Source organism: Coturnix japonica, chromosome 1 (genome assembly GCF_001577835.2).
Source record: "Coturnix japonica isolate 7356 chromosome 1, Coturnix japonica 2.1, whole genome shotgun sequence".
NCBI classification, from domain to species: domain Eukaryota; kingdom Metazoa; phylum Chordata; class Aves; order Galliformes; family Phasianidae; genus Coturnix; species Coturnix japonica.
This window is the reverse complement of record NC_029516.1, coordinates 30,346,790-30,923,505: the sequence shown is the minus strand read 5'-3', so window position 1 is coordinate 30,923,505 and position 576,716 is coordinate 30,346,790. Positions and strand designations below refer to the sequence as shown.

General features: G+C 42.1%; 12 protein-coding genes, 3 long non-coding RNA genes and 1 other non-coding gene across 35 annotated transcripts in view; 7 read left to right on the top strand and 9 right to left on the bottom strand.

The window, feature by feature from the left end:
• Window positions 1–66,616, bottom strand: part of MSRB3 (methionine sulfoxide reductase B3) — a 75,451-nt gene extending 8,835 nt beyond the window's left edge. Inside the window, exons 1-7 of one of the 8 annotated variants that reach the window (XM_015855672.2) lie at window positions 66,350–66,455; window positions 60,543–60,629; window positions 53,549–53,675; window positions 49,467–49,538; window positions 41,241–41,349; window positions 39,358–39,435; window positions 29,230–29,258 (exon numbers count right to left, since the gene is read on the bottom strand). In XM_015855672.2, the coding sequence (XP_015711158.1) occupies window positions 29,230–29,258; window positions 39,358–39,435; window positions 41,241–41,349; window positions 49,467–49,538; window positions 53,549–53,624 (364 nt within the window). In that variant the 5' untranslated portion in view covers window positions 53,625–53,675; window positions 60,543–60,629; window positions 66,350–66,455. Of the gene's footprint in view, window positions 1–3,423; window positions 5,631–29,229; window positions 29,259–39,357; window positions 39,436–41,240; window positions 41,350–49,466; window positions 49,539–53,548; window positions 53,676–60,542; window positions 60,630–60,990; window positions 61,183–63,744; window positions 63,790–66,349 lie in introns of those variants that run through there. The other 7 variants (XM_015855670.2, XM_015855704.2, XM_015855680.2 and 4 more) reach the window with 7 other exon arrangements.
• Window positions 66,617–66,673: 57 nt separating this feature from the next.
• On the bottom strand, window positions 66,674–107,100 carry LEMD3 (LEM domain containing 3). 3 transcript variants are annotated; one of them, XM_015855614.2, is made up of 14 exons: window positions 105,626–107,100; window positions 91,417–91,470; window positions 89,917–89,954; window positions 87,822–87,888; window positions 81,610–81,677; window positions 80,355–80,434; window positions 80,128–80,276; window positions 78,874–78,975; window positions 78,033–78,135; window positions 77,612–77,790; window positions 71,172–71,253; window positions 69,309–69,414; window positions 69,148–69,226; window positions 66,674–68,883 (listed from the first exon to the last, which is right to left on the bottom strand). In XM_015855614.2, the coding sequence occupies exons 1-14, from the start codon at window positions 107,022–107,024 to the stop codon at window positions 68,720–68,722; spliced, it is 2,670 nt and encodes an 889-aa protein (XP_015711100.1). In that variant the 5' UTR covers window positions 107,025–107,100; the 3' UTR covers window positions 66,674–68,719. The 3 variants fall into 3 exon arrangements, with proteins under 3 accessions (XP_015711100.1, XP_015711109.1, XP_015711119.1); XM_015855623.2 differs by lacking the exon at window positions 91,417–91,470 and having other exon boundaries at window positions 105,626–107,024; XM_015855633.2 differs by lacking the exons at window positions 87,822–87,888; window positions 89,917–89,954; window positions 91,417–91,470 and having other exon boundaries at window positions 105,626–107,099.
• LOC116653143 lies at window positions 97,809–105,619 on the bottom strand. Its single transcript, XR_004306544.1, has 2 exons — window positions 101,623–105,619; window positions 97,809–101,572 (listed from the first exon to the last, which is right to left on the bottom strand). It is a non-coding gene; the product is annotated as an uncharacterized LOC116653143 (long non-coding RNA).
• An 11,281-nt stretch (window positions 107,101–118,381) lies between the features above and the next one.
• WIF1 (WNT inhibitory factor 1) lies at window positions 118,382–152,562 on the top strand. The gene is made up of 10 exons (XM_015855600.2): window positions 118,382–118,543; window positions 118,631–118,770; window positions 138,596–138,704; window positions 142,159–142,299; window positions 145,731–145,826; window positions 147,412–147,507; window positions 148,057–148,152; window positions 150,428–150,523; window positions 150,815–150,910; window positions 151,738–152,562. The coding sequence occupies exons 1-10, from the start codon at window positions 118,411–118,413 to the stop codon at window positions 151,857–151,859; spliced, it is 1,125 nt and encodes a 374-aa protein (XP_015711086.1). The 5' UTR covers window positions 118,382–118,410; the 3' UTR covers window positions 151,860–152,562.
• Window positions 152,563–182,676: 30,114 nt separating this feature from the next.
• On the bottom strand, window positions 182,677–223,154 carry TBC1D30 (TBC1 domain family member 30). Of its 5 annotated transcripts, none has more exons than XM_015855563.2 (14): window positions 222,771–223,154; window positions 220,796–220,960; window positions 203,277–203,338; window positions 202,799–202,864; window positions 200,363–200,488; window positions 198,649–198,834; window positions 197,095–197,263; window positions 196,168–196,336; window positions 194,589–194,694; window positions 189,785–189,897; window positions 189,500–189,639; window positions 186,996–187,202; window positions 186,748–186,804; window positions 182,677–185,513 (listed from the first exon to the last, which is right to left on the bottom strand). In XM_015855563.2, exons 1-14 carry the CDS (start codon window positions 223,009–223,011, stop codon window positions 184,735–184,737), a joined length of 2,586 nt encoding a protein of 861 aa, XP_015711049.1. In that variant the 5' UTR covers window positions 223,012–223,154; the 3' UTR covers window positions 182,677–184,734. The 5 variants fall into 5 exon arrangements, with proteins under 5 accessions (XP_015711049.1, XP_015711057.1, XP_015711061.1 ...); XM_015855571.2 differs by having other exon boundaries at window positions 189,500–189,636; window positions 222,771–223,015; XM_015855575.2 differs by lacking the exon at window positions 186,748–186,804 and having other exon boundaries at window positions 222,771–223,011.
• An 835-nt stretch (window positions 223,155–223,989) lies between these two features.
• GNS (glucosamine (N-acetyl)-6-sulfatase) lies at window positions 223,990–243,237 on the top strand. Its single transcript, XM_015855557.2, has 14 exons — window positions 223,990–224,253; window positions 224,508–224,567; window positions 225,202–225,408; window positions 226,941–227,006; window positions 227,399–227,497; window positions 229,941–230,108; window positions 233,250–233,332; window positions 234,596–234,714; window positions 235,218–235,321; window positions 235,581–235,682; window positions 236,857–236,964; window positions 237,625–237,735; window positions 238,713–238,873; window positions 239,589–243,237. Exons 1-14 carry the CDS (start codon window positions 224,110–224,112, stop codon window positions 239,671–239,673), a joined length of 1,617 nt encoding a protein of 538 aa, XP_015711043.1. The 5' UTR covers window positions 223,990–224,109; the 3' UTR covers window positions 239,674–243,237.
• Window positions 243,238–245,221: 1,984 nt separating this feature from the next.
• RASSF3 (Ras association domain family member 3) lies at window positions 245,222–332,124 on the bottom strand. Of its 2 annotated transcripts, XM_015855523.1 has the most exons (6): window positions 331,941–332,124; window positions 309,415–309,539; window positions 250,793–250,900; window positions 249,479–249,746; window positions 248,457–248,572; window positions 245,222–248,145 (listed from the first exon to the last, which is right to left on the bottom strand). In XM_015855523.1, exons 1-6 carry the CDS (start codon window positions 332,107–332,109, stop codon window positions 247,996–247,998), a joined length of 936 nt encoding a protein of 311 aa, XP_015711009.1. In that variant the 5' UTR covers window positions 332,110–332,124; the 3' UTR covers window positions 245,222–247,995. The 2 variants fall into 2 exon arrangements, with proteins under 2 accessions (XP_015711009.1, XP_015711020.1); XM_015855534.2 differs by lacking the exons at window positions 309,415–309,539; window positions 331,941–332,124 and adding an exon at window positions 289,647–289,909.
• On the top strand, window positions 304,884–306,910 carry LOC107310148. The gene is made up of 3 exons (XR_001553494.2): window positions 304,884–305,163; window positions 305,416–305,529; window positions 306,097–306,910. It is a non-coding gene; the product is annotated as an uncharacterized LOC107310148 (long non-coding RNA).
• A 3,093-nt stretch (window positions 332,125–335,217) lies between the features above and the next one.
• On the bottom strand, window positions 335,218–357,746 carry TBK1 (TANK binding kinase 1). Its single transcript, XM_015855497.1, has 21 exons — window positions 357,645–357,746; window positions 354,488–354,608; window positions 353,321–353,461; window positions 352,378–352,507; window positions 351,647–351,828; window positions 350,294–350,454; window positions 348,794–348,904; window positions 347,534–347,713; window positions 345,588–345,784; window positions 343,465–343,523; window positions 342,419–342,510; window positions 341,733–341,834; window positions 340,290–340,368; window positions 339,376–339,497; window positions 339,178–339,254; window positions 338,794–338,833; window positions 337,728–337,829; window positions 337,518–337,614; window positions 336,371–336,477; window positions 335,757–335,828; window positions 335,218–335,362 (listed from the first exon to the last, which is right to left on the bottom strand). The coding sequence occupies exons 2-21, from the start codon at window positions 354,572–354,574 to the stop codon at window positions 335,311–335,313; spliced, it is 2,190 nt and encodes a 729-aa protein (XP_015710983.1). The 5' UTR covers window positions 354,575–354,608; window positions 357,645–357,746; the 3' UTR covers window positions 335,218–335,310.
• Window positions 357,747–357,833: 87 nt separating this feature from the next.
• LOC116653136 lies at window positions 357,834–365,143 on the top strand. The gene is made up of 2 exons (XR_004306521.1): window positions 357,834–358,251; window positions 364,729–365,143. It is a non-coding gene; the product is annotated as an uncharacterized LOC116653136 (long non-coding RNA).
• XPOT (exportin for tRNA) lies at window positions 361,407–381,911 on the bottom strand. Its single transcript, XM_015855478.2, has 25 exons — window positions 381,782–381,911; window positions 379,452–379,588; window positions 377,542–377,624; window positions 377,083–377,139; window positions 375,976–376,045; window positions 374,767–374,985; window positions 373,962–374,146; window positions 373,417–373,585; window positions 372,734–372,970; window positions 372,403–372,441; window positions 371,155–371,217; window positions 369,535–369,659; window positions 369,090–369,234; window positions 368,802–368,921; window positions 368,545–368,639; window positions 367,724–367,793; window positions 367,030–367,268; window positions 366,268–366,553; window positions 365,046–365,235; window positions 364,331–364,447; window positions 364,128–364,243; window positions 363,518–363,565; window positions 362,823–362,894; window positions 362,503–362,559; window positions 361,407–361,995 (listed from the first exon to the last, which is right to left on the bottom strand). Exons 2-25 carry the CDS (start codon window positions 379,509–379,511, stop codon window positions 361,969–361,971), a joined length of 2,889 nt encoding a protein of 962 aa, XP_015710964.1. The 5' UTR covers window positions 379,512–379,588; window positions 381,782–381,911; the 3' UTR covers window positions 361,407–361,968.
• An 82-nt stretch (window positions 381,912–381,993) lies between these two features.
• On the top strand, window positions 381,994–384,697 carry RPL18A (ribosomal protein L18a). The gene is made up of 5 exons (XM_015855510.2): window positions 381,994–382,118; window positions 382,452–382,631; window positions 383,257–383,386; window positions 384,162–384,271; window positions 384,553–384,697. Exons 1-5 carry the CDS (start codon window positions 382,101–382,103, stop codon window positions 384,643–384,645), a joined length of 531 nt encoding a protein of 176 aa, XP_015710996.1. The 5' UTR covers window positions 381,994–382,100; the 3' UTR covers window positions 384,646–384,697.
• Window positions 383,756–383,887, top strand: LOC116652811. The gene has a single exon (XR_004306030.1). It is a non-coding gene; the product is annotated as a small nucleolar RNA SNORA68 (small nucleolar RNA).
• Window positions 384,698–385,891: 1,194 nt separating the features above from the next.
• On the top strand, window positions 385,892–390,875 carry C1H12orf66 (chromosome 1 C12orf66 homolog). Of its 3 annotated transcripts, none has more exons than XM_015855465.2 (4): window positions 385,893–386,197; window positions 387,840–387,913; window positions 388,010–388,128; window positions 389,508–390,875. In XM_015855465.2, exons 1-4 carry the CDS (start codon window positions 385,963–385,965, stop codon window positions 390,322–390,324), a joined length of 1,245 nt encoding a protein of 414 aa, XP_015710951.1. In that variant the 5' UTR covers window positions 385,893–385,962; the 3' UTR covers window positions 390,325–390,875. The 3 variants fall into 3 exon arrangements, with proteins under 3 accessions (XP_015710935.1, XP_015710951.1, XP_015710944.1); XM_015855458.2 differs by having other exon boundaries at window positions 387,992–388,128; XM_015855449.2 differs by having other exon boundaries at window positions 385,892–386,197; window positions 387,840–388,128.
• Window positions 390,876–398,403: 7,528 nt separating this feature from the next.
• On the bottom strand, window positions 398,404–528,152 carry SRGAP1 (SLIT-ROBO Rho GTPase activating protein 1). 3 transcript variants are annotated; one of them, XM_015855441.2, is made up of 22 exons: window positions 527,519–528,151; window positions 465,849–466,044; window positions 463,566–463,728; window positions 455,099–455,161; window positions 446,801–446,983; window positions 446,341–446,469; window positions 438,089–438,310; window positions 437,219–437,320; window positions 434,562–434,759; window positions 434,357–434,441; window positions 430,358–430,385; window positions 428,622–428,724; window positions 425,153–425,213; window positions 424,918–424,995; window positions 423,318–423,452; window positions 415,231–415,336; window positions 412,207–412,431; window positions 411,450–411,529; window positions 404,298–404,478; window positions 403,580–403,714; window positions 403,113–403,458; window positions 398,404–401,367 (listed from the first exon to the last, which is right to left on the bottom strand). In XM_015855441.2, exons 1-22 carry the CDS (start codon window positions 527,583–527,585, stop codon window positions 400,990–400,992), a joined length of 3,264 nt encoding a protein of 1,087 aa, XP_015710927.1. In that variant the 5' UTR covers window positions 527,586–528,151; the 3' UTR covers window positions 398,404–400,989. The 3 variants fall into 3 exon arrangements, with proteins under 3 accessions (XP_015710927.1, XP_015710931.1, XP_015710919.1); XM_015855445.2 differs by lacking the exon at window positions 428,622–428,724 and adding an exon at window positions 428,078–428,111 and having other exon boundaries at window positions 527,519–528,150; XM_015855433.2 differs by lacking the exons at window positions 398,404–401,367; window positions 403,113–403,458; window positions 403,580–403,714; ... (4 more) ...; window positions 423,318–423,452; window positions 428,622–428,724 and having other exon boundaries at window positions 424,861–424,995; window positions 527,519–528,152.
• A 25,635-nt stretch (window positions 528,153–553,787) lies between these two features.
• On the bottom strand, window positions 553,788–564,664 carry RXYLT1 (ribitol xylosyltransferase 1). 2 transcript variants are annotated; one of them, XM_015855410.2, is made up of 6 exons: window positions 564,501–564,664; window positions 563,990–564,166; window positions 562,027–562,129; window positions 558,042–558,356; window positions 555,775–555,945; window positions 553,788–554,771 (listed from the first exon to the last, which is right to left on the bottom strand). In XM_015855410.2, exons 1-6 carry the CDS (start codon window positions 564,643–564,645, stop codon window positions 554,354–554,356), a joined length of 1,329 nt encoding a protein of 442 aa, XP_015710896.1. In that variant the 5' UTR covers window positions 564,646–564,664; the 3' UTR covers window positions 553,788–554,353. The 2 variants fall into 2 exon arrangements, with proteins under 2 accessions (XP_015710896.1, XP_015710905.1); XM_015855419.2 differs by lacking the exon at window positions 564,501–564,664 and adding an exon at window positions 564,260–564,406.
• Window positions 564,665–576,716: the final 12,052 nt, after the last annotated feature.

Genomic DNA, 576,716 nt, shown 5'->3' with positions numbered 1-576,716 from the left:
GACAAACTGGTAACTCCATGAGGGCTGACTGAAACCTGGGCAAACCTTGGGAAAGAAGAGCTCTCGAGGGCACTGTGAAACACTCTGCCAGTCAACCCTGATGAGAGGACAGACTGCTCACCAACATGGGGAGCCAATCTCACCAAGAAAATCAGTCCCTCTCTGCTGTCTCATTTCTTCTCTTCAGAGCTAAAGTGAAAAACCTATTTGACAGTTTGCTAAGCCTTCTCTGGCATTCTATTATAAAAGCTGCCAGGAATAAGCTGTGGAAGCAGTCTGCTTGCCAGTACATCAGGCAATACCCATTGACATTGGAAAACCAATTAGACCCCTGGTGGGTTTTTCATATGCTTGTTCTTTCTTCATAAGCGGTGAATGACCCAGTAGCGGACCGTTCTTGCAAGCCGCAGGCTACTTTTCCTGCCATCCCACTGGCTTCTGTCAGCCACTCCTTCCCTTCCCAGAACCCATTCCTTCCTGCTGTAAGGCCGCAACATGGCTGACTCTTTACTTTAGGCGGCTGCTGACTGTGCACTTGAGGGCAGTTTGGCTGTTTGGTTGGGGACGCTTCTGCACTGATGCAGGAATGGGTTGGAAGAAGATCGTTTTGAATCCCTTCTGCTTCTACAGAGAGAAACAGTAATCCTTAGAGCTGTCGAGATGGGGCTCTGGAGAAGACCCTTTAAAAATGGTGGTGTTTAGTCCCAAGCCTCCACAGGTTATGATCGTCTGTCAAATCTGGCTCAGCACATCCGATGGGCAGCAGGAGCAGGAGCGCTGCCGTTTGAAGGATGGCAAACCGTGACAGCCAGGAAGAAATAGCTGCAGGAGGAAAGGGGCAAAGGGTAATTGCAGGAGACAGGATGGGGCGGAGGGGGGATCTCCCAGCTGAGTGAACAACTTCAAATGACATTTGCACAGTTTCTCTTGCAAAGAGCAGCTCAGCTTTGTGCGTACATTTATCCTTGAATGTAAATTTTAGTCTGAGGGAATGTATGGCACACTAGAATGGTCAGCAATTTTTGTCACATTATAGATATTTAGAATGGGATCATTCTTATTTTCACAATCATTTTACATCATGCTGGCAATATAAAATAAGAGTCTGTTGTGTTTGTGTTCAATCTAGTGATCCTTCATGAGGGAATCAGACCACTGCATCCTAAGGGTCAGTTTTTTGGTACATTAAGCCAGACATGCAGATGAACAGTTATTCGTATACATAGCAGGTATGCTTTACTGGATCGAAAATACACCAAATAAAGGAATGATGTTTTATGCTTTCAAGTACCTAAGTGAAAAACATGTGGAAACTGAACATCACTGACAGACCTTTTCCACTCCATCCTGCATAAGTAATAGAAGAGATCTCATGCTGCAGGGCATCACACATACCAAGTCATGTCCTATTCTTTCTCATTTCAGTAGATTCCCCAAATGTTTCATAAAAGCTGTGCAGCATTCCTAAAATTTACCATGCACCACCTCACCAAAACTGAATCTCTTGTTCTTCATAATGAGTTTTGTACTGGCAAAGAGGAGACAGCCACTCTTACCTCATAGTCAAAGAACATTTTCTTCAGAGCAGAAACTGTATGATAATGCCTTAGGCAGAAGAAGTGAGGAACAAGAAGGAAGTGTTGGTTCTGGTAGCCTACGATGAATGATGCTTTTGCAGCCCTGGTGGTAGGGTTTCAGATTGTTTGAAAGGGGCATCTTTTTTCTTATGGTCAGACTTATTCAAGGTTCTTGACTGAGTTGGTACTACCAATGAGCCACCTAAGGTGGGCACATTATGGGCAGCTGGCACAAGGTGGGTATCATGACAACATGGGCAGCCTGCATGTAGCAGTCCCAGATTGCAGATGTACTGAGCAGATCATCTCCTTAAACTGTCATGCCTAAGTTAAGGCAACACTTGAGTAATACGGGCATACCATGTGCCAAGCATCCAGCCACTCCTGTACAGTCCTGGCAGAGAAATGAGGCCCCAGCCAGAGCAGACTGTCTCATTCATGTTAACACAGGAAATTCTACAGCACCTTTGTATTGCTGGCTTCTCCAGGACAGTGCTGACCTCAGAAAGACATTTTGTTCCTGTAAACATTTGGAACAGTCCAGCTGCTGATTGACTGATCAATTTTAGAAGCATCTCAATCATCCTTCTAATTTTGGACGTTTGCATGCATTTTACTGTACTTAGATCTCCAACTTCCTAATAATGCAAGCACTTAGACATCTAACTGTTAAAATATGAGCATATAATTACTTGCAGAAGCAAAACGGCAGGCTGCTTTTGAAAATCAGCCCTGCTAGGCTATTTTCCCCCCTCTCATGAACTAATATTCCTTTTGACATTTTTTTTTTAACAGTACAATTGTGATCTCAAAGCATCTAGTGCTCTGACATTATTCCCATTTCATACACCTGCTGACTGGAGACCTCCACAGTCTTTTAATAACTGTGATGTCAGTAGTTATGTTTTTCATTTTAGAACCCAAAGAGACCCAAAGTTCAACCTGCATTTTATCATTCTTTACTGTAATTATTCCAAGCATTTACTTCAGTGAGTTATTTACAGATGGAGAAGTAGGGGGAGATGGAAGATGTTAAAACTACCAAATGGCACCAGATGGGAAAGGGGACCTTGACCTGAAAAATACCTCGTTTCTCTGATGTGCTGTATTTTTAGAATTCTGATTCCCTTTTAACCTAATGCGGATTGATGAAAACCCAAAGGCTTTTTAAGGTAGAGCATCATCATTTATCTTCACTGAGAAAGCTATGTCTGTGTAAAAACATGAAGCATATAGGAGTTTAAAAAAAAAAAAAAAAAAAAAAAAAAAAGAGGTAATAAAGCTTCTGCTTTGAAATTGCTGTAAAGTTGAGGGGCCTTCACTTTCTTCTTTCTCACAGGTTTATTGAAACCGAATCTGAAAGACGCAGGCATCCACAGCTGTAACTTCTCACATACAAGTTTAATGGAGAACTACAAAGTGACATATTCCTATTATGTAGAATGCTTCTGCAAACACGGGGTTATTTTTCATAATATGCCGGGTTATTTTTCATAATATCTCCATGATGATTAATGCATAATAAATATACATACTTACAAATGTTTTACTGTCAGGTAACACTACTTTCAGTGGAGGTCCCTTTAATTTACCCAAGTGTAGCTAGAAACAGACTCAAACACAGAAACATTCACATTCACCAGCAAATGGCTGCACATTGGATACATATTTCATGGGAAAGAAAACATGGGTCCTTTCTAGCACCATCCAGGCTTAAGGATGCAGCAGAACATGCAGAGCACTGGAGTGATAGCTAGGCTGGGGGGGAGACAAAGACAAAAAGCATCTTAATTTTGGAAAGAAAAATAAAGATAAGATTCATCTCTAGCACACTGTCTCTCTTACCAGGAAAGACGTGTTAGCACAACAGGTAAGTGAGACAAGTTAAGTATCACTCTGACAGAACAGTATGCAAAGGGGATTTTACAAAACAGTTCAATTCCTAAAAACATCTTTTACCAAACTATCATGATCTGGGCGGGTTTTTGTTGTTGTTTTATTTTAGTTTGTGTTTCTCACATGGGAAACAAAGAAGCGAGAATCATAAATAAATGTGGCCTTTTTCACTTTCTGTGAAACAGTACATGCAATCCAGATCCCCTTCTTTGTTAGTGGAAGAAGGTTATATTTGTTTAAAGCGATTGCTAGGGGAGATCTGAAACTTCACATCCAGAACTTCATTTGACATCTGAATTTTCAGAATGAGAGTGACCCTGCCATTTCTTGAGCAATGAAAGCATGGAGCCTGCTCACTTCAGCAATTAATAACTGTATGACAATACGACTACTGCCGTAACTGCTTCCTTTGTCCTCTCTCTGTGTTCTAAAATACTGCTAAATACAAATAGCCTTGCTCTAAAACACTTTTGACATCTCCAGCATCTAGGCTGCTGTTAAAATCAACAGGTAGGCAGAAGCTGGGATCTTCCTCATGTCTTCCTGCAAAGATTGAGTTACTAATCGTTTCTTTCTTGGTTCAGGTTCAACAAAACTACTGAACCTAACTCACTTCCTCCCAAAGGATGGCTTTCTCCCCTCGTCTGAACAGTGTCTCTTGTTACTTTAAATCACGGGTAATGTTTTTAAAAATATATCTTACACATAAGTCAGTTGTAGATCTTCAGCATCAAAGAGGCCAAGTAGAATCATGTAAGGCAGCATAACCTTAAGCTATAATTTTAAAATGCCACTAAGAAATGTCTCAAATAGTTTCTAAAATTTACTGTTGACCTGGTAACCTCAGTCCAAAACATTCAGCTTCCAATAAATGTTTTTATTTTCCTTCCAACAAATGTACGTATCACAGAGTATCTTGCAATCTCTATTCTTATGAATTATCTGCACAATTCACTAAAATAACAGAAGCTTTCAAGCAAGACGAGTAAATCGGGATAACAGTGTAGAAGACCGGCTTTCCAATAAAAGTGATTTGATGGAAATCACAAACCTAATGGAGTATATTCACAGAGAAAGTAAGGTAAAAAAAAAAACAACAATAACACACAGAACAGCAAATGCAACCCTGTAATAACCAGCATCCGGCACTGAAATGAGCAGCAGTTGCAGATGAAGTACATGTTTAAAAAATTTGTCACGGGGTGTTTCGAGCAATGAACATCCACAATTTGTTGTTACACCATCTGAAATATTTTCCTGTCACATTATTGCACATGTCTGGGAAATAAAGTTTGGGAAGAACGGCCAGAGCTCAGTTACATAGAAAAAATGTAACTGCAGATATTGATTGCTAACAGAAAATTGGATTTAGTAGGAAAAAAAAAAAAATAATAAAAAGAAGAAGAAAAGCTGCAGCCTTCATTATCTTCCTTTTGGAGTGATACTCCTTCTGCTGAGCACCAAGCCCACATCAGCAGACAAGGCCTCCTCATTACAGCAGGACAAACAGGCCCTCACTGCAGATCTAAAGTTCTGAAACAAGGGGAAGAGTTATTACGCTGATGAAAAACTAAAGGAAGACAAAGGCCCCCTTCTTTCTGTTTACTTTAGATATTTAATGAGATGCCTTGGTAAGGGAACTTAGTCACAAATAACTGAAGAAGGACATCATACTCTCAGCCAGCAAGGAAATCTTAGTCTGGGCCAAGATGGGGGGCAGCTGGCAGTCAGCAAGGTCTGCTCAGGGTGCACGGAGCAGCAGGGTGAAAGTGGAGCCACAAATGTCAGCTCTGCTGCGAAGGGATTTGGTCATGAAACAAGATGTGGGGTAGGCTCCTTCCAATGGCACAGTGAGGTGTAGGAGAACAGCCCCCTCCTCTTTGCCCTGTACTGCAGATGGTCAACTCAGTCCTTATAACAGATGCATTTACAGTATGGGAGCGTGCCTAGAGAGCTTCTGGCCAGCCAGGCCCCATGATGAACCAGCCCTGAGGCCTTGCTTCACCCAGGAGCCACATGCAGACTGACCACACCAAGGGCTGCCTTGCACCCAGGTCCAGGGAGAGTGACCATACCCTCTACTGAGGCCTGGTCTGTTCAGCGCGTGCCTGCGTGCTGCACCAAAGGATGCAACAGCAATAGGCAGTGCACAAAGTCCTAAAAGAAGAGAAAGGGAATGATTTGTGGGGTTAGTTTGTTCGGAGTTAGTGTTGGCTTGGGGGGAGGTTTAAATCTCTTTAACAACCTCTTGTGCAAACAAAAGGAGGTAGGTAATAATGCTGACTAGAAAATAAAGAACTTTCTCCACAGAAAAGCCTGACAAAAACAACAGACGTGTACACACACCCCCACACACCCTTTTTCTTTTCTCTATGGAGAACTATGTACTTTGAAAACTTCTGCAAACTGAAACTACTGTAATCGAAAAGTTCATATTTCAGATTATAATGTTCACCTTCTGCTTTGCTTTCTATTACGGTTCCTGAAGCAAAGCATGGCCTTTGTACTAAATCTGGGAATTTCTTTCAGGAAAGATTTCAAAGGAAAACTTCTCTGCTTGGTCCTTGGTCCAAGGTCCTTGGTCCTTTTACGCTGTGACACAAGGAAAGAAGCAGCCTGGCAAACTGCTTAAAACATATCTCATGAGGAGTGCTTCTCCTTAATGCTCTGATGGAGGAAGCCCAACGTGCCTGTGGAACCACCTGGGCACTGACCAAGCTCCACACATGCTATTCCTTATACGACTGCATCCTTGGTCTTATTTTTTAATGGATTCTACCGTGTTTTTGGCTTGAATAAAAAATAATAATAATAATAGAACAAACACAACTGTGTATGAATGATGAAGATGTGGAATTTGTTTTCAACCTAAGCTAATAACGTTTGTAATGAGGTAAAGGTCAGACCATCTCAGTGGAAGTGAATTATATCCCCTACAAGTGTTTTTTTCAAACAAATAATACTGGTTTATAAACATGCAGATCACTTCAGGGTTTTGTTTTCTCTTACACTACCCTAAAATACACTTAAGAAGGAATAATTGGCTTGGAAAAGAAATATGATGCAGTAAACAAGAGGATAAATAGCAGAAGGTTTAGGGAGAATCAGCAAAAAGAAAATGAGCCAACGTGAAGGAGAAGATTGGAAGAGGCAAGATGCTGGAGTGGGGAGGTGGTCTTTCAGAAATGCATTCAGATACCTCAAGGAAATCACCCTGCGCTGGGGAGGATTTCTCCCTGGCTTCTTCATTATACAGCATGTTCCACACTGTAATGCACATTGACAGTTCCTGGACACTTTGGGGATTATCTCCTCCATAATACAAAGTGGTGCTATGAATTTCTGCTTCCTTGGGCTCCCCTTTCTCTCTCCTCTGAACCTTTAAGATGTCCCTGTTTATGTCTCACACACAGACCAGCACAAGCTGCCCATACTTAGAAAGCCCCATAGGGCCACATATTGTATGGGGCCACTTTATATGGGTCACACTAAGGCCACTGGCCTCACACCGTGAGTTTGATACACAGGTCAGCCGTCAGATGTGTTTGATGCTGAGACACTCTGGACAACACAAGGCTCTGTCTTCCAAATGAAAACTCCAAAGCCCTTTCTGTGAGTTACCTCCTATGAGTTATTAACACTTTGTCAATCCAGATTTGCTCCATAGACACCCTCCCAGCTACCATCAGACTCAGGTGTCTTGTAGTGCAACTGTTTTCCTCATGCCACTACACACAGTTGGACCCAGTGTACCCATTCAAAAAGATAAGGGGAACAAAAAGAAACCTCTGCTCCTGTTGGCATCACCAAAGTCATCAAACACACGGATCAGCTCCACCAAAGAGCTGCCCCACACATCCAAAAGTGACAAGTGAAAGAGCTTTGTTTCAGCTGAAATGAGATAGACTGTCATGCTGGGAAGTGCAAAAGGAAGAAGAGTAAAGAAAATGGACGCACACCATCATTTCTTGAGGAAAAAGCTGACGTGTAACAGCTGCTGAAAGATGTTCCTGCCATTCCCCCTGTTTCCAACTGTCCAAGAAAGCACAGTTTGTGCCAGAGGTCAGAAAGCACCACGTAAAAATATCCCACCGACTCCAGATTCTGGAGCAGTGAACGGCGGGCAGCCCCACTCTGAGTGCAAGATGTGTCCTCCCAAGGCTGGATGGCTGCCAGCAGCCCCCAGCCGCCTTCCCCACTCCAGCTTGGTGGTGGCAGCCCCGGGGGGGCCCCATTCATTCCCTGCCGGTGCCACCAAGTGAGACCGCACAGTCAGAGGATCCCAGAGCTCTTTAGCTTTGTTCATGTCTCCACCTGCTGCCTGCGCAGTGAGTGTACCCGCGGCACGGGTGCACTTGCCAGCTGGTTTCCAGCCGTGCTTTCAGGAGACCTTTGAGCTCAGCCTCCAGTCAAACTGCCATCTGGGAGAGAAGCGTGGATGGAATGGCAGCAAAACCAGAACTGGTGAGCAATTTTTCCCTGTCCTTCTTTTCCTTTTCCAGTCCTGGGTTGCTATACATCTCCCAGAGCACAGCGTGGTGAGGCTTCCTCACAGTTTTCACCTCGCCATATAAATCTGAGCTTGCAGTGAAACCCCATCAGGTTCCCAAATCACCTCCACTTGCTCAAAGGCATCCAAATGTGCCGCCTGACCCCAATACCAGATGGCAGCTAGGCACCACCATGCTGCGCACAAACGGAAACAAACACCAACGAAGCTCTTGTGTAAGCAGGCCAGTTTGCGCTACAATCACTCCATAAATTTCTGGAACTCACATGTCAAAAAGCATCATCCTCAACTCACTGAGCCTTTCAGAAAAGAACACACCAGGGCTCTGGAATTCTGGCCTAACCTGGCTTTCACCCTCTTCGGAAAGGACTAAAAAAAGACAGGGAGGGGATATACAAAGGCATTTCTCATCAACTGCTAAATGGTCCAATATACTCGTAACCTTAGCTCTCTGCTTTATAGCAAGTGAGTGATGAAAACCTGATGGGACAGGCTTGCAAGCTACACTCTAACACTGAGCCACTGGGGTGCATTTTCAGAATTGGACAAAAATATTCTTAAGTGGACACCTGGAAAGGGCATGGGCAGCCAGGGGAAATACTGTCAGGAAAGGAAGAGTTTAAAGAAGCCAGGAAAATCGCTGATTAAAACATTAAGAGGTGAAGTGCTGGCACAGATCGGTTTTCTTGAAAAGCAGAAATCAGCCTCTGAACCGGCTGCTCAGACGCTTTTGGGAGACGTCAACAGCACAGTCATTTAGAAAGCAACTCCTTCAAAGAGTCCAACAAAAAGTACAAAGACATAAAATTCCAGTCAGACACAGGAAATTCTTAGGGGAATACAGGAATTTTATGAGTCAGAAGATAAAAATCCCTCTGAATACCTAACTAAACTAATCTAATGAAGTAGTCACCGGGAAGGGAGCTTGATGAATCTGCATGTCATGAAGGACAAATTTAAACAAACAGGAAATTGAACAACCTGAATCTGTTTCCATTTTTACTCCCTGTGCCCCGCTCCTTTTTTGCTTTAAAGGTGCAAACTGAGCTGACAGCTGCAGAAGCTGCCGAGCCAGTCTGAGGGGACCATTTTTCACCGAGATGAAGTCTCAATTTAAAATAAACGAATTGCCTGGCTTCCTTTTGCAAGGTTGGGAAGTAGTTTATTTATGATTCATTATTTGCACTATTGTAGACCCCACAGGCCCCAGTGCAATCAAGCCCACTAATCACTGCGAAGGAACACAGGGATAAAAAAAGTCTTTGATGTAAAGTTTATAATCAAACATGCAGCTTCTTTCCTGTCAAGCAGAAGCGAGGCAAAATTCTCTCTGGGATTTCACCCATAGAGGGTCTGATCCCCACTGACAGAGCCATATCAAGCCCAGCTTTGTACCTGGGCATAGGGTTTGCTGTATAGGTGCCCATTAAGCCTTTGCCTTTAGGCATAGAGAATTTCAAGACAACCTGTGTGCAGCAGTACTGTACTGAATGTTACCCTAGTCTAGACTCAAGAAGGAAAGCTTTTACCAATGCTTAGTGTTGCATCCTGAATGTCTTTTCTAAGGAGAGAGAAGTTTTTCCAGTTTATAACCTTTTTATTCCACATTTGCTCATCGAGGAAATAAAGATTAGAAATTTCCCCTTCATTCTATATTACATGCTAAAAATTCCAGATTAAATATATATATATATATATATATATGCTAAAATAATTTTCAGATGAAAAATGAAACTTTCTTTCCAAAAAGACAAACACTGCTCTCTCCACTCCCGTGGCCTAATGTGCTGCAGTAGGCAGCGTGTCAGGCAGAGGCCGAACTGCCTGCAGACCACTTCTACATAAATTTAGGGCACTGCTTAGTTTCCTATCTGAATGGCCTGTCTGGATCCTCCTATTTGGGGTTGATTCTGGACTCCACTTAAAATACTGATTGTTTATATTAAACAGACAAGAGAATGTGTGATGTATTTTAACTGTCAAAAGTGTTGTGAACAGCAGCAGCTGGAAGAAGAATGTTTAATTCCCTCCATTACCCTCAAGCTTTTTAGAACCCTCTATCAGCAGCTGTATCTTCCTCTTACAAGCAAGAAAAGCCAGGGAAAGGGATAGCAAAGGGGTAGCACAGCAAAGCTGCTTGTACGGGAAAAAAAAGAGAGGCATACAACAGCATTATCCTCATTAGGTCAAAATAGAGCATCACTAAATCTACAGTACTGGTGCATATGTGAACGTTGTGCACATTTGTGTATAGAGCAGCTACCACCTGTGGCTCCCACCTTGTGCCGGTTTGCTCACTCCTAGCCCTGGCCTGAGCTGTGGTGCAGGCACTGATGGGAGGTATCACTTAAACCATTCGCTGCATGGCAACCCTATAAAGGAGTCTAGATCCCACTGGTTCTGGTAATGCTCCTAAATCTCCTGGACAGGGGGTCAGCAGCGTGTGGGTGCCATCAGTAAGGGAACATTTCCACTCCTTAGCACTTCTTTCCCACAGGGCATCTCAGACAAATGGCTCCTGCTGGGCCAGCGGGCCCAAAGCAGCAGAGAAGGGCTGTTACTGACAAGATGCTACTGAAAGCCTCACTGAGTAACAAGATCAGGTTGCTTTAAATATCTGTAAAAACTCCATGCTTTCAAAAGCAGAAAAAAAAAAATCCAACTACCATTAAACCATTTTGTATATTTCCTTGAGGAAATGGGAGCATAGCGGCACATCAGCTGCACACAGACACATGGTTCTTCTGAAGTCAGGGGAAAGAAGGGTATGAAACATGAAATAAAGGGAAACAAACTGCTGCAGTGCAGGTTTCCTAGGAAGGCTTCACTTCTGTGTTGGGGTTTGTGGTCTTTTTTTGTTTCAGCACCACATTTACAGAATGGATTTGGCACGCTCGGGAAAGGAGCAACTCTTTTGTTCATCCCCTCAATCTGTTACTTGTCCAGTTGCCACTGGTGCATTAGTAGGAAAAATAGACCTAACGAGGTATAAAATAATGCTCCATGGTCAAAGACAGCGCTGTCCCTCACTTCACTTTAATATTTACTTCAAAAGTAAACTCTGCTGAAACCTCACATAAATAGTGCCCCACGAGCCTGCAGGTTATTCCCAGCTCGGCAAAGCAGCTGACTCCCACCCCTCACACCCACAGCCTGTTCAGGAGCTCAGCCCTGAGCTCTGGGAGGAAGCAGGCAGGTTGGGGTGGGTAAGGCTGGGCAGGAGGGGACTTGGCCTGCAGGAGCATGGCCAGGACTGCTGTAGGCCGAGCTGGGAAGCAGTAGCGGGTCAGGATTTTAATATGAAATTAATTTAATGTGTTTTACACCTGATGCGTCCAACTTTTCACACTCAGCCTTTCCACTCTTCTCCGTTTCATTAGTTTTGCCTTACATTACAGGAAATATTCCTTTTCCTTTTTACACTAAAGGGTAGCAGTGTGGGTTTCTGAGCTTTCTCTTGGGCAGTCTGCACTTGGGAGCATGAAGTCAAAGAACCATCTTTGGTTAGACTGGATTTTGGAAGGAGCCGTACAGAGATGTCGTTTGGGTTTGAAAGACAAGTTTGTGGTTCATTTTAAAAGCAAAGTCTTTCAGAGACTTTTGCCAGAGTAGGCAGAATGCAAAAACTTTACAAGGTCTGGGTTGCAAAGCACCACTGAGCCCAGACCAGCAGCTAACTCTCAGTTAGAAAACTCATAATCATTTAGGATGGAAAAGACTCCTACGGTCATCTAGTCCAACTATCAACCTTGTTTCCCTGCTCCTTGACCATTCCCTGGCTCTGGTGCTTACCAGTTTGGAGGGAGAAAGTCTAACACTCAAAACCAGTAGAAGATTATTCAGCTGCATTTTCTGAGCCAGCTGAATCAGTTAACTGAGAGGTCAACCAACCGCTGGAGGCAAGGCAAGGCAAAATAATATGGGGCAAGGGGAGGAAGGAAAACAGAAATACAGTTCCTGTGCCAGCAAGGTGTTAAATTGACTCAGCCACCTCATTAAACCTCTGCTTAAGGAGTGATGCTAAAGCAGGGCAAATGCACTATGGTGCACAACTCAGAGCTGCTTTGTGCCTTGCGCTTGGTTCCAGGACTCGCACAGGAACTAAGGTGTCTCTGCTCCCAGTGACAGCTCTCACTATAACACCTCCCTTTCTCCCCTTCCAAAGCTCTCAGTTCACCATAATGCAGGACCCCTGAGACCCCACAGCACTCAGCTAATGCAGTGTTATGGCACATCATTCCCGGGATAAACCACCCACAGAATTACAGAACCAACCCTTGCTTCACTGTCTGGGTCACCAACAAGTTATCCCTGGTTTAAAGGACTCCTCAGTAGATTGTTCTTAGGTTGGATCCCATGGGTCATGCTTCCTTATTTTCTGCAGCCCAAATTGCACAACAGGAACAGATCTCAGGAGGTCTCTTCCTCAAGGCTCCCTATGCCTGTGCCAAAGTTCACCTCTATCGCAGCATTAGAGAAGGCAAAATATGAAAATTTGGAATTTAAAATAATTTACTCAAGTTATTATCTGGGATAAGTCTTCCCTCAGAGAGCAGGGAGCACAGGATGCATTTTCCAGGAAAGGGACTGAAGAGCTATAAAATATATATGTCAATAAAGTTACAGTACGCCAGTTCCCAACCTTGTCTTGGGTATAACAAATCTAACCTTTGACACCAAGCTACCCCAATGCCAATCCTTCTCTATTCACCAACCTCAGACCTTTCTCAAATGCCACATAACTCCACATAAACACAATGTCTGTTTGCTTAAGTTCTGAGCGGGCAAAGCGGATTTAGCAGCATTGCAACAATGGAAGTTGCAGGGGTGGGGAAGGAATGGAATGCAAGAGGCTGCTGGGCCTTCCCTTCCCTGCCCTTCATGTGTTCATCAGATTGCAACCCAAATGGCACACATGCTGACTGCTGAGCACTCTTAGGCACAACAGAAAAGCTCTGCCTGCAGCTGCCTAAAAGGAGCTGTTCCAAGCTTAAATCTCCATTGAAATATAAACAGCATCTACTATCCCAAAAGGTTTGTAGTCAAACTCTCTGTGCTTCCATTACCTTCTTCCCAGCTTCTCAGAAAACTGAGGCGTACCAACGGTTTTAAATGTTTGTGCTGTAATTGTATCGTTCCAGGTGTTCTCAATAGGATTCTTCCCTATAAAACAACCAAAGAGGTAAAACACAGTCCAGGTCTCTGCAGGAAAAGAGCAGAGCCAATAGCACGATCAGTTTGTGAAAAATGATTCAGTTCCCATGCCATGAGCAACAGCCCATAAAGCATCTCACACAAAGTCCAAACACGCCCCGCAGCTCCTGGCTTTACTGCAAGGACTGGAGGACCTGGGGACCTCCGGCCTACATTCCAAAGTGGACCTTACAGTGCACTTCCCTCCCCTGCAGGCAGCTTAATGATCTGCCAAGTTTCAGTGCTGGCCATATCTGACGTCAGTTTCAGAGCCCCACCTTCCGCCAGATTAAAACATTTTGTACATTTTGACATGAAACATGGGGGTTCATCACTTGCACACAACACCGTCCTATTGATTTGGTTTACTTTTGGCAGGGGGAGAGTGGGAGCAGGGAAAGGATTCCTACTCTATTGTAGCCAAAGCAAAATTTTTAGTGCTCACTATCTCTACTTCAGTGTCCAATACTGCTATGATGAGCTACAATATTTGTTTTGTGATGTTACTTTTAAGTAAAAAAAAACATTTTTAATCTGCACCTTAAAAACTGTTAAGCCAAAAAACCTTGCAAAATTAGGAACTGTTTTCTAGCGAGACCTGAGCTGCGCGGGTCACCTCTCTGTGTGCAGGAATGGATTGCCCCCATTGTTGGTGTTCCCAAGGGTCACAGTTGCATTGTGCCAGGGCAGAAAGGCCGTCACGGCTGGCCGGCCACACCATCCCGGAAACCAGCCCGTGGGTGCTGCTAATTAAGAATCCAATTAAATGGGCCTTGATTTTGAGTTGACAGCAGGTTTGGGAACTTGGTTTTAGTTTCTTTCTAAATCATTAAATTTCCTCGAACTGCTCTCTGTAGAGTTCTAGAAAATTTTCTGCAAATTTCTCTAATTTTGTAGAAATTGTTGGCTGGAAATATTGGTATTTGGAGAAAATTCACTAAGCTCAACTGTTTTCCACTTTCAGTTTTTAAAGCACATAGTTCAAGCCTATGAGCGATCCGGGCAGACAACAATTTGATTTGCAGTTTTACACCATCGTATCCTTTTGTCATCCCTGTGCTTAAACCATCTGCTTCCCTAAGCTCATCACGATATCCTTTTTCTTATTTTCTTCTTCACTGATCTTTATTAGACTACTGAAACATTTGCATGGGCTACAGTAAGTGTCCGTTGGCTTCCTGAGAGCCAAGGGTTTCACTTTCTTCACCATTGCGTTGACTGTTTCTAAACATACTATCATTGCTCTTAATTCATTGTAAGTATGAAGTAATACACTGCTATCCAAAAGGTAAAGCAGAACCACAGGTTGTAATACATTTGATTGCTTATGCATTTTAATGTTATTGTCTCCATCCATCTGTGCAAGGTTTAAGCCTGGCACTGGCCAATGCTTTATGAAAATCTCAAAAAAATATATATGCAAAAGCCACTGGCAAAAGAACGAAAGAAATATACTGTTCTGCTTGTACAAATTATGAGAAGCTCATTAAAGCTCAATCATTTGTGGATGAGTAAAAACATTCTCAGAGGCAAATTGCCAGTCGAAATCTCATGAGTTTCAGCTCCTGAAGTTTCCCAATAACCTTTCTCACTGTGGGAAGGAGGGAGGGGGATGGACAAAGTCCTGTCACCGTTCATCCCCTTTGTGATCTGATGAAGGTCAGACCCACTCAGGGCCAAGAGTGCTGGATGAAGATCTGTGTCCTTACTCCCACCCAGATGCAGGCAAGTTGCCTTGCCATGAGTCTCAGACATGGACTTTACAGGAGGTGGGAGATAGTCCCATGCTCCCTTCCCTCTGAAAGAGGAGCCCAGGAGGAGCAGTCCCACAGGGAGCTCCCAGTGTGCTGCACTTCCCAGCCCAGAGAAGATCCATGGGGCACTTGTGTGAGAAAGCAAAGGAGAACACAAAAATTTATGTTAATGTGTCATTAAAGAAATTGCTTTTACAGAGACTAGAACAAGGGAGTTAAGATTTCAGCTCTGCTATGTTCATTTCTCTGGGCTTTTAGGAGCAGGACCTTTTATACAGCCTACGCTGCAAATGCCTGGAACCAGTGGAGTAAAAGCAGCTGCTGGCGTGGGTTCCAGCAGCGTTCCTCATCAGTGAGACACAGCCCTGCTAACCATACTGCCACCACGGCACAGGTCCAGGTATGGATGAGGTACGTCATTGTTGTGGAGTGACAGAAGAGTCACAGGCATGCAAAAAAGCAAAGAAAACAGGACAAATTAAAAAGGGAGATCCTGTACTTCTCATCTCCAGCAACACCTGTTAACGGGGTGAGCGATGGTCAACCTAATTTCAGTTTGCCATGGCCTAATGCTGACAATAACTCCTCACCTAATGTCCAGCTCAGTCTGTTCTCCTTCAGTCAAGGATTTCTTCCTATCCTTTAATGCAGGAAGGGGTACAATTTCAGGGAAATGCTATATCTTCCCCTCTTGTCTCTTAAACTCGTTTCCAGAGCCCTCAATACAGTATTTATGCAGCAGACTTTATTTACTAGCACATTTTTTCCATCACTCTCCAGCCTAAATGTGTCTTCATCAGTTTCCAGATAGTCCATCTATCAGTGCTGGCAGTTGATGTTCCAAATCCCACCCTACTGCAAATCCATATTCCTTGGACTCTTTTAAAATCCCTTAAATATGGAGTGTGTGGCAGGAAAAAAAAAACAACACTGAGTCAAGGTGAGATAATAGCATGGAAGGGATCCTATGCATACTTTCAAAGAAAATCTTATGGCTAAACATTTCTTCAATGAGAATACAAACAGCCAAATTCGGTTCTGACCACGGTTTTGAAATGCAACTTCTGTTTCTAAATGTCAGTGTTTTAAGAAGACACCTTTCAGTTTTCACAACTGCATTTATTGTGTCATGTATCCTCAGCTTGGTTGAAACGGTTAGCATAGACTACAAGACTTTGACTTCCTAAATGTTCATAAGAAGCAGCAAAAATCAGCAAAATTTCTGCCAAGTAAACTTGGAAAATTTTACCTGCTTTCTAAAAAATGCCATAAAAGATCACCGTAATATTGGGGTCCTGACTGAAATTAGGTTTAATACATTCCCAACAGTTTTGATTCCTTCTCATTATCCTCAGTCTGTCTTTCTTTCAATTGCATATTTCTCTTCTTGCCCAAGAACACATGAACAGTGGTGAATGATGCATTTACAAAACACGCTTTGCCAGCTTTCACAAATCTGATGGTTCTTACTCACTATTAGCTCAAGAGAAACAGAATAAAGTTGCTGCAGTTCATTGAGGTCATCATACTTAGAGACAGACAAATAGATTTTTTTATTTTTTTTCCCAAGAAAAGAGAAATGAAAAGAAAAACAAAGAGAAACAACTAAAACAGACTCATCCAAGACTGGATGTACTTGAGACCAATCATGAGTGGTATTCCAGGGGCTGGTACTGGGGCTTTCCCTGTTCAATATCTTTAGTGATGACCAGGATGAGGGGATTGAATGTACCCTCAGTAAGTTTGCAGATGGCACCAAGCTAGAAGAAAGCGTCAATCTGCCTGAGGTAGGAAGGCACTTCAGAGGGTTCTGGACAGGCTGGATTGCTGGGCTGAGATGAATGGGATGAGGTTCAACAAGACCAAGTGATGGGTCCTGCTTTTCAGCCACAACAACCTCAGGCAACATTACAGGTTTGTGACAGAGTGGCTGGAAGATTGCACAGAAGAAATGGACCTGGGGGTGCTGGTCAGCACTTGACTAAACATGAGCCAGCAGTGTATCCATGTGGCCAAGAATGTCAATGGCATCCTGGCTTGTATTAGAAACAGCGTAGGCAGCAGGAGCAGGGAGGTGATTATACTCCTGTACACAGCTCTGGTGAGACTGTACCTGAAGTACCGTGTTCAGTTTTGGGCCCCTCGGTACTAGAAAGGCCTGGAAGCCTTGGAGTGTGTTTAGAGAAGGGGCAGTGAAGCTGTGAGTGGTCTGGAGCACAAGTCTTACAAGGAGCAGCTGAAGGAGCTGGGATTGCTCAGTCTGGAGAGGAGGATGCCCAGGGGAGTCTTTATCACTCCCTACAGCTACCTGAAAGTAGCTTGTAGTGAGGTGGGGGCTAGCCTCTTCTGCATAACTAGCACTAGGATAAGAGAGAATGACCTCAAGTTTTGTCAGGGGAAGTTCAGGTTGGATATTAAGAATAAATTATTCTCCAAAAGAGCTGTCGGGCACTGGAATGGGCTGCCTGAAACAAGAAATCTTGGTGGAAGACGGACAGTTGGACTAGATGATCTTGGAGGTCTTTTCCAACCTTGGTGTTTCTATGACTCTATGAACCTTCCCATACACACACTACTCCCAGGCTGTGTGTACAGGTGGTTCACCAGCATCCTGCACAACCCTGGAGTGACTGGGTTGTTCACCTCTTTAAACCTTCAAATTTTTTGTTTACTGCTTCTCCACAGCAGCAGCTGAAGTAACTTGAGGACCTCCTGCACTCAGCCTCAGCTCTCTGCACATCCACTGCAGACAGGCATAATCTGTCTTAAGTTTAACCATCCAAACTGCATGCCCAGCTAAAGTTAGCGAGAAGGGATGGGTACTTCGAAGGATGACACAATGCACCCTAGGCAGACTTCTCCAACAGAAGCCCTCAGAATCAAACACTTCAAATATGGATTTTGTAGCACTCACAGACATGGTATTTGGAGAAGGGTTCTAAGACTGTTCAGACACCTTGGTCATGCCTGATGAAAAGACTGGGACCACCTGGTCTGTAAAGAGCAGAGGGGTGGAATTACAACAGCGTACCAAATGGTAATTCAGCCCCCTCTAACAGGAGGAAAAGTTGCCAGGACTCCTATCAGATCACACAGGGATGCATTTCTTTCCTTGCAGACATACTTTCAGTCTTTGTAATTTAATTCACTGTCATCTGGCTTAAGTCCTGATCATGCTGTCCTTACTCGCATAAAACTTGGTGCAAATTGTGTCTGACTTAAACTGGCAGCATTAGGCTTCATTGGTGTTTTAACTTAGCACTTAATCCCAAGCAGATGGATGTCCACATGTGCAGTGGCAGTTGCGGTGGTATGACACAAACTTGTCTACCATTACATCTTAAATACTGTGGTTGCCACTAAATTAAGTCAACAAAAGACAAATTAACGTTCTTTACTTCATACTCAGATCAAGCCTGTAAAGATTTTAAAGGTGATCACTGAACATTCCAGTTTGATTAAAAGCAGCTTGAGTTTTTCCTCTTACTTTTAGTACTATAAAAACCTGAAATCAGTTTCGATAAGAAACCAAAATGTGAGATAATAAAAGCTGACAGATCTTTCATATGGTTTCTTATTGGTCATAAATTTACAACACTCTACCAATGAAAGAAAAACATGAAACATTTTAATCCTCATTGAATCTTTTGTCGTTAATCATTATCACTTGGCTAGTTCATAGAGTCTAACGACATGAAACGTTTTTTTTCCTTCAAATAACAGACCCTTTTCTCTTTCAACTAATGCTAATCATTCTCATCATCTTACATAGGAAATATGTTCAGGCTAAGGTTTTTTCTCCCCCTCTCTGACAAACCCAGAGGGAAGAGAAAATATAGCTCTCTTCTTTCTTATTCAAATTCATGACCTCATAAATCATGTTAATCAAAACACAAGATGTACAATTTTGGACAGCAGGCACTCAGGCACAGAAAATACTGTGCTTAATCAGATATTACTTAAAACAAAAACAAAAAGCAACAAAAAAACCACACTTTATGGTGGAGAGAAAATAATGAAAAAGATGGCATACACATTGACTGTAACCATCCTGTGCTATTGTATTAATCAAGGCACACAGGCAAAAAAACACCTCAGTGGTCCTCTATGCCTAGTGACTAGCTGCAGTTGGCTCATCCTCCAAGACAAGCTCCTGAAATAAAAGGAGCTATTTCACCTGCTGGAAATGGGGCTGGATGGGTGCACACTCAGCATACAACACTCTTGCTCTTTCCTCTGTGCCAGAGACTGCAATGAAGATGGTAGCAAGGTGCTCATCCCGTTGCTTATATGTGGCTCCAGCTCTCACCTAGGCTGAACTCAGGCCAAGCACTTCCAAAAGATCACAGTTCAAATGACTCCACTGCTTTCTGAAGTAGGTGCTGCCCTTATTGACCTAGGGATTCCTCCCAGAATGGGAATGGAAAGCCAGGGCAGGTAAAAGAAAACACCCAAAGCAACTCCCCTTCTCCCTCAGCCAAAACAAGGTGGCTTGGTTGAGTTGGTTTTACTGTGGAAGTAAGCAGCCAACAAGCAGCAGCTGCTACACTCCATGGATGAAAAGGTGGGAACACTCCTCGGTTGAGGAGTCAGGTTTTCCATATATTTTCTCTGATTTCAGCAATAGGATCCTTTCTCCATGAGAAACTGAGTGAAACTTAGTATTTCAGAGGTCACCTCACCACTTTGCTCTCTGTTCTCCTTTGACCTTATCTATTTTCAAAGAGACATTACTGAAAGCACAATGAGGAATAAGGGATAACCTTTTATAGAATGACTGATGCAGTGGTCTACCCAAAGAAGGGTCTAGGAACTACTGAGTCAGCACTTGATTTCCCAGCACAGCCATAGTCACTCTTTAAATCAAGGAAGGGCCCCAACCCAACCTTCTCAGCTGCTTGGTCTCCAGCCAAATAAATGATGAAACTTTCCGTTAGTCACTAGGAAGGAGAGTAACAGTAATTCTCAGGTGAGCAGGAATGAATGGAAAGGGAATGGAAGTACTTAAGATATTTTTTTTCTGCCTTTCCTGAAGGATGGAATGGAGACTGATGGATTTACTGGTTCAATGTAAATTCAAACATACTGGGAGGGAATTGCAGCTTAAAAAGTGACTGCTTCAGAAAGACAAATCATTGTTTGAGAATGCCATCAGATTGTACCAGTTACACTATATATTAAAAATCACCTTAGTAGGATCTCTTCAGTGTTAATGAGGTGCCATCTTTCTGATTTCCCATCCTTTTCCATTCAAAGTTTGTGTCATTTCAGCAATAGTAGAAAATTCTAGTGGGCTGCTCCATGACGAGTGTCAAGAATCTTTAACTTGTTCAGCATCTTGCAAGATTAAAATTCATTTCATGAGCTGGTATTGACATGGATGTTCAACTTCCTCCAGACCCCATCACGTTAAGTATCGTTTACATTTGCAAACACAAAGTTGGTTTGCATGTTGTTGTGGTTTTCAGAAATTAGTGTGTGTGTGAGAATGATCCTAAGATAATCACATAAAAACCTGCTTTTCTAGACCCAGGAGTTTTTAGAAGTTTTGTATTCTTTCTATATTCTCTCTTCTATATGCCTTAGGCCTAACCATATCTAAACATAATTTAAACTCCACTATTATTGGACTTAGAGGAATTAATTAATTTGTTTATTAATCTATATCCACAGTCATGCATTCTGCTGCAGATAGCATATACTTCGATTGGGTGAAGGATTCTGGGCCTGGGAAGACTATGTTAATTGTCTTTCTTCTTCGCATAACTGAGATCCCCTTGACACAAGTACTGTGGTACTGGTGTTGACTATCATATAGTTGAATACATTTACCATGCTGCTTCTTACACAACTTTTCAAAGACTCGTTTGCTCAAACTTCATTTGCTCAATAAAAAACAGGATACTTTGCAAAGGCCACCAATTAATTGATTTATGGTGGACTTAGGAGGTGATCTCAAATGAGAAAACCTTTCTGCTGCTCCGGGTCTCAGACTTGCTCAACAGAAAGTGACGGCTCTCTCTCTTGAAAGTCTTGTAATGTAAACAACCTTGACAGATGATGGGCAGGAGGAAAAAGGCATAGAGGAAAAGGACTTTACCCAAGGTCACTGAGCTGTCATCCATGCTGAACAGTGTACAGAATCTATTGATACCCATACAACATTAAAAATATGAAGAGCTATCCAAACTACATCCAAATCTGTGCACTCCAGCCACCTACAAACACCTAAATGGATGCTGGTAGCTTCTGCACCAGAAGAGAGTTAGAGATGTGAAGAATTCTTGTTCCCTACAGAATTCCTGTTTTCTGGGGTCACGCAGTGAACTAAATAGTATCCCATTTTGCCATTCTTCAAAATCTCTTCAGAAACATATTTGTGATGCACAGTGCCATAATACTCCACTTACAAATGAATTACAGTTCATCTTCCAAATTACAAAGCAGACAAGCAATTTCCTTCCCCTCTTCATGGTTAAATGAATAGAGTACTAATAAGGCAGTGAAACAATACAACTGACTCGAACTGTACATGGTGTGGGTAAATTGCATTTGAGCTATATAACAATCTCAATGAGCCACAGCTGTGACCAGAAACCTCCCTGCTTGTCCATTCTTAGGGCTTCTCTTGTACATACTCCACTTTTGTCTAATTAAATGGGACCATGGTAAAGTTTAATTATCACAGTTATTCTGTAACAGAGCTAATGTGACTGAATGAATTTTCATCTATAAAGAACAGGAAAAGTCTTTACATGCTTTGTGAAGTTTGTGAGTATGGGATAATTCAAGAGTATCACCAAAAATCCTCGGCTTTGTCCACTGAACAAGACTGCAGCAATGCAAGTAGCTCTTGAAAAGTAATTAGGCAGCCTTGCTCAGTAGGAAGCTGCAAAACAATTAATGGGTCAAAAATTAACAGTTAACAGAAAGAATCACACTTCTGTGTTTAAGAAGGCCAACCCTGCAGGACAGTAAGGATGTTACACTGCTGAATGTTTCTAACTTGAAATTTCCCAACTAACAAAAATAACTCTCTTATAGATTGAAGCTGCATGAAGAAAGTACACGCCTATGACAAATAAAAAAGGCTTTATCTACATTATAGCTTCTGTTATAACCGAACAGAGCACTGCCATTTCAATTTCTTGTAATAAAATGATGATATAACTCACATCTTCTAAGAAGGCTTTTTCCAAATTGCTTCTAAAAGATGGCTCTTTTATTTTTTTTTAAGTAACTATTTATAATGAAATTAAAAGTAGAAAAAGAAAGATCAACTTTAGTAACTAGAAAAGGGGGTAAAAAATTCCTTCTAAATAGATCTGATGAATTTGCATACGTGAACAATATTAAAATGGAAAACCTAAATCTAAATGTTTTCATTACAGGGCCAACTTAAACACATTGCAAGCTTCTCAGCAAGGTCCTGAGAGCGAGGCAAGAAAGAAACAGCAATGATTATTGAAGTGTATGTTAGACAAAAATAGAAAATTGTATTTGCTTTTGTTGATATTATATTCCTGGCTCCTTGAGCAGGGCCTTTTAATGCACAGTTCTTACCACATGCCAAGAAAGTGCTCCATGGAGGAGTGCCACAGTGAGCGCGTATACTAACCTACAAGGGCAGAGCACAGTTTGGTAGCTCCCCTTTTAATGAGACACAAACAGGATTTACAGGAGGGAGGCATACGTCATTCAAACAATACAAAACAGAAATTACACAAATCTTTAACACAGAAAGATTGAAGTCTGTTGTGATTATGACCAAGGCCTTCAGTTGCTAGATTCACACATCTAGCTTCCCAAAATCAACAGTCTTCCCACTGATAATTCTTGGCATCTGAGAAGAATTGTGCACCCTGACAGCAAGTAATAGCCAAGCTCAGATGCAAAGATGAACTGAGAAAGTGAGAGAAGACACAACTGCAACTGGAAACCCAGCAATAGGACTTGTAAAGGTGCACATCTGGAATCCTCTCACAGCCAGCAGCCTTCTTCAAAAAAACTAGACAAGCAAGCTTTCCTGCACGCCCACGTTTTTAATCAGCCTTTCACTAATTAAAACACTGTTCCATATATTAAAATAATTTGACCATATTTTGCCATACTTTACAAGAGATAGAATAGGATGGCAATCACTTCCTTCAGGTCAGCACTGTTACTAGCACATAACTCGCTAGGATGTATCACTTACATGTCCCAGCCATCCATATTCCCGATCACACTGTAGTGTGGCCCTGAAAGTATTCACCAGATGGTTCAGTTTGCATCTGGATCTAACGACTCACCCATATATAACAGACCGTGCTTACCAGCCACTGCATTCATAATGATCTGCTCATAAAGTTGTCAATGCCAAGAGCAGAACAGTGCTACCAACTAATGACAAGTAAGATCATCTGAGCTGCTGTTCTGTTTAGGCAGCTGCTCTCTCCCACTGTCTCACTGTCCCAGCTCATGTACCCTTTTGAGGATCCATACAGTTGTGGTGGCCAGAGAGAAGGAAATAACTCCTATTAAAAAGGACAATCTGGAGAGGAGGTTTGCCTCATCCAGAAAGCTGTGCAGCACCCCTGCTCTTCAGTATCCATGCTGACTTTTGCCACTTTCCCTGTTACAGACTTTGACAGTAATCTGTTTATGTTTTTATATCAAATTCCTTATCGTAGGTTGACTTGAGTTAACTTGATACGATTTTGTTATGAACATCAAATGTCTTTCTCCCCCAGCTCCTCAGCCTTGTGAAGAAGAAATTAAGAACAACTCTAACAATCTGGATGCAGTTTCTGGATGAAGAAGTTGACATCTATAAACTTCAGAAATCGAGTCTGTTATCTGTACTTAGCTCTACCCTCCAGTTGATAGATGGATGACATTACTTGCTGCTACAGAGACTTAAGGTTTCAGGCCAGTTTAGAGTCTTTTAGATTTCCCTAGTAGCAAGGATGAGAAAGGGATGCTCGCTTTCAAGCTGTCTTGGTTTTCATTTATTTCTTACTCAGAAGATTTCCTTGTACTCTTATAGCTGTACTGATGGCTTTCATGCAGTGGGACTGATAAGAGGCTAAGGGAAATCAGAGCTGATAGAGTTTGGAAGGTTTACTGCTGAACATCTGGAAGCATAGCTGAGAGGAATTTATGAGAGGAAAATATCTGACCACCTCAACCTTATAATTTTCTTTGACTATTTTCTAACACCTGTGCTGAATCATGTAGCCTAGCAAGTCAGTACATTGTAGGGCCTTATTAAGGGAACTAGTAGTAAATACAGAGGCAAGAGAGGAAAGGATGGCGACTTTTATCTGGACAAAAGTGTGACGGCACAGTACAGAGCTGAAGACACAGGGATAAACTCTTCCTAGTGGAAAAAAACAACATGCAGAGAGGAGAAAAACCTACAGAGTCATGAGTAGACGCTGTGATTCCAGACAAGACAAGTGAAGGAAATTCCAGAAACTGTCGGGGTCTCTACAGCTTGCTTTGTATTTGATTGCTGGGGTGGCAAGGATCCAACAAAAGCTGACGTGTGGCTGTCCCTCAGGACAGCCTCTAGCTACATGGGCAGCTATTATAGCTTAATTCCTGATGCTAATCAGACAGTTTTCCAGAATATTTATGCAAATGGAGATACAAAATCACACAGATAATCTGTACATTTTGCTTAATCTGTATAGATGTGTGGTTCAGTCAAGCAGGGAGAGGGAAGTGTTTTTTGGCGATGCACATCTGTATGCACGTATCTTCTGAGAGGAGTGCCAGCTGGCACAGGAACATGGCATCTCTACAGCACAGAGCCTTCATCACTGTCATTCACCACACTCTGCTCGCCTTGACTTCCTCCATTCAACCATCTGAGTGACATGCACACAATGGAGACTCCACTGGAGTCTGAGTGCATTGTCCAGGGATTTGTCCCTTCTTTTTAACACAGAACTCAGATTTCTTCCCCTTCCTAATTTCACCACCAACACTATCACTTGAACATCACACGGCTTGCGGCCACACTGACATGCAGGATACACCAAATGTTTCAGGAGATGCCCCAAGAAAACTCCAGCCCTCCCTGCAGGCAGTAGGAAACCCACTGCTACCATCCATGCCAGGACAGTTGTCTGAATTGTCTATGCTTATTGTTCTATTACTAAAGTAGGATTAACAGCATTCAGTGATGACTATGTAGATCCACAAGTTCTCCTTGCTATCAAACACCGTTAAAAGCCCCTCTGCTTGTATCTTAATTAAAAAATAAATAAATTCCTTAGCTTAATATTCCAAGGTGTTTCTTATATTTTTAAATTCGCTCTTATCAGCCTTGTATTGCTCTGTACCAAAAGCAAATGCGAGCCTTTACAATTTGCCAACCAAGCGCATAACACTACAAGCGTTTTAGACGCTCCCAAAATACTCATAATTGGAACAAAATTGATACAGCTGTGCTTTCTGTGGTTTACTTTGTTCCTTCACAAATTTTTAGAAAAACTATATATATATATATATTTATTTATTTTTTTACAACCTTTCTCGCTTTCAAGTACTTTTTTAGAAAAATCTATTTTCAGTACCAGGGAAATCCATCATATTATGACAGGAAAGCAAAATTGTTTCATTTCATAAGATCTTCTAACAGCATGAAGCTAATCCCCCGGCCTCTGAGACAGAAACTCTGCCAGCTAGACGTATAAAGTCAGCAGAGAAAAAAGTTTCTCAGATGGAACTGTTAGTCTTGATATGAAGAATGTGCGTCCCCTACAGATGTTATAGCTATTTATATGATAAATCCCGATCACCACTATAGGAATTTTACAGCCTTCTTTTAAGTTAATTCTCAAGTTCAAATTAATCTTCTTTTGACAATGTTTGCCTAATATTTCAGTGTTGAACAATATTTCCAAGGTTTCATTTACAGTGAGCCTACTGGGCACTTTTAAAGCTGTATCCCAGACTTTGTACTTGCTTTAGAAAGACTTCTTTCAGCTCTTCTATACTTCACACGTATTTCTAGGAAGGAGAAGTACAATAAGCATTGATAAATGTTTAACAGGGGCACATCTAGACTTGCAAGTTAACTGGAATTAACATTAAGGTTAATTTAGAGCATGCGACAGGTTGTAGAACAGCTCCCTGCAGGAAAATACTCGTTCTAGAATGAAATTATCTCATTCTCAGGTTCAACACTTGAGCTGTTTTGAGTAACATGAGATACGCTCATACAAAGCATGCTTGTGTCCGTTTGCAGGACTGTTGCTTTACTCAGGAATCACAGTCTGGGGAACTCGAAACAAAGTGAGGGACATGAAAGTACCTTACGGTGTCTCCAAGGGACTCAAGGTCAGGTAAATGTAGAGTCACTAGTTTCAAATGGCAGCAACCCTTTTAAAAGCAACATCACGTTCACACATCTCAAAGGCATGCATTATGCAGAACATGGTGCTACACAAGGCATCGCATCCCCTCATACAAGAAAGAGACTGTTTTACAAAGATGCTTCTCTGTCACCACCAATGCATCCCTCCTCTCACTGCCTCAACTCTCCTGATTGCCCAGGACCAGCAAGAGGGTTGAGCTTAACGTCTGCTTTGGGGAATGGGATGGCAAATTGTTTAGTGGAGAAACAAAAACAGTGATGCTTTATTTGGGTGATACATGTTGACTTGAGCTCAGTGTCTCCATGTCTCTGCTTCTTCCACTTTCTGGCAATAAAAGATAAACTCTAAAAGTGCTTATACTATCTGGCCATCAAGAGCAGCTCTGTGGAAGAACTGAGCACCATCCCTGCAAAGGCAGGCTGCTGTACTTTTCACAAAGATAAACGTTTTTTTCAGCCTTGATGTTTCCAGCTATGAAGTGCACTTTAAGGTTATGAACTTTCTGCTTTTTCTATTATCTTCTAACAACTATCCTTGGATGTGACACCAAAAGAGGCAGCACTGATAAGACCAAGTCATTAAAACTCTGTAGTTCTCAATTCCAAGGATAACATTTGTGGCAAAGGATAGAATGAGAGCCAGAGCCCAGCCCGGGCTGTGAGCCACCCACACGGCCATGCACTTGGGAGAGGAGCCTTCAAACCTTGGGCAGCTGGCTGGCGTCCCATGGTAGGACTATTCTGACCAACATCTTCCTTGGGAGCTTAGGGGAAGGAATCACAAGCAGAATGTGAAAGTGAGGTGCTACAGAAAAGGGAGGAATAAATCTTAAAAGCTCCTCAGCCCTGGGCGTGCCTGTACTGTATCCTGATGATATGAATACAAAGCACTCTGAAGACAAAAGCAACACAGCACAAGGCCTCAAACTCCTGGTGACATCCATGGTGTCTGTTAACACTCAGCAAAATAAAATTAGCCGACCACCTGCTGTAGAGAATTCTGGTGCAAGTCCAGAGAATACTTAGGAGCAGCAAAAATTGTAGAGACAGAGAAAACCTCGAGGCTTTCACTGATCATTTCTATTTGCACATTTTTCGTTTGTGATCTACAATAAATGGTCCTGACTTCCAAATTTCCTATTGCAGCATCTGGCCTTGTACAAGCAATGCTTGCTCAGAAAAGCAGTGATGCAGAGCAGTTCTTGCCAGCCAGTTCTTGTGCAACCAGGCTTTCCAGTACCTCTGGGAATGCAATGGTAGAAGACAGCCTGTGACCAGAATGTGAGCCCATACAAAGGGAAAAAAGCCTGTGGGGCCCACACAGATGAAGAAGAGACATTTAAGAGCTCACATTCAGACTACAGAGCCCAGAAAGAGAGGTGATATCTACTGGGCAGGCGTTTGCCATTGCAGTGATGATGCCAAAAGTGCACGGATACTCTGTGCTCCCAAGGAGATCCCACAGCCCCACCTTCATGGCCAAGGGCACCGGCACATGGTGGGAGTGCTGCTTCAAAGCAAACATCAGAAGAGTGTTTGTAGCCTAACCCGCTGAGCAAATCAACGTTCTGCAGACAGCATTTTCTCCTTAGGAGAAAAGTGAGACATTTGACATCCTGCTCCGCACCATGCTCTTAGTGTCTTTATTAATAAGGAAAGGAGGTGACGGCACAAAATGTGTGAAGCTATCCTCCCTTGTAAAACTGATCTAAGAAACAATCTTAGCATATAGTTCATTCAAGTAACCTTGAACTCTCAGACTAAAATCATAATAGAAGCAAGATGACTCAAGTATACAAGCCGTAGGAATTAGCTATATAAATGCTTCCTGCTGTAGACTTCACTCCCATACAGTTCCAAAGATAAAATCTAGTGCGGAAAGAAAAAGCAAAGTAATACCTCACATTTCAAACCCAAATCATGCTGCAGCTGGGATAAAAGGGAACATGCTATTTCATAAATAATCTGAGTAATATATATTGTAAAATTCATATCATTATAAGCAATTACAACCACCGCATTAAGCAAATCATATGGAAGATAACTTAAACACAAGGTTGGCCCGAACACAAGATTGCTATAATATCAGGCTTTGGGTTTACAAAGTCTTTTCCATCCTAACAAAAAATAAATTTAGAGCAATCGTTTCAGGCGCTGGGCATTCCAGCCAGTTTCAGGACAACAGCCTATTCTTAATCTACTGTTTAACGTTAGGGAGTGCCCAAGAATAGTTAACCGAGTAAGTAACAGTCTGCTATTAGAAGCTGTTTTTCTCCTAACTGTTCTTCTGTTTGCTGTGCTGCGTTTTTTGTCTGGTTAGATACACATTAACCTGTTAGACTGACCTTCACTTCCCTCTCAATCCCTACAACACATTAAAATTCTTTAAAAAGACAACTTGAGAGAGATTGCCTTTTGGTAAACCTCCTAGAGAGAGCCCTACAGACTGGTCTGGCATGCATTGTGTACACGCATCTGTCATGAAAATTTGATGACAAATCATCTGTTTCCTGACAGATAGGCTGCACTGACTTCAAATTCCCATGAAATGTCTTTGTCCACCAGGAAGGAAAACATTCCCTTTTCAAGCAGCGATCATTTTCAAAACTTCACTTCAGTCCTCCATTTGCTTCATTCTGCGTTATCAGTTTTTGTTCACTAATTTTTCTGGATCAATTGAAGCCCGTCAGGAGATACATCTTCCCGATCGTCTTTTGGGAAAACGTTAGAAGACAGGATGTAATGAAAGGAAAGAAAGCAAATGTTTCACAGTAATGATGCTGTTTGCAGAGGGTGAGAAATGAAGATCCTTTTTAAGACTGACCTACCCCAGTTTGTTTAAAACTAAACTGAACTTGAACTGATAAACTACTCTTTTGAGATTAACCTGAGTAGTGTACATTCAGCAAAACACTGTAAATCTAAACATACCTGAATTGGAGTCAAACTTCGTTTCTGACCTGCAAAAGAAAATAAAAAGATCACAAGTTACAAGATCTGCTCCACGCCATTAAAAGCCTTTTGACAGACTGATACCCTCCCAGCAAAAGTCGTATTTAACAAGGCTATCTGCCCATCTGTGTTAATATTTAATGCATTCAATAGCATTTGAACCCAAAAGATAAATAAGATTCTTAATGTTTTGGGCTTTTACTGTTACACTTTTTACACTGTTACAAAGATGATATTTTAAAAGACGAATCGCAAAATGAATGCAGAAAATAGAACGTAAATTTAAAACAGGATTAACTTATAAGCCGTTATTCATGACATACTGTTGTTCCTAACAAATAAATATTGTTTTCATTCATTTTCATTTTTAAAAAGTCATTAACGGGATTTAATTTATTCGTGAATGTTTCCAATCTATTTTTGAAGCAGATACCATTTCATCAATGTCATATGTATTGTATCCAATGATCTGCACTTAATTGAACAACATCCTAGGAGGGTTTTGTTTGTGTGTGTCTTCAATTTACTCACTCTGCACATAGGAATAAGTGGTTTGATTTTCCTAGAAGTGGAAAGCAGGGGGTGGAAGAGAGGGAGAGAGGAAGGGAGCCAGACCTAAATTTTAACTTGTTTTAAAGTCTTTGCAAAAAGACAATGATGTGTGCATTATGCATCATTAGCTTTGGTCGTGCACTACAGATTTCTCTCTCTCTAACAAGCGCTGTTTTCTTCTAAGGGCTTAGCACTTAGCAAATGAACCCTATAACCTGTATATTTAATAAAAGGAAGAAAAAAATTAGCCCTTGTGGGAACATCATGTTTCAGATATAGGTTAATAATACTTGTAAATGTAGAAGCCTTTGAAGATCTCAATTCAACTGTGGGAAAACTTAAGTTGGGTAATTACTCTCAAGATGCTGCTGATGTGCTGTCAAGCAGAATTAACCCTCTGACTAGGCCTATCTACACAATCTGCTATAAGACAGCATTGTCTATATCTCGCTCTCAAACCAATTAGCGGGCATGTTCCGATCAGGTTCATATTGCCCCCTAACAACTAGCAGTACACATGGTTTTGGCTGTCACAGCGGGACACCAGCTCCGACCTGCGGGAGTCGCGTTAAAGGACATTACATTGGCAGGAAAATGCGTTTCCCCAGGAGTTCCAAGGGGGAACTATCTAAGGGGATCTTTGTATGTTGCAGCAGGGAGAGGATGCATTTTTGGAAGTTACGGTCCTTTAAAAAACTAATACCAGCAGAACCAACAGTTTATAAGCTCGTGCATGCAAATACCAGCCAGTGCATTTCACACATTCTATATATTTTGTATATTATATTTATATTTATGTAATTGGCATCACAATACTCATACTAATGATCTACGCTGCAGCAAAAAATTACAATCAGATCAATCCTGATGAAAAAGTGAAACAACCAGCACTATTGGTGTAAGCAGCTAAAGCCATCAGAAAAGAAACAACTTCCTTCTCCCTTCCTGCTCAATCTCTTCCTTCCCCCAGTATGCAGTCTGTTATATTCTGACTATAGCTCAAGTGGTGAAAAGATGGAAGGGAAAATTTTCAGTTTAACTTTCTAATGGACAGAGAACCATCAAAAGCACTGATGCTGAAATGCCTTTCAAACTTCCACCAGCAGCAACTACCCAGCCACCAATCATGCTCTCATTCAGTAACGCATTTCAGCTTCTATTTACACACGGAATGAAGATCTTACCCTACAAAAGGTGTGTGTCAGGCAAGTGGTGCCTTGTACCTGAACACTCTGCTGATGAAGTTGTAGGCAACACTTCACACCCCCTGCTCACGCCTCGGCAGGCCTCGGCCTTGCACAAAAGCCCTCAACAGCTATTGATGCAGAATAAAAGAAATAACTGACATTTCAATTTTCTTCAGGCAAGGAGAGTTTCCAGCAGAGACAGTGACTGGGCATGGCTGTGATGGGTTGATGGCTAGACTTGATGATCCTAGAGGTTTTTCCAACCTTAATGATTCTATGACTGTATCCTGATGGGTTGCTTGGTCTTCAGTAGTACATGCCTTTTGCTGCTTATTTTTTCTTCTGCAGAAGTATCTATCTTTCATGATACAGCACTGCACAGCCACTGTACTGACCCATGATGCCACATGCTGAAAGCTGTGCAACATGGGGCTGGTGACCTTTCATTCACCTTGGCATGGACAGAGGCCCTCCATCTTGCAGCAGTAACAACTAGCCCAGGGGCTAAGATGGCAGAGAGTAGGTGGGGGGGGAGGGTGGGTCACAAGGGTCACCGAGCAGCGTAATGAGCACCAAAGCTCCACGCAGTCATAAATTACTGGACAGCAAATCAGGAAACCGATACGGGGAGATAAATGAATAGAACTTTGTCTGGTAACAGCAGAACGGCTATGAGAGAAAATACAACATGGGAGGTAGCACTGGGATCTACTGGTGGCCTTAACCTTTGTCATGGACATCGTGTCACCATGGGAAAACAATGCAAAGTTTTAGGCATGGTGCTGTAGAAATGGTTAGATGTCAGAAAGGTGAGGAAAGTGGAAGAAGATAATAATACTTCCATCAGTTTCAGAGGAACCTGAACTTCTCCCCTACGTCTTTTGGTACTTTAGATTGTTTTCTTTATAGCGCACTAGGCAAATGTATCAGAAACTAACTCCAAATAGGTGTTAAAAATCTGCAACTAAAAAGAGGGCCAATAAATAGAATGTAGTTAAATGCTAAAAGTAAGTTCCAAAGGCATGTTCTACTACAAACAAAAATATCCAGTGTGTTTCATTTATAATTTCAGTACCATAAAAGACAGGAAAAAAAAATCTGTGCATTTTTTGTTATTACTGTACATGTTCTGATATCCAACCTAAACATCCCACCAGATAAGATGCCCTCCATATAGCCAGGCACTTCACAAACTTGTTTTTTTATCATTCATTACACTGCAAGGTAAATTTTGAAAAAACAGCATATTTGTGCATATTTTGTATGCATTCGTCCTGTGGAAATATTCTGAAAGTCAAGGAATTATTCAGAAATATCTTTGGGAAGGAATCTGTATGTGAACAAAAAGAACAAGGGGACAATTACCAAGTGCTTTCCTTTTCCAACTGTGATATGACTCAGACACATACAACACACGGAAATATAACTGCTAAGTAGCTCAATTAACATAACTTAGTTGACAAGGAAATAGGAAGCTATTGGAAAGAATTATCTAAGGACAAGGTACCACAATACTTTTAAGTACCTTAGAGATGGTTAAATCCATCACAAACAACAAAATATAACGACAGAGAATTTGTCTGTACTGTGAAAAGGTGAAGGATTTGGACCTAGGTCTTTTAAAAGGCATTATAAACCAGATCCTCTAGATGCCAAGTAGTACAAAAGAGAGTGGGCTTGTGGCAAAGAGAGGAGGAAAAGCACTACGTGCATAAACTGCATTTTCTTTCACCTTTTTTTATCAAGTTTTTATCAGTTTATTAAGTGTTTGTTGAAGACTCAGTGAAACATTGAGAACAGCCTTAGAAAGCAATTCAGCCCTCTGCAGAAAGCAACTGAATCTCTGGTATATCTGACCTGTGACAGATATCCCCTTTCTTTGTGACAGCTGAGAAGTGAGTCATTGATCCTCGAGTGGCTTTCCCTTACCCACACCTTTAGCATTAGCTCAGTATTCCAGACAGTTATTCTGCTAAGTCTTTAGCCCTTACCAAGTCTTGAGCCACAGCAAAATGGCAAAGGTCAACTCGAAAATCCACTGCGCCTCCTCTGACGAAGGCTCGATAATACACTTCTCAACTGTCAAAATGCAACAGTTGCACCCCTACCAGTCACACCCCCACTATCCTTACAAACGCCACTTATCTCCCACGCTGTCATTTGCTTTGTGCTGAAGGAAACGATCTACGAAAGGTTCTGACATAAGCAAAACCACCAGTGTCCTGGCCCAAGTCACTGAGACAATAAAATAAATCCTCTCTTGCAGTTTTGCACACACAAAGTACAGACAAATACAAACTGTAGCATCCAGCCCTCTTCGGAATACCCCAACCTGAGTTCCAGCGAGAGATAAAGAAGGGCAGGACAGAAGTGCTCAGTTGTGTGCACATTGGTGGACTCTGTGCTGGCCTAAAGCATGCTTATGAGAGCCAACACATTCCTGGGCAGGGAAAGGCAAGGCACAGGGTTGCGCAGGCCAGGCACCATCTCCTTGAGCAGCATTAAGACCATAGTGCTCCACTATGGAGCAGAGGAGAATTTAGGCCAACAAACACCAACCATGTCTTGACACCTGCCTTTAGGACCAGCTTTCATCCATTTTGTTCACAGGTATGGACACAGCTCATCTCTCCTGAAAAAGTCAACTATCGATTCAACATACTCACTGACCTTACTCATGAGCCCAAGCCCCAGGTAGCAAGGCAATCTTCCAGAAGGAAAAAACACAGAAGTATTCCAATGTAAGAATGAGTGCTTGATGTAACTACCTAGGAATCTACAAGACCCCCATCATCAGGGAATCTGAGGAGTGTTAAGGACCAAGGCAGCAGAAGAAGCAAAGCTGAGCTTCAGCCCTGTTATGGCCAGGGGACAGGTACCAAAGTGCCTAATAAGGTGAAACTCCTCATAGGCACTTCCCAGTTCTGGGCATGCATAATGGCTCTCTCTTTTCCACCCTCATGTGAATTCTCTGGTATAATACAATAATATATATGTTATTTATAATAATATTATCTGGAATAATCTAATAAAGTAGCTGAACTCTTGCTCAGGTCTCTCCTCAGAGAGGTCATGAATGCGATCTCTCTCCTGACTTCACAAAAGATTGAAGCACTTAATATCATTGAGGTTTAATATCCACTCCCTTGTCAAATTTGGCTGAAATTGGCAAGTAGATTAAATAATAAGGTTTTCTTATTGAGAAAGGATTGACACACGGACAGCACGATCCTGTGAGCCACATTTCCCTAGGAAGCCTTGTTACTGATGTATTTTTAATGTTGCTTTCCTAGGCTATAGGAAAAAAAAGACCGATTCGCTGCCGATGCAGGCTGTGAGAATTTCTGTTCTGCACACTGATGAAAAGATTCAAAAAGAGCATTTGAACGTCATGTTAGTCAGTGTGTACTCTGTGGGTGAGCTCTTCCAGAGTTTGCTTTAAAATGAGAGTTAAAAATAGGTAAATATAGAAGTCTGCACTTCTGTATTCATAATCCATAACAATCCACCGTACTTGACTTTTATTTCAGGTACATATGCACACAGTAAGGCATAAGGTAGATTAAGACCAGCTGAAATTTGCTTCTCCAAGCTGTGGGACTGATAAGCAGTCAGTACAAAGCAGTGTGTTTTCATATAAGGGAAATTAGATATCAGACTTTAAAAATGATGGACAATAAAAGGAAACTTTACAGTAAAATCAATGGAAATTATCTATTCATATTTCTGTGGTTACGGAAATCTTTATATTTATTTCTTTGAATTTCTTAATATGTTCTACAGACATTTGCAATTCAGCAGCACTCAGCAATAAGTAAATGGAAGCAGTTTCCCCAGGCTTGTCTCAATGAGACTTTGAAATATCTAAAGAGGTAAATTTGAAGTCCTCTATTCCTTCTTTTTTGAACCTTAATTCCCACATCCTATAAAATCTACATCAATCCTTTGCCTTTTGGAAATCATACTTGTTGAAAATTCTTCTGTGAACAATGAGATCCCCCATCTTGCTGCATTTGTTTGCCCTGCTGGAGACAGTCTCGTTCAGACAGCTCTGAGGATGACAAACACTGTGCTATTCTAACTTCAGTCAAGGTGATTAAGAGCACACAACCATTTGCTGCCCAGAAGACTCAAAGCAAAGACACAAAAGTCTCAAAACCAAGGCTGGTTTCTACCCTAAATAAATAGAGCAAGAGGAAACCAGTGCTTGTTGATAGCAACTTCACTGGTTTTTATAAATACATCACCCTTTTCTAGGGGAGAGTCACAAAAAGCTGCATCAGCTCTAACAAGTTTTCAGATCCTGAAGCTCCTCTGAGATATATAAGACCCAAGATCTGGGTTTGGAGGAAGAACTGTTTGATGTCACTCCTGCTGGCTGATTCCTACACAAGCAAAAGCTTACTTATTCCGAGTTTTATTAAAAGGAAGCTCCTGGTTTTGACACACAAAACTAGAAATTTTATAAGGAAACTGAGAGCCAGTTTGGATGGATGAGGTTGCTTCAGCAGGTCTATTAGGCCTATTATATCTTGTCAGAGATGCTACAGCAAGTATTTCATATGGGCTAGATGGCCAGTGCTGGTTTGTCATTTGATTTGCCCCAGTAGTGAAAAGAAAGCTATAGACCTAGCCAAATGACCGAAATCCCCCCTTATGTAATGGAGAAAAGGGATACCTTTCTAATGGCAGCATCACACAACTATGCTTTGCTCTTCTCCTGATTTGCTTTTAGCTGCCTGAGAGATGTTGGGAAGACCAGATACAGTTCATTGAAAACCGAATGAAAACATGACATAAATATGGGTGTTCTTGTTTCTCCTACCACGTGTTCAGAATAGCCAACACCATTACCGAGAGTTCCTTCCAGGAAGCAATAAAGGCAGTGGTGGGTGATTTATTAAGACTTGGCAATTCTTCCCTTGGCCCTAAAAATTGGAAACTGACACAACAATAATATTTCTTTTTTAAAGGGAAGTCATTCTCCTCAGCTTCCCAGTTCAACCTATATATTCCACGCCTTTCTCACACGGTCTTGCATATGGTAAAGGACATGGCTGTAGCTTATTAAATATGGAATATTGTTCTCCTATGGTAATAGTGCAAACTGAAGGTTTAATGCAGGCCCCTTCTAACCTCTGCTTGCCATGGCAGTGGGCAGAATGATATTCTAGCAGAGAATACAAGACAATTCCTTGACAAAAAAGAAGTAGGTGCTATCCTTAAATATCATCACCCTTCAGAAAACACTGAATTTACCCGTGCCATTGGTGGCTCTCTGCAAACTGACATGGAAGCAAGCACTACTGCTGCAGAGTACACAAAGAATGAACACTGGAGAATTCAGCTCACAGGCACTGAGTTTTTTTCTTGGTAGCTCAGTTTTCTGCTGGATCAACATGCAGTGAAGGGGAAGCCATGAAGAACCCACCTAGAGGAAGGTGGGGGGCTGAGCCGCTGCCTTTAGCATAAGCCTGCTGCTGGACTGGGGTGTAACACAGTGTAACATAAAACCGCACATGGGCTGACTTGCAGAAAAGGAGATACTTGAGATTAGTTTATTGTCTCTCTCATTTATTGCTTTCTTTGGGCAGCTGTACTGGGACGTAGGAGACTGTCTGGCGTGAAAGTTCAGAAATGGAGTAATTAGATTCAATGGCAAGATTATGGATTTTATGCATGAGCCACCTTTGATTGTGGAAAAAGTTAAAGCATGTTCTCCATAAAGCTTGGGAGGTTTCTCATAACACTAGTACAAGTAGGTAGATGAAGAGATGTTAAATTCCTAATTGTTTCTTTTATCTTTCCTGTGATAGAGACAGAGTTCTGTTTTAAAGACATACCAAAAACCAGGTCTTTCATCTGGAGTGTAAAATTCATGTGTTCCCTGACCTCGTGTGTCACATGGTAATGAAACAACGTAAATCAGAAATGTTAAAAGTTGAAGTTTGTTAATATTACTGCTGAAGCTTCAGTCCCTTTCCCGGTTAAACTGACAGGTCCATTGTCCAAATATATATATTTACAGATTACAACGACATGAAGAAAAAAATTAATGGACACCCAATGAGAACCAAATGGAAATACGAGTTTCAGATGACTATCTGGAAATTAAAAAGAAAGGAAAGGAAAAAAGAAAAAAAAAGATAAAACTAAAAACCACTTGCATGCATTTTAACTAGGGCAATGGCCTTTCTTTGTGTTGTCCTACCTCCTTACTCCAAAGCAAATATTCTGGTGATTTATACTTTGTGGAGAAAATTTACAAAGCAACATACATTTTGCATTCTCTAATTTATGCTTCCTCCTCACTTTAGTTGGCAGGGCTGGAGGGGGCACCAGGACACAGGAACGTATCTTCTCTAGTTGAAAAATAATTGTCTTCACAGTGCTAAAGCCAGTTTTGTTGGTGCTGAGTGTAATACCCTCCATGGATCTTGCAGGCAAAAAGACAGATTAGGAGAGTTCCTGCTGATACTGCAGTGATTGCACCAGTACTGGAAGAGCACCCATCACACCTCAACTCTGCGGCTGTACTTGGCCCCACAAACAGAACTGATGGGCCCCTACAGCCCTCTCCATTTGTTCTCACCTTGGCCAGTCATGTCAGCAGAACCAGCAGGACTCAAAGGTGGTGAGAGCTTGGTGCCGTAAAGCAACACAAAGGCTTGGGAGGCTTGGGACACAATGAGGAAGGCTTTTTCAGGTGCCCACTGGCCTGGGAGTTATTAAAAATAAAAAACAACTTTCCTCTTTCCTCCTCTCTCCTCCCATAAAATCCATGGGGAGCCTCAAAGAGAATCTGAAAACAGGGACATTTCCATATAGCTCCTTTCACAGAGGGAAATCCAACTCATTACCTTTAACTTACAAAAGTCGACTATGCCAAAGCATACTGGCTTTTAGATAATCACAAGTAAGTCTCCTGTTGCAGTTTTTTTCCCATATGAAATGGATTGTGAAAGTGACTGGAAAGCAGTTCACATTCATTGATGCAAACTACTGCTGTCCAAATCTCACCTTACAAAAGAAATTACTCTTTCTCCAGCAGACGACAGAAAGGAAGCCAGTCTTGAAGGTACAAGGTGAAATCCTGGCTCCATTGTATTCATTTGCTAAATGTGAATTGACTTCAACAGAGCCAGGATTTCCCCCACAAAGATTTAGCTATAGTAAGCAGGGGGACGTCTAAGTGGCAGAGTAGAAAAACAGGTTTTGGAGCCTTTAGACCCCAGTGTGTTACCCCAAGCCAAGCACCACAATAACACATGACATGAGAATATTGCCTTGGCTGAGCTCATAATGATCAGTTTTCCAACTCAAAAGATTCACATCATTACTAAAGTTTCTGCAGGTCATCTAACAGAGAAATCAAAGTTAACAGAGATGAAGTGCTTTTCTCATCTTTACAGACAGTCTCTTGAGAAAAACTATCCCTGCCACATCTTGTGATTCTGGAGCTACATCAATTTTATTTTCCTTTGTAACCTACTACCGACCCAGTTTTCCATACGCTACCCTGGCCATCCCGCTTCATGCTGCTGTGAAGGTGCCTCTCCAAGTGAGAGGGCTGAGATGATGTGAACTGAGGGAAAAACAAGCAAGAAATGGAAATCTTCATCCGAATGAAGACAAGTGGCCAAAAATGTGAAAAAAAATACGTAACAGAAATGGGGCAGAACAATGCAGTGATTGAGAAAATTCAATCAGCGCTGCTTCTACCACCAAATTTAGAGCTGTAATTCCCACAGTACTTCTAAAGAGTATTTGTCACGCAAGACACAAAATTTATGATGACTTTCTTAATCCTTGCCTCAGTTTCCAACTCAGCTCTCTGCGCGTGTTAATTGGGATGGATGAAAATCCAGTAAGTGATGTCATTTTCCTGGGCTTTGTTTGCTTAACTGCTTGAATTCTAAAAAAGCATCTGCTTATTTCTCCATTCTTGGACACAATGCTGTAGCACGGATGCAGCATTGCCACACAGAATCCAGATCTTAAAGCTGCCACCTAGTAATGCTAACGGCCAGAACTTGGCGCTATCAGAGCACCAAAATACCGTATTATATGTTGGCATGGATGCATATGGAAAAAGAAATACATATACATATAGATTTTACTCAAAATGCCTATTTTAGTACAGTGTTATCTTACTATGAAATCTGCTACCTTATTTACTATCTTTGTGTATTTATTATTCTACTATAACATTATTAATTACAGTGCTTCTCTTGTACTCTTTATCAATTTGAACAACTTACACTTCCTTACACAACTACGTCAATACCGGAATATATGCAAGATTATACTGGAACACAGCACATAAACTAAGAGACAGTAATCTCAAAACTACAGTTAGTATACTCACTTGAATAAAGGAGTTCCACAAACAACACATTTGTATATTCCTTGAGCTTTATGATGTGTGTACTCCCCCTCAAAGGCACTGGGAAAACAATAACACTACATTTTAAAAGGAAATAGAGGATTTCTTTTACAATTATTAGAGTAGGTAGGAGTTTAGAAAAATATTAAAGGAAAAAAAAAGAAAACTAAAAGTTTGCAGTTGTTTTGTATTAAATGCAGCAAATGAAGCAGGCACAGGAAAAGGGGAATATCCTCATTAGTTAGCTTCAGGTGTTACGTATCATGAAAGAGGAAGCAAATTGTCACACAGTTCAAAGGACAGAACAACAAAAATGAGAAAGACTGGCATCTTCCTACATTTGGGAAGTGAAATGCAACGTTTAGTAAACACGGATGGTTTCAAATTTAGCTTCATCCTATGTTCTTCTTTGCAAGAGGGTATGCCTTTAGGAAATGTTTTAGCAATGAGTTCAGATGAGAGGTGCAAAGCTCTTGGGTGTCTGCCATTGAGATGATCATGAAGACTCAGTGCGTGGTGCATCCAAGATGGGCTGCCAGGGCAACAGAAGTATTGTAGCTGAAAATGAAATAATTGCTCCATGATTTCAAGCTGCATTCGCCTAATATTTGTAGCTGAAAAGCAATATTACAGCTTTAAGGGAATATTTTTCTAAGTTAACAATCTAAAAGGCTAGGAGGTCATTCATCTAATACGAATCAGCTGTGCTAGTCCAACAAAAAGCCTATGTGCTCCGCAGCTTGTTTTTATTATCCTTTCACCCTTTTTATGAGGTCCAATTTATTTTTTTTTTAATTTTTTTTTTTTTTTTTTATAAACAGGATTTTTAAGAATGACCTTATCTCCGACTGTTTGTGCACATTAAATCACGTTGCTGGTCCTGTACACAAGAGGGAGGGACATGGGGCAGGAAAGCCTCGCAGTGGGGGCTGCCGTCCCCATCCCCTGGCCAGCCTGGGCAGTGGGGGGGCCGAAGGGATGGGAGTAGGGGATCGGCCCACTCGGCATGTCCAGCAAACAGCATGCCGTCGGGAAGAGTGCCGCCTATTAAGCGGGACCCCATGTGTGGTGAAGAGCCCTTTCAGGTCATGAATGAAAACAAGCGGTTACATCATTAGTACATTTGGATCGGAGGTAAAGCCGGGGCCTTATGCCAAGCTCAATGGTATAAATTGGACAACAAAAATGGTTAGGCCTTGGCAAGTTACCTTCGTGTTGGAATCAGCTGAGAGAGACTTTATTCACTAAAAACAGTCTTGGAAGCAAGTCCTTTTTTTTTCCTGCAGGATTCAGGGCTGGCTTCCAGCGACTAAAGCCATGTGAGGGCAGTTATTGAAAATTTTTGACATTCCAACCACAAATGAGCCAATAAATACCTTCTCCACATGTGCTTCAAAAAGAAATTGGAGCGGGGTGGAAAAGAACTAAATTATGCTACCTTCTTTCTGCAGCCAAAATGTCTATACTTACAATGACCACCTTCAAAACTTCAGCATCCTGGCACGGGGCCATTTCCCTCGTGGTTCTGCTTACTGTGATGTCTTCCAAGAAGTGTACCTAAACCGCTATTACTTCCACACATTTTGTAGTAAACTAAAAACAGACTCTAAACATAAGCCCTGAGACTTTATAAGACATACAGTGTTCATTATAAGTCACACAAGACCCCTGGCCGTGGCCTCCATGCTGCAGATGCTTGTCTTTTGGTGGTGTTAATTTGTAGGGGTTAGTAAACAAGTGCAGAATTCCTGGGGAAAAAAAAACACAAAGTTTGCCAGGGAGGATGAGGAAGCGCCAGCGAGAGGAAGGGGAGACAAGAAGGATGCCTGCGTTTCGAGGGCTGCGCTCCCCTCACCCTGCCTTACCTTTCCGTCCCCTTCTCCTGAGTGACATGGTACTGCAAGGGTGTCAGCCGCTTCCTCAGCTCCTCCTGGGAAAAGACCACCTTACAGTCTTTTTTATCCCTACATGACCCTGCAAAGGGAGAGGATATGGGAGAAGGAGCCTTTTTAGCTTAAATCCTGAATAATTGCTTTGGCAGACGGCCACAGCATAGCTTCTGCATTCACTTGTCAATGACCAGACCGGTCCCTAATGCACGAAGAATGGCTCAGCTGAACTGCAGCTGATTATTTTTTCAAATCCAAGTTTAAAAAGAATTTTGCTCGAGAGCCAGGTGATTCCACTGGAGCAGTGACAATGTGCTACAGCCAAAGCCCTTCCGTGTGTTATACGCTAAACTGTTGCGCACAAAATCATTCACAAGAAAGTTATGCTTTCCAGCCATATAAAAAGAAAGGGGAAAAAAAAAAAAAAGAAAAAAGAAAGAAAGATGCAAAATAAATAGATATATATATATACACAACTATGGCTGAAATGTTCTTTACAAGACATCTATATCAGAGACTTATGGTAATGGGCATATGATGTTCAGCCACAGCGTCCAACAATTTCATATCCCTTTAAGGTAGCTTAAAATAATTATAAATCTTTAGAATTCTGATCCGGTTGATTTAACGTTCAGTAGCTTCTCAGTCCTTTCACTTCATAATGGTAGCAGCTGTATTTTTCCCTGCTGAAGCACTAATAGGAGCCCTGAGCGACAGGTCATTTCTTTATGCGGTAAGAAGTATCAGGTTCAACAACAAAGTTCCCTTAAAAATTAGGGTTCCTATTGGAATTACCTGTCTCTGAGAATCTCGTATTTTGCTTAATTCACACAAAAAGGAGTACATAGGGATTACTGTAAAAAACATTTCCATGGCACAAAAAAATGCACATCACATCAAGGAAGAAAAATAACAATAAGGCTGCTTTTGAATGAAAACTCCCAAAGTAATAAGAGAAATTGCCAAATATTAAAATAACTTGGATAATCACTTGCAAAAACGAGCTGCCAAAGCATGGCAGGAGAAAAGCGCTCTAATGACAGTAATTAAAATATGATACAATTAGAAATAAATAGTCCCGACAAAAATATTTTTTGCTAGTAATGTATATACGCTCATAAAAAGACCAATTGTGTTCCCAAAGTAGAGGGAACAGAGCTACCCATCTGTATGTCATTTAGTACAGGAGAGGCAATGGCAGGTTTAAATTACATGGTATTGGATTGCAATTTCCTAACATTGGATGCTTTTCTGCTTTTTTACCTTGAGTCATTACTAAGGAGTGTTCATAAAAAGTAGCTTAAAGCACAGATGCTTGCAAATCATTTAAGAAAAGATGTTTCTTTCTTCCTCCCCCTCTTCTTTTCTCATTTTTTTTTTTTTAAACGTGTGGGGGTGGGTGAGTAGGGGAGAGAGAAAAAGAATAATGCTGTTGGTCACTACCGAGTAACCCTAGGAAGTATTTTCAGGAAGAAAAAAAAAGTAAAATTGAAAACATCTGATTGAAGTAAATAGTGCAAACATAAAAAGCTTTACTAGTGAAAGGAAGGTATTGAAAAGCGACTTTATTTCATAAATTAGAAATTACTTTTGATCTAAACATTCTTAAAAACAGATTGTTTTCCACTCTGAGCCCTCTCATTAGCTGCGCTGCACAGCCCGTGTTTTAATGGCAAGCTTTGAAAGAGCGCTGCTGTATGCCTTTGTTAGCTCCAATCTTATTTGGGAGAGGGATAAAGATTTCATTCCAGGTCTCTTTGTTTGTCTTTCAAGAACCACTAAAGCAGTATTCACACAAATTTTGCAGGAATGTGCCCTGTGCCATAGCTTACAAATTATTTGGTTTTGGTGCACTTAAAGGTCACCTTCCAAATTAGCAAAATTTTCCTACATCCTGGCTTTTCAACCTTAAATGTAAATATTGTTTCCTAACTGTAAGTGAGGTTTGTTCTTTATAACGTTTGGTTGCTTATTTAAAGATGTCAGACTTTGGAGGTTTTTATTCTCACAACGTGCTGGGCTCTAGGACTAGTGAGTCCTTCAAAGCAGAGCTAGCAGGGAAAGGAAGCACACGCATTACATAAATAACTGTTGTGCATTGCTCTTAGCTGCTTAGAAGGAAACTGAGATCTGCTCTTTCGTCTGATATTGCAGTATCAAAGAACTGGTCTAGAGAGCAGCAAAGAATCCTACAGACCAACACCACGCTTTTAAAAACGTCTCCCAATTGTTTCTTCCAGAAAGTCCATTTGCTCTTCGGTTGTTTCAAACAAGCAAACTAAGGGTATCTTTGCTTTGCAAAAAGTCATGGGAAATGCTGAACATTTTGCAGAACAGCCAGCATTCCCTCTTTGCTCTCCTTGAATAATTTCTCTCTCAAAAATGCAGTGTTCTTCAACCAGCAGGCTCGCTGTTACTCACTAGGAAATGTCTAGATGCCACTTGATCCGTGACATAGATCAGAAGTTGAGAGCATGTTACAAAAGATTTTTCCCCACTGTTTTTAATAATTAACTGCCTGTTTTACAATACAGACAAGTATTTATGTCTGTGGGGGAATCTTGCTAATCTGCACTAGGGTAAACTACATCCTGACCCAACAAAGGACTTTCCAGGTTTCCAGTTTAATAGAGCACACAGCAGCAAAAAGCTGAGGTTGAGCTACAAATCATACAGGCAATCTCTCAGTCCAGCCCTCAGCAGTAAGGAACAGCCCCATTCAGGTAGCTGCACTCACTACTTAACTGCTAGCAGCAACAACAAAAGGCTCAAGGAATTGACTGCGCTATTCCCATGTTGCTGCAGAGCCAGGGAGGTAATGCAAGGCTCAGCTGTGACAGTGAAGATAACCAAGGTTGGGTTCATTCTGTCTTTGGACTCTGATGAGATTTGACGTTATCCAGAGGTGATGCTCCCTCACCCAGCTGCTCCACCAGGACCGAACAGGGCTCCAAGAGCGGGTTGAATGACATTCATGATCTGCTTGTGCATTACTCTGGCTGCACAATTCACCCTCTCCTTTGGCAGACATCTTCTACAACACACGGATTCCATTGCAGGGTCTGAGGCCAAGTGCAAGCTTTCCAGTCAGCGCAGCACAGTGCCTTCATTCTCCTTGGTGCTCATCAGGGGAGCAGCGCACATCACAACTGCATAACCAGTGCTGACAACGATACTTCAGGCCACCTGTCTTTGGTCTTTTCCAGCAGTTCCATCAGTGCTAGAAGTTGCTGGGATCTTGGACCAGGATGGGGAGCTCCTTGAATGAAAGGCCAGGCCCACAAATCTTTATGTGTAAATATAAAAAACTAAAGCTCAAGAGGGTGAAACAAACAAAACCAGGAACACTTCTGGACCCTTTGCAGCCTTTGTGGTTAGGAATGGCTTTTCTGAAAAGAAATGCAAAGTGTGCTGCAATTCACTGTTCACCCACAGACCATGTTCATTTCAGAGTTCAGCCCTGGTATCTGGAGGCCTTCTGTATAAAAATGAAGTGAACAGAGAGTGTTTTCTGGGTGTTGACCTGATAATGAAGACATTAAGCATCTCACCTCACATATAAATTCCGATTTCAATTGACCTTTTCAAGCCTGTGGTTCTCAACACAGGTGAACAAGTGCCATTTCCTTCAGTATAACCAATCACAAGGAAACCAGAAACAAGATACGTCCAGACAGACTGACATGAGTTCACAGACCATTACTCCTCACCACTCAGCCCTTCACTTGCTCCACCGTGCTGGAGGGTGTCGAGCAGTGTCTGGCATGCCCTGAAACACCCTGGCACTGCACCTGATGCCTTTCCTCCTTTACATCCCCTTTTGAACTGTTCTAATGATTTTCTCTTATGTCCCGTTGCTTCCCATCAGTGCAAAATTAACTTGGCATTTCAGCTTCGTGGAAGACACAGAATACGTTTTCCTCCTTCTGCGTATGCTAATGTTCCACTAGCATTAATGGACATTACAGTCATGCACTGAATGCATACCATTAAGGCTTCCTGAATTAAATACTGCAAGATCAAACGTTCCAGCAGAGCACAGCAATATAATAAATCGGGCTTCCAGTTTTCTGTACTATTTCTTTTAACAAACCCAAGCATTCTGAGGGGCCTTCCAGCACATTTTATTATACATATACAACCACAACCCAGTTGTGCACTGGGACCTGTGTGGGCAGACCCCTGAGGATGTGCATTGCTCCAGTAACTACAGAAGGGTCTGTGAAGGCAGAGCAGCTCGGAGGACCTGGCTTTGTGTGTTTCCTCCTTCCTGAATCCCCTTTATAGGTGAGTCCTACCTCACTAATCCACAGTGAATTATCTCATGCTGAAGCTAAAAGGGATCCTGCAGGGTTAGAAAATATTTCTGTAAGTGTTTTTAAATTAATCTCCTTGTATGTTATCACCAACACTCAGGTTTATTAAACTTTGAATCTCTTGGTTTTGTTCTTTTAAATGTTGTTTGCACAGTTTATGACACACCGTGCACCTTTAGTCTGTTCCCTACCAGGAAAAAAACAAAAACAGAAACAAAAAACAGGGTGTGGGCGGTGGGAATGTTGATCTAGTTAACAAAAATTAAGAGGAAAACAACTCTTGAAAACACAAATCAATGCAAACAGATCTGTCAGCTGATACATTTGGAAAAGTTTTACAAAGCACAGTATTTGCTGTCACACATCTTTATAGAATCCCATCACAAGCCATTTCAAATCACCTCAGCATGTGACTGCCTAGGAGAGATCTTACAGAAGAACTCTGAAAAGTGGATCAGGTTTAAGTAAAACCCAAACGTTGACATTAAGGAAACCCTGTAAACGTTTTACACATTGAAAAACAGATTTGTGGCTCTTCTCTGAGGGATGGCTCCTTTGCTTTCTTGCTGTAGGTAGCTAACTCCCATCTGCTGCTGAAATACCATTTGCAGTTTCATGCAAGCATTAGGAGTAATGGGGTGAAGCCCATTTCCACTATATAGCGCGCTGAAAATCCAAAAGCCAGGTACTGGGACAACAGCCACAATATGGGCTCAAGAACAACACCAAAAAACGTGTGTCTCAAAAAAAACTGGCTTACTTAGTAGTCGGGATGGTTGCACAGCTGCAAAGGAAGGGCAGGCCAGCTCTGTGCAAGTTCACAAGCTTCCCATGCAACCAAATAACAGAGCTGCCACATGTCTTTTTTTCACCCGGCCATCAGCACGGCTCCTGTTTTATACACACCTATGTACTGAGTCATCAGCAGAGATCTTCTATGTAAGAATACCAGCTTCCTGAGCTCTGAAACCCAAATAATCCTGTTAATAGGGGCAGACCTCATGGGGCAGGAGCTGCCTTGCTGCTTGCCCTGAGTTATGAATGCCTGTGCTGTGGTTACGTGGCCAAGGCAGCTGGTGATGCGCCAGCCATCCCTGCAAAAGGAATCTAAAGCTGCCTGCCCTCCCTGCGAATGTAAAAAACATTCAGCAGGGGCTGGAAGTGTTCTGCGTAGTGGGAAAGGAGGAAAGAAAAGCAGCTCTATTTGTCTACTCTACTTCCTTATCTCATATTAATGAAATCGATGTCACTACCAGCCACAAGCTCGCTCCCACAAACTTTCCAAGAGCAGCCTGCACCACAGGTGGGGGTGAGCATGGCTGCCCCACCAGGACAGCAGCAACAGCAGCAAACAGCCCTTCAGAGAGGCTGGTGGGCAGAAGAACCTCATGCAACATGGAGCAAAACTCCTTGCATTATCACTGCCACTTCTGGCAGCCCACAACAGCCAAGGATGTGCACAGGGCAGCCAGCCTGCTTGCCTTGCTCTTGGGTGCAAAGCAAGCAAGGCAAGATTGAGATCCACAGGTAAAGCAGCAGGGAGGGAGCATTTATTATGATCAATTACTCTTCCTCTCTCCCCTAGTAGATAAAAGAGACTTTTGTTTTGCTGATATGATCCCAGCACTTTTCATGGGCACTGCATTTGTTTAAATTAAAAGCAAGAAAGGCAGAGGCTTTTCAGGAAAGACCAGAGCACTCTGTATCTGGTCAGTAGATTTCTGTCGGGATCAATAAAAAGGTGCACAACATATGGAAAGGCATTTTATTAACAGTAGAATTAAGCTGAATTTAATAAAAGTGCTTTATGCTACCTTTTGCATTTAAAATATTTCAGTGAGCCATCAAAATAAGTTTATTCACACGGCTTTAATAAAGGTCTAACCCTGCAGCGGAAACAATTAAAAAGTCAGCATTTGCCAGCGGTTACCGCAGTGCTGTGTAGCTTATTGTAGCATTCAGGCTGTAGCTAAATCCTCCTGCTGCTTCCTCCACAATAGTGATGTGTGGCCTGCGAAATGAGCACTGCGTTTCAAGAGCCGAGGTGCCGTGAGTGCCTGGGCTGGGGGTGGAGGGAAGGAGCTGGGGGAGGTCTCTGCTGCCCTCTGATTCCAGACAACCCAGAGCTAACCCTGAGGCTCAGCACGGAGCCTTGCCTGCCCCACAGCTCCCAGCCCAGTAGGAGGGCACGGCCAGTAGGTTGGCACTTGCCAGTTTCTCTCCCTTGCAGGCCTCCTGGGTCGCAGTTTCTCTCCACTCCTCATTTTCTCTCAAGACAACGAGCTCCAGTGAGCAAGCTGTGGTTAACCCAGCAGCTGGGCCTTGCTGCTTCCTGCACCTCCAGACCCTCTCAGCGTTCCATCCGATTCCAACATGTGCATCCCCTGGATGAGGGACCCGCTGGATTATCTCCTCCATCGCTTGCAAACGCATTCTTTCTGACTCGAGGGTTAACATCCTATCCTTCTTCCTGAACTGCACCTTTTCTTGCCTGCCCTCCCTCAGCTGTGCAACAGATAACATCCCCTTCCCCTCTGTGGGCTGTCATCTCTCCTTCCCATCACATTCCTCTCTCCTTATTACTCCTCAGAGAAAGGCCAAGGCTGGGAGTTGCTTTTAACTGAAGGGGAAAGAGTAAAGGTGGCCCTTAAAGGTGTCCTCAGTCCCCCGGTCACTCTCAGATGGCCTCGTAACTACAAGAGCAGCTTTGCACTGGAGCTTTTAAAGCACAGAAACACTGTCAGCATCAAAACTTCACCTTTTACATCCATCTTTTGCATTACATTTCAGCAGAAATACAGTAAGCCCAAGCTGTGCTTGGCACAGCAATGGAAGGCAGGGAATTTATGAGCTCTCAAAATTAAAAAATTCATGTGAGAAAGGTAAAAATGGCTTGTGGTGGGTCCTTTATGGGAGTGGGAAAGCAAATGCCTTAAAGGCATCCTGCAGGGGCTGTGTTGAGGAACTGACTCTGTGCAAAGTGCTGGGGGCACAAGGATTTCCTCATCCCATGGCCCTCAGCAGTACAGAGCCCTGAGCAGCCCCTGCCCACAGCCTCCTAGTACAGAGAGACCAAGGAGAGGGGTAAAAAAGGTACACAGCCTGCGTACAAAATAAGGCGCATTAACAAAGGATTTCTGGTCTTCTGCATCATCCCAAGTTTTGCAAGCATCAGGCATCCTAAGGCCATCACTCCCAATGACATATCTACAAATAAATATCATGTTAAACTGTAGCAATAAGACATTCTAGACTGAATACTGTTGCATTAAACAAACATTCATAAACACGGGGTAACATTTTAAGCAAAAACAACATTAAATATACTTCCATTAAGACAGTTACACAGGTTACATTTTCAAAACCATTCTCAAGCCATTCAAAAACAAAAACAAATTTATGCTCTATTATGACAATGCAGCATTCTGTCATCATCACTACCACCAAGAAGCAAAGCAGACAAACACATTTGTATATGGATGATACACAAACAGCTTCACATGCTGCTTGCTGCTGTGCTCACATAGTGCCTGCTGGAGGTCTCCTAAATGCTGGGCAATTGCTAAGACTGTAATGAAGGGAAACACAAAATAAAACATATATATATATATATATATTTTCCAAATTTATATTTGCTTTTTGTTGTTGTTGTTTTAACTAAATTTAGCTTTGCAGAAGTAAGTTTTAACTTTTGCCCCCCCCCTCCCAACCAGTTCTGTGGAACAAGAACACCCAGCTGAGACCTTGTATGACACATGTAAGCCCAGAGCAAATTTTTACATTCATGTTGTAAACCCCAGAAAATAGGGATTTATAATGAAAACACTGACAGGCATTTAACCATAGCTGTACTAGCGGGTATTATTATACAGTAACTCAGTCTCACTTTTATTCTCTTTCAGGCCTTGCGAAGAGCCACCTGTAATCATACATCTTTGGTGATGCACGTTACGGAAAGCTAAGGGGAAGTTAAAACATGAGTTACAGAAGTTACACCTCTGAGCACACAAACATACAGTATGCAACATTTTCAGATCTACTCAATGAACACCAAGGCTAAAAGCAATTAACGGACTTGGAATGCATGAGAGCAAGGTCTTTTCTAGGCCTTCAGTGTTGAGGGCAGATGTGGCAAACGCTGCGTGCGCAGATCGTTTCACTGCCACGAGCAGTTGGAGAGTTCACAGGGACACACAGGAATAACTCCTGTATGGAACTGTTTGCAACATCTGCTCCTCGGAGTAATCCTTGCTGTTCAAATTCAGTTTGGAGAGCTGGTAACTTTTTGCTCACTGGCTGTTTGTTTCAATTTTATGGCAAGACAGTTCTAATGAACCTGAGATTAACAAACATTTAATAAAACAAGTGAGAAACGAGCTGTAGATGTTTGTTAAATAAAGACTTACACCATATGCCCAGCACCATCTTCATACAGATGTATTGTATCTTAATCTAAGCCTAGAAAAGCATGGTTTCCTACTAGTAGATATTTAGTAATTAAACACTTCACAACATTTCAATGTTATCTACAACTTTATTATTTCACACGTGTCCTGGAATGAAATACCAGCTCTACTCCTGTCACTTCTTCATCATTACTTTTGCTTATTTTTTACAATTTCCTTTGATCTACATGGGAGGAAAAGCCAAATTATCTCATGCAACAAATGTGATGTAAGCAGCACAACATTCAAAGTGTTTGTTAAAGGAATTTGCTTGAAGAAATGAGAACCCATTCTAATTAAAAGACACAGCAAAGCAAAGTAAGATATCTTTTTTACTTTGTATCTCAGTGGTCTGCTACAGAAAACATGTACTTGGAATCTGCATAACCATTATTTGTATCGGTTACGTGCTGTATGCACTACAGCAGCCAAAATAGCTTTTGCATTAAAAGTTGGTGGGGTTTTTTGTGTGTGTTTTAAAAACACACACACAAAAAAAAAAGATTGAAAATGTGGGGATTTAATTTCTGTGAGCTCAATCCTGGCAGGTGCTGAGTGTATCCCACATTTCTTTGGAAATTTAGAGCTTTCAATCTCAATAGGGCAGGCTCAAGGAACAGCATCTCTAAATCACGCAAAAATACAATGGAGCTGTACTTTGCTGGAAATGAAATCTTGAACCGACATGATTCAGGCTGGGTATGAGCACAGATTTATGCGGTTTTCCCAATGGCCGTGCGTCTTACTAAAATACCTTTAAATACTCCTAGGGTCCCGAAGTGTACTTTGTGTGTGAATGACCACTAAACGGGAAGCTTTTCATATAGCTCGGGGTGTGCGGAACAGCATAAGCTTGGTGCCATCTACTGGGGCTGCTGGGCTACGGCCTGGTGCAGAAAGCAGCGCACGGAGGGCGGGCAGCGCGATGGGTTTGCAGGCATTGAAACATTTAGTCCTAGCTTCAGAAATCTTTATAAAAGACCATTTGGATGAGTGCACTCAGGGCACAGGTGCTAATATATAAATAGAAAAACAGAACATGTAAAGGCTTCTCTGGCACTAGGGTTGGTTTGGTTTACCACTAATCCAGCATAACTTGCACATGCTTGCAGAACAGCGTCTTGGGGGAAAAGGAAGGTCCTCCCTGTTCTAAGGTACTTCTGAGTATCATGCCATTCACTTAGCTTGCTTCTGATCTACCCCTGTGACTTTGTATTAAGGACTAAGTGCACATTACGTGACACAACTTTGCTCCATAAAGGATGGACAGAGAGCAGAAGTGAAATCATACTTTCACGCTGAAGTCCTTGTCCTGCAAATATTTAACTGTCTGGAATTCAGAACAGCGCTGGGAAGCCCAGATCATACCTAAGACAGTGCTGGCCATAGCCAGAGCCTTTGGCTTGGTAGCAGAGCTCAAGGCTGAAACGTGTGCCAGCACTTCATTCCCTTGCACTGAGCGGACAGGAGCTGCAGAAGACAAATGGTCTCCTTGCTATGAAATCTGCCATTCGGCTGGAAGCAGGACAAGCTCTGCACAACTTGAGACTCGCCGTATCCCTGGCCTGAAGTGATACCCTTGTTGAGCTGGAATTCACACAGAAAGGGCTGGTGGGAAAAGCACCGATACAGTGTAACGGTAGAAAAAAGTCATGAGAACTTGGGACATTTTCTGTATATTCAAAAATGATGTCACAGCGGATTGTGGCATTTAAACAGATGTTGCCTCCAGATCTCATTCCCATGTTTAATTTGATACATGCTACACCATTTACTTGTAACCCCCTCAGTTCACCACACACAAAAAAACAAACCAAAGGCAAAGCAAGTCTACATTAATTCGTAAGCATCTGGGGAATTTAGATTACTCTTAAAATATGTGAGATATGTGATTGTATATTATTCCACTGTTAGCAGATGAATTTTGGTTTAAAATATATATGTAAGTAGTCAGTGGGTGGAACTCAGTCTATTGGTGTTTGCAGAGTTACAGAGCAAATGGTCAGGAATAGACAGCAGCGCTATCGACTTTTTATTCCAAATTATGACTACTGGATTATGGCAGAAAAAGGACTGGACAAAACTGCCATCACGGTGCTTCACCAAGAGGGATGCAGTAGAACAACCTCCTGCAGTGCTCCAGCTTCCCAATGTGATATCCCCATTGCAGAGCAGGGACAAAATAGCCAGCACAGCAACTGCCCCTGTCTTAGGGCAGGCACCGGCCATGTGAGCGCACATCAAAAGGTGCATCAAGAGGGCTAAGGAAATTTGCTTATCCTGTATTTTTAGGATTTAAAATCTGGCTCGGCAGCAAATAGAACAGGAAACAAAGGTCAGGCTGACACAATGTGGGCTATTCTCTCTCTTCCTCAATATGTGTTTGTAGCTCCTATCTAGGTTAATTGGAGTTTTGTGCACATGTGGGGGAAAACAGAACACAAATGCTGCAAAAATTGGACTCAGATTGAGTTCAAATAGAATGTAATCAGCTTTAGAGAGCCCATCAGCTTGAAAACTGATGTCTTATCACTGAAAAAATCTTTAGAACATCACCTCCATATGCTTGTTAAGTACAGCTCTAGAAAAAAAGTGCTTATAACATTCTGTACCCTTATGAAACGGTTGTGTCATACAGACACACACGCTGGTTCTTATTTGATGTTTCAAACGCTGATCAGCCAGGATCGTATCCTTTTTTATCTAAGTGTCAAGAAAATTCCTAATAATAGTCAAAATTAATTCTGCAGCTTTTATTTTCTCTCCCATAAGCATGTACGCTGGCATTGTTAGGCAGACATTACAAATACTGCTGTTTCAGTGAAATACAAAGTACTGTTGGGTTTGAGGTGCGGATCGTATAGGATGGGACTTGTGGCAGCCCTCACAGACCTAACAGCAGGCCTTGGACATTGCTTGAGAAGTGCAGTTGCACTGGAACATTAGGTTGCATGTTTCCATTTAGTTACTTATTTACTTGCACAAGTGTCAAGCCACTAAATATGCTGTCAGAGGGAAAGAAAAAAAAAAAAGGATTACACTTTAAATTCTGCACTTTTTGTACATAATTTTCAGTGTAACAGATTAAATTATATTGAAGCTTTAAAAAGGGAAACATTCAATGCAACCACAGTGTACTTCTAAAGATTTTGGAAAGGCTGTTATTGGATGCAGCTGCAATTCAATGCTGAATTCCAGTAAGAAAAAACTTACAGGCAGCACTGAACACAACTGATCTGCAGTTTAATTCCACTGCTTTTCCAACAATGAAGAGAATATAAAAAATGCAATTCAGAATTTGTTGGACAAGGAAGCTGGACAGCACTGCCAAGCGGAGTAAAATCCAGGCTATGGAAACCCTCAGCCAAGCCGGTGACTTTGAAAGAAAAGCAAACAAACTTCTGGTTCCAAGGCAAATTTAAACAAAGCAGAGCAACCCATAGCACAGCATTTCCTGCAGCAGAGACACCCATTGCTAACGGGCCTTCGTTACGCATGACACGACAAGCAGCACCCATTCAACCTGAGGGAAGCCCACAGGCTCGCAGGGCCACTGGCTGGCTCTTTGTCACCAAATGCAGCAGGTTGAATGCAGACATCACTGTGATATCCTCACCAACAAAACCAGAGGCAAAGAACAGGGGCAAGAGCTGAGTAGGGAAGAAAAAAAAAAAAAGAAAAGAAAAAAAAAAATGAGAACAAATTAAAACATCAAAAATGTTAAGATACATTCACAGAAAAAAAACAATGCTTACAAGTTATTCAATACCATCACATTCTAAATGCACCTTTCTTAGTAGGTTCCCTCTGCTCCCCCCCATTAAGGTTTCAGTACGTATTACACAGCCTTCTGCGGAGCAGTTTTCTGTGCCACACGTGAGGGAGGGGACATCTTTATTGGAGGCCTTTACAGCAGATGCTTAAGATCCCAAACACTGAGCAATGTGGGGCAGCAACCTGTGCGGTCACAAGTGGGGAGGCCCTGAGGGGCAGCGCTTGTGGCCCAAGCTAGATGGCAGAACTCCTGTTTTCAACGTGACTTAATATGGGACAGAGCCAATGGGCAGGATTTCCCTTTTTGTTTTGTTAAAATAAAAGCAAGCTCCACATTTCTGAATGGTGAGCGCAAGAAATCAGTCACCGCTAAAAATTGTTCTTTTGATGACTTGTGTGAAGAACGTGACATCTTACTGCAATAAACTCGCCAGATATCTCAAACCCACGACTTCTTGTTTTAAAGGCAGGAAATAATTTGCATTGTAAACTGTCTGTAAGATATATTTAAACAACCTTCTGGCCAGTTTAAATATAGAAAACAGAGAGAGACGGCACTCGCAAGGTTTTCTTTGGGACGGATTTAACAAGTAATTGTCTCATTTCCCTGTGATGGGAGGGAGGACACGCAGCTGCCCGGCAGCATGGCTGCAGCAGGGGATGCGGCACCAGGATGCGAGCCGGCCCCACAAGGCAGCACAGCACTCAGTGATGCTGGAGGAGCAGGCCAAGGTCAGGCAGTGAGGCACAAGCATGGCTCCCTCTGAGGGCCTCCCCGCCATGTGGGCCTCAGCACCAGGCCCGCACTGGGCATGGTTTCATGGCGGGCATTTCCTGAGGGAGGGGGTAGGCGATCACAGCCTCTTCCGACCCCCGAGCAAGCAAACGCGTAGCGCACGGTGATGTATGTTACCGCATCGCTCTGGAGTATATCTGAGGGAAAACTGCTTGTATTAACATGCCTGAACTCTGACTTCTCCAAACTAAACTCGCTGCAAAACCAAAACATTTTTGTGTTACTAAATGGAGGCAAAGAGGAGGGGGAAGGTAAGTACTGCACAATGAACAGCCTGAGAGAGCCATTAAACATAAATAAACATGTCATTTTCACGAGTGACTGCAGGACCGGTTTAAAAAAAATAGAAAATAAAAAAAAAAAAAAAGGAAAAAAATTCCTCCAGAGCAGACTACCGACTAATAAAAGATCAAAGGTCTGTCCGTAACAAACACTACCAATAAAAATGGGGCTTTTTCTTTTTCCCAGCGACCTTCGCTGCCAGGAATAAAGTGCGCAGTGAAAGCGTAATTACCCGGCTGGGCTGCAGCCTCGCCGCGCTCCCGCAGCCAGCCATAAAACCTTCCCACCCTGCCCGGCAGCGCAGGCCTGCCGGCCGTGGCCATCTGGCTTGTGTCAGTGCTGGCGAGGCCGGCGGGAAGCACAGCACTGAAGTCACCACGCGGGTCAGCTGGGGAACAAAGGCACATTTTGCCCTTCAAAAGCTGGGGTGCCCCAGCAGCGGGGCCCTCAGCCCGCTGGCGGGGTGATTTATGGCTGCAAAGATCCTGCTCTTACTGAGATAGGCCGGCCCCATCTAGCGGTAGGCACCGAAAGAAGGGCTTGAGAAGGGAGGCACAGCCAGTTGACCACCATTCGCCCAACTCCAAGCCAGGCCAGTGGGGCTCCTCATCTCTACAAGGCCGTGCCAAAGCCCAGGCCAAGGAGACGTGCTGGCCATTTGGCATCACAAGAGCTCCTGGGCTCTGGAGGCAAAGGTGGGTTGTGGGGAACGGCCCCAGGGTGCCAAAAGTCACACCCTGCCCTGCCTGTGTACGGGCATGTGCTGAGCAAAGTCCTGACCACAAGCACAGCAAGGACATCTGGTCCCCAAGGCTGACGTTCACGTCGCGTCACAGCTCTGCACTCACTGCTGGGCTACAGACCACCAGCTGCTTCAGCAGGGACTGTGTGTCAGCAGAGCTCACCATGCAGCTTCCTGACAGCTCAGCACAGCCAAACCCGGCAGCACACAAACCTTCTGTGCCTGTTGCTTCAACGGGGAGCATTCTCCCCTCTGTTGGAGGCCAGAATGCCAAAAGGTAGACAGAATTAGTCCTCTCCCACCAGCTTCTCACAGAGAAGCCTTACACCTGTCTATGAAACATCTCCCAATGCAGCTGGCTGTGAGCATCTGACATAGCCTGAGGGCAGGGGGAACACAAATGCACCATCACAGCTCTGCCATTCATCAGTCCCATCGCATGCTCCATCAAGCCATCAAACCTGCTTCTTTGTGGCACTGAATTTACTTCTCTGCATCAAAACTGTTCTCCTCCACCCTTTTGTGAGAAGTAAACAGAACCGTAACTCCCTCAAGTGTCAGCAGTTTAGAGGAAATTACGTGAATTTGCCAAGGATTAGAAAATAGATCTTGACCTCTTGAAAATGTCAAATATTTCAGCATTCACCAAAATGTTGTTATTTAGTCTCGACTATTTGTAAAGACTTGGAGAATATATAAGTCCTGAAAGCCCAATAAAATATAACTGAGCATTCACAGAAGTATTTTATTGCAGTTAATATATTTTATTCTTTTATCGCTGACGTTTTGATTGCTATTTTTCCTTACTCTGTACACTACAGCCGTACCCAGTAGTTTCAAGTAGGCTCGGGACCTCCCGGTGCTTTGTTCTGCATATACAGAACAAAAATCCCTGCTGCAGGGTGCTTACAAGTGCAAGATTAAAAGCTGCTTGTAAAGAATTAGGAAAGAGAAGAATAAAGGCAAAACCATTACTATTGATGAATTTGGTGTGCGGGTGCTTAACAGCCCTGCCTGCTGATACCAAGATCAGTTTGATAGAGAACAGCAGTGATGTAGTCTCGCCAGGTCAGACCTTTCCTCTGCTCTTTCAAAACCTATATGCTTCAACAGCTTTAGGAACTGGGTTTGCATTTCAGCTCTATTAGACAGAAACCAACAGAGCTCAACAAACACAGGAATGAGGCACCACCCTGAAGTATTGTTGCCGGTGTTTAACCTCAGGTGCTACACCCGCTTGGTGTCCCTCCATAGTTTAACTAAGCCTCCTGGAACCCTTTCCCTGCACTTCCTCCTTTAACGAAGTACAGAAAGGGGCAGCAGGGGGTGTACAACTGCCCGGCTTTTGTGATATGGGCACAACGCTCAGTGATACCTTGTAAAACCTGTAAATAACACTCATACCAGTCTAGTGGCAGCCATGTCATTACATGGGACTGCAACCCAGGAAAGCCTTTGTTTTAGGATGCTGACATCCTAATGTTGACAGATGGTGAAGTACTGCCAGCTTTCAGAAACTTCTATATCCTCAAACTGGAAACATTGGAAGAATGTTAGGGCCCAAAATAAAATACAATAAAAACCCAACACATAACCATAACTGTTAAAAAACAAATAGAGAAATTTCTCTGCGAGAGGGACAAGTTGAGAGATAAGATTCTGGTATGATCACATCTTGCCTTTAAGAGCTGCCAGAGAAACACCAAGGAACCCATAACACTGTTGTTTTACCTTCTTCTGTATTTAATATTTCTCCTGAAAACTCAGGTCTGGAATTCCCCAAAGTGACATGAGAACCCCAGCTCTCACAAGAAACATGTGAAGCTGTGGCCCTTTAGTAATAAATTAAAAATTAGCAGTAAAGCAACTGGGCACCAATTCTTAAGGGAACAATCTTTTTTTCTTGCACCAATAATGAGACCTCAATAGTGTGAGACTTTGACTTGTTTCCAGCCCCTCCTCCCCAGCCCCAAGTCTCTGGCCCCACTCTGCGGACAGGAAACAATTACAGATCCCTACATGTTCGCCACAGAGCCAGGCTCCTATGGCAGGAATTTCAGAGTCACTGGACAAAGCAAAGGAGCAAAAACGCTGCCAGGCTGGAGAAACTCAAACAACTAGGAGTCAGAAGCAAAGGCCTGTGAGTTTTCTATAGTCAAGTGCTACAGTAACAAGTTCGTTTTAATTAGTATTTGTTTCGCTAAGTTTCTCCAGTCTCCACAAGTTCCTGCTTGGCTATTAATACATGTTGCAAAAGTTCAATGATTAGTATAAAATACTTCAGTCATTAGCAGCTAACAATATGCAGCAAAACATCGGCTAACTAAAGAGGCATAAAACATCTGAAAAGAAACTAGTTGTGTTGGCTATCCAGGAATGCAAAAGAACTGTAGCATTTAATTTGTGTGCTTGTACATTTTATTTTTCTCTCCTCCTCCTCATAAAATACAAGCGTCTCAATTAAAGCCACACAAGTCAGAAGCACTCAACCTGAATTCCCACATCACTTTTAACACTCTCAATTAAAGCATGTTCTCCATAGCTGTTTGCACTGGAATGTGCAAACTAGATGTCAATCCAGTCTACTTTTAGGAAGTTTACATTGCACCCAGATAAAAGAGGTCATTACTGCCATATCCCATAATATCTGAGTGGAAAACCAGGAAATGTCAAGCTTTAAGCTCGAAGTTACTACTACTACCACTAGAAAGGAGCGTAGGCAGTGAAGTTCAAAGCCTACTGGTCAACTCACTCTCACATGAAATGGGAAAATACAGCCCAACCTAGCAATGCTATTGGCGTATTATTTACATATGCCAGTAATACTGCCAACATTCATTGCTTTAACAGTGACACTTAAGAGATGAGACTCCCACAACCAGTTTTAGATCCTCGTACAGACTAAAATGTTCATCTTTTAAACCAGGTAATCCAGATTCTCAAACCCTTGCTTGCAATTCAGTGTAATCTCACTGATTTCAACACCTGAAAAGGTCTGAAAACTTGCCAAGTGAGGAGGCACTACTTTGTGTGGCTGTGAGTTTGCATTCATATTAGAACAGCCATCCAGAAAAGTGATTTGTAAGAGGAAAACCTCTGAGCAGAGAATGAAGAGCTATATTTAATTTTCATTTCATTCCTGAATGGAACTAACATTCTCTCTAGTATCAGCTGCCAAAGATGGGAAGCTCCCAGCCCCTTACAGGAATGTGCCTTGTTGGCTGGACTGGGACATATCCTAGCTCCCATCTCTGGCTTGTGAAAAACCAAGCAGTCTGCCAGTAACACGTTGGTGTGACAGGGTAACAGAAGCTCCACAGGTGTGTCCAGGGAGCAGAACAAGAAGGCAGGAGACAAGAGGGGATAATCATAGCAAATGCTTTTTTGAATGTTGCACGCTTGTAGAAAAACAAGAGGGGGAAAGCACTCGAATCTGAGGAAGTGAGAGAACCCCAACAAGTAGGAGGGCAGAGGACCTGTTCTGATAAAGGCAGAGCTGGGAGCCCCTGAGCCCCGCATGCGTTCCCACAGCTTCCATTGCCAGACTGCCTCCCAACAGCTCCGGCTACCAATACTTCCCAAAGGAGGGCCAACATAGATTGGTTGGGATTTTCTCCCATCCCTTTCTCTTCCTCCCAGATCTGATGCACTAAAATAGCATCGCTCTGCTCTGTTGCACTTTTGGTTTCCCTGCCTTGGTCGCCTGCCAGCACTCAGCACATTCCTTGTATGGCAGCGAGTTTATAACCATGGCAGTCATAAACTTTTTGTAAATGGGTCTTTTCTGAGAATCATCATCATCTTTTCAACATCTTGAAAGATATCTAATCTTTTTCCATTCCAGGCAGTCCTTTCCAGTGCACTGGTAAAGGATTAATTGCTTGTGGTGCTTACAGGATGAGATACAAGTGTTCTGGAAATAACCTTTTAATTTAACAGTTCCTACTGGCTAAGCCTGAAAGCTTTTTGCTTTGCTCACCAGTGAAATATTCATTGTCAGTACTAAAAGAAAATAGGCTGTGACCCTCCCAAGACATGGGCTACTGCCATGCAGGGGGTTTGCCCCAGAGGCAGCCAGCACTGGGGGCACAGTGACTGCTTTTACTGCCAGCCAGCTTTCGGGAGGTATGTTCTCCCCTTCCACCAGTACTTGCCATGTCAAGCTTAGAAGCACAGAAGAACTAACAGGCTTTCTCATCTCTCTATTTTTAATTCAGGACAAATCCCAAACAACATTTACCATGAGGTGAATCAAATTTCTTTTCTTAGCAGTGAACAGAAGCACTTCCATGAAGTGCTCCTTATCTCAAGACTCGAGGGAGAGGAGAGGAGAGGAGAGGAGAGGAGAGGAGAGGGGAGCTCTGCAGAAAGGTGTCCTGCTCTCTGTGTTAGGTGGCGTGACTGCACGTCACACTGACTCAGGTCAGTTATTTCTTTTTTTGCCATCCCAGCTCCTGGAACGGCGTTCCGAGTAAAAGCCACCAGAGCTGCCAGTCTCTCCCGGCAGTCTCCCTTACATGGAAATTTTCTAGAGTCGTGTCTGAAACCGATACCGCTGTTCACCACCGAGAGGAGCCGTCGCCCTGCCTAAGTTTGCACAGTGCCAGGAGCTCCTCCTTCAAGAACAGCCTCGGCATGCAGAAGTCTATGCAGATGTCAACAGAATAGAAGCAGCCTTTAAAAATCTACCTTTGATCACAGACATCGTGTCATGGTATTTAGAACAGCCTTATGAATACACAAGACTTCGGCCTTATATCAAGAAAATAGGTTATAAAAATTAGCATGAAGAAATTTGAATACTGCACAAACAGGAAAGAACTGCTCACAAACAGTACCAGTAACGTTAACCATCCTAAAAACAAGGAACCTTTAAGCAGTCAAACTAAAAGCAATCAAATTAAAAACACATCCAGTCCATACCACAAAGATGCTCCTCTAAGTAAAATAGGATTTCTCCGGTCTCCGCCGGCCACAGAGGTCCTTCTAGTTGTAAGGAGCGCTACAGCTCTGAGGAGACACGACAACAAACAGAGCAACAGGAGTATTCACTTTACACTGCTAGTGCTCTTTAAACATGTGGCAGTTAAAGAATGGATAAACAGAGCATTTTTAATATATATATATATTTACATAGATGTGCTGCACCTCTAGATATCCTAATATCAGTTCATAAGCAAAAGAAATACTAATATGTAGCTGAATATCTCATTTGAATCCTTGTTTTGGTTTCTTCTCTTTCGTTTTCTCACAGATGCTCAGAATGTGAGGGTGCCTATTCCAAAATCTAGCAAGCCTTACAGTTTTGCAGAGCGACCCCAATTGAATTCCAAACACAAACAGCCCCGCAGCCCCAGCAAAATGTGCTCACCTGGAGATCACAGATGCCTCGGGTCGCCCCACAGCACAGCGTTACAAGCAGATTGGAGCCTCCTGGGGCCGGGCACATCCCCTGCCCACTGCAGGGCTGGCTGCTGTTGCTGCCAGCCCACTCTGTGCCAGCCAGCCTGTGCCCTGCCCCCTGTTCCTAAGGGGGGCACAGGTGTGTTTGCTCAGAGTGTTCGCTTCTTTCCTCAGCCTTCTGGAAGCTCAAGGCTTCCAAGTCCCCACGAGGATCTATAATCCAATGGAAATTTGGGTGTTTTCCTTGCATAAGCCACTCTGAAAAGTGACATCTGCCCCAGATCCCTCAGCAGTGACACGGGCCTATCACACGCACGCAGCTCCCTCCCTGCTTCCCCAGACTTAATTAAGCCTTGCCCCAAAATGCTGCTTGCTGTTGTCCTACATGGAGTTCTGCTCCACAAAGAGAGCACTGCAATTAAAACCCCATGCATCATTTTCTCTCCCTTTGGCCCTGATATCTCACACCAAGATGGGAAACCCCCTGTGAAGCTGTCATGCCTGGACTCCATAAACATTCAGCAAGCATCAATGTATGTCAATGGGAGCAATGTTTTCCACATGGAGGAATTCAGTTCCATACCTTTCCTTTGCAGACACTTCCATGTTCAGATGGCATTGTGTCACAGTGCCCCTCTGCTGCCATCTGTCACACAGCAATAACATGTAACGGGATATTGGTGGGAAGGTTCAGCCTCTACAGCCGTACCACCGACATCCACCCCTGACAGCGTAAGCCAACACAATAACGCAGGAGGAGCAGCCCTTGTATTTATTGTGTGTTATTTTTACATCACTTGTATAAATGTGCAGAAGGTTTGATAATTTCTGCAGGGTCTCATTCTGCCTTCAGAAATGCCAGAAGTGCCAGCCCCAGGCAGTAAATCACATGAACAGAGAGAACGAAAGAGGAGCAGATGGAGGTGAATAGTTCCAACCCCACTGACTGCTGGTAACTCAAAGACCAGCGCTCAGGACAGCAGTGGCACTTGGTTTCATGACCACTGAAAATGTTCCTAGCACCACCATGCACATTCACAGGTCTGGGGTTGGCTCTGCTGAGGCAGCTCAAGGGCATCTCAACCCATGGCACAAACAAGCCCTTATTTGGGCTGAGCAATACAGGACGGGCAGAAGTTTGAGACACAAAAACTACAAGCGTCACATACCTCTCCCATTGCAATGCCACAGAGCTGGTTAACCACCAGCACAACTAGTAGAAACCACCATCAAACTAGTATATGCTTTCTTTTCTACAAGCAGGAGGAAAGCAGCACATCCAACAGATCTCAAATATAATACACTTTTTGGTAGAGCTCCTAGCGGTATTTTCATAAACAGACTGGAGAAGCATCTTCCTTCTGGATCATGGCACCACAGCTTGGGAATGCCGTGGGCTGCCAGGCTGGGAGAACACCCCAATGAGCTGCCAAGGGCCCGGCTTTGATCAGCACTTCTCCTGCTGCTGGGACCTGCAAACACTCCTATTGAAAACTGCAGACACCAAATGGAAGGATCATACAGCACCCCAAAGAGCCCAGCAGAACTCAGCATGATCCTCGGGAAGTGGATAAAAATGTATTATGTTAATTCATACGCAGCAAAGCAACAAAAAGCTTCCCTCCCTCAGGCAGCTCTGCGAGGGCACTCTGAGGCTCTTGCACAGTACCTGCAGTAACCCTACCCAGTGTGATTCCACACTGCTCCAGCAGCTCTGTGCAGCTCAGCACCTCTCTGAAGTCCAGAAGCAAGTAGCAAAGCTGCCTTGAGCTTTTGTATGCAGAGTGCCAAGCTCTGTGCAAGACTGGAAACCAGCAGCGCCTGGTGCTTCCCTTGGAGCCAGACACTAATTGTCTGCAGGAGCCAGGGCAAAGCATGTCCCCTATATTTCTCTTATGGAAATGTGTTTTAATAAGACACGCTATCAGCATGGAGTATCCTTCCACTGATTCGAATCCTGTGAAAAATAGGAAGAACTAAGGATACAGTCCAAAAGCACAGTTCCCACAGCAAGCAGTCAGAGACTAAGGCTCTCTGCCCAACAGCACTGACTTTCTTTTCCTGCAGCCTTAAGAAAGCAGAGATGATTAAAATACAAAAAATCCCTTTATCTGGGAAGCTTCTGCTATGCATCCTGGGCCCGAATGTCACAGAGCTGCCTGGATCTCCTTGACCCTTCTGCCCTTCCCAAGCCAACAGCAGCATGCCTGCTACCCACAGCCCTACAGGAGCCAAGACTCACCAGCTGCTCTGCCAGCCCTGCCCTCAGGCTCACCACTGGCTCAGCACACAGCTGGACTCGAGAGGGTCCAGCAACTCCACATCAGATCAATGCTTGCTCAATACAGGCTCCATGCTCTGGAAGCAGACATGGAAATCCTAAAGCTAGGCTCACTGTGCTGCCAAATGCCATCATGTGGACTAAGAACAACACCCATGTGAACTCGACCCCAGGCAACCAGCTGCACAGAACCCTTCAGCAGAGCAGTGGTGCAAATGACCCACACTTTGCCTGCCTGCATTTGGAGGCGCAGCACAGTCAAGATCAAGGTGCTGGGAAACAGAGCTTGGTAAGAACAGGGAATGGAGCTTGGCAAGAACAGGGCAATGCTTATCTGGGCAGGGCATGTTCTGGACTGCTTTCTTTTGGCATTGACTGGCATGGATCGCTTCCTCAGGAAGCTGCTGAGATGCCCTGGGTTGATTTCTTTTTCCTACTCACATTGTGTAGCCCAAGTGAAACTGATGGCATTTGGCAGTCCCTTCCCCAGAGCTATTGTTGTTTCCTGGCAGCGGGGCTTTGTTTTCCATCAGGTGGAAGACGAAGGCGTGTTCCCTGTTTGGAGGAACATGGAGTTATAAAGCTCCCTGGGGGCATAATTCCAAGCGCCACACACAGCGTCATTCTTAGGAGTTCTTGGACATGACAGCACTTCCCTACAACACAATACATGAGCACACTATGTACGCTTTGCTACACCGCTGTCTGTGTTTCAAAGATATCATTAATCCCCGTGTTCAGACGCCACCAAACAGAGAGCACAAACTCAGCTCAGCATTAGTCCTGTCTTCAGACTTGATGCAACACTCAAAAGCTGAATCATGTTTCAACACAAAACTGACTGGAAACGTCATTCTCAGTGCTCCCTATAAATAAAGTACTTGTGCCATTAATCACCTTACAGAACATGCTATGCCAAAACCTAAGTCTAAGCAGCACAAGTGTGTTAGCACCGTGCAAGTTTAAGCACTGCCCTTGTCGGGTTTGGGGTAGCATTGTTTGAGCTCCTCAGGTTCTAAAGCCCTCACTGAGAAAAGCCTCTTTATGCCCAGGAACAGTGCTGGATTGTGTGGCTGTCAGATAATGCCATTGGAATGGAGCTGTTACATGAGAACCAGAAGGCTGGAGCAAAGGAAAGAAATTACCATTTCCAATTGCCTCATCGTGAATGGAGATCCCAAAGAATTCTCACAGCCTGTTTTCAGACAACACCTAAGGATCGCATCCTCACAAGGGAAAGACACAAAAGTCCCCTCTAATCTCAGAATGTCACTCTACACCCTCTGGCAGAACAAGAGATGTTCAGTTCTCTGGCTGAGAACTGAACATCCTCCCAAGTGTGAGCAAAGCATCTGGAAGACCATAGTGCAGCCCTGCAGAAGCAGTGAGGGAAGGGAGAGCTCACCTGCAGCCCCTTCTTGCTCTACAAGACACTACAGAATGAACACCCTAAAGGCTGGCAGGTTCTTCAGGTTTTGTTTTTACGTTTCAAAGCGCTCCTGTTCATGTAGATAAAGTTGCCTCTATATAAATCCATGTATGGACACAAGTATTCCAGAGCAACAGACACCCTCCGGCCTCGGAGCCTGTTTCCAAAACATGGAAAATAGAAGATTCTATTCCCTACCTATGACTGAAGTTGCTCATTGCTTAAACACTGATCTGTAATGAGGACGCTCTGAATGACGCAGCCCAACAGAGCCTCTGACAATTGGATGGCTGTCCCGCACTTGTAGCCACGCCAATGGATGCAGACAGCAGACTTCTTAACCTCTGGCTGAGAAGATTAAATCCTTATCAGCGAGATCTCTTCTCCCCCTTCTCCCTCCCGCTCCCCTCTGCTGTACAGTACAGCCAGCAGCATAACAGAGGAACCTTAGCAATACACCTAAAAGGGAAATTTGATTTTCTAGCATTGCTCAGGCACAAAACAGGCCAGGCTTTCAGTGCCACAAACAGGTATCGCCTTACAAAGCCGCCTGAATGCAAGCAGGCAAACAAAATCCTCCCGTGCCTTCATGAATATCAGGGCAAAACACCAAGTGTGCGAGTTTCCCTTACCACAGAGCTGAGAGCAGGCGGAAAAAGTGCCTTAACCCAACAACAGCGGGAGGGCAGAGCTTGGAAAAATCAACACGGCTGTTCCGTCAGAAGGTCTTATTTTTGTCAAGGATCAGCTGCTTTATATGGCTCTGTCACCAAATATAGCCACGCTACCCTGTACACAAAGGCACTGTTTTTAAGGATGGCGCTTTTGGAGGAAAACATTGAATTCTTTTTTCCTCTTAAAAGCTCTTCTCAAATAGAGAAACGTCGGGCAGAAAACGCCCAACCAACCACAGCTGAGTTGCGTGCGGCCCAACTCCACCAGGTTCAGTGGATCGGGGAAATCGCCGCACAGCTCCATCCACACCAAACCTCCTTCCACCTGAGTGACAGAATATTCAGCACCTCCGGTGAAGCCTCTCGCCTGACTTAACTCCCGACACAAACTCTACACGGCAATTAAGAAGCGCCGCTCTAAGTGGAGCCGCGTTTCCTTCGACCCTCTGAGCAGCTCGGAGCGGGCGGCAGATGAGGATGACGGAAACCGCTCCCAGAGAGAGTCGCAAAGGGCGCCGCTACCAACCAAATTTGGCAGCGGGGAACCGTGACGAACTGCAAAGGCACGCAGCAGCGCGGCGAGCGGCCGGGAATCCTCCGCTACGAGCGCAGCGAGCACCCGAGTGTGTGCGGCGGGGGGAAGAGCACCAAGCGGCCGTATCGCCTCCGAAGGCGCACGCGGAGCCCGAGCTCCCCTCGGGGCCGGTAGAGCTCCTCGTACTGTGCGGCGAGCAGGCCGTGCCGTCGCCCCGCAGCAGCACAGCGCGGCGGAGCGCAGCAATACGCGGCCGGACGCGGCCCTCCCGCCGGTAAAGCCCCCCGAGGGCTCCCCCGCTCCTCCCCCAGCAGGTGCGGCCCGGCCCCGGCCCGCTGTCCCACCGCCCCTCCCCGACCGCAGCCCCCCGGCCCGCCCTCAGCACGGCGGTGCGGGGCCGGCTCCTACCTGCGGCTCCTGCGGCGGCCGCCAGCGCCAGGACGAGCGCGGAGAGGAGAAGGAGCGGCGGCGCAGCGCGCATAGAGGGGAGGCCCGAGGGAGCGGCGGCCGCGGCTCCAACCCCCCCCTCCGCCCCCCGGGATAGCGGGGACGGGCCCGCCGCACAGGGAAGCATGACGGGAAATTCCTGGGCACCGGCGGCCAACGCCAAATAAGAGCACGGCTGAGCTACTGCCGTGTCCATCCCCATAGCCCTGAGCTACTGCCGTGTCCATCCCCATAGCCCCGAACGGGAGAGAGGCGCCCACAGATGTACGACGTCAGACGTGTGTTAAAAAAAAAACCCTAATAAACCTTTAATTCGAGTCTGGCGGTTTTTACAGGACAGGGTGAGAAATTACAGCAAACATCCCATTCCTCTCAAAGTCTGGTATGATACACGTCCCCCTCCCCTCGTGTGGGAGGGAACACCGGTCAACTTAACAGCTTTAAAGGTAAAAAGAAGCCGCGTAATAGTACATATTACAATAATAATGTACAGTGTTTACAGGAAATATATTTCAGAAGCGAGATGGACGCGGCTGCAGCCAGAGGCGACCTGCGAAAATGCCACAACTATTTTTACATTCACTCTTGGGTCACTAAGGTCAGCTTAACAAGTCACTGCTGCACAAAGATACAACGCCGTCAGTTTATATACATATATATAGTACATATACATGTATATTATACATATATGTATATAGGAAAAGTCCTCAAAATCTACCAGACCTGGCACAATTCACTTACCCATCAAAAATATGTACTTGTCCTCGGTAAGCGGAATTCTGCGTGGCTGATTATATATTATATATACTCATTATTCATTAGCATCTGAGACATAAAACTGAGGATTTTAAAAGTTCTCGCTTAACAAACTCTCCAATAATAAACATGGTGCCCACAAAAGCACGAAAGTAAGGCACAATAGGATTTCTGTTGCAGAACAGTGTGTGCATCATGTTTACTTCACCATAAGGAAAAAAAAAACGTGCATTATTTGTGCAAGTCCATGCTGCAAATCCATCATATCTACAAAGTAAAGTGAGTTTCAGTCATTTCTTTGGACCGGTGCGCTACCGGTCCCAGTATATCCCTGCCTGTGGGATATTCACCTTGCTGCTTGGATAACGTCATGGTAGGAGTGGGCATTGAAGGAGCCAATCATCTTAGATTCACATCTATGCATCTCAGCAGCAATTTTGCACTTCCAGGCAGATTCCTGCCAAGTTTCCAAGCTCACAATCACAAGATTTACTGTCAGCTGTAACTTCTAGCTCGTGTTGGGCCAAAATGGTGGCACCTTGTAACGTTTTAGAAGGAAACTGCTTCATCAACTTGATCCCAAATGGTATTTTGTCACAGCCCTGGCAATCGGAGTAATAAATACAGCTCTTCACAAAATACTTTTCCGGTATCTGCCAATTGTGTCTTTATTGCTCACAAATTTGAATTGGTTACAATTGGTATCAGACCTCTTCACACAAAATCATAAGGTATTTTGATATAAAACCTATAAAAGATAATTAACCTGTATCTAACGCTTTAAGGTATTCGGCCTCTCGTCACGGTGCAGCCAAACCCATATAAAACATCAGGTTTTGAATAAAATAGGAAGCTTATCCACTGCTTCGACGCAGACATCCTCACTGAACAAAACCAGTTTTGCCACCACCAGCATTTACATTTATATACAAAACCCATCACATCCACATTCAGCTCGTTTTCCCCTCACGCTTCTATGCGACCACTAATGCCAGATTATAACTTCCCCCAGGCCCCAGCTGCAGAAAATTATTATTTTACGGCAAGAGAAAAAAAAAAAACAACTAATATTGAATGAAAAAAAATATATTTTTTTCTTTTTTCTTTTTTTTTCCTTTTTTTTTTTTCCTTTTTTTTTTTAACTTATTCACCATCAGGAACTGTAGGTTGTTCGTTACAAAATACCCACAAGGTTATTTCACAGGAAACTATGGAAATACAGGAAGTCTTCTTTTTCTCCATGCTTTTGTATTATCAAAAAACACCTCTCGGTGCAAAAAAATACAGTCACCACATCTGAAAATGTTGAATGGATTCGGTATTCCACATGCAGAACTTAAATGCATTGCTTTAACGCAGCCCCAGATCGCTTCCTGAAGCTATTTCTCCTTTCCTGTCAGCTCAGTATTACTGCCTCGCTGCTAAGTCCCTTTGGAAACAAGATTTCTGGAACGTTCCATCTTTTATTTAAATCATTAAAGTATTACATACAAAAAGCACTAAAAAAGGAAGACGGCAGCCAAACAGGAATATTCCTGTCGCAAGTAACAGTCCTAGCGGTTGTACAAAGTCTCCTCAGGAACTTCCCTGAGAATGAGTTGTGCCTGTCCGGAGACGGAGATGTGACATAGAGTTCATGTGTTTGTTTGATGGCTTTAGTGGAGTGTTGCAGGTGAGAGCCTGTGGAAAGCGATGGTGGTATCGATCTAGTCGCAGGTATTTCACTGTTACCAGCTTTCCTGTAAGGCGAAGAAATACAAAAACACAAGTCCTCTAGTTTACCACTATTACATTTTGCCTCGGGACGTAGCAAACAAACACAAGCACGTTCGTTACAATGAAATTAGCTTACCAGGTGACAAGGGCTACTAGAAAGACAACTTTCATATCTAAGAGAAGTATTGAGCTATAATAAAACACTTGGTCGCTTAAAAGGACTCCTCCAACCGCAACCATCTTCCACCATTTCCACCCACGTTTTGTCACGAACCCCAGTTTCTTACCATCAAACCAAGAGCCATGCAATGCCTTAAAAGCCTTCCCCGCGTACTCCGGAGACAGACACTTGACATATACACAACCCTGCAGCAAGAAGGAGTTTTTGTTAAAGCCCAGCTGACAAGGAGAAATAAAACCATTAAGTTGTAACTGGAAGGACACTCACCTCACGTGAATTTTTGTCCACAGCAATATGAACAATTCCATCGTTATCACTGCATTTCTCCAAGATTGCTTCTTGAATCGCTAAATGCCAGTGATCACCTATTTCCCTAAGCAAACAATAAAAGGCTTCATTATGCACGTCTACTTTGAAGAAGTTACAAAAGCTGACAGAGGAACAAAAGCGTTAACAGCTCTAGCAGCAGGACAGAACACCAGTTTTAAGTATACAGATTATGATTCAGTAGTTTTAATATAAACGCATGTTTTCCCCCCCATCCGCGTGTTTTATTGCTTTGGTTTGCACTACCAGAACATCTCAGGGTATACCAAGTAAAACGTTTGGGGGCTTATCTGAAAGATGTTCCACCACCATTCCCCAACCTCTCCAGAGTTACATGCACAGAACTGTTTATCTGAAGGCCAATGTAAAGTCTACTCATACTTAGTCCAGGGAGAGTAAACATCCTCCTGTCACATTCACCATAATCTCATCCTTGCCAGCCAAGTGGTTTCTTCAGGACTCAACACAACTTTCTGGCATGTGAGACAGACTGAATACTCTAAGCTACCAAATGGTCAAGTCAGTTGGGTCCCATGGTCTGCTTCAGAAAACTCAATCCTATGAACCAAGAGGAACAATCCACACTTTGGGCGCTGCAGCCTGCTATCACCTCCTTCCTATCTGAAGCTGCAAGCAGTCAAAGTCATCGTCCCACACCTACTTAAGACAGGCTGGCTGTTGTTCCATGAAGGACACTCTTCAGCTGGTAATCAGTACTAGCTCAGCTACCATGAGGAGAGCTCACATTGTTACAAATAGGCAATCATCTTTTCCGCTGGTTTGTTGTAAACCAAACATTCTTTTTCCCCAAACACTGCAAGTCGCTCTGCAGTGCTGTACCACAATACTCTGAAGCGCTCATTTCCTGTTTGGAAATGTAAGTATATTATTCACGTACTGTGCTTACTGTGTTTTGTAGACCTGGGACATGAAACATTAACCGCTGTTAATGCGGTTTTTTTTTTTAAGTTCAAAGCAAAAGCAAGCAGTTCTCTCCCATCAGTTAGTGTTAACTAACTTGGAGTTGCCATAATGAAAGAGGCCCCTCACAGAAGGAATGACTTGCCCTTCCATGATCCTGCATGTACAGCTGTCTTTTACAGCAGCCCATCAGCTTTCAATGCAATTCTTGCAGGAACACAACATATGTTTTATGAACCCTACACTGTTTTAGTAGCAGTTGCAGAAAAAGAAGAATTGTTTATTCCAATGATGCCTAGACTGCTATCTCCAAGGACAATTCTGCATCTGGCATTGTAAATGCCCAGGACATACAATCAAAACAAATTGTAATTTTAAGTCAGCTGCTGTGGTCTGAGGGTTCACAATGCCCAGCTAAGTTTTCTGACTTCAGACAGTGAAAAGAATTACTGACTCTATCAGCACTGACAAACACAAATTAACCAGCATATTCTCCAGATGATTCTCAGACCAATACAGAAGACCACTATTTACGGATGGCTTCTTCCACGAGCCACTGGCTGACTACTGAAGCATACTCAAGTTGTTTATTGTTAGCATACAGTAGCATGGCATAAAGAACAGCTAAAAACTTATTCTCTTAACCATGTTTTGCACCCTTTGCAAATGCTTCATCTGAAATCAAAAAACATTTGCAAACTTAACCACACACACTGGTATATTCTGTGTTTCAGTTAATGTGAAAGCATTCAGCTCTTCCAGACTGGAATAAGTACACTGCCCTTCTTCCTGTGATGTGAGCACCTCTAAACCCTTCTCAGAAGACAAAAGCAGACACTTTCACGTGAACACAGAAATTCAGAGAGAACAGTTCTTACTTACATAACAGGGTCGAACATATTGCGAATCTTTAAACACGGTGTCAAGCTGTTTGGTGGTGAATTTCTTCTATCTAGATGAAATGCTAAAAAATAAATTTAATGGTATTTATTGACATGCACAATATTATCTAGTAAACCACTCTATACATTAAAAACAGAATACCTTTCACCCACATATGAAAAAACTTCTAGGTTCAAACAGATAATGCATTCTCTCATGTTCAGTCCATAGTAAATGAAAGGAATTAAGGGCATTTATAAACACCAAACACTTGAAAAGCAAGTGTTGGTATTGTGTCTCTGAAAAGATATTCTCAGAATCTGGATCAAGTTTTTGGAGCTGTAGATTAACACTCAACTTCAAATACCTAATAAATTAACATCCCTTCCCACTTCGGGGGCAGTCTGTGTCCATTTGAATAAGAAATAGGGAGAGTCAAGCACACATCTATGTTACAGTAACAACTGTCAAGGATGGAGCTTTTATTATCCTACATGCTCTATACCTGTAATAAGAAACTTGGGGAAAAAATGAAATGAAATGCACCAATAGACACAACAGATACAAGAAAAATGGAATTTAAAAATGACAAGTAATTCTTCCGAAGATGAACAGACCCATTAAATATTCATGTGAACTTCTAAGATAAGTATCTTCCTTCTAAAGTTCCCGAATTCTCCATTTGGGAGTCACAACAGAAAAATGCACCATGAAGAAAGGAATAAAGGAAGCCTTTAAATTCAGCTAAGGCAGTCCCACACCATGAGGGGCCAATGATGCGCGTATCCCGGCAGAACAACTTCTAGTGCATGAAAGAAGTTTCACTTTGAAGATCTGGAGATGAGTAGATGCAAGACTTTAAGGGTCAAAACTCTCAACAAGACAAAATGATGTTCCAAGCTGAAGTTACTGCTTCTGTTTTTCAAACACTACTTTGTTTATTCAAGATGCTACATTCCTGATGTTACAAGACCAAGTTCTGGGCAGCAGTGCTTGATACTACTGACCTTTTACCAAAAAAATCTTTCAAGTACACCCAAGACACGCCAACACCACTGTTCTTCTGTAACTCATCAACAAAACCCTACTGTCAGTCACACAGAAGATATTGCACATGAAAGAAAAGCGCTAACCATGAGAACGCAGCCTGCAGATACAGGTAATTTGAGATTAAAAAGAAAAGAAAGCCTATAGTTATGTATTATAAGTTACAAGAAGTGGCCTCTGAATCTAAAATGAAATCTATCTCAAGTTCCTCAAACAATTATAACTGTTCTTATTAGAGCATACAAGCGCACTGCCCAAGTCACCAAGAACTTCAACAATTGTCCAGTCTTCCTTGGGAATGGATTTCTAACTATGCTGGTAACACTGCATCCATCTCTGAGCCGCCTGCAGTTTAAGGGCAAGTCCTTTTTCAATAGCAAATGGTTTTGTAAAGTTTTTTGCCCCAGGTTAAAAATCACATACAGGGTATACAATAAAACTTTACAGAACTAAGCAACATTGAAAAAATAAATGGACTTACGTTATTCACGTAGGTTGGCTCCAGCAGATGAAGGAAGGGTGAAATGTCACCAGCGTATTGTACACTGGGGCACCAGACCATACTGAAGAAGGTGATCTGGGGTGGCCTAGTCATGGACCCGGACCTGAAAAGGTGTGGGGTTGAGGAAATTATGTGCTGATTGCGAATAGCTAGGTTTATTCAGCACATTCTTTTATTCCAGTAATAAAGAATGGTGAGATAAACTGAAGGCACGTAGGATCAACATGCCTAAAAAGCAATTTCTGAACTAAAAAAAAGATAAAATACAGTAATTTAAGAAGACAGATTACACCAGTCAGCTGTGCAAAGTAACAAAATAAAGTGCTTTTGTATGTTTCTTCACTAACACAATCTCTGCCTGCTCCCATTCCAAATAACCTTCCAATTGAAAGCTCAAGAGGATTTCACGTGCTTGCAAAGATGACTTCAGCCAGAGTAGAACACCAGCACTGGTGCAAAACCGACTGGCTACCAATTTTATGTAAGCTCACAGTAGTAGAACAGATGCGCTCGGAGCAGTGTGGTACATGAAAATAAAGATAAATTCTGCTTTTTCTAGAAATGTTTCCAAGTCACCACAAATTAAAGCAGCTTTTCAACACAGATGTAGATCCCTACGCACAAGGGGAAAACAGAACTATGGAAATCACTGAGGTACAAAATAATTGCTACCACGGTAATAAGGATTAAAATGTAATACCAGAAATCAGACCAAACAGAAGGCTTGTGAAGAAGCTGGCAAGGAAAAAGAAAACAGTCTATCTCAACAGCAAAAGTCAATATAGTGCAGTAAACAGATGTCTCTTGAACTTCATTGCACATCTATACCAATTAATTTTACCCCTTCCCTACAAAAGGGCAAGTTTAAATTAATAGGTAACAAAGTTATTATATACATGAATTACGAAACAGCGCAACAGACCTTTAGATTCAGATTCAATGCACTTGATGAGACTGAAGACTCAGGTAACTATTTCTGACAAGCAGATTAATTCATGTTAAGCCATAGATAACCTATTTATCAAGTACTAGTCTTATCAAAGCAGGAGGCAAAAAAGGAAAACACTTTGTTGAAATTCTGAAGTTAAGCACCGTCACACAACAAACAAGGTTTGTCAGTAGACAGAAGTCAAAATACTACTAAATGCTACTAAGAAAAGAAACTCAGGCTAACTTGGGTTTTAATAGTTAAGCTACAGAAAAGATGGAAAGCTACACGGGATCAAAACTGCATTTTACCACAAAAATATCTCCCAGTTTTCCTGCAATACTTATGTGAACCTTCTCAACATGGAGAAAGGATTGTATTCTTAGAAGTGGGGGAGGAGGGCTATCAGTCACTCAACGTAACAGATTAGCTTGCATGCTGCAGGATGAAATATCATCCTAGACATGGCACTTCAGAGAACCTCCTTATCTACAGAGCTTTAAAGGAACTTTAGCCACTGCTGTTAGTTTAGCTTCTTTGGAGTTCATCGTACGTATTTTTCATTACAGATCAGGTACTGAAGACATTACAGGACAATAGCATCTCTTCATTCAAAAGCAAGCTGAACACACTAAAATATATATATATATATATTTTTTTTCCCTTCACTCCTTTAATTAAATTATACTTTGAACTGACAACACCTTGTTCCCTATGTTCATTGAGCTTACCCACCCATTTTTCTTTTGACAGTTACATCAAGTAGATGTAGTTCCAGTAGATGACACCCCAAAGTGCACCAGATTTGATTCTGACACAATCAAAAAATCCTAAACTACTGTCTGTCAAAGCACAGGCTGCATCCTGCAGGATTGAACACAATGCCACAACACTTGAACTGTGGGTGATGCATAGGTACAATAGAACCTAGACCTTCATGCACATTACAGGTCTCACACTTAAATTTATGGTGTCATACACCAATAACCTACTACTACACACTGACAAGTCAAAAGAACTTCAAGTGGACGTATTCTAAGCACTGTGCTCTGTTACAGAGCTGCACCAGATTTCAAGATTAAAAAAAATAATAACAAAACAGTGTTGAAATGATTTACAAGACCCCAGTGCAGAATTCATTCTGCTTCAATATGTATTGAGTTCTCTGAGTGTTTACCAACCTGAAGAGCATCTAGAACAGTCTCCAGTCTGACTTATGAACATCTGTCTTCAAAGTTCAGAACACGAGTACAAACTTATCCTATTTATTTGTAATTCCAGAAACAAAGGCGGTGACATACACATAATTGTCAGTATTAGCAAAAAACCTTTAAATGTGAAGACAGCCTGCTAACTGGATGTACTAAGGCATAGAGTCCAAGCAGCTTTGTTACTTCAACCCCCAAGTTCTTCTATTATAGCTGAAATATGCTATTTCAATCTTTCAAATATCTCTGCTGAACTACAAACTTAAGAACCAGGAAAACAGCTGTTGAAAGAAGTGCTAACGGGATAGCTGTTGATATATCCTATGCAGTAATAAAAAGTATAGAGGGAACCCTACAAAGTAGATATCCTCTTCAGCATGAATGAGGCTAAAAGCCACAGCTTAGAAGTAGCACACATCCACAGTGTGCTGAAGTCAATATCAGATGCTCAAACTTCCATGGTACCGACCAGAACCTACTACTGAAGTTTCCTAAAAGGAAACAATACCTCATTTCCAATGAACGATTAAAAATGAGAAGTGTAATGCTAAAAACCAATGGCATAACTTCCTGTAGTATTATATCCCAACAGAACATACCACATGGACAAGCAAGCACTGGATCCCAAGACCACAAAGATCCTCATCAAATAACATGCAAATATCTCAAAATATTTGGCTTTACTGATGGGAGAGAATTGCTTGCTTTTGCTTTGAACTTAAAAAAGCAAAACTTAAGACTCGAGTGCTAAAGGCAAACACATGCACTAGCTGGGATAAAAATCAAGATGTTAGCAACTCTTTTTATTCAAGCAATCAAGTCTGCTACAGTTAAGCGTGCCAGGCCACAAAGAAGCCCTTTCTGTCTGGAAAGAAAATAATCACAGTGGAAGAATCACTTTAAAACCATATCCTCTATGCATAAGGAATAATAAAAATATTGTTTCTTACAAGTAGGAAATTGACATATGTTCTTTTTATTGATATAAGCCAATTACTATTTGCATTAGTGAAACTAAGACCAAAATAAGCATACCCCACACGAACATGTTAGAGTATAGCTGCCTGTTACTAGGAGTTGGTTTTGTTTGCTTAAGTGGGACCAAGAAGGGAAGAAAATCTGTTTGGTTTTTAATGAAGCTGATTTCAACATCTAGTTTGACTCGTGACTCAACCTCAACAACATCCAATCAGCATAAGTAAGCTGAACTAAAAACTGGAGAAGCAGCAGCTTCCTCCTCCCTCACCACCAAAATAAGCCATATTACCACCTGATAAACTAGGATTCTGACAGGAAGGCGATACGGAAGAACCAGCATGGCTTCAGCAAGAGCAAATCCTGCTTCACTAACCTAGTGGCCATTTATGATGGTGTCACTGCATCAACAAACAAGGGAAGAGCCACTGACATTATCTACCTGGACAGACTTCAGTAAGGCCTTTGACACAGTACCACACAACATCCTTCTCTCCAAATTGTAAGGATACAGATTTGATGGGTAGACTGTTCAATGGAGGAAGAACTGGCTGCGGGATTGAGTCCAGAGAGCAATGGTCAATGGATCAGTGTCAGGATGAAGATCAGTGACAAGCAGTGTACCCCTGGGGTCAGTGCTGGGACTGATACTCTTTAATATCACATCAAGCTGTGGGGTGCAGTCAACACGCCCAAGGGACAAGATGCACCCAGAGGGACCTACACAGGCTTGAGCAGTGGGTGCAGGTGAACCTCGCAAGGTTCAACAAAGCCAAGTGCAAGGTCTCTCTCCCAGGTTGAGGCAACCCTCATTACCAATACAAGCTGCAGGATGAAAGGACTGAGTGCACCCCTGCCAGAAAATACCCAAATGTACTGGTGGATGGCAAGCTGGACAAGAGCCAGCAATGTGCCCTCACAGCCCAGGAACCCAACCATATCCTGGGCTGCATCAAAAGAAGCACTAAGAGAGGTGATCCTGCCCCTCTACTCTGAACTGGTGAGGCCTCACCTAGGGAACTGCATCCAGATGTGGAATCCTTAGTACAGGAGAGACACAGACTTGTTGGAGTGTGTCCAGAGGAGGGCCACAAAATGGAACCTATGAGGACCAAAGGGATGGAACCTCTCCTATGAGAACAGGCTGAAAGCTGGGGCTGTTCAGCCTGGAGAGGAGAAGGCTGCAAGGCAACCTGATAGCAGCATTTCAATATCTAAAGGGGAGCTACAGGAAAGAAAGGGACAGACTCTCTAGCAGAGTCTGTGGTGACAGAACAAGGGGAAATGGCTTCAAGCTTAAAGAGGATAAATTTAGGTTGGATATAAGGAAAAAGTATTTTACAGTGAGAGTGGTGAGGCACTGGAACTGTGCCCAGGCTGCCCAGAGATGTGGTGGACGCCCCATAAACTTTCAAGGTGAGGTTGGATCAGGCCCTGGGTAACCTGACATAGCTGTACATGTCCCTATTGATTGCAGGGCAGCAGGAAAAGATGACCTTTAAAGGTCTCACCCAACATGAAGGACTCCATGATTCTTGGTTTAAGCTCATGGAAAGGAACAAGTAACCCATTTTGACTGTATGCCCTTAGGTATAACAAAAAAGCTTATTTGGTTTGAATGCTTCAAATAAGTAAATCTAGAGAATAAGATGACATGAAAATGGTGCCAACTTCATAAAAATACTTAAAGAGATGAGAGAAAGCAAGTCTTCTATTCCCAAGGGACAAAATACCACTTAGAAGTTAGAAACAGAAATTCCAACAATTGTATTTGTAATACCTTGGCCTTGCCACACTTTCGATGGTATTACTAAAACTTTGTCACATGCTGCAGAAGGTTGCATCCATTTCCAAACCAAGAACTCAGCACCACCTATTCTTCGCGTCTCTGTACGAACTCTAGATTCATTTGCCGCTAGGAAGGCAACTGCTCTGCTCCAGACTTTCCTCATTTTCCTCCTTGAAGAAAAAAATAATTACAAGGTTAGTATTATAACCACCTGCATAGCTGACATTAATCATAGGAGCGAATCATAGGAGGAACTAATGTTGTTTTTTCCAACCCTTACTAATAAGAATCTCCAAGAATATTATTCCATGTAATCTACTGCTATTTAATTAGTTACTCAACCAATTTATAATTACTGAGTCTCAAGCTTTATTCCATGTAACAAAATGAAATACATACAGTGGGTACATACCTGTCCTGAGCTGGTATTACAGAATCACGCACATGTAAAATAGGCATATAAGGCTGCAAGTCTTTATTTTCAGAACATGCCTCACTGTGACTTCTTAGAACATCTAGAATACCATAAAAAAAAAATTAAAATGGGTAAACATCGGATTCATATAAACATTAAGAAAAAAAATCAATTCTGGCTACAAAAGAGCTCTCACTTGACTGATACTTTTAATTGTTAGCAAAGATGGCCACTTTTGGAATTAAAAGTGCTTTTTCCCCTACCCCAACAAAACCTGACTAACAAACACAGAAGTACATTGATGTAGAAAGGCAGAATTGCACAATATGAATGTGCATTCCATTCCAGTAACACAATTTTGCTCAAATCAACTAATTAAAAGGTTGGTTTTTTTTCTATTATAAAACAATAAGGGTAGAAACAGTAGCTAACATTTAGGTGTTTTGGATAAAGACAGCTGAAAAACAAAGATGCAGAAAGCAATATCACCCTATATCTAGTAAATGAACATCATATTTATACTGTTTACCAATGTAGATAACATACTGTCTTATCAACAGGAATTTATTACAGCCATGATGACGCGCTACATAAATTTAAAGCTCCTTAACAAAAACTTAAGTTTAAAATGCAATTTAAAATATACGTGTATAGATATATATATTTACACACACACATAAACAAAAAAAACCCCAAACCACAAAAAGGCCTTTTTCAGAAAACTGTAACAGTGCGACAATAACTAACAGTCAAAAAACATAATTGACTGAATTAAGGCCAGCAGTTCAAAAGCAGAGGTGATACATATATACCAGACATGAGACTCAAGGAAACGTACCTATGATTTTTACCACCATATCATACATCTGCTTTGTTTCCTCCTCTTCTTTCGCCCAGCGGTATTTCATGTAGTGCAAGACTCCCCAAACAATTGCTACACCTGCATCAAGATGTTTAATACTCTTTAAACAGCATTAGAAAGTCAGTTATATTCAAGAAGTTGCTTGAATGCCCTAACGTTCTATATTTACATTTCAAAGCTAGTCAAGTACACTGTACTTGCTATCAATACCTTTATTGGTACCATCACTTGAAGTTAAAACAGGTATTAATTACAACATATCCAACTTTTACATGATGGTTAATTTCTGTAAAGGTGCTTCATATTAATCTCAAATGTGAGTTTTAACACTAAGCGATTTGCTCAGCATTACAGATGAGACCAATTGTTGACCTGTACACTGAGTTTTGCCTCCAACTTCCAATCCAACCCTCACATTCACTATTATCAGAAAAACAGCCATTTGCGACAGCTTGCCTTGGATTACTTTAGTTTGTCAGAAGGACTTCAAAAAAAAAAAACAAAAAAAAAACAAATATGAAACTGTTATGAATCTATGATATGGTTCCATGATCAATGACCTCCTGAATATTTAAAACGTGCATGAGATGAATTGCACATCTTTGGTTCTTTCCTTGTGCCTGGTTAGAAATCCTGAGATGTCGACACTCAGTCATTATTATTCTGCCCCATTTTCAGGATGGATAAGAATCAGCTAAACTTGAGAGTACATGAAATTTAACTAGAAAACTATCAAAGATTAAGTCTTCCTGAAAAACTAGACACATTTTCTAACACAGACTTACAAGTAAGAATGCTTGGTTACAACCAAGTCATTAAACTTTTCCTAGAAATGGAAATATAAACCGTAGAAAAGATAATCTGCCTCAAGTTCCTAGAACAACAGTGAAACAGACTCCAAGACCACCATGTCTTTTTTCTCAAATACATCCAAATTTGGATTTTTTATTTTTATTTATTTATTTTGAAACACACAGTGTTGCTTTGGCAGAGAAAAAGCCCAAGTCTGCAGAGAAGAGATCAGTTTAGCTGACTACAGCAGCAAATGATAGCAAGTAATGCAAAAATGCAGTATGGTTCAAAAGAGTACAGTAGACTGTTGTAACCAGGACACTGACTTAGTGTCACTAAGGACGCCAGGACACTGACTCAGTAAAAGAGTTGCTTTCTTGTTTTTATGTAAGTACGAGGGGAAAAGTTATAATTAAGAATCCACTTTTGATAGCTTACCTAAAAGCGGTATTGATAATCTATGAGTTACACTAATAAATGCACGGCGGAAACGACATCTGAAAGACATCTTTGGACTAGTGGATTCCAGGTACTTCACATCTGTCACATTAGTGACATCCACATCATTAGGGTCACTGCCAAGACACCTATTAAAACATATAAAACATTTACAAAACAGAATACATTCCATCAGAACACATTGCTATGAAACAAAGCTCACTTACTTTATGCCAACATCTTCCCCACTATTCAATATCCATTGTAGTGCTGTGTTAAATACACTTTCATATTCTGGATCTATATTCTGTCAAAAGATAAACATCAATGAGAAACTTTCTAAAGAACAAAAACTTACCATGCCACAGTAAAACACAGATACTGCAAAGATTATGCAATTTGCAGTAGCAGACAAAAGTAAATTACTTTGATCTCAGGTTTCACACAGCTCCTCACATTGACAAAGTGATTTCATACACGCTATGAGCAGCTACAGGACTTACTAATATTCCTCAAATAAAGGACTACACAAAAAGTCAAGTCACCATCATCCTTTAGTAACAATTCTAACCTATACTGTAAAAATAAATTCAGCCACTAGGAGGTGCTCATTGAAAACCTATTTCAGAAATAAAACTAGTTATAAATCCAGCTGAAAATTAGTCCCATAAGAAGCAGCTGAGGTTTGTTTTTAAGTCATTTTTCTCAAGATTATTTGCAGAATATCAAGTAAGATGCTCATGTTTGTTGTTCAAGAGTGATATAAATATGTAAATGCCCATGTAGTTAACTTAGTTGACATCAGTTATTGTAGGAGGACATATACTGCAATTTGAGCAAAGACAAAGTTCCATAGTTCACCTTACATGTCCTTTTGTAGAAAAACAAAAGCGAAACAATGGAAGTCAATACTCTATTTGAACTGAAACTGTCCAAAACAATTTTTTATCTCCACCGTTTCTTTGGATCTTACATCAAAGAAAAGCCCCTAAGAGAAAAAGAACAGCAGCTGACTTATTTTCACTTTGAGAATAAAAAAAGTTTACCACCGAACACTGAAATTTGGCAAAGGAGTCGCGTTTATAGTCACAAAATGAGGCACTGTACAGTTACACAGGGTTTTGTTTAAGCGACAGATTTTCAGACAAACTTTGAGCTTAGAGCCACAAGTTATTAAAATCATCATTCTTTCAATATAATAGAAATGCAATTCCATTCATCATCTAGCATCACTTCTTTCCCCCCACTTTTCTCCTATTTGCTGTTCCCCTCCCCCAAAATCTCTCTACCTCCTCAAATGAAAATCATGAGCATCATGCTTTAAAAGATGTTAATTCTAAACATTTCCAATTACCATTTAATTCTAATTCAAATATTAGTCACTACATTAGAATGAAATCACACCAAAACAAAAATAAGACCTTAATTTTTGCTTACACAGATCTCAAGTTAGAAGCAATGAAAAATACCACAATGACTTACTTTCAAATACGCAGCTGCCTCCTGGACGGTAAGGTTTCTTTGAACAGAGCTGCCACATTCATGTTTCCCTGGTAAAATTAAATTTATTTTGATCATACATATTACTGCATTGTGTAAAATAAAAATACCTAAACACAACCTTATGGTTCTTGTAATCTATGCAAGCAGGAGTGGCCAAATAGTTATCTTAAAAAAAGATATCAGGATGAAATATATATATATATATATATATAAAAAGATTGTCACAGCTAATAATAAGTACAAACATCAATACAACTTCATGTGATGATCAGAAAGCATACTTCAATATTTACACTGAAACTGGAAAAAAAGGGAGTATAAAGATCAATCAGAAGAACATTACCATGAAAGAGTTGCTGTACCCTGACCAAATAATTTTCCTTTACTCTGAAACAGGTGTTAGCTTTTACAGAGAGCATGTTAGTTCTAGTTCAATCATACCCACAGTGTTACTTCTGGCACCATGAGGTTACCACATTACAGCTCGCTCCAAGTTACTGTAGTACTTCCTTTCCTTCCTGCAGGCATACAACACAGCAATCTGCCCCCAAACTGCTGGTTTTACCATCTTCCTAATTCTTTTGGAAATAATGAGGAAGCAGCCAGGAATTAAGGCACAGTCAGTTCACAGCCATGTGCCATCTTCTTCCTCACTTACTTTTACTCAACTGAAGAACTCCAATTTATGCTAAAATAGATTTAGTGACAGTCAGGCCAACACAAAAGCAAAACATCCAATAACAGTTTTTCCTGCTGCTAGGTTATTATTTCTGAAGAACTGGAAGAGAACAACAGATCATTTATTTCTTGATCTTCCTAAAAAGAATCAAAAATAAAGATGAACACCCTGGTACCTATATCTGCACCAAAAACAGCAAAAAAAAGGGAAAACAAATCCAGCCTATCACTAACTCAAGCCGAGGCCTTCCTCTTCTGCACTCACACCCATCAGTAATTCCCAAAGCAATAGCATAGCTAAGGAAGTTTATATTTTTCATACATGTGAGATTCTTAAACTTCTGTTTACAGTCTCAACAGTTATTTCAAGATTAATCTATTTATACTGGATTACCTTTTGAACGCAGCACCCTCTAGTATTAACTATCTTGATCCAAGGCAAAATTAGCAAACGCTACCACAGGCTGTGGGAAACATTTTCACTCCTAACTCACAGGAGGGAGTTTCAAAGAAATAAATGTTTCTATGAAGAAGTCCTTTGCAGTCTGTTCTGTCTAACATACTTCATATACGAAAGATACAGTAGTTAAAAGCTGCTTCTCTTGATAATTAGCACACATCTGAAATGTAGTCAAAGCTCATTAGATCTGATATGATAGCAAAACTACAGATGTCACCAATGAAATAGCATTCTTGCCAAAAGAGAAACCTGCACAAGAACTGGAGAACTGTTAGTTATTCCAGCATACAGCTTAGGCAGACATTCTTTTTGTTCTGCATAAACTCCACTACCTGCAATGTACATTTACAGACATCCTTGATTTCATGTTTCAAGGGTGGCAGACTCGGGAGAACCACGTATCTTCTTCAGACAGTCTCAAGCACAAGCATATTGTTTTAAACCTGAATTTTTAGTCAAAAAAATCCCAAACATATCCTGCTAGAAGCTCTATCAACAGTCTCAGCCAGGTATTACATTACATAGCACTAACATGACTTACAGATACTACATACAGGAAAAAAAAGAATGAATACGACCTGAAGTTTTGAAGCACATCAGTCACCATTTGAACAGAACAGATTAGAGGAGCAAGGAGATGAAACTCTTCTACCCAATGGCTTAAGGGTTTGGTTTTGGTTTTTGTTGATGCCAACTTCACATCTTCTTGTCTCACTTTTAAAAGGCCAGCAGACAGTTTCTTCACTGAGCTTTTCCTGACAGCTTTTTGTTGTTGTTGTTGTTTTCCCCCTAACTGAGCAGATTTACCTCTTAAAACGCTTTTGATGCTCAGGCACTGACTACATTTAAGGCCCATCAGTACAAACTACTCTCACGCAATCCCAGAAGAGAATAAATAAAAACCACTTCTATCTTGCCTCCCACTCCTGAAATCAGTAAGCTAATCACTCGCACAGCTTCAGCTCCCAGCAAAAAGCTGCTGGAACTGCAGCTACTCATTCCTACTCATCTGTTGTTGAGAATCTGAAAAGCTTGCAGAAAATGGAAAATTCATAAGCCAGGTAAATGTCCACTCTACTGAAAGCAGCAAGATTTTCCTATATGCCATTTCAGCCACTCTTTAGCTAGTGGGTCTGCAAATGAAGGCTTACTTTGAATTAGTCTGGCATAAATATTAACCACTTGGCTTGGAAACTCAGTCTGATGCTCAGAGAAGTGAGTAATCAAGGAAGAGTAAGAGTAGAACAAATGTTGTGAGAACGAGTACAAATGACTGATCTCCCATAGGCAAATTCAACTGTCCAACAATGTGGAAAACCAGAAATTGTTAAATGAGTTTTAAATCAGCGTAAAAAAGAAAAAATAATTATCTGAAGAACTAAAGGCTACAGAGTGTAACAGAACAGAGAGCTACCAGATACAGTAGCTAACATTTAAATTAACATTAAGGAACAGCCAGTGTTTTGCCAGGCCTTACTGCCAGCCTTGGATTTACTAGTGAGTCTCATTCCATATGGAAGTCCAATTCATCTCACATCTCAAGGACCTGTGCTGCCCTTTAGTGCATAAGGAAATCATCCGCATCTCACAAACCCCTCTCTGTGGAGAATGCCAAGCCAAAGATGCTTCTTACTAAGTAAAAATCCTGTGCAGAAGGAAACACGATTATATCTATCAGGAGATGCTTCTTTGGAGGATAGTGATTAGGCTTGTTCATTTTGTAAACCTAAGAATGGATCCATCTACTGAAGACTCTCCACAAAAGGCAAACATCCAGTAATAATTACATACATGCTGGAAGGAAGCCTAATTTAAATAAAACATTCTGTTTAAAGTGTTAGGCACTGAGCTATACAATATCTACAAACCTTGCTGCTTTTAACAAAGGCAGAACGAAAAGACAAACAAGAATATAAAATTCAATGCAGAACTGAATGAGTAGAATCTACTTCTCCCTCTGGTTTCTTCTGAAGTAGGCATTACTCACCACAGATTTAGTAGACTAATAATTCTGAGAACAGTGATGCATTAAAGGCAATCTATTTTTACAGAGGATAATTAAATTATTTTACATAATATCAGAGCGCCACAGAATAGAATAGACATCTACAGTTGGAATGTAGTATATTAAGTCAAATAAAAATAATGAAGCATTACTGTGACTCTTTCTGTTACTTAAAAGAGCTTTCAGTGTGTCATCTTTTATTTTAAAGCTCCATCATTTGCTCTCCAATTAAAGTTGACAAAGCAGGGAACACCAGCTCAATAAAAATACAAAAAAGCTTAATAAAAATACAAAAAGCTTAATTAAACAGAAGGCTAGAAACTAAAATCTGAAGTGATCATCTCCACTGCAATTAGAACACTGAATAACGCTGAACAGAAGACGCTAGTGCAAGTTTCCATCATGCCTTTTTAATATTAACAGAAATAACATGAACAAATGATTCACAGCCAAGCATGAAATGAGAGAAACTTTTCCAAGTATGTGACAAGCCGGTAGAGAATCATTTTTACTAAAACTATCTTCCATTACTCCTCTCTTCTGAGATGCTGCACCAAGTATAAGACCAGTGCTCTTAAACCCTCATCTCTCCAGCAACCTCCTGTGTCATACAACTTTTAAACAGATTCCACCTGTTGTGCCAGGCCAATGCGACTGCAGGACTGAAAAAGTGGATGACAGACTTCTACCTCTCATACCTTGAAGACAGTTGTCATTGAGGATAACTTCTGTCTGAGTATCAATGAAATAAATCATTTCTCAAACTGCATGAATGCTATTCTGCTGAGCCACAGGGCAATCTTGCAATACGGCAATCTTGCAATTGAGGTTCATCTAATCAGAAAGTATAGTTTTGAAAGTAAGTGTTGAAGATTCTCCTGGACAGAAATAGACTAAGAGAGACTAAGACATCTTTGAGATCTAAGGAAGAAAGCAGCAGGTCACCTTGGAACATGTATTTTCTTCTTGTAAGGAAGACAGGTAAAGTGTATTCTTCTAAGTGTTCATCACATATACAAACCCCAATTTAAGAAGAAAACTCAGCTTTCCTTCACAGATGCAGAAATGAAGCACCGAGCATTTTTACCCATGCAAATGAATCATTTACTGTACAGCCACTGGAGGGCCAGATGACATCAAGGAAAGGGCAAGCTGTTATACTAACTCTCATCCTCCTTTGAAGAGAGAATTTAATTTGTTACTTCCATTTTACACCACCCAGTGCTTTGCTGCACACAGCCGCAGGACTCAAAAGACACTTGTGCACACCACAGATTAGCTACCTTGCATGAAAGAAATGTTTTGGTCTCAATGATGGATCGCAAAGAATGATACACTATCATCTATTAAGTATAAAATAGTCTGAAACAGATAAGAATATCAAGATGTAATTGAACCAAATTCAACACTATAAGGCATTCACAGTCAGAATGCAATAAATTTAAAACTAAGGAAAAAAAACATATCTTGAACACATACAGGTTAAACACCCTTTCACTAGATTGGGTTGAAGTACACTGTAAACAAAGAAATTCTGTGGGGTTTGTCCAAACATTCCTTTAATTCACTGCAGATATTGTAAATATTCTGAAAACAAAAGCTTCTGCAGGAAGATCACTCCTGCAATTTAAAGGTATTACAGAGTTGCTCAGATTTCTCATCTATTTCCTGCACAGTCCCAGACATAAACTGTCAGCCTCACAGCTGTTGCCACGTTTTCACCCTTTGACAAATACCTGCAGTATATGACAATAGTGAACCTAAATATAGAGAAAGTGAATACACTGAGAAGCCTTCTCAGTGGTACCTGCTGTTGCAAAACAGTTGTCACAAGGAACAGTTACAGCAATAACGAACCACTGCCTCGCAAATACTAAAAAAATAAACGAAGACGTTGAACAAAAACAGCTCAGTGATCACAGAACAGTTGCTGCTGTAAATCACATTCACTCGATGACAAAGTGAATTTAATCTTAAGAACTGAATCTTAATTTTACCATTTCCCAACTCTGATGTGTAAATACCCACATAATTTAAAGCTGTCTTAATTGTGAAAGCACAGTGATTTTATTTTGAATATTCAATAATTAGTTCTGAACACCACCTCTTGCACAATACTATACACAGAAGTTTACATTAGTATGCAATTAGCTGAAAGTTAGACTAATCTGTCTAACAAGGCCATCTCGTTTAACCACTAAACATTTTTGCTCGTTGTGAAATAAAGTTTCAAACATTTTTCCACTAGAATGAAATAACCACCGTGGCCTCACCACATACAGCATATTTAAACCTTCTAATCAAACCAGATTAATGAAGCATTATGACGTTAGATCAAAAATCTTGATATCAAAATATTCCATCTTCCATTGTAACCCAAAAAACGTTGCAATGAAAGATGCTACACTGGCAGAAAAGGCAGTGAACATGCCCTGGGACTTCTAATTTCCCAAAGCAGAACTCTAAAGGGCCTCAGACAGATTTTGGTAAGGGTCCAGAGGAGGGCCACAAAGATGATCAGGGGGCTGGAGCACCTCTCCTATGAGGACAGGCTGAGGGAGTTGGGCTTGTTCAGCCTGGAGAAGAGAAGGTTGCGGGGTGACCTCATTGCAGCCTTTCAATACCTGAAGGGAACTTACTCCCAGGAGGGGAGTAAACTCTTCGAAAGGGCTGACATTAGCAGGACTTGGGGAAATGGTTTTAAGTTGAAAGAGGGAAGATTTAGGTTGGATGTTGGGGGGAAGTTCTTCACTAGGAGAGTGGTTAGGCCCTGGAACAGGCTGCCCAGGGAGGTTGTGGATGCCCCGTCCTTGGAGGTGTTCAAGACCAGGTTGGACGGGGCCCTGGGCAACCTGATCTAGTAAAGGTGTATGTTTGGTGGCCCTGCCAGGCAGGGGGGTTGGAACTACATGATCCTTGAGGTCCCTTCCAACCCGGGTCATTCTGTGATTCTGTGATATGCCAGTTGCTACAAATCACTACCTGAGCACACACATCTCAGTAGCTGTTACCATAATACTCTTAGTCACAATATTTTTCAAGTGTTACCTGCTACTTGTGCCAACTTATCATGAAGTGCATATAAGCTGTTCATCATGAGGCTTATTTCATCTTCCTAGAATTACAAAAAAACATCACATTAATATTAAAACAGCATTACTAGCAAGACATTTTCTTACACTTAATCTAAAGATTTTATACATTATCAGAAAGAAAAAAAAATTGTAGACACATATACAGGTAGAAAGCTATAATGTCTCGCACAACAACAACAACTTAAGTTGGAGATATTGAAAAAAAGCATTCACTATACTAACTTTTCAGATCTTGACTGAAACTGAACTAGATTGCAGCCTGGAATCTGTTTGCTCAGCCAATTAAAACAGTCAGCTCAGAAGGTTATTTTAATACTGTTGAGAGAAAAGTGCAATGACCTACTGCAGGAAACCTGCTTTAGCAGGGAGTCGGACGAGATGATCTCCAGAGTCCCTTCCTAACCCCACAGTTCTGTGACCCAAAAGAAGCCAGGTGAGCTTTTTTGAAAGCTACTATGCAAAAATAGAAGTGAGCTTTGCTCTTAAAAGTGGGTGGTGACACCACACACGAGCAACACTGGAGCATCACATGGCCATATTCCCCATGTAAGACTCAGACATCAAAAATCTAGTTTTCCTGTCCGCAGACTACAGTAATTTTTTTTAAAGAAAAGCTACCATTTACATCATCTTTCTTAAAGCTTCCTGCATAGGCTGCTAGGCCTATTTACCAAAGTATGGAAACAAGAACATCATAGAACTGTTACTTCATCACTGATTGAAACTTCTTTACCAAGATATGGCGCAATTTCATCAAAATTTGTTCTGAAACCTTTTATACTGGAATAAGTTAATTATATACACTGAATACACCGAAGGCCATTGCAAAAAGTTGTGGGGTGCTTTCTTGAAGCTGGATCTGATTCCCAGGCAGAGGAAAATGACTGAGATAAGAACCTTTATTCAGAAAATATACAAAAGACAGTTCTCCAGTCTGTTTATCTTCTTGTTTTATTTGCACTGGAAGGAAAAATTATGTATTTTTAGTATAATTCCCTGCTGCATGAGTGCTGTCTGACAACATTTTAAAGACTGAATAGTTCCAATTATTTTCCACAAGAAAACTGCTAGCAAAAGGGAGGATACTTTTTATTGATCAAAAATTTTGACAGATTAATTCCCCACAGACAACAGCAAAAACTGCCTCTCGTATTCTGGCTTTAGAAATCCACCACTGAGATTAAATCAGTGTTACAGGTGGTATTACCCAGGAAGTTAACCAACCTCGTTAACCCATTTCCTGAATGGAAAATATCAGCTCTCTAGTACAAACAGTGCTCCAAGTTCAGCTTATTTGCCTGTTGGAACCTCAGAACCTACTTCACAAAATTTAATTTGTTCAGAAGGTTCAGTAAAATTTTCTCCACAAAAAGTAGCCAGATTTAACCACTGAAAATATGTAACAACACTAAACCTCCCAAAAATTATCTCGTGAAACTTCCACGTACATGCCAATGAAAAGCAGATCACTGTTTGCAGGCCAGCCAAAAAGACTGAAGACCCCCCACAGAGAACCACCAAAATGCAAGCTGCACTACTAAGACTAACCCTGGTACCTTCCAGGATGACATCTCAAAACAGGTTATCACATAGATTCAAAGTGAAAGAGACATTTTCAAATGCATTTTCTATAGGCAACTAACCCTTGGCTCTTCTGCAGCGCTATGAGACCATAAAGTCTTACGACAATCATCTCTTTTGCCAGTTGTCCTTTCACAGTTAAGAAACAAATGGTAGCAGTAAAGGAAAACTTATCAATTTAGCACCAAAAAAAAAAAGTCTTAGAACATATTTTTTCCTCATACATCTACAATACAAATTAGGTAATATTTTCTCAGTACACAAAGCAACAAGTATGAGGTAGCCAAGTCTTATAACCCCATTTATACTGCCCAAAATGAAAAACAAAACTTAAAATATTCAAGCAACAAGAAACATACTCATCTCATGAGAAACATTCAGAAACCACACCATTCTGATAAGATCACTATGGCTTTTATAGAACTATTTGACAGAGTAAAATCTCAACGTTAAATGGTTTTACTTACTTCTATGTCTTGTAGTTCTCCACTGAAGGGATTCTTGACTATCAAAAAAAAAAGAAGAAAAAAAATTATTCTATAGTTTGAAAGTAGTTTAAAAAAAAAAAGTAGATTATCACTCCAATTTTATAACAATGCTGTATTGTTTAGAGAAAAACAAACAAGTCCATAACATGAGAAATAACAATTAGGCAGCTATTAGCATTTGACGTAAGCTCCACGTTTTACATCATGCTATGGCAGCACTTAGGTTAAACCAGAATCCTGTTTATCTGCATATTTCACAGTCGTTCTCCTGCAGACAAAAACGTGCTTGTTGTTTTCCGAACACTCGCTTTAATGATTCAACCGCATTAAGATCATAATTTGAAGGGTTTACATACTTTAGATATCTATTTAAAAAGAAGTATAACTACTTTTTATTACTACTGAACAGTAGAGCATACAACAGAGCTGTACAACTACACAGTACTTAACATACTAATGGAAGTAAGAGATGACACATTGAGGGCTTAGGCAAGGATTGCAACGAGCCTAAATGATCACTTCATTCCAAATAGCAAAGTTTGCACAGCTCCTCAATGCAAACGCTTATCTATTGGATTCCTCCTGGCTACAACAATAAATTCCTCAAGCAAGAGAAACCAAAGCTAGACAAATCATTTGTCCTATACTTACACTCAAGAATGACTGCCTGGTAACTGAAACACTACCAAGGCAGGAAGCAATCACCATTAAAGCACAGAGTCTTGCCTCTCTAAGCTACAAACTGTCACCCACAGACTGAGCTCACACAGCAGTGAGCACTTCTGTGTCCCATTCAAATGAGAAATGAAACTTCCACTGGCCTCAGTTCACTAAGCACAAACACAATCGGGATAAAGAAAACATCATGGGGAACCTGTCAAAGTCTTGAAGGTCTGGATTAAGTGCCATCATATTGATGCTGAAAGTACAAAACAAATGGGTGTGCACAAGGGACACAATGTTTAATGTATTTCTACAGTTAAAAGGTTGAACTGAAGCACAGTAAAACACAAGCACTATATTAACTGGAGTCCAAAATAAGTAACTCCACTTACACATTATGGTTAGCCTCCACTCCCAAGGTATCACAGCTGTTTCCACGGCATTTCTGGTTGCACCTGAAGGCAACCAGCAACAGCCTCTGATATAAACCTGACCTACACAAAGCGCTTCCATGCATAAAGGTCTTCACAATGCATCACCAGGAGCACCCCTGGCAGCCAGCTGACCAACAGCATCTTGACTTCCAAACCATAACCAGGATGACTAACCCAATTATAAATGGGAGGAACAAGAGAAATAAAGGTAGAGACACCAGATTGGAAGCAGGATTTCTTATGCATGGGTAACAGAGGGTACAAAGGAATTGAAATACCAACTCATAAACCAGCGGTTCCCTGACTTTTGCCATATGTAATGTTACTTGGCTATGTAACTGATCAAATCATAGTTTCTGTAAAACAATGCAACTTACGTTACCTGCAAAAACTTCCACAGCACTTCTACCAGGAGACAGATGTTGACCCACTTCACCTTAATTTTGAAAAACAAGCAGAAATGAGAATGATTACGGTTTTATTGCTCCTACACGTAGCAGTGACAAGGAACAATTAGAGCCAACAAACCACGTGGGGCAACAAAAATGTTTTCTGTGTAAAGAAAAGAGCTTGACCCTTTGAAACTCTGCAAACAAGAGGCTGCTCTTGTGCCTTGGCTCAGAATTGTGTCTCTTGCCCAAAGCAATAAACAAGTTCACTTCCCCTGACACTGCAGAAGGAAAAAAAGAATAACAGCCCAACATAGGGTCTGTTTTTTATAGACACGAACGCTTAATTCAAATATCAGATTAATAAATGCTAATAGAAGCAGAGGATGCTCAAATCAAGCCCTGTAGTGCTTCAAATTCTCAAAGATTGCCTACTATGAGCTATCAAACTACCAACTGTACAAAGTTTCCTCATATTTCAGTCATTAACTTTGTAGAATGTTTCCAGCACACTCCATTTTTAATCTCAATAGCCTGAAATGGAATTAGAGCCACAACCAGCATCTCAGTGTAATCATTACTTATCCAGATAGGGTAGAAAAGGGCTTTTCCCAAAAAATCAACCTTATTATGCATATATGAAAACTTGACTGTATGGTTTTAAATGCAGGGGAGGCCTACAAGACAGATTAGCATGTAGATTTCCATATAGACAGCCACGTTTCAGTGCTGACGAAAGCCATGGAACAAACACAAATACATTATGAGCACAGCTGCAAAGATGCAAACTGAAAGCTGCTGGCTGCAGTTCCACGTACTGCAACTAAACAAAGGTAGTTTGTTCCCACGTTCACAACTTCCCCATCTCAACAGGAAGTCAGTCTCACAGGTGAACAACTTTACACTTGGGTAAATTAAAAGGTTGCCCTTATGAAGCATCTAGATGAGATGCGTCAATGTTTCCACTCTTCCACAAACACAATATGCTAAAAATACAGAAAGCAAAACTTCCCTTCAAACTTATCTATCACACAGTTGAGTCAATCCTTGTAACTCACTGCAACTCAAACAGTAGGATTTCTTAAATGTATGATTTTATGGGTGGTTAACCAGTAAAAGAAACATTCCACGCACGATGTTAACATAGCTTAGGATGCCCAATGCATTAAGATGCAAGTATGCAGCATGCCACTACAGCAACTTATCACCTATGTGTGCAATTGACAGCTGTTACGAAATCTGGATCTATTTACCACTTAAACTTGATTAATTAGAACCAATAAGGCCCATCCTCAACCACATTTCTTTATTTTTTTCCACAGTCAAAACTCCTACCAGGCCATCTCACTTGCCACAGCCTCAAATGCAAAGTTTTGATCAGCTTCCCCAGCTCATCTCAGTTGCTTCAATGCATTACGTCCACATTACTGGTTCAAAAAATTTTCTTCCACAGTTCTTAAAATACACAAGTTTACCTCAACCAGTAATAGGTTCTTGTTCTACCAGCACAAATATTAATAACTAATTACTAACAGAAAACTTTCTTATGTGAACATATACTTCCAAGGCTTCTCAAGGAGGGCTGAATATCTCAGCCATACAGCAACAACTAAGAGACTTCAAAGTGGCTTATCTATCAAGCTCAATTTTTTACAAGCTTCAAAGAGTTATGTCTCCAAAGCAAGGGGACTAGCTGAGCGTTCTGCACAGAGCTTTGCTACCCTGGAAGAAGAGCTTTTCTTCCCCAGCATGGCTTTCCCTTGACTGATAACAGGATTATTTAATCCAAGTCAGAAGAAAATATCTATTTAAGTTCCATTTTGAAGAAGCGGATCTTGTTTAAATACTAGTTAAAAACAAGACAACAAGATTACTGAAAAGCCTGTGAAATTAATATAAGCGGCTCATATATGTTCTTCAGCTTAACTGAAAAGATGACCAATAACCTTTAGAAGGATCTATTTCCTATGTATCTTTGTTGGGTCAAGCTGTAAATGATGACTTACTGTGGCAGAACTGCTCGGTCTCAAATAACTAAAAGTCACCACTTTAAGGGTCACAGCTCCAAAGCGTTCCAGCCAAAGCTGTCAGCACAAACACACCAAGTATCACACAGATACTCAATTTTAGGAATACAAATGCGGTCAGTGTCCACACACAAGGTTAATTTCCAAGGGAATACAGCAGCTGTCATCTTAAAAGCAACAATAAAACCACTCACTGGCCCCAGTTTCCTGCCTAATACATTGGTAACAATTGCAGACAGTGTTTACAAAGGAATCCTTCAGTTTTTCCACAAGGACAAACACAGAGCACAAAGTGGGATTTCTCCTCTTTGTCAATGCGTGCTTTAACAGACACGAAGCCGTAGCCTGGCTGCAGACATTTGTGAACACACAAGTCAGCTCTTACAGAGCATCCACAGGCCAAGTTCCACAGACTGAAATAGCTTCACTGGCAGTCACACCTAGCAAGAAGATACGCACAAACATCTTAAGCAAGTGTATTTTTTAAGATAGATACATATCACTAATGCGATACAAAAGGGTTATCTTTATTTTCTGGTCACTAAAGTTGGATAAAAGAAAATAGTCAATCCTTCCATAACAGGCCTAGAGCTACCCAGAACAGCGTTACCATTCAACACTTCAACAGATGATATAAAAACTGACACATAAAGAAACAGACACAGTGGGACAAACCAAGGACTCATGAGCAGTGTCAGGAAGGTTTTACTCTTCTGTTCTTAAGTGGACAGAGAAATCAAGAGATCACAAGCAAAAGCAATCAGCTGAGCATAGGAATATTGATACTTCAACAGAATATTCCCTTAGCCATCAACACACTTTCATCTCAGATTTCCTGAGTCAGACAGAAGTTTTCTTTTCCTATATGCATCAGTACCAGTGTACCTTACCCCAATAATTTGTCTAGTCCCACATTAACGCCAAGCAAGCTCTTAGCTTCAGCGACGTAAGGCGATAGAGTTCCACAAGTTAACATAAATACATGAAAAACCATTTGCTTTGCTTTTTCTGAACTTGCCACTTGCCAAATTCCTCCTCACATTACAGGAAGCAGTGAGTAATCAGACTGCATTCACTCCTCCATAATACTCACCCCCTTACTTCATTCCCCAGCCCTTACTCTTGCACACTGATGAGTCCTACTATTCCTTGCTACGACAGCAAAGACAGATAGTCTTTGCTTCAGAAAAGGTATTTCTCCTTCTAAATCAGTACACACCTAAGATGAAAACAACCTGCTGGACCATAGTAGTCTGACCACTCCTTGGCCATGCTCTTTTTGAACAGTAGTGCTACCTGCCAAAAGGATTGGAGAATTCTAAAAGCATGTAAAGGAAAGATAGAGCTCATGTCAGTTTTTGAGCTATCTCTGTCAGTTTAGAGAACTTCCATTAAGAATTTTCTCCAGCATCATCTGAATTAATCCTGCATATGAATAGGCGAGATAAGGGTCGATGAAACAACCAAATCACTTCCTTATCACTTCTTTTCTGACTAAAGCCTCCTCTCAAAGAATCAAAGTTATCTTTCTGTGACAGACTTCCAGATATTTTTCTCTCTGCCCTAATAGTAGCAAACTCCTCATTATTTTAGGTAAAAGAATCTGTATGAATATATATATATATGAAAGAAGTTACAAGCAGGAGGGGGACAGACTTTCTACATGGGTAGATGATGACAGGGACAAGGGGGAATGGATATAAACTGAAAGAGGGGATGTTAAGGTTAGATGGTGGAAGAAATTCTTCTCTCAGAGAGTGGTGAGGCAATGGCACAGGCTGCCCAGAGAAGCTGGTAATACCCCATTTCTGGAACTGTTCAAGGCCAAGCTTGATGGTTTCATTGGCAGACTGATCTAGTTGTTGGCAACCCTGCCCACCACAGGGGGCTGGAACGAGATGATCTTTGAAGTCCCTTCCAACTCAAGCCATTCTATGATTCTATGACTTAATTTCACCTGAATAAAAGGAATACTTTCATTTTTAGTGCCTTCATAAAAACTCTAGAAATCCTAAGTTTCATGCTTAAAAGATTCACTATTTTGATCTGTGTAACATCTATAAATAGTCCAGCACTGGGTAAGTGAAACAGAAGAGCAGGCCATGAGTTCTTAAGAACTTCACTTGTCATTTTTCCTAATAAATTATAAAATAAATACAAAACTGAAACAGTTGCCAAAATACCAGAGTTGACTTTAGAGCAAGTTTTGACTACAGTATTGCCAGTCTATCAACAGTGTTACTGGTGATAACCTGCCGCAGGGAAGCACCCGCTGCAAGCTTGTGTCTACAAGACAGAGTGAAAGACCTTGAAAATAACTGTAAATAGACACATAATGATAAAAAAGTTAAACAAACCCACACCAGAATCAATGCAGCTACACTATGAAACAAATTGGAGAATAACTGTATCCACAAGAAGGTATCACTGCAATGTAAGTCTCTAGTTCTATCACGAGGTGAGAAACTCAGGCAGAATAGACAGTACTGCACCTCATACACAACTGCAGGACAGCTACAACAGAAGCCCCATGTGCCAGCCACCAAATGCTTACCTCAGTAATTCCAGTTACCACACCCATCTAGAAACTGGTCTTCATACCTAATGCCATCTCTTCTACACTTACATCAATACACTCAGTAGAAGAGCAACTTGAACAAGAGCATATTGAAGCTGATATACTATTTACATAATAGTTTTCCCCATCTACATTTGTGGAGGAAGGCTAAACAACACTCATAACAGAATTATCTTCCAGTTTTATTTCTACCGGTGAGCATAAATGTTTTATAGCAATGGAATGTACACACACACACATTCTTTTACATCACATTAGAAAACACACTACATTTCAATGAGGAAACAATTCTCTGTGTTCTATTAGAAAGAAAATAGCTCAAAAGTGCATTTGCAATGCACTGTAAAAATTTGTTAGTATAACATTCCTTGCATACATACACACAAGTGGTCTCCATTATGGGCTGGTGTTTTATGTAGGAGAAAAGGAAAAACGCTAACGCTGCTTTTATTAGCAGCTGCAAAATATTATCAGGAAAAACATTATATTTCAGACACCTCCCAGAACTTTATAGCAGGTAAAGAATACCTTTGCCTGCAATAGAACCACAACAGGCTTCTATATTAATTCTTCTTTCTTCTCTGCTTCCTCCCAAATATTTAAGATCCTTGTACATTGTAAGGTCAAGGAAAACCCAAGACTTCAATAAATGAACACTGAAATGGAAAATGTACTGAGAAGCTGTGAAATACCTCCTGGAAAACACTGCAGCAGAGGCAGCTCAAACATCAGATTAGGAAACTGCCAGGCTTTCCTCCAGCTCCAAAGTTCAAGCTGGAGAGTAAACCGGTAATGCAAGTGTTATTAAAACACAGAAGGTTTAACAATTATTGGGAAGTTGCAATTAAATATTAAATACACTGTCATCCCCCTGAGGGGCCAATCTGCATAGAAGCACTCCTCCTCATCTTGCACAAGCAGGAAGGAAAGATTTCTGTCTTGAAGATAGTCCAGCATAAAAATACAGTCAACCTCTTCTTCCACACAGACTCCTGTTACAAAGAATTAGTATCACTACAGAACTATGAGCAGCTTACAGCATCCAAAGATAACATTCAAACAGAGAGCACTGACAGAAGAATCCTTAAAAGACCCTCAATCACGAGAGCAATGCCATTAACAAATTCAAGATAAAGAACACATTGGCATTTTTTCTTTTCAAAACTGGTGTTCTGCTGTGCCTTTGTCCTTTTAACTGTTCTGACTATCAGCACTTGCACTGAGAGAAGCAGCAGAACTGATTAACAATGTTCCATACCCTATACAAAGCCTGAAAAGGGCTGCAAGCCTCTGAGGGAGAAAGCTTTCTCTCCATTGTGCAGGTGATACAGATTTAGCTGCTAACAGGTTTCTTCTCCCCACAAAGAGCTTTCCAATAAGAAGCAATGGGAAGGTTACCAACGTATCTCTTCTGGCTACAGAGAAGCTGTTCGGTATGCACAGGAGTTTACACAGCTGGAAACCAGGATGAGCTCAGCAACATTTGACTGAAAGTGAAAGGAAGTAAGTGAAAGGAAGTGAGTGACGGTCAGAAACTTTCATTTTTAACAGCTGGAACAAGACTGAAGGGTCAGGTAACCTTCTGCTCCGCCTCCACCACCACCCACGCTTGGCAGATAGTTTAAATGGCAGGTTCAAATAGAACTGATCATCTAAAAACAACCGGGCTACCACAGCCATACACCACAGCGGTGCTTATGCTTAAGGCTTACCTTTACCTCCTACTCTCAGCCCAAGAGTCTGTTTGATCTAAGGCCTCCAACTTTGTTATCATAATTGGTTTGTGGTCATTGTTTTGTTGTTGCTTTCTTCCTTAAATTAATAAGGCTACACATAAGGAGGTGCTTGCGGATTGAGGTGCTGAATCTGGCATATGAATGCCAGTAATAGCTTCTAGCATGATAACAAGATTTGGGTAAGAAGCTCTACACAGTGCCATCTTTTGAATGGTAAAGAACACAACACCAATTCATTCCCTTACAAGAGGCACAGGCAGATCCTATTGGCCTTTGGACCTCAAAAATCAACAGTCCTGGCAACGAGATGTCCTGGCATTTTCATACAATTATTTTTTTCTGGTTTGGTTCTCCCACAAAGCGGTGACGTTAGTGCCAAATACAACACATAGCAGAACAAAACATACCTGAACATCATTTTTTTTTTTTCCTATTTCAAGTGTACTAAATCTGCACAATCTTATTGTTTCTTCATGAAGGTCAAGGGAAAAACAGTATTTCAAGTTACAAGTGAGAAAACATCATCAGCTGCTTCATGCAGTTCCACAGTACATAAAAGCACTTCTTGCTCAAGGTAAACAAGCTAAAAAAAAAGTCTATGGTGTTTAAAGACACTGGTCATAATACACTGAGGACCACCAAGTCACATACATATCTGCCCATGCTGAATGGCTCAGAGTACTCAAGAGTACTCAACAGCACAGCTGGTATTTCTGGTTTTCACTGTGAAAAGAAAAAGGAATAGCTCAAAAGCCAATGTACAGACAGTACAGTGCTAGAGCTCTCCTAGATGTTCTCAACAGCGTTTCAGATTTTTCTAAGGGTTTATCAGAATAAACAAAAGTTTGTCTTCTCTACAAAACATGAAGTACACAAACATGAAATACCCTTTTAGATACAGCTCAGACTACCCACTTCCCACAGTTATTCAGGAAAAAAGACCTTTATCTAGAGCTGCTCCTGGATAAGCATTACTTCATAGGCTTACAGAAAAACTCAAAAATAAGAATTAAGAACAGTTTCTTGTTGAAAAGGAAGTCTGCATTTTCTTAGCTGGGCAAACTCTGCCCTGGGCAGCACGAGCTTCCTTTAAAAGTTAAAATACCACACCATGCCTCCCACAACCAGAAACTTCCTTGAATCACACATCAGGTCCAAACCAATACAGAAAAAGACCGATGAATTTGACATCACACTCTACTCTTCAATATCACACAGAGGAATTTCATTAATCATTTTCTCTTATTTACAAAATAACACTAAACTCCTTCCAAGGAATTCGTACGAGTGAGGAACAGCCCAAATACGACAGCCAGACTGGCTCTTGCCCAGTAACTCTGACAGGATTTCCAAGCCTGAAAGAGGCCTCTGAGGGGTTTAATCACACATGCACCACTCAGTCTGTCAATGGAAAGTTAACAAATACCCTCTGTGGTTGTCTGAATAATACTGTTTGAACAAGAACAAACACCCCACTAAACTTTTAGACAGAGGTCAAATGTCAGAGATGATCAGAAAAATGTCCTGATTAATGTTTCACCATTTCCCTGAAAACATGTTGTGAATTTAAAAAAGAAAAAAAAAAAAAAAAAAAAAAAAGAAAGAAAGAAAAAGAAACCATATCACAACCAAGAGTGTTTTAAGGTAGCAGTAACCAAAAACGTGCCTTCTCTTATTTGGAACCCCTCACTTCCACTAAATTCTCCATTGCTCAATTCCTACCAGCAGGTCTCACATCAGGTTTAGCTACATTTCTGTTCAACCAATGCATCCAGATAAAGCTGAGTTTGTTAGAGATGCAATGTGACATTCGGGAACACTGGACCTGAGATGTCCTTGTTGTGCAGCCTGTTGACACTGAAGAGGGCTCACAGAATGAGTCTGCTGAGGGATGTTTTGTGGTATAGCTACAAAATGACACAATGGGTAATGAGGAGGCCGATGGTTAAGGTGAGTAGTTTTGATACGCTGCCTACTGAAAATCCAGAAGCCAAGATAAGCATTAGCAAAGGCATAACGGAAAAGTATAAGGCTTTTCTGCTAAGCAATTCACATACTCAACTGACCTTCATAGAAAGAGTGTGGAGAAAATGAAAATTAAGATCCAGATGTTGCCTTAGAAACCAGCCTGTTTTGTGCAACTCATTCCTACAGTCCTCTTGCGATAGTCTTATTCGGTGCACTAAGAAGGGTAGACTCACCATGCTTTAACTAAGATGCTACCCAAATTCTGTACCTTTCCAATAAAGGTTAAGATGTGTCCTGCATATAAACTCTGTATTAAGTCTTAAGTGAATAAATGCAGTCTTAAAGAACAATTGCTTTACATACAGTTTAAGATGCTGTCTTCCAAGGTTCAGTTAAGTAAATTGCCTCTATTTCTACAATAGAGAAAAATGGGCTTCGAAATTAGTATACAACCATTCATTTATGAAGAGTCATGCGTCTTACTTATCTACTACATCATTACTGAAATCCAACTGATCTACTTAGCAGGCTTTAATGCCACTTAATTCAATGTTAAACTTCTTTTAACCTCCCTACCATCTCTTCCCCTCTCCACATTAGAGAACCTTCTATATCAGTTCAGCACGTAACTCAGTTCACTTGAAAGAGTTAATGGAATTTAGGACGCCAAAAAGACACTTGTTTTCAAGGTACGTGCATTACAAGATGAGCAGAAAACGTGATTTTTCTCTGCAAAACATTAGATGTTACATCACTTCTCCAACAAACTAGGCCCAAAAATCACATTGTTTGCTAGCTACATGTTCAGTATGTATGACACTCACTCCATTATCCTTTTGTTCTCCGCAATACACTGGAAACACAGTAGAAATGAGAAACAACAGAAGCATGGAAAGGGGGATGATGTAACAATGTCACAGAAAATGATCATAAGTGAAGTACAGAAGGCTGGGGCCTTAATTTCCTCATCCCTAATGTATTTCCTTATTACAAATGGTACGCTAATTTTTTACCATACCATGCTCAAGTTACCCAAAAATACTTGGTTCAACCTTTTCTCTCCATTATCAACACCTTCAATTCCTCCACATGGGCTGAGCTCACTGAATTGACAAGTTTCTAAAGAATACTCAAAGTTTCTAGAGAAGAATATCAGCATTATCTCCAATTAGGTTTGAGTGAACTCAAGGCATTTATTCGCCAATACAGAAACTGTAGAAATACCGAGATGACATGCAGGTACTGTCTTATCGGCTGTGCAAAGAGGCCATACCTGCATGGAGTCAAAGCATCCAGTTTGTTTTATTATTTCTTTATCTTCCAGAAACAGACTGTGCTCTGACATCAACTGCAAAGCCTTTACGGCACCACTTTCATTCAAGAACTTGATTTTTTGTTTATTTTTACGAGAAGACTCCACAGCAAACATAAACTAAAGCAAACCCTTTACAGAGAAGGAACCTGCATGAGGTCAGCTGCATGTTGTTCAGTGGTTCTCCCATCTGTACTTGCACCCATCAACACGCTTCTGCGCACCAGTACACTGACCCTCTTCCAAATTTTGCTCAATTCAAATTGGTCAGTAACCACAATACAAGACATGAGAGTTACTTTGATCAGAGGCTGAGCTAACCCCATCCTCACGTATTATAATTATGGTAAAGGCTTTGCCACTTTCTCTTGCAATTGTAAACCTCCTGCAAAAATAGGAAGGGGCCAAGAAGTGAACAGTCAAAACAAAGATACTGCTATGAGATTCCTTAAGAGAACACAAATCCCCTGAAAATCACCTTTTCTTCTTAACGTATCTTGACTGGTCAACTCACTCCTTTTGAACTACCTCAAATCCCAAAGAACAAGTACTTATACCAAGGAACACAAGTGAACTACCTCAAATCCCAAAGAACAAGTACTTATACCAAGGAACACAGTTACTCGGGAGTTTTTTAGCATGTAAGGAATACATCTGATGATTACAAAGGACTTTGTCCTTCTCCACAGCGTGGAACAGCACTTCCATTAACAAAAACTAAGGTACTTGCTTAATTTACTTGCCTGTTAAGCTTCTTTTGTTAACTGATCAAACAAGATTGTCCAACAGCAGCTCTGCCCTGCCATTCACATGTTTGTACTATTTCTGAAGCACAAGGCAAGAAGCCTGACAGGGATCAGCTTGGTACAACCCCAGCACTGCTGACAGCTTAGCTGAGTAAGCATTAAGCCAAAGTTTTGCAACCTAGTACTCCCACATGAAATATACATCAACATTTGTTAAGTGTACATGACTTTTTTAGAAACATCAGCAGACCCCATTAGTAGAAAGACTAATGCAGGTAAGATTCCCCTCTCCTACTGGTATACCTTAAGAAACAGTGCAAAGTAGGGTTCCAACGCTACACTAAATGTATGTCCTTGGGTATTACGGGCTCCTCCTTAAAAGACTTCCACTGTAACCACTACTGCTGTAGCAGAAGAAACACAAGATTGCTGTTTGGTTTCCTACTTCTGTCTGGTCTGCAATGCTCTATAAACATGGAAAAGGTGCGTATCTCTCAGATTCTACATTGCCCTCAGTTCTCTCACCAACATAAAGCAAATATTCTTTTGTGAAAACCACCACGTGCTACGAGACTGAATGCAAACTTCCAATTAGTTTCCTGACAGCTTGTGCAATCAGATCCTGCTAAAGCTCTTCTGCATGCCCACTCCCCAAGCAGGTAGTTTCAGTTCGAATTTCTCATTGCACCACAAAAAAAAAACAAGAACATAAAACAGCCTGTGAGGGTAATGTTGAAAATGCATTCAAAAAATATCTGAAATCATGGTATGAGGAAAAGTCCTGCACATGTCTGCAAACAACAGTATTCCTAAGGCATGCAGACCAAGTTAGTTCTACGTATTCCAAAGCAAGTATCAAACAGCCATCTCCTTAAAATACAGGCACTATGAAGGCAAGTCAAGTTTCAGCAGTTATTTGTGATATGCCACAGCACTTCAGCAGTAATTTACAGACCCGTGTGCTTACTAGTCCACCTCTTGTCTTTCATACAGCAACTCCAGCTTTTTAATCAATGAAATTCTCTGCACAAAATTCCATGAAACTTTGTAACTCCCAGAAGTGCCAACAGCCACTTGAGATGCTCCAAGTAACATCACAAAACTAAACAAATCAAATAAGAAGAGATGATAAACTCTTCAGAACACAAAGACCTCTAGGAAGAAGACAAGTCAAACTGACCATTTTCCTGACAAATGGCTCTGCGGGATGTTCATACAATCCCATCACATTTAAAGGTAGGTGCAAGCAAGACACACTTACAGCAAGAGCCACATGAATTAAGTCACCAGTATCAAGCACAAACAGATCTTTTCATGTACAAGACTGTCAGAGACAGCAAACACAACCCACTTACAAGCATCTCCTCTGCCCTCACATCACAGCCCAACAAGTGTATGTGCTAACACTGGCTGTAGCTGGTAACAAATGTTTTTCAACGTGTCACACAAAATAGCACCTTATTTTGACAGAATTCAATGTCAAAAAAAGGAACAAGACAAGCAACTCAAATTTGTCATGTACCACACCCCGCAAGAGAAAGAAAAAAGGCAGCTCAAATATAGGAACACTTATCTTCTTACATCCTCACACTGATGAAACTATTCACAACCCATGGAGTCTTACCTAAAGTCGAGTAAAGACAAAAACAACCCAGTATCTAATGATCTAATTGAAGAGCTGTTTCACAAGCTATGCTATTATCTTCAATAAAAATGCATGAATCAGTTCTGCTTCTATGAACAAAACGCAATACATAAGCTCAAGAACTAAAGGACATGCTCAGATGATGTTGAACTAAGCTTAGGGAACCACCCAAAAGAAGACTGGTTTCCTTCCCCTCCCAGTAGAGATGCGTTTTTTGGGCCTGTCTTGTCTTTCAGCAGGCCAAGGACTGGTTTAATTGAACTTCTGAGTAACCCTGAACCATCAGACCTTTGGCTGGGCAGCCAAAGCAAAGGAGCACATTCCCTACAATCTCCATCCCTACCAACTTTAAAAACAATATACTCAAACAAGTGATCCCACATTTCCATAGGAAAGTTCCCACATTAAAACAGAAGGGTTTTTCTTTCCTCTTTCCAGGACAAGGAGCTCAGAGTAGATTTATTTCCTCAGTATTATTGCGGCCTGCACAGTTGAGACATCCAGCTTTACCAATCAGCATGACAGGGCAAGTTTTAACCGCTGAGTTGGGAAGTTTATCCTAGGAGGCTGAAAGCTCTTCTCTATTAAAATAATCAGATTTTAAGAACTTAAGACTAGGACAGAAAAAATAAGCAAACGTGTGTTTGTGGAACCGCACAAAACCATCTATGTAGGTTATGGTCAGAAGTGAACCACAGAACAGGAGTAAGTACGGTCCCAACAGTCACACTATAACTAATACGTGTTCACCACCTTCCCAAAAACCAGACTGAACAGTAGTTATTAAGAGCCACGTGGATGGTCAAAGAAACTACAGCAGATGTTCTAACCTTTATTGCTGTTGACTTTTCTTAAACACTTAATTCTTTGTCTCCACTCCTCCCACAGAAAGCATGAAAAATAAAACTATTCTATTATAGTTACTGCAATGTAATAAAATGAAAGGGAAAAATAAAAACAAAAGATAAACAGAATAATTTCAGCTCCATCTGTCCTGTAACTTCTAGCAGAACCCAAACTAGCAGCAGGATCATTCCATGCAAGGCACTTGTATTTATGTTCACGTATGATTATACACATGCCCTAAAATCCGTACAAAGAAATATTAAGAAATGTCTCAGATACATATGAACATATGTCCACATATTTCTCCTAAGTGATTGCAAGAACAATACAATCACTAGCACAGGTTGCCCAAGGAGGCTGTGGATGCCCCATCCCTGCAGGCATTCAAGGCCAGGCTGGATGTGGCTCTGGGCAGTCTGGTCTGGTGGCTGATGACCCTGCACATAGCAGGGAGGTTGAAACTGGATGATCATTGTGGTCCTTTTCAATCCAGGCCATTCTATGATTCTACAAATCTCCAAGAACCTTCTAATGGTCTTACATCCCAAAACAAGCTTTTTGAGCAATTTTTCATTGCTCCCAATGAGTAACAGCATGGTTTTTCATTCTGGTATTATGCCTCCTTAGGTGGAAATGGCACACTTCCATCTTCAGATGTTTTGTGAATGGAAAATGGTAGTTTCCACACCCATTCCAATAAATTGCTTCCATGTATTAAAGACACACCCAAATAGTATAGGATTAAATTAAAAAAAAAAAATGCTGTGAAAACCAAAGTACAGCACAATAGCATTTAGTGCATAATCACATTTTAAATGTATAAGCACATATTCGAAAATAGTATACAACAGGTTAAAAAACTGCACAAAGTTTGTCATAGCGTTGAAAAAAAAAATCAGCCCAGCATCCTCCCCAGCCTCAACACACATACACACAAAGGCAACCTGCTTCATTACTTAACAACTACAGTCGAACCTTTGCCCTGCAAGAATCCCAGGTATCCAAACGAGCATCTTCTCTGAGGTGGGTAAAAGCCTTACCTTGTCGACTGTCTATTAACCATGATCTTCTAGACTGAACAAAACATGCTAGAAAACAAGGTACCAATAGATTACAGCAGAGAATAATAAGAATATGGGTTTATCCCCAAACGTCTGGCAAGCTTCACTACATCGCTTTAGGAAGGCCAGTCAGTTCCTGTGTGCTCCAACCTAAGTGGGAAATTTATGGAACAGCAGAACCACAAACTGTGCAGCACAGACCACCTGAGAACGCAGAGTTGGATTAGCAGCAGTACATCCCCTTGCAGAAATTAACTGCCCTTCCCCTTGACCTAATACTTACTGTTGGCTCCCACATCCTCAGCTACTCCAGAACCTCTCATTCTCAGGTATGTGAATCCCAGTATCAGAAAGAACAAGCATGCAGCAGTTAAGAGGAACATGGACAGGTAATGTGCACTGAAGCCTCCAGTGGTGGATACCTCCTCTCTTTTGAACTGTTGGAGAAGCTCCTCCTCGGGCTCGGAGAGATTCTTCTTGTAGGTGTTTTTCAGGTAGGTGTGATTTGAACCCGTATGATTGGAGTGGTTGAGTCTGAGGGAGGCGCTCCCGCCCGGGGGGAGGCTGTTGGTAGCGGAATAGATCCTGGCCTCTGTGCCGTAGCTGCCGGCGGCCCCGCCGAGGACGTGGTTGTTGGTGGCCTTCCTGGCGGCGCCCGGGGGCTCGGCGCCGTCACCGCCGTCCGCGTCCGAGAGCGGCGCCGCGGGGCCCCTCCTGGCCGGACCGAGGCGATACCGGGGGCCGATGGGACCCGGCTCCGGACTCTCGCATCTTCCCCCCGCAGCGGCCGCCGTCTCCTCGCGGCTCCCGCCCCCGTCTCGGCTCCCGGCAGCGGCCGCCCCCGCCGCCCCGTCAGTCGCGCCGGCACCGCATCCCCCGCCGTCCCTCTCCATCGCGCCGGCACCGGCCGCGGCGCATTTGCTCGCTGTGAACGGCGCGGACTTGCCGAGGCTCCGTCTGTGCCGTCGGGCCGCCGCCTCCTCCCTCGGTACCTGCTGCCGGGCCGCCGCCTCCTCTTCCTCCGAGTCTGAGTACTCGTTCCCGCCGCAGGCGAGCAGCCGGCTGCCGTTCACGGTCCGGTTCTTCCACCGCCGCTGCTCGCCCTTCTCCTCCTCCTCCTCCGCGTCGTCGTCGTCCTCCTCCCCGCCGTCCCCACGCTCCCAGGCTCTCGGATCCGCTCTGCGTGCCGCCGCCGCCCCCCACCAGGCGCCGTGCTTCCGCCGGGCCGCCTCCTCCGGGGGGGCCGGGCCGCCGCCGGGCCTCGCCGCACGGAAGAGGGGCGAAGCCCGCTCCCTCCTGCCGCCGGCCTGGCCGCGAGGGCCGGGCTCCGCGTCCGACTCGTCGGAGCTGAAGCCCAGCAGCACTTTGCCGCCCCCGGCAGGGGGTGCAGCGCGGCTCCGCCCAGCCCCGTGGAGGTACGGGTGCTCGGCGCCCGACAGCCGCCCGCCCGCGCCCGCTCTCCCGGCGCCGCCGCCGCCGCCTCCGGCCGCCGTGTTATTGTTGTTGCTGTTCCGGGTCTTGTTGGCGCCGCCGCGGGCCCCGGCTCGCTCCTCCTCGCGCAGCTTCTTCAGCTTCTTCAGATAGACGGGCCGGGTGCTCTCGGTGACCGGCCCCGGAGAGAAGCCGAAGCGCCTGAGCTCCGAGAACAGCTCCTCATCCGTCAGCTGCGCGGCCGCCGCCATTTTCCGCTCCCCCGCCGCCGCGGCGTTTCCTACCCACGCGCCGCGCCGCGCTCCCCGCCGGAACTGACGCGTGCGCACTCGGCTGTGGCCTAGACCCGCCCGTCACCCCCAGGCACCGCCCGCCCCCGGCCCTGGCTCGGCTGCGGCTCTGGGTACACCCAGACCCCACCTGCACCGTGTGAGCCGCTGCTCATGCACACACAGCCGATCCTCAGCCCTCTCCTAAAAGACAGGCAGCGCTGTGAGATGTTGCTGTGATGTGCTCCTCAATGAGCTCAATGGAAGATGTGCCCTGAGCATCACTCTCCTTAGACATACCAGTGTCTGGAGATGCTGTTTTCTGTAGGAAAATATACCGTCTCAAATATAGAACCGTGAAAACTAACAACATACATCAAGTGTGTTCATCACATGGGTGTTTGTCAAAATAATTGTGCCGATTGGCATTTCTCTGCGTGGGGCATGTGCCAGCCCTCCTGGTCCTGGAACAGGCTGCGCAGGGAGGCTGTGGATGCCCCGTCCTTGGAGGTGTTCAAGACCAGGTTGGACGGGGCCCTGGGCAACCTGATCTAGTAAAGGTGTATGTTTGGTGGCCCTGCCAGGCAGGGGGGTTGGAACTACATGATCCTTGAGGTCCCTTCCAACCCGGGTCATTCTGTGATTCTGTGATTCTGTGGTTGCCCTTTGACATATAGGCCTCATGTAGAGACTGCAAAGTCCCTTTGTGACCCATGTGCCTTTGTCTGACCATCCCAAACGACAAACTCTTGGCCTACCCACCCATGAGCACACCATAAATGCAGCACTGTTTCCATTTCAGTCTGACTATAATTGCCCTTGTAGCAATGCACGCACAATGGTCCAGAAGCAGGGTCTGGTGGTAAGAGCAGATGTATGTTTCCCACTCTGGGTCTGCTGCAGTGAGGGATGTGGCCTGCTAATGTCAGAACGCTGAAGTGGAGGAACATTTGCAGAGCAGGAATTCAGATGACTGTGCTGTAGCTATGTGCTGAAAGCTGAGCTAGGCTGCAGAGCTAGAAGAGTATCATGAAACCATCCTTCGTAATGATGATGAATTGTGATGATTAACTGCTGTACTCCACCCTTCGTTTCTGACCAACCACACCTGGAAGCACAGAGCCAACTATCTGATCTCAGCTTCCTTTAGCAGAACTTTTCTGATATTGCGGGGTCTGTCACTGGGCTACTGTGTTGGTGCTGCTGCATTCCAAGTGCAGGGAAACCATTTCACGTGCAACAATGTGCTTTGGAGCAACACGCTGAGCTCTGTGTGTACTGAGGATTACACTCAACACCAACTCTACTGTACAAGTGCACAAGTGGCTACACACTGATACCATCCTTTTATGAGATGAGTGTGTGCTGTCCTAGTGTAGATCCCTTAATTTTACCAATATTACTCAGATGTTCCAGCTTTTTATAACAGTGAAGTCATTAATTAGTTTGTAAACCTGTTTACTTGGCAGCAGGAGGGCAGGAAATACTATAAATTGTCAACAAATCAATCACCTCTCTGAAGGAATATGTAGTGCATATACATAGAGCAGCTGACTGAAAAGCCTGTATATTCCATGTCATGCTCTAAAATGTGTGCCAGAACATTTTGAAGTGTCTTCTGGTTGATACTGAAGAAGGGATACTACCAATCCCAGATCTCCGTGTTTGTTTATTACTATAGATTTGTATCAGTATCTCCAGGTAGTAGATTTTTTCAGCAGATGCCAAACAAAGATAATCTTTGAAAGATCTGGTTCTTCTATCTGGTGAAATTGTGTTCTTGTGCAAGTCAGCAATCATGTTCCCACCAACCCTATTGGGCATGGGATTTGAAGTAGCATCTTAATGCCGCTTTTATCTCCTTCCTGATTTCAAGTTTGTGTGATGCCTATGAATTTTTGTAAGCATTCAGACTCTCTGAATGACAATTTGCCTTTCTTAGTGCATCTTTTAATGCAGCATTGTGTTTTGCTGATACATCTTTTGCTGATATGCTTTTGTTTCCTGAGGGCACCCTACTAATGATCAAAAGACCTATGCCATCGCTTGCCTTTGAATTGCTGCTGGTTTGTGGGTAAGACATGGGCACCCACAAAGAGTCTACTGCTCCTACTTGCCACTTGGTGCTGGACTGCTTGCTCTGTGTGAGCACAGCGTGTTAGGTATCTTCATCTCAGAAAGAGGCCTCTTGTCTCCACATTGCAACTCTCACCTACAACTTTCATAGCAGTTCAGCTCCCGCAGGGTGTGTGATAACTTGCTATGACTGTGCACCTCTAGTCTCTAAAAGGGAACAATCTTCATTCGTAAGCCTGAGCATTCAGGCTGTCCAGCTTCCCAGAAACTGGGGTTAAAGAACACCAACTATCATAAGACACCTCAAAGCTATTCACAAAGAAAGAATAAATCTCTCGCAGTACAAAAATGTCAGTCAGCTGCTGGCCCCTAAAGCTTTCTTGCCCTGTTGTCTCATGTCTCAAAGTAATTGTTGCTAGAAGACTAGTGGATGCTGTAACATACACTTAAAGTGGATGACTAATGGGCTGTGCCATTCATTCTTTAAGTTATTGCAGTGGATAATCTCCTGAGTATTCCAGTCAAATTTGAAAAGGAAAAAATGAAGCTGATCTTGGTGATCAGACCGCATATTTTTCGTATTGTTTGACTTCTCTTAGCATATAGAAGCTCTGCTAATATGAAACACGTATTTGTGGCCCAGAATCAGCTATCAGTTATTTTTTTCACATGTATGTGAGCATTTGCTTTCCTTCTATTGAGTAATTCTTGCAAAAACTTGCTTTCAAGACCTGGGGAGTGGTGAGGTGCTGGTACAGCTGCCCAGAGAGGCTGTGGATGCCCCATTCCTGGAGGTGCTCAAGGCCAGGTTGTGTGGGGCCCTGGGCAGCCTGGTCTAGTATTAGATCTGGAGGTTGATTGCCCTGCCTCTGGCAGGGTGTTTGGGGATTTGTGATCCTTGAAGTTCCTTCCAACCCAGGACATTCTGTGAAACACGAAATCTAGAGAGGCATCCTTAACTACTGGAGGATACTGGGAAGGGATTCCATCACCCTGAAATTAACAGAACACTGAATGCTTAGAGATGCCTCATTACCTACACTCTTGTACTTTTCTTACTCTCTCAGAACCTTGAGAGATGCAGATATGTTGAATAAACCTGAGGAGATATTTTGATGATGTCCTGAACATCCTTTAATATAGGGGCAGGCATGGCACTTTAGCCTGGGACTTTGATGGTGTTTGGCAGCAATGTAAAGAGCGGAGCAGTCATAGCCACAAAGAGCTCACTATTTACAGTTCCATCTCTGACTTTAATCCAATGCTAATGTCTTGAAAACTTACGTCTATTTCATTCATTTAATAACCTTTAAAAGAAGACCCATCATTCACAGAACAGAAAATTTTTCTTTTTACGTTTTCATTTTAAGGCTAATTGTGTAATACATTCCTTGTGCCAAAAGGCTCAGATTTCACTTTATTCAATAAATACAAAAAGCACTAAATTCATTGTGTTCTAAATAACTATTAGCACTACTGTAGGTGAAGGCTTCTGCCAGTTTAATTGCTCTCTTGTACCCATAGAAACACAGGAGAACTTATTCCCTATCTCTAGAATACACATTTGCCTCCATGACCTCCCATCAGAACTGCATGCAAGATATACAGGCAGGAAGCCAGCAGTCTTTAACAAAACCCACGTTTCTACAGAACCTCTTTTCATCTCAGCAGCACAAACTGCCACAAACATATCAGTCTCTCCTGCTTTCAGCTTTTTATTGAGTACTGAATCAATTCTTTTGTTGCTAGCTCACAGTGGCGTGGGCCTTGCGTATTTAGATTTCCTTAAGCTGTGCAATTTTCTCTGTCAATAATTCCACATAGAAAATTTCCCATAGAGGGAGAAGGAACTTCCTTAAGAATGACTCACAGGCAAGGTGAGTGAAGTCCCACTGGCTCTAAGAACTACCGTAACTACTCCAAATACATGCTGTATTTATATGACTTTAGGGAGCGCTCACAACAGCTGATTTTGGCTTACGGGTAAGCTATCCACATCTCCACTCTAAAGGTGGCTTGGTTTTACCTGAAACAAAGCTCCTGCGTCACATCATGGGAGCCTCCAGCATGCACTGAACACTCCAGTTGTCTGCCATGTATAGACAACATCACTGCACTCGACTTCCATCTATAAGAATGGCACATTGGAGGATTTCCTTTGTTGCTGCTTACCCTTCAGCTTCTGGTTTATGACATGGTAGCTGGCCCAAGAGGCCACATTTCTCCTTTGCACTGCTGAACTCTATATGCCTGCTCTGTTGGCCTAGTGCTTGGGCTCTGTGTGGCACAGAGGACCAGTGAGTGTCTTGGTTGGAGAATGAAGGTAAGGATGCCCAGCATCTGAAGGCCTGACCCCACAGGAACATCCTCCAGTTATGGGCCCTTTTGTTCTTAACTTTGCATGGTCACTACAGGTCAAAGATCTCCCTTTTCCACTCACGCTAAGTTTCACATGAAAGCCAGATCTTTCAAGTCCAGTGTGTACCATGCAGCATCCTGGCAAAGGTTTTGATTTTATGTAATTTTTCAGACCAGAGACACAACTGATGGGCCATTTAGCTTATTGTACGTGACCTGAAAAACCTTATTGAACTTGCATTAGAACTGAAGTCCTTTTACTGTAAATTGTTGGACTGGCTCCAATATTACTTCTGGGAAATCCACATAGCAGCAAAGCCCTAGTCTTCTCCCTGTGTAGAGCCAGACAGGAGCAAGGCTAATGCTTTCTGCTGTATCTCCAGCTCACCTTCATAAGGCTGAAGTTGGGCTGGAGTGAAACAGATCTCTTCTCTTGCAGAGAAAAAGCATAAAGATATAAAAACAAGAAAAAAAAATTCAACACACACACACAAATCTACATAGAAAAGAAACAAGGATAAAACAGTAGAAATATGGGAAATTGTAAAAAAGGAAGAAGGTAAAAGGAATAGAAGAAAGCAGAGGGAGCAGCAGAATAGCAATAGCATTTAGCAATTGCTTAAATTGAGCAAACACTCCGGTGTCAGCAGAGTAAAGGACCCAAGTGACTCACCTGGGATCATAAAGACAGCTGTGAACTATGAACAGAGCTGTGAACTGAGCTCATGCCATGAGGGCACCAGAAGGAAAGCAGAGACCAGTACTTTGCTCCTGGCACTTGACTGCCTTGCTGTGTGGCAAATCACTTCCTCTTCAGGTGACTCAGTTTCTCCTACATGCAGACAGAAATAATGATTCATCTTTGTGAAAGTCCTCTAAGAACCAAGATGGAAAATGTTATAGAAGAGTAAAGTAGCAATTCCACTCCAGTGCTTTCCCAGACCATTCTTGGTCCTTGACTTGCTGGATGCCTTGGTTACTGTGAATGGTATTCTTGTTAGAGACAATAAAATTGAAAATTCTATGGAATTAAATGCAAGATAACTGCTATTATATGCTATAAACTAACAGAAGATGTACCAAAAGAAAACGTTCTGTATTGCAGAGTCAGTCAGCCAAAAAATAACACGCCAGTTGACTACTCAATCCAGAGGGGGAAAAAAAAAACAAAAACAAAAACAAACAAACAAAAAAAACCACACCAGTTTGTAACCATGTAATTTAGAAAGTTGTCATACCATAATCAGAAACAAAGTGGGTAGGTATAACTAGACCCTTAGAGATGTGCTGAAACAGGCACAGAAGGAAGAGCTGAATGGGAAAGTGTTATGTTAGATCATGAAACTAAGATTTTTAGAGCGAATAGCCTTGTTAACAGCAAAAAATATGTAACAGTTGAAGTAAGATAATGAGACAAGAAGAGAACAGATGAGAGTACAGACCTCATATTGTGGGTTTGTGGCCAGGAAAACTGAGTTAACTCTGTGACAAGCTCAGATAGTAACATAGTGAAGATGTGCAGGGCCAAGCTTTCCAGTGAGCCCTTTGCAGTGTGCTCATGATGTGCTAAACATTCAAGTTCAGTTGTATAGAAGACCACTTCCTAGAAACTCTAATCACAAATCTAACTGAAATTAATTGGAAATTCACCCAGAAAGGTACAGGATGGAAACCTTTCCAGCTAAAAATTATAATAACCATTATTAGTTATTTGCATGCAATTTTTCTTCAATCTTACTTAAAAAATGTTTAAAACTCTCTGGCATTGAGAATTTTTGTGTAATCTCAGTGAAAACAATATCCAATAGGCCTTAAAAATCACTTCATTTCATCTCTTACACAGGCACAGTTTCCATGCTCCTTTGCGGATCCTCAGCTCAAGGACACCCACATGTCCGTTCTTAGATACATCTGGATCCACTTTGATCTTGTGAAAGAAAATAAATATATGAAGGAAGCAGAATTGTTCTGTGAAAACCATAAGCACTTCAATTGCTTCCATATATTTTGCGCAACACTGACATGTATATTGTATCATTGTCTTGTAATTCGGTTTGGGGTTTCTTTTATAACACATCTTTGCTTTCCGTGGCTTATTTTGCTGTCTCTCTGGAGCATTTCCTATTTTAATTATCATTTATTAAAGCCATGCTTTAGGATGTATTAATCCTTAGTCCTTCCCTTAGGAGCTGATTTACTATGCACTGTTCAGCACCTTTTGCATCATTTTACATCATTCATACTGACACTGTGTTGGCTGCACGAGTTCCCTCATCCTTCTGCTTACTGTGGAAGTCTGGACCCTTTTACATCTATTTGCAGTTGTCAGGATTTTCTGAATAACTCATCCCAAAAGTCAAAAGTCCCTAAATACTATTGCAGGCATGTATATATTTTAACACTTTCTTTATTCATCTGTTGCTCTCAAAATTCAGTTTTAACTTCCAGCTGCTCCACAATTTGACATTATTTCTTCCCCTTTTGACACCTGGTAATGCTGTAGCACTGTATCTGCTATCTCTTGCTGAGAACACATACAAATTCCAGATCTTCCATTATCCCCTTCACTCAGTCTCTGGGTTTCTTCACTGCAGTTACCTGACTCCTCACTCTGTTCAGCCTGTTTGGTAAAGCCACAGTCCTCACTGTGGGTACTGAGTGCAAGAAGAACTTTGCAAGTCAGCACCGTGCTGTGCAAAGACAACATCAATTCATTAATAAATACGTTCAGAGATTGCTGTGCTCACTTCAGGTGCTGCCTGTGTAGTTTGGACCCCAAAAGGGTCTTGCTTGCTCTCTGCGTTGTGAAACAAGGCTCCTGCATCTTGGCTACTGCACAAACCTTCTCTAGGAATTAAAATGAGTGAAAAATCCAGAGCTGAGCTCTCTGAGAGGCTCAAGTCCCTTTATGCATCACTCAGGCACCTGCTCTCACTGCCTGCTGCAATTACAGCCTCAGATTCCCTTGCTATATCCACTGACCTCAGCAGGAAGCAGTGCCAGACCTCTGCAGAGATTCAGTAGTCTATTCTTTTCTCAGAATACACTATTTTGGTTGGATAATTGTCAGACGTGTCATTGAATAAATGTGGAAGAAGGTTAATGTGATTAAAAAGTGTTGCAGCTATTGTGTTCAGTGCCAGGCATGTCCTGTCCTCTTGCTGATTAGATCCTTTTGTGTGTTTTGAAGTTGCTGACACCCTGTCCTCCTGTGTCTGGCACTGCATTTCTTCCCATGGCTTTCTTCCCTGAATGTCAGGATCAAAGCCCTTGGCATTTGGTTCTCCAGCTCTTTGCCCTTCGTTTCCAAAGGGCTGCAAAGCCTTTGCCCTCAGCACAGATATTTTGATTCTCTGTGCCTCCTCCCACATGAAAACCCCCTCTTGGTTTGCTTCTCTCCAAGTGATGCTGCAGCAGAAAGTCACTGAGCGATACATTTCATCCTGTGGGGGAAATTAAGCTTAGCAAATTCTAGGAATGCGATGAGATAGAAAACAAAGAGTGATACTTGGATGCCCAGGGAACAGAAATTAAAAATTCTGTGGAAGAAAATAATTTGCTGGAGGAGGAATATTTCACAGTTAGGAGTGTAATAGGCCCTAATTACGAGTTCGTTATTTTCATGGCATTGTTCTCTGCTGGTTCAGATGACTTCACTGTGTTAATTTTTTCCTCCATCTAGCTTTGTTTGTAGCTCAGTGTATCACATAATCACAGAACGGCTTATGTTGGAAGGCAGTTCCATGCCTCTGCCATAGGCTGGTTGCCACCCACCATCTTAGGCTGTACAGAATCCCACTCAACATGGCCTTGAGCACCTCCAGGGATGGGGCAGGCACAGCTTCTCTGGGCAGTCTGTGCCAGTGCCTCACCACCCTTTGAGTAAAGAATTTCCACCTAACATCTAACCTAAACATCCTCTGTTTTAGTTTAAATCCATTCCCCCTTGTCCTATCAGACCATATAAAATGTTAGTTCCCTTTCTGTTCTTAAGCTAACTTCAAGTACTGGAAAGCTTCAGTGAGGTCTCCCCAGAGCCTTCTTTTCTCCAAGCTAAGCAAGCTCAGCTCCTTCAGCCTTTCTTGATAAGAGAAGCACTCCAGCCCTGTGCTCATCTTTGTGGCCCTCCTCAGGATGCTCTCCAACAGCTCTGTGTTCTTCATGTTGCTGTGGGCTCCAGATCTACTTCAGCACGTGGAGCTTGACTAGAACTCCCAAAAAACACTCCTTGAAGATACCTCAGTCACACATTCCCATCTCTCTGGCTGCACAGTGAGGAAAGCAGCAAAACAAAGGAACCTTTATACGTTTTGCTGCAGGGATAAAGGCAGCTGGATTCTTTGCACTGCAGAATTATAGGGGGAAAAAAAGATGAAATAATAACGTCAGGAACGGAAGAGCAGAGACATCAGCAGCTCTCCCACTGCCATATGAACCACCCAAAACCTGTACAAACCCGGGACACAGGCAACCCTGCTCCACGTTTGATGTCTGCCACTCTCCGATTTAGCTGAGAGGTGCCTGGGATGTAGTTTCAGCAGCACCTGCACCCCGTGTCAACAGGACGAGTGGCGAGACAGGCAGGGCTGCCATTTGGCAATGCTGGATTTACCGCTGCCTTCACTGAGGCCTGGATGGCATCCCCACACCTGGATTGTGTGCTGCTGCAGCTCTGTGTCAAGGCCCTGCTGCCTGGCTGCCCTGCAGCCTTGCACAAGGTGGGAGGTGTGACAGAGAGGTGAATGGGGTTGTGCAGCCCTTCCCTTTGTGCTGCCCAAAGTGGTTTGAAAACCACCTGATTTGGGGATGATTTCCTTCACTTGTGCAGTTTGACGCCGGAGGGAAATATATGGCCTAAGGTGATCTTTTCCTACTTTGCTTTTGCATTCTTTACCGTATGCAAGGCACAATTTGAGGCTGTGGCATCTGTAACCCTCCCCGTGTCTGTCCTTCCTTATCACGGGAGGACAGTGTAAATTGTATTCTGCTCCCAAGGCCATATTAAGGTGCCAGACCTTTCAGACATTGGCTACAGTTTTCTGAGAATGCTCCTAAAAACTTTCAGTGTGCTTTTTGATTCTATCTCTGAGAAATGTGATTAGATTTAACCTTGGCTTTGCAAGCAAATAAAGCCTTCTTGCTAAGCAAGTCACAGACCAGTGGAACTTGCATGATTTCAGGGCAGCAGAAGCTGAGCTCTTACTCTCTTGTGTATGAGACAAGCATTGGAGCCCTTTGAACAGCCACATTCAGGCACAAATCACACAGCTCTCACATGTTTCACTCCTCTTCAGAGATCTATAGGTATCATATCTGCCCGTTACCTCCTCCAGTATATGTAGATGTTTAACCTTCTGAATCTGATGTCATAAGTAAAGCAACTTGCATAAAACAGGCTTCTTTTCCACTGTAGTACAATACAATAATAATTTTGCAGAAGAAGGATTTGGTTAGATGTTAGGAAGAAATTCTTTACGCAGAGGATGGTGAAGCTGTAGCACAGCTGCACAGAGAAGCTGTGGGTGCCCCATCCCTGGAGGCACTCAAGGCCAGGTTGGATGGGAACCTGGGCAGCCTGAGCTGGTGGGTGGCAACCAGCCCATGGCAAGGGGATGGAACTGGGTGGGCTTTAAGGTCCCTTCCAACCCAAGCCATTCTATGATTCTATGAATCACTGTCTGCACTCCATGTTCTTTGCCATTGCTAAAGTAGAAACTTCCTCATATCTGCTCTTCTTCCCTTCTCCCCTTTTATTTTTCATTTTGCCAGGATCATCTGACTTTCTCTGCAGTACCCTCTGCAGGACTGAAGGAGGCTGTTAAACCCAGATGGATTGAAGTAACAGAGGCAGTCAGAAAAGGGCTAGAAGAGAGCGAGTTGATGAAGAAATAAGAAAATTAACATTACTAGCAGCCTCACAGGGTTCTGAATCTAACATTAACCCCATTAATGCTCATACAGGAACATAGTATTTTACACACTGGGTGCTGATGCACTGGCACAGGTTGCCCAAGGAGGCTGTGGATGCCCCATCCCTGCAGGCATTCAAGGCCAGGCTGGATGTGGCTCTGGGCAGCCTGGTCTGGTGGTTGGCGACCCTGCACATAGCAGGGGGCTGTACCTGGATGATCAGCCGCGGAGAGACCGTCGGGGAAGCTGCGAAGGAGCGTCCCGGCCGGGGATGTCGGCCGCCAGGGGGCAGCCTCGTCACGGGAGCCGCCGGGAGCCGGGGGCGGTCACTGGGGCGAGAGGGGCAGTGGGGCACGGGGGTGGCTGTGCGATCGGGAGCGGGGCTCTCTTAGCCCCGGGTGAGCGATTGTGTCCGCGTGTGTGCGGACAGGACGCACAGAGAGGCTGCGGGTGTCCCGTCCCTGGAGGTGTTCAAGGTCAGGTTGGATGGGGCCCTGGGCAGCCTGGTACACTATTAAATGTGCAGGTTGGTGGCCCTGCGTGTGGCGGGGAGTTGGAGATTCGTGATCCTTGAGGTCCCTTCCAACCCGGTCCATTCTGTGATGCTGTGATTCTGTGATGCGTGCACGCCTTAGGGAAACGCGTGTGTTTCTCGTGTGCTGAGCCGCGGGTCGTGGAGGGAATCATTGTTAGCAGCTCGGCTGAAATAAAACCAAACAGAACTGATGGAAGGACTCGGCCATCACCGTTTCCACTCGTGCGAGCGGTCGCGGATCCTTCCGTAGCGCCACGCGGGGACACTCAGGGATTCATCCAGACTTAATCCATCCCTGTTGGCTTCAGCTTGGAGAGAAAAAGCAAAATAACAAACGAGCATGAAACTTCCTTAGGAAATAATACATAAGGAGCGCTCCCGCGGGCGAGGTCCCCGCCCCGCCCCGCCCCGCCCGTCCCCGCCCGCGGGTGGCGTCTCGCAGCGGCAGAGGGCGGCGGAGCGGGGCCGGCAGCGGGACGGCAGCGGAGCATGGCCACGGCGGGGCGGCTGTGCGCGGCGCTGCTGTGCGGGGCGCTCAGCCTGTGCGGGGTGAGGGCTGCGGCCAGGCAGCCCGACACGTTGTACCTGTGGATCGACGCGCAGCAAGCGCGAGTCCTCATCGGTAAGACGGCGGGAGGGAGGGAGGGAAGGAAGGAGGGCGGTGAGGCTCCCGCGGCAGTGAGGCACCACGCATCCATGCAATCCGCAGGCTTCGAGGAGGACATCCTGATCGTGTCCGAGGGGAAGATGGCCCCGTTCACTCACGACTTCAGGAAAGCTCAGCAGAGGATGCCGGCCATCCCCGTCAGCATCCACGCCATGAACTTCAGCTGGCAGGCTACGGGACGGGTAGGTGCGGGCGGGGGCACCTCCGGAGAAGAGGTTGGTTGCCCCGACGGGGCGCTGAGAAGCGGGGACGGCCCCGGAGCCGCTGTACCGGCGGGGCGGGGGTGGGCACCTTCCGTCGGCGTGCGGGCGCTCAGCGCGGCTCGTCCTTTTACCGCTCTCCGGGGGTGCCGGTAAGCAGAGGTTACCCTCTCTTTGCCAGTTTGCATCGCGAAATTGTGTGGTTAGAGCCACGCATCTCCGTGCGGATTCTTGTGTTGAAGCAGAGAGGAGCGTGCGACGTGTTTGCATGAGCACACGCAGGTAGTTGGGCTGCTGGCAGCCCAAGTAAAGATGGGATGTGAGCCTGGGTTAGCATGGGGACAGAACATCTCCTGGATAAAATGAGTCGTTCTTACAAGGTCGAACGCTGATGTTATATTTTATTACATACCGTCTATAAGAGCTGGGTAAAGATGAACCTGTGTGTATCTTCAAATAGTCAGTGATGCCTGAGTGTGTGATTCAGCCTAAAGCAGCTTCACCTCCATGGCTGTGTTTCTGGCTGTGTGAATGCACCCTTCCTGGTGACAAACCTGTTGGATTTTGCAGTCTCTTAGAGACATTCAAGTAGAGTTTCCTGTTATCTGCAGTTCTCCTTATCCTCCATGGAAAGCAGATGATCATTGTCCCCATGCCACCTGAACCTGTACCTGATGAGAAGGGACAAGAGTGTTGGGACAAGAGTGAAGGGACAAAAGTGTTGAGTGAAGGGACATGAGTGTTTTTGCAGCTCACAGGACAAAAGCACTTCTCAACGTACCAGTTCTATGCATCTTAGTTGGAAAGTGCCCACAGCAGTGTTGCAAGTAGAACAGGATAGCAATTATTTGTGGCAAAGAGAATAGAATTTCTCCAGAATTTCCAGTATTTCTTAAAGAGAAGAAAGGAGACTGTAGGTGCTAACAGGTTTTATCTCAGTGTTGTTTAGTTTTTAAATATAAAGGTACTTAGATGTTCCCCAGCATTCAGGAAAGCGCCACCTTTATTCTGGTGGAACACTTCTGTCTGGAGTCTGGGAAAGGATGGGAGAAGGAGAAGACAAGGTGAGGAGAGGACAGGAAGGGAAAGAAAAAGCAAAACCAGAAGTAGTCTTTGACAGAATGAAGGCATGCAAGGTACCCAAGTGCTACACTGCTTCCTGCAAAGCAGACATTTCCTGGCTTTTCAGTGCCACACCTTTGCTTCACCCACATTTCCATGTCAGATGCCATTGTGTCAGAGTGCCCCCTCTGCTGTCATTTGTCACAGCAACAGAATGGAACGGATTATTGGTGGGAAGGTTCAGTCTCTACTGCAGTACAACCAGCATCTACCTCTGGCATAATGGGCCAATGTAGCAAAATAGGAGGCATTTCTTTCAGAGCAGCCCTTGTATATGCTACATCCTCTATCAATAGCCAGAGCCCTTTTGGGTCTGCAGATAGCAGACTTCTGAGTGCATACAGGAATCACAGAATGTCTTTGGTCAGAAGGGACCTTAAAGCGCACCCAGTTCCAACCTCCTGCCATGGTCAGTGTTGCCACCCACCAGCTCAGGCTGCCCAGAGCCCCATCCAGCCTGGCCTTAAACCTGGAGTTAAAGCTGTTATTGATAGCAATGAGCAAAGTGTAAAGATGCCCACATCTTAGGGAGAGATGATAGATATCATCAGTATCTCTGAGGAGACCTCATTGTGGCCTTCCAGTACTTGAAGGGAGTGTATAAACAGGAGCGGGAACAGCTGTTTACAAGGGTGGATAGTGATAGGACAAGGGGGAATGGTTTTATACTAAGATAGGGGAGGTTCAGGTTAGATGTTAGGAAGAAGTTTTTCACTTAGAGGGTGGTGATGCACTGGAATGTGTTGCCCAAGGAGGCTGTGGATGCCCCATCCCTGGAGGCATTCAAGGCCAGGCTGGATGTGGCTCTGGGCAGCCTGGTCTGGTGGTTGGTGACCCTGCACATAGCAGGGGGTTGAAATTGGATGATCACTGTGGTCCTTTTCAACCCAGGCCATTCTATGATTCTATGAGTACATTCTTCAGCGTTTCTGTATTTTGAACTGGACCCCAGGGAAGTTTGGTAATTCCAGCTCTTGATCTCAGCAATGTGATCATCAAATCCAAATAGCACCATGACATCCCTGAAATTACCTTATTTTACTGAGGCACAGCCTGACCGTGGAGATCAAATGGAACCCCTATGATGCCAGGAGTTGTTTCCCTGTCCCAAGGAAAGCTAATAAACCACAGATTCTAAGGCAGCGGTGTTGCAAAACTTTGCTTCCTTCAAACGTTCTTATTTACTTGGTAAACAAAAAGAAAACAAAGAATGGTGGATTTCAAAACGTACATTTCTTCAAAGGAAGCTTTTTTTCAGAGTGACTGCCAAACTTTTCATAAAAATCTTATTCATACCCACTGATTCCAGTGATCCTTTTCAGCTTAGAAAATGTGCAATACTCACAATTCATTTATTTTCCTAATAAAAGTAGGGCTGTTCTGGAAATTGGGTCAAGGCAATTGCATAAACCTGCGCTCCTGGGACTTACAGTAGTACCTTCACTGCGGTTTCATGTCACCAAACAGAGGAAATACTTTGTTTTCAGACCTCTGTACCAGAATTCCAATGTGGAATGTGAAGATGTTTACACACTGTGAGCATGATTTTCAGACAGGGGGCTCACGTATCGAGCGCGCTGCTCCAAACCTTTAATATTTAGATTCTGTTCAGCTGTGGTATTTTGCATCTCAGTGTTGTAGACATGCCACCAGGGATCAAAGTAATGCTGTAGAGATCCCACATCACTTAGCAAAGCAGGCATGTGCCAGCCATCTGTTGTATCTGCTGATAGAAAACAGCAGGAACGTTTCTCAGAGTTTTGCCAAGAAGTAAAAGGGGAATTTATTGCTCAGCAGAGATGAGTTACAAGGCACCTTGTCGTGTAAGCGACATCTGGTTTCCATAGTAATTTACGTGGTATATGTGTAAACTACACAATTATTCTCTTTACACAGCAGTCTAAAGCTGTGTTAAATAAACCATTCTTCAAGATTTTCATTGTTTGTCCTTTCTATAAATATTCTAATATATTTTTAACAACAACAACAAAAAAAAAACCCTTAAGAAGTAAAATATTTTCACTACTTTTACAGTAGTTGTTGCACCATACAACATAACAGTTGAAATGCACTGAAACAAACAGGACACCCCGAGCTCCAAGGCTCTGTGCTGTGCTGAGGTTTGGATTTGCCTCCCCATATTGCTATCAATTCAGAAATGGTGTTTTCCGATCCACCCAAGGAGCCTCCTCTTCCATTCGGTGTAATTCTTCCATACTTTTTAATGGAACAGTTTAGTTTTTAGACAATTTTGAACATTTCTCATAAAGAGATACCACAAAGGCAACATCAGCATCAGCTTCCTCATGTTTTCTGGCTGATACTGCTCTCTCCTGGGTGGTTCATTCATCGTGGTCTTATGGAATGAACACAACATGGAGTGGATGTGATCCACAACAGGATGACTAAGTTAATCTTTAAAAGGTTGGGTTTTGGGACATGGATGTCCAAAGCTAGTCAATATCTTGTGGGTTGATCCACAGCCATCCACCATGTAGCTGGAAATACGGAGTACAGGAAGAACATTTAGCATGGAAAATGGAGGCAGGTTTGGGTGTAGGGCTTTGTATCTACTGTGTTGTGGCTTGGCTGGGAGGAGATGGGCACAGAAACAAGTGCCTTGTAGAACTCGGTGTGTGCTGTGTGAAACATTGCTTTTCTGTTTGCTTTGAATGCGATTATCTGTCTGAGGTGTACCAAAGAACTTCCCAGTACCACCCTGAGGTGTCTCAAACTCAGTCATTTGTGTTACAGATCTCTCCATTCTTCTGACTCTTTTTCTTACCCTTCTCTGAATCTTCCCTAGGCAGATTTCTGTATCACCTGTGTATTTTTAAGGAAGGCTTCTCAAACTTAAACTCAGTATTCAAGCTATGAGCCCACTAGGCTTGTAAAGGCATGAGAGTGTTTTCCATTTTGTTTTCTAGAGCATCTCTATAAGATGCTCATTGTCCATTTCCCTTTTTGACCATATTGATCACTAGGCTGATCTTGCCAAGGAACCAGCCATAATCATCAGTGTGTTCCTTCCTGGGTAATACTAATAGTTGATTTAAAGTACCTCATTATGTTTCACATTGTCTTTCCCTCTGTGTGTTGCTTCTTGTTTTTCAATGCTTATTCTCACCTATGATCCTACCAGCCTGCCATTGGGTATCATCATAACCTCTTCACAGACAGCTGTGAGCTGCCTAATATTAGGAAACTTTGCAAACTCATTATAAATCTACTCTTCTACAATTGTTATCAGTATTTTGAATAGTCTGGCTTTCTTGGAAATGCCATGGTCAACTCTTTTCACTACAAGAGCTGATGACTCATGGAGCATTTCTAGAACTGGCCAGCTGTCACCAGTTACAAACCTACCAGATGACCTCCTTATCTCATTACACCTTTGGGGGGCTTTGGTATGAGACAGTGACAAGAGCACTCTAGAAACTCAGCTGGGCAGCACCAACCAGGTCATTACTCTCTACTTGGTAAGCTCTGATGGGTCCCTGGAAATGCTTTGCTGTGTCTTCCCTGGATGCTGTGTTTTGCTGTTTTGCTTTCTTTCAGGAGAGATTTCAGACTTAGCTTTCCAAGTCCTCACTGGAGCATTATGCAAAAATTGGCATGATTCTTTCCATGTTCCTCTGATACCAAGGCTGGTTGAGTAAGTTTTATCCCCACAGCTGGGATTTCTGCAGTATAGTATTGAGCACCTCAAAACCCTGGGATACACCATCAGGTTCATGCATTTAATTACTATTTCCCTCCTTCTCCCCAGCCCCAAGAAGCTTCAGTTTGAAACATTTCCTTAAGCTTCATAAAGCAAAGCTTTGGTGTAGCAATTTACCATCCTTTTCATTCATAAATATATATGCAAAACATTTATTCAGGTTTTTTTTGTGCGCTCTCCCGTCTTTTTCAATGGGTTTTCCTTTGCACCTTTTTCATCCGCTAGCCCCATTGACTTGACAGCTGTCTGCTCTGAAGAATTTAATGAAAAAATGAACTAATATTTTGACAGCTCCCAGGAAAATCTATCACAAACAATTATTTGATTTATTGCAGCTTAATATTTAGCTTATCAAGGTTTGTTCGTTCTTTATCTCCTTTTTTTCCCCCTTTTTCATCCACTTTCTAAAACATGCTATTTAGTTTATTTTTTATTTTGCTGTTAACCCATATCAGTTTGCTGTTTAGTTCTTTGTTTGTTTCCTTTTTAAGGCTCAGGGAACTGTAACTGTTTATTTGTGGCCAAATTCCTTACTGCATCATAATGCAACCCAAACGTAGTGGAAAATGCAGTCACCCAAAATGCGCAGTGAAGAATAGCAGCAATGTCAGCTGCATTGAAATCCTTATTCTTTCCATAACAAAACATACAGTGTTCTTTGCAGTGAGTGATGTGTATAAAGTTCAGTAGCTGTCTGGGGGCATGAGAAGATAGTTTTATTGGTATTTTCTGTTATGTAAATAAGTTTTATAAATCATATTTTGGAAAAGCTGCTGAATGTGTGGTAAACTTAGTGTATTTTTCTCTGCTGTTTGGTTGACGGAGACTGACATTTCGAGATCTTGGTTATAATAAGCTGTGAATACAATAAAATAATATAATGAAAGACTGACTCTTCTCATACAATATATTGTCCAAACCCATGCCCAAAAAGCTTCTGGTCTATCTGTGACAATTTGATCCTAGCCAATTGTATAGAGCAGTTCAGGGAGCATGCATGCATTGAGGTCAGAGGCATTTTCCCCATGGGTGGCATCCTGGCAGCTGGTCTGTGTGAGCTGGCAGCCCTGTGGGGCCTCTGGCTGTGCACTGGCCCTACAGATCTCTAATGAGACCCATCAGATTATAGAAGAACCTGCAGAAGATTAACCTCTTTCTTTACATTTACTTTATAGAAGAAAGAGAAAAAATAGACAAAAACAGAGGTGCCTTCAGAATTCTGTTAGGTATCTATTCCGTCGTGCCCCTTTGCTGGACTCCCTCCAGTACATCCATGCCTCTCTTTTACTGGATAGCCCAGACCTGGACCCAACGCTCCAGGATCATCTCTTCAAGAATGAACAGAGAAGAAAAATCACCCCCCAGCTTTCTGGTAGTGTTCTTCCTTATGCATCCCGGGAGGTGTTGGCCTTCTTTGCCACACAGATATGTTGATCATTTGTGGCTATCTTGGTGTCCATCAGCACCCCCATCTCCTTTTCTACCATCTGTTTTGTAGTGGGGAGCCCCCAGTGCATACTGATCATAGAATCATAGAGTTGATCAGGTTCGGAAAGAGCTTAAAGATCATCAAGCCCAACCACAACCCAACCACACTACCCCATCTAACAGCCCTCCACTAAATCATGTCCCTGAGCACCACATCCAAATGGTTTTTAAACACATGCAGGGATGGTGACTCAACCACCTCCCTGGGGAGCCTATTCCAGTGCTTAACAACCCTTTCTCTAAAGAAGTTTTTCCTGATATCCAACCTAAACCTCCCCTAGCTCAACTTGAGGCCATTTCCCCTTGTCCTGTCACCAGTGAGAAGAGACCAGCCCTGCTCTCACTTGTAGGCACCTTTCAGATACTGGAAGAAAGCAATAAGGCCTCCCCTCTGCCTCCTTTTCCTCAGACTGAACAGCCCCAGTTCCTTCACTCTCTCCTCATAGGGCACATTCTCCAAGCCCTTCACAAGCCTTGTTGCCCTTCTCTGCACCTGCTCCAGCACCTCCATGTCCTTTCTGTACTGAGGTGCCCAAAACTGGACACAGTACTCAAGGTGAGGCTTCACCAATGCCGAGTACAGGGGCAGGATGACTTTCCTGGTCCTGCTCACCACACCATTCCTGATACAAGCCAGGATGCCATTGGCCTTCTTGGCTACCTGGGCACACTGCTGGCTCACGATGCATGGAGTTGTTCCTCCTCTCATGCAGGGATTTGTACTTTCCCTGGATGAACTTCACAAGGTTCCCGTCAGCCCATTTCTGCAGCCTGGTGAAGTCTCTCTGAATGGAACACGATCCTCTAGCATACCTTCTGGGTTATGTATCATCTGCAGACTCGCCAAGGATGTACTCTGTCACAACATCCTGGTTATTAATGAAGATGCTAAGCAGTGTGAGACCTGGTGTGAACCTCTGAGGTACACCACTACTGACTGGTCTCCAGTTGGACTTCTTGCTGTTGATCACAGCCCATTAAAATCCAGGCAAGGAGCAGCACCCCTCACCATCCACTTAACATCAGTTCCACTTTCTCACTTTTTCTGGGGAGACTTCGGTAGAAACTGTGTTGAAAGCTTTCCTAAAGTCAAAATAAACTTACCATTAACACAAATCAAGCTGGGCTCTATCACAAATCCGAGACTGGCTTGTACAATCACAGCAAAGAAGCAAACCAAAGTCTGCCTCAGAAAAAAGTATTGTAAATGAAGCAAAGACAGTAATCCTGTTGTATGGTGCCACTGAGAAGTCTTTATAGATCTATGATTTCTGAAATCCACCATAGTATTTGCTTATTCAAAGTCCATCCGTAGGAGACCACTCAGCTGCAAAGAAATGCTGAGGAGGAGTTGGCCTGACAAGTCTGTCTGACTTGCAGGAGAGAAACTTGTGGGACAGAAATGCCTTAGTAAAGGTTTACAGAGATTTGAGATGGATTTGTTTCAACCAAACAAGAAAAACTCTGATTTTTTTTTTCCATCTATGTATGAAAGTGTGCTTTGTTTTGTAACCAGACGATGGAATCCAGCTTCTTTGGCCATACAAGGAGAAGTGGGCAATTACCTTCCAGCTGCTCCAGAACTTGCTTCCATCAGTGCCAACTGCTTCCATCAATAACTTAGAGACCAAACACTGCTTTCAGAACTGGTCCCACAAATCCTCTGAAGTTACCCCTTAGCCCGGGTAAACAGCTAGCAAAACCCAACTGATGCTAAGGGAAATAAATATGCCTGACATCAAACCTGGCAATCTCTCAGCTGCAGGTTTTGGCCCAGCACCAGGGAAAACAAACTCCCCAAACAGCAACCCACTAATGAGAAGACCTGTCACCAGCTCCGGGTGCCCAAGCAGAGAACCCAGTAGCAGAGCAATAGAGGCAGCCCTTGCAGCAGCAGCTGCAGGGGAAAGGCAACAGGTCTTGGGCCGTCATGGCCATTAGGACCAGTTCAGGGCTTGCAGTGCTGCCATTATGAATGTGGGTATTTTCCTTAGAGCATGAGGAAGGCAGAGTGAGATCACAACCTTTTGATGAGCAGGAGGAGATAGACTTACCAAAATATTATTTACTCACTCTGAACTTGTAAATTTGTGAATATTGATATAGTCAATAGGAATTTGAGGCTAAAAACCACATAGGCAAATAATCACCTCCACTGAGCAGCTTCAGCACAAGTACCACCTTCAGTGCATTCCTTTAAACTTCAGTAAACACTGCTTTCATTTTTCCAGGTTTGAGCCTTAGCCAGTTCTCTTTCTCACAGAGGTTCTGGGAAATAAATTGAACTGTTGAAACGGAGTCCATGGAGTGAGCAGGTTGAACCAAATTTATGTTTTTCCTTATGAAACCACCCATACACTGAGTAGCTGCCAGCAGCTCCATGCTTGACACATTCAAGGCAGGGACCTTTGTCTTCGGGGACAACAGACCTCTGGGATCTATCCCAGAGGAGGGAGTGGCAAAATGCAGGTAGTTGGGCCTGTAGCCACAAACAGTGGAGTTGCAACATTTAAAACATTTCTAGAGTATTTAACTTGTTTATATAAGAGCTTTATGCATCCAAAACTGAGGTTTTCTCATCCTGTAAAGTGTGATTAATTAGTATAAGTTCATTCAGTTAGATTAACAGGGAAATATTTAACAAGATGAAGGACTCCTAGAGTTTGCCAGCTGAGCGCACAGTTACCTGGAGGCACAGAGCGTGAAGCTCTGCAGGTTCTCATGAAATCTGTTTCCCTACCTCTCCCCATCCCCAACAGCTCCAAGAGCAAATTCTCTCTCTGTTTTTTCACTTGTTCCCCGTTGCTGTCCAGGAGGACACAATAACTGCAGAAAGGCCTTTCTTTCCTTCTTTGCTTAGAGCAGGGGATGGGGCATACCCTGGCACATCCCCAGGCCTGCAGGCTCATGAGCAGTGGGAAGCAGAAAGTGAGTTTTGTGAATGGTAGAAAGAAAGGGACAACCATTACCCTTCAGTGAAAATGATAGGACACATTCACAGGACATTTTAATTTCAATACACAAGCACTACTGTGACAATAGTCAAGCAGCAAAGAGGTGTTTAGGTGAAGCTGGCTTTCATCTCTGATTACAAACTCAAAGATAAGCCAAGAAAGATCCAGTAATGGTGTGCTTACATTGGTTCCTACAGTAAAGTCCAAGTGACGTTTCTGGTAAGCACAATATGAGCTACTGACACACTCAATGCTTAAAAAATGTTTGAAAACATCCCTTTATAAAAGGAAAATGTGTGTATAAACCACCCATTGAAAACACAGTTAATACCTATACATGTCTTTAAGTATAATGTGGAAAATGCACCTTCTTGTTGAAGAGCATTGTTCATGTGTTTTAAATTATATTAATACCCTACAAATAAATAATCTGTTTTCCAAAAACAGATTTCTACTAATTTAAAAGTCTGACTTTGGAAATGAGGATGGGTATTTGCATATGGCCACTGTGGTTTGGGCTCGAGAGTTTTCTTCCCTATACAGTTCCCTAAAAACCTTTCTAATGACTCTTGCAGTCAGCAAGCTGTGGCATCCCCCTTTCTGCCACCTCTAACTCATTCGTTAGGCACAACTGAAAGGTACAGCAACAAGCTCTTAAATTAAGGCAGTTGGCCTTTATGGGCAAACATATTTCCCCCAGGCCTCTGCGTGTTCTGGACTGTACAGTTTGCAGCTGCACACCTTGCTGTGTATCAGCATCCTGATGTCCCTGGCTGGTGGAATGAGACAGATTTCCAAAGTCTGCCCAGCCTTTGCCTGCAGATCCGCACGAGGGAGCCCCTATGCTGCGCGCACCGCCTGAGGCTCTGTGCTGATGTAGCATCATCTTCGGCTGAGAGAGGTCACAGCCTGCACCATCACAAAAGCCTTCTGGTTCAGCACACCTGGCAGCTGACATACCCTCATGATCACCTGGTCCGGTGCACTTGTCCACTCTGTTCTCCAAGTACCCATTCTGTTTGTCACTTTGCTGAGGGATATGCTGTGTTCCACACAGAGTACAGCTCCCAGACCACATTTTGGGACCGCCTTTGGAATCCAGTGCTGCTGCTCCAAAGAAACCTGTTAGTAAGCAACTGCCTTAAGGTTAGAAGTATGACAAACATGAGTCAACTCAAACCATTCCCAATGTACATCCTTGATGAACAGCAACAAGTTCATATTTCTGAGAGCAGAATCATATGTATGGATTGTTCATGTTTTCATCGTGCCTACAGTTGCACCAGGAATGTGCATGTCTTATTTGGGAGCATGTTCTGTTGATTTCAGCACTGGACTGGAGAAACTTCCTAGCTGATGGTTCTCAGCTTTGTTTCTCCCACTTTCTAGGATAATGAAACCTGAGTTTACTATAAGAACATTTGGTAAGGGAACACTGCCTCCCTTCCAGCATGGTTCCACTGTGGTTTTAGCCAGACCATCAGCTGAAACCATCCAGGTTTTTTTTCCCATCCCATCCCATCCATCTCATCTCATCTCATCTCATCTCATCTCATCTCATCTCATCTCATCTCATCTCATCTCATCTCATCTCATCTCATCTCATCCCATCCCATCCCATCTAATCCCACCTCATCCCATCCCATTCCTTCTTGTGCCAGCACAGATGTGACCACTCAGGAAGTTGGTCTGGCTGAAGACTAACCATACAAAAAGAAGTGATTGAGTGTTACCTTGTCCATCTTGGGTAGCTCAGCCCACAGTCATATGTGAGGAGGGCAGGGCCACAGCAACATAGTACAGGTTTGGAGAGCCGATCTCACAGCTCAACAGTGTTTGCAGTACATTGCTCTATGCTGGTGTTCCTGAAAGCACTTGGACCACACTCAGCAAAGAGCCACCCACTTCATTCAGTCAATAAAGGCTGTCTGGGGGAATTTGGAGAGCCTCCAACAGCTCTGACTCTGGTAGAGGTGATGGACTGTCAGCATATCAGGGACTTAGTGAGTGACAAAAAGGACAGTTTGCCTCAGCCTGCAGCAGCAGACCAGGTTCACCATAGCTCTGTGCCAAGGAATGAGCTGCAGCTCTCAGTCTCAGGGGAACTCTTTAATCCCAGATACAGGGAGTTACCTCAAAGCAAAGTTTTCTGCTGTCACCAAAATCCCTTTGGTTTTTCAGCTGAACTCTCCCAGTAGCTTTTCTCTCTAACAGAAATCAGGGCTGGGGCCTCTGCACAGCATCCTTCCAGTGATCTCTCAGCTGCTCGCCCTCGCAGTCAGGATTGATTCTGCTTTTATAGGTCATTTCATTCAGAATGAAAACTCCTAGCGGGATGTTGCTTTCACAAAATGAACTTCATGTGCTTTGGAGAAGGGTTTGTTCCTGCAAGTTTATGTGAAGGGTTTGTCTGGGAGCTCAACTTTATCCTGACTGATATCACTCCTCTCAGTTTTTGTCCCATTCCTCAAGTGAATAACTACCCTGATCATGGCAGCCCTGCTTTCAGCCAGGAGCTGTGCAGACTCTGCCTATGCAGTCGTTGTAAAGACAGAAAAATTATGTGCAGAAACTTCAGCTCCTGACCAGAAACTGGGGTAAGGCAATACTTCCCTGCTTTATGATGAAGTTAAGCTCATCTTACATTGATGTGTAATTATAGAGGCTGTAACTATATGGGGGCTTGTGTGGTACAAGGAAATATTACAGTAATTTATGTCCACAGACTGAGGTCTTATCTCAATAAGCAAATCAGGGTCATCTCAGGTACACAGCAAATGGATGTTAGGGGAAAATTCTTCACAGAGAGAGTGGTGAGGTGCTGGCACAGCTGCCCAGAGAGGCTGTGGATGTTCCATCCCTGGAGGTGTTCAAGACCAGGTTGGATGGGGTGCTGGGCAGCCTGGTCTAGTACCAGATCTGGAGGTTGGTGGCCCTGCCTGTGGCAGGGGGGTTGGAACTTGGTGATATTGGGGTCACTTCCAACCCAAGCCAATCTATGATTCTGTGAAACACACACAGGATTTCATTTGTTTGTTTTTCATATATTGATCAAAGGTTCTATTTAAACAATGAATTTAGTTCTTTCATAGTAGCATCTAGAATTTCCTTTGGTGAACGGCAGCTTATAAAATAAGAGCAGAATGAATATTCACAAAGGGACATTTAAAACCCACACAGAAGACATTAAAAGAGGAGTGTCAGGGAAGTATTTCTAACAAGCAGTCTGAAAAGAGCTGTTTTGTTTGTTTGTTTTTTTTTTGAAACCAATTCACCCTAACTTTTACACACTTGCTTGGAATACAAGCAGAAGCCACTATCTACTGAGCAATCAACAAAGCCTCACCTCCAGAGGTGCTGCAAACTTCATTTCTCTGAGACACATGCAAGTGGAAGCATCACCCTCTGAGACCCTGGAAGGTCTCCAGTCTGACAGAAGCTGCTGTGAGATTTCATAATTTTCAAGGCAGATCATTGCTTATGTTTTGGAGAGAGATACTAATGATACAGGAGTGCCAGCTAAAGCCAAGACTGAAACACATGGACTCAATAAAGGTCCAATTACGTGACCTTTGCTGTTTGCCACGCTTTTAACTTGTGTAAGTTATTGATTACACTTTCATGAGATCATAATCAGAAGATTGTTCTTTGGTAATGGTGTGCTAGAGGAGCTTTATCCTCCACTTCAAAGCTGTCCTGGAAGGCTTAAGAACAAAGGGTTGGGAGTTTGAAGCCTGGCCAGAATGATGCTGTGTGCATTAACCATGTTTACCACTGTGCAAGGGGAGGATTAGCCTATTCTCCGACTGTGAACTTTCTCTCATCACATCGGGTGAGCCACCATCTCTAAGGTTTACATTTGTGCTTTTAGAAAAGATTCTGTTTAATTAAACGTAGCATTTTCTCAGACCTCCATCGAAACTAGACTAAATACTTGTTAGTGCAATCATTTCCCTAATTGTGGAGGTTTTATTGAAAATATTTTACATTATCTGAAAGGAATGAGGCTAATCTATTAGTTACAAATAAATCTATCTAGAGCCTGAAACTGCAAACCATCTGTAATCTATGCAGAAATGCAGCCCCAGGACCAGCCAGCCCAGGTTCTCATTTATCTTTCAAGCTGTGAGGGGAAGAAAATAACCTGAAAGTTTATTCTCAGTGTAGATGGAGCTGTGCAGATGTGTCTCAGGTTTGGACAGCAGACTTGTACAATATTATTTTGTTCGGATCTAATGTGATTAGATAGTGTGTGTGTATATGTACATTTTTTTCCCCCTAAGGAGCAGCAATGATTTCCTCATTTCCCCCTTTTTCATTAGCACTAGGAAATTGGCATTTTGAACATCTCTGATCATAAAATCCCTTCTGGGGACAGCGCTGATCATTTGCCTGGTGGCTAAAGACTGAACTAGCCCTTGTTACGCCAAAGCAAGAAATGACTTTTTATCAGAAGAATTTTTACTCATTCTCTGGATCCTGGAGCAACGTGTGTACTCAAATATCTGAAGGCAGTGTAGGGTTATGCATCTTCTGGTTTTTAAATCTGAGCTCTAAATACTAATTCTTCTTTCTGTGTGCTGCTTGCTTATCTCCCCCATTGAAGAGAGATTTTATTTTCATCCATAAGATATGGTAAGAAACAATTTGTAGGGCATATATATGCATTCCAGCCTTGTTCATGCTGTTCATTCCTTGCTAAAGACCTTCAAAATGTAGTTAGCTGTATATATTTATCAAAACCTCAATGACTTTGTCTCTTTTAATTGGAAAGTAACTAGAGAAGCAGGAATAAAATGTATTATGGGGAACCCGTTAAAAGAGAGAATCAAACCTGTTTTGCTTTCTTCCTTTCTCATTTGCTCCAGAGTAAAGCAAGGTAAGGGAGGAGTAAGAAAGATCTGATCTTCCTGCAATGAATAGCTATCAGTGTAATCTGACTTTGTTTTTTAAGAACTGCATTCTACATGCCTTTGCAGCAGCGTACTTGTACTTACCTGGGAATTGTTTGGAATTTAATCTGTTTGTCCATGTGCTGCTTTCTGAGATGCCAGTACTGGGGAGCATGACTCTGCACTCCAAGCCTCAGCCCCATGTTGTTTCTGCATCAACGGGCTGACTCCAACCTGCACCAATGCTGTATTTCATTAGCAGACTAGCAATGGGTTAACAGACAGAAATATGATTTGAGTGTTGGGTGGTCCTTAAGTTGGACTCAGTGATCCTTGTGGGGCTGTTAAACTCAGAATATCCTATTCTATGATTCTGTGATGATTGGCACTTCTTTGGCAACGTGTCTCAGGCAGCCTGCTTTTTGCTGCATGCAAAGATGAGTTTCAAAGTAATGCCTTCCTGAGGGTTTTTGTTTTCCACTGGCGTCCTTCTAGAACCCCACCCTCTCTGCCAAGTCGAATTCCAGTCTCAGGTGGGTTTTCAATGAGCTCTTCACATGGTAGAACTTCCAGAGCTCAGAGTTTAACAAGAGGAAGTATCAGCTCAAGATGACCAAGTACTCTCCCATTTTCCATATCATCCAAAGACTAGGCAACTGCCAGAAGCCTAATTGCTAAACGTAATCTAAATCTGTTACTTTGTGCCCTCATCAAGCTTTGTATTAGTTCACTTTGAAGAAATTCTTGCTTTATTTTTTGGAGGAACATCTAAAATGTTCTGCAAAGATTTCTGTCCATCTCTTCTGTACAGAGTATTCTTGGAACCCCATGACATCATCTTCCAAACTTTGGAGCTCCTTTTGGTAATGATCAGGTAACATTTATTTTCCAGCTTTCTAAATCATTCTGTTCAAGGGTCTGATCTGCCATCCACAATGATGTGCCACAGAAGACATTAAACACCAGTTAAACATTCCATAGACAAAATCTGAGAGGTTTTAGAATCATAGTATAGCAGAGGTTGGACCTCTAAGATCACCTAGTCTAACTGCCTACATACCACCGAAATTGCCCACTAAACCATGTCCCTAAATACTACATCTACCCTTTCCTTAAACACCTTCAATGATGGTGACTCTACCACTTTTGTACCATTCTTCTTGTGAAAACCATTACAACCACAAGTGATGATTGTTGGAAGTTGCATGTTCGCTCCACTGTTAAAAAAGTCTTTGTCCTCATGCACGGACTTCCCTCAGTTCTCCTGTTTTCTTAACGCGAATGAAGACGCAGATAGACTTTGCAGACCTGCACACTTCAGTACATCGGTGTCTAATTAACACTGTAACATACTGTACTTTTCTTTGAGATATTTTATTGAATTCTAGTTCGGGTGCTTCTTTAGAAAAACAAAATTTTCCTTCTTTTGTGTGCATCTCACTTTTTGTTAATCCTACTGCTTCTGTTCCTTATTCCAGGAGGGGACAATGTAGCAGGTAAGGCCAAGCTGCCTCCTCTGGAAGAAAAACAAAACCTTGTAGGCAGATAGTTTATTTGCTGTCTAAGGAGGATCATTATGTTGTTCATTACAGCAGCGTCTAGACTGTACTGCAATAACAAAATGTGCTGACGACATACTCATAACTGTGGCCAAATTTCTTCAATAACCCCATATGCACAGTACAGCTAGAGCCTCTCCTCTGCTGAAATTCATCTAATTTGCTTCGTGTTTCATCTTGGAACACAGAAGATGCACTTCTCTGACATAATGCAGTTACTATCTTGGAGATGCAATGGTCCATGCTGTAAACACCTAGCAAACACATACGTTGCCTCACTCCGCTATTTTATATATGGCATGCACAGCTGTGAGCATCTGCTATGTATAATACATACTAGAATCTTCTAAGATGTGCATAGCCAGAAATATCTATGGATCTGGGATAAGAAGCAACTTCTTTTGATGAGTTCCTTTTCTTAAATGAAGAAAATTGGCATTATGGTATGTTTGCAGTTTAATTGACAGCAGAATGGAATGTCAGCAACTATCTCTTTAAAATAATGAGAAGGAAATACAGTTCATTTCTTACCTCTACTTGCAAAGCTAACACACCTTCTATTTTCTTTGTTAGAAAGGCAGCAGATTTCATTAGGCTCTGGAGCAGTGACATACAGCAGTTTAAGCTACTTTAATGTTCACTTTAATGTACAACCATTACTTCTAATCCTACAACTTTCATGTAAAATGAAGAAAACATAAAGCACATTCCTGCAAATGCTTTGATTAAATGTGAAACAAAAACAAAGTAGGCACAACATGGCATTTAAGTGATGAGAAAATTATAATGCAGTAGGGATCTTGCCCTGAAGAAATGAGTTCTGTAGGAATTTTAAGTGTAAAACCAAACTACTGACAGATGTTCACTACAGTACTTGTTAGAGGGCTTCGTTATTTTTATAACCTTTTAGATTCCTCTGATTTATAGGAAGCGTCCACTGAAAGTCCATAAAAGTTAATCCCGACCTTGGAATTATTTGCCTAAAATGAAATTTCCTCCCTTTGCTGAGGGTTTTGCCCACATGGGGAGCGGTTGTGGGGTGGCCATGTGTGGCTCCTGCTTCTGGAGGCACCAAGTCACCAGATGGCACATGTGGGGTCTGCAGAGCATCTCCCACCCATTCTAAGGGTCCCATACAAAGCATTCACACATAGGGAAGGATTATTCTTCCTTGGGTGCGTGCTGAAGTCAAGTCAAAACCAAAATCTTTCCCATTTGTGTCAAAGATCAACACTTTATTGCAAACCCAGTTTCCTCCATCACCTCTTACAACACCATTTCTTTAAGATTTAGCCTCAGTACCAGATTCTGACCCTCAAATGCCAGACAGTACATAGACTGGCTTCAGACGCAAAGTCACAAGAATGTTTCTATGAAGGAAAACAGATTCTATATTGTGGTTTTTTTTCCCCCATTATTTCTCAGCAATATCCAAAGAAGTTTTGTTTGCACTACCAGGTCATTCACAATGACCTCTTACAGTATGAATTGTGGTAGTCACTATACAATACCCAGATGTCCAGATTTTAATTGCTCAGGCCTATCTCTTCAATTAAACTTCATGATTAAATTTCATGCTAGGCTGAAGCATGCTAAATATTTACTGAGGACGTGTTGTTTGCTTTTCAGTCATGCTGATTAATGCAAGTTAATTGGCAATCAACTCAGATTACACCAGGACAATACTGGAGACTAGATATGGAGATTGTGTCAAGACAGATTGCTCCAAAACTGGTAGACAAACCTCGGATTGACAGGTTTGAAGAGCTGAACTACTCTCCTTCACTGTGCAGACTCTCTAGGCTGATTTTGTGTAGTATTTTTTAAGTTAAATTTTGACCAAAGTATACAGCACATGTGATTTGCAAATGCACTCTGTATCACATGGTTTCTTAACTTCATAATCATACTAGCTGGGTCTACTTGCAGTGTTCCATGGCTTATTTGATAGCACCATGTCAAGAAGGTCAGTATTTGTAAACTAAGCAGGTGCACAGAAAGGGTGAGAGCAGATATAGTCAGACTGGTTTTCCTCCTGAGAAGCCTATTGCTTGTGCAACATCTCTTCCCATCTTTTTAATGTGTGAGCAGAACTTACCTCCAGCCTCGGGCGTTAATCTCTGCTGCACCTCTGTCCTGGTTAAAAGAATTCCTTCCTTGAAAGGCAGTAATGGCTGTGACTCATGGCACGATTGGTTGCCTTTCCCACACCTAACTTTCTTTTTGTCTTTGTCCTTAGGCATCATTTAATTACAGAAAATAAAATTCCAGTCCATTCTCTACACATCAGGATTTTGGCTCACAAACTGACCTGCTACAGCAGCCTGGCTAGAGTGGAAATATGGGAACGGAGCTATTTGGTTTAGTTACCAGTTGTTGTTTACTAGAATAGTAAGAACATAATGTTTTAATATCCCAGCCCATTATGACCTGGTTTAGATACAACCAAACATCAAAGCTAACCAATGAGAAACAGACAGTGCAGCATTGACTCAGTCACTATAGTATTCTATAGATGTGTGGAGACATATAATTATTTTTCTGAACCAAAGTTTTATTTGAAAACAAAAATGTTCATAATCTAAGACTTTATGGCTTGTTTTCGTATTTTGGCATGGTGTATTGTATTGGAAAAAAAAAAAAAATCTTTAATTAAATACAGCCTTTTGAATATTACTCCAGACTTCAATTTTCATCTCCTATTTTACTACTTCTCTCCATGTCCCGTCTCTCCCACATATGCTTCATGTGTTTAAGCCACCCTCAACAACTTCCATGGCTTCCTTCCCTGCTGTTGTTTGGTGAGGCCTCCTCTGAGGCCTCCATGCCTACGTAATAACCCTTAGGCAAAGCACAGCCCCCACAGCCTGAGGTCATTTTGCTGTCTCCACAGAGTAAGTGGACGTGCTGCCCGGGCTGATGAGGAATTCCACCACAACCTTTCTATCAGTTTTTTAAAAGCTTTGCTGGTGGCCCCAGGAGCTACAGGGCTCTGGTCTCTCACATGCTGTTAGAGCTTCTGCTCAAGTTAGTACAGAATCACAGAAAGGCTGAGGCTGATCTGAAATGAGAAGATCTTGAGATCAAGCAACCTGTCCTCCCATGTCCATTAACAGCAGTGGCTTGCTAAGGTGCATGTGTCTCGGATGTACATGGTGTGTGCGTCTATGTAAGCTGCAGGCGCATGGCATTAGACAAGAGGATTCCTGCTTTGCATCAAATCTGAAGAAATGCTGAGCAGGTGACTCAACAGAGTGGCTGGGCTCCCATGGAAGGAGGTAGCAAGAGCTACAATTTGTTCAATTGCACAGGTGCATATAGTAATGTGAAGGTGGTGGGAAGTAGCTTTCAGTCATGCCAACAACTATTGGGGATAGCCAAAAGAAATTGTGTATGTCAGGTTTAATATCAAGTGACACACAGCCTGTTCTGTAGGAGAGCTCTCAGCTCCACCCTTGGAACAACCGAAAGAGGTGAGACTGAACCAGGCAGTGCTGTAGCTGTAAGCAATGTTTGTGCTCCAGCACGGCACTTCTGCAACATCACATTCATCTCTCGGCACCAACTATTCCCCCAGGGCAATGCACTGTGTTGTGCAGATCCGCAAAAGGCAAGTTTGGATATTCTCACACCATAGTTGCATCATGCTTGTGGACATGTCCTTTAAGGTGTGTTCAAGGTGCAGGCAAGTTTTCCAGGCTCACCAGTCAGTTCTGCCCAGAAAAGCAGCTAATTCTTAGTAGTCCACTGTTCATAATTTTTTTTTCCTGGTCAGATAAAAAGTGAAGGCTGTAAAAAACATATTCTCTATATAACCTCAGTTCTCTGTATGCATGTTTTTTTCCTTCCTCTTATACAAGTATGCTGTTTACTGTATGGTCATTTGCGATTCCTGAAACAAGAAGAAATTATCCCAAAATTATGCTTAGGTAAGTGATCAGGGAAGTAATGGAAAGTGCCTGTGAATGGCATAATAAAAAGCAGTAATTTTTTGCTGTAGCTTATGCAAAATAGTTTGCTTACATGAATGCATTTAAAATACATAGCAACTTCTGATATATTTTCTCACAGGCTGAGTACTTCTACGAATTCCTGTCCTTGCGCTCTTTGGATAAAGGCATCATGGCTGATCCAACTGTAAATATACCCCTGCTTGGAATGGTTCCTCATAAACCATCAGGTTTGTGCTGTTGATGTTATAAATTGAGTTCCTTTACAAAACATCCCACATCCAGCAAAGTCTATATGTCTTGAACTGCAGTTTTGAGCCTTACTGCTAAAAAAGTGCTTGCATGGCGCTTGACACTGAACGGTTTGTGAGTGCCTTGCCTGACTAGAGCAATCTGTTTTGTCTGAGCCAAGTCACATGAAGCTTTTATCTGTAGAGAAATCAGCAGAGAATTGTGCAAAAATCGTTGCATAACATTCACGTACATAAAACTTTATTATTGGTTAAGTTGTGCAACTACTGGAGAACAAAATCTTTGATTGCTGTAAGGAATAGTTATCCAATTATTCTGCTTCTCAGAGGCTTCAGTTTGCAGGCATTTTACTTTAAGTTGGCGTCAGCTGCTGTTCTCAGGCATTCGGGCTCAAAAACAGAAGCTCTGGTTTAGGGTCTTATCATTTACCATTTTCCCCTTGGCTGTGCATTCTCAGCTATCCACTGGAGCTTTCAGATCTACAGCAGAAGCTGATCAGCTCTCCTCTCCTCTCCTCTCCTCTCCTCTCCTCTCCTCTCCTCTCCTCTCCTCTCCTCCCCTCTCCTCTCCTTATCTCCTCTCCTCTCTTCTTTTATTTAATAACAAATTAATTTTATTTCTTTTATTTAATAACAAATTAAATCAAACAGTAGTGAGACATTTATTGCAAACCTATCTCAACCCAAGAGAATACAGTAAAGGTAACAGAAGGAATATAACAGAGGGAAGACAGCTATATTAGACATGGGAGTGGGAAGCAAGATGAGGAGTTAAAACAGGTAGATATTTTACTGAGAGGTGGTTGAACCAAGTGTTCCTGTCAAAATCAGTGGTCTCTCAAAGTTACTTTTGGATATTTTCCTACCATCAGTGAGGATGGCTTTAGTGCTCTAGGGACTATCTAGCCCATGTTTCGTTATATGTCCAATAGAGCTATGAGCAGATTTTTTGCAGAGCAAAAAGAAAGCATATATATGTGATAGTTCTGTTTACCTTCACCCCTGACTAGCTTCTGCTTGGTGGCTTACTGATGTCTTTTTGAAACTCATCCTGGGAAGCTGTCCTCATGGGCAAGGGTGTCGAGCAGAGCTGGCAGATCTTTAAGGAAGCTGTGTGGTGCAGTTGACACACCTGAGGAATGAGATGCCATCCTGAGGGACCTAGACAGGATTGAGCAGTGGGCCCAGGTGAACCTCATGAGGTTCAACAAATCCAAATGCTGGGTCAAGGCAACCCCCACTACCAGTACAAACTGGGGAATGAAAGGATTGAGCCCAGTCAAAAGGGACCTGGGGGTACTGGTGGATGGCAAACTGGACATGAGATGACAGTGCGCCCTCACAGCCCAGAAAGCCAACTGTATCCTAAGCTGCATAAAAAGAAGCATGGCCAGCAGGTTGAGGGAAGTGATCCTGCCCCTCTGGAGCACATCTGGAGTACTATAGGTATGGGAGGGACATAGACCTGCTGGAGTGCATCCAGAGGAAGACCACAAAAATGATCCAAGGGATGGAGCACCTCTCCTATGAGGACAGGCTGAGAAAGTTGGAGTTCTCAGCCTGGAGAAGAGAAGTCTCTGTGGTAGCGGCTTTTCAGTATCTAAGGGGAGCTACAGGAAAGAGGGGACAGATTCTTCAGCAGAGTCTGTGGTGACAGAACAAGGGGAAATGGCTTCAAGCTTAGATTTAAGTTGGATATAAGGAAAAGGTCTTTGACAGTGAGAGTGGTGAGGCACTGGAAGAGATTGCCCAGAGATGTGGTGGATGCCTCGTCCCTAATGATTTTCAGGGTGAAGTTGTATCAGGCCCTGGAAAACTTGACATAGCTGTACATGTCCCTGTTGATTGCAGGGCAGCTGGACAAGGTGACATTTAAAGGTCCCTTCCAATTCTAAGGATTCTATGATTCTAAGTTCAGACCCAAGTCTGATGTTGTGGATGGTGGCAGTGATGAGCTGTGAACACCACCCCAGTGCATGCTGGTGCCAAGGTGGCTCCACAAGGGCTGGCATATCTGATGTCTTATTCAGGTGCAGCAACATCTCTGCTCACTCAACAGTGATGGAGCTTGCTAATGATGCAGTGAAGTCTAGGAACTGCTACAGTGCCATCATTACATTTCTGCTACATCTTCCTCCCCACAGCAGTTTGTTCAGCTAAGTCACACACAGCCTCATATATGCACTACATTAATTCCTGCACTTGAGTTGTAAGAAGGTTACTACAGTTTAAGAATCATTTAAACTTCTTTTTATTTGCCGTAAGAGTTTTCTTCCTACCACATGGTTACATGCTTTTTTGTAAATGTCTTTTAAAAAACTGATGTAAAAGTGCCTCAATAATTCAATTGTTTTAATATGAAAACTGCAACAGAACTTAACAGGAGCAGAATGTGTTTCAGCAATAAATTATTCTGTATTATATCAAGGCAGAAAATAATGAAAATTGCCCAATTATGACTTGCAACACTTTTAATAACAAGCAATTTAAAACAAACCAAATGTAAGGCTGTTAGGTCAATATTTTGTTCCAGAATCACAGGCCAGCTTCAGAAGAGATGGATAAACAATTACTGTTTACTGGATCTAATCTATGAAGGAGCTAGGAAGAGCCAATTTTGAAGAGACAATCATCTCATCTGAAGATTACGTGAGATCACATGAGACCATCACAGAGGAGCATTCCAGAACTCTGAGCTCTCTGCCCACTTCCTCATTAAAATACTTCAAATTTACTGGCCGTAATTATTTACTTGGACTCTTTGTAGTTCAGAAGTGTTTGAATACTTTTCTTGGAAAGGCAGTCTCCAAATATTACCACACATAATGTGTTCTGTCACAGCAATGGGACTCTGTAATTTGCGTAAATATTTGAGCCCATGGTCTTATTTGACTGTACTGCCTTGCTGGCACTTTATGGGGGAAGTTTTGATTAAATCAGGGTTTTATTTAAGTCTTAACTGCAAGATCCCAGGCAGCATAATATATACCTGAAGCAAGTATTTCTCCAAAATGTGTGTGATCTCTTTGCAAAAGTCACCTGAGAGCCCATGAAAGTGAGATTCAGAAGGATCGAGGCAGCCTAGAAAATTAAATGTAGGCTTCCAGCTCCCTTTGGAGGTTTTGAAAACCATATTCTCCTATACCTCCATGTGGGTAATTGCTGTCTGCAGACAGAAGGGTGTTTGTTAAGATCCCTGTCTGTGCTGCCGACACTGGGGCTGTGTCAGTCAGGGAACCCAGGCTCACCTCCTGTGCTTCAAATGTCTAAGAGTACGGCGACCTGCATAACTCTGTGCTGCACCTCTTCATCAGTGGTGCTACTCTAAGGCTTAAACGTAAATAATTATTATCTTTATTTTTAGTATTCCTATGTGTACCTTCATCTATATGCAAGTAAACACAAAATATTATTGTTATTGTTCCCCTTTAAGTGGTTCAGGTTGGGTTTCCTTGCCTTGGAAAACAAGATGGAGTGGCTGCATTCGAAGTGAATGTGATCATAATGAACGCAGAAGGCAATATCATCCTCCAGACCCCTCAGAACGCCATCTTCTTTAAAACCTGTCAGCAAGGTAATGACAAAACTGTCAGACTGGGTCACCTAACTATCTTCTGTTTCCTTAGGGATAATGGCTACAGAATATTGTGGTCACACAATGTGCAGCAAAGACTTTGAACTCTGGGATGTTCGGTCTCTCTTTGTAGATTTGCTGCCCATTTACATTTGCTGCTTGTTTTCAGTGTGTTTACTAAGCTATTTCTTCCCTTAGCAGACGGGGTTGGAGGCATTACTCCTCCTGTTCACATCTCATCGTTTCAGGGATGTTGATAGAAATACATCCTATGAGAAGCAAATGTGAACAAATGATTTGAAGCATTTGGAGGAGAGGAACTACAATGTCTAACATGCCTAGGCTCGTGTTTTCAGAAATGACCCATAATTTAGAGAACTGAGTTCTGTGATCCATAGTGTGGACTTTGCCTTCACTTAACACTGTTTGGTGTCATGGTTCAACAGTTCTTTACGTCTGAACTTGCACATGCCAAGTTAATCAACCCATGATGTACAAAGAGCAAGATTTTTATTCTTCTCCTATTAAATGTCAGTTCCCAGTCCCTCACTTTCTTCTCCACACTGGCTGTAGGGTGGCTTCAAAGAGCAGCAGCAGGAGCTGTTTGTTCTTTGAACCCGCACAACACCTAAATAAATGGTCAACTTTCTGCCTGCTTTGAAGCCTTTCTGCTCTCAGTTAGCCTGGGAAAAAGGGGAGAAGATGTGGGAAGAAGAATAGGAAGAAAAATGGAGGCTGATTGGAAGTAAAATCGATTAGATCTTGTGCACAAAGTTGTATCTGACATAAACACAACACAGAGCATTTCATACCTTTTCACTTTCCATTCAGTTCAAAGATGCTGAACTTGATAAACTTTGGAAATAACATTGGAGTCAATTAATCTGGACAGCAGTTATGGATCTATATTGTGGAAAAATGTATCTTGGACTGGAAGGGCTCCAAACTCAATTTCTTTACTGCATTTGTCCAAGCTTTGGATTTTACACCTTTTGTTAATATTGTTATTATTATTTTGATGTGAAAAATGCTTAAAAACTTAAAAGTATTGCAGTATATAACTCAGGAAAGCTGAGGGTAATGAGTGGCCCAGTCCTGAAGCAGGTGAGAGAAAGGAGGATGACATTCCATATACCATAGGTGGGCAGAGGAGGAGCCTTCACACCTACCTCTGCCAGTGCCTATAGGAATGGCACCCACTGCTGCCAGTGTGTCCAGTGTGCACCACTCTGTCCAGTGTGGAGCACTCCACGACACTTGGAGGTACACACACTGGGAAGGATGAGGATGTCCTCACTGGTCTGTATTAGTGTAGGGTAGTTTTCCTTCCTTGGAGAGATGCTTCTTGTGGTGAACAGCTTGGATTCCTCCTGCCTGGGCCCCGGGTCGCTGTTTCCAGTCTCTTGTGGGCAGCAAGAGGGGCCCCCACCAGAGGAAGTGAGCAGAATGAGGGAACGATTTTGTGGCAGTAGAGAGGCTTTGTTGTGGCCAAGAGGTGACCACACAAAAAATTGTGTTTTCTTATTTTTCTGTTTGAAATGGCATGCATTTAAGCATGTATTTTCTGTAATGAATAGCAGCTCTGCGTTTGGCTACAAGAGAAACATTTCCAATAAGTCCTAGAGTATACTGTTAAAACAAATGAGACAAAAGTGCCTTTCCTGCTATTACTCCCACTGCACACAGCTTCATTTTTAAAGTAGCACTTTTTTTTTTCCCTAGTGTATCTGTGTTTTTAGGTAGAAAAGCATTTTAAAATCACAGATTTTATCCTCTCTCCTTCCTTTGTTTGCACACAACATCCAGCCCCCTGCCTGGTACCTCAGATTTTCATACCTCTTTCTTAGTCTTGTTGTTACCCTTTGTATTTTAGTTGGTAGAGAAATATTCCATGAATGTGGTAGGAAAGCAGTACTGCACATAGCCTGAGATGCCATAGCCTCCTGTGGCTCTGATCAGCTATTAGACAAGTTTTCAAGAATGTTTGTGAATAGATCTAAAGGATATGTCACCTAACAAAGGAGGAAAATCCATTCAAATCTATTTAAATCCAGGATTATGTTTCCCCTTACATCAATAGGAGTTAATTTGAAGATTCTTTGCGAGCTGTGAAAATGTCTTAGGCAACCTGAACCACTTGAATTTATGTACATTCTGATATTCCTTGTCACTTTAATTTTAAAGGCTGTAACTGCTTGAATTTAAATTCAGGTATTGTTCAGTTTGGAAACTGTATGAATCAATCGTACATCTACACAGCTTGTGAGTGGCAAGTGCCAACACTTCTTGGTGGATGCTGGTGAAAAGCCAACGGAGAAGAATTAAGGATAATGCTGGCAAGTGCTGTCAGCCTCATACACTTACAGCACTGCTAGGCCTAAGGCAAAAAAAGCAGGGTGCCAATATTGCAGCCTGCTGCTGTCTAATGGATGACCTTCAAGTCTGAGTTGAGAAGGTTGCAGTAAGATTGCTGTCTGAGTGTTGGTCTACCGCAGATATTTTTAACCTCATCATTCATACTGCCACACAGCATAGCACCCATATGAGGAGGTACCTACTCTGTAAAGCTGCCTTGTGGCACTTGTACCACTGATCAGAAGTGATATCACATTTCAGCCTCTCCTGCTTCCCTTCCTGCCTGTGTGAGACCTTGGAAGGCATTTTTAAGGAATCGCTGCCTGGCAGTAGTGCTGTTGTGAGATTCCACTGGATTCAATTTGTTTTGCCTCTTGTTTGATGGGCTCCGGTGTTTTGAGGATGGTGATCATACACAGATGTATTTCTCATCCTTGTGTAATCCAACCAGTGTTGCCAAACACTTTAACCAGTGTTTGATCAATAGTTGAGATGTGAATAAGAGTTGGATGATGATACAGGATCACTACACAGGAATGCTTTCATCTTCATTTCTGGCCTCCTTTCATCTAGCCTCAAAGCTGACTCTTTCATTTGAAAACAGATTTCATCACTTTGTCACCTCAGTAGCAACAGATGTAGTAATTAATGCAATGCAAGTTGCAATGCGTCAACTTAAGGCTGTGAAATTTGAAAGTGGTCCCACAGACCAAGGGCAGGTCTGACCAGTGATGCAGGTCCTGCACTGCCTTCCTGCTCATTCCTTGCAGAGAAGTCACCATTGGACTGTGCAAAGCATCCACATCATCCATTCAAAAGCAAAACCGCAGAGCAATAAGGTTTGCGTGGTCTAGCATCCAGCACTTCACACACTGCCCTGCACATGAGCTCAGACTTGTATTTAGAGATTGACACAAAGATAATTTCTCTTTAGAAAGTCTTAGCTGAACTTTACTACTACCAGCATTTGCATATCTGTCATTGTTTTACCAAAGGAATCTATTGGTCCTACTAAAATATAAGTGACAGCTGAAGTGTGAAACAGCCAATTAAGACTGTCATTGTGTTTTATGAAGCGGAGTGTCCAGGAGGCTGCAGAAACGGAGGATTTTGCAATGAGAGACACGTATGTGAATGTCCAGATGGATTCTATGGGCCTCACTGTGAGAAAGGTAATGAAAAAAAAATCCTCTAAACTCTCTTTACCATAATCTCAACAAAACTGTGGCTGCTGTACTGTGGCCTCCCCTAAAAATATGAACAGCCTATTCTAAAGTCGCATGTATTTTATTTTGAGCCTACACATCCAAGTGAATTACTGTCGTGGTGCATATTCCAATGGAAAATGTAGCTGCTTACAAGAAAGATGGTTTATCTCTAAGGGATTGCTTTTAACAAAAACTGACACAACAGTTAGAGAGTCTGTAATCACAGAGCATCCATCTGGCAAAAAGATTAAATAAAGTTCCTCTGCTAATGAGAACTAGATGGAAAACCAAGCACGGGGATTTCTGTACTGCACTGGTTTGTATGGAGATAACGTTTAATTTGGAGGCAGACTGAAAAAGAAGACAGGAAGATGAAGGAAAGAGTTTCTTTTTTCCTTCCATTACTAATACCTCCGAATAACATTTCCAGGTGTGAGGGTGCAGGAAATTGGTGTGGCTGGGTGAAGAAGCTCCTCTTCTTCCTATCTCTTCCTCCCTCCTTCCCTAGCGAGAGGCTTTCCTTGAGACAAGGTGGGCCCTGTGGGCATCCTACTTCAACATGACCCTTCACTCAGCTCCCAGGCACTTTGACTACATCCAGAATGTTAAATACAGAAGAGCAGGGACTGTTTTCTTCCATGGGTTCCAGACAATTTGTGTGTTAACAAACTCTCCTGCCTTTTAAAGCTAAACCCCCTGAATTCCCAGCTGGAGGAGCCCAGGCTGGTTGCTTGTCTTAGGGAACAAAACCACACCAGCAATGACAGCTTCACAGCACTGGTGATCCTGTACTTCTGCCTGGCTTTGTCCAAAAGCTGGTGAACCCATCAGTACGGACCCAGCCTTGCTGCTTGTACCAGTTGTGGGCAGCCACCAACTGAAACATTGCTCCCTGACACGGTCAGCCTCATGGGCTGGCCATAACTGGAGAGGAGCCTTGAGAGAGTACAAGGGCTCAGGAAAGGTTCAGGGGAAGTGTTCAGGACACTTTGGTTATGTTAGAATAATTAATAAAAATAATTTATATACTAAAAATAATGATTTTAATGGCTCCCTTCCACTAAATCAGGGGGCTGTGCTTATGGCCGGGTATGCAGTGGCAGAAGGAGGGTTCATCATAGAGTCTGCTTGGGAGCCCCACTAATTTACCAACACCTCTGAGTACATCCCCTGGATAAACACTCCTTTGTGCAGTGCTGAGGCACCAGCTCAGCACCAGAGTGCAGTTACAGGGAGCACTGGTATAGTGGGGCCTCATGTATTCAGAGGGTAAAGGTAGACACTTTGCCATTCCCAGCTTGGAAATGTAGTGTACAAGAAGCAATTACTTATGGAATCAGACTCAATCTTCTGTTTTAGTTATGCTGTACACAGATTGGCAGATACATAACAGAGCTGTTTTGATGTAACCACTAACAAAAGTACTTTGCAAAGGTGACTTGATTGATTCAACAGTAGGAAAAGCAGCTTAAGGAGACAGCATGCTGAGCATTGAATAGCCAGCTGCTGTCATGCCAGTGACAGTTTTCCTTTCCTCCCTGCTGCTCAGCGCTGTGTGCTCCTCGCTGCATGAATGGAGGGCTCTGCATCACCCCTGGCCTCTGCATCTGCCCCCCTGGCTTCTACGGCATCAACTGTGACAAAGGTAATAGCAGTGAAACCCCTGGCATTGTGGCCACCCTGTACTTGCATATGTTAATTCCCCTCCAGGAAAGCCAAGCAAGTGGTGAAGGAAGGTCTGCAAGACAGCGCTGTCACAGCTCCACATGCAGCAGCCACAGCCACCAGCTGAGCAAAGAGTAATTCAGCAAATCTCTTTGGCTGATCCACTGAAAGCCACGGGACATACCACAAGATTCACTTAGGAAGATCTCTCTTTGAACTCTGGTTTCCTGGAGTAGAATTAGTTTTGCTAATTAGTACAATAATATTCTTCATCTGGACACACACACACACACACAAACGAAAGTCCAATCTTTCTTCTTTTGCTGCTGCGTAGCTCAGGAATAAAAAGGATTAAGCAGTTGTTCAGAAGAGTAACATGGAACAGTGTAAGCACCATGTAGGCCCATGTGGATCCCTGAAGTCCCTGCAACTGCTGTGTTTATTTGGGTTGAGCAGCAGAAAATATTAAGGGCAAGTCAGAGTGAGTTGATGTAAGTGATTTAATTCATTTCTGCTTTACTTGTTTCAGCAAACTGTACAACAACCTGTTTCAATGGAGGAACATGTTTCTATCTGGGAAAATGCATTTGTCCTTCGGGATTTGAAGGAGACCAATGTGAAATCAGTAAGTAGCATCTCCACATGCTTGCTTTCCTTTACATTAACTTATTCTGTGTTAGTGCCTAAGAGATTCAGTGTGACCTGGCTCTGCTGGTTATCAGGTTTAGAGGGCCAGATGCTTCCAGTGAGACCCTTACTGATAAGTCTGAGTCACTGCTGGACCATTCCACTCCAACCTTGTTTTGTTGTCACTAGTAACTGAGCTTAGCAGTAGCCTTCAAGCCAGAAGTATGCAAACATTGCTCTGTGCCCAGCCTGTGTGGAACAGATACTTTCAGAAGTTTCTGCAATTCTCTGTAGTGCACTGCAGGTTAGGTTTGAGATCACACTCCCAAAAAGACTGCTCAGAGCTGGAAGTAGAGGGGTTTGTGCTGAAGAGAGGTCTGAGCTGTAAGAGCTGGGAGCTTTCATGTAATGTATTAGGTTGCATTCACACAGCAACTTGAAAATCCACCTCGCAAACATCAAAAGACTTGATGTTTTCAGAAGGTTAGCATCAAAGCTATTGAAAATATTTTAGCTCCTGGTTGATCTGAGTGTGCTGTGCTGTGTAAAGCTGGGGGTGGAGATGTGGCCAGGCTGGAGCAGACCTGGGAGGTCAGCTGTCAGGTATTTGATCTCGCTGAAAGAAGAACTTTCTCACAGCTCTGACCAATTAGATTAATTCCACAGTTTGAATGGTGTATGAGTTTTTTGGTTTGGGGAACATACATGGTTTTTTTAGGCAAATTCTTAGAAGTGATATTGCAGAATGTATAATTTAGGGTGCTCCATTTAATTGAGAGGCACTACGGGTCATTAATGTCCATTGCTGCTTGAAACAGGTGTAAATGACTTCGGCTTCTTGCAAAGGCTTACCTGTGCAAATCAAATTAAATTAGCTAATACACAAATAATAAACCAATTTCTCTACAAAAGAAAAAAAAAATATTTAGGGTCATTGTATGGAAAGCTAAACCAGGAATCTATTGATGAGAGCAAGAAAAGCTGTGCTCTTCTTGTGGCCTTTTTGAAGCTGGACAGCAGCTGTCTGTAAAGAATGGATGGCTGGTACCACCTTGGGCACTGCCCTAGTGCCAGCTCAGCAATGGAGGACTGCAAGAAGTGCTGGATGCCATTTAGGAGCACCAGAGGAGAAACAAAACTCTCTGTTTTCTTAGACCCAGGGCCAGCTACATTCAGTCATGGGGGGTCTTGGGATAATAAAATGAGAAAACCTTTCAACAGGGAGAAAACCATCTTCCAAACACCCAGCAGTGGGGTTGGTTTTGGTTCTTTTTCGATCCTTGTTTAAAGATTTGGAGTGTTTGTCTGGTAGTTGAATTGTTTTCTAGGGCTCCAGGGAAACTGCTGGGCTCAGCCTACCTTACTAGCAAGCATTCATCATCCTCCAGAATATTTTTCTAGATACAGTCACGCTTTGTCTCTAATTAGTGTTGCAGTTTGATAGCAGTTTTTTTCCTTTTGGATTCCTCCTCCATTTGGCACCAACTGTTTTGTTGCTTTTCCCATTTCTCAGTTAATAGCAGGAGGTTTCCTCCATTCTGTGGAAACAAATTTGAGTCTTGTCTGAACTGAGCCAAGTGTTTGCAGAACACAGCTCTGTGGAAGTCCATACCACATGCTTTGACCCACATTCTCCAGCTCTGCTTCAAGATCAAGTCCTGGATTCTCTTAGCATTGCTCCTTTCACTCATTAATTACTCCAGATCCAATTGCCTGCAAATTAGAATATACACAGATTCCCTCTCCAGAGGTTTCTGTGGGGAAATTGTGCTTTTGCAGGAACTCTCCTTAGCACAGCTTGTTCTTCTGGCTGGCCATGAACTTGCTTCAGGCCTATGAAAATAATTATGCACATCGGGAACAAATGTTTCTTTTATACTGAACGCACACATGTATCACTGCAGTCTGGTGGGGTTGAGCCCAGCAGCACTCCTAGGGGTGTGTAGTTCCCAAAGGGACCCTGTAGTTGTGAGATGAGTTCGCTCTCAGGGGTTTTCAGCACAGCACACCAGCAGTGGAAAGTGGAAAGGAGCTCATATTATCAAGTGCAGATCCGTTAATATCATTAGAAAGGCGCTGGAGGACAATTGCCACCAGGTTGCATTCTGCTTGTGCTCACTGGGTTCTAGTAGAGGAGCCTTCCCCTAGATCCACAGAGCACACTCTGAGCCCTCAGCTCGATGAGGTTTTGGGCACAGGGCAGGCTTCTCAGATGGCTTTCATGAGTAGGTGCTGGGGTCTAAGGCCCTTGTTTCTGTTCTTTTAATTTCTAGGTAAATGCCATCAGCCCTGTCGAAATGGAGGAAAATGTATGGGTAAGAACAAATGCAAGTGCTCCAAAGGCTACCAAGGAGACCTGTGTTCAAAGCGTAAGTACCTGTGCGCTCAGTCAGTCCTTGGATGAGCATTGGGCTCACATGGGACCTCACACACAATAACAGCGCTAGCTGCCCATTGAGAGTACTTCAAGGTAGATTGACTTCCTGGGCATACAACACACACCAGGCTGCAAGGAATTATAAGACCAGACATCTTTTTTACAAATGCTTCCCTCCAGTCTGGCCTGCATCCTTGTTATGTGTCAACATGTCAGTGTAGCAATTGCAGATGTTCCTAGAGAAATGCCACCAGGTCCAACGTACGTGCCTGCTTTGTTGCAGCTGTCTGTGAGCCTGGCTGTGGACTGTATGGGACCTGTGCTGAGCCCAACAAGTGCCACTGCAAAGAAGGCTGGCATGGGAGACACTGCAATAAAAGTAAGTGAGAAACAACCCCTGGGTGTGTGTCAGGGCCACTTATAGATGCTATATGAACACGACAGCTTCAAGAGCCTTTCCACCATCATCACTAATACCATACTCATCTTTTTCTTCTTTAAACAACAAAACAAAGATTTTACATTTGAAAATTTGAAAGCTTATACAGAATCTGTCCCTAACAACTTTCATGTTTTCTTCTACTCTTCCTCACCCATATTCCACAGAACGCAAATTGTACTGTCTCGAAGCAAAGCTGAAGTCTTTAAAATAATTTTTGGGTGCTACTTAAGCATTATAAAATTATTTGAAATGCAATTAGATGTATCCAGTGATGAATTCAGGCTTCATTTTACATTCCACATGCAATAGGACTTTGTAAGCAAGTCATAGAATCATAGAGTCAAAGAGTCGTGGAATCATAGGTGTTGGAAGGGACCTCAAAGATCACTTTTTACTTTAAAGCAATTCCCCCTTATCCTATCACTATCAGACCATGTAAAATTCTGTATATACTCTCATGAGGGATTAACATTTATCTTAAACACTTGGCAAACTATTCATGCTTAATGTTTTTGGTAGCAATGATAAAAAATAATTTAATATTCTTGTAATATAGCAAGTGAAAATGTATATATTTGGAATGAACAGCCCACAGAAAGTCTGTACCACAACAAGAAAAAAAGAGGATGGGGAAGGGACCTCATGCATGTGAGGTGCATTGGAAGCTTTTGTTCAAGCTGGGGTCTGTCTCCACTTAAATATTAGCAGCACATCATGAAGCTGCCGCCGTGGTTTCTGTCCTCTTGAGCTGGGTAATTTTCCAGGGTATGGAGCCAGCGGTCCGAGCGCCCTGAGGCCAGCCAGCACCAAGCACAGGCAGTACACACCTTCACCCAAGAAGGCGGAGGAGCGGCATGCTCCACCCGAATCCAATTATATCTGGTGAGCTCCAACATCTGAAAGGGTTCGTGTTACACAAAGTTCATCGCCTTCATTAACCTTTCATGGATGGGATGTTAAAACGCTGTTCACTACAGTTTAGATTACTGGCTGGAATTTTATTAGCTTCATTATAAACCACTGAGCTGATATTTACTATTCCTTTTAAGTTTTATAAATACTTCTGTAGCATGATTATATAGGCTGCTTCTTTCAGTGCTTTGGATGGTTTTGTACTATACTCTGGGTATGTTTTAATTTCATTTGTTTTTATTACATATCTGCAATATAACATCTTCCAAAACTTAAGTAACAATATTCAAGCAGAAAATTTCCTAGATGCTAACCTGAAACATTTCAGTGATTGCAGATTTTAGTTTGCCTAAGACAAAGGAAAGATGTCAGTTTTCTTGTGTACTTAGGTTTTTCCCAAAGGAAAAGAAACAAATGTTACCTAAAACCTGAACTACTCAACTCAGCATCATTTTCACCCTTAAAACGTTGCAAAGTTCTGTGTATTAAAAATACACTGCAGTGGTGCCAATTAAGCAATATAATATATTTTAAACAGTGTAGAACTGTAACGTATGAACTTTTTGCATTGGCTTGAAGCAATATAATATATTGTAAACAAAACAGCTCTTATATAATAAACTTTTTGTACTGACGGTTATGTATAAAATAAAGATGCTGCTTTAGTTTTTTGAGTACTGCTCTGTGTGGTCTGCTCCACTCTCACCAGCACTGGGTTGGATAATGTCCTCCCTGCATAAACTAATGGTGGGTTGGACTGCTTCTCTTGTCCTCACTTCCCTGCTGCTGCACCAATCCCAATGGTATCAGTACTGGGAGGTGGCACTGGGCAATGCACAGACAGAAGTGTCAGGTTTTGGCCTTTGTCCCCATCTGAGGCCCTTCCACTCCCAACCAGAGTCCCAGAAGTGGAGGTTCTATTTTCATGTGCTCTGTAGCTTTCCTTTCAGGTGCTGCTTTTGAAAGGCAGACGAAGAGGAAATCATCTATTCCTACCAATACCATTCCAGAGTGATGCTCTCATCTCATGGCGTGTTCAGACTCTTTGAAGTCTTGGCACTCCATCCTGCAACAGTCACATTTATAATGAGATGTGGACAGAGAGCAATGATGATCCCTTTCTGGGGTGGAAAACAATATTCATTTCAACAAATAAATACTGACTGCTACACTGCACTTTTAGGGCCGCTATTATTAAATAAATAAAGCAAATACAGTGGGCTTGGTGCACAAAACGTATCTTAGTGAGTGAAAAGAGTATTTTAGTGGCCTGATCTTGCAAGTCTTATTTGAACAAGGAGTCCAGAGGCCAATCAAAAGTTTATGCTGTGGCCAGAGAGGGAGGACAGTTCTCAAGGGCCTGCTCCTACATTGCCCTTCCTGCAGTGTGGCTGCAGATGCAAATGGCAAGTGTGTTCTTTAGAATAGAACCATTTGAGAGTGTCCAGAGACACAGTGCTGCTTCATTGTTTATTGAGTTTCACCACTAATTCTGGCAAAAATCATTAATCATGAGGAGGATATAGCCGGAAAGGAAAAAATAGATAAGTTCTTCTTTTTTCCTTAATGAATTTTCTACCACTTTTTCTTCCATGTTAAATCTTGCATTGAAAGAACAGCATTTGTGTTCTAAGTTCAAGCATCCAAATGCAGACAGCTCTGCAGCCCATGGCAGCTCCCTGCAGCAGGTGTAGGCTACAGCAGAGGCCCCCTTAAGCCTTCAACCTCTGTCTATGCCCTGGTGGCAGTGCAGCTCCTCAACCCTTGCCACAGCCCTCTATGTGCAGCCTCCCTGCTTCCTGCCCTCCTGGAATGTTCAATACAGCTGTGTCACTTCCCCATTGAGTTCCACACATAGCCAAGGACCAGCAGGACCTCATTTACAGTAGGGAGCATTGGGAAAGGACACACATCATTTATCATTTATACCTACTGTACCATGTTTCAGCATTTCTGTGCTATGCAATGCCCAGGAAACTTGCCCAGATGACCATCACCCTGTCCTGGCATTTTCCCTACTCCTCATACTACTGATTATCAGACTTTTCTGGACAAACTTGGCTACAACATGAACTCCTTGTGTGCTAGTCCATGGCTTGCATCCAATCTGGCTAGCCAAGCTGAAAGTCAGAGCTCAGTTAAAGCCCTGGCTGTTTTCAGTGTGCACAAGCAAGAAGCTGGAACTGGGATCACAGTTGGGCCTCTGCAGCTATGCCTGATCATCTTGACAATGTGCCATTTAGTAATACCAAAGCATTCAATTTAGTTTTTCTCCCTCTACCACTCTTCTTTTTCCTTTTTTTTTTCTGGCTGAGTTAAAACTCAATAACTTCAAATAAACAACCAGGAAAAAAGTCAGAGAGAGACCAAGTAACTGAAAAAATCCATGAAAGTTGCTTAAGTTTGGAAGCTCCCACTCTTGGCCTGTTTGCAGAAGCCGCTCAGTGCCACGGTAACACTGGGTATGATTGCAACTCCCCCTGCAGTACTACGGTACCACAACTGTTCTCAACACCTTGTGGACCTCCCACAAGCAGAGAGCAGCAGCCGTGTGGCCAGCAGAATGCCTTCAGTGCAGTGTTTCCTTGGGGATTTAGAGGACAATAAGAAAGTAGTCAGCCGGTTTGTATTTTGACTGAAATAGGTTTTGATCACTCAGACGAGTCTGTTCTGCTTGAGGGAGACCATTCTCTCTGAAGCAAATAAGTAACACAAACACCTAAATCAAATGGTTGAGCTGTTGAGTGTAGAAAGTATCTGAAAAAAGCCAGGAAGGTAGTTAAATATTTAGGTTCCTGCTCAGTTTTCAAGTGGATTTGGCATGTCTTCATGCAACAGCTCTGACTACACTGAAGTGCTCTCATATACGTTGCAGAGATTGATCTGGAAGAGTTTAAGATAAAAGAAAAGATCTGCTGCATGCAACATCTTGATGGAAAGAGGTGTGCAAAATCCCAACACTTAACGCTGAACTCTGTTTCCTCTCCTAGCAAAAAGCATTTCTTTTGTATGTGTCCCCCTTCAGCATCCCGGAAAATAGAGCATAATTACAAGAAAAAAGTGTCTAATTGGGAGGTGTGCATTGTCCGTGTCACTCAGCTCAACAAGTGAGACCCCTAAAAGGCAACCAAAGAAAGCTGTTTACAGCCTCATCCTTATTAATGCTATCATCTTGTCCATCGTGTAACAGTGCACTCAGACTTCCTCCCCTTATGAACAGGCAATGATACAACAGTGTTATTTCATGTCTCTGGAGTTGTCTTTAGAGGCAAACAATCTTCCTGCAAAGCTGGGTTGAAGCGTTTCCTCTTTGCTTTGAGTCTGACAGCATCGCTGCAGGGCACAAACCTGACTTGGATCTTTTATGGGATGTGTGCAAAGCCCAGAAGTGACTTCTGCTGAATACATGAATGTTTGTCTGACCTACTAGCTCCTGCCCCTGGCATCCTCACAGAGTCACAGGCATCTTGGGCTGTGTGATCCTGCCCGCTGTCCCAGTTTGGCTGAGCTCTCCTGGCTGAGTCACCCATCAAAGCACAGAGGGCAGCAGCAGCTGAGGTCTGACAGTGGCTCTCTCCCTTTCCATACAATACTGTATCAGTGCTCACATGAAAGGACGCGAGAGGACCTCGCAGTGATGTTAATGTAATCTTCTGTGACAGACAGAATTAAAGATCCTAACCAGATGTTGTTATTAAAGAGGTGTTGCACTAGTTCCAGGGAAAAAAAAAGAAAAAGGAAACAAAGAGCCAGCTTCCAGTATCCGTATTTCAAAAGAAATCTCAGAAAATTTATGAGAATTGAGAAGAAAGAAGCAAGAACTATTCAGAACCATGGGGAAGTGTGGCGGACTGAGAGGCTTTGAACACAACTCCGCAGGACCAGCAGAGCCAGCCACATAGCTCCTGCTGCTGGAAGAAAGGCCCCTCCCTCACCCACACACCTTCCTCGCAAGGAAAACATGTTTTCTGCTGGGTCAGCTACCCCAGCGCGCCCTCCAGCAGATCAGCTGAAGGGAGGAGATCTTTACAAGGCATCTCAGCCACCCACAGCATCAACTCCCTCTTAGAAAAAATGCCCTCTGCATCACTTGAGTATTAAAACCATGACTGAAGGTACACGACTGGCTAACAGTGAAGTTGGAGCCTTGATGCAGAGACCAGATAAGGTGCTGATTCTTTCCACTCTGTGCTCATCCACTCCAAGCTTTTGCCTAATTGCTTGTTCTGGTTGTAAACATACAGCATGGCTAATAACTCCAGAACTAAGGCCAAATCCTAATCCAGATGTTATATGCTTGAGTACCCCATAGTTTCAGGTAACACCAACATTCTCCTCTCCCTGTTCTATAGAACACGCTGCAGTGCTGGGCTCTGCCATGTCCCCATGAGGTCATTGCTAACAGCTGCACCCGCTGCTGAGTGCACCCACCCTGCTATTGTGAAGGAAAACATCAAAAAATCACACCACTGGAAGACAAAGAGCAGAGAAAAGTTCAATAAAAAAGGGTAAAGAATAGCAGCATGCCTATGGTGCAAGCTGTTGTAAAGGCAGGTGCCTGCAAAAGCTCCACAGCATAGTGAAGGTCTCGGTATGCTTTAAATGAAGCGGTTTTGCAGGTATGATCACAGCAAGGTGGCCTTCATTTTGCTGGGTACCACACATGGGTCACAGTGGCTTACGTGATTGCTCCTGCGTATCTTGGCAAGTTGGGTCCTACAGCCCTGGCCACAATCCACCCTGGACAAGTGCTGCCTTCATTTGCTGGCAGATCATTCAAGGGATCCTTTTATGCGAGTGACAGCTGAAAGGCATTAAATTGTGCAGTAAATCATTTAACTGGAGCCTAGAACGTGTGAACACCGAACCACAAACTTTGACAGAAGAAAATCCGAATTTATTTTGTGCTTTGAACTGTTTTAGCATTAATGGCCCAGTTTAACCACATATAACAAGAGTAATCTGTTCAGTTTTCAGCAAGGTCTTCCGCTGGATATTGTATACCTCTGTGGTGGTTTCCTGTAACTATTTGAGGTTTCTTACTTGGGATTTTTGTTTTTAAAATGAATTCTTCTCTCTTGCAAGGTGACAGAATGTTAGCTGAGGAAAACAAAGTCTATCCACACCACAATATAGCAGTAGATCTCATGCACTTCCCCCAGTCCCATTGTGCAGGAATAGAGGATGAGAGGATGAAGACAGTTTGGAATGAACAGCAAGGAACAATGATGCCCTTCACAAATTCTCTGCTCCTTGGAGAAGGTCTGCTTTGCATCTCCTGACTTTCAAGAAGTGGTTCCCATTGACAGTTCTACCAAGAAAATAGAAAATAAAACAAATCAAACCACACTGTAATGGGAAATAAAAAGTCATTTTTGACATATCAGAACTTCTGACAAAATGTTTTGTTCAAAACTCCTAGGTCACCCTATTCAGAAAGTATCCGGTCACTTTGGCCCAGTTATAAATACAGAAGTGAACTAAAACAGAAAGCCATGTTCTGATGTCAGAGCAGGGAGAAAGGCAAAGGCTGAAGGAAGTGAGTGTGGCAGGCAGGAGGTGCTGCCAAGGGCAGACTCGCAAGGCACATCCGCAGAGCTGTGACCAGACAGTGCTGCAGGCAGGAGCAGCCAGCTGGCAGCAGGGCAGGACACATGCACTGATTTAACCTGGCACTGAACTGCCCTGGGAAAATGGGAATTGGAGAGTTCATCTTTTGTTACAGCCAGCAACAGCTCTGCGCTCCAGTTAAGCCCAGCTTCTCATTTGCAAAGCCATCAGAGAGAAGGCATTGGTTTATGAGGACATCAGCGTGCTGCAGCCAGCCAGGACTTTGTCAGAGGTGATGGCATTGACACCGGAGCATGTTTACCCCCTTGCCAGCTGAGCTGGACTCCCCAGTCTCCTGTTCAGAAATGTCCAGAGCTGAGCAGAACTGTCACTTTCCTTTCAGGGGAGGTGCTCACAGCCACCAGCCACTTATTTCCCCCATTAACCTGGATGAATTCTGCAGTAGCACCAACCTGAGCACACTGACATGACTATGCTGGACTCCCCAGCAATCTCAGCCTCTGTCCCATGTGTTTCTGTTGTGCAGTGCTTTTACTCTTGTTATTTTATTTTTGGCACAGAGGTTGGATGCTGGTGGGGAGCTTGGCTTGTTGCTTTGGAGCAGAAGAGTAGAATCTGAGCTAGGAAAGGCACTCCAGGTGCTGCCCACCACAGAGCAGAGAGATACAGGGAGCTTCTTGCCTAGTGGGTGGGTGAGCACCTTAGGTCCTGCAGGGAACTGCCAGGTGGCCCCTCTGCCATTCAGGCTCCCATGGCAGTGCAGTTTCAGCCTTTTTGGCACTAAGTAGTTTGGTTGTCTCCCGTGTTTGAAGCTGCTGGAACCACATCAAACAGCCACGAGCAAAGAATGCTGTTGAAGGATTTATTCAGCCTGGATATGAGTGTTGCTGATGGGAGAAAAGGGAGCAACAAAGATTTCTCAGCCACCATTGCGATCTCCCATTAAAAACAAACAAACAAAAAAGAAAGAAATAAAATAAAAGAGGTTCCTTTTACTGTCAAAACCATTTGGCTGAGCATTTTACTGCAGACTCCAAATAAGTTCCAAATTGCCTGGGTTACATAAATACCTCCACCACCAGAGAGACTTTGCTAAGGGAAAACATCTATAATTGAGTAGTGAACCTTACAGAGTGACAATCGTGTGATGCAGCACATTAAAAAAGCCCAGTGTTGGACTTTTGAATTGAAAGATTACAACTGTCAATTCAAATTCCAAACCAATAATTACATTAAAATGTTATTATCATTAAACTAATTAGTTTCACACTTTTCTAGCAATTCATCTATGTTCAAAAGTAATAAATCATAACTCTTTTTTTCCTTAGAGAACCTAACAGTCATTTTTCATAGTTCTTTGTTCCTTTATTTTCTTGCATATTCAGGAAAGAACATCAGTGCCATATATTTCCATCTTTATGTTATGTTCGCTGCAGTCAGGGCAGAGCAAAATCCCAGTCCACAAGAACATTTGCACTAACTAAACAAGCCCATTTTAAAAACTACTCTTTGTGAAGCCTGTGCAACTTCCCCTTCCCTCTGTCTGCCTGATCACAATGACATCTGGTTGAACCAAACTCATCTGTCATCTCTCACACTGGTCTGCTGCAAGAACAGTAAGAAGGAGTTCAGGGATTCCCCATCCCTGGGGTGCCCACTCACACCCAGACGTGGCACTGTGCAGCTCCAGGAGGCCCTGATTTGGGCTGGGGTTTGGACCTGGTGTTCTCCAGAGTGAATTAAGACACAAACTGACCATGATTGGCCATGCTCTGCAATGGTCACAATCCCACTTGTCCTTAGTGACCCCCTTTGCAAACAGCTGTGCTTTGCAGCATCCATAACCCTACAGAGTCTCCTCAGGGTCTGTTGCCTCTGTCTTCACTGGGCATGGGGTCAGAGCAGGGAAGTAGAGAGAGCGGAATGTGAGGTGAGATAGTGAGGGGGGAGAAGGAGGTGGAAAGGCCTACAATAATGTTTAATAATTTGTTTGTTTGTTTGTTTAAAGTGTCAAGTAACATCTAGGGGTGTTGGCTTGGTATTTTTTCCCTATCCAAGCATGAAAGAACTGTCCAAGCATGACTGTCTTTGGAAGGGGAAGAGCAGCAACAAGCTGGTGTAAGGACCACGCAAACTTGAAATACCACCCAAATCCTACTGCTTTCCTCTGACTGGTGGCCACTGACCTCTTGTTTCCCTGTTAATGAAAAGATAATATCCAATGCACTGCTGTCTTTCCATCTGGTAAGAGTCACAAAACTGTAACACCTACAATTCAGGTAGTATTTCATGTTACAAAATATATCAGTTTGGGGGGGTATATAATATAAATACCTCCCACTACAATTAGTGTGTGCTGCCAGGAGAGGAACAGGCTGCACCAACAGTGCTTTGCTGCTGAAGTGCTGCTGCAGTTTCAGTTCACCTTCTAAATGTGGCATTGTCTCCTAAAATTACATTACTAATTACATCTAATACACCCAAGCCGGGATGAATGCAACTTTGATCCGGGTAGCACCCCTACGCAATCCCTCTGGTATGCAAATAGCAATTACAAAACAGAGCTCAAATACAGCTTGAAAGCATAGATGTAAGACCAATTTATGTAGTGCCCCTAGACTAAACAAGGTGCTTATTCCCGTGCCAGAGGATGATTGACTGAGATTTACTCACAAAACTTTTCCCATTGAGAATGTGCGACAAACTGCAATTATTACTAATCCAGTTGGTTTAAAAAGAAGAAGAAGAAGAAAGAAAAGAGGGAGAGAAAAGAAATAAAGAAATAAAAAGAAAAAAAAAGCCCATCTTTAGCTGCAGTTTTGTCTGGGCTGCCTGACAGAAATTGATGGCCAGCTACAGCAGCAAAGCAGGATGGAGGGAGGGGGTAGGTGTGGGAGTACAAAAGCCAGAACAGGGCAGGTTTGGGGTGATGGCAAGAACAACTCAGGAGGGATAGAAAAAAGAAGAGAAAGGGAGAGAGAATATTGCTGAATGGGGCAAGAAAAAAATGAGAAAATTAGAGAGATTAAAGGAATGCAAGGACATGGGCTGAAAGCACAGAAAAAACAGATGTGTGAAAACGAAGGTACTGAGGGGAAAAAAAACAAACCAGGACAGGTCAAAAGAAAGATAATATAAATACTAGTCAAAGATAGTTCCCTTGAACTATTGCACAGCCAAGTTCACTATGCCACAAGCTGAACCATGTGCTTGCAGCCAGTTCAGGCTTCTGCTGCTGCAATGAAGCACGTGAAATCCCCATTTCTCATATTAAACATTCACAGGTGTAAGTGCAGGAGCTGAGAGCTCCTCCGTTCAGCCAGAAGAGAAGGCTGCTGCCACGTGGCACCTTGTCCTACATGCTTCATGTCAACTCTACCACCCAAATCTGACAAACCAAAAGGAATCATTTGGGAAAAGAAATGCAGGTCAGAAATTGAGCAGTCCAGTGTGACGGCACCAGGGAGCTGCAAGATGTGGGCACTGTATTTGCAGGTATGTATCAATCCCACTCTGGAAAAAAAATCAGTTTTTCACTGCACAAAAGCAGGGTTTTTTGTATGCTTAAGAGTTATAAAAGGATGCCACAAGCTGTAACAAAATGTTTTGGGTTTTTTTTGTCAGCATTGGAAACTAAGTCATCCCAGACGCTTATTTTTAAGATCAGAGTAGAGCTGAGCTAAGAAAAACTCTATGTTAATGGAAAAAGAAAAAATAATTTGACATATATTCTGGTTGCCTTAACATGAGAGTTATGCAAAGCAAGCATTTTACTTTTAAACTCTGATTTGCTCTTTCTTCTAATTCAAATCATATCTCTGTTTATTATCTCTGATTTAATGTTCACATTCAAACACACCAAGACAGTCTGTGGCTTTCAATTGAAATAGTCTTTACAAGTGCAAGTAGAAGAGCTTTTCAGGCATTGAATTGCTCATAAAATTGTCACTTGCAATAAGAACAATAATGCATACAGCATAAAAGTCCCAACGAAATTCAAGCCAAGCAGAAGGCGTTTCAGTAGAAACTAAATGATGTTTTTAAGGAGTCAGGGACTAAACTGTGCAAGAGAATCAAGCCCTTCCGATGACTCACCCTGAGCTTATCTGCTGAAATCCTGCATAAATATTCAAGGTAATTACTACATAATCACTAAGTCATGTTGGCATGTGGGCCTAATTTGTTTTGAGAGAGATGAAAAATGTGAATTGTCTCTTCAAGCAAAAGGTCTGGGCAGGAAACCCTAGGGGAAGGAGTTCAGGTTCTTATTTGTGTGCATTATTGTTTTCAAGTCAAACCAGGCAAGCCAAGCTCACAGACCGAGTCTGACTGCTCAGTAATGTGGCCTCCTTCAGTTCTTTAGAGCATTGAGTGGGGTTTCTGTCCAGTCCAATCCCCACTCAGAGCAATTTTTTCTTGCTCTTGAGGTGTCCTCCTAAATGAAGAGGCAACATGGAAGTTATCTTACTAAACTGAGTTCATTAGAACACAGTCAAACAATGGTGTGTAACCTGTGTTGACTTAGCCATGCATTGAAATTTTGATTAGCAAACCTAGCAAATCTTCACATTTACTGCTTAGTAAATAAAGTTCATAACTGTCTGTCACACATTTAGATTTGTCCATTTGTCCTTAAGCGAGCAAATCTTTAAATCCTATGAAAACCTGCATAAGGGTAGGTATAAACACACCTATATAACATTGAGCTGAAAGATCAGTGGCTGAAAACTGTTTTGAGAAGCATCTTTCCTCTGAAATAAGGTGCCCAGGGCAAAAGTACTATCACTTCAGTAACAAACAGTGCATCTTGTGGTCTCTTCCTGAGCCAAAAGTAAATGTTACTGCAAAACATGCAATTAACAAGATGCTAAAAATGTTTTGTGGCTATGAAAGTACTCAGAAACATCCATTTTTAGCTCTCAAATTATTTGAGGGGACCTTTCAAGGGCCTTGGATAACCACACTGGTCCTGCAAGAGCGCTTGTCAGCTTCAGATTCACGTGCAATAACATTCCTACAGCTACAAATTCCCTAAAACATTCAGGTCCTTCCCAAATCTAAGCCTCAGAGTACCTCGGAGTATCAGAAGGATGAGAGGAGAGGTTTTAATAATCACCAGGTGAGCCATAAATCCTTGAAAGAGCACTTGGGTGGTTTGTATGGGTTTCTCCTGTTAGCATTAAGTTCTGAGGTTTGCTGTTCTCAGACTGTGGAGTTCCGGATGCTTCCAAAGTGTTCATGCCTCCATGGAGAGCAGGTTTCCAGTTCAGTGGCTAATACAGAGCCCTGTCCCAGGGGTTCCTATGCAATGAACATTTCACATGACATGTGAAACTCTTATTTGGAAAGCACACCAAATTCAGAGACTGTGTCCTCCCCATTTACCAGCCTCCCACAATTTTAGACTCTTTTTCTACATTGTTGTTTATTGAATTTCTTGTTGTATTATGATCCAGCTTCATATATGTACCTCTGACCTCTTTGGTGAATGCTCTATCACATCTTATAGTAATAAGTAAAGACAGGGTGAGAAGTCCCTGTCTGCTCACATGTGCATATGATAAACATATAGACGGTTGGTGAAAAAGGCTTAGCTTTCCTTCCTCTTAAATCACTCTTTCAGTGATCTTTTCCCAGACAATAAAGAAGTTTACTTTTATCTCCCATTTAAAACTAAAGTCCAGCAGGACACACACAAATCTTTGCTAAAATTTGGTGGAAATAGTTTCTCTCTGAAGAAGAAAGCCTTGCATGTAGTGTTTTTCTTCCATCTCTCCCCACCCTCCCAGTCTATCCCAATTATTCACTCACAGAATGAGAAAACGCTGAGACTTTTACTTGGTCGCTATGGCATCCCAATTGATCCAGGTTCTGTCAGCTATTTCCTGACAGCTGCCTTCCAAAGGGCCACCTGGGCCAGCTGGGGCCAATTTAAAAACCAAGAACCAACCAGAATTGTTACAGCAGCTTTATCAGGACTTCATTCGTGACTGTTATCCTCTATAACACCCAGCAGTGCCCAGGATTTACTGTTGCCCTCTTTCCTACAGCAGAAGTGTTTTTAGAATAAGGCCATTCAAAAATAAACAAGTAATTGCAACAAAAGCTGTAGGGCAGATTCTGCCCTCCTCTGCCTGCAATGGGTTTGAGATGAAGAAATCTCAACGTTGGCTCCCTGTGACCATTTTGAGCTGGTAGGCCTCATCCCTGAGCTGTAAGAGCAGGAAGCAGGAGTGTTCTAGTGGATTTAAGTTCTGTAGGCCCATCAGGAGATAAAGAGGCCTTTCCTTGCTGCTGAAACCTGCCTCCAACATCTGCCCTGTCCAGAGGGGAGCAAAGCTGTACTATGTTGAAGAGTGGTCAAGCTGCAGGAAAGTTTGCTCAGTCTGATTAAGAGAAACTAAAGGCTTCTGGCACACAGCTTTATCACACTGGTCTCTCATGAACAAAACTTTCTCCATATTTCACAAATGCTACCACTCTCCAGTGGGTGTTTACTTGTACATGACAAAAGGAACAACAAGCAGATTTCACAGCATGTTGGACAACACTGGTCAGAAGTTAGTTTATATTTAAAAGCAGCTATTGTAAACTTGATTGTATAACATACCGATCTTTAACAGCAGACATCTGCTCGTTCCTCTCAGACATTTATTTTCCTACTCTTCTTCTAAGAAAATATTTTGAATACTGGGCAATGAAAGGAGTTCCATGCCATGCAGAATGTTCAAGCCCATAGAGTCCACATGTGAGCATTTTTCTGTAACACTGCATGAAAGTTCATGTGGCTTTACTACCAATGTACTCCAGAGCTGGGAGATAGGACTGCCACACAGTGTAGCTAACAGCACTTCATTTTTATGTCTATGTTTCAAAATTCCCAATCTTTAAACTGTAACATTTGGAATATTATCAACCATAACAAAATGGTGAGAAACGTTGCTAGACTTGACTCTCCAAGGCTGAAAACCAACAGCGTACACCAACTGCAGGCCAAAGCCTCCACTGAGGGTATGTGCAGGAATGAAGCTGTCACCACGTTGTCTATTTGAAGACCAAAGATATGAGATAAGTTGTCCAATAATGAAATGCTTTCTTTATCTTCTGTGGGCTGTACATTCAAGCCATAATTACTCTGACAAACTTCACTGGAACTGGGAAATAGAGAAAAGCCCAAGCGGGGCTTTTCCTTCCTGTAATAATGTCAGGAGAACCAAGAGCTGTCTAGCTGGTGTAATTGTGGTGTCAGCACAGCTTTAAAAGAGAAAAAGGGGAAGGAAAAAAAAAGCTAAAACGAACTTCAGGTGAATCACTTTGTGGGTATGTTACTTGTCCCTTTTACTGACCATTATGCATTTCACACATTCAGACTGTACCGGTGCTTTAGCACACTGTTCTCCTCAGAGGAGAAACCCTCAGCAGCTGTAACAGTGTGAGCTGGGGAAACTGGAAAAGCAGTTTGTTCAGCCCCCCAGGGAGCGAGAGGAGGTGCCGGGCTTTGCTCAGCAGTGCTGTGAATGGGTGAGTGGATGCCACAGCCAGAGAGGCCCTTCCAGCTCCAGTCACAGGAATGGCTGCAGGCCCAGCTCTCTGCCGCCAGCCACCTTGCACCAAGCCAGTCTGGGCACCACGCTGGGTGAAAATAAGGAAAGAATAGCATTCTCACTGACTTCCCCCTGGGGCAGCACGAGGAACAAGTGTGGCTGCCCTCAATAAATGGTAGGAGGGAGGGAGTTACATGTAAGCTGGTTGCCACATGTTCCTTCTCCAGGCAGTGGAGCCCTTTGCTGGGGTGACTGCTGTTTGTTTGTTTAAGATGGGAAGAATCAGGCTGTGGAAGTGCCTGTTTTTCTCCTTTAATTAGATTTGGCGTCAGGAAGACTCTCAGCTACAAACATCTACTCTGGCCCAATGAGTCTCCTCTGAAGCTAATGGTCAGACTGGGCAGTCTTGATGTGTTTGGGTTATATGGTTAGAAAATTAACAGTATTTTTCCAGCAGGTATGAATCATGTGGCTGGAGAAGGCTCACAACTTTCTGAAACACAACACAAATGGGGTTTTATTTAAGTAACAAAAGAGTCATTAAGCAATGTGTATTCTCTGGCTATGCGTGTGCCATGTCATTTCCCATCCTCCAAAGAAGATACCAAGTGATGCATGCAAGCAGTGGAGGAGATGTGAAATTAGAGCAAGAAGGCTGGTGGACAGGCAGGCATAGAGCTGCAGGAGTGCACACTAGCTGAGGAAACAGAATGTACTCAGACAGGAGCAGAGGGCTTTCACTTGCTCCAGCAACTGCCCAAACTGCATTTCTCTGCTATTTATTCCACTTAAAAATGCTAAGATGACACGGATGATTAAGTGTACTGCTTGATGATGTTGTCCTGGAGCACTGCAATGTGGAAGGGGACTATGAGTAGGGGAAAAGAGAAGCTCCAGGACAATATGACAAAACAGAAGGCAAAAATAGGGCATATCCAGAGTGATTGCTGGGTGAACTCAGTTTCTTTTAGCTCCAATGTAATAATCTGCTAGAGCACAGGGGCACAGTAGATTTTCAGAGCTATTTTCTATGAGTAATGTCATCCATTGTACTCCTTTCCAGAGGTTTTTGATTATTCTAAAACTTGAGGTTTTCCTATTCCCTGTATAAGAACTCCAAAGCTCATCTTCATGGTTGCACGTACTTTTTATGACCAAGACCGGAGCCTTGAGTGGCTATTCTTTCTCTAAGCACAGTTCTCACTGAAGTCAGTGAAAGTCTGAGGTAGTAATACAATGTAGGGGCTGTGTACATCTGCAAGATTGGACAATGCTGACAATTAGGTGAAACTATCTTGAAATACACTTGTTCTGGTTTGGGCTGGGATGAAGTTGATTTTCTCTGACTCTGCCATTGCCATTTGTGTCACTGAACTTGTGGCAGTATCTTGTACAATCCTGATAGTCAGTTACCTGAGCCCACGGTAGCTTTAATATTTAAATATCTATTTTAACTGCAGATCTGTGGACTGAAATTCTGCTAAGTGATGTACAAACACATACTCCAAGAACATATGGGGAACCTACCTACACTGAAGTTAAGAAGCACTCTACAATCACCAGTTTAAATAAAACAAGAATATCCTTTCTCGGATGAAGGTACGTGCTGTCTCAGACAATGAAGGTCTTTGTTTCTGCAGGCTGAGCTCCTCCTTCATGAGGACCCAGGTCATTGGTGTTGCCCGTTTATTTGATTCTGAGGTCTTCTGGCATCCAGGCCATGCCAGGCATGATCCTGACTGCCTCCTTCCACCAAGTGTGGATTCAACTACAATGTTAATGTAATAAGATTATTGTCATTAGTACAAGTGTTATTTTTTGTTACTACTCTTTATGTAAAAACTTCAACAGCTAAACATAGTTTGAAAGCTTGAAGGGTGGCTTTGTCTGCATTTGTGAATAAAAAGGACTGCAAATTCGTTAACAAGGAACAAGATAAAATACATGATCACAAAAGTTAACTTTAAAAAAGTTTCTTGGACTTGCTTGACTTTTGAGGTGACCACCAGATTGAAGAGTAAATTTCATTTAGAAAACACACTGGGAGTGGAGAAGGTTTTTCATTTGTTTGTGTTGTCTGTTAAAATTATACTGTGGTTTCAGAATCATAAATCACAGAGGAGAGCTGGAGCTCAATTAGCTGTACTACACACACTCCATCCTGCATATAAATTCCCTTTAGTCCATACATACTCTGTGGTGGAATTAATATGTCCACCTGTATATTCTCCGGTCGGTAATCACAGAGCAGGTGAAATCAGAGGGAAACTTAAATGAGATCAAAAGATATGTTCAAAAGAAGGGCTTAAGCCATCTGGAATCCCTCAGAGCTGCCAGTCACACACAGGAGACCCGCTGGCATCTTAAGAGGAATTTCTTGCTTCCCTTTCTTCTCAAGCTGGAGGAAGTTCAAATGAACACTCAGCTAACAGTTGGCACTTGCTTTGTGAGGGAATTCATTGTTCTAGGAGGTGAGATCAGACACAGACTTCAAGGACGTCCAGATTCAAACCCTAATAGGTCGCTTCTTTTGTTTAGAGAGCTCTTAAACTCAGAAAAACTGGGTTATTCTGTTTTTCCCATTGTTTCTTAACAGACTTTAGCTTGTCCTACATCTTTCTTTAACTGAAGCAGAACAAATCTAGGAAGACCACAGGAAAATTTGTTTGGCATTTTGTTTGGAAAGTCTCTTTACTTAAAAGAAGCAAAATAAACAAAATAAGCCCCAAGCCTTTGATTTCAAAAAGGCTGAGCTGGCTACATGGTATGTAAAGAAGCTATGGACTGCCCTGCTACAAACGGAATAATGTGTGCAATTCCATAACAGAATGAACAGGATTAGAAATCTAAAGTAAACAAATAGTCTTTAGTCCTGAAGTCAAAACTGCAATTAGAGGGAACCAAGTACTTCAGACAAACATCCAACAATATTTACATATCGAGAAAGGACACTGTGATCCTTGTCTCCCCAGGCCTTTGTGACAGGGTTGGCAAAGGGGCTCTAAATGTGACACGCTTAACACATCCAGAAATGGCTTCATTTCTATCCTATAGGTGAGCTTTGTATATTGAACTTTATTTTGAAGTCTGTGTTCTGAAAGACACAGCCCAGGGAAACAGAGGCATTTCTTTATAGAAGCCACTGGGACTTTTTTTTTTTTTTGTCTGGGGGAAGGAGCAGGACAGTTTGCAGAAGTCTTTTGTAGAAGTGGGATCTGACTTTTCTGATGGGCTGCCAAAGAAGGGCAAATGGGTTATCGGGATTGTTTGTCATTCTTCCCAAATACAGAGACACCCCAAATCTGAGATAAATCTCCATAGCTAATTCTGTGCTGATTTCAACCATATCTGGATGGTCCCTTGTTTTCCTTACAATTTAACTCTCTTTTATGCTGCCTAGCAGCAAGACACACACGGCTTCTACCTCCAGGGGAAAGACGTGGATCTCTTAGAGAAAACCCAATCTTGAGTCTCTATCTGTTCTACCAATGCCTACAAGACCTACCACAGTGCTGGGTAACTGGAATGTGGCTAACACTGACTCCCATGCTGTACTCCAGAAGGCAGCACAGCACACAGAGGCATCACAATAGCATGAACATGCAGAATCCCTGTTATCCCAAAATATCCAGCTTTAACGAGTTCCCAAGGATGGTGCAGTCTTTAGGCTACATTTATTTTTACATCCACACATAAGGGCTGATATTTGTGTGGGATATTAGAAAATACTTTATTATAACTGCATCTCTGAATTGGAGACCACGTTTTGGAAGAGCACATAAAGTAAAGCAAAAATATCCTTTCATGTCTCCAGGAGAGACTTAAGTATACACATTTCTATCATAACAGAAGTTCACAAAAACCTGTGTGTGCTGAGCAGTGTTTCATAGCCTAGGAAGTAATAATTTCAGTTGTAGAAAGCCAGGAAGACTGTACCAACCACACACATGCCTAGAAAACAAATACCTTCCTCTTTAAAATACATGTTGTAAATCTGGATAGAGTTTCAGTGGAACACACAAGCATATCCTTCAGCAGCAGACAGAATTAAAATGAAAAACAACCACAACTCAGTGCCTTGAAGTGATTCATTCATTTTGGCTTTTAAATAGAAAAGCTATATGCACAAGCTGTGTTGAACTGGCACTTTAGCAACTGTTGTGCTAAAAACAAAGAGCTAGCTAGAAAGCAAGTCTTCCAGTAGGTTCTCTAGTTCACACTGCAAAAAAACCACAGGTATATACAAGTAATTGTAAAATGAATTGTCCATATCCTCTAATATTTTGCGTAAGGTAAAACAGTACAAAGTCAGACATAAAGGGAGAATGAACAATATTTGGGTATATAACCAAGGAGACAGTGAAGCAGAGTAGTGCTTGTAGAGGGAGCGCTCAGCTGTAGCTGCGTGGAAACAGCAACAGATAAAATACATTTGATTAAACTCAAAGCACAGCACAGTAGGTGGAACCCAAACACTGGTATTAGTCTTGCATTGATACTTCAGTGCTTTCTTGATCACCAAGACGTAACAGGTCTTTCTTTTTTGGGACTTCAATATTTTTAACTTCAGTGTTTAATATTAAGAGGGCTACAGCTTTTCTGTTCTCTGCTATTCTCCGTGAGAAGAGAAAGTCCATTGGTTGCAGCTTAGACTTCGCTATCTCGTGACTCAGTCTTCATCCAGACTCATGGATCAAGACAGAACAATAAGTGAAACAGGAGCTGTGTTCAGAAGCAAAGCAAAATGAGGAACTCACTGCTTCCTATCAGCAGGCCAATATTTCGTTTCCTCCTTTTTAGCCGTGGCCCGTCCCACAGGTCAGATAACTTGGGAAGACATATGATGTGGCCACAAGCACCCTCACTTCCTCCTCCTTCCCTTCAGCTCCTACTGCTGAATGTGATGTATGACAGGGAGTATTTCTTGGGCCAGTCTTGGTCAACTGTCCTGGCAATGTACTCTCCAACTTCTTGCCAATCTATGGCTGTGGGGGCTACAGCATTCTTCTAATGCAGCCCAGGACACCATCAGCCTTCTTTGTGGCAAGGGCACGTTGCTGGCTCATGTTCAGCCTGGTGTCCACCAGGACTCCCAAGTCCTTTACTACAAAGCTGCTTCCAGCCAGTTGATATGCAGCAGTGCCTGGGATCTGCAAAACTGACTCCAAGAAGGCTTAACTGGAGAGACAGAGTTGCAGTTGTTTACCTGACGGGAATGAAAAAGTTCATAATTTTCAAATAAAATAGAAAAAAAACATTTGTTCCATGGCAAAAGAATTCATGTTTTGATAAGGTCAGGGGTTTGAATGGCAATTGACTCCTTCAGGACCTATCTGCAATATTCAGGAAGGAAGAAATAACATGTTTCAAGGACTAATGAGATTTTCCTTCAGCTAGGAGAATCACAAACAACACACAAGTTCAAATACTATATCCAGCATGGGAAGCATTAAGCCCTTCTGTTGACACAGAAGCCATTCACAGAAGTAGGAGGTGAGGGTAGCTTAGGAGTCAGCAGTTATGATTTGATTGCCTTTGTTCTTTGTAAATAGAATAGAGTCCAAAGTAGTAAAATATATATGTCCTCAGGGCCTGAAAAGGGCCAACTTTCTACTAAACTGAAAACAATAGACTGAAGTCAGCTGGGAGATGACTCTAAAAAGAAAGCTGGTAATTAGGAGATATTTAAGAATATTTCACTAGATGCTAAGAAAGCCACAATACCACAACTGGGAAGAAAGGCTGTGCTTGTTACAAAACCTGACTTGGAAGGAAAGCAAAAGAAGCCGAGAACATTTTTAAGGGAAGAGAAAGGATGAATTGATAACAGTGGTTACAGACCAGGAAATAGGAAATGTAAAAAATAACTAGAGAAAAACAACAACAACAACAAAACAACAACATAGAGGTGGAATTCTATGTCTGACATGTCTGAGAACAACAAAGGACTTCCCCTAATAGAGCAAAACAGAGAAGAAAACTATGATGCTATTTAGTTGTTGAAGAGAAATGATGGCATTGCAGCTTTAGAGGGCAGTGTTTTATCCTGTACTTGGGAAGAACTCTGTGGAGAGGAACTGTTTCCAAACCCCTTTAAAAATATGTTTGACCTTGAAGCTTTCAAAGCTCTCATATTTAGTCTTTAATCCTCCCATATCTTTTCTTGTCTCTGTTTTCTCCTTTTTTCCCTTAAGCAGCCACGCTCAGTTCCTGACCTCTTTCTGTCTCAGTCTCATGCCATAGGCTGGCAATTGGTCACATCTCCAGGTCTGACAGAGCACCCAATGTGTTCATACCTGAGCAGCACAGAGAGCATTGTGTTTTTAAGGTGCAAGAAGGCAGTTTTTCCCAGCCTCTCAGGAGCAGCTGTTGGTGACACAGAGCACTTACCTCTCTCCATTCTTTGCGTCTGTGCTTTGATGGTGGCTGTACCTCCACCTTTTCCAAACACAGCTCAAATCCCCTCACCTGTACCTCAAGGTGAGCTCATATGACAGGAAAGCAAAACACAAAGCCTTGCCTTAAACAGTTTCAGAAGACTCAGCCGAGTTAACTCTAAATCCTTTTGAAGGAAAGCTAAGCCTTTGGCAAGAGTCCACTGACACCATTCTTGCCCAGCTCCATGAGACATGCAGGGGGATAACCAGGTCCTCCAGATCCATTTGTCCTTTCCCTAACCATGCAGAAAGCAGACTGTCCCTTTGGGGTAGGCGGCATAATTAATACTGATCCACATAGGCTATCAGAAGACAAATCCCAAGGCCACAAACCACTGGACTGCTTTGCTTTACTGACAACCAGTTAAGGTGTGCTAACAGTGCCAACGGACCATGGCACGGCAGAAATGAATTAGAAACTGGATCAATTAGACATAAACAAAGATGGGAGAATCTCACTCTAGTACTGTAAGGTTCTGCAGCCCTGCTCCAGTTAACAGTTTCTCAGCGATGACTAAAGGAAAGAGAACATGAGACATAAAGCCTTAGCAACCACAGGCAGCAGGAGGTATTATCTGAATCCTGCTGGCAGTCATCAGATCTTGTCTCAGCTGCCAGTCAGTACATTAGATAACATTTCTCCCTGTGGAAAACCAGCCTTTTAAATAATCTAAACCCCAGATTCCTTATTTCCATGGCACAGCCCTGTTCACAGGGCAGATTAGGGGAAATAATGCCTGTTTGGCATTTACTGGGCCTCCTGCAGAGCTCAGCTGCAGGGCTTCTCATGCTTCCTTGGTGAAGAGCATGGCTTTAACCCAGTTTCTTCCACCTTTCAATATTACACCCTACAGCAGGTGCACAGTCTGCTCTGATGTGGGCTTCTCTCAGCCTCTATTGTTAAAAGAATTTCCATTTGCCTAAATTAGTTACATACTTGCTTGGCTAGGGTAGAAAGCATGGAAACTCAGAGTTATGTTGTGAAAATAGACAGTTAAAGGTATGGGAACCTACAGTTTTACCTATGTACTTGCATAAGTACATCTGGTATTGGAAAGAGCTTCTCTGAGCCACTGCTGGATTTCCATTTAGATAAATCATAGAATCATAGAATGGGCTGAGTTGAAAAGGACCACAGTGATCATCAAGTTTCAACCCCCCTGCTGTGTGCAGGGTCACCAACCACCAGACCAGGCTGCCCAGAGCCACATCCAGCCTGGCCTTGAATGCCTCCAGGGATGGGGCATCCACAGCCTCCTTGGGCAACCTGTTCCAGTAAGCTCGGAAAGTAATTATAGAGCCATGCAATTAGGAAATACACTTTGCAATTGAAACTGCCATCATCTGAAGGGATCATCCATCCACAGAAATCAGACTTCACATGAAAACAATGGTGGGTGGATTTCTCTTCTGTGGTCTGTTGCAATTCAAAGTGGGTGGACTTATGAATGTATTAGACTGGGCCTCAGACAAGATATCATCAAGGTCTTTCCTAGTTTTATCATTTATGGTGGAGAACAATAAACTACTCACATAGCTCTACTTGTCATTGAAATAACTACCCACAGTTGAACATTTTGTACCACACTGCAGAAGATTATCAGGTTCCTCTGTAGTTTGCACTCAGAAATATTCCTATCTGTTCTCAGCTTTCCCAGCCAATTTCCACCCCATTCTGTCTTCTGGTTTCTTCACCTGGCATTCAAAAGGCAGTGTCCTTGATCCGTTTTGTTGCTGCTGTTGTTAAAGCTTTGAAATTTGGAAGGAGCAGATGGAATATTATTCTTGAGTTCAGATTAAATTGAACAGGAAACTGGCCCAGGGTGTTGTAAAAGGTAAATAACTCATCTGTCTGCCTTCTTTTCAGTTTTCAATGTTGGGTTGGTAAATCGGTGAATGATAAAGTGTGCATTTCTAAAATGCTGGAAGGAAAAGTGGAAGGAGAACTACTGAGACAAGGTGATATTTACACTTTCACATCAGCAAAGGGGTTTAGTTAATCTGGATTAAATACAAAGAGTGGCCACTGTTTTAAACACATTAAACCACAACCCACTGATAAAATCCAAGTCAACTGTATCACTGAGTTAATGGCAATATCTGGGAAAATGATAAGCACCACTCCAGAAATATATAGGCACAAGAAACTCTGCTCATACTAGCCAGGATCTAGGAAAGGCCATTGTGTGAAAAGGGGCTTTTGGGGTTGATAGTCACTGATGTGTAATTTTTTTCATAGGCAAAAAAAAGATTTATAATGGCATCCTGCAGTTCTGGCACTTTCACAACTATCACTCGATACTACGTATGTTCTCCCTCCTTAAAGAGTGGAAATCTGGCTGTTTTCTGACAATCTTATTGATGAAGCGTAACAGAAGTTGGTAAGTAAAGCCCCATGGCAAAGTCTGACTTCTCTCTTTTCACTTTACAGATGGGCTCACTAAAGTGGAAAATGGAATGGCTACGTAACCTTCATTAATGTTAAACAAAGAGTAAAGAATACTTCAGTTATGACATTGGTATCATTTACACAGTTTCAAGGACTTAGGAAACACAAAGAAAGATTATTTTATTGATTTCAGATGCTGATCCCTACTCGAGTGCTTTCTCACCATGCCTGAAACTCCCCTTGAAATCAGCAGGGGATGTCTGCCTCAAAAGAGGCATAATCAAAATCTCAAGCCAAAATCTGTATCCTCTTCTGGATAAGTCAGCAGAGGAAATTTTACTCTTAAGTCCACAAATATTTTGGTCTTCTCTTGACTACATCTTTTTTGGTCAGGAAGAATGACCTTTCTTTGTTCCAACAAAAGATTTTCTGTTGAATTTTAAAGAAAAAGTAGAAACTACAATGGGGATGAGAGACAGGCTAAGCTTAGGGAAATCAGTTAAAGCTAGGAAAGTAATAAACCTGTAACATTGTGTTTTTAGAAGATTGCACAGTGGAACAGTTTGTATACAACGTGCATTTCAAAGGGCAAGGATTAGAACAACAGGCTCATGTCAAGATAGACTCAAGAGAAATAAGCTTAGTCATATAATACGAAGGACCATCAAAAGCAGAAGGTTATTACTGGCATGCCAGATGCGTGACTGAATGCAGAAAACTCAGGGACAGGGCACATCTTACTGTAAACTAAATTATGTGCCTTTTGAAAGTAAATAAACATATTATAAAATTGATAGTTCCAGCTTTAGCATCAGAGCACAAAAATACACAATTAATCAAGCACTGGACGGAACAAAATCCCACAGTTATTACAAAATGGTAAAGGTCTCTCCGAGACAGTGCCAGTTATGGACACCAGCTCGTACCCAAGAGGAATCTATTTTGTTTTGAATTTGTTGGTTTTGAAGCAAAACAACTTTTTTTATGCTAGTATGTGAGCCTTGAAATGACGGTGGCTGGGTTCAGCTTCGTGTTGCCTTTGGCTCACTCTGGTATACAGAACAAGTCAATTAACTTCTCTGAGCCCATGTCTCTCAAATGATAAAAGTAACTTCTATCTTTGTAATCTCAGGCTGTACTAAAAATTCTTTGGTTGCCATTTACTATCATTGTCAGACCTGAGATAGTGAAATAACAATTTCATTGATCTTAGTGGCATTGGTATCACCAACAATAACAATAGTGATCGTGGTATACAGGGATCTAATCACTCCCCAGCTATGCAGTTCTTTCCTTAACAAAACAAAATGCCACAAAACAAGTGAACAAAAAGATTGTTTAATTCAATTTCTTTTACCTTTAGAGTAGCTGATGTAATATTAACAACCGTGAGTAATTCAGTCATGAGTAACTCAGTGGTGACTGCAAGTGACTAAAAAGAAAACTGAAACAGCTTTTCTAGCAGGTAACACTCCAGAAATATCTGTCTCTACAAGAGGACTAAAATAACTCAGTCTATCAAATATTCTGGTAGAGACTAGTAATAGCACTTCATTAGTGAGAAGACTGACTAATCAATAGTGTTAACAGGTTGAGTGAACTTCTTCACCTCTTAGGAGCTATTTCCTTCATTGTTTATATCACATCTATTGTTATAGCATACAGTGTTATGCATTATTTAAGTATTTCATTATGGGTTCCTACCCAAAGCTATGATTAATCATAATACCAAGGAATGACACGTAGTGAAGGAAATCGAAGAATACAGTGAGAAACAGAGGAGCAGGAGGAAAGGTCATGGGCAGAAAGCATGAAATGAAGTGCTCCATTCTTTAAAACAACAACCACCTGCAGAGTTTCAGCTAAGAACAAGACCTGCACCCTTGCCTAGTAGCAACAGAAGTAAGAGAAGGAGAAAAGGAGCAAAAAAAAAAAAAAAAAAAAGAGCTACTTTTTGATTCTGGGTCAGAGGGAAGAGATTTAATGACAGAACTTGAATTCATAGTAACAAATGTATCGGATTAATTGAAGAGTTCTGCTTGCCGGTTAGTAACCAGAGACATCTAGGGAAGAGTTTAAGAATGAGACACGCACAGTGACATTTCCCCACTACATTGTCCAGGTGATGAGCAGACTTCAAGACAAATCTCCAGCCAACCTACAAATTCTGCTGCAGAGATTTTAATGATCGTACTCTAAAAATAAATAAATAAATAAATAAATAAAACTTCCAATACATGCCTGTTTTGCAAGGGATAGAAACAGTAAGATTTTATCTGACTCAGAAGAGTCAACTGCAAATCCCATACTGATAAGAAATATCCCAAGGGAATGCAGATAATTAAACCCCACTTCCTTTATGCATAGTCCTACAGTCTTCCTTCTCAGAGCTTTGGCACAGTATTATGTGAAATTCAGAAAGCATTATGTCTTTTTTAGGAAATAGGAGACCATCTAGAAATCCCTCCAAAAAAACCCCTTTGTGTTTAGTCCTGTGTGATCAGGACACTGCAGCTACTGCAGTAGGAGCTACTTAAAGAAAACCAAGGGCGTTCTTACTTATCTGAACTAGGGCTTAGAAAGCAGTGATTTATCCTCCAGCCATTACTTGACACCTGAAGATGTATGTGACATGATGCCATATAAAGGCTTAGAGGCAGCTTAAAACAGTGTAAGATAAGCCTTGTTGTTTACAATGTGATCTGCCATCTTTTCTTGAACCACAGGGTAGGAACACCAGGTCTAGCACCTTACAGTGGCTCCTTGCAGTTAATTCCTCAGGACCTAAGTATGAAACAACTTGGGGGCCCAAGTCTACTTTCTGGAATGAGTAACACCATCTATCTTTTCAGAGTACTCACGAGCAAGACATTCTAGAGAAGACAGGGAGAGAAGCTCTGCAGTAGCACAGCATGTTGCAGGACATCTCCTACTCTGCCTTAATCTTTCTTCACCTTACCCAGTGGCATGCCAGCCTTGCCTTGCAAGAGCCCTTCTCTTCTGTTTCAGGGCTGTGTCTGTCAGCTTGTTAATTAAGTAGAGTTCCTGTGCTGACAAATTTCCTTTTGGTGCCATTGTGAAAGACTGAATAGCATCAGAAATGTCTTCTAAACTGAGCAAACAGTTGGATCCAAATCAGAAAGCTTTCTATTGAGCCCAAGATGTCTATGAGAAGGAAAGTAAAGAGAGATTGTTTCCTGCTGAAGTCACAGCAAGCAGTTGACTTATGGCTTACTGCAGAAAAGAAGGGTGAAATTTAAAGCAAAATGAGAGCTTACATACCTATTTTTCTTCAAACTAAAAGCCACTCCACCACATCAGAGCTCCTCTATCCCTTAATGACTTCCTTATTAATCTGCTTATTGTATTCTTGCCAGTTCTATCTCACTTTGCACATCTCTGAGCATCCCAGTTTGGGAGATTAGTTCACTTCTGTCTTTGTTGGGAACAAGAACAACCAACAAAAAAGCACAAGTCTTTTCTAAGAAGGACCAAAGTCCTCCTCAGCTTTCAGCTGAATCAGAGTAGCTATTCTGTAGGCAAATCAAGTTTTTGTTGCACCGAGCCCTCAGCCTCCAGTTAGTAAAAGCCAGAAGCCAGTGGGGGCTGCTTACTGCTCAAATTAATCTGCTGTTTACAGAAAGGAACATGTGCATTGCTTGCCAAGTGGAGGGAAGGACAAATTCCTCCTCCTTTCTTTAACAATGAAGTTCTGGGAGCAGAAAACCCCAACACTTCTATGAAAATTAAAATGCCAAAACACTGGGATGTTCCAAGTCAACCGGTAGCTTTGTTTTATTAAATATGTAACAAATAATTGGAGTTAGACCATGTAACACAAACACTGCACAAATAGAAACTAAACATCACAGTGTTTAATAAGAGATGTGAGTGTGAGCTGTCAACACTGTTGGAAACTTTTTAAACCTTCATTTCATTTTCACTGTACTGAGGAAAATCCGCCCAGAATGTTTCAGACCACGTTCCTTAACAAATATTGGTCCTGGTCTAATATGAAATGTGGAGGTTGGTGGCTCTGCCTGTGGGAGTGGAGCTTCGTGATCCTCGAGGTCCCTTCCAACGCAGGCCATTCTGTGATTCTGTGTTAGATCTCTACACTCTGGGGTCAAATCAATTGAATTTCATTCAGCACTACACTTTTATACACACAAAATGTATTAGTGATTAATGAGCCAGTATGCGGTGCTCACAACCATTCTATCAACTCCTGTTTTTCACAAGTATTAAAGCTCTTTGCTGCATTGCAGACAACTTTCTCTGTGTAGTTCTTCAGCTTTCCTGCTCAGAGATCTGTGACTTGCAGATGAAGGGATGATGGTTATCTTTTTCCATTTAGCTCTCAACAGCAGTGAGGAACTTTCCAATTTCTTCTAAACTTTCTACTGTTTAGCACTCTGGTCACAGCCTAAAACTCAATGTGGTGAATCAGAGTGGTCCAACATCAGCTGCCTCTGGAGCCAGAAGCCAGAGGCCACATTTGGGACACCTCTCCTTACAGGCTGCTATTGGCAATGGTGGTTCCTGGCTGCCTTTATGCCCATAGGATACTTCTTCCCCACAAATCCTCTTCCTTCCTCCCTAGTCTTGCACAGCCTCCTGTGGTCACTGCTGGGTTGTTTAGGTGACAGGTTTAATACACTGTAGGATAAAATAAGGGAGGCAGATTTCCTGTACTGCAGCCCTAAGCTTATATTCTCTGGTTACAGAAAGTGTGGGAAAAGGACATTTTTGCCAGCTAAGGCAGTGTTCCCAACCTAAAGAGAAGTTCAATGCCTTCTCCAAACAAAACAGCAATATCTTCAGTAGAGGCATCTCAGAGACTAGTTGTCATAACTGAAGATCTGTGTAAAACTCACAGCTTAAGCCGGAAACTTGGCCTGCTTTAGAGATGCACTGTGCTCAGGGAGAACAGGCCAAGGGCACTTTACCATCACATCTCAGCTCCCTTCAGTAGTCCTGAGGATATTCCAAATTCTGGTGGAAGGACTCCACCTTTCCCGAGCTAAGGCCATCATCTGAAGGCAACTAAAGACCTAAACTGACATCCTCTTCCCACCCTGAGGTGGCCTTAACTTAAGACAAGATGCTGAGACACAACAAAACTAAAATATACAGCCCAGGCAACACACTCACGTTGTAACACTCCTGAGAGTAATGACTTTGGGGCTACAGGGTACAAGGCATTCTCCACCATAGTCCATCTCTGCATGAGAGCAGTGAGAAAACAACATCAAGCATACATTTCATCTGTAACAGTCTACATATGTGAAGCGTAGAGCTCAAAAATCATGTAGGCATATGTTCTGTGTGACAGAAAAGCAAGCAGGATTTACCCTCTATTCCGTGATCCTGGATGGAGTTTTAGAAGTTCCAGGTTTTTGTAATCATAGAAAAGCCACCTTCAGAAGGAAGGTCCTTTCTTTGCTGTCATGAGTTTGAATAGTCTCTGGCCTTCGTATTTCAAGGAGAGTGGTGTTTTTCAAACCAGAATGTAAGGAATTGTGCACTGAATTTTCAAAGACATGCAGATAAAAGTAGGGGTAAGAATTTGGGGAAATATTTTTCCCTTCTGGTGTCCAAATTTTTGGCAAAACACTTCTCAAACCGTTCTTTTTAAATGAGAGGGATGAAAGACAGCCACAAACAAACTTCCTGTTATGAATTTGTAAAGAAGATTGAGGTACTCTTATTTTCTGCGAACCTTTCCACTGCTTCTAGCCCTGAGCCCTTCCAGCAGATGCACAGGCCCCTCTACCCCTGTTTTCCTTTTAAACAATAGGACTATTGTCTGCCATTTTAGAAGAGGGCAGTGCCTTCCTCCCCCTTCACCCACATGAGCCCCACTGCTGGCACACAGCCGTGTCCCAGTACCACAGAACCTGGCTGAGTGTTTGCAGAAGTGCCACCTCAATACATGGCACAGAAAGCAGCTGTGTGCCCTCAAATAGACAACACTCAACAGTTAAGACACTGCTTATCAGGGTAGGGACTACTCGTGCTTGCGGACACCAATCAAGGACATCACTGGGTGGATAAGGGAAAAAACGATTTCTGAGGATAAAAGAAATTTTGGAAGCTATTCCTTTCTTTGAAGTTTTTCTCAAAACAGAGGTTAAAAACCTTGAACTGCTGAGTTTCCCCAGCCATTTTTAGATGAACTACACTCAGTCCAGTCTAGAAATGACCATGTGCTTTAGCACACTTTGATTTAATGACCAAAATCCATCAACTTCTGGCTTTGCTCATGCACATCAAGATTCTCTGTCTTGGGATTCATTACTGGATGACAAGTAGCAGCTTGAGGTGTCCAGAGAAAGTACTGATAGCTGAGGACAAGCAGGTGGACTGCAGGATGGTGAGGGATCCATAAGCACAGGTTACCTGCAGACTGCAGAGGCTTAGAAAATGCTTGGGGGTTGGAATAGAAAGGACTCTATTCCTCGCAATCGCAGCTTTTAGGCAGCGGAACGGGTTCCGTATGGAGCAACAGTGGCATCTAGCGACCACAGCTCCATGGCTGTGCATTTATGCTACCTCAGGAAGAGCAGGAGGTGGTACCTACAGACTTGATCCGACCTCTACTAGCTGGCAACATCGCATCTTCACAGTTTTTAAAGAACATGCCATTATGTTTTGCAAAGTGTAGTAGCGAAATCCCCCAGGAGCGGCCAGTCACACTGAGCCCAAGGCCTGCTGATGGGCTGGGACTGTTGGCCTCTCCCACTACAAGAAGTGGCTCATGGGCATGAATGGAGCACAGGCCTTCAGGTTGGGAAGGAAATCAGTGACTCAGCACCGGCTGGCGGAGATGGAGAACGTGTCGGCCAACACTGAGGCTTCTTCCCTCTGCCAAGCAGACAAAGGCCCGTCTGTTCCCTCTGGAGAAAGGCCTCTTCTCCCAGAGCGCTGGGGCCAGGCAGCGGGCACTGCTGTTGCAGCTGGGTGAGAAGTTTGCTAGTGCAGGGAAAACAGTGCAAAGAAATGATCCTAGGGTGTCAGCTGGAGTTCAGAGTGCATGTTGTGTCATGTAACTGACCGGCAACGGAGAGCAGCTTTACACCAGCACTCAGCATCTACCAGAAATGATGTCCTTAGGATGGGAGGGAAAACTGCAATGGTAAACCCCAGTCTTGAAACAACTGAATGAGTTTCACTTGCTTTTCAGGTGCAAACAGGAAAGTGACATAGGCTGCGGATACACCTTTCCCAGGAGTGCTGTTTGACGCCCACGTGAGTGGCTTTTACCTGGTTGTCACCACCGTCCAGCAGCAGCCCAGCACAGCCATCTGCAGTAACCTCAGCCATGCTCTCCACACGGAGCTGGTTCACATCCAGCTGGCTCAGGACACAGGCCAGAAGGCAAGTGTGCCTGCAGAAGCAGCTCAGGTATTGCCCTGGCTGGGATTCAATTGTCCACTCCCTTCTTTATCAGCTTGCCCCGCCAAGAGAGCCTCAGCGAACTGCATCAGCTGCTCCCCAGCTGTCATCTCCCCTTTGCTGGCAGGCTGCGAACAGTGGCTGGGCAACATGGGTTGGGTACCATCACCACAGATCAGCCCCTGGCAGACCTCAGGCAGGCCAGAGCTCCCTGTGAGCACACTGAGTGGGAGAGGAGCACACAGCTGACCTGATCATTCCATGCACTGTCTGTAAATTAACAGTTTAAAAAGCAGCACAGGCACACAGCTTGCCACACACCTTGTTTATGCTCTTACCTCAACTGACGTGCATTACCTCCCACATCCCTGCTACTACTGCCTATCCTTTCTGCTTATTTGTGGTAAGCCAGCATGGTTCAGTATGGTTTCACCAAAGGAAGACTTGAAACAAGTCTGTGGCTCTTGTTAAACCTGCGGTGAGCCAGTAAATGCTGCATGCTGTGTATAGGATTAAGCACAGCAGAGGCTGCACCACATAAGCTGAGGGCATGTGGGCCAGACCACTGACCAGCCTGAAACACTATTAACCCTAGGTGGCATCCAATTCTGCACACCAAATCACATTAAAAATGATTCAATCCCTCATCAGAACTGAGCGCATAGACTTCAGTGCTGTAGCTTTCCTTTGCTACATTTAAGATCGCTCAAATTCCAGACAGTGCAAACCATGAAGTCTTCAGGAGAAGACTACCATGAAGATCCTCTTCATACATGGCTTTTCCTACAGGGTTCTGGCTGGGCCCACCCTTCCCCCACCTTCCCTAGGATGTCTATCACCCAATAAGGCGATACTGAGAAGTCTCAGAGCAGCCTCAAGGTGCTCGTGCAACCTGCCATCCCACCAGCTCTTGCTGGCTGACAACACTTGGGCTGAAGGTGCGCATTCATGGGGCATTTCTGCACTTTTTTAAGCATTTGTGGACACTGCGGCAATGGCCTGCACTTTGATCTTCCACCAATAAAAAATGTGTAAAATGGGGGCAAACAAAGCAACAACAAGGACAGCCATCCATTAGGATGAATTTTTGCCAATCCTCCAAAGACAGCTGCATCCACTGACCTTACTCGATGAAAGGAATCTTTAAGAGAAAAATAACTGGAAACTTCTCTGGAGTTTCCTGGTTCTCTGGTCTTCTTAATGCTTCTTCTCTGTACCAAATGCTTTTGCTGTGTGCTCAGCAGACAGATTTCAGGTAGGTCAAACATTCTTTGGGATACCAAACAACTCAGTATTGCTAGTTCTGGAAACCAAGAAAACTAAACGTCATTTTAGACAAAATTTCCTGCTGCAAACAGCACCCCATTTATACACACACTTGATGTGATTCCTTTGCCTCAATCCTAACAGCCCATGTAAAGCCCAGGCCCCTCAAAACGCACTCATCGTTGATTAGGTCTGAATCACCAGAATTAGTTGTTTATTGGTGTTTCTTTCCCCAGACCATCAGCTACGCAAAGCTTGCTAATTTTCCATTACTCCATCACATCTCAACGTGTGGAAAATTCATGCACATACTTGTGACATTTTAGCTTTTTTTTTCTTTTTTCATTTCCAGAATGCCATTCCTTTTATTTCCACTGGTTCCATACACAGCCACACGAGCTGCTAAAGCTACAAAAAAGAAGATGGGGCAGATGATTCACAGTAAGATTATGAAAAGAAGTGCATTTCTTTTAAATCAAGGCAGAAACAGCTCTCATACAGCCCACTGATTAGTGACTAAACTCTACATTAGTTTAAATGTACTTAATGCTACGAGTAATCATTAGCGACAATACTACTTAACCCGAAATAAGGCAGGGGCAAGATTTGATCTATAACTGTTTAAAAATGCATCATGTTCATACTTGTATACTATCCTATATGCATACACCTGTATAAAATACAACAGTGAAAGAAATTTGTCCCCACAACAATAAACAGGGTATACTGTACAGCTAAAACTGTTACCACATCCTAAAAGTTATGGGATACGTTAATAAATAGACAATCATATGTTAATTTCCAAATTAAACAAAGAACGAGGATGAGGGAATAGATACAATGGGATTGATTTGTCACTACTGCCTTTACATCAGCTTAAAGTTAGTTCCACATCATGAGGAACCTGGAAGTACTAATGTCACAAATCAGAGTCAATGCATACAGCGTGGCAAGGCTGTAATTCTTTAAGAGCAGCCTGATTTGTTGGAGTTTGAGTGTTTGATTTTGCAGCCGCAGAGCTGAATGATCCACATTTTGTTCCTCTGCCTACCTGCATATATTTATATATACATATATAAATGTTGTTTGTCGCATGGTATTTAATCAGCTTTGCAAAACTTTAGCAGGGGACACGTATCAGAAGTCAGGCTTCTGAGAAAACGTTCTAAGCAACAGGCAAAAGGGGCTGAGAAGTAAATATCCAGCTTACAGCTTAGCCGTGGGTGTTTCTCAACAAGCCAGAGCCATGCAGGGAACCGCTGGCAGTCCAAAGGGTCCAATCCATTAACATAGTCGCTGATGTGCTGGGTTTTAATGACAAGTGGCACCCTAAGTATCTTATTACTCTATTTATAGAATTTTAACTTCTAAACTACTTTGGAACATTCAGTTATTTTACCTACTGCTAAGCAGGCAAATATGATTTAATTACAAAACAGGCTGTAATCTAGGTAATAGTTTTACATCCACTAAAGCCAAGATGTGTCATAACATTCAACACAACTATACATATAGTTGTACCTTACACCTAATCTTGCAGCACTGCAACTCCCCAGCCATTATATGTGAAAGAAAAGGAGCAAACCAGTGTTGTGGAAGGACTCGTGTGTGTTATTCTCACACTCACTGATTTACATTTGTATTAAAAACCATATCAGCAGAGGACTGCCATGGGAAGAGAAGCATGACATGCAATTGGAGAATGGTTGAAGCCGCATGGTCCAGTATAAACACATGTCCATGTTCAATAACGAAAGTGATACTTTTGATTGCTAGGGCTGCTTGTGCTTTTGTTAGTTGTGGCTTCTCCAGCTACTCAGCGTGATGAAGAAGTCTAACCAGGAGGCTGCATAACAGTTTTTAAAACTGCATTATGGTTTTGTTGCACCAGGCAGACAGTTTGTCTTCACAGCATTGAAAGAAACAAGAGGCAGCCACTGAGGCCTACAGGTTAAAGGCAGCTGGTGATCTTAGTATGTTTCACGCTCCAAATCAATGTTTATATTACCACAGAAACATTGAAGTTGGCGACAGGTTGCCAAAGTGAATCTTCACTAATCTATCCCACAGCAACACGTGAGCACAATTTCCAAAGACACAAAATTGTACATCTGGTAACCACTTTTGTCCTCATCATGTAAAGATCAGAAACTCTTTGGGACACAAATACACACAAACAAAATAAAACTTAAAAAAGCAATACAAATCTGGTCACTGTCAGAAATAGAAAGTGCCCGGCGGTCATCATCGCTTCCTGGTCCCGCTGTTAGCACTGGCTGATTTACTGAAACTTCTGCTCATCTGGGGAAAGTGTACAGTTGGCGTTCTTTCAGTGGGGCCATACAGCCCTAAATTCCTGGCTGTCGCTGACTTTCGAAGAGGCTTGACACTGGGGAAAGGATTGAAGACTTGTGGCTTTGAATTACCAGGCTGCGGAGATTTAGCCAGGTTCCCACTGTCACTGGATGAATTAGACGACTCAGATAAACGTGCCTGGCAGGACTGACTGGATGTTGACTCAGCATCAGTTTTGTTATCTGAGGTGAGATCCAGCGTTTCCAACTTTAGCTGAACGACTGTCACGTCTGTATTGCTGTCCATAGAGACTGCATCAGCAGACTGCTGGTCAGCTTTTCGAGTAGTCCTGTCATCCAAGCTACCTCCTCCTTCTCCAAAATCAGAATTCTTGGAAGTGTCCTCCTTTGCACCAGGACAATTTGTCTTACAGCTCTCACTCTGCTCATCTATAAGTCCTATGGTATCCCCATAGCCCAACTGGCCTTTAGCCCTAGCAATATTCTTCCGGTGAACTCGTATGTGAGTGCGCCATGGAGAGTTCAGTTTGGACTTAAGATCTTCTTGGGGAATGGGAGACATCTTCCCTGTAGCATGACTTGGAATGTGGATAACAGCATTCTTCAGAGATTTGTTACTTGATTTCAGCTTCTTTCCTAAAAGGAGGTGGTTTATCACTGGGGAATGGTTTACCTGAGAAGGGAGGAGGCTGGTAACCGGCCCTTTGTCTGAAAGAAAGTGTTTGAAAGAAGCACGGTATTGTTAAATCAATGTCAAAACAAAATATCCCAAAGATCTATCAGCAAAGACAGTCTGTAGCTTTTCTTGAGGTATAGCAAAGTTTTGTAGGACTGACTTCAAGTAAAATCACTGAATTCCTCTTACAATTTGGAGTCGAAAACAAAGCTAGAAGTTCTATAATTCCATTCTCCCTCCACTCTTCTTACTTATGGCTAAATCCTGAGCCAGGAAAATCATGAAAATAAATCATAACAAATACAGTTCCTCCACTGGTGAAACTGTGCTGTAACGAAAACTGGCTTCTCATCTCTGCACCCCCCTACTTCATTTCTCTTCCAGCTGTAAGAGGCAATTCAATCCCTACATGAAGTCAGTCACCTAAGCCTTTCCATGAGGCTTGAGTGGATACAGAATGAGCCAGTATATTTTTAATAGATAAAACCACACCAACTTATTAGTGCCTCCTCCAATTCAATCACACAGCAGTAAATGCAGAATTAGATAATCAGGTGACAGTTTGATTAAACCTCAAACCCAGCCCTGCAACATGATTAGAAAAATCAGAACTGTTACTGTATTGGGTTTTGTTTTTTTTTTTTTGGCAGTTCTTGGAAATCAACATCTTACTGTTTGCACTGTTTCGGCACAGCCACCGCCTTTGTTCAAAGCAGATACTTTGCCACTATTGAAAAGAATTTCCTTCAGAAAAGATACTAACTTTAATGAAAATTAGCAGCTCATACAAAAAAAAGTTTAGCCTCAGAGAGGAATAAAACTTTCTGCAGTGATCCATCTGTGTGTTTCAATGCAGACTTGGAAAATACGACTTTCAACAAGGAGCTTGCATACCTACTAAAACCTTCAGTTGTTCTGTTCAGGCTAATCTCCAAATCAGGAGAAACAGATTCTGTAACACAGACTGCTAAATAACAAACTAATGTCCAGCCTGAATTTGACAGCAGTATCATCAGGGCTAGATAGACTGTCAGCCACAATGGAACATTCGAACCTGTCATGCCCTGGTGATCTCAGGGGTGGTAGGAAGCTACGGACCAGCTATGAATCTACCTACTGCTTGATTCAAAGTGTACTCATCTCTTTTTATCTTTTTTTTTTTTTCCAGTGCATCAGCATGTCAACTCCAAGAATGCCAAGGATTAAAACTTTTGAATCAGAAAGATCAACACAGTGCACCCAGATAGCAATGACACTTGTAAATACCGTTGTTCAGCTGGTCCCTGGGACCTAAAAATATCCCAGGGTCATCATCTTCAGATCCTGACAAAAGAAAAAACATCATGACCTTCTCATTTATGTTTTGTGTATATTGCGTTGTAACCTACTAATGTTACAAGTCAATCTTTTATTTTCCCTATTTGGCTAAAAGTAAAAGAGCATCATTGGTCTTGGTTCTTATTACAAGACTGGCTTGTAATAAATCAGTAACTGAGTATGTTTTGATGTATTACCTGCTCTGATATACACATGGTGAACCTGTTGCTGCTGTTTCTTCTTTATCCTGGAATACTGCTTTTTCAGTGCATTGATATCAGTGGTCATACGCTCCATCATCATGCTGTTAAAAGCAGCGTGATACTCGCTTCGGCAAGAGTCTATTGCTCCAGGACTAAGTTCTGCAATGTTACTGGAGCCCAGACTTTGTTCTTCATTCTGATCTGTATGGAGTGAGAATAAAGTGGAGCCAAGATGTTAACTGGCATACTGAAGAGTTCCGCAGATTATCAGCAAGGCAATCCTGTAGCAGAATCCTATTCTCTTATTTATTTGTAGTCTTTAATCTAAGATGTTATAATACACATATTTAATAAAGCTGCAGTATTTTTAACTAATACATATTTCTAGAGCTACTCTTTAGGAACAGTAAGGATTTGGTGGGAGGCAGGTGGAGGAGTGCATGTTTTAATAATACAACATCGAATAACAAAGCGGTGGAAAGTGATGATCACAGCTTCCCAATTACCCTAAAGTACACCAAGCTATTACTGAAGTAATTAAAAAAAAAAAAAAGCGATTCTTAAAAACACTCAACTGGTCAAAGATGAGGCTAAAATTGCAAGTTATGAAATGTGTTACAGTTGAAGAGGCATAAGGTTAAACAAATAGACTAAGCAATAGTAGCAAAAAGCATCAAGAGATGGTTATAGCACCACAGGGAATAAGCTGACAGTAGCAAGCAACTTCAGAGCCTCTCTGATATGCAACCACAGAGCAATAGAAGCAGTGCAATTTATTTTCACAGCTGTTTCTGATGCGCCACCAAACTGGAACTCCAGGGTCAAGGGGATAATCCCTTTTCAAGGAATGTTTGTTTGTCTTGGGTTTAGTTTGCAATAGCAGTTTGATGTTCTGACTAAGTGTGAGCTTGACGCAGCAGGTGAAGACTTACACGCCCCCATGAAGGAAAAAAAACGCACCACAAAAATCAAGAGTGAAAATTTCAGTATAAAGGTCTCAGCAAAACCAATCCACAAGAACAGTGATGTGTCATCATATGTCTGCTACACCAGGCTGCTTCCCTCTCTACCAAACCAAGGCTGCTGCAAGTTAAGAATATTATGTTCTTCTCACCATGTTCTTCTCTTGTATTGGAATTTTGCTCTGCTTTGAGTGTTTGCACATCTGAACACTTAATTCTGTCAAAAATTTCATTTCAATTGAAGGATTCAAAAAAAAAAAAAAAAATAGTAGCATTTTGTCAGAACACCCTAAACTATACCCAAAATACACCCACAAATATACTGGGCAGGAAGCTGTCTTGGCTCATTGTTAGAGCTTTAATCTAGAGCTGCTGGGAGAAGGAACTACTGCTGAGTGATAGAGAAGAGCCAGTGGATATAATGCTCCCTCTGAGAAACAGTCAGGAACAGGTTGAGAACCTATGGGATAAGACTAGGCACAGAACCAATAAAGGACAGCTAGTGGCTGGGGTCTACTACAGGCAATTTGATCAAAGGAAGTCTGTTGATGTGGACTTCCTGCTTCAGCTGTAAGAAGCGTTGCACTCGCTGACTGTCATTCTGATGGGAGATTTCAAGCACCCCACATATCTGCTGGGAAAACAACATGGCAAGCTGCAAACAGACCAGGAGGCTCCTGGAGTCCATCAACAATAACCTTCTGGTTCAGGCACTGGACATACCAACAAGAGGTGAAGGATCGCTGGAGCTGGTGCTCACCAATGTAGAGCATTCTACTATTTCAAGGGAGATTATAGGCAGGAGGGAAATCAACCTTTCACACAGGTAGACTGTGATATGACAAGAGGGAATGGTTTTAAACTAAAGGAGGAAAGATTTAGATTAGATGTCAGGGGGAGAGGGTGGTGAGATGCTGGCACAGCTGCCCAGAGAAGCTGTGGGTGCTGCATCCCTGGAGGTGTTCAAGGCCTGGTTGGACAAGGCCCTGGGCAGCCTGGTCTAGTACATGACCTAGTGGTTAAAAACACCGCCTATATATATGGGTTGGAATTTGATGATCCTCGAGTTCCCTTCCAGCCCAATCGAGTTTACAAAATAATTTAATCTTCACCGACATGTTCCATATGCACATATGCTAATGAAGGTCAAGATTATTTATTAAAAACATACTCTTCAGAAGACACTGATCAACAGTTCTCTTGGAAATTAGCATGGACATAGGCTAGACTTCTTTTTCATACGCTTGCTTCTTTTTTTTTTTTGTGGGAGGGCAACACTTTGCTGCTGTTTTTTACACATTATTGTAGCCAAATCCTCACCCCATAGGATTATTTATTATATATATGCAGCCTTTGAAATTGACGCTCAGTGCATCTCCATGGACTGCAGAGGAAGTGATTTGTTATCTACTGTAATCCCTGTGTGAATTAAAAATACCGTTTTCACAGCAGCTTTCACAGTTGAATATAGGAGTGATTTCTGCAAGGTCATGCAGATTTAACTCCATTTTCTAAAATTAACTACAACATTTTTACCTTTCATCTGTTTCTGGTATTTTTGGAGCTCTGGTGCCAAAAAGCCACTTAATGGTCCAAGACAGCCAATTGCATTGGCAATGGAGTCTTCATCATCTAGATCATTCTCTTCATCACTGTCTCTGGTTCTGCCTAGCCTTCTGACAAAGGAGAACATAAGGGGAAAAGGGGAAAAGACATTCTTAAACACAATTACTACTAAACATCTTTATTTTCTTAAGGTGTATATAAGGGAAGATGTCATTTCAATATCTGACAATGATCTGCTGTGCGTTTCAAACTTACCCTGAAAATGAAGTTGACTTTACTGTCGCAGGGAAAGGAGTAATGTTGTAAGTGTACTTCTCCCTTAATTCTGCCAGTTGTGGGAAGGGAAACTGAGCCATGGTATAAACAGTCTGAGGGGAAAAAAAATACGCAGCTTTTACAATCATCCCTTTAACCAATAGTACTACAGAATATTTGCCCATGAACAGACTTTCATAGACGTGCAGAATTAAACACTGTGCCACCAAAAAAAAAAAAAATGTAAGACATCTAGTTTTATGATTTAGTCAGTGTTTCCTGTAAGAAAACTAAGACTCACTAGGAAAGTGCATAGTTTAGAGTTTTAAAAGCAGTTAAGATAATATTAGATATACAGACTTCTAAAAAATCTGCTGTACTTATTTAATACTACTATCACTCCTCTCCTTGGCAGCACACCTGCATCACTGAAGCATTAGGCACTTTCCAGAAGAACTATGCCTCTGTTTAAGTATTCAGCAAGGCACTGACTCTGTTGTAGATAGGGATGAGCAGATCCTCACTTAATTGAGGGTGTTAACAGATCCTTTACATCACCTGAGTTACAGACTAACAGAAAGGACCCAATATTGTCCAGCTAGCATAAAAAAAAAAAGAAATAAAAAGAGATCTGTCCTGTCATTAAAAAAAAATGCCACCTCTTTGTACAAAATACAACTGCAAAATCAATGTGTGTAACTGCTAAAGCAAGACCACAAAAAGCTCTTACTAAATTCTATTTACTTCAATACTTAAAGATGATCAATAGCTGCAAATGAACTTGCTTTCAGCACTGGTTTTGCCTTAGGCCATTTTGTAATAAGACAATGTACGTCAACAACCAACCTGGCACGAAGACAGATCACATTCATTGCAGTATCACTGCGGATTTGACCCTACCTAATTGAGTAGCCCTTTCCCCCTTACTTTTGCATTGGGGGAAAAAAAAACAAAAACAAAACCTGAAACAACATTTCTCAGAGTTCCTTTGAAAAAATTAAGCTTTTTGATAAGTTAATGTCTACTGACAGACAACAGCATAAAAATTTCTCCTTATCCATGGCAGGAAATCTTCCCTTTTCTTGCTCCTGCGCTAGTAAGTCAGTGACGTTTTCATTTAAAGGCAAAAGGCCTTGATTAAGATGAAAGGAAATTGTGAACAACTTCTATCTAACTGATTCACAAACAGTGCTTTGTCTGTGCTAAATACATTAAGAAAACTGCAAAAATGAATTTTGAACATTTCCTGATAAAAAAAGGGGAGGGAAAAAATCTCCAGTGGCAATGATTTTAGCAGTGAGGAGCAGGAAGGGTATTCCTGGCTAGATCAGACACAGGGCAGTAGTACAGTTCAACAGGCCTCCGTGTAAGGAATTTTCTATTTTGAGCTCTGCAAAGATTCTAAGGCATAGAGAATGCCTTCAGAAACTCAGAGCATGAACTGAAGCTTCGTCACTCTGTGAAACTGCAGCACTACTGCGAAAGACAAATATCCTCAAGGGCCTGAACAGTGATATGCCGGCAGTCTACCAGACGGAGGAATTTTATGATCTGGAGAAAGACCTACCTCCGGCCCAACATGTCTGCCCGTTTGTTTGATCTCCATCACACTTCACTGTGTTTTTCCCCATATGTCTCAGCTCTCTCCCTTCATAGAGAAGGAGGTGCGTCTGGAATTTATTTCTACTCTTTATGTCGACAGCCTTTCCAGGTAACTTCTTCCATATGCTATTTACCCTTTATGTGAATAGTCAGCCTGAACTCTCCACTTACTCCTCACACCTACTGTTTTAGATTATGCTTCCAGCTTTTCCATGTCTCCAACGTGTCTTTTCCAGGTCCTGTACAATTTCTCTCTTGCACGCATTAATTACTTGCTGTCAGATTCTAACTAGGAGCTTCATTTGCCATCTGGTTAAGAGATCCACAAACAGCTTTGATGCTGGTGCACGCTCAAAAATTTTTGTCAACCAGCACTTGTGATCCAAAAGCAATGCCTCAACCAATCTTGTTTCTTGTTTGCACACAGATCTGGATGCTGTGTGATTAATTCTGGTGAAACTGGGCCAGTGGGAAACAAACTACAATACAAAGCATTAGGAGTTTGGCTGCACTGTCTTATTTATGGCCATGAGGGACAGATTCTGGGAACACTTAAAGAGGTGAGAAAAACACCCTCCCTTCTCATCGCAAACCTCACGCCTTACTCTAAAACTGCAAAGTCAGCTTTGCTCTCAGCAGAATGCCATACAAAAGGTGACAGGCCTGTGGCTGCCAGAGGAGGGCAAGAAACTCTGCTTTTGCAAGATAGCTCACAAACTCTTGATTCAAGAGGTGCTCCACAATGATTTAAGGTTTCTCTCTTTTCACTAAGAAAACAAAATAAAAAGCAAAAACAAACTCAAAAACAGACTAAGTGCTGCTCCAGCAAAAAGTTACCAGGGAACTACCATCAAATGCAGGTAAATGTCTGCAGGAGATAGTCCAAAATGCTGGGCTAACAGAAAGGGGTTAACCCCCTATTGCCCTCCACCACAGTAAACACACGGGGATATTTCATCTTCTGTTTTCTTCTCATCTGTACACTGCAATGTTTCTAAGCCTACAAACTGAATTAATTTAGCTGCTTGTAAAAATGCTCATTTTATGGGAGCGCATGAAAGCATCTACCCAAATAAGCACACATTGTTTAGAGAATCTGCAGACACCTGGCATACAGCCTTTTGTCTCCATGCAAGAGCTACAGTTTAATAATAGGCCAATAAAATATTACTGAATATTGTACTTGTTTAACTGCTAGTCCTAAATACGCATGCAGCCTAGCATCTGGAGCGTGCAGCACTTACGCTTTATTCACCTAAACTGCTCAGTCTGAAAAGGGAGAACATTGTTGGCTTCCTTGCTCCTCCAGTCACTTCAATCTCTCCTCAGCTTAACATTATAAGAGCTCTTTCTACATGAGGTCAAATATGCAAAAGCTTATCTTATTTAGATATCTGCCCTGTCAACTCTTGCTCCTGAAGCATCAGTCATACCTCCCTCTTCTAGCTTCAAAAGGTAATAGGTTTATAGAGCACAACTTGTTTCCTAGTGGTCCAGAAGTGCCTGTTACTCTTCAGGGGCTAAAGAGAGCCTGGACAAGTAGTTAAAATACAAGTGAAAGCATCATACAAGCTTAAAGAAAAGTGAGATGATCATCACCAGCAACCTCTACTGAAATGTATGGAAAATATAGAGCAGAATATTAATCCTTCACCATGGTAGGATATTAATTCCTCAGCCACCTTGTAAAAAGTATTATATGCAAGCAAAACCATCACTCTGATTCTGATTAGGAAAAAAATTATAATGTTTTGAAAACAAAACAGCCTAAAATGCTCATCTTTGGTTTACTTGTCTAAAAATCTTAAAGCAATTTATAAAAGCAATGTTTTCAAGCAGCCTATCTCCTTTCATTAATGAACTGGCTCATATTTCTCTATATTCTTCTCCAAAGCAGAAAATAAAAAGCAAAAATGGTTCAAGTGCAGCAGCCAGGCACATGGTAGGACTCATATTCCCTAATTGCAAATACCTGCACTGCCAACATCTCTCGTCTTAGGGTAACGAGAACCTGGAGTGAATTTCTCTGATGAAAACAGCTACACTGTCAGTGCCTGCCTTTGTCTCTATGAATGCAATCTAAATTGTATTAGGGTTTCTTCTACTCAGAGGACATACACAAAACAGGCATGTTGCCCTCCTGACATGTCTTCATTATCTGTACTACCCTATGAGGAGCCATAATGCCCATTTTACAAGCATACAAGTACTTCTGACCAGTTGCACTTCCATTTTTGAAACAGAACAAAGCCACAGTAGTTACCTTTCCCACTCCCAGAGCTCCTTCATCAGACAAAACAACTAAAAGACTGAAAGCAATCCTTCCCTTCAGGATAGTACTTTACCAGACTATGGAAGTGTGTAATCCCAATCAAAAAATTTTGCTTGCAGAAATGGAAAAAAGAAGTCATCTTCCCACTACATTAATAAATCCACTCAATTGCAGACTTCTCTTCCACTTCCCAAGTCAAAATATTTAGGTTAATCATGTGCTCTGTGCCTGCATCCATTTTTGAGTCAACAAAACATGAGAACTGTAGTGTGACACATTCATAAAAAATTTAAGTAGACAAAACCTCGTGTATATTATAAACAACACGCAAGCACAAGTCAATACAACTTTATCTGCAATTCTCAAGTCCCTTTCCTTTCCCAGAACAACGTAGATACTTGTTCTTATGCAGTGACATAAATATAAGAATTCAATGAGCATAGTTATCTACAAATGTCTTTGTTTATAGTTCACTGACTACTCTCCATGGCTATTTCTTTTTTTCAAATCATGAAGGACTCCTTTTCCCCTTCTCACTTGGTAAATCCTTGTCTCCCTGTGTCTGCAGAATGAAAAGGACGCAGTGTAATAAATAACTGGCCAAAACAAAAACAAAATAAAAGAACAACCTAAGAATTATGACTACAAAGAGATTCTACATTCTGCTTGCGTAAATTCAACTGCACACTTTATCACACCAAACTTCCAGCTCTCAGTGTATCTGTACTCTTTATCAAGTGGAGTCTAGTGCTTTTCCATTTTTAACATGTAAGATTTCCAGCTTTAACTGCAGATCATCTGCATTTATCTTCAATTTTTACTCTTGAGAGCTTATATACCTGCAGTATCTGAATAGAAAATGGAATTCCTTAGAAAACAGCACCTGAAGGATGAATGGAGAACGTAAAAAGTTATACCACAAACACTCACCTGCATGAGTTCGTTGCTGTCGATCAGACTGTCTTCCAGCATCTCCTGGGTCAGCTTGCCCATGGTACTATAAAACTCATCTGCAGTTTCACAACACTCTATTTGCCTATGTCAGAATAAATGTTGTTTTATCTCATTTTATTATTTTTAATATGATTATTTGCCTCCAAACCAAAACTGAACTTTCTGTAATCATAAAACATGCATTTCCATTAGTTACCTTAATTCTTACATTGACTGTAATCCCCCCCTACACTTCCAGATAATAAAACTGCACATCACTAGATGGTGTCTGCCTAGGCTATACACATTCATGCACATACAGACAGGTTATTCACTCTGCTTCTTTCAGTTCTAAAGCTTGAGAAATAATAAATCCATCAGATAAAAAATAAGAGTGCCTCTTGCTAAATTAATCTTGTAACGTTCTGGTTGCTTGCATGAAAACAGGACTGTGTGATTATCTTGTACATACACGCCTACATGCTGGTCAATTTAACTGACTATATTACAAAGCCATAATATAATATTTTGATTAAGGGTTAGACAGGCCTGATCCAATTTGAAATGCTTTAAAACTTTCAATGCCTCCTCTTCAGACTTCTAAGAATTAAAAATTAATCTCATTCCCACCAGTCCTTCTAAGAACCGCTGTCTGACCTCCAACCAGCACACCCATTAAAGACAGGGACAGGGATGCAAAACAAAATAATGAGCCACTGATTAGATAGATAAGCCTAATCACTCCTTTGCCCTTGCAACAATTTCCATTCAAATATATCAGTGTTTTGTAAAAACAAGTTCAACTGCTTGTCATCTTCAAGGGGAAAATACTCTCTTCATCTTGTAAATGAGAAGTTTATAGGTTGGAAAAACTCGTGAAATCCTGCAAAGTCTGGATGAAAATAACAGTAACCCATTTTTTCTTCAGTTTGAGTGAGCATCTAAGAGCTAAACACAAGTAAATATTTCCTTCCTAAAAATATCCTGGAAGAAAAGAAACCACCAGTCATTTGCTGCACCAAATCACTGGCTCTGACAGCTTTAGAAACAGAATGGATCTTTAGTTGGGAAAAAATAAAAATTAAAATTAAAATTAAAAAAAATCATAGTCTAAAAAATGACTTTTTTTTAAGATCGCTATTTCAGGGAAATATATTGAGTGTGGCATTTATTTATCCCCCAGCTTACATCGTGAATTTGAAAAGAGATTTTAAAATATAAACTGGAAAATCAAATTTTTTTTCTTTTCTGGATTTCCACCAGAACAGAGAGAACTAAGTGCTTTATCTAAAGGTACACAATATGTACACAATACAAACAGTGGGAGACATTTGCTGCAAGAACGTTCAGCTTATTATCATGCCCGTTCTTTTGGTATCATGACAATATTCTCTAGTACACAGTTTCTTGGAGAAGTCAAAGAGGAACAACACTGCTTCTACATTGAAAAAGATGTACACTCTCCTGGAAGGCTGCATCTTGCTTAGAACTGAGAACATGCTCTTCAGAACAACATATAAATCATTTACATTGATCAAAGCAAAAGAAAAAAAGTCAGACTAACATGACCACTTACTCTCCTAACTTTGCCCAGATAGCCAGAGCTACTCTCAGTATAATTTCAGAGCCTTCAAAGAATACTGAATCCCAGATCTTCAGAACTGTATGGTTAGGCAGGCAAGTGGCAAAGAGGGTCAGAAACCATTGCATTGTGAAGACATTTGTAAGAGGGGGTTCATAGCCTCCTGAAATAAAAAAAATACATAAATGCTTTAAGTCCTTTGTAATTACCATTGTTTTACATGATGTATATTGCATACTGAAATTCACCTGTCATTCTAGTAACTCCAGTTACTGGGCAAAAGTTTCTTAGCATGGAGCTAAAGAGAAGCTGAGAAAAACTAAAAAAGGACATATATAGTCACCACTCATTCTGCTGAATGGCCAAAAGCTCTAAGCAGAAGCATCCACTTTGAAAAACACCACTAAACACCTTTTCTTAACAACAGAAAGATTGCTTACCCTTCTCGATAACAACATAAGCTAAAAGCCTTTTATTAAAAAAAAAAAAATGCAGTTGTATTTCTGCAGAAACTAATGACATAAGCAGTCTTCAGTCCTGATGCACTGACAGCTGAGAAGAAGAAACTGTTAACACATTCAGTTTTCCTTCTGGCTTGTTAACAGCTTCCTACAAGATTCAGAAGCCTGACAAACCTGTAGTTTTATTTTCTTGTTATTCTCAGAGAACAATTTGTGCATCCTAGTATCAGCTGACATCCATGATCCACAGAGGAATATACTTTCAAACAGCAAATGCTTACTTGATACACTTTCTTAGTGTTCATACAGACTGCACTGTCATGAGTTTATATATAACAATGTAAAATGTGTATTTTCTGAGCAATATATTCATGAAAACACTTCAAAGACTATTTTCAGACCTGTGCTCAAATGAAACAAGAGCAAGAAGAAAATCAGTAGCGTTTTCTGTTGAACCTACCTCCACTTTCTCTGTTTGCAGCTCTTTGCAGTGTGTCTAAGTGTTGGGACAGTTCAGGAAGGTTCATTCGCAAAAGATCTCGGAAAACAGCCATATCCACAGAGAGAGCACGGAGATTATTGACAAAATAACTATCAGGAAGCACCTTATCAATCAGGTAAATCATGATCTGTAAGAAGATAAATATAATCACATAGGACTCACTCTTAGAAAATAAGTCTCAATAACAGAAAAGAGATATCAAATTCTAAATTCTGTTCACAAAACTACAGGTTAGAGCCAGTGTCAATACATGCATCTGGCATCTCCATTAAAATGGGGTGTAAACATCTTTTTAAGCATCCACAGGTACTCTAAGTTACCATAAGCAATCCAGATGCAAAGGCTAAGACAGGCTCTTGAAACTGCTCAGATTTTATCAACCATTAATGACTGAAATCAATTTGATGGTAAGCTATGCCCAAATTGGAAGCATTAGTCAAATCAAAGGCAACTTTTTGCACTTTTGATGCTAGAGGTGTTTATGAGATTTTCCAAATTGCTGAAAAGTTCCATTATCCCTTTTCTGGTTGTTACTGCCACTGTTAGAATACTCATCTTCTAAAGAATCTTCTTTTGCTTCTCCAAAATGCAAGATAACGTGCTTTTAAAACACTCCTCACACATCTCACTGTGATGTGTTAGTGCATGCCGCACTTCATCTTGTCATTTTAAGAGGTGCTAAAGTAAGCAGCATGAGACAGTTTAAAGAGACATATGTTTCAAGTAAGATAGCTGAATGACATGGGTAAAAATGCATTAACTGGATGCTATCAAGCTTCTAAGAATGAACAAATGGAACAAAGAGATATAAATCACCTTCTGCCTATCGGCAGCCCAACAGAAGACTCTGAACTTCAAGATCTTTCACTATTTCAATACCTGTTCTACAAACTGCAGCAAAAGAGTCTACACATGCTCACACCATCTCCTTTAACTCTCCATTACTCACTACCTCACTAGAAATAACAGCTGACAGAACTGAATAAATTTTTAGAACAAACTGTTCAGAGAAAATTTTACCCTGACAAAGTAAATATAGTATTTTCTAACTATTATAAGTATCTCTCTAGAATGGTCTAGAATGGAATAGAAAAGGCCTAATAAATAAAACACTATAATGGTTAATGTAGCTTTCACCCTACCGTCTGAGCTATTTATTTTCATTTTCCATAATTATTTTGTGTGTTTCTACAATTAGCTTTAAAATGCAGCAGATTTCTTAACTGCCATGTATGAGGTTGATAACAAACTGGAAGTTTTAGCTAAACATAGAGTTTGGGTAAAGTCAGTAGCAATGTCATCCTTATTTATGGTCAAGCTCTTGTTTTTTTAAACAGTAATAACATTCAAGCTGTATATGTTTAGCTCAGACAAGATAATAAGCAATCCACAGATAAAAATCAATCTAAGTCTTGCTCTTTTTTGGCTGCCTATGAAGTTCATACATTCATTCATTCTTAAGTTCACTAAGTAAAAGTAATCCTCCACGTTGCAACAAAAGATTCTACTCACTTTCAAGGCATCTCCCTCATTGCCTTCCATCACTTCCAGAATGAGCGCAGCTAGTATGTTAAAGCCCTGACAATAGCCAACAGATTTATTCCACCTGGCATAAGCCAGCAAAACTCGTTTCAGTACCACTCGATCTTGCTCCGCCTCCTGGCCACAGTAAGAACTGCAACCGGTTCGGTGAAGGTCCTGTAAAGGACAGAAAGATAAAGAAGGAAAGAACAGACCAAAAAAAAAACGGTGTTTATTTCCCTCCTCCCAGGAGTTTTCATGCTTGTCCCAGTTTTCCCTTCACGTCCACCCTCCAAACACTTGCTCCTGAAGTTGATGAGCTTGTTTCTTTTTTAATCTGCAAACCTTTAGCTTGCTCAACATATTTCTCTTCAGTAGGGTCACAAGTAAATAAGTCATCTAGAAAGTGCTCACAGGAAGTTGTCACGGAAAACATCAGAAGATATCTGTGTTTCAAAGAGGCAAAATATATCAGCTCTGTAATTCCTTTTTAAGTCTTCCTCCACAGAATGGTGTTTTCTCTTGATTTTAAGGATTTCCAAAGACATCAGAAAAATGTATTCTGTGCATATTAAACAAAGGCACATGGGAAATATATATACAATATATATATATTTTCTATATATATCTCAAAATCACTTTCATTGCTTGAGGAAACCGCTACCATGTGAACTGACTGAGCAGAATACCATGATTTGTTAATATTGCGTAATATGGAACAAAGGATTCGAGTAGATGCTTGTGTGCAACTGACACTAGCAGCAGCAATTTTAAGGTTTGATGCTAGAATTTCTAGCAAACATCTGCCAAGGGCTTCCAGTTCAAGACATTTGTTTTGTAATCCATTCACATTTTTTACTGGAATTGCCTGACATTACCATCACATTCGTGAAGTGGTAATTTGTGCTAGGAAATGAATACAGACAAAAATCCAATTTTTAAAACCACCAAACAAAACAAGAGGAACTGCTTTTCTTTAAATCAGAATGTAAAATAAATCCCAGCCCACTAAGTTTTCAAAACAAAACAAAGATGAAGAGGAGTCCTTGAAAATTTAATTAAAATTACTTGTGAAAGATGAAATGCACTACAATTTTTCGTGTTCCATGACTAAGATCTAAAACCTTATATTACCAAGCACAGATGACAATTGTAATAATCAGGAACACAGGAACTTTGTTCCCTGTCCTTTAATTAAGATGATTATAGAAAATAAAGAACATCTCCTAGGTATACAGACCAACATCTACATCACCATAGCAATATAAATCAGGTAAGCTCTTCCTCAAGAATGCCCTTTGTTTTATATATAAATTAACAACCAGATGAGAAATGTACATAGAAAGACGCTCAATTACTTTACTATAAAACATAATACTGTGAAACACAAATACTTTCTGGAGTTAATGTTCAAAACCTGTACTGTAGGAACAAAACCTTACAACCATCTCCATTAGTCTGGTATGTCTCATAATTATTCTTTTAATAGCAATCGAGGAAAACAGATTCAGTAGTAGTTGTTTTTTCCCCTTCAGTTAATGCTAACCACAGCAATGCAAAAGAAGGACCAAGGAACCAGAAGAAATAATTCCAGTGGATCAAAGGAGATTTTTCCCACATGCTTTGGAAAGAACAAAGTACATCCAAACTCTGTCTTAAATGTATATAATCACTTTTCATTAGGAAAGTAAAATAAGTTGTCTACCTTTACTATCTGGATGCCCATGGAGTCATCGTCAGGATTACTTCTTTCATTGAAAGTGAAGCGCATTGTTTTATCCCAGTCAATGGCTATACTATGCAAGTACTGATCAGCCAGGGTCAGCCAAACCTAGGAAGTCAACAAAATGCATTATTTCTCAGATAAAATATGAGCAGTTTCTATAAGCACCATGAGATTAACCTGACCAGCTTCAGCCAGCTGCAATCTGCTGTTAGATTTGATGTATTAAGGAGAAAACTATACTTAAAACAATTTTTTGCATAATTAAAGTAATACCTTGCTCCTGAAAGCAGAAAGGAGCAAAATGGTATTCAGTATGCAAACCTATGAACTGTTTACAAAGTTGCAAGTCCATTGTCAGAAACCAAGAGCCCTTCCAAGTGGAAGCCCACCTACTGGTCATACCAGCTTTCCTCATAACCAGCAAGGCATTCTATAAAAGATAAAACAGCTGCAGGCTTTCCTCTAACTTCACCATGGATCCACCTCCTGGAAATGCCATATAAGAAACTTATAAGAAACCTGGAGATCTCAACTTTCCAGAAGGAGCAGCTCCCAGTAGGAAGCATTTGGGACTAATCTGAACAAGTATTGCTTGGATCAGTATAAATTAATCTTAAAAAGAAAAAAAAGACTTCCAAAACTATTGGCACAACAGGGAGTTCTAAAAACAGACACTGCCCAACTTTTAAAAACCTGCTAATTACTGAAACAGATTATGTGTATGTACTTAAGACAAACCGTGAACCATCAGTAAATATTTGAGATGTTCTGGAACCATAAATATACATGACAGATCATACGAAGGCAACAAGTAACAATAAGGGATTTTTATTTTCAGGAAACTGAAAGAAATCTTGAAAGCAAATGGGTCAAGTTTTATACCAGCTGTTAACTCCCTCAAGTGACAGAAGTAATTCAAACACTTCCCACAGATATAAACACTTACATAATTGCATGGTGAAGGAATTTGTAGACAGCTCACAGAATCTCAGATTTTCAGCATTTAAACATGCCATCCCACGCTTTTAAAAAGCCACCCATGTAGAAGATTAATGTTTCTCCACTTCCCAGCAGCATTTGGCACTGTTAATTTCTTACTGATGTTTGACTGGATTGTCTACCTCTGCCAGCTCTGGACAACAGATGTCACATGCTGTAGCAGTAATGCAGATGTCACCCTGCCCCTTCCACTGACAGCAAAGGAACGAATCAGCATGCTGCCAAAACATCAAATGTTTCCATCATTTCGGTATCAGTATCACTGGAAAACCAAGGAATAGCAGTAAAAAACACAGGCTGTACAGAGGTCTCCATCTCTGGAGGTATTCAAAAGCTGTCCGGACATGGTCCTGGGCAACCTATTCTAGGTAGCTCTTGAGATGGTTGGACTAAATGACCTCCAAAGGTCCCCATCTACCTCAGTCATAATGTGCATACAGTGCACAACAACAAAAACAAGAAAGCTGAAATGGCAGTTCTAGAAGGCCTATTGAAGTGTGGGAGGAGAACTTTTCAGGAAACAAAAAGGTTATTAAGATGATATAATTATTCACTGGAGCTGTAGATTAAAATTAGAATGGCAGTGGTGTTAGGATACCAATAAATTACAGTCTCAATTTTTTCCCCCCATTTTACAATCTGGAAACATAGCAAGAAGAAAACAGAACATTACCTGATGCATTAAAAATGCATGGAACCAGGTAGGTACTTTTAAAAGCTTTAAAAATAGTCTGTTGAGTAAAACTACATTTGTAAAGCTGAGATTGTATGCTTCAGTTAGCTTTTAAGAAAGTGAATACATACACATGTATTTGTAGGCTAGGGAAGTTCAAATTCTACTGAAGAAAGCAATAAGACAAGTTCAGCATAATCCCATTGGGCCATTTCCTACACCACTGAGTGCAATCTCCCTGCAATGGTGTTCTTTACCACTCCATATCACTCCTGACTCTGAACTTCCCTATTTAAGGGACCTGCCTTTACCCCATCAAACGTATCCAAGAACACTCTTTCCAGCACTAGCATTTATCAACTTCACCTTTGTAAGCATGACAGCCTACAGAAGAGATTTGTTCTACTTTTAGTTGATCTTCAGCTGCTAAGGCAGCTTCACCAATACATTTCCTTGGGAATGACAAATTGAAACAATATCACCTGCACTGCAGTAAGTTTCCCCAGTCTCAAGCAGAAATAATCTGACTGATGTAAATGCTGTCTTTACCTGTTTTCTCAGCCTTTCCAAATGCTACGTGAAGTCATCACTTAAGAAGGTAAACTTGGTAAAATCCCAGTAAAATTCACACTTAAAATTTCCAGCGTGGGAAAGCATTAGTAATACTGATGTGGTCCACCTTGTTCATCTTTCATGTGAAACTCGAAGGTGATGCGTTGAACACTGCATGCAGGTCTACCTACCTTTCGCCGCCATTCTTTTGGTATGCCTGTTGGCAGCCTGGCCACTGCTTTGAGTGCATCATGCCACTAAAAGCCAAAAAAATAAACAAATCATAAAAATCCAGGTAAAAATTCACCGCTAGCTTAATGCAAAAATGTGGCAACATCTACAATACTGCAGACATACGCATTCATTTTATTTTACTGTATGCTTTTCAGAGTTCAACTGTTTAATCAATTAATAGAGAAAATAGTTTAATTATTGACTGATATAGCAACATTATTAAATAAAAGGACACAAAGATGTAAATGATCTCTAAAACAAACAAACAAACAAACAGAAACCTAGTGCACCCTCCAAATATGAATGGAACAATTCTTCATGCAATAGCAAATAATATGCTGATATGATTATAGATGCATTTTTGAACTAGAGTAAGTATTTTAAATGAGGTGAGCCCAGTACTCCATAAGCCCAGATAATAATTAACCCAATTACCTGCTGAAAACCATTTTGACCTAAAGATGGCTCGAGAGTAAATTTCAATTTTGTATCAACTCCTAGAAACAAGAAGGAAAAACAGTTATGATCATTATTTTCATCGAGCTCATTCATGGCTCACTGTGCCATGACATAAAGAACAGTCACTCAGTTCGGCTCTACCCTTCCTCGGTCCTTCCAATGACGCTGTCCAGAGCTCCGGTGCTGAACAGAGCCACGCCGCACCCCACCCACTGAACTTTCTGACATATAGAATGAAGCCCTTTGCTTTCACTCCATATCATGCATTACCCCATTATTAAAACGTTACATATTGCTCGCAGTTTTCCTAGAATATCAATCCTAACATCCTTATATACATATTTAAATACCCTTTAAAAAAAACAAACAAAAAAACCCACACTAATTTGCTAGGTTTTATGTAAATAAAATCCATGCTAATCAACTCACCACTAATTCTCAGTGCTTTGAAGGACTAAGCCTGTGTGTTTGTAAAAGCTTAAACTGTAGTGGCATCTGCTAGTTATGGAATATTAAATGTCTTTCAGCATTTGCATACTGACATGTGCAAACAGAGATAAGTAAATTAAAATGTGGCAATAAGCAACTTAAGAACCGTAATGCCTATATATAAGACATCATACAGAAAGACAAAGCTTTCTCCCTGAAGGCTGCCTTTTTTTTTTTTTTTTTCCTGGCCGGGCAGAGTCAAAAAAAAAAGAAAATTCACACACACACACAAATGATCATTCAGTATTGCGTTCTTGAGACCTGGGGACTGAGGCTTTGGTTTCTGTGCTTTAGATTTAAAAGACATGCTCGTCAGATTTAGAAAAAATAAAAGAATCAAAGCCAGTACAAATGTCTTGAAAAATATTCAAGTATTGATAGATATTCCTGGAAGCAAGTGTTTATTAGTATTCTACTCCATAAACCCATGGCACTCAGCAGGGACTCCTAATACATAAATCTTTTCATAATAACGCAGAACAGTGTAACAGTGCTAGTAGCCTACTAAGATGAAATAATATCACATTTGCTGTATATGTGAAAAAGGGATTCTCATTCCCCAGCAATTTTGTGCTAAGTATCAGAGAAGCCTACTACACACAGACACTGTGATCAAGAACTCCTTTTGTTAAGATAACAGCTGACATGTTATCTAACATTGCCTGGTATCAAAGAAACAATAGTCTTCCAAAATAATCACGTATTCATTTCCAACTCAACAGCCACATCATAATCTCTTCACAATTTTCAAAGATAAAGATCTCAGTAACAACTTCTCTCTTTGTCTTAAAATCTTTGTAAAGAAAAAATGCAACCAGAAACACAGGCAAGTGCCTCAAATCTGTAAGTTTATCAAACCAAAGCTGACAACTAGGACAGGTGTGAAACAACTAGAAATTAGACTAACATCATGTGGTAAAACTAGACTAGACTATGGTTGCTAAGCCCTTCTGCAGCATGACAAGGAGCCTCTTGGTCAGGCCGTGTACTATAACTATGATGTTACTTGATTTGATGCTTTCTGTGACAGAGAAGAGGCAAAAAACACAGGGAGTGAGCCCCAGAAAATACAGGGATGGTCCTTCACACCTGTTCATTTTAAATATTTTGTATTTCCTAAAATCAGAAAATTACAATTTTTGTTCAATTAAAGAATAAAAATAAAAATCAGCAAGTAAACAGATAAAGGAAGCTGCAAGATGAACAATACAATCTTTTTTCCTAAAGATTCCAAGGACAAAGGAGATTGGAAAGACAACCCAGCCAGGAGCTTCCTGGCGTACCTTCAGGAATGCAGCCAGCCAGGTTGAATGTACCCATGCAGCTCTTGGGGACTGTAAGCACCATAAGTACAACTTAACCCTTCTTTTTAATCAAACCAGAAAACCTAATAGTATCATTTGGCATACTATGTATTACCTCTGCAAATGACACTTCAGACCTAAAACAAAATTAATCTATGTAGACAGGAATGTGTTGGGAGCATATTTGAATTAACTAGCTCCACAAATACAAGCATATACAGAAGATTGTTTGGCATCAATTAAATTTCTGAAGGGTAGAATGCCAGAATATGGTCTGTTCTATGTCCTTGCAACCTGGTCACCAGAAACAACTGCAAAAGCTGTATTTGGAGAACAATTAAAACAATAAAATAAAAATAAAAACAAACAACCCCACACATACACATTTTTAAAACACCCATGAAACACAAGAAAAACAAGAAATAAGGACTGTCAGCTTTCCCATATAAAATATTCTATGAAACCCCATAACAAAAGGCTGAGAGAAGGAAGATTTATACCCAAACCTCAGGCCTCCCACTGCATGACCAAAGTAGAGCACATGAGCATGTAATAAGCCACAGGAGCTAAAAAAAACCCATCCAGCCAAGTATCTGGATGAAGAAATCAAATCCTTGATCCTCAGCTCCATGAAACAGAAGAGTAGAGCCAAAGTCTGCGAATATTTCAGAAATATTCATAGAATCATATAATCACCAAGGTTGGAAAAGACCTAAAAGATCATCCAGTCCAACCATTCACCTATTACCAATAGCTCCCACTAAACCATGTCCCTCAACACAACATCCAATCCCTCCTTGAAAACAATTGATGCTTGAAAATGATATTAAAACAGAAAAAAAAAAAAAAAAACATACGAAGACGATCTGTTCTGATGCAACCTAAAGAGCCACAGCTTCAAACTCACAAAGCACATAATTGTGGGTTTTTGCCTGTACTTAGAAGGAGATGTTGAAACTTCTCCAACAGAAAACAGATAAATATTTTACAAAAAAAAAAAAAAAAAGAGGAAAAGGGCCCTGAGCAGCTTTCTGTGCAGTGGGAGACCAAATCTGGGGGCAAAAATGGCAACATAAACTACCACCTTATTGTTCCTTGCTGTTTCAGAAATAGCAGGATTCTTAGTCTTACCCTGTAATTTTTCTCTAAACATATATTTTTACCTGCAAAACCAGAAATAGCAGCCAGAGCTGCCATTACGGCTCACTGGGATTTATCAAAGCACATCTAACAACTGGAGACCACATAAACTTCTCACTACAAACATGCAGTGTACATAGATACCAAGAAAACCTGAACAAAATTTAACTAAGTTTATTTTTGTGAAGGCTCATTAGTCTCCCTGTCTCCATCACTGTAAGAAAGCATGCATCCTGAATGACATCACTGTATTTACCCACATTGAACAGTACACTGAATTAGCCTTAGGACTACAACATTTGTGGGTGAGCTTCTGATTGCGTCTCCAGGTCCCCATAAGAGTGTAAGTAACGGAGTGTCATTATATAGATGTTGTTACCTGGAAGGCTACTGCAGGAGCAGGGGTCTGTGAGGACTAAAGGTGAGAAATCCCTTCAGTAACAGCAATGCCATAAATCTTTACCAGAATATGTTTAAGACCTTATTAGTAACAGCCCCCAAAATGAATCTCAAACACAGAAGCAGTCAGTGCTACACGATAACAAAAGCAGCCTTGCACACGAGTGCCCAACACACAATAGGAAAACGACCCCTAAGTACTGCTGTGCATTGCTACAGGTTTTTCCAAGCTTACATATTTTCTGTAGGCCCAAGATTAGACAAGAGATAACAATGCTTTTCCTACATTTAACAGCTTGACATTACAAACTGAGACAGAGACATTATAAACGCAGACAAAGGCCAGGCGGCGGGAGGGGGCTCGGGGAGCCGGCAGCCGGCGATGGAGGCTGGGCTTTGTCACATAGAGCAGCTCTGTGCAGGAGGAGGCTCGGAGCGAGCCTCAGCCCACGGCAGGCTGGCAGGCCCCGGCGGGCCCCGAAGGCGGATCCCGAAGGCGCCCGGCCCGACCCCGCTATCGCCGCGCCCCGCATCCCCATCGCGGTCCCGGGCAGCCATTTGCCGCGGTCCGGTGCCTTCGCCTCCCCGCGTCGCTCCTACCCGCGGCCCCCATCGCGTCCTGCTGCGTCCTCTCGGCCCGGCTCGGCTCTGCCCGGCTCGCCCCCGCCAAGCGGCTTAAGGGATTACGGCCGCCGCTCGGCTGCAGTACCTGGCTCCAAGGTGCAGAGCAGGCGCGGCGCCGTGCGGGAGATGCAGCTCCGCTTCTTGAGGACGTTGCTGAGGATGGTGCCCACGCCGCCGCCCGAGCTTTGCCGCTTGAGGCATCGCCCGCCGCGCCGCAGCGAGCCCGGCAGCCGCTCCTGCCTCATGGTGCCCGCGGCTCAGCGAGATGCACCGAGCCTGAGAGTCGGCGGCATGGCCGGGGGGTGACTAGACTCTAGCTGTCCGCTGCAGTGCGGGCAGAGCAGCGGAGGTGCAGGGAGAAAGAAGGAGGACAAGGGAAAAAAAAGAAGGTGGGGAAAAAAAGAGAGTTGCTCCCGCCCACAATCCGAGCATCAGCGCCTGAAAACCTCCTCCGGCACCACCTGGATGCAGCAGCTCCTCACTGAGATAAAGGGCGGCCCGAGGGCGGCTCCGATACGACACGGAGCGCTCCGGCTCTGCCACGGGGAGCAGCGAGCAGACATTGACTGATAGACAACCAGCGGAACGGGGCCGGGCAGCCCACGAGTCCCACGGGGCGCTGTCCAGCACACATGCTGTCAGCATCCCCAAGTAGAACAACAGCCGTTTGTATGACCCCAAATTACAGCCTCACGTCCTAATACATACTTCAAAAAGGAAAACTATTCAACAGCGTGATTTGGTGCGTTTTTAAGAGCTTTCATTTGACCCAAGAGCATCTTAAAATGATTGGATACAAAATTTCAAGCTCTTGGTTTGACTGACAAGCAAGGGGAGGCATTCACAATGCTGACAGCTTTTACCACCTAAGGCAGTTGGTGCTGCTGCCCAAGGAGAGATGTATCATGGAGTTGGACTTGATGTTCCCTGTGGGTCCCTTCCAACTGAGATTATTCTAAAGCTATAACTATGTCACATGAGTCAGGCTCAAAGACTGAGCTGCCCAAAGTCTGAACCCACCTTTCAATCATTGCAGCTCTGGAACAGCCATTTCCTCCTTTTATTAAACATCTTTGCCAGCCACAATACGGAAACTGGCAACAGATAAGCAGTAAGGCCAACTACATAAAGGATACACCAACAAAACAAAACAAAAATCTTCTAATCTAGAAGTTACAGCTATATCTAGAAGCTACTGTTATTTTTGCAGAGAAGTGTGGATCTGTTCATGCCTCTTTAAATATCTGGTTTGGTTCTGCAGAGAAGTCACTACATTTGAGCTGCCAGCTCGCACTCTGAATAGATAATTAAGTCTGTGTGTCGGTGGTTCTTTTTTTAACAAAGGTGACACTTCCCTGCTGATGTAGATGATGCAAATCACTTTATTTCAGTGCCAGCTGGAGATGATTTAGTGGTTAAAGCATAAAATTTGAAACGAATTAATCTCCCTAGGTGTACGGATTGTACCAATGGGACTGTAACAGAAGTACTTAAATACAGAAATAACCACATAATCTAGTATTTTTCTCCTCTTCCTTTGGCACCATATGCAAGTAGTACCACATCTTTCTTTGATCATTCCAAGACTGGTTAATTTAACGCTACAAATCAATGGCCAAGGTCAAAGTTTCAGGACATGATTAAGGGTCTTCTTATCCAAACTCGGTCATCTCACCAAATCAATGATAACAATATCATATGTCCAATTGTTAAAGAACTACAAGTCAGCTCTAAGAAAGACATCAGTGCTTAAGTGATGAAGATAACCAGCTGATTTGGTACAGCCAAAGTAAGAGTACAGAGTCCTTGCTAGTGTTGTTTTTCCTACTTGTCATCCCATTACTGTATGAAAACCTGGAAACAAACAGGACAATCATTCTGTGACTCAGAATGGCCACTTTTAAGGGCCAGTGTGCCACTAAGGGCACTTGCCCATATGCCAACCAATTAATGCAGCATTAGTCTTAAAAAAAAACAAAAAGTGCAAAAATGAACTTTAAGAGACAAAATAAAAAAGCTAAGGCATACTAATGCATTTGATGACTCACTGGATCATCAGCTCAAATGGATTTCAGAGATATGGCTAAGCTTCCCGTTATGCATATATATACATATTTTAAGGACAGGAGTGGAGCTTCTAGAAAAATAAATGGCATCTTTTTTAACACTGATTAGGCAAAGCTTCTGACTTGCCAGTGGTGAGCATTCTCTGTCCCACTCCCTGGACTTGCAGACTTCTAATCGTGACACTGCATGTCAGCAGCTTGCATAAATTTGCCATAGTCACCTCTGAGTTGTAAATAGTCTTCAACAACAAGGAAATTTCAAAGCGCAGACACAATAAAGCTCACAGACAAACCACCAGCTTCAAGCTGGGGTAAAAGCAACAATTTAAAACCAAAGATGTCACCAGCCACCATTAATCTACTTTGCTCCACAAAGTCACAGAAGGCCTGCTACATTAACAAGTTCTTAGCTACAATTACCAGCAAGCCAGACAGTGTTCAGGAACGATTAATAAATAAATTGAAGAGTTTTGACTGGTCCAGTTTCTGAAAAACCTTTCCTCTTCATTTGGCATGTCTTTGCAGTCTCACCACCACCTGCTAACCATGCCTTTATAAGGCCTGAGGATACCTCGTAAGAAACCCTCCATGACAAGTATAACTTGCTCATTTCCCACAGTCTGCCTTCTGGTGTATTGTCCAACGACCACCACAAGGTTTTGACATTGAAAAACCAACTCTGCTCTATTTACCTTACTCCTCACCATTCACCATCCTGCTTCCCTTCTATGCACTCGGATAATGAGGTTCAAGACATGCAGCTAGAAAGGGAGAATAAACATCAGCAGACAGGGCAGTGACAGAATGGGGCTGCATAGCAATCTTGAAATTAAAGAGAAGGATATATCTTTTTGTACTAAGCTTTAGCTACTCAAATCCAGGACTCCTGGAAGGCACACTTCACTGGCTCTTGTATGATGTGCACAAAGAAGACTAAACGTAACCAAAAGATGAAAAATCATAAGCCATTTCCAGCTGGGTCATTGTATTTCACGCGTTTCATATCCTTCTCTTTATCTCATATGAAATCATACAGACCTTCCATAATTCTCATTTGCATCTCATCTTTATAAAAGGTTAAACAGTTAAAGTCTAGGGAGAAAGCTTGTATGTCGTGCTTTGTGATACTTGTGTTAGCAAAATATTTAACTAGAGAGTATTATTTTATAGGAGAATTTTACAGAATGTCATGTTTTTGAAAACATGATGAAAATCCTTTTATTACCTATACAAGTAGGTAGATAAGCTTAAATATAGATATTTTTAAAAACAGGAGCTGGTAGAGTTGTACTGTATTAAAAACATAAGTGAAAAGGTGAGCTCTAGGAGAGTTCCAGATTAAGCCATCAAAACAAGAGACAGGAGGTTTTAAGAATGTCCTGCCTTGTATATATGTCAAACAGAAGGCACTAGAACACCCTCCTAGCCTCTAAATGTAAGTACATTTACCATTAAGATAATATTAAGCCTCAAATGTGACTTAAGCTAAAACTTTTTCTCTCAACAATTTTATGCATTATTCAGTTATTGCTGTTAAAAAAGCAGTTTAAAAAAAAATATGTTACATTTCATCCCAGAACACTTTAGAAACTATGCAGCATCACTGCACTAGCTGCTGGTACAACAATTATTAGATGGCATGTTCGTATCAATAATATAATGGAAAATATGTATTATAATCACAAGGTAAAAGCTATTTTATTAACCTCATCATAAGCCAATTGCCTGCCAAGGTAAAGATATTAAACAGAATTCAGTAACAGTCCACAAAATGTAACCATAAAATGTAACCCCATTACCATTTGGCTTCAGACAGCTCAAATAGTAAATCAAAAAATTTGAAATGCATTTCAACACATATTACAATGTGCAGTCTAATTCATCATGAGCTTCAAGGGAGAAAAATAAAATACTTTCAAATTGTAGTGTCTAGGAGAAAACGTGGAATGAAAAGCGCCTACTTTTGAAGCATGACAGGATAAGACAGGTTGAGTCCTCCCAGGAAGCAAAACTATTTTAAATACACTTACTCCATTAAACCATCTTCTGGAGCACGAAATTTCTATCCTATCCAATTCTATAGGAGTTCTATTATTAAACAACCATCCTGCCAAAAACAGTATCTTCTTGCTTTATTCTAAAAGTCACTCTCATCTATTATAGGCTCTTGAACCAAGTTGAAGTCAATACTTAAAAAATGCCACGATGGCTTCATATTATGATGTAAAACAAGCATAACTCATCTGAAAACTTGAGAAGAGGCTTTTGGCTAGCTAGATCTCTAGCACTGAAGAGGCATGGGGGCTACAGCAGTGCTGCAGTGCGTGTCCTTGAACATGAGCTAACAGAGTCAGTTCTGTTACTAAGCTGATCTCTGCTCTTATATAAGTCAACCAGGGTTGCCTTCTCTGGACAAGGGATAGTGCCAGAGTCTGAACAAAAATAGAAGTTCAGCTATTGTCTTTGTGCCTAGAGAAGTTCACCTTATGTACTTCCCCTAGGTTGAGCTCAGGAAAATGGTTCAGTGTGTTGACGCACCATTGTCAACACGGCATTAATATTTTAAGTTTTTCCATTCGTTAGTACTTGGTGCGTAAATGTGACAAAAGAGGCCAGGACCTTGCTTTGTCCTATATTAGATATCATAGGAAAAAGAAAAAAACAAAACAAAACAGAAAAGGAGTGAGAGCCAATCCTTGTTACAAAGGTTTTCAGTGCAAATATAAACTACTCAACAGACAGGAAAGAAAATCATTTTCAGAAATGGGAAATCAAGACTTAAAAGATTAGTCTCAGGAAGTGCGCAGCAGAACTGAGAAACGTGTCCCAATGTGCTCAGTTCTAGCCCAGCACTACTCTTCCTTTAGACCGCACACACCCTTCTTGTTTTTTCCATTCAAAAACTGACATCTTAAAGAGCAAGTACTCTTTAACAGTGCCTTATTTTGAAGGAAACCCTTAACACAGACCACTTGTTCTTAGAGAATTTAAGGCAAAGTAGAGGGAATCTCAGGAATTCTTAGTAAGTGCCTGCTTTAAAGGAAAGAAATAAAACACAGTAGCAAAGTACAGAGAGACAGTAAGATCAGTAAGACCAGTATTGTCCTGGTGAAGGACATAAAGAAATCTGTTGTGAGGCAAGGAGCAAAAGTCAATTTGTTTCACTCATATCACTTATACACTTGCTATAACAGTAAAGCAGATGACATGCAGTTACATTAAGCAGATATTTGCATTTCATGAGCAAGGTAAAAGACACATCATGCAGGCATTGCTATAGTAACAACGCATTTTAACTGCTGTAGTAAACAGCATGAAGTCTCATGTTAGCCGGTGGAATAAAAGTCACAGCAGTGCCTTCATGCCCAACAAATCATATATGGAGAACATTTTAAATGGAATGTCACAGCAAATGCCTTTTTTTTTTTTTTTTGTCAGAGAAATCATCTGCCTCTACTGAAGCATAATACTATTTTCATAAGGGACACACTAAGAAAAATCACTGAAGAGGCCTACCTAAAAATATTGATGATAAACATAAGAACTGAGAAATGTTCCCTTACCTTTCCATATGATGGAAAGCAAATACAAGTCTTGGACAGTATATATAGTATACAGTATACCCCAGAATCCCACTTAAAAGTCACATGATCATTTAAAAAACTAATCAAGTCAGCAGAAAAGATTAATGTAATACAGCGAAAAGAACACAAAAAACTATTATTTTGACAGTTTTTATTTGTCGTCATGTTTAATATTTACAGAACAGAGGCCACAGTATATTGCAGGCTCTCATGTCTCAAACAGAGGTGCCTTATTAGAATTTGATTATTTGCTTAGCATCTAGCATAGAAATTGAATATCACAGTGTGAATTGCCAACTTGATTGATTTCAACTGCTATTTCAGAATCAGCAAGATTTTAATCTTCCAAATAAAACTAATGAAAGCAAAACCAATATGTCCCCAAGAAAAGATTCATCCATGAAAAAGAACGCTTTCAAAGATCTTTGACTGTAAAGTGACCACCTAAGCCAGAAAAAAGACTAAGCAAAAAATGCCTTTGCTTTGGGCCATGAAGCACGGTGGCAATTGGATCATGTTTACATACAAAGGGTTTTAGATATAATTTTGTATCTGCAGTAATGCTAAGTACTTCCATCAAAGACCAAGCTCAAAATGTGCAAGGTATTCTGTATTTATTTAGCAAAAAGACACATCGCCCCTGACTGCCCACAGGTAACGGTCCTATATTTCCTAGAAAGGATCCTCCCTTTCACAGCATATGGCCTCCATGGATGGAGTTTTATTACGGAGGAATGGAAACAAAACCCCATCTGGGGTTGCAAAGGAAAACACTGTTCACTCCAACAGAAGCTAATGGATTTTGTAGGACCGCAAATCTTGGTCAGCCAGCATGGAAGTCATCTACCAGCACTCAAGACCTTTGACTGTGTATACATCAGTTGCTGCTTGCAGATGTCACTAGTCCTCTGAGAAACTGAAATGTTCCCATTGCATTTTGTTTGTAAATGAAACTACTGCAAGCCTCCACGCCACATAATTCCTTTCTCCATCTACCACATAGGTCATAGCTTCACAGAGCACTTCTGCAACTGCCAAAAAAGGAAGTGACTTACATAAAGCAAAGGAACTTCAAACTTCTGCCTCCCACTTCCTGCACAAAAGAGTGTATCAAGCATTCAAACAAGTTGGATAGATCAACAGGCTTTTGATGAAGCTCACGAGTGACACAAGAAGAAAACAGATATCAGTCACAACCGTGTTAATATTCGAAGCTTTTTTAACTCAGTTAAAGTTTCTGTTTATAATGCACTCTCAAAGGTAAAGTTTCCTGAACTGAATATGTTTATGATTAATCAAAGCTGCTTTTAGAGCAGAAGTCTGAACCAACTAAAATTGATTTTCAACATGTGTAACACTATTCAAGTGTGAATTTTGGTAAAAGCAAAGCTCTGATTGACCACTTACTGACGTTGTTGCTTGGGAGAATTCACATTGCTCCTCCAAACATAACAGCCTTTGGGTGTCCCACTCTTAATATAAATTTGCTTTCCAGGGGGCCTCACACCATTTGTTTATTCAGAGACCAGCTCATTAAATTCCTGACTTCACTGGGCTTCTCTAAGTATTACCACAAATATTAGAACTAATTCCTCAGATTAGTATTCTCTAAATATACATATTTATATGTATATATACATATGTAAAAATCAGAATCAGCTATATGTACCAATTACCACTCCATTCTGACTTCCTTCAGTTTCACTGGATAACTATCACTCCTTCAGGATCTAAGGCCCGCTATTGCTGTTGGTGATGACTGGTTGAGGTAAGAAACTAGCAGTAACACGCTGAAAATAAACCCCTCAAACTGCTATCTATCAATGATGCCTAATGCAAGCCAAGAACCACAAACTGTACATGCTTTTTATTTTGGCAATATGTACTGTATGGATGACAAGGGAAGCATTACATTGATTGGTACCAAGTTGCTTATAAGCAATTTAATTGCTAATAAAACATAATAAAAGGTTTCAAATTTCAAAAGGCTTTCAATAATGCTAATAATACTTTCTTTTTTTCTACAAAGGTGTACACGATGAAATTAACAGGCAGCTCTGACTGCTGTCAGCAAAAAATCAGCATCCTTCCTTCGGCAGCCTGAACAGTCGCCTTAGTTCAAACTGATCCAATACCACTTCTCAAAGTTATCGCAGTACTGAAGATTAAGATGTGACTGATGTGAGAACCACTTCGTTCAGACAAATTCAGATATAGCTACTACCGGAACATTACTTGATAAGGAATCCAAAAAAAGAAATTCAGCTGCAATAATCTATCAGATTAGTCCACATTTCTAATACTCAGCAAGCATTTTATGTAACAAGTACTATCCAATGCATCAACTTCTCACGGCACAGCTGTTGTGAAACACATAGTTCAGTGCACTCAAAATTCTATGTGCATCACAAAACTAATCCCAGGAGGTCTGCTATGGCTTTGCAACAGGAACAGGGCTACAGCTACATAAAAAAATACGGAAAAGGCAGCAGTCAACCTTAGTTGTATGTATATACAAAATAAATATATTCTCAGCTGTAGCATTAACTCAAGCTTTTATTTGCTGTCACAGCTGCTAACACAATGACAAAGAATATTCACATCCTGTAAGAAACACTATATGACTAGAATGCGTCAGTGATCCTGCAATCTGTGTGTTCACATGCAGAGCAGCCTGCACTTCTGATTGCAAAATGGGCCTAGATTCAGCAGCAAAATTATTGTTTACAGAAAGATGCACTGAATTCACTCATCATATCTATAATAGGCAATGAAGTATTTATTCTGGTAATACATAGTGTAGCCAAATTCAGCTGTTAACAACCCATCAGGTTTGTGCATGACATAAAAATGTTGTAGAGCTATTTTAATACAGGTAGGTAAGATGGTGAAAGCATCAACCACTACTTGAGTGGTGGCTATTATAGGATGATGGCAGCAGAGATCGACTATGAGACTGTACATATGTGACACTGTACACACAGATCAACGTGACATCACTTTACCTTCACCTCAGATGTCTGTCATTTCCCAAGGGAAGTATTCAAAATGGGGAGAATAAAGCATGGAGATGTATGGCTCTAACGTCTGCAGGACACACAGTCTATACAGAAGGGGGATGCCATGGTTAGTTGACCAGGTCTCACTGCACTCCATTGGGTGAAGGCTGGTTATCTCCCAAACCATGAGAGCTGGTAACTCCCAAATCATGCCTTGTACAATATACCATCAATCCAAAGTGCCTGAAAGTGTATATTCCTAGACCTTGACTGGATGCCCAAGGTTTGAAACAAAAGCAATCCTCCTTATGGATCTTGCCGCTAGCCAAAGCAGCAGTCAGGACTGTTTTCTTAACTAAACTCTGAAGGAGTGCACAATAAAAGCCCTTTCTGAAAACTGTGCAGGTTTTAGTCAGTGACAGAACATATGATTGTAATAGGTCAGCAGGGGCATATTTTCAGTTCAGTGTTGAGAGCTAGGGGCAAAAAGGCATAGTGAGGAATATCAGACACAGAAGATGTAAGGATCTATATAATCTCCAAAGAGACTGAAGGAAAACACATGGCTTGAGAATAAGTGTTAGCTGTTCAGCTCCTAAGCCAACTTGGCAACCTCAGTGCTGAGCAGCCAGAGTGAACTGCGGAGATGGCTGAATGTATATTCCCAGGAAATACAACAAAGCTGGTTGGAAACTTTACTGGAAAACTACCACAAAATACCAGCTTGTGAAGAGCAAAGTCCCTCATGACAGAATAATATATTTGGAAAAAAACCCAAAAAACAACAAAAAACATATTTCTAAGTGCTAAAAACATAATTTCATTTTGACTCTTTTGGAAATTAAATGCTATAATGTCTAAAAAACGGCTCATTACATAACATGATAAGAGCAAAGGCAAGGAGAGTCAAAATCCCAACAAAGCATTTCAGCTCAAAATGTTAGCTCTCAGAATTATGCTTCATAAGCAGTTGACTTTGTGAGTGGGTGTTTTATTTCATGTTGGAACAAGATACTTTTTGTTGCTGCATTCTAAAAGTGGAATTTCCCCTAAAGTGAGGATTCCAGATTCTGTACTGCACTAAGTATTATTGTTTGTCATCTTCTGAAATTTATATTCTGCAAATGCACAGACCACGGGAACTTCTGAGTTGGGATATGATCAAATCAAAGAGTAAATACATCCTCTCACTTTTGAGAGAAAAACAACAAGACGATTTCCTTTTCAGCAATAGAAAAGGAAAGAACATCTTCCCCTTGCACTGCTTTCCTCACTTTCAATTCACGAAATATCAGTTCCAAGATCCAACTCTCATCAAAATGAAGTAATCATGTAATTCACTACCTAAAAAGTCCCCAGAATTATTTGGGTTCTGATTATTTGTCAACCTTTAATGCAGAATTAGCACTTTTTTGTGTTAATAGTTCAGGTAGCTGCATAAAATACTAACATAGCAAACTCCCAATAGCATTCAAAAATCAAAATTGCTGTCCTTGTAGCAATTAACATCCTGTTCAGTGTTCCACACTGATGGTTTTGTGTATGAGAATACTCACTCTTCTGTCTCATGGATTCACTAACAGTTATTGAGAATACCTAATTTAATGTTCATTAGCAAATACTAAATATGACACACAACTACTTACAGAAACATTTTGCCATGACATGGTGCATAGTGATATTGATGCTGTTCACAAGTGATCCTTCTCAGACCAGGCTTCTGTTGCACTGGAATAAGGTCTCAGATTTGACAAAATCTTGGCTGGCTAAAGATGAATGAAATACGATAATCGAGTGCCATTTAATTTTGTAGCTGTGTATTCATCACTATAGTTAGATCTTTCTAGGGATTCTCACAGCTACCAACCTCAACAAGCCAAACTGCAGCATCCTTAAATTTGTTGGTTGTCTCCTTTAGTGTCCCATTATTTCATTCTCTACAAACCAGCACAGGACACAGATCAAATTATGAAATCTTTGCTAATCAATCTTCAGTCCACTTCCACATCTTGAGTCATAACTAACAGACAGTGCTTTTATACCACACAGGTAACAGTTTGTTGACAATTGCATCAGTTAAAAATAATTTAATTTTTCAATGTATTTATTGTAGCAAATACATATTGCTCCAATAAGGCAAATGACTGTAAAAAAAAAATTCAGCCTACACTTAGCAACAAGGACATGATTTAGAAGGGAGCTGTTAGAGTTAGGGTAGCATGGTTAGGTTGCAGTTGGACTTGATGATCTTTAAGGTCTTTTCCAACCTGAGCAATTCTATGATTCCATGAATTTAACAAACAATTGGAAACAAACATTAAATCTTTAGGCACATTATTCTGTTTCTTTCCTGTTTCTCCTTCCCCACCAAAAAGCTTCCCAAGGGCAAAGGATGAAGTAGAATTAAATTTAAAACAATTCATTAAGAAAAACAAGAAGCAATCACAGCATTTCTTAAAGTATTAAATTCATTAACATCCATGAAGGACTGAGACTAGTAATGTAGGTAGGTACACAGACATCATCAAGGTATAGAGGTAGAGTCATTTGAGAATGATTCACATGAAATGAGACTCCACAAGAAGTAAACCTCTTATTTTAACTGTTTCAAAGGAGGAATGTATTTTTGATAGATCAGTTAAATGGTTATTGCTATAAAAAAGGAAATCCATCTGGATATATTTTAGAGACTAGAGTGAGGAACAATTCACAACTAACCAACTTATATTACTACCTCCTCAGGCAAGGCTTTCTCAATATCCTTTGAGATTCCTACCCTGTAAGAAGAGTTCATTGTAGAGTGACAATATCACACTCTCACAAAGAGTTCATAGCCTGGCCATCTCCCAGGGAACGCAGAAGGTACCTCACTGAGGCCAGGTAATAACAGTTTGCACAGGCTTTCTATCAATGTAAGATGCACTCAATGAGATCAGAGTATTGCTAGTAAGTACGTATGGAAAACTCTGAATTTATAGACTCCAGAACACTCAGCTCTCATGATCAGGAGCTTCTCAATAACTTCCACAGCCACATCAGAATTAACTATCCCAGTTCTAATTAAGATATAATTTGTCCCTATTTTTCCAGATGCTTCCCATATGAAACCTAATACTTTCCTTGTAAAGAACATGTATTTGCCATCCATGAAGCTCTTAATTTCATGTTTAAGGAAATGATACAAAAGCTACCAACCTATGAAAACCAAAGAGATACACCTCAATCTCTGCATGAAATAAAATATGCTGTCTCCCCCTGCTGGCTCTGCATTAAATCAAACCAGTGTTTGCCTATTACAATGCAGGAGGATAGTACAGAGGCAGGAATAAAAGGCTGGGGGGAAGAAAATCAGTTGTGCCTGCCTTTGGACAGCTGTTGATCACCTAAAAATTTAAAGGTATGACTACTGGAAACTTGTACTCCTATTCCAAAGTAAACGTAGCCATAGCAAGTCATTGAACAGACTCCAGTGGCTTTGTATCAGATCTTAACATAAGAAATAACTAAGTTTTGTCTGGTCTGGGATACTCAAGTCTGGACTTTCTGAGCCATAAGCTGAAAGTTAACACTAGGGAACATATTGTATTAATAATAAAAATGTCTAACCTGAAGAGATGGAATATACCAACCTAGAGAATCCTCAAAAATCTGCATGCCCGTGGACTGATATTAGACAATAAACTGTTACCTTGACATTTCAGCTGTTATCTCAAGTATCACTGGCAAATTAATGGAAAGGGGCATTATGTTCAAAAAACAAGTACAAAAGTCTCTGAAAATTGTAAAAACACATTCATATTTAGGATGAAATCCCACATCCCTTTGAGTCAAAAAGTTTCTAACCATACAAATGAGATCAGGACGTTCACACCTTCAGAATTTACAGTCAATCCTCTAAATACTTAAATGCATGCAAAACAGAAATACTCTTATTTAAAAGTAGACTGTAGTGTATGCTTAATATTGAAGACACAATTATCAAGCTGATGTTGATGATGAAAAATAATAAGTGAGAAGAAGAAATATGCCTGGAGTCGTACATGTCAGCCAAGATCTTTCATGCTATGCTTTAAGTCAACCAAAGGAACATTTATAAACGCTTAAAAATGAATAGACCAACCTATAACTAAATTATGTTAGCACATGCCACTACAGTAAGATTCTTTTTTTTGTTATATTTTACATGCACCTCAAAGCTCCTACCAGGCATTTTTGTGATGTGACCATGCTTTATTTACTGTACCTGAACATTTCTGTACCTGTCACGCTGCATGTTAATAAAAAAAAATAAGACAGGAAACAGGTTATTTTCACATTTCCACTCTGAAGCCATATTTACTATTTATTTTGACACATAACATTATATTTTTTCATTTTAGCAGAACTAATAAAAGCATTTCAGCATGCCTTTGGATGACAATTTTACCAAGCCTCATAAAAAGGTTCCACTGTGTTGGATGAAAAAGCTAAACAATTAAAGAACAGCAATTCTCCCCTTTCCCACCTGCTCCCTTTGAAACCTCCAAACACACACGTGCTGATAAAGATGTTTGGGGAAAGTAAGTTTGTTTATACTAACGTTCCTCATCTTGAATCATCAGCTCCATAGAAAGGAGCTGCATGCACTATTAACAAAACACTGAGAAGACAGTAGCATTTTCCACCTGTAGCTACACAAAGCTGTAGCTACAGCAGCCTATCTAGTCAATAGCTTAAATCAAGCTGCGCTTTGCCAGGTGCAACAGCCATCACTGGAAGCCAGTCGTGTAAGAAACAGCACAGTCTGGCCTTATGATTTTAAATCAAGGGCGAAGGCTTAATTGAAATACTGCCTATGTTAATGAAATACACGACTTACACTAATACACATGCACACAGAACAGCACTTACGTCGTTTCTGGGAAACTGCCTGTAAACAAGCTGTGACAATGTCGCAGTTCTTCTGGACTTTATGCACAAGCCTGTCTTTCAGCTTCAGAAGATGAAGTAACTTTGCGGATTGAACAGAAATCCTGTGATTCAGTTCCCGTTTTATAGTCATCAATTCATCCACACCTGCCAATAAGCAGAAAAAAGAACCTCAATCCAGAGCAGCCTATTGTAGTTGACGTGCAAAGGGACTTGCCCCCAAGGCATTTACATATATACGTTTCCCATATACTGGAAGATCTATTGAATGGGACGATCCCCAATTACAAACATGTTCAAGATCTGAGCCAAAGTCTTCAATGCTCATTCAAACTAAAGTACCTCAATTAATTGTGCAGCGCATTAAACTTAGCCATCATACTGCGATAAATTTGAACCTTCATGACAGATGCAGCAGAAAACACCTCGAGCAGCAAAATCAGGGGGTACATTTTATATATAAAAGACTACCTGGGAAAAATATGCAAAAGGAGTAAGTAAATGGTAATAGACAAAGGAAGATGTTCAAGAAGCTGCCTGCAAAGCTAGGGATGCAACTCCAGGATGAGCTCTAAGTGGAAAACTATCTCCACTAAAAGGTAAATGATGTAGCTTCAGTTATGGCCTTCACTATTTCCACTGGTCATGGTGGTATCAGAGCTCTCAGCTCACCAAAGTGACTCAGTTTACTTCTAATGTTCCTGCTGACACTTGTGCAGTGAGCTTTGGAGGGCTCTTAGATTCTCTCCTCTGTGTGCTTCCTGACAGCGAAAGCCTGGGTCTTGCCTACCACGTGCTACTACTCTTCAGCTCTTTGCTATGGAACAACCTGGTGAAGTTTGCTGTTGCTGTCCCGTCAGCTTTCTTCCTGAGACTGTTCTCACACCCCACTGCTCTCAGTCCAACCACGTCTCTTAAAGCCGAAAGAAAAATCAATCCAAAAAATCCATACTGTGGTAATCAGATCCAGTGAGCAAAAAGTTGATGCCTAGAAATGCTAACCAACTGAGGGGGTGGGAGAGAACCAGGAATGGCAGCAAGGGCTGCTGCTGGCAAAAGCAACTCTATATTCTGCAGCAAGCAGCCCATCTAGATCAGTCCCTGCTGCTCAGTCAGCACCCCCTGTCACTGGGATTGGGCAAAGTGATTTCATGCCACGTTGTATCAGGGAACAAATTAAACTGTATTCCTGCTGACATGGACAGTCATCACCAAAGCAGTGAGGTGAATTGTATCTTTTCTTGTTCACCGCAGTTAGCTTTCCCTGTAAAAAACATTAATTACCGTTGCAGAAAAATTCCTTAGTTTTAGTTCTGGGACATACGTTCCCATGCAAACTAATTCTTGTTGAGTCCCAGACACTGTGGGGCATACAGAACATGAGCCATATCCTGTACTATCGGGTTGAGTACCATCATCTCGTTAGGAAGCCAAACAAGGAAGCAGACAGATGTTTGCACAGCTTGAGAAACTGTCTATTCACCTCCTGCTTTCTTCTGTCCTTGCCAGAAACAAGGATATTCTGACACCAGGAAACAAGAGAACTTTGTATGGCCCTCTTCACTGGGCTGGCTTTGGGTCTGTAAGTCCCATCCTTCAGGAAGTATTCACTGTTACAGTTGCACGAGCATCGTGAGCTCTTTGACAGCTTCATTTTGGTTAGTTTTTACTTTGCATTCATTTGGCTTTCCTTGGAGACAAGTCTACCTGCACAGTAAGCCTGAAAACTGCAAAACTGAAGTCTTAAGAGAATTACAAGAGCCTGAAATTGGATGCCCCGTCCTTGGAGGTGTTCAAGGCCAGGTTGGACAGGGCCCTGGGCAACCTGATCTAGTAAAGGTGTATGTTTGGTGGCCCTGCCAGGCAGGGGGTTGGAACTACATGATCCTTGCGGTCCCTTCCAACCCGGGTCATTCTGTGATTGTGTGAAATCTGTGAGCCACGTTGCGGTCCGTACCTTTGAGCCGCAGGTACTCGGTGCGGCTCGGCCGCTGCCGCTGCAGCTCCCGCAGGACGCGGGGAGGGGCGGCCACCTCGACGGCGCTGTAGAGCTCTGTGAGCAGCCCGCTGACCAGCGACGAGGTGCGGCTGGAGCGGCCGCTGCCGGGAACCTCTTCGTCCTCCTCGTCCTCCTCTTCGGCCAGACTGTCCGCGCTGCTGCCCGCCCGGCCGCCCGCGCCTCTCTCCGCCGCCTCCATGTTCCGCGGCCGCTCGGCAGCGCCGAGTTCCGGGCTCGGCCCGTTCCACGTTCGGCCGGAGGCGGCGGGGGGAGCCCGGGATCCGGGGCGTTCCTGGCGGGCAGGAGCGGCACCGCGTCCTCCCCGCGCACCTCGAGGCGTGGTAGAGCCCGCGGACGGGGCTGCACCTGCGGGCGGCATCACCGCCCGGCGGGCAGGGCGAGGGAGGAGCGGGGTTTGAGCTGCTCGGTAATGGAACGGAGCGGGTTGGCGAGTGATATTCAGAATAAAGAGCTACGCTGTTTGTTACAGAATCACAGAATCACAGAATGACCCGGGTTGGAAGGGACCGCAAGGATCATGTAGTTCCAACCCCCCTGCCTGGCAGGGCCACCAAACATACACCTTTACTAGATCAGGTTGCCCAGGGCCCCGTCCAACCTGGCCTTGAACACCTCCAAGGACGGGGCATCCACAACCTCCCTGGGCAGCCTGTTGTTACGGCAAGTGTTAAGCTTTGTACAGATATAAAACTATTGGAGAGCGTCCAAAGGAGGGTGTGAAGATGGAGAAGGGTCCTTGCTGGGGGCTGCTGATGTCCCTGGGTGTGCTCAGAGCAGAGGAGCTGATGGAGGCCTGATGGCTGCAGCTCTTCGCATGGAGCGGAGGGCAGCGCTGAGCTCTGCTGTGTGTGACAGCGACAGGGCCCGACGGAACGGCATGGAGCTGTCAGGGGAGGGGCAGCTGGGTGAGGGGCTGCACCAGAGGGCGGAGGGCACGGCTCCGAGCTCAAGGTGTGTTCGAGCAGCGCTCGCAGACACGAGCTCTGTTTGCGGGCGGTGCTGCAGTCGGACTCGATGCCCCTTACGGGCCGCCCCGCATCCAGCCGGTCCCGCCCCGCATCCAGCCGGTTCCGCCCCGCTCTGCCCGGTGGGGCGGGTCGTTGGGCGGCACCTCCCGCACACGTGACGCCCCCCGCCCCCCTGCTCACCCCGGTCATATGCCGGGGGCGGGCCGTGCTGTGCTGCCGGCTGCGTTGTGCTCTCGGCCGCTCCGGGGGGTTGAGCGACGTCGGCGCTTTCCTTCTTTCCTTCCGTCTGTCCGTCCCGTCGCAGCGCCATGTCCCGCTGGGCGCTGCTCACCGTGTCCCGGTGGCTGCCGCTGGCCGCGCTGTTGGTGCTGAGCCCGGCGCGGGCGGCGCGACAGAGGCCCAACGTGGTGCTCATCCTCACCGACGATCAGGACGTGTTCCTGGGCGGCATGGTACGGGGGGACGGAGGGAGGGCGCTGCCGAGGGACGTTCAGGGCTCGGGGTGGGAGGCCTCTGCGAGCGGGGCCGCGTTGTGAGGGCCTGGGGTGCTCACCTGGAGGTGGGCAGCGGCCGCACAGACCCCGTTGGAGCTTCTCTTTGCGGGGCCGTGAGCTGGGCAGGATGGATGGATGGGATGGGGCTGCTCCCCGCTCTGCCCCTTCGCTCGTACTGGCTTGTGCCTCTGACCTCGGTGCCTCTCTCGCAGACCCCCATGAAGAAGACCAATGCCCTCATAGCGCAGATGGGAGTCACCTTTTTAAACGCAGTAAGTGTTTGCCTTAACGCCTCGAGGCTCTGCGGTGTGTGTGTGTGTAGTCTGTGTTTTCGGTTTCAGAGCCTGCGAACGTGCGCGTTTTGTGTGGTGTTTTGTTCCTGATTCAACACCTAGTTGGTTTTAGGTCTCTAAATAAGTAAATAGCACTCAAGGTCAGAGGCTGAGAGTTAATTTTCACTTCCTAAAAGCATTCGAGCTGACTTCCTCAGTGCAGTACAGCTGCCTAGTCTGTCTCTCACTGTGAACTGAGAAGCCTTAGAAGCCACTTAAAACTGGCTGCTTTCTGCAGGTTGAAATCCCACTTCACTCCTTTTGTGTTTTAATATATCATCGTAACTAACACAACACTGTGAATCAACTGGTGAGCAAGGGTTTGAATGGATGCTTGCTGCTGTTTATCTGTACAAGTATGGGATTGGAAAATCCAAAAGGCAGTTTCACACACAGCATTGCACTTGTGAATATCCTTAGGGTGTCCTTTGTGTCCCACGCAGTGCATGTTTTATGAGCTTTTAAAGCTGCTGAGCTCTTTCATCAACCTGTATCTGATCCTTTAGAACTGTATGTTTTAAGGAGAAATGTTTTTCAACATCAATCCTGTCTCTTTTCTTCCTGTTCCTTCTAGTATGTTCCCAGTGCGCTTTGCTGCCCCAGTCGCGCGAGCATTTTAACAGGGAAATACCCTCATAACCACCACGTTGTCAATAACACTCTGGAAGGAAACTGCAGCAGCAAGTCGTGGCAGAAGATACAAGAACCCAACACCTTCCCAGCTCTGCTCAAATCAATGTGTGGATATCAAACATTCTTTGCTGGAAAGTACTTGAATGAGGTATTTTGCACTTGTATTTTATTGTGGCACAGCATACTCACCTTTATGCACCTTTCTAGAATGGGCTCTGGCTTTTCGTTTGTAATAGTATTGAATCCCCACCATATTTTAAATGATATTACTTGGATATACAACTCTCTGCGCTGAAGCGGGATAGATAACGTGCAAAGTTGAGATCTTGAGCTTAGCTTAGTTAAAATCAGATTCTTGGTTGTCTGAGGGTTTGTTGTTTTAAAGTTAATTGTGGAAGGATGATGGGATCCGTAGGCATCTTTCAGTGTGTTTGGCTGTGTCACTTGATAGACAACACGTTTTTCATGGCTGTAAGAAATACATGATTGGCACATGGGAGCTATGAAGAATGACATCAGGCCTGCACCAACCTAAGGAAGGTGTTATAATAATGCTACTCAAAGGAAAAAGATAAACTTCTCTCACCATTTCCAACTGCTATATCACCTTGAACATTGTTATTTGCCTTTTAGCACTTAATTGCTGTTTTAAATATTAAATGTTCACTGAAGCAAGTTTATTGGGAGAGCAGCTAATACCAGACTCAGCACTTTATTATTAAATCATTTGTGTCTGCTTTATGGTTTATGTTTTTTTCCCTTTCCTAAGCTGTGGTTCGTTGTATCTTATAGTAAGCTTTAAAACTTCTCCCTGAAAGCACTAAGATTTGTTTCACTTCTGGCACAGTGGAGTTGTATTTGTAGGTGACTTAAAGTTCTTAGCAGCATTATTTTCCTTGTGTCTCTTGGTGGAAAATGTTGGTGGCACAACAGAATAATGGAACATGAGTGAGTATTCTAGCCAGGCACAAGTCTGCCTCTGCTGAAGTCAATGAGGCAGCTGGGGAAGGGAAGTTGATCTGGCGTCCTCTGAGCATTCCTTGAGTCAGCACCATCTCCTGTCCCTCCAGTTTGGGGAGCCGTGTAGATGTGAGGGCAGCCTTGAGAAGATACATTGTGTTGCTCTGAGGCACCCTCTGTTTTGGATTTGGCGCTGATTCAGCAGCCAGTTTCCTATTTTGCTGTCTTAAGGCCTAATTGTTCTTAATCATTTGTCCCAAAGATGACAGCCACTAGCACTGATTTAAGTTCACTCTAACTGTGATGGAGTGATGGAGGCTGTCGGCCTACTTGGAGTTTTCTTTAGTCTCTTAGCCATTAGCACAAAACCCAAAGCTGTCTTACTGCATGTGTTCTGATAGTGTGTTCTTGCATGATGATGTACAGGATCTCTGTATGAGCCCATGTGTGGAGTAGAAGAGGGAATAAGATTAAAATAGTAAATGAAAATCTAGAATTCATTATAATATCTTTTAGTTATTTTAACCCTGGTCTCTCTAATAGCCTGTAAATATGTATTTTTCATACAAATATAGTTGTCTTTTTTTTTTCTGTTCTGAAGTTTAATTTGACTTAATGGTTTTTCTGGCTAGTGTTTAATAAAGCACATGAATGTGAAGCGTAATCTCTAGCTTTTGTTTGTGATGACTGAAACCAAGTCACAATCTCTCTGTTTTTCAGTATGGAGCAGAGGATGCAGGGGGAGTAAGTCACGTCCCCCCAGGATGGAGTTTTTGGTATGCTCTGGTATGTGATGTTGTTAAAATACTTGATTTTGATAGTTTTGTAATCTGGCTTATGTTCTAAATTTTGCTGGTCATGAAACAGAGAGCACACAGCATCTAACGACCTAGTGCAAATCTTCCCTTTCTTCCCCTCTATTGTGTATCAGTCCTTTGGCTTTCACAAGGGCTACTCCTACTAAACAGCCTAGGGAAGAACCTTGGAGCATAAAGCCAAAGCGGTGTGAGATAATGCTGCAGTATATGATATTGTTGGGACTAGTTCTGAGAGTTCTTGGAGTGTCCTTATGACAAGTGCTGGCAACCTATTTGACTGATGCTGGGAGTTCTGATTATTCAAAGTAATCACTGCATATGTTGCTTTGTATAAACGCGTGCAACTTTTCTTTCTCGCAGGAGAAAAATTCAAAGTACTACAACTACACTCTTTCAGTAAATGGCAAAGCACGAAGGCACGGGGAGAACTACAGCGTCGATTATCTGACGGATGTACTGGTAGGAAGTTCTGTTACATCTGTGTTATAAAAACTACTTGTGTCCAAATAATGCCTCTTGCTGGGGGATTTGGGAGGGGTGGCGATAGCAATTTGTTAGGCTGCAGTAGTTCATAAATAGCGAATTATTGCCCTGTCGTAGCACCAGGCAGGCATCAAACAGCAAAACAAGATTCTGGGTATATTTTAAACATGGGTAGTTTGTTTGTAGAAACTGTGGAAAGGAAATATGTTCCAACTGCCTGTTTACTAGTAGTAGACGCACTGAGAGGTTAATGCTGACTGCTGTGGTACGTGAGGAATGTGATACGTACAAGCAGTGTCTTAAAATTACTTCATAGAAGGCTGTATTTCATTACAATAGACAACTTCAGTAGCTGGTTAACTGCATCAAGGTCTGAGTAGGAAGTTAAGCATGTAAAAGTAACTTTATACCATGTTTCATTTTGTAGATGTTGTCTATGTCTCAATATCTTGTAAATTTCAACTACATCAAACTTGAATATATGAAAGCTTAATCCATGCACCTTAGATCAGGAGGGCAATAAATGTGCTCTTGAAATGTGTAGCTGACCCTGTTCTTTAGCTTCTTTATTCTCTTTAATCTTAAAGGAAAAAAAGGAAATAAGAAAAGCAATAAATGTGTAAAAATACTTAAGAATTAATTACAGCTTTCCTTGTAGTTCTCTTGAGGCCCTGTTTAGTAAGTAGCATGGATTTTTTCTATTGCATTTTCACCTTTCTTATCCCCCTCCCAGAGCTGGAATCTTAAGTTAATGCAGTGTTGTAGTGTATTACATGGCATTGCTGGGAGCTTACATGCTCAGGAAAACTTTCCTCTGAAAAGCCTCTTCAAGCAGTGAGTTTGTGATCTTCTGCTGACTCTAGTGAGGTTCATTGCCAGTTCTTTAACCTAGACAGCTGCTTACTACGAACAGAACTGATTGATGTTTCTTAAGGCATGGAACAGCTGTCTGATTAAATTTAGATTTACAGTGTCTAAAGCTAGATTGGAATTGTAAGCCAGAAGAGACTGGCTATCCTGTTACTGGTATTGTACTGGTCTTTTTGGTCCTTCAGTAGCTCATAAGCATTTTGGCCAGGATTGTATTTGTAGTGGGTTGCCTGTTGATACACCAGTGTGTTATGGTGGGTTTTCAGTGTGTTGCATTCTACTTTGTGCCTATAGCTTCTAAGTATGTATGTATCATTTCAGGTTAGTGTTTCAGTTTAAGTCAGTCAGTGGGTGGGCAGCGTGCACCCTGTGTGTGCTGCCAAATGTGCAGTGACAGAAACCACCAGGAAGAGCAAGAAGTAGCATATGCAGAGTTCCTGTGTTGCTTGACCTAACACACAGTCTCCTTGTCCTGACTGAGGACATGAGAAATTGAATCTAGTATTAAGAATTTGAACACCTATAGCAGGTGTTTGCTGCAGTCCTGATGTGCTACGCTGAAATGTTCTAACAAAATCTGAGTTTACCTCCCTCAAACTGGTTTGTGAACCAAGTTTCTGTACTTAACAGTTTTGAATCCTCTCTTAAGTCTGTTATCGTATAAAGTCCAGCCTCTATTGTTTATATGTGGGAGTTAGGAGGGAGGAAGACAGAGTCATATTGACAGGAGGCATTCTTAGCACTTCTCCAATTCTAGAGGATGAAGAGGGAATACAAAGAGGGACGTACTAGTCGGACAAGAAAAGAAAATGTTGGAAAATCCAAATAGAGAGAACTCTCCAGCAAGTAATACCTTTGAAGCTTTAATTTCAAAGACTGAACAAGGGAAGGCAAAGTGAAACTCTTCATAGAGTTTCTCTGAAGCTGGACATAGACTGAAGTGAAAATGAAAGTGCAGAAAAGTGACCTGAGTGGTTGGAATTTGCTGCTGCGCTTCATTAAAGCTGCTGGCTTCACCAGCAGAAATGTGACACTCCTTAGAAACTAAGGAGCTGGCTGTGGAATGAGCATAAGCTGCAGAGCTGGAAAACTTTAGGACTTTGTCTATTTCAGAGGGCAACTGAATCTGACAGTCTGTGATCTGTCAGGCAGGGGATGGCATCTGAGACCCTCAGACTGTATTAAAGTTTCAGTTTTACTTGAGAACAGAAGGGTTTGGGCGGATTCTGTTGACACTTGAAATAAGCACAGTGGGTTGAAAAGCTGGGGTTATCCTTTGCATCCTTTTAATGAGCTTTCCAGTCTAAGCAAAGGTCTGAAGTAGAATGCTGTTCAGAGATGTGGGACGCATAATTTGTTTAACGCTTGGGATTACTTTCATCAGGAGCTGCAGTTTTACTACCATCTACAAGTGTCCAAACCACTTCAGAAGCTTATTTTTTGTCCAGGCTTTGAATACTCTGTGTGTGTGTGTGTGTGTAATTTGGATTTGTTGAGTACTGTTTTCCTTTGGAATTAAGACCTTTTTTTTTTTTCTTTAACAAAACAGGCTAACATGTCATTGGACTTCTTGGAGTATAAATCTAATTTTGAACCTTTCTTTATGATGATCTCAACCCCAGCACCACATTCGCCTTGGACAGCTGCTCCACAGTATAAAAACAGCTTTCAGAATGTCAGTGCACCAAGAAACAGCAATTTTAACATTCATGGCAAGGTAAGTTGTCTAGCAAGAGTCTGCAGGGCTCCCCTAGTCGGTGAAAGCAGTAAGCAGTGATTCTGACTTGCTTATTAAGATGATTGATGAACGTGGAAAATGTTTGTTCTTTGTCCAGTTTCAAGATGATTTTTCTTGATTATTCTGAAACGCTTTGTTCTTTCATTGTTCTTCAGTGTATTCAGGAGGACGCATAAGTGTTGTGCTACAGAAAGGCTCAGAGGGGATTTGAGAACTCTTATGTTTCCATGCCGTGTCCACTCATGAGGGTGGGGCCCTTTGCTTGAGCTGCTGGCAGACCTGCTCCTACTTGACAGATTTTTGAGGCCAGTTAGAATGACTTAATGACTTCATTAAGACTGTAGTAATTGGGCTTTCATCTGCTGAGATAACTTGCAACCTGAATTTATCAGCCTGGTGTTACACACTTGAGAATGCTTGGGACGTGCAGTATCTTCCCTGCTGCCAGTAAGTTCAGCTGTATATGCTCTAGCTCAGAGTAATCTGCTACTCACTCTGACAGTAAATGAAAGTGGAAGTTGTGGATGGTTGGTCTGATGAGATTTTATTTTCAAATACAGGCTTCAGTATTTTCAGCCCAGTGAAACCACTTTTGAGGTCGCTGTGGCTCATGCAGTCCCAGATGGAACCTGCTTTTTTAGCTGAGAACTATAGCTTACAAAAAAAGACTCTGTGCTTATCAGCACGATGTAAAACTGTGAGTCAAAGGGGAGAAAAGGGCTGCAGGCAGTAAAGAATAGATACTTCAGTCCAACCTGTTGTGATGTAATGGGGACTGGAACCTTTTTTTCCATGAAAGACTGTTAATTCTGTCTTAGGTTCCTTTATTGTAGTAAGTGAATGCTTTAAAATTGTGAGCTAGGAATAAATTGACCAGTGAAGCTGTCAGCTCGCTGAAACTGTGTGCTATGGGAGTTACCTTATGCAAAGGCAAAAGCTGTGTGTATGCCCATGAATCTATCTTTTTGTTTTGTGTTATGACTGGTAGCTAATACCTGTGAATGCAGCAGTCTTACTGGGTTTCAAAATAAGAACAGAGTAGCACCTTCCTAGACATAAAATAGCTACAGTCATTAGCAATGTGCATTTCTAATTGGTACTGTTATAGACTCGAAGCCTAACTCCTCCATGAGCTCTACTGTTTTCTAGGGCATACACAGTTCCTATGAAAGTAATAAACATACACATAGGCCCAGACACTAAAGTCATTGGTGTTGTAATGTTTGCTAAGCAAACATGCATTGTGCAGTTGTGTGTTATGCAGTCCTGATTCCTAAGTCAATGTTTCCTAGCTTCCTTATGTAGTATGTGGGCAAGAGGTACTAAAAGAAGCCATGTAGGTAGAATCTCTGCATAAAGAGTAAGATTTGAGTTCTTCTATTGGCCAGTAATGTGCTTTCTGCTTAAGATCCTCAGCTATGGATTATTCCAAGTGATAGGTGGCTGTCTGGTCTCCCAAGCAGGGCTACTGATATTCCAGACAAGGTGTCCAACTAAGCTGTTCTGACCAAGATTTGTGTCAGGTATTTCTCTTTCATGGATTGTTTTCCCTGCAAAGTCAAAGCACAGCCCTGGCTGGATTCTACTGACAAGATAGTGTGTTCTGTCTCAAGGTCTTGTAGGCTTTCTTTCAGAGTGGGGCATCAGGAGGCAGCAGGTTTGGTGGACAGCTTTGTATGTAATGCTGTGAAGGAAATTAGGAGGGGCTGACAGAAGCAGATTTGAGGATGGTGCATCAGTGTGGAGTTTATTGAAATCAACAAATGTATTTAGGTGTCATGAAACTTCTGAAACTTAGGAGGAACATGGGAAGAGAAAAATACTCCAGAGAAGAGGGATTTTCAGTTTTACCAAGTGACTTATCAGTCTGAGTTACACAGCACAGTTGTCTTGGGAAAGAGCTTTCCTGAGCCCACTGCCTGCAAAAGGTGCCAGGTGACAGTGTCAGCTCCTTCATTTTCTGAAGCACTTCTGCTGAGCTGGGGGTAATTTGTGTTCTTTCTTTCTTCGCTTTTATGCTCCTTTACAGCTGCTGCAAAAGCAAGATCTGAATAAAGGGAATTAAAACAAACTGGTTGTGAAATGAGTTTTCCATGCCAAAAATCCTTTCTTCAGTGTGCAAAACAGAAAATGGGGAATTGAGTAACTGCAGAGGGTATGAGTCATTCTGAGTCCTTGAAGCCCGAATGCTTTCCAGTCATTCACTTGTCACAAGAGGAACGTTGCGTAACTAGAGGCTCTTAGAAGAGTGACCAGCTAAGTATAGGCTCAAGCCGAGGGTGGCAAGTGGATCATCTCCAACTTCCTAAATGAAAAATTATAAAGCTGCACTGACATAACTTTATTCTGCTCCCCCACTAATATTAACTTTCAGTTTATTCACAACAGACTTCTGCTTGTGTTTGTGTAGTGACTGACCCAGTTCAGACCAATGCTTGAGGATGTGAGAGTAACTTTTTGTAGGAACTAGATCATATCTCTTATGTGGGGGAAGTGAGCAATGAGAGGAGAAGGGGAAGAGCTAAAAGTAAGGGAAGCAGAACCCAGCTCAGTCTGTAGCCCAGAGTTTGTAGGCTATTAAGAATCTGTTAGTGGCAGGGCTTTTTTCTCACCTATCCATAAACCGGGTGGTCTTAATTGCCTCTGTTGAATTTCTCCCCACCTCTCTACTGATGTTAGTATGCTCACAAGTGTGAATTCCCAAAGAACCATGCTTCAACAGCCGTGTCCAATCTTATAATGTGCTCAATCCTTGAGGCCTTTTTCTTTCCCCCATTAGACCTAAATCGTGCATCTTCCTGGATTTTTGGTAGCTATTGAAATGTCATGTTTGGGAGGACCTTCCCTAGCAGTTTTCACCAACTTCTGTCCTGGACTGCTTTGAAAGCATCCAGCACAGGTAATGGAGCTGTAGTGTGGTCTGCTCTTGCAACTTGGGGCTTACATGAGCTAAGAGCAGGACTGTTTTTATAGCATTTTCTAGCTGTTTAACAGCAATTGTGGATATTTTACCCTAACAAGATTTGTCATCAGCCTAATGGAGGTATAAAAGCTGACACAACTTTTCTTCTACTTCTGTTCTTCACTGCTTTTTTTTCTTATTTCTTTTTTCTTCTTTAGAACAAGCACTGGTTAATTCGACAAGCAAAGACTCCAATGACTAACTCTTCAATACAGTTCCTTGATGATGCTTACAGGAAGAGGTAAGAATTTTGTTTCTTAAGGTAAAAAGTTTTAAGGGGTCGTGATACATCTGACATCAGGTGTTACCTGTGCTAGTTCTCTGGCATCTGTCTCAACAGACCTGACTTTCAGTTTAGCTCTTGAAAAGAAACTTGTAATTGCCTTCAGAAGTATTCTGCTTGTAAATCATAGAAAGATGAGTCATGTTTAGTGTCTCAGCTGCCTTTTTTTCAGGTCAGAATGTATATGAAATACTATCAATGTATTGGTCAGCTAATGTCATTAACATTGGCTCTCAGTCTCTTCTAGTCCTACCCCTTTAGATGCAAATATCTGTAATAACTGGTTGGCCAGGGCAAGTGCTCGATCCATTTCTACAGGGGGTGGGATGAATATGAAGGTATCATTTGCTCCCTTTTTCTTAGTGTAAAGAAAGGTGTATTTGTTTCCCTTATGTTGTAGTCTACACTTATGTTGTAGACTTCTTTTAGAGGTTTTGAATTGAACACTAGCTTAACTAACTTTAAATGTTAAACTGAATTTTAAGCAGTTATCAGGTATTGATTAGCCTGTTGCTTTGGAGATAGAAGACCAAGGTCCTTTAATTTTCTTTTTTGCCCAGATTCCTGCTTAACAAAATGTTGAAATAAAAATATGCAGCCGAACCCTAAATTAAGCCTGGAGACAAGAAGATATAATAATTGAATAAGTCCAGTTTAAATTCAACATAACATTAGCCTGTGGAGTCTTATCATTGAATTCTCAGAAGCAGTGTCAATGGCTTCTGTCAGCTTAAGGCTTTTAGATACACTGCAGCAGTAGATCCTGATACCGTGTGAGTGATATAGAACAACTGATTTGCTTTTCAGGCACAAAGGATCCCAAATAGAGAACTAAGTTATTGGCAGACTTGTATTTTAGTACTAAAGATTAGATATAAAGAACTAATAACATGACCTTGCAGAAGAACTGTGACTCTTTGCTACCGTGTTGCTTCATAGTTGGTCTTGGCTGTCTCCAGATAAGATTAGAAGTAACCGTCACTTTGACGTCTTTCTCAGACACTTCAGAATAAAATCAACAAGAACTGAAGACAAACAGTTCATTTCTATCTTAAATTGCAGCCTCCAAAAGTACAGTGTGATAATCTGTGATGCTTGTTTTCAGAAGCTGCAAACAAAATAATCCATTTCCAATGCATTCGCTGTTGATTTAAAGCATGTTATGAATGCACTGCACGTCCCAGTTCTAATGTTTTACTTTCTTGTTTTGTTTCTGTGTAGGTGGCAGACTTTGCTGTCAGTAGATGACCTGGTAGAGAAGCTAGTGAAGAAATTGGAAGTCCATGGAGAATTAGATAACACATACATCTTTTACACATCAGACAATGGCTTTCATACTGGTAAGGTTTTCACTGCTTACTGAATGCTTGTAGAAGCTCCAGGAGTGACAGAGCCTCTCACTCTTGAGACCATTGCAGAAAATGGGAACAGCAACTGTGGAAAACTGTACACATGAGAAGTACAGATCTGAATTGCAAACGTCCTGCAGTTGTAGTGTAGGGTGTTTGAGGGATTTTTTGTTTGTCTTTTTAATTCTCAGCATTGCCTTTCACTGTAAAATGAGAAAGAAACAGAGGAAAGATCTCTGTTCTGTAAAGTTAACCAGTAAAAGTCTGTCTCAAAGACCTGTCTGGAACATGTTGCACAAGTGAAAAGGTGTTATCCAAGCTAATAAACATTGAGTTATGTCTTAAAGGAGCTGACAGCTTCAAAATATCATCTTCTTTAATGAAGCACGTAACCTCTTCTGTCTCCTTAAAATTCATTGCTGGGAATTAAGTAACACAAGCCTTTCTAAACATTAAAGACGAAGCAGTCTAATTTTCTTTCTTCTCCAATACAGGACAGTTTTCTTTGCCAATAGACAAACGGCAGCTGTATGAGTTTGATATCAAAGTTCCATTGCTAGTCCGAGGACCAGGGATAAAACCAAATCAGACAAACAAGGTAAGTGAAAAGAGAATACAGCTTTACTTCTGTTGTTTCACTGTTAATCACTTCAGGTAATAGTTCCTCAATGAAATATGAGAGGGTAAGAAATGCAAATACTCAGTTCTTTACCAAAAAAAGCCTGTACATCATTGCTTGAAGCAGTACATTTAAGCAATTGCAGGATGCTGACATAAGAGATGCATAAAACAGAAATCTTATTGGTGTATTTGTTAGGTTCTGGTCTTCTGAGCTAACAGTTCTCCTCATCTTGCAGATGCTTGTTGCAAATATCGACTTGGGTCCCACTATTCTGGATATTGCGGGATATGACCTGAATAAGACTCAGATGGATGGAATGTCACTGTTGCCCCTGTTGGTAAGCAGACAATCAGGGATAGTATCCAGCAATAGGGATGATTCTTCAAAGGGAATACTATTTCCTTCAATGGGCCAGGTGGATTTCTAATCCATATTCTTACCTTGTTGGCATTTTCACACAGGATATTGACAGTCTAGTAGTTAAAAACATGGGTATGCAGTTTAAATGCAGGTGTATTACAATAAGCTGCGGTCATTTTGTAATAGAAACTTGTCATGCTTTGGCTAATCCAGCAATTTGTAACAATTCCTGTTTTGAAAGTTGCATATTCCTATTTTGCAACCTTCCCTGCCTTTTCCTTAGGACTTCTCAGCACAGACTCAAGAAGGATAGATTATTCTTACCCTGTTTTGCTTCACACTTCAGAAGAGCAAGCGTTTCTCAGTAAACTCTATGAAACTGTAGGTGGTTTCATAAAGTAAAGCTGACCTTTCCAATAAGTGAGCAGAAGCCTACTTAAAGAAAGCTGCTTGTAGTTTATCCTTTTAGTTTTAATTAAATTTAGTCTATAAATTGAAGGCAGCTTACTTGGAAATGGAGGAGATCATCCAGATTTAAAACAGTGCTTTGCTATTAAAACCTTCTATCCAAACCTTAAGCTGTTCTTCTGATGGAAGCAGGTAAAAGGTGTCAGTTTAAAGCCACAAGCAAAAATGTGGAACTCATTATTTTGCTGTGTACACCTGTGGCAGTGCAGTGTGTTAACTTTAAACTACTTCTCCCTTATAAAATGCCTCTACAAATAGAGCAGCTTAAAGTGTAGTTGCTTCTTAAAGCTGTTTATCTTTCCTTACGCCAAAGCTGTCTTATTCCACCTGGTGTGGTCATCTGATACAAATCAAGGCCAAACAGCCTTGTCACAGGGCTCTGGTCTGTAATGCTGTAGTATCTGTACAGCTGACTGTTTGTGTTACTGCATGATTCCATGTGAGCTGAAGGTATCACTTCAGTACCTTTTTCTTGGAGGTTTGAGGCGGGATATCTTTTGTTGGATCCTTGTCTTTCAGCTACCCAAGGAATTCTAACCTGAATGTTATTTAAAGACTGATTTAAACCAGGGACGACAACTCATGTTGCCTTTTGAGCAGTGGGTAGTGTTTGTGTTACGCAAGGTGTGGAAACCTTCTCTTTCTTAATACAGTGAATTCTAAGTCATGTCCTCTCTCCCTAGAGGGGAGACAAAAACGTGACATGGAGATCAGACTTCTTGGTGGAGTACCAGGGAGAAGGATACAATGGCAGTGATCCTACCTGTCCTGGCCTCGGACCCGGTGTCACAGTAAGTAGGACAAGAATGTTAATATTAGAAAACGGCAACTGACTTATCTGTTCTGTGGACTAACCTGGGTCTAGCAGTAAGCTTCCATTAGGAGCCAGCTCTGTGGGTGCTGTGCAGCATTGAAGAGTCAGAAGGAGACATCCAGCTGTGCGGAACTGATGTGTCCATACAGCCATCCACAACAGTCACCCTTTCAGTAGGAATCTATGGAGCCTGTGGGCTGCAGAAGTATCCAGAGAGGTTTTGAGTTCAGAAAATGGCAGGCAGAGACATAGTGTTCCTTCTATAGTTCCAGTGGCATCATCGCACTGTTCTTGCTTTCTAGCTGTTTGTTGCTAGCTGCTTTCTGATCAAAGTTTGCTCTAAGTAAAGTGTGCCTTTTGTGTTGTATTTAATGTGCTTTGTGCTGTTCTGTTCAGTGCATATGCATTAGCTTCCCAGACAAAATGCATTTAATCATTGTGAGTTCACTAATAACACCGTCTTGAATTTAGAAGAAATGATTTTTGCTTAGTGCCCCTAGCAGAGCCTTAAGTGTGTTAGTCCAAGATCCTGGTGTTCATTAATTAACTGCAGTTGGCTTGAGCTGGTGTATACTCTGGGGAAAGGATTGCTAGTTCATCTTTCTTAATCTTAAATATTGAACTGCTTACTTCACAGCACTGCTTCCCAGACTGTGTCTGTGAAGATTCCTATAACAACACATACGCTTGTGTAAGGACAATGTCAACTTCCTGGGATCTGCAGTACTGTGAATTCGATGACCGGGAGGTGAGTCCACAACAGGCATTAACTGTTCACAACTGTGCAGGTGATGATCTGCAGCCTTGTCTGCTCTCAATGGTTTGCATAAGGTATTCTGGAAAGCAGACTGGCATTGCTTGCAGGGTAAAGTATTTAACAACCAATGAGCTATATATACTCCAGAGAGTATATTGGGATTGAGGCAAGTTTTTGGGTCACAAATCCTATGAACTGCAATGTCAGCGTGTGTGTAGTGAAAGTATAAGCATCAGCTATTCCCAGTTACTACATTGCCATGAAGTTTGAGTAATCTGCAATAAATGACTTAAATTAGGACAGTAAATACCACAAGGTAGATTTGGTAGGGAGACAGCAGAAAAGACAACAGGAAGTCAAGGTGGCAGGTCCTGCACTCCACTGGTTGCTGAATTTCTGGGTCACTCAACTTACCTGGGCTCAGCTGAATTAAGGCAGCAGTACTGGGAAGATGCAGTGATGCAGCTTTTGAAACCTTGCATTAAACCTTCCCAGAAAGCTTGTAACCAAGGTCTGTCTTGATGAATCTTTATCGCAGTTAGACACAACTGAGCCAGTGTTAATCAGCATCATCTGTGATCACAGCTTACTGGAGCACAGACAAAATATCAGCTGCACTTTTTAGATATGTTTAGCTACTGTTTGTCCCACAGAGATTTAATGTACCAAAAACCAAATCTGCCCTAAAGTTGCCTAGACAAATCTAGTTCTCTAAGTATGTACACATACAAAAGCTTTTCTTTTATTAGGTCTAAACATTTGTACTGAGAATGCTTTTTACATGTAGTTAAGACATCCCTGAGTTCTGTCAACTGAGAGTACATAAGAATATCTATCTATATATAATGGTGATGTGGTGGTCATGAAATAGGATTTGGGAACAGCACTTGATTAATAGTATATAATGTGATTAAACATTAATTAGCATTTAGGACTTTGATACAGTCTGGGAACTTTGTGTTAAACAGGTGTTTGTGGAAGTGTATAACCTGACAGCGGATCCGCACCAGATCAATAACATTGCCAAAACCATCGATCAAGAAATTCTAGAGAAGATGAATTATCGATTAATGATGCTGCAGTCCTGTTCAGGAGCAACTTGCCGTACACCTGGAGTCTTTGATCCTGGGTAAACACTGTGTCCATTCACAGCACTTTTAAGTATCACCATGTATTTTAAAAACCTAAGCTTTCATGGAGATTGATTCTGATGAGACAGAGTACCCCTGGCATATATGCTTCCATTTACTAGAAACAGTTTGCTGCTGATCTATCTTGAATGCTTAATCCCTATTTTAATTGAACCTACATAACGTAACTTGATGGCATTAATGCTACTGCTTTAATCTTGTCAGCCGCTGTTGACTTAGCGTAGCTGAGTCTTGCAGCTATTTGGAGCAGTCAGACAAGTGACATCAGTTTTGCCTGCAAGCGACAAAAAGCTCTGCATGTTTCTGTAGGCATGTTGTAAATAAACTGGGCTGCTTCACAGTGCAGTCAGCAGCCTTTTGGACTGTAACTTTAAGCACTGGTTGAAATGTTCCTATAGATGGGCTGCGTAGGTCTGTAATTAGAGGCAGCAAAACCTCCTATTAAAAGGCATCTCATGAATGTTTAATGTTACACATACCAATGTGCTGTTGGTATGTTATAGCTCATATTTATTTCTCTGGGGATTATCGACTCCTCAACTGTACGTTGTTATAATTCATCTGGTAGGTGGAGTGTCGCTGCTGTTTGCTATTCACGTAGCATCGTACCAGAGCTATTCTAGAGATCAGCTGTTCCTAGAAATGCTTGCTGCTACTAATTGTAGCTCATGCAGACTGTGTTGCTCTTTGCAGGTACAGATTTGACCCACGGCTGATGTTCAGCAATCACGGTGTTCGGGCTCGCAGGTTTTCTACGCGGTCCTTATCGAGCATTTAAGAGCCTCTTGCAATCAGCTCCCACTGACCAGTTTCTCCAGTGACTGCAGCAGGTCTGTCTCTGAAACTCTCGTTGATCACAGCTGGAAGACTTACAGGGTTATTCAAACCCTGTTTGGAAGAAAAACCCTTGTCTTTAGCTGGTTGCCTTGTGCAATATGTATATTTTACAGCTGAACTGTAACTAGATCGTTAGACACAGCTAAATCTCTCTTACTCAGATAATTACCACCTTTGTCTTTCAAATACCTTTTCATACCCCAGGCACAGAGATGTACTATGGCCTGTGAATCCAAACAGTTTATTTTGTTCTAAAATAATCAGTATTGAATTCAATCATAGTTGAATTGGGTCAGATAGGCAGGTGCTGTTGCACAGTAACGCTCACCTATATTCAGTGTCACACACTTTCCTAACGGCTGTGTTTATGGATAGATTTCCTGTGTTGAGCACGAAGCTCTTAATGGCAATAGCAGAGTAGGCCAAAACAGCGTAGGGAAGGCATTAGTCAAAAGTGTAGGATCTGAGAGTCTTTTGCAGAACTAAACTAAGCGTGTGGAGTATCCTCTTTTAATGAGACCACTTTAAATGAGACCAATGAATTTTGTAGATCTGCTTTGGTAGCTTGCAAACAAGAATGTAATTTCAGCCTCCTAGTTTGAAATGCTGGATTGGGTTAATATGTACTACTGAAAAGACTCTTAAGGTTTAACATAGGTTTCCTACTGTGTTAATCAAAACAGTGTTGGGACTAACAAGTACTCAAAGAAGTGTGCCTGTGTTCTGAGCTAACCATTACGTTTATTTCAATACGTGGAAAGAAATGATACTAAAAACCAACAAAAGCACACAGGGCACAGCAATAGAGTTGATCTATCTCTAACCTCTGACTACCTGGAATCGTCTAACCATATCAGTTAGATTCTTGAAGGTAAACTGTTTTGAGAGAAAACTAACTGAAATAAGTAAATCACTGTTCATTAGAAGTTAGAGTGCAATTGTAGGCAGTTTAAGTACTTCATAGTTTCTTTTTGGTTGAGACATAACTATAGAGAATCTGCAGTAAGTGGCCTTCACACCAAAGGACTGCAGGTCAGAATCTGACCGGTACGTTATCGTTTGGTTTCCCTTTGGAAAGGTGATGTTGTCTTTTCAACTTTCTGATCAGGCTCGTCTGAAATGCAGCTGTCACTTGTACCCCAACTTGAGCATCTTCTTAAATCTCAAAAAACACCCGAATTTGAGTTAGAATGTGACTTTTCTATAGATTATTGGCAAAACACCGTCTAGAAACATTGAGCTGTGTGTATTTTGCAAGACAAATTCATGTTGCTTATGCATAAATCAACTGGGCAAGGTACCTGGGCAAGGTAATCTTTCCCTTTTCAGACAAACTGTGACACAACTCTCCAGTTTTCAGTCAGCTATTTCAGATCTCCTCTCTGAAGAGGATGCTGTCCATTTCTGTTGCTTAAAGCCTTCTACCAAGGGGGGAAAATAACTAACAAACTAATGAGGCAAAGAAGTGCAACTGTATCCTAACTGCGGAGGTACATTATCCCAATGCACAGATCTGCACACTGGATAAAAACAATGCTAAAAATCAGCTGATAATTCCTTTGGATTCTGAAGCACAGAAGTTGCCTTCCATTTAGCTTAGCTGCAAACTTCTGTGCTGGTGAACAGCTTGGGTTTTATCCAGCTTTTATTTCAAATCTAACTCAGTGTTTCAAATCTCTCGATTGACCAAATGTTTGGAGACAAAACGCTTGAAGGGTAACTTCTCAGCTGGAGTATCTGTATCAGTACTGAGGCTTTTGGATACTCTTAAGCTACTTACCATGCTTTCAGATACTCAGGACTTCCTTTCCTCCATTACAGTTGTAGCTTTATCTTTTTCTCTTTGTTTTTTAAGCCTTAGTATTGTCTGTCAATATCATTTAGACTCCGCTTTGACTTTTAAAAACAAAACCAAAGTTCTTTGTGCTCTCAAGTGTTTTCTTGCACACTGAGCTAAACCTAAGGTTCAACAAACCCAAGATTTACTTACTTTGTGTCTTGCTTAGGGTTGGTTTTTGTTTCAACTTCATTTTGGTAGCTGTCTGGACGCTAATATAAAACACAGTTTGCTGTACATTAAATCCTCCACAGCCCTATTACACCTAGGAGATCATCTGTCAACTTCCAACTTCAGTTAAGCTTCAGCACAAGTAATGCGTGTTATGCTTCTCAATAGAGGAAAAAATAGAAAAATATTTTGGATACAGATGTGTAACACTCAAAGTGATCTAAAGCCATAGTCAGCACATCTTTCTTTTTGCCTAATAAATAGCATGGAAGGTGACAGAGTTGGTATAGAGATTAAACACATGATGAGACAGTTGTACCTGGGTCAGCACTTGTATGCACTGTGAACAACTGTCCATTTAAGTAGACTCAATAACTTTCCTTCTGCGCTCAGTGTCAGAGAATCACACCACACCTGAAGTCTGTTGTAGGTAGTAGGTGTCATGTTGAGCTGAAATTCAGAATGAAATGAGTCAGGCCTTGCTCAACCAAAATAGGGAGAAGGGCTGTTCAGGAAAATAACTTCTCACTGTGGATGAAGATACAAGAGCTGTTCAGCAGAAGCACAGAGTTGAAGGCAAGAACAGGACCAAACAGCTGCCTGGCTTCTGTTGCCTTAGGGGAGTTTGTTGTGACTTGTCCTGTATCTATTTCCATGAGTAATTCTGAGTCTTTGAAGAGCCCCGAATGAACAGTATTGATTCTTGACTAAAAACAGAAATACTATGAAGGAACTTTAAACTTGCAGCCAGATCTGATTCCCAACCAAATGGGTTTTATGGCAAATTGTCTTCCTTGGATGTTCCACTTCGTATGCAATGTGATCGTAGCCGAATCCACACCCTGGTACTGAAGGCATTTGTGTCAAATGAAGGGGCCTTATTGGTACAGAGTTACGTTTAGGTAAAATGTGATTTATTATTTTTTTCTTTTTTATAAACCATTATTATCAAAAGCAGAGCTGTGAACTTTAACGATCTAAGCTGGCAAAGCAGAAACTGTGCAGGGAGAAATACAGTTAACTCTTATGTTATCCTGAAACAAGCCACGTTCTGTGTCAGCCCTTTGGCCTAAGTGTGCACAGCCAGCACATGTTCACCCAGTGTAGGCCCAGCATCCTGGTCTTCTGTATGGGGAGCAGAGCTGTAATGCAGACAGACATGCAATCACATGCAATCACGTACTCAAGTAGGTACAATACCCGTTCCAACAAGTCAAGGTTGACTGATTATACAATATTTCAATGACTTTTGGTTTTACTGTGATTCAGTTCAAGTGATCGGTTTGGTTTTTTTGTAGTACTCTTCTCTGTCTGTGAGCATCCTTTGCTGTAGCGTGTTGTGAGCATACTTCATTTCTGCTGTTCTGAACGTTTGTTTAGAAAGTGCCCTTCCAGAGGACCCTGTTCACTGCTGCACTTTTGGGGAAAGAAAAAATAAACTGCCTATCAAACTTCTTCCCTTTGTTACCGAATCTCAATTAAACCTTTCCAAAGGATCGAAGTGTGTCATGTTGTTCAGACTGACTTCTCATTGCTAAGCCTGTGCTCTGCCTACTGCCCCACTGCATGGTGATGCTACCAATGGACTTCGATGGTGGTGGGTCCTTTGTGTGGTGTCCGGCAAGACAACGCCTGCCTGCTTTGCACAAGGAAGAAATAAGGCTGAGGTGAGTGAACTCAACTAAAAGCAATCTGTGCTTTCCCATATTGCCTTGGGAACTGATGTAGTTGAGTACATGGAAAACTTGAACAGGTAGTGGAGAAACTGCTCTTTGTAATTAAAGACAGCACATTCTGCCTTTGTCCAACAGGCAGTTACATCAGAGCATAAAAACAGATAGGAAATGCCTGGTATCTGCCCTCTCCCAGCCATGGAAGAATGTTATGAGCAGGCAGAGATGCTCGAGGTTGCAGCTGTCAGGTCTAGACATGAAGAATTGCCCAGGATTACTGGGCATACAGAAACCACCTGTTTATCCCAACAGGGAACTTCACAGCCACTTTGGTGCAGTAATTTTGCCTGGGAAATAAGGAGGGGCTGAACATCAAATCTACTGGCACCATAGTGCCTCCCTGAGTGTGAGGGACACACCAGATTCCATATTTAAAGAGGGAAATCAGCCTTGTTCTGCTGTTTTCTATCACACTGTGTAGGCTATGATGCTATGTTTAGGTTTATAGAACTACTGCAGGAGAGTTTTGTGCTGGACTTGTCTCAGGAGTAGTTATAGTAAGGGCAGAACAGAACTACTCCAGTTACTCATAGTATCTCCAGATACTCATAATATCCCCTCTTGCTCATACAGAAAGCAGCATTTACTTAAATAATTCAGGCACCATCACTACAGACTCATTCATTTCACCTGATAGACTCCTGCTACATTGCAAAATGTGTCTCAGTGCAAAGTGCCGAGATAGATAGGTCCCTTTCTGTCCAACAGCTGAGAGCACTTCTACTTTCAACTTGCACAACAGCAAACAAGTGATGCAGAGGGCAGCCCTCTTACTCTGCAGAGCACAATGTTGGTGTGTGTTCCACACAACACTGCAGAGTTGAGTGATAGCAGCGTTGGCAGCACCCAGGACACGTCTGCCTGGTGACTTTTAACCCCACAGGTAGGATGCACAGTGCATGCTCAGCACGAAGCCCAAGTCCATAAGGAGCAGTAGTATTTAGTGCTGCAGTGTCTAACAGCGTTCCTGGACTCAATGCTACTACTCAGGCTTCAGCCAGGTGAACACCAACCTGTCCCTCTGGGAGCACTGGGCCACAGGGAGGCGTTCCCACACTGGTGTTGGCTGAGTGCTTGTGTGCTCCTGCCAAAGCACCACGGCATCACGGACAGCAGAGGGAGCCGACTGATGGGTGAATCTGTACTCAAAAACACCAACTCCATCAGCAAATCCAGCAGTTCTTCCAGACGTCTAGTACAGAAGGAAGATGAGCACTGGTCAGGTGGCGATTTGTTTTTATTTCCCATTGTCACCAAACCTCTAACATTGTTACAATACATCCTGACGTAAAGCCAACCTGCGGAGCCAGAGCAGCTTCACCAGCTCTGTCCTTGTGAGCCTTTTCACCAACGCAGGCCCAACTCACACCCTGCAGCCTCCCCACACTCCCCTCTCCCACACACTAGGCCGGAGGTTCTTGGGCAGTCAGGAGCACAGCTGGATTTTCACCTTTTGGATTCACACCAAGGTCAAAGGAGAGCTGTTATTGTGCTTGCCCCCTAATAAAAGCACAGGAGGGACCAGAAGAGCATCACAGAGCATCACCATCCCACAAAGACACAGCCAGGCTTATGTACTTGTGTGGCACTCCTCACTCCCAGGGCACAGGTACCATCCTGACTACTCATGGAGAAGCAAGAAGGGAGTTCCCATAACCATGTGCCACAAGGAATCCTCATCCAGCACTCAAACCATCCCAACACAAACTCCAGGCAACACGAAAATAAAAACATACCACGTAGCGAAGTATTGCCAACTTCAACTTTAATGATGGAACCATCAATTGCCATTTCATCAATAACTTTTAGGGGAATAAAAACTTCCCTATAAAAATAAAACTAAGCTTGTCAAAATTATAAATAGTTTAATGCTTGTTTGTTTTTAAAGACATATATTTTAATGTTTCCCTGCATTCCCCTCCTCCCCCCCCCCCCCCCCAACCCCATCGTCTGATCATTCTGGTACCATCACATATAGAAATGAAAGCAGTTCTGCAACAGAAGCTTTGACAGTTTAATTTGACGCTAAAATTAAAAACAGAAAAGGTGGCCAGGGACGACCATGACTTTTCTTTAAATTAAAGCTGTTGTAATTGCCAGTGTGTAAAAAATAATAATAATAACAATAATAATAATTAACCCCACACACGACATCTTACAATAATTAACCATGGACTAAGACAGAGTTAAAATATAGTGAGCCGTTTGGGTTCTTTGCCCCTTTCTCCCCCCAATTCCAAACTCATAGTGCATCCAACACTGATTGAGGTTTTTTTGGCTAAAGTAAATGCAGATGTGCCCACTTAAAAGACCGATAGTTCAAGTAAAAACAAAATTCACATATTTTTATACTCCGCTTTTAGACTCAAACAGTGTTTAAATCTGAGCAACAAATGGTTCAACATCAACAGCGATTATGTAAAGGTTACATCGTTACGGGCAGGCATATAAATAAGTAGATGTTAACAGAATACCCACAGACATGCTGCTGCTTCATAGAAAAAACAAACCATAACAGAACAGAAAAGCATTCCCTGAACCATTATAAAGTGTCTCACTTGAGGATAATGTTACTAACTTGCACATGCACTACAATGTTACATGTGAAATTAAACAAACAAACAAGATATGCCTTATAGATACTTTATAGTTAGTCCTACTTTTAATTTCTCTTAGCGCTTTAAAACATTACGATTGTCAAATTCTTTTCATTTTTAACCAAAAAACACCTGCGAAGGGGTTTTGAAAAAGAAGCTTAAGGAAAGGAAACAAAGGCACAGTCATGTCAAACTGATGACCAGGAGCATGGCGGAGTTTCACACCGTATCCATTAGATGTCGCCAAACTTCTAACAACTCCTTGGGAGTTCAAAAGGAACATCCTTGGAGCGGAGGAAATAAAAACCCACCCAAATGAAAACAAAATAAAACACTGCACCAGCTGGAGCAGCCCCTCAGCCTACAGCACTTCCCCGCCTCACCTCCATCCTACAGAGCTCTGTTTCCTCTCTGGTGCGGTAATGACTGAAGTATGGGTTACCCGACCTGCCTCACGCCTCTATTGCACTCCCACTTCTTTGGTTTCTTTCCAGCATGCTTTTTAGATAAATAACTCTGAAAGAACCACAATTTTATTTACAATAAAGTAGAACGTTTTCTTGCTACATTTTTCCTACATTTAAATCAAGTAAATCAGCAGTGTAAGGAATTTGGTAATCAGGTTTCAATTAAGGATTTAAAAATGCTTTGAATTACTACCAGCAAGACTTGCTAAACTCGGTCACCAACACAGCCAATATAATTTAATTTTCTGTTATGTTGGAAACACAAATAAGAAATGGCTTCCTCTGCCTGACCGAGCCCCTTTAACAGACGAGGAAGCAGATGAATCTATTTTTGTCTTTCAGATAACACAAATCAAAACTATCCATCCTAAACATGGATTGCTGAGCCACAGGAAAGATCTGACTTCCAATAAAGAGCAAATGCAACCATAGTTACAGCTTGGATCCTAAACGCTCACTAGATGGGCACTTCTCACAGAGTTTTATCTTAGATAACATCCACATTCCATAATTCAAGTAAGCAGCCTCTTGTTTAGCTTTGCTGCACTTTCCAACGACACGTTTACAGAACCAGCTTCTCCAACTGTGACCTCTACGTGCAGCTCCACTTCCGTTCTTATTCAGCTTTTGCCTCTTTTTCCTTCCCAATATTTCAATCATCTTTATTTCTTTTCCAGTGTGGGTTTATGCAACTAAAAAGCCCTAAAACTTAAGTCACAATATTACAACATCCTAAAACTTTACTCTTATAGAATTAGTATTTTAACTTTCCTCTGTATAAATACTATTTCTATCTAAAAACAAGTCCTTCTCCATTGGTTATTACACCTTCCCTGCCTCCAACTCTAACCCTCTCTTCAACTTTCTCCTTACCTTCTCTGGGAAGACCAACTGAAAGCCTTCCACAACTCTCACAGAACAAAACACAAGGTCTCATTTGCCTTCCATCTATAACAGTTCTCTCACAAATTATACAGTAACTATTCAAAAACAGAAAGGTAGTGCAAATCAATTTCATTTCAAAGATAGTGCTCCAACTGATTATTTTCCAGATAGATTTATTCATTTTATTAAACTAATCAATTTGCACCTCCTTACTTGTAAAGCTACCATTTAAAGCAAAGAAGAAGAAAAAAAATAATCTTATTTTATAGCATCCTAGTAAATCGATTACAGTTTCACAGCTTGCACCAAGATTACTTGGAAAACTCTCTAGGCACACAGAGGGTTGCAAACTGATGTACAAACATGCAGAATCCCTTACGCATGTGGGTGCGAGATGCTAAGTGACCTGGCTTATGGAACTAAGTCTATAGCAAAATTCAGGTACCCCAGCATCACAAAACAGTCTTCTGAATAAAGAAAACTACTCTTTGCTGCTCTTTTGTACTTTGGGTTTGGCATGCTATACTGACGTTTGGTTGTGTGCATTTTTCCTGAGAGTGCTTTGGCCCCCTTTTAACCAGGTTTCCACACCCCACCAAGGGCTTCTTCAAGTTTGTCCCTGTAAGCTGCGTAACGCTTCTTTAAGATTTGCAGTTGCTCGTTTTCCTCTTTGTCCAGTATACGCAAGAAGTTCTGCAGTTCAGGAAGGCTGAAAGCTTCCCACTGTGAGGACAGAGAAAGAAAACAACAGATGAGATAACAGGAAATGCACAAAGCATTTATATATACGCAGCATCAGGAACCCTGCTCGTAAGTCTCACCAATCTGAAAATGTTCAGCTCTTTTATGCTGTCTTCTGTTCTGCAAGTAACAGCAGGCCAGTCTAACCACAGTCTAAACGCTTACAAAAAAACTCAATCAGGAGAAGAAAAAATGAAAGCTTCCCCCCCCCCAAAAAAACCCAGATCATTACATCAGCACAGACCAAACAGGATCCCTGAAGTTAAAGGACCAAAAAGCTGAGCATAACATACCATGACCTCTCCAGTCTCGTGCTCACGTAGAACAAAACTGAGCATGTCTGTCCTGGGGCCTGCCACCAAACGCAGGTAGAGGGGATGTTCTCGGTCGGACAGCTTGCATATATAAACTGGAGGAGAAGAAGTGACAGAAATTAACCATCTTTAATTACGATGTTTGACAGGTTTTGAATGATCAGTGCAAGCCAACGTTAGAGATTTTAACAGACCTGCACCTGTGGCCACAAATCTACACATTCTCCAACGTCATTCTGAACTAATGAGCTTTATGGACAGGCAGCAGAGCAGAGCTAAGCTCAAATATGAATGAAGCAGCTTCTAGTCAGCACAGGATCTGAATATATGCGGGGGCGGGAGGAGGAAATACAACACAGCTCTGTAGCTATAAATAAGTATTTAAAACATCACAGCTGTGCTATCATCATTCTGAGACTTTTTTTTTTTCCAGACAGCCAGAAACATCTGAGCTCCTGCAACCGCTGTCAATGTCTGCCTACAGAAGAAGGCAGATTCTTAAATGCACTAACACAATGCTGAAGATACCTTCTTCATCTTCTGGTATTTCCAAACACGACATACACCTAACTTTTTCATCAGATGGCGCAGAGAGCATCACGCACACCAAGTACCACATGCAAGCAGAATGTGCATACCCACAACGCTCATCAGCTGTCTGTCCAAGCAGGGACTGTGGGCATTGCTGACACAATGGTTTCTCTTTAAAACACTTCAATCTCACAGACCTGTAGTGCTGACGTTTAGGGCCTGACAGACCCCCTGCTCCAGCAGGGGAGATCCATGCAGTTGCTTTAGTGGGTTCTCCTGACTTCTGTGAAATATCCCCATATCACTTACTCTTACTGCACATGCTACTTTTCCACAGAAAAAAGATGAGAGTGACTAAGACTACCAACTCCCCCTATCTTTCTTTCTTTCTTCCACCTCGCTTGTTCCAAGTGCTCCTATAACACAGATCCCCACAAATCACTCTGTCACCCAAATGCCCCAACTCTAACCTTGGTCTTCCTTGTGACAGCGTTTGTAAAGTGCAAACTTTGCGGGGTTGTCAGCAACAAGAAACTTCTTGAGCAAGGCCTCAATAACTTCACGGACAGTATTGGTGCTGCTGATGTGAAGTGTATTCACACAGTCGTTCGGCAGGTAAAAAGCAGTTTCGTTATTGCTGTGAGCACACGTTCCCTGGCCGGGAGAAGACTGCACAGTGATCGGTCTGCATAGTTCCATCTGAACTTTGATGAAGCCAGTGTAAATCCCATTTGAGTTCTGCAACGGAAAAAAAAAAAAAGCAAATGCTTAAAATCAGCAGTAAACAATCGTGACATATTAGTGAAGAAGAAGACTGAAGAGTGAGAGATCTTAAGTGCCATCGTAGTATGTCACATCTCCTAGGACAGATTTCCTGTCAATAATTCATGTTACTCAGCAAAAATACCAGCAAGAATAAAGTCAATACCTGCCTTCACAGTAACAGCTCTACATCTATTAGATCTTGACTACAAAGTGTAGAAGTCTGTTAGCATGTATTTCTAACTATATATTTGAGGAACAAATAAAGAAATCAACTCCCCACTTTCCAGCTGCACTTCACTTGTCAAATTATTTTCTGGCATTTAAATGCTCAAATCTTGTTGTGATTCAAAAACAAACAGAATAAATGTTAATCTAATGAGCATTTCCTATTATTTTTTCTGATTGCTTCTGAAGGAAAACAGCTAAATTGTTCACATTTTACTAAGTTAGAGAACTTGTGAATGTTGTTATGGTCTGGAGAAGGTCAGACTGAGCCTTAGACCTGGTTCAATTGTCCCCATTACGTGCATGGAGAGGGCAGCAGTAAGAAGTCTCCTCATGCTAAAACCTATAGGACTGCTCTGAGCATTAAGTCCCCTATTAGAAATATTGCACATTTTCACTTCTCTCAGTTGTTCATGCGTCTGTTAAAGAGATGCCAGAAAAACATTTATAAACCCAAACAGAATGAATATGTTCATGTTTACCAGCTGAAGGGTTTTCATGTGACAAACCGACATCTTTGTGTTAAAGAAGAATTTACCTTAAATGCATTTCAAACGACACTCAAATTTGTTTCTTATACAGTTTGCTTCCATCCACATAAAAAAGCAACACAGATAAAAACACTCCAGATGTAAGATTTATTTCCAGATCTAAGAAAAAGCCTACTGTAAGGACATGAAACCAGAGATGGTTTTGCATGTAAGATGCTAAGGATAAAATGATTCGTTATTCTCTACAAAGCTACCGTGCAATTGCTCCTACTGTAAGTTACAGAAACCCTTTGCAAAACTTACCAAGGTCATCTTCAATTTATCAGTGACAGATGAGTTATAGCTTTGTATCTTCTCTTTAACTTCTTCTTTACTGAGATAAACATGAGGTTCGGTCTCCTTCTGAACATCCTTCAACAAGAACAGCAGAGAGAGAGGTGTTAGAAAACAAAATAAAGAACACTTCTCTTACAAGGTGGGATCTGAGCCTTCCCAGTCTGGGTGACAATTACTACACAGGGCTCAATGCACATTAACCATCTGTATGGCAAAAGAAAGGCTGAGCAAGCTAGATGAGTCAAGTGGAACACTTGAACTGAACGGAGATGGTTAAACCAACACACCCAAAGACACTTGTGTCATTCTTTTGCCAATTGTTTTCACTCAAATATTTATTAGGGTATGTAAAACAGCTCGATTTGCTCATGCCGGTGCTATGCAATTCCATTAAGAATACAGCTGGATTTTTTGACACATTACTTAGGGCACATATGGGTATTTCTAAGCAAACAAAGAACGCAAACAAAAGCAGTAGCGCATACTAACAAGTAACACCAGCAGTCCCAACCTGTGCCACAAAGGCAGGAGCATCCCCATGTTCCAGTCTAGATCCGCCCTGGGGCTCTGACTGCTATGTGAGCCATCACGAGTCACGCCAGCTCCATAACGTCACACCACAGCCATGGCTTTTCCATGGGGAAGGCCCTATTAGATTTTTCAACTGCTGCTTTTACGAGCTTGCTACGGATTTTACGCTCAGCAGTAAAACCAATCCCTGGAGTTGGATTTTATCCAAGCAAACATTTGTTCCCAATCCACACATCACTGCAGCGAACAGCGTTATAAATACACTCTACCATGAGCACCAACGCCATATATAGTCTGAAAGAGTTGCAGTGCTCAGCTTTAACGATGTAAGACATCGCTTAGAAATGGGAAGCAGAGGTCTGAAGCTTTTGGGGTCCATCTGAACACACACACAGGTGGGGCCATACAGAGGAGAGGAGCTCCCCGCACACACGTGGCCCTTGGGACAACGTGCTGCACACACCCAGACAGCGCTTTGGTTCTCCAGAATGGCCATAGCCGGTGCGGAACTGAAAGCTGACATTTCCCAGAAAGAATGTGCAAAGCATTTTTCTGTCTTCTAATTTAAAACCGGCCGCTTTTAGCTCTTTGGGGCTTAGCGTTGCTTTTCCTATACGGTGTTTTACTAAATGACATGCTGGAGCTGACTTTTCTCCCATAGCTATAAAAAGAAAGGTGTGGACTGAACGCAATGGGAGCCTGAAACCTTGGGCTCCGATCTGGACTCCAACGCTGCTTTCCTGCATAACACGGGGAACACACCTTTTCTTCACTGATGAGGAAACTGAGGCAAAATGAACACCAGCCAAACAACTCTCCCAACAGCTCCTTAGCATAACTCTTACTAAGCACACAGAGCAACCGACACAGCTGCCAAACCCCACCTCACTATTACAAAACACCACATTACTGAACGTCTTCAGAATCCAAGCCTGCAGTCCCACTACAGACATGAATCTTTCTTACTCCTCTATTTGTCATCTTCCCCCAAACTGCCATCGGAGTTACAAATACAATCTCATCTAAACCTCTCGCTTCATCTCCTCAGAGGCCATTGTAGCATTCACTTTGAGAGCAAATGAATAGATGAAAACAAAATGGTATTTTCCTTTCTTTTGCTTAAGTGCTGGGTTGCTTTTTTTTCCCCTCTGAAATCAAAATAGGTTTTGCTGCTTTAGTGCTCAAAATAAGCAGTAAAAGCAATGACACAGAGCAAACCTGGAACTATGGGCATTATGAATGCCAGCTTCAAACCATGTGAGAACAGGCCAATGTTCTGGCCACACAAACTGGAGAAAACCCTTACTGCCTCCACTCCTCCTTTAACAGACCCAAAGCTGAAGTAAGAAGGTTCCCACATCTGTGGCTACAGACAAGCTCCTTAGCACAGATACCAGCCCAGACCCATCTTTCTGACAGATGAGTTGTGGGAGTTCACGCTTCTCCAATTTACTTGCTCTTTTGATAGTGAATTTCTAGTAGTGGACACCTCAGCTTTAATGTTTGCCATTATCTCATGGACAACAGATGAAGCAGGTGCCTCTCCTCTACTTTGCTGGAGCTGACTGTCACTGTTAAGTGCTGCAGCTGACATCTGCTATCCAGATGGACCTGGACAGGCTCGAGAGGTAGGCCCATGCCAACCTCGTGGAGTTCAGCAAGGTCAAGTGCAAGGTCCTGCATCTGGGCTGGGGCAATCCCAAGTAGAAATATAGGCTGGGCAAAAAATGGCTTGAGAGCAGCCCTGAAAAGGAACCAGGGGTGTCAGTTGATGAAAGACTCAACATGAGCCAGCAATGCGCTATAACAGCCCTGAAGGCCATAAACCTGGGCTGCATCAAGAGCAGTGATCAGCAAGTCAAGGGAGGTGATTCAGCCCTTCTGCTCTGCTCTTGTGAGACCCCACCTGGAATACTGTGTCAAATTCTGGGGCCACCAACACAAAAAGGACATGGAGTTGTTAAAGCAGGTCTATGAGAGGGCCACAAAGGTGATCAGAGAGCTGGGGCTCTGGGGCTCCTAAGCCAGGAGAAAAGAAGGCTCTGTGGGGAGGGACCTTACAGCAGCCTTCAGTACCTGAAAGGGGCTTACAGGACAAAGGGAAATGGCTTTGAACGGGAATAGGGCAGATTTAGACCACATACTAGGAAGAAATTCTTTACTGTGAGGGTGGTGAGACACTGAACAGGCTGTCCAGAGGCTGTGGGTGCCCCCTCCTTGGAAGTATTCAAGGCCAGGCTGGATGGAGCTTTAAGCAACCTGGTCTAGAGGGAGGTGTCCCTTCTTATAGCAGGGGGTTGGAACTGGATGGTCTTAAAGTCCCTTCCAATCCAAACCATTCTATGGTTCTATTTAATCACACAAATCATCCTCAACATCATCATCATCAAGAGAAAACACTAATCAGAAGAGACCACTTCCTAGACTGACCTATTCTTAAACCTTGACCTTTCTTTCAAAAACATCACACTGACTTCTGTGCACTTCAAGAGGTTTAATCAGGCAGAAAGGACTTTCAATAACTGGAGATAACAACAAGAAAGTATTGTCACTAATGGTGTAGGGCAAATTCACATGGCTCACGGTAAGTAAACAACCTGTCTACATTATTAAGAGTGTCGAACACCCACTGAGCCCTCCAGGGACACAAAGCCTTGGCCAACTGGGTCAGCTGTGCTCAGTGACTAACATCAGATTTGAGACACCTGTATCTTTCCTTTTCCCTAATTACACATAACCAATATGAAAGAACAGCTTCTTGACAAGGCAGTACAGAGTTCTCCCCAAAGCTGAACTGCTCTCAGTATGGTTTAACACTTGGCTTTTGCCATACAGCCTTGTCTAGCTATGTCTTCAGGCACACAAATCTCTGATCAACATGCCTCAGCAGCTGGGGGAGGGCTTGGCAAACTATGACTTATTTCCTCCCATATTTGTCACTTGGTAACAGGACTCACCCAAGGAAAATCCCTCTGATATCTCTGCTTAGGTCCAGTAGATCAAATTCCACTGTGCTATCTCACAGATACCATCTGTAAAAGATCTTGAGTGACCCACCAGCAGCAGAGTAACAGCAGTAATAAACACATCTCTATTGGGCCTTGCAAAATGCCTTTATTGCGCTGTTGAGGAAGGTTCACTGAGCAGCTTAAGTCACAATTGCACAGAGTGAGGCTGCTAGGAGAGCAGTTACTCCAGCCTCACCAAGGTTAAATGGAACTGAAGGGAGGGAGGGCATTCAGAGGTAAGATTTGGATGCCACAGCTCAGTACGCATGACCTGTCCTTGTGACATTTCCATCTGTCCTGGTGAGAGGAGAAGCCCATCTGTGCCAGCTGGTGGCTCACCCAGCCCAGGACAGAAGCCACTTTTCTGGTTGTGGCCCTCAGAACCCAGAGGCATACACTGCAAGCCCAGACACAGCTCCCCAGAGCAGCACCAGGGGTGGCATGCTGCAGCCCAACGACTCATCCCTGTACCTAATTGGATGCAGCTGATTCATCTCTAGCTCCTGGTGAGACACCCAGCATGCATGACCAACACAGTCTGCATGGTGGGAATTGTGAAACCACCCCTCTTCCAAAGACAGGCCTGGTGACACTTTTCCTAACCAAAGTTCTTGCATGAGTCACTGCAAAAGCACAGCCAGCACAACGGTTCATACCGTGCCTTCTGTCAGCTTAGGTGCTGCGGGGCCTACCAAGACACTTCTAGGTGCTACTGTTCCAAAAAACAACAAAAAAGAACAATAGACTTACAGTGAGTTATTTTGGTAAAACACAAAAACCTGCGTGAGGTGTCTCTACATCACCATCCAGATGATGATCTCAGCAATGGCAGCCATGTCACCGCCCCTTCCTCCTCCCAGCCCAACTAAGTGTGTTTTCCTCATCAGAGCACTGTGTCTCCTTCCGTTCCCTGCTTCTCAGCCCAGCACAGATGGGAAGGATAAAAACTGATGTCAAGATAGCTGAACTCACCAGAATGTGTATGGAGGATTTCTTGGGGTCCAAACAGTTTCTTTAAGTTCAACCTATTAACTTCCTGTGAAAATCACACTGCACTTCCCAACACTAACAGCACACACCACCGACGGCCATTCATATTAAAACCATTCCTCAGGTCAACTAAAGTGGTTCGTTCTCAAATGAAATTCCTAAGGAACAGCTGCCAGTGAGAAGGAAATGAGGCAAGTGCTTTTGTTTCCCCACGGGGAATAGTTGGTCTTTCATTCAAACTCATGAGGCAATGTCTCTTAACAGTTGAGCCTCCTCTCAGCAAAAAAGGCAGAAAGTGATTTTTTCCTTTATCCCCTCCATACCCCCGAGTACATCCCATTTATTGTATGGCGGATGTTAAGAGAAGAATCCCTGTCTAACGCACATACCCAGTACTACAAACGCCCCGAGAGGGTAGTTCTACGTGAATCTTCAAGGAACACGACAAAAAGTGCATAGATCACAATTAAAATGAACTGTAAATCAAGTCACAATCCCCAAAAAAGAAGAATCACATCACATCTGGGACTTCCATAAAGTTCAAGTCCCACGGTTACTGCCAAAGCCTAGTCCTGCCTGCAGTAAGAAAGCACTAACCTCAACAGCGAGCAAGCTGCTATGGAATTAGGCTAGGAAAAAGCCAAAGACCCTGATGCCTTTTTCCTCAGGATCCTGGCCTCGAAATGGATGCTCAGCTTCCCTAACCTGTTTTTAATTTACAAGGGAACACAACAAGCTGCCTCTCCTCTAACCCGCCATTCTCAATAAATTTCTAGGAACTTGGCACCTTTGAGGAATGGGCAATGAAACTCCTCTTAACCTTCTGGCTTGATAGACAAGAGAAAACATGATGGGCAAAATATAAACCTGTCCCAGGAATACTGTAATATTGTTCAAAGAAGACTAAACAGAAGGCCTGTCAGATCTCAAGCCAGCTTTTAAGCAATGGCAGTGCCTACCTCCTGCCCTCATACACCACATTAATCCCACACAGAGTGGATCCTGATACAGCCAGAAGAGTGGAGATGCACTGATCTGGCTATGAATTATGACCAGGAGTTATTTTTGAGTTAAAATACCGAGGCTTTGACAAATGACAAATGCAATCTATAATAGATGGGGAAAAAAGTATGTAAGTATTGCTTAGTTAATAAAAAATGAAACTAATACAACTTATTTAGTCTATGTTTGCATTAAAGAAAGGACTAACAGTGGTAACATACAACAAATAGAGAGAAAACACAGAGAGGGACTTCTTATCTCAGTGCAGTTTTGTTACTTTCACCAGAAATAACTCTACATTTCCTACAACCCGCCAGCACTCCCACAGGAAAGAAAGAAACTGAAGCCCTGCAAACAAACATCTTGCTTTTCCTTTATCTTAGCTCTCCCGAGATCAAAGCAATGCTGTCAGCAAGAGCAACTGCTTCCAACTGAGAGCAAGTCTGTGCTCAGAAGATGCACTCTTCTTTCCACAGAAAGTCTGAGAACCAGAGTGGAGATTCAGGTTGTGTCCACCCACAAAGAGTAAGACACCAGCAGCCAGAAAAGTACAGAGAAGACAGACGACAACAACAACAACCAACTAAACAAAAACCCAACCAAATCTGGAAACCCTAAAAAGCAAATAAACGAAAAAACACAGTTCTGAGCTTGGCACCTTCTCATGTAGCTACACCTCAAAATGTCTGTGTCCTCTTAAAAAGGCACACACTGTTCCCTGGGTAAGGGAATGCCATTTTCAGATGGGACGGATGACGTGGGCACAGCAACCTCTGTATCCTGTTCAGTGCCTCTTTCTTTCTGAGCTCAGTGTGACCCAGTTCCCACTCCCAGGTCAGTGGCACACGGGGCAGGAAGCAGGCCAAAACACTTTGTTTTTCTGAGGAGACTTGGCTCATCCAAATCTTAATTATCCTAATGGAGCATGAAAGAACAACCTGCACCTGACTAAGAACAACCTGCATTCTCAAAGCAGCAACAGCAGAAGCGCCCGCCTGGGCCAGGTGTACAGTCCATTCAGCCTGGTATTCTGCCTGCAACAGCAGCAGCAAAGAAGGCTATTTCGAGAGAGCACGTGAGCCTTTTCTGCAGCCTCTCCACTGGCATCCACAACTGTTTGTGCAGGAATGCAGAGGGTAGCTCCCTTCTGAGTGCTTTTAGTCTCCATTTATGGCCCTGCTGTCAAGGCATGCATGCAAGGCCTCTTGGAACCTGCAGATACTCCCTGTGTCTGCACCTCATGCAGAAGTGAGTTGTGGAAATCCACAAATGCAGTGTGAAGGACTGTCATCTGCTTTCAAGTGACCTAACTGCTGAGACAAAAGGAAATGTCCATTAGGCATAACGGTTGCCCCCTTAATCCTAATACTGCAAGACCTTGTGAACTTGAATTAGACGTCTGCTTACCCATCACCCTCATGGTTTTTACAACATAATCACATGCCTCTACAAAATGAGGCGCCCTGGACTCTTCAGCCTTTCCTCCTAACTCAGCTGCCCCACCCTCTCCATCATTTTAGAGAAGAATAAGTAGCTCCACTCTGCCCTGAGATGTGTTGAGCTGGGATGCACACAGAATACACAACAGGTGCACCAAAATGCAGTGATTGTTAATAACTTCAACACTACAGAGCTGTGAAAAATCCTTAAGAAAGTTATAGCCTGGCTTCTCTGCCAGGGTTCTTTCACTGTGGTCAAAGAAAGCCATAGTTTATCATTCTGGTGTGATCTTACAAGGTATGGGCATTCCAGCCAATAGGTGCTTTTTAGTTGCAGACCATTTTCAGTTTTTCCCATAGTAGCAGCACACAATGGTGGCTGGCATGCTAATGAAAGGGTACCAGAAAGCATTATCTTTCTTGCCCAACTTCTCTGATGTAAACACTCTATGTTTATATGGTGAATACTTTTAAGCAGCAGAGAAGGAAAACACAGGCTTTAACTAACTTCCCTTTATTCATTCTAACAAATTATTTTCCTTTAAACAGGGGCAATATAAAAGCAGTTCACGTTCAGGCATTGTGAAAGGGAGGTTAGAAAAATAAATCTATTTGTTGGTAACATTAACATTGCTGAAGTTTCAGTTAAGTTCACCATGACTTCACCTCCGAAAACCCCTAGTAACAAAGCTTGTCATACCCTATAAGGCTGTACTTTAACTACTGGCACACAACCCAGTTTTTAAAAGGCAATCATTTGCGTAGAGTGAAAACCAACCATATGAAGAATAGCCTCTAAGGCCAGACATTAGCCTGTCCACCACAATACAGCAGATCTAATGCAGATTTCTACTCTTTTTTTTCTTCATATTATGACACATTTTAAAAGCAATACATTACATGAGTTAAGCAACATTTCACAGCTGGGTCAATTTGCTCATTACAGCTAGTAAGATAAGATGCAAGAAACAGCAATAAATAACTTCTCTCCTTCAGGTCTCCTCTATAGAAAGATAAGGGGTTTAATGAAGTACAGAGGGACAGTCAGCCTCTTTGAGACCTACACAACAGAATCTAGCTTCCAACAGACATCTGCAAACAAGCTTATAGAAGGAAGATACAGTACAGAAATCTAATTATTATATCTTGAAAAGAAGGTAAAGCATTCTCTGAAAGCTGAGGTATTCATCCAACTACCAAATCAGACGATTAAGTAACATCAAGACCTGGGGTCATTATACCACAGTATTTGCATGCAAGCCTGAATTGCAAGAATCTAGCAGCTTCCATCTACCAGGATGCAGGAAGAGGCTGCTTGCAATGACAACCCCATGGTTTTCAAATGCAACTATCTACACCATACATCAGAACTGGCATTGGAAACCAACCTGGGGAAGCTCTGTGGAGGAAGTCCCAGCCACGTGCCAGGCAGTCAAGCTGCTTTTGCCCCCTGGCTATTGTCAGGCCTCTCATACTGAGGCAGGTTCAGTTGAAGGCCTTGTGTGAGGCTGGGCGCCAGGCTGGGCTTCTGCACCATTTTATCTTCAGAGCAATGTTCCCCTCCCAGGTCTGGCTGGGTAGTTCACAGTCTGGCTCATCAAACCCTTTTTTAAGCCATCTGATGAAACTTGTCTGCATCAGGCAGGCAACAGCTTCCTACCTAGGCCCAGCTTCAGCAGTTTCTCAAGCCAGCACTGCCCATGGGGGTAAGTTCCTTGTTGAGGAGCACACCGTTCCCTCCATAGAGGAAGTACTGGATCTCTCTCAGTTCATCTGGCACTGACCTCATATCTGAAACTCTTCTGAAGGGAAGTCCTCCCCTACCACGAGTGCTTCTCAGGAAACTGAGGGAGCACAACTCTCTATTTCTCAAATCAAATCTGCATTCTGAAGGCCTCGAAGTCCCATCATAATTTGGAGAAAAAACTGTAAGCAATCACTGGTATCTTTATAAATGTATACATTCTCTAAGCCACCAGAGAACTGAAGTACCTCCTTCGTATGTTGAATGACAAGGCCTTCATACGTATTTACTGCTAACTTATATAACTGCTGCTTTATACACACACATCAGATGGTAAGAGCTAAACCTAACCCCATATACAATAAAGTTTTCAGTGACAGCCCTTTTTCAGCAGAAAATGAAACAGAACATGGGAAATACTTTTACACCAACACTATCTCTCACTGCGCCTTGTATGAGTAACTCCACACAACTTGCACTGAAGTGCTCGAGAGTCACCTTCAAAGAAGCTCCCAGTCTCTTCAAAGAGGGATCCAAACCCTGTATTTCACAAAAGCAAACAAAAGGAGACGCCCCAGCAGACTAACCTGCATGAAGGCTTTTTCTCCTTTTACACTCCAGAAAATGTAATCATCTGGCACACTTCATTAACAGCTAATAGCCTGAACACTCCTGCATAACCTCAATATTAGCATGCTTTATTAAGAACAGGGTAGTAGCCAAAAGACATATCCCAGCACAATCATTAGCACAGCTGACAAGAAGGTAAAGGCAGGAAGAGAGGGTCTCTGGACCCCTGCATTCAGCCCCTCACCACACCAACACATCCCAGTGAGCTCACACTCACTTAGGTAAGGTATACTGGATCCTCAGATCACTCTACTGTAAGGAAACAGAGCAATCTATGCATGTTTATGCCTTGAATAAACTCATCAATATGGTAATGATAAACTGCTTTCTGAGGGTTTTTAATCACTTGTTTTTCTACCCTCTGTTTAACAAACCGTTTCCTCAGTTTTGTGGGGTTTCTTGAGGAGCGTGTGGTAGGGAAGGGCTTCTTCCATTCAGAAAAGATGAACCAAGAGAGATCCTTCACCGTAAGGAAGAGTCATAAACTCAGCTGCACACTTAAACAGGCTCCCAGTACCTCAGTTTTGAGCAGAGGAGGACTGACAAAAGGACAAGTTTCTTCACAGATCTTCCATTCTCTAAAGAGAAAGACAATAATCGCTACTGCCATTACAAAAAAAAGGAAAACTACTACAACCTCATCTGACTCAACTCCTTTTGCAAAAGTACACTTGCTGAATAGTAGCTGGCTATCTACTTTCAGTGTGAGTTTGCTTCTCCATAATACCTACGTGTTCATTTCTCACAAGTGAAGAGTTCAAGCCAACTGGCTACCTCAAATTTTAGCACATCCTATTGCAACAAACACTCCTGAACACGTTCCCAGCTGATCCATCACCACACTACACTAATGCTAAGTACCACAGCTCACATTGCTTCCTGGTCAGCCATGAGCACGCTGCTCCCCTCCTTGGTAGCTCACAAGTCATATCTCTGGCAGACAAGGCTGGAGTAGTGAGTCATTGCTGAGTAAGAGGGCAATTGCCACCATTTTATTTTTAATGCCATCAATAAAAGAGTGGGGCAACAGCAATGCCCTTTAGAACAACGCAGGTAGGACATCACGGGGAGAACAGAGGAGGTCACAGTGGATAGACTTCCATGGGCAATGTGAACTGAACAGAAGCCTTTAAAATGTGCTTACAGAGAATCCCCAATAGAAGAGCTGGATAAACACAGCCCTTCTTCTGAAGAGTCAGGAGAGCAGTGCCATAAGACTGCACTAGAGATAAGGGCTTGCTTGGCTCACAACCTGATTGCATGGCCCATCTCCAAACACAAGCTATTTTACCATCCTGGAGAATGGCCACCAGGAAACCTGTGAAGGGGAAAAAACTTACAGGCTTTGTTCTTAAGCAGCAAATGGGAGAACGTGTTGATTCTACCACAAAGTTCAGAAGTTGTTCTTTTTTTCCTTCCAAACAGCTATTTCCCTGCTTTTATGGGCAGGATGTTACAGGCACAAGGAAATGCTGCCGTTACTCCACCTTTCCTCAGCCCCAACTTCTGCTTCAGGAAATGTATCACGAAGCTCATGAAGACATGGGATCTGTTAGAGCTGATACACACTTCAGGGGGAGGGAGGAGAGAGTCTTATGCATTTGTTTTGCCCCCCACAGAAAACTCACATGTGCTAACATTAAAGAGAAGGGGGAGAATAAGGACCCACCACACCCTCCAACAAACACCCTCATAAGCCAGCACACATGGAAAAGTGTGGGTCACTTCACAGACAGGCACAGGATAAGCTGAGTGCAACCGAATCAAAGCTCTTTTAAATAAGCAACAAATCCCACAAGGCAAAACCATAACAGAATTACTTTTAATAAGACTTTGAAATACCGTTTTTAATATTTCCTGTACTTTAACAGAAGAATATTGTCCTAGCCTAAGAATCTTGATGCTTGTGTTTTTAGGGGGCAAAATAAAGCAAACCAACAGACAGAAGCTCGATGTTGTCAGTGGAGCAAAATTTAAGTATCATAACAAAAAATGACCTGATCATAAAGAAACGCAGCACTTACCTATCAGCTTGTTATGTTACTAAATACACAAAGCAACCTCAGAGTTGCATCAATCTCACAATTGTATCAGTCACTCACACAAGGCTCTGTAAATATACCAAGGTGACACACAGAGAAGCACATGTGCACACAGTGTTGGAGCATGTGTTGGGATTTTGTTGTTGTTGTTTCTTTTTTTTAATAAAAATATAACATGGCAACATCAAAGTATGGAAACGCAGGGACTTAAAGGGAGTTTACTGCATGCTTTTAATCAAATGTTTCTTATGATGCAAAGTGTGAAGAAGCCAGATGCAGCTGGCTACAGTATTATAAAATCAGCATTTCAGAAAAAGAGCAGGGGTAATATAAACAAGCAAACTACAAAGCATGCGAGTGATGCTAAGAAAAGATAATGTTGTGGGGAGTACAACTTGCAACGCCACCACACCTTCTAGTTTTGCTTCAGCAAGCCCCATTTTTGTATGCAATTTCTCAACCCCATTCTTCTTACTAATGTACATGACTGGAAAATTAACAAGAGCCCCAGACATATTACAGGCTTCACCAGACTAGGAAATACCATGTTTCTGGTAAGCCAGAAGAAGCTTTCTCTTAAGCTAAGGAAAGAGGCTGATCAAAACCAACACTATCCTGATGGAGACGGTGATATGACTTATAGTCCCAAGCATGGCCACAGAATCTTACTAGAAATGAAGCATGCCTGCTCGCAGCCACCCTCCCACAGACTCACAGTGTCACAGGTGGCAGTGATGGCACCCAGCAGAGCCCAGCAGCCTCCCAAAGCACACTCTGCTCCCAGAGCCATGCAGGATGAGTTTGGGCAGATGTTCACTTTCTCCAACAGGATCAACCCTGCTAAACGCCAGCCATGGGGCTGCACTCCTCTTCTACTCAGAATATCTTGGGCACCCAGCAATGTCTCTTTGCCCTCCCTGCCAATGCAGGACGCCCAAATTCCATCTGATTTAAAACACTCTGAGAGGAACTGGTGATGTGCCCTGAAGCTGCTGCTGATCCCTGCCAGAGCACCAGCCCCCTGCAGTACCTTGGTCCCACTGTCACCAAAAGCATTCCTGTGTACCAGCATTCCACACAACCTTCTCTCCAATCCCTCTGCAAACTCCATGCAAAATACTGCCTGTTAAAAGAAGAATTTGTCAGCACAGCTGGAGATTCCTGGGAACATCAGCTGTAAACTGAAGGCTTAGCAGGCTCTTTCTGAAGCATTACACATGACAGAGAAGCACTCTATCTGCACCCATAATCTCAGCATTCTTTGTGTTTTAGTTTACAGTAAGAGCCATATATCTGCTAAAAGGATGTTTCAAAATACCAAACGAATAGGAATGCTGGCAGTAGGCACTAGACCTTCACGTCAGCTTTTCTAACATCATCATATCTTCCAGATCTGACTTCTTTGGTTCAGAAAAAGTCCTCCTTCAGGAAGAGCTACTGCTGCCTTCCACCACAACAGCTGTCTGCAAAATGCGTTGTCTGACCACGTCTAATGCCTCACTGCTATTTGTGTCCTGATCCAAGCAGTTTAAATCACCGTGTGCTCCCTGTAGCCCAGCAGCACAAAAATCACTGAACAAATCCACTGTAGGATGATTAAGAACATAAGAAAGAGGAGCTGAGAGAGCACAACCACCCTCATTTAGGTTTAAAAGCAGCAGAACACAGCTCTCCCCCACACCCATACAGACTTAGAAACTCCAGCGTGCTTATTAGAAATAGGAGCCATCAAAACACTGCCAAGGGACACCTGGCCCCTCCAGAGGCCTCTAATTTGCTTTCTCTGCAGCTGGATAATGGGGAAAGTCTGTTTTTCACTCCTGTACACTAATCAGGAATGAAAAGCATTACAAATTTCGCCATGAACATGCATGTAGTTTTAAGGAGAAACATTTAATCCAGCAGCCTTTAATTACATGCTTGGGAGAGCGAAGCACTAGGTAGGCTATCAGCTTCAGCACAGATTTGAACAAGACCACTCAGAGATGGGTTTAAGTGCTTTTCATTATCAATAATTGTGTGTGTATATATACATATATATATATATATATCGCAATGGAAAACAATCAACAGCGGTTTCAGCTCACACCCATGTGTCAAGTTTGCAACAATGGAAAACATCATGTATAAAACACAAACCACTGTTTGTATGAATGAAGCTGGGTGCACAAATACGCATCAACTGAAACTGCAGCAGCCATTTTTTAGTAGATTTTAACTTCGATTGATGTCAAGCACCTGAGCCTGGGTACACAGGACTACATAGTATGAAGATACTTTCTCAATATGCAGCCATGACTGCACTGGAGGGAGACTGTGCAGAAAAAGGCTATTTTGTCCACAGCAGAAATTTGGTTGGGTGTCTCTGGAGCAGCTACAGCATCTGGAAGGACAACAGGGAATCAGAAGGGAAAAGCAGTGCAGGCCAGGGAATTCAGGGCTATATGCTGAAGACCATACAGTAATGTTTCATAAAGGAGGCTTAATTCAAGGACGATCTTTAAATTAGTTTAAATAAGTAAATGCACAGATTTTACAGTTATAGTTGTCTTCTTTGACAGTCTAACAGAGGCTATGAAAAAGCTCGTTTACTTAAGTATTGGGAAGAAAAGTACTGCTTTGCCTTGCACTGCACACAATACTGCTTTCCTCACACACTTGCAAACAGGAACATTTGTAAGTGCTCTGTGGCAGCATTTTCATTAAGCAACTGTGACTGTGAGGTTGGGAAAAACCCCAGCCTGCGAGGTCCCTGACTGCAGGGGCTGGCAGCAGTCCAGCCAAGGAGGCAGGAACCTCTGGGATAAATACTGCTCAGCAGAAACCAATCCCAACCCTGTCCTGAAATGGAGTTTTAAGCACAAAAATAGTCTCAGATGACCACCAATGGCAGGTTCTCCCCTTTTAGGGGAGCTGCCTTGAGAGCAGTGAGGATTTGCTGGATCTCACAGGCAGGATCTGCGTGCTGCCAGCAACGTGAGGTCTGTCAGATCCCAGACCTAGTCAGATCACAAGCAGAAGGTGTTTCTCACAAGCGGGGGAGCACACAGAGCTGTATCAGAACAACCCAACTGCTTCATTCTCATTCCAGTCAATACTGTGAGACATCTCCCAGCAGTCAATCCCAAGTGCCATATTTGTCAAATCCCCATGCACCCAAGATACCTGCAACTCTTGAAGTGGCAACCCAAGGCATGGCAGTATACCCACCCCATAATACCCCAAATGGCAGCAGGTACCCCTGGCCTAGGCAATGAATTCCACCCCACAGACTGACTTGGTGTTGAGCTGAATTTCTCCAAGCTCCGCTGCCAGCGCTGCTACCGAGGTATCTGCACTCACACCATTCCTGCATGGCCATGTTCTGGTCCTGAGCTGAACCCCAACGATGCTAGAAAGGCATAGAGTTGAAAAACAAAAAAGATGGGGTGCCTTTGTGTGCAACACAGTTAATGTGAGGAATCCTGTGCCACAGCACGCTGTGGATGTTACAAGTTTACACGAGTTGAGAAACAATTAGATAATTCACGGAAGATCACCTAGCTCCAAATCACCAGAGGCTGGGAAAACACTCTGGCAAAACACCACAGTGTATGTGCTCCATCCTACTCCTCCCTTGGCACCGATTGTAAGCAACTGCCAGACAGGATAGCAGTGTAAACAGCCCTCACTTTTGAGCTCCCAAGCTATCGTAAATCATAACCCAAGATTTAATACTGATGCATCAGAAGGAGTGGGCCCTGAACCAAGGCCAGGCTAGCCAAACACAGCCTTATACAGAGCCTGGGATGTGAAGCTGGGGTTCATGTACCCAGCTGTAACGCAGAACGGGCCTCCTACAGCCTGAAACATGAGCAGTAGTGCACTTGTAGATGGGAAGATGCTGTTAATGTGTTATTATTGGAAGGCATACTCACAAAAAAATTGTGAAATACCATTGGAAAAAAGAAGTCTATACCAAAGGGATTAATTTTTCTTCTAAAGCAAACTTTGGGTACTTTGCAAGAAATTTATGGCCATATGACATATTCCACAATCACAAGAAGGGGAAAGACTCATCAAGATTAGCACCACACATTCTGCGTGCTGGATGGGGAAAACAGTCTGTGGGAGGCATGCTGGCAAGCAATAAGGTAATTAAGAACCATAATCTAACTGAAAGAGATCAGCAGGAGAAATAACTCTAGCTCTTCCAACTAGTAACAGCTATCCAGTGTTTTCAGAAATAAACAAACATTTTAATGTGTTAATTCATATTAAGATTTATTTTAATACCTAGAACATCCAATCCAGAAGAAGAGTACCACTGAGCCAGGATTGTCAACAAACGATGAAGAGACAGTGAGATGTTTGCAGATGAGAACAATCGTACTTGACTTCACATGATGATGCCCTGGCACATACACAGACATAACTGTTTTAAACCATTTATTTCAAGAGTGCCTCTCTTGGGAGAAGGAGTTTATTTAGCTTTTTCTCACAAATCAGCTTTATTTTCTTCCTTTGCTACAGAACTCCTAGTTATTACCTACACTACTGTTCATGATGAGATGCTGTTACAGCAATTGTTTCCCTGACTTCACTGATACCTCCCTCAACCTCTCAGCATTGCATTCACACAAGCTCAAGCTTAGCTAGACTCAACACTCACCCCTCTCCAGTTCATTTTTCATCATCAACTTTCAAATACAAGTCTTCAACCTGAAGTCATAGTGTTTAACTACTAATAGCCCCTTGTTTGGCTTCAGAGCTCTACCTGAAGGCAGCAGAACAAGATCTCTCATGCCATCTGAGGACAGCAAGGTAACCCCACCATACTTACTGAAGACAATTTAGAAAACAACTGTATAGAGATCTCAGATTAAGGAAAACAAAAAACAAAAACCCCACAAATGACTGTCTCAAGGAAAACCTGGCACTCCAAATAACGTGACAAGCTCCATGGCAGTCAGCTCTTGTTTCGACCCAAGTGGCAGGTATGAAACTATTACAGCCACCTTTCATTTTGACAGGTCAAGAGGGATCTGCAAATGCTACACATTTATGGAACGTAAGAATGGATCTACCTGGCCAGGACAAAATGAAAAGTAAGAATTACAACCTCTGTTCACAGCCTTGAAGGAAAAGAGATCTGTACATCCTAAGACCTGGCACTCAACTGAAACAAGTGTCAACAGCCTTCTTTCAGGACTAAATATAAATAAAGGTATAATTTCTTGCCCATACACAGAGAACAGAACAAGGAGAAATGCAGGAAGTTAAGCATGTATCATACATGACCATGTCTAAGTAAAGATACCAATTAAAGTGTGACCTAGAAGAAAAATGGGACGTACTGCCAGCCATCTTGCAGCCAGCTCCTGCAAAAGATATTAAAACAAGAACAACAACCACCTAAAACCCACCACTTAAGAGGCTGATAGGACTATGAGAAGATAAGGTATCTGGTCAAGAGTTCAAGACTACATTCAAGTTTCATGAGGTAATCAGATACTGTGTGGAACCCAACAGCACTGGATACCCTTCCTGAGCAAATGAAAAATGATCAGCTGGAAACTAACAGGGCAGCTTCTGTGTTCCTGGGTACTGGGAGAACCAAACCCTGGCTTGGGAGGTAATCCTCAGTCAATTCTTCAAATATATGGCCTGCAGCTAATCAGCATAGCTAATCCCCTTCTTGCAAGATGGATCTTTTCCTAACCAAGAAGAATGCTGATGAGAGAAGAGAATGGAGATCTTACAGTATATATTGCACATGTTAAAAATACATACAGACTGTGCAAAAAGCCCATATGCACACTTGCCATTTACCACATGATCCCTAGCCTGGATAATAAAGCAGAGCAGTACTGGGAGAGGCGAGAGCTCCATCTGGTAACCCTGAAAAAGAAAAGTGAAACTCAAAGCTGCAGAACAACTACAAAAAGTCAACCTTTCTTAGTTCATTATCACCTTTTCCCCCAGAAATTTGCACTGATGAGAAGCTGGAAGGACAGTGAAAAAGGAAAGGGGGTTTTGTGGGTTTTTTTTTTTTGAAAGTACTCTTGGAAAAGAATCCCACCACCATCTGTTGCAATTTATAGCAAAGATGTATTTCAAACCATATAATCCCCCGAGGCATGCAACTGCTCCTCTTACTGACCTCTCTTGTATGATTCAGAGAATTCTGCCTTGAGTAGCACGAACATAGAAGCACATCCCAGGGAATTAGATTAGTGGAAGGAACATCTTCCTCTATCTTCTAGAATCAGCAACTATTTCTCAGCACTTTGCAAGTCCTGCTACTACCCAAACTGTGTTACTTTCCCACAATCCCTGGGCTGAGGAATGCATGGGGAGATGACGGAACATGAACGTTTCCCAAATGCCATTAGCATCTGGATAATGCTGCTCCAAGGAGCTGCCAGAAGGTCAAAAAGGTGACATGTCCCACCTGCACTAAGTGTAAACCCAAACACCACCCAGGTGATGGCAGCTAAAAAGACTCATGGTGCATTTCCACACCTTTCCTCCTCCTACAGGCTTCCAGGCAGGAGGCTTCTCCTGCCACATTTTCCTCTGCCAGTAGAGCTGTGAAGGATGCTTTATGGCCAACCACAGAGCAGAACTAGAGAAGCACTAATGCAGGTGGCTCAATTTATGATGTGGTTGCACCAATATGGTACAGGAGTGAAGGCTCCTGAAAGTTTAGCTGGTTGCAGAAAACAGTAGACTATTAACGCAGAACTTCTGAAGGACAGACTTCCATGCATGCAGATTGGCTGGTTGTCCCAAAATACCGTGGGTTAGACCCAAACTACAGGTCGTTGTCTGATCTACATCAACAGGGAGTGAGAGACAGAAACAACGGCATTTAGGGGAAGGCAGCAGCCACAGGGAACACCCAGTGCAGCCAGCACCTGCCTGGGAGGCAGGAGTGGCACAGCAGCACTAACTGTTATCTGACAAGGGGAAGGAGTGGCTGCGGGAAGTTGGGAGATCATAGATATTAGGAAAGTAGAGCAGGGAAGAGATGAAAGGGCTGAGGGGCAGACAGGCACCCAGCACAGGCTGAGTCACTGCTGCTGAACCGCGGAGCCTGGATGCAAAAAGGAGCCCCACAGCTGACAGCTGCTCCACCTGAGACACTTGTGAGTGGAAATCATCCCAGGGAGCAAAAAAACAGCCAAGTAGGGATGGGAGCTCAGCTCTGGTTAAGTAGTTGCTGTAGAGTGAAGGCAAAGAAATAGACAGCTCTGACTTGCAGCTCTCCCGCATCCAACCCCATCCCAGCGAAGCTCTGCCTGTGCCTGCAGCTTTCCCTGCTGTCTGGTTTAGCACAACATCCTTTGATCTCCCTCCAGCAGCTGCCGTCTGCCTGCCCCTTCCTGGGACACCCAGAGCTCAGATGCAAGCTACAGCAGCCCACAAAAACAGCACTTCAGCCCTCCCTTCTTTAAAGATAAACTCACACTGCATAACAAGCAAAAGAGGAAATGGAAATAAAGGAGAGCTGATTGTAATGAGCCGGCAGACTGGCAGGTCAAGCAGCACTTGCTCCTCCATACAATAGTCTAAGTAAAATGAAAACCAGAGGCAGTGAAGCTTGGTGACCTAGGGGTACCAGCAACAACACTGAAGCTGGTTACTGCTGGCTAATAAAGACAGAGCTGGGTCTGTCTCTCCTCGCTGGTGAAAGCCAAAGAAAAAAAATGAAGCACCTTTCTGTAGTTAAAGTGATTTAAAGTGCATGATAAGAAGGGAATCAAAGATGCACTTGAACTCGCCCAATATCCTCAAATATCTGCAGGCACTTACATGGCACATACTGCGCCCATGTGTGCCTCAGAGAAAGCTGTCAGGTGTCACTGATGAACTTCAAATTAAAAGGGGATAAGTCAAAAGCATGGTTGTTCCTACTGCTATGTGTAAAAGAGGCTTTGAAGAAAGCACTGCAGTCCAGTCCATTTGGTTTAGAAGTACCTGTCACCATAGTTAAGCCATTTTAGGAAGTGCTTTATAAAAAGAATAAGGTAAACAGAGTGCTAAACTTGAGGCTTACAGACCTTAAATGCTTTTTCCAAATTACCTCTTATTGCAATACCACAAAAGCTTTTCTGAACTTAAAGGATGTAAGGGCTGATTTTCATAGGTGTCAAGTGTTTGCAGTTGTCATCAACCTCTTCTGAAGGAGTAGGACAACAGAGGGCTGTCAGTTACACTAAAGAAAAGCAAAAGCCTTTAATCCATAGAAGACAAACCTGTAACAGCAAAACGTATTTGCACAGTGAAGTCTAAAAGGACAATTAATTTAAAACTTAATTCCTAAAATCTGGCTGTTACGTTGAATAACATGCTGTGTCCAAAACAATGTTGAAAACCAAATTTTCATTAATTGCTGTAAGTTTAATACTGGTGTATATTTCATGTGCTTCAGATAATATTTAACCACCGGCTTTGGCAGACAAATCCAGTATGTCTACAATAGATTTCTGCACAGTGCAGATTACCCGTCAATTCACATTTCCTGACTACTGAGCAATGAATGCTTAGATTTCAACAATTAAGTACTGTTTCTGCCTGATTAGCTGGCACTTGCAGTGGCAAAAGTGAATACAAACACATGGAAAACACCGCACGGTGCCTATGCTTTGATTTGTGCTTGCTTGCACTTTAAAATAAGAGAAATCTGCTATTTTCAGCATGCTACCAACTGTCAGTTTGATTCTGCTAAAAGAAGATCCTTCTCCAGCCCGATGCTTTGACTAGCTGAGAGAGAGGATGGACAGACAGCACTTACAAGAGCTGTCTGTAAGATGGCAAATGCTTTGACAGATCAGTTAGCTGTTAGAATATTAATTCAGACTTGCAATGCAAGTCCCTTCTGGAAAGGAAACACAACCCATTCGATTTTTCCAGAAGAATGATAACACTCCTAAAGTGTTTTCTCCTAAAGGGACTGCCTTACTTGTATTCCTTTGTCTTATTTATTCCAACCTCACCAAAACACAAGTGAGGGGCTGAAGTAACCAGCATTACTTTGGACAACAAGGCCACTGGTTCACATCACACCATGCTCTTCATGGCTCTTGTTTGTATTATGGAGCAAACACTAAAACCTTATCACCCAGAGCACTATGTTTTCCCAAGTGTGACACAACCCAACAACACACACCTTCAAACTTGGACAACCACCATTTTCTTTTCATCCTGAGCTGACAACCTCACAGGTGACCCCTGCACCAGTGCACAGCCAAGCTCAGGTGGTTTTGCCAAGTCTCATCTGTAATGCTCCCGCAGTCTGAAGATGCATCTTTGCAACCAAGAGCACAACACACGCCAGCTCACCTGCAAGAAACACCTATAATTGTATTAGATGAGCAGCATTCAAATTTGGACTTGGAGCCTACAGTGAAGTTGTATGGGAAAAACCTACTTGAGGTGACACAAATGACCACATGCCTTAATGGTACACAAAATCACTCAGTTCCACATGTTCCTAAACTTCCATATGCTTACTAAGGGGGGCATATACTAAATGAACTTAAATGCAATCTCACATCCCGTTCTCTAACAAGTAACATTAAAAACAACTGCTGCTGAAGTTGGAGATGCTTAATCCACAAAGTATTTGCAAACTGCAGAACTACAAGTGTCACGCTGTGCTCCCACATTCAGCAGTACTTCCTTCACTAATCTTTCTCACCAGACTTACATTTAAAATTCCCTGCTGTGCTTCATGCATTTACCTACAGTCATTTGTTTATAAGCCACCCCGCAGTAAAAACCGCATTGCTGTAAAGAATCAAAGTTGTCTTATGCAACTGATTGGACGTGGCAATAATGCAACACCATCCTCACTGTGAAAGGCAGCGCTGCTACAAAAAGAAGGCATGCAGAAGATACTGAAATTCATCTGAATGACAAGCATGAATATTCTACTACTGCACTGCAAAATGCCTTCATGTTTTATGGCATTCTTACCAGTACTACAAATCCAGCCACTCTCCTCAGTAGTCTCCCAGTTTACTGCTACCCTACAGAACAACTAAAAGTAAAGTAGGAACTTCACTTGCTTCCTATCATCTTGCTGCTAAGAACAAACACTGTCATTTGCACGATCCAGCTCAGACAAGTAACCACCCTCTTACAATAACAAAGAACTCGAAAGGAATCCTGTTTTCCAAAGATGGAAGTGGCAAAAGCAGCTAAGAGGAGAAAAAAAACAGCATCCTTTGCTCTGACAGAGGCAATGGCTTACAGCTAAACCCTACATTATACATCAACTGCAAAATGAAGGGTTTGGGGTTGCTTTTCTGTCCTTTTAAAATATAAAAGATTGCATTAACAATAAGGACATTTTGTATATCCGCTTATAAATCATATTTTTGATCCTGTCCCTCCTACATCAATTCCTGGAAAGAAAAGAATGATGAACTTTCACTCAGGTGAGATATCTGCAAAGACCAAGACAACTCATTCCCTTTGCTTTAAAAGGCTGCTATGATTAGGACGAAGATGGATTTGATCTGCTCTCTTTTACACAGGATTTTCCAAGGTTTGCTTCACCTGGAGGTAACTGGTTGAAGCCCTTTGGTCTCTGCTATTCAGAGAGGAAAGGATCTGCAGGCAGATCGTTCTCACAAGGAACTCATGGGTCGTTCCTAACACCGAGGACTGAGAACACTGAGCTGCTCCAGAGAATCAGTCCTACAGAAACGAAGCACCTCACTTCCAAAAACCATCCCTAAATCCCACTCCGTGTTGGAAATCATCTCCAACATCACATAAAAGTTCTGTGCTATGAGAGTCGGGAAAGAGCACTTAGGGAAGGAAAGCCAAAGCATGGAATCAAAAGCCAGCTGCCTGCATGAAAAGAAAGCCAAATCCTTTGAAGTTTATAAACTCATGAAAGACATATCTGTCCATTTTTATCTTTGCCTTGTGATTGGAACGGTTAGTGGAAAGCAGGCATTTGTAATCCTGCCAGATTCAGCCCAGTGCCGAGGGCAGCCATCCCATGGGCTCCCAGCTGAAGCTGCCCCACAGCCATGTGTGGGGCCCAGCAGCACCCCAGCTCAGAGAAATACTGTAGGGCAGCAATGGTGCTAGGAAGGACAGCGAAGACCAGTGGGAAAGGGAAGGAAAGGGGCAACCTCTGTACTCCATAAAATACAAATACGTTTGGTAAAACATTACTGTCAAGTGCCATTCATTAGGAGCATTCCCAGCTCTCCAGGGATTCACCCCCTCCTGCCACCAGCACTGGAGGGGAGCAGAGGGAAGAGGCCTAGAGATACAAGTGGGAATAGAAACTGCAGCATGAGCAGCCCAACACAGGGTTATTTACTGAACTCTGAAAAACTCTCAGGTCCTGCTTTGTACTAAAAAAGCAAGGCTGTTCTAAAAACACTTTCTGACTCAAACGATCCAAGGTCAGGGACAGCATCAGCTCCATTTAGTAATGGAAACTCCTCCAGTAGCTGCCCAAGGACAGCAAAAAAAAAAAAAAAAGCAAGAGGTTTGTGTGCAAATGAACTAAACAAAGCCTAGTTTACTATGTTCTCATGTCAACTAAGCGCTGGAAGACTTTCATATGGATGGCTACAAAGGGGTGAGCTGGGACTGAAGTATTTTTCCTCTGTACGGAGCAGCAGAGCTTCTCTCAGGTGGATTCCTTTACACCTGGCATTACCCCCGCTGTCCTTTTGGTTGGAGCACTGTCAGGGTCTCTGCAAAACCTGCTCATGGCTAAATGGAAAATCTGCAGGAACTTTGTGTGTCCCCATCCCTTTGTGAGAACAAGCAAAGATGCCCCATGCTTAAGACAGGGATGGGCTGCAGAAGTCTTGCTGCTCTAGGAAACAGAGCTAAAGTAGGCAGCCAGAAGAACCTGAAGATCCTACTGTCAATAGCGAATGAGGACAGTTTGTGTGATACTCAGTTATCCTTCCATCCAAGCAACCATTGATTTTGAAACACCTGCACAACACAGCCAAAGCTCTGCCTGCCACAGTTAAAGACAGTGTAAAACCAACTGTATTTCTGCCATCTGTGCTTACAGTCGACTTGTTCCATGCACAGTTTTCAGCTTCTCCAGACATTAACCAAGAACCCTGCACAAACACCGCAGGTACATAAAATGACATTCTTGTCATCACAAGAAGTGAGCTTCAGAGGGTCAGAAACACCATTCATGTAATGGTTTATTGTAAAAGAGTATTATTGTATTGGGAACGTGGACACAAAGGCACAAAAGTAAAGTTTCATGTGCACTCTGCCAAGTATTCAAATAAAACCAGTGAACGATTTATATTGCTCAGTGAATTAATCATCCTCCCAGAGACAAATGCAAGACGATAGGTCACCTTGAAGCATGTTGTATCACTAATGTAGAAGACTTTCAAATCAGAAGAAAAAAGACACCATCGAGGCTCAAGGCATAAGAATAAACAGGAACTGAAGAGCAGGACCTCCTTGAAAGGGGAGATTTAATTGCACATCCTTTGTAGCAGAGGAGAGAGGATCTGAAACAGGACACAGAGCCACCATCACACAGAGTCTGTTAAGTAGGTCTGTGTACTCTGCTGTGCAGAATAATAAAAAAGAATGCAAGAGATAAGCGCTCCAGACTGCATAATGCTTGGACACTGTCCCAGAATTCAGCTCATAAGCAAAGACTCTCATAAGCATGAAGGGTGCCAGAGCAAACACTTTCATGCAACTGGTCTGCATTTGTCTGTCTAGCAAAAAAATAAAGCATAAAACAAAACAAACCCTCAAATGATGTTTTTCTTTTTTCCTACCTTTTTACTGGCAATCAAGCAATACAAGAAGTTCAATTAGTAGACAGCAGCCTTATTAATATTATTAAATTTCCATCTTTTACTCGCTTCCATAGAATACTGCTGTATGCCAACATTCAAGCTTTAGGTACCACTATACTTAACGTAGTCTGGTGTGTTACCTCAGAAACAAAACAAAAAACATCAAACCGAATTTCTTTCTACATTTCATTTCATGCATGCTCTCTGAAGGGCAGCCAAAGCACCCTGAAGCCTTCTGGAGTAAAGCAGCTGGGTTCCAGCCTGACTGTAGTCTGATAAAAGGAGCTTCAAGGTCAGCCTGAAATGACACCTGAGCACTGAATATTCCCTGCAACCTGCAAAGCAGTCAAGGGATCAGAATTAGAGTGGGGTTGCTAGACTTCAGCATGGAAAAGTATTTTAACAACCTATCCATTATCAGCAACTGTCTTAAAACCCCAGAGAAGAGCAGTCAGAACTGAGGGATTTACAGTTAATAATTACCCACCTTGTCAGTGTTTATGAATAGCCTTGCTTAACAGATGTCTGCTAAGTGGTGTTAGTAAGCAGCACCTGAGAAACGATGTGCAACCAGGTATTTTTTCTGTGATCTCTTTAGTCATTACTGCCATGAAGAAAGAGATGTAAAGGAACACATAAAATAATAAATATTGATTGATTTGAGCTCAAAGCCAACTCAGTCGGCTCTGAGATGAATGAAAACAGAACAGGCAGTAGAGGAAAAATGACCAAAAATAAATACAAGCAGCAACAACAAAACACATTTTCTCATATGCAAGCTGCTCTCTTTTAAATGCTCCTGTTTGTATAGCAAAGACTCATGGCTCCAACCCACCATCCAGCTTCCCTGCACTGCTTCAGAGCTCCCACCAACCCCCCACCACCTGCTCCAGACACCAACCTTGATGAGATCAGCTGTCCAGAGCCTCTTGTTTCCATGCAAGCCTCTGCTCCAGTTCCAAGCAGGTGCTCCCCAAGCCATCTTTCTCCTTGCTCTCCAGCTACCTGGCCTCCCCTTCACCAGGGAGGCAGGGTCCCATACCTTGCCATCTCAGCCCTCCACATCACAAACCAGAGCACAGCCAACACTTGGCTTACAGTACTGACAACATCCTCCACCTGCCCAGGCTCTCACGGATTTCTTGTTTTCCTAACCAACCTGCTGAAGCCCTCCGCAGTGCCGTACAGCTGTGGCAGCAAATCCCCTGCCGGCCTCTCCTCTTGTTGGTGTTGGCACAATGCACAGGGCTGGGAGCAGAAGTCACACCAAGCAGCCAAAACCACACAAGGGGGCTCCAGGCTGCATCAACTCTGATCATGTTGTCCCCTTTGTCCAGAGAGGATGTTTAACTCTTCACACAGCCACTGTATGGAGTGAAGCTCAGAGCTGGGACAGGGAAAAGCCAGAACAGGGAAGAAGGGAGAGGCCAGAGCCAGGTGATTTCTCCTGGTCTCCTCACCCTGACCAGGACGTGCTGCATCCTCAGAAGGCTTGAGACACACATGGCTACTGATGGTCAGTGCTCCATTTCTCAGCTCTCAATAAAACACAAGGGCCTTCACAATTAACTGCTAGGGAATACTACTAATTTTCAGAACCAAAATTCATTGTATTTATGTCTAAGTTTCTATGCCCTTCCTCTGCAACCCTCTCCATTACGCTCATCTACAAGCTGAGTTGGAAGGCTGCCTCTTTTCTAACAGTCTCAGAAATGCTCTCAGGGCTCAGCAGTGTCAGCCAGTCAGTGCCTTACAGTTGATCAGAAGCTTACCAAGTGATGCTTTCCCTCTTTGAAATGAGCAAAAATAAATGATTAAACAGTCAGGAGCCATCAGGCTCAAATGTTTGAGGTCAGAGAAAGGTAGGAGGCTTATCCTTCTCTTCTTTCAGAGGTCCAATACCTACTGCCCTTTGCAGCTCCCACTTCCACAGTAGTAGCTCCTTTTTCACCTGCATTTTTCTCATGTCTTTTACTCAGGAGAAGGTATGTTTCTGTTGTTTTTTGTTTTTTTTCTTCCTGGAGTAGTAGTAGTGTCTAAAAAGCTGCCTATACTTTGGAAAATACCCCTAATCCACAGAATCATAGAATGGCCTGGTTTGAAAAGGACCACAATGATCATCCAGTTTCAACCTCCCGCTATGTGCAAGGTCACCAACCACCAGCCCAGGCTGCCCAGAGCCACATCCAGCCTGGCCTTGAATGCCTCCAGGGATGGGGCATCCACAGCCTCCTTGGGCAACTTGTTCCAGTGTGTCACCACCCTCCGTGTGAAAAACTTCCTCCAAATTATCTAACCTGAATCTCCCGTCTCAGAGGAGACCTGCCATAATCAATAAAGTCCAAAGTACAACAGTTAAATCATGGCACAAAGTCGATTTCTGTGATAATTACCAGAAGCAGACAGTTTCAGTTGTAAGATCTGTTACAAACTGGCATGAAAATGACACTGAAGATACATTCATCAAGTAGATTAATAAAGACACGCCAACCTTCTACCACTTCAGAACTGTCAAACAAGGGAACCTCCCTGCAGTTTTTAAAACACAGGAAAGAAGGCTACACAATAAAAAGCCGCTTTCTGGGCTGGCATGACATTTAAATTGTACTATAACACATTTAAAACAGTGCCCTCAACCTTATTTCCTAAACTGATGAACTGGTCTATACAGTCTGTTATAGGGAACAATGAAGAGAAGAATCCAGATCCACAGAAAATATGAAGAGGTAAAAATAAACAAATACATTCATTTGTAGTATCAGAAACCTCCAAGTAAACCCAAGTTTACATTGCAGTCCTTTTCTGTTTCCTACTTTATCACAGCCTAAAGCACAAACAGTTTTCCCCACTGAGTAAACTGTACTGCTTTCTCCTTGCTTATCTTGTCTCACTATCTCCTATACATTTAAAACAAACAAACTTTTCCACCTCCTGCTTACCCGGAGCATTTCCATTGAGCACACGGTTAAGAAATCCATCCCAGCACTCCAAGACACATCCTCCCTGCACCTTCTGCTCAGGCTCTTCCTCGGAGCGATCCCAAAGCACAGCTCTGCCAGGTAAGAAAAGCCCAGATGGGGCTTCCTGAGGTCCCACCCTCCCCACCTATGCATTCCTCCAGCCCCTCTAGCACCAGCACAGCTCCTCATGCAGCCACACGACAAGCTGGTTCAAGGAATGGGTCTGCCTTAAAACTAGCTTAATTAAACTAACACTGCAGTGAAACCACACCCTCTGCTCAAGCGATGGCAACCATGCTCTAAAATAACCCTAGACATGTCACATCTGCATTTTGGGTGTGTTGCCAAGATGTTACAGGACACAATCAACAGAAGTAGGATGAGTTTCTTTCCATTAGGATGATGTTCCTTTCAGTACTTAAAGAGAGCATATAAACAGGAGAGGAAACAGCTGTTTACAAGGGTGGATAGTGATAGGACAAGGGGGAATGGTTTAAAACTGAGACAGGGGAGGTTCAGGTGAGTCACAAAGCCCCATGGTGTGAAGAACAAAGAGGGAACAGAGCAAATGCTACTCAGGGAAGTACATCTTTGTACATGTTCAAAAGCAAGTGGAAGCTAATTCAAGTTCAAAGCTTCAGTAGGGTATCACCACAATATTTCAGGGTTTTTTTGCTTACCTCTTTAGTATTGGGAACAATCAGGTCAAAGACCACATCCCTCTTGGAAAGCAGGAAAGAGGTTCATTTAGCAGCATATATTGAGGGAATAAGGGGAAGAGAGAGAAAGATTCTCCAGAAACACCTAAAAATAACAGTTCCTTCCCAAATCCAGGGAACAGCACCATAGTTCTATGGATTGTACCTCACTATATTGTAACACTTCAATGCCTGCAAGATAACAAAATGCCGGCGGCAGTACCAACAACACAACTGTTATAATTCTTCAAATAATTAACACTGCTCAGCTGCCTCTTGTTTCTGCCACAGTTACCACAAAATGTGAAACACCTGCAGAAAGATGTTTACTGGGTTTTGGTTTTTTCCTCCTCTATCTTCTACATCTATCTCTCAAGATGAAAACACATGGATTATTACTTAATTAAGACAAATCCAGGCACATATCACAGAGCACCTACCCAAAAATCCTCCATACAGTGTGCTCACAACTATACGAAGAGTGCTGTAAAAGCTGTGTTACACATCATAAGATTTTTCTGAATAAAAAGACTGCTTAAAGCCTGCAAGCTCATTTTAATACACATCCTTGATTCAATTTTGAGGCAAGAGGGAAAGCAAGAAGGGCATACCAGCATCTTTAAGCTCACCAGGCTGCTCCAGGAGCAATTTCAGGTTATAAATCACAAAGAAATCCTGCCATGAACTTTTGAGAGTTACAGAAAATATCATCAGGTTTATTGGCTCTTTCTGTTTTTACAGAACATGCCATTTTGTCATCGTAAGAGGCAAACGCCTCTTAGTGGTCTATTATCTTCACAATTCAAAGCTACATCTTCATATTCCAGTGCTAACAGGAACTTCAAAAACGCCTCAGGGAAGAAATCACCAAGCCATTAAAACTAAATATGCTTTGAAGAACACTTGGGGTCTGTTTTAGTGGGCGGAGAAAGATGTTGCATTTAATTTATTTATATATTTTTTTAATTAAATCAGCTGTGAGTTTTAAAGTTCAGAGAATCAGAAACTGCTTTGATGTACCACTTCACATAATACCAACCTTACAGCACAGCAGAAACAATCGTGCTCCCACATCTTGAGATAAGCTTCCTATCATGTGAACGTGTAACTGAATCAACATAGCTGCCAACTTAGACAAACCCCTCAATTCTATACATAAAATAATTTGTGATATTATTAATCATACCTAATTATACCCTAATAAAGATATTTCCATGACCAGGCAGATGCATGTCATAAGTAGAAGATGTTTAGAAAGAAATTAAAGGCATTTTGCAATTTCTGGTCCATTGGAAACATCTGAGACTTAAACCCTTTGCTAGTTCTACTAAGGCAGATCTTCACACCTCTGTTTTGGAGCAGTGGAACACGTGGTATATAAAATGCTCAGACTCTTCCTATGATCACCATGTTAAAGGTCTTTGCCAGGACATTCCCTGAAGCTACTGAAGGGCAATGACTCTTTTCAGGGTGCCCCCTATGAGAAGAAAAATGAAGTTGACCCTAGAACTCAACTCAGCAGATCCAACGCTGCTCCACAGAGGCTTCTGTGCCTGCTGCTGACATTAACACACTCAGCACTGGCAGCTGAAGAACAAACCAAGTGATGGGAGCAAGCCAAAACAGCAGCGCGTTGCCAAGAGCTTCAGCCACTGAAAACCCAGCTCAGGAGCACAGGTGAGAACAAAGCACCTGGTGACAAAGCACAGGATTAGCCTCCCAAGGAACCTCCTTGTGATTTCGTGATCAAAGATTAGTTAAAGTGATTTGCATTTGCACTACCTGCTATGTTTTGCAACAACTTGCTTGATTTTCTGACAGCTGGGCATTTACGTAGTGTTATTGTTTAACAGACATCTTCATTCTCATTCAGAACTTGAGAAAGGTGTAAACCAGGCATTATTTTCCCTATATCTTATAACAAGTGCACTGTCATAATAATGTCAAGGCACTGACAAACGCCCTATGATTTAATAGGCAAAAGAGGAAATCCTGATGCAATGCACTCCGAGCATCCAAACCACTTCATATTTGACATCCATTGACCTATGAAGTATCACTGGTTTTTCTCTTCACCCAAATATCTGACGTTTAGCAAAGATAACGTTGCACGTGCTGTCACTGAGGCTTAAGGTAGAAGAACTGCCTATTCCATGTGCTGGCTAATTAGCACTCAGCCTAATCCACAATTTAAAGTCTCACCAAGTTAAGTACATCAGCTGTCTGCTTCATTTTATGGCAGATCGAGGATTTGGAACCAGGGTGACTAAAAACTTCAGATCTCACAGCCACATCCATCTTGAGAAGTGCCACAGCACATCGGCTTAAGGTAGTAATAAGGGCACAGCCTGGTTTTACTTCTTTGTTCATTTATTTACTTATACAGTCTATGTAGTTTTTCCAGGAAGAAAAAAAATGCAACTGTGGTAGAGCATTTAAAACCTTGCAGAAAACATTCTTCGGTCCACTTTGATTAAAAGACGGTGGTTCTGTATCAGTCGCGTTTTACTCTTTATTCATTTCAAAACGCTGCTGAAATCCCTTCCACACAGATCAGGCCCTGACAGAAGTTCAGCAGAGCGGATCACATGGGCAGATGAACACTAATACCTTTTTTCAAGTTCTGTGAAAACAAACTTGTTCCCATAAAGGCCAAATCAGACCCTCAAGCGATATTTTGCCAGCTTAGATGGGTATGTCGAGAGAAGGTATTCACATTTGTCAGCAATTCTGGTGCAAACCAGAGAAGTGCAAATAAGTCTCAGACTAAAAGGAGAAGAGAAAGTAATGTGTACCCCAAAGAATTAAACAGTTTATCACATGGCCAGGACCATGAAGAATGAGAGAAGACACCACTGCATTATATAGAGGAATATTTATTTTATACTATCATTCATGGAGCCCTTAGAAATAAGCTTAAGGAAGGCAGTTCTTTCCCTGTGCACTTAATTCAACAAGGACAGAAAAATGCAGCTGAAAATAACATGATGGCCTACTTCAGTGGTGCATGTGACCATAACCAGAAGCTCAGACCACCATATGTACATACATTAATCTCCTACCACTTTGGTGAATCAAAAAACAGCTAAAGCAATTCAAGCGCATCGTAAGAGTCACTTTCTCATTGAAATAACTAAATCACGTGGGCAAATAGAAAAACGAATTTCAGACTGAAATCTGCAGTGGTGCAACTACACGAAAATGTATCTCCCAGCTAGTATGAACCCATCTACTCAGGTCCTGAGATCCACTTAATAGGCTCTCCAGCAGCAGTTAAATGGTTTCATTACATGAAGAGTTGATTAGGACTCCTGTCATTAGTCATCATCCCACACAGCACAGTCTTTGAAAGGAAAAAAGGTGTATTAATTCAAGAATGTGAGGGCTCCTGAATAACACATTAGGCATTTTGGTTATTTTAACCCAGCCTTCTAACTGATACGACAACTAGAAACTCCTTTCTATTAGATTTCACACCAAAATCAGCTCACAAAGCCTTACATTTAAAGTATTTCAGAGTTACAAGGCCACATTTTATGTAGACACTGTCAAGTGATGCTTTGTTAAATCAGGCTCTGTGCAAGCTGTAAATATCGGGACATAATGAAATATTAAGCCCTCCTTTGTAAAGCAGAGTACTTTTCTGCAGATTACACAGCTGTCTGACTGCTGCTCATACCAGGCCACCTGCACAAGTGATGCTCCCATGTGTGTTTGGGATGGCACAGACCGCTGAGCTCTTCAGGCACAGCCCAGGTTACCTGCCACATGTACACCCTGCTACTATCAGCAATCTACCAGAGCCATGCATGAAAATCAGTCTCATAAAAGGTAACATAAGACACCTGTCTATGCCTACACTACAGAATCTTTGCAGACATCAATAATAACCTATTAAAATTGTAATACTGAATGCAAACTACATCTGTCACACACAAAAGAAGCTGATCTCAGTGACACTGTACACGGAAGCTCTTCATTTCAGACACCAGGACAAACAACACAGGTCAATTCTCCCAATACACACCATGCAATCGTCATATTTTTAATCTTTCCAGTTCTTTGGCAGTGCCAGTTCCTGCAGACATCAGCTCTGTGGGTCACACTGAAATCTCTGGTGCACTTGCTAGAGTTTACACAGCTTTCCCAGATGCTTCTCAAATCAACTACAAAGATGTTTTGCAACTCTTAGCTGATGTATCTGTAAGTGAACACACTAAATCAAGCCACCTGTGGACCAAACAGCAAGATCTGCACGTTTTGTTCCCAGTAAGCAGAATTCTTCAGCAGAGAGCAAGCAAGAAAAATCATCATCTAAATAGAACTTTTAAACTAAACTCACCCATTTGTCAGATTATCATGATCTGAGGCACAACTATGCATCGGAAGTGGCTGAGAGGAAGCTCTCTACGAGAAAGGTTACAACCCATCAACAGGAGTGTTAAGATACTACTAACCAATATAACCAGTCCCAAAAGGGACAAGCCAAATCACGACCACCTCTGCTTCTTTGGAAATAAGATTAAACATTTACTTAGCTATTAAACAAATACTATCTTCAGCCAGAGCAGAATTTGATCTTCAGTTTTTGTTATTATTAATGTGGTTTTAAGAAGTTCACGTGGATCAGATACCACAAATATAAAGCACAGTGACTGTATGGCATAGCCAGACTGTACATCCACGTACCTGAACACATCTGGGGGTGAAGTACAAGACAGCAAACAAGAAATGCAATCCTAATTAGGGACAACAGGGATGACTATAAAAGATTACAGACAATAAACTTGCTTTGTCATTTGTTCCTGCACACCCAGGCCAAGGCACCACTGCTGCCCTTACTATTACTTCCAGCACAGCAAACATACCTCTGTGTAAGGGAGCACAAAGTCTCCTCCAGCACACACACAGATTAGTAACTAGAAAACGATCTTAATTGCTACATAAACCACACGTGGCTACTTCACACAGCCAAACATATGTCCACAAAGGAAGTACTCTCCTAAAAACTGACTGCAGCCATTTCATCAGCCTGGCAAAAGAGCAAGTACAACAAAAACCAAAAACCAAAAGGGGCAATTACTCATCCCGAGTCAATTCCTACCTGCCTACAGGACTGCGTGCTTCACTGCAGGCACCTAAACAAACACAAACCCAGGACAGTACAGCAGAGCTCAAACTGCATTGGATGGAAGCATGCTGAGCTAGCTTCAGTCACATCAGGGTGTTCCCTACAAGTCCGTGGGATGCACTGGTTTTAAGGCTTTCCTGAATGTTGGCTCCTCATATACCTTGCTCTCTAAACCCTTCTCCATCTTAGTAGCCCTAATTTAAAACCATGTTTTAACATCCTGATCCATCTTCTCTTTTTTTCCAGTTTCCCTAGTAGCAACTGGGAGATCCACAGTGGCTGCTTTTGATCTAAAGTATACACCTAACTATGGCAAGCTGCAACAAACACACCGAATAATAAATACTGAATATACAGATAAATGCATCCATAGGCACAAACCATCACTGTATCTGTCTGTGTGGAAGAGCGCAGCACAGACTGCACAGCTCCGGCCTGACGGACACATGCTGCTGAAGTCAGCGGAGACGGCTGCCTGTCTGTAAGAGGAGAGCTTAACTACAGAGATCCATCACTCTGATTTATCCCTTCCTGACACTTACATTGCTTGGCTTCATTCACGAGGTTATTGTCACTGGCAAACGCTGCGTTACAGATCTATTGCTTCATTTAAAATCCTCTGTTAATCGGTTTACTAAGAACTGTTAATCCAACGCTGCTGCCACTGGCATTTCACACAAGGGACAAAACGCAGTATTGATTTTTACTCCATTTATCTTCATATTTTCACTCTTGCCATGGCTATGTATTAGTCAGCAAGGACCTCTTCCAAGATGGTACCCTGATATTTTCTCATATTCTTGTCACAGGTCTACAGTTGAATTAAGAAACGATGAAAACAGGATACCAGACCCTCCTCTTCCCTTCCTTTCAAATAATTGCTGGTTGCTTACTTTGTAAATCTACTTACTGTACACAGATGATGCTGAGCTCAGTTGCTCTGCAGCACATTTTCCTGTATTCACCAGATTCCTTGACTTAAATAGAACTCCTCGCATCTTCCACATCTGTTCACACATCTAAACAAGTCTCAATATAAACATTCCAGCCCATAAGGTATACAGGTCCCAACGCTGACATCTGGCAGCTTTAAACTGCAGCAGTTCTGCTCTTTTGCATTCAAACAAAGCCTCAGTTTTATCCCAAACTCAGCTACATTGCCAAAACTCAAATCTCTAAGCATATACAGAACAACCGTGCCCCAGAGCTCCAGTAGGTGAACCAAAGGTTTATCTTCCTAAAGAAATGACCCAAGAACCCAAATCTTACATTAACAGAGAAATACTGCCCAAGATATATCTCATACGGTATGAATATAACAGAGTAAAGGAAAAAAGAGAGTAGACATCCAGCCTGGACAGTACCTGCAGTGCTGCTGCACTGCGGACACTGAGATGGCTGAACCCATGAGATGTTTCAGTGCCTTCATTGGGACAGAATATCAACCTATCTCTCCTCATCTTGCTTCTTAATTGCTGTGCACTAGTAGCTCCCCACTTCATACCTAAAAACGGTGTATGTTTTAGGTAAGTTCCCAGAACATAAATTAATGACTGTAAGAGCCAACTGTGGTGTTAAACCAAGGCGCATTGATCAGTGTTCCTTGGCACAAAGCACATAAATCCCCTCTCGCCTCCAGAGACTGTCAGATGTTGCTAAGTGCCTTGGGGCTCCTCTGGGAACAGCCCAGCTCTGCTGAGCTCCTTAAGCACAAACACTATATGTTTGTGCTTAGAGTGGGGTGCTCAGAGAGGAGCGGGATGAAGCACACCAGAGCGAAACAAGGGCTGCTGGTTTACTCTAACACTGATGTGGCCTTAAAACAGGCACAGTCTTTATGCTGCTGGTTCCTTCAAGCCTTAACTTTCAAGTGTTTTAGATGAGATAAAGTTTATCCCACAATATTCACCAACAGTCAAATGGAATAAATAATTTAAAAAAAGACATTATAAAAGATATTTTTAGCTGTATTATTTAAATAAGCTTCATGACTACACGTCAAACACAAACCTGACCTCTTCTGCTCCCAACGGAGCCTATAATTAGAAACCTCATTTGTTCTGGTCGTCAGGAGAGTCGTTTTCTCTGGGGAATGTTGAGGAAAGGAAACCCGGGAAGAGCTGTAACAACCAAACAACACGGAACTTCCTAATAACGGACATGGTTAGCACAAAGCCATGCTAACTACACTTCAACAGTTACAAACAGCACTTTACCCCAAGAAACTGCTTTCTTCCAACATAAAGTGCTTTTAAAGTGTCTCTTCTTACTGAAACACCACAAGCCACTGTGCAAATTCCTGCGGAACAGATATAAAAAAGAGTTTCTGCACCCAGAAGCCTGTTTAGTTTTTCACATGGATGCCAGCTCATCCACTGAAAACAAAGACACAAATCTGCACTGATAGTGGAGCAAGACGGTCACCTCACTGGGATGAGCCTTTCACCCGCTGCCTTTTGCCTCTCCTCTGCACGGCTCCTCTGCTCTTTCACATCCGGCTTCCATTTCCAGCTTTCTTTATATTAACTTCCTCTCCCACCCCCATTACCACACCTGCAAATCCCACTGAAACACAGAGGGAAGGAAGGAAACAACAGTGTGGCAGGGTAGCACCTCTAAAGGCTGAGCCCCAGGTTGGGCTCCTGACACGGTGTGGGGTCAGGATGTGAAAAAGCTGTGAAGGCCGAGAGCAGTAATGGGAAGAGAGGCAGAAACTGGACCTCAAATGGGGAAGGATAGCACTGAGTACAAACCAAAATAGACTGAGGAGCAGCAGGATGGTGAGTGCTTCTGGAACTGCCACAAGAAGCAACTGCATTTTTCTTGCTAATATTTCTAGAGAGCCCTGGGTGAAATTCTGCCATTCTGCGTGCACACCACTCATTATTTGGATGCTGAACACAGCACTGCCTGCTCCTGGAGCAGCACTTCCCCAGAAGCCTCCTGTGTAAGAGAAATACCTCACTGGGGGATTCCCTGGGTACCTGAAGCCGCCCAGCGGGAGGCATGGCTGGGAACTAACCCAGGGCAGCCCCCAAACTGTGTGAGAAAGGAGGAGAGGTATCACAAGGATTTACATTGATGTTGCTAGGGTGGCAGTGGCCCGTGGAAGTGCAGGAACGCAGGCAGGAAGATGCACTTCCCTCGGACATAGGGGCAGGCGTGCAGGAGCAGGCAGCGCTGTTTTCACTTTTCCTGAAAGGATGGGGGTGGGTGGCATGAAATAGGGAGAGAAAAGGGTCAGCTTTCAAAAGTTTGCAAAACATCTTCTTCTGGTATTTTCTCTGGAGGGAGTGGATGGTTTCCAAAGGTTTGATTAGACAGAAGCGCGGGTCTGATCTTGCTAAAGCCTTTGTGCATGGGTAAGTTCACCTCACATGAGCAGTCACACGGGCACGACGAAAATATTTACAGTTCCTCCTTTTTCATTTAGTAAATGAGTCACTGGGAGCACAAAAAAGGGCCACGTTCAGTTTGATCCAGTCAAAAAAGTTGTAACCAACCTTTTCACTGTGAGGAGAAAGAAGGAGCTGAGGCAGAAGGATAGAAGGAATTGCAGCCACTTTGTCTTCAGCAAGAATAAAAAACACCCTGCAAAACTCAGCATCTGCATAGTTGAGAAAGACACAGAAACAATAACTAATAGCTCCCCTCTTTCCTCTTTGCTCAAGGGGACATAGTATGCATTTTTTGACTAAACCTCAAATACAAACCAAAAGTAACATCCTCATACATACAAAGAGTCTTATTATGATTGTTATTGCTGGAAGGGGAAACTCACTCTTACTGGCCACATGACTGTTGAAATCTACATTCAGCATTGTTTGGGGATTTTTTTCTTTCCTCTCTAACTCATTAGGCACAGTGCAACTGGCAATAACTCTGTGACTAGAAACGTTTAGCTGAGTGTTTCTGACGCTGCAGAGTCAGCAATACAGATGAATTTGTTCCACGCTACCCAATATGTACTTGAACACATCCCCTGCAGCATCTCGCCACAGTTCTCTTTGGGGATACGCTACCAGACCAGAATATCAAATTTTTGCTTTTTTTTCCTTCACCCCTTGACTGAGAACATTAACATCACACAGTGATTTACATGTTTGCACAACCCACCGCTTACTTAACAAGTACTTGCTAAGACGACTCATGCAGCAGCATTACAAAGCAAAGAAACAACCATGTTTTTAGGACTTTAATCAAGACCTGGGGCCTCTCACATCCCATTATAAAGCAACCACCCACAGTATAGCAGCAGCGAGGTATTTGTTCACACAGAGCTGTGACACTGCAACCTTCTTTTGCAAGGAGGGAGACCTTAGTGCAGCCTTTTACTGCTTACAGGGGGGTTATAAGAAAGACAGCAACTTTTTACAAGGGCACGTAGCAATAGGACAAGGGATAATGGCTTTTAAAAAGCTCTTGACTCAGAGGGCAGTCAGGCTCTGGCACAGGCTGCCCAAAGGAGATGTGAATGCCTCAATAGAGATGATCAAGGCCAGGTTGGGTGAGGCTTTGAGCAACTTGGTAAAATGGGGGATGTCTGTGCCTATAGCAGGGGGTTGGAACAGGGTAGACTTTAAGGTCCCATCCAACCCAAGCCATTCTCTGCTCTGTATGGGCCAGGTGGTGGCCAACTCCAGTCAAGAAGGTCAGCAGATGAAGTTCAAGGACACGCTGCAGGACCTGCCAGCTTGAAAATTCAGAGTCATCGGAATCTGCATGAAGCTGGAACTCAAAATGGATGAGAAAGAGACGACCCCTAAGGAAAGGAACTGCAAGAAGCATCCTGGGGAGGCAACAAGGTGAAACGTTGGTCCCAGGGTATCTGTAGAAGGCAGCCAGGCTCAGGTGTAGGCACAGGGTGTGCCCAGGCACCCTGCCAAACTCTGCAAAGGAAACCAAAGCTCAAGAAAACTCCGTGCACTTCCTCAAACAGGAGCAGGAGTTTCCTGAGGGGTGGTTACAGGGCTCACATTTTAAGTCACTAATGGGAATAAGTTGTGGACCTTGGAGAAACAGAAACCAAGGTTGGCTCCTGCAGCACAACATAACCTAGGGGAAGGGCTGTGGGCAACCACGACTCCTGATAAGCCCCACAGGTTGATCAGAGGGCACCATGCTCAGCCAAGTTCCTAACTGAGCCTCCCCGCAGCAGGGAAAACACAGCAGGAGTTGTACAAACACCGATCAGAGGTCCGAGCAAGCAGTGAGAGCGAGGGAAGGGGAGCCAGCATGTGGAAAACTGACTCATCAGCTTCCAGGGATAAAGCCGTGCTTAGAAAGAAACGCTGCGCTTCAGAACAGACGAGAGGGGCTGGGCTGCTTCAGCTGAAGGAGCACAGCGTCTGCCCCGCTGCTGCGCTGACAGCAACCTGAGTTTCTGCTCTCCCGAACGGAGTTTAGCCTGACTGCCTTAATGCCCCGGCACTTCTCGCCCTGCGCCGCCCGCAGATCCTCCATAGAGGCGGGCATTTCAGCGCTGACTGCGAAAGCTTCGTGTTTTTATCGTTTTTAATCAGCTCTTCACTTCAAAGTCCTCTTACAGCCGATCTCCGCCGAGCACTTCAGCCACTCCAGTGCGGCCGAGGGCCCTTCCCCGCCGCCCGGGCGGCAGCCAGGCTGCCCCGCACCGCACTCAGCGCCGACACGAGGCGCACAGTCCCGCCGGTTACTCCGTCCCGAGCACACGCCGTGTTTAACCCCATCCCAGCCCGCACGTTCAGCCCTTCGGGAGGGATTTGAGGCTGCAGCCTGTGGGAGCCCAGAGCCGGGGGGAGAGGGGCCCCTTCCGGACATGTGGAGAGCGGGCCGGGCCCGACCCGGAGCTCGGCACTTACTTGCGGGGCGGCGCGGGTCTTGCCCGGCGGCCTCCTGAAGAAGGAGGTGCGTGCGGTGAAGAAGTACTCCTCGGAGTCCTCCTCCTCCAGGCTGCTGTAGCCGCTGCTCATGCTGCTGGTCCAGGTCATCGGCGGCTCCTAGCGCTGCTGCTGCTACGGGAGGGGCCCGGCGGCGGAGAGCGCCGTCCCGGCCGCCGCATGGGGCCCCGCCGCGACCGCTCCTCTCCCAGCGCCGCCGGGCCCGGGCAGCGGGAGGAGGAGGAGGAGGAGGAGAAGGAGGAGAAGAAGGAGGAGCCGCCGCGACCGCTCCCCGCCTCCCGCCCTCTCTTCCTGCCGCACAAGTTTCCGCGGGGCAGCGGCGGGGTCCGCCGACACCTCGTGCTCACACAGCCGGCCCCGAGGGGCTCCGCTGACGGGCAGCGGGCAGGGATGGGACGGACAGACACAACAGAATATCAGTTGTGGATGATGCGGGGCGTAAATCACGGCCAGCCACCGAGCGGAGATGTGGCAGACAATGCTTGAAGGCCGGCGAGCTCCAGAATTACCTGCGTCGGGTTTTCTCATTTCTTCCATTAATTTATTTAGAGCTGGTCGCTGTCAGCGACAGGATATTGGCTTTAAGGCACGGCTTCCTCGGGCCGCACAGCTGCCCATATAGTAGACCTGCCTTTCCTGTTGTAGGGCCTCGGCCCCGCCATGCTGATCCTATGCCACTGATCCCGGGGGGAAAGTGAGCGCGGAGCAGGGCCTGCAACCAGGGCAGGGGTGGGAGTGAGGCAGGAGCCATCTCCGGCAGTTATCTATCTCCTCACTTTCCTGTCAGCTTGGCTTCTCCCAGGTCTTTTTTCCAACCACAAAGGAGTGTTTTAATGTTACCCACTGGCACACTTGACCGACTCTCAGCAACAAAAGGCGTTATGTACACAGCCTGTTTGCTTAGCCGCAGCCTCAGAACCGATCGTGTGTGGGTGGACCGTCGAGCTCACAAAGAGCACCGTGAAGGCAATAAGGTGCCATGCAGGAGCTCCGTCCATCTGTGCAGGATCTGTTGCAAGTCCTGGCTCCGGTTTATGACAGCAAGGCATGACATTCAGCTATCCATGAAGCACCTATTGACGACAATGAAAGATTTCTGATGTAGTTTCCTCCTGCTGCAACAAAAACTGATGGAGAAAGTCCATCTAAGTTCTTTATAATACATATCCCAGTACGAACTCATTCTTCAGGCAGAGCTCAGTTTTTAAGCCTACTAATTTTGACAGTTTCTTGATTTTTTTTTTCAGATGTGGCACTGAGTCAAAGAATTCACATGAAGGTACGAGCAGATGAGATGCCTTTTAATTTTGATTTACATGGTGCTTGCAATAATAAATGCAAATCCTATTATGCATTATCCAAGACTGATGTTTAAAAATTAATTGGTTTTCCTATCTTAATATACGGGTATGTTTTTTTAAATGGATTTTAAAGTAATCCAGGTGATCTCAGCTTGTAGACCAGTCATTTTGGTATAGTGCATCCTAGTCAGACTCAACATATGTAACCTTACAGACTGCATTACGCTAATTGTGCTTTATGAAGTTCAGATAAAATCTGCTGATTTAACAGGCCTACGTTTTATTTACAGCAGCACCAACAAGCACAGATTTTCCTTCTAAAGCACAGCAATCAATGTGTTGTCACTTGAGATACCGCTGTCTGGTCAACACTAAACACCACCTACATCGTGATCATCAGTATCGTATATCCACTAAGATTTCTAGAACCTTTAAAAGGAGAAGTCAGTCCTCTTCAGACATCTCTCCATGACTACTGTCCTGTATTGCAACATGGACCAGGTGGATGCTAAGCATCAAGGCTTCCTAGCTGGGAATTGGAACACTGGAACCTCCAGATTACCACTAGCATTGGATTATTTTCAGTCACCTCTGATAGTCCTCTTAAGTAGTCAATGAGCAAAATAACACTGCATGATGTAAATAGGGCAATACGTCAAGGTCAATTCAGTAATAAAGTTTGTGAAAGCATACATGTTCTTAAGGAGCATTAGTGAAGCATTAGGTAAAAACACTGAAGTTAAAAGCCAAGAAATACGGCACAGGATAGAGATTTAAAACATAGACGAGCACTATGAGGCTTTCAATCACTCGTCCCAAGAATTAGTTCAATGAGAAATGAAGCTGGAAGTAGCTACTGTGTGAGCACCCAGGCAACTGGCAATGAAGAAGAAGATGCTTTTTGCTTTGTTTTAATGAGCAATGAAGCAGTTAGCAGTGCCATAGATGCACCTATGAAGAAAACAAGAATAACATTCATTTAACTTAACAAAGTTTGATGACACAGATAGAATTTCATGGTGTTTTTAAATTACAGCCCATTCAAGCCACTAAAATGTGGTGGCTCAAGTCAAGCAAAATAGTAATGGGCACTCTGGGTTCCAGAACAAGTTTAATGAATGAGATATTAATACAGAGCAATCACAGAGAAGGTTCACTTGTGTGATATGTAGATATTTGCTCCTTAAGGGGAGCAACAATATTTAAAATTGTTTTTACATCAAAGGTAAAATTCCGCTTTAAATTACTTTGTGGTTTTGGAGAGTTTGGAGAAACGAAACATCAGGAATAGCTTCCAGAAAAGTAGAAATTGAAGCTAAGGTTCCTGAATGGCAAAACAGGTGCGGATAATTGTATCAGTTTGGTAAGGACTGGACTCTGGGCCACCATAGCTGAAATAATAATAGATATTGAATTTCATAAAGGCGGAGTGCATCTGAAGGCCTTGCAGTTTCATTTGTCTATTTGCATTATAAAGTCTCTTCATTGGAGAGATCACAATTCCAGATGCAAATATGGTTGATGGGCACTACAGAGGGCAGTTCACTAAATCCATCCCCTGCTCTGAGGAAGAATCAAGGTCTGTGCCGCATCCCTGCAGACCTTCAGCCAACCCATTCTTAGAGCAAGGAATGGTAGCGTAACAACTCCCTTGCAGGTCATCTGTCCCAGAGCTTTTTAGCTGCCTACTGGAGTTTGAAAGATTCTCCTAACATCTCACTTAAAAACTTAACAAAATCAAGAGAGAGAGCAGCCCACTGATGTTTTTATAGCAACCTTTTGGGTATTTGAGGTCTCTCATCATTCCCCCCTTCTCCTCTTCCCCAGACTAAACAACAGGACAACATGATAAAACATGCTACAGCGTTTACATTAACTCCATCAGTGACTACATGGTGTTTACATGTTCCTAAAACATCCCCTCAGCCCTCTGACATAGAAACTTGGAGAGCTCAACAAAATGGGAAGTTCAGCAAACATTCACTCCACCACTATGGCTGCTTGGCTGCCAGTGCCCAAGACACACTGTTCTGTATACAAGCCTCCAGGTTTTGGCTAGTCTGTTTCAAAAAGCACAGTGTCAAAGAATCAGCTAAAAGCAAGACAGGGATTGGGCTTGGGGAGTCCTGTAACATTTTCGAGTGCTTTTCTATTAAAATACAAACCATAGCGTGGAGACCTCAAGAGCAACTTACATGGTTTTCCTTGGCCAGAAGGATAAGAGGGAATTAAAAATATGCCACAATTTCAAATATTTTCAGAACCTATTGGCCTGTGAAGTACTAATGTGTGACCTCAGTGTCAGCCAGAATGCTGATGGCTTGGCAGGTCTCAGCCAGGCTGGGTGCAGCCGCGGTGCTAAGGCAGGAGTCTGCAGATTGCCTCCTTTCCTGCTTTCACCAGTGTTCTGCAAGAAGAATTCCAGTAATGACCCTAGCGGTATTCATAACTACAAGCACTATGAAGCTGTAAGATGCCCCCTGCCTCTGGTTGCAGCAGGAAGCCTTTTGGTTGCTCTGAAGCTGGAGGTTCTCTCTCTCTCTCCCCCTCATTTTCTGCTTTCACGCATCTTGGCAAGTGCTGGCTCTGATCCTGTAAAGCCTCAACCATACACACAGCTCTACCCATGATTAGTCCCTGCAGCACATACTAAAGCTTCAAATACACGTAGGACTGAAATCAAAAAGAGTTCCTACCTACCAGCACTTTGAATTTGGCTTATTTGTAACATTTTTACAGCAAAATCTAATTATTCCACGATGTTTGTTACGCAGGTCGTGATTTGTGTAGCAAAAAATGATACAAAGACAAGTTGCGGGGGAAGAAAAACAGCCTGTAACAGAATATCCCTTCAAAATCAAAATAATTAGTTGAGAAATCATGTGTTTTGGGTTTCCCTGCATTCCAGCTGAGAACAGTGGTAATTTCAAATGATCAAAGTGAAGCAATAAAATTGAAATAAAACTGACACAGAACATCCACTCAGGCCCATAGCTGCCATAGACCAGTAAACTTTCTGTTTACTTGTTTCTCCCATTTGTCTCGAATTAATAGCTCAGGTCTGCTTAGTGCCACCGGCAGCACTGACAATTACGCTTTGATTCATACTTGGTGACTTGCTAATTCAAACAAGGGTGCTCCAGCCACATAGACACATGAGTGCAGGCTGAAAACAAGCAGGAGCCAGTTCTGCAGCCTCCCCGCCCTCATGAAGAAATGGGATGGGGCCACGTACTTGCTGCGACAGATACAACTCGAGGCAGTGCTACCTGGAGTCCTTTCCCAGCTCCTCAAATTCATAATTCCACCTGACTCATAATTCCCCTCAGTGCAACTATTTCAGCTGAAGTCCTCAACATGAAAAGGACACCTGGAAACTAAAGGTGGCCCGTGGAATCTCTTTCTTGCTCCTGAGTTCACACACTTGATCCTGGTCCTGGTTAGAGTTCCTTCAGCATTCAATGAATATTCTGGGAAACTTTCATCTCAGAGACTGAACGTCATGGACGCAGCTGAGTGGGATGGAGTTGTCTGATACAATACTATGAGTACAGCCCTCATCAAGGGGTTTTTCTGCTCTTTGAGGACACTGCCACAGGGTTTGACCTCATCACGTGCCAGGAGCACCAAGCTTCACACAGCTCACATTTGTCCCAAACCCACTAGTACTGATGGAAAGGCTTACAGTGCCTTTGAGCGGGTTTGGATGGAGCTCATAATGCAATTCTTGGCCATGCCTGCATGCGCTTTTCTTCCAAGATACTCATATTCCTATTAGACAGACACATTTGCTAGCAATTTTCCTTTCTTCCTCTTTGTTGACTACAAAATGCATGCTTATACAGGCACTTTCTTGTCACACATGTAAAAAGGTAGATTTTACACCACAGATGATGAAAATGTATTTCATATGTCTGTCATATGTTTATTCAGGGGTTTTGAAGAGCTGTGCAAATATAAAGGAGTGACTCTCCACGACCCTCCTTCACCTTTCCTTTCCTTTCCTTCCTTTCCCTTTTCCTTTCTTCCTTTCCTTTCCTTTCCTTTCCTTCCTTCCTTTCCTTTCCTTTTCTTTCCTTTCCTTTCCTTTCCTTTCTTTTCCTTTCTTTCTTTCCTTTCCTTTCCTTTCCTTTCCTTTCCTTTCCTTTCCTTTTTCCTTTCCTTTCCTTTCCTTTCCTTCCCTTTCCCTTCCCCTCCCTTCCCCTTCCCTTCCCCTTCCCTTCCCTTCCCTTCCCTTTCCCCCCCTCCCCTCCCCCCCTTCCCCTTCCCTCCTCACGTTCCTCCTTCCTATCCTCTTCCCTATCCCTTCTACTCTTTCCCTTCCTCATTCTCCACCTCTTCCCTTCCCTCCCCTTTGGCCCACCTTGCCCCTTCCCTTCCCTTCCTTCCCTTCCCTTTCCTTCCCTCCTTCCTTTCCCTCCCTTCCTCTTCCCCTTCCCTTCCTTCCCTCCCGTTCCGCTTCCTTGCCCTCTCCCTTCCCTTCTCTTCCCTTCTCCTTCCTTCACCTTCCCCTTCTCTTCCCTTCCTTCCTCTCCCTCCTTCCCTTCCTTCCCTTCCTTCCCTTCCCTCCTTCCCTCCCTTCCCTTCCCTTCCCTTCTTTCCTCCCTTCCCCTACCCCTTCCCCTTCCCTCCCCTTCCTTCCCTCCCTTCCCTAGCCTTCCCTTTCCCTTCCCTTCCCTTCCCTTCCCTTCCCTTCCCTTCCCTTCTAATTCCCTGTAAGCATCCCTGCCTTGCCAGGCAAGGCAGCTTCTGTATGAGAAAATATAATCCCGAGGAAACATTTCTGTAATAAAGTGTACAGAAAACAGACATCCCCCAATTTTTAATTTTCATCCTAATTGCTAACAGTATGTAAAAGTACTTGGGGCAGTAAAATTAACTAGGAACTTCTGTTTTAAGTATAGAAACCACAACTGTGGAAGCCCAGTGTGCTTGTGAATACCACGAAAATGTGAGCCCTAATGAACTGTAGCTGCAATCTGATTCCAAGCATCTGTCCTCTAATGGGTAAATCCGTGGGGGAAGGGGCCTTCTGATCAGGGAATCAAGTCCACATTCTCCTTTCCTAGACAAAGAAGTCCTCCTCCTGTCATCTTCTAAGAGATTTCATTTTGCTCTTTTAGTAGCAAGCTTGACTGCAACAGATAGTAGAAACCCTCTAGAAACTGCCCCTCCAAGCTGGGGACTTCTTAGTAGGAAAGCTGCTAATGCAAAGTAATTAAGGTTTTTTTATTCTCCCTGTCAATGTCCCATTGATGCCTCGTCCCTGGAGGTGTTCAAGGCCAGGTTGGATGGGGCCCTGGGCAGCCTGGTCTAGTATTAAATGTGGAGGTTGGTGGCTCTGTCTGTGGTGCGGATGTTGGGGATTCATGATCCTTGAGGTCCCTTCCAACCCAACCATTCTGTGATTCTGTGATTCACCAGCCTACGAGGCTCCCAGTTCTCACCACTGCTGTCATGCTCCTCCTCCCCCAGTGCAGGACACAGGGGGACAGGGGCCTGGAGAAAACAGATTAGACCAAGTGGCAAACCAGCCAAAGCAGAAAACAGGCAAACAAACAAAGGTAGCATTTTGAACTAAGAATTGTGTTTTTCTACTCAGAAATTCTGACATTTTCATAACAGAGGGTCAAATGGATTTCTGGGTGCAAAAAGGGCACGTGCCTAGAAAAGATGGGATGTATGTTTCTAATTTTGAAGGAAGGTTTAGAGAAAAAAAAATATATACCGAAAAATGTTTAAAGGAAACTTGAGGGAAAAGTACAGGAGATGAAAGGGCAGCTAAAGAAAGCATATGTGTCAGGGCTGAGAGCATGTTGGAGACTAGAAAAGAGGAAAATATGGTGCTTTGGTTTTTTCTTTCCAAACTGTGGAACGATGTACTCAGCATCTTGAATCCATAATTCACCCGATGTAAAGTCAGCCTCCTGTCTTCATACATGGTGGGAAGGAAGGGGGTGGGGGAAGTGGGTGTCCTACACCCCAAGAAGCCCAGCCTGTGCATTGGGAGGAGGCTTTGTGCAGCTCCTGCTCTCCTCTCCCCACATGTCATAAGATGGAGCAGCAGTACTTGCAGAGAGAAAAAAACATGTATATATGACCAGAAGAAAGAAACCACATTTGCAGGAGCAGCTTTCCAGCCCAACGGAAAGAAGCTCTCTATGTGTTTGCTTGCTGCTGCGCCTGGTTGGGCTGTGAGTGAAGAGGTCAGGGCCTGGGCCCTGTGCTGATGGGGGATACGTGGGGCTGCTTGCTGTTATCTTTTCCATTAACAGAAAACAACAATACTGTTAAAAAAAAAAAAACAACAGTAAGGGGACATATTTTGGCCTCAAAGACCAGCACTCCTCAGCTGGGCAATGCCTCCTTTGTGACTGCCCATGGCCCCACAGCCCTGTGTGCAGGACCTGGCCCAGGCCCTCACTGCCCCTCTGGCCTCCAGCACTGGTCGGATATGGGTCAGTACCAAGGTCACAAAGGAAGCCATAAATCTGGCATCTGATACACTTCTGTCTAGTTGTTGATAGATAGCCTTTTATATACAGCATGCATAAGATGACATAGAATTTATAGGAGCTGCACCTACACTATCCAGTAATTGAGCTTCCCCCTTTCCCCATTCCCCCAGGCCAGGGGTCACTGTCTGTGACAGAGGCCTTCACCATAGTCACAGCTGGTTCAGAGGCTGTGCTTGGCTCAGACGCTGTGCTACAGCTACTGGTTGCTTAACTTTAAAAGCCAGCTAATTAATTAAATGTTACGGTCATTGCGAACGTTTATATTGTTAAACTTGCTTTCCAAAATCAGAAAAGAACCATGTTATTCTTACAAAATAAATTACTTTTCTCATTCATGAATTGCAGATAATTGTTCCTCCCTGTGATTTGAAAGGGGAGGCTTCCAAGTTTCAATGCTGTTATCATTTGAATGGAGGATGAACATGTAAAAACAGGATTTACACTGCAGTGCTTTCAGTGTGAAACGTTGCCAGCTGTGAGTTGTGACAAACTCTAGAGAGATCCTACAGAACCAGTGGCTGGTATTTTCCCACCACAGCCATGTCCAAACATGGAGGTCACGGCCACAGATTGATTTTTCAAGGATGTAGAGAGCTGTGAGCTCTGAGCTCCTGGAAAGCCATGTAAAATCTCAGCGGTAAGAGAGACGAACTCAGAAGCAAACTTGTAAGCTTTATGCCACTCTTTTTCTTCCAGCATGGTCAGAGGTTTGTGACACAAGCGTTACAGACACAGCACTGTCAGGAGTGAGGATGCTGCAGGTTAAGACACATGCACCAGGGCTTTGCTGGGGAATGGGTCAGAGCTCAGCACCACCTCTGCAGTGACCCATACGTTACAGAAAGCCCTACCAGATCCCAGAATCACAGCGGTTGGAAGGGACCTCTAGGGAGCACCAAGCCCAACCCCCTGCCTTATCTTCAAGGCAGAGCTGGGGGAGGAGGCGGTGGAGGTGCAGCAGATGTGTCCATCCCACAGATTGCAGCCTCTGACTCCAGCACATGGTGCAGAGCATATGCTGCACTCTCCACTTGAAAGCCAGCTTGAAACGGAGCAGCACTGTGCATGGTGCCATAAAGAGGCAGGCATGGAGCTCCACGCTGACTGGCTGTTTACCCCTGTGTCCTACCACAGCACATAAGTTATAATCAGAGGAAGGAAACTCCTCAGAGATCTGAAGGCTTTAATTGTTTCAGAGCGCAGATGGTTTGAATTACAGTAAATCAACACAGCTCAAGGTCAATTCATAGTTCAGCAACGGCTGCTTCAACAAGTGAGCTTAGTTTGCTGGCACTTCTTCTGGGGAAGCTTTAGTTGCTTTGCTACTTATTTTACTGACATTTCTAGGCTTAAGAAGCACCGCAACAGGTGAAAGCATAGGGGTGTATGCTGCCACAGCCATTTCCTCTGTGCCTTGTACTGGGCAATTTTTAGAGCGGCTAAATATAGCTGTTTTCCACCAACATTTGAACACTTTGTTTCTACATGTTTTCTTTTCTGCTCCTGACATAGCAATGCACTGTACAGGCTCACGGAGGCTTCACCCACAACTCTGGTTTTCTTCTCCACGCCAAAAGCTGCCAAGCAGCTGCACCAGTGGGAGATGTGGGGTGGGCACCAGCAGCTATTCTTGCCCTTGGCCGTCCATCCACTCTGCCCCTTCCCTGGGGGTCCTGGTCCCCCTGCAAAGACAGCTCAGCTGTTGATGAAGCAGCTGCTGAGCAGCCTCGATTTAGGGCACAGATTGATAGGATAAACTGGAACCAATTTTGCTATGGTTTGTTGTGCTTTTTTTCGTAGCACCAGCCTGAAATCTGCCCCAGCACAGCAGCTGCTTCACTCACTGAGCCATCCCATGGGGTGAAATGGAGCTCCTCAGGAGGACAGCAAGCTGTGGGGTATGGTCACTGCTCAGTGACACCAGTGCAGGGAGGTACCAGTCAGGAACTGGAAACCACACTGCGGGAGAGGAGCACAAAGTGCTCTGCAGCACAAAGCACTGCCCAAGGGAGCCAGGATCGCTGCCTGCTGCCATGTGCCACCTGGGCTGCAAATCCACAGCACCCACAGCTGCCCTGCAGACACTGCAGGGAACGCAGCGCCCGCTGCCCCCAGCATCTTGCCAGCAGGTCGGCCACGGACACCACTTTCACATCAGCATATTTTCCAACAGACCGCAGCAAGAGTGCTTACAAAGAAGGGGTTGTTCTTGCAGACAAGCAATTTCCTAAAGAATCCGCTTCCTCATTAAAACAGCAGAAAGGTGGAAGGTTTCCCTAAAGCTGGCACTGAGGGCGTAGCTGTGACATGAAGATAATTACTGGAAGTAACGGGCGAAACTGCCAAGTCTGACTGCAGCAGAACTGCCAGAACGTTTTTCCTTCTTAATTGCAGCCAAACCCCACAGGTGACTTAAAAGAAACAAAAAGTGTGAGGAAGAGTGTGGAATGACCAGGAAATACTGCTCCGAGTGCATAAGCACTTTGCTTTAGCACAATCTAAAGGACTCAGCCATTAAATGCTGCCTCAGCCCTCAGTACTAGGGACAACTGCCAACTAACCTTAGTTAGGGGTGGCCTGGGGATGGGTGGGATCGAGGCAGGCACATTCCCCTTGCCTCAGAGGCCCCATCTCTGCTGACCCTGGCTCAGGATGCAGGGCAGCTCCTGTTCCCTGTGCCAGGAGTGCTCTGGTTGCTGAGCCTCCAGCAGGCAACCGCAATCTACAAAAGGCTCAAAAGTGTGAGCTGATAAAAATAAAAATAAAGGACAGTTGATAAATATTTACAAACTGTTACTGAAACTCAATCTGATGGAGCTAAACTCTGCTCTCGTCAGCTCTGTTGGATCCCACATCTCATTTTTCGCTGTCTCCTACAATACAATGATTCTCACCCCTAAGAGCAGGGCTGCTGTGGGAGCTCCAGTCTGTGTCATAGGAGATGCACTGAAGAGAGAAATGTCCAGGCTGCTTTTGTCTGCATCCCATTTGCTTTTCTGTTTCTCTCCTACTTTCTCCCCAATCAAAGATCTCTCTGCTTTCCTGTCCCAGCACCCAGGGCAGCTCTTTCTTATTTCTCATATTTGTTCAGCCCAAGACATTGTCGCAGTCCCTAGTTTTATCTGCAAACTGTGGGGGAAAATATAACGAACTCAGTAAGATCATGATTCACAAATGCAGCTGCTAGAGATCTTACTCCTTTCCCTCTCTTGTACCAAGTTACATTCCAGCTTATCATATCTTCATCCTTTCATTCCTTTTCCAGATTACAGAGTCTTGAACAAACTCAGCAACCTGCCATGATGAATCACTCAGCAGTACTTGATTTCAGAAGTATGGGGAAAGCAGAAACAAACTCAGAAACAATCAAGCTTTCAGGATAGAACTGTACTTGCTGCTGACACGCAGGCGTGCCACACACCGCATTTATTTGCCCACAGTATTTCGCAATGAAGAGTTGGTTCTCGGCGTGGTTAGGAGCAGCAGATAGGCAAGGACTATTAATCACAACATCACCATTTCCACAAACATTTTCTACTTCTGACTCCCCAGACTGAGATATTTTTAAGGTAGAGCGAAATACCAGGTTTGCATATCACGAGCACCTCCCTCCTCATGGAATAAGGAAGAAAAGAAAGCTGGAGGCGAGAGACTAAAAATTAAATCGGCACATCTGAAAACTGAGGCCAAATTGACTTGCTGAAGGCCATATCTAATCAGTCATTAGAGGAGCAAGGACTGCAAATCTGGTTTCCTCAGTCCCAGTTTCATGCTCTAATTCCTACCTCCAACAAATTGCTTTATAATAATCATAAGACCTTGCTGATTAGTCATATATGCAGATAAAGAAATCTCTCCAAGGTTATTTGAAGGGAAATACTTGTTAGGATGGCAAGAGGAAGGTTGCGGGGAGAGAACTGTGAAAATGGAAAATGCACAGCGTGTACCCAGAGCAACATTCCTCTAAATGCAAACTCAGGAGCGATGGGAGACATAACAGCAGTGGTCTGCTGTACCACGGACCAGTCTTCCTTGTCTGATAAGGTTGCAGTGATACAGAAGTTTAGGGGAATCAAGACAGTGTAGTTTTATCCTGAAGTCAGTCAGGTGAGATCAGCCCTTGACAGGATGCTGACCTCATCCTGCTGCCCCATGGTAACTATCACCACTGCTTTGTTCTCATTCAGGACTGTAAAGCAAAATAATCAATGACTGCACTTATCTTGCTGTAAACAAACGCAGTCAGAGAAGACAAAACCTGAAAAGGGACTGACCATGGTTACACACACACTTGTAAGCAATGGCAGAGAATGAGGTGAAGAAGCACAGGATACGATTTAAGTAAAGCAAATAATATTATCCGGCCATCCAGCTGACGGCAGCACAAAGTAGGCAAAATGCTTTAAATAGGGATTTGCTGCTCCCCGTAGGCTCATGGCACTCGTTGTAGTGTATACACTTGAAGACCTCCTGGGGTCCCATAATGGAAGTTTTCATCACAAAGATAAAGGGCAGATATGATTTTGTCCTTTTAAATTGCTGGAATATCCACACAGGGCAGGCAACCCGCTGGGCTTATCTTCTCAGGCCACCTCTGCCTCGCAAGCAGTATGGCTGCAGCATCACCTGGGCCAGATGCTGATCCGAAACCCACCCAGAGGACTCCTGATTAAGAGCTGGGTCACAGAGAAAGGGAGTGACTGGAAGTTTCAGGATGCTGTGTTCCTTTCTGAGGAAAAGCAACACCGCTGTACCTTGCAGCCTCCTTACCCCATGACTTTGGGTTTCTGACCTCCCCACGGACTCCTGACTGTGAAGGTGGTCCAAATCTGAATCAAGATGGGTAGGGAAATGGAAGCAGCTGCAAGCCCCAGTCTGGACATGCATAGATGGATCAGTCTTGTAGGCTGCCCTGTGTCAGACCAGCTGAAGACTGCCTGGAGATCATACACAAACTGTTTGCTGAGACAATACACAGAACAAGAGATCTCAACTTTATTGACCAAGTATGTCAAAGCTCTCATTTTCTTCCTTTCTTCCTCCAAGTGGTACATGAATTTCTTTTCTTGACAAGCCAAAACAAGAGTAGAAACAAAAGAAGCACAAATCTGAAGACATCTGAAGGTCATAGCTGAAAGGCAATCAGTGCAAAGTGACCCTTGGAATCAAAATCTGATCCAGAATATCCCAGCCATAATATAAAATGTTTATCTTGAATGAAGTGACGAGAAGACTTTATCTCATTTTCAGAAGTGTTGTTTTTTGTTAAATAAATATTTGAGGAAATTAAAAACCAAATAACTGATCACCAGCGTATTCTTTTCAGAACACATCAGATCTAAAAAGCAAGTAGGAGTCTCCATTTTGTAGCTCTAGCTCTGTGTTTAAATGGAACAACAATCTTTCACATCTGGGCAGCTTCTTTTGCACTGCAGTAGATGATCTGGACACAGGAACCAGAGGCGCAAGACTGAAAGCTATGCTGCAGGATTGGAGGCTTAGGTTAAATGGGTTGAGCAGGTTTAATAAAAACATAGAAGGAGACATTACTCCTTGAGGTCCCCCACAGTTATGCCAAGAACCTGGTATGTTTTCACTGCAGGAAAGCCAGCCACTCCTTCAACTCCTTCGTGGTTTGGGTAGGAACAAAAGCACTGCTCCCTGCTAGTTTAGTATGACAACTTCATTGTCTTTGCCTTTAAACGAAGTAGTTGGAGAGAAACTTAGTTTACGAAAGAGGGCTCCTCTGCTCACAGTCTGGTGAGAAGGACACGAGAGGAGAAGGACTCCAGACAGACCAAACACTGAGAGTCAGCCACCAAGGAAAAGCCCCAAGGACAGCCCTTAGGCTGTGTCCTCACCAAGAGGAAGCCATGATCAGTGCAGAACCACACTACCTTCTTTTGTTTCATTCCCTCCTCTTGGGGAAGCAAAGCTTTACATTCATGTAAGGTAAACAGGACTGCATCAGAACAACATCGGCTCTATTCTCTACCTGTTTTCCTGACAGCTATCTGTGGGGCTGCTGGCTGGCAAACCACTTGGATCAAAGACTGGGAACAAATATTTTCATATCTTCATCCAGCAATGTTATCACTGAAAATAATCAAAAACCGCTCCCCACCTTCCTTCCCCACCAGGGAAGGTTTTGCATCATGCCTTTCCTGCACTGAGTCAAAAGGCAGCAGTAATCTCTTCTCTGTAAATTTCCAACGGCAATTAACACCGTAAGTCAACAAAAGAAGCTTGAAACTGTTAAAAAAAAAGAGAGAGAATGAAGCTTCAAGAATATTGACGCCAATTTACGCCAAGATCCAAACAGTTCTGTTTTTTTTTTAATCAGCCTTGCTGCCACCTTGTTGTTTGCTTAGGGCAGATCCACATGGGGTGAATTAAGCAGTCTGCAATCATTATTCCAGCCCAGCTTCCTTCCTGAACTCTCAAATGTGAAATAAAAAGAGCCTGATGAATAAGCACAATAAAATGTGTGTGATACGAATTATTTCTTTGAACCCTGTTTGGAAAACTATCACCTCTGTGGATTAATAGATTAAGACAGCCCTGACATGGCTGCTGTGCTACTGATAACTTCATTTTGGTTGAGGTATGAGTATATATCCATATACTTTTATGGATGTGAAGTAAATAACCAGGCAGGTTGTGAAGGGAGGGGGGAAGGTGACTGTCACCCTATCTACCAGTTGATTTCCAGAAGTTTAGCTGTCTGTCTGTCATCTGCTTCACAAGGATGTTCAAGAAATATCAGTTGGCCTCTGCAGAGGAGCAGAGACTCACAGGAGCTGCCATCAGCTCCCACATTCACAACTTCCCTATCCAGCATTCATTTTCTCTCATTCCTCAAGTTCTGATGGCTGAACAAGGTGCTATCATAGATAGTGCTTTATCACCAAGCAAATGGGCATCTCACACATATCATCACACTCATGAGATGATGAGACCCCTACTCGAGCCAGCTCTTCTCCAGGCTGAACAATCCAGGCTTTCTCAGCCTCTCCTCATAGGATCATTGTGGCCTAAATTGAGGCCCACTGTCAGATTCTCTCAAGTGTCTCTCTTATACTGGGAGCCCAGAACTGGATGCAGCACTCCAAGTACAGCTTCATCACTGCTGAATAGAGATTATTACAGTCCTCCTGGTGATCACTGGCCCGATCTGCATGTTGAATAACTACCCAAAAGTCAACAAAGAGACTGTACTCAGATTTCCTTGCTGCAAGTCATCGTTGGCACAACCCACAGCACCCTCACCTGCTACCAGCTCCCCCTGCTTGCTCAGGCAGAACCTGGCCACCCCCGGTGCTGATGTGTGTCTATGTCACTTTATATCATCTACACAACAAGTAAAACAGTGTCTCACAAGATTGGTTCTCCTGCAGCCTTTTCTCCAGCATGATTAGGCTGTGGCATTTGAATTGAATATCAGCAAACCACTCGAACACATGGGACGTGCAAGCCTATGTTACTTCTATTAAATTTGTAACGTGATCATCTCAGCCTGCTGAGGTCCTGTGAAGATATTAATAGCTTTGGGCGAGGAAGAAGACTGCTGTAATGAAGACATGCAGTTAGTATTTTACATCGTATATGCGGCACAACACTGACAGCAGAAACTGGAAATGGCTGTGGAAGAAGTTTGTGGTAAGAACAATGTGCATGTGAAATACATGCTGAAGGAATAACATTGATCTTATGACAATAGCTGACAACATTTCAAGCTGAAGGTGGCATTACTTGGGGAGCACTGTGTGTTGTTTGCTGAGGAGCTCATATGAATGTATTGAATATAACAACACAAAACTGCAAAAATCAGAAGTTCTCTTGCAATGTTCCTCCGGTCTAAGAGCAGTTTTTGCCTGTAATCTGAAGCCTTGTCTGCTTCTTTTTATGCAGCTAGAAGGTCAGAGTGGTTTGAGCGGAGCTGATTGCTAAACAACCAAGAACTGATCTATGGATTTCAGCTGTGTGTTCACTGAACAGAGAACTTGCTACGCCTCTGTCTGAAAGGTCAGACCTGTGTATTATTATTTAAGGACTTTAAATAGAATTTGAGGGAAAAAATTGTTTCTTCTGCAGGCTGAAAATTCTCATAAAGTGCTATCAGGCTGAATCCAGCCCTGTTAGGCGTCTGAATTCCCATTATATGTCACTTGGGGCTATGATGACACAGGTCTGTCCACTCACTGTGTGCCCCATCCAACTTTTACTGTTGGGCTTCAAGCAAATCCAAGTGGGGCTGACATTGTGCAAAGACATCCAAGCTTTCTGGATGCCTGGAGAGCCAGGTAAAGCAGAAGTGCCTGAGCTGTCACACATCTGGAATCCCAGGCAACTACACAAAAAAAGTCTCAATTTCTGCCAAAAAAAAAAAAAAATACCACACGGGAGAGAAATATATCTCCAAGAAACCTGAAATCATCGTAATTCCAGCAAGACATCCCTTTCTGGCAAGGGATGGAAAACATCCAACCCACAGGCTGGAAAGGGATGGTCAGAATTACTTGTCTATACACAATAACGTGCTTTCTGCTGCGGTTTCTTTTTTCTTACTTCTTATTTTTCTATTTTTTCCAGAGAAGTTTTTCAGGAGATGCACAAGGAGGCAGCTGCGGGTAGTAAAGAGCTGTTCTGGAAGCAGAAGGAGAATAGAGCTGCCGGCAGAGCCCGGGGCTGGGAGCAGCTGTGCTGCATTTTTACTCCCTGCCCTCTGCTGGAGGACGCTGATGTTGGGAGAAGGAAAACTCGTCGAGTTTTAACGACTTCTGTGTGCAGCATTAAAACTGCCACCAAAAGATATAAAGCCAACAACGTCTGCAAAAATATGCTTAAATGCATCTGTTGCCTTTGTCCTACTTGGTGTATTTAACTACTGCCTCAGTTATCATCGACCCAAGAGTTTATGCAGCCACATGGTGGATACCTGATCCAGAGGATATGTGCTCCATACTTGTGATACCTACTCTAGAGACTACTAAAGAAGTCCAAATATCTGATATAGTAAATTAGACTTATTAAAATGTTGCCGCTTATGTTTTATATACACATATACACTATCACGTAAAGATCTTAAGTAAGTCAGCAGTGCACAAAGTCATACTAGCAATGCTCACGCTGTGAAGGAAGGCTGCAGAGAACTGCTGTGGATATCTCTTATATTTTTTTGCTTTTGAAATCCTGGGACCAATTCCTAGCTAATATACTTTATCATGGCTTTTATTTATGTGAAATGGATTGCTTTAAAAGCAGCCTGAGCAACGCACACAACTGGAACTGAAATCAGCTCCAGGTTTGAAATCAATCCCAGTCACTGGCAAAAATGAAACTATGTTCTGCCTGCCAAAACATTTAGTCTTCCTCTTTTCCTTTCAACTACTACCAAGCATAATCAGGTTTAATAGAAATCTTAAATATACAAGCCATAAAAAACATGCACGCTGTACAGCACACAAACCACTACCAGCGGTGGGTATGTGAGAGCAATCAGTAACTCACTGGTAGCTTTCGTTATTAATCAAGAGCTGAACACATCTGCACAGTGATATTTTGCTCTGTACTGCCTCTTTTCTTCCCAAAGGGAAAAGTGAAAAGACATGTCAAAGCGTCTCACCACTCTTGAGTAGAAAGAATTGAAACTACTTTCAGCTCCAGTTACATTTAGTGGCAGCCTTGGTGCCCACCCAGACCCTGAGTTTTCCATTCTTGCACTCTCCCTTTTCTCTACAGAGGATCCATGCAATACGAAGCCAGGGATGTTTTTTTGCAAGCCATTTCAGATGTCCTATATACCTTACCAAGAGCCTATGACCTTGTACAAACTTCACCCATGACCATCCTCTCTGCTTGCTCCTGGAGGACACCAGCAGCTCTCTCACTGCTTTTCCCAAGGGCGCTGTTGTGAGATCACAGAGGGCATTAATTCCTCTTTTCTGCTTTAATCTCTACCCAGAATGTCTTTGAGAGGGAACCATTTAAGGCCAGAGAATTGGCTAGACACCATCCCCTTTTCACCTCAGCCATTTATTTCCATCAGCAGGCAACTGCAGTGTGTGTGAAACTGTGAGCTTCATTTACAAGTATTTAACCACACAATCTCTCCAAGCAGGTACGTAATTAAATTTCCTAGACTTTTTTATAATGAAATATATGTGTGTGTGTGTGTGTGTGTGTGTGTGTGTATAGATCCACATACAGAAAGGACAGCAAACTTCAGGTTTTTGAGCTCCAAGGGCAAGCAGTTAGTTTATAGTCCAGAGTATAAACCTATCTGACCAGTCCCTGTCAAGACTACACAGGTTGTTAGTAAGGCATTCCTCTCTGTAAGTACCACAAAGTTCCAGCAGTTCTCTGTAATCCCATCACGTTTTCAGTGGACACTCACTGTATGACTGAGATATCCCCAAATACATGCATGCTCTCTGGAGATATGTGTTTTGCTAACATAGCGTGATGCAAAATCAACTGGTTTTGCATACCATGTGATTTTCAAAGTCATAATGTAGATAAAGCAAAAGCAGGCTTCACTGGAGCGCTTATCAGCGTGCTTCTCACTAAGGACTGTTCTGTGACAAACATCGTACGCCTACGTTAACAAATCCTGTGGTGCAATAGGAGCAACTCTGTAAAGCAAAGCAATTTTGTACAGCGCCGAGAGCCTGGAGTCAGTGATATAAAGACTTCAGAGGTTTTACTTATGGCAGTCACAGCCTCGTTCCTGTGGGCTGAATGGTCATCATTGGCTGGAGCACGTCACAGTGCCCTTCACTGAGACTTCAGCAAACAGTTTAATTTCAACCTGAAAGGTCTGTGTGCTCTAAGTCTGCCTGCTGATACAAACCAAAACAAGGTTAAGTGAGGACGATTGGAAGACTTGCTTCCAAAGCATGCTCCGCGTCTAATTAAAACCCTACAGACTACACTCCATCTGCAGAATGCCAGAATAATTTTGCAGAATAATTCAAACTATTTTTTCCCAGAGAAAGCTCTGTGCCGGTCTGCAGCACAGTCAGCAAGCCTAGCAAGGGAATGGAGACATACTGAAGCTTCAACTGGTTCAGGTGAAAGTTCAATGGCTTAACACCTTATTAAGTGTGGGTGGACTTTTGTGGATGAGGAAAGGTAAATCATCTGGAAATGGATGATGGGAAGAGCTAATTAGCACAGTGCAATTTTTACCGAAGCACTAAAGAGTTGCAAGGTTCTTTATCACTGTGTGAACCTCCTTCATGGAGGATCCCTGCCTCCCTGCAGTCATGTGCTGCTTTGATGCATACACTGAGGAAGGTGCAGGGAGAAGATGCAGACACTGAGGGTGAAATACAAGGTGAGAAGCAATGTGGTGATCTAAGTGAAGGGGGTACATCACAACAAATTGAAGCTGCTGGGGAATTTCAGGAAATGTGAAATTACTGGCAGAGAGGCATGACGAAACTACACCAAACCCAGTCAAAACCTGAAACATCATTTAGTGGTCACAAACAGCCAAGCCCTTAGCTCTGTTCACAGTCCCACAGCATTCCATTCAGCAGTACGCAGCACCTGGGTTTTCCAGCTCGCTGCCAACTGCTCCATGGCAGAGCTGACAGCCTAACAGGCAGCCCCAGCCACAGGCTCTCACCCCAGCACACACACCTGCTCTGCTCCAGCCACCTGCCTTGGGCAGCCAAACCTACAGAAGAAATACTATTTTGTGAGATGATTCTCAGCAAGCTTAGCTGATAACTGATTGGAGGAGCACTGACCCATCTGGCAGCAGTAGCACTGCAAAACCATAGTGCTGCTGGCCATGCTTAAGTGTGACATCACTCCCAGGCAGCTGGGTGAAGCAGGCAGACCGTGCTTCATTACAGAGCTGACAAGAGACAGCAGTAATTACACAAACATGAGACCTATTACCTGACCATCGCTGTCAGATCCATGTAAGGTGCCATGTGCAGTGAGGCAGTCCATTAATTTCCCATTCCGCCGGCAGCCCAGGTGCACCAGATCTCGGCAGTGAGCGTGGCATGTGTATTTGCAATCTGCAACACGCACGCAGACAAAAAAAGAAGAAAAACAGAAGTGTTTAGAAATGAAGTTGCTGCAGGCAGAAGCCCGGAGTGAGGCGCATCCTGATTTGCTGTGTGACCTCCAGGAAATGGCGCGCTGCCTCGTCTGAACATCCCCGTAAAAATAGGTATCACGAAGATGGAAAATCATTGGAGCAAAGGAGAGGGTTTGTTCTCAGAAAAGACACAACATTTCTGATTTTTTACATAAGTACAACCACCCTACAACCACTATCACGTAGCTTTATGCATTTTAAACAAGGTTCTCTTGAGGATGCACACAGGAATATTGAAAATGGAACGAGGAGTTTATCCGAAGCTGTGGTTAACCTGCTAAATCAGAAAGCTGCTTTCAGGAACAACTCAAAGATGTCACTTGCTGGCTACCAAAACCTGCCGTGATGGACACTAGAAATATAAATCCCTAATAGAGGCAAATGGCCCCATCTCTAACAAGAAAGCAGTCGATTCTTACTGCTTCGACATCTCAAAGGGATGAATCACTTTAGTGGAATTTGGTTCTGAAGCCTTGTTGCATCCACTGTTATTATAAGTTGGGCAGAGCTCATTATACCACCTTTGTCTAGCACTGAATGTCGCTCTCTATTTTTAGACTTTGTCTTAAATTGTTTATAATTTTGCCAAAGAGGAACCACTTGTCCTTAAAGTTTCCATGCTGGGGAATATCACGCTGTTTGGTTTAGGACATTTTGGTTAAAACAATTCAGCCATTTCCAAGAATGACTGTTGGAGGAAATGCTTTGATTTTCCCAAAAATAAACTACTCATGCAAATACATGTTGGTTTTTTTACAGAGCTTTATACCATTCTTGTTTATAGGAAAAGATGAATTCTGGGTGGGATTCTTTTTTATTGCTCCCTTGTTCCCTTTCAAAAATCTGTTTCCCATATATATATTTATAATAGATTCCCATTACAGCTCTTGAAGGATAAATCCCTCTAGGTTGCCAGTTACAATCAATACTCAGCAGCAGTGCTACAGGGCAAGTCAACAGAGCATTGCAGGAGCAATGCTGCTCTTCTTGGCTATGGACTGGATCTTTAGCACAAAAGTCAGACTCTTAGGGCATCAGCAAATGGTTTATAGCTAATCACTGGGCAAGAACGGCCCTGTTGGAGCATTACTCAAAATACTGAGAAAAGGCTCTACTCTGAAGTTGACCGGTTTCAACTACATACAGTCTAAAAGACCATTATAGTTATATGAATTTCATGGAAATCATCACCAGGTTGAAGAAGAGAGACCAAACTAACATCCAAGCTCAGGGCAAGGCTGGCAAAACCATCATGCAGGTGTCAGACATTGGCCAAACAACTCCTACGTGCCTCATGTTGGCTCGGGAGGAGGCTGCAAGGAACAGGGCACAAATCTGTATGAAACCAGGCTTTGTTACTCCAACAGCTTTCTGCTGTCATGCAAACAAATACAAAGAGCATGCGCCTATTCTGAAGGCTCATTTTCACAAATAATATTAGGAAAAAATCTCCTAGCTAAACAGCGCTCAAAACCAGGATTACTAATTAAGTTAAGAAACATTATCTCTCAATGCTATTTTGTTTGTCATTTATATTCATTTTAATTTGTGAGTCCGTAATGTCATTTGTAGGACAAGCCCATAATTTCCTGCTGGCTGTTATAGGCATAATTGCAAAAAAATGTGAAAGCTTCTTCTCTGAAACTCTTGATCATAAACTAGATTTTAATATAATGACTATAAGTTCAATGAGCAAGACAAGAAAAAATAAATATTTCTTCCTAGCATGGTAATATTTACAGCCTTTTTTACTATTTATCTTAGCTTTAAACACACTATTTTACTGCATTCATGGCATACAACATTTCACAAAGGTCCAGGTAGCATCAAGTTAAGACTAATATCCTCCTTTTTTTGTAATCCTTTGTTGGAGTATTCTCAAAATTACCATCAGTTCAAAAATCAGCTGCTATTCTGAAAATGCTGTTTTGATCACCAGATTTTGAGTTGCCATATTACTTCTGCTCAGAAAGCAATTGGAACCAGGTGTTGCTTCCTGACGCAGCCTGAAACGAATGCAGTACTTTGAACTGAAAGGTGTACAGGGGTTTAAACTGTGACCAGCTGATAAAAGCACCCCCAGACATGTAGAAAAGCTAACAGGTTTATTTTACTAATGCTCAGGCTGTCCTGTATGCTTAAGTTATTTATTAAAGTGCCATAACGCTGCATAGTGAACATGTGTAATTATCCTGCATCCTTTATAAATGCAAAGCGTGTATTTATTAAACATACAAATATATTTAAGATTGCATTGGCAACTACTGAGTCATAAAGGAACACAATATTTATTACCACGTTGCTACCAGAGTTGTAGCAAAAAAAATAACTTAGAAAATTTTAAAATTATATGAAATGAAGGCTGCTTATATCCTGCCTTCATAAGGGTCAACTGTAAGAGCTGAATGCATCCATTTGATGTGATTGGTCCCTACCTGATGTTTGGGTTCTCTTCATCTGACACTTGATTTGGCCTGATAGCTTGTAAATAGATGTTTGTATGAGCGGCTGTGCCAGGCTGCACAGCGGGGAGGCAGGCAGCTCAATGGCTGCTCCAGCATCAGCCCCTGTAACTGAGTGTCAGTGGGTCAGGCAGAGATTCAGCAGCAAAGCCTCTCCCTCCTGCTATGGTCTTCTTCCTTGCCCAGAAAGTGTGTGCATGTGCACACAAGTTCTGTGACGGCCCAGACAAATTTGACTTTCAAATAGGTATGCAAATGTATGCCATGCCACAGTGACACATCACAAGTTCAAAGCTGAATTTATGTTTAGGTTTGTATTACTTATCAGCTGCAATAAATTGAAGAAGTCTTTACTAGAAAGCTTGAGGAGAGTGCACAGCTTGGTTCTGCTACTGCGTGTGATGGGAAATTAGACAGTAAAATTATCTCTAATTGATAGCCTGTGGCTTTGTTCCCAGCTATCAGAGGAGACATTACTACTGTGATTGCACACAGAAATTATGCTTGTAAAGCTTCTTGGAAAAATATCCAAACTACGTAAGATGCTTACAGCTATACTTCTTAATCTGTTTGCAGCCAGCAGGTCACATAAGGAAGGAGAAGAAAAATCAGTATTTCTTCTGCAAGATAGAATTCATTATATTTCTACAGTACTTTGACATCCACATCTCACGCTTTGGTTTGGACCCAATATACGTTGTGTCCTTCTTTTTGCTGATGCTCAATCTAGTTAGATGCCAAAGAAAGTCAGCAACACAAGTTTCTCTAGATGCTGCGGTGGAATGAGAAACCTATTATTTGCAAAAATGCCCTTTGAAATTGTTGAGTGCCCCCCAGCTTTTTGGAGGCTCAGATCTGTTATAACTCTGTTCATACATCTGCAATTCTCTTTATTTCTGATTATTTCTTTATTTATTATCATCACTCACCATCAGTCTGAGATTAGAATGAAGTTCATTTAAACCGTTTTCCCAATGAATGGTGCATGGGTGATTTTTAAGGCACCACAATCATAACAGATGAGATAGGGAATTTCTGACCTCCTTAAAGCCATGCTCTTACCCAAGCGATCTCTCTGTATGTTTCCCTGTTGTGGAGCTAGACAAGGCTCATTTCACACTGCAGTACAGAAAAGCCCCACGTTCCTAACTCCTCTGAAGTGGTATCCATCCACAATTACTACTTTTCTACATAAGCTCTTCTAATCTATAGTTTCTCAGCAGACACATGGGCCACAGCCATGGCCACTAGCCACCAGGCCCTACACACATCCCATAGACAGCAATTTTCCCAGGCACTGACAGACCATAAAACTGACTTGACTAACTCCCTAAGGCAACGGCCCAAGAGACCTGCTACTACAAGAATGAGACAATGGAGCCATCTTGTTGCTGGAGTGGCACCGGGGGGCTGAAGAAGACCAGAAGATATAACCAGATGGGCTTTCTCCTTCAAGTAGACAAACAGTGCTGCTGGAAAGCAGACATTCTCTCTCATCCAATTCCTGCTTCACACAGATGTCACAGCCCCACTTGGCAATAGTAGGCGGCAAGCACAAATACAAACAACACAACAATTTCAAAGTGCTGGTGCTAAAAATAGGCTTCAAGATTCAGAATTTAAGCCATTTATATAACTTTTTTTTTTTTTTCTCCAGCTATTCTAGAATCCTCATCTTTTGCTTTCACATAGCTGGCAAAAAACCATCTGGATTACAATCTTCTATTGTCAAAGAATAAAAAAACCACAAACAAACAAGAGCCTCTCACACACTCATTCATTGGTACTTCTAATATATTCACACATTCTACTAGTTAAATCTCTAAAGTGTTACTTGTTGTAAAACACTAAAACTGAAGCTAAAAATCAAAGGAATATGACTGCAGATAGGTAGCTGAAGTAAAAGAGTGAAACCAGGATCTGTTTGTAACTTGGATGACGCTGTGTCAATACCAGTCTGTGAGAGTTCATCATCTGACACACTACTCCTTGTGTTCAATACTGACTCAATGAACAGGATCATTTTGAACAAATGAGGTTGTACTGAAAAACTAAAATGAGTTACTGACTATACCAGCATAATTCTTGATGACATGGGATGTATCAGTAACTAAGTCTTATATTATGGCATAAATCCAGTACAGACATGATACGTCAAAACATGGTCGGTTTAATTGGCGTCTATGAAGAGAAAAAAATGACATGTTTATGTATGACACCAAAGTTACTTCCAGTGTTTTAATGAATATCTGAAAATAATGGCATTCCTGAAAATTCCTATCTGATATCATCGTTTGATTTATATCTTTCCTACTTTAGATCACAGAAATAACTCCAGATCCTGAGCAATATATCAGCATTTCAAGGCTCCTCTTCAAAACAGGAAATTATTAGGAGATACTTGAAGTTTGGTTTCTATCCAGTGCTCTCAGCGAGTCAAAACGAGCACTCTGGAAGTTCTTCTGTAACGTTCACATGAATTTTGCAAGGTCTCTTTACTAACAGTTGTCATTTCCTTGTGGCTGTGAATGTTCAGCATTGTGCAACCCCAAACATTTACATATACACTGATTAAAAGTGAACCTATCAGGCCTGCAGCTCCACCTGGACCTGTCACAGCCCCATCCAGGGTCAGGAACTCTGCCTGGGAACAGGACAAACTCCTGTAACCAGCTCACTGTGGTACCCAGTGACTACAGGCCAGGCCTGCTCGGTCATGTATTTGCATACATTTGGGCCTCAGCAGAAAAGGGGTGCTTTAACAAAACAGTTCTAAAAGTTCACCTGACTTTTGTCTGCAAAGTGCTTTTCCAAAGTAGAGCGTGGCTATTGCGGGGAAAAAGAAAAAGGAAAAAAAAGAAGACTGAGAATTTTCAGACAACTGTTTACCACCTGGGCAGGCAGTAACCAACCTGACTTTGCCACACATGACATGTGTGGAGCAGGAATCATAGGCCTCTCGGGGAGAAGACATGAAAACTCCAGATTGAAAACTCCAGGAACAGATGAGCCATGGAGGCCAACAACATCCATCAGCCTGGATTTGTTCAATGGCCCTGCGATCTGTGAACACCCAGAGCACATCCTTGACCATATGCATCAGGTAGCAAGTAATCTGGTAGTACATTAATTCAGCCTCTCAACAGCAAAACAGGAAGGAGGGACTGGTGTTTCGAACTAAACAAGCTAAGCTAGAGTTTCTTCAGTTTCTGCCACGGGTACCTCTATAAACAATGGTGTGGTCTGTTTTGGAGCTTTAAATGTCTTTTTTTGTGTGTGTATGTGTGTGATTTTATCTCAGCCTGGCTTGTGCTTTAGCTTTGTATGGTCAGCACCAGACAGAGGAGCTGTGTGGGTAAGGCCATCTGGAAGTTGGGGGCAGGCTGAGCAGGGCTGCCATGGCAGGGCAGCTCGCCCAAGAACTGGCAGCGGATGTTGCCATCTAGCTGCACGTTGTGGAACTGGGATAGGGGAAGTCTGAATAGATGAAGTGTCTTTAGTAGGTCACACCTACCAGGTAAGAGCGTTGGCAGCAGCCACAGAGAAATCCACTGACCTCTGAGGGAGGACTGCACACCTTCATGCACGTAAAAACAATGTGTGAGATAGGGTTAATGCCTATCTTGAGATACTAAACTTTACAGTGGCTCTTCAAAGCTTTGAGCATTGAGCCCCGAGCGATGCCAGAACACAAACCCTAATGATTTACTCCAGAACTATTAAAGAATAGCTCTGGCAAAGTCAATTTAATGTGTATGCAAAGATCATCTGTATTTTTCTCAACATGGCTATCTCAGTCTTGGGTTCTCCCCCTTTTCCCAGCGCTTCCCCAAAGTCTCCTGCTAAGATTTGCCATATGAAGCTCTTGCTCAAAGCTGGGATTCCATATTATCAGCCCACAAACAGAGCAGTGCTCCTCAGAATTCCTGTGCCTGCTCTGAGCAGATAACGCTCTGTGTGCAGTCCTATTTGCAACCACCACCACTCCAGCTGCAACAGAGCTCCTAATGCTTGCCAGACCACACAGAATGGAATACATCCACTTCATTCAATCAAGGAAGGCTTAAAACATAAATTCTAAACAGCAGAAGAACTTTAAAAGAAAAATGCAAAACAAGAAAATACAAGCTTGGATTATATTTACTACTCAAAATCTCTCTGATCTATTTTAGTATCACAGCCAACTTGAAATCTGGCTTTAACTTCCATGCTGCAGCTTTAAGCTTGCGTCTCTTGTTTCAGCCTTCTGCTGGAATGGTCCCAGCTGCTTGCCTTGAGAAACACATCTATGGGCTCGAAACGCTCCTGCAGTAAGCTCTGAGAACCAAGCACAAGATGATGTTGTGGGGACTGAGGGTTTTCAACCACAGAACCTGCTCCTCCCCATGTACCTGGCTGGTTTTCTGACATCCCCTTCTATGGACACTGTTCAAAAACAGAATCACAGAATCACAGAACAGCTCAGGATGGAAAAGACCTTTAGACCACTGAATCCAACCACAACCCAACCATACTACCCTGACTAACAACCCTCTGCTAAACCACATCCCTGAGCACCACATCCAAACAGTTTTTAAACACATCCAGGGATGGTGACTCAACCACCTCCCTGGGGAGCCTATTCCAGTGCTTAACTACCCTTTCTGTAAAGTTTTTCCTGATATCCAACCTAAACTTACCTTGGCAAAACTTGAGGCCATTCCCTCTTGTCCTATCACCTGTCACCAGTGAGAAGAGACCAGCCCTGCTCTTGCTGTAAGCACCTTTCAGATATTGGAAGAGAGCAATAAGGTCTCCCCTCAGCCTCCTTTTCCCCAGACTGAACAGCCCCATTTCCTTCAGTCTCTCCGCATAGGGCTTATTCTCCAAGCCCTTCACAAGCCTTGAGCAGGCCTTCTTTGGACCTGCACCAGCACCTCAGTGTCCTTTCTGTACTTAGGTGCCCCAAACTGAACACAGTACTCGAGGTGAGGCCTCACCAATGCCGAGTACAGGGGCAGGATGACTTCCCTAGTCCTGCTCACCACACCGTTCCTGACACAAGCCAGGATGCCATTGGCCTTCTTGGCCACCTGGGCACACTGCTGGCTCATATTCAGCTGACTGTCCATCAGCACAACAAGGTCCCTTTCCATCAGGCAGCTTTCCAGCCACACCTCCCCAAGCCTGTAGGGTTGACTGGGGTTGTTGTGACTAAAATGCAGGACCCAACTTGGCCTTATTGAAACTCATACAGTTAACCTCGGCCCATCCATCCAGTCTATCCAGGTCCCTCTGCAGTACCTTTCTCTGAATGACTGCATCTCAGAATGGCTTGAGTTGAAAGGAACCCCAAAGAACATCTATTTCCTACCTCCCCAGACAGAGTGAATAAGTTCATACTTATCCATAAGTTTATGCATGGAGCTCCCAAAACCCGGAAGACCAAAGGCAATGTTGAAATCCCTTACTCAGTGCGGCCTGGATAAACAGGCAGATGAAGCACTCCAGCTCCCAGAAGCCACATTTCCTCTGGCATCTCTCTCAGAACAGACATCAAAAATCATGAAATTTTACATTCATTGAGTACCTGGCTGGGTGAGTTTCTGAACTGAAAATGAGATAAAAAGGTAAGAAATTGGTCCAAAGTATTTATGCAGTCCAAATATCTGTCATGCTGGAATTTCTGGACTTCTCTTTGCTGTGATTGCTAGTCTATTTCCAACACTGAAAGAGAAAAATAATGGGGAGGAAAAAACCTTCAACATCCAAAAAAATTTTAAACAAGTTCATTTTTCAATCTGAAAACAAAGCGTTTACTCTAGTGCCCTCTATTGCTGAACGCCCAAAATGCACAGTATAAAGTTAATTCACAAATTATCTTTTGTTGTTGTTGTTTGTTTTCCTTTTCTATTAGAAGAAACCTGACAAAAAAATATGCGTTGGTATGAAAAGTGTGGCTTAGGTGTAGCTACCCACTCTGCCGAGGAGCTATGAGCTCACAGCCAGGTCCAAGTTACTTAACTCCCTCTACGTGGTTCAGTTGGTGCAATGTGAAATCGGGAAAATGAGAAATCAAACCCACCAAACAACAGGAAGCCTAACTAAATAATTGTTATGCTTGCTCAGCAAACCTGCAGAGCATTCTGTAGTGGTTGGTCATTTCTTAACACTGAATGCAGCCCAACTCCAAGCATGTTTCTGGATGCTGAGGTATCAGGCTTTACTGTTACATTTCTCTCTTTAAAAGAGTAAATTCCTCACTGCTAATTTATTAATGTTCTTCTGCATAAATGACGAGCTCACAGCTTTTATTTCAGTTGTTATGGGACATCATTCCCACCTTGATAATGGACCTTGAGACATGTATCCTGGGGAGGCGCTGTGTTTAATGCACACAGTTGGCATCCTCTTCTCTTCTGGTTGTCTTACTACAAGCTACCACAGAAGCAAAAAAGACAAAGCAGCAAAGAGCAATGACATCTTCCTACTGCTAGTGTTTGCCATTGGCAAAGGAAAGAAAAGTAGCAGTAGAAAAACAGAAAGTAAAATTAAATCTTCCAAAGTACCTCAAAGCCAACACCAGGCACAGACTGTAACAGTAGTTCCCGGTGGCCTTAACATCCCTCATGCATTGCAGATATTCACATTGCTGGTCCTGAACCACACAGAGGTTATGCCCGTGAGATGAAGTTCAGTCCCTGAAGAGATTTGTTTTTTTTACTTTGCATTTGTAACAGACTTACGAAGGCTTTAGTAAATCTCATGGTACCAATCAGGACCTTCCTTTGGCAGGGTTATAAGCCATGTACTGAGGTTTCTCTTGTTCCATTTAAAACTGGTGGGGCTAAGGAAAAGAGAGTTTAGTGAGACACCACATTCACTTCATCTAACTATCTGATAATTGGGATAAAACAATGTGTGATGCAATTAGTAAATGCCATGTGACTTGTATGTGCTGTGACTAGTGACCCTTACAGACAAAAATGTACCATTACTGTCTGGACCCCAACAGAACGGGTCTTGCCTGAAAAAATACAGATTCACAAATATGAAGCAAACTGAACAACTATTTAATGGATGGAAGAACATCCAGAAATTAAGAATAGTGAAAGAGGCTGTCCTGTTCTGCAGCTTGTATTGGTATTTCAGTTGAAGAACACAAGAACAGCTGGATTAGAGCAAGGAGCCACCCAGGCCACTATTCTGTCTTGGGAAGAGCCTGTGAGTAGGTGCAGAGGGAGCACACATGAGAAATAAAGTGAATTTTGAATGACATTTCCTCTTTATGACCTGCTTTCCTCTGGCAATCTGCAACTTCAATGAGCCAGCAGTTGCATCTGCATCTGTTTATTTAATATCCCTTTGTGGCTCTTTCCTCCACAAATTTATCTAATCCCTTGTTGAATACGCTTACACTTCGGTCTCTCAAACATCCTGTTAGTCAGCTCTCCAATTGAATTACGTCTATGTGCACGTATGTGAAAAAGTAATTTGTTCCAAGCCTCTCATGTGGCCAGTTCATGGTGGGGTAATGACTTCTGATGACCACCTCCCTGGGCAGCCTGCTGCATTGCCTGACTACTCTCTTGGAGAAGAAGTATTTCCTAACATCCAACCTGAATCTCCCCTGGCACAACTTGAGGCCATTCCCTCTTGTCCTATTGCTAGTTATGTGGGAGAAGAGGCCAACCCTCACCTCACCACAACCTCAGGTACCTGTAGAGAGCAATAAGTTCTCCCTTGAGCCTCCTCCAGACTAAACAATCCCAGCTCCCTCAGCCATTCCTCATAAGACTTGTGCTCCAGACCCCTCACAGCTTCAGTGCCCTTCTCTGGACACGTTCCAGTGCCTCCATGTCTTTCTTGCAGTGAGAGGCCCAAAACTGAACACAGTACTCCAGATGTGGCCACACCAAGGCTGAGTACAGAGAGATGGCCACTTCCCTGCTTCTGCTGGCAACACTTTCTGATACAAGCCAGGATGTCATCGGCTTTCTTGGCCACCTGGGCACACTGCTGGCTCATGTTCAGCTGAGTGTCAACCAAGTTTTCCAAGTGATGAATACTAAACTATAAGCTACTGTTCTGAATATGCAATTACAGTGTTTTCCTTATATATTTTGTACATATTTATCAACAATGAATTAAGTTTAACTGACCCATCACTCAGCATGACATGTTTCTTCCACAGTCGTTTGCAGCCATCTCTATAGTATCCCAATGACATGCAAACACCAACATTTGGCATCCATCCTCTTTATCGCTTTGCTGATATGCATTAAATATTTTGTACAAAATAGAGTTTGGAACAGTTTCCTCTGAAGCCAGATAAGTGCACTTATATGCAATTTGTACAAGAAAAATTGCACATATACTTAAAATAAAAAGAGGTAGCGAAAGTACATACGGAGATGGTTTTGAAAAGAGGACCAGAAACTAAAACCATGTTTTCTCTACACAAGTGATTTTTAAATGGCATATTTCCATTAATAATCTATGTATACTTATATGAACTTAAATGAACACAGGCTATAAAATGAGGATTGGGAACCTTCAGATCAAATGAGTTGAAGTGTCCAGAGCAGATGAACAAATAGGAACTGAAAGAACTGCATCCAGTCCTAACACAGACAGAAAACCTGTCTGTATGGTCCAACTGTAAAAGGCTAATGTATTCTACCTGCTTCTAACCTACAGTGCCATCCCATCCCCAGCACCATGTAAGTAATAGCCTTGAAGTAGGCATTTAGGAAACAAACACAGCAGCCCAGACAAGCTGGTTCCAAAGTTTTGATCACCCACCCTAGTATGTCCTAAGGAGATATGACCTTGGGTTACTGGATTCATGCTACAGAAGTTCACCTTGTCCTCTGCTCCATTAGGTTTCAATATAACTGATCTGCAAACACGTAGATGTCCACTGAGACAGTGTCGTTCTGCCCACTCTCCCAGATGCAGATAATTAACCCTTCAAATGATGCTCACTAGCTCAAACTGTAGAGAATCATCGTCATCCAAGAGCTGAGAATAAAGATTTTCACATATTGGCTTTGGCAAGAAATGGCCAGCAAAGTCTTCCATGTCAGGCTACTTTATCTAACAAAATAATAGGAAGCATTTTTCATCTTTTCATGTTCATTACCACAGGATATTATGGCAAGTTTGTTTTTTTTTCTGAACAGGTCTGAAATCTGCTTTTTTCTGCACAGGACTGAAAAATATTGTAAGGGTTTAAGTCAATGGGCATCACAAGGTTGTCTCTGCTAGGGGTAGGCATCTGTTGCTTCCAAAGAAACTACAAAAAACAATTGTGGGATCTGAGCCAGAAACTATGTCAAACTAATCTGTAATTGGTAATAATGAACTTAAACACTGAAGCAAGATGATTTACATCTCTTTCAAAGCTTTTCTTACAGCTTCAATTCTCATATGATTGAATATTCTTATTCTTCCAGATCCTCTTTAAATCTGGTTACATTCCTGACCTCAGCAGCATCCCCTGGTAATGAGCTCTACAATTTAATTACATTCTGAATTAGAAAAAAAAGAAAAAAAAAAAGTAAAGAAATTTCCTTTTACCTACTTTAAATTTGTCACCCATCACTTTAACCCTCTGCTATAAAATAGGGAGAATAGAAGCCACTTGTCTGTTGTGTCTTCATTGACCATAGGTTTCCATAGTTTTATCTAGGCTCTCTCTAATGCCGCCATCTTGTCACACAGCAACATGTAGTGGATGCTGGTGGGACGGTTCAGCCTCTATTGCTGTACCACCAGCACCCACCCCTGATGTTGTGGGCCAGCATAACAAAATGGGAGGCGTTACTCTTGTTGCATCCCTTGTAGCATACTCTGAACTACATCTAAGATATTATTTTAACCTTTGGTAAGTAATTTAATCAAAAATAGTTACTGAGCATTATCCTAGAATTTTCTTCCATCTTTAATGATGTGTAAGAGGGTATCTTAGCTGTGGGCAATAATCCATAGCCAAAGCATCCATCCAAAGAGGCTGGAAACAAAGGACTTTTAGGATTAGAAATCTAGTTATGCTTTCACAGATAAAACTTGTACCAAATACAGCTTTCTGCAAACAATCATATACAGCAGTACTAAACTCACCATCACACTTAGAATCTGTTTTTGTACGTCAGCAGATTTTGTTTCTGGACAGGAAAAGGAGACAAGAGTGACTGAAGTAGAATGAAAACAAATCTCAGCAAGAGGCACATTGCCCATCTCTTGACTCAGATGACAGTTGATATCACAGTGTCTATGGCAAGGCGTACTACAGAATGCCATCTCTACTCTTCTTTACACGTGCAAATCGTGAAAGTTTCTTTCTTGTTGTTAAGACATTAATTTATTTGTTAAAGCATGTCTGAAAACTATCAGTGAGTCTTATGGCGAGCTTTAATTATTAGCTGGGTTTTTCATCCGTGGAACAAGGCTAGCAGTGCACAATTATTTTGCTGGCTCATCCTGGCTGACCTAACCGGAAAATCCTGTTAGTGCCACCACAGAAACAAATGCTGGCAGAAAAACACAGAGGCGGAGATAAAGCTGAAAAATCTAGGATTATGCATAGTGAAGCAAGCACTCTGTTCACCATGCAGGTGATGGAGCCATGGCACAGGTTGCCCAGAGGCTGTGGTGTCTCTTCCTTGGGGATCTTCAGAAGCTGCCTGGACGTGGCCCTGGGCACTAAATAAAGGCAGAAATGCTCATGGACTTTGGTGCAGCTGAAGTTTCATACCACTTAGTGGCTTTGTGAAGACCAAAAAGGAATCATCAGTGTAGACACTATCAGTATCCACTCCTCTGTGACAGAAGCACTGAGACCTCAGCCTCCATTTATTATGCTGATGTGTTAGGAGGACTGGAGATAACCAATATTCAAACAGAGGCAACAATTCTAGCCTTAGTTGAGGAAAACTTTGCCACAGTCTTCGGTGAAGTGGGATTTCCCTCTGGATGCCTGAAAACCACAGATTCCTTCAGTGGGAAAAAGCCACATGTCAATTAGATATGTCATTTAGGCATGTAGTCCAACAGCATTTCTGTGACGTTTATCAGACTGTTCAACTTGTCCTTTCTGTCTCAGGTTCATAAATCTGTGATGTGGAGCGCAACACTACAACAACAAATATTTCAGCTGCAGAACTGCTCCAAATCCCACCCCACGCAAACAGAAATGTTTTATTAATGCTGTAATACTTGCAGAATTGACAAGATGACCACTTCAATCAAAACAGTCCTTGTCAAAAGAAATTCTGTCTCGTATAATTAGACCTTTAAAAATAACAGAGTAAATTCAGCTTCCTAAGCTGAAAAAGTGCCCATTTCTCCCGACTCCCTGAGAACACACCTCAACCCCAGCTTTTAGGCAATTCTGAAAGGACACAACCATCTTTGGGCTTTAGGACTATTTAAGAGGATGCAAACACCTTCCCATTAGGAGTGGACAAGGATCAAAGACTGAATTGTCTTTAGAAGTAATAACTTCTGCTAACTGATGAGCTGAGTGGTACTTCATTTTGGCTGATAAAAGGGGTATTAGCATCACTGCCAAACACAAGCCCTCCCCCCATTCCTCATTGCTTTCTGTGAACAATGACACAAAGCGCCAAGTTATCTAGTCACTTTTACCTTCACAAAGCCTTTTAGATAAATGAACAGGTAAGGCACTCTGAAATAATTTTCTGGCGAGTATTTGAGGCATATCAGAACTCCTGTGTGAGTGAGAAACAAGGTCTGTAAAACTGGGATGCCGAATATCTCCAATATGACTGCTAATATGAATAAATCACAAGGCTGCGAGAGGATTCTCCTTCTGAGCAAGTCTAACAAACCTTCTGTTGCATCTGCAAAATATTTTTACAGTTTTACCTAATGGGCCTCGGAGAACGGGAAAATGCAGAACCACGCTGGACTGGGGAAGTTAACCAGCTGAATGGGAGAAATTTAGTTTTCTCTTTGAATTTCTTTGTAGTGGGAAAAAAATGAATGCCTTAAGAAGTATAGCAGCAGACTTACCAGTAGACTTCCAAAGGAGTTTTACTGTCCTTCTCCTCGAGCTGCCCAGTGATTTGGGAAACCGGTAAAAGAAACGTGCTATCCTTCTGATGGTTTTGCTGAAGTCGCTTCTTATGGCCATGTCTGAAAGGGCTCCACGGCTACATCAGGAAGAGCAGGAGCACGTAGCCAGACTGCGAGAGGAAAGCCCACGAATGCCCGCACGCGGCACGCCAGCTCTGAGCTCAGCCTCAGCCACTGCGTCTCGAGACCACCTGTTAGTCCTAAATCCCCTCCCTCCCAGTCACTCAGTTTAGAGCCCTTTAGACCTCCCTCTTTACGACAAGCAGAGCTATATTAATAGATGCTCTGGCTAAAGAAAGACCAACGCTTCACAGCCTTAACCTGGTCCTGTGCTTTCAGTGATGTTAAAAGAGGACTTCTTTTCCACAGAGGGTTTTTGGAAGGTTCATCTCCAGCTAACTCTTCTAGTCTGTAAGCAAATCAATTCTAAAACTGATAGCCTAAGTCCCCTTTAAATGCCCTTTATTTAAACCAACAAGATTTTATCTAAGTACCTCGGAAACCTGAAAGTTTTTAGCGACATGTTGAACAGATTTCTTTAAATACACAGCTTTTTAAAACACAACTTTTACTCATAATGGATTCTAAAGTAAATGCAACAGTCACATCATTCACTGCCACAGTTCGAATCAAGCATCTATTAACATTCAGTTATCCAAACAAACTACCAGTATGTCAGTAGTCAGACTGCATGCTTCAAGCAAGATATATACTGAACTGTAAACCCAGAGATGCAATGAATTAATATACCCCCTTAACTGTTTTAAAACAAATAAAATATACATTTATTTGTATAACTCTGGCATATGCATTCTAACAGCGAGACAATTCGATTGCTTCCCAAGCCCAGTACAATCTCAGCTGTGTCACAAGCTTCTCTTCAGCTTCTCACATTTAATTTGATTTTTTTTTTTCTTCTGCTGAATCTGGACAGCAGAAAACACTGAATACCAAAACTAATGTCATTACTAAACAAAGAACCTTCTATCTCAACCTTTAAATGACAGTAAGGAAGGGCTCTGTTACACGAGCTACACTCACAGCATGCAGTTAATAACTTTTCTAGAATTCACTATGAATTTCTCTATGCTAAAGTAAGTGTTTAGCCCCATTTTATACATCAGGCATTTTTAACATACTGCTAAATTCTCGAGTCCAAGTTAGATAGATTGCATTTCCTCTGCTCACTATGTCTCCGAAAACAAACATTTCCACTTCAGCTGGATCTGCCACAATTCTTCAGCCAGTGTCAGTGGAAGAGCAGACGGCAGAGTTGGAGCTGCCAGACTCATCTCCCCACCCCGCCATGACAGCAGGAATTTCACAGCAAAGTGAGGGTTTCAGCACAAGTCAGAGCTCTGACACCCTGCTCAGCAAACAGCAGAGCTGGAGCCCAGCAGCTAACTCACCACTGTGGGAGCTGGAATGGTTCTGAGCGCTTAAGTGCAGCTGAGTTGAATGGTTAAGGCTTTTTTCCTGAAATGGGTCTGCACAAAATGGAATGAAAACCAAAGTGGCTTATACAAAAATACTTGATACTTCGGACTAAAAGGGAATATATATATAAACTAGTAAGTTTATAAATTGATGAAGAAGTATGTATTATCTTTAGCAGGATATGAAGGGCGGGGGCATACATTTGTCATCCAAACAAAAAACACTGATACTGTATTTTTGTTACGACGGTATTTTATGAGGCTTAAAAGAGCGCTCAGTAAAACACGTCAGGGTATAAAAACATAAGGAGGCAAACTGACTTTGCTGGTAGGCACAACAAACCTATGGAGGATTACGCCTTGCAGTGCTCCGTGCCTTACTGGAACAACACAGAATTCGATTAGCATGCAGAATCCTCAGTTAAATAAACCAGACGATTACGCTGTGTGACAAACCAGCTTGCTGAACTGTGGGTCAGTCTCACCCCCAACCCCTGCAAGGCTCTCCCTGCAGCATACTGATGTCTGGCCCACACACCTCAAGCCCTGTAGGTACACAGACCTGGCTCCACAGCCATGGGTGCTCTCTAGGCCATGCACCAGAGCCAGGCAAACACCTCATCCTCCACAGTGCCATCCCCACAGCCCACCCCACACAGGGAAACCCATGTCATCGTGGGTATGTGGCACAGTGTTATGTACCTGCAAGCAGAGCACAGAGTGGAGAAGTATTCGTAAGTCGGTTTTCACAATAGTATTTTCTATGCCAATGGAGCTTGAACTTCCAGACAAGGACAAAGACTTGCAGAGCTCTGTAGTCTCGTGCTTCAGCACTGCTGCATTTGCACAGCAGTGTCAAGACACAGCACCACAGATTTCATGCTACAACATAATCATAACATCATCATGCGTGGAAATGCTGTTGCTGGGAGGCTCATAAAGAGCACAGTGCATTTCCTATGAGTAAAGAAACAAAAATCTGCTGCATTTGAGCTTTGTTCAGCAAAACTAACATAATACTTCCTATTTCCAGCTCAGCTGCTCATCCATCCATAATCCAAATAAGGAGCTATATTTTGAGCTTTCTAAAAAAACTTTTGATTCTCAGCAGCTGCGCATACACAAAAAGAAGGGATTAAAAATGGGCAGTGAATGACAATCTGCAGCTCCCAAGCCCCTGTTTGAAAGATGGAAATTGAAGAACTGCAGCACTCAAACTGGGGTAAAACACATTCATTTTCAGATATTGTGATCTATTCTTTTGGAAATAAATCTATAATGTTAAAATAGATTGTACAGCCTTTCAGTTGTCAAAGGCATTTTGCATCTAATCCTTTCTTGGGAATTTTTGCAGCCATTTATACACCAATAGGTAATATGCACCAACATGTGATATGGAAATAAAGAAAAACAACAAAAGGGGAAAGATATTGAAAACCTTGTGTAATGCACTGCAGAAGCACAATAAAAATAGAATAAAACCAACATATCCAAATCCCCAAACCTCACCTGACAGTCACTGCACACCAAACTGAACCACTCCCACACCTACACCACCAGATATTCCCATCCAGCAGTTATTTTTCCTGTGGTGAGAATGACTTTCAAGTAAAACACCACAGAACTGGAATTAAACCTCTCCAAAGCAAACAAGCATTAGACAAACAGGAGCGGTTTCAACCCTTGTTGCCAGCCCTACGGAAATCTCTCTGGATGAGCAGGTAGATGGGATTTGTCTAATTGAATCCAGCTGTCTGCCGCTGCCATGGTCGTCATGGCTCCCCTCTTGTTGGCAGAGAAAGAACGGAGCCTCTTGGGTATATTTATTCCCATCCTGTAGTGAAGTTATAAAACAGCTCATGAGATGAACTGTGGTCTGCACAGCTTCTGAAGAAGCCAGGAGACCGCTGTGGAAAGCACATGAGGGGCTGTGAGAGCCTCCTCAGAGCTGGCTGTAAGAAGACAAAAAGCAGCGTCCCATCTTTTCTGTGGCACACTGAGAACATCTTAACTGAAAAACCTTGAGAACTGTCTGCATCTATAGGCTCTGCTGGAAAACAACTGGATTTCTGCCCTTAGGGAGAGAGGAGTAGGAAGTTCAGAGAAATACTTCCAGTAGAACACATCCTGGCCAGAAATTAAGGACAGAAATCGGTGTGTCTAAGCACATTTACTCACATCTTTTAGGCCTTACTGTATTCTAAAATGAAATTCTAAAATTCTAAAATAAAAGTGCAAGGTGCTGCACTTGGGTCAGGCTAATTCCAGACATGTACAGACTGAGAGAAGAACTCGCTGAGAACAGCCCTGTTTCATTTTGAACACTTCAGCCTGTAACATTTGTTGTAATTTCTTTATGTCCTTTTCCTGATGGTGCAAATGTGCAGAGCCTGATGCGACTGATACGGTATTGCAAGTGAGCCTTTATACACACACAGTTTCACTTCGGAATATAGAGAAAATAAAACTCTATTTTCTCTATAGAGTTCAGCTAGAACTGAAGATACTGAGTCTCCTCGTAACTCATTTTGACACATTGAAGTTGACTCGGGGGATGACAGACAAACATGCCTGTGAGCTCCGGGTGACTGTGCCAAGATTAGTAGACTTCTCATTGAGAGTTTACACGGAAGCATCTCTAAGGCAAATCAGAAATCAGGGCAGGAAAATAAACATGTGCATTAAATGTTGTTAAAAGAACACATTTATTCATCTTAGCCTGGTCTGTTTATATCAAAAGCCTGACTACTTTTTAGGCTACAGTAGCACTTTGGGAATCCTTCATTAGATCTCTGCACATTGTACAAGTGATCACATGCTATTTGCACCTGAGACTGACAATGTCCCTTATATGCATATTCCCAGAAGAGCAGGATGTTTCTCATCCCCTATTTCTTATTTTAGCCATGTCAGCTATTGGATCATAGAAACTGGAGTGCAATAGAAAAAGAGATGTTGCAGAGCCCAACTTTCACTGTATCCCTTTATACTTCCAGGCTCTTGTGCTCACTGTCAGGGCACTGCACCCAGGCTACTACACAAGACGTGCTCTTCCTCTATGGAGAAAAATCAACAAGGCATTTGTCTCTGTGCTGCACTGAGTACTGACAACAGACATGCCTTGCAGCTCATAAAGCCATCTGGCTAAAAGCAGCAGAACTCCTGTCCTTCTGTTGTGCGCACTGCTGACCTGCAGTTAACTGTCTGGGTACAGAGCTCCAGCCAGTCATGCCAGGGGTTCTGGTAAATGCTGCAGCAGAAGGAATCACAGAATCACAGAATGACCCGGGTTGGAAGGGACCTCAAGGATCATGTAGTTCCAACCCCTCTGCCTAGCAGGGCCAAGGAAGGGATGACTGTGAGTGCTGGATATGAGCTAAGCCCTGATTCAGGCTTGGCCAGTGCACTGTTGGGTGACAAAGAAAGCGAGTTCACCTCTCGGTGCTTTCCTTGGCATCTGGTTCACTCACAGCACTTCAGAGCAGGGTCTGCTTCTTCCAGATGAGGAGTTACTGTTCTCTGCAGATGAGTGGGAAAATGGGCTTAGAACAGCAAACCCATGGGAACACAAACCCTGGGCTGCAGTGTGATGCCTTTCCTGCCCACACGGAGCCCGAGAAATTCTGGTAATCTTGGTCTTCAAACAAAATAAAGGAAAATCTGAGAATGGCAAGTCATTAGAAAACTGCCCACAGAAAGAACGGGGAGGGAAAGAAGAGCTTTACCCCCAATCTGCTCCAAGGTTCTCACTCGTTAGATGAAACTTTAAGCCAACCCTGGAACACAGAATGTTTGGTGATACAAATGGTAAGTCTAGGCATAGCTCCAGCAACACAACCCTACATCACATGGGAATAAATACGAATGAACTCCTGCTGCCAGGATAGCTGAAAAGGTCTATTCCCTTTCAAAAAGCATTAAAACGTATATTCCAGAAATTGCTTGCCAAAAAAATATCCTTTGAAGGAAAAAAAAATCACTAATACCTGCACTTCCTTCTTTCCTCCACGTTTTACCTCTTTCTGTAAGGAGGAATCTATTTCTTTAACAGTGCTGCTAATTAGGAGCCATTTAGATAACGCACCATAATTTGTTCTAAGGGGCCTTGTGGTTTTCTAAAGGATGATTTAGAAGTCTTGTAATAAGGGAGATTCACCACACGTGATTGTAAAGCCTCCATCCTTCCCTTTGCAGGCTGGTACCCAGAGGACACCCACTTATCTAAAACTCTTAGAAATGCCTCATCTTCCAAACACCAAATGATAAGGCAAACAACACAAATACTCCAGGGCTGCTGTGCTACATAATGCTACATACCATCAAGCCGTCAGCGTGATGTAGGACGCTGACAACTATCACTACACAACACTCTCAGATTGAAAGAAAACTAGAATAGTAGAAGAGAAAATTGCTCTTTCCTGCACATCATTTCATTGGTTTAAGCCAGAATAAGCTGGGCTGTGTCTGCTCCCAACTGCTCTGTGAGGAGCAGCCAGACTGGGCAGCAGCAGTCTGTGCCTGCACAGATGAATGGCTTTTCCCCCCAAAATAGAGGTGAAAAGGCGAAGGGCCAAGCAAGTCATGAGCACCGCACCAGTTAAGGCCCCCTTGAAAAGTAATCCAGAATAACAGCAAGAGCTCAGATACTACCAAGCATCTTTTTCAGAGGAATCTCATTACCCTTGGCTTTCTTCCTGGGCTGAGGTCCAGAAATTCCGGTATTGCCTTATTTTTTCCAAGAAATATATTGCTTGAATAATGTGCACCTTGTGCACTGCATTTAACAGATGGTCACTGATCTCCTTGAACTCTTTTTTTCCATTCTGATCATTCTTCCCTGAGTTACATGAAGGTATTTTTCCAGTTTTTAGCAGAAGCTGGAAAACCAACTGATGGATTCCACACCAGAACAGCATGAGAAGCAGAAGGAACCTTCTCTTGGTGGTTCCTCATTCACTGCAGCCATCCTCCCACCTCACTTTATCACACGTACCAAGGACAACATGGAACCCCAGAGATAATCACAGCCCCCACCCGTGAAACAAGGATGGCAAAGCCCAGCCCTGCTATAACATTCTGCCACCACTCCATAGGGACATGGCAGCTCTTTCTGCTGAGACAGAACCCTGTTCACCTCAGTTTCCACATTCTCCCCCTGCTGTCCCCTCTGACTGCCTCCCCGTCCCAGGGGAACTCCTTACTGCTTTTAGTGCTTACCATGCAGGTCAACATCTCTGACTCTGGTCTCATCTGAGGGCAGCTGGCTACTGAGTGCCAACTCCAACAGGGTGACCCAAGTACAAGTAATACCTCCATCTCTCTGATTCAGAATCCTCGTGACAATTCAGTGCACAGTTCCTTCTTTACCTGCTGCAGGCCGCCTGGAAGATGCTGTCGTTTTGCTTTTCAGATAAGGCAGCAAAGCTCTCTACCATTGCCCAGAACTACCTGGATACCTCCCAGCACTGCCGCGCCTGCCAGGCAGCTCAAAGCCTCTGCCAGGAATTGGCACTGTAACTCCTGCTGTAGCTGCTGCTTCTCAAGGGGTGCTGACAAGGACCATGGCTTTATCCACCGGGGGTCACCAGCCTTGCTGCCACCCCCACAGCTGGGTCAGATGAAGAGTGTGGTGTGCACTGGTGCAGATGGGGATTTGCCGCTCTGCACCAATCTTTCAGCCATTTGGGTCCATCCACTCAGACCGTGGGGTGCCAGCAAGCACTTGGGCTCCAGTAGCGGTCTGTGCGTGACTTTGTTCCCACTCCCTCTCATCTCCATACCGCTTTATGGCTTTTAAATGTTACATCCATGCTAGGCTATAAATGTTGAATGCTCCCTGTGCTACTTTACCAGAGAGCAGCCACGAGGACTATGGCTGATAAAAATGGAGCTTGTCACGGAGGAGAAAGAAAAGCAGCGCGAGCTGTAATCGTGCTGAGAAAACACTGCTGGGAGATGCATAATCCAACATGACACTTGAGGGCTCTTGCCACAGAACAGCCAACCATAAAAGAAAATAATAGGATTCTTAAGGTCTACTTTCTTTCCCATAACCGCACTTACACGTCCTGTCGCAACGGTGCAAGAACTTAAATCATAAGAAATCATTAAAAATCGTATTTTCACATCGCTAGTATTTATTTCCTTTCAGAATATTAACTGTAAGAATAGAGCTGCGGGAGGTAATGACAGGAACCTGGTAAGAGTTCCTAACAACCTAAGGCTGCCACATCACCGCCGCTCCGTTCCCGCCCACGAAGGACGCGAGCCCCCACCCGGCACCGCACGGACGGGACGGGGCAGAAGGGCCGAGGGGTGTGTGTGTATGGGGCCGCTCACCGGCGCAGCGCAGGCCCTGCGAGACGACGAAGCGGCAGCAGAGGTCGCACCACGCTCCCGCCGCCGCCGGCACGAAGCGGTGCGGGGCGCTCGGAGGAGCCGGACGGCAGCAGGACGAGCCGGGGTCGGAGCCGAGGTCGGGGCCGGGTCCCTGTGGGGCCGCCGCCATGCGGGTTCCTGTGGAGAGCCGCTGAGCGCGGCCCTGCCCGCCGTGCCCGGGGCTCGGCTGCGTGCGGGAGGCGCCGCCCGGCGCTCCTCAGCCCGGTACCAGTGACACCGCGCGGCGCGCAGGGGGTGGCTGCGGAGCGTAATGAGCATCCCATAATAAGCCGCTTTTAGACACCGTGCCTTTCGAGCTCGGGTTCCCTCAGGAGGGTTCCGGAGAGGCGGGAGCGGCACGGACCCGCAGCGCTCCACAGTGCCTCAGAGCTCCTCCGAGTTACCGCCGTGCACGGAGGGGGCAAGAGAAGGACCCCACACGGACAACTACGGGACAACAAAATAATGCCCACCCTCTTCCATCCGGCCTTGTTAACCCTTATGGCGGCACTATATCCAATATTATACTACTGTTTACCACTATGACAGCACTTGGATTCAATTAGCGCTAACAAGAGGACTCCTCCACAGCCCAAGAACTCCAGCACTCCCACAGGGAGCTCGTTTTCATCATAACGGGTATCAGTTCTAAGGCAGAAAGGATGAGTGGATCTACTGGCAGCCATGCTGGGTGTTCAGTTGTCTGGGACACCACCAACTAATGTTGTGCTTTGCTGCTTCAGATGATGCCACGAAGATGATCAGGGGGCTGGAGCACCTCCCCTATGAGGACAGGCTGAGGGAGTTGGGTTTGTTCAGCCTGGGATGAGAGAAGGTTGCGGGGTGACCTCATTGCAGCCTTATAGTACCTTGAGGAGAATTAACTCCCAGGAGGGAGTTAAACTCTTCGAAAGGGCTGATAATAGCAGGACACGGGGAAATGGTTTTAAGTTAAAGAGGGAAGATTTAGGTTGGGATGTTAGGGGAAGTTCTTCACTAGGAGAGTGGTTAGGTCCTGGAACAGGCTGCCCAGGGAGGTTGTGGATGCCCCGTTGGAGGTGTTCAAGGCCAGGTTGGACGCCCTGGGCAACCTGATCTAGTAAAAGGTGTATGTTTGGTGGCCCTGCCAGGCAGGGGGCTGGAACTACATGATCCTTGAGGTCCCTTTCAACCCAGGTCATTCTGTGGATACTGTGTGATTTCGTGTGATTTGAAGCTTATTTCATAGGAGCATACAGGGAAATAAGTATTACAAAGTTTACTGAAATGAACAAAAAATGAAACTGGAAAAACAGAAGAAAGGACACAGCCCACAGTCAGTGGTCAGTGATGTATTTAAGTCATTCACTCATGCATTTTTCACAATTTCACTATGACGACAGATTTGTTTGAGTAACAGATAATTAATATACTACGCTAAACCCCCCAAAACAGCAAACCAGCTTCAGGAGGAAGAACCATATATTACTTTCTATTACTTCTTTTGGCAAATCAGTGGCATGACTGATAGCATCGGGACACTTAGCATGAGCCAAGAGTTCCATGGTATCACATGCCGCACCTCAACAGGAAAAACATACTGACTTCATAAGAAGGCAATCAGCGGATCACGAACTGATTACATCCTTAGATAGCGCTTAGTTAAAATTACTTTCCCTCAAGTAATTTTAACAAGATTAAGATCATCGATGTATTTAGCAACATTAAAACCAGCAATGTTTAAAATGAACATAACAGAACGTAAATCAGCTTCAACCATGAAAAACAATGCCGCACGTATTTCCATATACAGACAATATAATCACAATGAGCTTTCCCATTCAGATTGCTTCGGTATAAAGGACGTTGAAAATCACATATTCCAACTCACGCTAAGTTTCTCTTAAAATTCAGAGCCTTTGAAATAGCAACGGGTTACCAACATAATGTTGAAAATTATATATAAAGTCAGCAGTGCCTGTGGTTCACCTCTCCAAGATCAGGACTGGTTACATTACTTTTCTAACGCCACTGAGGAGGCACAATGCTGTCTCTTCAGCTCACTGCTCAAAAAACCTTTGTAAGATCAGTTTTTAACCTCTAAAAATTATGCCTGCAAAAAGGATTTCGGATAAAACGATCTTACTTTAAGAACCCACTTCTCTTGTAGTAAGCAACAAGATTTCAGGAACGTTCCCAAAGTGCTGTAACTCTACAAAAGGAGTTTCTACATTCAGTCTGACACCTGCAGTGCCAAACTTCCATATACGGAGCAGACAACATGGCATTGAATATGGGCAAGGACTTTAAAAAAACACTGAATTTATTTTCCCATAGAACTAACAGTATGCACATGAAGAAAAGACAAATGTGTTTCCACTCTGTCCTGTCTGTGCTTTTCGTCTCCATTCACACTTATTTAAAGAGCTTACTGAAAACAGCTCCCCTGTTTTGGGTTGACTAGAGTCATTCAGCTGGTCTCCAAATAGAATCACAGAATTACAGAAACCCCAAGGTTGGAAAAGACCTCTAAGATCATCCAGTCCAACCGTCCACTTATCAGCAGTATTTCCCACTGACCATGTCCCTCAGTGCAACATCTAAATGCTTCTTAAACACCTCCAGGGACGATGACTCCACCCTGGGCAGCCTGTGCCAATGCCTGACCGCTCTCTCAAAGAAGTATTTCCTAATGTCCGACCTGGCACAACTTGAGGCCATTCCCTCTCATCCTATTGCTGTTACATGAGAGAAGAGGTTGACCCCCATTACATCACAACCTCCCTTCAGGCAGTTATAGAGAGTCTCCCCTGAGCCTCTTCTTCTCCAGACTGAACAATCCCAGTTCCCTCAGCTGCTCCCTGTAAGACTTGTGCTCCAGACCCCTCACAGCTTCACTGCCCTTCTCTGGACACACTCCAGGGCCTCAATGTCTTCCTTGCTGTGAAGGAACTCCACGACACCCTTTAAAGATTAATCATCATTTTTAGACTGCTATAGGTTACTCTTGCAATAACAAATAAATTGCATCCTGAAAAAGGTGGCAATATTAAAACCAAACAAATGTCAACTTCATCAACAACACTTTCGCCTTCAGGACTATGTCAGAAATCCTCCAAGAATTAAATTCCCTGCCAGGATTAATTCTGCCCTAAATGCTGCCAAGAAAAAAAAAAAAAAAGATATATATTTCTTCTGTATTTACATATTATACATATTTACATTGTTTTTAATACTACAGTTGCAGAGGAAAAAAAAACCAAACTGGATACAGATTTATTATCTGCTTTTAAATGTCCCATCAGTATTTTTTCCCTTTGAAAAATGTACAAATCTTCAGGGTCTTTAAAAGTCAGATACAGTCCACGTTCCTCAGGCCACCATCCGCAGTCAAAGCACCAAATCTGAAAGGAAAACGCAGCGTGTTCTTAGGTGATTTAATAGATCAAATACAGAATCAATTAATCCTTACTTCATTGAAAAGTTAAGAGAACAAACTGAACTGCTGCAAAAATACTACGTGTAAATTTGGAATTAACCCCCCCATGCAACAAGTATTTCTATCAGCTAAACCTATGTGACATGAAAAAGAAGTCCCGACTGCTACGTCAGAATGAAGTTACAGTTATGTTTCAAAGTTGCAAAGAAAGGCTTTTTGTTGCACTTCAGATCAGCAGGTCAAGATGTATTTGCTGTTGGATCACAGAATTGTCCCTTAGTTTGCATTTCTGATCTACAAAAGGTAGAAAATAAAGCTTGCTCCCACTAACAGCCCCAAAATGAAAAACAAATGCTTGCCTTTCCAAAATATGATTGTTCTCAGCCAGCTCTTTAACAACCCCTTTCATTTCCTCCTTTAGTTTCTTCATACTGTGGTAAGAATAAGCCAAAGACAGGTCACCATTGTTATAGAGACAGCACAATCACTCACCATCACTAAGCCTTCAACAACTTGTCATTATGTGCAAAATAAGAGACACATATCAGGTTGGTTATTTACTAAAAGTAATGGATGATCATTAATGTTGCCCTTCACTCGCTTCCAAGTCCATACTGCTGCTTCAGCAATACAAAGGTTTTTTTCTGCAATAATTATATCATAGAATCATAGAATCAATCATAGAACAATAGAATTACCCAGGTTGCAAAAGACCTTGAAGATCATCAGGTCCAACCGCAGCCTAACCATAGTACCCTAACTCTATAAACCCTACACTAAATCATATCCCTGAGCACCACATCCAGACGGCTCTTAAACACAACCAGGGATGGCGATTCAACCACCTCCCTGGGAAGCCTATATCATTCTTAGCCTTAGCGGAGCAAACACAAAGCCAACTGTAAGCATTCTTTCCAATCCATCTGTCTAATAGGCACGGCATATGACATCAATTCAATTAATAAGTTCTCACCCAAGAGTCATTTCTACTAATGTGTTTGAACTTGGATAAACTGTATTCATGGTATGTTTCATCCCAGTGGAAGCTGCAAACATTTTCTGAGGTAGAGCATCTTGTAACTGCAATAGATAAAAAGGAAGTGTAAGTTAAAATACAAGTTGTGATACATTTCCTGACGTTCACCGTTTCTCAATTCTCTGTTGCTGAGATGCTTTACTAAATCACTGCAGTAGTGAGCTATCAGGTCATCGTGGCAAGATCTTTATAGACGTGACCATCAGTTTTCTGATGTGTTCCATCTAAAGTGCCTCAAGCTTTTGTAATAAACTCATATGGAAGAATTATCTATTTCTTATGTTCTTAGATATCCCAAGGGAAGAGGATTCTAATGAATAAATGGCTTCCGCAGTGCTACTAAAATACAAGCAAATAACGAGTAAAACATTGCTCTTCACTATTTCTTAACTGCTTCATGGCAAGTGTTTTTTCATTTATATTTCCTTCATAAAGAATAACAACTCGATGGCAAGAAGCTAGGGGCTCTTTAAGGTTAGACTGAGATTAGGTTTTGATGTGGGGACATCATACTAAGTATGATGTTCAGGTCTCATTAAGGTTACACAGAAAAGAGTAAAGGTACTTCTCATTCTCTCTGTTTTGAGGTAATTCTGATGAGTTTGCACCCAACGGAGACACTGTCCAAATCTTAATGGAACTTCTTTCACGCCACCAGCAGCATTACATTAGCGTGTATCTTTGAGCGTGTGTTCCCTGATCATGAACGTGAGTAATGTTTTATGCTCCATGAGCGTTTTCACACAGTCCTCTAGGCGCTCACACACTATTATGGTAGTAATTGCACAGAAAACCTCTCAGTGAACCCACATCTGTCAGCACAGATTTTTATGGGAGTGCCAGCAATGCAAAAAAAAAAAATGCAACCAAACAAAACACTCAAAAGAAAACACAAAAAATCCACCAAGTCGGCATTTGTAAATGAGGCTTTCCTTTATGGCATTCCTACATCATCAATGAAGCTACTCTAGACCAAACTTTACATCCATGCATGCCTACATTTTAATGCAACTGCATTAAGTACAGCTCACTATAAACAGCATTTATTTTTGCAAAGCCTTTCCATAATTTTGAAGAATTTTACCTCATTTATATAATCCTGGTATTTCGATACTTCTTCTTCAATGTCAAAACATTGGTTGGTGAGAGCCAGCAGCTGCTTCCTTGTGTGAAGCATCTTCCTAAATGAGAAAACGTAGCAGTTTTCTTTTAATTATATATAATTATATATATATATATATGTACTTTTTAACTGACACACATTACCAAATACTAAAGAAAATAAAAAACTTGCCTTGTCCAGTCCTCAGCCTTGTCCAGAAACGCATCGTACTTGCTGACACATTCATCTTTGAACAGAGCAATGGCTTTGGTAGCATGCAAATACAGCTTCTGCCTGCAACACAGAAACAATTAAGAGTGCCACGCTGCTTTCAGAGCCTCCTTCAAAACAACAAACAAGAGGTATGCAGACTTAAAACCCCTTCAGATCAACTTTATTCATACCACTGTAATGTATGAGAACTCAAAAAACTGCCTGAACTGACAGGTTATCTCAAAAACAATCCTTGGCAGGGAGAAATTGCAAGTATTTGCATATGAATAATTGATCAAATGTGCTTTTGTAGTCAGCATTTATCTGAGCAGGTATATTCAAAGGAAAGCGACTCTGAATGGAAAGGACGGAATCCATTATTATTTAGTTGCCTTCTATGGATAATTGGAACATCCAACATACATAAATAATCCATTGTGCTGAGTAATATCCTTGGAATAAAGCAGCTGGAGTTCTGTGGTAAGTTAAGGTAACAACGAGAAAAATAGCACGTAGATATAAAGACAGGAAAACAAAACAAACCCAAATTCTGGTTAGCACTGCAGACAGTAGTTCCATAGAACTGCCATACTGTATTACACATTGCACTAGGAAGTAAAACTAAGGCATACGGGAATAGGTATGGGAACAGGTATGGGAATAGGTATGGGAATAGGTATGGGAATAGGTATGGGAATAGGTACAGTCTAACAGCTGCTTCTATTGCTTCATTAACCGTTGCATGATAACCACTGGGATATTTTCATCTCAATAGCAAACAGGACAAAAAGGAGTTTTATATAAGGCAGTTATGCTCAGATGAAGAACATCTGCATTTAAAAGGAATGGATGTGAAGGAACTCCACTGCCAGAAAGCATCACATTAAAGGATGCTGGCACTCTCTGTATTTAAGATATTTAAAAATATATCTTTGTAAGGCAGAAATTCTAAAGAAAATATGATTTGCAGCAATAATCAACAGGAGAGGTTAACAACAAGAGTACCTGAAAGCAATTGTCTCCCAAAGTTAACTTCAAAACTTACTTGTCAAACTTGTGAATCTGTTCTTCATTATAGGGAAGCCCTACGGTCAGAGCAGACAAGAGACATTACTACTTTAATTCTGTTAGTTGTATTTACATAAAACTTCACTTAGATGACCCATTTTCAGCATGTTTTTCTTCTGTGTTAAGTAAAAGCAGCAATTTACTTTTTTTTTCCCTCCTCTTTGTTGCAATTCAAATCTCTAAGATTATTAGCAGCATTTCATTCATACAGGCATTAAGAAGATAACTAAGAAAGGCCTACGCACACATTCACTGTTGCTGACTAACCCTCATTGCTACCACAAATATCCATGTAGAACAAGGACTGATTTGCCATTTATATTACAGCTTACATTAAAAATGAATGAAATAAGTGACTTACTTCGTTCTTGTTTGTCTTTTTTGAACTGATAATAAATATCTGTGATTGAAGATAGCAATGTCTGCAGCCTTTCACAACTAGAATGACAAAAATAATAAAACATTTCATCTACAAACTCAAATAGCAATTAATGAGCTTTATGAACTATAACTCAACGCAGAATTAATCTACATTAGAATAGTCAATACAGTTACTCACTTTCTGTCTCTCGGATGCATGCCATCTTGATTGGCCCAGGTGTCAGCCAGTAAACCACTGGGAGAAAGTTTGGCTTTGATATCTTGAAGACTTGATTCTATTGTGCCCTGAGAGCTGGAGAGCTAAGTAAGAGCAAGAAAGTTCAAGCGATCTTACTGCTGGGGCAAGGGAAAAATTAATCTACACTGCAAACAGGCTGAGAACATCAATATCCATTTGTTTAACTGACCTTCATTAAAGAACTACAAAGCTTTCTCCACTGAAGCTGGTGTTTCTATTAGTTAATATCTAGTTTCGTTTGAGGCTTTAATAGTAAGACTGTACCTTTCCTAAATTCCCTATTTACTTCTCCACTAGTTATTTTGGTTTGCTAAGAGTTCACATAATGACTACAAGCGTCGTTCATACATTTCCTTCCCCGCAGTTCGGAAAGATAAAAACAAAATAAAAATGCACTAAGCACCATTTGCTTTCTAGAATAGTGAACTTTATAGACGAGTGTCCTGGGAAAAGGTCTGAAGTTATTTGCAATTATCCCTCACTTGTCTGGAAACTTAATACAAACTTCAAAACAGAACACTCTGAAGCATGTTTGTGTGTGTATCGCTTCAGAAAGCCAAAGAACAGTTTAAAATCACTTAAGGAAACAGAAAAATACATTTAGTGGTTATAATTTTTCACTTAAGTGAAGTGCAGTAAATGGAATTGAATTGTCAGGGATGACACAATTTTCATTAGAGTGGACTAATGCCAGGATTTAGTGTTTGCAGAAAGGTATCCATATCTCAGCAGAGGCATCTTAACAATCTTCAGCAGTCTAGAGATTTCTTGGAAAATACAGAAAAACCTGAGTTACTGGTTTGTAATTGTAGACCACTGCTCTGAAAATAACATGGGCTTTGACAAATACTCACCCGCAACAATTTCGTGTTTATCTCTGAAATTTCATCCACTTCTGACGATTCCAAGTTAATCTGCATCAAATTCTCATATCTGACCATGACAAACAGAATATTTATTAAAAAATAACCAAAAGAGTAATGCATTCACTCCATATTTTCTTTGAAACTAAATATTAACAATAGCTACCACTTCTTTTATATGAAATACAGTTTTTAATCAAGCAACCATGGAAGACAGACAACCTAAAGCAGCTATTAGAAAAGAAAACCTTTTTCTCAAGAAAATAATAATTCCTTCAGTATTTTCCTACCTTTCATTTGTTAAAAATGAATTTGAAACATTTATTCAGAAATTCTTAATTGTATTCCCATTACCTGCATTCAGCGGGCAGCAGAAAACTATTTTTCTCATCACGTCACTTCTAGAAAGTTACCAAACTACAGATTCTTAAGGTAGTTAATGGTGCAACAGATCAGTGCACTGAGTCGTTTTTAATGCAGAAACATACCTGGAGAAACTGGGTTACCAAACGTTAAAGGCCAGGCCAAGAGCTGATACTTTCCATATGACCACAGTTCAAGTGTTTAATAAATCATTCCGGTGGTTATTTGTCTTGCTGGGAACCAGTTCAGCTACTTTCAAACAATGCATACTTTGCTCAAGGTGAATACTCTGTTTGCCTTTCAAATAAAAGCTCTGCATTGCCAGGCTTTGTGGCAGAGCCTTGAGAAAGTAGAACAAGAGGATTTGTCTTTTGCTAACTCTGAGAAAGTCCTCTAAGGTGAAATAAACTGAAAGCCCGCTGAAAAAAACACGTCCAAACACAAAGCAAATTTCTATTCACAAGACTCCAGTCTGCAAAAGAATGTAATTTGTGTTGAAACTGTTGATCTGAGATTCGACTGAATACCACAGAGTCGTACAGCAGAAATGACTGATTTCTTCTGAGCAGCGAGTGCCATTCACCTGCAGGACATGGCTGAATACTGGAAAACGTCTCAGCCAAACAGAGTGAACAGGAACCAATGCTGTTAGCTACCATAAGCTGGCTATTGTATTCCAACATGAAAATGCAAAGGTCTTAACGCTGTGAATGTGGCAGTGCTCAAAGCCATCCTTCACATATGAAACCAAACTCAATGACAAAAGCACTAAAGCAGTACTACAACAGTAAATGAGCTATGTCTAAGTAGTATGTCTAAGTAGAAAAAGGATGTGTGCAACTACTATTCAACAGCAGTTACTTGCACCCACTAAATTAAGGAGTAAAAGTAATACTAATTTGAGTAGAACAGATTACTAAATCTGCTGAAGTGAAAGCAATGCATCACAACAGCTATACTAATTCCAATTTAATTGTAAATGCAAAACCCTGTAAATGTTCATAACTTAAAATATCATTGTTATTAAAGATGATGAAAAATCAATGCATTTGGTGTGCAGCTTCTACTCACATTTTCTCTGCTTTTTCAATGTTTCTGCTGCAGAAATCCAGTCTGATGACAACCTCGGTCTTTTTATGAACCATTTCATTGTAATCATCCTTGATTATTTCACTAAAAAAGTAAAGCATTAGTCTATAACAAATGCCATCCAACTGCCACCTTACCAGCAGTCAAGTTATATAGTGATATACCTACTGTAATTAACTGCCACTAAGAACTGCTTTCCTTTAGAGACACATTAGTATAATCCTCATACAAAACCATCTTGTACATGCGTCTTATCAGAGGCTGAAAATTAACTAGTCACGGGAGAAAGTGAAATTGCAAATACTTAAATATTATTATATATAAACAAATATATGTATATAAAGGAAACATATATATATATATATATAAAGGAAACATATATATATATATATATATATATATATATATATAATTAAAAAAATAATAATAATCCCATAACCCAAACATAAAGGAGCCTCAGTGCTCGAGGACAAGCTTCCATCTCCCAAAGCTGTTGTGTATATATATATATGTTTCCTTTATGATCTAAGAAGCGGAAGGATGCAAGAAAAAAAGAAAACTCCCGGGTCAGCAGAACCCAAAATCACATATTGAAGACCAAGGTACATCTCAATATCTCAATTGAAAACAAATAAATCATGCTCATAGCAATTGAATCAATTGCTTACATTAGCCATCGTATTCCTTTTCGCATCAGCTCCTGGTAAAGTAGCAAAGAACTGGCAACTCTACAGGCATAACATACGATACGTGTTACTTCCTGGTGGAAAACACAGACAATATTAGTGCTAATCTGACATTATCTTAACAGTTCTTTCAGGTCAATTAATCACAACAAAGCAACAAAGATTAATAAAATAAAGAGCAACATGAAGCTGGTAGTAGAAGGTGAATAATTTTGCCCAAACTTTAGTCAGGAAACAATGGAATACTCATTATGGAGGCAGAGTAAACAGCGAGTTTTTCCAGTTATGCTAAAATATCTGTTAGGGATGACAATAAGGCTCTTATAAGCAAAATCACACCACTTACTCTCGGGATCTACTTTAACTTCTGTAAAGGGACAAGTATATTTCCTCAGTAGTTTAGGAAATAAACTAAAAGAAACTAATCAAAACGATTTATTTTACAATTCTAAGGCTAGGGACTCTTTCAACCTTACAAGTTTGCTTTATCACTGAGAACTGAGAACAAAGTTTCATAAAAGACAGTTAAAAATATCCTAAATAATATGAAGTGATGTCCTTCTGTTTATTAATTGTAAAGATGTTTGGTTTTTGAAGAGACAAGTGCTTTTAGGATTACCAAACTGGAAAAATAAAGCTCTTCAGCAGCCACATTTTATAGGCAGAGCATAAAAGTGTTTGTAACAAAATCAGGGCATGGTAATGCACACATCCACTAGTTATAGAAGATCTGAAATTGGCAAGCTCCTTTCTTCACATCACTAAACTATGGCATAGCAAAGAACTTGAACTTTAAAAGGCTGTTTCTGTTTGGTTTTTCAAATGCAAAATCAATTTGTATACAAACTCTGACTTTATTAAAATATAATTCTAGAGCCCCTTGTTAGCAAATACACTTCTGCCAGTAAGAATTCTCACCACCATATAAAACTAGTTTTATTAACATTATTCATCTGAGATCAAAGTAGTTTTCGTTTCAATATCATAATCTGAGACAGCTGTATACATTAAAAATCGTCGTTACTCACTTTAGCCATAGTGGCATCCCCATCCAAGTCATAACGTTGATGCACTTTAGGAAGCAAAACTGAAACACAAACCAAACATCTGTATTTCCTATTGTCCATAATAGACTTTAAAAGCCTTAATAAAACAGATAAGCTAATATATTTAAGAAATATTTATTACTGAAACTCAAAAGCACAACTGAGTCAGAAGCAAGGAACTCGAAAAGTATCCCATTTTGTTCCCTTACATCAAGCACCTCCATACAAAAAGCATTACTCTGTTATCCAGCTCAGTGTGCTTTCTCCCACAGCAGACAACAGCAGAAGCTTGAGGAAGTATGTAAGAACAGGACAAAAATCCAGTTTTCCCTCAAATTCTCCCAGACTCACACTATCTGTTTCAAGGTCTTCCTGAGATGTGATGAAATTTGTGTTTAATGAAACCCCCAATATTCCTTTTCTTCCATTATTTTAACAGGAGCCTTCTGAATCCATTAAAAGCTTTCACATTCAAATTCTACAGCAAAAAATCTGCGATCTAAGTATGCTTTGTGCAACTGAAGCATCTCACATACAAACAGTCTCATCTCACAAAAAACAGTCATTGTGACAAATGAATTTGGAATGTTATGGTTCTTCCATTGGAAGAGAAAGTAAGCAGTGCTTACAAAGGTTCTACATGCTGCTCAGATACCTATGCAAACTGCACAGGCATCTTCCTCTGCTCCCCCATCACCTCTCTCTTAGCTGAAAGTTTATATATTCCACTCATTTTTAAGTTTTTCCTGATGCTTTTGTCAGAATATGTTTTATTACTTCTGTACCACCACTGAATGAGGAGGAAGGAGGGCCTGGAACTGCCCAGGAACTCAAAGGTCAAAAGTAATGGCACATAGTATGTTGATGCTGAGGGATTATGACTTTTTTAAGCCTCACTGAGCATTCCCAGCTTTCCTCTTGCTGTTTTGACCACTGCAAAGCACTGAGCAAATTACTGCATTGAACTATCCATTAAAACTCTAAGATCTTCCTGAATAGAAAGGTAGGAAACATTAAAGCAGAGTCTTTCCATTAAGCTCAAGCTGTTTCCCCTCCCCACCCTGCCCACTATTTTCATATGCATTTACACTGAGATTCGTCTACACTGTTACTGCCAAGCCTTTAAATACTACATGGTTCTCACACACACCTTAATGAACGAACAGATTTGTCTTATACACCTTAATGTGGAACCTTGAGCAAAATGCTCTTCACTACCTTTTTCAGATTGCTTTTAAACAGGCTGCACGGCACAGATTTCACACAGATCTCCACTAATGAGCTCTCCACTGTGAAAGCCAACCACTTACTTCTGCTCTTCAGTCCCTTGTTTGGCCCTGTGGGAGATCCTTCCTTCTTATCTTATGATTGCTTACATTCATGGAGAGTCTGAAGGGCTGGACTTTACTGAATACCTTTTTGAAACCCAGTGTAGCCTTTACCAGCTGAACCTCCTTTGTTCTCACTCTCACGGACTCTTTCAGAGAGTTCTGACACAATATAAAGGCCCTGCTGACCCTCCTGCAGACAGCACTCCTACCCACACTCTTCAGCACCTCCATGTGAGCACCAGCTGGCCCCTGCAGTCAGTATGTAGGACATACGGACAAAAGCAGCACTGATCTCTCAGCTGAAGGCATGCCCTCCAGCTCATCCCTCATAAAGAAGGGCTCTGGCACAGGGCTCACTGTAAGCCTCAGTGATAGATGCAAACATAAAAAGTCAGTTCTGTTTTCTTCCTCTTCAGCATTATCTTCTAAGCAAATCTAAGTTGTTAAGACCTTCACCTTAACATTAAGACTAACCCCATTCACGAGGAATAAAGCAGAGCAGAACTTGAATTTCCACTTGGTGAGAAGTGTAACAAGAGAACCAGCTGTGAATTACATTCCGTAAACTTCCTTTCAGCTTGTTACAAGTGTTATACTGCAAGCGGCTACTCTTACTGTAAAAATATGCTGGATACTCAGTTTTATTTTTAATTGGATTGCTTACTTAGAAATTCTGATATACAAAGATAAATCTCCGAAACACTCTTAGCTATACCAGACATAAAATAAAACTATTAGGGTACTTATAAGAAGGAGGAAATAGCCATTATATACCTTCTTCATAGACTAATCCAACGATGTTCACAGCCTCTCTGCTTACTACAAATATAGGATTCTCCTCAGAAGTTCTGGGAAAGTGCTGTGCCAGTCTGCCAGGCTCCAGTATCAAACGCCGACCTTCGTATATAAGTTCTTGATTCTGAGATGGTATCTTTGTCTGTTTGTAGACCAACTCATGAAATATAGCAGCTCTACAATACAAGAAATACATACAGTAGTAGTTCGAGTCACTACAGTACAACAGTTCAACAACTCCAATTTCACATTACTTAAGTAAAATAAGTAAAAAAATCCTTTTTACGTGTCTTGAATTAAGTACTGGTTCGATACATAAGGCATCTGACCCAGAAGACAAAACTGCCCAAAGCTCCAGCTTGCTTTGTTACAAAAATAGATGCAGTTTCCTGCAAAACATCAAACTTCTGCATTTCTCTCTGATTTTCCACCTTTTGTGAATGTAAACAAAACCTGCTTTGCCCTGAAGTCTGAATATTGGTAAAAATGGAAAGGAAGGATGAGCCCTTCAGGCACACTGACTTCTTAAGTATATATGGATGGTCTCCCAAAGAGAAAGATCAAGTAGTTATACATGTCAAAAAGCATACACCCAAAATTCAGCCTTGAAGCTAAAAGATAGACAGATGTACTTCCTGAAACAGCAGAGATTGAGACAACCAAGAATACTCTGGTGTTTTAAATTCAGTAGTCAAAGGATACAATATAAGAATGTACAACTTTAAAAAGCAACAACAACAAAAAAATATATAAAATAGGAAGGACCAATTTGTTCCAGTGCAGCACAGGAGGCAGTGTCACCTCTTAATACTACAGATAGCATGCAAATAAATATAAAGGTAAATTATTATAAAATAAGTGAAAAATAAAGTGTAAATAGCAATGATTGCTACAAGCAAGATTCCACTGCAAAAATAGCACTCAGGCAATACAACACACTGAATAGAAAAGAAGAAGTAGAAAAGGCCAGAAATTTATGTACGCATTTGATGAAATAATTGCATCTGTTCTCTTATTAAAGAATAATTCATTCTTCACATTATCTGTAGTAGGGCAGGGAAAAGCAATTTATTTTTGTATCATTCTATAAGTCGGACTTTTTAGCTTTTAATATCAGTGCTTTATTGTCATGAAGTGAACTCTGTATCACTCAGGATCCTAAACTGTAGCAATACGTGGCCTCAAGTTGTGCCAGGGCAAGTTTAGGTTGGATATTAACAAGAGCCTCTTTACAGAAAGGGTAGTTAGGTACTGGAATAGGCTCCCCAGGGAGGTGGTTGTGTTTAAGAGCTGTTTGGATGTGGTGCTCAGGGATATGATTTAGCGTAGGGTCTTTAGAGTTCGGGTACTGGTTAGGCTGCGGTTGGACTTGATGATCTTCAAGGTGTTTTCCAACCTGGGTAATTCTATGATTCTATGAATACAACTCCAGAAGCCTGGAAGTTGTATGTCAGACACAGAGACTATGCATGTTTTGTTTTCCTGATGACAAAATAAGCACAGCGAGAACTGAACATGTTTTCTGAAAAGCTACTTTGTAAATAGTATTCATGAAAAACTTAGCATAGACAAACCTGGGCTTCATTGGCATCCACTACAAACACTAAAACACTATAAAAAGTCATAGATTAAGTCTGTATTATGTCACTGATTAAGACCAAATATAAATCTGCTGATTCAACCTTCAATTATTTTATTTTTGTTAGAAATATTTTATGATCAACGTATTTCTGTGCACTGTGAATACACAGAAGAATTACAAGGTTACACTTCTCAGGCACACCACCAAGGAAAGGCATATTTACAATGTTACATATGTAACATCGATAGTCTCAGGTCAGGATTTGGTTTGCCTGAGTAAGACCAAAAAATGAATATAAATGAAAATAAATGAAGTGAACAACACTTAAAACCATGACACTTACGTATTATAGCTGTGAATATAAACTTTGTGCAAGGTCATCTGCTGCAGTGAAAAGATGTGGATTATGATTCGGTGCAGTATGTCACTTGTCTCTGCAAAGAACTGATCGAAGCCCCAGCATTTCTCCTGGTCTGCTTCCAGAATATTTGCAAGGACAGGTGTGAGAAGTACCTGCAGACCCCTGCAGGACACCAGGGAGAGAGAAAAACAACTTGGATTTACACAGATCTTTTCACATTTTGACTTGCTTCGTGAACATAAGTCAGTCCCGTTATGCCCTGTAGAATATCCCACTGTTTTTTTTATTTCCTCTGCTTAAAAACAAAATGTTTAATGGCAATGCCCATTGTTTAATTATAACACACCATTTGAGGCTTGACTATCACATATTTTTCCTTGGTATATAACTAAGTTCATAGTCACTGGAAAAAAAATGACAAGCAATTTAAGAAGTCTACATCTTAGGGCTAAATTAATGTTCCACCACTGCGGGGAATGATCTTTTACTGAGCTCTCACCAACACTTAGAGCAGTCTAAGTAGGTAACTGCCAGTGAAACTTGCTGTCCCAGCTGCTTTGTGCATTGCTTTCAGTCACAATCAGCTTGGTTAGCAAACATTTATTATTTGAATTGCGAATTGCCAGTGCTAACAAAAACACACCTGGATTGAGATGGGGCCAAACAAGCATTTGATACATGCACCTCACCATCTGCAGAGGAAAGTGGGAAACTATTGCCTTACAGCCATTGCTATTCCATGAAAAGACAATTTAAGTTTCTTGCATTTCTACTTTGAAAATCTGACACGTACAGAATATTAGGGATACTACTTGTGTGTTATGTTTAATGTACATTTTGGAACTGTTTTTCCGTACCATTTTCTACTGTCTAATCTTAGGGATGTGTTACATCACATCCTTTCAGAAAGGGCAAAACAGAGCACGTCAAATTCAAGGTTTATTAAATCTTCATACTCCTTTCTGAGGGAGGATAACAATAGTAATCATCTTTATTTTACTCATACCATTTCAAATTCTTTGGTGCTCATCTGTATATTAGCAATAGTAGAAATATTATGGATAGATGGGAGGAAAAAAAGACATTTAATGACCCAATCAGTGCACTATGTAGAGCTATAGAAGAGTTCAAAGAAAACAACTTCAACAGTCAGACCTCTGTTCTAAAGGACCAGTGCTGAGAAATAACTACAAAAGCACAATTAAGTAGCCCTGAAACACTCTGTGAGAAGTTCAAACTTACTTTGAAAGGCTGCAAGAAATAGGCATGTCCCAGCTCCACTCAATTGGACCATTCGCTGCTTTCTGTATTCCAGAAATAGCACCAGAAGGCTTCCCAGTGATTATTTTATACCTGCAACACATTATCAATACAGCATTAACAAACTGTTACCTCTTATACGCAGGTCTAGCAAACTGACCCTCAAGATAAAATCAATAATATAAATTCTGAACCAAGAGTAAATGTTAGGCCAGCTTGTTGTTTTGAGGTGGTGCAATAGTCAGGGAACTTCGCTTACAAGCTGACACCAAGTGGTGTTAAAATAGTAAACAATGAAGAGGAAACACTTTGAACTACGTTGAAAAAGCAGGTTATTTCTACCCTGGATGTGAGAAAAAAAAATAGGAGAAATCTCAGTTACTACTGCAAGAAACAGTAGTTTGTTCACAAGTAGTAATTAATCAAAATCAGATTGCCAAGCCTCTAATGTTGGGATTTACTTGACTAACTCACAGCATGTTCCATAGCAAGCCATGACATTTAGCTACCAAAAAACTCACCTGGAGATCAAAAAATGAACAGGAGGTGGTGGGCTATGAGAAATTACTGGAACATGAAATTATTCATCAATTTGGATGCAATTCAGCACTATCTAACTCTGCACGTAGCAGGCTGGTATTTCTCCAGCTTCTCATGAAATAAACCAGGAGCAATAGATTATTACAGAGCAAGAATTTCATCTGTGCTCTCTTTTCTCAGAGGATGAACTACACACAAAATGTACTCCTGTCTGCTTGAGAGCATGAAACAGATGAGAATGCCTGTGGGAGAACCAAAGCATGGGTAGTTCTTTAAACTAAGAAAACTGGAATCAGCCTCAAGCATTACCAGTACAGAGGAGCTTTACAAGTATCAGAGTCTCCAGCTACCGCCTTGATTTGCTTTTTAAATGTAACATACAAAAGAACACCAGAATAAAATGAAAAATGAATCCGTTCCAACCAGCATGTCGCTGTCACAAGTTCTGTTTTGCATTTGGAAGCTACCTGCTGTCTTTAGCTGGTTGCATGAAATAAGCAAAACAGTCATCTGCTAAAAAAAACCAAAACACGTCAGCCTCATGCATAGTGTATGCATTCCAAGGCAGCCTGGAGAGACAATCGTATAAAAAGACAACAAACATTTACAGCACTGAAAAAAAATTCAGAATACTGCAACTTCATTTGAATAATCAAGTTACACACACTGCAACTGACCAACCTACTGCAATGGTGAAGGAAAGGTGTGTGGAAAAACATCTGTATTCTGGAGGAGCTCTGATGCTTAATTCAAGTCCAGAGGTTCCACACATTAAAATCCTTGTTGAAGGAGAATTCTGAAGAACATTATGCCTTAAATATTTTCATTATTTTACTGTAAATATGTAGGATTTCTTAAAAAAAAATAAAAAAATAAAAAAAACATTTAATGTACTGATTTTTTATTTATGAGCAGATAAAATTAACCTTCTAAATTACCTACATCACTTCCTTGTTTCTACGAGGTCCTTCAAAGGGTCGGAAAGGCAAGCTCCCTGTTGCAGCGTGATAAAAGGTCACCCCTATACTCCACAGATCAACTGTGGCTCCATACTTTTTCTGATGCTCTTTCCTCAAAACTGCTCGCTCATACATATCAGGATGCTAACAAGAAAAAAAAAATAGATAAAACAAACATAATATCATGTTATGAACAATGTCAAGAACAAAACCGCAATAATTTCAATATTTTTTTTAGGTTGGATGTTAGGGGGAAGTTCTTCACTAGGAGAGTGGTTGGGCCCTGGAACAGGCTGCCCAGGGAGGTTGTGGATGCCCCGTCCTTGGAGGTGTTCAAGGCCAGGTTGGACGGGGCCCTGGGCAACCTGATCTAGTAAAGGTGTATGTTTGGTGGCCCTGCCAGGCAGGGGGGCTGGAACTACATGATCCTTGAGGTCCCTTTCAACCCAGGTCATTCTGTGGATTCTGTGTGATTCTGTGTGATTTGAAGCTTATTTCATAGGAGCATACAGGGAAATAAGTATTACAAAGTTTACTGAAATGAACAAAAAANAATTCTTTAATCAAAAAGCAAAGGTAGCTGGTATCACAGAATTTGCTTAAGTTATTCCAACAGATTACCACAAGGTGCTCTTATGTATACTATAGCTACTTCTAGTTTTGACAATAGTATGTTTAAATTCAGTCAGAACTAGTCTACTAGAATATAACAGCACCAGAGAGGAAAATTACAGAATCATAGAATGGCCTGGATTGAAAATGGTCATCAAATTTCAGTCTCCGTTACACGCAGGGTTGTCAACCACCAGACCAGGCTGCCCAGAGCCACATCCAGCCTGGAATCACAAGGGTTGGAAGAGACATCTGTAGGTCACCCAGTCCAACCCCCTGCTAAAGCAGGTTCCCTACACTAGGTTGCAAAGGAAAGCACCCAACTGAGTTTTGCATATCTCCAGAGGAAACTGCACAACCTCTCAGGGCAACTTGCCCCAGTGCTCTGCCACCCCCAAAGTAAAGAAGGAAACCTTTACTCATCCAGATGATACTGAAGCAACAAAAGCTAAACTGGAAAAAAGTCCACAGCAAAGGAGAGTATCAGTTACAATACTAAACATGGGAAACCACACAAATTAGATCTGGAAATTATTTAAAGTTCTGCTGCCACGTCAGAACTGGCGTGACTCAGTTAAGAAGGTGGAAAATCTAAACACAAGTATAATACAAGGATTTCATTATTAATTTCCAACAGTCTGAACTATATCTATACAATTATTGTCACAAAGGGTCCCAAGTTTTAAACAGTTTTTCATCAGAAAGTAAAATCACACAGGCTTACTAAATACTCCTCTGTGCCATAGAGTGAAACAAACTGTTCATCATCTTCAAGCTCCCTGGCAGCACCGAAGTCTGTCAGTTTGTACACGGACTGACCATCTTCACCTATAACACGCATGATGTTGCCTGGTTTGATGTCACGGTGCACTATTCCATTTTCCCGGAGATGATTCATCCCAGCCACTTTCATTAAAAAAAGAAAAGAAAAGCAGAATTTGACACGTATCTTGGCACTTACTGCATAAATGCTGACCTGAAACTGAAGCTAAGAATACATGCGTGTTTGCTTTCTCATTGGGAAATGAGAACAAGAGGAATACAATACAAAAGACTAGAAAATTTTCTTAGCATTTTTGCTTTATTCTTGAAATAGCTAAGTAGCTAAATAGCAGATGTCTTACTAATGACAGGCACACACAGGTAAAATTCATTTTATTCCTAATTTCCCCTTCAGAGACTAATTATCACTAGAAATCACTCAAATACAAAGTGACAAATAATCTTAAAACTGGCAAACAAAATGGCAATTATTTAAGTAAAAATGTTTAAAGCTTTGCTTCTTAATTCAGCCATCTACACCAACATGACACGTACTCCATGACTCCACATGGCCAACTTAATTTGCTGAATTACTTAACTAATTTAAACTTCTCATCTCTTGGTATTCGAAGATCAACAAAACACGTGCAAGTTTGTTTAATTCAATAAGGCTGAAGAGCAAAGGTTACGTACCTACATCTCTCAACACAATTAAGAACTCTGATTCTGGTAAACCAAAGGCGTTGGATGGTTCCTCTAGAACTGTATATAAACTTCCACATGGACAAAATTCCATAACTAGCACTTTGTGCCTAGTTGTTGTCTGGAAAACAATTACAAAGGACAAGTTCATGAAATACTATGAAAACAGTGTCAGAAAATACACACACAACGGAAGCTTGCTTTCAAAAATGAAGAAAATCAGTGGTAAAATCACAAATATCATTCCAGAGATCTTGAAAAGAAAGGTAGATCATTTTTAATATCATCTCACATATTCTAACATGAAGAAAGCCTCGAGTTCTGGGTCCTTACTGGGTACACAGCAATATTAACAGGTGGGCAAACAAAGAACTGAAGAACAGAAGAGCAGACAGTAGCAATTCTCCTTTCTTATTTAGCTGTCTCAGAATCTGGGTCATTTCAACCAATCGGTCTCACGTTTTAGCACTGTAATTCAAACTCATAGGAAATTCTCCATGTACTACATCATTGTTTGAGTTGATTACAAGACAAGATCCAGAGTTACCAAAACATCTCCAATTTCTGAATGTTTACTGTATTTTATCTATATTCACCTCGCTTAATGCTTCTACATCTTATCAGCATGTATTACATATTAATACACATTGATAACTTAAAAATGCCAATTCATAGTAATCCTTAGGACAGCACCTTCTTGGGATGGCTTCGAAGAAACAAAACCTGTATCTCAACACTGAAACAAAGCCTATTATTTTAACAATAACAAAAAGAAAGAAAGAGAAGAAGGATAGTGGGATCTGAGTATTTATCTTATCACATAAGTTACTGTTCTTAAAAATTTAAATTTATCATTTCTAAGTGAAGATAAAGCAAAAAGACAAGTTACTCTGGTTACTACCATGTACCTTGGTTCTCAACTACAATTCATTACCTCTTCCTCAATAGCAAACAACTTGACAATGTTTTTATGGTTCAGTTTCTTCAGCACTTCAAACTCTCGCATCTGAACATCCACGGGACGAAGGAAACTTATACTGTTAAATACTTTGACAGCATATAAATCCCCAGTTTTCTGTTAAAAACAAAACAAACAACCAGTGATTAATCAACCAGAAGCCTAAGACTGTAAATATGCACATATCCACTATTCAAGCATTCTCATATCTTTCGCTGTTTGAGCTAAACCAGACTAGAAATACCTCAAAATAGTATCTTGTTTTAAGATGAAATTTAAGATTCTCCTAAAAATAAGTAAGTAAATAAATAAATAAATATTGATTGACTTAGCGGAACCACTGTGCTGAAATTCACTCCCCCAGAGAAGTACATAAACTGCTAAAATACTGCTCAGTGTTGCTTCACATAGATGGGGACTGTAGCAAACTCTGTAGCTTACATCTAATTTTATAGTCATTTGACAGCATTATTACTATGTAAGTGAATGCCGCTTTCACAACTAGGCTTTTCTTCATTTGGGGAGACATAGTATAGAATTCATTGGAATGGAATGACCTACAGAAAGAAGGTCATTTTAGCTCCTTGGGTTACAACATATACAGCAGTACACCATTTATATGGTAAAACTGCTCAAAGATGCAGTGTGAGGATTACTCAAGGCACATCACCCCAAAAGACAGTTTCCAGCATATGCTGGAAGCACTGATGTAAGGATGAGCATTACAGCAGCTTAATCAGATGAGAATATATTACAAATATTGTACTGATTGTACGAGATGAGAGAAAAAAAAATATGAAAACTTTAAAAAGACAAACTGACAAGACTTTTACTCCTATTTAAATTCTTAAGCAAGGAGTGTTTTATTCATAAACTTGAAGAATGGAAGGATTCATGGCCTCAAGTTGCACCAGGGCAAGTTTAGGTTGGATATTAGGAAGAACTACTTTACAGAAAGGGTAGTTAGGTACTGGAATAGGCTCCCCAGGGAGGTGGTTGAATCGCCATCCCTGGTTGTGTTTAAGAGCCGTTTGGATGTGGTGCTCAGGGATATGATTTAGTGTTGGGTTTTTAGAGTTAGGGTTCTGGTTAGGCTGCGGTTGGACTTTAATTACTAATTACCATTAGTAACTCTTCACAAACCTTATGTCGCCCCCGGAAAACATTGGCAGTAGCTCCTTGTCCTAGAATGTCAGATAATAGCCAGAGGTAATTTGAGGTGCTCTGCATCTTTACTTTCCTATTAGACAGCCTCGGCTTTGACCTTAAAAACAAGAAGGTAAAATATACCAAAATATTTTAGTAAAATGCACAATCGGGACTTCATAATTACAAGAAAAAAAACCAAAAACCACAAACAACTCGATAAGAAAAGCCAAAAAACCCACAGACAACTGCAAAAACATACAAAGACAATTTAAAAGAAGTAGATATAAAATTAAGAAGTGAAACGCAAAACCAAAACCAAGCTCAACACTATCACAAATCAAAACAAACGCTTATGACACAATCCTACCAAACTACATGAAGAATCAGCTGCAAAAGCAAAGACCAGACAATCGTTGCTCTACTGTAAATATGTTTTTAAATCACACAGTAATGGAAACTACAAGAAAGAGTCAAAATGATGCACCAAGATCAGCAGGACAAGCTATTATTCAGTCTGTATATGGGAACTGCTGAGTCACGGCCTGAACCACTCATTGATCACAAGGGGGAAAGACCCAGTCAGCCCTGGGAGCACAGGTGAGGGCAATTCAGCTGTGTGACTGGAAGGGGTGGAGCCTGGCTGTGCCTCTCTTAGACCCCATTTAAGGGCTGACTTCTACAAGGGAGATCTGGTTGGAGATCCCTCCTTGGTGAAGCTTTCCCCTGTGAAGCTGGAATCTTCTGATACAGATGAGCAATCGTCTTCTCTTTTGTAATGCCTTTTTGTCATGCTAGTCCTTCCACCATCATGCCTTTGTTGTAATGCCCGTCCCATTGTATTGACCTGTCCAATTGCTACAGCATATAGCACCAAAGAACACACAAGATGAGAAAACAAGGCAGATAAAGGCATGTTTTTAGATCAACTTGGTCCTAGAACAACTAGATAATGGAACGTGGGGTTTTGTACTTAAGTACAGCTATAGAGAGACCGTACTAGCAACTTACAAGCCCTTCTGAGATGAGTTAGGTTACAGTCACAGTTAATGCAACTATTACCAGCTTTTGCTGAACCACTGATTAGTGCAGGAAGAAATCAGAGGACGCTTTTCTCATTTCTGAAATTTCACATTTAGTACATCATGTCATTTTTAAATATCACTGGGCTTCCCCACCCTCCATCAACTACAAGGTGTCAAACACGTAAGTCACAGATTCAAAAGAAAGAAAACTTTGATCAAATAAAAATGATTAATAAAATAGAAGAACAAGCTTTTTCCCCTTGACAAACCAGCAGGAGCTGCAGTTGAGCACCTTTACCTTTCTGGTTTAATCAAAGCACTACGTTTGCTATTAAACTGAGCAAAAAGATGAAAGATTAAAGAGGCCAGACCTAAAGAATCCTAGCAGCAGGATGCAGACCAGCGCAGTGTAAGGTCCCTCAGTAGCAGCCTCTCTGCACTGCCTGCACCAGAGCATCCCAATAGCAATGACTGAAGCCAGTCAGTAAGCAACAGCATGCTGAGGTGCCCACCTTGCCCCTGCTCCAGGCCAGACTCCTGCCGTGCAGAGAGACCATAGTGTTCTCTGGCTTTGGGCATGTCTCCATGCACAACTGATTTTATGGTTTTATTTAGCTATTGGCTCATGTAAGGTGTGGAGCTCCTGATACAGCTGCCCCAGAACACTGAACTAATATCATGGAGTGCACAGAGTGCAACTATACAATGTGAAGACATGCCATTACTCCACATTAAGCCCAGAATCATTCAGCAACATTTCTAAACCTAGTTCTTTACACCCAGAGAAGCAAAAAAAGGTTTTCTCTCAAATCTTAACAAAAATTTCGAGTTTAAACTAAAATACCGATCTCTATACACACAACAACAACTTTAAAGTTCTGTTATTTCTGCTAAGACAATCTCTAGTTCTGAGTACCAACTTCTTCCAGAGACAACTCCTGTAGATGAATCTTTTTAAGGCAGATAGTACATAGATGAGTCAAATCAACACTTGATTTTCTCCACTGATATCCACTCCAATACTAGAAATGTTAGCGGCCTATTAGAGATGGAGACTCTGCCCTAAGTAAGAGATGAGGCAGCTTACATATGAGGTTGGCTCTCTCCCTTGCACCTCTACCTGCAGGACTAGTCCTGTTACTAGATTCAACACCAAATGTTCTATTTCCTCACATCTCGTGGTCACTATCACTTAATCACACACCAGATGAGTCAGAAGTTCCTCACACGGGCATTAGAGTCTCCTACCAAGTGCTGATTTACTTTCCCCACGACTTATTAACAGGCTGCTGGGTCAGGGGCTGCTTTTTAGTGACTTGAATATTCTTCGGTGTCTCTTTACTTGGCAGCAGCAGAACAAGCTGCACTGCTGCTATGATTTTGAAAGCTCCCCACGGTCTGAAGCAAGAAGAGCGCTGCTGCTGCTGCTGCTGCTGCGAACTATCGCGGAGTTGGCTGCTCATCCTGCAGGATGGCTGAGCGAACAGCAGCGAACAGCAGCTGGGCACGGAACTGAGTGTGCCGGGCAGGGCAGGCGGCACGCAAGGTCCCGCACAGCACCAAGGCTGCTTTGCGGCTCCTCACCCCCTGTAAACACGTCAGCGTTCGGCCCAGTCCCCTCCTGTTATCTCTCAGGAAGGAAGTTTCCTCCCCTCAAGTTCTCGCTTCCCCTCGTTGGGGTTTTCCCGCATTGGCCCGGCGCTCAGAGCACGGAGCAGGGCGCTCCTCGGGGGCTGGAGGCGGCGGCGGCCTCGGGGCGGCCCCATCCTCACACCGAGCCTCCCGCACTGACAGCTGCTGACCGCCGGAGCCGCACGCCGTTAGTTCCCGAGCCGCCCAGGCCTCAAGCCTCGCCCCACACAGGGCCGCTCCGCGGTCGCCCCGTTCCGCCGTGCCCGCCGCGCTCCTCGAGGCTCCGCAGCTCCCGGGAAGGCCCCGCCGCCTCCGCCCCGCCGAACCGGAGCCTTCTTTCCCGAGCGGCAATCTGGGATCACTGCTCCCTCCGGGCCGCGGCCGCCCCCCGGCACGGGCTGACCTCTCCACGGGCTGACCTCTCCACTGCCCGCCCTGCCCAGCCCAGCCCAGCCCAGCCCAGCCCAGCCCAGCCCACCGGCCCCGGCCCCACGCACCCAGCGCCGCTCTCCCTCCTGCCCACCGGCCGCTTCCGGCTTCCTGGAGCCGCGCTGTGGAGGCGGGGCGGGGCGGGACGATGCGTGACTGACGGAGGCGCCGCCTCGGTCACCGCCGCCGGACGGTCCGTCAGTGCTGGGCCGGGGGAACACAGCGACGGGGTTAAACGTGTCCACACGTCGGGTAAAGTTCAGCATCGCACTTGAGGAGCGTCACAGGCCTTCATGTTGTTCGTAGATTCATTGCCCCTTTATTTTCTTGAGCAACTGGCTCAAAGGAGAGAGTGAAACTGAGAGATCGAACTGAGAGCAGTTAAATCTCTTCAGCATCTGCTCCCTTCAATGGGATCCTCTGGACAGCCCATCAATGAGACAGTAACACGGGAGAGTGGAAACCAGCTGCTGTGGATGCACGCCTGGAAAGCAACAACAAAGATTGGACTATTTAACTTATAATAACTCAAGTGAAGAATTGCAGATTACCCCAGAGAAATCTTACACAAAACAAGGTCCGTGACCCTGCAAACATGAGGCAGCTCCCGCACACATTGCCCCAGACACATTGCACTCACTACCTTCTGCCTCAGCCACAAGATGGATCCAAAAGGTAGGAAGCCTGGTAAGCATGTGCAATACCCCAACAGTAGTCCCTAATCTGAATTTAAACTAAAGCAGGTGAGGTTTAGATTAGATACTAGGAGGAATTTTTTCACTCAGAGGGTGGTGACACACTGGAACAGGTTGCCCAAGGAGGCTGTGGATGCCCCATCCCTGGAGGCATTCAAGGCCAGGCTGGATGTGGCTCTGGGCAGCCTGGTCTGGTGGTTGGTGACCCTGCACATAGCAGGGGGTTGGAACTGGATGATCATTATGGTCCTTTGCAACCCATTCTCTGATTCTCTGATTCTTTCCATAGGCAGGGTTGTGGCCTAGGCACCAGCATTTGACCTACGTGTTGGGGAAACTTAAGTTCTAGACTCTTCTAAGTCTTTCACGACTCTCTGTACAGCACAATTGAACACACCAGCAATGTGCTTGTCAGTCCTTGGTGTGACTGGATTGCTGATGGGAAAATTGAGCCTGGTGTTCAGAAGGCCTGCAGCTGTTAAAGTGATGAGAGCAGGGCGCACTCCACGCTGAGCATGAGAGGAATAGTCACACTTGTAGTCAAGCATGTATTGCTGTTCTGAAGGACCCTTGGGAAAAATAGCGCTGCCATAAGCTGCGTGCTGGTCATTAGAGATGAGATCCCATGAGGGCTGGAGCTGTGCCCTCCACTGATGTGGATACCCAAGTAGGACCTGCTAATGGTAGAGGAAGTGCTGAAGCTGTTCTCCAATGTCCTTTTGACCTTTTAGTTGGGAAGGCCCAGGCGAAGGTGGTATTTGCTTCTGTGGGGACATCTGTTCCTGTCCTTGGCTGTTGGCCTGTTCAATGTGAAACTGGAAGCGATACAGTGTTCACAGGAGTTCCGTCCTCTGGCATCCTGTGGAACTTGGCTGATAGAGAGCAACATCCCGGGACTTCTTCCTGGAGAATGCTGCCTGCCCATTCTGCACACGGATCCCATTTGCGTGCTTTGCGTGACATAGCTTCTCTGTTTTTAAAGTGGGGAAGAAGAAGAAAGGAAGCAAAGAAGCAGGACTAATTGAAATGCCCTTTGGAAGGGGCTCTGGCTCAGGAAAGGGCAAGTTAGAACCTCAGCCTTGCAGACAAAGCTTTTACTGCCTGCCTTCATCTCCCACAAAGTGTTTTGTCTTGCCTCTCCTGCATATTCCTTTGAAGCTTTTGAGCTATTTTATTGTTATAGCCAAATTGTTTTCTGCATCTGATTTAAATACTTAGGAGGCATGGCAACTAAATCAGAGTAAGCACATCTATTAAGCAGTCAGCTTCACCTGGAACTACCTTTCTTTGTTCCACATCATTTAATCCATTTCCACTTCTGTAGTTCTGTAGAGAGGGAAGGGAAACAATTCCATGATGTCTGACAGCTCTCATTAGCTCTGCCTTTTTCCCAACCACAGAAGTCATTCAAATCGATTTATCAGAAGTACAAGTTGATGCTCCCAGGCAAATTTTAGTCCGAAAGTATTTATGTTAAGTAGTCTACAAATGATAGACTTCCTCTTGTTAAGAAGCCTCTAGATTTCAGTGGTACAGAGGCTAGTGCTGACAGTCAGTGACATTACTAGGCTAAAAAAATATATATAGGCTTGTTCCAGAGCCTGCCATCTCCTACTTTTCTGAACTGCATGGTATATAGTGAGTAATGAACGTATTAAGCAAGAACAGAGAAAAGAAGGTGGGAGGAAGAAGCCTCACTAGAGTAATAAATGCAAGAAGTGTGCCAGGGCACTCTCCTGCCACGTGCCTGTGTAACAAACATCATCTGTCTGATCTACAGCAACCCACCTCGTCGCAAACAGGAAATATCAAATGTGATACTAATACCAAATGTAATCTCCCGAGACAGTCTGTGGACACATACAGACACAAAACCAAATTGTGTTTATTTCTCAAGATTAGCTTTTCACCGTGAATAATCTTGTTACAGCACCAGACAAGTCAAGGCTGAACTGAGAGGGTATATGGGCAGATTGACTCTCTGGGCAGCAACCAGTTGGTGAAGCGTCTTCCCTCAACTGATGAGTCACTCTGTGAGAGGAAGCATCTCTCACCTGTCCTGGCATGGAATTCACTGATGTTAATTCACACCTGGAAAAGGCTTTGCAAGCCTTAAAGGCTGACTGCCTTTAAGAACAACACCAGCTTGTAAATTAAATATTCTATCTCCAAAGCACGCTTTTTATCTTAAAGACTTGTAAACCTTGTTTCCTTACTTAATAACATTTTACTCTTCAGGGGGAAGTACTGTTGTATACAAAAGGAGGAGTTATTACCACAGTGATGCTTATGCATTTTTAGTCTAGACAAGGCAGATATATAGCAATGCTATATCATACATTAAAAAGCATCCTTAAAACACCACCACGCACTACTCAAGGTTGTTGCTTGTGATCCATCTCCTCATTTGCTTTCCATTTCAATTGGATAAAGAACCTACTACCGTTAAGCAGAGAGAATTACTCAGTTATATTGCAGGCTACAGGCTCTACTGCTGTACCGCCAACATCCACCTCTGGCACTGTGGGCCAACATAACAAAACAGGAGGTATTACTTTCACAGCAGCCCTCATATTTTCATGGATGCGGTTCTGTCTTTCTGCCTGCATCTTCCACATGCAAGACTAATACAACTTACTATCCAAGTCAAATTGCCCGGTTCTATTTAAATGTAACAGCCAAACACCTAAATGCTGTAGCTTTACAGACTGAATCAAAACGATTCAGAGTCACACACAATCACAGAATGACCCGGGTTGGAAGGGACCTCAAGGATCATGTAGTTCCAACCTCCCTGCCTGGCAGGGCCACCAAACATACACCTTTACTAGATCAGGTTGCCCAGGGCCCTGTCCAACCTGGTCTTGAACACCTCCAAGGACGGGGCATCCACAACCTCCCTGGGCAGCCTGTTCCAGGGCCTAACCACTCTCCTAGTGAAGAACTTCCCCCCAACATCCAACCTAAATCTTCCCTCTTTTAACTTAAAACCATTTCCCCGTGTCCTGCTATTGTCAGCCCTTTTGAAGAGTTTACTCCCCTCCTGGGAGTAAGTTCCCTTCAGGTATTGAAATATCTCAGTGAATAACATTTTATTTTTATTAAATAAAAAAAAAAATAAATAGAACCAGATGCTACTTTTAAATGAATTCATTTATTAAACCAATCTGTTTATAGGAGGTATATATATATATTTTATCATTAAGACAACTTCAATGAAATGACTATCTACAAAAATGACTTTGATTGTTTTATTTTCATGTCACCGTACATGAACAGATGAATTTTATGTCTTATGAAAACATTTTACTCAGTATCAAAAATGTACATATTTTAATAACCATTTCTATGGTCTGAAGGGAATTTTATATTTAATTTCAAAAAAATAAGTGTCATTTTATTGCCATACACGTTACAGCATAAGTTTAAATCATCTTATACATAATAGAAGTGTTGTGTAGGGATACAGGCAACTTTACATGTTGTCACATACCTTCATGTTTGAGACACAGAAGTGGGGTATTTGCATTTTTCTTTCTTTATATGCAAAGGCTGAAATATGTACTGGATGTGAGCACAAAGCAACGTTTTGAAAGGACAAAGCCAGTTTGAATGGCACAAGAGTTAGCATTGTTTATAAATTAACAACCAGACTTCTTGATTATGGAAACAGATACATGAGATTCCAGTCCTTTCCTTAGGGTTTTGCTCTCTGGAAGAACACCTGTTAAAATATATGATTAAACAAATAAGAAGGAAATCTGAATTTAAGACATGGAAAGGCTGAGGTGTGAGATAGTTTGTCAGAGCTCAATTTCTTTAACATAATGAACCAAGAGTTTCAAGGATGCGTCTTGTACTATTTGATTAAATTCATAGCCCCAAAAATGAAGTCTTCTTACACACTGACTTTAATGACAGTACATCTGTCTGTTATTTCAACTAATAAGCAACGCAAGCCACAGCAATACTGAGCTACTGAAGAAATGGCAGCGTGCAAAGCATACGTGCAGTTCTACTGATGCTGGTTTTTTATTGTTATTGCTCCTTCCTTCCATGTAACTGTTTGTACAACTTGGAGATTTCCAACAGCTAAAAGCTTATCTATCTATCAGTTGAGTCTGATGCCAGAGCATTCTATATTTCAGTTTTATTTCAGGTCACTACCTTGACTGAATTATGTGTCAGTGTTCACACAATTAAAAGTGATTTAATGAAACAAAATCTTTACCTTTAAGTAATTCTTAAAAACTTTAGCATCAGGCTGCTGAAGTGCTTGACAGAATTCCTGTAAGGAAGAATAAGCACATGAAGCACAAGAGAACTTGAGATACACTATGTACGTATACTTTGTACATACAACTATTGATCTTAGTTCGTATTTTCCTTAACGACTTCACTCTTTATGCTAAATTAATTCTATTCCAATGTGCAATATCAGACCAGTTTTTACTGAGGGACAACAGAACAGTTTTGTCGGTAAGCATTTTGTTCCCATTTAAGATTTCTGCATCTTAACAGTTTTCCAAAGGTTCATTTAGGAACTCCTACCTGAATGATCTCAGGAGCTACTTGCAAAGAAGGCAAATACTCTTGCTGAAGATACTGAATGCACTCAGGACCCTAAAGAAAAGCAGCACACAGTTTGTTCAAGTGTAGTTTTGTACATCTGTATGGCAAGTCATAGCCCTGTACTGTATGGCACATGAGAGTTTTAAAACAGATCTATATTTCTCCTATTTTGTTGTTTAGATATGACTTCAACTCATGTTTGAGAGAAAAATTAGCCAGCAAGTTAAAGGCCACAGTAACATGGAACACGGAAACTACTTGGTTTTCCATTTAAACTGAAATATGTAGTAGTGCTTTAGTCAGTGGCCAAAGAAATATTCTTTTCTTCCATAAACGTTTCTCAATCTAGTCTCAAAATCTGAAAAATAACCTTATTTTTTTCAGAAGGGCTTTATCATACATCTTTAATTGCTTTTTCAGGTTAGCTCAAGTAGTAGATTAAAAAGCAATCAGATTTTTCTCCCTTAGCTAAGGAGTCGATATTTTGCAATATATTATCAAGAAGTAGAACTTCTTAATTCTCTGTTCCTAACAAAGCACTATAGCCATCCTATTAAAATATATAAAAGCACAACAGTAATGAATCTTAGAAAACATCTGATTTTGAGAAACGGATAAAAGCATTAGAAAGAAACCTGCAAGAGTTACTCCCTGCAAAGTATTACGAAGCTTACCCTTTTGAGATGAATTGTCTTTAATGTCACTGCACATTCTGATAAAGCCTGTAATGTAATGCATAACATTTGATCGTTCAGTCAGTCTGCTGGTTAAGTATTTCCATCCAAAGATCCTAAAATAACTCCCAGAGCAAGGGCTAGTTTATGCAGTTGTTCCTTCCTTTTTCCTCATCCCATGCTAAGTCAGCCTCAATATTTCCTTTCTATTTTTTGTTCCCTTCAGTTTTTTGTTTCTTACCAAAGAAGCATCTGCCACAACTAAACCCAAGACAAACCAAGGAACAGCTGCGATCTGTGCATGTTTGCTTCCACTGAATATTAGCTGATAGGCAAGGCAGATAGATCAGCATCAAATACTCAAACCTGCAATTCTCTAGCTTGATTTTGAGCATAGGTGAACTATAGAATATAGCACCATAACATCTGAGAGCAAGCTATTAAGGTACCCCGTTAAAAAAACATAAGATATTTTCTTTCTAAGATGAGACAACCTTTAATACCAAGGGGCCATTTCATTTTTCCTTTTTTTCTACTGAACCTGCCATGTGGCAATGATAGGAAGACAACAACAACCAGTAACAGCAAAAAACCCAATGGTGATACATACCAATACTGTCTGGGCATCTGCTAAGTCAAACGTTTGCTTCAAAGGTGCTAAGAAACATGCAGGGACAATGTGCTTGTAGACAAAGTCTGCAAAACCTACTGGTCCATCTTTCCCTCCTGAAAAGACAAATAACATGGTATATGTTCTACCCGTGCTTCAGAATTAGTAGTAGCTGCATGGAAATTATGGAAAGACAGCCTTACCCCAAAGCTCCACAAGCTTAGAAAGAATAATAAAACAAGTCTTTTGAGAAATAGGATCTGGGTAATCCACTGCTCCTTGGATGACGGTGAACAACACACGCTCCACATTCTCTGCACCTTAAACACATTAAAGCGAACTTGTCATTCAAACCTGCAACGTAAGAGTTTCTGTAGTTCTGCACTACTGTTGATGGGGTTAGTTAAAAACTCAGCAGCACCCAAGTAGCTCACTTCCAGTACAATACAATGTATTTTTATCACATTTCACAAAAGCATCATAGAAGCTTGCTTATTTCCACTTGATTTCTTTACAATTTCTTGGCTTACTGCAACTACCAAGATGCCTCTTTTAAGAGACCTCTTAGCACTTCTTAACGTCATCCTTTCCTCCCCCACAGGTATCACCAGCATTTTAGGATGTGGAGAGTAAATCTGAGCTCTACCTTCCACACAAGTCACCCTGAAGATTTTTGAATCCCTGGCCATATTTGTGGAATACAGACTAAGAGAGATATTCAGTAAAACAATAATCACAAAACTAGACTTTTGACTATGGAAAACCATTCCACCTTATCACTTGTCCCACGTAAATTTCTATAGAACGAACTAATATTAACATAATTAATATTACATGGAAGGAGATTAACGATTTTAGCAGACAAAACTTAAATGAGAGCAACTATGGTGACATCCTTTGAGAAACTGAACTACTCACCTTGATTTGCTATGACTTCACTCATTCCGCTGCCAGTTACTGTCTGCAGAAAAGCAAAGTAACTCCTCCGTAACATTTGTTTTTCTAAAGCAGCAGACTGGTCGTTGTCCTCTGCTGGAAGAAGCAACACCTCAAAAATAGCATGAAGTAGTGGCATAAACATCTGTTGCAGAAAAGGTGAAACCTGTGTCTGTGGAAATTGAAAGAAGGTATGAGCTCAAGCAGCCACAGAAAATGAACACTAGTAACAAGCTGTGAAGTTTTAGTTTCCAATTCCTGTCTTTCAAGGTGAGCCTAATGAAGCTAGGCTATTTATTTCAGCACGTAATAAGAACAGTAGTGCCATAAGAAGTTAAGCATTAAACTTGAACACACGGTAGTCATCAAATCTCATTCCTACGTACTTCTTTTTACATTTTCTTCACCTGAGACTCCCTTTATCCACTGTGAATTGCTTGTAGTGCGAGCTGTGAAAAGGACTTCACTAACAGAAGTCTTCCTCATCTCTGAAATACTTAATTTGTTCCCAAAATTCCTTTACCCCCACTCTGTAGAAGTATATTCCAAAGGTCCACATACCAGTTTGACACAAGTCATATTATGGCTCTATTTTACTGCTCACAAAACACATTCCTCCTTCCTAGAAATAATCTAAATTTTGCATTCTTCAGGAAGACTTATTTAAACCTATTTATTGGACTTCTTGACCTTCTCATACAACAATGATTCCTATACCACAAGGGCTGCTCCAAAAGTAATGCCTCCTATTTTATTATGTGGCCCACAGTGCCAGAGGCTGATGTTGATGGATATGGCAGTAGAGGTTGAACCTTTCCACCAATATCCCTCTACATCTTGTTGCCACGTGGCAGACAGCAAGAGAGGGGCAGTCTGACAGAACCATGTCTGACACAGAAGTACTTATGGAGCAAAAGTGTGTCACTGAATTTCTTCATGTGGAAAAAATGGCATCCACTAAAATTCACTGACACTTGAACACTTTTGGAGATCAAGCAATGGATATGAGGACAGACTCATTCCAGACTCTTCAGTGGTGCGTAGTGATATTTTTGTGCTGCAAGTAACATTTCATTTTCAAATACTAACCTTGAAAGTTTAGAAACAGAATTCTGAGATAAATCATGGAAAAATACTTTTTTTGGTACTGTGAGTCCAGCAACATGTGCCTGTGGTTGAAGACTGTTTACTAGTAATATCATACCTTAAACTTAGCTGTTATTTGGTTTATAAGTGGAATGAATTCTTGAAGATCTTTTGCTTCACAATCTTTGAGCATGTGTTCAGAGGCAGAAGGTATGAATGGAAGAACTTCTTCCTCTAGGCAAATAATCATACGGTGAAGGAAAGTCCGGACACCACTTCTCAGAACTTCCTTTTGTAATGGACAACTGAGAGCTGGCAAAAACGTCTGTAAGCAGTCCAGATATACCTCAGAGCAGCCACATTGTTTTACAGTTTGCTTATTGCTGAAAGCCTTGCTGGTTCGGCTGTAAAAGCAATGCAACAAGTTTTATATAGACTCAATAGAATGGAGAAGCAATAAAACTGAGAACAACGTACACTTAAAGCCCAGACATTTAACTAGAACATCATATTTTGTGGAGTGGGAGCCAAACAACAGAAATAGCAATTATCCGATAAGAAGGAGTTACGCTTTGGCAACTTTTGGAGAATGAAATTCTAATGTACCACAACAACACATGATCAGAACAGCCCCAGACAGTTCCTAGAGGAAGTTTGTATTATGCACTATTCTCTACATTCTACACCCTTTTCGTTCTTTTTTTGTTTGTTTATTATTTTAAGGGAACTTTGAAATTCTACAACCGCTGAGATTTTCTAGGTCAATAAATTACAGATAGATACTCAGTCTCTCCTCCCAGTAAACTCTTCAATTTAAATTCTTTAAAATAAACTCCATTTTACTCCAGTCAGAAACACACAGACACTGTACAGCACCTACCTCGCAAACCCAACAGCATGATTGAGGCAGTCAGCCAGTGCCATCTGTCTGTCCTCATCCTGTGCCATCATCAGTTTTTCTAACAATACCTTGAACTTTTCCATCAGTGGAGTCAACAAATTCCTCATTAGAGCTTGTTTTCTTTCTGCTGAGTATTCGCTGTTAACTATTAACACTCCAGCCGTTTCATAAATGAAAAGTTGATCATCACTGCTTAACAGAGCTTGGTAACCATTTTCCTAAGATGGAAGACAACAGGCATAATTCACTCAGTGTCCTCTATCAAAGTCATCTTCTGATAAAAAAGCTGAAATTATTCCTTTTTCTTTAATCACACATTTCTTTTATCTCTATAATACAAATACCTTTATTCTCTTCCTGCCCAAGTAATATTACTGAGTAGATGGTAAAATATTGTTGAAAGAACGAGTATTTTGATACAATTCAAAAAGCCTTCTATATATCTCTCTTTAGCCTATACACAGAAACCCAAATAAGCAGAAGTTACTAAAAGTTAGGCACGAACACAAGCAGGAGATCTCACTAAAAAAAAGAAAATAATAAAAAAAATAAATCAAACAATCATTTGTATTTAAATGTTCGTGTACTACGCTCACAATTCAGTCACTATTTGGGCACACTGATGAATAAGCACAAGCCTTATTTATTACAAAAACCTGCTGTTAATACTCACAGGAGGAGAGAGTTCCAGTAGATCCTGTATCCTATTCAGAACATCTTCAATAAAGGGATTCATTTGCTTACTGGAGTAAAACACAAGAGTAAAACACCATGTACAAGTGGGTTGGGCTTTTTTTTTCCTTGTTTTTACAAAACTGCTGGCATTTTCCTTACGTTGTAAATCTCAACATTAAACTACCTACTCAGTACAGAACATCCCTTAACGTATCAGAACACTGTTGTAGACAAGTCTGAGTTATGCATATGGTGCTTGCAGTGAGTAAAACAGATACACGGCAGGGTGGAAAATACACATTTACTTCTCTACCTAATTATTTTTAAAATGGCATAAACAGCATCACTTTTCTGAGCAAAGTATTTTCACTAAGAAATACGATCTTTCTGAAATCTGCACCACCTCAGAGGTTCTCCTGCCTCTACATCCAAATATGCCTGTTAAATTAGACCAACAAGACGGGACTATCTGAAAGGCTACAACAGTCTGAGTGAACTCTGTCAATATACATTTTGTAAATACTCAGAATTTGGTTAGATACAGGGAAGTTACACTTGATAGTGAGTGGATTTGAAGACTCTCAACTGTGCTAACTGACGAAAAGCAAAGCAGATACTTGCACAGTTGATCAGTTTTAACATATTGTCAAAATAAGCTAAGAATATACATTCGAGTTCTTTATTCAGGACACCTCTGTAAGAACACTAGTTTGTTTCACAGCAGTCCACTTAAAACCCTGCTTGTTTCAAAGATGCACTGAATTTACTGTACATGTGCTTTTTGCATCATACAAATACATTTGTACATGTTTTACTCACTTAAGAGACTTGACAAATCTGGAAAAAAGGTAAGCTGTTCGACTTCGTACTTTTGGACTTGAATGGCGAAGACCACGGTGATCTAAAAATGCCATCTGCAATCAGAAAGTATTTCAGTCTAACCAAGGAGAGAAAGCTAATCATCCAACTATTTCAGATAGGTTTATTTCTTTAGTGACCTTCAGAAAATAAGTTCTTAAGCCAAAACAACACATGTAGGCCTATCTAATTGAATATGTAAATGAAATGAAACTTACTAGAACAGCTGGAATGTGCTGAGGTTCAACAGCAAAGAATTTTTCATATCTAACCACTGTTTCAAAGAATTCCAGGGTCACTGATGTATGTTGATAGGCACTAACACCAGAAGTCACTAGCTACAAAAGAAGAAACAACAAAAAACATTAGCAAGTTAGTACTTCAGCCATTTATAACACCAAACCACAATGCACGTGAAATGCTGGTAATTAATATAAGCCATTCAAATTGAAATGTTTCAGTATATGTTAACATTTTCAAATAGTTCCCAAGTAACACCTGCTTACCGTTCTCATCATGTCTTGCAAAGCCGTAGCTTTTGTAACATCACCAGAGAAGTGAGCACCATGAGATACAGGAAGAGCCTCAGCCAACATATACAACAACCTTATCGCGACTTCTACTTCCATAAATCGTGTCGTTTGCCAGTTCCTAAAGAATGAGAAGATCCTGTTAGTCACATGTGGATTATGAAGAGACACCACCGGAAGAAACACAAACAAACAAAAGAACCCAGCTACTAACAAGGTTACAAAAAGAAAGTTACTTCTTTTTAAGTAACTGGGTGAGATTTTTATCACAAAGTTATACAAAGTCATACTACCAAAGCTGTTAGTAGCTTATTTTATCAGTAGGCTTTGCTGTGCTACTTCATACTTACTGCTAGTGCAAAGCCTGACAGAAACACAAGAAAGCTATGGGAATTGTATTTAGGTAAACAAACAAACTTACTGAAGTGTAGTGTTAAAAACTCTGCGGACAGAAGCCAACAGTAACTCTGGTGAGACCTGAGCGAGTCTGTCCAGCAACAGTTTCAACTGTTTTCTGTACTCCACAAACATTGCTTCATCTTCACCCTGCAAAACATTCACATCAGTGAAGCACATTCTCACCCTTAAATCCAGAATCCCTTAAATCCAGAACCATTTCAGACGGTTGCACCCCAAACAAAAATATGTATATGCAAGAAAAATACTTCATTATTGGAAAATTCAATAATAACCTTGCAACATAGCAGCTAGCTCCTTTATTGTCTGGTTGCAATACACTGGGATCCACTGCATTCAATCCAGAAACACATAAAGTATTTCCAAACTGAAATTTAACCAAGAGCACTCAAAAGTCTCCTATTTTATTATGTGAGCTTAGGACATCAGAGGCTGATACAGCAGCAGAGGTTCAATATTTCCACCAGTACCCTACCACATTGTCATTTGACAGACAATATGATGGCAATCTCACACAATGGCATCTGATGTGGAAATGCACAGGAAGCAAAGGTGTGTCACTTATGCATAAAAAAAAAAAAAAAAAAAATGGACCATTGGCATTTATTGATGCTTGCTCAATTTTTATGGAAACCAAACAGTGGATGCAAGTGCAGTGAGGTGGTGGCTGGCGTGTTTCAGCAGTGCTGATAGTCAAATAAAGACAAGCCACTTTCTGGTCAGCCTGGAAAGATTTTGATGAGCTTGGCATGCAAGCTTTTATTCATTGCTGGCAAATATGCAGAACTAATGCTGGTGACTAAGTTGAAAAATAGTTTTGTAGCTGAGAATATGTTCTATCAAATAGCATTATTGTGCTCTTTGTATCTGTTGTAGCTTCCACAGAAATAAACAGGAGGCTTTACTTTCAGAGTGAACTGCGAACAAGAAAGAAAACGTTCTTAGAAAAGCCTTTCTGACCCAGTTCTTGAAAACAGACTAATTCCTCACGACGATGTTGCCCCTCAGCATCGAGCTGATTTTTAAAATTAATCTGACAGAAACATTTAACATGTACTACATATAGTCCAAGTTCACCTCCAAGATCACAGCTCTCTGAATAGCCCACAGCAGAACTGCCTAACACATTCAGCCACGACTGCTGGCTAACAGAGGTACAATGGGAAGAAAGAAATCAAAGACTGTCCTCCTCTTTTAGTTTATTTTTGCAGAAGTTTGACCTCTTCCATCTAAAATAGGTTGAGCGGTATTTCTTAAGTGTTTCTCAAATGTTTGTTCTCAAATGGCTTTGCATAACAGCATAAATATGCAAACTCATGCTGAATAAGCCAGCTCAACAGCTACGCTTAACTAACAGCATGGTCATATTTGTCTAGGAAAAGCCCTGTGCAAAAACAGAGTTATTATTTTAAGTAAACTGCTTGTACATCCTTTTACTGTGTTGCTCTGCCCTATGAAGACATGCTCTTAAGCTTAAATAAAACAAAAGCTTTCCCACAGGAAAATATCTATCTACAGATGTACATCCAAATCCCTAGCCTAAGAAAGACAGGAATTTTTAGAGTATGAGAAAGTTTTATGATGTGCAATTCAAGTTGCATTTGTCGGTTTATTCATACAGTACCTCATTTTCAAAATTATACTCTTCATCGTATGTCAACTTCTTCATAACAGCCAACATGATTGCCTAAGATAAACAGAACTGTAAGTGTAGAAGCAGACAAGCAATAAGAAGCAACAGTCAAAATCCTACTGAAAAGGAAACATCATAACAAATGTTAAAAGATTTGTAAACATTTACATCCCATTTGAATGACTATTTTCAGAAGTTTTGAAGAATTAACTGTGCATATTGGAACAGATAGATTCTATCCAAACTACAGACATGCAATTTTAGATACACGGTATAAATGACTTTGAGCCCTCCATCTAGCAGCATTATCTGTCTTTATTTCCTACTTCTAACCTGTGCAGTTCAGTTCACACTAAAAAGAACTAATTAGAGATGACTGAATGAGGCATAGGAAGCTAAACAGGCTGTGTGAAATTATATTTCAAAGAGGAAGGTCAGCTTCATCATAAAATTATTTCTCTGGCAGCTCAGCATCTTCAAAAGCAGTCATGGGATTGGGTTTCTTTTTACTTTTTCCCCAGGCTAGAAAGATAAATTGGCTCATCAAAAGATGTTTCCAAACATTTTCTTTTTGCGAACTGAATGAATGAAGAAAGGTTGCTATGACAATTTCTCAGTCTAACAAAACCCTCAAGATGTGCTCAGTACAGTTGAGAAATAACAAGAAGTTCAGTAGAAAAACAAGTTCAACATAAGCATAGATATCTAGATAGCAACACATTCAGATTTAAAGAGTCTTAAGTGTGCTGCTGTAGTAATTTGACTTGAAAAGAAGATACAAAGTTTTCTGCTTCCAAAACTGGACACAAATATATTGACTTATCTTAACGCTTAATGCATAAAATTAAGCTCATAAACTTCAGCTTAATGCATAGCTCCATATATACTTAGCACACAGCTGCTCATCTTAAGTACAAATGTTACATCTGATCAGCAGCTTCTTCCGTAAGTTTTACTTACGAGCAGTACATCTTCTGTCTTGGTTAAAAAACGTTCTATCAAAAAAGTTGTCAAGGAGCACTGCAAGGCAGGCTTACAGCACTGAGGTTGCTTGGGAAGACCAAGCACTTACATAGCTTTCATCTTCATATACAATTCAATATAGGTTTACAAGTTAATTTTAATGATTGTCTCCTGGATGTCTTAAAGCATATAAATTGTACACAATTTGTTGCAACAAAATGAATAGTTCTGACTAAATGTCAATAAGAATCCTTAATAAAAAAAGTTAATACTTACCTCCACGTTAGTTTTTTGTTGGTCTGAAAGTGCAGAAAGCTAGAAAAGAAATTTCAAGTGTTATTTCTTGTATAGCAACTTCTTTCTTACCAATAGCAAAATACAGGTTTGCTTCCTAAAAACCACATGAAGCAGGATTTAACACAGTTCCTACAGATTTCTAAACAAAACTACAAACAGTACATCCACAGCCTGTGAAAATACTGAACGCTGATTAGTCAAAAGACTATTTTGCAAGACAGCTCACACAAAGCATTAGCTTCATATATTCCAACAAAATCAAAGCAAATAATATATCAAAAAATGTTAAACTGAAGTCAGGCATGCTTACCTGTTTCAAGATGTGAAGGTAGTCATAACAAAAGCCAATGATATTAGATGAGATGTCATCATCTTCATGAATTAGCAGTTGCAACATTAGGGACACTTTTGCTTCAATTGCTTGCAAAGCATCTTGAGCACTCTTCATATCACCACTTTTTATAAGTTTAGTCCAACTAGCTATTAATGCTTGCCCCATCCCATTGACCAGCTTAGAAAATCTGGCCAGAAAATCCACATCATCTTCCTGTAAGAAATTATACTTGATTAAAAATACTAGCAGAACTTAGGTCTACGTGGCATGAACTTAAGGATGGTGCTACTTGTTAATAAGTTTGAGACTGAATTAAGATTCTTAGAGAAACAACTCCTGAGTTGTTGCTGTAAAGTAATTCCTAAGGAAGGATACAAAGGAACAAAACATAGGAACAGCATAAATGGTATGTGAAACATACTTTAGGAGTTTCAGAATACCCTCATACTGAGGACACACAGAGTGCAATAAATTGTGATTTAAATGAATAAAGAATAGTAATAACCACCTTTTATTTCAGTATGAGAAGTTTAACAGTGATGAAAAACAGCTGATTCTCCCTACATCTGTGGATTTATTTTCACAGTTTTCTGTAGTCTGCTTGTTTAAGAACTGCATGAAGCCTATAACTTGTTGCTATTGTAAATCAATTTACAAACCTGATCAATACTGAAGAGGCCAGCAGACTGTAATACTTGACATAAAGATTCAACCAATTTTGTTTTATCAATTGGGTCCATTCCCTTATTTACAATTTCAAACAAACAATCACAGGCTTCTTCCCGGAGAACTTCCACAGACATGTGACCTAGCAGCATATTTATAAACCTTTGGAAAAAAAAGAAGTTTGTACTTAAAAATCCACAGTAACATCATACAAAAGCTTTGTACTATTCATGCACAAAATAAAAAACGACTTATATAAATGAAATCATTATAGAGTCTGTTGTACTGACTAAATGCAGTACTTGATATATTTTAAAGAGAATACAGCAAATGGTGCAGTGTCTGTTTTGGTCATTATATCAGCTCGCTTGCAAATTCAATCACTCTAATAAAACAGAAGTCTCAATTATTTACATGCAATTAAAGCCTCTATTCTAAGAAAAGTTTTCATGTAGTTTCATGGAAATACGGGCAGCATCCTAACAAGTGCTGTTGATGACTTCTCTCCCATCTAAATATTCCATCAAAAAGCCCATACCTTTCATTGGCTATCAGGCTCAAATCTATCCAGGATACGTAGGCTCCAACAACTTCAAGGCACTGGCATGTCAACTCTGAGTTACTGTACTGATAGTTTTGCAAGATTTGGTACCACGACTCCACCAGACTTGGAATGCACTGTTCCCTCATGGTGTCTTTTAATAAAGTGTTCCTACGAGCCTCCTGTCAACACAACAAAAACAATAAATCAATCTTGTCATTCACTAGTAGCATTTTTTCAAGCTAGTAGCGTTCTTGTATCCACTACCAGAAACCACTTGTTCCACCAAGACAAACAATTCAAATCAAAAACCCAGAAAAAGCACCTTTATTTTTCTTGCAGGAAATAAAAAACCAAACCAAACCAAAGCATAGCTTTTCCTTCTTTTTTCCTACCACGATGTCCAGGCACTGAAGAAAGGAAGGCAAGACAGAAAAAAGTTCTCTATGTGATTAAATGGATTTTTGTTGTTAGGACTCCTTCAACATGCACTAGAAGATATTACCATTCTGAAATGAGTCAGTCTAGCACCAAGTCAGCTAACTCAGCCCATTAGTTTTTGTTTGCTAGCTCTTCAAGCAAAAACAAAAAAATAAATCATGTACTCATAAGTATGAAAGCATTAAAAGCATTAAACAACACACAGCTTTAGGATCTAAATCCCCTAATGACTGTAAGGCAGAGTTGCCATAGGAAAAAAAAAAAAACAACCACCAAACCTCTCTGCAAATCTTCTACTGTAATTGAAAGAGAGAATTTTTTTGAACTTTAAAACAAATATGAATGTGAAATAATAACTTGCCTCTGATGTATGAACAACATCCCGGTCTACCAGCTCAGCATCAACAGCCATCAGGATTCTGAGGTACATATCTACGCCTCGTGGATTAAGGTCAACTACTGATAGAATATCAAAAAAAAACTTGGGCCATTTTGTGAGATACTCAGTAACAAAAAGCAATGCAAAGACTTGCGCTGCTTTGTTGCGAATGAAAGTCTTCTCAGGCTGGGGATTCAGCATCTGGTAGAAACAAGATATTATATTTGTTTATTCTTAAGTAGAGGAAAATCACATATGCTCATTGATCTCTGCAGAGTGATGTGTGGTACCTTTCTTCTCCCTTACTGGCTGAGAACAAGTTTTAGTTTTACCTAAGTTAGATGCTAGTAAGAATGCTATGAAGTTCTTCTAGATCTCATCTCTTTAGGGAAAAAATGGAAGCTGTCACTATCAATCTTTCTCTCTCCCTCCCTCCTCTTTTACATAAATTCCTCTGAAATGGGACACCAAGGAAAAATCTAAAAACACTGTAATCCATTTCACAACTACCTGTTCTTTTTCAAGTTGTAACATGTTCTATTAACTTTTGAATTTCTACAAACAAAGCAGGTATCTCAGTTGCTGATACAGGACTGGAATGACAACTAGATTGTGGCAGGAAGAGGAAAAGATTTGTATCAGTTCGCTTGATGGTTCTGCATATTGCAAACTCTTGGGTCCAACTGTTACTACAAGTTTAGCCACAGTAACTACATCTCTGCAAGAGTAGCCAATATACTAATATAACTTTACCAGAGGGGTTATTTAAAAAGTCTTTTCCATTCATTCCCAAATGTCTGCTGCTATGCTAAATAAAATGGATTTAGGCCAGGAGGGCCTTAAAAACAAAATTACCATTCCTATTCTAGATACTCACAAATATCAGGAACCTAGATGATACTTCACTACAGGAAAACTGTTAATGCTTCTTACTTCGTACACAACGGATTAAACCACAATCATTATCTGATGTAAGAGTTTTACATTTAGTATTAATTTCCAGCACAAACTTTCTTATAACAAACAATTTAAAGGATTTCTAATAATGATTAGCACATTAGTAGTTTTTCACCATTAAATAATGCATATCTTCAGGAAACCATTTTAAACTCGAATGATAGATTAAACATTCAGCCTGCACTCAATGCATTATGTCAGCCTGCCGTGCAAAACCACTGTAAATACACTTACCTGGGCTTGCAGCCATGTTATGAGCGTTTCCCTAATTAACTGCTGCTGGACTTCAGTAAGCTCAGAGTATCTGAAACAAAGCATAAAGAAATCAAAAGATATATTCATGAGTTACATTTCCAGGCACTGGAGCCTCCACTAAGCAGCCTGAAATTTTGCAGGAAGGCAGCCCTGCTTTAAGGACAGGATCTTAAGACAGCATTAACACACATTTGACCATAAACTATGGGGAGAAGGATGGACATTTGTATATGCTAAAACCTGAGTTCTACACTCTTTGAAGATCTCAAGGAGTTTCACTGATCTGATCCTACAGCGCATTTACTATCAAACATATCTCAAAACAAGAAAAACAAAACAAACAAGGAATTCTACTTTATGTGGCACATACACAACCCCTGGCAGAATTCTATGTTATCACCAGCTACAAAATACATCTTACTCCTATGTACAGTCTCGCTCAAACATTCAGCGCACTGCAACCAGTTGTAATGATATTCCAAGAGGCAGACACCTCTGCCATGATGTTCAAGCTCACATTAAAGGAGTCCAAAGCATGGAATAAATACAGTTCTGTGCAATGAAACTTGCATTATTTTAACTTTTTCCTAAAATTAAGACACTACGGAAACACAACTCAGTAAAAATACGACTTTATCACAACATCTCTGCCACGCTTACTGCACAAACAGGGCTTTGTCTAAGTCCAGGGTTCTGTACTGAGCAAGGCTGTTGTGTGCAGGACAAACTCTTCTTTGAAAATCAGTGATAGCGCAGAGCAAGGCTTGAAGGTAAGCGCTAAGTTTCATTCCATACTTGGTGACCAGGTCTGTGTTGGGCCAAACACAGCTGTTACAACTAGCTAAGTAAAGTGCACTGCTTAAACACCAACTACCCCTCTTCCAGGAAAAGCAGAAGGAATAAAAAAGCCTTGTGGGCTCAGTTAAAGCTCATCAACAACACTGAGGGAACAGTTTGCAGAGTAAGGGTTTTGACAACTTTTATTTGGGAATAGTAGGAGTGACACGCCATTTTATTTGCAAGCAGAATAAAAAGGGAAAAACAAAATAGATTTACATGGTTGGCATCGAGAAAGAGATTACTAACTTGAATTTAACTTGATGTTCCAGAACTTGAAAGCAAAAGAACTTGATGTGATCATCACTAGAAAAGAAGAGAAAATTCTGTTAGTGATAGCAGTGTGGTAAGCTTCCCTGTCAAGTAAATGTCACACAGTTTTGTTAATGACTGTGTACTATGTGGTGCAATCAGAGAAGCTCTGATAAATCATTTGCAAAAGAAAAAAGAAGTATTCACCATAAACCATTACTGTTATTCCACAGATACACGCCCCTGAATTTGCTTCCAACTTGCACTATTCTACAATACAGCAACAACCTATTATTTGGGATCTGAATGCACAACTTGGTGCAAAACTAATGCTGACTGCACAATCTTTGTATATGGAACAGTGGAATGGTTTACTCAGTAGAAGTACTTCTGAGCTTACTGTATATAAAGTCTATATTACCAATGGAAATAAGCAATGATTTTTATTTACGTTACCTGTATATACTCTGAGCTAATGCTTCTGCGCAGACTTGCCAAGCATCCTGAGATATCTTCAGCTGCTCAAAGTAGGCCAGTGCCTGTAAGCATCCAATTAAGTTTCATGTGGTCAAGAACCTACACAGAAAATGCCAACAAAACAAAACCCAAAGCACACAGCAAAACATCTTGCTCACACTTAGACACACCTCTCCTTCAAAAAACACGGTATTTGGAAACTTCTGAGTTTCTGTTTGGATCCCTCATTAACGCAATGCAACTGTTCCTCCAAATCCAAACACCACAGCTGCTCACTTCCACTTAACATTTTGTTACTTGAACATTAAAAGGTCAGAATCACATAACTGGCAGAGTTGGAAGCGACTTCTGGTGATAGCCCAAACTGCCTGCTCAAAGCAGGGGAAGCTATGGGGCTTTGTTCAGGGCCTTGCTCACTTGGGTGCTGAATACAACTTCCAAGGGTGGGAGTTCAAGTCCAAGTTATAAATTCCCTCCACAAATTCTACAGAGCGAGAGACTTGGTCTTTTTCACTGAAAACAGCCCATTTCTGTCACACCACTTTGCTTGTATTGTACATTCCAAGCAAACACAATCTCTCATTGACCAGCTGACAACAGTCCATGAACCCATTGCAGACTGTTAAGGAATTCATACTTCAGCCAGATTTTAGATACCAAAGTTGCTTATCAGATCTTTTAAGACACTTCTAAAAACAGTTAACTTGACATAATTGCCTTCAAATTTAGTGTGGTGCATTACACAAATCAGTAAATAATTTCTGAAATTCAGGTGGGATTGACAACATCATTTTAAGCCTATAAAGACTTGCATTTCAAGAGGTTTTTCTAAGTATTCTGATTGTTTACATTCATCAATGTAATTATTCAGAGAGTTCAATTAAGTTCTTGAAACAAGAAATCACTGTAGCTCGCACTAACTTCCTTACAATGAAGGGTTCAATTAGCTAAGGTTTGATACTTAATAAAGTCAAGTTGCATAATGTCACTTCCTGCACGAGGAGTAAAAAACTACCTTTCACCATAAAGTATTTTAGAAGTATGCAGATTGTGTGGTTAAATGGTCAATAGATCTGTGAGCTTCAAATGTACACTGACATTTTCTAGACAAAACATTACAGTTCAGCCATACTCATTTTTTCAAGGACAAGCACCCCCAACAAACAGATTTAACGAGCTGCTTAGCAACGCCAGGATGCAGCAAATTGCAGTTTAAACTCCCTTATACATTCCTTGTTTTACGAACACCCAAGGAAGATGCTTGTATTCTCATCTCTGAAAGGTTTCTCTGGATGTCATCTTATACGCAGTTGAATCAATTTGATAAGCAAGCATTTACACATCAAACAGTCATAAAACTAGAAATGCCTTTCCAAATGAGCATCTCTTGTATCATTTAAGTCCCTACTTACCACGACGTTTAGTTACTCTAAACTACTCTACCACCATTCAAAACCACGTGTTTCATTAAAAGGCTCTCAAGGCAGGTAATCCATTCAAAATAACAAATCAAAATAAATAATAATAATAATAAAAAAAACCCAGCCTCTAAACTGCCTCCCAAGTATTAAAGGGAAATCATGAGCATTTCTAGTGGCATATTTCCACCCCACAGGAACCCATAAGGTGCTGAACAAGGACTAGAATTGAGAGGACAGGAAAAGCCAGAGCCCAGAGAAACAAATTGTATACAAGTTAACCACAGCTTCACTGCACTGGCAACATTTCTTTCAGCTTAGATACACACTTGCAACATGAGTTGGCACATACCACAAACCCTTGGTGCATAAGCAACGAGAAAGCAATTACTAGACCCTTTCATTGAAGCAGAGCCCCGATCTACTAGAGAAATAAGATCTATTAGAGAAATAAGCAAGTTGATAACGTACTCTTTGTCTGAAGTCTGCATCAGCATTCGGGTTCAGCCCCAACAGGGCTTGCTCATCCATCTCTATTGCTATACTCTCCGTTTCCTAGTCCTGCTAACAGGTTTGCCCACTTCTTCCAGAGTGGAAACTACGATCATCTGAAAATAGAAGAAGAAATTTTATTTGCTTGGTACAGCAATGAAAACTAAAAGCAGGACAGTGAGAAGCACAGAATTTTGTGCACAGATCCCAAACACACTGTATGCACTGCACCAAAAGGAATGCTTCTGATACAGATCTCACAATCCTACACCTTTTCATCCACTTTCAATAACAGGAAAACAGTCTAATATGTGCTGTTCTGTGCATGGGTTTGAAGTCAAATTCCAAGCACATCAAGGTAAGACATGACGTAAGCATAGATGAGCTACTAAAATGATAGACAGCAGCTTAGCAACTGCAACAATAAGCAGCTCCTCAGCTCTGAAATATTGTTAAGGTGCTTCATAAAATCATTTATAAAGTATTTCCTCTATGGGAACAAAAGCATTCCCAGGCCTTTCTTCTAAAGCAAGTACACATTAGAGAAGAATCAGACACTGACCACAGAATAAATCATACTGAGCTGTTAACAAAGTTTTCTGCTCCTATTAATGGATGATAATTTACTAGTGATGATTTCTATTTAGATACATGAATGTAAAGCTAACAAGGAAGAGAGTTGTGAAGATCAGGTGTTTCTATAGGCCATTCTGCAACACACTGGATAAAAAAAGTGGGTAAAAAATCTTTGTTAAACAGCAAAAGAGACCGAAAATCCACCAGGCCATCAAAGCACGCGCCCACATGGTAACAGAGTCGCTCAGGCCCAAAGGAAGGACTGGTTACATAAGTACGTAGGAGGTAGGGGAAAGAAGGCACACAAGAGAAAGAGACAAAACGCAAAGGAACTGCTGGTTCAATCTGCCTGCAGGTAGAATGTCCCATTTCTGAGCATTACGTGCCCGGTGCAGGCGCTGCCTTCCACCCTCCCCCACTGGAAGAAAGGTGGCACAGTGACAGCCGAGGAAGCAAGCCTGAAAGGGACAGCTCAGCAATCAACGCGACTTCAGGCAGGTATTTCTGTAAGGTTCCTTACAGAATCACTGTAACTAAATGCAACACGAAGGACGGTTTAGTAAGGAGAATTTTTTACAAGTTCATACAAAATGGAAAGAAAATTGCAAACTGTGGCAGCAGAGGAACCAGAAAGTCTGGAACAAAGCGATGAGTTGTGGCAAAACAAGCTCTGTGCTCTGCATGACAACACTGAGCCGCCCGGCTGGGGGTCAGAACCTGCAGGGATTAAAGCTGCTCTAAACACGTTTCTCCCCCTGTACCCCCAGCTTGTTTTCCCCATAACCGACATCCAGAGCAGCCAGACAAGAACAAACACGAAAAATGGCTTCTTCCACTTGGGGTCTGGCCCACAGTTACACACGTAAAACTGTTTTAACATACACCAGCCTGTTTTTGGCTTATTCTTCCCGCTGATTATCACTAGAATCTCTGTCCCCATGTAGTAATCTCCTACACACTGCTGACAGGCCTCACTATTGAAAGTAACATGGCTCAGAGATGTGCTCCCTTCACATGTTCAGCTCACAGCAGAGCCAGTCAGCTCTGCTACCCCTGCATACCCCTCCAATATGCATACACAAGCATATTTAACATTTGATCTTCTAACATATACCCTGTTCTAAGAGTTCCAGCTTGACTAGCCCACTCAGAAGGCCATCAGTTACACCAGAAACAAATGCAGTCACAGCTGGGGTGAGGGAGGTGGACATATTATATGGTCAGAGATGTGCAGCACCACGCAGCAGGCAGAGCTGAGCCATAAAAGTGCTGAGAGCACACACTACAGGTGATGAGCAGCAGAACAATTAGAGATTAAAGCGCCTCATTTACACCATTCAATTGGGGGTATTTACAAGGTCGTGTCAGCAGGCAGAGCCTGAGGTTTCTCGCTAACCCTACGTGGTCCTTTCGGACCCAAAGCCTTTACGTCGGCTTCACACATGTCCGAGCAGTGCCGCAATGAGGGCAGCTCCCACAACTTCTCCGACAGCCTAGAAAGTTCCCCCCGTCCCAGCTTTCCCCTTCCCCCTCCAACGCCGCGGGTCCCTCCCGCACAGGGGCACAGCTCCAAGGGACCGGGGCCTCCTCCGCCGCCGGCCTCGGGAGCAACGCGGGGTGTCGGGGCCGCTCCCCGCAGCCGGGCAGGCAAAGAGGCGGAGGCCGCCGCCACCTCGGCCGCCCCCCCGCCCGCCAACGGCCCGTCGAGCTGCCCAGCTCCCGGCCGCCGTTACCTTCCCGGTCACTCCTCCATGGCGGCGGTGCCGGCTCCCGCCCCACAGCTGCGATGTCGCCACGAGCATAAGGGAGCGGGCCGGGCCGCGCAGGCCGCGCCGCCTCGGCTGGCGGCGGGAGGAGGAGAAGGAGAAGGAGGCGGCCCGAGAAGGCAGCCCAGGGGAGGGCGGAGACTGACAGCAGCCTCGGCCAACCGCACCAACGGCCGGGCGGGACAGCGGGCGGTGCTGCGGGGGGCGGGTGACGTGAGGCGGCCGCGTGCGGCCTTCCCTTCCCTTTCCGTTCCTTTCCTTTCCTGCGGGCGGCGGCGGCGGCAGCATGAAGGCGTCGGGCACCGTGAGTGCAGGCCTCGGAACGCGGCCGCGTCTCGCAGCAGGCACCGGGCCGGCACCGGGCCTTGGGAGCGCGGCGGGGACGGCTCGCGGAGCAGCTCCAGAGCGGGATCTGCGCCTCTGGGCGGCCCCGTTGGGCCCCGCAAGGAGGCGAGCGGCCAATATGGCGGCGGTGCTGCGGCACGACGCGTGAGGGGGGGAGGCGCCATTGGCCTGGCCGGCAGCCTCACAGGGCTCGGCTGCTCTTCGGGCTCCGTGCGGCTCCTCGCCGTTACGGCTACGGGTCTCTGCCCTGCGCCTCTCGCCGCTCGACTCACTGTGTTTCGTCCCCCTGCAGCTGCGGGAGTACAAGGTGGTCGGGCGCAGTCTGCCCACGCCGAAATGCAGGACTCCGCCGCTCTACAGGATGCGGATCTTCGCTCCAAACCACGTCGTTGCCAAGTCCCGGTTCTGGTATTTCGTGTCTCAGCTGAAGAAGATGAAAAAGTCTTCTGGAGAGATTGTGTACTGCGGTCAGGTGGGGGATGGCAAACACGATGATATGGGGGATTTTGAAGGGAATTTCATACATCTTTGTTGGCCCTGCCAGGCAGGGGGGTTGGAACTACGTGATCCTTGAGGTCCCTTCCAACCTGGGTCATTCTGTGATTCTCACTGGTATATATAAAGTTACTTGAAGCTCAGCTCACCATCCTAATGCTGTTGAGTTAACCACACATTCCTCTTGTCACAATGGCAGCGTATACCCATGGAGCTTAGAAAACAACAAATTGTCAAAAAAAAGCCCAAGATTAACTTTCTGGAACCATAATGACTTAAGTTCTTATTGTACTCTGTGCTGCTTTCTGGGCCTCACACTCATTTGTTGGGCTTATACCTCATAAGATTTATGTGGACATCCATAATCCTTGGAGAACATACACTTACATATCTTATTGAATGTCCTTTTCCATGTATTTCCTTACTGATGTAAAGCAGAATTAAGAAGTTGACAGAATTATTAGCTTGAATGCAACTGTGTTGGTGTGGGACGATATCTTCCCCTAAAACTTCCCATAGTGCTTTCATTAGAGCTTCACTATAGTTAAACTGAAATACTAATGATGTGTTTATCCTTTTTTTGCCCCCTTTTCTAATTCCAGGTGTATGAGAAGACCCCCCTACGGGTAAAGAACTTTGGGATTTGGCTGCGCTACGATTCTCGTAGTGGGACTCACAACATGTACAGAGAGTACAGGGATCTGACCACTGCTGGTGCCGTCACTCAGTGCTGTAAGTTCGTGTCACTGTTTGAGGTAGAACCTCTATAACCTTAAGTCTTAAACTGAGTCTTAGGTAAGAATGCTGCCTTAAACCACGAGGTAGAAAGAATGAAGCTCTAGGAAACTAAATCAGGAAGCTGCTGGAGGGGTCTGTAGGTGTGAGCTCACACTCATTGTAGCTGTGGTAATGATATAGGCTGGGTTTCTTTGCCTTTCAGGTGCTCTGGGTGGAGATGTTTGCCATATATAATGTTTCAGAATGGCCTTGTTGAAGGAATATTTCAGATCTCATATCTCAGTTTCTGTTATGTGAAGTACTCATGGAGCAGACCATCTATTATAGCTGATTCTGTCAATAGTTGTACTTGAAACTGTACAAAATGCACACAAAAACCCAAAGGATGTTGTTCTTCATAACAATATTCTTGTCGGGTGTGCAGATATTAAATGCATCTTGTCGCCTTTCTGGAGCTGAAGTGCTCTTGAAAGTGAAACTTGAGGTTCTACATGATCATAAATAGGGTGTTTTCTGTTAATTCATGCACTGAAAAGAGGCCTCAGGCTTAAGTTTGTCATAATGCAATGACTGATAGCGAAGTATCCTGTCGCGATCATTCAGGAATTCTAAGTATATTTGTCCATTAATAACACTTCAGTGCTGATTCTCCATCAGCTCCCTTGTTTTAAGAAGGTCAATCCCTTCTGGGTTATTTCTCTAAGTGCGTATCTTGAGCTCAGAATAAGCTGGTGTTCCTTTGGCGATGTTATGAGCTGTCTTGTTGCAGACCGTGATATGGGAGCCCGCCATCGTGCCCGTGCTCACTCCATTCAGATCATGAAGGTGGAGCAGATCGCTGCTAGCAAGTGCCGCCGGCCAGCGGTCAAGCAGTTCCATGTAAGTAACACTGCAGTGTCTGCTGGGCCCTGGGCTGATGGGAGGCTGCAGGGACAGGACAGAGCTGTGTGCCCCGGTTGCCGCATCGCAACACTGGTGCCCGGGTTCAAATCCCCCTGTGGTGCAAGTGGTAGAAGTGCCGCTCTGCTACACAGGAGGCTCGAATCCCGGGGGTTAGACTCGATGATCTCGAAGGTCCCTTCCAACCCGCACAAGACTGATACTGTTATGATGGTTGCTTTGTGGGCAAGAGTATCTCAACGCTGCTATTTTCCTTGCAGGATTCTAAGATCAAGTTCCCTCTGCCGCACAGAGTTCTGCGCCGTCAGCACAAGCCGCGTTTCACCACCAAGAGACCAAATACTTTCTTTTAAGTACAAAAGGTGCTGTCGGCTCGGTGTAATAAAGCTCTGTTGGAACCTTTCACTCCTGGGCCTCGTTGTGAGCTCTGTTCATTGCTAGGAAGCCCCTGTTGTCCTGTTTTCTATATATCTGTAGCCCAGCTGAAGGCTGTAGGGACAGATAGTGGCCATGGGAAGGTGGGGATGCTGCTGTTGTGGGGCGGCAGCAGGGAGAAGTGCCTGCTACTTTTAAGTAGGAGGGGGTGGGACAGGGCTCTGATGTTCCATAGGAGCTGCTACAGGCACTGCTGTGGGAGCAGCCTCCTTCCCATGGGGCTAGAAGCCCGTGTGTTGGGACAGCTAATAGAACAGTATACACAGAATCACAGAATGACCCGGGTTGGAAGGGGCCTCAAGGATCATGTAGTTCCAACCCCCTGCCTGGCAGGGCCACCAAACATAAACATTTACTAGATCAGTTGCCCAGGGCCCCGTCCAACCTGGCCTTGAAACCTCCAAGGACGGGGCCATCCACAGCCTCCCTGGGCAGGCCTGTTCCGGGCCTAACCACTCTCCTAGTGAAGAACTTCCCCCTAACATCCAACCTAAATCTTCCCTCTTTTAACTTCAAACCATTTCCCCGTTGTCCTGCTATTGTCGCGCCTTTCGAAGAGTTTTACTCCCCTCCTGGGTGTAAGTTCCCTCAGGTATTGAAAGGCTGCAATGAGGTACACCCGCAACCTTCTCTCTCCAGCTGAACAAACCCAACTCCCTCGCAGCTGTCCTCATAGGGAGGTGCTCCAGCCCCCTGATCATCTTCCTGTCCGCTCTCTGGACCCTTTCCAAAATCTCATATCTTTTTGTACTGAGGGCTCCACACCTGGACACAGTACTCAGATGGGGCCTCACAAGAGCAGAGTAGAGAGGGACAATCACCTCCCTATCCCTGCTGACCACCCCTCTCCTGATGGAGCCCAGGATCCCATTTGCTTTCCTGGCTGCCAGAGCGACTGCTGGCTCATGTTAGTCTTTCATCCATCAGGAACCCCAGGTTCTTTCTCTTGCCGCAGCAGACAGTATAGTGTGAATTGTGTGCTAAGGCTGTAAGGCTCAGAGGAAGCACACAGGAGCGGATGCTGTGCTCTCTGTGTTGCTCCCGCTCTGCTCTGGAAGCATGGCGGGAGCGGCAGTAGATAAGCGGCTCTCCTAGTGCCACGTGACGGGGAGTGCCGCCGCATCTCGCGTGGCCGCGGCCATTTTGCCCGCCTCACGTGACGGGGACTTCCGGGGTCAGCGGCGCGAGCTGTGCCGGTCGCCGCGCTGTGAGCGAAACCCGGAAGCGGTGCCGGGATGGGGGAGTCCATCCCGCTGGGCGCTCCGGTGCCGGTGGAGCAGGCGGTGCTGGAGACGTTCTTCTCCCACCTGGGCATCTTCTCGTACGACAAGGCCAAGGACAACGTGGAGAAAGAACGCGAGGCCAACAAGTCGGCGGGTGCCAGCTGGCTGGCCGCTGCTGGCGGGCTGGCGCACCTGGCGGCCGCCGAGAAGGCCTACCACAGCATGACGTTCCTGGGCCAGAAGCTAGGTACCGGAACAGTGCGGGAATACAGCCGGGACACCACGATGAGCAGGGGCTGGAGCACCGCCACTATGGGGACAGGATGAGGGAGATGGGCTTGTTCAGCCCTGGAGAAGAGAAGTTGCGTGCGGGTGACCTCATTGCAGCCTTCAATACCTGAAGGGAACTTACATCCCAGGGGGGGAGTAAACTCTTCGAAAGGGCTGAAATAGCGGACACGGGGAATGGTTTTAAGTTTAAAAGAGGGAAAAATTTAGGTTGGATGTTAGGGGAAGTTTCTTCACTTAGGAGAGTGTTAGGCCCTGGAACAGGCTGCCAGGGAGGTTTGTGGATGCCCGCCATCCTTCGGAGGTGTTTCAAGACCAGGTTGGACGGGGCCTGGGCAACCTGATCTAGTAAAGGTGTAGGTTTGGTGGCCCTGCCAGGCAGGGGGTTGGAACTACATGATCCTTGGGTCCCTTCCAACCTGGGTCATTCTGTGATTCTGTGTGATTTCTGTGCAGTCTTTTGGTAACATCATACTGGAATATCTTTTGTCCATGTCCCTGGTGGTGGTGGGGTTGGAACTAGCTGAACTTCAAGGTCTATTCCAACCCAAACCTTTTCACAATGAGGGCTTATTTTATTTCAGTTTTAAATTAATCCTAATGTTAAGCACATGGAGGGAGGGAAGCGTTGACTTCATTTTTTTCTCAGTTTTAGTTATGAATTAACCTTTGCTGTGGCCTCACTGAGATAAACTGTGGTTGTTGTCCCTTGGAGTTCTGGTTGATGTTAACGTACGGTAGGGACTGGAAACTGTGTGTTTGTACACACAAATATCATGTTTCCCATGTAAGGAATCACAGAATTATCAAGGTTGGAAAAGACCTAGAAGATCATCTAGTCCAACCATTACTGACACTTGCCAGCTAAATCATATTCATCAACTCCACATCCAGTTGTTTCTTGAATACCCCCATGGTCGGCGACTCCCCCACCTCCCTGGGCAGTGCATTCCAATGCCTGATTACCCTTTCTGAGAAGTAATACTTCCTAATGTCCAGCCTGAATCTCCCCTGGCGCAGCTTAAAACCATTCCCTCTAGTTCTGTCATTGATTACATGAGAGAAGAGGCCAACCCCCAGTTCACTACAACCTCCCTTCAGGAAGTTATAGAGAGCTAGGTTGTTCTAATGGTTGCTTTGTAGTCCGAGTGTTCTGTGTTTGAGGAGCTGTTATTAAGGGAGTTCACCATAAAAGTTTCAGAGTTACGAACAGCAGCGGAGCCTATGAAAACCTAGTGTTGGCTCATGACCTCCACAGATAACAGTATTTCCAGTCGAGTATCATAGCAGCAAAGTTAAGTAAACCCTTGTTAAAAAGCCCAAACTGCAGCTAGCGCAGGTGTGAAGAAATTTTGTGGCAGTCATTGGCTGCTGGAATATGAATCGGGGCAGGCACGACTTGCATCACATTAGGCAGAGTGCTTCTATGTGCAATTCGTTCTTGCAGAATAGGCTGAAACTTATTTCTTGATGAAAAAATGCTGTGATAAATAACCCTTAGGAACACCTGGGGAGAAACAAACGTGGTTTTGCTTTCCAGTATTGCTGTCTGTCTTTGCTCTCCCTGGAATTTGGTAATACCTCCATATTTATCTGAACAGGTGGTCAGTCATTCTTCAGCCGAAAGGACTCCATCCGAACCATCTACACATCCCTGCATAATGAGCTGAAGAAGGTGGTGGCGACGGGTCGCAATGCACTAGGAGGAACAGCTCCTCACTTGGAAGAGCTGCTTTCTCACCTGTCTGAACAGCTCTGTTTTTTTGTTCAGGCTCGGATGGAAATTGCTGACTTCTATGAAAAAATGTACACGCTCAGCACCCAAAAGTTCATTAACTCTGAGGAACTGGTAAACATTTTGGAATCCATCCTAAAGAAATATAGCTCAAGGTCAGTGCTTATTTCTGGCAGTAAGTACTCGGGCATATGGTCTGTCATAAATTATACTGAGGATGAAAGCTTAAAGCATGGCTCCTTGCAGGAATTCATGCATGAGGTGAATGTTGGTGAGCAATGTCCACCCTTGAGCTGAGGGCTCAAAATAAGACTTCTCAAAAAAAAAAAACAACCCATAAAATTCTATTCATTATTTTATAGGAGCCATCTTCCCAATTCCTTAATTCATACTCAGTAGAAAGCAGAGAATAATTTTCTTTATGGGAAAGGTGCCAGAACTCAGTTCTTTCATCCACTGCTGTGCTTGTAGGGGAAATGATGACTTAATCCCATATGGACCTGAGTGAAACTGGTAGGAACAGAACAGATCTTTGTGTGTTGATTTTAGTTTTAAGCCTAGAACTGAGCAGACACATTCTAAAGCCATGCGTTAATCTGCACGTGCCTGTGTCTGGGTAAATTTCAGATTGATTTCCCAATAGTATTAGCCTTTAGTATAGACTATTATTGTTTTTGATCCTCCTTGAAAGGTTTTATGGTATTATCACTTGTTTTGAGAGCTACTGGAATTAGCAGAAGGGGCACGAGTCTTTGATGCTTGCCTTTGTGGTTTCTTACATTAAGAACTCTAAGTCACTCTTACAATCTCATTAAAGAAATAAGCAATGTCTTCTCGCTGGGGAAAACACCAACAATCTTGCTCTGGGACAATAAGCAATTCCTAAGATGGAGACACTCTATGATGCTCCTGGAGCTGTCTGGATAGCTTGGTTCTCCCCAGTATTGTGCAGGATATTTCTGAAACAAAGCCCATCCTTTATTCCTTCCTGTTGTTGGGTCATATCTCAGAGCAGTTTCTGAGGGCTGTTAATGTTGACGTGTGTTTCCCATACAGTATTTCTCTGTCAGTCAGTTGACTCTCTCAAGTGAAAGGTCAGATAAACTCACCCTTACGCTGTCTGTTGCCCCTAGGAATATATATATATTCCTATATATATTTATAGTATCCAGACCCAGGATATTTATAACGTAAGATAACTTTATTTAAACTCGATATCTTAGTACTATTTGACAACTATCAAGACATTGCCACCAGAAGACATTTAAAATTGAACCAAAGCCACTTGAATGTAAAGAGGAATGTTGCTGTAGTAGCTCGTGAATCAATATAGGCTAATGTAGGCATGCTGTATTCTCATTAAAATGTTTGTCCTAGTTATGCTAAGTAGCAGTTCTTAGATTAACAGGGTAACTTGTTGGCTTCAGCCTGCCTTGGCGTTTTGTGTTCTGCCTGTGAATTGATAAGTACTAGCTGATAACCTCACTGTTGCATATAGCGTTTCTCATGTCTTGAATAATGTTGTGTTTTCTAGATTTCATCACCCAATCCTCAGTCCTCTTGAAAGCAGTTTTCAGCTGGAAGTAGATGTGCTTGCGCACCTCTTAAAGGCTCAGGCTCAGATCTCAGAGTGGAAATTCCTTCCATCCCTGGTCAACTTGCACAGCGCTCACACAAAGCTACAGACGTGGGGCCAGATATTCGAAAAACAACGAGAGACCAAAAAGCATCTGTTTGGGGGGCAGTCCCAGAAAGCCGTGCAACCTCCTCACCTCTTCCTCTGGCTGGTGAAACTCAAAAACATTCTCCTTGCCAAGTTTAGCTTTTACTTTCACGAGGCCCTTAGCCGACAAACGACCGCTTCTGAAATGAAAACTCTGACTGCTAAAACCAATCCTGATTACTTTGGGAAAATTTCCAGTTTCATTCGTAAATACGACGCTGTCAACGTCTCCTTAATCTTTGACAATCGTGGATCGGAGAGTTTTCAAGGACATGGTTATCATCATCCCCACTCTTACAGGGAAGCTCCCAAAGGAGTGGATCAGTATCCCGCAGTGGTGTCTCTGCCCAGTGACAGGCCAGTTATGCACTGGCCCAATGTAATCATGATTATGACTGACAGAACCTCTGACCTCAACACTTTGGAGAAGGTTGTTCATTTCTACGATGACAAAGTCCAAAGCACCTATTTTCTGACTCGCCCTGAACCTCATTTCACCATTGTAGTTATTTTTGAGTCCAAGAAGTCAGAAAGGGATTCTCATTTTATTTCTTTTCTCAATGAAATTTCACATTCCCTTAAGAACTCCAAAGCTTTCGCAAGTTTGAAGCCTGGATCCAAAGGGTAAAATAAGTAAATAAAACAAGTTATCAAGGCAGACTGCCGGCCTTGGGGTAACCGCAGCTTCAAGGATTGCATGAACTCATGATTATCATCGTCTAATTGAAAAGGAACCATTATTTTTAATGATATAAGTTCTGTTAAAAAAAAAACAACTAACTGACTCGGGGAAAAAAAAGTATTTTTGGCAGTATTCAGTGGGTAACTGAACTGCGGGGTGCTGAATGGCAACAGTGAGAGCTTCTTTGTGTGAGTGTGGTTTTCAATTTGCAGTATGATTTATTTTTTCAGTCCCCAACTTAGTTGCCTGTATACCAGAGGAATATAATATATGCACTTTATTGTAGTCTAATCTATAGAGATGACTGAAAATGCGATGAGGGTGGAAAATGCATATTTTCAAAAAACCAAAAAACTGTCTGAAAAGAATCACTTCTGGGATCTGTACACCTATGGAAGGGAATATTAAAAGGTGTGGGTCTGCAAGAGCACCGTTTAAATAAATCAGATACATGAATCACAAAGGAGCTCCCTGATTAAAACACTTTTGAAATGGTCGAGGGCTGATACTTTCTGTAAGCAGCAGTTAATTCTGAACAAGCCCTGAAGCACGAAGCTGCTTCAGAACGCAGGTTCAAATCAAGTCAAGCTGAAGTGTGTGTTGGGAATAGACCATTCCCCACAGTGTGGTGACTCTGTGTGTGGGACCAGCACTGGCTCCAACTGAAGCTGGAGGAGGTTGAGCAGGTGCTTTGGATTGGAATGGCTCCATGGAAAAGCAGCAAAGCTCTTTCAAATTGTGCTTTTGTTCAGCTACGTTTTAAACAGGTGTGCAGGAGGAAATACCCTCTGTGAGTTATTTTACACTTGTTACACTTAGTTTCTCCAAATCTGGAGGCTAAAAGTGAGGTTTCTGGTTATCCTCAAAGTGCTGTGTTTGCTTTGAGAGTCCATATTTCCCCCCATCACACACAGCTTACAGGCTCTTGTTGTGTGTGTTTCTTCTGACCACTATGCAGTTTTACAGATCCTTGTATGGGAACTCAGGAGGGAAGGATGTGGCTCTGACATACAGTGTATGCTGTTGTAGTCAAGTTAGATCCTTAGCTCACACTGTTGAAGCTTTGAAGCAAAGCAGACGACCTTGAATATTAAGCTTTTAGTGAGTACCTTTCTCTCTCGCAGTGGGTTTTGGTAGCTTGTCTCACCTCTCCTGCAAGTACTGATTTCTTCACAGTCACATAAGCACATTCTCCTCTCAAAGTGTAAGCTCCAGTTTAGCATTTTGTGCCGCAGAGAGTCTCCATATTTTGCTATAATCAGATGTTGGTCTGTTGTAAATAGCTGCGCTTCTTCTTTTTCCTAAGTCTTAGTCCAGCTGCAGTATCACCCCTAAGACTTTCAAGAAACTGGAAAAGGAGCTGTAAATACACCAGCAGCAGCAGACCATCACCTGGTTCTAATAATGTTGCTCCCAATACTGTCTTTTGAGTGCTTACCATCTCTCAGATGGTGACCTTGTTATATGGTCGTGCTATTGACTTCCTCAGCCTGAGTAAGAGACAAGAAGCTGCCGCCCGAACTGATTCCTAGTCTTCAGCGGTGTAATAAAGTGTTGCACAAATTCTGTCTGCCCCTGCAGTACTTTCCTGTGAGATGAGCTATCCGTGGTAAGGAATGGGGCAGTGCTTCTCCAAGGACTTCCAGGGTCTGTGTAAGACTTCAGGTAAAATTCTAGGAACACTCCAAGGGCAAAAGGTTAGATTGTGCAACTCCACTTTGTACCTGAAAACTCACTTAGAATTGTGATGGGGCATCTGAGACTGGTTTTGCCCTCATACAGCTTGCCAAGATTCCCCTAATTAGGCACTTCCACTCTGGGAGATGCGAGCTCTTATCAGAGGGATGGGGTGGGGAGTTACGAGCACTAATACATTCAGTCTTCTGCTTTTAATCTGATGCTCCAAATCTGCCTGCATGATTTACAGATTTGACCATTTAAGTCCCAGTGTAGGTGTGGAAATCATTTTGTAGAGTTCACCTCTGCCTGAAATTATGCTGAAGGAAAGATTCGGAAGCAGTAAGAGTTATTTTCTTCTTCTCTTCATATGTATCTATCTAGACAGAGCAATAGGCAGTTATTTTTGACTTCTATTGGATAATAAGCATTTGGGAAAAGCTTGTCCTTTTTTATTGTTACTTACGAGTGGAATGAGTGAGATAAATGGAGTTCCCACCCCAGCTTCCTAAGCAATTTATCTACACTGTTTTGCCTGCAAATTCAATATGCTTAGGTGTATTGGATCTACCATTTCCATGCTGAAGTTGCCGTCTGCATGCAGGATATCTTTATCTGGAGAACTCCAAAATTTCACATGCTGAATTTTCACAACAGTTGTCTCAGGCCAATGTGATTTGGGTCCATCGGGCTCATCTCTAATTGGGGATGACTTATTGAAATGATGGCGGCTAGATTAATAAGGGATTGGTCTACTTACTTCTGAAAGAAGTAGAACAGAACGGAACAGTAGAGTAGAACAGAACAGGATGGAACAGTTGGAAAGGACCTTTGTACATCATTTAGTCCAACTGCCTGAACACTTCAGAGCTAATCAAAAGTTAAAACATATTACTGAGGGCATTATCCAATCATTTATTGAAAACTGAGAGGCACGAGGTATCAAAAATAATGTTTATAATGTGCCAACATTTTAGTTTTTGCACAGCAGTGCTCACTCTAAGTTAACTTTCCAGCTTTCCACATTAGCTTGCCAGCAAGGAGGCTGGGGAGATGCATGAGAGGGGACAAAGCCAGGAGAGCTGATCCAGGCTGGTCAAAGGGATATCCCATACCATATGGCGTCACTCTGGACCAAATTGGGGCGAGATGGCCACAGAGAAGGACTGCTGCTCAGGAAGTGCCTGAGAATCTGTCAGTGGGTGGCAAGGAACTGCACTGTGCACCACTTGTTCTGCGTATTCTTTTATCATTATTAGTTTTCCTTCTTTTTCTATCCTACTAGACTGTCTTATTTCTCAACCTGTGGGTTTTACTTCTTTCCATTTCTTTCCCCATCCCACAGTGGCAGGGTGGGAGAATGGGTGAACAGCTGTGCAGTGCTTCTTGTAGGGTTAACCCACAAGTGTCTGGCATTTATCTTTGATGAGCTTCTCACTGGACCTGTGGCACACTGAGCTCACATAGTCCTTTCATATATACAGATGGACAGTCATTGCTCCTCCAGTTGTAGTCCCACAGTTCTGAGGCCAGGCTCTGTCAGTACTGTCAGTACTGTTAAATACTGAGGAAAAAAAAATAGAGAAAGCATTAAATTCCTCCTTTTTTTTTCCTCTTCCTTCCTCATTAGGTGATCTCCACTCCAAGTATTAGTCCAATTGTGGTTCATATACTTGAAAAGGATGTTTTTGTTGTCTGACACCACAGTGGCGACTCAAGCTGGGCTTTGACTCTTCTCATTTTCTCCCTGTAGATTAAAACTGAAGCTCCATACTCTCCCTATGAAGACAGACCTTGTGTCCAGAGATCATTTTCATCTTTTTCAAGCCTAATTCCTGTCTGAGTTCCCTGTTCAGCCAAGCTGGTCTTCTGCCCATTTGCTTGACTTGTGGCACAGTGGGATTGCCTGCTCCTGGGCTTTTAAAAGGTGGTTCTTGAAAACTGACCAGCTCTCATGGGCCCTTAAGCTCTCTAGAGACATGGCCAACCAACTCCTGGGGAAGAACGTAGGAAAAAAACCCCAACCACATGGTTTTGTAGTTTGATGGCTTTGTAGTATAACCAGCTTCTCAAGAAAGAGGTGAAATTTCAAGAAACAGAACTATTTCAAGTTCTTGCTATATTTATCTTCAAAGCTGTCAGCTGAAATGTCTTCAGAGAGTTGATACGATAATCATATGTTAAAAGCATAGCTTTCATGCTTCAGAGTATAATCTGCTCACCAAGCGTGGAAGAACTTACGTATTCATCTGAAAGGTTATGCCGCAACTGTGTTCTACAGGGGCTTATTATTTTGTTTGGATGCTTATTTCAGAAAGTATCTTTAGAAATAAACCAGGTAGAACTTTTCCCAGAGCTGGCACTCCTTAAGGAATGCCAAGTGTAAGAGCTCTGTCCAGCTCAGGGAAGGAACCAGCTGTATGCAATTTTTATACCATTTTTTCCCATGCATAAGGGCAATGCATTAATTACCTTATTACCTTGGTAAAATAGGAAAACTACCACTAGAGGGTGGTGTTAATATAAAATGTAAGTGGTTTTGAGCTCGGTTTGTATCCAGGATAGAATTGTTATTTGTACTCTCCTACACGTTTATGAACGTGATAGATTTTAATGCTCTAGGCAGATTTGTTTTAGTATTGTTGGCTTGCTTCCCCATTGAGCAATTTATGGAGTTCTGTTTTAGCTGTAAACAGCAATAGCAAGTATCTTGTTTCATACCTCAATATGTACGCGGGCACTAAAATGATTTTGTTTCATTCATCTTCACGAGGGGCTTCTCACTGAGTTGGAAAGAAAAAACAAACCCCACTTAAAAAGCTTTTATGATTTTTCTGTTGAAAACTACCAAATTCATTGAAAATTGTGTTGCATTTTATAGATTTTTTTTCCTCATTCTTAACTTTTTTTTTTTCTTCCTAAACAGTAGGGGAGCTAAATTCTTTGCCGAGGTATCACAACATGAGCTAATGACTGTTACAGCCCATTGAGGGAGCTGGGTAATACCCCCTGTCAGCTTGCTCCAAACTCTACTCAAGGACTGGTCAAGACCTAACTCCCCAGTGGGGCATATCTATCCAAGGCATCATCTTTTGAAACATGCTCCTGGGAAGATTTTCTATTATATATATATATATTTATTTTGGGGGGTTATTCTCTGCTTCTCTTCGGTGTGAGTAGTCATCATAATGAGGGTTTTGGCGGTGCACAGTAAACACATCTTTCAGTGTGACTGTGTTGAAATTATGATTGTACAGGGGATAGCACAGCGCCTTTGAGCTGATAATGTGACTGCGTGCACGGGATGCAAATGCAGTGTGTACAGCCACCCCTTGGAGCATGGATTTAATAGAGCAGATCTTCATTGACTCTGCGTGAAGATGAAAATTTTCTAGTCATGTTTAATCTTAGCCTGATAAATCACTGGCAAAACAAACAAACATGCAGTTAAATGAGTCAAATGCAGAGTTGTGGCACTCCAGCAGGACGATGGGCTCGGTTTTGGAGAGCGGTCAGTGGAGGGCAGCTCAGCCAGTGGCTGGGAAACACAGAAAGAGATAGATGTGAAGCTCAGAGGTGGGCTGGGTGGGACTGCCAGCAGCACAGAGCTGAGCACCCACCCTGGTGGTGGCTGCAGTAGTGGCTCTTCCTCATTGGTGCTTTGGCCACCTGCTCACCACGTGTCTGGTTAAAAACTCACAGTATTCGTCTGGTTACTATGGCAATGAGGCAGCAAGAGTTGTCATGGTGATGGAGCAGATTTTTTTGTCATCTTCGTACTGGGGAGTGATAGATGTAATCTGAGGGGGTCTCTGGACGTGACAGTTCACCTCATGTCTTCTTCCTGGACAAAAATATTCACACCCACCATGGACAGTGCATGTCCTTCCCATAGGACTACTTGCTTTCTTGCATCCTGAGGATACATTTTGCTTTCACATATGGGAAGAAAAGAACACCTCCAGCGAACTATAAGTTGCTAAGCCTAATATAGTTACGTGCACTACTGCCTAAGGTGTGTTAATAAAATATAACTCTGCTGGTAAGGCTGCTTCCAGGCACTTCTTTAGTCTTGTGCCCATTTGAAAAATTATTTTGAACTGATCTCTGAAGCAAATTTGCTCCAGTTTCTCCCTTTTAGTAAATTACAGTGTGTGTATATATATATATATATATATATATATGTAGTCTTGGAAATGCATCTTTTTGATGCAGTCCTATTTAAACTGACTGTTTCCTCTTGTTTTTTTGGACCTTTAGAAAATTAGAAAATTAGGTGTACAACATAACAGCACTGATACTTCATAAATGTCTTCAATGCTTTGTTATGTGCTTTTTAGCAGGAAGTCGTTTGTGGGTCGGTAGACTGACAGGAAGCATAGGAAGGATATTGGTTCAGGAAAGTGTTAGGATTTGGACCTGAACAGTGCTGGGTGGGAATCTGGGTTGTGCCTGGCACTCCTAAATCTTTGTCATCGCAGTGATATTTTTAGCATCCGTTTTGCTTTATAAACCACTGATCCCTGTGTGCTTCAGCATACAACTCGTGTGAGTTCTCATTGCCACCACGTCCTGGAGGGCTTGTTGTAGTTCCTCAGAACCAAGTCCAGCTTTAACAGCATCACTTTGACATCTACAAATAATAGTTCTGTTTTCTTTCTCTCCCTTGTCCACAGCTTTGTAATTACCCCTGTAAATTGTGTCAAACTCATTGACCTAAGGAACAAAGTTTTCAGGAACTCATGGGGCCCCAAATGTTTAATCTAAACCTGCCCTCTTTCACTTTAAACCCATTACCCCTTGTTCTATTGCTACACACCCTAGTAAAAAGTATCTTCATCTTTCTTATGTTATGTATTCATAGGTTGCAAGGAGGACTCCCTGGAGTTGTTCTCGCTCCTCTCCAGGATGAACAACAGTGAGTAAACACCAGAGATGGTGCTGGAGTCCCAGAAGAGAAACAAAACCCCAGGAGTGCTCTCATGCCATGGGCTCACCATCCTCCTCTGCCCTGCACAGGGAGTGACTTCCAGCAGCTCAGAGACTGCAGTTCAGCTGCAGAAGTAGTGGAGGAGCAGCACTGTGGTTGGTCTGGCAGCATCCACACTGATGGGGACCACAGGTGGGAAAGAGAATGGAAGATAATTTAGAATTAACTATGTGTGATTTGCCAGTCCCTGATCAGCTGCGTTTCAGTTCCTTATTTTTATCTTGTGTGTAAATGGATTTCGTTCAGGATAAATGGGATGTAAGCACAAAATTAGCCCCGTGATGTACATGAAATTGAGAAGAGAGGTCTCGATGATAGGAATTAATTTTGGACATGCTCTTATAGTAGCACCGAGGGAAAAACATCTGAAAAGCTGAGAAAGTTGTGGTGAAATTCTGGGATGTGGGTATTGGTGGCAGTTGCTAGGTGCACCTTGCTGGCTGCTGGCCATGGAGTTGCCGTATGATCATAACAGGCCTCTCTGCAAACACTGTAGTGAAGAACCAGTCTGATGTGTTGAACTGGTTGGCGAATGGGCCCACGGTTCTCAGCATGCCTTGGTTGAGGTTGTGAAGGATCTTAGATTCCACCCATAGCACACTTGAAATGCCACGAAGGCAAGGCCTGCTCTCACCGCAAGCCCTGTGAGCGAACAGCAAAGCAGCACCAGGGCTTCAGCAACAAGTTAAACAAAGGAAGGGTACTCCTCAACTCGTGGTTTCCCTTTTGTTTTAAAATAGGTTGAAAGCTGCCACAGAAACCTCTCTGTTCGGCAGCTGACTGCAGGAATTAGGTTACACTTCCTCTGGGCTATGCAGGGCCCTGAGTGAGGGACGACCTGTGCTGGCCCTTCCTGCAGCTCTGAGACAGCTTTTGTGTGGCAGAGGACAAGCAGAAATACCTAAAGTAGGTCACTGGGTGCCAAAACACAGAGGCTGGCACTGCAGGCTGATGGATGGGCCCACAAAGAATGTTCCTGCAGGTTTCCAGAAGCTGTATGGAAAGCGGTGCTGTGGGCAACGGCACAAGCCCAAGATGGCTTCCACAGCCCAAGATGGCTCCCCTCACCCACTTGGGTTTAAGCAAGCATTCAAAATGCTTCTTTTCCAAATGGCTTTTCTCCTCCTTCAAACCACTGTAGGTCAGAGGGACTTTGGTGGGCGTACAGGGATGGTGCTCGTTAATTAGAGAGCATCCTGTCTGGGAACAAGCACTGCTTCAGGCCAGGATGGCAACTGGATGCCGGGTGGGTGTGGGTGCTGAGGGAATGCTGGTTACTCTCTCATGGGGAAGGTAAGGATAAATGAGAAACCCACACCAGACAGTACGGAGGTTGACCCATCAAAACTACACGCACAGACAGAACTAACTTCTTTATTATAAAGATAACACTATGAGGAACAAACCTGAATGTATACTGAAGCTTGTAATGGTACATGCCAAAATGTACAGTACTATACATAAAAGTGCATTGTCACAACAGATTAACAGTGCATTTCTCTTCCAGAACCGTGAAGTATCCATGTTTTTGTTTGTTCTTCGAGAATGGAAGGAATGCAATGGGAATGCAGCCATACACAAACAGGGAAGGATGCAATGGAAATGCAACAGTACAAGAGCAAGGCTAAAGCTCCTCTAAAATTTAAAGGCACTTTCACATGTACATACTACAGATGTACATTGACACAAGTAGGTAACAGTCAACAAGCAGGAAGCTACCAGTACTGCAATTCATCAAACTTGACAGTAAAGGACAATACTGACTCGATTAGGTGTGCAGGAGTTACCCTTTAGTACGCCTGTAGTTGTAGTAGTCTTCCCTGTTACATATCCACTTACTATACTTTTAAGTATCTATAATTACCATCGAACTACACATTTAACTGTGTGAATGCACTAAGTGGGTGCATTCACTAAATGCACTGTTTCTAATATTTTCTTTTGCTAAACAATTTCTAATATAAGCATTATGGAGTTCAGTACAGTTATTTAAACATACAAAATTCCCTATGCAATTTAAAGATACAGGTATCCATCTCAATTATGCCAGGTAGGTTATTTTAACGAATGCTAGACTACAACTGCATGTCAATGACAGCTGGAATTCCAGTTTGCTTCACTGTTTCTAGTAAACGGAGGAACCACTGGCATTTATCTCCCGGTCCCAAAGGAGTGTGCAGACCCTGGAGAGCAGCACTAACCAGGCTGGGAAGCCACTGCCTGCACTGTGCTCTGGGGACCCGGACTTTGCTTCTCAGTGGGACAGAGGACAGCCTGCAGTGGGGCTGATGATGGGTTTGCACATAGTGGGAGTGGTGGGAGAGCCCAGACTGGTGGGCTTTCGAATGCATTTAATGGGATGCTTTTCTCTGGGGCTTTGCGTTGTCTCTCTCCAGAGTGCAAACCACAGCAGAACTAAATTGCTCCTAAATGACACCACCTCAGTACCTGTCTGTATCAAAAGCTGTCACCATTCTTCCTCTCCCAGACTGAATTATGCGTAGTGAGTGGGGCAACTTACAACTCTCTATTGGTGAGGTCTTAAATAATGCACGGAAAGAGACATCTCACTCAAAGCCTGTTCTGCTCCCATAGCTGGACTACTATGGGTGCTTTTTTTCCCATCCTCTTCACTAGAACTTATTTTATGGGTTGGGTGTTGGAAATCTTATACACAGAAATCATATGATGGTTTACTGCTGCAATGTGCTGAGCAGTTCACGTAGAGCAAAGCTCAACAACGGGGTGCTAAGCAAAGCTGACAGTCTTCACTTACACAGAGGCATAAGAAAGGTACTGATTTCTGTAGTAAAACAAACAGAAAACAAAACACAAGAGGGGAAAAAGTGGTTATGGAAAACCTGAGTCAGGTTGAATCCAGGTGGCAGAACAGCTGCCTGTCCCGTGGGGCAGCCTGCCTGCAGTGCGCCCTTTGGGGCTGTGGTCAGCACAGCACTGTGAGACAACCAGCAGCACTGGGGCAGCTCAAACTCCGACTGCTGCAGCTTAAATCACATTTTTAATCGGCCACCGAGCAATAAAGTCAACGGGATACTTTGCCGAATGACTGCATTACTGGTCCTTTTAACTGCCTACCAGCCTGACAAATGGACCGGCAGAATCACACACTCCCCAGAGCCTGGCTTGCCCAGCTAGCAACTTTAAATGAAGTTAGCTTTTGTGAGAAATGCAGTATCAGGGAATGAAGGTCTATGGTGGTGGCAGGAGGAGATTCTTGATACTATCCTGGAGATGCATTAGCTGTGACCTGGGATGCAGCTTTTTATCAGTGAGAGCACAGCACTGTGAGATCCAGATGTATTCAGCACCGATCCCAAAGTGCGACTGACAACAAGAAGCTACAAACTGGTGCCAATTGTGAGAGCTGTGGTGGCTTTTTTTTTTCTTCGTGTGTGTCTTAAATAGCAACTGTGGCCTGAGATGACTTAGACATTTCACACAGACACTTAACCCTCACATGCTATATTTCAGCTCTTCCTAACTTGCTTCAGAATTGGTTTGGTGACCCGGAAATGAGAGGTTCCACCTCCCCGATACCCCCCTCCCTGCCCATTACTTTTGTGCAGGATCTGTTATTACATAGTTACAGTAAGACTGTGAAATACGGTACAACGTGGCAAGCTGTTTGTGATCCGTGTTGGTTTTATTACAAACGGTGCAGCATCAAGTTTTCAAGTAAGTCTACGTTTGTTTTCTTTTAAAATGATGCACAATTGTCCAGTTTTTCTTTTAATTGAAACCATACAAAATACAAATGCCCATGTTAATGTAGCTACTTTCAGACAATACATTCAAAAACACTGAAAAACAAAGCCTCTCCAGTTATAAACATGAACAAATGATGTTATGGAGCCCTGACTTCTATCACTAATCCATTTCTTTCCCTAGCATACTCCAGCCGGGCACTGTGGGTGGCTGAGCTTCTACATTGTGCAAGATTTGTCTGCCGGACCCTGGGAAGGAGGGGAAGGCCCTATGCTAGGGTTTGTTTTTGGAAGAACAATAGGTTTTGGCCTAAGAGCGGGAGGTTTCAGCTGCACTCCCATTCTAGGGGCCACCATGGGCTTGAAAGTACTCATGGTGTCACTGGAAGAACTGGTGCTGCGGCGAATCTGAGGCTCAGAGCTCCGTAAAACCACGCTATGCAGAGGGCTCAGTGACTCCGTGGAGGTGGCGGGGGTGGGGCTGTTTTTCATCTGTTCCAAAGTATCCAGCACGACATCTGGTGCGTGCTTGGCGGTGCTCTGCCGCTCCAGCTCCCGCAGCTCGTTCAGCGCCGTGTTCATCGTCTCCTCAATGTCCTGGGTCAGAGCACAAGAGAGAGCGGCACGTCATTGGAGCTGCCTCTGAACACTCAGGGCAGGAGGACCAGGGAGGGGTGCAAAATGCATGAATTAACTTGCCAACTATCCTCTCCTTAATGAATATTAAAGTGTTAAAGCCAAGTTGCACCAAGTTCATTTGAAAGACAGGGGTTACGAACCATGTTTTATAAAGAAGTTGTGCCTGCATGTTTGTCGGCTCTCCACTCTTGTTTCTCTGAGTTAAATTTTAAGCAGAGAAACTGCAACATATCATTGTTCCATGAGCTATTTTTTTTCCATTAGGTTTTCAAGCACAAATATTGAAAGAAAGAACCAGCACTGATTTATTACTTCTCAGTGGTACTGAGACAGAACTGAGGTTAAATATCTAACGTTCCTTGCTTACTCACAAGAACTTTCACATAGGTTAAGCAAAGTTCAGGCTCTTACACAGCCAAATTATCACTAGTCTAGGCATGAAAAATGATAGCTTGAGCCAAACAGCTCTATGTGTGGCTCAAGAAAAGTAAATAAACAACTTAGAGTCAAACAAAGCAGTAACAACATTTAGATTTTCTAACTCTCTAGTAGTGGTTCAGCTTTCTGACCCAACCACGACGGTCCCTTGTGTCCCTTGTTGGAAGCTGAGTTTGAAAGCAAGCATTGTCAGTATATGAAATTTTAAATCATGAGTGCCAGTGTTATTGGAAAATACTTCTGCAGTCACACTGTACCCGCAGGGTGCCCCTGGGAATCATGTTATACTATCTAGACAAAACTTGAGTTTTGAAGACAAAAGTATTAAGTTGTTCAAGAGCTCCCTGTTACCAGTTTTGCACAATCACAGAATGGTTTGGGTTGGAAGGGGCCTTTAAGATCCTCTAGTTCCAGCCCCCTGCTATAGGCAGGGACACCTCCCTCTAAACCAGGTTGCTCACAGCCCCATCCTGCCTGGCACTGAATACTTCCAGGGGGAGGCATTCACAGAATCACTAGACATGCTATCCCAGTGTCTCACCATCTTCACCATAAAGCACTTCTTCCTACTTCCACAATGACCAATGTGATGAGTGGGTGCTTCCTGTTCCACCCTTCTTATCACTTCACTGATAGGAATGAGCCTGTTGAGGGGTTCTCATGGGAACCATATGGTTCAGGATTTACAACAGGGCAACTTCTTGCATTTTATGTTCTAAGGAACATCTACAAGCACCACATAATTGTACTGAACAAACCACATATGATCTATATGAAAGCTAAATATGATTTACACTTCACAAGACTCCAGAATGTATATCTGTGCTTTGAACGACAAAGGCCGCTCCTAGCCAGTCAAAGCTAGATACAGTAATATCTGTGCACACCATAACACTCAGAAATAACTGAACACTAATTACGTGCATGTTAGATTAGGCTTGCCTTCATCAGAGCACAGAGACTTAACGTAACCATTGCAATCATTTATTGTGCTAGCAGAGAGTGTGGCAGAGGCAATTTGGTTATGGTGTAACGGGAAATAATTTCTTTTTATTGCTTCTGCAACATCTATTCCCCTTGTGCTTCTCCATCCAGGATCTCTTAATGCGTTTTCCTTCACACGCACTGTTTAGAAAGCTAAATAGGATATTCTCCTGCACACTCATACTAGTGCAACCCCCACCCCCGCCCCATGCCCCACTATGCTGTTCACTGAAATTTGCCCTTATTAAAAGCAGAGTGAGCGGGGAAAAGAAGGCACAAACCTGAGCTATTGACTCTGGATCCAGTGGCTTATGATCATTGAAACCTGTGTACTGACCAGACGATGTAGATCTTCTGATTGGAGGGCTATCAATCTTCTTCAGAGAATCGTGCCTACTGATGTTGGTGAGGCTGCCATGCCCAGGCCTGCGCCTCCTTTCAGGGCTGTCTGCATTGAGGTTGCGGTTTTGAAGGAGGGCTCTGGGACTGCAGTGAGTTGCCAGGTTGGGGGATCCCAGCTCCACGGATGAATTGGAGAGAGGGTGAGGGGGGTGTACTGGGCAGTGACCATCACTGCTTCTTCCAGGGCGTCTTAGAGGAGGTGGTGGTTCTGATCTCTTTCTTTGCCTGTATGAATGAAGAAGCAGTCATAGTACAAGTTGTAGTGATCCACCATAAACATGTTAAGAATTGGTGTGTTACCTGAGCTGAGTACTGGCAAAAACCTGTTATGCTCTAACTTACTTACCTTCCTAAATAGGTGTCAGAATGACGATCTGTAGGAGAATTCATGTCCTTTGATGATGACTTGTCCTCGGTTATAGGTCCACTGCTGGCCTCACTGTCTGCTTTTTGGCTCAATGTATCAGAGAAAGTATCATCCCTGAGCAGAACACATGTAGTGAGATTAGAGGTCAGAAAATCAGGTGTGACAAGAAAGCATCTTGGTACTCCCAGGTGTTAATCCCCTTTAAGGAATTCCAAGCATGTTATAATGCATTGCAGCCCCTCTGAGTCTCCAAAAATCACTTATAATCCTTCTGATTACCGAGCTCTTTCTGTTTGCATGTAACCTTTCTGCAAACAACAACTTTGTCACCCTTGGCAATGCACATGCTTGATACTGTAAAACAAGAGCTCAGGGCTGCTCTTCTCCACCCCTTGCTATTCTGTGGTCAACTATTAGCAACTGCTAGAAAGAGAGAGGCAGATTCAAACAGGTGCAGTAGCACCTATCTGTCTCTTAATGAACTGTGAGCACATCCACAAAGTTGCTTAGCCGAGCAGTGGCTTTTGATCAAGAGCTACCAATATGAGATAATCAAGACAGAGGGATGCTGCTTAAAAGGGAAATGCTTAACCCATCTGAACCTTCAAAGCACTGTCTCATTTGGAAATTACTTGTTAATTGCTTCAGTATGCTTTTACACCCCACCAAGAGCCCTGTTGCACGAGACGCTGCTTACATATCTTGCACCACTATGTACTGGTGAGGGACAAGGCCATCGATTCCATTGTGCCTTCCTTCCCACCAGTCTTCAGATGCTCGATGATACAGGAGAAGGGAAGCTCCTTTTTTGAAAGAAAGTTCTCGTGCAGATCTTCCAGTGTAGTCAAACTTGGCTATAGCTTCTATTGGCTCGCACTCTGGATAGGGAGGGAAAAAGAGTGGTTATCAGATTCCATGGAGGCCTATCTGCATTTTGGCTTCATCAAACCCACTTACTGCATTTTCTTCATGCTCACTCTTAGTGAGAAGAGCTGACAGAGATCAGCTGAGCTAAGGCAGACTTCAAGCAGTCATTGTAGGATGTTCCTTACATGATCTGTGCCCTAAGCATGAAACATCTGGGTTGCTTTGGAAGCTGCAGAAAATGTAACAGCAGACTCCAATGGCACAAGAGCTGCTGCTGGCAGGGAGGGCTAAACCTACAGAGGAAGGGCTGTTTCATGGCTGGATGTGGAATGGAGGCGAGGCAATGAGGACCTTGTAATGTAAGATGAACCAACTGAACAACTGGAGATCTGAGGAAGCAGTGTGATAAAGACAATGAGAATGCCTGAAGAAAATCCTGCAAAATGCCATTCTAAAAATTAATATGCTGTTGGTTTGAATAACTCCAAGTAGGACCATGGAAATAACTGTCTTTTTTATAGAACCAGAACAATATTTAGGTGTAAATTAACACCTGGGCTAATGACTAGCGCAGCAACTTTCTGCCTGATGCAAATTAAAATCGCTGAGGTAGCAATTCCCCAAAGAGCCAGACAAGTAATAAAAGCCACTGTCCCTTTATGACAACATTTTGTGCATCTTAAAATTAACTTCATCCTGCAGTAAGCAAACATAGCGACTGTACCTTTATTGAGGCCACAGTTTGAAGCTATTTGTCTTAATGACTTGCCCGGCCCACAGAAGGCTGCCTGGTGCCTTGCTGTTTGAGTGGCTGCGCTGTAGCAAACTGCAGGGTGCTCAGCTTGGTCAGAGCTGAAACACCAGAGATTTTCCTAAGGTGGCGTAGAGGGGCATGGGGAAATAACTTCTACAGCACAAAAGTAGTGCACACTAGAATAAATCAATTACATAAATGCAACTAAGAACTTGGCAATGACAGGGTTAATTCTTCAAATACAGCACTGCTGTATAGCTCCATGACAGGCATTCCCCAGGGGTGGGGAGAGGTTTCTTTTTCTTCTGTTTTTAAGCAAAGAGAGAGTAAAGGGGGAATCAACGGAAACATTCTGGGAAATCTGGAAAAATTGAATGCTAGTGTGTATGTTAGTGCTGTATTCAAACGTACAATCTTGTTTTTATTTCTAGATATTCTACCTACAGTATCTCTCTAACACGAAGTACAGATGTGACAGAGCAGGCATTACTACCAGGGGAAGAGAAAGGAAGTTAAATGTGCCTGTTTATCTTGCATCACGTTTTAAGAAAGCAATGTTAAACTGAATTGCAATGACCTAACACTGATAGGAGGAAACCGCAGGAGCAAAGAGGTGATCATCCCCCTGTACTCAGCTCTGGTGAGGCCGCACCTCAAGTCTTGTGCTCAGTTTTGGGACCCTCACTACAAGAAAGACATCGAGGCCCTGGAACGTGTCCAGAGAAGGACAACCAAACTGCTGAGGGGTCTGGAGCACAAGTCTTATGAGGAGCAGCTCAGGGAGCTGGGATTGTTTAGTCTGGAGAAGAGGAGGCTCAGGGGAGACCTCATTGCACTCTATAACTTCCTGAAGGGAGGTTGTGATGAGGAGGGGCTTGGCCTCTTCTCTCAGGCAACAAACAGGACTGAAGGAAATGGCCGCAAGTTGTACCAGAAGAGGTTTAGATTAGTCATAAGGAAACACTTCTTCTCTCAGAGTGGTCAGGCACCAGAATGGCTGCCCAGGGAGGTGGTGGAGTCGCCATCCCTGGCAGTGTTCAAGAGGCATCTGGATGAGGAGCTACCAGATATGGTTTAGTGGTGTGTGATAGCAACGGTAATGGGAGGATGGTTGGACTAGATGATCTTGTAGGTCCTTTCCAACCTTGTCATTCTATGATTCTATTAAATGCAGTTTTTACAAGTCACACATGTTTCTTGTGCAGCTCATTACATGAAGATGTTACTGAGCTCAGGTAGAATTCCAAAGGACAAGACTGTATGGATATGACTCCGAGCCTACAAGCAAGCCAGGAGCTATGGAAGAATGAGTCAAGAACTTAGAAGCAGAAGTGCGCAGGTTTCAGAGAGTCACTTGTTCACTAATGGGTAATACTTTGAAATGCTAGAAAAACAACAGAACAACAACATAAAAGGAACCCAGAACCCCCCAGAACAAACCTAAACAAGAAAAAACCTCCAATTTTTCCAGCAAATAGGAAGATCCCAAGTTGCCCAGACATGTTTTTCTCTGACATTCTCTGAAGCAAACTCATAAGGGTCATAGAGACCTGACTGACTGATAAACCCCTTAGTTGACTCATTAAGGGATTTCCTGTTTCTTTGCTAATTTCAGCAGACCGTATAGTATCCCACTCTCGAGTGTACAGGTCTAAATGTCTTTTTATTTACAATGAATGGACTGAACTAGAATTAGGTATATCTCCCTTAGTGGTATTACACTGATGTTAAGTGCAGCGCATAATGGGAATCTGTCTTCTGTTGAGAAGCTAAGCCATTTCATACCAAGGTTACCAACAGGCAGACAAATATTTTTCAAAGAAAGCAAAGGCAATGAAAGCTGAATTTGGAATCTGTATTTCAAACTCTGCGTGGTGCCGAACCGCAGCATCTAACAGTAAAACTGACAGCTTGGAGGGAAATGTAATTGTACTGCTCTGTCAACACCTGGGGGCATTTGCCTACAGCAGCAATGAGCATTTGGTGACATGTATGATCTCACCAGCAATCATCTCCAGTGATTCAGGCAAAGATAAAGAAGGGAAAAATTAGGACAAACTGAAGTACCATGGGAAAAGCTTTAGGGACTTCATTACAATCAGCTTTGTTCTCGCTTCTTTATGATCCTGAATTCTGTTATGATTACTACCACCATGTGATGGCACGTTATGTTGTAGTGTGCTCAGAAGTGAAGGTCAGATGGACAGTAAGCAGAGCTGTCAAAAACCAGAATCTCTCCAGGCGAGAGCAGAAGAGTCATAGGAAACATAAGCACTAATTTTAACTTTGCAGTCTTAGTCCCAGATGCAGTATTGGCCTCCCTGCAGTGGTGACAGCATTACAGTGGCACCAGGCTGCCCTCTGCACCTCGGGGCATGAGGAGGCTGAGAGGGACAATGGGTCCCTGCACTTTTCAGGAGGGCTGTCATTGCTGTATACATCCTTTGTTACCCTGGGGGTATCCTGCCTGATGGGAATACACTGTGTCCTGACATCCTCTGGGAAGAGGCTATCTCCTATCTCCTGATCTGTTCCACCTCTCCTGCACCCCACCACAGAAAAGCAGCTTTGCTATTGAAAAGTCTCGTCCTCAGGACAGCAGTGCTCTGACTGGAGAGCAACAAAAGCCAAGAGATGTTGCATGCTGTTGGTAGGACAGGTTTTAGCAGAATGAACTACTGGAAATAATACAAACATTACATGCCGGGGACACAACAATAACTTCAAGCCTTCCACATCCCTTTAATTTTTGTCTCCAGCAGAACTACCGTCTCAGTTCTTATCCTATGTTTATGAGATATCTATGAACAGCATGGTATCAATCGTATGCATGTTTTCCCAGGAGAAATGACCCATCTGTTTGACTTCCTCAGGAAATTCTCATTTACTTCCTTTGAAAACAAATCCAGTCATGCCTTTCCATCCGCCCCAACAGGAATTAAAAAAATAATAATCCAGCAAATTAAAGGTAAAAGAAGTATTTTAAAGATTGCTTGAGCAAAATATAAACAACGTCCTTCATTGTTTGAATCTTTACTGTCTACATGTGTGAGTACAAATGCTCCAAACGTCACAAATTAGGTTTCATTTCTGGCTATTATCCCTATTTCAATAGGGATATTTTACCCCCATTTACAAAAACCCAGAAACACTGCAGTAAAATACATCACCTTCTCTTTTTCTTATCCCTTTCCAGTGATCAACAGAAATAAACAAAGACGAATGGCCTTGGAAGAAAAATGACTACTCATATGCTTAAAACTAAGCAGTCATGAAGTATTTATGTGCTCAATTACAGGCTGCAGCCATCTTTTCCCCAAGCCTCCAGATGTTACCTCTGTAGATGCATTACATTTTTATTTTTTTTTTTAATTTTTATAAAATCTGATTGCTTTGTAAATGGTAATTAAACACCCCTGGTGCTGCTGAAGTAGCAAATACAGATGGGTTTGTTCTACTAAGAGTAGAGACTTTCACACGCAGTTCAAGCAATTCTTAAAGCAACAATAACAGAGAAATAAATCCTTTAGCTTTTGGTCACAGCCTCTGGATTATGTTTCAGTAACCCTGTAATTCCTATGAGGTCACCTCCTTGGTCTTGGGTATGTACAGAACATTTCAGCATAAACCTAATCAGATTTTTAGCATTAATTGAAATGTACAGAATTAGCTTCTTTCATCTCCCAGCAGGGTGAGTACCATGTGTCTGGTCAATACAACAACGCCATGCCTCCCCATGTCCACACACCAGTGGCAGTGACAAATCCAGCCTACAATCAATGAATCAGTCACACCCAATCCACCCAAATACTCCAGACTCTTTAGGTCCACCACGGGTTCATCAGTGCCCCCCCCTGAGATTTGATATGCAACCTGCACAATTCTCACTTATTCTCACATTTGGTACAAAGAACATCTAATAAAAAGATTTGTCCAAAGAAATAAGTAAAACATGCACGTTGGGATAAATGTGAAATGGTAAATGCACTTAATTCAATGCCTGTAGGTTACATTAGAAAAATGAGCTATTATAACTGAAAGCTCCTATCCATGGAAACAAAGGAGTTAAAGCTTGTAGGCTGAGAGAACTGAAGGCCAACAGCGTTTTGTGTGCAACCCGGAGGTTTGCTAATCTTTGTCTTTGCAACAGTATTTCTCTAGATTAGAAATATTTCTTTGTGCTAACAACTATTTTGCTGTAAGCACAAATGTCTGCTTCCTTTCAGTACTGAACAGAATAAAAAGGTGCGATGGGACAACTAATTGCTGGCCCATCTGGTGAACAAAAAACCACACATATCCAGCAGCTCAATCTCCCTGTTCTGTTGACAGCTCTTTTCTTCAGGGTTTGTTTCCATCAAGGACACGGTTGTAACACAAGTAGCAACAGAACAGTAATATAAAATTGTTCCTAGGACAAATGGTGGGGTAGAGCACACAATTACTGAGCCCCAGGTGACACGCTACATATTTTCATAGCTTGAACGGGCACATTCTTACTCCGTTAATGTTTTAATCTTTCCTAAGCATGGTTTTGAGGTAACCACCTTCATCTACTGATGAAAAACTGCGCTTCTCTTCCCTGCCCACTTAATACTCTGTTATTTCGGCAATGGGCCCCCACAGTTGGCCCTTACATACTGCATTGGTGCGTTGCCTGCATTTCCCTATTTCATTTATGCTCTAAACGAGAGGCAGATGGAATTCTTCAGCTTCTGATCTGGCTTGATACATCCAATACAAGGATGTATCCTTAAGTTTGGCTATGCTGTCTTGGAAAGATAAGGTGTGTTTATGAAGTTGTTCACATCATTTTATGGTGCTGTATTGCATAAGGAAGGTGCTTTTAGCTACAGAGAGGTGGTCAAGATGATGGCATGTACAGGCTGTCTCATAAAGCTGTCAATATTCCCTACAGTGAGTGAAGGCACGGGATAAACCCAGGCACAAAAATAGCAAGAGACTTCTATTCTCCTTTCAGTCTTTTTTCACCCCTATGTGATGCTTACCCACTCAACTGTGCATCCTCTCTGAACAATTTCATTGATGAGACTCTGCCTGCCTCTCCTCACCCCAGCAAAGGGGAAGAGACAGGCAATCTGTCACAGGCAACCTGTCTGCATGACAAAGCAGACAGGCACAGCTACACTTAAACAACTGCCTGCATGTTTGGTGCGCATTAGGACCAATGCAGTTAAGTTTCCTATAGGAAACTCTTAATGTTTCCCTTCCCTATGGCAGTCTTCCCACCTCCTATTTAATGTCCCGTATACATTGCTTTTTAAAAAAAGAAATAATTTCCTTTCCTGTTGTAGCTCCCTTCCTCCTCTCCCTCTCCCCTCTCTTCCTCCTTCCATACACCCTCTAAGATGGTCAAGAGGTACCTTTTGTTTGCACTTGCTATAAGTGCAGGTGTGCTTGTTGCTCCGAGTTGCCTACAGGACAGATATGCAGTGAATTCACACTGCAGCTCTTCTCTACAGGAAGGAATATTTTAATCCTTCTCCTCTAACTGGCTACTTAACAATTCTGACACCTCCTTCCATCTGTTACAATTGCTTGTTAACCAGGCAGAAGTTTATGGGAGGGATGGTTCAACTGAAGTACATCACAGTCCAACAGACCTTTGTTACTTATCTAGTTAAGAAGAATTCATATAACAAAGATGCACCAAATTCTTCATGGATATCAATGATATCTGAAACTTCCATAGTGTCTGTGATCAATATTGTGAACAACCTGTTCAGAAGTTTTACCTGGAGTAAACACATGTTTTTCAGTAGCTAAAAGTCTCCTAGAAGGCAGCAGTTTTTACATCTATATCAAAATAAAGTATTTTGAATGACGAATAACCCTTAGATAAAATATTTGAAGACATACTTTTGCTAAGTTCAACTTCTGCTGACAAAAGACAAAGAATCACAAAAAATGTTACATCATATCAGAAATCGTATAATAATATTTGCTGACTGAAATAGTTTCTCTCTTGCCCTTCCTGTGACTGCTGGGCAAACCAGAAGAGGACAAGGAAACAGCTGGCAAAACACAGATAGATCAGAGTGAAAAAGAACACAAACAAGGACTAAAAACGCTGGTTTTGCTACAGCACACCGGGACTGAAAATCTCTTCTTTCAAATGAGACACAATTAGGAAAGGAAGAAGGTTGCCTGCATGAAACACCTGTAAGACTTACTCCTATTTAAGAAACAATAACAAAATGGCTGTACCGTCTTCACTGGTATGGGGCTCTGTACTAGCATCCTGGTCCACTTCCTCTAATGTACCATGTTCACTGTATGGGCTGTCACTGAAAGGAAATGAAAGGTCAAGCAGAGATTGAAATTAGACCATGAAAAGGATGCTTCAGCGAGCATTCAACTCCAGCCCCTCTCCCCCTCAGTCCACTGGGGATAACTGACATCTTCCACACTTATCAATGGTCTGCCACTCCCATTCAATCACTAAAAAGTGTTCTTATCGTTTATAAAGTAATGTGCAACACAGACTGCATGCTATGAATACATAATTACAGAAGAAGTCTACATCTCTCTCATTCAGAGAACATCTTCAGTTATTAAGGATCTGTTAATCTTCTTACTTATGAAAAGAGTGTGTGACTAAGAGAGGAAAGGAGCAGGGGGAAGGGATTGTAAGAGAAAATTTGTTCACCTCCCTTCTGAACTGGTGGTTCTCAGCCAGTCAGCTGTTATCCTGTCTGGCTGTGGACTCTGCTCATTACACTGTGAATTCTGGTATTATCTGGCTGAGTACAGGGCTAGCATCTGCCATAAAGCCTTGTAGGGAACCTCATCATAACTGTCTTTGCTTCATGTGTTTTACAGCTAAAGCTTTCCTATATGAATCTAAAGTATATTCTCATTTATCTCCATACTTTTTCGAAAGTCATTCTTCATCACAGGAGTTATCCAGACAACCAGTCTAATGATTTTATTAAGGAGTAAGAAGGATAGTGTTCTGACTTACCAGTAGTCATCTCCAGCCATGCATTTTTCATACACTGGGCCATCAAGTTCCTTAGCATCCGGAAAAATAGCTTCATGATGGATGATGATAGTTTTGATTATTTCATTCACGTGTGCCTGACAAGACACCTGATCTTGTATGTCTGGAACAGGCATCAGGGTTGGCCCAAAACAAATGGCCAGGTTGTATGGATCCATCATGTTTTCATCACTGTACTGTGAAAGGCTGTAATAAAAGAAAAATCAAGAACAAATGACCTCTCTCCACTGTAACTAACCTTATTTGGGAAACTGGAGAAACTTAATTTTCCATCCCCAGGCAGAGATTTCCTTCTCTCTGGCACAATTCTACATAGCACAACAAAACAAAAAAGGGAATTTCTTCAATAGTTTACATACATTACAGAGTATGTAGCACATACATGTACATTTATGCATGTGTTCTTGAACTGTTATATATAGTATACACTGACCTAATGGACTAATGTAAAACGCATTGACTGCTGCTGCATCCATCTCATTGGCGTTTATCCCTGGAAGCCCAAGCAGACTGCATCCTAAGTGGGTACCGGAGGCATATCATTTCTCATCTGACCTTGATGCATGACTCCCAACAACCCGCTATGTAACTTAAGCAGACGGAATTGTCTTAGGGAGGCAATGAAATTCCATGTTCTACAAAGACTCTTCTGACTTCTAGTTTCTGTTTTTACTACATAACACTTGTGTTGTGATCAGATACTCCTACAGAAGTTTCATTTTGGAAGCAGCTAAAGAAAAGGCTTAGATTGCTCTTGTTCATCAAATTTTGCCAGCTCTTCTTTCCTACAGAAAATTAAACATGACTAGTTTTCAATTTTTATTTTGAATGACAAGTTGCTCTTTATTCAAGAGCATCAAAATTTCTAGTGGACATTCGAGCTTTTGAGTGGTTCTGTGCAGGATCAGTTAAAAAGAATGGGAAGTGCTTGCAGACGATGCCACACTGCAGGGGGTTGGAGATACACTGAAGGGTAGGGCTGCTATTTAGAAGGACCTTGACAAAATGGAGAGATGCATTAACATGGACTTTGTCAAGTTAAAGCAAGGATGAATGCAAGGTCCTGCCCATGTCTTGGACCATACTATTATAGTCTGGAGTTAACTGCTGTGTAGCAGCTCTCAGTGGAAAACAATAGGGTCTTGCTGGACAAGAAGCTGGTTGTGGTTCAGCAGTGTGTTCTCTGAAGGCCAGTTGCATACATAGCTGTATTAGGACATGCAAAATCTGCAGGTTAAGGGAATTCATTATTCTACTCAGCACTCATGATGAGCAGGAGGTACTAAGTCTAGTTTTGAGAGACTGATGAACTGGTGCAAGTCCAAGGAGATGGTTAGAGAGCCTGAGCACAAGGGGCACAAAGCGACACGGAGAGAACTGTGTTTGTTTAGCCTTAAGAAGACTAAAGGGAAACACAGCCACACTCTTTGGAAGTACACGTCAAAGGGATGAGAGGCAACAGGTACAAGGCATGGCAAGAGACATCCCAGCTGAGAACAGAAAGAAAACTGTTCACTGTGAGGCCTGGAGAGACTGTGGATTCCCTGTCCCCGAAATATCTGACTGGATATGACCTTGGGCAACTTGATCTACCTTTAGAAGCTTTGAGCAGGAGGCCAGACCAGGTGACCTCTAGCTATGAGATCTGATGACTTCTTGGCCATATGAACATATGCAAAAAGCAGAACTGGATTTGCAGAAAGTCAAACTATGGGAATGTTTTTTTCTGCAGCTGAAACGAGCAGTTTAGAGGCAGTAAGAGATCTAGCCTTTTTTCTGAACTGCATTCCAGTGTAGGGAGCACAGATTCAGCTAACATGACCACGTACCAAGTAAAACCTTGTATAACTCTGGTCAGTCTATATGTCTATTCAGAGGAGAAGCTGCAACAGAAGCATTTGAGATATTTACACCGTGTCACTATCGAGTGATGAATTCATGCCTTCAATGAATAGCTGCTTTCACAAAACTTTGGATCTCTGCCCCTCTTTTAAATATTACCTGAAAGTGGTTCATGAATTACTAGAAGAAAGGAAACAGGAACAGCTGTTAATACAAGCACACACACAACCTGGCTGAAAAGAGCCTGTTTCTATAGGAACAAACAGAAAGGATTAAATGGGGAAGGTAGCAAAGACAGAATGAATCAGCAGAGGGCAAATTTAGAAGGAAAAGAGGAAAAAGACAATAGGAAAACAGATATAACAGGAAACAGACAATCATGACAGCAGAAGGAAGAGAAAGAATCAGGGCAAAGTGCACAACAAGTCAAGTTTGCAGTGAAAATACTCAGCAAAACTAGAGAGGGCTATGAAGGACCGGAGGGAGAGCAATCGCCCAAACTCTTTTTATTTTTCCTTTGAGAATGAAGTAGCTTTTCTAATATAATAACGACCTTTCCCCTTTCCTCACACAACCTTCCTTCCAGATGCTGCCTGTGTTTTGTTAGGATCCAAATAGCTTATATCAAAGCACACACAGATGATACATGTTTTATGTACTGGTAGCCCCATTAACAGAAAACAGAAGAGGCAATACACATTCCATTCTGGCAGTGCCTAGCATCACACAGATTGCCTGCAATGCCTGTGCAGTTTGAATATACTGCTTATTTTTCCATCAGGAGATCAAAATCAGATTGAGATGAGGGAAAAAAATCTACTTTTGAATTACATAAATTATTTTAAATATAACTGAAGTTTGTATTTGCTATTTTTCTTGCATTACTGCTGTAGACTGCACTCCCCATTCTGGACATCACTTTAATCTGTCTTGTTATATCCTGCTCACTGTAGGACAAATGCAGTTTTAATTTAAACAGAAACTGGGGTTTTCCTCCAATTTTTGTTGTCAATTGAAAGATTATCTTTCACGTTAAAGGCAACTTGAATGTAATCTGTACATTGGATATGAGTAAAGAATACTGATACCAGTAGAGGAAAGCAGATAAAGAAAGGGTATCCCCAAGAAGTATAAAGCACTTACTGATTGAGGAAGGCAAAGAGGTATCTCATCACTATAAGGACCGACCTGGGCAAAGTGAGGAGGAGTTTGCGGATGTGAAGAGCCCTCTCATAGAGATTGTCTATTCCTGTAAACAGAAGAAAGTACTTCAAATCACATTCCATATTGTGGTACAATAGTATTCAGTCAGTCTATTTAATTCAACTCTTTGTTACCACGTGCCTGTGGACAATATGTTCTTATATTATGCTATTAGAAAAGTAAGACCTGAAAGTCTCCTTTTTCTCTCATTAAAATCACACAGTTTAAAAATAGCATCTTTAAATATAGAAAGTGATAAAACCACCAAAGTCAAACCTCGGGTCATTTGCTGAGCTAGGCAGTTCATGCAACCAAAATAACAGAACATAAATAATATGAGGGAACCAAGCAGACGTGTTTGCCACCAGTTTCAAAACCAGACCCATTCTCTCTATTTAAGTGTATGTATCAGCTATAAGTTTCCAATCAGTGAGCTTGTCTGTTCAGCTTCCTTAATGAACAGCTATAATTCTATTAATGCCAAAGTAGAACAAAGGTCTTAAGTAGTTTGGGATGTAAACAACAAACATAAAGATCCCATGTACTTTCCTGGTTGATTTTATAGCAGTTCATCAATGCCAACAGTAGAAATTTAAAGTAATTACTTCCATTAAAATGTTAACTGTAAGCAGAGTTCCAAGTGTGTATTTGTGCTCTTTGGTATGGCCAGCTCTACCAATAAGAATCCATTTGCAGAAGCAAAATGTGCGGTGACATATGTTTCTTAGAAGGATAACCAGTGTTTAATAATCAGTATTTTGGTACCAAAATCTAAGTGTAAGAAGAGAATCTGCAGTGAGATTTCCACTGCATATCATTAGGATTACCTAGTACAGTGAGCTGAAGGGCAAAAACTGTTCCTACGTCTGTACTTATGGGAGATCCCACTGGCTCAGCACCACTAATGTGCTTGGAAACAGAAGATTCTGGGATGTGCTACTGGTTACTGGTCAATATTCCAGCAGCGAGCAGCTGATGTGTGTGCAATAACTTTGTTAAATCTTGGAAATTAAAACCAAGATGGAGCACAGTCTTGAATGCTGGCATGCAGGTACTGCATAGAATCCTCCTGGTCTGTGTCAATTGCAACACTTCTGAGCACTTCCCAGACATAGTTTACAGGATCTATGAACCAGGAACTGGTCTCTACAGTCAGCACAGACAAGGCAGTGGAGGCACAGAGAATCTGGATGTGTGGTCATGTGCTGAGCTACCTCAGTTGCCCTACTAGGGGCATTACTGGTACCTGGAGGTCTCCTTTGCAATGAAGCTGTTAAAAACTATCCACACGAGGCTGAAATGCGAGTATTTCTAATTCCTTCCTGGTAACCCAGCCCCAGCTTCCATGAAAGCTTCTTTATTGAAAATCCAAACCACTGCCAAGTGGTAAGTTTGCGTGCTTTCCATGTGATTTCAGAAGGTTTGTTTGTCCTTTTGAGCACTGGTTTGGTATAAATGAGATATCTAGTAATATCATGTATTTGCGTGCTGATTTTGAGTGAGGAACCAAATTATAGAGTTGCCCCTGAGTCCGAAGTGTGTGAGTGTTTGGATGTGTCAGAAAGGAGGACTGAATACAGAGAGCTCTTTCTGCATCCAGGAAGAAAGAGTCTGCAGCTCTGCTGCAGGGGAAAGAGGAAGCATTGCCTTATCACCACCAGCCGCATTGCTAAAGAGAACCTCTGGACCAAATGGTCATCCAGGCCACAAGCTGGCAGCTGCAAGGAACCACATGCAGTGCCAATACCAGAGCATATTAACACCATTTTCCCAATACTGAAGTGTATATGCCACTGTGTTTTCATTCCCATGGTGCTTCTGTTGGAGGCCTTCTTCATTACTCTGATCTTAAAGAACTGTAATTACCCTTAGCTCAACACTCAGCCACCTATTGCCCATTCCTTAGCTAAGAAAACTGAAATACTGATACTACAAACACTGGTTTGTCAGCCACAGGCAAAGGAGCACTTCTCAATAGCATGAGATAGGCACAAACCCTAGCAATCCAAGACTTACATAAAAGGTGTGATTTTTTGACCTCCAAGAAAGATAAAACCCTGGTGCCTGTTTTGGAGACGTGGTGTCACCTCTGCCTACTGAAGTCAGTGAATGCTCTTTTCTCTCAGAAGAGAGTAAGAAGCACAAGAGAGAAGAAAACACAATTGCTCACAGAAGCCCCCTGAATGCAAACAAAACAACGGTAACTTAAAAATGAAGACAGGGATACATTCATCCTAAGTAACATTAAGAAAACATAAGGCAAATCAAAGTTTAATTAAGCAATAGTCCTGAAGTAGTGGAACACGTAAAATTTTACATGCATTCAAACATATAAATTCATTGCTTTGGAAAACAAAATGGCTTTTTCAAGACAGCAATTGCTGGTGTTTCCCAAATCCTCTGGGCCATTTGGCCACATGCCTTTATCATCCGAGTTTAGTTAAAGATGGTACAAAAGCACCACTCATTTCCTGGTCATGGTCCTACATATGACCTCTCCTTCACTAGTGGAGAGACATTCAACAGAGAGAACTTGTAGCCTTGGGAACTGTCGGAGCTCAGAAACCAAAACTACCCATTCTGTTTGGTGCTCCTCTGTGACCCTCTGTTGATACACTTCCTAGCCAACCTCAGCTTTAACAAAAGAAATGCAAACATTTTGCAATGGCAAGAATACTGATCAGAACATATGGGAGGCAAAGACCAGTGTTAGCAATGATTGAATTGTGCTAACCTAATCGCCACTGCTGTGCAAGCTCAGCATATTTCACAGGCAAAGTCACTATAAAGGGAGAAGAAGAAAGGCAACAGTGGTAACATAAAACATCTCTCACCTTTAGGACCACCGGTTTGAAGGACAAAACCCACTGCAGTAGCTCTGAGCAGGGGTCTCCCACTACTTGGAGTGGCACCTAGTATTAACAGAATGAATGCTAATGCTTGTTTTACACATCCACTGCACATCAAATGGGACTGAGTTACACTCGCAGATGTAGTTTTTATGGTCAATTTGCAGCTGACAAGTAATCTACATGAATATGCATTAGTGCTGAACTTCGCAATTTGTGCGCCTTTCCACTTCAGCAGATGAGTCCAACCCAATTCAAAGGTAGGGATACATTAACTCCGCGATGCCATTTACAGCTCTTTCAAATCTCTTTCAGGAGGCATTACAGGAAAACAAACACAACGGCATCCACTGTCACTTGGTGAAGAAAACAGCTGTTGTCATTTGGTTGAATATTTTTCAGGAAGAGCTGACAATTCATAGCATAATTTTTTACTTTTTAAGCGATGCCCTGGAAAAGCAGTGAATAATATGCGCACATAATGATCACGTCTGGAGCTAAATGCACCGTGCTGGCTGCAAAGGATCAAAACGATAAACATTTGAAGGAAAAAGTTTTCATCCATTCTGGTATCACAATATATCAAATTTAGGACATGTGAGACGAAATCAAGAACTATAATGACCCGAGTAGAAGCTACGCTGTCTGGGCAGCTGAAATGAACCTGCTGTCATACCGCGCAGCTATGTATGTAGATGTCAACTATAATTCACATGTATAAAAACTCACTCCAGCAGAGGAACTGTGGTCCTTAAATAGTGAATTATGACCAACCTTCCACACAGTTTCGATATCCTCTGCCTATGCATAACTCCTCTTACAAAAACTTTGCTTGTCTGGCCCAATCTGTTTGCAGAAAGGGGCAGAAGAGAAGTACAGCACAGCTCTCCTCCCTTTCCCACCACCGCATTCTACTTGCTGGATTGTTGAGTGCTGCTCTGAGTAATTGTAGCCACTACTTTTGCTAAGAATGCAGAATTATGGCCCATAATGAAAAGGAATCATTATGTTCTATCCTACCTTTCTTCCTTGCTTGCTTTGGAGAAGTTAGACACAATTTTACTTAAAGGGTCCATAAACTCAAACAGAATAACACAGTTCTCATGACTAATTAATACAAATTGCCCTAAAAGCCAGTCATTTTGCTCTCCTTCCAATGTATTTCCAAAAGGAAAAGCATTAAATCACAATGCTCTATTTCATTAGAAAATGTATGCATAGATGCAAAGGAATTCCTCAGTGGCAGTATTGAGGAAAGGTTCATTTTGCAGCTGTAACCTCAATTATGCTTGACATCCATAAGTAAGTACCTCAGATTCAAGGGTTTTTTCACTGGCAACATCACATTTCCATATAGAATGCCTGACACTCTGCCCTTTTAAAATCTTACATGAACATTAACTTCATTCATTTGTTTTTCTCCCTCCCAACTCTTCTAACAAATTCTGTGACTAATTAACAAAAACACATTGGCATCTGCTTCGAGAAATTATTTGAAAACAAGCTAATGTTTAATATTTTTCTCACTGTTCATCAGAAAGCAAACGCAGTAAGTACTAAGAATACCTGCTTCTTAAATAGAAACACGAAAGCTTCCTGGACTTTACATACTCAACTGTGATCTAAAGAAGGTACAGAAACTTCTGTTCTCATGGAAGAAACAGAGCCTGGCCCTGCTCCCACCAACATGAAGGTTGAGACACTTAGTACGTGAAGGAACTGTTGGGTTTACTAGGGCCACGTGAGTACAGAAAAAGAAACTAATGCAACTACAACAGGTTCCAAGTTGGAAGTGGGAGAAAAAACTTGCCTAGACTGTCTTCCTTATTGCAAGACATATGAAGTATCAATGCTGAAAGACAGCAATAGAAAGGATCTTAGAGACAGTTTCTAATACAATGTGCCACATAGGTTCCATTTAAACTCAATGGTGACAGGTAACTACATCCTGAAATGCTTCTTTTATTCCAGATAAAAAGCATTGTGTTCCCTGGAAGTGGTGCACCACTTGACAAGGCACGCAGACCAGGTACACAGCCATAAAAACTCTCCACCCTGGGCTTCTCTCAGATAATCAGAAGATGCAGACACAGCTCGCTATTCCCAGCATGTTACCCTGGGCTGGCTGTGGATACAAGGCACAAGAGCTGCTTTTTTCTCTCATCGCATTCGAGACTCCCACTGTGACAACACAAATAAAACCACCCCACAATGTTCAAAAACAAAACCCCTTTCTTTCAGCCAAATTCCAAACTTAAGTCTTCTCCCTTCGCTGAAGGGAGGCAGTGACGTGTTACTTCACAGTGCCCCTAAAGATAACCCTGAGGAAACCAAATCCAACATCAACAAAATCTTGCTTTTGAAGATAGCTGCCTTCCTTCAAAAGCTGCCAAGAACACTTAGCAAACACTATCATAAAGAAAATATCTTCTGCAAGAGCAATAGTACAAGTCAAATGCAGCAGAACTATTCAGTCACTGTCCTGGTTTCAGCTGGGACAGCAATTTGTTTTCTTTTTTGCTTCATAGTATCCAGCATGATAATATATTTTGGCTTTGGGAGAAAAGCAGTGTTGATAACACAGCAACATTTCAGTTGTTACTGAATAGTGCTGTACAGAACCAAGGACATTTCAACTTCTACTACTCTGCCAGCGAGGGGGGATGAATAGGCACAAGGAGCTGGGAGGGGACAGAACCAGGACAGCTGACCCAGACTGGCCAAAGGGATGTTCCATATCACACGACCTTGTGTGAAAAAAAACAACTTTAAGAACTGTAGGGAGTTGGCTGGAGTCAGCCACTGCTGAAGGACTGGCTGGGTTAAACCACAACATCATTACACCTTGTTCTGATAAGATGCCTTGGAGCTGATAATCTGGATTTAGGACAGCCACAGAGAACAGGCTGGTTTAAGCTGGGATCAGATGGCAACATCTCTTCCCCAGTAATGATCCCACAAATGGAAAAGCAGTGACTTTGTTCAAAACTAATCAAAACTAAGCTCTGATCGATTATTACTACTAACTAAATAAAAGGCTGTTAATTTTTGGTTGAAAACAATCCAATTCCTTAAACACATAATAGTTCGACCTCCTCCAAGGAAACCAAGGCCTAATGCTAAAGGCTGTATTCATTGTTACTTCTCTCAAAATTCCTGGTAACAGAAGATCACTTTAAGATAACTGAACTTGACCACTCTCGGCAGCTGTGTAAGAGGTTGGGGAATGACCCCCAACTGCAAAGATGCCATGTACACATGCTCAGCCTGCTGAACTTCTGATCTCCTTACACATATCCTATCTTGTCTTCAGAAGCACCAATGGTGAATGGAATTACTCTGAAACCATCCAGGTTCCTCTTCTTAGAATTAATTTAAACAATTGATTCTGGCAGACATTTTTCCATCTTCTAAATACTTCACTTCTGTAATCTTTGCAAGCTGAATAGCACTTGGAATTCTAAGTTTCTATTAAAAGCTCTTCAACACAGTGGAGTGCAATTCCACTTACTTTACTCCATTTAATAACGCATACAGTATCTTCACATATAAGAACAGCCATCCCCATTTTTCTTAACTCTTAGTAAAAATAATGAAGTCATAAGGAGATCCAATGGCCAGAATCGGAAAGCAGAAATTTTGAAAAGGAGATCTTGAGCAAATGTTTAATGATGGAAGTGATTAACCATCTGAACAGCTTATCCACGAATGTGGTAGATTTTCTGTCAACTGAAGCTATTAAACCGATACATTTTTCCAGCAGATATGTTTTAATTCATCCAGAAGTTATGGAAATCTGCACAGCATTAGTAGGTGAAGTTCCATCATCCCTGTCATGCAGAAAATCACTCAGTCAAAACGATCCCACGTTAAATTTCAGCTTCTACGACTTACTGACATTTTCTGGGCTATAGCATGCAGTCGGATAAAGCTAAACTCAGGCAGGACAAAGATTATGCTTTCTAAAGAGATGGTGGCTCTCTCTGCATCCTCCTTATCGGGGAATCAGATTGTTAAACTGCTGAAAATTGCGCAGGTCTGTTTGACAAAAACTAAAACATTGCACACAGTCCTGATCCCAGCAACCCACGTATTCCATAACCTCCAGGCTGAATTACTGCAATCCTACATGGGAAGGAAACTGCACAAGTAGGGCTCCCAGTGGCACAGAGTAGAACAGCCCATCTGCTGACCAGTACAGGGCACTGTGCACACATCAGTGCTGTCCTGACTGCTGACTGTGTCCTTTGCCAAAATAACACAGTTGAGAGAGCCTGTCCTAATTAATATCCCCAAAGGACTAGCCCTCGTTACCTGCAAAACTGTTCATTGGCTCCATTTGGCTGAAGCAGTTTACAAAGAAAGGGTTTAGAGAAGGAAGTTCTCCCACACAGTGGGGACCACTCTGACTACTTCTAATGTACCCACAGGGAACAGCAAGCCTACTGATGGTTGGCTGGGCCTCGCACCTCTTGAATATCTGCAGGGATCTGTGAACTGGAAAAGGCTTTGAGCATGCCAAAGCAACTCAGTCATCCACTGACTAATTCCTAAATTACTACAGGCTTTCAGCATCCAGCTACGAACACCAGCAGCACACAGACTAACACGCTCCTCTCCTTGGGCATCCCATTACAGCTTGACAACTCTTGTGAGTCGGAAGGCAGACTGGGCTCTTCTGCAGACAATATTCAGTAGCTTCCCCCTGTTCTTGCACTGAATGGTTTTCCAGACAGTCGAATCTGAGCTTTTAAGCTGAGCAGAACCACTCAATGCTGAGCAGTTTGTTACTTACTCACCAGCACTGACCCCAAGCTGCAGGGCATGAAAACCTTTCTGAAAAGTAACATATTCTGTTTGCACAATCATGACTTCATCTCCTTCCATCTGCCTCAGTGCACAGAAGAAAATAACAACAGTGCCTATAAATTTAACTATCTCCTGTACACCAGAAGATTTTCTTCCTGCCCTATTAAACAAAGAGTGGTACTGTACATTAATCCTCCTAGAAAAATGGAACAACCACAGCTGCAAGTATGACTAATAGCTGACCCAGACCGCTACAGACGGCAAACAAATTGTCTGAGAAAAAAACCTGTGAAGTTAGGTCTTTTTTCATTCTGCTATTGTACATATGAAAGCAAAAGTCAATTGAGAAATAAATAGATTTCTACTTACTGATACAAGAAATAAGATCATTAAACCTTTCCTTAGGAAAGAGGGGGTTTTCCAGTCCTCGGAAATACAACTTCAAGACTCCAGCCACTGAGTTAATGTCATGGTCATTTTGATCATCAGCCAAAGGATCTTCACCTTGAAAAGTAAACAAAGTGAATTAAAACACACGTGCAGGAGCAATCTTTCATGAAGCATTTTCATAAATGAATGACATTCTTTCTTGTTGTTTTTACTACGTGGGAGGTGGCAATGCAAGCACGCAAGATAATAAACACTGGTTTAGAAATCCCAGGCTATGATTAAACTGAAAACGTCAGCTTGAATAAAACTTCCTTTACATTACATAAGCCAGCAATCTCTTAGGTCCTGAACTTCCTACCACGCATTTATGGACATGTTATTATTTACATTTAGTAAAATAAAAATGCTGCATGTGCTTAACAGAATAAGGTTGCTCAGACTATTTTTTGAGAGTTCACGTAAAGAAATGGAATTAGATAGCTCTTTGAACTGCAAATTTGTATTAATTCTGAAACATTAAAATATCCATGAATTTATGCAACCACTTGGTGAAAGCACTGCATGGAAACTGAAATTCTTTAAGGCCCTTGATTGAACTGAGTTTAATTCTAAAGGCTCAGTCTTGATTTTGAAACACTGTAGAACTTAAATGCCTTCCAGAATAACAGTACCTAGGAGAAACAGTGAAAAACAAGGCATATGCAGGAGTTGGCAAATAGGAGAATATGCTTCCACACATAAAAACAGCTTACTTGCGTATCTTTTCAAGGACCAGAACAAGTGTAACAAGATATGCAACTAACACCAGGGAGAAAAATATTGTATTTTTTCATGCTTCTAGTCACAAGATTGACTGCCCCAAGGGCTTTCTTATTAGCACATGATCTGTAAAAGGCTATTCTGGAAAATGGAAAAAATATGTATAAGCAGCTTCCAAAACCCAGGAAAAGAGAATATGTGACTAAAAAGAGATAAAATCGTAACTAGTATTAACACAATTAGGGGATTGTTGGACTCTATCTCCTATGAATCCTAAGGCTGCTGTTGCAAGCCATCCATGTGTAAAAATCTATTCCTGCTGTATCTCCCATAATTCCTCCTCTGGAGCTGAAGATTCCTTCAGGAGCATAAACTGAAAATGGAATGACTCATCCACAGCCTGTATTTGCATTGACCTGTATGTGCCTTGACTGTGATGTCACTTTGGCACATGGGCTAGAAAGTTAAGTGTTCATATACCAGAAGATCAAGTAGCATCATTCTCAAATTGCTTTAAGTAGTCTCTTGAATCTAACTGAAAACATAATATTTCCTTTCTAAGAATCTTTAAAATAAAGATTACCTATTATTTACATTTCACTGTAACAAAACCAACCTCAAGCTCCTGGGACATAACTGGGGGAAAGTCACATTCATGTCATTATTACACTTCACCTTTAAGCACATGATGGTGCAAAGTTTTAGGTGCAGTGCACAAAGTGCATACAAACTGCTTAAATGGTCAAGAAAGTAATTAGAATTTAAAAGATCTTTATGTGTCGGACATTAGGAGTGCCTGAATAAACGAAAACACAATTACCTCTCTCAAATGAATTTTTAATATCATTCACCTCCACCTGGGAACCAGACACTCTAAAAATTCCCTGATGCTGAAGACCTGCAGCAAAGACAGGAGACAGCGGTGAGAAACAAATTCACTTGTTAAACAGTTTTCACCTCTATTTTAAAAACAAATCTGTAGTGCTAAATGCTTTATGGGAAAGATACATTCAAAGGTTCAATAAGTCAAGAACATAACATATTTCAGCACTTACCATATAAGTTGATAAATCTGATACAGCTTTCCACGATGAGAGGAATGACTTGTCCTGAATCCTGGTAAAAATAAGAGCAGAAAGAATACACTGCATTCCTTTCTCTGGATTAAATACGAGCAAGAGATTTCTTTTTTTTTTTTTTTTCTCAATCCAGATGGACACACAGTGCTGCCAAAAAAAATGCATACAAAAAATATCATTCAGGAAGGGATGGATAGGAGTAGATGAAGAGAAAGGACTATGGTTCTTAATGAAAATCATTGAATCAGGAAAATCATAGATTTCATTCTCTGCCTCTGCCATTGTATCTGGCTAACACTACAGTGACATCTAAGCTCATGCGTCTGGTTTAGATTTTTGAAGCAAAATGAGTTAAAACAGTGAACTTGCCTTTTTAGAAGTTTATTATTAACAAGAATACTTCATGATGAAGATTCTGCACTCATTTAACCTATCTTTTTTATCTGATGGAGGAAGTCTTACACAGGTCTAATTACACAGGGCCTAATTTCTGGAGCCCTACACAGGGGTTTTTCTTTGGCTAGAAGTTATGACCGTGAACAAAGCTTTGACAAAGCCTTTTCTGGACCTGCTGAACTATTGGCAAAGTTCTTGGAGAAGAGTCACCCAATGACTCTGCACAGGGAAGGGGTTGTCTCCCTCCTGACCCTGTCCTGATCAGTGTACCCTAAAAGACAGTGGATGATGGTTCTGCATGTTATTTCAGGCTGCACAAACTACCTGGTAATACACATGGTATTGAACTGAAGCCACTTTCAGCCAAGCACAGTGCCCAGCTGCCTCTACAGCACAATGAGGGCATGGGAAAGGGAGGTCATGGCCTACACCTCACAACTTTCAGCGGGCAGCGCTCATGGATCAGAGCTATTGGCCTCAGCCATCACAGAACAGCCAGTTTACATGCACATCTTCACCTGAACAGAGATGATTTTTAAAAAAGAGAAGAATTGCTTGCGGTGGTAGGGGGAGAAGAAGATGACTCTATACCAACTTGCAGCGAACTGTCTTTTTCCTTTAAACTGCTTGTTTTCCAAAAGAACTGTCGTGGTCCTTCAGTTGTGTGTTTTGGCACCTTAAAACATGGATGTCTTACCCAATGCACATTAATGACTACAAGTCACCAGCTACCTATTAATGTTATGAATCATATGATTAAAAATTATTTAGAAAAGTCAGTGCTTATGCTGCAAAAATTACTATTTCATAAATAATAACTACCTTCAAAATTCGTGTCTTAAAAGCTATAATTTTTCTTTCCAAATGAATTTCAAATATGCAAGTACTCCAGGAGTTGACTAATTCATTTGTAAGTTCAGCACAAAAGCAGTCTGTATCACAAAACCATGAATTCAAAACCTGTAACTCAGAATACACACTTCCTCTTACAAACCAGTCCTTCACAGTTTCGTACTACATTACACTAAAGGGAAGTTTATGAATTGAGCTCAAGTAGACAAAAAGTCAAGTGCTAGAAAAAAATGGCTGAAAAATAACACACACTGAAGCAACGAAACAAGCACTTCCTGAGACAGCCTAACTCCTGTTTTTCTGTGTCCTACATATTGTTTTAGTGGGCCTGAACAAAGATCAGAACAGTAATTTCACAATTTAAGTTGTGGCTTGTTTGTCTTTTAAATCAAAACCCAGCAAAACTAGATAGCCAGGAACCAATAATGTCTGGATGAGCACTTTGTTTTTGAGTGGTCTCATGACTCAGTAAGAGTTGAATAAAAAAGACATGGAACAAGTCAATTGCTAAACCAGAAATACTGTAATCTTCACAAACATCGAGCACTCTAGCCCTCCAAAAAAGCAGAGTATTAGAAAACATGCACAACATGCACCCGTACCTCCTGTTAGTACACTGGTTCATGCAATGAATGTAAAGCCTCTGAAAAGATCATGTTTGCAGTAAGAAATTACAAACCAAAAATTAATTTCATGCTCATTTTTGGAGACTCTGGTACAGCACCACACACAGCTTCATAGTGAAGGAATTCCTTTAAGTATCAAACCAAAAGCTTCGGGTTTTGGATCCAATGACAGGGAAAAGATATGAAACAGCAGTCTGGGCTGGCGAAATGTCAAGAACAGTGTGACCCTACTGTGGCTGTTTAATCTGATGTGTGCAGTCAGTAAATACACGTTTGAGACTAATTATCGTATCTCATGATACAAAAAGTAACACAAAACAATTGGGCTAACTCTCACACTGCCAAATGTGTCATCAGGCTGCCTACTTTCTTTTTCCTTTTGAAAGACTGACTATAGAACTCCCTCCACTTGCAAGTAAGCTCTGTCACCCACCTGCATGTAGTGTATCTTCTGTTTCTTTGCTTTCTTAAGCAAGAAACAGCTCTGTCATATGCATCTTTTGCATCATGTGATGGTTTCCTGAAAGTTTCCGCCATCACTCATATAACAATAATAGGTTTTCCATAAAGTGGTACTGAGACTGGCTGCTAAACAGTTACAGTGCCACCAGCACTGAATTAGTTCTGCAAAATACTCTGCTAACTGTGTTGCAGAGGAAGAAAAAATATCATGCAACATTTTAACTCAGTTCACAAAGCCTTCAGTCAGGAATTCTTTTCACTGTGTTTTATGAATGTATTGCTACATATTTTTATAAGCTTGCTTTCTTTTAGCTATGTCAGCTATTGTCCAAAATCACAAACTGACTGGGAGGGGTAGGTGCTTGTTAATGAAGAGGGAATATCCTCATTTAAGGCTACAATCACTCTGCAGTTAAGCCGTGGTTCAGTTTTGCCTGCTGTACTTTAATAGAATTTCTTAATGCAAACTTTTCCCTTCAGTTTAGTGAAAGGACTAATTCTGAGCCAGGGGTGAATGAAGCCCAACAGTGAGGCAGAGATGGTTCTCTTTCCACCAGAACTATACCTGATGTCTTGCGTGAGAGTTCCTTCGGCCTCGGCTAGAAGCATTATTAGAAATAAAAGTATGAAAAAGAAGAAGATAGTAATTACAGCAAAGGTACAAGATCCAGAATAGTGGTGATCACAATTTCACACAATATAATAAATTCCCAAAGTCACAGGAAATCAAAAGCTGGATGTGAAACCCAGGCTAATACTGCTTCTTTGCAGACTTTGAATACTGAATCTATCTAAAAAGACAAGCCAGAAACTGTGCTAAGTGTGGGTTACACCATTATATTCTATCTTCTAAATCACACTGCATTTCCCTAATAAAACCAAGCTGTCAATACTACCCTACTTAATTAACAAAATCATAGGAAGTCTAAGGTTGAGTAATGAATCCTCCTCTTTCCCTCTGACTTCAGGAAGTATTATATTGATCAACTGGGAAAGACAAGAGCCCCGGGACAGACTTACACATAATGATCTGCCTCAGCTCACATGAGGCCGTGACCATTATAGTAAGAAGTGTTGAGATCAGCCACTCCAGTGGCTGGTGCCAGTACCTTAATGAATGACTCCAAATCACCATTAAACAACTTAGCACTATAGTGTGATCGGGGTCTGGACCTCCTGTGTTTCTGGGGCTTAGGGGGAACATTTGGAGGCCTAAGGGAAGGGAATATGATTACTGTGCAAGGTAGAATTCAGTCAAACAATAAAACTAAATGTCTGTAAACTCAGCAAACAACAGAGTATTGTGAAGGGAGAAGTAAACAAAGTAATTATCAAGTACAGATTTTCCAACAAATTTAACTGTAACACGTGAAGAACACCTCCATTAACAATGTATTATTTATGCATAAATACTGACATTCTTTATCAATCCTCGCTTTGCAGTTGTACCACATACATTTATTCCAAACACCGTACAAGTTTCTGTAAGCCATTTCTTGTTTCTGTAATCTATGACATCTGCAGCACCATTGGGATTCATCCTGCCAGCCACAGCAGAACAGAATTCCTTCTGCTTCTAAGCACCTCAAGCAGGAAAGTTCCTTTGTGCTGGAGAAGCTTCACATTCAACTCCAAGCTGCTGAATCCTATGATGCTTCAAAACCAAACTGTCTGCATTTTCAACTAGTCAGTAAGATTAAACAGCTTTAGCCTTTGACATTCAACCACCAACACCTTTGGAGAGTGCTCAGATTTGTCATGCTTTTCAACTGGAGTCACTTTCTTTCTATCGAAGAAAGGTGAATCCAGCTGATGGAGCTACAATGGCCACAGATCAGGGGGAAGAAAGGAGCTCTGAAGTCTATAGAGATGTCTCCAGGAATACTAGGGACCAGGCAGAAGAAATTATATAAAACCAAATAGTCTGGGCAGATACAGAGCTAGAGCTGTATCCAAACTTTTCAGCATTGAGGGAAAAACTTTTGTTTGTCGTGTTTGTTTGTTTGTTTGTTTTTAAATTGAAGACAAGGGGCAGTGGCAAAGCCATTACTGTTTGGGAAGCAAAAGCAGAAAGAGGAGGCACTGACCAGGGATGGAATAACTGAGAAGGGCAAGGAAGAATGAGATCAAGAAGGCTGGGCTGGAAGTTCCTACTCTCACAAGGTTGGGAAAGGTGGTGTGCACAGCAGTGATACAGGCAAGTGGCAGCTGCAGACCTTAACAGTTGCCATTGCTCCCCACAGCCTGATAGCCCTGGGGGCTGTAATGTGCCTGTCTGTGTTTATGTCTGGAGGCAGCCTCACAGGTGTGGCATTACACAATGCAAAAACTATGTGCTGCACACAGAAGGGAAACCTAACGTGGTCTCCCTTCTCTTCTGGGAATATACAGGCCCTTTTAAGCATCATATACATAGATACTGAGGGAAATAGGTATTCCTGTCCAGAGGTATGTTACTAAAGATGTAGCCTATCCCCTAAATTCATGTCTCTATCAGTTTCTTCTGAGCTGTGCATCTTAATCAACCTCTTTTCCTAGCACCAAAAATCACTTTCCAACTCACAAATTTGATGTGTTCCCCAATACACAAATATTTTCAGCCATTTCCCTGCTTCTTCCATCCTTGACACTGGCCTAAGCAGCTCACAAGAACAGGGAAGGCAGCCCTTTATCCACCAGCATGCGGAAAATGCTGCACGTTAAAACACACAGCACCTGCACACAGCTTAGGTAACACAGTAACAACAGCGTTATACATCAGTAGGAAGTTGCTCTAAAATTTGTAATTTCTTTTTTTTTTTCCCATTTGTAGCTCTGTAAATCCAGTTAAATAAAAATCTCTTACCTTGTTGTCATATATTCAGCCCTGTGACCTAGAGAAGTTCAATAAGCAGGAAACAATTATTTGCATGTTTTAGGTACATTTTTAGCTTTTTTGCATCTAAATTATGCTTGACAAATAGTTTTTAACCTCAACTTCCATATTACCAGCTAAAGACAAACAATTATACAGTTAACAGGCAATGCAATTATCTACCAACTCCAGAGTTACATTTAGAATACAAACACAACCCACGTTACCAGCAAGTAAGAAGCCTGCCCACAGATTAAAGGATCATTTGATACTGTAAATAATTTGAAGCAAAACTCCAAATAACACATGTTGCTTATGCTCATCTACTTTTGTGGCTAAATCAGTACGGAGATAGAGCCGTGCCAGTATTAGATTATACCTCCTGTTATGCTTTGTGCCTAAGCCTGTTCAGTGTTGCAAATAAAGAGCTCTGTATCTCAGTGGCTTGCTGCTGAAAGCCTTTACTCTCTTTCACTATTTGTGTACTGTAGGAAAAAAGTACAGCATCATCACCAAGACATGCAGTATGGACTTAAGAACAGTGAATTGCACAGAACAGTACAAAAGTAAATACTGTACCCCAGAAAGGTTTAAACTTTGTAGAACAATAGATCAGTAAGTTAGGCATGTGTCCCATGTAAATGTAAGATAATGACATGCGAAACAGTGAAACAGAAGGAAGGTCATGATAAGGTATGTTCCACCAGTCTAGTCTTCCCCAAGGGAGATTGTTCTCTATTAATTTACCGGAACTCTTTGAACACATCAGTTTAATACCAGACAAAGGAGAATCAGTGGAATTAATTTATTTATAAGTCCTCTAATCAATTTCTTCAGAAGCTACTGAAGTAACTACACAGCCATGGATTGAAAGGCAAAATAATACGGCTCATCAAGAAACCAGTGAAGAAAAAGGAAACGGGATTGAATTAAATGGTCTATTTTTATCATGACAGAAGCGTAACTTCCACTTACTCAAGCCTTCCCAACACAGCTACTTACAGAATGCATTTACTAGTGTCTCAGAGAGATCACGGCAGCTAAGGAGGCAGAAGACCATGCAGGTAACTAAAATACTTCTGTATACAGTTCTGACCAAACTGTGAAGTTCTTCAGAGGGGTTTAATGAAGTTAAAGAAGACACACAAAGACAAGTCAAAGTCAGTACTGACAGATACCTGAGAAGAAATACCCATGGAGCTAGAAGAACTACAGGTAACTATACTGACTCTGAAAATCACTCTGAGCATCACTTGGACTATAGGTCTAAAATCACTGCTCAGTTTCAAAGTGATACCAAAAAAGCTCCCTAAACTGCACAAAGAACGAAAATTGGTGATAAACAAAAATAATATTGCTACGTGGTGATGTCCTGGTGCAGCTCACACACTGCATGGTACAATTTTCCACTGAAAGTACATTCCGCAATACCAGAATGCTGGGGATCCACTGAATTTTGTTTACTCTCTTCCTTGCCCTTTTCTTTGCTTTGTTCAACAGATAAGCCATGAATTTGAATGAACATGGGTAAGCGTGCTTCCCATGTTTAGCACTAATACTGTCTGAATATTTCTCATTTATTCTTCCATATTTGCAGTTGCACACTTAGCACAGAGAATTTCATCTGTCTTCCTCATGCAGATCATGAATATGCACCTATGATGCCCACGAACAGCAACAGATTGTAGCAGATAGGTAACTGGCTGGAATAGAATCCAAATGCTGTCAGTGCTGTGGATCACATGTAAATCTGGGTTTATTCTGCCTACATCTTTACACTGTACAGGTTTGAATAAAAGCAAGAAAAACTTCCAGTTCAAACCATCCACTTCCCCTCCTTTTATCCTTCTTCCCTTGTCTTCCTCTCCCTCCTGTTCTCCCCTGCATTTGGCACCCTGTGTTATTTGTCAGCTGTCTTGCTGACAAAGAAGTTTCCAGAAAAGGCGGTTTGAGTAGAGAAGGAGAGCTCAGGTCCTAAAGAAATCATTTCTATAGTAGCTACAGTAGCCATGCTCTTAGTTTCACAGTATTTCTACTCTTTCAATCTCCTCTTTCCAGGCACATTCAGAATACAGGTCTTCCTTCACTGACATGCCTCAAAAAACTGGGCACTGAAGTTTGTTTTAACCTACAACGGCTTTTGCTTCAAATACCAGCTATGAATGAGCATGTACACATTTCAGATACTACTTGTATGTGCTACAGCATGACGACAGAAAAACAACTACACGGAAAAACACTGTGGGCAACAAAGATAAACAACTTGGGGTTACAGCTGTTGGGTCAAAGGGAACTCTTCATGGTCCAAGCATGTCTGAGCGTGGCTAAACATCCTGGAGTCTGATAGAAATTTATCACCTAAGTCATGCTGCTGAGCAATTTTTCTTTGGGCTTCCTTTGATATGGTTCTGTCCTCGTATCTTTCCAGCATGCATTAGGCAAGGGGTTCTACTGTCTTTTATCTTTCTCCCTTTCTCATGTATTTTGCTGGGCTTCTTAATAATAAATATTTACTTCATTTTTTCCGAATACATTCTCTGTGAGCATTTGGAGGTAAATATTCCTCATTTCTGACCAACATAGATGCATACCGTTTCATGGGAACAAACTGCTTAACACATATAACAAAATCCTACTAAGGAAAAACTTCCATGTAAAAGTATAGCTAGTTGTCTGAAAACAGTTACTGTCTTTTGATAGTAGGCCTGAAAGAAAATCTTGCTTATTTCATGCTCAGTCACTCCCTGAACAGGGGCTTTGTTTGAGTCACAGCCATAGAAATGCTAAAAGCTCTCTAGGAACCTTCACAACTGGATTTGTGGAGCTGAAGTTTTACATTATAGGCACGAAGATATCTGATTAACAACACATTTTTGGCAGTAGAAAGAAAATAAATTGACACATCCTGTTACTCTTCAGAGAACAAGCTTCCTTTCTTGTGCCTGAACTTTGAATTATAGTCTTTAACCTCCAGGAGAGGGTTTTTATCCTTTGTGGTGTAATAGACTTCCTCTCAAGTATGTAACACCCTGTGTGGCTAGTCCTCAAGGCATGTGGGACGACTTTCCTTTTCCCATTTGGTCCATGAGGAAGTGCCTGCTGGGAGGGCTGGTAAGAAGTGGGCTCAAACTACACATAGTGCCTAATTCAGTACTGTCCGAATTCAGCTTTACTTCATTTGATCATGAGCATCTGCTGATTTGGTTCATATTTTATGAGGATGTATTTTTAATAACTGTGGAGTAAGTTCAGGAGAATGGATAATTCTCTGCCAACACAATTTGTAAAAAATCAAATAATTTTACGTGCAGTAATGATAATCAACAGGTATAGAGCTATTCATTCAGTTTTCATTCATTTCACTTCACTAAGATAAAATATTATGTAGAATCCCACACTAATTACGTCTATGAGAGCCTCACTACTGAATGTACTGAATCCATACAGTAAGGTCCGGATTTCACCTATTATCTTTCACAAATGCTCCACCAAGTTATAAGGCTGCAAGAAGGAAATCCACGCCCATTTGTCAGACATGTTGCATTACTGGCTCCACTGTAAGTTGTGCATGCAGGATAATTTTGCATGCTTATTTTTCACTTTCCTCTGACTCTTAAAATAACCAAACTCAACTTGACAGAAATCACTGAGACACAGAAGCAGTGCATTTGTTACAGCTCTTAAATCTCCCTGCATTGATTGCATCAGCTCTCCTTTCATGCACAAAATTTTTTCATTCAACAGTTCCATCTTCACATATAGTCAGTTGTCTAAACAACTGTAAAGTGGAAACAAACATCTGCTGAACAAGTAAAATTGATTTATTCTCTGTATTCTTACCACTTTATCAAAACTTTGACTGTTTAAAAATCTGTGCTTAGTTGACAATTAAGCTTTAAGTTTCTTCATTTTCTCCTAAATCTCTCCTGCATTTCAGCGGGTTCATCGTGTAGTCTAGAATCACATTTACATATATTATATAATATTTACCTTCTCCGAGTGCCCTTTGCAGCAAGTCATGTTTTGCTTGAAGTTTAGTGATTAGATTACTACCTTCCAGATATTCTCTGAATTTCTGTAGAGGTGAAGATCAATTTATTACTATGCATACGACACAAATTCCATGAATTTCTGCACAATGTTTACTTCAGGTGTTTGATCTGTTATCATACAATTGAGGAAGCACCCAACATACCATGAAATAGAACTGCTCAGTTTCCTGCTGGTTAGCCCTTCTTTTTGCAATGCTAGGTTTACTCAAGTATGTCTCAGAGACTGTTGACTTCACAGATTCTGTTGAACGACTGTGCTGAAAACATTCTGACACATCATAGTCTTCAATGGTGACCATATCTTGTATCGTCTGCAAAGTAGCCTCTGTTGTTTTCTTCACCTGGTATTAAAAAGCACAACTTACCAAACGGGAAGATAAACGCATACCAGAACAGCTTATAATGGAAGTTCACTATTCATACTAATTCTCTGGCACACTCCTCTGGCACAATCTTCCAAACAAACCTTGTCATGTGAACATGAAAAATAAGATGTTCTATAACAGATATCTACATAGCAGAAGAATAACATAATTAGATTTCACATCTAGCTCCCTGCTTTGCCATGGTACAATCCACAAACACTGATGACTGCATAGCTTTCTCAAACACTTGTTTCCTGAAATTAGAAATGTGAAATGATTTGATTATGGTGCCTAATTTGGGACAACAAACAGTAAATATGAGAGGTTGTTTTGGAGGGTCAACTCTCCAGCATATGGCTCATCTGCCAGGCTGAACATCGACATTAGAGGATCTGGCTGTAAGAACATGTTCTTCCATGATAAAAATCTGTGGCACTGTTATGTGGAGTGCTGTGGTGTGAAGCATAATGATGTTTGCACTGCAGAAGTGCAATACACAGCTGGAAAAGCAGGACTGAAGAAAGAAAACTCACAGAACTTCCTATGAGTTGCAAAGAAAAGTCATAGCGGAAACCAGGGGATGGATGCCATAGAACAGGGTGCCCTCACACTTACCAGTGAAAAAAATGTTTCCTTTTGTCTTTGCTACTTTGAGATACTTACTGAATTCAAGTTTACTTTTTAAGAATACCATACCGGTCTTATAGACATCAGTATTTTGTTCTAGGCATTTAGGACATAACATAGAATTAGAAAAAATTGAATCTCAAAAGTCTATCAAAAAAAGTCCACCAAAAAATTAAATAGCCCCTAAGATTCAGTTTAGGTACAAATACCCATTTAAACTGAAGGCCTTTAATACTGCCTAAAATTGGAAAAAAAAGTTCAATTTCTACCCAAGGTGAGGCCTCTTTCTACCACTAGACCAGAGGAAAGAGAACAGCATTGGTTTTTCGCACTTGACCAAAGGAGTTTTCTATTTTACTAGGTGAGCTATTCCCATGACAGGCATTCAGTATTCCTGTTTATAAATAGCTGCAGCTGAAAGCATAGCAGGTTTTGACTCAGCTACCACAAATGACAGTCTAAATTCCTTTGACCTTCAGAAGTTGCAATCTGGGGACTAGACAGAGGGTGGTCACAGATGACACACAGCAAGTGTGCTCAGCAGCTTTCTGCCACAGAGATGCAAAAATAAAAGACAAGTTTTCGCTGAAGCACAGACCTCACTATTGTGGCTGCATACACAGGAAAAGAACAAATTATGCGTACATTTATAAAGCAGGCAAGGATCTAGCTGCCCTTAAATGATACAAAGCACTTACACACGTACCTTTACATAGTTAGATACATCAGGAGTCTTGTTAGAGTTTTATATGTATCACACAGGTATCAGCTGAACAAGTAAGACTTCCAGAAATGTAGGCCTTGGTGACATTTAATGATGCTGCCTAAATGGTGCTTCTCTTAACACCCCTGGAAATGCCCCCAAATCCAACATATTCGAACATTTTGTAGCAGACATCAGAAGTGGTAGTTTTGTATCTGAATTCACATTCAATCTCCAAAGAGTTGAACAACCAAAAAAGCTAAGTGCAGATTTTGTGGTTTTCCATGCCTATCACATCCACAAAGGTGGCTACAAAAGGAGGTTCTACTGAGCATTCTGCCAGTGACCTTCAAAATTACGTTCTTCACTAGGATAACTGGGTCTAAGGAAGTAGAGCACAATGACAGGCACGTGAATGTAGGAAAAATAAGCATGTTTCAGCTCTTTCCAGTTCAGTGGTTCCCTAAAACTGGGTATCAGTGGTTCAAAAGAGTGCTAACATTCGAGTGTGTACAACCAGACATTTGGTTAAAAGAAAAATAAATAAATAAGTACCACATAGAATACCAGAGTTTCCTTAAGGAGTAGAATTATTCTCTGAAATATCAGGGTTAAGTAAATATAAGAGTTAGAAAAATACAACTACTTATCTCTGCTGAAAGACATTACGCAGCCTAGAAAGTTTATTTTCACATCTTCTTACAATTCTTCACATTAATGAATTGCTAAATATAAATGTGAAAGCAGAATACAATTGTTTTGGAGACTGATGTATAGAAGCACGTGAATGTTTGTATGTTCTAGTCTGCCAAAACTGAATTACCTCACACCTTTCCTGAAAAAGACAGTGAACAACACATCTGTAGCCAACATATACTGCTGTTTCATTCACGTCTGTTTACGAGGCTTAGGCAAGCAGTCATGCTTAATGCAAGCCAAACCCAGCACTTCTACATCCCCTGAAATATCTCCAACTTTCCTTTATTTAAAACTAAGATAGCTGATGTCATTTTACCATTATTTATGTGGATCAGACAAGGTAGAAAACACTGCACCTCCCTGAAAATGGTGTCCAATGCACAGCACATGCACACACAGATCTTACCTCCTCATTTTCAATTTTGAGAGTGGCCAATCGTGACTGCAGTTGCTGATATCTAAGCATAAGTTCTGCTTGCACAGGTTGCTGGGCAGTGACTTGACAAACCTAACAAGCAATCAGAAAGAGCTGTGAGATGTAAGGAAGAAAAACAAAATCAATTCTTCTGTTGCTCTCCTTAATGCTATGGAATTCCCACCAAAGCCATTAAATGTAATAAAGCAGACAATAAAATGTATTCATCTAAATTTAAAGTATTTGTATGCTACAGAGTATGGAACTATTTACATCTTAGGAATACCAAACAAGCCCTTTTTGTATGGCTGCCTTGTGCTGTTGATTCTCTGTCACACAGAAATGCAAACCCTGGAGTTGCCTTCCCCTAAATATGTATGTTCTGCATTCTGCTTTCCTACTGGCCTTTGAAACAGCAGGACAGGGTGCAGCTGGGGAGCACTATTCTAGCAATAATCAGGTGACAAAATGAGAGAGGAAGAAGGGGAAAGGGCTACGTTTCAGTGAGCACAGCTTGGAGATGTGCAGTTTCCTTCAAACAGCGATCACAAGTGCCATTATAGGAAAGGCAGGTACTAAAGACAAAGTCACTATGTACGTCAGCGCTGGGCTGAGCACAGCCTGGCCAGAAAGTCTTCTGGTATGTCATAGCAGGTAGTGCTGAACATTATAACACACAACAGTGTTTACTTTAGAACTCAAGAACAGTGCTGAAACTTTTGCAAGTGCTTACTGCTGACCATTTGCTTCAGGACAGCAACAGCAGCTGTTACCAAGCTGTGACTTTGTAAAAGGTGATAAAATCTCCTTTTCTACAGGAACAGAAATAATCTCTGGGGGGATACTTGTCACTATACAGACCTCATCACCCATATGAGATTGGAACTCAAATTTCATTGGTGGACAAAAAGCAGTGGGGAACATTTCCATGAATCTCTGCTTGTCACTTCGTGGCTCCAAGCTGTCAACTGCATTTTCTATGATGTCAAGGCCCTCATGCCTGGAAGTTTCAAGGTTATACTCTGCAGAAAGATACGTTCTTAGGGCTCTGTTCAGACTTGCGTGGTATCCGAGATCACAACACTAATAACATAATAAAGGGAGAAGAAAACAAATTAAAGAGCAGGAACACTATATCCAGGACTGCAATATCAGAAACACAATAAAGGGAGATAAAAGCCAGTTAAAAAGCAGGAACACCATTCCAATATCCCAGATCACAAATTACCACTAAAATATTATGTCCAGGAACTTTTCTGTCTTCAAAATACTTTACAAAATAACTTGCAATTCTAGTATTAGGGTTAAGAGAGGAAGTATTCTGTATTCTCATCCTACTGCAAAGACTAAAGGACCGTTTTAGCAGTATGGCAGTTTGTTTTCTGGATTCAGATGTGCTATGATCACATTATACAGAAAATGTTTGGATCTCCACAAAGAAGTGGTCTTCTCAGTATACCTGTCAGGTCATCTATTCAAATGCATTTGAATGTTCTCTGCCATCTAAGTCAACGCTGGCCACCTAACTGCACATAAACCATTTCCTGCTAATAATGGCTGTGCCCAACCAAAAAGCCCCATATCTGCCTCCCACATTAGTGACCCATTTAAGATGCTTTTTGATGCAGTGACAATGATTTAACATCCTTTCCCCCAGCAGTACAGGCATATTTACCTTTTTTTCCCCATGCTTAGACAGAAGCAGCAATGTACATCATTACTAAATACAGAAAGTTATAATTTATGTCTTTTTTTTTCTAGGGGTGAGAATAACACTGGAACATAATTGCAATCTAATTGGTAAAATGTAAAGTTCTGTTTGTTCCAGAATGTTAAGTATCCCAGGTTTGCATTATTCATGATTAGTTAATATTTTAGAGGAACAGCTTAATATATTTTTAAAACGTCACAGCAGGAGTATATCAAGTAGCTGTTTTCTTAACCTCCTCGCAAATTTCACAGTAAACAGTAACTTGCTTTTACTTAGTGAGCTTCCAGGTGATGGCAGAAGTAATGCAAAGCTCCATGTCACCCCTGTACTCGATCAATATGCTAACAGTTGCATACAAAGCAATGTTAACCAGAAATGTGTCTTTAGGCTTGGCTCAGTCCTGAGTGAAACTGACCAAACATCTGCTGGTACACAGTCAGCAGCAGACAAAAATACCCAGCATTTCCCATCTCATAGAGCGTATGTAGGAAATCAGTACAGTTTTAGGAGAGATCTATCCCAGTCAGAGGACAATGCCTCCTCCCTGGGGCAGTCAGACACTGTCTCTGAACCCTCCTTCTTTCCCAGGTGATCCCCCAAAGCTTAAAATCATTCTCCCCTGCAGGATGAATTCGGGTAAAGAAGCAATTTGAATTCAGTCCACTCTTTACATGCAGCCTTCCCTCCCAGCTGTTACAAACCCTTAGGATTCACTGAATCCTTTTCATTTTCCTTTCCTCTTTCTTATTAAAAGAAAGACAGAAAACAGACACATGCACACAAGAGCAGGAAAGTTTTCAAGCTATTTACCACACCTAAACCTATGTGTACAAGAGAAACAAACCACTCACACCTTCCCTTACGTACAGTCATCATGAGTGATTAAACTGCTCTGAAGGCTGTTGTGCTCAATATGGATGCCAAAACTTCCAGACAAACTTTTGGGCTTATCAAGTATTCTGGGTAGTTACTGCCAAGGGGACAGTGCCTACCCAAAAACTAGCTCTTGAGCTATTTACAGAAAACAGGAAAGAAAAAGATGTCATGTTCAATCAAAGGCACACAGCTTATCCTCTTTCTTTTGCACTTATACAACAGAAGTGTATTACATTTACTAAAAGAGCCACTCAGCTTTTATACTAAAGTCCATCTATATTTCAAAGACATCCGTTCTATAAAATACTGTTTCTAAAAGGAAAAAAATCTCATGGTGTTTTTCTCTTGTTCTGTGTCAACTCGGATCTCATATTTAATTCACTACCTTGGATGAAAAAGACAGACTAAAAGTGATGATAAGAAAGTGGATCAGGCCAGCTGTTTTATTTCATGTGCATTAGTTTCAGAGAGACCTCGTGGAAGATTTAACTGAGAGGAAATAAGGGCAATGCTAGATTTAGCATGGCCAACTACCCATGTGTTACAAAACTACAGGCATCTCGAGCCTGAATTTTGGAGGATTAACAGAAAGCTCATTGATTTACAATTATAGATGTGTGGGTTTCTGATGCAGCTGTTTTACAAGTTGGAATATAAGGTTGCAGCCTAGCAGCTTTATGCAAAACCTTCTCCCTTTAACCCTTAATCTACTCTGTGACTATCACCTGCTCATGAACGAAAGCCACAGTTATTTTTGAAGGCAAAGACAGCTGTACAGGATAACAAATATGGCTTCTCAGCCAAGAACATGGATTCTTCAAGTGAAGCTGAACTATCTTGCAGACTAAGGCATTTTCTTGCAGAACTAATGCCAGTGGAGCAAACAGTCACAAAATCTAGAAGCTGAACTAATGCCTTATCACCAATGGCTCCTTGAGTCAAACTGAAAATGCTTGGATTTGGATTTTGACTTCAAAAAATTAAGTGAAAGCTGTATTTGTCTGATTAATATTATATTTTTAGAAGCAAAATGAACACTCATGATACACCACAAGTCTTACTTCTTCCAGAAGGTAGTTCATTTTCTCTAAATTATGGAGACAAAGATACCCTTAACCTGGGAACGGCTCTGCAACAGTATCAACTCGCAGCTATTCAGAGAGCACTCTTTTTACTAGTGATTTTTTAGAAATAGAGGTGGCTACAATGGAGAAAGAGCTTGATACATATGCTCATTATTAAGACTAATGATGTAAGGTACTGATGCTAAACTGCTATACCCGCAGCTCTGGGAAAAAAAAAGCCAAACCAATAACAAATACCTAATCCTTCAGGTGTTGCAAAAATGTATAAATGCATGCATGCATGAGCGGGTGTGTATGCACATATACACACATTCATGCATGAATACATAATTTTCAGGAAAAACATAGATCCAAAAGACTTTTAAAGCTCAAAGAAGCAACCACACTGTTCATCACAATATCAACATAGCAAGCTGACAGCCTGGATGGCTAGTAAGACCTGCTATCAATCTACAGCCTAGAGAGAGATTAGGAGTCTGTTGGTGCAGTAAGAAATGAAGATGAGAAATGAGAGAATGAAGTCACAGACTATGAATTTTATTGCATTTCAGGATTCATAAAGACTTTTGGTGAGGCAAAGTTGGGAGAGATGAGTGATGCATTTAGGATATGTGTGAAAAATTAATTTTGTAATTTGCATTTTATACTTATTTGGAATTAAATCTGAAGCAGTCTCAAGAGCATTTACTGTTTTTATTGCACCCCAGAGTATATTTAGGCTTGAACAAAACAGACTGCAGTGCTTAGCACTGAGCTGCAACCAAATATCCAAGATGATCTTCATTTCATTTCAGTAACCGTAATAAAATACTTAATGCCATGGGTAGAGAAATTCATAAAAACGTCTTAACCTCTGAGTAAGTCACATTCTAATCATTCATCTTACATAGACATCAACACTCAAATCAAAGAGATCTGACTGCACATGTCATATTTATGAGAACTTTCAATCCAGACTGAGCTACACAAACTCTAGCCTAGTTTTAAAATTGCTTCTATCGATGATTAACAAAGAATCTTTACCCAATAAAGTTTGTGACAGCGAAATATTCTCTAACTTCCTAACCATCCAAAGCAGGCAAGCTGCAATTAGAGATTTGGAAATTCTAACTCTAAAGAAGATCAAAACATAAACACCGTATTTATTCTAGAAGTAGAGCTACAGACAGATTAGTTTTGACCACTGTTTCCTTGCACTTACCTTCAGACCACACAAGTGCACGACCAGCCTGAAAAAAGGTCCCTACCTTCCTCTTACACACGGATAAGTCTAATAAATGTAATTACATGAACATATTTAAATAAATGAATAATAATTTCTGACATATGGACATATGTTGGCACCAACAGTCATGTTGGCAGTGGTGTATACAATACTGCTCATCAAAATCCAGACTTTAAAATCCTATGTCTTAGATAAAGTTTATTTAATTGAGCTAAATGCACTCTGCTATTTTCTGTATGATTCACATAGAGAGTAAAATTAATTCTATTCTTCACTTGAACTAGAACCTACTACATAGCCAACAGAGAAGAAATATTCAACAGAAAATACATATTCCCCTAGAACAATATGGACAGGACAGAAATGTACTGTATATATCAAATCCTTCTCATTCCCCCACTTCTTTGCAAATGATGGTCACAACCCTCAGCTTACTAACTGCATTAAAACATCCAGCTAAGACTCCAGCAATATTTTTATCTTGCTTTTATCACAAGAGCTTAAGATGAACACATCATTTTAAATCAGAAGCCCCGTGTTTCATATTGAAATGAATGAGTTGAACAGTTCACATCGAGCTCAGACGATGAGCTGCAATTTAGGATTTTCCACATGAGCCTCACAAATCAAGCTACAGAAAAACCCCAATGAAAAAAGAAAAAAAACTAAATGAAAAATTAAAAAAGAAAATTTCACAATCCTCCCCAGTCTTGTTGCAAACAGTATACTGAATACTTCACTGAAGTTCTCCATATTTTTATCTAATTTTATCAGATATATTTATCAGTAAAGTTGGAAAGCATTCAATAACATTTATGGGCAATGCCAACAGCTCAGAGAGATTTGTATCTTTTCCACCTTAGCTGGAACTCAGACATAGAGGGTAAATAATCCCCTACTACACAGACAAAGTTCATGGAAGCACAGAAAAGAAGAAAGGCAGATAGACAAAGAAGAAAAGGTAAAATCACCACTGCTCTGAAAACTCAGAATTGTTCAATTACACTAATAGATTTACAGAATGAGATCGTCTGGACTGTTGCAACATATGGTGAGTGGGAAGCATGTCTCACATTCCAATGATATAACACAAAAATCTTGCCAAGACTCTTTCATTTACAGAAAGTGTTTCCTTTGTGAAGTAGTAAACATTCTGTCTAGATACCAGTGCTTACACAGAATATTCTGATGAAATACAAATGCCTGCAAGACACTTCATTTAAACAAGATCACAATCAGATTAAGTTGGCTCAGAATGAAATTCTAGTTACGCGTTTATTAGCCAAGTCTTACAAAACAGTAATGAAAAGGGCAGTGTGGGCTTACAGCCCAGAAAGCCAACTGTATCCTGGGCTGCAAAAAGCACCGTGACCAGCAGGTCAAGGGAACTGACTGTCCTCCTCTACTCTGCTTTTGTAAGAACCCATCTGGAGTACTGTGTGCAGTTCTAGGGCCTCCAGCACAAGAGAGACACGGAGCCGTTAGAGCATGTCCAGAAGAAGGCCACATAAATGCCCAGAGCATTGGAGTACTTCTCCTATTTCTCCTACAAAGAAAAGCTGAGAGGCTAAACAAGAGAAGACTTCATCAAGACCTTATTACATCTTTTCAGTACTTAAAGAGGTCTAGAAGAAAGATGAGGAAAAAATTTACTTGTGTATGTAGTGACAAGACAAGGCGTAGTGGCTTTAAATAGAAAGATGGTAGATTCAGATTAGATGTAAGAAAGAAATTCTTCACTAGGAGGGTAGTGAAACACTGGAACTGGCTGCCCAGAGATGTTGTGGATGCCTCATCATTGGAGGTGTTGAAGGCCAGCTTGGACAGGGCTTTGAGCACCCTGATCTACTGAAAGATGTCTCTAACCATGGTAGGGGATTGAACAAGATGACCTTTAAAGGTATTTTACAATCCAGACCATTTTATGATTCCCTTCCTTCCAGCAACCAGGAAACAGCAATAAAATAACTGGGAGGGAAGAAAGTTGAAAGGGAAAAGGATATATTTACAACAAAATTGGACAAATTTTCAATACATGTAAGTCATTCCAAAAGTAATGCCTCCTATTTTTTTCCACGAAAACTGAAACAGATACAAAGAGCACAATAACGCTATTTGACAGGGCAAATTCTCAACTGCAAACAGTATTTTCAACATAGCCAGCACCATTAGCTATGCATTTTTGCCATGCTAGAGCCTGTATGCTGTGCTTGTAAAAATCTGCACCAGTGGAGGTGACCCACTGTTTCACAGCTGCTATGATGGTGCCGTTACTAGGAAAACATTACCCACACAGTTAGAAGGCATCAAATCCAGACTGTACGTTGAGCACAGTAGGACAGTCATGCTAAGGCTGGCCATGTGCTCTACAGTCTTTAAACTGGCATGGAGCCTTATTGTTTTCCAAGACAAAGGTTGTCTAACTCTCTGTCCTGACTCTGGAATTTAGAGCCATTGTCACAATGCAGCAGAGTTGATGGTTTGTCCCCATTTCAGGAAATCCGGATGGATTGTACCTTTCCTATCCCAAAAGACAGTGCATACCACTTTACCCTCTGATTCCTGTGGATGAATTGATTGAAACGCTCTTCATTTAATGATGTGGCAGCTGTGTGTGGCCATCTGGAATGTGGTTAGTCTTTCACATGACTGTTGCCACTTCTGAAACACACTACCTACCACCTCACTGTGCTCATATCCATTGTTTGGTCTCCAAAAACGTACAACAAGCATTGATGAATGTCAATGGGTGCCATTTTTTCCAAGTGGAGGAATTCAATGACACACCTCTGTTTCATAAATACTTCCATGTCAGATGTCATTTTGTCAGACTGCCCCTCTGCTGCCATTTGTCACATGGCAACAAAATATTCATAGAATCATAGAATCACAAGGTTGGAAGGGATCTACAAGATCATCTAGTCTGACCATCCTCCCATTACCATTGCTACTGCAAGCCACTAAACCATCTCTTGTAGCTCCTCATCCAGATGTCTCTTGAACACTGCCTGGGATGGCGACTCCACCAGTACCCTGGACAGCCATTCCAGTGCCTGACCACTCTCTGAGAGAATTTTTTTTATTATTATGGAATACGAGCAGGAAGGTTCAGCTTTCTACTGCCATATCACCCACATCTGCATCTGACACTGTGGGCAACATATTAAAATAGCAGGCACCACTTTTGGAGCAGCCCTCACGTTACTGAAGAAAGCAAATAACAAAGAGCTCCAGTCCCCTCATTAACACAATAAAATGCATGCCACTATTTTAGTCCATTCACCTCAATAAGGTATCTTTCCCTTTCTCTATCAAGCTTTGCTACTCCAGACAGTAGAAATAAACAAAATTCTTGTCAAATGCTAAATTAATTTATACTGTACAAAAAACCAGAACCCAACTGGCTTATCATTGCACTGAACCCCCCACCAGAAATGACAGTGGGACTGTTTACTATTACAAGTAACCAATGTCACTGCTACAGGAGAAAGCACATTCAAGTATCAGCAGTAAAGCCATTGACTCGTTTAACATGATGTTGCTTCCTGAGCTTGTATGTGCTGTAGCCACATTTTCTTTAAAAATATATGATTAGTTTGCAAAGAAGGTGAGACACGACAGAGCGCGGGTTCTGCCCTCTGTATCACCTGAAATGTCCCTAATACAGGTTCTGCAGACAAAATGCTGGCATAGGTCAGCATCATTGTTCCACCTCATACTCCTAGATGTTCTCATGGCCTACTGAAAATCAGTAACCAATTCTGTTAAAACAGAGAGCTGATTCTGCGTGTTCTGCAAAATATATGGAAAAAAACTAGACTAAGTGAATGAATCTAAATGATTCTGAAGATACAAAAGAAATTACTTCTTACTGAGTTGAATACTGTTATTACACGCCCACTTTAGAAGTTTCTCTCTTAAGAAATATTTATACTCCAGAAATACCTCTGTAGCACAAAGTGGAATAACCAGCTTTTTTTGTGTGTTATTCCTGACATATTTGTTCTTGCCACATGGGGAAGAAACATAATGTTCTAACTTTAAAGGAAGGTTCAGCATCTTATTGGTTCTTTATTTTGTGAAATATAAAGCTAACAGAAAAATCTGCAAATTATGCCATACGATATTATAAATGATGATCCATATGACTAATATATCTCCTTTGAAAATGAAAAAAAAAAAAAAAGATATTTAAAACAAATGTGCAAATACTTACATCAATTAAATCTGAAAGGTCATGAATATAATACTTGAAAACAGAAGCATTGGTTGCTTCGAGGGTGAGCAGGTATTCATTACGGGCCTTAATAGATTTCAGCTTGTTTTCAGAATATTTTGCTTGACGCTAGGAAAGAGATTGTATATTAATGTCTTTGAATGACTTAATTGCTGACATCTAGCAAAAGAAGAAATGGTTCAAACACACATTCCTATTAACAAGAACGAACCTTAACAGTCAGACTATTATACATATAAAGAATGTAATATATAGTGTACTGGGAATAAAGTATTCCCCACTCTGAACCTCAATTAAATTGTCTATAACCCACTTCTAGTTTGTTTTGTGTACCTTGTTTAATTTTATTTCCCATCTGGATTTTTCTAACATCATGCTAAAGAATGTCAGAAATGCATTGAATTTATTTCAAATGTAGCAAAATAAAAGGACTATTTACTTTTTCCTTCATTTTTTCAATCTTTTTCACAGAGCTCCGTCTTTGGTGCCTGTCTTCTAGTCGTATATGAAAAACAGGGTCTCCTGACCTCCCAATCTGTTTCTCTTCTTGCTTCTCTGCTTCCTTCAGTTTGCTTTCTGCACTGATACTCTCTGCATGATACATGTGGTATGTTTTCATGACCTGCAAAAGACAGAATGAAAAGGAAGTTAGGAGAAAGATGTACATATAGAAAAATTATGGGGTCATTAAGTAAAATGTTCCTTTACAAAGATGGAGCCTGAGTAATTTTCTTCGTCAACAAAGACTGAGGGTTTCCAGTTGCATTCATATTCACCAACTTATTCAATAGTAAACCAGTAGGAATACTAAGAACCTTTAGGCCTTAGTCTACCAGTCATGTCTTCAGATGATGCCAGAACTGCCACTCTGCACTTTAAATTAATGGGTACTTATAACATTCTCAATGTTCAGAGTGCTTTAATAGGCACAGTGAATAAAGAGAAAGATGATGGAGAACTAGTCATCATGATAAGCGTATGAGACTGTCTTGTGTTCTATCTCACTTTTGCTGAGAAAGGTGCTGTATCTTAGGATTTTTTTGGTAGGTGACTGAGCAGAAAGCTATCAAATATTTCAGTCAGTAGTTGTGTAAAAAATATTTTATAGGATTTTTTTCTCTCATTTCTCTGTCAGGAAAGAACCAAATCCTTGTTATTATACTTCAGGACTTTTATCTTTGTAAAAAATAAGAAATGATGAGCAACAAAACAAAATATCAGAGCCAAATCTATCTCACCTCCTCAGTATTTAGTTAACGATGGCCCAGCTGGGGACATCAAATGTTTGAGAATGGGAGGATCCATTTAGCTCTGAGGACAAGGCAAGGAATCAAAAACAATCAGAAGCTTCAACTTGGCAATATATCCCTAATCAGATGAATAGCTATTGAAGGCCTGGAAATAAGCTGTGTTCAACCATGCAGCCAGCAGATTAGCCATGATGTAGAACTGGCCAGCTCTCCAGACATGATCTGGAGAAAGAGCAGTTTGATAGATAAGCCTTGAAGATACTCGCACTATAGCCCCCAGTTAATAGCAGCATCCTTCCTACACACACACTTGTTCTGCAGCCAAGAAAGTCTGGGCTGCCAGACTTCAAATACACGCAAGCTATAAGCTAGGAACAAGGTGGGAAGGCATTCCTAGGAGGACAATGGTTTCCTCTCTTCTTCACAGCATGCTGGAGATCTCTCTCCAGCAGATGTCACTTTCAGGCTCAGGCCATGCAAACAGTCACCTCTCCTGCAAAGGATGCAGTCTGGAGAAATCAAAGGGGCTGTTTCTCCTTCAACAGGGTTTTGCATGTCTGCTGAAGAGACAGATCAGTCTGGGGAACTGCCTTGAAAATGAGACAAGTAACTTTTCTAACTGAGAAGTTAGGGCAGCCTCTGGAGAACCCATAGACTGGCAACACTAAAGTTAGAGGGTGTAAATTGGCCTTTGTCAGCCTTTAAGCTATCCTGCATGTGGCTTAGCATGGATCAGCACAAACCAGTTCAACTCCACATCAGGTGAGTGGTGAGGAGATGCATAATTGAAGTCCTATGCAACAGGACTTCTATCCATATTCACACTTCTCTGCCAAAAGGGCACACAAAGTGAAAAGATGGTGACCATAGTCTAAATGGATGGGGCACAACCATGAAGACTAAACAAGCTGGGCTGGGTAAAGGATGCAAGCCTACAAAGCTGAGATTTGCCCTGTTTTCCAGTTAACTACATACCATGCTTGGCTTCCTATATCTGCTCTGTTTTCATTGGCATTTTTAATGGTGCTGATAATCCTTCCTAAGGGAACTTAATTCATATAGGCATAAGGAAATAATTACTGAAAAGGAATGCACTTCTTAAAGAAATTATGCATGAAATAAATAATAAAAGGCACAAAAAGTGATATGGCCCTATTAAAAACAATAGGAAAAGGCAATCGAGTACAATGATTGCACCTTTGTCTTTTGGTATTTGTATTCAAATTAAGTGCTTATTTACAGAATTCTACAGGTGTTTCTTTTTAGTTTCGACTTTTTGTTCAGTGTCATGTCCGGGAAGTTTTCAGTTGGTGGAGACAAAGCTACTTTATTTGTCTTACCATCTAGAGAAGTTACTTTATTTTATAATCCTTGTGTTTTGTTTGTTTGTGTGTTTGCCAGCAAAGACAAAACAATAATATCTCTGAGTTTCCTAACAGCACATCTCAAAGCACTTGACCTTAGAACAAATCCTTGCACTGTCACTCCTTGATAAAGGCAGCAGTGAATGCTGAAGCTTCTGAAGTGTTTTTTCTGAGTGCTGCACAGCTCAGCACACTAGGCATAAGTGACTTTCTGCAGTGGCCATGACATTTCAGCCTGCCTTACTGTTGAGAGAAGGAGAATAAATACATCATGACATCTCACCAAGAAGTTTCAGAAGCCTGCGCTGACTCCACCAACCATGCATCACTGAAGATCACTTCTTCCACTCACTGCCCACTTATAGCACAGGCCACTAAACCCAATATTCCCATACACCCTGACTGATAGCCAAGTTCTGTGTGAGAATCATAGAATCATTAAGGCTGGAAAAGACCACTAAGATCATTTAGTCCAACCATCAACCTATCACCATCATTAGTTTAGAATTTGCACGCTAAGTAACATATATATTAATCTTTCCCTTAACATCACACCGTCTTTTCTCTCAGAAGTATTTAGAAGTGTTAAATTCTGTAAAAGACACTAATATGCTTGTCTAATTATTTAAAATAGACTTACTGTAAGAAGAATTCTGAGATCCACAGATCCCAGAGCTGTAAATATGTAACAGATCCATAGATCTGTTATTCAAATGACAAATTAAGTAATGAAATAAGTGATATAGCTTCACAAATGCTCAACAAACTGTTGAACTGATAGACTATCCTGTGGGAGTATCCATCACTGAACTGACTTCCATTAGTCTCCAAAGTGCTTATTGATCAGCTACCAGGTACGCACTGAAAAGAGAACAAGGTTGTAATTTTGCAGATGCTGCATTGCCATCAAGACAGACAGATTGTGCTTTCTGCTGTACTCAGCAAGCATTGTTAAACGTATGCTAGTCCCTTTCTCAAATCAAATGGTGAGTTCGTCTCTGACTAGTTTAGGAAGTCTACTACTGCAGATGGAAAATGTAAAATGCAGCTTTCTGATAGATAACTAAGTCAGACTGCAAGTAAATAAAAAAGATGATGCTATACAAACTATGTACCCTCCTACTTGTAAGTGACACACTGTACACTCAGTGATATAAACTTTCATCATTTCTAAGAATTCAGAAAGGGCAGCACATAGCACTTAGAACACGGAAAGGTACATTAGAGTCAGCACTTAGAAAATTATTTAATTTAAACCCACAATAATTACTGGGACATGTGAAGCAACAGTACAGCAATTAGTGCCTTACTTTCATGGGCTACCAGTGGAATATTCCTGTAGCAAGGCCGTGGCCTTCATTTTTTACATGCAAGCTTCTTTTCTAGAAAATTTCTTAACCTAGACTACTGACTGAATGTTTCCAAGTCAAAACACATCGTATTTATCTTGAGTTGTCAAAGTAACATGCTTTATTTGTGTAATAAAATTGCCTAATTAATAGCTTTTTCATAGCATTTCTCAGGAAATAAGCATTTAATAGAGCAGAAGTTCATCTCTGTTGGAATTACTGAGTCTGAATAGTTTCAAAATCAACTCTGGTAAGCAGTGAATTCTATTAGAAAGAGGAGCTGCAAGGAACTGATTACATTGGGTTAAAGCTAGTGCTTTCCCCAGGAAGCAAGTAAAATCTTACGCCAATTCTACTACATCATTGGCCTCTAGCAGTTGAGCAGGCTTGATATTTAAATGTTTTCAGCATTCTTATAACTTCCAAGACAGCCTCTGATGTGGCTGCATGAACAACCGCTGACTCAATGCAGAATTACTGATTTCGCCAGACCTCAGATGCCTGATGTACTACAATAAATTGAACTCAACTCTTCTACAAAGAATCCAGATTCTGTGTTAATGAGTAAAGAAAAAAAGAAAATCTGGCATCAAGGACTCTCAGAAACAAAACAGCCAAAATTTTAATGAGTGAGATAAAACAATAGGAAATGCAAGTGGCACAGCTGCCCTGGTCTTATTTAATATTAAATTGTTTCTTTTGGATTGTCCTTTGGACACTTTCATTCCTCTACAAACTCTACATTTGGTCTGCTTGCAAAAAGCGCAATGCTGGGAGGTGTAACTGGAAAACCAAGTAGGAGACATGAAGATATTACAAGATATTGTAGCTTCCAAGAGAAATGGAAGAAGAGTTTGGGAAGCTTTCTCTGCAGCAAAGATGTAAAATGAACGATTTACTTCCTCTTCCATTCAACGTGTAACAAGATTTCTAAATCTCTCAGTTCGTGAAAAACACCAGCCTAAACCCTTACACTCTTCTGTTTGACCAGCACTTTTTGTTCTGGAATTGCTAGGAAAAAAAATTCATTCTTTCACTACCCAGAACTAACTGGGCTCCTGTTTTCTCATTCCCGCTTGCTCAAAGGACTGGCTTACTCCTTATGTAAAATATAGGACTAATAACATTGGCTGAAAGAGTAATAGAGAGAGATGAATGCAGTTGCTAGGATGTTGCAGACCTGAAAATACCGATTGTCTGGCAAAGCCACAGTAAAGCCATGCATAATTAAAAGTACTTGCCACTTATAATTTACTGAGCTTGCAAAGATACAGACTGAAGCTTAGCTATTCAATTATTTTTAGCACGGTGTTTTGAGTAATAACATTAGAACCAGAGCATGAAATACTGAGAACTAAAAATGAAAGAGTTTTAAAACGTATTCTTACTAATAATGTGAGTAACGAAGAAAACATACAAATATTTAATGTAGCACACAAGTAAACCTTTTCTACGGAAGAGAGATGGAAATTAGAAAGTTTGCCTTATAAAATTCTGATTACTCCAATAAAGCAAACCTACTTCACTCACAGGTTCTCAGTACACACTCTGGAGCCCTGCTTCATCTTCTTCTGTTTATATTTTTTCATCAATCCTGTACGTGATGCATAATTTTAATTAGGATGGCACAAGACACACTGAATACTCCCAGGGAACAAATACAAGACGTATCACAGATATCTCCTACTTTCAAGATAATTCGTAGTGATGCAAATGGGAAAAGAGGAATTATTAAAGTGTACACAAGAAGAAAGATCTCCTAATGGAGTTCACTTCTAAAGAACAGCTACTTAATGTTCTAAAATATCTGGGTTTTTGACCCAGAGGTCTGTTTTGTTTTGGACATCTGACTGAAGTTCTGGGCTTTCCACACTCAGTAAGAAGCCAAATCACTCTGTAGCTTCTTGAAAGGCAGACATTCAAATTTTCACTGATCTTTGAACAGAAGGAAGCTTTGTTTTTTTTTTAATTGGAAATCGCTGTGCATTCTCAGTGGAAGGTGGTAAGTACGTTCAACTTCTCAGTGCTTTATTTTTTAATTCTCTTAGAACAGTTTCTTTGCAAAATCTATAGCAGGACTTACTGACTAGAAGAATGGTAGTTGGCCTTGATGATCTTTGAGGTCTTTTCCAACCTGGGTAATTCTATGATTCTATGAATTTGATCTAAAAAACACTGATGCTGATGGGCAGAATTCCTTAACTATTGCAGTATTCAGATATGAACCATGAAGATGTTAATAATTATTGGGAGGTGCAAGTGTAGACTGTAATTTCAGAGAAGGGTCATGAAATCATCTTTTCTGTCTGGCATCTTCTATGATACAGGTGACTATCATAGTTGATCCAAAGTTGATTATACTGATAATCAGTGGGTTGTGCTTCGGAGGAATTTAAACTTCAGTAAGGTTTTACATTTTAACAGTTATGCTTCATGAAAGCACCATTCCTTAAAAAAAGAACTAAAAAAACCCCCAAAACATATTAATATACATAGACTTCAATATTATCGTACATTTGAATAACCTGAAATTCTTTGGATTTCTTTTGGACAGAAAGATTTATGTCACAACAGTAAGATTGATTTTACTTCTTTTCGTAAGTCAGAAGAAAAGCAAAAAAAATGACTTCTCCCTTTGTAAATGACTGAGAAATTTACTTCCCAGAGTTTAAAACTGTTGACATTTGTTTATGTAAGGCCACTATCACCTTATTCTCTAAACAGTAAACCTTACACAGAATAAAAATCCTATGTATGGAGCTTCCATCTGTCTAAGTATCCTTCTAACTTTACGTACACAAAAATGTATCACACATAAACTGATGATCATCCTAATGCTGCAAATAGTGGAACAGATGCTACTCAGCACCATCTTGCCACTTTACTATGCAAGGCTTATATCTGGCTAAATATAGGCACCTACAACTGATCAAGTCCTCTGCAATCAGCAAAAAGCTGGACAACAAGAGAACTAATAGTGTAGTAAATTTCATCAGAAGCACACACACCTCATTAGATGAAGGGTTCTGATCTCCACATATTACATTTTACTGACTATAACTGGAATACAGATGGCAAGCTAAGATTTGCATCTACGCTGCAGTTGTGTAAAAATTAGGTGCGGTTAACTTCATACAAAAAAGAATATTTCATTGTATATCAGTAATTTAAATGATGCTTTAAAGTCTGTACTTTATCACCTTCAAAAAAACTAACCAGTTAGTAAAGAAAAATCTTTAAGTCTGAGAAGGGATATATGAAAGATATAACATGGAAATCAGCACCTGAATAAATTTTTGCAGCTCTCAGTGGGAAGATGCAGCATGAACACGAGTGAGACTGCTAAAACACAGTCCTGCAGATTTTCACTGGTAATTTAGCCAGGGATTTCAGAACATGCATCAGTGTTTTCCCTGTCCTGGGAGCACATGCACTAATCCAGGCACTGCAGTTATGTAACTGTTTAATTGGAACAAGTCTGTATCTTCAGGACTTAATTCACTGCCAAGGTCCCGCTTGTGCAGTGGCTTCTACAATTGCTGATTCTCTGGAGATGTGTGAATTGTCCGAGGCTACCACTACTTTCCAGAAGCAGATTCTTGCATGTTTAAAAGAATACAGACAGGCCTGAGGAAACATGGCTTTATGGTATCACACCCTACAAAATCAGTGGTTATTTTAAGAGCAAAAACGCCTAAAAAAAGACCTCTAAAGAAATGATGTTTTAGCTATATTTCAGGAATTTGCATCCCGAACCACAGTCCAAAAGAATCTAGGGCACTGGTAGAGGTCCACATTCATTTGGTTTTTTTTTTGCCACCACCTAGGCTGTTCAAATGCTTGTCAACCCATCTACAAGTAGTGCACAATTTTTCCTAGGTCAAAAGAAAAGGAGATCAGAAGCACTCAAATAATGTTTCACCAATCACTGCCTCAGGAGGGCTGGTCTCTGACGTTTTCCTAAGTGTCATTAAAATCCCAAATTGTTTCTTAATACAAATAACATGTTTTTGCTGTTGTGGTTTTGCTTTGATGGTTTGTTTTTTCTTTTTGCCTTCCTGATCTCTCAAATATCATGGATAGGGATGGGAGCAATCCAGAGACTGTTATGTAAGGTTCAGGAGCATAGAAGCTTCAGCTCTTTCAGGCTGGAGACAAAATTCAAACATACTATTTCCCTGACAATCAAGAATCAACAGACTTTTGTAAGAGGTAGATATTACCATTTCCTCTTCACTGCATAACAATGTTTAAAATTAAATTAAATAAATAAATACAATAAAGATCCTTGCTTTGCTCTTTCTTAGAAAATGTTATTGGTACCTGCCCCAAAAGTATTTTGGGAAATGGTTTTCAGGTAGACAAGGCCTCATCCTGTAGTTATGAGTTGTGTAGGTGAGTTTCAAAAAGGAAACCTTCCTCAGATTTTCCACTAGCAGCTGCTTGCCAAGAGGTAGGAAAGGGAGAAGCTTTGCTCTGGTAAGCTCTGGGTAGAAATGTCTCATTAATAACCAACGAAACTTATAATAAACTGGCTTAGCATAGTCTAGGAGGAGAAGGGGCTGAAAATAAAAATTAATCCTGAAATCCTTAGCATACATGTTCTAAACAAGTGAGTAGTCTTTCTGCAAGAGATAATTTAGACTTGTGTAAGAAGACAAAAATAAGCGCCTCCACTGGGGGTAACTTGCTAGATAAAAGGATACTTAGCACTTACAGAAGAAGTTCGATACAGAATATGAATAAGATAAAGCAAGTAAGAAACTGTACTTACCGTGTAAAGCTCATTAAGAACTTTCATTAAGTCTTCATGAAGCTGGAATGCAATCTCTTTGCTCTGTAATTAAAAAGAAAATCATTAGAAAAAAGAATGCAAAAACTGCAATATAAACTTCTCTCTTACTGTTAGTATTCATCGTTCATGCTAGTGAATGTAATGGAACTCACATAGACACCATTCTGACAGAATTACAGTGTACTATAAATAAAGATTCAGGGAAGCAGAGGTAGACACACAACATCTGGACAGAAAACTCCTGGAGGGAAACTCAGAAGCAATTTAAGAGAGATATTCTCATGAAGCATCAGGAGATTAGGTGCCAACAGAAAGGGTAAAGGTCGGGATTAATGTTATAAGCCTTTTTAATGGAACAGACTGTGTACTGTTTTAAAATTGCTATGCTATATACATAAACTAAACCACATGGAATGTGATACTCCAGAGAGACATCCCTCCCAGTTCTAGATCTAGAATAGTCTTTGTTTCTCAGCACATGCAATTATCTAAATATTTATGCAAGAAATAATTGTGGCTCCTCTCTGAAACAGATACTCAACTGCATAATATTTCACAGAGTGGGCTGCTGAAACAGCTTTGTTTAGCTTTCCTGGACTCTGCCTTTACTTTCATTCTGACCCAGAAAAAAGAAATGCTTGGCAGCAGTTATTAACAAAATCAAGTATGTCAAAATAAGAGCATTTAATTAGAGTCTCATTCAAATATATTCCTTTGTCAGTTGTCCACAGAGTTCAATCAGCTGCAACAGTTGAAGGCATTTGTACCACAGCCTTTGGAAAACAACTACAGAACAGAACTACAGGACTTGTTAAACAGCCCGGCTACATTTGTTCTGCAAAGTGTATAATTGTAACATACATGCTCTTTTTTTTTGTTGTTCTCCTCAGTGAATATATTGATGATTAGCCCAACTTCTAAAAACTCCCAACTGTGTAATAAATAACAACGTTAGCTATGAGAAGTACTCTGTATTTGGATAGAAGCCAAAGGAAAATCTTCTGGGGCAGCTAATCTCCAAAGCTGCTAACACATACTTGGCCATCACCAAAACACCTGCAGGAAGAACCATTTCTAAATGACAATTTCCAGTGCGACACCCACATATGAAAAGGAGTCACAGCACACATCCCATCCACTACGTCTTCCGAAAGGACAACCAACACATACATACAGTAGCTGGAACAGAAAACTTAGCACATTTTGCTCCTGTTTACGCTTGGACTAGATGACCTTAGAGGTCTTTTCCAACCTTGATGATTCTATGATTCCACTCCTATTGTCATACCAAACTCTGGGCAGTATGTTCAGGAATCTGCCTTAATACTTAACGATATTCATACCAATCCTTACATGCAACATGATTTTTAACTGACAAGAAACTAGAATTACAATCATGGAATTGCAGAATCATAGAATGATTTGTGCTAGAAGGGACATTAAATACCAACCAGTTCCAACCCCCTGCCATGTGCAGGGACACCTCCCACTGGATCACGCTGCCCAAAGCCCCATGCAAACTAACCCTGAACACCTCCAAGGATGGGGCATCCCACAGCTTATCTGGGCAGCCTTTGCCCGTGCCTTATTACCCTCACAGAGAAGAATTCCCTCCTAATGTCTAATCTAAACCTACCTTCATTCAGTTTAAAACTACTACCACTACCACTATACCCCCTGAGATAAAGAATCCCTCTTCAGCTTTCCTGTGGGCTCTATTTAGGCACTAGAAGGACATCTCCCAGAGCCTTCTCTTCTGCAGGCTAATAACCCCGACACTCTCATCCTGTCTTTGCAGGAGAAGTGCTCCAGCCACTTGATTGTCCCCATGGCCCTCCTCTTGGCCCACTCCTACAGATCTGTACTCTTCTTTTGATACGAGATCAAGAGCTGAACACAGTGCTTTAAGTGAAGCCTCACAAGGGCAAAGAAAAGAGGAGCAATCACCTCCCTCACCATGCTGGCCATCCCTCTTTTGATGCTGCTTCACAGTTTAGACAGGTATGATTGTAAGAGTGTTGATACTTTTAAGATACTGGGGGGATTTGTGAATCAGGTCACCTCTGCCACCCTTGATGGGCAGGACGTGACAGCAGCCCAGGATATAGTTGGCTTTCTGGGCTGGAAACACACATTGTTGGCTCATGTTAAGAATTAACAAAATCTTCTAAGAGATTATTTTATTCCCAACAGCATCAGCTGTAGTAACCAAGGCCCAGTAAGATAAATGCTCTGTTGATGATAAATGTCTGTCAAGATGACAGACATTAAGACTGTTAGATGTAAACATAATCACAAGGGAAAAAACCAGTAGGGATGAACTCTAGCTCTGAGCAATTTATTCCTTCCAACTGTTGGTCAGCAGCTACCATCTCAAAGCTGCTGACAGCCCAAGCCCTAAACACAGCAAGGTGGATTCTAAGTACTCTTCATGATTTAACTGTTCAGTGAAAAGCTGTTGTTTGAAAGTGAGACAGAAAAGCAGGTTTTCTTTGATTTTTCTTTTCCCCCTAGACTCTGCTGTAAAAGAAGAACACATGAACAAAAACCAACCAAACATAAAACCCAGTAAAAATCAGGGAGAGAGACACAGCCTAGCAATGCCACATGATCACAGATGAGTCATCCTCCCATCAATTCATCTGGGGACTCAGCCCTCAGTACTGGAGGATATTATGTCAGTTTCTGTCTTTTTGCTGGAATTGTCCAATAAAAATCAGGAAATTTGCTTAGCATTATCAGCATCGAAAGGATTAATTTTCAGGAACCTACACCTTTTACATTAACATTTATAATCAAGAAATACTGACTCAAGTGCAAGGCTTTTAGTGTGTGATATTCAGAGCGTTAGAGCAGCAGATAAGAAGTGCATTTATTTTCAGTGGTTAATGGCTCTCCTGTTTCTCCTTGATGCTGTCTATTCCCCGCAGCAGTTCAGCATGTCTAGGAGCTTCTCCTCAGGGCAGCCAAACAGAACATAAGATGCAACACACATTTTTGTGGAGTTAAGCTGATAGCTCTAATCGGGCCATTAAAACCCGAGGACCAATCACTGAGATGCTTCTTTATTCACTGTGTCCTAGGGAAATGTATTAGCATCTATTAACCGAAAGAACATAGACGGTAATAAAAATGTTAGAGTCCATACAAATTGTTGTTAAAAATATATTAGTAACCAATCTGGTTCAAAGCACATTTTGAAGAAACTGTCATAATATGAAAGCTCTGTCTTTGTTTTTGTTTTAATATCCAAATTACTGGTAGGATAGATCATGCCTGCGCAACAGACACAGGCAAGTGTACTTAAATCAGCCTTCCAGCATATGCCCAATTTTCACCCTATTAGTGATCCTACTGATGTTCTCAAGATTAGCATTTATTGAATAAAACTGATACGCTAAGAATTGTAGTCCTCATTAATACCCTTTCTCTGGAGTCTGTAAGGAATTTCTCTCCATTCTGTCCATTGGGAACCCAATCTTTACTCATCTGTTTTTTTTTACTGAAACTTTAGGCAGTGGAATTGTTCCTGGAACTCTTTATTGTCTGTATTTAGCACACACAGTACTACTATCAGTTACATCATTTAGGGAAAATATTCTGTGACTATTTCTTTTAAATGAGTCTGCTGCTGGTCCCTGGGGGAAGCGATATGTGAACCCGTGTTTAAAAGAAGCTTCTGTAAGTTGCTGTGACACTGACACAGCTATTGTGTCACAGTAACGTTCTGTCCCAGATTTGCCAGTTTATAGCAACAAATAGTTTTTCTATCCTTTCAAACCCTTAAACGTTTAAGAAAGTGATGTGAAAAGTCTCTACGTATGCCACGATTTTCCTAACCTCCAAACATTTTTGGCAGGTGGTCATATTCCCTGCTAATAGTCAGATTATGGAACTAAAATATTTATTGTACTTGGCTTCTCCAGCATCTTTTACTGTAAACACTGGAAGATATGTTCATCTTGCCTTGTTATGGTTTCTGTCCAAAGAAAATACATTTTTATAAATTATAAATATACAAATCTGCTTAAGGATTTTGTGGCTGTGTGTTTATACAGTTGATTATTAATGCTGGGGTAACCAGAATCGCTGCATGAAATGTTCTGCATAATACTTTTCCCTTCTGCTTGACATTTTTCCTTATTGCTTTATTCTTTAATTGTCCCCATGAGGCCATCTACCCCATCTGCCTGAAGAGATGTGCAAGCATGCAAGATCTGAACTCTGCTACTTTATGTCTGCAGTTTTATGTGCAACAAGAAGGCAGGCAAGAACAGCAATCTGCACTGCTTTTATATGCCAGCAACTGAAAAATAGAAGAGCTGAAGTGCCTCCCTGGTAGTAAGAAGCCTGACATAATATCATCAGGTAGATGCCTTAGTATCTCTGAACTAGATCCTATCTTTGTCCTGCATTTCATACAGAACAGCGGGTACAACACAAATCTTTTTCATAAGGACTAGAGCAAGGGGTTGCTACACGTAACAGACATGAGCAGGAAAGGGAATAAAACAATACTGGTAGGTACGGCCAGGAAAAGAAGATATTGTTTGATTTTTTCATTACATAATTTTAATGAGAAAAAGTGTTGGATGTCACATTTCTCATTCTATATGTATCTTCTATTTGCTCTTGCAATTTCTGTCAGGTGAACATGTGCATTTTTGCGGCTGATCTCAGTCTGGTTCCTGGTGGATGTCAACTAAGCAGTCCTGAGATGTGAAGTACCTTAAGTCAGACAGCTCATTCCCATCAGACAGAAATTATGGTTGAAGCTGCCCATTTGAACTAAATCTAAGCGCAGACAGCTTATGTTCTTCATGAATAAAACAACACAATTTGCTAATAGCTCCACTTCCCGCACTGGTCTTGTTTTTCTCTCTGTTCAACATGGTTCACCTCATTTCATACTCGCTTTCCCTTTTACTCAGAACTGGAACTTCGCCATCATTAGATTTTTAATTGGTTCTGCACCTGGGAAGTAAAGGCAAATTAACCACCTCAGTAGCACTCTGCAGCAAGCACTACAGCACGAACTGTCTACACTGGAACATGCTGGAAATACCAATTTCTCCAAGAAGTACTAATTCCTGACAGAGTAAAGTCCTAAAAATAAGTGCTCAAAATTAACTGGTGAACAATCATTGCCACACAGAGGATAAATGCTTGTAAAACTCATTTACATCACTTCAAGGTGCTATGTGTCTTCCTGCTACCATTTCCTTCACATCACAGAGCCCTGCTCACATCCCTTTATGCATCCCTTGGGGAGCTCACCCTGCCTGTGCTCCAAAATATCTAATAGCTTTTTGACGTAACAGTATCACTCTGTGTGTTAACTAGAAAACCCAGCTGAAAGGTAGCATAAGGCTGGTTAGGATGTGGGCTCCACTAATGTGTGCTTCAAGGTACGCACATTCAATTTCTTTTCTCTTCTTCCCCCAGCAGAACATTCACATTAGGAATAAAGATGCAAGAAAAACCTCTTGGTCTTCTCCAAGAAGCTATGCTAGAGTGAGAAAACCTGGTGTTACATGTTCTTGGGCATGATCTGGAGGAAAGAGAAAAGTCTGTCAGGAAAATGCAAGTGGGGCATTGTGTCAATGTTAATACATTGAAAAAAGGTCCACATATTTTCCCCCTTCTGAATGGTAAGCTGCAGCAATCCCTATTTATGAATTATGAGTTATTATGATTCTGTATGGAAAACTTAAGGTATTTTTATACAACACATCTGGAGAGAAGGAAAGCAAAAGCAAGATTTCTAGCACTAGAGACCCTCAACTATGGGCCAGCCTAGTAATGCACATATAGCAAAATAGAGCAACATAAGCAATTGAAAAGCCATTCATTCCAAACCCATTACTGAAAATTTTTTACTGTTTCAAGCAAGTCTGAGACATCTCCACACAGACTATACTGGAATATTTCCACATTGCTTTTCCATCATCTTTTCAAATTCCAACACGATCCCCCTAATTAGTAAACTTACTTGTTTGCGAATAAAAGCTTTACATAGATGCAAGTTAACACAAACCATTAGAGACTGAAGAACTAGAAATTTTGATCCTATTACTGCTACAGGTTTTAATGCACAGCAATAAAATTGAGTCATGTTTTCAGTTCTTTTCCATCAACTACAACCTATGCATTCTCTAAATAATTCTTCCCACTCTACTGTTACCTGTCCAGATTGTAGGCAGGTATATGTGAAAATGTTTAGAATGTATTAACCTATTACCTGTTAATCTGTCTCAACTCCTTGAAGGGGTAGATAACAGCAGGACAAGCAGAAATGGTTTTAAGTTGAAGGAGGGGAAGATTAGGTTGGATATCAGGGGAACGGGCTGTGGATGCCCCATCCCTGGAGGTGTTCAAGGCCAAGTTGGATGGGGCTCTGGGCAGCCTAGTCCAGGATTAAATGTGGAGGTTGGCAGCCCTGACTGCAGCAGGGGGGCTGGAGCTTCATGATTCCTTCCAATCCAAGCCATTCTATACTTCTATGATGATTACCCCTTGCTAGACACACTGTTGTTTAGTCATGTACTTTATATTCTGTACAATTCTTGGAACTCTTTCTTGTACTAAATACAACTGTTGCCTACAAACCTCACAATTGCAACTGATGGATCTGCATTTACATTCTATTTTTATTTCAGAACCTAGTAACAATGAAGACTGCAAACACATTATACAGATCTCAAGCTAATATGCCTTAGAGTGCTTAGCCAAACTGAGATATATATGTAGGTCACTCCAAAAGTAATGTCCCCTATTTATTTTCATGGAAACTACAACAGATACAAAGAACACTACTTGATAGAGAGATTCTCAGCTGCAAAACACTGTTTTTTGACCATTAGCTGTGCATTTTCACCAGTGATGAACAAGAGTCTGCATGCTGCACTTGTAAAAATCTGCACCAGTGGAGGTGACCCACTGTCACTGTCACCACTGCTGAAATGCACCACCCACTGCCTCACTGAGTTCATATCCACTGTTTGGTCTCCATAAACATTCAGCAAATCTTGGTGAATGTCAACAGGTGCCATTTTTTCCACATGGAAGAAACGTGGAAACACCTTTGTTTTGTGTACACTCCCATGTCCCTTTGGATTATGTACACTTCCTGGGGGACCTGGTGGACAAGAAGCTGGATATGAGCCAGCAGTGTGTGCTTGCAGCCCAGAAGGCCAACTGTGTTCTGGGCTGAATTAAAAAAGGGGTGGCCAACAGGGAGAGGGAGGTGACTGTCCCCCTCTACTCAGCTCTTGTGAGGCTCCATCTGGAGTACTGCGTCCAGGACTGGGACCCACAGCACTGGAAGGACGTGGAGCTCTTGGAGTGGGTCCAGAGGAGGGACACTAAGATGATCAGAGGGCTGGAGCACCTCTCCTGTGAGGAAAGGTTATTTATGAGGTGCATAGTGATAAGACAAGATTTTAAACTAAGACAGGAGAGGTTGAGGTTAGAGATTAGGAGAAAGTTTTTCACACAGAGGGTGGTGATGCACTGGCACAGGTTGCCCAGGGAGGTCGTGGATGCCCCATCCCAGGAGGCATTCAAGGCCAGGCTGGATGTGGCTCTGGGCAGCCTGCTCTGGTGGCTGGCAGCCCTGCATATGGCGGGGTGGGGGGATGATCCTTTTGTGGTCCTTTTCAACCCAGGCCATTCTATGATTCTATGTCAGATGCCATTTTGCCAGACTGCCCTTCTACTACCCTCTGTCACATGGCAACAATACATAGTGGTATACTGTTGGGAAGATTCAGTCTCCACTGCTGTACCACCACCATCTGCCTCTGATGCCACAGGCTGACTTAATAAAATAGGAGGTGTTACCTTTGGAGCAGCCCTCATATGTTATATGGCTATGAAAAACATGCAATGGGCATGTACTATAATGCTTAATGATCTAACAGAAGTAGTTATGCGATCAGAAATGTATGTTCATACCCAACATTGGGAAAGAAAGGAAAGTCCTTCAAGGAAGTCACAGTATATGCTAAAATATTTACACCAAGGCAAATCTGCAAGGCACACCCTTAATGTGGCTTGAATCAAAGTTTCTCCAATGACAGAGTTACAATGAAATACCATTTTTACAAATAACTCATTAATTCAGCATGGCTATTTTGGGAATCATACGTGAAAACTATTTCCTATCTGCATGGGTAGACAAATTTGTTTTTGAAAGTAGAACAGGCTTTTTTCCTTGCCTCTTAGATATTTGCAGTTCAGTTCTTAATGTCAGCAGCATATACAGTAGGTTTCCAGGCACTTCAGTGCTAAGGACTTCCTCCATAAGAACTGTCATGAAGAATTTATAAGTGTGCTACAACAGATTTTATGCTACATGTGCTGAACCTTCTCTTCAGATGCTACTGATTAAGACACATTTGCCTTCCTCACGCATCTGAGGACCCCACTGCAGAAGAGGCTTTACCTTCTTGAACATTCTGGTGGAGTCTTCGCTTATCTGCATGAAGCGCATGATGACATTGTTCAGGTAGATATCGCTCAACGTTGCATGGTCTTTGCTTTCTCTTCTCACTTGGTTCAGGAGTAAATACCAGCAATTTACCGGTGATAAGAGGTTCTGATCTTTTCTAAGGAGGGGAGATAAATATGTGTTATGTACAGAAATGGAAAAGCTACTTAATTATCACAATCACCCACCCGACATTTACACTCATAACTTGTTATGCAAAAATGGCTACTTCTGAAAACTCAGCCTATCCATTCTCGGAGTAACTCAAATCAGGCAAGCTTCAGGTGATTCTTTTAAGACAAATTTCACAAATCCCATGAGGCCTGGATACAAAAATACCAAAAAAGTTCAAGAATTTGGAACACTTCAAGACAGCCAACAGTTTAAAAGTCTTGCCACAAAGCTTACAGACTGTGTACATGTAAATATAACTATGCAAAATTAATAAAGGTGGCTGCTGAGAGTAACAGTAATTAGCTATACAATCAGAAGAAAACGTCACAAGCATATCTATATTCTGTGTTCAGCATTCATAAATCCACAGCATTCATGAACATACTGCTGCTGCCAGTCACAGCCAGTTCAACTACAGGGCCAAGAGCAGTACAGACATTTTCCCCAATGATCCAGTTTTGAAATTTCTTTACAGAATTTTGTGCTATGGGCCCAAGCGACTAATGTTGCAGATGGTGAAATCACAAACAGCTTCTCATTTCTTTAACACAAATAGAAATGTATGTAATTCAACAACTGTTTCACAGACAAACAAAACCTATTGGTAATATTTGCCTTATGATTTTACTGAAGCTTTAAGTTTGCCTTCAAACCACATGGTCTAAAAGCTTGCTGCTGCTCTTTCTTTTTTCTTGCATAGGGATTCTCATATTGTAAATAAAGATCAAGACATGGAGATAACAGTCATGGGTGGCAATGAATTGAGGGCGAAACTCCTTCAGCTCTTGGTAAATTATTCTAATGATTAACCAGAGCCACTGTTAACAATGTGTCTTTAATTCCTCATCTGATTGTCTAGCTTTAGTGTTTACGCCCAGAATCAAAGCGACAATGAATGACTAACAGACACCAGCCTTTTCTTAATCATTCAGTGTGCTCTGATTTGCTATGAATCAGAAGCGTGTTCAGGAAACTTCCCTGTTTTGTTGGAGTGGGACATCTTAACACAGCTACTCACAGCAACAAGTTTCAGGGTGTTGTCACATAGCTCAGCCAACATAAGCATCCCTGAAGTGCCATGCTGACATTACTTGGTCTGCACTGCTTCCACGTGTCCCAAAGGTAATCCTACCTTCCCACAGGAAGGTACTCCCACCTTCCTGCCTGTTCTGGGAGGGAATGGTGGGAAAAGCAAGGAGACCACCATCTTAAGTGACTTCTCACTTCTTGAAACAGCCAGACAGTTGCAAAACAAAGTTGAAGACAGGACTTCAGTCATGACACTCATGCACATTGGCTATTCTGGATTTAGCTACTGTTTAAGAATGTGAAAAGATGTTTGTATGTAGAAGGCAAAAGGAGCTTGACACAAGCTATGTAACATGCACAGCTTGGTTATTTCACAGAACTGCTGAGTCACTTAACAGAATTTTTACAAATATATAGCACTGTTCTTTGACTTCTGTGTGCTGTACTCAGGTTAACCTCCTCTGTGTCTGAAGTGTGTGGAGAAGATTTTTGTCCCCAAGCAAAAATGTCTGTGTCTACAGCACCATAATACCCAGATAGTGGAAAAAAATCCAAACACATTTTTGGGTTATAATCCTAAACAAAAGAAAGCCAGGCAGATGCATTCATTAATCAGTTCAGCTCAGGAAGATAACCAGGTAACACCATGTCAGCAAATAATGCATTTGAAACACTTTCTGAAATGCTGTAAATGCTTTTTAACAAATACCACTTGGTCACTTCTGTTTTGCCCCAAGTTATTATGCCTTCAGAGGGATACATTAAATTACAAGCAAGACATAACATTCACATCCCTGTCCAGGGATAAGAGTGGCAAAGAGGTACTGGAAGTTCACAAGCTCAAGCAAATCAAAACAGCTTTCTCTCTCAATGCCTTTTTGTCAATATTCATGGCCTTTGTTGCTGTTGTTGTTGTTGCTGCTGTTGCTTTTATAATATTGACTGACCTATTTAGACACTTTTAAAATCTGCCAACCAACTCTCCAATTACTCCACAGAGGCTGACATGGAGTTGAGGAGGAAGAAATATCTTACTTGTACTGCTGATGGTCTTTTGTACTTCTTGTTTTTGCCATGAACCTCTCTGCCAATTTCTCCAGGTTTCGGGAATACTCCATCTCAATCTCTGCCTTCTTGCGGAAGAAATCCTGCAGGTCCTGAAGAAGCTGCACTCTCATTTCAGTCTGCTGCTCCAGGCATTTCTGCTGCTCTATGAGTTGAGCTCGGATCTCTAATAAAAGAAGCACATGCCAATCAAGTCAGTGAAAGTAAATGAGAACTAAGCATTATGAATAACAAACACTCTGGAGAACTTCAGCCTCTGCATCCACACCAACTGGTCCTGACTTTCAGGTCTGGTGGTGGGATGCAGCCAAGGTAGCCCTCATTTCTGCCATGACACACATATCATTGGGCCACGGTGTCCTCCCACCCACTGTCAATCTGCTGGGCTCATATGAGCAGATTTGCCTCCCATTTCCTCTCCCAGCCTCTGGCATTAGCAAGACATCTGGCTCAGAGCTATCTGCTTGTGGGGAGTGGTGGTGTTCAACTGTTTGAGCAGCAGCTCCTTCTGCTACCCCCAAAAATGTCAGGCTAAGCATATACCCGTTGGGCTGTAATCAGCTCCCTGCCAGGTGGACCATGCCAGCTCATACCACCCTGCACACCATGGAAATAACTCTGCAATAAACTTTGGAGGCATTATCTACCCTAACTATGCACGATGAGCCTTCACAGCTGCCCATCTACACCAGAGGGAGAACTGGTGGTATTATTCACCAATATGCTACAGTGAGCTTAGAGCAACAAGTGCTGTTGTGTTTTTGAAGCAGCTATCTGAAAATGTATAAAAAGTTTCAGACGCTGTGGTACATTTATTAATATATAACAAAATTAGTCCATTTAAAAGAGAATGTCTGCTTATAGAGAGCATTTGGAGTAACAGGGAAAAGCCTCCAGATTTCTTACCGCTGTATTCTGTGCTGTTTGCCATATGTACAGTTACTACATGTCTTTATTTAGGTCTCTTTAAAAAAGAAACAAACCCCAAATCATTTCTATTTCTTTAGTGCTAAGTTGGTAACCACATTCTGGAAATACATGGTCTAAAAATATTCCTCTACCTCTTTAGTGAGGCTGGTTCATTAGAGTTTTTGAATTTGCCCGTGCACACTGGAATCCAACATTGTGGAGTAAACACTTTGCAACCACCATATATATACTTACAGTTTATAATTATATATTGATAATAAAACAATATGCCAGAAATGATGTTCATGAAATTGAGGATGTTTATTTTAGCACACAGTCACTGAGGTTGGAAAAGAGCCTTAAGATCATCAAATTCAGCCATCACCTAACACTACTGAGTCCCATCACCAAACCACATCCTTTAGTGCTACATCTGCACCTCTTGAATATGTCCAGGGATGGGCACTCTACCACTTTCCTGGGCAGCCTTTTCGTATAGAAATTCTTCCAAATATCCAACTTAAAGCTGCCCTGACTCAATCTGAGGCTGTTTCCTCACGTCCTTAGGCTGCCTCCTCACGTTCTACTGATTTAACCATGCTGTAGGTGAAAAGACATCAGAAATCTTAGACACTTCATCGGACAGAAGTAGAAAAGTCTTTCTGAAAACCACCACTAACATCAGAGGGAACTGCAAACCAGTAATCAACAGTGAAATTGCAAAAGCTTATCTGAGGCAACTAGGAACTAATGCATCTTCACTCATCTTAAAGCAGATCTAACAGCAGAGATTCAGTCTGCTGGGACTCAAACGTGTGTACTGAAATAAGGTGGGATGAGCATAGGAAGCTGTTAAGTCAATATATTTACTGGAGGAGACAGATACTGCAGTGTTTTCTTCCAAACCTCCCTTGAGCTACCATCTGCTGTGTTAATCATTAATGAGACCATCCATTTTTATACTCTAGTAGGTGAACCAAAGAATACATGTTTTGGTTTTCATTTCATTTAAAATCAGCTCATCAGAAAAGGACCATGCCTCCAGCAAGGCTGAGCCACTGTAATACAACACCCTACCAATGACATTCATGTACACAGAGGAGAAAAGCAAACTGAAGCTGGAAGGTTATTAACAGAAATAATTAAAAAAAAAAAAAAACATTTTTCCTTGAGTGTCCACTACTTTGTGGACACTATTATCACAGAAAATTCCTAGTTAAAGGATATCAGTTGTACAGATTCACTTATCAGAAGCAGGAGTTTTGACTCTATCCAAATCCACACACATTATCCCTGTACTTTGGTCATCCCCCATTCTCACCAGAGATTTTCCACTAGTGACTTTAAAACCAGAGCACTGTATGGAGCAACTACCTTCTCATTATTTTGTAGGTCAGTAGATCTTGCTGCTATAATTCTTCCTTTCTAGGCAAGCTTTTACCATAGCAACAAGAAGAAGAAAGATTGTAGAAAAAGGAATACATGAACAGAGATGTAAGAAACAAGGAATGTGGGATGACAGATTCCATGTAAGAAAGCTGCTTGACAGCAGTGGTTTCCTTCAAGCTTGTATGTTCAAAACCAAAACCGAATCATGACCACTGATGGTGATGGTGCCTGGTGGGCTCCAAGCTCTGTGCAAGGCATTAGGTTAGTGATGTGGGACAGCAGCTTCATGAAGGATGTCTCACAATTCCTGGCTGGTTGGATCTCAGCAAGGAAAAAGACTGCCAGTCCCATGGCTATGCCTCTCATCTGCAGCAAGGGGTGATGCACGTTCTGTTTTTGTCAACAGACCAGGATCTGTTCAGAAGAAACTGTGGCACAGCAATTCTCCTTCCAGCCCTTCGTGTCCTTCTGCTCCTGCTCCTTCTAATTCTACTTCTAGTAATAATGTGTGTGATGCCACGCTGCTAGCCTGGGGAGATGGCAGTGAACAAGAAATGTTGTGATTTCCACTTGCTGATAAGAGACAACTGTAGATTAAAAAAAAAAGAAAAAAAGGGAAAGAAAACCTAACAAACACTGGCACAACAGCCAGCCTGTCTGAGTGGCTGCACATCACAAAATCCCAATTAACTGGCCAAGTACTACTAAGCAGCACAGACTGTCCATCTCCTCCTGTTAAGGAAAAATTCACCAAGGCAACACTATCGTCCTTAACAAACCCACATGTGTGACTTCCCCAGAGCTGCAAAGAGCTGCACTATATTCAAAGAAATAACTACCCAATATGCTGAGAGGGTGCCAAGTAAAAACCAGAAAGCCCAAACTCTATAAAGGCACAGACAGGTGCAGCAGGCAACAGAAGACTGCCTGTCCTTGCTCAGTATTGCAGGCACATTTAAATTAAAAGTCGAACTGATGCCAGCTGTAAGGGACAATGACATTGTCCTACTCTGCTCTGTGGGGTAGCTGATGTCAAATGATTGTCAAACTGTGGACAAATTAACACCTTCGCCTTCTCTGCACAGCAATTTTCAGCCATAACCACTGCTTTTCTGGCCTACCAAAGGGAATCCCATCCATTTACAATGCAGCTTCAACAGACTGAGCTCACATGAGGTGGAAAAAACCCACAACCCCTGAGCAAACTTTTGTTCTGCAGATTTTCATATTAAAACTCAGTTTAAATTTATGCCCCACTCGACAATGTCTCCAGAATTAAAGCATTACGAAAAAAAACTGGTTTTGTTTGTCGGAGCCTTTAAGATACTGCTTTAGCTTTTAGCATATTTTCTTCTGACAAGATGTTAAAGCAGTGCACTACGGAAACAAAAGCAGATGAGATCAGAGCTGTTTAGAGGTGAATGGAGTAGATGGAACTGAACTACTGGTATCTTCCAAATCATAATCAGAAATACACTCATCAAAGTTGTCTCTTGCACACAGTGCAGCATTACAATGACTTACACAGCACTGCAGTAACACGCGGCCAATGACTCATCCAAAGGCACTTGCAGTGAAATACATGGATGTGACACATGGTGATCACGCTGGCCACACACCAGCAGGGAACACAACTCATCACATTCAACTCCATGACCAGCCCACCACCACCACGCTCCATCAAGCATCCTGGAAAGCTGTGGATACTCCTCTCCTGACTTCAGAAGGCAAGAAACTGGACATCTCATAGATACACAGCATTCTCTAGCTCTAAAATTTAACATGGATTCTAAATCAAAACAGTGTTATTTTAGTCTATGAAGACTACCCTCACAACCCACTGGAACACCCATGTTCCTCACAGGTGATGCTGCACTGCCCATGTGGTCAGGCAGTCTCCAGCCACACCACTCTAACGAGACCTCCAGACCACTGCAAACCCTCACTACCAAACTCTTAACCCACACATCCCTTATGAACCCTTCACAGCACTGTTATATGGACACTTTCCACTAGGACTCCCTCTGAGCTGCTGCAGCCTGCCATCCTCAACTCCCTGCTACTCTATCTGGGTGGAAGTACTTCTGTGCTTGTGGAACAGCACTGGCATGGCTTTTGCTGTTTGCTCAAAACCCTGTAAAGTGCTACATGAACCAGATCCTGGTTTGCTCCCTGGGTCTGCAAGCTTCCCACCTGCTGCCTTCGCATACTGAAGTTGTGATTACAGCATACAGATGCATCCATCCAGCAGAATCACTGGATAATGACGCAAAAAGCCCCAGGGCCCCTTCCTGCTAATGGCGATAAAAGCAAGAAGCTCATCGAAATTATTTAAGAGTACAAATACGTTCTAACAGGGCATGTTTTTCTGCAGATCTTCATCCACTTGGTAACTTCAAAGAAAGCTGTATCACCTACCCACCTATTTCAAATATCCTCCTGACAAAAAATTTACGTTTCATATTAGCTTTAAAACAGTGTCTCATCAAAAGCACTCGGGTGATTTTTGATAGCGTTTTAGACTTTCTATTTCCAATCCGCTACAACTTACCCATTTTTTTATACCACTGATACACATATTCCTCATTCTTACGTTTATGTGATCCAGACTGTATTTCACAGGAGAAGATTCAGAGCTTAAATTCAGTTTAGATACCATTTAATGGCTGGCATGTGTTTGTAATTAAGGAGATATTGTTGCCTTGTTTGTTTTGTAGCTCCTCCTTACAGACACAATCTTACATGATTCTCGTTGTACCTCAATTATTTCATAGAAGACCAGCTCATGTCCAAGTTTGCTGGTTGAAGCTGGGACACTACAAAGAATGAGAGAATGGTTTGGGCTGGAAGGGACCTCAAGGGCCATAAATCTCCAACCCACTGCCACAAGCGGGGTTGTCAGCCACTATAACAAATACCTAGATCGTTCTGCCCAGGGTCCACACAACCTGACTTTGAACACCACCAGGAATGGGGCATCCATAACCTCTCTGGGCAGTCTGTGCCAGCACCTCACCACTCTGTGAAAAACTTCCCTGACATCTAATTTAAATCCCCCCTCCTTCAGTTTAAAACCACCCCCCCTTGTCCTATCACTGTCTACCTGTGTAAAAAGTTTATTTCCTTCCTCAAGAGATCTAATTTCCCAGTTCACCCTTCTGTCTTTATGAGGATCTGGCTTTGGCTTCTTGATTGAGATGAGCAGAGCTTCGGTTTAGCTGAACACAGCTGGCCAACAGCTGCATCAGTGCAGACATTCCTCATCCCCATGAAAACACAGATAACTTGGTTTACAGAGCCAGTTTTTCCCATGTTTAGATATTCTCAGGAAAGTACTTAGATCCAGCTGGCCAGGTGGAGTGTCAGCAGAGAAAGAGCAGCACTAACCACCAAAAAGCCCAGAGAAGCTCCACCGTGCACAGTTAGGATTAAGTCATGCCTAGGATCAGCACTCCCAAGCCTGTCTGGGATGCTATCCTGTCTCTCAGCAGACAAGAAGATACTGTAAGATGTACGAGCTCTATGGTGCCTCTTCTGGCCCAGCTGCTGATACTTCTCCAGAAGATATGAAGCCTAAAGGTACTACTGTTGGACAAGCTTTTATTTCTCAGAGCCATAACTAGAAAGCTGTCGAAGTGTTTCTATGATAAATCATAGGAGAAGCAGTGTGGTCAGCAGGGATCTTGGCTCACGTTCTGCTCCAGGACCATTTTCTAGGACCACAAGCACTTCCAAAGCCAGGAAATCCCAACTGCCTGACAGCTGATGAGAGGTGCTGGAGTCAGGCTCTCACAGGTTGCTGTAGAAATGTCTTTAAATAGATCATAAGTCTATTCCACAACATTACCTTTCTACAACAGATGAGTGATAAGCACTTCCCTGTCTTCAACATGCACATAAGAAATGTGGCTGCATAGATAGTGACAACCTGGAGCTTCTGAAGGCAGAATTTTTGGGGACTTTCTTCTATTCCCTAGCTGATTTCACTTAGGACATGGCTTACACATGCTTACACTTAAAATGAAACCTGCCCAGTGCAAACCCCAATTATAAACATATTGTTGTTTGCATGCCATTTCCCAGAAAAATCCATTTCAGGATTTTTGTTTGCTTGGGGATTGTGGGGATGCGGCTGAGGTTGCTTCCTAGTACAGGTTTCCAGGCTGTAGGTGCTGGAATGGGAGTGAGAACCATGACTGGCATCTGGAGGGCTGCACAAAGGGTCAGGGATCTGAAGAACCTGTTGACATCTGAGTTCCTTACTCCCATACAACTAATTCATTTGAGCACCTCAGCCATAAAGATCAGTCATTGATTGGCCATTAGCAGAAATGCTGCTGTAGAAACAAAGAGCAGAGAAGTAACAGATTCTCTCTTTGCTGTAACTGAAAACTTTAAGCAGTGCATTCAAGCAAATACTGCCCTAGTCCTGCTTACTGCAGCCACAGATGGAGCAGTGTGTTCTCAGCCAGAATCACGTAACTGGGGAATCCCAGTGGACGGGGTTCAAAAGGGGTGGTTGCATCCAGGCCCCTTCCACCTTCCAGTTACCTTCAGACACATCTCTGGATGAGCCACAAAAACCTCTAGACATAGCTGAAGAAAATTTTCATCGTGTTGTTCTTGGAATAATGCCCTCCTGCTATTCGCAGACACAGCTGTTGGTCACTTGGCTGCCTGCAGTCCAAGCCTGAATGGAGGGCAGCTCGCCAGCTCACAACTTGGCTGGGTGCTTTTGCCATGGTGCTGCTGCCAAGCGGCTGTGGGTTTGGGCAGGCAGGCTGCCTGCACCACCTCTCAAGTGCTGCTACTTTGGCACTGTCTGCTCCTGCGCATCACGGCAAGGTATGGGCCCTGAATCCTACCCACACTGGAGCACAATAGAGGTCAACTTTCTCATCCTTCTTTTGCCAGAGCTGGGACTAAGGAAAAAACCTGTGATCCCACTCAGAGGAGAGGGGACTTACTTTTGCTCAAAAGCAAAAGCCCATCTCATCTCAGGACACCTCCTGGGCCTGAAACATTTGCAGCAGGGCCCTGCAGCAGCCTCCCTCAGGCTTCATGGTGATGCAGGCAGTGGGTGCCCTCCACCTCCAGACAAATGCATCAGTTCTGCAAATCATGGGCACACAAAAGGAGAGGAAAGAACCCACATCAAACAAGTCACAATACACATTTCAGATTAACTGAACAAACCAGACGCTGCCTCAAGCAGGGCATTCATGGCAAAGGCCTACAGCCTTACAAAGGAAAGTAAAAAAATAGAAAAGTAAGTGGGGGGCAGACAAAGAGTCTGTGGGCATCTCTGTCTGCCAAGCAGACAGGGTATCATGCAGTAGGTGTCTAAAAACCCATTTAGGGCATCTAAACTGTCAAGGTCCGAGTGACAGCTCATTCTGATGCTTCCAAAGGGTTTCCACGGTTTAAGTTTTTTAATGCTTGTTACAGATACTATCAGCCTTTCCCTGCAGATCTAAACTCTGGGCACAGAAGAATATTAAAAGAAAACTCAATACGCCCAAATCTTTCTTCTTTTCTTACCAATGAGGTATCTGTCAGCAGAACAGAAAAATCATTCATGACTCTCCTTTGAATAATTCTTTGCAGCAATGTCTGGAATGCTGGGTTGACAAGGGCACTCTACAAGGGAAAAAAAATACCACCATGCCCCTCCCTGGCCACAGACTTCTTTAGGTCTTCTATTTAATATAGTTATTATAGGCTGCAGTGATTGCTCTAATCACAGCAGATGTAATGTATCCTCCCTCTTGCTTGTTTTCTCTGTACAGAAAATGCTCTCCTTACAGAACACAGAGTGTTTTTTATCTATTCAAACAGAATTCATTCATCATACAAATTACCCTATATTCTTGTTACATGCTTCTCCTGTATTTAGATTGTAAATTAGATTCTAAATTCTACATTTTAACTGGCACCTGGAGCAATGTTATTTCAGATTTATCACTTCATGAAGCAGACAGAAGAACCCTTCTATTGCTAGACCTTTACAAGCAGTTTTAGCACTGACCGATGGTGAAATTCACTTCTCCCAGAAAATTAATGTCAGCAAAAGATTGAGACTTTTAAAATAAATTTGATCTTTATGAAATCAGTAGAGATTTGCCACTAACTTTACTCATGCTGGGATTATTACCTAACTCTCCTCTTGAACTCAAGGCTGAAGCTCAGGCTCACCTAATAGACATGCTGCTTTCTAAGGAGGCAGTGCCTTCTTCCCGTCTTATATCCTGGCTACACAAACCTTCCAGGTCATTGTGCCTCAGTACTGGCACCTCCGCAGACAGAACAAATAAGCCATGGGGATAAATGAAAGGTTTTCTCAGCTGTGCTCAAAAGGTATTGTCAAATGAGGGAAAAAGAAGGAAGGTGCAGCTCAGACCACTTAAGTCACCGCCACTACAGGTCAGCCTCTCTCCTTCAAAACAATACTGAAAGTGGGTACCTACAGCAAATTTAGATCCCAGCAGAAGTTACACTGAAGAATGAATATGAAGCTGCCATCTAAAAGGCACCTCTGAGGTAAGCGATGTTCTCTGGTCAGGCAAGAGCCACAAATGGCAAGAAGGGGAGAACAAAAGGAGCAGCAGCTGGTAGCCTTAAAACTGATGGTGCAACACAAAAGCAAACGCTGGTTGTATGCAGATTTTACACACCTTTGGATCACCATCATCAACTTCTCACTAAAATGTGGGCAAGCACTTCTGTTAAACAGTCTCATTCTTTCCCTGGAAGACTTCTGTATCATCTTTTCTTTCCCACACAAGGAAATGGTAAGGCAGACAGAAGACACTGAGGTCTCTTTGTTGTTTTTTTTTTTTGTTATTATTTTTTTTTTAATTTGCATTTTAGAGACAGCACTGTGAGCAGGCAGGAGCTGACAGAGTGCTGGGGAACCCTCGCATCCTGTCTGAGGCTGGTTATTTATTATCTCAACTTGACAGATTTAGGTCCTCTTTTCCCCTTTTTCCACCCCTCTCCAGAGCTCAGAAGTTATTTTAGTGCTTCAGTTCACTAATTCCTCCTCAAATTAGATTTAGATGGGGAAAAAAATCTAGAATTGATTGAAGTCACATTTACTATGACTTTTCACAGTAATATCCAACTGCAGAAGAAAAAAAATGAGATTTGTAGTGAAAGCAAGTTCTCAGTTACCCTGAAAATAACTTAAGACATCTCCGCTTCAACATTCAGTGCATGTATGCTCTTGCTGTGGAGTCTATACAATAAACACAAAACATCTACCAAATAAACAAGGTAGATGTAGCAGCACCTCCTTTCAAAAGGTTCTCTCGAAGTCTTCAGGATGCAGAATACAGTATGCAGGCAAATATGAAGAGAAAAAGATCTGTATTGGACTGTCAAGAGCAGAAGGGTGATGAAAACTGTATGACCTTTATCAGGAAGGTGGTGAAAGCTCTGTCCTGGCTCCTGCATGGCTGCAGACAGGTCTGCATCGCCACAGCACCGTGCCATCCGTCACCGACAGCTCCTGCAGTGGCAGCAGGCTTGGAGTTGACATGTCCTTCACCCGCAGGGAGAACAGAAACCTCCCCTCCGCATGGACCACCATTTTGTTCTGTTAAACTCTACAGCAATTGAACCCCTCCTCCTTAGTATCTCAGGTAGATGGCTGACAAGAAAAACATCTGATGGCATTTTCTATAAATTAAATGTTGAGAGATGTGGCTTTTTTGAACAACAGAACAAATTATCCTGAGCCTCTGACAGGTGACATAGCTCTTAAAATGAGAATCACGCCAGTAGCAGCACAGGCAGGAATTCCTGAGCAGCAAACGACCAGGAAAGCCATGAAATCCAGCGTCACTATCTGCATATCCATCAGCGTGCTGCGCACGGCCCCTCCTGTACTTTGATTACTATCACCGTGATAAGGCTTAGGAATTAATAACTACAGAAAATGCCCTCTCTGCATCCTCTGGAAGTGATTTCTCATGCATGGCACATCTTTGAGAGGTCAGTAAAACATTTTTAGTATGACATATGCCCCACTGCATGCTGTAAATCAGACCGCACATTCGACCCAGCCATGACTTTCAATGACAGCTTTTTAAGTCCCAAGGTGAAGTCACCGTCCAGTTAAGGACAAGAGGAAAACCGCAACTCGTATTCCATGTGCCAAGCTGCTACCCACATTCCTGTTCAGTTCAACCTGTCTAACACATAGCAAAATACTTTCACCGCTGCTCCTTTATCTTTTACACATTAAACTCCTACGAACTGTAAATTTAACACACTGAGCACTGCTTACCTAAAACAGCAATTTTGTGCTTTTTTGCTGTGACATGTCCATGACGCTCCCTTTCTTCACCGAGACAACTATGCTGTTGTGATGCCTTTGGTGCTAATCTTAAAACATTCTGCCCAAATCCCATGCTAATAATATACCTGAGTGCATCCTCCTCGTTGCATGAGGCCTTATCTACTCCAGTGAACCAAACAGAACAGAGACACAGCTGTGAGTTGGCATTACACAGCCTGCTCACTGCTGCACTGGCCCCAGCCCATAGACCCCTCCTTGCAGGCACCACCTGGGCAGAGCTCAGGGGCAGTATGGCGCAGGAACTGTCTACAACACCCTGCATGGGTGAGGGGTCTTCATGGCAGCTGGGGCCTGGAGCTCAAACCTCACCATGCAACACTGATGAGGCTGGCATCTACCACCCAAGAAACCTTGGAGCTAAACCAAATCCCCCCCAAGATTCATACCCTTTTCAGGGATACATATGTACAGATGCAAGCCCTGCTGGGTGGCAGGCAGACGGGCCTTGATCTACATCCTTTTGTAGTGGAGACACGGTCTAAGTGTCTGAAAGAAGTGGTTTCCAGTCTGTAATTACTGGCCCTCTGAGCATGACTATATTACCTGAAAATACAACTGATATAAAACAGGACAACATCACATTCTGGGAATTAATTCCAAGTTTCATATGACAAACTTTGAGCATAAAATGTTAAATTTTTTACAGTTTAAACAAAATAGTAATCCCTATCGTGACAGAAGAACAACTTCTGTCTTTTGGAATCCAACAAAACCATTAAATAATTGCAGTGTTGGTTCAGTGTAACTATAAAACAAACAGTAATAGCAGTCAGGTGTTTTTTATGTGTCACTGAACTAATAAGATGATACAAATTCTACCAAGCTTCAAGTACATTGTCTATGTACTGCTCTGATCTGGTAAAAGACATAATTTCAAAGTGAGAAAATAAAACATGTACCTCAAAGGAATGTTTTCTGACAAGTCTGAACTCAATTACTCAGAGCCCCAACTTCCACTCACTACCAGCAGTGAGAAAAAAAAACACAAATCCTTTAGTGTCACAAAGCAGATTCTTTGTTCTTTCTTTCAGCTGCGGGGAAGTATAAATTGGATTGTGGACCACGTTTAATTAAATTTAGCTTGAGTTGTTATAGCTGGAGGAGAAGAAAGCTCCCCCAAGGTTCATGCTAATGGGGATAGAAAAAAATACATCTACTGCTGCTCACCCACTCAACACTAAGATGAGGAATAGTATCTACTAGTAAGGGATCTTTGGGCTAGAACCATTTCCATATTACCAGATCCTCTGAAAACTATTTTAACCTGTTAGAAATTTTAAAAATAACTGATTTTTTTAAAAAATAAAATTATCAGAACCAGTAAAACAAAAAGTCAATAATTTGCAGAACTCAGTATCTTCATTGTCTTTGGAATGTGTCTGCAACACTTCCCTAATCTACATTCATTGTGAAAACTGTCTCTTTCCAAGAGACATATGGATGGTTACGGCTTCCAGTGGGGCTCTGATCACTGCTCTACAGAAGCAAAGGCACAGAGAACAGCTGTAGGAAACAGATGTGCCACTTTGGGCACTTTCAGTGAAAGGCCAAGGGAGGAATCCTTCATGTGCTACTTAGTGCAGGATCCCCTCATTAAAAGACCATTAAAACCCAATTATTGCCTCTATTTTTAGCCTGTTGCAACTTGGAAGTAGAAATTCTGATAGTAAAGTCCTTGCTGGAGCAAATAAAGGAGAAGAGCTGCTGCAATAGGCAGAGCAGGAGCAGTGTCTACCAAGTCCTTCCTCTGGAAAACTGAAACTCAATCCGAGCTGCTACATACATACAAAGTGCCAGCTATGAGAACATGTCAACCGTCACAGCAGTAGTACAGTTTGGTAATTCACAGAAAGCAGGGAGACAAGTGAAGAAATCAAAGATGTGATCTCTACATTGCAGAAAACCTTGTCCTGTAAAACCCTATCCTCCAGACCCCAGTAAAAAAAAAAAAATAGGGGAAAAATTCTAAAGAAATTTAAATTTATCTGGTATCTGGTAAATCCAGATACAAGAAAGGTACCAAATTCAGATATCAAAAAGCAAAAGCTCTCAAAAGGACAAACTAGATATGCCAGCAAGCACTGAGAGATGCAGAGGCCCCTTCACAGCTGGCTGTACCCTCCTCAGCCATCAGCAACCCAGCTTCTACTTCCAGCTTACTGAATGCCCCCACCGTGCTGAGCACAGTGCCAAGGATGTGACTGCAGGCAGTAATACAACACCCATTAAATACTTGTGGTGAAGCCATGGTGGTCATTGGTAGACGCATCATTTATAGGCAGTGTTGTCTGTGGAAAGCAGTGACAGAAAGAGCTGCAATGGTATTTGAGAGTCCTGCAAGTCAGGCCTGTATGATGTGCTAAACACCTCTGTCCTTGTCTGTAAAAAACAGTTTCCTTCCCGATTAGCATTGATTTCAACCCACCAGAAAACAGATGAGCCTGATCTGTGAAGAAAGGCCGCTCAGACAGCCTGATGGGCCTTTAGCATCCAGACACTGCTGCGGATGGGCCCAGCAACCCCCACCAAGAAGGTCCTGCAAATCTAACTGAAATTTACTGAGAAGTTGCCACTAGACTTTCTTCTTTTCTCCCTAAGGCTGGATTTAGAAAATTGATGAGAGGTCTGATATGGTTCGAGAGACTATGGCAAGTGGCACCAGCCAGACAGCTCAGCCCAGCCTCCTCTGCAGAACCAGCACTGTGCTTTCCAGAACAAGTCCTAAATGCAAGTGCATGGCGCTACTTGATAAACTTGGCCTTTCTCAGCCTCTCCAGCTGAAGGTCTTTCCTTCTGGATAAATCATGGAACATACATTATTACAAGACTTAAAACTGAGCTGCCTTTTCACAAACAAGCATTCCAGTTACTGCGCTGGAAAGCTGGACATTGTCACTGGTCCAACTGGTCTTTGAAAGTGAGTGTTTTAGCATCATTCAAGCCTGTACTCAAAACTAACAAGGCTGGTGCCCAAGTATGTCTCGTTTTTGAACCGCTTTGAAATTCCATTCACAAAAATTTCTTTTATGACTTGCTTCCTTTTCAACCTCTTTGCCCACTGGAGATACGCAAATCTCAGATCAGAAAAGCCAGTAGCTTAAGCAAAAAGAGGTGGCTGTAAGCCAGCTTGCTAGGAAAAAGTTTTCTAGCAAACCTACAAGCACTTCACACTCAAGCCAAACAAGCTGCTGAGCTCCTCAGTGTGGGTGGAAAAGCCACCCAGAGTTAGTAGTCTGACTGGAGCAACGTGAGGAAATGACTGGAGGCAAATCTCACGTCCTCTGAGAGGGAAGCACATCTGCAACAGTTTAATCTTCTGAGTAATTGTTTCTTGCATCATCCTTAAGGCTAGATATAAAATAGATTTTGATAGAAACATATCAGATTTCGTTTTTATTGTCGGTCACTTACAGCTTTGTGAAATGATTCTTCCATCCAAAAACCCTCCTAACTGCCCTGTAGTGAAGAGTGCCGATCAATTCAGCCCACTTGCATCCCAGGACTCTGCTGGGACTCCCAGTGGGACAGCTGTGTCCAGCCAAGCCCCCTCACACTGTCTGGAGGCTGACCCCCTCCCTGGGAGGCTCTGTGGGCAGGCTCATACCCCAGCTGGTGTAGGGATCATCCAAGGTGTGCAGGCAAAAAGGAAAGATGCATTCAGAGCCTATTGCTGCCCAAATGGCAGCGTGGACAGGGTGCGTAGAGGTCATCTAAAAAAAAACGACCACAAAACTCAATAAATCAGAACAGCCCTCAAGCATTTTAATTCAAGAAACCCAAGTCAGTTCTTAGAACTTAATGATTTTAATTAAAACTTCCCTCCTCTGCTAAGTTTTTGTCCTTTGATTTATTACAAGCATCTAATTAAGATGTAAACAAAAGTTCAAACACTTACTTCCTGCAGAAGGGAAACACTCTGGATTTTTTTCCCTAAAATGTCATTAACCAGTGTTATTTAGGAAGAGTTTTTAGAATTTAAATCATCCAGTAAAAAGAATTAAACAACTGCTGCCAAAGAGAATTCAAGGGAGACATAAAAGCTTTGGGCACCATCACTACCATCAGTGCAGAAGAGGCAGCAGCCCTGCAGAAGCTATACCTGGTGGAGGGGTGCCTGGCAAATGTGTCTGCTTAGGGGCAAAAGGAAGCCCTTCCATTAACATTCCACATATGCACTATGGAGATGAGTAAAGCACTGATTTGCAGGATGCTCGTCTCTATTTACCGATATGTTTTACTCAGCACACATATGCTCCCTTAGTATTCCCATATGTTTAGAGGGTTTTAAAAAGAAATTTGGAGGACTGGAGTCATTTGCTCTATTGTAGGCAGATTATGAGAGGCATTTGGAAAAGCAGAGCAGGACAGAGAATTCTACCTGATGGATTCATGAGAAGATATTTAATCTTGCAATAGAAAAACTCTTGTTAAAAATACAGAACAAGGTTCTGAAAGATTAAGGGCATTCCTTATTAAAGCCTACAGACATAAACAGCTGACTATGGGTGTACTCCTTGAGAAAAAAACATACAGTAAAGGGCAGGTCACCTCATGAAGCTGTACCTTTCTTGCTCACAAAGGCAGAATGCGACACCCCCTTCAGCATGAGACTGTTAAGATTTAGCCAAGGAAGACATTTCCAGCTCACAGCAGCAGCTGCACTGATCAAATGCATTCACACCCAGCTGTGCTTACTCTTGTCTGTTAGGTACCAGAGACCTTTCCATCAGCCACGTACACAGAAATCTCAAACCACCATTTGACAAATGCTGCACATACACGACCAGGCATGGACTCTCAATGCAGCACGAAAACCTCATTGTTCATTTATGTGCAAGGAAGAGAAAGAAGTTGTTGGCTGTGCACTAGCACATAGAGTTGCAGCAGCTGTGGGGATGCTGTGCCTGACACTGCAGCACCTTGGAGTGGGGTGGAAAGAGCAGCAGCACATCATGGCAGCAGCATAAGGAAAAAAATACACTTCAGATGCGTGGTCATGTGTTAAGAAAAAAAAAAGGGGCGAGAAAAGCTCTTTATGCCCTGCATGACATGCCGTCATCTGATCACAGGCTCCATTATTTCCTGCAGTGACTGGCAAAGGTGCTGTCTTGTCTGTCAATTCTGCATCAGACACCCCAGTGAAGTACTTGCAAAGATACAGTTCCCAAAAAATGACATGGCAAGAGCAATGGCACTACTGCCGAAGGCTCACTGTCTTCCAGCCTAAACCCTCCAGCACAGGGTCGATTTCTATTACTGTCAGCCACAAAGTACAACAGATACTGTCAAGCACTTGAGTAAAAAAGCATGTGCAAAGCATTAACAAGAAGGATGATATAGCTTTCTCCCTGATAAATGGCTCTGCTGCCTAAAGCCTTCAGCACACATGACCACGTATTTCACCTTGTTTCTTGTGGAAGAATTTCCTTTTAGTTTTGCAGGCCAAACCGTCATTTAACACGTCCATCCCACTAATGGATGTTCAGTGGTATGGAGCAACAATCCATAGGAAGCCACATCTTGGGTGAAGGCACCTATGTTAGCTAAGACATACCATGGTATCTACGTTCAGGAATCTAATCCCTCATTCATTTATCTAAGCCTGGAGTCCTACACACTGGGTATGATGCCCAAAGGCTGCAAAGCAGCCCCGTGAGGGTTGCCCATGTTGAGGGCCAGATACCTGTGCTGGGGACAGATCCACCGAGGCACCAAGGGAACGTGAAGCAATTGAATCACAGAGGAAGCCAGGGAGGAAGTGCTGTTTCATGTAATTGCTTCTTCATGTGTGTTAAGCCTGAAGCATGGAGGTGTCAGGATGTTACTCACTAGTGAGGAAAAGGAAGTGTCTTATTCTGTAGGTTATTATTATTATTATTATTTTTACTGTTACTTATTTTTATTGGTTATTTTTATTGTGGAGGAAGAAAAGACTTCCATGACAGGAGCTGGCACTCCAAATCCATCTGTCTCAGACACAGCACACCAAACTATGATACTTTTCAGGACTCTCACTTTTCCAAAGTGCTGGATACCACATCAGCCATGGATGAAAGGGACAGGTTTGCCAAGCAGGAGTTTGGCCAGGTCACCAGCCGGCTATTACAGATATGCTAGATAGGGGAAACATTCTGACCTTTTTGATGGAGCAGAAACATGCCTTCTTGCTTTGTGCACAGCAAGCTGACTCATTCACCACTGAGATATCTTCTGTAACTACAGCAGCATTTTCCTTTGTGCCCCCTTTCCTTCCAACTCTATGCTTTCTGGGTTAGGGAGATAGGATGCAATACATTTGATGGCACAAGGTGGTTGCCGACATGAGAGCTCCATGGAAGAAGACAATGACTACATACTATGGACCAGAGGCACCTATTAAGGACATCCAGATTTTGGAATGCTAACACAAAAGAAGTTATGAGCTCCTACAAACATTCTAGTCAGGAAAGAGTGTAGTTATGGAAATCAAATAAGAAGCAAAAACAAATACCTCCTTGTTCAAAGGGACTTAAAAGTCTGAAGAAAATACATGAGAGAGGAAATGCTATGGCAAAAAGCCATTCACAAGAACAGAACAAGGATCTGTCTCAGGAGGAAGGAATAGTATCTATTATAAATGCCACATCGAGTGCAACAGATAAGTTCTACAAACAAACACATTTGAAGGAATTTCACAAGGAACTCAATCTTGTGTTAATTATTTCCAGGTGTAAGATAATTTCTCGAAAACCACAGTAATGACCAGCCCTTAACTATGGCAGAACAAGAAGCTCTAACTAGGAGATAAATTTTCCCAGAATGGCCTCTCTCCAGCTTTCCCTTACCATTTGTAATCCAAAAGGCATGCCACCAACTCAGCTCATCTCTAAGCTATTGGTAGGAGTCACACAAGCTATGATCTGTCATTTTAACCCTATGATTTATTTTTTTTCCTGACACGTTAAAACCATTACACTAAAATCCCATAAAAAATCAAGATCAATTTTACAGGAAAAAGGAGAAAAATTAAGTGCAAGATGTACATGTCGCTGAAACACAGAATGGCTTGCATTGGAAGAGACCTTAAAGATCATCCAGCTCTAACCCCCTTCCATGGGCAAGATTGCCATCCATTAGAACAGGCAGGGTCCTATCCAGCCTGGCCTTGGACACCTCCAGGGACAAAACAAAATGTTCCCCTTCAGCCCCCTGAGTTAAACTCATCCCTCAAGGAGTCATTGCTGCCACTCTCGGGTGTTTGCCACACCTCTGCCCAGCTGCTCGCACTTGAAGTCATGTACATAGGGGACTTCAGCTCCAAGCAGCCCAGTCCCACACAGATGAGTGCCTCAGGTTGCTGCACTACTCTTCCCATGTCCTTCTATCCCTGTGTCCTATCCTGTCTATACTTTAAGGACACAGGCGTCTTTCTTTCCAAAAAGCTCGTTTTCAGACCCTTATGCTTCCTCCTTTCTCTTCATTTCCTCCTACTTGACTTGTTCAGGCTACAGGGGACAGAGAAAGTGGGAGAAGGCTTATACATTTTATATTTGCCTGTCTTTGAACTGCCAGGGAGTAAAAAGGAGCTGTAGGAGCTTTCTTCTCCTGCTGCCATCACATGCTAAGGAGGGGAAAGTGTTTTCGCCACTCTACATCCACTGCAATAGAAAGATTGAGATGATCACACTATCCTCATTACTTCTCCTGACCTCAAAGTTGGACACAGGGGACCGAAGAGCTACAGTGACTGTTGTACATCTCATTCTCAGACCTGGCAATCCATTCTCCTTTCTTGGCTTCTCCCTGCACCACAGTTCTCTTCTAGTCATGAGCTTCGAGCTGACAGGCACTTGTGTGCTACAACTCACAAAGGCAGCCCTTGTTAAAACAACACACAAGTAAAACAGCACTGAGTTTCTCTACTGCCTTTATAGTCACTGAATAAAGTGAGATAGTTGTCACCACACCTGTGCAGTAGCTGGAAGCTACGACAAGCAGAAGGAACTATCTGAGGTCCCACAGCAGGACACAAAAGAACAGCTCTAGGGAAATGGCTGAACACTAAGGAAGGGGTGACAGCAGGTTCCAGACGCCCAGATCACCACCAGCTGTAGGCTTAGCCCCTCCATGTATACACACCCACGAGGACAGGGATGTCATTGATGGTAAAGGAAATCCAGGAAGAGCGACAATTCTGGTACAGAGTACATGCAATGCATTTACCCCCATACTAGCACTTCTGAAATAGCTCATTTGAGAGTTCTGTTGTGGGTCTGCATACTAATAACTTCCTCCTGCTTCCTAAGGAAAACATTTTGTTCAAGGTGTCAAGAAGCCCTTTTTGAGCATTCAAATACACAGACATCTGTGGCGAGGATGAAGAGAGGAAACTGTGCAGTGCTGCCTTCAGCCTGCAAAACTAACATCTGCGTGGTCACAAGGAGTTAATTGTCCAAGTGTAAAGCAGGAGAGCACTACAGCTGTTCCCATCTACTCCCAGCAGGAAGAGGAGCTCTGAGGAGCGTGTAAGGGGTTCTAGTACGGAAGACAAAATGCTTAAAAACAAGTAAAGGGGAATGACACAGCTAGGCTGTAAAACGTCTGAAGTATGAAAAGCTGCTGAACATTTTTTGGCAATATTTTGACCAATCTACAGGTTATGGAAGGATTTTACTCACCATTGAATGCTCCAAAATGAAGCTTTATCTAATCTGTATAATCTTCACTGAAAGTCGAAGATTGTAATTGAAGGAATTTAAAAGTGCTTTTGAAGAGTAAGAAGTTGCTTTGTAACTTTTCGCTTCCTATCTGAAAAACAGTCTGATCCTGAAAGTAGTGAACATGTGCACTAGTAAGATAAATCCAGCAGTTAAACCTGATTTTGATTTACAGATAAAATTTACTACCCAACTACCCTTTAACTTTTTAGTTTGCTTGAAGAAACTCAGCATAATGACTTCATTTTGCAGCATGGTGGAAACACTGCAGAAATCCCTATGTTAAATTTTAAATCCTCACGCTTGGAAGAAAATGAGCCTCGTGAGTCTCTAAGTAAGAAGAAGAACCTCTCAAATGTAGGGCGATGCTCTCAGCGCATCCCAAACAGGAAAAATTTACTTGCTTCAAAAGTAAAAGGATTTTCCTCTGGTTACAAGCCTGCTGGTGACCTGCATGGCAGCGCAAGTTGGCAGTAGAGCAGCTGAGTTAGTGCCTGGGTCATTGTAACTCTTTAATAAAAGTGCCTTTGGACAAATAAGCTTCCTGTCAGCTTATTCTCAAGCTCATTGCATCTTTACATCCTAAAACTTATCTGCATGTTTCAAGTTAGCACACTATCTAACGAGACGAATTACCACACAAACACAACCCCATTTTAGAAGCTGTTATTTTTCAGGAGGTCCCCGACTGGAGGCTACTCACAGCTCAGTAGGAGTGTCTGTACAACAGACAGAAGCCAAGAAGGTTGAAATGACCCTGGACTACATCTCCCCCTTGAAAATCTTGACCTCACAAAACAAAACACAGGCACAGACTGAGTCAGTTGGAGCTTTTAAAAAGACATTATCAAAATGCTCTGCTCTGATTTTAAGTCTTACGAATGTTATGGCAAATTTTGACCAACTGTGTAAGGACCTCGTTCAATACACTGCGAAGCAGAACTGCCTGACCTTCCTGCAGTGCAGATAATCCTTTCTACAGATATTGGTGTGACACAGACACGAGTGAAAAATATTTGGGATTCTGGACTCCTTTGCAATAGAACTAGGATCGGGCTTCAATCTCAATTTTTAGAGGCATGAAGCTGAAAAAATTCAGTATCTCTTGGTGTTATATCATGTACAGCTGCATGTGTGACATCCAAATCTATCAAGTTTGTATATCATTATGGGCATACTTGCCTCAACCTGTAGCTATGCAGAGCAAGGCAGTGCTGCTCTAAATTTGGAGAATCTCTGAAGGAGAAAAGTCATTCATTCCAAATTCTCTTAAGGGAAGGTGTCTTGGATTTCCAGAAAGAGAATTAATCAGATAAATATGTCACCATATACAGCTTAGACACAAGGACAAGGAGATTTACCTATACATTTCTTCTACCAAAATTAATATTACCGCTCATCATTTGACTGAGACATTTCCTGCCCTTTTCCCTTATCTCTCTATGGAAAAGGCAGAAGCTATCCCATATTTTTATTTTATATATAAATATGGCGAACTGTCTGTAAATTCTCTGTGGTGAAGGCTATTATATGGTGACAGATGTCTTCAGGAAAGGAAAGTCCAGAAAATACTATCAGCAATTAGAAGCATGGTAGTTTTATGGACTTTCAGTGTGTGCAAACTAGATACTTTCCCTAGCTAACATACTATACATACATAATACATTGTATGATGAATATGGTAGTGGCAGGAGTGAGACTGCAAATGTGGAATAGGGATTTTGATTTAGCTAATTACCAGCAGACAGCCCTTCCCAGAAGGCTAACTAGAAGAAACATATCTAATGAAGAGGCTGGAGAACACCTACTTAGCTATCAGTCAGCTGGGAAGAGTTAACAGTCAACCTAGCAGAAAAGGGGAGATAACACTGTAAAGTGCTTTACAGATACACTCGAGAGCAGAAAGCTGGTGCTTAACTCCAGCAGGGCTCCTCACATATGGTGGGCTTGGTTATAAATCCTAAAATACAAAGAAGTTCATTCCTTCCATGACATCTTTTTCTTTGGTTTTACAACACCCAGTTCACATTGATGAAGTTCCAGCAACTTTTCTCCTCTGTAACAAGAGTTTGAAGCATTTAAAGCACATCATGTCCCGACTTCTTTAACCACAGCAGAAATTGCGGAGCAGCAAGGCCAACCAGTGCTGACTGGTACAGCTCTGCACACCCAGTGACCCACACACAATAATATGGTTGCAAGGAAATGCTGTGGGTCAGGTTCCAACGGAACACACCGGTTTTACATCTTTTTCCTGGAAGTGAACACTATGGAAGGCATCTGACAACACTGAGAAGCAGAAACAGGATTTTCATTACAAGCCTTTGGGACTTTCACCCCAGAAGAGTCCAAACTCCACTTATAAGCATTTTGCTAATGGTGAGCCTGATGAAGGGTGAGCTGATCGCACTGGTGGAACAGCAAGATTAACCTGTGTTTAAAAAGATAAAGCTTACTATTCAGACCAAGAAAAGCAGGAAGCAATAAAAGCTGAAAGCTGCCCATCTGGAGTGTGATATTTGTTGGAGTATAACTTACATTTTACAATAATGCAGTTACAAAAATTGAAACCTATTTTTACGCCGCTACGCTTGCAGAGAGACTGACTCCTTCAGCAGCCTGAGACCGAGCACAGGGGAGGACCAGCCTTTCAATGAACCAAAGCGGCAGCCAAAACTAAAACGCTGCATTTCCTAGCAACCACTAAGTATTCGTGTGTGTTGCTAATATATGGCACCTGGAAGCAACAATCACAGCCCCAATCTAAAGTAAAATTGCATTTTTTCCAGTCAAGTGAAAATAATGTACAGTTACTGCTACGATAACAGGTCTAATCGTTTCCTTAGGCTGTCTCCATTCTCCGTATGTTGGCTGTGCATAATTCATAGGTTGTGCCATATGCTGTCTGAAAGAAGTGTCCCTATAAGTGTTCGTGGTTCTGCTCAAAGGCATGTCTTCATAAATTACACTGTGATATATTTGACATTTAGAAAAAAACAAACAGGGAAAACAATTCAGCGAAACATAATCTGCCTAAAGTTTGCCACTTAGCCATTTGTTGAATGTTCGGGTGATTAACTCACTGGAGTACATTGGGTTTTCAGTGCGCGCAGGCTGCTGCTGGCGTGAATTTCAAAGGCAAGAAACAATTCAGCTGGCTCTCAAAATAAGGACTCAATCCAGCTCCTTACACACAAGGACAGACTCTGCCACTTCCCAGAGTCGGAGCACACCGATGAGGATCATTCACTGTGCAGAGGATGGCAGGATCAGGCTTTACACTGAGAGCAGCCCAGAAGCAAGCAAACATCCCCCCACCCCCCAGAAAACTCCAGTTTCCTGTTTCCTGACAGACCTCTCAGCCCTGATGCCTTTTGTTCTGTGTCTCCCAGCTGGCCTCCCGACAGCATCTCTAACAACTTCTAGGCAAGCAAGGTTAAAAAGATAAGCAGCTGCAGAGCAAAGACGAGACCACTGGTCAAAATAACAGGATGACGAACAGCAGGCCCTCCCCAGAGAGCAGCATTGTTCAGAGAGGGGAAGTGAACGGGAAAAAGTAGAGACAAGGACAGAGGAAAGGAAAAAATAAGAGCGGAAGTGATGAAACCTGTTTGCTTCTGTCTCCTGCCTTCAGAGGCTTCTGATAGCTAATGAAAGATGAGCTAATTAGCACAGCCCTCAGCAGGAAAAGCCAGGAAACCTCTCACCCACAGAACAGATCTGCAGATATTACAGAGTGAGAGGAGCACCCTGCCTTGCAGACTGCTGACCCTCTGACCAATCTGCTCCAGACCTGCCCAGGGGTTCAGAATGTGACAGAGAAGAGAACAGTGATGATAGGCAGGAGCTTGCAGCATTGGTTCCTTAGGAAAACAGGTTACAAGTCTGAAGGGTAGAGCACGTTCTTCTTGCTCTGACAGAAAGCAAATTATCTTCTGAGGCTTTCAAGAGGGAAGTGGGTGCTGGATGGAAAAGAGAGGTAAACAAGAATGGAAACAAACGTGTCTGTTTATGAAGTCACAATTTTAAGACAACTTCTCAAAATACCAACTGTGTGAGTAAGGTCCCAATGTGTAGAGGAAGTCAGAAAAGCAAGCATGAAATTAAACTCTGAAGTGATGCACGTTTTCTAAATCACAATTTCTTTCTCATGCTCACAGCAGCAGTACCACCAAACCTCCAGGCAGTTACCACACCAACAAGTTTTATGTATATCATAAAAACGTCTTACACTGCCACAAACCCATGAAGGCATGCATTTCCAACATGAGTAATGCAAGCAATCACATCTGAACCTGCAGGACAACTGGCACTTATAGCTCAACACAACCTCATGCCTGTGACTGGGATAAGGCTGAGACTCAGCAGGCTGCCCAGTACATGATGGAGGACGAGCTGGTTGCTTTCATCGTAACAGTTAATCCAACCTGCTCCTGGCTTTACTCTGAGAAAGCAAATAGATTATACTATGGTGACCTGGAGCTGGCACAGGACTCCTGTTACATAGTACCATGCCCCAGTCTGGTATCTCATTGACTAAATCACACACAAGGAAAATGAGTTGGTGCAAATCAGCAAGAGATTTTTCTAGAGGATGTTAACCAAGAAACTTGATTTCACTGGCAGCCCCTGGAAGACTTCTACTATTTTGTAACTGGACGGAGGTTTTTGCCTAGTTCTGTCAACTGAAAAAGAAACCGATAGGTCACCTGAATTATCAGTGCCCCCTCTAAAGAATGGGAAAACTTGAGGCATTCACTGATACTGACAGCATCCTGACACTATTTTAAATGAGATTTTGGAGTATCTCTTCATAATCTAACTCTTGCTACATCAGAGGACTGTTCTTCTTTCAAAGCAGGTTTTGAGTGTGAACAATTTGATGGGATATTTCTGTTCAAGGATAATATTCTTCAGTTTCAAGTGTGTATTTAAATGAGTAAGAAAGCTAAGTGTATTAAGTTTATTTCCACTGCATAAAAAAGATTGCTGTCATCTTCCTTTTTCTGAACTTCTGCATGGTGTAGTAATTGAGGTAGATAAAATTAGTCAATTCCTTAAGCAGAAAAGCTTCCAGAAAACCCAGCTGAGAAGGAACCCCTCTGTGCTTAATCATGTGTAAATACAGAGTAACAGACAACGTTCTCCCACAGTTTACCACCAGGAGGATGAAAAAGAAAGCGCCATCCCTGCTTTGCTTTGTGGAAGTAGACCTAAAGGAAATGAAGAGACTTTTTCAAGCCAAGCAGGAAAGCTGAGAAAGCAAACCAGATCTGCAGAGATCAGAGACAACAGACTTGGCCACAACATGATGTCTTCCTCCAGAAGGACCTAATTGAGGCCTACCCTCTAGTAATGCTCATTAAGTATAATCTTCATCCTTTTCATGCTAATCTACCTTTTTTTTGGGGGGGGGTCACTCTACCTCACTCAGTATTTGTCCTTTTGGAGTCACCTGTAGTTCACTCAAAGTTACCATTAATATATAATACATTTCATTGGGATTTTGCCATGCTCTGTTCCAGCTGCAAGTGCTTAATTTTCTGTTCTGAGTGGCTTATTGTAGTGGTTACTGATGTCCTGTTCATTGGAGCTTATGGAAGCAGTCTACCCATAGAGGTAGGTAGGTCATTAGAAAATGCACAGAGATGGTTATTCTCTTTTTTGAAGATAAAGGTACCACCTGTTTTGCAGAGTTAAAGCACATTGTGTTATTAGACTGCTCCATCACGCTTATTAGCAATGCCACAACAGGATCATATTCTGCCTCTGGAGTAATGCCTCAATCTATCAGCCATAACTCAGAAGATGTACAGTGTAAGCTGTGACAGAAGCAGTAATACACGATGTAACAGTAAATATAATGAAAGCTGCTATGAAAAAAAATATTCATAACACTGCAAGAACAAGCAAGTTGTTGATGCTCCATTGCATACCACTATCTAACAGACCACTTATTGTATGGCTTAATGATGAAACTTAACAGAGCTGTATGAAGAGCAAATGTCGAAGTAACAGAATGTATACCCAGATAAGAATGTGAAAGCATAGACCTCAAATACAATGGGGCAAACACCTTAAATACAATGAGCCAAGCTGTTTAGCATCAAGGAATTTATTTCCTTTCTCTCCAGTTAGGTGCAGATCTCACTTTGCATGAGCCAGCACAACCAGACCACTGACTTTCCAGACAGGCTGAACAGCACCTTTGCTGCAAAAGCAGGATGAGCTGCCATGGGCTCCCAAAAGTCAGAACCAAGAGAAACAAGGCAGCTGGGGCCAGGGGGAGCTTGAGAGAAGGACCTCAGCTCATTCTATGCTGGATAAGTACTCTATAAACACTAAATGCATTTAAACCATTCTGCTTTTTAAAGCTAGAGCTTATTTTTGCATGGACTTTGTTCCAAATCCAGAGAGCCTCTTCAAAAAGTACCAAATTACACAGTCTAGGGAATAAATTAGGCCTGGTGAGTAAACCACAATCTATATTTGGAGGGCTGAAACTCAGGGCACCGCCTAAGAGTGGGAGAACTGCCTCACAGGGACAGGACTGCTCAAGGCGTATGGCTGGGACAGTGCACAACTGGAGGTCCCAGCAATGCCTGGATGCCTGGTCACCATGGCACAGGCTATGGCAAGGATTTCAGGGATGCTCATTTTGTGGCAGTTTGTTTTTGAAACCGTTTTCCCTAATAAGAAGAAGGCAGTAAAGAAACAAATACTTAAAAGGTGAAGTTAACAAACCAACCCAATTCCTTCTATCTTGAAACTCCCTGAATCCTATAACCCCGGCAAACTGATGGTTTACAAGCATCTTAGTAGAATGAAAGATTTATTTTCCTGTGTTCTATGAGAAGGTTTTTGTCTCTGATAACATAATTTCACTGCCACGATTAGAAAAATAAATACGTCTCTTAAGTCACAGGCATTTCCTCCTATTCTGTGCAAAGAACATATTCTTATGCAATTCTGCATGCTTTTTATGAGCATTTTGTTGCAGAGCTAAAATATGAAACGTTACAGGATGCATTCTCCAGCATATGCAATGATATTTATTTACTTACAATGGGTAGAGATACCATTAAATAAAGACATACTATACCTATTTATGGACACTGCATAAAAAAGATATTTCCTACTCTTTGTGTTTTGCAGCTCTACTATGAATACCCAAGCCAAGCCAAGCCAAATAATCTCCCCCATACAAACTCCTAAGCTCTGCAAATCATGTTAAGAGTTTTGAAAATACAGTGTTGTGGGTTTTTTTAACATAAATAAAAAATTAAGTTCAAACAATTTTCTTCTTTTGCGCAGCATGAAAGTTCAGTATTTAATGAGCTTTTATTTCCAGATCCAAATCAATTCCTTCTCCAAAAACTTCTCAATCTTATATTAAGCTTGATTTAATGTGAAAAGTTTCTGTTTAACAGCAGACATGTTCTAACCTGAAACTAAGACTAGCACACAGACAGGTAGGTTTGCCATGCAACCCAATGAGCACAGTGCTAGTAGCACCTTAAAACCAATTAATTATGAGTTCTGAGGGAAAACTTAAAACATCAGAGATAGCTCGCAAAGTCAGAATGAAGACAAACTTTGTAAACAATGACATATCTGAACTATCTTGAATTTTCTGTATACTAACAAAGATGAAAGGTATATCAGTATAAACATGCAGTGCAGTGGGAAATGCCATAAAGACACCATCCTTCAGTATTTTCCCTGTAGACACTGCTGGTCACGGTTCTTGAACAGGTACTTACTTCTCTCTAGTGTTACACCTAATCCTGACACTGGGAAAACGATACACGTGATCCAGGTCACTTTTTAAGGCTTTCCTTTGTTGTTTTACTCTCCTGACAATGGCAGCAAAGCAAATCTACTCCACCCCTTCAGGAGCACAGTGTGGGCAGTTACCTGCTCCTGGTTAGGCCTTCTTCCACGTGTCTTGTGCCAGCTCTTTAGGGTATAGAAGGGGTACTGGAAAGGCAGTGACAGGCATCAGTCAGGATTCAAACAGCATAGCCTACAACCTCACAGCTTGTCTGCTAACAGCCAGACACAATCAGAGAATCAATCACAGAACGGCTTGGGTTGGAGGAGACTTGAAAGATCATCTATTTCAAACCGCTGACACTTCCAGGGGTGGGCCACCCACAGCTTCTCTGGGCAGCCTGTGCCAGTGTCTCACCACTCACAGTGAAGAATTTTTCCTCACAACCCAATTCTTTGTGTGAAACTACTGTCCCTTGTCCTAGTGCTACACACTCTAGTAAATAAAGTCTCTCCCTGTCATTCTTAAAATCCTCCTTCAGATACTGGAAGGCCACACTGATGTTCCTCTGCAGCCTTCTTTTTTCCAGGCTGAATTAGACCAGCTCCCTCAGGCTTTCTCTGTTTCTCCAGCCCTCCTCTGGACTGGAAGAAGGAAGCTCTTTATCTTCCTTGCACTGGGGCCCCAAGCCTAGACGGGGGCCTCACAAGGGCAGTGAAGATGGGGCTCATACTCTCCCTCTCCCTTCTGGCCACCCCGCTTCTGATGCAAACCAGGTTGTTCCTCCAGGCTGCAAGCGCACACTGCCAGTTCACATTGAGCTTCTCATCAACCAACAGCCGCAAGTCCTTCTCCTCAGGGCTGCTCTCAATGAACAGGTCACCTTGAAGACACTTAAAAATAGCAGTCACTATTATCTGATTTATTGCAGAATTTAAAGAGATCCCTGCCTCAGAATAAACCCCAACAGTCTCTGCCTGCCTGTATTGCACAGAGCTCACCAGCATCAGACCAGTAAAGCCAGCTACAACACAGCCCCTGGTGCCTTTCCCCAGTGGCTGGTTCCATCAATACCAGCCCGACCTACTCATCAAGGCCACAGCCCCAAGAGCACTCTTTGCAAATGTTACATAAGGATGAGCTGCTGGCTGTGCCGTTGCCTTTTTGTTTAGCCACGCAAATTAAAAAGTGTGGTCATGCATAAGGTAATCAATAGCAGAAAACAGCCATCCCTACTTCATATCCCACATGGCCTATTTACTGCTCTCCATTTAAAAAACAACAATAAAAAGGCCACAAACCAGATGTCAGATAACTGGAGAACAGAGACTGGTGTGAGAGGAAGCCAGATTGTGACTGCCGTCATATTTCCAATAACCCAAATATAAAATTGGCAAAAGTTACGGATGCATCTCAAGCCAATAACATATATTAAAACCTATTATAATGTGATAGAATGAAGTCCTGAGCACAGCAAAATGAACTTGGGAGAAAGGAGATGACCGAGAGGTATGAAGAAGCAGATGCAAAGGCACTCTATTTCGAGAAAGCACTGTAAGAAACTAAAAACGACAAGAAAATCTCTACAACTACATACGTCATATCCACTACTTAAGTGTTTCTAAGAGAAACAGGACATTTGCATCCAGCTGTCGTGCTTTGGCAAATGATGGAAAAATTACCCCAGAATTTGCCAACTAGACATTCTGAATTTCCAGCATCCCTTTCGCTTAATATTAGTAGGAGAATTGAGAAATACTTCCTCCCAACTTACAAGCTAAGAATAAAACAACCACAACACATCCTCTGGCATAACATCAAGCTTTGCATCTAAGAACTGTGTTTCATGGTACTCAGAGCAGAAATTTGTCAAGATGTAGATGGTACCTAAAATTTTCATGTTAAGTTGCAAACAACAAAAAAAAGTCAGCACCTGCAGGAGGTGGCCTTTAATACATTAAAAAAGTAAGAAGCTGCAAGGTGTTAGATGGTGGATTGATGCGTATGACTCAGCATGTGTCCACCACAAGTATTTCTCACAGCCATCTCGTATCCCAACAGCACATTCTGAGGTTTGATATGATTATAATACCAGCCTCATTCTAGCCTTACATAATATAGTGTCTAACTATTTTGTGCAATACGGAATTAATATGTTCTGAACTAATTCCTTCTTCCTCACTCTTCACACAGCCCTTCAAAGCTGCACGGTGTACTTCAGCTACTTCAGCCATTAAAAAGTTGAACTGCAGGAGGAAAAGAACTGTGAGGTCCAAAAACCTGTTAATCGAGATGGAATGTCCCTTGGTGCTCTCATCTGACCTTGGAATTTTTCAGGATTTCACTGGTCTCCCTGGTGATAGTTGCTATGAGCACTTTCAGTGTGTGTCATGAGAAACACTAAAAAAGACATTTTCGGTTCCCTCACAGAGTCCTTCTAATCAGAACTGCATTAACTTTTATCAGTGTTGCAGCCTCCATAAAACAAGCTGTAAAATTTTTATAACTCATTTTAATACCCCCGGGAGTCCAAGTCTGAGCAATAGACAAAGACTTGTCTTTGCCAGCCACCTGGACCTTCCAAGACAAAAAGACTCTTCCAAAACTTGCCTTCCAAGGAATGAGCTTAAGAAGCAGCTGATGCTTCAACTGGCTCCAGGCGAAGGTCTTTTTAAAAAGCTCAACAGGTGTGATGCCAGCTACATTAAAGTTATGGGGCTATCTATGCTCATCAGCTTCTAAAATCAGGCCCTAAGAATTTTATTGTTTTATGCAACTGAGCAAATTGAGTTTCACTGTATAAAAGGTAACAAACACTAAGCCTTCATATTTGATTCTCTTCCCTTTCTACTGATTTGAAAATACTAATACTTTGCATGTTTTAAATCTTACAAACCTCCTAGCCACAATGCTTCTTAATGAATCTTAGTTAGGTACAGTCATCTCATTCAATGTGTGCTCCATATCATCGATGCAGTAGCTGCTTGGGTCAAAGTACTGTAGATTGTCTGCTTATGCATGGTATGTTTTGAGCAGTTAAAACCATCAGAATGGATGTCAGAGCCAAACGCCACAGCAAAATATAGCAGATCCTCCTGACTTTTTTTGTTCTGTTTCCTGGCTGTTCCAAGGGAAATTCAAATTTAACATCTGAAAGAGCAAAAAGTAAAATCAGCTTTTAACTTTGCACTAATTTTCTGCTTCTCAGGAGAGAAAAATCAGTTATTAAAACAAGGAAGCAATTCCAACCAAATCAAACTGGGGTCCTTCCCCGGCTTTTCTTTCCCTCAGAGAGTCCTATCAAGAGCTTAAGTGAATTCAATAAACAAAGTGAAACTATCAGCTACTCCTGAAGACACAGTAAACACAGAGCTCTGAAAATGTGTAAGAACCAATTTAAAGAGATGATTAGATACTCGATGAGAAAATGCTAGTACTGTCATAATTTATTAGGATGCAATGAGAAAAAAACATTGAGATTTAAGTTTTACATCTTGATCATATCGTACAACATCAGAAATTGCCACAACTTCAAATATAACAAAAAGGAACTTTCAGAAGGCTTGGGAAACACAGTTGAGACCACCATTTTCAGAAGACACTCAGATACAATTCCTCCGGCAGCAGCAAAAATGCATCCAGATGTACAAAATATGTTCAACATCTGCTCAAAGGCTTTCTGACAAAATTAAGTCAAAACCAAATTTTATATCAAAAGGCAAAGCTCAGAATTTTCCTACAAGATTTCTTTACACACATGATTTTCATATTTTGTTGGAAGAAAGCCTGAAAGAACAAAACACTTCAAGTTGAACGTATCTGCATTCAAAATGGAATGCTCAGAGAGATGTAATGCAAGTGTTCTTTCTATGCTTTCCATTACTATTTAATAGACAAGTTCAGCTGAACTATACTCCTTTAAAAAGGAAGGGAAAAATTCCTATAATTAGAAAATTCAGTTGATAGATGAGTTCTGAGGCAAAAGACATTTGTATTACAATTCCCACATGAAAATAAAACAGTAACTTGATTTTTTTTTCCACTTTTAATGACTGTCTAAAATACAAAGGGCGATATGAGTGCTGTGCTCAACCCAGTAAGAAGGAAAACAGAATACAGATGACACAGTTCCCAGAGGTGTACTGTGACAAAATGAGAGGTAGTAGAAACAAATGGCAATACAGGAAGTTCTGAGAAGCTGTACGGAAAAACTCTTCTCTGTGATGGTGGTCAAACCCAAGAATAGGTTTCTGAGGAAGAGTGTAATACTTTCAGTCTTGGAAATAAGCAAAATACATGTGGAAGAAGCCTTGGGCAACCTGACCGTATGGGCTATTTTGAACAGGTTGGACTTTATGGCCTCCCCAACCTAAATCATATAATGAATCTGTAGAAGTACTGGAAAAACAATCTTCACGTTCACCAGTAAAGTGAACATACATTCACCCACACTTGTTTTCAATAAACAGTTTTGCTACCCTTTAGTGGCTAAAGAAAACTTAACCGGACTGAACTCTTCCTTTAAGATGGTTCATGAGATGAGTAAGAACTGTTCAAATGAGCAAAAATCATACACTAATCTCACTTTGAAACAAGAAAAAATATTCTCAAAAATACCTGCTATTGCTGTGCCTACAAACTACCTGGATTGTGAAGTTATTTCCCTCAGAGAATACCACAAGTTTGATAAAGATGGTGATCGTTAACCGTCTACCTTTATTTGATGCGCGTTAGGCTAGATTTAAAGCTCTGTGAAACATTTTTAATATGACAAGGTCAACAGTCACTCAATTGTGCTGCTACCCTTGATATCTCTCCCAAGCTAGAGAACACCATGTTTCATGCAGAACACTTTCAGCAAAGGCTAATCACTGGTCTAATCCCTTCCTAATCCCATACATACTCTGCCCTCACAGTCTTAAGGAAAAACATGCTCCAGTGCTTCACCACTTCAGTCACTCCCTGTCACCTTCTCCATATTATTTTGCTGCTTTACAGCTGCATACAAGTTCCTTTTTCCCCCTCCAATGACTTCTTCCCAGGCTATCTGGAATCATCTTTGCACCAACGTGGTCGCATGCTTCTAATAATCTTCTATGCTCCTTTTGTTATACTTCCTTATTTCTGAGATAAAGTGTCTGCAACACTTGCAGTGTTCAAGATGTTCTGCATCATGGATTTATACAGCAGGCTCTTTGATATGTACCATACTATTAAGTTTGAACACTTACAGATACCACATTAGACCACAGCCATGGTTTAATGGTTTGATCCATAGCTTAATCCATAGTCTATTATGTATTTTATCCTTTGAGCTGTTCCTTTTAATATGCCTTTGATTGTTTCCTCATTTTTATCTACTTCCTTTCTGAAACATTATAGTGGGAAGTGTTTTTCTGGAAGCTTTTTCATTTTTAATGAGAAAATTGAATTCAAATACATTACATTGACTATTACAATTCTTCAGTGGATCAACTGTGAACAAAGATGCAGGACAATCTGATTTTCTCTTGTGGGTTCTCCAAGAAAGTCATTTGTATTTGACCACTACTTCCACATCGTATATTTTGTAACTTCATGTTGCAAAAACAAATAGTCTCTGGTCATTATAGTTCCATATCTGGCAGCAATCCTAATTACTTTTTGTATTCTACATTGCTAAAATTACTCTGTGAAGCTGGTAGCGTATTTATAGAATCACAGAACCATACGGGTCAGAAGGGACCTCTAAAGATCAGATCACTGAGAACAATGCCCTGCTAAAGCAGGATCCCTACAGTAGGCTGCACAGGTTTTGAATATCTCCATGACCTCTCTGGGCAGCCTGTTTCAGTGCTCTGTCACCCTCACTGTAAGTACAGTGTTGCTCATGTTCATATGGAACTTCCAACGTTGCAGTTTGTGCTCACTGCCCCTTATTTGCCACTGAGCACCACCAAAAAGCATGGTCCCATCCTCTTAACACCAACCCATTATGTATTTGTAAGTGCTTTTAAGATTCCCTCTAAATTTTCTTCTCCCAAGATCATTTCTATGCATACACTGAATTTCTGTCCATAAGGACTGAGTCACTTGTTGGTGCATTTTGCTTATTAATGCAGTGCAGTGTCGCTTTCCTCAAAGAATGAAGCTATTCTCCTAATAGTGTAACCTACTCTTATTTTGCAGTACAGACTAATATTTCACACTGAAATGTCCTAATTAATTAAAAGTATCCTAAGTAATATTCACACACACCAATACATCTGTGCTAGCTAACATCTGATGTTTGTATAGAAAGACAGATTTGGCCTTGGTATGATTATCTATTTTTATGTCATCTAAAGATGTAAAGAGGATAGTTGAAAGTTACTTGTCATTACTGTATGTCCAAATTAGGGTCTATTTCATATACATATACATAGACAGCATCCTTTTAATAGGATGCTGTCTATCACACGATGGTAGACCTTGGCATTTGTTGGCAGAAGTCTCTTAGGATGGAATGAACTCCACTGAGATCTGTGATGACTAACTGAGGTCTGCAGCCCACTCTCTGCCTGATCAAAAAGAGAAGGTGAAAGATGCACGCCTTGGACTCTGGAAACTATTTTGGTAAACTGAACATTCCTAATTCAGAGGGTTTGTGGAAAAAAGTTTAGCATTTCTTTTTCATAAGCAAAGCACTGGAAGAAAGAATTCTTCCTAAATGCATATGGTAACTTTATTTTCTTTCAGGAGCCCATATGTGCCTTGTGAATCCAGCTTGCCAAAGAAGTTTTGGCATCTGACAGGCACCAACTCTCTGAAGAGGCACAGGGAACACTATTCTTCTTGTCATGGCTGAGGAATAACATAATCCATCTGACCAGACTGTCAAATCTAGAAACATCTGTGACCAGACTCACCTGCTGCTTGTTATTTACCAAAGTGCATGGGGAGAGAACAACCCTACCTACACTTTCCAAGGCAGAATTTGCTGGGCAAAATTCAAAATTAGTGAAAGGAAATGAACACGGTCCACATAAACCAAAAGTAGTGACTGTAGAGTTAGATTAGCTTTTTCTTGCTGTTGTCAAGAGCAGCAATAAATACTCAGGGGACATGCAAAGAAAATGCAAGAATTAATCCAGTAAAGTCTTAAAACTCCTACCAAGCGCTTCCAAAACAAAAATTCCTTGTTTGTTAGTATAGTTTTGCCTATTCTGGATGTATCCAACACAGAGATGATGGTGCCTGCAGAAAAAGATTCCCTCTTCCTCAACTCATCTATTATCTCTAAAATAAAAAACCCAAAAAAAACAGTTTTAGTTCTGGCACCATGTCTTTATTAATCCCTATAAGCCAGTTCAGGGATGTTCCCTTATCTTAGCAGAACAACTGATGTCTACTGATGAATCTGTTTACAGGCAGCATGAAACAATCACTGACGCTACAAAGTAAAAGCAATGATTTTATATTTTCCAACTACAAAGACTCAGAATTAAATTTAAAATATATACTACCTTCTTCCTACTGTGTCTATATTATTGATAAGCAATTATTTCCCTTGCAAATAGTTGTGCTATCTCAGAGATGGGCAAGAGTGATTAACTGCTTAAAAACAAGTGGAACAGTCACTGACAGATCGGCTTCTTGGGCTCCCACTGAAATTTGTTTTCCAACAAGTGAGGGAAAGTAGAAATACAAAGAAAGGTAAGCACTCTGATATAACACTCTGATATCCCAAGGACATCCCATCTTCCCCTTCACAACCTACAGGCACTCAGCCTTCAGAACACAGTCATGCCAAGGGCTTTGAGACGGGGCTGATTCAGCAAGGTCAGAACATGGCTCTCAAGTGCAGAATACTCTTTTAAAACTGTTTTTCATTCTTAACGGAAACTTAGCAAGCTGAGACATACATATGCATTTAAAATGCCATTTTCATTATATGTGTAAGTATGCATGCATTCAAAGCAGGTATCAAAAGGATAGTGGTCAGTATTTCTGAGTAATCGAAATGCCACACAGGAAGGCCATCGTGTTAATATGTAATCCACTGTTTCATTCATAACCCGCAGGTGCAAAGCTGTTCTTCACAACTCATTCACACTGACAGAATGGCCCACAAGCAGAGTAATGAGCAGTGATATTTTACACAAATTTAGTGCACGTGGTAGGAAATATATTGCAGAAATTGCCTCTAAGCCAACAGGGCACACACATTCTTGTACACTCTGCAGTTTCGGATAACTTCTTTTATCTTCTCTTGTACCTTATCTGATTGTTGGTAACAGCAAATTGTACTTCCTCAAAGACATGCACAGAGCATAATTACTACATTATCTTGGTACATAGCTGTAAAACTTCACTAGAGTCAAATTATCATACAGATAAGAGCATGCCAAGTGTTGCCTCCTGTTGCCTGTAGAATTATGCAGGAATTGCCAAGCAGAAGACCAGAAGCTATAAATTTAGAAGTGGGCTACGTGACCTCTTAGTACAGCTAAGCTTCTGTTCAATATGAATGTTCAAAAAACTCAGCATAAATGCTATAGGCATTTTCCTACAGACTAAGCAAAACCCATTACTAGAACTCATATGTGTTATAATAGGTAAATCAAAAGCAAAACAGATTTAGAGCAAGATACACAGCACACTGCAGACCTACATACACTGGAATTTAGTATTGGTTGTGCTGTGCAAATTCATAGATACTGGTCAGAAGTAAAGAGAAAAAGAGAGAGAAAGAGAGAAAACAAACCTATGTACTGTTTAGAAATGCCTTCAAATTCTTCCTTACTTAACAGATCATCCAACTGAGCGCAAATGTTCTGATGTACAAGTTCTGTTTGCTTCTTCAAACTGTTTACATACCCATCTGTGTGTAGTGGCTCCAGGGTACTGTTCAGCTCTTTCAAGATAAATACACAACCGAAATACATGTAAAGTGGCACAGAAGGAAGTCCTCATGTAAAGCATACACAAGAATTCCTAATAGGTTGTCCCTTATGATTTTGCTCTGAGATTAAAACATTTAATTGATTAAAATGGTGAGATACACAAGATCCAAGCCAGACCTCAGTGACTTACAACTGGAAATCCTGACTTAAATACGAATTGAACTGCAGACATAATGTAGGAACAGCTGATGTGCCAGGCTGGTATGTGTAACATGAAAATGTGTCAAGTGGGACTGTGTTAAAAAGCAGGTGGAGCCTATCCACACAGGCCTTGAGAATATATTATTTATTAGCTTCCATGACACTGAAGGACTGCAGGACCAGGCTATGAATGCACTGGAAGAAAATGAAGTGCTCCTACCAAGTAGAAGCACTTCAAGTGTGCCATGAGACGACTCATTTCTCTTTGAGACAAAAACTCTTAAAACAGAGATCTCAGAATTACCAGAGAAGTGAAAGCAGTCCAGGTGTAACAAAATTTTTACTTCTTAGACCAAAACCAATTTCACCAGCCAAATCAAATCCAGATGGCATAGAAGTACTAAAGATCACATCATTTGAGTAGAAGTGAAAACTACGCATGAACAAATCTCTCCCCACGTGAATGACATGTCTGGGAAGAAGACCTGTGCAGAGTTTGCACAGCTGACCAGAGACAGTAAGCACACTCCTACTCGTGTTCCAGGATGACATCTGACTACAGTCTGAACTAAAGAACAACAAAAGTATGTTAACTTAAAAGCACCGAGTCCAAGACAAATAGTACTAGGTGGGCTGTGGAACTTTAACATCATATTGACAACTGTGACAGTATAGTCAGGAGTCCATTTTGTTAGCATGGTCTAGGGCAAAAATAAAGCTGTGTGTTCTCAGTACATAACATAGCTCATTAGATCATCTGCCATCAGACTGGGGAAGAGAGACTGGAGGGCAGCCTTGTGGAAAGGGATCTATGGGTCCTGGTTGATTGCAAGATGAATAAACGGTGTGCTGTGACAGCCTGCTCTCTTCTCTCTGGTGACAGCAACAGGACTAAGTGGAACAGCATGGAGCTGTGTGAGGGGAGGTGCAGGTGGGGGTTAGGAAAAGGGTCTGCACCAGAGGGCAGTGGGCATGGAATGGGCTGCACAGGGCAGCGGGCACAGCCCTGAGTGCCAGAGTTCAAGGAGTGTTTGGACAGTGCTCTCAGACACAGGGTTTGATTTTTGGTGCTACTGTATGGAGTCAGAAGTTGAACTTGATAACCCCTGTGTGTCCCTTCCAACTCAGTATATCCTATCCTACATGGTAGGACTTGAATAAAAGGCACATACTGTTAGCCCATGCTCTGAAGATTTACTGCAAACTGGGTGATTTTAAATAGGAAGAAAAAATACGTGCCTTTTATCCTATTAAAATCAGCTGCATAACCCCAAACTGCACAACTGTTATGGCAGGAAGCTCTGGTTTTACTAGTCAAAGCCAGGGAAACATTATCAGGAAGACAATGTTACAAATCAACAACAGAGGGGGGAAAAAAAGAGAAGTTTACGTAGCCGGCATATTAAAAAATGAAGTTTAATTTAAGGAAAAATAAGTGTTTTAAGTCCTCTACAGTTTCAGCAGTGTCTGAGTCAAAATTGAAGAGTTCTTCCGTGTCTTCCACACAGTTCATCAGTTGTTTAATTCATTCTGATTAGAAACAAAAAGCGTAATACCAAAACCAATGAAGACTAATGCAATGTTTGTATTATTTTTCTTTATTACTGCAATGAGGTGGAATTTTTAGTTACTGTGACATATTTATCCTTAGCCTCTGAGAGCTCTGCCCTGTACAACTATTCTCTTATGAGGGTTTAAAAATGTCATTAGGGGCATGTAGACTTTATTGTACTAAAGGGAAACAATTTTGTCTTGCAGTCCTCTTGGCATCGCAATATATCCATTAGCAATTGCTGATTTGAGCTTTTCACAGGGACTACAGCGATATCAATTCATGACGCTGACCTCTATTTTTCTGAATGAATTAAGAGGAAGAGAAAAACGTGGCTTCCACTCAGCTCCCATTCCAGCACAGGAAATCCTGTGTGGTTAGATACAGTATGTGTCGTGCTCAGAGGTTTCATTCTGCTCCCCTTTAAAAGCCAACATTAGCAGCATGTCACAGGAAATTCTTCCTTATTTTCAGTAGTTGATAGGACAAGGCTTCTTTGGAAACAAGGTCAGCATGAATAGAGCATTGCTTTCTTATCGCTGCTAAGCAGCTGTGTTGAGGATGCAAGACACAACACGGCACCCTGTCCCTGAATCCCTCTTTTCATAAACTTTAAGCATATTCAGCTCCAGCAGTTAGAAGATCCTTTGTGCGTTTCTGTTCCGAGAGCTTTATAACGCATGCTTTCCAAAAATATTTATTTTAAAATGCACTGAGTTACCTTTAAGGTTAATCTCCACTGAAACAAAATAAATAAATAAATCAAAATCAACCTTAAGCTAGTTTGAAAAGAGCCAGCCAGCAGCACACAGCAAGGTGGAGAAAGAAATGAGGTCCCTCTGGAGTCAAGGTGATGAAAGACAAACTTACAAGCACAGAGGTTTGGCCATCGCTTCAGGAAGCAGGGGCCCAATTCCAGCTCCACTGCAACGTTTCGCTTTCAAGGTATTAGTGGAAGTCTCAGCTCTTAGCTACGCCTCAGTTTTATGTAAAGGTCTGACTGTAATTAGTCTTGAACTTCATTTGCAATTTATGAAGGACTTGTGCACTTACAGAGTAAAAGTTCACTCCGGTTCTTCCTCATACAGAACATTCACCTTAGAAACTGTGAGACTGATCTTCTGCATTCTTTGTACTAGCATGCAAAGCACCAAATGATGACAGTCCAGCCTCGTGAGAATACTCTCAAGTACTCTGATGAATAAGGTGTTGCTAATTTCCTTCAGAAAGCCTTAAAAAGGTTTGCATTTATAATAACCGCAGTACCTAAAGTACTTGCATTTCTTTTTCCCACATGTCTGAAAAGAAGTGAAGCAAGGAGGAGAAGAGAGCATCAAAAGCAGAAGCAGTTTGTTACTCACAACTATCTAACTGGTGACACATACCAAACACCCCCAAAACACAGGAAGGCCTTTAAAACTAAAATGCTTAACACCCCTCCCTCCACTGCTACCAGCAGCACCGCAGAAAGACAAACAGAGCGGTTCACTGCTCTTGGCAGGGAAAGATGCAGAGGCAGCACGCTTGGTCTCGCAATGCAGACTATCTGATTAAGAATTTAGGTGGAAGAGCTCCGATGTGAGGCTCTGCCAGCATTCCTCAGGCAGGAGGATAGCAACAGCTATCTTTGAGACACAGGATTCAAAGCGAGTGAACATAAAAGAGTGGAAACATCACAGAGCGGTGAAAAAAAACGGTCCCAGCAGTTAAAATAAATAGTAGGCTGAGACACACAGCACCCTGACTGCACTGCACTTCAGTTCTGTGAACTGAGCAATTCTGCAAACATTTTCCAGCAGAGGTACAAACAGCAAATATAAGTCCGCTGTCAACAGGTTTGTCTTCCCAGTTTTCTGGCTGCACACCCTTAGTAGCTGTTCACAAAGTCCCAGGAGCCCTCAGAAAGCTCTCATCTAGTGACAGCCCTAAGCTGATGAATTCCAGGATCCTCCATTCCTCATGCCAAGCTGGAATGCCAAAGCATCCCTCAGGCTCCTAGATAATATAGAAACTGTCTGGGTAAACCTAATTATCTTGGGCAGAATCTCTCCTCTACATCCAAAGAAAAGCCATAATGCAGGATAGGTTGCTAGAAAGAAGTGTCTTGAAGGAAATCATGATGGCCATAATCAGCACACAGAGAGACTGTCAGACATTTAAAATCAGTCATAGACTGTGGTATCTCTCTGAAGACTAAGGATGCTTTCAGCTATTATTCCATGCTGATCAGCTTTTGGTAAATATTCAGAAATCATTTTACAGCCAACAAAAAGTTAACCCACGTACTGAATTGCAAACTCAGTTTTAAAAGCACATTCTAAAAAATGGAGTTCGTAACATTTAGATAAGTAACGATTTAAGGCACTAAAATAGTAAAGATATGCATGTGGAATCACATTAGACACCTAAGTAGCTAAGCATTCCTATGAAACCGGGGCAATGAAAATGAGGTTCATTCTGCAGCAGAAACAGCAACATATTGGCTTTGCTCTAATATGGACAGTAGTAGCTTTTCAGCTCACGTCCTTCCTTTCAAAGTAGGAAGGTTTCTCTTCAGGCATCCAAACCTTCAGCCAGTTTGTTATTTCAGAAAGCTGCTGTTACCTTAACCCTCAATATAATTTATGAAGTAAGCACATTTTATTTAATGCTTTATTTCCTGTGGCAATCTATTTGGATGGACTTTTCCGTTATTTGTAATGTAAAGCTGGAAAACAGAAGGAAACACCAGCAGAAGCTACATTCGATCCCTTAGATCTTTGAGCAGCATTCTGAGTTTGTTGTTACATCTAACTATAGCCATATCTGAAACTAGGCAGAAAGTACCACCACTAGTCTAAATGTCCTACAGATCTAAGTGCACCAAGAACTACTCCCTCAGCAGAGCCTGCCGTACTCCAGAATCAGCTCCTTCAGTTATGCTTAGAAATTTGACGTGTGCAAAGCAAGTGATAAAATAACACCTTATAATGAAACTTACGGTTACTAATGAACACATGTATAAGACCCTTTCCCTCACTCCAATGCATTTGGCAGGGAGAGACCTCAACTCCTTTCCACCTGGGAAGCTGAACTGTAGCTGAAAAGGTACTTCTGTTCCATGAATGACTATGAAAAGTCCAAAGTAGTTCTCTTTCAGCATTACCTAAACTAGAAATTAAACACGACCAGTGCCCAACCAGTTCACTGATGGCCTAATTTCCAGAAGACAGTGGCAGTCCCAGGATGCTGAAATGAGTCAGAACAGTCCACCTATACAAGAGGTCTGACAGGTCTGAGTGCTGCCGATAAGTGACATGACCCACGGCAGCACTGCCTGCAACAAGAGCTGAAGCAGCTATGACTATTCCCAATGCTTTCAAAAGCTGATTCCACTCCTCGGTGGAGCAGCAAGGTCTTAATTCAAGTCACCTGAGCGTCAGTCCCAGCCTCCCGCTTTCAGGCCTCACAGGTCCACAGCCTACAGAGGCTGGTGGTTTCTGTGCTGGGTTTTAAATTCGTGAAATATGTATTGCTTGGCTCAAGAACATTTACCACTTAGTCTAGCAGCACCTGTTACAAAAGAAACAATAGGGAAAAGCTTCTGTCTGAGTCATATACAGCATAAAAGTACACTGACATCATGCTAAATGCCGACCATCTATGAGAAAGGAAGCTACCAGTCTAGAAGCTGCCCCCACCCCAACCCTGATCAGGACGCAGCTTCCAGGAAGTCACTACTGACAAATTTAAATGATTGTTTGCCTAGGGATCATTTGCATGCTGTGCACTGTAAGAAAGGGGAGACGTGACACTCACTGGAGCACAGCATTAACAAGGCAGCAGAAAGCCATGACTACTGAAGCAAAGGGACATTGACTGAAGTCATTAAGAACGACTGGTTGCCGTAGTGACCCTGCTTCAGGTCAGTGTCAAATTCCTTTTCGTTCTTTCAGAATCATGAAAATCATCAATATCCATCTCTCTCCAGGCAAGAAGTCTCATTCTTTGGATTCTCCTGTTAACTGAATAATCCAAGCAGAAGAAAGCTGGAAGTTTCTTTCTGGAACAGCCAGACCCACCCCTGTGCAAATGATTTTCATCTTATGGGAAAAATATTTCTCCTTTCGCAGTTCCATCTTTGGCACAAGAGTATTTAATTCTAGTAACTGCAAGCCAAAGTACATTACCAGGTTCAATACCTCTCACATGCAGCAATATACTCTTTGTAACTTAAACCTGCCTGGCTGAGACATTTCATGTAGCAGCAGACTCCAGGGCCAGATGAAAGGACAAAACGAACAAACAAACATTCATGTACTCAGAGAGCTATGAAATTCCTGGGGCAACAGGCCATTCAGAAGTCATGGAGGGCCTCCGGGGACTGAAAAATTCCACTACAGCACATGAGACTAACCAACGGGCAGCTTTTAGTAGGATAAGGAGGACAACAACACCACCAACAACACAAAACCCATCCTAGTCTCACATCCTAATATTAAAGTACAAATTCTAAATGTCTGGGGGCAAATCACTGAGCTGGTCTCCACAGAGGCCTGATATTTCCTGTTCAGGAACAAGCATCCATTTCATCTCAGTGGTCACTTGAATTTTAAGGGTTCCCTCGCCAGCGGTAAACTGATCTGTCACAGGCCACAAAGGATCCTATACAAGAGAAATCGGCTTTATTGCTTTTCATTGTTCTTTCAGGCAAGAACTATTTTAATCTTACCAGAACCTTCACAGGCTGCCAACAAACACAGACTGTTTGTATGGAGGCTTTCAGCTCATCATACCAGAAAAAGAGGAAAATGGTAGTTAATGCTTTGAAGAAGCAGCTCTGTTTAAGGACAAAACAAAATGCACATTCACATCATCAGTAAGAATGGCTTGGAAGATTTAGTAGGTCTCGACTATGGCTCAACACGAAGAGTAAGGCCTGTGGTACCCCATCAGTCGCATTAGGTAACTCAGTGAGACAAACAGCTGAACTCCTTCAGTCTGTGTAAAGACACCTTAACATTTGAGGATTAAACACAGAAACTGAGCAATTAATGTCCCTGATGTTTTTAACAGTGTACAGTCAAAGAGATTTTCCTCTAATGGAATTACAGAACAGAAGCATGCCTTGTTTAGCACGTTAACAAGCTTGCATTTACTGCTGTCAGAGTTAGGACTCCCAGTACTGCCATCATCCACATAATCAATGAAAATAGTTTGCAAATGCCACTCTGCTATTAGTCAGACAGCGTTATTTACCCAAGGAAAGATCTCTAAGTTTAGGAATACGAGTAGCATTTTTTAGCATGAAAACTGGTTTGTCAACAGCTATTCTTCTCCTGCACAAAACCTTCAATAATGCCAGCTTGGAGCAACAGTAGACTCATTTACTGTCGGGAAAAAAAGGCATCCCTTTGTACCACCAGTTTTGTGCCCTTTCAATAGCAGCTCCGGTGGTAGACTGGTGTGGACAATTGCAGTGACCATCTGTGACCATGAGATAGTTTGATAGCTGCGCTACTAACTTAGGCTCAACATCGCCACATCTTACCCCACTGAGTCTTTCATACGGCTTTGAAAAACTTAATGAAAATGGATACATTCAAAGCTGAATAAAAAGAGGTCTCAGCAGGCTTGACCCTAGATCTAAACAATGGAACTGTAATGCCGGCACCATTGTGACAACATGACAGATGTAGGTCGTGCTAGCTTTCATCTGTAGCTGTGACTGATAGCTTGCTATTTGCTGATAAAATGTATAAAGTTTCCATTTTCATTTGGTTTGTAGGCATGAATTTCTTAGGGCTCCATTAACATGGAAGATGCACAGGTTATTATTTTTCAGATTCCCTTGTTGCTCCCAGAGAAAATTCTTGCAAAGATAGTAGTCAGTGCATGTCACCGGGATGCTCCTGTCTTACACCCACCTTGCAAAACTCATTCCAGAATTATTCAGTACAAGATCAGTTTAAAAAGCTTACAGAGGAATATCACTGCTTAGCTAAAGAGGTTCATTAACAACATTTTTAGTATCAGTTCAGACTTCAATAGCTATGGACTAGCACTTACATGATTGCTTCAATATTTGATCTAAGTTGTATTATATTTAGTTAATTAGCTCTATATATCCATCCATCCAAAGCACATGTTTCTCTGCTGGTACATCTGCATCACATATTCTGTTCCATTTGGATCCAGGAGAGAAACTGATTTTAAACTGGAAAGCAACGGAAAACCAACCAAACCAAATCTCCTAATCTAGACAGATGACTTGAAGTGCAGTCACTGGGAGTTTTACAAGCAACATTAATCCTTCACAAATCATTCCAGAAAGATCCAACAGCAGAACAGCCCTGGTTTGACAAAATGCCTCCAGAAGAGCAACAGACACTCATCAAGATACGCCAGACATCGGTTCTGAGGTTGTACTGCTGGTGTTTGGATGGGTGAGCAGTGGAAAAAAATCAGCAGACTATGAATCAAAAGTGGATGCAAAAGGACATCAGCAAAGCTTCCTTGGTCTTCCATGTTCTCCAGTAGGGAGACTAACTGATGCCACTTTGTACAAAAACATCCCCCGGGTTGAAGGCTTCAAGACAGCTGGTAAAAGACTTGGGTTATCTTTAACCAGTTAAGGCTGCGGAAATGTATTAGCACTTTGTCTTCAAGAAGGGAAGAAAAACAAACAACCACCAACAAACAAAAAGGTTCTTAAAAATGCTTCTTTACTGCATGGATGACCGAAAAACGTAACAAGTTGACCAGACAGATTTAAAGTCTCCCACCATGGGGATCCTGTATCTCAATTTCATTTAAGCTGGTGGCAAGAGCACTGGGAGGCAAAACCATCTCCAGCCAACCTAGCAAGGAATGCTTTGAATCTGAAGCAACAGGAGAATCTTCAAGCAGAAAAAGGCTGATGATCCAGGAAACTACAACTCATCCAATTTTACCTTGAACCCAGGGAAGGAGAAGCAGCAAATAATTCCAGAAGTTACTTCTAAACTTAGTAAAGAAAAGAAGGCAATTGCAAACAGTCAGTGGGTATTCATGAAAAAAAAAGAAAATCGAGCCTGACCAATCTGACAGTCTTCTAAAATGAGATGACTGGCTTGGCAGATGAAAGAAGAACACTGAACATTATCTTGACTCCAGTAATGCTTTCAGTACTGTCTCCTACAGTATCCTCATGGAAAGACTGATAGAAGTCTGAGTTAGATGAACGGACAGCGAAGTGAACTGAAAACTGGTTGAATTGTTGATCTCAAAGGCTTGACATCACCAGGATGAAGTTGCCAGTCACGCAACCCAAAGAGTAATTCTGTAGCCAGATCTGTTTAATATCTTAATAGCCTGGATATTTAATCGGAATGCTCCCTCAGCAAGCCTGCGGATGACACAGAATTGGGAAGAACATTTGATACACCATGACTGTACTGTCATTCTGAGGGACTTTGAATGGCTGTGGAAATGGATAGGAACTTCACAAAGTACTACAAAGACAAATGCAAAATCCTACATCAGGGAAGGAATAACCCAAGGCACCAGTAAACATACCAGCTAGAATGAAGCTTGGAGAAAAAGCATCTTGAGGGTCCTGGTGAACACTACACTGACTGTAAGCCCACACTGTACAGTACAACCAGCATACCAGAACAAGAGTCTCCAGCAATGGGGACACAATGACAACTAGAGCACAGGAACATCTGACATAATGGGGAGGCTGACAGAGATGGGATGTTTGTCCTGAGAAAGAAAAGGTTCAAATGTATCTGAATTACATCTATAAACATGTGATGGAGGCTGGGGGCAAGGGCAGCACAGATGACTGAACCAGACTCTACTCATTAACACTTGGGGAAAGGACAAGAGGCAATGGCCACTAACTGATATTCATAAGAAAAACAAACAAACCCATTCTAGACTTACCCTCTCAAGTTACTAGCATCAGCCTCACAGAGGTTAGTTACCTTACCCACCCCCTTTTGACAAACAAGTCATGGTCAAGCCAGGCAACAGCAAGAGTAATTAAGCTGCACATTCTATGAATTCAACAAAATGTCCCTGCCTCTTCTTAGAAGTAAAGGCTCCCAAGTGCCAGCTGAGGTTGTTCCAAGGGGAAGAAGGACAACAGCCTTATTCTGCTAATAAATTACTTGTATAAGATCCAGCAAAAGGAAAGCAAGATGAGGGTCAGAGCATCTGATTTTTAAAAGTTCTCAGTTTATTGATAAATATCCTTTGCATCTCCACAAGTAAGATGTACTGCATTCTGCACTTGAAACAGGATTTTCTGTTTATTCCATAAAACTGGAATACTAATATTTTTTAAATAGCCCACAGAATAAAGTTTTGACCAATGAAGTTCACATCAGTTACTTAATACAAAAGACTATGCCTTTCCTCTGCAGAAACCCAGCCAAAAGTCCACGGAAATCAGTGCCAGCTTTCTCCTGAATTTACTGAGTTTTTATTAAGTCCTTCACAGAAACACTATGGATTTTGCTCTGGAAAACGCTGTCCAGATGGAAATGAGCAGAAGGCTGTACAATACCAAAGAGGTGGGTAATCAGGAAAATGGAGCATTTTAACCCATGTCAGAGAGTTCTTTTGCCCAAACAAGGAACAGAATCAACAGAAAACTATCCCAGCAAACAGCTGTCTTCTGTCACCACTGGATTTGGCATCCAAACTGCAGAGGGCAGGCACAGCACAGAAGGCCAAAGCTTCATCACAGCCATCTTTTTAAGGTGCTCCTTTAAAAAATTCTTTTAAGACAGGAAATTAATGTGTTGAAATGCAAAAGAAAAACTGTTTGTAATCTACCATGAAAGCTTCTGCTCACCGGTGACTGAAATGAAGAGGCGACTGCAGTCTGTATTTTTGCAAAAGGTCATTTCAGTGACACGAAAACTCTGAACCTACTGAATATTATCCCTTCAGTCCCAGGCTCAGAATTTATTGCACGCTCACAATTTGCTGAGACTGTGTAAACAGCCTTCAAGATCCCTGCAGCAGAGAGCAATGTACGTGGAGAAGGAGAATCCTATTTTAAGAGTTTCCAGAGTAAAAATTACTGGTTTATTGTAAACTTGGCACTTAACTTTGTAAACAGTTGTGCTTCTTCCAAATTCCCTCCACCCTATCCATTGTCTTATTTATTTATCTTATTTAATGCAAATTTCTCTTACACAAAGCAAAAAATGCAATTGAAACTCCTATCCAAATCAAGGTTTCTTTGTTCTATTGTGAACCTTACTCCACTGCACAATACCATTACACAGAACAATACACATTTAAACCTCTAATGCCCACAAGGGAGAGAGCTCATTTGGAGCTTCCAAGTGGATAAAGCAAACTGGCCTGGGGACAAAATATTGTTTAAAAATGTGTTAATCTACACTTTCTTCTTGAATCTAAACTCCCTCCACACACCCTGCACCCATTTACCTTTACTTCTCCAACGTTCTGTACACTTACATTTGCATGCAGCTGCCCCTGGTACTCATTGTGGGGAAGGTAAAAGTAGAAACCATAAGAAATATTCATTCAGAAACAGGTGTAGTATAAAAGCACAGGACACAGCTGGTACCAGTACCCACAATGCTACTGTAAACAGAACTGTCCTCCACCAAGAGCTTTATTCCTCAGAAACTTCAGTAGTGATACTCAGAGACAAGAGGAAAAGGCAGATAGGACAGCAGCTTTTAGACATATTACAGCATGCAGAACTGACATCTACATGCAGTATAAAAACGACCAGCAACCCCAACTCATCCACAATAAAATCTAAATTCCTTTTCCAGCTCAGCCCTCCAGAAGCCTATAGTTAACCAAGCTATTTATCCTGCAGAATGACAAAGAAGCTCAGAATCAGTGACATTTGTAAACTCCATTGACTGCAAGTGTCAGGCCTCCATACACCAGCCATACACATCATCTGGTCACAGCAAGGAGTTGCATTGGGCTGTGATGAAAAGAGGCAAAAGGCAGAAAGGAAAATCTTGGTCACTGAAAAAAAAAATCATCAGAAGAACAAGTTTTTGTTCTTCTGGCCCACAGCTTGCCCCACATCCTACACAAACCAACTCTCAGAATACAGGCAATTCTGATAAGCTCTTTCCGGTCTATGGTTCCCAAGCTCAAGTAAACGGGGCCTGACACTTTACCAGATGTTGGCCATGACTGCCACTTCCAGCTATGACTGGAAAAACTCTCAAAGGCGCTGTGCTTTAACCCAGCAGGCAGTGTCTGTTCAAAGCAACAGAGCATCTTGCCTACAGATTCAGGGACTTAAAAATTAAATAATTACCACTTCCCAGTTAGCGATCTCTGTTTTACACAATATTCGGCAACACTATCCCATCACCAAAGTGCTTTCCCTGTGAAAATGTTTAGGGAAATAGCATGTAACATCTGTACAGCAATTCAGCAGCCTTTTTTCAGATATGAGCACAAAGCTTTTTAATATTTACACATCTATTGCTCATGATGCAAATATCATTCTGCTCATTCACTCTTCCACAGAACCTTTATTCCATCAATATTGGAATTTCACAGCTAAACATATTAATAGGGTCATAAATATTCAGGTTATGCAATAAAGGCAGTGGAAGCAGCCAATAAAATACTGTTAGCTTTCATTTACAGCAGCTGGGAAGGCCCTGCCAAATGTTGTTTTACATAACAGGTCATGACGCTCTGGCTACACTAAGCTTTCTGATCACTCTTCCTTTATCTGCTATGATTCTGAACACAATATGAGGCAGCACAGAGTATCCAAAGGATTTAGAAGTCCTTTCAAGCACACCAACATTTCAAAGGTTTAAAAGATTAAAATATCAAAAAGTACCTTGTAGTTACCACATTTGTGCTTTTGCATTTTACAGCACAGGAACTAAAGCAACGTTCAAATCACTTATCTGAATTAGCTTAACAATTCGTTGCCTGCAGTAAGTTCTAAAGGTGACCTTAGTACACCATACTTTGGTTGAGCTAGACATACAAAAAGGAGAACAACATTCTGCAAATTTAAGAAGTCCCCACTGCAGTTTTCAAAAGGCATCCTGTATGCTATTGAAACATTCCGTAGCACGTGTAAAATCCCTCCAGCAGCCTAAATTAATTCTGTCTTGTGAGCCACACCTTCAATGCTTGACAGTTCTTGCTTTGCTTCAGCATACCTATTTCAGTATGCTTCCTTTGTTGCAGTCCACTGCTAGTCCCACGAAATCAGGATTCCCAAAGCACGGACAGAGCCCACCAGCTCTCACGCAAGCACCAGGCTGGCACGTGGGCACAGGACTTCTGACTAGGTCAGAACTTTTGGCTGTATGAAGTGATGACTCACAGTTTGATTCATTTGTTTTGCATATTTCCATGCCAAAATTAAGCCCAATCCTGTAGACATTTATGGAGATTAGTGGCTCTGGGAAGGTTAAGAGCCCTGGTGAGGTCAACAGATTCATGCATGTAAAGTAAACAAGGCTGTGCGTAACAGGACACACACGGCAGCTACTATACTGCTTAGAAAAGCTGTACCACTTCATTCACTCCTCTAGCCCTTCAGTTGTTAGCAACTATTCACAGCACTGAATGAACTACAAAGCCTAATGCTTTAACTGACTGAAACACTAGAGAAGCAGGTCTCAAGCTTATCCTGTAAGCAAGGCTTATTACAGAGAGTAGAGATGTCTATACATATCTATACCGTCCATCAGTTGGGGCACAGCTCCAGCAGTGCCCAGGCCACCAGCTAAAAAACTCCAAGCTCAAGTAAACAGGGCCTGACTCTTTACCAGATGTTGGCCATAACTGCCATTTCCAGCTATGACTGCAAAATATAACTCACAAAGGTGCTGTTGTTTATCCCAATAGGTAGCTAAGCACCATACTCACACATTATCTCACATGGTCCCCACCAGCAGGATGGGAAAGAGTGGGAAAACAAGGCAGAACTCATAGGCTGAAAGAAAAACCATTACTAAGATAATAGTAATGATAATGATATATACATATACATTCAGGAAACAAGTGATGCACAAACAATTGTATATCACCCACTGACCAATGCCCCGCTACTCCCTGATCAGTGGCTGCTCCCCCAGCTGGCTCCCCACCATTTTCAGGTTTTTTTGCATGGTATCATATAGTACATAATATACTTCTGGACAATTTGGGTCAGCTGTCCTGGTTCTGGTCCCAGCTCCTTGTGCCCCCACTGCCCTCTCAATGGCAGGACAGCCATTTATCTTCTTCTTGTCTTGTTCTTCTTTTGCTTGTAAGCAAAATCCTTATCCTGTAGGAGCTGTTACTGATTCAGGATGCATCACCTCCTCATTTAATACAACATTCAATTACAACTGGAGGAAAAAAGAAAAAGAAGTAATCAAATGAGTAACTCTATAAATTACTTGGAAACTTGGTGGCACGCAAGACAGATCTAAATACAACACAATATATTCCAGTGCACAAATTCAGAAACATACCCAAAGGGTTGCCCTAAACTCCCTTCCAAAATGAAGTATAAAAAAGAATGTGGACATTTCCATCTCCTTGGCTGATTCTGAGTTACAGTGCTTTGCACACAGCTGTTCAAACAACCTGACTTCATCACAGGCAGCTGAAGTACCAGAAGTAAAGAACTGGCATTTTAATATACCCACATAAAGCCCAACGACTTTAGGTGCTCTGGCTGCCTGAGGTGCTGTCTGCCTGCTGTCCCACATAACAGTGCAAAGGAAATAACCTGATCAACCGTCATGACCAATAAAGAGGCGTTCAGTTTTCTTCTTCTTGCAGCTATTTAACTGCATTTCTTACAACTGTATTAACGGCTCTATGACCATTCAGCTTGTCACTAACCCAGTGATTGCTTTACACACCTGCAAGGCATTAAAATAAAAATCAATACAAAGGAAAGGGCTGGGCTTTGGTTTTGTTTTTTGTATACAGTACCAGTGTGCAACAAAAGAACAAGGTATACTCTGAATACTTCCCCCTTCCAGATTAATAATATGAGTATTCTCACTTCAGAGAGGCAGCAAACATCTCTTTTATAGCTGTTCCCCCTTTCACCTTTTTCATCCCTTTAAAAAATTAGAAGAGAAATGCACACTTGCTGGAATACACAGTGAAACCCATCTCTTCGGTGAGTGCTTTAACCACCAGGCAATGGATTCGCGTTCACCCTGTAAATAATTAAATATTCATTAAGGCTGGGGAAAAGCAGAACAGCTTCCCCAAACACAAAAAGAGGAGGAGATTTGTCCCTAAATACTCCGTTACCTCATTCTTGGAGCAGTCACTTGCAAGATGGGAGATATGAGACTCAAGGCTCAACACTGACTAAGATAACGGCAGTAAGATACGAGGGCAGACTCTGTATGTGAATGCTCTGATCACCAGGAAGGATGCACTGATCAGGCTCCTAACATCACAGTATCATATAGATTTCCACATGGCTCAGCAAAAGAAACTTTAACGTTCCAGGTCATCGCTGGTAGCAACTCAGATTACATCAGGATGGGGCCAGCATTATCTCTTCCCTCTGCCAGCTGGAGGCAAAGCAGCTTCTGGTCTATAAATAAGGGGAGCTACCCTAGAGAGGCGCTGTGCTTCAAATTATAACAGTGCGCAGAACAAACACATAGGCCTGTATACATGGTCACATACACATACCCACAGACACCTCTGTAGTGAGACAGCAGCTAAAGGGGAAAACTAACCATGGTAACTAAAGCACAAACACTTTTAAAAGTTTAAAAATTCTTTTATTGATTTAATCCCACAGGATACTTTCCACCCTATGCCTCTCAAAGCCCATATGGAAGAGTGTGAAAACTGCTGCGGTAGCCTGAAAGTCTGCTCCCTCCAACCTGAGCCAAGACCTCCCTAGTTACACAGCAGCCATCCTGTAGCCGTCAGGAAGCAGCACAGAGCTCTACTGAGCTGGCCGGCTGCCTGCCTGCATCTCCTTGACCTGTCCCATTGCCTTCCCTTCCGTTCTCCTCAGTAATCTGCTGCATCGCCAGCCAGGGTGGGACAGGCTGGAGGAATTACCCCTCGGTTCTTATTTTCAATCCTTCCTCCCTCTTGACGTGAAAGAGGGTTTCTTTGCTCAGTGTTATAAAGCATTACCATTGTCTGTCCAGAAAGGTTTCCCAGGGATACTCTGAGATAGAGGCAAAAGCTGACAGGCAAATGTTACGTGTGTTAGCTATTTGTTCTTCACTTCCCAGTTACCTACATTCTTTAACTAGCCTTGAGGTGCTCCACGCCTCACTGCGGCTTACTGCGATATGCATCAACTGGACCAGATTTTTTTTAAACCATTTTTTTAGTCTCATAACAAAAACATGGTTCAGTTTTCTGTAACTGTGTACGACCAGGCTCAACAGAAACACGAGCATTTTATTATTTCTAGGGAGACTTCAAGCAGCCCACCAGTATCCAAAGGAAACCTGCATTAAATCTAGAGAGGGACATTTTGTTAGAGAGTGAAGTGGTAGGACAAGGGGTAATGGCTTTAAACTGAGAGAGTTGGTTTAGATCTGATAAAAGGTAGAAATTCTTTACTCAGAGGACAGTGAGGGACTGGCACAGGCTGCCTACAGAAGCTGTGGAAGCCCCATCCCTGCGGGAGATCAAGGCCAGGTTGGGCAGGGCTTTGGGCAACCTGGCAAAGCAGGAGGTGTCCTTCCATGTCCACAGCAGGGGTTGGAACTGGGTGAGCTTTAAGGTCCCTTCCAACCCAAATCATTCTGTGATACACAGTTTTAGGTGTTAACAGTTTGTTGATAGACAGATGACTATTTGGATTTCACTTAAAGGACCACTCAGTAACTTCAGTCAGGTATATGGAACAGGGCGGTTCAAGATACTCTTGGCTGTTTCTCAGTTAAGCCATACGATCTAGGCTGCACGGGGATTCCACCTTTCTCCAGGTAAAGTTAAAGAGAGCAACAGCAGCGTTGTACAAGCAGCACAGCGTCTGACCCATACCTCAACATCATGGCACCAGAAGTGGCTGGCAATTAAAGGATTACAACAGAGTCACTGTAATCCGATGAGCTGAGCTGCTGATGCGCACAGACTGCTCGCAGCAGGCTGCCCAGGGAAGAACTGAGGCAGGGTGTGTGTTGGCTGAAGGCTCCACAGAGCAGCTCTAGGGGAGCAGCACTGATGGGCCTCACTATCCACACTGGGCTCCCCATAGATTTGCACAGTGCATCTGCTCCTATTCCACATTTCACTGTGGCTTTGAGGAGAGATAACCTGAGATCGATACTTTTGTTCTATTTTCTGTCATGACATTACAAATCTCACTAATTTTATCCATTGTTATTTGGAAATTAGGAAGGCACCAATACACAACAGCAGCCTTAAGAGGGCACATAATACATATAATCCTATTACACTGGTTCTTAACCTCAAGTAGTCTGTTGGGAAGCAATGCCATCATAGATTAGGAAAAAAAATAAACTTCTTAAACACACCACTACCTGCTTGCAATACAGAGCAGACAAGTGCATCTAAGAAGCAAGGACAAGAATAACTGGATGCACCACGCAATTAGTTAAAGTTAACAATACAAATCTAAAGGTGTTTGGAACCTGGAAGAAAACAGCAGTAAGTCTCCTTGTTCCATAATAATAATAAATAGAATATAATAGTGATAACTGTTCATTTACTCTACTACTTTCAGTAATTGCTGAGTTAGTTTCAGTTCAGATGCCTGCTTATCTTGGTACTGAATGAACACCTTTTTTTTATTCCTTTTAAATCTTGTCTCTGACCTAGCACTTAGGATTGTTTATCCTCTCTACACTTAAAAAGAAGCAGAGGGGAAAAGCTGAGAGCAGCAAGGCTTGAAAGAAGACAGGTTGTTATAAGAACAGAGTCATACAAGAGCTATCACTGAATGTTATTAGACTTCTGTTGTACTCTGTAAACAGACTCCTCTGCTTTTCAGGAAGCAGATACTTCAGAACTGGATAACACACAAGAGAATGATCTTTTACCATATGAAAGTACGGACAGTGGAAAGTGAATCAGCACATCTCCTTATTTAGTCTAACACACAGATAGAGCAAAGCAAAAAGCGAGCGCTAATCTATTTGTGATGAGTCCAAGCAGCACCTTGAAGACTTCTGACAGAACACAGCACCAGTGAACTGCTGGTAGATCCTACACTCGGAGCAACTCAGATGAGTAAGCCCTGAGTCAGTTAAGCAGCCTGGACAGTCCGCTTACATGAATGTGCAGGAGTCATTTCTGTTTCCCACAGCAGCCAATTATGTCAAGGGTTGCAGTCATTACTTCCTGGAAGTCATCATTCAGTAAGTCAGCTGTACTTGCTTCTCATTCTCAGTATGGTTAACAAGAAATGGTACATTACAGATGCAGTATTTCTCTATAACTTTTACAGTATTCATTATATAATTTTGTATTTTCTTATAATTTTTGGAATTTACTTCTATTTCACAATTTAAAAAGCTCCCTTCATTTACACCCGTAATAAGAAGGCTCAGGAGTCTCCATTTGTGTTATCACTCAATAATAAGTAACACGTCAAAGTTAACAGGGATAGTTCAATTGATGAATGCATGATTGCACTTCTAAGCAAATTCTACTGGAATTTCTCCTAAAAAAAAAAAAAAAAAAAAAAAAAGAGAAAAAAAGTGATTTCCCCCCCTCCCCCTTTTCAGCGCTCTGATTTAAAAGCAACCCTCAGCCCCACCTAACCATGAACACTATGATCAAGGGAAACACAGATCCATATGCCTGCACAGAGTATTCATTAAAATCAGGTCAGCTGCGCTGTCCTGCACTGTACAGAGTTAGAAATTAATGATACAGGTCATCCAGAACCCATTCCGCAGACATGAGTGTTACAGTCAGGTCATAAAGCACACATTTCCTCCACAGCACCTTCTGAGAGCATTTTTGCTTTGCTAATGCTCATTTCCTCGAGATTTCTGTCTGACATAGGAGGCTGGGTCCTTTTTCTGCCCAAATGTTTCAAGTGAGAGACCACAAAGGGCACCTTCTTTTCCTACCTGCAATGTCTGTATCAATAACGCACACCTACAGCTGGGATGATTTGATTATGCCGATTGTGAACTAAACCAAGTGGCTTTTTTTCCATTCTATTGAAGGCAAACTGTTGGTTACAACGTCCATTCTCAAGGACAAGCAGAGAGCTAAACCAAGGCCAGGTCCATACTCAAAACAGAGCATTAGATTTGGCTCAGGTTGTCTGCACAACATTATCATGCTTTCCACAAAAAGACAGCATCGCCACCTCAAGATTTATTGGACACCTAATTCTTCTCATAAGGTAAAAATCAAGGTTTTCAGTAGGTTGTACGACGTGAGATTGAAAACTGCACCCTGAAATTCATACAACATATACTTGAGAAAAAGTCACATGAACAGAGAGAGGAGAGGGAAGGGAGCACTGAAGAGATTTTCCTTTTTTGGTTACTGAGCTGTAGGCAACAGCAAACAGCTCTGGGGTACGAACATTTTGCTCTGAATCACTGGGCAGAGCATAGGTAAAACGTAACAGATCACCTTCAGCCTGCCTGCTGGCCACAACTGAATTGTGACATACTTGCATGTCCCACAGGCAGCAGAACACAGCAGATTCTTGAGGAAGCGGTATCTCAGGATTACTGTTCCCATTACAACAGATCAAAGTGAATTGTTTGCCTTGGAGTACTCCCACAGGAGCAAACCATCACACAAACTGCTACAGCAACCTACAGTTGTTTAAATCCTGGAAACAAAGGAAAAACAGCAGTGATAACAAACTTCTCTGGTTCTGGTCCCCGACATAGCCTTGGTAATGTAAAAGACATGCAGCAAGCAACCTTCCTGTGCAGAAAGCTCAGCTCAGCCTCTTGCCAGGAACACAGCCCCATGCTCACAATAGTCGCACTCACTGCACAGTCCTGCAGATCTATGCTAGCACAAAGTAGTTTTGTCAGCCCTCTTGCCTCCAACCACTGCCTCTGGTATTGGCATTTCTCCTCCTCCTGATGCACATGCAGCCCCACCACCTCTCACCCTTCAAGTTACCTGAGAGACAGGCAGTGGGACAAGCAAAAAGTGTGAGGAATGCCAGGCCATGGGCCACCTGCAGCTCATGGACTGCAAGGCAAGGAGCCAGGCCCAGTGGCCTTGCATGGGAGGCTCACAGCAGGTCCCAGAAAAGTCTCAGAAAGGTCATCAGCTCAGAAGCTGGCAGAGCAGAAGGAGCAAGTCACAGGGAAAATGCTGCCACAAGAATGAAATCTCCAAAAAGCAGAGGGAGCGGCACATGGGGAGCAAAGAGAGCAATACAAACTGCCTGTGAATGAAAGCAACCCCAAACACAACTCCTAAGCCTTTTTTGCCCTGTGAAAGCCAAGCAGTAAGAGCAGATTAGACTTTGATAAGGATTAATAAAAGCTAAGGTAGCACTAATTTCCACTACAGAGATCAGAAAGGTTATGTGTGGAGTACTGCACCAGCAAGATGTCACAGCAGCTTGAAGAGGATCTGAAAAGTACCACCACAAGAGCACACACACACACTGACAACCTGTCCAGATCCATCTGTGCTCTCCCTGATGTCCAGCCCTGTCCAAAGCGGAGATCAGACATGACACACTGTCAGGCCACGGTCAGTGATTTCCAATAGGCTGTATCATGGTCAGCAAGGGACTTCTGGAGCCACAGCAGCACTGACCTGCTTCCTTCCAATACTACCATCCATCAGCTCTGACTGACAGGGAAAACAGTTTTAATAAAAGGCAAGAGCCAGCCCAAGAGAAGTTTGAGGCAGAGAATAAGATGAAATCTGGACCCCATTGCGTCTTACCACAGCCATTTCAAAGCTATAAGTTTAATTTTATTATCAACCGGTACTTCAGTTCATAAAAAAGTGACCAATAAAAGATAATGGCAGGAAATTAAATGAACCTTAGCATGATTTAGAACCTTATTCTGCAATAGTGCAACTGCACAGAAAGTACATCTGCAAAGGAAAAAAAACCCTAAAGAAGCATCCAAACTGCTACAGATGCAGAAACAAGTTAAACCTTTCTTAGAATAATGGAAAAAGAAGTGCAGGTACAGACAAATCTTACACATTAAGTATATGTTATGATCAACATTTTTCCAGAAAGAAATACTGGTCAGACGTGATAAACATTTTTTCCAGAAAGAAATACTGGTCAGACAACCCACTCATTGCTTGTCCTGTCATGTGTGCTACAGCATTTCATTCACCTTTAAATTCAATTGAAACAGTAAATGTAGTTTCACTGCAGGACTGGGGAACAGAAGCTGCAGCGTGTAGTCAAACCAGGAAAAAAATAAGTGTATCTATCTTCCTGATCATTGGTCATGTTTTCCAAAAAGGTACAAAATAATAATAATTTGTTCCTTAACTACTAGAAAGAAAAACTAAGAGATCTAAATATCTGAAATCATTCCTTCATGACCTTTGGGAAGGAGGCTCTATTCAGGGTTACACACCACCCAAACGATTTGCTGCACAGCACTGAACTAATACAAGTTCTTTGGATTGTATTCCAAAACATCTATGAGAAAGCCAGAAGTACCAAATACACAGATGACAAAGCCTGTTCAGTTTGTGACTCAACTTCTTAAACCTGCAGGTATCTCTTTCAGCTGCATATCCAACTATAGACTCACTGATGTTTACCCAAAGAACTGAGATTTCTATCCTGTAGACGATAAGATCCCAGTAGGAAGTAGTGGAGGAAAAAAACATTTCTCTGGTAGCCAGTTCTAAGTCTTAAAAAAATAAACATGCCAGTTTAACATTTGAATCACCTGTAAGCTCCTGAGGAGCAGCTCCAATCCCCTCTGCTACCATACATTTCTTCTTTGGAGGAACACAATTCTGCAGTGAACCAGGTATTCAAGATCTCCCTAGCTCACCACTTTCCATACCTGAGACACTCACAAAGACCTCAGTAGACACTCTTGTATTTCTTCACTGCCACAGATTGCTTGTTAAGTTTACTAATATATAATATTTGACATTATTAGCCGCACCAGGTTGGTCCACAGAATACAAAAGATAGCATAATATAGTATAACAGAAGGCTAATGCAGATCATTGAGTCAAGGAATAGCTTTGAACTAAGATATGCTGTGAATAAATCTAAGAAGGGTCACATATCAGAAGGGTAATATTCCAAACTATAACACCAGTCCATTGCCTTGTTAAATAGGTCCCTTTCCTCCCTAGCTCTAGGCCTACCACCACTCCCTACCTCCATTCAGCTTCATGACTGGGAAGAAATGTGCTTCCAAGAACTTCAGAAGCCCTATAAAATTACCACTTTCCTTAGAAAAAAATCACATGCAATTGACAGTCTAGATGATCAGAGATATTCTAAGAAGCTATTTTACTCGGTAATCCAATACAGGCTGCACACAGCCCAAGCCACTTCAGAAATAATTTAAGTCATTCCTCCAAACTGTCAAAATATTCTTGAAAAAAAGAAGCTCTTGATGCTTCCTCCAAAGCCTTTGCTTAAGAAGTGGAACACCGCTGAGAAGTAGGTGCTTCAACAAGACTATGAAGCAACAAGTTCAGACTGAAAGAGAAGTATCTCAAGACAGCTCACTTTCACATAGTAAGGAGTTTCAGAACCAAGCAGTACTTCCCATCTGCCTCTCTGTCTTTACAAATTCACCCTCCACGTGAAAAATTTCCTCCTAAGATCTAACCTAAACCTCCCCTGTCTCAGTTTAAAACCATTCCCCCTTGTCCTATAACTATCCGCCCTCATAAACAGCCATTTCCTGTCCTGTTTATATGCACACTTCAAATATTGGAAGGCTACAATAAGGTCTCCCCAGATCCTTCTCTTCTCTAAGCTAAACAAGCCCAATTCCCTCAACCTTTCCTCATAGGAGAGGTGCCCCAGCCCTCATCTCGACTTGTTCCAAGAGCTCCACGTCCTTCCAGTGCTGTGGGCCCCAGGCCTGGACGCAGTACTCCAGATGGGGCCTCACAAGAGCTGAGTAGAGGGGGACAATCACCTCCCTCTCCCTGCTGTCCACCCCTTTTTTTAATGCAGCCCAGAACACAGTTGGCCTTCTGGGCTGCAAGTGCACACTGCTGGATCATGTCCAGCTTCTCATCCACCAGAACCCCCACGTCCTTCTCTGCAAGGCTGCTCTCAAGGAGATCTTCCCCCAGTTTGTATAAATACATGGGATTGCCCTGACCCAAGTGCAGCACCCCGCACTTGGCCTTAGTGAATGTCATTAGGTTTTCATGGGCCCACTTCTCCAGCCTGTCCAGGTCCCTCTGGATGGCTTCCCTTCCTTCCAATGTATTGACTGCACGGCTCAGCTTGGTGTCATCTGCAAACTTGCTGAGGGTGCACTTGTTGCCAATGTCTATGTCATTGATAAAGATGTTGAAGAGTATCAGACCCAAGACCAAGCCCTGAGGGACACCGCTTGTGACCAGCCTCCACCCTGATACAAAACCATTAATCACAACACTTTGGCTGTATCGAGCCAGCCAATTTTTAATCCACTGAACAGTCCATCCTTCAAATCCACACCCCTCCAATTTAGAGAGAAGGATGTAGTGAGGGAACATGCCAAAGGCTTTGCAGAGGTCCAGGCAGACGACATCCATCACCCTTCCCCCATCCACCAAAGCCATCACTCCATCCTATACGACCACCAGATCGGTCAGGCAAGATCTGCCCTTGGTGAGGCCATGCTGGCTGTCTTGAATCACCTCTCTGTCTCGTATGTGCCCTAACAAAGCTTTTAGGACCATCTACTCCATGATCTTCCCAAGCACAGAGGTGCAGCTCACCAGCCTGTTGTTCCTTGGGTCTTCCTTTCTCCCTTTCTTAAAAACGGAAGTAACGTTTCCCTTTTTCCAGTCACCGGGGCCTTCAGACAGACATCATTTTTTACATGTGATGGAGAGCAGCTCAGCAATATCAGCCATCTCTTTCAGAACCCCAGGATGGATATCATCCATTAAATCAACAGCCAACCTACTGGTACTGCTAGAGGAGTGCCTAAGCTACCCGAGGAGGCCAGTTTACACCACCCAGGGACTAGGCAGAACAATTAACATCTGTAACTCCTCTAGTACGAAGCAGTAATGAGAAAATAAGCTTCTTGAAGAACACCACTAGCCAAGGTGCACCCCACAAACAGCAAAAGCTTTCTGGCCACACCCTTTCTCCTATCCTCATGCATGAAAGCCTGGCAGCATGCAGGGACCTAGGTTCCCTGCATTTACAGTCTCTTCAAGTCACCTAGCTGGCTAATTAGGACTGATTCCTTAGCCCCTGGCTTCCCAATATCAAAAAGATTCTCAGAGTATCACACAATGGCATCACGACTTTGATGTGTTATCACTGTGCTAACATCAAGCAGAATTATCCCTTAATACAAAGAGTTCTTGTGACATGAAAGAGCATTGTAGTGATACAGCTGGAAGACAGAGCAGCTCTGGCTACAATTTCCAGCCCAGCACATCTTACCAAACAGCTGCTCACCAATAATCTAAGTTGGATGGTCAGAACCAGACTGTACGGACCCCCACAGAGGAGCAAAGCAAGTCAGAATTCCTCCCAAGCTATGTTTACAAATGCCATTTCCCTTTGCAATTAGGATGGGGGACCATAACACTGAAGGAGGCAATGGTTATCAGAGGTGCTTGCTGCCTGAGTCTTTGTTGTTCATGAAATGAGCCAATGCACTTAGCTGGAGGGAAGAGTATTTTTATTTAGAAGAAAAGAATGGCTTACAGAGCAACCAGCCATAATAACAAACACCGTGAGCCCGTGACAATCATATTAGAAGGAGGCAAAGAGCAGCCCGCACGCCCTGCAGAAGGGTTTGGATCACGAGCGTTTTTCCTGCTCAGTGAGCAGGACAAGCCCGATCCATCTCCAGAGGCTCATCTGCCTCAGCCCTTCCCAGCAGGCACCCAAGCTACAGCGTGCCAGCCAGCTCAGCAACCCCAGGCTGCCCACCGCCCCTCTGTCCGGCAGTTCTCTTTATTTTAAGCCTAAGTCTCACCCCGGACCCAAAAAGCCTTTCATAGCTGACAGGTATTCACACACACACAAAGTTACGCTTGGAAAGAATAATGAAAAAAAAAACCTACCACTTTCAGGTAAAACAACAAAACCGCAGGAATCATTTGATCCTGCAAGATCGGTTCTTCGAGATAAGAGGAGAAAAACGACCGCGGGGCTACAGGAAACCCACAGAGCTCGGAGCAGCGGACGGGCTCCTCCCGCCCATTGAAGGCCCGCAGCCCCGGGCGCTGCGTGGGGCTCGTTCCGTCCCCGCATATCGCACACCCTGTACAACCGGAGCCCAGGCGGAACGCAGCCTTGTGGGTGCTGCGTCTCAGGTTCACACCCATCCCCGAAGTACGAATTTATTGCCGTTCGTGCCTTATGTAAGACAGTACCGGGAAGAAAAGCCCCGAGGAGCCGCCACCCGCTACTTTCTCGTCCTCTGCAGCGGGGAAACGCCGCGCAAAGAACAGGAGAGCCGGAGCCGGAGCTGAGCCGGCACTACTCCGGCACAACGCCCGCATGCGACGCAGCCCGGCGGTGCGAGGCTGCAACACTTCCTGGGATGGCTGGACAGGCTCATTCAATACCCGGCGATGGTTCATTCTGAGCCACAATCCCCAGGGCTGGGTGGGGGCAGCCTGGGGAAGGGACACCGGCTCACCATTGTCTCTCGCCTCGGTACCGCTCTCGGAGGCGTTCTGCCTTCCCCCAGCGGTACCGGGGAAGGTGCTCCGCCGCCCCACGAAGTTCGGGCAACAGGCACCGGGCCGGGCCAAGCTCCGCAGGCCGAGCCCCGAGGCCGGGAGCCGCGCCGCTTACCTTTCACTTGACTTTCATACTCCGCTATAATCTCTTTGTCCTTTTTGAATCTGCTCGGGGTTGACATTATCCACTCGCTTCTTCCGCTTCTCCCTCTTCTCCTCTGCTTCGATTATTATTAATTATTAATTGCTATTATTTTCCGGACGGACTCGCCAGCTGCCCCGGCTCCACTCGAGCCCGAGCGACGGGCGGCAGCGGATCGGGGGTAGGCGGCGCTCAGAGCAAGCCCGGCGCGGGCACCATCGCCTCCGGCAGCGCCGCCGGCAGCAGCAGGGCGCACCGCGGCCCGGGGCCGCCGCAGGGCGGGGCGGTGCTGGAGGGGCTGCCGGGGGGCACCGCTCCCACTAGGCGAGGGCGGGGGCCCGGAGGCTGCGCCCCACCATTGTTACCTATCGCTCCTCGCGCACCCAGGAAAAAGGAAGGGAAGGGGAGGGAGGGAGTGGTGAGGAGAGCTGCCTGCTGGCTGTGCTCGGTCGGTCCGCCAGAAGCAGCGCTTAGTGCCGCCGCGTTCGCTTGGGTGGGGACTCGGAGCCGGCGCTCGCCCTGCCGCCGCTATCCCCGCACAGCGGCGCCCAGCGCACGGCCCAGCCCCGGCACGGGGCGGCTCCTGCCGCGCCCCGAGAGGTGTCTCCGAGAATGAACTTCTCCCCGCCTCTCTCCCCCTCCCCTCCGTCGCTCTCCCGTCCCGCCTCCTCGGTGGTTCGCTCTGCTCCCGCACCGTCCCCCCTGCTGGCAGCCGGGCCGTCCAGCCCCGCCGTGCCCCGCTGCCCCGAGGCGGGAGGCCCAGCAAGGCCCGGCGGGCGGAGGGAGGGAAGGGGCCGGCCCTGGTGAGCAGATGGCGGCCGGGTGCCGTCTAGGGAGCGGCGTGCGAGGGGCCGCGAGGTGACGGAGGGGCCTTGATCCGCCGGGGAAAGTTAAAGCTTCTCACCGCCGCCTCCGCTGAGCTGCGGGGGGAAGGAGGGAGGGGCCGGGGCGAGAGGTGACCGCTGGGGACCCCGCGTTCCCCCTCAGGGCAGCGCGCTGCTTCGCCGCCGCTTTGCTGTAGGGCTGCCCCGTGCCCGCGGCACCGCCATGGGGCGTGGCGGCATTGTGCAAACGCTGCGGCTCGTCCCGAGGGCTGACACCGCCCGTCACGGCACTAAGAGTGGGAAGGAAACAAAGCAGGGTGGGAGGCCGCCCGAAATCGTGCTCCCTTGAAGTGCTGTGCGTGGCACATGGGGAACAAGGCCCTGCTGGGAGGATGGACGTCAGGCCAGTGGGCAGAGGTGCACGGCCCTGCCTGCAAACATTGTGAGCTTAAGGCCGTTCGGAAGGGCGGAAAGAGTTGTGGGTGGGAGTGCAGCCCCTACGCTCTTTCTCTGGGGTGACCCCAGCAGTGTGGGGTCAGCCTCCAACTCTGCCTGCAGAGCTGGCACCAGGCTTAGCCCTGTTGGGTTGTGAAGGATGAGTGAGCTGCCAGTGCTGCATGCTGAGATGATGGTGTATATGCCAGGAGCTGAGCGCTGCAGTTAGCAGAGCCAATAGCTGTGCTGCTTGTAGGTCCCATACTCCAAGCTGGGTGTCACCCACTGAAGGAGTCAGACGTGGCTCAGGGTGTAAAACCCTTTTCTTGTCCCCTGGCTGCCCTGAAATTCAGCCTTTGCTTGAAAAGGGTTGGGAAGTAAAAAGCAAAGGATGATGGATATTGCTACTATTTGATGGGCAAGGAGTGTGGTGTCATACTTGGAGTCAAAGTGAAACATGAAATTCCAGGGTTACAGATGCAGACTTTGGGCTGCAGGGAGATCAGCCTTGAGGAGTTTAAAAGCAGGCAATGGAGTTATGGAGATGTGGAGTGCTCTGCCAACTTCAGGTATAGCCAGAAGCATTTAGGCAAAGTTGCAGACAAGGAGTTTCCAAAGGTGGCTCCTGTGTGGTGGTAGTGCCCAGAGAAATAAAATACCTGTAGATCCTGTCCTGGACAGGCAGGCCTGACCCTTCAGGACAAACTGGAGTGAGCAGTGGGATCGTCTGCTCTGGAGTGGCTTAAGCCAGCTACACAATAATCTGGCTTGATTTGAGCTCTAGTGCTATGGGGATCTGGCCTTCGGAGGGAGATGGCACACATACTGTGTTAATGCTGACATTTTAGCCTGTGTTTGTATTTAAATCTTAGTAAAGCATTGCCTTAGCATTGCAGCTAATCACTTCCACACCTCTACCATGTCTTCAACATATTAGTAGTAAGTGTACATACCCTTTTCAGATCATTAAGTGCCACTCTGTCCCCTGTTTCTGGACTCGAGGCTCTGCAGATCATTGTCTTAGGTCAGGCCAGTCTCCATCTCTCTGGTCTGGGAGCTGAGTGTACAAACCATACCCAAAATGTGGCACGGATTAAGAATGTGAAGTTACTTGCTTTCTCCTCTGTGAAGGCTGAACAACAAAGATCCCTCTTGCAACCAGGCCTAGGATGGGAAATACTACCCAGTGCAAGATGGGGACTGGATTTCCATGTCTATACCATCCTTTTCCTTCTGTGCTAGATACTGCAGGCAGAGGATGTGGCTATCTGTGGAGCAGCAGGGAGGGAATTCCTGTTTCTCTGTAATTGCCTGTGAAGGCACAGAAACCATGGTTTGCCTTTGGAGATTGCTTTCCTCTGTTGGTGCTTTCAGCCTGTCCATGGCAGGTTCCCTAGCTAGGGATAGACTCGTGTTTGCAGATGGCTTGAGCTGTGCATACTCTGGATCCCTGAGTTAGGGTTGGCTTCCGGGACTACCAGGATTGAGCTGGTTGAGAAATCTGATTTCCACCCTCCCACACCCCCTGCTCTTCTTTAGGGATTGCCAAAGGATTGTGCGTTATTACATGGTGGTAATCTTCTTTGAAGATGTTCGTGGCAGCTCAAGTCTCCGGACTCAATTCCGCACTAATTTCCACAGCCTGCAATCCCATGGCAAGGAGGGTGATTGCACAGGAACAGACCCTGCCTGGCTCTGCGACACCACATTTGAGATGACTTACAGGACAGAGATTATTACAGAAATTCCTGTCTTCTGTCTCAAAAGGGTCTCTGCAGACTTCCCATCAATTTCAAGAGCAGCAAGCACTAGAGGTGTGGAACAGTCTTGATACATGTGTATCCATAGATGGTGCTTCAAAATGCTTGGTTATCCATGATGTAATTCTGTGAACTCTAAATTAGTGCACATAGAGCATATTCAGGTCTTGTCATAGGGGGATGCTATGGACATTTAAAATGTACTCGCATAAAGCCGACTGAGAGCACATATGTTGTTGGAAGAGGCAGAGCTGTATAAAAAATGCAGTGCAGTTGGGCACTGCAGCTGTACAGTACAGGAGCAGAGTTTGTGAACCATACCTCAGTGTGCAGTTAGATAATGTACTCCATCAGGGAACTGGAGATCCTGAATTATGTATGATAAAGCAGAGATGTGTTTATACAGAGAGCAGTCCCTGCAATACTTGATGCACTCGGTGCAAAAAAAGGAATAACATGAGCAAGCTGGATTCAGCTTGCTTGAGGACTTCGTTATTGCATTTCATTTACACAGCCTGATGAGCTGTGCAAGATTTCATTTCTTGTGCTGCTAATAAAAATAGACCGTATGAAACTGATGGCTGGAATATCACTGAGCTCTGTGAGCACATAATGAAATGCAGCCTTAAACAACAAAAACCTACACTAATTTCCTTCAGGCTGAAAGGAAGACAGAAATAATTCATCATGCTTGACAATTGCAGTCAATCAGTCATTTCACTGTTGGGCAGTAAGTCTCTAAATGAAAGGCCAAGCATTAATTGAAACAAAGAAACATTTGATTGTCATTGAAAAAAACAATAAGAAGCTGCTTTCTATGAGCTTGTTCAAATGTTTGTCACTGATAAGATGCACATTTCTATAGAATCAAATCTATTTGCTCAGGAATGAGATTATTGTAGTAAATATAGTTGCTTATCTAAGGTATAAAACCAGTGAAGCTTTTTTTCTCCCTCCCAATCAGCGCAGCACTTAATGCTGCTCTGTGCTCATAAACTCCTGAGACATGGAGACAAAATCTGGGATAATGGGGTTTGTCACTGCCTGTAGAAGAGCTGGGAATTCACCCTGTCTGACCTGAAAGTGAGTGGCTTTAAAGCGTTCAGATGGATCTCTGCAGCTATGAAATGAAGCTCTGTGTGCTGTCTGAACTTCAGCAGTCCAGGAAAGGCATTTCTCTCACCTAAGCTTCTATGTGAGGCTAAGCTGTGACTAATCTTCCATTTCCAGGAATGCTACTCTGACCACTGGCGTAGGAGCATTGCTTGTGAGGTCCTGTGCACACCATCTCTTCTGCAACAGAAGCCTTAGGGGTTTAATGTGTACTTCCTTGGATTACTGTTTTTGTCTGTTGCCAAATTGATGGGTTTCTTTCAGACACAATGATCCATATGCCCAAATTGTTAGCATTACACACCTAAATTTAGGCAACTAAAGGCACGTGCCTGTTCCAGACGTGTCAGTTAACCTCCTTCAGAAGCCAGCCAGGAGATGTGGGCACGTCCTTGGTGGTGATTACTGCACTTCACTTATTTTAGATGCTTATTTTAAGATGGATTTTGTTCCACTTTTCCTTACTGTCCTAACCAGGAGTCATAGCAGACAGGAGGGACGTCCTCTTTTGAAAACCTGAATGTAACGTGCTGAATGTTAACAACAGCCTCTTAGAATTATAGGTATTAATTTTAATGCCTCGTTCCCAATTAAAATGCACAGATAAGCATCTGCAGATTGTTTGTTTGTTTACTACTTGTAGTCATGTTGGAAAGGAATCCTCTTGGCCTGTTGTTTGAAGGAGGGTTCAGGAAAAATACAATTAGGTAATGTTCTATGTATGTGTTGTGTGCAGCCAAGCTGGCCGTGTTCAAATGTGTGTGATAGCTTTGTCAGCACGGAATACATAGATCTGAATCCCGCGGGGAATTGTTGATATCACAGAAAAAATATCTTCCAGGTAAAGTCACTGGCTTGAAATGAAAGAGAGCCCTCTGTCTGAATAAGGTAAGGGAAGATTCCAGCCCCAGAGGACCGGTAGTGTCTGGTATGTGAAAAATCGTTGTATTTCTTGTAAAACAAAAAGAGAAGTACCAAAGCCAAAGCTCCTGACATTAGTTTAGTTGCTACTTTGTTTGAAGAAATTCATGAGACTTAAAGCAGTAATTGGTATGTCAATATTTAGTCCCCTTGCTTTAGCATCATGAATTGCAGTTTAATGTTTCCTTGTTAATTTCTTCATTTTGAGCGGTGCTACTAGGACTAATGACAGAACTGATACATGGAAAGTTATGAGGCTAATTTGTGCCTTTTACTGTTGTTAGGAACATTATCCTTTTCCCCGCGGTGTTGCTATTTTCTTCCCAACTAGCAATTACAAAGAGGAACGAATTTGGGGTAGTAGCTTTTTCACTTAATGAGAAGAGACTAAGGCAACTTTGTTGGTTTGAAGACACATCCGAGTAATTGCATTCCCAGAGCAGGCCCTGCATTATCTGTAGGGCTACTTTCATCCTGCTGGTAGCTTTTGAATCCTCCATATTCCAGTTCTTCTCAGAATAATGATCTGAACGTCCAATCTGTAAGCACTGAACACCTGAATTTAGGCAGCTGCACGCGCCTTACACCTGCCAGCTTACAAACACCAGCATTATTCTGGATCTTTATCTTGCTTCTTAAACTTAACCGCCGCATTGTGCGGAATAGCGTCAGGAACTTTTATGGTTTAGCCTTTCTTTCCAAGCCTGGTGGGAGAACACCGGTGTGTTGGAGAGCTCTTCCGAGTGAGCCTGAGGGGCCAATTCAAGTCTCTGATGAGCAGATAATTGCATCTCTGATAATTAGCTTTTGGTTTTAAATTTTCTGTTTGCATTGTTTATGTTTGTTCAATCAGTTCTCAGCTAAAAATGAAGTACTTCTGCCACTTCATTACTCCTGACCTTCTCATGCTAATGACTCTGAATGGAGAACATTAAAAGTTGGAGTAAATTTCAAAGAGGAGACTGCTCGAAGGAACAGCAAAGAACTGAGAAGAATTGAGTTTTAAAAATTAGTCCCATATCCTTCATCATGCTGTTGCTGACTGACTTTAATGAGAATGCTTACATGGATAAAGCTGCTGGATTGCACCTCCGGCATTTAATAGAGGTATGTAACTCCTAGTCTTGCTGTCCTTATATGGCCGAGATAGGCCAGCTAGATCTTTCAGAATCTCAGCTTTTGGGGCTGCTTCTGTCGGTGCCAGTAGCTTGAAGGTTGTGAACCGCCCTTATTTGTCTCAGAAGGGCATTAATTTTGAAACTCAGCAATGACACTTCAAATGTCAGCCCTGTTCTTTTTGGCAGAAACATCCATCTAATGTGCATATTTATTAGTGTGGGCCAGAAGGGTGGGAACAGCTGCAGCCTATCAGGCTAAAAAGTGCACTGCTATTAATGGTCTACCCAGGATGCTGCTGTTGCCCTGATTCAGCCCCTTGGCCTACCCTCTGGCTGTGCCCTTCTCCAAGAGCAAGGCATATGTAAAGAGAAACAAGAGTGGAAAAAGAAAGGCCATTTCTGTAACATTTTCTCTAATTATGAGTAGTAGCAGTGTGCTCGATTTATTCCCCCCCCAGGTACTTCTAGCTTCTCTGTTGCAAAAATACAAACCAGGATCACGGAGGGGGGTGTCAGATGGCCAGATCTCCAGGCAAGTGGAAGTAGGGAGGGATACAGGCCCTGACATGCATTTGAGACCTGGTAATTCCACATTTTGCACCCAGCTGTTAGTGTGAGCTGGATGGTAGCAGCTGGAAAAGCTTCAGGCTGCAAAATGAACTGAATCGAGACCTCCTACTTCATGGACAGCTGTTCACTGAATTAAAAAGTAAAGTGAAGTCATTCTCCTACCATTGTGTTTTAAAAGACTTTGGTAACCCGGTAACTCTTTTTCAAACACCTTATGCTAGTGTGGTCCTCAAAAGGGAAGGTGGCCCTTGAGGCAGTCTCCCCTTCAAAATATGGAAGACCTAGCCCTGGGCTCGGAGGGGACTTCATGCATTTTTCTGTCCTTAGCTTTTCTTATTGCCTTGCTACAAGAGGCTCTCTTCACGTAACATGCCCGCTTCCCTGCAGCAGAGGCATAGATGCAAGGGCTGGGCATGCAGGGGGTGCTGTGGTATGCACATCTCCTACTGGACCTGTTATCATGTCATACTCTCAGGTTGCAGCTGACCCCCTCTGCACATTTGGGCCACCAGTTCTCATCAGCCAGAGATACATAGAGGTTTTAAAGTAAAATATAATGACCTCAGCTTCACAACTGTGGCTTCAGATTGAAGCGTTCAAGTTCTCATCCTATTGTCCAGGAAGACATCCTCTACTAAAGAGAATTGGCAGGGAATTCAGGGAGTTTGAGTTATTGTTTCTTTTTCCTTTTGTGAGGGGTGCGTTTCTTTACTCAGTAGCACGATGTCACAATAGCAGGCTGCATAAATATTACAAAATGCACTCTTTTTTCTTAGCAAGTAATGTATAAATATGTGCACAGTTATACAATCGTACACTCAACAGGTAAACAGGTTAAACAGAAGTTTTGAATGAAAGATTATCATGACAGAAAGATAATCTATGATAAATGGGAAATGCTCACCGATGTTGAAGGTTGGCAGTAAACTCTACAAAGGAGCAATCTGCAAAGAAAGAGATCCTGCCTTAGTTGTAGTAAGCCCTTAAATGAGATCTGGGAGAGGTGGAGCCAAGCTCCACCCCTTCCGGTAGCACAGCTGAATTGCCTTCCCCTGTGCTCCCACAGCTTACTCATTGCTTGCCTCAGGTGGTTAATCAGAGGTTCAGGCTGTGATCAGCATTTTCCCATACAATATGTTACATACACATGTACAAAGGTGTGTTTATATATGTCTCTGTCACTTGCTTCTCACATGCACACATACAACCCAAAGCTTCCTGTGGACAATAACTGCTTCAAAACATTATTTTTTACTAAAGACAGTGTCTGTTCAGCGTAAAGCCCAGTGTTCAGAAGTATGATCCGCCGGGAGCAGAGCTGTATAGAATAGGTTTCTTGAGGGCCTCCTTGAGAATTTTAAAACATTTCAGATGTTGGAGCTCCCTCAAGTGGAAAGATGAGGAAAGCAAAGTGATGCGAGGAGGTTTTCTACAGACCTACCAAAGCTTCTAAAACTCAAAAAGAAAACATTTATGGCAGACATTTGTTGGTGTTGAGTTGGGCGGCGTGGATTATGTAACCACGAGGAAGGTTTGTTATATTAACATCCTGTCGATGTCATTCTCTGAGATCGAACAGCTGCAGCAGATATAACACAAGATACGAGCCATTTGTTTAAATGTATGTGAATTGGTGCAGGTTTGATGTTGTAACACAGATTAGCAGTATCTTTGTATATCTACCGGAGCTGCTGCCTCCTTTTACAGGCTTTCCAGTGTAACAGTGAACAAAGACGTGCCCACATGGGTAATGAAGTCAAAACCCAGGCTGAGTGTCATGTTCACAGTTATTCAGCACAGTTATTCAGGAGGCTTCCAGTATTTCTAATTCTGGTTGTAATTCTTTCAGTAGCTTTCATATCCCAGAAATCTTTGTTGTTTCTGGGGAAATTATACATTGTGACATACACTTTATAAATATCTTAAATTACTTTTCCTGAACATGGTTACAGCCGTCACGTGTGTTAGTAATTATTAGGCCGACAAATTAATGTCATTACTTTGATGAACTCATACGAGAAGAACATGCATTAATGGAATTTAATGTTCCTTTCTAACCAACTTATTCTTATATGGTTGACAATATTAAGTAGCGATTCAAGTTGTAGATTTGAAAATGTGCTGGCAGCAGATGAATGGCGCTGTAAACCAAGAAGAGTCAGCATGGTGGCTGTAGTTTGATGGTGGCTCAGCCTATGAGGATCCACATCAGAAACAATGGTATCAGATACAACAACAGCTCGACATAAATCATGTGCGCTGTTAGACATTCTCAAGGTACGTAAGATGTTGCCTGGCAACTGTGTGTGTCCTTGCTCTGCAAGTAAGTGATTTTAATTATTTCTCTGATACTGCATGATTGTGGAATTTAGAAAACTGGCTCTGCACAATCACTTTTAAAATGGCATTAATTAAAAAATAAAGTTCCTTTCCCCAGTCATCAGTGTGCCTTGTCTTAATCAAGCATCTTGTGTGTCTGATGTTTCTAAGCACACATTACAGTATCGCAGTTCAGCTATAATTATACAGAAGCAGTTTTCTTTCCCTTGAGTTTTCAGGATTTATAGGATTTATAAAACATCCTTCATGGAATAAAAGGATGCTTTTTTTTTCTCTGGCAGTTTGTTCATTTATCTCTGTGCCCACAGAGACAAGAAATTGAGGCATTTTGTTCTCCTGTTCCTTGGATCTTCACTCTGCATAAGGGAAGCTGCAAATACTCAGGCTGTCTTGTCACATCAGTCATTTACAACATGCTTCATATGGATTAGGCAAACTAAATATGCTCTGAAAATTAGATCCAATATATACTATGTTGCCAGGTTTCTGTAAACTATAACTAGCTCCTGCACTATTACTTAGAAAGGTGAAGAATAGGACGTGTTAGTAAAACACTTCTAAAAATCCCAGACCTGATGCACACTCCATTCTGTGGTCTTCAGCACACTGGCCTACGTTGGAGAACACACTCAGAGAAGGAACTGTAAATCTCATGGATCTTTACAGGCACAGCTTCAGCAGGAAGGGGTGACACTGTATTGGCACCAATTCCCTGTACCACGCTGGCAGGACACCCAGCAGTGTGAGAGCCACCCTGCTGTTCCTGCCCACTTTGATGAGGTGAATTAGAAGTAGCTCTTCTATTCATAGAATCATAGAATGGCCTGGGTTGGAAAGGACCACAATGATCATCCAGTTTCTACCCCCCTGCTATGTGCAGGGTCACCAACCACCAGACCAGGCTGCCCAGAGCTACATCCAGCCTGGCCTTGAATGCCTCCAGGGATGGGGCATCCACAGCCTCCTTGGGCAACCTGTTCCAGTGTGTCACCACCCTCTGAGTGAAAAACTCCCTCCCAATATCTAACCTAGACCTCCCCTGTCTCAGTTTAAAACCATTTCCCCTTGTCCTATCACTATCCACCCTCGTAAACAGCCATTTCCCCTCCTGTTTATATGCTCCCTTCCAGCATTGGAAGACCACTATGAGGTCTCCTTAGAGCCTTCTCTTCTCCAAGCTAAACAAGCCCAGTTCCCTCAATCTTTCCTCATAGGAGAGGTGCTCCAGCCCTCTGATCATCTTAGGGGCCCTCCTCTGGACCCCATGGGTGATGGAAATACTGTTGTGATTTCACCACATACCTGTTTTGTGGACTTCTGTCTATTTGAGCATCTTAAACTCTTGGTCTGGACCTCTTAAGAAACTTTGGTATTGACTTCTTTTCTCTCTGAATCCTGATTGATTTTAGGCAAAAAGTGATGCTGAGTTGCTCAAAGGTAACAACTCCCAGATAGATATGGTAATTCAGCTATATCAATCAAGTATTGTCAAGTTGCACGGGCAAGTTTCTAGTGAGGCAGGGGGGCCTCAGTGAAGGGTGCATTTCAGAGCTCCTGATGCCTATACTTATTCTTTTAGAGAACAGACCATAGCTGAACCTTTTTCACTGTGTAGAACTCTCATGGTATAGAGGACTCTACCAGAATGCATGCCTGCCACAGCCAGTGGGGTTCACCCCTGTATCTCACTGCCCAAGAAATTGTCCAGCCCACTGGACTGAAAGCAGTGCTGGCTGGGGAAGCAGTCTCTGCTCTGCTCACTAAACTCCGTGGCTGGGCAGGGAAGTTGCTAAGATCCACTGAAAGGCAGACAGACAAGATCACAAGATGAGTGCGAGTCTTACTCTGTAGTCTGACAAGGAAATGAAGTTCCATCTGTTCTATGTAGATTGCAGGATAATGTGGAAATGAAATGATTTTTTCATTAAAAAGGACTTCAGTGTTAAGGATGGCTTGTTTAACGCTGAAAAAATGCAGCCTGCTTTATACCTGTAACCTTTCTGCAGTAGCTAAAGGGAAATTTGAAGTTACAGACAAGCTTTTCATTATTTTACAAAAGCAGAAGTGCAGGCTCTCATTAGCCAATCCTGACATACTGCTCAGCTCCTGAAAATAGGTCATGGACACAATCTGCACTAATTAGGATGAGTTGGTAAAGACTGTCATTACCAGTCAAAAATGAGTGCCAGGTCCATTCTACTTGCATAGCTGATCTGGAGGTGATGTAATGAACAGGTTTTGTGCCCAAAGTGCACATGCTGATTAGTATGACTCAGCCCTGGGAGCTGCAGGGAGCAAGTCAGATCAGGTTCACTCTGCAGAGCTGCAGCTTTGGCTGACTTCTCAAGAGCATCAGCAGCTGTACCTCCTCAAAACGCCCCACAGCATATTGACATTTATCCATGCGATCAAACTTTTTCATCTCATATCCAATTTTCTCTTTAATGGATTTAAGCTGCTACTTCCTTTGGCTAAACCTGACAGAGGACTCGAGTGCCCGTGAGTCAGATGATGTAATGGCCTTAGGGATTTGGCATGCAAAGCAGAGTCTCAGAGCTTGCGTCAGGCGTCTCCCAAGTTCATACAAAGTCAGGCATGAGGCTGTGCAGCCCCTGGGGGGGAAGAATAATATCAGAATGGAGAGCTACAAAACTGATACGTACGCAGGCCAATGTGGCCAGCACTGTAGGAGATAGGGAGGGTGGGTGAGCTGCTACCATGATAATTCTGGCACCAATGTCAGTTTGTTTGGGATGCAAGATGAAATCCCCTCTTCTTCCTCCATCCTTTCTTCCCAAAAGCAGGTCATGGCTGATCACTGAGTTATATTTATGGTAAGATCCGCAAGGAGCAATGGAAGCTGAACCCATAGCTCATTGTCAGCCCCTGGCTGAGCTCCCAGGAGTGGCTGGGTCCTGCCTGGAGGGGGGCACTTTGGTGCCAAGAGGATCAGCTTTTCACAAGCACTTCTGTGTTCAGCTTCTCCTGCCGACTCACACAGAGACAGCTCAGACACCATTCTGGGGCCCAGGCAACAAAAACTAAGCTCTGCTGTGCTTAAGTTTGAGTTCATTATATTAATTGTAGGCATTAAACCTTTTCTTTCCTTTTCTTCTCTTTCTGGCTAAGCAGCCTCTGCTTAATTATAATGCCAGAGCGGCTGTGTGGCATCTCCGATGTGTGATCCTCTGCATGCCCAAAAGTGGGAACTGAGGGGACTGCTACGTCAAGCAGACAAGTGTGTACAGAGCAAGATAGGTGTCTGGCCAACCTCCTAGGGATGTTTATATTCACTATAGATACAAGCATCTGTTGTCTGCATGGATCCTCCTGTAAGAACAGCATTGTGCCCAGACTGTTGTTTAGGGCAAGACTCTCTTTTTCCCAATTTACATTACTTTGCTATTGAAATACAAGAATGATTCTTCTGACATTTGTGTTAAGTATTTTGCCTACCTTCTTCTATAAAAACGCCCTGGATAAATCAGCACTCAAAGCAGGCAATTATGGGGAAGGGCAGTTTGAATTGATCTCCAGGTACGTATTCCAAAGCTTCTGAAGTCATTTGGCACCTTTTTGCTGGCTTGAGGAAGAAATAGATCTCTGTATCTTTCTGAGTATCTGAATAATGTGAGAAGCTGCACTTCTTTTATTAACTTCCAGCATTATTTCATTACATGAATCATTCCAGTATGCAAACCTGTAATGAAAATTTACAAGTCTAGGCACACAGTCCTACTTGTCCTATGTTTTCTATAATGAAAAGAACTAATAATACCTTACTCACACATCAAAATAAATTGTTTGCCTTGGGCTAGCAGAATTTCAACTAGTTTGCCTTCCATTATCTCATCAAAACAGATAGAGATAATGAAAAAGCCCCCTGTCACTTTTCTTTATAGGAGTTCTTATGTTACTTTGTGATGAGTTGATCTACAAACACCCTGAGAGAGTGACTAGAACTTACTCTGAAGTGGGAAGAAAGAGAAGGTATTCTGACCTGATGTCCCTTTCTAGAAAGGAATTCAATAACCCTACGTGCAGTGTTTAGAAAGCGTTTAACCTGAAGTATTTCTCTCACTGCCAGAAACCTCATTTCATTAACCGTTGTTAGTATGGCAGCTACAATTTTTGTGTGATTGTGGAATTATCATTTGGAAATTGACACGTTGTGCAGCTCAAGCTGTAGGTGTTTGTTGTGGTTTCCTTGGCCAAGGGAAAATGAAGGAAATGCCTTTCACAGAAGCAGACTCAGAGGTGAGGAGGAAATTACATCCTGATGAAAACAGTCAATATTCTGTATCCTCGTTGCTGGGAAAAACAGATTTTCACCCCTCACCTCTGTTGTTAGTAGCTTGTTCAGTAAGATATCAAACCAGACATGAAATGGTAACGATAACATCCCAGCTTAACCTTACTGTCAGACCAGAACGTGGGACTGCAGCACTCGTGTGGGGGATTTCCAGTGCTGTTGGCAGTGGCACTCCACAGGTATAGAGTCCTGCTTCCCTTAGATCTTCCTTTGACACTGTGCCCCAAACAAATTACCCATCGCAGTATCACAGTATCAGTCTCGTGCGGGTTTGAAGGGACCTTAGAGATCAAGTCCAGCCCCTGGGATTTGAGCCTCCTGTGTAGCAGAGCGGCACTTCTACCATCGCTGAGCCAGAGTGGATCTCACCATCCCCCTGGATTCCTGCCTTCCAAACTTGTCTATCAAACTTGCTGTATCTGCAGATCCCTGCTTCTTCCAGCTCAGCCTAGGGTAGCGGTCATTCTGATCCTGTGACCATGAGCCAGGGACAGGGCTCCTCTGTGTTTGGGAGGAATGAGGAGCTGAGTTCCAAGCTGGATTCCAACTGGGGATTTCAGGAGTCTTCTGAGGAGGATAAGGAGGGGGAATGGTGATGATGGGGTTAAGCATGTCCAGGTCAAAATGCCTCTTTGCGTGCTTTTTAGAAAGCAAGAAAAGCAGGTTGGATGATTAAAACTGAAGTCTCCTATTTATTTATTTATTTATTTATTTTATCCCTCAAGAGAAAGAAACTAGAAATGACTTTGGGGAGGAAGCAAAGAATAAGTAGGTAGTTATAATGTTCCAGATCATGAGAGAACCCAGAGAAGGCATATCAAGTGGGTGATATTCCAAAGTTTATATGCAGAAACACAGCAAAGTCTTCAGTACATTTCTGCAGAGACCCACTGAAAGTCTCCGTGCACAAATATTAACCTTTTGAAAGGAGGGTTTAATATTTTCTTTGCTTCTCTGTGGTCCTTGGGGAACTTGTAATGAAGGAACATGGAGAGGAGAAAGGTGACTTTACACTCTGCTGCTGCAAGACCGTCGTAAACAGCTTCAAAGCAATGGGAAAAGGCTTTGTGCTAAGCTATTGATAAGTTTAGTGCCACTGTGTTCAAAAGGATCCTTCTGCAAGTTAAGCTTTTGCTCACAGAAGGGGTAGAAGTCTCATTTTATGTGTGTATCATTAATTATTGCAAATGCATGCAGTAAGCTCCTTTTTCTTGACTCATACTGTGGGGACAAATAAGATAATTTTCCTCACAGTATCTGGTAAGAAAAAGAGACCGCTGTGTCTTAGCTAAAAGTTCATTAGGATATTAGTGTGGATTTCCCAGCTGAGCACACAGCGATATCCTTTATCCCAGCATCTTGTCCTATTTTAGTAACTTCCCCTGTAGCGGACTGAGAGAAGATTAAAAAAACCCCTTTGAGTCTCATGAGTTAGATGAGGAACTGCTCCTCTTTGTCCCAAGAGCAGGTCACACTTTTCTCCTGCCCACTGTGGATCTTCCATTCGGATAGCTGGCTGCACCTCCCTGAGCACATACCTGCTGCTCTTACTCTCCAGATCTGTTTATTCCAGGACTGGAATTTCTATTTTTCTGACCATTCCTGAAGCAAACTGGTGTCTGGCCCACCACACATCTCCCTTGCTAGGTGTCACAAAGGACTGTGGTGGGAGGAGGGAAGGGGCCATGTTAGGGATACAGTAGTTGGTTCTTTTCAGAATAGGACACAATAGTGAGGCATAACACAGTATGGAGCATCAGGGAGCTCTGGCTCACTACATGCTGGTACTCTGAGCTAGTATGACAATGCAGATGTACCCAAAGCATCCCCAAACGTCAGGCTAAAGTCACAGACCTTTGGATGCAGCAGCACAGGCTTTCCTCATATGATCTGTGGCCTTTTGCTCATCAGCAGGATGTCAGGGTATGCACAGCCCACTGTATTTGCTCAGAGACAATGGCACAAAGCAGGCAACTGAAGCTAACTTCACATCTGAGAAATAGTTCAATGTAAGGTTTCAACAGCTTAAGTATCTGCAGTACTTACATGGGTTGTTCACAGAGAGCTTATAGACAGGCCTGTATCAAAGTTGCTGTATGCTTGTGGGTGAAAATTAGCAGTCTCCACATGCACAGACTAACCTGTACTTCAACTTAAAAACAGCATGTCTTGTGTCTGCATACGGTTCATAGCCAGCTTGCTGGAAGTTGAGCTTCTGGCAAGATAATTAAAGCATTTCTCCTGATGAACACCCTGCACGGTACTGTTGGGGTGCGAATGCAAGTGCCAAGCGGGAGCATCTCCTGACCATGCAGTGTCCTTTCAAAAGCCAGGGCTGGAAGCCAGGATTTGGTAAATAAATGATTCCACCTCTTCTCCTTCTAGTAAATGACCCAGTCTCCTTACCTTATTTCCAGTGCAGTGGTTTTACAGAGCTCTGCTAATTTAGCCTACACCTATTGCCACCTGCTGTCTTCTGGTTTCTGTTCTCTGGAGGGGATCATGAGCATGTAGGGGTTATCCTCTTCCAAATCTCATTTCTGTGGATGGATTTGTACATTTTCTGATGATAAAAAACAACTCAGCATTAATTTTCACTAAACAGGAATGCTGAGGAAGAACAGGAAAGATCAGAGCGGCTTGCTGCCCTTCTAAATCTTTCAGAGCAGTGTGCTGACCGATGGTCTCACCTTGTCCATCATCTTATGGTAGAAACACAGTCTAACAGGCATAAAAGAAATAGGAAGGAAGGAGATCTTTTATGTAATCTTCTGAATTAATTGTTTGAAGCAGTTAAGAAAGGCAGCTCAGCATTCAAGCTGCGGGTGATTTTTTCCTTTCTTCTTGGCAGGGCTTGTTTTGATCACCTACCCTCAGCAAAGAACTGCGTACGTTAATTAGGAACAAAATGTCATCTCACTAGAACAAAATGTCATCTCACTAGAAAACCACCTGCCATGTGGAAAGTTGTGCCGCGAAACAACATCTACAGCATGAATGCAGATTTAGCTGCCTTGAAAATAGAAGCAGAGAGAGAGCTGGTGCAGTCAAATAACTTCAGCATGTCAGCCCAGGCTGTAGCAGTGCCACCATGTTCACTGTGTCCTCTAGCCCAGCCTTCCCAACAGCTGTTGACCGCTGCTTACTTGAACCCTGTGCTCACCAAATGAGATACGAAAACATCTCCACAGTGTAAGCTCCTTCTGCAAACACTGCTAAGGCTGGAGCTTTGCCTTGCATGGCTGTGCTGTGGATTTGGGCCTGTGCTGTGGGTGAGCCAGGGGCACGGCCTGGGGTGCTGCCATCCATGGGCCTGGGCTGTGGGGCAAATACACTGAGGTGTGTCATGGTGAGATGACATGTTATATCCTGTCATGGTTTAAAGAGGAGCATTACTCTCTGAAGAAGACTTGAGATGAGAGATATTTCTAAGGTGAGGAAAGCCAACAGATTAGTCAGTTCAAGTCAGGCTCATCAGCTGAAGCCCATAACCACCAACTACTGAAGATGGTTTAAAATGAAAACACAAATAAAAGCACTGTTAAATATACTGTCACTAGGATTCAAGAAAAGCTTCTGTGCGTTGTTTCTATCAGAAAAGACAAAATCCTTTTTCTTCCACTTCAGTGTGAGTCTCCTTTCCCTCCCACAAATGTCATTTCAGAAGCCCTGCTGAACACAAATCACGTCTGAATGCACTTTGGTCCTATCTTAAATCTCCCTTCCTTTATTCTTTTATCAACATACTCCTGCTTATTCCAAAGTAGCTCAACTCTGGTGTTTTGTAGAAATCTTTGCTTTACTTCTTTTTTCCTGTGACAGGATTAAAATAAGAATGCCTGAGGACGTACAGTTGATGAGAAACCTAGGATAGGGTATTTTTAGAAGAGTCAAAGCCCAATTCCCTGTGGCAAATAGACCGAGGGATACAACAAGCAGTGCCATTGTATTATTTTTTCTAAAGCAAGGTTCAGAAGTTACAGGCAAATTAAAACCATTTGGCATTTTGATTAACTGATCAGGTTGGCTGATAGGTACAGGAGCCACGTTTTACCTGCAAAACAAGAACAATTACTCTGCTAACCTTATGGTATTTCATGGAAATACTACTGATCTCGAAGTAATATATAGCATAAGTAGGAAAATGTGAACCCAGTGCCTCCTACTGAAGACAAAATGTTATAAAGAAGCTTAGACATTACAACACATTTATTTTTAACTATTAGCTTACAGCTTTTGCACTGAGAATACCAAGTGCTTGGGCATCTGGCATCAGCAGTGGACTACGCCCCTAGCCTATATTAATGCTTGTACTGGACTGTATTCCTCACCACCCTCAAAATACACCAAAAACAAAAGTGAAAACCTTGACTGAGTTGTTTCAGTGGGTATTTACCAAACCTGCAGCACTGGCTGAGGTTCTTCTCTGTAGCAAGTACTGAAACATGATCAGCACAATGCAAACAATGATGGCTTCTTTTGTCACACAGCTCATTTTCCAAGATGCTTTTTTCCAAGACAAGAAGGCCTCGATATTGGATGCAGTATTTTGCTAGTTAGCACAGCATCGTCTGTAATAATAGTTTCAAGAACATTTCATTCTGGCTTTATGAGCCTCATTCTTAAATCACTCATATTGAAATCCCTTCCAGTAATACTATTCCATTTTCCCCCTGCATGTTACAGGCAGCTGTTTATGTGCTGGTTGTTGTGTTTACTGAAGTGATTTGATACTCTGTGGCAAATATCAACTTGTGAATCTCTGTCTGTACAGAGAGCACTCATCCAGATGTAACCATGGCAATCTATTTTCAAGCTGTTAGTGACTCATAGAGCTGGTGATATGTTTGACACAGGGACCTATCCCATTTTCCTCCTTGCTGTCTCTGTATTTCTTAAGCAAGCTGTAAGCTGTGGCTTTAATAGCCTCATTGACTGAATCACCAAGCAAGGCAGAATTTATGTTCTTAAAGGAGCCTTGTAGCTTCTGCTGATCACACAGCACAGACAATCAGTTCCTTTCTTTTCCTTATATCCCTTATATGGAGCTGGGGATTGCTAACAGGGTTGGTCAAGATAAAGTAAGTAACATAGAATAACAGAATCACTCAGGCTGGAAAAGACCTTAAAGATCACAGAGTCCAACCATGACCTACCCATACTACCCTAAACAGACCAGTGCCCAGCTTCAGTGTTGTTTAATTGAACACCTTGTCAGAGATTAATCTTGAGCATCACTGAGCCACCTAGTAGGTCTGCTCCATTTGTCTCATCAGATTACCTCACTGTATATGGGAACTATGAAGGCAGAGAACACCTCTCCCAACGTTTTGCAGAGTGCTCTCAGTGCTGTGGGCCCATACCTTGTTAGCTTCACAGGGGTTGAATATCAGTAAATGCAACTATCAGAGGGAAATTACTGGGCTAAACTTGTGTACGTGGTTCCAGCCACCTGCTGCTTTGAGGAAGGCATTGTGCTCATCAAAAACTAAGGTGTAAATTCAGGCCTTTTTTGTCTTCATGATCTTACTGAAGCATAATGGTACGGCCAGTCATAGCTGCTCAAAGCAGACCAGGGAAAATCTAAAAGACCAACCAGGATACAAATGGAAGGGATGCAGCTGCCCAGCTGGTGTCATGCCTGAACCCGTATTACTTCCTCAGCTCCTTACAGTGATGGGCATATAAGCATGTGGTGACTACAGTGCTGTCCAGATGATAAATGGTCCGTCTGTTTGGTGTCCTGATAATCTGGAGTGATTAGTCTAAACTGGAGTCCACAAATGCCTTATGCCATACAATGGCTGTTATCACTCTTCCCTTGTTGTTCCTGTGCTGTCAGGGATGTAGGAGCTGTCATGGACTCACTGCTGGACCTGCGGGGCAGAGGCATTTGCACATGGTATAATGCAGTAAGATGGTATCACCTTCTCTGAACCGCTGACTTTCTGTCCCTGAGAATACTGAAAGGTTTCATGCTGGGATGACTCAAAACAGAGGTGGGCCATCTCCACACTGATACCTCTGGCATTTCTTCATCTGGGAGCTAGAACACACAGGTTCAAGTTCTCACTTGAGAAGCAGGGAACCAAGCCCAATTCTTACATGTACTAGGAAAGCGCTCTTCCCCCACATGGCATGAAACAACAGGCACAATCCACTCCTGCTTACACATTGCTGTCTGAACAGAACAGTTTGCCTTTTCTCTTTGAAGGGTCCATCCTAGGAGGTGCACATCAGGCATGCTGCAGACATGTAATGGGCCCTGGGGGAAAAACACAGCAGAACACATAGTCTGAGATGTTTGGCTGGAGATGAGCTTGAAGTCGTTCATCCTTGACCTGACCAGGGACTCTAGCAGAGCTGGAGGAGCAGAGAGGAAGGGGTTTCCTCTGATGAAGTGTGTGTGCTCCGGAACATACAGCAAGCTTTTGTGTGAGGGAGCATGCACTGCTGGCAATGGGGAAGAGACTGTCCTTCATCTCACCTCGTAGCATGCTTTGATGATAGAGGAAATAGTACTAAAATGCTCATCACATCAAAAACATTATCTAGGCCTCTCTGTATTTCATGTTCGTAAAAGCTTTATTGAAAATCAACAGCAAAGCGGTCTTTTTTTCTGCCACAAATACTGGCAGCAGTATTTGAACTGCATGTAGGGAATGTGTGTGGCAGCTGAGGGCCAAAAGAAGGAATCATTTCATGTACCCTTTGTGGTGTTTCTGAGCTCACCAGGTGGCCAAGCACCACAGGCTGCCTCTAAGTAGTTCAAAGGATCGATCCTTTTAACAACCCATCTAAGCTGTGTTCAACTGCCCCAAGTCTTAAACTGGATGTGAAAATCCTCTGGTGGATTTGGCCCCAGGCAGTTTATATTGTGGGGAGTGGAAGTCAGACCTCGAAAGTCAAGAGCCAGTGTCAAAGGTGGTGTCAAAAACCATAAAATGTGCAGCTATGTGTAGCTGGATGTGAAGTTCGCTCAGAACAAAGAGCATTTCCTGCTCTAAAATGGAAAGCAAGGAGACATTTGAAGTTCACCTCTCTCTTCTGCTCCTGGAAGCACAATCCTTTTCACTCAACCTTTAATACAGTGACAGCCAAAAATCTTGAACAAAAGACTATAAAGGTTTAAGACGCAGGCACTCAGGTGAGGTAATATCCTACAGAGAGGTATTTGGACAGCACACTGTGTGACAGCAGGAGCTTTGCTGAGGCAGAAATTCAGTAAAAGCCTAATTATGTCTATGCTGGGATTGGGTGCCTGCTAGAGAACCTCCACAGGGACAAGAAAATGTTATTCCTACTAAATAGAAGGCACTTTGCTATAATCTTAAAATAACAGCGGGAAAAGTGGGTCATCTGGGTAAAATCAGCGCAGTTCATTTTGTAGGGCACAGAAAGAAAAGAGACGTACATGAAGAAACAATCAGTGTCTGATTAGACAGTGGAAGAAAATTGGTACAACTTGGTGTAATTTGCAGATTCCCATGTGTACGTTCCCCAGCTGGTCTGCTGACTTCACTTGTAGTGTGAGTCAGGCTGCTCAAGTTTTATGGTAAAACAACCATGATGTACAGTCAATAGCAAAGCAAGTCTACTGCAATTGATAAATTGCTATTAAATGAATAAAGTGAACCCTCCAGCAACAGGAATATACAATTAAAGGCTGCATAGCAGAGAGGACATGTCACTGGCTGTCTTAAATCTCTGCCAGCACTTGAAAGAAGCGCAAAGCACTATTAACACCCCTATAGAAATTAATCAGTACGTTTCCACCTCTCATAAGGGAAACACAGCTGTCCTTGACTCTCTCTTTCCCCCACAGGATTAAAAATGTGAATCTATGAGCAGAAGACCACTGGAGTGTGGGGAAAACAAGAGGAAATTACAAAAGGCACCTTTTGTATGCTTTCATACTTCTTGGTGCATGCTTTCATACTTCTTGATGACTAGAAGTTTCTAAATAGAGATTCGATCCTGTCTTGAGTACGGGGAATACTTTTATAAATAACACTGTTGCTTCTCCTGTAAAATCCCTCCATCAAACCAAGGTCCTTACATAGCTGCTACATTCCACCATTGCTATCAGTTCCCAATTTCACACTGCAGACTTTAGTGTTTGGATAATTAAACTGACCCCATCACAGCGTGGTTTAGATGACATGCCATTTGACAGGAAATGGAGACAAAGAGGAAACAAAAATGAATGAGAGGAGAAAAACCATCTCTTTTGTTGCTAAAGTCCCACCCAGGTTGTCTGAACTCTTTGGCTTTTTTTTGAGTTTCTTGGAGCAGAGATGGTTTATTCTTTTTTTTCTACAGCATAGAAACATCTAACGTAAATCTCTCCTCTTTTAGTTTACAGCCATTCCCCCTTGTCCTGTCAGTATTGGACCATGTAAGTCCCCCTCCTGCTTGTAAGCTCCCTTCAAGTACTGGAAGGCTGCAATGTCATCTCCCCAGAGCCTTCTCTTCTCCAAGGCCATTTCACTCAACCTTTATCCATAGGAGAGGTGCTTCAGCCCTCTGATCATCTTTGTGGTGCTCTTCTGGACCCATTCCAACAGCTCCATGTTCTTCTTTGTCCACCGAATAGTCTACTCTTCAAATCCACCTCTCCAATTTAGAGATAAGGATGTGTTGCAAGACCATATCAAAGCCCTGCGCAAGTCCAAGTAGATGACATCAGCTATTGTGAACAGCATCCCTGTTCTGCCCAGTCCAGCCCCAAGGCTTGAACCTGGGCTCCTCACCTCTAAGAGTATTCTGTGCCTTAGCACTGCAGCAGCCTAACTGCTGATGAGGGTTGTCAGGTGCCATGATCACACAAATACTTTAATATTCTGAACAGAACTCGGTATGTCAGGATGATGGATGGACTTGATGGTCTTGATGGTCTTTTCCAACCTAGACAATTCTTTGGTTCTAAATAAGCAGCCATGGAGGAAAACGTTTTAGTGCCTCCCAGCAAAAGTATCAGCTGGAGAAGAAAAAAAGATTAACTTATGCACAGACTTTGCATTTTGGGCCCTGAACAAACTCCTCAGATACAACAAACTTCAAAATACAGCATTTAACAGCTTGAATGAATAACTTCCTTTGGAAGAATTGGGCTAATTTCAGCCTTTCAGAGACTTGTTTTCCTTTGTATGTGGCCACCTGCACAACTTTCTTCTATGCTGTGTCCTCATCTGGATCTCAGTGAATGGCTCGTTTCTCTTCGAAGCATTTATTTTGCATCTCATAATTTGAAAATACACATTTCATGGAAGCTGTGTGTAATATTTTGGTTTGCTTTGTTTTCAGAATGCAGCCCAAGCTAAAAACGCATTCCTGAAGATTAAAAAAAACATGAAGATCATAGGAATATCACCTAAAAAAACAGGAATTGTGGATTGTCAGATTGAACTGCAGAAAATATCAAATAGGAGACATTTTAAACTTATCCTTCTGCCATTAGATTGATAAGGGGCTGGCTGAGATAATACCTGCCCCACCACTTTGCTGATGTGTAGTTCCAGTGCTCAGATGCATTTTCCTTTGCAGTTTGAATGAAATGCATCAGAAATGCATATACATATTCACCTACTGCTGGTGAGCATTTCTTTCAGCCCTTGGATTACACTTCTACTGCCTTTTCAGCTTTTAAGTTCTTTAGAACTGAAGTCACATGGAGAGATTTTTAATATTCAAGTGGTCTTCAGATCTGTAGTAAAGATGGGAGAAGTACTTAAATTGGCAAGATAAAAGTATGTGCCCTTTTACTGGTTTTTATTGTTTGAGAGGTCCTGAACAAATCCCAAAATTTTATCCACCCAAAGAATTCAGGTGTCAATCAGTAGTATAACCTCTTGCAAGCTGTTTCCTTATCAGGATTAGCAGTTGTGGCTTATGGGCTGGTAATTAACAAGAAATCTATGCAGTTCCCTGTGACTGCTTAAGTTTCTGGATGGAGAAGAAAGAACAAGAGTGTGGAACTACTGTTGTTTTTGCTGCACGGCATGGCTTTTATAGCATCACTCTTGGACTGACCCCAGGATGGCTCATTGTTCAAACAAACTATTTAACTTTGTGGACACAGAAAGCAAAACCAACACAAAGTCCTGAGATCCTGTGTCAACGATGTGTCATCCCTTCAGGCACATTTTCATCAGATCAGCTTTATTTCTCTGGCTGATTCATCAAATCCTTTGTGTACCATTCACATCACTACATAAACATTGGACTCCTTCTTAGCTATTGGAAAATGGCAGTCCCAACATGCTTTATGGTAGCAGTTTTCCTGGAAGCAAGTTCTGCAGTGCACAGTTGGATTTGGATTTGAAGTAAGATTAGTTTCTCCCATCGTTAGTCTTCACAAACATGCCAAAATCAGTATAATCTTCTGCTGTCTTTCATTTCCCATCGCTGTAGGAAGAATGCCTGGAAATAGTTTAGGACTGCAGAATGGAAGCTGCTGCCACAGCTGCTGAGTTTGCTCAGCTCTGGAGGTTCTTATTAACTTGGAAAGTTTCCCAGGAAGTAACAGGATTTTATTTCTGTGGTTTTGCAATTGTGTTGGTAAGGCCAAGAGAGAACATGGTGATAGGAGCACTTTCACGCTTAGTAACTCCTATGAGAAAGCCTTCTACAAAACTTTTAGTTGCACCACTCATATAACCTTCAGTCATTGAAAGACAGTGCCTAAAAACATAGAAATACCTAAATATTGAAACACATGCAACTTTAATGTCCAAGAATGGTAAATAATCAGGATCCTGACTCTTTGCAGCCACAGCCTTATCTGCAGCATTATCAACAGCTACAAGGACTGGAAACATTTTTCTGGAAGCACATTGCACTGGAGCTGACCTTTTAAACAGCTTACACTGTACATTCACAGCTATTCCTAATGGGTTCAGAATTATGTAAGAGAGAAGAACACGTAAAGCGTGAGAAGCTAGCTGTTTCCTCTTATAGCAAGGCAATCCAGATTAGTTTGTAAAGTCTTCATCAACATGGAATATCTCTGATAACAAAACTGCTAGAGCTACCAGTATTCAGCACACAAATCTAGGCACTATGCAAATTACTGCCAACTTGGTCATCTATACAGTATGCGAAGTTACAGTCAGTATCCTTGATTTAAGAAAGGCTCGAGTGTGCTCCACACTCACTATCTGATGCAACGCAATGTTTGGTTGCGCTCTGCAAAGCCATACTTCACCATCACAGTCGCAAACCAGAAGGCTAATTCCTAAAACAGAACATGCATCTCTCTCATAAGTTCGAAGTCTCTCTTTGCTTCATTAACATTAGAAAAAAAATGAAAGGAAAAAACTTCTAGCATTAATTCCTTTTGGACAGAAGGAGGTGAATATGAATCACAGAATGGTTTGGGTTGGAAGGCTCCTCAGAGATCATCAAGTTCCAACCTCCCTGTCACAGGCAGGGTTGCCAGTCACTAGATCAAGTAGTATATCAGGTTGCCCAGGGCCCTACCCAACCTGGCCTTAAACAGCTCAGGGATGGGACATCCACCACCTCTCTGGGCAGCCTGTGCTAGCACTTCAGCACTTTCAGTAAAAAAATTCCCTGACATCTAATCTAAATCTCCATTCCTTTACTTTAAAACCATTCCCTCTTGTCCAACTGTCATCTACCCTTGTAAAAAAAAAAAAAAGATTTCCCATTCAATATTGGAAGGCTGCTATCTTCTCTTTTCCAGGTTGAACAGGCCAATGTCCTTCAGTCTATCTTCACAGCAGAGATGCTCCAGCCCTCTGATCATGTTATGGCCCTCCTCTGGACCCTCTCCAACAGCTATGCATCTTTCCTGTGTTGGGGGCCCCAGACCTGGACACAGATGGGGCCTTATGAATGCAGAGTAGATGGAGGCAATCATTTTCCTGTCCCTGTTGGCCACTCCTCTTCTCATGGAATTCAGAATACCGTTGGCTTTCCAGGCTCTTCCTCTAAGCAGGGTTCATCAACTCTGTGCTGAATGGTGACTGCTGAATTTCCAGTCTCTGCTGAAAGGAGTTCATCTGCATTGTACTGCAATTGCACAGTGCTTCAGACAGAATAGGAGGGTGACAGTCACGGGAAATCTATTTTAGACATACAGGTCAGGTCACCTGGATTCAACTCACTTGTCTTCTGAGAACATCTGCTTCTCTACTGACTGCACTTGGAATGCAAGTTCCCCAAAATCCAGGTGCCCTGAAACATGCATAATTGCAGATCTAGAACAGCCACTGTATCACCTGCTGCCAGTGAAGCCAGCGATTTTATATGGTTTTCTTTTTACAAACAGAAAGCATGCAAGAAAACCTGAAAAGAAACACAGAAATGCACTCATATGACACACTCCAGAACTAAATAGTATCATTATACTAGTGAATATTATTCACCCGTACAGGCTTTTGAATCGCTACTTGAGAATGAGCTGATATGGCATACCAACACTCAAAGACACAAAACTACACCACCCTACATCTGCCAATGCTGTGATGCAGAAAAACAGCACAGCCAAACACACAGAAGATAACAGCAAATACTTTTCACTACATTTAATGAAATCTGTTTGTTGTATACACGGTGTCATAAACATGCAGTGCTGTATTCCTGCCATTGTCTGGAGCTGACAAGTTCCAGCAGACTTTTAGCAACCAGATAAACAACATGCAGGTTCACATTTAAGGCCAAACGCTCAGGTTGTACAGCTGTAACAGCAGGTAATGAATGCTCTCTCAGCCAAGCTTCAGAAAGGTATGTCCTAAAACTAACTGGAAATAGAAGATATTTTGGTATCTGAAATTAAGCAGGAAATAGACTGCTATGAAATATTTCCAAGAAATAGTTCTCTACTTTCACCTGGAAATACATGTTTTTATTCCACAGTGTTTAATCAGCTTTATGACCACTTCCATGGAAATGAAACACATCAATCAAGTAAACAGTTCACATTGTCAAAGTCAGTACTTACCAGGAGATACAATGACTGCTAAACCTGGCCATTTTGCTACAACCATACTTCTTTTTAGTTCTCATAACACATTATTCTGTACAACATAGCTTTCCCTTCCTTATCTTCAGAAACAACTGTTGTTCTCATGCTGTATTTTAACAAGCTCACATGCTCAAAGATGGCTTCCTTAAAAAAATTTACCACGTCCACATATCAACATGGAACTTACAAAAACAGTCATAAAATTGTTGTTAACCTTATGGGCTACCATCCCTCTAAATCAGCGTCCTCTCTGAAAACTGTCACGGCTGGAAGGCCAAACGTAGCTCATGGCTCAGCTAGGCTAAATCTGCTGACTTCAAACAGAACACACCCACCTTTTGGGATTTTGATTTGTATAAAAGCTTCCTCAGAAGGTTAATGAAATTAAGCTTTCAATCTATTCTAGATTTTCCAAAGGGAACATTTATCCTTTATCACTGGGCAGAAATGAATTTTCCAAAGTATTAATGAATTTCTGTCTCATCCATGCTTTGAAGTTTTGATACCATTCCATAAGCTTTTTTCTTCTTTGAATTTTTTCTTGTAAGCTCATTTGTTTTTCTTTCTCTAAAACAGCAGGAAGCTCTTTCCAGTTTTTAATAAAGATAAACGGAGCCCCCATGGTTTTTAATAATTGTAATGGAGCACTGTGGTACACTGACGAATTTCTGCAGTCACCAAGTGTCATTACATCTTCTATAACAGGTACAGATCCATATGAACAAGCTTCATAAATTCGGTAACATTCAGTATTTATTCCCACTGGGCACAATGTCAGATCACTCTGCAGCAAAGCATCTTGATAGTTTTTGAAACTTTCATTTGTTTCCTGAGGCTGCCACCTAGGAACATAAAGAGGTTGAAAATTAACAACTTTCCCACGTGCATTACAATGAAAAGCAGAGATGTGCTTTAATATCAGTTGCTTACAGAACTGAAAATGTGAATGTTAAAAAAAAAAAAAAGCTTTTACTTTTCATCTTAACTTCATCTTAAACTTTATTGAAATACCACTGTTAAAACCAGATTACAACCCTTTTTAGATATGGACCTTTTAGTAGCATACAAAAGGATAAGGTGCTGATTGAAACTCCATTTTAAATCTTTTGCATGACTCAGGTGATGCATATGTCCAATTATTCCACAATTGAGTTCAGAAAGAGACAGGGAAACACTTGATGGACTTCCCAATGACCTTTTTTTTTTGCTTGAAATCCTTCAGACTGGTGAAGACTTACTCTTTAAATCCCTCTGCTCTAGCACGTACAGCAATTTGTTAACCCTGTTAGTATGCCTGGAGTGTCTCAGCATGTCTGTGAGATAAGAGTTATGCCACAGATACTGTTCACCTCCTGAGGCTTTTGATCAGGGTAGCAGAGGTCTTCCAAAGCACTGCTCTGACTACTAGCAATCATTTCACAGGTGATGCTTGGCAAAATTAAGAAAAGCAATCAGAACTCCATTTCTGCTAGCCAGAAGATCTGTTCTACCTATTAGGAGCAAAAAAGTTATGCTGCTCAAATTAGACCCACCCTTGTATAGAACACAACAAAATACTGCTGCCTTTTTCTTCTGGAAAGATTAACACACACAAGACTTAAGTATTTCTTGTTACATTATAATCATGTAAGGAAAAAAAATGATGTCATTACATATGGGTTACATACAAGATTTTTCTAGGTATTTAAAATGTTACTAAGCCTTACGCAAAGAATCCTAGCAGTGTTCTCTTTAATCATGACTTTTATCATTATTTGTTCCATTTTTTAACATTCAAGAAAGGACTGGTAGTAACAGAGCAGGCAAAAATTCAGGGTATTTTCAAGAAGCGAATCGGTGTCTTACTGTTCTCTGGCTGCAATCCAGCAAAGTTTATCAAGCCCATCCTGCTTCAGAATTTCCATCAGGGTTTCTCTAGAAGAGTTCTTGTAAACTGTTCCTAAGAAATTACAGAGATACGACCTTGGATCGTGTAGCATTGACCAACTGGGCTCTACAACCGGAAAATTTCTGTAGCTGTAAAGAGAATGTAAACATTAATGTACATATAATACATATAATGTACATATTAGATAATTACACACTTAATGCTAAAAGAAAATACACTTTGCATCATTTGATGTTTACTGTCTCATATTCTAAGATTAAAACCCCTTTCATATATATATATATGTATATGTGTGTGTATATATATATATATGTATGTATGTATATATATATATATATAAACCAACCTGCACTGTAACCATAAGCAAACCAGTACAAGTTTTCTCCTAAAAGTTGGTCTTTTTTCCCCTCTGTCATGACCACTCCCTTCTGGAATGTCTCCACAGTCTTCTGTCCTGTTTTGACACCACAGAAACTGTGCATGCGTGCTACAAATACCTTTTAGAAACACACTTTCCCCAAAGCATCTGCTCTCTATTTTACTTTGCAATGATTTCATTCTCATTAATACATAGGTTGCTCCAAAAGTAATGCCTCCTATTTACTCCAGCAGAAACTATAACAATGAGCAAAACAATACTCTGATGGAACAAATTATCAGCTACAAAACAGTATTTCTCAATACAGCCATCACCATTAGCTGTGCATTTTCACCAACATGAGCAAAAGCCTGCATATCACCACATAAAAATGTGTGGGTATTCATAACGTGACTTGTCTTTCATGTCAGTATTGCCACTGCTGAAATGTACCGCACCCAGTGCCTCAGCATTCTCGTATCTACTAGGTGGTCTCCAGAAACATTCAGCAAGCATCTGTGAATGTCAATGGGTGCCATTATTTCCACGTGGAGGAATTCAAGGCCATACCTTTGCTCTCTATATGCACTGCCAAGTCAGAGCACCCCTCTGCTGCCATTTATCACAGAGCAACAACATGGAATGGAATATTGGTGGGAAGGTTCAGCCTCTACTGCTGTACCACCAACACCGACCTCTGAAAGCATGGGCCAACGTAATAGAACAGGAGACATAACTTTCAGAGCAGCCCTCATAGTTTAGAATATCTACACTGATTTTCCCCACCTTCCCAGATTTGGATGAAGCAGCCTTTTCCAAGTTCATCTCTAGCCTGATTCATCTACTCTCACAGAACTGTTTTTTTTTTCCCCATGGCAAACCGTATTACACTATTCTATTTATCTTTCTTTCCCTTCTTCTCTTGGAAAATCTGGCCTATATACTTGCTTTTAACAACAAGTCTTCTAACTGGCTGCAAAGCTCCATCCTAACACCTGATCTCTTTTACACAACACAACTCTGTTGTTTCTTTCTGTTTTAGTCACCTTAATCTTGACATCTCAAAACTCAACTTCTTTTTGCTCATGAGCTCCCAATATCATCAATTCTCTGACACTATTAAGAATCCAATACTTCAGCGGCACTGTGTATAAAGCTAAATATCATTTGCAGACTGGCTCAACACAGGATGCTAAATTCAAGTGCAACACAAAGCTATGAAAATAATCCTGAATTCTTTTGTTCTTGTATTACCATGATACACAGCTAAAACACTATAACTTTGTTAATAAGGATTAAACTGCAAAAAAATACATGTAACTGAACCAAACACATATCCACTTCACATACACTGCCTGAGCACTATGTAGAACAAAAAGGTTTTGTAAATAGGCAGTTAAGCCAGCTTATTCTAATCTGATACTGGAATACAATAATTCCAAACGAGAAGCATGTAATTTATTATTGAGAGGGGTTAAAAAAAAAAGTATCACCAATAGTACTCCACTACTACCCCATTCCTGTCCTAAACAGACCTTTTAAATCCTTGTGTATGTATTGCAGCAGCAGTTATCATAAATTTCAAGAGAAAACCTACTGAAGATAAATAAACAAACAGAAAACTCCACTGGACACAAGCTGATTTTGTTTAGAAGCTGCCTAAATCCTACTCTTCTTTTGCTATGTTATTATTTTAATTGATATACATAATTTTGAAAGATTCCAGCACATCATGTTGAAAATCATTAATAGGACTGTGTTCTACTATACTCATTGTGGATATCAGCAGTACAATTCCAATTCAATTTCCAGCCCTCGTATAGAACAATTACATGTCAAATGTAAATTTGTGCCTATAGCACTTACGTAGCTACTCCTAAAGGCCACTGGAAAATATCTTCTTCATTTACCAATGCGTAGTCGTACGTTATGAAGAGCAGATTTACAAATCCTCCGTGTCTTTTCAGGTATGGTTGAATCCATTCGTTGTTGCACTGCTCATTTCCAAGCAGCACAACAGCTACATGCCGTATCTTGTGAGTCTGAAGCAATGTTTGTGCATAATGCAACCACTGAGTGGCGTAAGCGATCTTTGCTTTTTCTCTTCCATTCAGAACTAGCACAACATTCTCAGCTTCAACTGAGAAGTAGCCAGGAACTACAGATGGACCAGTGATAAAGCTGTGAAAACCAGAATACAAACAGTAAATACCCTTAAGGCAAATTATTGACCTTGATCTTCTAAGCATCCTCACCGCACACAAGAGACTTTTTTTCTTCAGTAAAGTAAATGCAGTATACCTATGTGAGCACAACCTCTTCTGTTGTTAATACATATAGTTATAACACAGCTTTATTTAGGGAAAAAAGCTTTTTATTAATTCCAGTAGTAACCAATGAATAATGCATTAGAACAAGGAGAGAAAAACTTGTAGAAGCTTACTAAAACTGATGTCTTATTAAGGGACAGCAGGCTGCTCTGGTGCTTGTTTTTCCCTTAAATTTTGGTTATCACAGAATCACAGAATTGTAGGGGTTGGAAGGGACCTCTAGAGATCATCGAGTCCAACCCCCCTGCCAAAGCAGGCTCCCTACACCACGTCACACAGGTAGGCGTCCAGGCGGGTCTTGAATATCTCCAGAGAAGGAGACTCCACCACCTCCCTGGGCAGCCTGTTCCAGTGTTATGTTAAAGTAAGCCCAATAACCAGACTGCATCATCTGATACTGAGTGGAATCTACAAGGCAAGAGATAGGTATCTAACGAGAAACTCATGCTGCTTGTGTGACTCTGGTCAAACCACAGGCTTTGATACAGGTCAGGTTGCACATTTTAGGTATGAAACTGCATTCTTAGATTTATCACAATATTCTGAATATTGAAATTGCAGCCGTGTAGCAAAATCATTACATCACCAATCATTAACAAGCATGGGAAGTGCAAGTACATAAACATCCCATCCTGAACTGCCACAAAGCAAACCAGTGTTTGCCAGCTCCTGCTCTTCAATCACCTGCTGTGTTAACAGTGTGTTGACTGATCTCAAAGGATTAGTGATTACACACCACAGGAAGGAGTGGAAGTGAAAAAGGCTAAGTTTTTTGTTATTTTTTTTCTCCTCAGAAATCAATTTAGTGTTCGTGTTCTAGACTGAAAAACGATACTGCATTACTACAGTTTTTTAACTACTGGATACACTTAATTTAGAAGAAACATCAATTTTAATGAACTGAGAATAAGTGTGTGGTGTAACGCACTAAATATTGAGACTAACAGTTTCAAATCAAGCATGCCTAATGAGAAGAGAATTCACAGCAAAGCTGTACAGATGGCTTCATTGAACATACCTGAGACAGGCTGACCTTTGGTTAAGTATATTCTAAACCTGAATTAATATGCCATGCTGCCGGTTCAGTGCCTTATTTTGGAGACAAGAAAAATCACGATTTGGAATTAAGACTGTTAAAAGGGTTAATGTAAATCAGGCCAAGACATAATCCAAAGTTAAACATACAATGAGAAATGACTTAATATGCACAAGAACAGTGACAACCTCATTGCTGAGATTCATAAGAGAGAATATCCTGAGCATCAGAATGCCTGATACAGAAAATAGGATATACAGATAATACTTTGGAAAAAGAGACCTGGGGGAAAAGAGTTTTATCTATGGACAGTGTTGTGAGGCTACCAGTTGTACAGGAGTAACACGATGTACAGCTGGGGAAGCAAAGATGAAAGGAAACATGAATTTGCAGCATGACGTTGTGCTGGAGGGAGAAGACCAAGGAAACACCACATTTCAGTAATAAAAACATAGTACTAAGGTTGTGCTATGTAATACCAGTCAGAATACAATAGCTGTTATGAAACATAAAGGAGGTTACAGAAGCTGTAAATTCACTATTCACATAGACTGTAACAATACCTCATCAGACTGACATGTGGAGTCTGCATTTTTAGACTCAGTAAACACCTTGCTTCAAATGAAGTCTTTGTTTTTCCTTACTTGTCTGAAAACTGGTACAAATAGACCTAGTCACAAAGGTGACAGTCAGAAAGCCCCTCTGGAACAGCAATATAACTAGGTTAAACATTTTAACAGAGGAAAAGATGCCCAATATATTCACCATGGAGATACCTCAAATGAAATAAAGGAATTACTTAAGAGCAAGAAGAACTGAGAGCAGAGCTCTGAAAGCAGTAGTCCAAATACCAAGAAGCCTGAAAGCAGCCCGTAGGCTGTACAGAAACGCTGTATAAGAAGTCCACATGAACTGTGCACCTCAACCCAAATAAGAAACAATGCAGTACCTCAGAAAAAAACCCACCACCAGGCTTAATAGAATAGTTAGAAGCTATGAAAAGGCAAAGGTCACCACTAAAAAAACCAAGAAGCTTGCCCTAATAAGGAGGGCAGCAAAGCTCATGAAATACTGCAGATGAAATGTAAACAAAAGATCAAGGCTAAAAAGTAACATGAGAAGCACCTCATAAAAAGAAGTTCAGGCTGATTAGAGAAGGCTTTTAAATATACAAAGAGCAAAATATATGAAAAATATATATAAATATATATATAATATTTATATGTTTATATATATAAATAATATATAATAAAGACAAGTACAGAACTAGTGGGACCTCTTAATGGCAAAGGTTTGGAAAACATACTCAGATATCAAAGCCCAGCAGAGAACACTTCCACATCTACCTCATTCCTGTGAAGCAGGAAATACAAATCAAAACACATTATTATATCAAGTGAAGAAACTGGAGCTGGATGGTTTTCACTTGTGAGTTCTGACGGAGCTCAAACATGGAAACTGCAGCACTGCTGGCACAGGTCTGTGTGGCTGTCAGTATGAAGAGATATTGCACCTAACGAAAAGCTCGTCTGTCAGCATCATTCCCTTCTACAGAAACAACTTGAGGGGACTCTGAGAGCTACAGAGTAGGCAGTACGACTTCCCTGTCTGGAAGAACCTACAATGAAGAGCAACATTATCAGATCTGGTAAGGTCACACTCATGGATGTCACACTACTACCATAGAATCATAGAACATCAAGGTTGGAAAGGACCTATGAGATCATAAGATCATGTAGAAGCCAACACGGCTCCTACAGAGAAATGCTGTCGCACTAATGTGTCCTGCACCTATGAGAGTGTTAGAAAGAATACAGATAAAAGGGATAAGGGGATAAGGGAATACAGACAGCTAAAGGGACGTTACAGCATATCTGGCTTTTCAAAAAGTGTCACCAAAGGCTATTAAGGAAACTTAATACATTGCCATAAGTGATCCTTTGTGAAACTGTCTGTCAGGAAAAGAAATCTTTGCTTCATTTTGTTGAGTGTGCTTTCATTCAGCTATCTTCAATGAATCAAGATTCCTGCAGTCTGCACAAAGAGGGCAGAAGAGTGGACAGAAGAACAGCAGGGGCTATGAGGGACTGGGCATCTTGAGCTGGTGGATGGCAGACCTGTCCATTGCAGGGGGTTGGAAGTAGGTAACTCTGAGGCCCCTTCCAACCCAAGCCAGTCTAGTCTCCTATTCTTTTATTGTACCTTTACTGAAAGCCTTCAAAAATGGTATTAAAAAGTGCATAATATAAAACTTTTAAGGTGCCTCAGTTTTTAGATGTTTCTCAGGCTTGGTTCCACTTCCTGGTGAGGTCCCTCAGTTATTCACACACCACAAAATTAGAGTATTTCCAACTCATATTAAAACAATTCCAACTTTTAATGACAAAATTATGTACCTCTGTATCTTACCACGCTCTTTAACAAATTCTGCATTGGAAAGCAAAAATTAATGAGCTGGAGGCTTGTTAGTTTAGCCAGCTAGTACCTGAAATGTGTTTTTCCTGCTTTTTGGCTTCCTTCTCTCCATTGTGCAGTCACATCAGCTGGCTCAAGATGCCCTCCAAAAATATGCTGCCATAGGTAAAGACCTACATAAAAGATGAAGGTATGATGGCAAATTTTAATGCATATCTTTACGTTACCAGCAAGAAAAAAAAGAGGAAAAAAAAAGTAGTTATAGAAAATGAAAAGAATATAAGTACTCAGAAAAGAAGTATCAAAATTTCTATGGACACTGCACCCCCATAATCTTTAAGACTTGCAATTAGTTAAGAGAACTTTTTCACACATCAGGGCATTTGAAAAGATTCTTATGCTGACAAAACATCACTAAATGATAATATACCACACTAGCACTTCTATTAGCATCTCCTTCTAGCACCCCTAACACTTAAAAGTTAACACGTATTAATCAGCATTTCAAGCACAAGCATATTTCTCTAAAGCTTTTGAGAAATACCCGAATTTTATGACAGAAGGTATCACCACATAATACATTGTGTGTTCTGTGCTAAGTTTAACTAAAGCTGGAAATTTGACATTTCTAAAGAAACTTTACAAACAATGGCCACAAAAACTATCATGTCTGACATGGAACACGTCCTACAGGGACAGGCTGAGAGAGCTGGGGCTGTTCAGCCTGGAGAAAAGAAGGCTCCAAGGTGACCTGATAGTGGCCTTTTGGTATCTAAAGAGGAGCTACAGGAAAGAAGGGGACAGACTCCTTAGCAGGGTCTGTGGTAACAGGACAATGGGAAATGGTTTCAAACTTACACAAGGGAGTTTTAGGTTGGATATAAGGAAAAAGTCTTTTACTGTGAGGGTGGTGAGGCACTGGAATGGGTTGTCCCAGAGAGTTGGTGGATGCGATGTCCCTAGAGACATTCAAGGTCAGGCTGGATATGGCTCTGAGCCATAACCTGATCTAGCTGTGGGTGCCCCTGTTCATTGCAGGGGAGTTGGACTAGACCACCTTTAAAGGTCCCTTCCAATACTGAGAATTCTATGATTCTATAAGAACAATTAAATGTCTTCAACAGTAGCCAAAGTCCAATTACAGAGAGGCAACTCAATGTCTTCTAGGATAGAACAATTTCCCAATTCATGGATGGGAGCAGCAGTGCACAAAATGCTCTATTTCTCACTGCACAATGCATAAATTCATAAATTCATAAAGCATAAACATGACAAGAATCCTGTTTGAATCAAATAAGATGCCTATCTCCTGTTGCACTGTAAGTTATGTGGGATTCAAAATGTGATTCTGTTTCTTGGCCATTACTGCAGCTCTCTGACAGATGTGAAAAGCAGCACTGAAAAGAGCTGATACATGTAGTTACTTTTATACTGTTACTAATGTAATTCTGAATAACTACCACCTCCTTAATACTTCTCATTTACAGGTATGCACAGATTTCAATCATACGTATAATCACAGAATCACAGAATGACCTGGGTTGGAAGGGACCTCAAGGATCATGTAGTTCCAACCCCCCTGCCTGGCAGGGCCACCAAACATACACCTTTACTAGATCAGGTTGCCCAGGGCCCCGTCCAACCTGGTCTTGAACACCTCCAAGGACGGGGCATCCACAACCTCCCTGGGCAGCCTGTTCCAGGGCCTAACCACTCTCCTAGTGAAGAACTTCCCCCTAACATCCAACCTAAATCTTCCCTCTTTTAACTTAAAACCATTTCCCCGTGTCCTGCTATTGTCAGCCCTTCTGAAGAGTTTACTCCCCTCCTGGGTGTTAAGTTCCCTTCAGGTACTGAAAGGCTGCAACGAGGTCACACTGCAACCTTCTCTTCTCTAGGCTGAACAAACCCAATTCCCTCAGCCTGTCCTCACAGGGGAGGTATATCTGTTTGTATGTAACATTCATTTAAAGAAAAGCAAAGTGGTCTATCAGAGAAGTTGTGATGAATAAGTTCTCACTATATCTGCTTACCAATCGCTGCTTTTCCCCAGATCTGCACTCTAAGACTGGTCTGTTCTAGCTGAGACCTTGCGTTGTGTACCAGCTTAAGAACACTTTCGTATCTCTGCTGAGCAGCAACCTGTTCGCTTTTCTCATCAGCTTCCCACGGGTTCCACTCTTCGTTTCCCAAAGGAACATGATCGATACCTACGATACCCAAACACACAACTTACATAAGACCCCCAGCTCAGACATTTATGAAGTACACACACACCGCAGTCAGTACGGAACCCCACGCACCTCATCACGCCCCGCCCCAGCAATAACGGCGGCAGGAAGATGGCGGCCGCCAGCGCAGGCGGATAGCTGTGGGCATGAGGGGCTCCTCGGCCCCGCTCTCCCTTTAGGGACCACCCCCTCGCCCCTGCCCGTGATCCCGCAACGGGGACGATGCGGGCACTGCGGGCGCTGCGCTCGCTCACGCCGAGGCCTCACGGGCGCGGGCCGCCCGTTCCCCGTCGCGTTGTGCTGCCGCTCTCACCTCGCGGGCCGCGGCGGTCCTTGTGCGGCGGGCGGGAGGCGGCCGGGCGGCGGGGCCGGAGGAAGACGGTGTAGGCCGCGTACAGAGAGAAGAGGCCGTATGCCACGAGCAGGGCGGAGCACAGCCGCTTGCGAGCGCCCCGCATGCCGCCCGGCGGGGACAGCGCCGTGAGGCGGCGGCGGGAGGAGCTGCAGCCGCGGCCCGGCGCTGTGTGCGTCCCAGCGTGCCGGGGTTAGTGACAGCGCTGCGAGCAACGAAGGGAAGCAGTGAGGGTTTTACCTCACAGAAAGGTGTATGCACGTCGGAAATGGAGCCATCAGTCTGTACTAAAGCTAGATGTTAACATTCCTGGGAAGCAACTAGCAGCTTGTTTCTAATGCTTGACCTGAATGGTCAAAAAAGCCAGGAGAGGGTGGTCAGCAGGGATAGGGAGGTGATTGTCCCTCTCTACTCGGCTCTTGTGAGGCCCCATCTCTCATACTGTGTCCAGGTGTGGAGCCCTCAGTACAAAAAAGACATGGAGATTTTGGAAAGGGTCCATAGGAGGGACAGGAAGATGATCAGGGGGCTGGAGCACCTCCCCTATGAGGACAGGCTGAGGGAGTTGGGCTTGTTCAGCCTGGAGAAGAGAAGGTTGCGGGGTGACCTCATTGCAGCCTTTCAATACCTGAAGGGAACTTACTCCCAGGAGGGGAGTAAACTCTTTGAAAGGGCTGACAATAGCAGGACACAGGGAAATGATTTTAAGTTAAAAGAGGGAAGATTTAGGTTGGATGTTAGGGGGAAGTTCTTCACTAGGAGAGTGGTTAGGTCCTGGAACAGGCTGCCCAGGGAGGTTGTGGATGCCCCGTCCTTGGAGGTGTTCAAGACCAGGTTGGACGGGGCCCTGGGCAACCTGATCTAGTAAAGGTGTATGTTTGGTGGCCCTGTCAGGCAGGGGGGTTGGAACTACGTGATCCTTGAGGTCCCTTCCAACCTGGGTCATTTGTGTGATTCTGTGATTCTGTAATGGTAGTTGAAGCCCAGTGATCTTCACCCACCCTGTGCACAGAGAGGGTCTGCAGCAGTACAGATCGTAACACAACACACAACACCACAACCTGTTCTGGCTCTTTCTGCTGGATCTTTTTTGTTTTTAAAGAAAAACATTTTACCCTTTCAAGCACTAAAATTTGCTCTTACACTGACCAAAAATTTACAGAAGGGGCCCCTGATTACACCAAATGGTACCTGGCTGCCTTAGCAGGCTTTGGGAGATGCCGTATCTCAGATCTAACTTAGTGGCCTACACATGCTTCCAGAACTAGAAGTGTATCCTGGTGGTCAACACCGATAACAGCAATTCCTTTATTCTGGGTAACCTTTCTGGTGGTCTGCATTAGCTTGACTTGTTTTTTTCCAGCCCAGTTCCTAATCCTGAATGTAACCGTGGTTTTTATCCCAGCCAATTCAAACCTTCCTAATACACTTATCAATGCTAACAGAACTCTTGCAGAAATGAAGTTCCTTTTAGGCATCATGGCCATTTGATCTTGGCTATAGTGATTTATAGTTAAACTGGCAAAAGTGCCAGAAAAAAAGCTTTCAGAATGATGGCTGGGTTTTATTCTTGGCTTTCTGGCTTATTGCTGCATAAATGCACAGTGAGGTGGTATAGTCCCAAACCCTGAGAACAGAGACATGATATCTATAGAGACTGATATTAAGCCATTTTCAGCTCTTAACTGCAACCTGTTTTCTAAGCTGTATCTGTATCTGGGTTCACATGCCAAGCTGCAAAAAAAATATAGGAAATCAATGTGCAAAGAGTTTACTATTTAATGAAAAACAATACAGTAATATAAACTGTAAAAGTAGTTAGAAAATTCTTTTTTTTCCCTCACTGATGCAGTTAACTTCCTATAAAAGGGAGAGGCTTTAAAAAAAAGTCAATAAGGACTAATCTAAGAAAACATATTAAAAAACACATTTAGTGCTAAGAGTACATGAAGAGAGGGATAGAATTAACAAAATGTCTAATAAGCAAGGATCTTAGAGCAGGAGCTTTGTCTAGGGACGAAACAGTGGTAAAACTAACAGGAAGGTAAAACTGGAAGAAGCCATCTTAACCATGGGGATTGCTTGAAACCATGGAAGACCATGCAGCAAATGCCAAAGTCAAGGAATGCCTATGCTTCCTACACAGTGTCCGTGGCAGCCTACAAAGGCCTGCTAACTTCCTAGTACTCTATAACAAACTAGATATGTTGTTACATTATGTTATAGGCTGCCCAGGGCCCCATCCAACCTGGCCTTGAACACCTCCAGGGATGGACATCCACAACCTCTCTGGGCAGCTGTGCCAGCACCTCACCGCTCTCTCTGTGAAAATCTCCCCCTGACGTCCAAACTAAACCTTCCCTCATTGAGCTTGAAACCATTTTCCCTTGTCCTATCACTATATACTCGATTAATGTGAAATGAATAATGTGGAACGAAGGCATTTGTTGTCGGTATCTTTCTACAAAGGTTTTTTGGTATGATTACTGCTCTAGTCCGGTTTCCATCAGTTAAGAAGCCTGTAGGGTATCTTAGTGCCATCTGCAGAATGTAGGAAGCAGCTGCTATTGAAAATTATTTTCTGCAAGGGCCCAAATCTGCTAAGCTGTTTTGTACAAGGCTGAAAGAAAGGGAAAAGTTTGCAGGAGGCAATTAAAGAAACACAGATAGAAAGAGGCCTTCATTCTAGCTGCAGATCACAGCGCCTGTTCTGAGGCTTTTCAGAGATTCTCCTCTGGATAGGACTCTTGTGGAGAGAGAAGTGAGAGGCCCTGTTGCTCATTAATGGAAACATTGCTATCTGTACGCCGTGTGAGAACACCCTAATATCATCCTTCAGGCAGAAGCAGACTGAGGCCTTTTTTACCTGGCTGTACTGTTCCCTTGATGGGGTGATTCCCTCTGGCAGAGTGATGGTAAGTAACTGCCGATAGTGGTGAGGGATTAATGGCAGTGACTTCTTTTCTTTCTCTTCTTTCTCTTTTTATATAATTACAGCAAGATCAATGGGAGGGAGTCCATCTTTGGCCTCAAAGCCTCTTAGTTAAAATGAGAACAGCTCCCTCTTGAGAAACCAATGTGCTGCAGGTATGGCAAAAGAGGTTTTTGGTTTTTATTTTTCTTTTTTAATTCTAATAAAAAGCCAAACCTAACTGTCAGTCTGTGTTTCTCTCAGGTACAAAACATAAATACCTGGAGGTGTTTTTAGCTAGAACATGGTTTGTCCTCCTGCATTGCATGCACTGTGTTGGAGTATCTCCAGGCTGTTGCCTGTATAGACTGACAAAGCACAAATCTGTTTGAAATGTTGTGTCTCTACCAGTAGCACAAAGAAGGAGCTCATGGCTGCTGCTTCCAAGGCTGTGTCATGGTAGACCTTTCCAACAACACTTTCAAGTATGGTCTCTCTTGTTCTGCAATTCTTGCATTGCCACCATTTTGTTAATGCATAACAAAAGCAAGCAGTAAAGTCAGTTCCCTGCTCCTTTAAGATTTGATGTTTGCAGTGAGCTTTATACCCGATTTGCTGTCACAATAATCTAAATAAACTCTTCCAAAAAACATGCTTTGTGTAGTCTCTTGCTATTTTAAGTACAAATCTAAGACATAAATATTTAGAAAATATTTATAAAACTATCGCTAATACATTTTCCATTTGCATAAATCTCTACATTTTTTCAATAGTATAAATTGCTGCTTTGTGGATAGAAGGGATTGTAACCCCCCTCCCCCAGTCATGTTTTAATAGCATCAAGAAACATATTTATATATCACATCCATCTAACAAATTTCTAGTGATATAATTTATTCTTGCAGGAAGAAGTGTAGAAGATTATTTGCTCACAGAAATTTTGACCACAGTTTAAAATAAAACCATATGGGCATAGCAGACTGTGGTGTCATGTTGAGTTTTTCCATCACATGATCTATATAAGAATGTGTGTCCTTCACAGTCTTCAGACTGGGATGGTGCCTGGCATTATCATGCTGCAAGAGAAAGGTTGTCTCCTTCTCTGTCCTGACTCTGGAAGTTCAAGCCTTCAGCTTACTCAGCTAGTGCAGTTACTGAACTAAGACCTTTCTCCTTTTTGGGTGAAGGCAGTTGTAATCTTATTTTTGAAGTGTTATATTAATGATGATACATGTATTGATAAGTGAATTCCATGACAAGTAGAAAGAAATCTTTACACAGATAACAACCACAAAGAAAATGATAGTACAACAACCAGTTAGAAATATAACAGAAAATGACCAAACCATAAGATCAGAATGTAGAAGTTACAGACACGTAAGACTTTCATAGATGAATGAACAAGGGATAGTAAGGAGCCAGAACACATCAAAGGATAGCAAAGGATTGATCTAGATCCTGTAACTGAAAATGATAAAACTTCACCTAATACAATCTGTGAAAGGGCTCACTAAATATAGTGCCTGTGATCACTGATCTCCTGCTGTTCCCTTTTCTGCCAGCTCTGGTTCACGATCTCTCCCTTTTCAGGGTACAAAGGCTCCTGCTCCTCTTTAAACCCAAGGAGGCTGTTCTTCTCACTTGTGAACCTCTCTTCAGTCCCTGACATCTTTCTCAGAATGATGATTTCAATCAGGGAAGAAAATAAGAACCACGTTCCTTTCCAGCGCGTAGCCCTTTTTGTAGAGCAGCAAGAGCAGTGCTTTCCTGTTTGTCATGCCTTTGAATGGTTCCATACAATGTCTGCTTATCAACTATCATCCCCGCTTTCATTTTCTGCTGCTTACCATGGCATGAATTACAGTTTAGCATTGTCTGCTCAAGCCCACCTTCATGCCTTTTGAACAGCCAAGATGTTACACATGGATGATCTTCTACTCAGATATTTTATTAGTTAAGAACTGTCCGTCTGACTTCAAACTGCTCATGAAGCTGAGTCGGTGCCTGCCTACCAATACTTCAACAGTTTCTAAAAAGGTAAAACACTGTGAACATTTTTATGTGTTTTAAATGAAAAGTTTGATTTCATCCTTTCAACATAACAGTGCAAATAAAATAAATTACCATTGGGAACAAGATTACTTCATTCTGGGCTCAATAAGAAAATTGTTTTGAAGAGAAGCTATAGAAGGTTGTTGTTTTTGGTTTTTTTTAATGCAATAAAACAGAGAAGAATGTTTGAGATAAACCAACGCAAATCCTTCCTCTCCTAAGCTGAGAAGCAGCCATTTTCAAGAGAGAAAAGATTGATTTTGGAAACACTAATGCGTCATGTGACTGAGAGCATTGCTCTCAGTTATTTATTCCAGAATTACCTAAGGAATTGCAGCTGTGTCCTTCTTTATGCATGCAGCTGTGTCTATTTAATCTTCCTACTTTTTTGGTATCTTTTCCTGCTGGATATAAAAACAATGGAAGCCCCAGGCTTTCTGAACAAAACCCAGAAAGAAATGAGTTAATAGAGCTTAAAAAAGCAGCTAATTGTGAAGACTGTCACAAACTATGATTTTATATGAGGGCTGTACCAAAAGTAATGCTTCCTATTTTATTACATTGGCCCACAGCGTCAGAGGCAGATGGTGGTGGTAAGGCAGAAGGGGCTGAACCTTCCTACCAGTATCCTGTTATATGTTATTGCCATGCATTAAATGTTAGGGTAGTTAGGTACTGGAATAGGCTCCCCAGGGAGGTGATTGAATCGCCATCCCTGGTTGTGTTTAAGAGCTGTTTGGATGTGGTACTGAGGGATATGATTTAGTGTAGGGTTTTTAGAGTTAGGGTACTGGTTAGGCTGCGGTTGGACTTGATGATCTTCAAGGTCTTTTCCAACCTGGGTAATTTTATGATTCTATGATTCTATGCAACAGGTGGCAGCAAAGGGGCAGTGGCAACAGTGGGGCACCTACTCAGGTGTAGATTTTGACAAGTGCAGCACAAAGGTTCTTATTCATCACTGGTGTAAATGCATAACTAATGAGTGGTGACTATGTTGAAAAATGGTGTTTTGTAGCTCAGAATTTTCTCTATGTAACAGTGTTATTATGCTCTTCATAGCAGTTGTTGTTTCCCTGGAAATAAACAGGAGGCATTACTTTTGGAGCAGCACACATAGATGCCACTTTATTTTTGAACATTTTTTTTTTCCCTCTTCAACATTTTCATCCAACTGAAAGGTTTTAATTACACAATGAACTCTTCCAGAGCCCTTGGACAGATAGTAAAAGGGAGACTATTAATACTAGTATTTAGCTTCAGAACTTCTAGTTTTCTGAAACTTCTAGTATTAATCTGTAGTGAAATTCATTTACTACAGTTTTCAGAGATTCATGTGATATTCTCACTGTCCATTTACTTGACCAGTCATTTACTGCCACTTCTGAAGAGTCTTGGCCTCAAGGCATCTGTCTGTGTGCTGGGCTGAGAAATAGCATGAACAGTACTTTCAGATTCTGCTTTTGGCAAGATGATTTATTGTTTGCCAGGATGGAATTTCAAGATACGCTATCTCTGCTTATCATCCTTGCAGATATACTTCTGCCCAAAGGGGACAAATCAAAGCAATTCCAGTGTTTATATTCTGAATGGCATCTATTTGTGTAATCTCACAGTTCCCTAATGATTAAGTTATGGGGGGGAAGTTAAGCTATTTAGATCAGAACAGAATGTTTCTCTTTTAACATGGCAGATGGGAAAAACAGCTTTTGAAGGGGCATTATAAAAGTCAGTGAAACAGAAGAACCAATTACAGAATCACAGAATCACAGAATTGTTGGGGTTGGAAGGGACCTCTAGAGATCATCGAGTCCAACCCTCCTGCCAAAGCAGGCTCCCTACACCACGTCACACAGGTAGGCGTCCAGGCGGGTCTTGAATATCTCCAGAGAAGGAGACTCCACCACCTCCCTGGGCAGCCTGTTCCAGTGCTCCGTCACCCTCACCATAAAGAAGTTCTTGCGCGCATTCGTGCGGAACATCCTGTGCTGAAGAGCCACATCGCATTAAGTGAATGCAACTGAAGTGCAGTTGTATTAAGTGAATGCAACTGAAGTGAAGCTTTTCTTGTCCATCAGGTGGACCATGCTCCAGCAGAAGGCTGGATCTACCCTCTCATTCAAGCTGCTTTGGTATCCTTCTGTGTCTGGCCTTTAGATAAGCCCAAGGTGGCTCCATCCTGGGCCTACCTCTGCTGGTCACCTAAAGAGAACAGGTGCAAACAATTTGCCTGTGCTCCCTGGGCCAGCCACAGCCCTTCACCAGGTGCTCAATCACCAGTTCAAGCCCTGACCTAACAGTTCCCCTACACCATGACTGCAAGTCTGATCTACCTGCTAGGACCTCATGGCCAGGGATTAATTAGCAATTAAGCATTGCTGCAAGAATTGACTTTTATTTAGAATATCCTAGAAAATAGCTTCTTGTATGTTTTGCCTTGTTTCTCTTCTTATTTTGCATGATAGCTGGAAGTCATTTGGTGCATATTGACTTACTAGGGCTGAAAACAGTGTAGCCCATAATCAGAATTTTCAGCCTGAATATGACGGAAAAGTAAAAGGTCAGCTGATAGTGTCCTTCAGTCACTGCTGTGATTGTTTTAAATGCTTGTTCCCTTATTTTCCTGTTATGTTGAGGAAAAACTTTTGTTTTCAGGACAGTAATTCTTCACAAAAACTTGTGCAACCAATGAAATGATGCTCTGAATGTTTCTGTTATAATCAACACTATTTATCTTAGTCTTGAATAAGACACAGCTTTCTGAGAACTCTACTGAGAATTATTAGTAAATATAGTATAGGATGAATGCTATCTATGCTTGTTCTAACTATAAAATGAGTAGAGGAGGCTTCAGTTTTATTGTTATATAAAGAAACTGAAAAAATATAGCATATGTTAAATATGAAACCTTCCTTTGGCAATGCTGAATACAGTTCAGCAAGGTTCTTGGATATCAGATGCTCTTCTGGACTATTCTGTGAAAAAGAAATCCACAGGTTGATAAGAGAGGTTTTTTCTTTGGGTTTCACCACATTTCAGTTCAGTCCTTTGAATGGCTGTAATTTGAACTGGGAATGCAGTGTCATAGCTTCGGCTCTGCTGTGTTTCACTTGTTGTCTGTATGATGAAGTTTCATAGTATTGGTTTGTTTGCTGTATGTGTTGCAATGTGCCTCATTTAAGATAGAGAAGACTTCACCCAAATCACTGCATAGCAATACGGCAGCTGAATTTCAGTGCCAATGAGTGCGGTTAATGCTTTTGGTTTGAAAAAGATAGAATTTTTGTAAGGATACATAATGATTATCTGCATAATTTGTTATGATTCAAGGAAAAGAGATCTAAAGTTACCATGGCTAGTATTCCAAAAAACACAAACAAACCCAAAAACAAAACAGTAAAAAAATCAATGTAATGATCTGAAAAGGTCAGAAAGATCTCACGTCAGATTTTTAGGGAAGAGACAGAAAACAAAACAAAATCATCATTATGCCACTGAATAAATAAATTATACATTCATAGGAATAGTCTGTGCAGTTCAATCATTAATGATAAGAAATCTGGCACTTGGAGTCTACCATGATTCCTCTCTGGGCATCTCTTCACCTTTATATTCACACCATTTTCAGATGCTTGTTTAGAGACACTCACCTGGCACATCAACACAAACTGCTAATGTGACCAGCAGTGTCAACGTGCATTTGAAGTGCTATATGAACCTCCACCATTCCGCAAAAGAAAAACAGTTCTGTAGAGACACAGAAGCAGAATGGAAATTGGGTACCTTTGCTGCAGGAGCCTGGCTGTCTGATTTCAGACCAGCAGGTCATTTGGTCTGGCTACTGCCACATAACTTCAGAAGGAGATTACTAGCCTATACGCTTCACTGATCTTGTGGTTCTTATAAGTAGTCAAATTAAGGTGCTTTAATGGAAATAAATATTTTTACTCTTTTTTTTTCCCCCTCATTTTTTCATTCAGGTGTTCCTTTAGCCTCTATGTAAAAAGTAAAAATCTCTTGATAATAAACTGAGAGAGTATTCAATCATTAACTGGCAACTGAAATAGAAGCTTCTAGAAATACTGAAGGAATCAAATGGATAGAAAAAGTCACAGAAATGTTTCTGGGGTAGAGTATGTAGCCTTATACTTCATGGCACAGACATGCAGTACTGTCAGGGAAGTAACCTGAAGAACTGCACACGCACATCCCTACATCCCTACCCATCTCTGCACCATGGCCAAGCTTCTCTGGGTCACTGTTGACCAGGGCTGCACTACTGGCAACAGATCTCTCAGATTTTAACATCTTTCTCCTTAAGACTTTTTTTGGTGTGTTTTCTTTTTTTATTGTTTAGAAAAAGCATAAATGCACCCTTAGTCACATGTACCCCGCTTCTTTATTGAATCTTTTTTATTTTTTGGCTTTTAAAAGACTTTAAATGCCTGTAAATGGATACCGTCTGGTAATGTTTCCATTATTCAACTCCTCTGCCTTCTCTTGTAAGTTAATTTTTTTTTTGGAAGAGTGTGCATTATTATAATATTTCAATATTCAGGATTTTTTGTATGTTGGTAAGATGAAGTTACCGTGGTTGGGAAAGTGAAGTGGGTGCATGCAGACTGTATGTGGTACCACACTGTGCACAGAAGGAAGGGAAGCAGTCTCAGGGGGATGATGCATCAGTAGGTCTTTGGTACCAGTGCTGCTGCAATTATTGTTTATGATTCTGTTTTACACCTTGTGTTGAATTTTGCCCTGTTCCGAAGGCATTTTCTGTTTCTTAAAAGGCAGCTTGTACAGGCTTTGACTCACCTTGATTTATGCATTTGTTTTATCCAATATGTAATTTCTGTGTTGTCTGCCACCCATTAATTACTAGGAAATGAAATACTACATCTTACCAAAAGATTTCATCATAAACCACAAAATCATTCATCAAACTAAATTATATGGGTCCCCAAGAGTCAAAACTTAGAAATCCAGAGATTTATAGCTGATTGGATAGTAAGCAAAGATAAAGGCTTTTGTTGATAGGGACCCATAAAATTAGGCAGGACAGAGCATACTCCCTGCACTTTAGGGGAAGTCTCTTCCTCCCAGGCACCATGACTGTTGAAACATTATGCTATGAACAAAACAGCTAAGTTAAGAGAACGCATCTGGTGGGTCAGGCTATGGTGGCGGAGCCAGTCAGTTCGGCAGCCACATCCACAGGTCTGTGATGGCAGGAAGAGCTGCGCTTTGAATGTGTAAAGTGATCAGAAATGCAAAGTATTTTGAAATCTCAGTTCAAGTATTTGCAATTTGGACAGGCAATCATTATTTTTGTGAAATTATTGAAATGGTTAATTTTCAAAATACTAATGCATATGCTTGCTGTTTCTGAATGTCTCTACTTTCAACCTGTAAACTCTTCATCTCGTTATGTTTTGTGCTTTTCAGGCTGAAGAGCCCACAATTATTGAATTTCTATTCCCCCTGAAGGCAATTAGAAACTGTGATCAAGGCACATTTTAGCCTTTTTATGAAGGTAAACAAGCTGAACTTCACTCTTCCACTCAGACACGCTTTTCTGTCCTTTTTAATCTTTCACCTGGTTCATCTCTGAACCGAGAGATCCAGCTTATTCTTCCTTGAGCTGTGGGCTAGGACTGCACTCAGCATCTCATTGGAAAACTTACCAAGTTACATAACCTTTCTAACCCTTTTCGACGTTATTTTGCTCATTTTGCCCATTATTTTGCCCAGGACCGAATTTTCATTTTGCTGTTTTTTCCTTTCCTTCCTGCACAAGGAATTTGTCTCCAGCTGACTGACATGATGACCCAATAATTTCAGTCACTGTTCCCAAGATAGAATCTCCTTATATGCATAATTCCTACTTTTTTTTTTTTTAAATTACAATTATCCCTATTGATTCACATTTACTTGCAGCTGCTTATAAATTCACTTGTTTCAGTGCACCCTTTCTATGTGTTCCAGTTAGCTTTAATCTGTAAGGATTCTCTGATTTCTTCCAGATCATTAATCAAAATATAAAGGCCAAAAACTGACCTGAATGTGGCCTTTATGAGCACATGCCCTTAATGAGGCCTCACTGTTTACACATTTATTTTGAGACCTGTCAACACCTTTTTAAAATTCATTTTCTGTGTACCACATTGCTTTTGTTTTAATTACCTGAATGTTGGATAGGGCCAAGTTTAAAAGATTCTGACTTATAATCACTCTTCCCTCTCTCAGTCACTGAACAAGTGTCCATTAATATGCACAGGGTGAAGGATGCATCTTTTGGGGGAATAAAAGGAAAGAGTGCTTTAATTAAAGGTTATACCACCATGCATATAGGTAAGATGGGCAAATTAAAGATGCTGAAGCCATTGTGATCCACATATATCTAAATTTTTTGGGTGCTGGATAATCTAAAAGACTTCTTTATGTCTGTGTGCATGTACATGCATATATTGCTATACTCAAAAACTATGGGGAGTAATCCCAATAGCTCAAAATATTTACAGCTGAGCTAGCCATGCAGCCTGCACCTTTACCTGTTTGATGAAAACAAGCATTTCTGGGAGATTGCTCATTCATCTGAATGTAGATGTATAAAACAGACTGCATATATTGCATTCCCTAAAGGCATGTTTCTTGCTACTTGCTAGAGAGAGGCTGCACCACAAACTCATGTTGTGAGATAGCAAAGGTAAGATGAGATGAATCCCAAAGAAATCTCATTGACTTCCATTCTTATTTTTGGTTTTCTGTTTTGGTAAGTCTAGAGAATAAATTCAGTTTTATGGACCCTTCCAACACCTACAATTCTGTGATTCTGTGAAACTAAATAAGAATTCTGATTGTTTTGCTTTACTGAACAGCACTTTATATGTTGATCCACCAGTTGCTTTCTTCAACAACTTGATTAGCTAATTAATGATGGTAAAATTTAGCCACAATATAAGGTTGTTTCTGTTAACCTCCTTGGCATAGGTCAGGTGGGGAGCAGCATTGGGTGAACTCCATATGATCATTCAGAAATATTGGCCAAAGAAAAGAATGATCAGGTTAAAAGAAACCTTAGGAACAAATTCCAAAGGCCATATGATATCTTATAAAAATAACTCGTTATGATAGCTCATAAAAATTCTTTGTTGAAATTAAAACAGAAAAAAAGAGAGAGAGAAAGGCATTTGAAAATATCTCTGCCTTATTAG

Excerpts from the sequence above, each read along its gene's own strand:
- SRGAP1 (XM_015855441.2), bottom strand. The coding sequence starts at position 527,585 with ATGTCAACCCCGAGCAGATTCAAAAAGGACAAAGAGATTATAGCGGAG. Across the intron at positions 466,045-527,518 it reads GTATGAAAGTCAAGTGAAAG|AGATCCGAGCTCAACTCATA; the intron begins GTAAGCGGCGCG and ends TTCTTTTATTAG. Across the intron at positions 446,984-455,098 it reads TTCTTAATGAGCTTTACACG|GTCATGAAAACATACCACAT; the intron begins GTAAGTACAGTT and ends TGTCTTTTGCAG.
- XPOT (XM_015855478.2), bottom strand. The coding sequence starts at position 379,511 with ATGGATGAGCAAGCCCTGTTGGGGCTGAACCCGAATGCTGATGCAGAC. Across the intron at positions 372,442-372,733 it reads ACCTTCACATCTTGAAACAG|CTTTCTGCACTTTCAGACCA; the intron begins GTAAGCATGCCT and ends TTTCTTTTCTAG. Across the intron at positions 363,566-364,127 it reads CAGATGCCCAGACAGTATTG|GCTTTATCAGAATGTGCAGT; the intron begins GTATGTATCACC and ends ATTACATTACAG.
- TBC1D30 (XM_015855563.2), bottom strand. The coding sequence starts at position 223,011 with ATGGAGGCGGCGGAGAGAGGCGCGGGCGGCCGGGCGGGCAGCAGCGCG. Across the intron at positions 220,961-222,770 it reads CGAGTACCTGCGGCTCAAAG|GTGTGGATGAATTGATGACT; the intron begins GTACGGACCGCA and ends GCTTATTGGCAG. Across the intron at positions 198,835-200,362 it reads TGGGCATCCAGATAGTAAAG|GACCTTCACCGAACCGGTTG; the intron begins GTAGACAACTTA and ends TGTCCTTTACAG.
- GNS (XM_015855557.2), top strand. The coding sequence starts at position 224,110 with ATGTCCCGCTGGGCGCTGCTCACCGTGTCCCGGTGGCTGCCGCTGGCC. Across the intron at positions 227,007-227,398 it reads GGAGTTTTTGGTATGCTCTG|GAGAAAAATTCAAAGTACTA; the intron begins GTATGTGATGTT and ends TCTTTCTCGCAG. Across the intron at positions 235,683-236,856 it reads TGTCACTGTTGCCCCTGTTG|AGGGGAGACAAAAACGTGAC; the intron begins GTAAGCAGACAA and ends CTCTCTCCCTAG.
- C1H12orf66 (XM_015855449.2), top strand. The coding sequence starts at position 385,963 with ATGGGGGAGTCCATCCCGCTGGGCGCTCCGGTGCCGGTGGAGCAGGCG. Across the intron at positions 386,198-387,839 it reads GTTCCTGGGCCAGAAGCTAG|GTGGTCAGTCATTCTTCAGC; the intron begins GTACCGGAACAG and ends TTATCTGAACAG. Across the intron at positions 388,129-389,507 it reads CTAAAGAAATATAGCTCAAG|ATTTCATCACCCAATCCTCA; the intron begins GTCAGTGCTTAT and ends TGTGTTTTCTAG.
- TBK1 (XM_015855497.1), bottom strand. The coding sequence starts at position 354,574 with ATGCAGAGCACCTCAAATTACCTCTGGCTATTATCTGACATTCTAGGA. Across the intron at positions 339,498-340,289 it reads TAAACACGAAATTGTTGCGG|CTCTCCAGCTCTCAGGGCAC; the intron begins GTGAGTATTTGT and ends GCTCTTACTTAG. Across the intron at positions 336,478-337,517 it reads ACCAGGATTATATAAATGAG|TTACAAGATGCTCTACCTCA; the intron begins GTAAAATTCTTC and ends TATCTATTGCAG.
- WIF1 (XM_015855600.2), top strand. The coding sequence starts at position 118,411 with ATGGCCACGGCGGGGCGGCTGTGCGCGGCGCTGCTGTGCGGGGCGCTC. Across the intron at positions 150,524-150,814 it reads AGGAGACCTGTGTTCAAAGC|CTGTCTGTGAGCCTGGCTGT; the intron begins GTAAGTACCTGT and ends GCTTTGTTGCAG. Across the intron at positions 150,911-151,737 it reads TGGGAGACACTGCAATAAAA|GGTATGGAGCCAGCGGTCCG; the intron begins GTAAGTGAGAAA and ends GTAATTTTCCAG.
- RXYLT1 (XM_015855410.2), bottom strand. The coding sequence starts at position 564,645 with ATGCGGGGCGCTCGCAAGCGGCTGTGCTCCGCCCTGCTCGTGGCATAC. Across the intron at positions 564,167-564,500 it reads GGACCGCCGCGGCCCGCGAG|GTATCGATCATGTTCCTTTG; the intron begins GTGAGAGCGGCA and ends TGGGTATCGTAG. Across the intron at positions 554,772-555,774 it reads TGGATTGCAGCCAGAGAACA|GTGGCAGCCTCAGGAAACAA; the intron begins GTAAGACACCGA and ends TTATGTTCCTAG.
- LEMD3 (XM_015855614.2), bottom strand. The coding sequence starts at position 107,024 with ATGGCGGCGGCCGCGCAGCTGACGGATGAGGAGCTGTTCTCGGAGCTC. Across the intron at positions 77,791-78,032 it reads GTAATACCAGCTCAGGACAG|GAGGAAAATGAGGAAAGTCT; the intron begins GTATGTACCCAC and ends TTTTTCTTCAAG. Across the intron at positions 68,884-69,147 it reads GCATGGCTCTTGGTTTGATG|GAAAGCTGGTAACAGTGAAA; the intron begins GTAAGAAACTGG and ends TTCGCCTTACAG.
- RASSF3 (XM_015855523.1), bottom strand. The coding sequence starts at position 332,109 with ATGGCGGCGGCCCCACAGGGACCCGGCCCCGACCTCGGCTCCGACCCC. Across the intron at positions 309,540-331,940 it reads GCAGGGCCTGCGCTGCGCCG|ATTGCAAATACACATGCCAC; the intron begins GTGAGCGGCCCC and ends TGCGTGTTGCAG. Across the intron at positions 248,146-248,456 it reads ACGAGACTGGAGAGGTCATG|TGGGAAGCTTTCAGCCTTCC; the intron begins GTATGTTATGCT and ends CTGTCCTCACAG.
- RPL18A (XM_015855510.2), top strand. Across the intron at positions 382,632-383,256 it reads AGATTGTGTACTGCGGTCAG|GTGTATGAGAAGACCCCCCT; the intron begins GTGGGGGATGGC and ends TTCTAATTCCAG. Across the intron at positions 384,272-384,552 it reads CAGCGGTCAAGCAGTTCCAT|GATTCTAAGATCAAGTTCCC; the intron begins GTAAGTAACACT and ends TTTTCCTTGCAG.